This window comes from Callionymus lyra, chromosome 18 (assembly GCF_982586985.1).
Source record: "Callionymus lyra chromosome 18, fCalLyr1.hap1.1, whole genome shotgun sequence".
Taxonomy (NCBI): Eukaryota; Metazoa; Chordata; class Actinopteri; order Syngnathiformes; family Callionymidae; genus Callionymus; species Callionymus lyra.
Window position 1 is genome coordinate 18,790,295 of NC_141835.1, and position 525,362 is coordinate 19,315,656.

The following is a 525,362-nucleotide window of genomic DNA, read 5'->3' on the forward strand; positions in this document are numbered from 1 at the left end:
ACATTTGAGCAGCAGCACAAAGAGGGCGAGGGAGGGAAAAGAGAAGGGGCTCCACACCGCAAATATCTGAGTCCGCTTGAAAACAGGAAGGAAAGTAGTGGTAAATAATTAAAATTAGTTCTGAGCGCTACAAATCTAAATTGTTCAGAACCAAGTATTTAAAAGCCAAATATATATTTTATAAAAGTGTAAAAACAGATAAAGGAAGGACATGTTGAAAAAAATGAGTGGGAATTTACACTACATTTAAGGAATATGAATGAGAAAATACTTTTCTAACTGATCCAAACCTGGTCATACATGAGGAATTGAGGGACACTAGTGAAATCTACTTGGGAATGTACACAGGGAGTTTAAATGGAAGTGCCTAACACGATTTTCTTCCCAAGGCTGAAGAAAATCTGGTTGGAGAATCATGCATTATGGTTGACGTATGACACACAAAAAGTTCCAGGTCATTCCAAAATCTTAAAAAGGTGGATTTTCTCAAACGGAATAATAATCAACACTTATTTAGAACTGTGGCTTCAACAAGCCACTGGTTCCTCATTGAACCATTAGGACAGAAGAATGGATTGAAATAATCAATGGTATATTTTCTACGAAGAAAACAACAATTGCACTTCACCTAAAAACGTATTTACTCTGTAATAGATTTATTTTATTTTATTTATTTATTTTTTTTACTTTTTTTTCATTCTCTTCTATTTTGGACAAATCTGTATTTTTGTGATTGCTACATTATCAATGAAGGAAAATAAGAAGTTGTGTTCTGTATTTAAAATACTTATTATACTTATATATTAATAGACTCCACTTCTTAAATATTTTTCAGTATTTTTACCACATTTTTTTCCAAACACTTCTGTTGTAACATATATAATAAAATACCGTCATATCTAACCTTTAGTTTAAACATATTACATGTTTTATTACTTGGTTCTATTGAGGTCTCTGCTATTCTTTTCGTTTTTCATTCTACATTTTAAGGTTGATAATAGTAATATCTAGATATCTGGATAATACAAGCATTTATTATGAATAAAATTATGTAAGAAATAAATTACTAACATAAATAAATGGATTTAATGCAACATATTTCAAAAGGAAAAACTTATATACATTTTATTCTGTATTTTTAAAATAAATGAATAACCAATCTTGTTAGTTTTTTTATTATGATATGTCAGAATTAGAACCAGAAACAGCTTTATCGCCAGTAATGTAAGAATAAAATAGGACTTATTTTGCGGTGAAGTGGGAAAACCAAACAATACACAAGTATTTTTAAAAATATCTCTACCAGACAAATAGTTAGACAAAACCTAATTATCATAATTAAAGGACAAGGAATTAAATGAATGTCATTCAAAAAAATATTGGGTAGATGGTTAAAAAAGTGTAATAGACTTTGTTAAGATAGTGAGGCACATAAGTTATTGTTATAATTGGACCAGTCTCAACATCAATGATGTAAAAGGTCTTTTAACAATTTAAAAAAAATTATATGAGAACATTTAATAAATTGTGTTGTTATTGATACGTTTGTATTGATTGCAGTTCAATAAAATAAGAAATAACCATGGTTTACTCAAATAACCATAATTGTCACTTATGTTCCTTTCATCTCACTTCCTGGTTTTATTGTGAAGTCCTGATCCTTGTCTTGTTAACTTCCTCTTGCCTCCTGATTGCCTTGATTCATGTCACCTGTGTCTTCGTCTCACCTGATCCCTGTTCCTCTTGATTGTTGTGAGTTTAAAAACCTGCTTTGTCTGTCAGTCTCTGTTGTGACGTCAAACTTCTGTGGTACTTGTTTTGCTCAAGTCTAGTATATATTCAGTTCTGGCCAATGTTTTGTGCCTTTTTTGTCAGACTTGTTTGTTAATAAAGTTTTTTGTTCACCATTTGGTTTCCTGCCTCTGCATTTGGGGTTTCCTGCCCCTAGTTCTGACAATGATTGATGAGAATGATTGATTTATTGTCAGTCAAGAAGTAATCGGACAATCTGACTTTTTACAGCGGCTCGAGGGCTTCTGGTATTTCTATACTCCCATAGATCATGAAGAAAAGAATACCTTAATTAAAGTAGTATACTTGAAGTTTACTTTGACTACTCATACTCAAGCATACGTTTATGAAATGTATACTTCATGTACAGTATTATACTTCTTTTTTTTTGGGCAACTGTCTTAGTGTTGTGATCCAGAAGTAAACTGCAAAGGATTTTGGGAAAGGGTTCCAGAAAACAGACTGTTGGTGTTATTCTTGGATACAAACATCTGATATTACCACCATTATAAATCGACTTGCATATGGTCATGTATATTGCTGGAGTTCAGTGCTGTGTCTCAGATCGCATACTAGCGTACTTAAAGTTCGTATTTTTATTGCGTCTCAATTCTTAGTATGCGAAATTTAGTGCGCCATGCACACACAATTGGCGTACTAAAACGCCCACAAAACTGAGTATGGTTCGATGGACACTACACTAAACGGCTGCCATCTTAGTGACGTTCTAAATGGAAATTACGTCATATATGCATATATATATATGTATATATATATATATATATATACTTACAGGTGCATTTTCAGCCAACCGTAGGAGGATGACACGTCTTCGGCACTGATACCGGCGTAAATATCTCGCAAATATTTTGTTTTTCATTATTTCTTCTTCCAAACTTGAAATGGTGCTGCCAGCAGGTGTCAGCGATAGTGTTCCAACAGCTGGTTGCAACCATTGTAAAATAGTTTGTGTCATTTCCTGTTAGTGCTTAGCGACAGTGTTTGATTTTAGACATACTATCTGTGGAGAATTTGCGTACTAGTTAGTATTACACTATCCTGATGGATACTAACTTCTAGTATACTAAGAGAAGTATGCGATTTGAGACGCAGCACAGGTTTATAGCAAATAGTATGTGTGATCATTTGCATTACCTTTATGTACCCTAAATGTATATAGGAAACGTGAACAGGAAATGACCGTGTTCTAGTCTTGTAGTGAACTTTACCAAAATAGGTACCAGAAGTATTTACCTTGTACATTGGTGGCTTAGAGAAAAGGGTATCGGGTCTTCTATAAACAAAACTATAAACTCACACTGTCACTTTAAGTTAAGTCTCGCACCCTTTCAAACGGTACACTACTGTACTATTTTTAAATGTATATATACTCCTAATTCAATTGGTACAATTTGGTAAGGTGCAAAAAATGTTCAGACACTGAAAAAGGTACCTCCCCTGTGGCAAGCATTAGTTTTTAGGTACATATTGGTACCTCCATTTTTGAGTGGGTATACCAAGTGCACTGGTAGTATAGAGATGAGTATACCTGAGTATACATCTGTAAACTTAAAATCATACAATTTATCTAGAATAGGTTGCAAATTAGTTTACTACAAGTACATATACCTTAGTATACCTACTTTACTTATACTTAAAATGGACTTCAAGTGTACTACTTTTTGCGATATGTGTATTATGTGTCACAGATGTTCAAGTTGACCTCTTATTCTCAGATAACACCTCTTTTCTCTTAGCGCCTTCAAATAATGGATGACCACAGAAGAGTCAGAATCCTTAGGGGGAATCCAAAGGCACCACGGAGCCACACCCATCAGGAGTAAACAAAGCCATCTTAGAGTGTCGCGGTGCGTTCAATGCCCTCCCGCCCTGAGGAAGTTCAGGGTCACCGGGTGTCAGTATTTATCCAGGGGGACAGGTGTGAATCCTGAAACACTGCGCAGAAAAAAAAACCACGTGCACGACCCTATATCTAGCTGGGAGACGACTCGTTCCTCTCACGCACGCGTCCCAAAAATACAACCCTTTGTCTGCGTTGTCGCCCCGATTCAGGAATCCGGGGAAAAAAAAGTGTGTGTGTGCGTGTGTGTGTGTGGACTAGACTGTCTCCTCCCCCCACCATAAACGCGAAACACTCTCTCCTCCCCCGTCTCCTCTCCCCCGCTCCTCATGTCTTTGTGTGTGCACGCGAGGACTGCGTACCCTAAAAAAAAAAAAAACACGCCCGGATTTTATCTGTTTAAAATAGTGCTGCTTTAAAAAAAACATCCTGAGGAAAAGGGAAGAACCGGCCGGACCCACGTGAACTAGAGAAGCAAGTGGACTTTACGGCAGCATCCTCTCCATCCCTCCTCCAGCACCCGCATCTTTACGCCCGGAATACCTTTTTTTTTAAGGGGTTGCTTCTTTTTTATTATCTTTAATCCTGAATCATTTTGTCTGGATTGAAGACCCTGGGTATGGATTAACGGAGCCGCCAAACTGGAGCAGCAAGCGCGACCACGGCGGGGGGGAAGGGGGCGTCGGGACTCGGTGAATTCGCGGAGCCCCCGGGACAGAGGTGAGTGTGACGCCCCCCCGAGCTGGCAGTCCAGAACCAGGCGGTCCCGGTCAACTCCTGTGCTGGCTGAGGGGATGGGATGGGATGGGATGGGATGGGAGAGTGAGTTGGGGAGGAAGAAGCACACATGGCTTCTCCATAATTGATGAGCTCATACAAGCGTCTATTTCTGTATTTGGAGAAGGACCAGCCATGACTAGGATCGATGGACTTATTGATAATCGCAACTGATTGTTTCATTTACATCACCTTTATGTACCCTAAATAAATATAGAAAACGTGAACAGAAAATGACCATGTTGTAGTCTTGTAGTGCACTTTACCAAAATAGGTACTAGAAGTATTTATCTTGTACATTGGTAGCTTAGCGAAAAGGGTATCGGGTAATACTTCTGTAAACAAAACTATAAACTCACACTGTCACTTTAAGTTAAGTCTTATACCCTTTCAAACGGTACACTACTGTACTATTTTTAAATGTACATATACTCTTAATTCAATTGGTACAATTTGGTACAAAAAATGTTCAAACTCTAAAAAAAGGTACCTCCCCTGTGGCAAGCATTAGTTTTTAGGTACTTATTGGTACCTCTATTTTTGAGTGAGTATACCTTATGAGACCTAGATGAGTATACTTGAGTTTAAATCTGTAAACTTAAAATGTTACAATTTATCTAGAAAAAGTTGCAGATTAGTTCACTATTAGTACACTACAAGTACCTTAGTATAACTACACTCAACAGAGATGAGTACACTTGAGTATAAATCTGTTAAATCTTTTCCTTGTAGTTTCATTAAAGCACGACAGACCTCCCTGTTCTTTAGGTCATGAAACATGTGTTTTCAGTACCAATACAAGATTAAAAAATGATTAAATATGAATATATTTTTACACATCATGAGTAGAGTTGAACTGTAAATTAGTTGGTTATGGTTGTAGTGGCTATATGTAAAACAAATAAATTAATATGACTATGTTTGGATTAGTTTGAACAAAACGAAGGTCCAGACTACTAGATAGAGTTTGGACTTTTTTGTCTTGGTTCTTTAGATTGAAAACCCTCCAGACAAACCCACTATTCAGAAGCAAATGGAAAAAGTATAGTGTTGTGGTTTGAAAGAAACCCTCCAACATTCTGATTAAAAGAGTAACTGGTCCCTCAAGTACCCTTTATTTCACTTACAGCTGGTCCCCTGAATTGATGTTAGAATCTGGTGAAGTGGGAGAGACAAGTATCCATTGATGAGTGGTAACTATCCCCCACCACAGATGACACTTCTGGACAAGAACCCTTCTCATGAAAACAAAGTCTGTTCCAAGAACATGCTTGATGCCACTTAGGGTTTCTAAATGGAAAAGGGGCCAATTTGACTCTTAAGGATTTAGCTCTTTTTTTAGATTTTGCCGATAAAACACATTTTACACCCATCTTGAGTTTGTCGTTTATATTATATGATTTGTCATTTACGCCGATATATAAGTCTGCTGTGTAGGTCGATGTCATGGTTATTATATCCAAAGAGAGTCAACTGAAGTCCAGTTGACTCACTTTGGAACCACTTGGATCATATGAGTCGTGGTCCGTCTCTGAGTTTGTTGTAGTCCATATCTGAAGATAGTGGCCACAATAACTAGTAAGAAAACATGTAGTGGTCTCAGGAAAGGGTGATGTGTTAAAGGTCGGCAGTATTAGAAGAAGGCATTTGATTTAGTGTATCTATCATGATACAGATGGACATTTACAACTATGGGACAGTTAGGTCTCAGGTTGGGTTGGTCCAGTGTATGTACCCCATCTTGGGGTTCTTTAGATATTCGAAGAGTCCTGGTAGTTTTAACACTGGCTTAAGTGGTCAAGAAGTATTTTTGAGAAGAAGAGATCATCACATTGCAATATTTACTAATTGTTTATGTATTGTCTAGTACTGCAAAGTTCAGGGCAGCATACACCCAAGAAAACTACACATGAAATAAACAATGATACAGTTGGAAGTAACCAGTTTACAGAGATACATATGGGGCAAAAATTGTTTAAAAAAAAAGGGCTAACTATGTTTCACTGATTTGCATAATTATCAAATATTTAAGTGCAATGAAATGTGTACCCTAAACCAGATATCTAAACCTCTCTCTCTATCTCTCTCTCTCTCTCTCTCTCTCTATGTCACAGTACAGATTGTAATCCGGTAGGATCTGGAATTCTTCTGTTACAGATTGGAATTCCATGATTCAGTCTATTTTCAAAAACATTTTCATTCCAAATTTCTCCCATTACAATTGTAGATTGTCCTGGTAGAATTCCCATTTGTTCTAGTAGAGATTGGAATTCACTAGTAGAATCTGGAACAGATTGTAATTCCAATCTCTACTAGGACAGATAGGATTCCAGATCCTACTGGGTTCCAATCTGTACTCTGAAATATATATCAATATCTTACATATAAAGTACGTAAACATAACTCCTAAATCTTAAACAGTTTGTTTGTAATGTAGTGCTACCCCCATTTTTCCTGGATGCATTATCGTGACCATAATTTGCCTATTAATGGCTTAACAAACTGCGTTACGAGTGGTTTTTGAAATATGAATAAATGATGCTCCAAATAATGGATTTGAGAGCTATTTCAAACAAAATGTGGATTGAACTCTTACCTCGACTTGGCAAAAAATTAACCAATAGTTCACTTTCTTTTTCATGAAGTCCGCCAATTAAGTTGGCCCATTCAAAGATGAGTAATGAGTAATAAGTACATGTTTATTGTGTAGTAATATATATTTGCACATTTTATGAGTAGCTCCTGCCAGTAATTCCTAAAAATAATTAATAACCACATGTTTAAGATTATTGTTTCAGTTTGTTTGCATGTTTCCCTACTTTCTTAATTTATGGAGATGTATGAAACACTGTTTGTAAATAACCAAGTATTTAATTTAAGTTAATGAAAAGTGTTGCCTGCAGATCATTACAAAATATTTCTTTAACAGAGTATTACAATATATTTACAATTAGATAATTACAGATCTTTTGGAAATAACCTAGATTTTAGAACCATCAAAATGTTAACAGCCACTAAGAATACTTTGTTTCCTTATCATGACCTTAAAATTACCTACAATATGACAAAGTGAATGGTAGTGAACTGTGTATACAACAATATTCAGTTTAAGCTACTGTTCACTCCAGTCTGCTAACATAGATCTTTATTAGGCGCTTTTATATTTTTTCTTATTGTTTTAAAGCAGCTAATTTGCCTAAGGGACATCATAACATTCATCATGTCAGTGGCCAGATCACAGACACGCAAGCTTCTGTTTGTATGCGTGTCATTTTTCAAAAAAGCTCATTTGTTAACAAGGAGTTATGACTGCAACTGATCGTGTACTAATGTCGAGGTAATGAGTTGTCTGACCCGACACTGTGATTAAATGGAGGCAGGTATCGATTCTCCCCGCTGAACATTGCAGTGAATCAGTTCTCGCGTTATAAATTACAAATTGATTTGTTAATTTCAAAGTAGTATTGCACTGTAACATTTTGGGAGTTAGTTTGCTCGGCAGGATTCTTGAGGGTTGCATTGGAGTTTGCACTGTCTACATTGGTTTATGGATCTGGAGAAGACCTTCAACCATGTCCCTCTGAGAGTTCTGTTGGGGGTGCTATGGGAATATATCAGATACCCTGACAAGGCTATCTGTTCTCTGTATGAACGGAGTAGGAGTCTGGTCCACGTAGCAGGTATTAAGTCGGACTAATTTCCAGTGAGGTTTCGACTCTGAGGATTGGAGCCTCGTCAGCAGTTATTCGGACGCTGCACCATTCTGTAGTGGTGACGAGAGAGCTAAGCCATAAGGCTAAGCTCTCTGTATGCCGATCGATCTATGTCCCTACCCTCACCTATGGTCACGAACGGGTTCAAAATCGGCTGAAATTAGTTTTCTCTGCAGGGTGGCTTGGGCATCTGATCAGGATAACTCCAGGACACCTCGCTGGTGAGGTGTTCAGGGCATGTTGCACTGCCCCCATAAAACACTATGAATATATTCAACTTTGCTTTTCTGTAAACCCAATAATGTTTCTGCACTATACTGATCATTAAACGTCAATCAATTTATAAACAAATCCATGATATATACAACATTATAAAATGTGGTATCTATGTATGAAGTTCTATACTCTGAGTTAAAGTGAAATTTTCTTCAGAATCCTACATTCAAAAAATCTGTGACAAGATGTAGGAAATATGTACAAATATTCAAAATTATCAAAAGTTCGTTTTGGTGACTCTGAACACTAAATAAAAACTTTTTTTTTTAATGTATTTTAGGTATATATATACAGCATATCGGTAAGACATTATATAGTTGCCATTTCTCCCTTGTTCTCTTAACTAATGTAGGAACAACAAGGTTAAGATGAAAGAGTCATAGAAAGTCAATCACTTATTCTTCCTAAAAAATCTGTTTATAACTGAGGTTTCTCTCATTACGATCCTAAATGGCTCTGACCACTTCCGACAGCCCAACATTAGTATTGTCTACGTCACGATATTATCTATGGTAGTATAACACAGAATGAAAAACAACAAATACAAAATAATTAATATTGGGGATGTCTTGGTTTCCAGCACTACCGAAAGAACGAGATTGTGGATAGAGGTTTTTTTCGGTGAATGGTGTCTGAGTCGAGCAGCTCATTTATTTGGAAGGAAACTCTTTGGAGAACGACTGCTCCTCCATACAGAGGAAAGCGTTTTGTCTCCGGCTTGTATGGAAATGCCTCTCTATTCCCTCGGAGGAGCTGGAAGAGGTTTTTAAGGAGAGGAAAGAACTCATTACTGGGAATAAAAAAATGCTACAAATGTGTTAACATTGTTTGAGGAATGTTGTTGCTGGTTATGAATGATTGTTTGGATTGACCGGGATAGGAAAATGGATTAAAGATATGAGTCAGTAAGTGTAAAAGCTCCGAAGCGAGTGGGCAGGTCATTATAACTGCATTAAGAATCAATGCATACACCTACACTGCATACAGTGCTTGTTAAAACAGCTATTAAAATGTTGTCCTGTAGTTGCAACCTTAAAAACTGATTTATAGGAATGTTATAATAGTATTTTTTGATGATCCAAGTGAGACATCTTACACACAATCCAGTCCAAAGATCCCCCGCCACCGGTCCAGCCGAGGGGATTGTAGCCTCACCACAGCCTGACATACTGTTGCTGTCGTCCTCCGGCTGTAAAAACCTTCCTGCATGTCTCACTCTCAGACTACAGACATGCTCACACGCTCCTCTGGTGCACGCATGCAAACATTCTAATGCCGGAGACGTTTCGCAATCGAACCCCTCGAGGGACAAGTGCTGTAGCGGTAGATAAACAAGCCCCTCTCCTCAGTAAACGGCTCATTCTCAATACGTGTGTGTGTGCATGCGCTACATGCACGTGTGTGTTGGTTGAAGTGAGGACTAGAGTAGGTCAGTGAGACCAAACAAGGGGGAAGAATGAGACCCCAATCCCAGTAAGCCTCTTGCCTTCATGCCAGCATCCCCCCACTGTCACTCCCCCATCCCTCTTAATTTGACCATATTTATATTCCCAAATCATTGTTTCTTTTTCTGTCTTTGATCTCCACTTATCACTTCCCCTCAGTTCACTGCGTTTATTTTAACCCACATTTTCGAGCAGTTACGGAAATTAACTGTGGTTTGATGCTTTGTGGCTTCCAGAGCCTCAGGATCGCTCGCTTATCTGAGGGAAGGAAGGAATCAAAAGGAGACAGTAAAATAGGTTAAGGAAAAAGGGAGCAGAAGGATACGTGAAAATAATATTGGATTGCCGGGGAAGGAGTGTTGGATGTTCCATAAAAAACACAACTAAATATTCTGTAATAGAATATCTTTCTCCTTCATTGCTGCTATAAAATGTCCTCATCAAATTGTATTCGGATTAATGATTGTTAGCAGTGGGTACTTAGCAGTGGCTAACAAGGATATGGTGATATGATACGTATCACGATACAGAGACATGATAAGCTGGAACCAATATACTGGGTTTATTTTAAAGAATGTAATTTGAGAAAAACTGTCATAGCAGTCTAAACTCAGAATGTTGTTACATGCGTAAGATAAACTTACTGAATTCAGAGAACAGAGGGTATTTGTATTTAACAAGAGGAGAATTACAGCTGAAATCAAGGGTATATCCGATACTAACTGTAAAAAAGTATATTATAAAATACTGTCTCGACATTAACTACACCTATTTGTCATAGTTCAGCAAAAAACACATTTCTGGGTTAAAGTTTGCAACACTTAAACTTAGTTTTTACTTGTCATTCTTTGTATTTTAGTGCATTTAGTGAGGCGACCATCTCTTTGTAAATAACTTACTACGGTTGTGTATTATCAAGAATATCACAATGCAGGAACAGCAATGCAAAATATTGTGATACTGTAGTAACAAGGATATATTTGAGGCGTTGCAGAATTTACAGACCACATGACTCTTGACCAAGTCGGAAATATGTCCAAAACATTAGATTTAAAAGCTTCTGGAGTCAACTGTGTCCTCTAATTCTCAGTCATCGCTGGGATCTTTCAGGATTCCACTGACCATGATTAGCTCTAAAAGTAAGAACCAGAATTTTAAAATTGATCCTGAAAGAAACTGGCAGCCAGTGAAGAGTTTTAAGGATCGGGGAAATGTGAGTTCTTCTATTAGAGCGGGTCAAAATTCTCGCTACAAAGTTTTGTATTAACTGCAGGCGAGACAGCTCCTTCTTGTTTAGACACCAAAATAAGCTGTTAATAGTTATATTCTATCCAATTCAATCTAATCTAATCCTACAAATGAATGAAGATATGCAACATGGAATCATCAAACTATTTTTAGTTTGATCTATGTGAGTGCAGGCAGTAAGTGACTTGGCAAGAAAAAGAAATGCATTGTGACCCTAACGCGATGTCAAAGGTCTTTGCTGAGCCCTTTTGTTTGGTCAGCGACTGCTTCACACAGAGAGCAGTGACAGCTGTGGTTCACCATCCATCAAGGCACATCGTAGTTACAGTGTAAGTAAGGAAAGCATTTCTGATATCTGATCCTGCTCCCAGACTGGACGGCAACCACGGAGGTTCTGTGAAAAGGGTGTGATGAGTAAAAATGGAAATAAAGCGATGGAAAGAGTTTGAGAAATGGGGAGAAGAGATAGAAGGAGCTGCAGGGAGAGCTTTGAATATTTAACATTTTGAATTTCCTCATGGGCGTTTGGATCGGATTCACTCCTCGAGACGAGTGATAGGAAACATGTACTGACAAATATGCAGAATCTTTACATACCCATACTTCATGTTTTCGTAGATGTACTCCATTTGAGACACAATGCAGGTAATTGTTTAATAGCATTAGATTCTTTATGACTAATGCTGTTATTGAGAAGCTAAGCTTGATGTGATACCAGTTTAACACTTCCTTCACTTTACATATTATTTTATCCTCTGTGCACTTTTGTTGCTTGTCGGTTATGATGATCTAATTCCCCTTTGTGGAATTTCTACACTATATACGTACTTCTTTTTTCTTGTCCAATGATTTGTTGCAATGAATCATGGTCCTTGTTCTTAGCTATTCATTGTCAGGCTCCTCCTTACATCACTGATCTGATCCAGCCTTACACCCCAGCTCGGGCTCTGAGGTCTGTGGATCAGAATCTACTGATGGTTCCTCGCACACGGCTCAGGACCAGAGGAGAGAAATCTTTTCAGGCTGTTGCTCCTAAGCTTTGGAACAATCTTCCTCTCTCTTTGCGCTTGATGGAGTCTACTGACTCCTTTAAGAAACATCTTAAGACGTTTCTATTTGTTCAGGCTTTTCCTTGATTTTCTGGAACTCCTGTGTTGTTCTCAGTATTATCTTGATCTTTAAAGTATATACTTTTTTGAGTATTGTTTTGATTGTTAAAGCGCTTTGTGACCCTGGTCTGGAAAAGCACTATATAAATATATATTACTTACTTACTTACTTACTTTTGGACAGGGTAGTACTGTCTCAAATGAAACAAGGGTAGTACTGTCTCAAATGAAACACGGCGCTACACACTTACACTTAAATGACTCAACAGCTTCTTCTTCTACTACTTTTTAACACTGATTGCAACCAGCCTTTTTAAACTTGTCGCCGACACCCCTTTTCGCCATTAGGAACAAGTTATTAAGTTGTGTTTCATTGTTTTATCATTGATGTTGTAGTGTTTTGTGGTCAAATGAGTGTTTTCTTGAGACATTTACGCAAGTATTTTCTCCGAAGACGCTCCGTCAGTGACGTATCTTCAGTTTAGCGTCGTATCTCTAGACGTGGCATAATATACTTCACTAAGATGGCGGCCATTAAAGGGTGGAAAGCGTCCACCCATCCACTCTCAATTTTCCGACCTTTTGAGTGGGCCAATTGAGTGTGCATTGCGCATTACATTTTCGCACACTGCTCAATGTAGACGCACTTGTGCCTTAAAAATATTAAGTGTAAGTGTTTTGTGTTTTATTTGTACCTATTTGTTGAGCGTGCAGCTAGACATTTAGAGCAACTGAGAATATGTTTTGCGTGCACGTAAGTGACAGTTTGCATGTCATTTTTACTCCAGCAAAAAACAAAGATGTTTGAGCAACCAAAAATATCTTTTACGTTCAATAAATCTCACTTTGCGTACACTTTGCAACCACTTTACAAGTACTCAACTTCATCTCCCTTCTACAACTTCTACACAGGGCTTCATTTGTGCCAATGAGCCAACCAATCACAGAGAGCGGAGAGAGCTATTTTTTTTGACTGGCTGTTTGGTTTCATACGGCGACAACGTGCCGGGAAAAGTGTTGCATTCAAGTGTTTCTGATAATTAAACCGCTCTCTTTAGCCAGCAAGAAAAAGTCGAAAAAATTAAGAATTAAAAATGCCGAATGAACAATAGTTTGCACGTTTGCATCTGCCTGCTGTTCGTGAAGCTAAACAGCCAATCAGAAACAACCTTCATCCGGTCTCTGTGATTGGTTGGCTCATTGGAACAAATGAAGCACTGTGTTGAAGTTGAGCGATTGTAAAAAGAAAATCTGCGTACAGCAGTCGCAAAGCATGCAAAAAGTGAGATTTATTTTAGAATATATGATTATTATTATAATTATTATAATAAAAAAATTTGTTTGCTCAAACCACTTTATTTTTTGCTGGAGTAAAAATGACATGCCAACATATTCTCAGGTGCTCAAAATGTCCAATAACTCCACGCTCAACAAATAGGCACAAATAAAACACCATATAAGTGCAGAAGTGCACAGTTTGGGACACACCACATGTTTGTCAATCAGATCCTTTACCGTTCTGTCGTTTCTGGTCTGACGACACATGTGACCTTCACCCCAATGGGACGACGACTCTGATTGGTGGAAATGTGTTTGACAGAAAATAATTCTCTAACTTTACAATGCAATGAAAACCTTCAAGCGACCAACAGGGATTACAATATAAATAGCTGTTCTTTTTTTAAAAGGAAAAATGTTGAAATGTATGGTACACTTTTCAGCCAATCAGCATCACCGTCACATGTAGCCTAGCCACCTTTTTTTGGGGTGAAAGTTAATTTGTTCATATAAATGTTTCAAAAAGTATGTTCGTTACAAAGTGCCCTTAAATTGCTCAATTTAAGTTTCGTTCACACGTAAAAAATCTTTAAAAAATAAGTGTTAGCGATGTGTTAGCCTTTGTATTTCGGTCTGGGCATTTGATACCTCATAGCATGCAAACACAAATATCTTTTGAAAAGCTTTTATGAGTGTATGCAACTTCAACTGAGCTGTTCTTGTTTTAAGTGGAACAATGTTGTAATATTTTTTAACTGGTGAGCTTTGGATCATTTTCAGCCAATCAGCGGTGTCGTAACATGTAGCCGTGAAACATTAGTGTGAAAGTCAAGTGTGTCTTTTTGTTGAATTAAATGTTTTATATTTGCAATACAAAGTTCAGTTGAAATTCTACTCATAAAAGCTTCAAAAACAAACGTTCGCGCTGAAGTAGGAAGTGCCAGGATTGAAACATTTGGACGGACTGAACTGGTACTCACATCGGAATACAAATAGGCGAAGATGGGGCTAAAACTTTAGTCTCATTTTTTGACAACAATAGTGAATACTTACCATCTATATATTTGTATCGGTACTATGCATATGAAAGTGACTGACGTATACTGTCCCAACAGGATGTGAGTGGTCTCAATCCAAGATGGCGTCACCGAAAAGCAAAGGCAAAAAGAAGCCTCCTAAGGACAGCATCACTCTGCTGCCATGCTTTTACTTTGTAGAGGTACGCAACTTTACCCACAATTCTTCTACACAATTGACCTCACTCTGGATTGTGTGGCTGATGGGTTTGTGTTTGTCCAGCTTCCCATCGTCCTGTCTTCCTTGGTGTCTCTTTACTTCCTGGAGTTGACGGACGTATTGTCTCCGGCGATGGTGGGCTTCCGTTGCCGTGACCGCGACCTCTCCATGCCATACGTGGACACGGGGGACGAGCTCATCCCTCTGTTGATGCTGCTGAGTCTGGCCTTCGCTGGACCCGCGGCTTCTGTAAGTTCTTTCTCCGACACAACAAATCCTGATATGTTTGGTCCATTCTTGTCCAGTGACATCCAACATTTCTGCAATAAAAAATGGAAATAAACATTTTAATTATGGTTCATTGTAGCCCTATTTATGACATCAACACAATTTGCTTTTCAATAGTTGATTTGATTCATAAGGTTTTGTGTCGACAACCAATAAACGCACTTGGTCGTCTCGTTCTTTTAACAATCGCTGTCCACACTTCAGATTCCAGCGCACACACCACAGACTGGTCAATCAATACCCACAAGGCATTCTGCTACTAATCAATCAGAGGCGGTGAAACACATATACAGACATTCCTCCTACATTCATCTGTTACTCTGACTAGAAGTGATCAACACTCGATAGAGCCTTGCATCCGTTTCCTCTCGTTCACCTTTCACCTCCGCAGATCAATACAGTCTATCCATCTATCCATCCATCCATCCATCCATGTTCTTATTCTTGTTTTTATGAATCTATCGTCTGTGTTGCAGTATGCTGAAAAACAATTTCCCAAAGGAGATCTTCAGAGGGATTAATAAAGTCAAACCTTTAATAGCATGATATTATGGGTGCACTCTTAACAACACCTTGGTTACTGGTTATTAACAGGAAATAAAGACGTTATAAGAGATTAACCTTGATGCCGATATATTACAATTAGAATCTGAAACTTTATTGCCACTCTTGTTCACACAACACAGTATCTTTTAAAATATAAATATGTTTGTAACATGTATGAAAATGTCATATACATAATGAATAATAATAATACAGATAGTAAGTATTATTCTTGGAATTATGGAGATATAAATCGTATTAATATCGTTTTTTGGGTCTGGCCTGATTTTATTATTAAAACAGTGATCTTGTAAATTTTATGCACAAAAAACACAAGAAAACTCTAAAAGGGTAGTGTAAAACAAATATCACGATATCCAGTGGACAAATACCTGGTATTTAAAGAGTTTTCAGCGCATGCATTATGGACCATTAGGTTAGAGTGAAATGCCAGCAAGTGGATTGTAATGGTTCATAATAATCAAAAGTAAATTCATTTTTATTGGAAATGAACTATTTCTTTTTCCTCTTTTTAAGAAGAATCTTAAAAAACTGAAACAACAAAGAAACAAATACAAATGTTGTTCTTATTTTTGATATCCTCACCTGCGGCGTTTTTTATTTCATTGTTTTGTCATTTTGTGCTTTTTTTATTTCACTTCTTCCCATTATATTGAGATGCATTTCCTTTACTGCTTCGGTTCGACAGCAACTCACTGCAGTTGTAAATATAATGAGGCCCCTTGGGGAGTTTAACTGCCCACCGCTGTCATAGAAAATTCCTTTGGTCATTCTTTTAGACTCATATTGTATTTTTTATTCTATTCTTTCCTTTTCCTTCATGATGTTCTTCACGTCATGTCTTCAGGTGGTAGAAACTATTGGATGTTTTGTTGTGTACATGCAAACAAGTAAAATAAAGTAGCCGTTCAATGCACGATGTCAACAACAAGATTATATTGTATTCACATTTTTCACATTTTTTAGTGTCTTTTGCGATCGCTTTTTCCCCCTCCACCGGTGCAAGTCACTTACATCTCACCTCCGATTGTGCAGATCATGATGGGCGAGGGTCTGATGTACTGCATGCAGTCCAAGATGAAGACGTGTCCCAAGTCCGAGACCAGCATCAACGCAGGAGGCTGCAGCTTCAACTCCTTCCTGCGCAGAACCGTGCGCTTTGTTGGTAAGAATGTCTGAAGAATGTGTCGCGACAGTGTCTCGGATTAACAAGTAACACAGGTGTGTTCACACTTTAGTGTTGATATTATTAGTATCTGGTCCACACACTGGGTTTAAGCTGTCAAAAGTGTTTCTCAATTACTCTTCCTTTAAGGTGGTTTGTGTGTTTATCTTTCTGTGTTGCTATGTTGTTTCTTTAATGTGGTGGGTTTGTTTGTGTTTCTCTTTCTCAGTTGGTGTTTGGTTGGTGCGTGTGTTTCTCTCTGTGTGGGTGGTGGGTTTGTGTGTGATTATTTTTGTATCAGGGTGGTGTGTTAGTTTGTCCCCGTTTTGTTTTTGGGTGTTTTGTGTATGTGTTTCTCTTATGTGTTGGGGTGTTGTGTTTATGTGTTCCTTGTTAGGGTGGTGTGTTTGTGTGTGTTTCTTTTTTGTGTTGGGGTGGTGAATGAAAAAAAAAACTTTTTTTTGTTGAGGTGGTGTGTATGTGTGTTCTCTTTGTGTTGGGGTGGTGTGTATGTTTGTTTCTCTTTATTTGTTGAGGTGATGTGTATGTGTGTTCTCTTTGTGTTGGGGTGGTGTGTATGTGTTTCTCTTTATGTGTTGGGTTGGTGTGTATGTGTGTTTCTCTTTATGTGTTGGGGTGGTGTGTATGTGTGTTTCTCTTTCTGTGTTGGGGTGGTGTGTGTGTGTTTCTGTATCTATATTGGGTTGGTCTGCATGTGTGTTTCTCTTTGTGTGTTGGGGTGGTGTGTATGTGTGTTTCTGTATCTGTATTGTGTTGGTGTTTTTCTGTATCTGTATTGTGTTTGTGTGAATGTGTGTTTCTCTTTGTGTGTTGGGGTGGTGTGTATGTGTGTTTCTGTATCTATATTGTGTTGGTGTGAATGTGTGTTTCTCTTTGTGTGTTGGGGTGGTTTGTATGTGTTTTTCTGTATCTGTATTGTGTTGGAGTGTATATGTGTTTCTGTATCTGTATTGTGTTGGAGTGTATATGTGTTTCTGTATCTGTATTGGGATGGTGTGTATATGTGTTTCTGTATCTGTATTGGGATGGTGTGTATGTGTGTTTCTGTTTGTGTGTTGGGGTAGTGTGTATGTGTGTTTCTGTATCTGTATTGTGTTGGTGTGTATGTGTGTTTCTGTATCTGTATTGGGTTGGTGTGTATATGTGTTTCTGTATCTGTATTGGGATGGTGTGTATGTGTGTTTCTCTTTGTGTGTTGGGGTAGTGTGTATGTGTGTTTCTGTATCTGTATTGTGTTGGTGTGTATGTGTGTTTCTGTATCTGTATTGTGTTGGAGTGTATATGTGTTTCTGTATCTGTATTGGGATGGTGTGTATGTGTGTTTCTGTATCTGTATTGTGATGGTGTGTATATGTGTTTCTGTATCTGTATTGTGTTGGAGTGTATATGTGTTTCTGTATCTGTATTGGGATGGTGTGTATGTGTGTTTCTGTATATGTATTGGGTTGGTGTGTACATGTGTTTCTGTATCTGTATTGGGATGGTGTGTATGTGTGTTGGGGTGGTGTGTATGTGTGTTTCTGTATCTGTATTGTGTTGGTGTGTATGTGTGTTTCTGTATCTGTATTGTGTTGGAGTGTATATGTGTTTCTGTATCTGTATTGGGATGGTGTGTATGTGTGTTTCTGTATCTGTATTGTGTTGGTGTGTATATGTGTTTCTGTATCTGTATTGTGTTGGTGTGTATGTGTTTCTGTATCTGTATTGTGTTGGTGTGTATGTGTGTTTCTGTATCTGTATTGTCTTGGTGTGTATATGTGTTTCTTTATCTGTATTGGGTTGGTGTGTATATGTGTTTCTGTATCTGTATTGGGATGGTGTGTATGTGTGTTTCACTTTGTGTGTTGGGGTGGTGTGTATGTGTGTTTCTGTATCTGTATTGTGTTGGTGTGTATATGTGTTTCTGTATCTGTATTGTGTTGGTGTGTATATGTGTTTCTGTATCTGTATTGGGATGGTGTGTATGTGTGTTTCTCTTTGTGTGTTGGGGTGGTGTGTATATGTGTTTCTGTATCTGTATTGGGTTGGTGTGTATATGTGTTTCTGTATCTGTATTGTGTTGGTGTGTATATGTGTTTCTGTATCTGTATTGTGTTGGTGTGTATGTGTGTTTCTGTATCTGTATTGTGTTGGTGTGTATATGTGTTTCTGTATCTGTATTGTGTTGGAGTGTATATGTGTTTCTGTATCTGTATTGGGATGGTGTGTATGTGTGTTTCTGTATCTGTATTGGGTTGGTGTGTATATGTGTTTCTGTATCTGTATTGTGTTGGTGTGTATATGTGTATCTGTATTGGGATGGTGTGTATGTGTGTTTCTCTTTGTGCGTTGGGGTGGTGTGTATGTGTGTTTCTCTTTGTGCATTGGGGTGGTGTGTATGTGTGTTTCTCTTTGTGTGTTGACGCGGCGTGTATGTGTGTTACACTCTGTGTATATGTAGCTGCGACTCAACAGTCATTCATTGATGACTTCTTTATGCCTCAATAAACATATGTTCATTTATGTCCAATTATCTTCGTGACAGATCAATTCTGTGGTTGTGTTGTGTTGAATTCTATTGTTCTCTGCCGTAAATGGACATGTTGTGCTATAAATAACCCGAGGGCTGAATCTTAATATTCATTTAACTTGACGAGTCTAACCGTGTGTGAAAATAGCTTCCAGTCTCCTCTGGCAGTTGCAGGGAAGATTGTTTTCAAAAGCTTCTCCAAACAAGCAGGTTAAGAAGGCAGTTGAGTTACGCTCATTCACTGATCTCCCGCTCCGCTCTCACCTCAGGTGTGCACGTGTTCGGTCTCCTAGCAACAGCCTTGGTGACAGATGTCATCCAGCTGGCCACAGGTTACCACACCCCCTTCTTCCTCACCGTATGCCAGCCCAACTACACCGCCCTGGGGGCGTCATGCGACAGCAACGTCTACATCACTCAAGACATATGCATGGGCAAAGACCAGTATGCTATCTTATCCGCCAGGTGAGACGCAACAGATGTTTCGTAAATAAAACATTCGTCCACTTCCTTGTTTTTGACTTTTGACAACTTTGTTCATCGTACAGGAAAACGTTTCCGTCCCAGCATGCTACACTCTCTGGATTCGCTGCTGTCTATATCTCCGTAAGTACTTCGTATCTTTAAATCTGTTATAGCTCTTTTCAATTCAATGATAATGATTGTGTATCTTTCTTTTAATTATTATGAGTGTAGCCATGATTTCTTTTAAATAACCACCTCATTTTGAAGATGTCTGCCTCATGAAAAATCCCATTTGGGGGAAACTGTTTTGTGTTTAAATTCATGGTTCACTGATCAAACATAAATCTTTGCGAGCTCTGGATATTTGCATCCTGGAGTACTTTGTGTAGTTTTCGTGCATGAAGTGTCCAGTAACACCTTCCCACACGCCGCGACCCGGTCGTCCACATCAGCGACGACCCGGGCGAGTTTCTCATTAGCAGTCACAGTGGTGAGAGCGGAGGAGGAGAACAGCTTGTTGCCTCGTGATGATGTTGCGGGAGATACATTAACATGGCAGGGAACTTTGAGTGTCTCCTGCTTTTTTGTCGAAAGTATAAAGGTACCATGATAATCACAGTTTTTAAAGCCAAAATAACTTCAAAATGTAATTTATCTAATCTTTCACTTTTTCTGTTACTCGTTAGTTTTTAAAGTTTCTGAAAATTGGTGTTTGGCAAAGAAAATATCATTAACTTACTTGTTGATAAAGTAAGTAACTAAGTAAGTAATTGGTATTTATAGAGCGCTTTTCAAGACCAGGGTCACAAAGCGCTTAAACCATGAAAAAAAATACAATAAAATATATACTTAAAAAGGTCAAGTCAACACAGAGACAAACTTTAAAATATATACTTTATTGAATATTGTTTTGATTGTTTAAGCGCTTTGTGACCCTGGTCTAGAAAAGCGCTATACAAATAAAAATGACTTACTTACTTACTTACAAGAGTTTCAGGAAATCAAGGAAAAGCCTGCACGAACAAAAATGTCTTGAAATGTAGGCATTTGTTCATTGAAATATACAAATAATAACTAACTAACAAATATAACATTTAATAACATAAAATTGACATTCAAATGTATAATTTGAGGGAAAATGATTATAGGAAGTATAGTCAGGTTTCAGGTTATAAATCTGACTTAACGCTTTTACTTAAACAATAAATTAGTTGCAAGTTAGAAGTAGACTAGAGTGTATATGTCTGTCTGGATCATTTCTGAAGCCCTGAGCTGTTAGTTCGCTGTTATATATTCATTGCAGCTTAATTGTCTCACCAAAAACAAATGGAATTAGATTATGATTTAGCTCAGGACTTCCTCACCAGAATCAGAATCAGAAAACGTGTATTGCCAGTGATGTAAACACAGGGATTATTTTTTGGTAACAGTAAAAGCTGACAGTAAAGAATGAAAATTATTAAATAACTAAACATTAAACAATTAGTTAAGGAAAGTTAAATAAGTTACATACAAATAAAATAACATGAAATAAAAATAGTTGAGTTCTGCTGAAATCTCCATCCAAGCCTCACTGGCAGTACTGAATACAAAATAAAAATCAAGTTTGTCCTTGAAGTACCTGCAGCACTATATGAGTCCAAACTAATACCTAAGAAATACAAGCGACCATAGGAACAGATTATTCAGATCTGTAGGTTTCTGGCGGTGTGTTGCTCTCTTTCAAGTTCAGGCCAGAGCTTGAGGTAACCTCCAGCAGCGACTTTTGTTTTAATGCTGACCTGTTCAGATGCATTGTGGGAATTCGGCATAACCGGCTGACTGCAGATCAGGGTCAATTGGTCGGCTAGCTCCCTCCGTAATGCTCAGTTGCTAGGAAACCCTGTCACCGCTTTAATTAATGTTAAGGTTACCTTATTACGTCAGATTGGATGCATATTGTTTTATTTTGAAAAATGCTTCTAATATAGAACAGCTGCGATTATCATTGAGTAGGTTTCAATCGACTGGACACTGAATATTTTTGTTCACACAGGACTATTGTTCCTGCACATTATTTTCTGAAGTTTGTGAAGTTGCTCATTAAAAAAACTATTGATGAGGTATCATGATACAGTGTCTTTATTTTGACAGGCCACTAGATGGCACTCTCAGTAGGACAATAATGTCAGGTTTTAATGAATTTGTAAACCAGAGGCAACTGTTATGAATCAGAGAGTGCCATCTAGTGGCCTTTCAAAATGATACATTGTATCATGATACCTCACCAACTGTTTCATGAAGCCTCATCAACCCATCAGTAGTACTTTGATATCCACTTGTGTTATTGCAAACGTGTTTTATTTGTTATCATTTGTACCTTAAAATGAAGGAAGTACATATCTCGTCATGTACATATGTGCAATTTCCTTGTAATGATTACACTTCTGTTGTTTCTTTAAAAGGGAAAACAGTATTATAATATTTTACACATATTTATTTTTGTAAGCTATTTTCCACTTATTATTATATTATTATATTATTATTGTTGCTTTTATGGGCAGGTCACTTCAATAAAAAAAACATTTTTCTTTCCCTTGTCATCAAATATATTGTGTTTCAGATTTAATAGCAGAAAGTACATCTCAGCAAACAAAATCTAAAAGGGGGGAACTGTAGTCATTTTGTTAAAATCATTGATACTAAATCGTGTATCCAGATACTCATTTTCAAAAGTATCAATACCAGCATCAGGTGCCGATATTGCTTAATATTCATATGTGCACAAAATACAATCAAGAATATTGTTCTAATTGTTATTGCTTATTTTATTTTATTTATTTTTTTCACTACCTCAAACCTGAAACTTATCATAGTTGTACTGAACTGTTTTATATTAAGTATGTATCCGGGGTCCTGTTAATTGTTACAATGTGCATTTATGTTGTTAATATTAAAAAGATAAATGTTATCAAACACGGGAGGTGAACAGTCACATCACAGGTTTGGTCATGTCACACAGGCTAGGTTTAAAATTTTTATGTTTGAATGATAAAATGCACAAGTGTCAAACTCAAGACTCAAGACTCTGAGTCATTTTATGTGGCCCGTCGGATGGTTTGTTCAAAAGCAAAGTAGAGTAATGTTCATGTTGATATGGTGACCTATAAAGATACCAGTGTTTAATATAAGACAAGTGAGTAAGTAAGTAAGTAATGTTTTTTTGTAAAGCACCTTTCTAGACCAGGGTCACAAAGCACTTGAACAATCATAAACAATACACAGTTAAATAAAAACGTTAAAATGCCAAGACACATAAGACAAATGTGAGTTCTTCTACTAGAGCGGGTCAGAATTCTTGCTGCAGAGTTTTGTATCAACTGCAGGTGAGACAACTCCTTCTTGTTTAGACTGTTACAGTAGTCCAGCAGAGAAGACACAAACGCATGGATTACAAGCTCCAGATCATGTTGTGAGATAATCTTCCTAAGTTTAGAGATTTTTCTCAGTTGAAGGAAACAGTTTCTGGTCAGCTTTCTGCAGTGTTGAACTAGAGACATGTCTTTGTCAAATACAACACCCATTTTTCTCAGGCTCAGTTTGACAGACTGACCTAAGACACCCAAGTACTGACTCAACCCTGGAGCTTTATCCTCAAGCGCAATAACCAGAGTTTCAGTTTTGTCCACATTTAGCGGCAAAAAAAACAAAAAACAAGAAAGACTATCTGCAAACAAGAACCAGAGATTATCAACTATACAGAGACGTTCACCAATAAGGGGGGAAAAATGTTGTTTCCTATTCAGACGGTTTAGGAAATATACATTTATACATATTTTGTATATATATATATACATTTTTACCTGTTGTGTGATTTAATTTTTTGTGTTGTCCTCTCGCAGATGTATTTCAACACATGCATCAGCGGCAGCACCAAGTTGCTAAAACCGCTGTTGGTGTTTGCTTTCTCCATGGCGGCGGGGCTGGCCGGGTTGACCCAGATTACCCAGCACCGCAGTCACCCCATAGACGTGTACGTGGGATACCTGATCGGAGCCGGCATTGGAGTCTATCTGGTCAGTCATGCTTTCTTTTTTTCTACTGATTATATAGTGAGAAACTTTATTCTGAAGTGTCCAACTGGGTTGGAAACGGTGAATGACCTCCACCACTCCATATGTATTTCTGGAAGCCAGGGAGGTCGTTCACCTTGACCCAAGGTTGAGAACAAACACAAGGGTTGAGAAACTATTTCTGACTAACAGTTCTAGATGTTCATGTTGCTTACCTGATCGCCTGTTTCTCTCACTAGGCTGTGTATGCGGTGGGAAACTTCAAATCTTCAGAAGAAGATGCTCCTCCTCTTTCCAGACTGGCTTTCGCCCACCAGAAGGACACACTCAGGGTCCTCAGTCAGAGGGGTCATGACTCTCTTTATCGGAAAACCCCCAGAGTGTCTGAGAGCAGGGAGGAGCTCGGGAGCAGCATGGGATCAGGTGCCCGAAGCAAAGTACGCAGGGAAAAGGCTTCGCTGGCATCTCTGAAACGAGCAAGCGCAGACGTGGAGCTCCTGGCTACCAGGGGCCCGATGGGGAAGGAAACCATGGTTACGTTTAGCAACACTTTGCCCAGAGTTGCAAATGGCAACAGCCCCATCTCTCCATCCGATGAGCCCATCAACACACAGCGGCACATGACTTTCCATGTGCCATACGACCCCCAGAGGTCACGGCAACTGGTGTCGGAGTGGAAGCAGTGCTCAGTGGAGTTACGAAGCCAAAGCTCCAGAGATGAAGACGAGGAAAGATCCGATGGGAGAGGCGAGCGATCTGCAGCTGGGGAAGAACAGGCAATGCCGTCTTCTCTTTATCCCACAGTGCAAGCCAACAAAGGCAATGCCACCCCGACCACTGCCAGGATGGCAATGGCACCTCCGTTGGTTCATATTCCAGAGGAAGCTACCCGACCACCACCAGTGTCTCCAAAAAGCGCCAAGACTCGCGCCAAGTGGCTGGCCCTCACTGAGGGGGGTTTGACCAAAGAGCCGGGAACAGGACCAATCGCTGTGTCAACACCCAGAGTTCCCAACACACAACCAAACCAACCCCCAGGCCAGCAGAGGGTCTCTCAGGTAAGCACAGAAAAGAAACATTATTTCATTTATTTTCTGCCGCTTAATACCTTATGGAGATGGCGGGGGGGCTGGAGCCTATCCCAGTTTCTTTGGGACACACTACAGGACAGGACGCCAGTCTCTCAGGGCACACAAAGACACAACCATTCACACACACTCATACCTTTGGACAATTTCTCCCAATCAAACTGTATGTTTTTGGACTGTATGTTTTTGGAGAAAAAACATATGACACAGGGAGAACATGAACTACAATTAGATACTAAATGTAGACTTTTTAAAAAACAAAATGGTTTAAATTTTGAATCATGCCTTCAAAAACTGATAAATTGTACATGTTATGGCTACTACAAAGACACTTGTTGAAACTAGTTAACTAGAACGACCCTGTTCAGATCACCATGTTGTTTCAGAACGTACATTTTAGTTGGCAAAGGAAAATGGGAATTCTTAAGATTCTTACATGGCAAAGGGACCAACTACTCTAATATAATACTATACTATATTACACGTTAATATTGCTACTTTTTGCTATTTAACCCCCAAATTATTTTATTCTCTTAAATACAGTTGTCACTTTGACATGGAATTATGTAGTTCAAATGCTGGATTTACAATAATTTACATTAAGTCCACTGATTATAATACAATATACAGTAACAACTGTTATTAGTAAACATAGATGATTGAAAAAACATCTTACCTATACCTTTTTTGTTTTCCATTAATATCAAGTAACACAAATATTCAGATGATAAAAAATGTGGAGGCTTAGCTTAACATTAGAGTTGTTGGCTAATCTCAGCGACACGATCCTATCCAAGCTCCAGAGAAGATTGTGTCGTTGTGTACCTGAGCTAGACACCTAACCATAATGGTCCCTTAGGCGCTGCGTCACTGCCTACTCCCACCAGTGTGTGTTTGCATTAGTGAACGGATGCTTGTTGTACTTGATGAAGACGCTTTGGAGGAAAGCATCTGCTAAATGCGTGAATATAAAATCCATATGTGTCAAATACAGGTCTTGGGGCCAAGATCTGACCCATCAGGTCATTTTTTAGCGGCTAACAAGAGCTTCACACGTCTATTAAATACTAGTTTGACGCTAACCAAAATGTGAGCCTATTGACCAGAACCATTGATGTTAATGAGGTTGGCGGGAAAGCAGAGGAAGTCATGAGCGATATCAGCAACAATATGAGTCATTAGTGAGGAACAAGATGGAATGATAGAGAAGCGCTAACACGATGCCCCATTTATTTGAACCACGATATTCAGAAATCAATAATGGTTCAACCTTTGAAGACTCTAAAGACTGTAATGTACAGTTTCCCTTGCATGCTGGGATTTGACTCCCAGCTGGCGGTTCCTAACAAGCCGCCATCAGGTTGAATCATGTTGGATATGAAGTGATTTACTGTGTTCTCTCTGCAGGTGATGGCCATGTCGAAGCAGCAGAGCCTCATGACCTCCACTGCTAAGACCTCAGAGGGCGGCTCGTCTTCTGGCGGAGGCTCCACCTGCTCTGAGTCCCCGTACTACAAGATCCCGTCGGACCGAGACAGCTGCACTGGCAGCAACCCGGGCAGCATCGCCGGCAGCGGCAGCATCGTCACCATCGACGCCCACGCCCCCCACCACCCGGTGGTGCGCGTGTCCGCCGCCAACGGCAAACCGTGGGAGTGGAGGAACACCATCAGTGGACACCTGATGAGCGGAGATGTCGACAAGCAGAGAATGGCGCTGACGCGGCAGGATAACGTGGCACAGTATCGGGACTACCGGACCCTCCCGCTCAAGTCCGACTCCGTCTGCTCGTCCTCAGCGGGCGGGGATGTAGGAGCAGACCTACCACCTCCTCCGCCCCCAACGTCCTCCTCCCCTCTCCCGCCGCCGCCTCCGCTTTCTTCCTCCCCGCTTCCCCATCACCATCCTCAGTCGTCTTCGTCCCCGTTGCCACCACCACCTCACCCAAGCTCCTCGCCAATACCTCCTGCTCACTCCTCCCTACTGCCCCCACCTCCTCCTCATTCTTCCACCTCCCATATGCCTCCACCTCCTTCTCCCTCCTCCTCCCACATGCCTCCTCCTCCTCCCCACTCATCCTCCCATATGCCACCTCCTCCCCACTCCTCTTCCTCACATATGCCACCTCCTCCCCACTCCTCTTCCTCCCATATGCCACCTCCTCCCCACTCCTCTTCCTCACATATGCCACCTCCTCCCCACTCCTCATCCTCCCACATGCCTCCTCCACCTCCTCCTCACCCTTCTTCCTCCCACATGCTTCCCCCTCCCCACTCTTCCCAATCCTCCCACATGCCGCCCCCTCCTCACCCTTCCCATTTGCTTCCACCACATTCATCCTCCACTCACATGCCTCCCCCTCCTCACCCCGCCTCCCACATTTACACACAGTCGTCCCAAATGATTCCACACCCCTCCTCGCAAATGCCCCCACCTCCTCACCTCCTACAAATTCCTCCGCCGTCACAACTCTCCACCGGCACCATGCTCCCACCGCCTCGCCCATCTTCCTCCACGCTCCCGCGGCCTCCCAACTCCTCCACAATGGCCCCCTACCCCACCATGCTCCCGCCTTCCCGTCACCCCGACTTGCTGATGGACGGTCACGGCCAGATGATGTCGCGCTCGTCCACCTTGCCCCGCCGGCCATCCGGATCCGCTCGCAGCCATGCGGAGCAGGAGCACTACTACAAGGCTCTCCAGAACGAGAGGATGTTGTAGAACAAGAAAGTGACGATCGTGCCTCAGAAGAGTCGACACAAGCTGTGGAATTTGCTGTTTTTTTTTCTCAGACAATGAACATTCTGGGTTTCTTTTAATCCCTTCCTCTCATCAGTCACCAAACACATTTGTTTTTGAGTGAGATATGAGTAAAACCATCACTGAGGGACTGATATCAAGCAGTCTAGAACTTGTGCTCCTTCCTTTGAGTGATCAAGAGAGCAACACATTTAGAATGCTTACTAAAATAGTGCAGCAGACTGAGCTGTTTACTATATTATGAGCTCTGAAGCTAATGGATGATAGATCAGAGAACGCAGGCGAATGGAGTCTTAAATCCATCTAAGGAACTCATGGTTGCCGCTGAGCGTTTGGGTCACCGGGGACGACTTTGGCGACAAATATGGAGGAGCTGCTCTTGGAGGAATCATGCACAGTTTGCTACTGAATTGATAATTGTTGTTAAGAGAAGAGACTTTGAAGGCAAAGAGACTTGTCCCACGGTGGTGAGTAGGAGCCTCGAGATGATCTAAGGCCTCAGAGCAGCAGACAGTTTACTCTTTATCGCTACATCCAAGCAAATCTTCTTTATCCAAAGAAAACTGATTTTGTAACATATGAGAGTTGAGCTGAAAGGGAAGTGTGTCCGGTTTTACTGATGGCATTTTTCATTTAGAATAGAAAGTAAAACAGGTTTACAAATCATTGTAAAATCTATTTTCAATCCCAACCACCACTTTATTATTTACTCTATTAAATTTGGTCATAACTGAAAGCAGGGATTCCCAGCCATCTTTCCACTAAACACCGGTTTAATGTCTACACTTCTTTCACAAACTTAACATCAGGTTAAAACTGCAGAAATAAAATATTACGACTGCCGTTAAATGCATGAAAAATACCTCTCAACATAACGTTTACTCAGCAGGAGCCCTGGACTGATTTCACTGCAAGAAATAAGTCCCATATTAAGTTTGTGCTTTCCTCTTTTTACTCATTTCGAGGCTTAATTTTGGATAAAACATGACCAAAACAAGTGTCCTGTTTTGTGACAAGTCACTTGTTAATGTTACTTCAAAAATACAGCCTTAAAAAAACACCTTTCAGACCGTATTCATTAATACAACAGACATTATATAAACTGTTTTCCTTTCCGCGTTACCAAATGTCCCACAGACTAGCACCAGGATCCAAAGGTTTTGGGAACACTGACTTAAAGGAATGCTACATCATCATGCGTTGTAGTTGGTGTCGTTACGATTGACTTGTGGTATAGAGCCGGTGATTGAAACATAATTCAAAGTATTTTTTCGCACCAATAGCCAGTAATATTAATTCTTCCCCAATAGAAAGCACAAATAAATGTGATGTTAAGATGATCTTGATCGTGATCTTTCCTTCAGCTCAACTACAATTAAACAACCGTCACTTTTCTGCCATTTATAATCATCTTCATTTACTGTATTTTCTGAATTTCATCAAATCCACCATTCTGGTAAATACACTGAAATGTAAAAATGTATTTTTAATTTGTATGTTTTTCTATGTGTAATTTTGTTATTTATACTCACTTTGCACACTTGTATTTCTCCTTAAATATGATAAATCTGATTATTTTTAAGAAAACAATGAATCATAATAGAACATCTGTTAAATAAACATTCACAAATTCAGGTAGGTTGCAAACCTATTGGTGAAATATAAATTATAAATGACATCATCAAGTAAAGTAGTTGAGCCTTATTAAATTGTTTTTGTATAGAAAACATCCAAAAAGAGTGTAAAATATTCTTAACTATATGATTCAAATGATGTTCTGTTCCAGATGTATTTTATTTGTTTTATCCTTCCATGTCAGCTTGACACATTCGACAATATCACATGTATATCAACCAAAACGAATGAAATGGAGCCTTTAAGACAGTGATGGCATTTACTTTTTCGTCATGAATTCCTCACATTTTATACCAAACAACAGAAATGTATAAGCAATAGATGAAGCTAACATGACTCCATGTAAAAAAAAAAAAGAAGTATCGCTGCAGCTCACCTCCCACACTTTTCCATGACAAGTGCTTTATTTTCTATTTGAAGGAAGCGACACATGTTTCTTTGTTACCTTGTTTTGTAAAAGAAAACATAAGGACAATGGCTAAAAGAGTGTTCCGTAGCGAGCCTTCACTCGTAGATAAATGTTCAGTGCTGCATGTGCGTATGAGCGTGATATTTGGGATTCTGAGTGTACAAAGTTACTGCTATTATTAATACTGTCGTTATTTTGTAGTCCCTTTTTTTAATGGGCTCATGTTTTTATATCTGTGGTGATGTGTAATATTATTAATCTCATTTAATAAATAAGGTGGACGTAATAAAATGAATCTTATTGATGACTGAATGTACACTTCACTTTCAGGTTTCTATAATAAATAGTGAGAATGTTGGCCAAAATACTGCAGGAAGGAAGCTAGCATTGGTCTGATTATATGTTTGTGTGTGTTTAATATTAACTTTTGTCTCAGGCATGTCGTTTTTAATGTATATAATCCCTGGAATGCTTTTCTTTTATGATGTGTCGGTGTCTTCGCACATGCATTTGTGTCGATGTGTGAGTCCAAGTTACTGTCCATTCAGCAATGTGTCACATATTGGCACCAGAGAATTGTTATGAGCATTTTTTTTTTTCAATCTAGATCTGTGTGTGTGTGTTTGTGTGTATGCCTGTGCATGTGTGTGTTTCTCAAGCATTGGACTGTATGATGAGGACATAGATAGTTGCAGATGGTGCACTGAGGCCTGAGGACAGTTGGCCGGTCCATGAGTAACATTCGATGAACTCACACCCATCCTCCCAGTGTTGTGTGTGTGTGTATATGTGTGTGACTGTGTGTGTGTGTGTGTGTGTGTGTGTGTGTGTGTGTGTGTGTGTGTGTGTGTGTGTGCGTGTGTGAATCCCCTCCCCCGGTGGCCCAGAAAACAAAAAAAAAAGCATGTCGATCAAGGTACCTGTCCTTGCGAGAAGTCTGTGTCGGTTTCTTAGCCGTACAATATCTCTTTGGTAAAATCAGGTCAAAAGAATATAAAGATACAGATAAATTCATCTCAAGGCAAAATAAATGTGCTTGAAAAATGTTTCCCCAAACATTGGTATTATAGTCGCACCTGTGTCTGACATAAAAGACCAGACCATTTACCAGACCAACTTTACGTTTTAATGTTGGCGATTTATTCTTAAATACAAATATTTAACATGTATTTTCAATCTAGTCAAGAAAGTATTTCACAGGTCTCTCATTTAGCATCAGAACAGGCCTAGTGAAACCCTTCTTGAACGTTGTCTCAAAATGTATACGCAAAATTAACTGGCAATCTTAATTTTCGGATGCAAGTGTTGGTGAAAGTTTTTTATATTATTTACACTGTTAGAAATGTATCACTTTTTAATACATGTTTTGGAAAAATGTTGTGTTAATTCTTTAAAGCGTTAGATACTCAAAATACCTCCATACTGCCCGTCTTAAATGTCCCTCTTAATATGTCACCTTAACAAGAGAAATTGTTTGGGGAAAAAATTAACAAGTGTATATTTTAAGCTTGTTTGTAGCAAAAGCTAAAAGGCTAACATGAAACACAGAAAACCCTCTGGGTAAATATTGCGCAAGCTACCAGTGTGTACTGTCTACTCTGGGAGTAAAATAATCCCACACTTAAGTCTACAATAAGGGTGAGTAGAAAATGTAAATTGTTTGTTCTATCACTTTAAGCAACTCTTCAGGCAGTGTTAAACCTACAAAGTACATTTAAAAGTTACTGATACCAGTAATAAAACATATATTATAGGCATCAAAAATTCTGGAACCGATACACCAGGGGTGTCAAACTATCACACAAGAGGAAAAATCCTTTAGCCTTCTATATTACAGGCCAAACCAAATACATATTTACCAAGCTTTATATTATATTTTATTCTTGGAGACTCATTATTATCTCTGTGTTTATCCTGTTCTATCAAACGCCCACTAAGAAAGTCTCTTCTTTCAACATGATTGTTACTGAAGCCTATTTTCGTTGACATCGATAAGCTCAGTTCTAATTTATCTAATCTTAAACAATAGTCTCTTCAAAGGTCATAATTTTGAAAAAACATTAATCTTCTTTAATTTGTTTAATTAGTGGGCCAAAAACACCTGTACTCATGATGAACTAAAAGCAACCAAGATATTTCTGGGTAGCACATAACACCCGCTTAAATCTTGCTGTGCCCCCAAGGACCCCTATTCAACTAGACACATGCAGGGCCGAATTTCACAGAGGTAAGTTGGCTACAGCTCGGGAGAAAGCGTTATGGTCAGATGAAATTATAGGTGAGTCTCCTGACATATGGCCTTCGAGTATGGCCAAATGAGCAGCATCTCCATAGTCACGCATAGAAGTGAAAACAAAATGTTTGTTTTTCTTCATTTTGATCAGCAAAAATAGACAATTTTGAGGATTTATTTCAAGAAAAAACACTCCAGTAGAAACATTAGTGGATTTTTTAGAATGGCACCAAACTAAAAAACAACAGGAGAAAGTAGCTGCTCAGTTAGACACATATTAAGGTTAATTGTTTTAGGCTGTCTCCAAAACCCAATAGACAGTCTTTAGTAGGATTGAATGCTTCCAGTTTCCGAATGTACCCTGGATGGTTATTGAGGGGATTGAGACTATCTTTAAATAGGAAGGGACGGAAATATCCCCTGAGCTCTGTGACCATCGACCATGCTTCCTTAAAAGGGTTTCTATCTTTTACTTGAGAACAGTATAGAGTTGTTATTTTTTCTGTGATTTCAAACATGCTAACATGCAAATGAACAACACAAAGACACAAAATCTAGTATTTCGTCCTATTTGTCAGTCTTGATTATCCCATGTGAGAGATTTTGGTTGGTGATGCCACTGAGATCGTTTTACATCCTTGATAATCAATATTGAGAGTCAATTTTCTCCAGACCAGTATTGACCCGGGCCTGGCTTTAATGTTACTCGATCAATAAGAAGAAGGAGAAAATAACAGATTTTGAGAAGACTGTTTATTCAATTCTATTCATGTGTATTTTTTTTAAATCAATACAATTCTTATTCATTTAAATATTCCCATCTCAATACACATTTACAGTTCAAGTAAGACTACATTGGAGAAAAGAAAAAATGGGTCACAGCGAATCAAAAATGAGTGAATTAGTGTGTGACAGAGGTGAGGAAAAACTTCCTTTTTGAAGGCAGAAACCTCAAGCAGAACCAGACTTTGGGTTTGTTGCCTGCTGTTGTGAACAGCTGGGATGGTAGGGGGAAGACAGAGGGATGGAGAAAAGAGTGATGGAGGGTGTAGAGTGTGGCATCAATGGATAATATTATCAAATTTAAATCACTTTTGGCACCACTCCGTTCTTTTCATTTAAATTCTCACTTTACAAATTCTAGAGTTTTTGGCTTACCGTCAGAATCTGATTTGAAAGGTAGTCCTGTTGGCACATTTCTGGTGTTTTTGCATCAGGTACCTCTGAGTGTGAGGTCGCAAACAAGGGAGTCTGTGGAAACAACACTGGAATCTCAAAATTCCACTTGAAACTCATACCTAAAGTAAACACGATGTCACTGGCAGTAACAAAAAAAGCGGTCCGTGGTGGCAGAACTGAGCTGCATCTGAGTGTGATGAATACATTTCCACTGACTTGCTCACGGGACACACACCTTGCAGCATCTGATTTTTTTTTCCGTAGACGATAACCAGCCAGAGCATGCCAGTCATTCTGCCACTGCTGCGGGCAGAAGCTGACATTTCTGTCAGCCTCTCGCCGTTCTCACTATGAAAAGCCAAATAGTCCCTGCGTGAGCACCACTGTCAAACTACCTGCCAACTCCACTTCTCTGTCTGACTTTTACTGCATATCGACTTTGAGGATTTATTTTTCCCCTGATGCATCTGCGTCATGATATATGTCTCCTTAATACTTATCTTACCTGCCTGGTTCTAAGAATATATATTCGCTGCTAATCCTGGTGGAGAATGTTACAGGCTTGACTTTCCCTCAAATAATGGTTGTTATTTAGCTTTATAAAAATAAAAATGTTCCAGTTAGATTGCTGCTGGGCTACAAATAGTCTGTAAATAGTTAATTTAATTGATCATTTCGCTTAAAATGACATCAGAATGTGAACGATTGAGACTTGATTCAGCTGGTTTTCGGCCCCAAGACGAGGATGTACAAAGGGTCAGAGGACAGAGATCCATCGAGTCAGCAAAAAGAGCATGTTGACCAGGAAAAGAGAACAGTTATACAACGGTCGAGGAGAAGAAGCGAGCCAGATCTTTTTTTGTGACAGACCTTTTTTTGAGGAAATTGGTGACGTAGATAGAGCTAATGGTCGGTTGTCAAGAAATCATGTAACCAACAACTAACAACGAAACCACTGACAGAAAACACCTATGAATCTTAGCGCTTCATCGCCCACACCTGGCTAAAGATCGTAAGAAATTGTTTAAAATGAAGCGACAGAGATATGAAATCAATTAAATGAAATTAAACTAAGACAACCATGTGGTTAACATCTCTATGAACAAAGAAAAATACATTTATAGCTTGTTTTTTTCCTGGTTTTAGCCGCTGTGGATTTCGGTCTTGATGAGCAAGGCATTCTGGGATACCACTTAATATCAAGACAGGTCCCGAAGAATCTTAAAAGTGAGGAAGCTCACTCTCATTCCTCATCCCTCAACTTTTAAGTATTCGGGACAGCTGTTATGGGATTTAGGATTTTAACCTTGAGGAACGAGTTAGAGGAAAAGGAAGATTAATGGGACACACCCTTGGACTGAGATCATAGAGAGTAAGAATCTGATGAGCCTTTGTACGAAAGCCAGTATATTTTTGAGAGAGTCAGAGACTGGTGTATAGGAACATTTTACTTTTCAACAATAGGTTGTAAAACGAAAATCCAAACATTTGGCTTAGTTCATAAACAGCGCTGGTCTTTATTGAGCACACAATATACTAGAGGTACATTTTATAACTGACATTTTCCTTTTGACTAAAATCTCATCAGTTTTCCTGAATTTAGTAAGAGACTAAGAGGTGTGGTTGACTTGATTGACAAGTGAACCTGTATTAGTAGTAATAATTCAGCCAGCACAAATTCAACCTTTTGACTGGAGTCTAGTTTAATCGGACACCAACACAGAACACATTTGTTCAAAAGTGTGATTGGTTAAAAAATTGGTGACCCCTGTTATTATTATTTTTAGGACCCGTTTGGTTTCCAATTAGATGCAGCAAATCCATCACGCTTACCCCTGTGTGCCCGCAGTAGGTAGTCTGGTCACTTGAGGTTGGTGCTAAGAAGTGGGTCAAACTGTTGCCAGAGGGGCTGCAGGTGAGGTGATATATTTACACTGAGCAGGTGAGGTTATTACTACTGCAGGTATGACCGATTTCATATGAGGAGCAATGCTGTGACACATTTAGCACCTATGACCAGATTTACTATTAGATGTTTTAGGAACTTGAGTGAAGCCTCAGTTCATTCTCTTAATAATTCTACCTTGCCAAACCTATATTTGCTGAATTCAGTCTTTACTAATGATTTTGCCAATTTGTCTAGCAGAGGATTTGAGGGTCCGAGCATGTGTGAGGTTCGAATTACCTATCTAATAAACCAGCTTGTATGTTGTTTAGGGATTAAGTTTACACTCCGACCGAACCCCCTTTTTTTTAAGACCAAAGGTGATCGGAGGTCATTTCCTGGTCTATCCTTCTCCCCATTTGTACGAGGAAATGTCTCAGATACACTCAATGTGTCTGATGTGGGCTCCTGTTTGTTATGTGGTTCGTACAAAGTCCTTTTATTGATCTGATCCCGGCCACCATCTGTGACTTCACCAATTAGCATTGGATTTGAGGGGCCATCGTTGAAGATACTGCGACTACTAAGAACCACTAAGATCACTAGAGTTGAGGGTTTGTTATCTCATTCTTGATCATTAACCTCTGCAGCTGCGCTTTTTGGAGTATTCATGGGGGATATCAGTTTGCCTGCATCATGGTCATCAATCTCTGCTTAACCCAGATGGTGCAGGAGAATGTCTATGGAGGCTGCAGACTATGCCGGTTTGAAATTGAGAGTTGTCAGCGGTATCCTCGGTCCAGAAGCGGGGCCCGATTTGGCAGAAAACTCACCCGCATGGACTTTTTTACAATTTAAATTATGAAATTGATTTAGGGTTAACACCTTGGGACGGCTATGGGAAAATCTGGTGATTATGCTTATAACAGGACAAACAGGACTTGATTAAGGTAAGGTAAGGTAAAACTTTATTGATCCCTCAGGAGGTCTCCTTCGGGAAATTGTTTTAGTCTTTAGTTTGATTGACAGAGGTTCCCCAAAATGCGTAAAAAGTATATAAAATTCTTGTTAAACCATGTGCTGAAATTGTGGGCCATGGATTATATCTGGTGGACTAGAGGAGAGAAATCCTTCCAGGCTGTTGCTCCTAAGCTTTGGAACGATCTTCCTCTCTTTGCGCTTGATGGATCTACTGACTCCTTTAAGAAACATCTGAAGACGTTTTTATTTGTTCAGGCTTTTCCTTGATTTTCTGGAACTCCTGTTGTGTTATCAGTTTTATCTTGACCTTTAAAGTATATACTTTATTGAATATTGTTTTGATTGTTTAAGCGCTTTGTGACCCTGGTCTGAAAAAGTGATATATAAATACAAATGACTTACTTACTTACTTACAATGCTCGACCTCATGTGGTCCACGATGCACCAAGGATCCACTAATGTCAGATTCATGTCCGTACATTCACTACACATAGGAATGTGGAAACCAAACCCCTCCCAATTCAGTACAGGTTTTTGAGTATATAAAGTCAACGTATTATTGTCACATTGATTTTCTGTTAAATGAACAGTATTTAGGTTCAACTACCAGTTCGGCTTACACAATGCAAAGGGCTGCTACATACGTCGGTCTAAATGGCAGCATCTTCATGCTACTTCTCAGCATGTAGAGTTGGTGTGTGAGGGAGCGAATTATTGAAGCAAGAGCGGGCTGATATGATTGTGACCTTACATGCATGACTAAGAGTTTACATAGCATGACTTAAATGCCCTTAAGGCCTATGCAACGAGGGTAGCAGCACACTGACACAGTTATCAGACCGAGCTAAGTGGGTCTGGGTGAGCATTTCCTTAATCTGTGTTCGTCTCAATTTTAAATATTCATGCCCCCCTGCATGACGTCTGAGTGACCCCTGAGTATGACGCCGACTACTTCTGTCACATCTTTGTCTGGGCCTCTGTACCTGCCAACGAAATCAGAAAAATTATGTCGGATCTAGTGTAACGGCTCTCGGCAGTGGAACGTGGACCCTAAAAAGCATGACCCAATTTTGGTACAGTCTAGTGCTAAGGGGTTTTAAAAGTCTGCACAAAACACACTTATAACACAGTGAGATGACACTTGGTTGAATCACATCTGAAACGCACAGAATAATCTAAGGAATTCTGTTATGTTTTTCATTTTATTTTGGTTTTATTTTTGTTCTCTCACTTCCTGTTTTTTTCCCCCAGTCCAGTAATGGCACACAGCCGGACCCCAAGAGTAAAAAAGACCCCTACATCTACCATCTGAGTGGTTTTGCCTGATCAAAAAAATTCCTGAACTTGTTTGTAGTTGGCTTTCCTTCCCTCTGATTATTCTTGTTGAACTGTGCCTGAGTGCTTTAGTTTGTTGTTAGTAATCAAGTGTTTTGACGTCCTTGTTTTATTTTCTGTTTCCAGGTTTCCTATTTGGTGGACGTTTTTGTTTTTGGACTTAGTGACATTTAGAGATTTTGGACTCTGGTATTCTTTGTTTCAATATTGTTGTATTGTTTTGGATTAGTTATTTAAAAAATGTTTTGTTTGTTGATATTCAATGTATCGTCTGCTGGTTACTCTCACCTGAGGACTCTTGCAAAAAAGTAGGATAAGGGATTAAGTAGGGCTATCTTGATTATCCTGGATCAATTTATCTATGATCCTGTTGCACAAAGTGGGATTGAAGAAAGTGGGATATGTTTTGACATCAGTTACCATAGAGATTTATTCTGTGGAGCTAGCCTGGCTTGATAAATCCGTTTCTGCTCATCCTGGCTTGGCCTTTGTGCAACCAAGTAAGCCTGGGCACTCTTGTTTTGGATGCATCAAACCCAGCTTACTTACTTATCCTGGAAGTCTCAATCCTACTTTTGTGCAATAGGCCTCGGCACTTGGGTTCCGCCTAGTTTATATTGTAAGTAAGTAAGTAATTTGTATTTATATACCGCTTTTCTAGACCAGGGTCACAAAGCGCTTAAACAATAAAATTAAAAAAAAATACTAAAAAAAAGATATACTAAAAAGATCAAGATAATACCGAGAAAAACACAGGTGTTCGAGAAAATCAGGAAAAAGCCTGCATGAATTAGAAAGTCTTAAGATGTTTCTTGAAGGAGTCAGTAGATCCATCAAACACAAAGAGAGAGGAAGATCGTTCCAAAGCTTAGGAGCAACAGCCTGGAAGGATTTCTCTCCTCTGGTCCTGAACTGTGTGTAGATTCTGATCCTCAGAGCTCGAGCTGGGGCCTAGTTTATATTTGGACACATTCATTGTTAGTCAAGTGTGGAGCCATGGATTTGGGAGAATCCTTTGATAGTAGAAGTCTGTATTTTTTTGCAAAGCCATGACAAACTGACTGGAAAGCAGGTGGACTCGACAAAATCATGTAACAATTAATTATACAACTTGACAGGTTAATCGAGGCCAGGGATTTAATCTTCACACAACTAAGACCTCTACCATTGGAAAGAAGTTTCTCTGGCCATCTATATGATTTGGTGGAACCCAGTGGTTGAGTGTTGGGACTACACTTTAATGACCTTTTTATTTTTTGACTTTGCTAAATCATAGTATGAACACCATCTAATAAAGCACTAGTATTCTGCTGTTCATATCAAATTAACTTGATGTTTAGAGAAACTGGCTTGATATGGCACAGACGTCCACCCGTCTGTTTTCACCAGCTGCTGCTTATTTCACATTTGTTACGAGCCAAAATGTTTCTAATTATGAACGTTTAAAGAAGTTGTCATGAGGCAAACCGATGAAAGGTACAAAAAACAATGTCATCAATAAGGTATCTCTGGGTGTTGAATTACCAACTGGAAGCAATTCTCCTTTAAGCTATTATTCTCACTTTCCCAACAGAAGATATTCCAAGAAAGGGCACATTGCCTTAATAGACTGACTGCACTATAAAAAAAAAAGTTACGGAAATCAATATTCACAATAAAAACAAAAATATGACCTTCGCAGGGTAATCTATTTGTGAGAAAAATGTTCATAGGCCATAATGGGATTTTGATCAACTATCTCTTAACGCTTGTAGGTTATCTGGGTCAAGGTGACCCGGTGGGCGAAAACAAATGTGTTTGTGGTATGACTAGTGTTGTAACTGGGTCAATGTGATTGACCTCCCTGGCTTCCAGAGATACATATGCAGTGGCAGAGATCATTCACCTTGACCCAGAGGCAATACCAGGGATACCACAAATACGTTGTTTTTTCTGCCACCGGGTCGCCTTGACCCAGAGGCCACACAAGGGTTTAGGTGTATTAAAAGTCGCTTAGAAATATGTGGTCTAGTTTACCCAGTTTCTTCCCATAATTGAGTTGCTAAATAAAAGTTGATCAAGTTAATGCTATTACAATGTGACTTCTCATGACTCACACTCCTGAAATATTAATGTGACAAGTCAGTAGATCCATCAAACACAGAGGGAGAGGAAGATCGTTCCAAAGCTTAGGAGCAACAGTCTGGATGGATTTCTCTCCTCTGGTCCTGAACCGTGTGCGAAGTACCATCAGTAGATTCTGATCCACAGACCTCAGAGCTCGAGCTGGGGTGTAAGGCTGGATCAGATCAGTGATGTAAGGAGGAGAACTGACCATGAATAAATCTGAAAGTCAGAACCAGAATTTTAAAGTTGATCCTGAAAGAAACTGGCAGCCAGTGAAGAGTTTTAAGAATCAGGTAAATGTGAGTTATTCTACTAGAGCAGGTCAGGCTCTCGCTGCAGAGTTTTGTATTAACTGCAGGCCAGTAGGTCCGAGATTGTATAAATGTGTGTAAAAGTTATTGTTAGCATATTCATAAGACATTGTAATGTATTTATAAGGATATATATGGAGTTATTTGGGTTCATAAACATGTACATTAACTTATACCAAGCTTCAAGAAAAACAACACTGACTTGTAATTGCAATTTTATTGCAAACAACATAATATATTCTGAGACGATAGAATCAACCATCTCGTGTTTACACTCCATCTTGGCCTCTATACACAGTCTATTTCACACTTTGCTGTCACTCTTTCAGTCCATCACATTTTCATCATTTTCCATCGTGCTCCTGTTTTTTTGGAGGAAAAATAAAGATAAGAAGAGCAAAACTGAGCCCGAGGCCTCCTGGCATTCCAGTCAGTCAGCCACTGTGCACTCAGGAGGATTGTTTGAATAGTAACATGACCAAAGACAAGCGAAAAAAACACAAACATTTTCACAACCAAATAATGATTCCGTCCAAATCAAACCATGTTTTATATGGTCGACCATGAGTTCATTCTCAGAATGAAGCACTAAATATGTTTTTTTTACAAATCTCAGTCCCCAAACATGGCTGACCCTCATCTGTCAGGAGTGTTCAGAATGATGCCACTACACACACTTAAACTAGCAGACCCACATGCATGCAAAGTCATAGACCTTTGGGCAAAATAAAACATGTTATTCTCAACATTTAACGAAAGAGGAGGGAAAAAATGGATGAATACATTACAAAATCGAGCATGAACTCAAAATTAAACTTTATTCTTTCATTAGCACTCCACTTATGTACTTAAGTTCCCTCTTTATTCATTCAAATATTTCATCGTGAGCTCATTCAAGTAAATGACGATGACGTATGTCTACGGTCATGGAGTGTGATAAGCTCTAGCGGCCATCTATGGTACTACACAAGAGTTGAGATGCTGTATGTATGAAGAACAGAAGCAGTTTTACTGGAAGTGATACCCGTAATATGATAAAATACAGTCATTGCTTAAGTAGTCACAGCTACTAATAATACAAACTAATAAAGTAATAATAAGCTTAAAGAGAATAATGGAGACTCTAATGTTATTTAAATTGTGGTTAAAGATGTATTACTATTCAAATCAAATTCATTTATGTTAATATGTTTTCAAAATAAAGAAAACATTTTTTTTTTACCCCCGCATAGAAAACACACTTTTAAGTAACTCCATCTTAAACCAACATTTAAAATATAAAAAAAATATGAATATCTCAACACGAATAGATAAAATATATTTGTTTAAACTTAAAATGTAAAATAAGTTTAAAATTCATTTTAATCTCACCATAAGTCGTTTTTGTTTTTTAATTGAGCAACCGCAATACAACATTAAATGCATTAAAACTGAGTGTTAGAATTACTCAATATTTATATTAGCAGATATGTATTATAGATAATACAATTTATACTTTCCTACCAGTTTGTGTCCTTCTACCCCTGTTACTTTAAATGCTGTGTATGTCGTGAATTTATTACCGTTATTTGTATTATAGTAACTTCAAACCATGAAATGAATACTGTATTCTGGATCCAAATGACGTTATATATCAAAATTTTACATTATTTTGACACTAAAATAACTCAGAGTTCATCATTAGAGTTGTTTTACTACCGCTGTTGGTCACGTCTTTATCGTCGGTAATGACGCAAGAGAACGCGCGGCTACGTCATATGCGGGCGTACGTTTTTAAATGCAACTCTACCACCATCTGCTGGGTATTACAGGTAGGTACAACATATTTATTTTGATTTAGTGACCAGATGTGGCAACAAAAAAAATGGGTCAAGGAGACACTATATTTAAGATACTAGCCAGTGACGTGCTTTGGGATTTCGACGCTCTTTCTTTACTGAAACCTTTTCAACGTTTGCTGCTTGACATCGTGTCACGTTTCACAGTTTAAAAATGACATAATGGAATAAACGTTGCGCCTTCTCAACGCTAGAGGGCACAACAAGTGAAATATGTTTCTCAACAACTGGATTTCAGACGGAGGGGATCTTGGTTTAAAGAAAGGAGTGGAAGAAAGCCAGCAAAAGCCCCCCGTTTGAAGGGGAGGACCCAAAAAAAATGAAGCACAGATCCACAACTGGGGCCCCATTTATCTGCACCAGGCAGGGAGGCGTATCCGCTTCCCTTCTCTCTCCCCCTGCCCTCCAAATTCCCCCTCTCTTTTTTTTTCCTTTCCCTACAACCTGCTGTAGTCGACGCCCATGAGACCCCCGCAGCTCCACCACACAACGCCCTATCTGCTCCGGTGGAAGCCGCTCGGGCTCTGACTGTCACCGGGCGAGCGCGCCTCCAGCTGCCCGCGGCATCTCGACGAGGACCGGAGCGGTGTCATCCAGAAGGAGAAGGCGAGGAAGAGGAGGAGGAGGAGGAGGAAGAGGAGGAGGAGGAGGAGAGAGGGCTGTTGAAATAGTCCGAATTTGACGCTTAAGAAATAAACAAGGAGGGCTGCAGTGACGACAAGAGAAGGCATTCGAGTAAGTTGTGATTTCCTTGTGGATTTATATTAAAAAAAAATGCATCTATAAATTCCGATTTGTTGCATTTTTATCAGAGAGAGAGAGAGAGGGGAAAAAAAGGGAATGACACTTGAGCAAAAACAAGGGAATGTTTGCGCTAGCTGTATCACAACGTTGCACTGTCCAATGGTTTAGTGACACAATTGTTTATTATAATAACATCATCCGTGTGTTGAGGGGCGACAGGTGTAGCAGGACCACCACCACCACCATGTCCCGTCATGTCATATCGATTAGCCTTTTGGAGCGTGTTTTTCACCGTGGCCTGCTGAAGGATGCTGAGGGAGGAGGTAACAGGATCTAGTGTTGTGATGTGAGCAGTCTGCTCCAACATGGCGCGCATAAGCTGTTATCAGAACCCTTTGGACATGACATACTCGTGTCTGGTATTCGCGAGGTGGACTGGAAAGGTGGTGCTTGTAAACACTCAAGAGATCAGGTTGCCATGGGTGATGCCATCGCCTCCCATCTATTCCTGTCGCTGGATACAGTTGAACAATATCAAGTTTTTTATTGTTGCATCACAGCAGGTATTCCGAGGGACAAAGAGCGTGTTTTTTGTTTTGTTTGGTAGTGTTTTCTAGTCTGGGTTCCTGTCCCACGGTCCCCCAAGGACCAGTTTCGTCCAACATCTTTGTGTGATGATCGCTCCAATTGCAAACATAAGACGCCTATTATGGAATTGTTTTGTTTTTCATTTGGCAAACATATCCCTTTATCTTAGATGTTTAGATGACGATGACAACGGTCTGGAATACAATGTTGTCACGACAAACATTAGAGTTTGAGAGTTTGGTATTGCTTTGAAGCGATCACTGTCAAGAGTAAACATTTAAAGATCCAAGATAGACCTGGATGGGTTTGTTGCTAATGTTCACCTGTTGATGGAGGGGTAGTGACATGTCCACATGTAAACATCCAAAACCTTGAAACCTCAGCCGTTTACAGAGAAATCTGTTGCTTTTTAGAGTTATATACAAAAATGTAAATCATTTTAATTTAGCGACTTCGTCCAAAGTGACGCACTTAAAAACAACCGAATACCTCTGCGGTGCTTGTATGTAATTTGTATTGAAACCTCAACATGAGAAATTGTTCTGAAAAAACATAAATAATTATGTTTATTTCATGTTTATTAAGTTATCAATCTTTTAGTTAGTGAATCATGCAAGCACATTACAAGTGCTGCAATATTTAGGCAGCTAGCATTGCCGTGTCTGCTACAAACAAGCTAGAAATATAGGATTGTTTCAATTAATTCGGTTCATTCCTCATGTCGAGGCTTCAATACAAGATTGACATTACAAACGAGGAGTCTGGAGGTATTTGGATATTTCGTAATATGTCTTTTTTGGAGATGAAGTTGAAGACAACTGAGCTCCAATCGCTACATTAAAATGAACTTGCATTTTTTTTCCCTTTAACTCTGAAAAGGAAAAGATTACTCTGAAAATAATCCCAACCCTTAGTCGACATAAGGATGAGTAGAAAATACATGAGATTAGGATTTTTGGTGAACTGTGCCTTTTAACCCCATTTGGTTTTTGGAACCAGCTGTGTGGGTATCGAGTCTCTCGATCAACCCACTTTATTATTTAAACAAGCTTGATAACAACAGTAAGTAAGTTCTTTAAAACAGATAATCCCCACATTCAAAACTTAATTTTCTCTTTCTCTTCACACTGAACACTGTCTCCTTCATCTGTCTAATGTAAAGGATTCTCTGTTCTCTCTTTTTCAACAAGCTTGGAGCGTTTTAATATTCTGATTTACTGGACAACTATTTTCACTGTCACAAACTGTATCTTTGTGTGCGCCGGTAGCTGTGTCTGAACACACAAGATGCCTTCTTGAGACCTGAACAAACGCCAAATTGTTATGCCCCCAAAAAAGTGACGTTTGAAAGTTCATCGCTAAAGTATTCGTCGTTTTAAGCGGGGCCGATTGGCTTGACCTCAGTTTTGCTGGACAAAGATCACCAGAAGCTTAAATGGCCTTCAACCAAAATGTTTGATATAAAATATGAACCAACGTTTGTGAAATTTGAAACATAGTCCAAGTCACAGAAAAAAAAATTGTTGGCAACTTAGATTTGGTCCCAGGTAAAGGTTTGACATGTGTTGATGATGATTCTATCGGAAAATAATGGTCTGGGCACAGAGTTGAAAAGTTACTTTCCAAGAAAGCAGGGCAGGTTTATAGCGGACCCCTAGATGTAAGTAAGTAAGTAAGTCATTTTTATTTGTATAGCGCTTTTCCAGACCAGGGTCACAAAGCGCTTAAACAATCAGAACAATATTCAATAAAGTATATACTTTAGAGATCAAGATAAAACTGAAAACACAACAGGAGTTCCAGAAAATCAAGGAAAAGCCTGAACAAATAAGATGTTTCTTAAAGGAGTCAGTAGATCCATCAAGCGCAAAGAGAGAGGAAGATCGTTCCAAAGCTTAGGAGCAACAGCCATCCCCAGTGTACACAACATCTAGTCGTCTGCATACAATGAAACAGGGTCATTGTAGGTTCCCCCCCAAAAATGTTACTAAGACAGTACTTTCTCCATCATGTGTGTAGACTTCAATAAGAGCATTTTATAGTTATAGTAACTTCTCGATACAGGTTTCTAAGAATTTCTACATTTTCTTGATCACGTGCACTCTCACGTGTCCACCTTTGAAACCTACACATGTCTGTTCATGTGGCTTACCATAAAGTACTGTACTAATTAATTTTAATTATGTCACTTACTGCTTGTGAAAGTAGGAGAAAAACAGCCTCTCAACTTGAAACAAGTCAGTACTTGAAGAGTCCATTCATCACTGACCTGTAACGGACACACTTGTACAATTAAAAACAGGTGGTGTTGACTTTAGAAGGGCTTCGGCATCTGGTACATATTAGTCGTACACATGGTGTAAATAGACAGTCATTAATCTGTACACACTATTGATGTTTTACTTACCAGAAGAGAAAGGTACAACAAATATTAGTGGGTTATGAAGTAGACGCTGTATTTTTTAAGAGTCTTGTTTTGATGTTGATATTTTATTTCCTAATGCCACTGATTTCCTACATATTTACTACATCATATTTAAAATACTGTGTTCATTTCAGGAATGCTTGAAGGTTGTCTGTTTGGAGAGACACATTGACAGTTTAGTGTAAAAGTTATCAGTATTAAATATAAGGTTAGATTGTCTTGATCAAGCCTTTATCACTTAAAGAAAACTAAACTAGATGCAATGCTATTAATGAGAGTATAATCAACTAAATAATGTAAAATTTAGGACGAATAAAAACTACAGTAAATGTCTAAAAATCAAAAAATTATTTAATTGAATGTAAAAAAAACTACAAATAAAATTGAATCACATCTCATTAACTGGTGTTTGTGTTGCTTTTAAAGGAAATAAATAGCGTGGGATTAATAAAATTCACACTAATTTAAGAAACACATGAATAACAAGTGTTTCTCAGCTCGGCATTAACACATAAACATATTCAATGTCAGTTAAAGTGCTTGATCTGCTATGTTTGCTTCCTCCTCCAGGAAAAAAACACATGTGATTTTTCGGTTTAAAAGATGCAAACCATGACATGTTGTCTTGATGAATTTCTTTGTATGCCGTTTTAAATCCACCTGTGCTCCTCAGTTCAACTGTTCCAAATTAAAGTTCCTAATCTGTTTTTTCCTGATCCAATGAAAAACCGCTCGCGCCTTGGCTGGAGGCTAGACATGTTGCTGTTTTGTGTCGTGTCAGCGAGTCGGGCTGAAGCTAACTCCACTTGTCTCTTCCACAAAGTCATTATCTGCCATCATGGCTCTGGATGGAAGCGCAAACATGCTTGAATCTGTGCACGGGAGAGAAGACAGTTGTGGTTTGTCGGACAGCAAAGTAGGAATGATTGCATTCTCTCATTAAGCCAGTGGAAATGGGCTTGTAATGGGAAGATCTGCGACTCCTAATCTTGGACAGACAGTGGCAAATTAGGTGAAATGTGAGTGAACAGTGGCCATTGGTTACAGCAGGGCTGTTTTATTATGAGTTGAAAATGTAAAGATATTCAGCATTGTGCTGTGAAATGTTGAGGTTTTACAAGCCTTTTATTTAAATCCAGCATAACAAACCATTAACAGAAAAAAACATCTCAGTGCAGTTTCCATTATGCTATTATTGTTACCTTACAAAGTCAATAATATAATGCCTCCATTACAACCCAAAAATGTATTAATTTAGTAGATTTTCATTTAGTATTCCGTGATATTTATGTCCTACGGCCCATTTTTGTTGTTTTTAAACAAAATAAAACGTCTCGTCTCATGATCTTAATATAGTTATTACTTAATAAATCTTCTATGTTACTTTACATCTTTGTCTAACATGACAAATGCTTGTTAACTAAAATATTCAGTCATCATTTTCATGGCCATGATCTCATCAATGTATGTGAAGCCCTTTTCTTTTAAATGGCCTAATAGTAACCACAGGTAGGTTTACCATATCTTTTATTAAAACCATGTTGCAATATGGGAAACTGAACAGTATGTAAGAGTTTGAAAGACTTACATTATATAATCATAGACCTTGAGCATCTTGGAGTTTCTAAGTGGATCTATTTTGCTCTGGATCCATTATTATTTTTCCCTGATTTTTTATATATGTTTTATAAAGAATAATGTAAATACTTGTATACTAGGAAAATAATAAGTTAAGAGTCCTTAGAACAGTTCAAAACAAAGGAAATTGTGCAGAGACCGCCATCTAGTGGACTCTGAAAATAATTACACTGCTACATGAAGCGTCATCAAACTAGTCGAAACGCAGTAGAAGTCCTTGTCTCACTGATTTCCCTCCTATCCTTTTTTTACGTTCTTGTAGAATGGACACTTGGAGTCATAAAGCATCATAATTGGGTCATATCCATAATCAAAATATTATGGTACATTTGAACCTGGTAATGCTATAATATAGACCGATTTATTGGCCAATCCATTATGAAGGACACAGTTAACACATCGGAGTTTGAATAAGGTCAAGAAAGCACTAGAGCCAAATTGTCATTGAGCACTTATATGTGAAAATAAAAGCTATTACTAGACTGCAAAGGTTCACTAATGGAGGACAGTCGGCAGGGCATGGGTTCATTTCCTGTTGTCTCACGGTGATGGATACTTCTAATTATGCCTGCTGACCTTCTTGTCATTAAGAAACCATTTAAGCATCAAATCACATCAGTGGCCTAGACGAGTGAAATTTATCAGATACATTAGTGGCGAGACATGTGCAGAGCGACAGGGTCTCCTAGGTGAGACATGGAAGGGAAACTAAACTGCTTAGCAAGAGCCTTTTGAGCTAGAGTTATATTATTAGATAATGTGGCTATATTTCGTTTTTTTTTCCATTTTCTTCTGTTACTGCCATTGTTATGGCAGATGAGTCAAGACTATATTCTTTAATGTATATCAGAGGAACTAGTAATTCACCTTTTTAATCCAACTGAGCCTCAGAGGCTGAGCAGCTTAGTCAAATGTTTGTTAGAAATCAAACAATGGCTGAGTGAAAACACTTTGCAGCTAAATGTGGACTAAACTGAAACTCTGGTTATTGTGCCTGATGATAAGGTTCCAGGGTTGAGTCAGTACTTGGGTGACATAGGTCAGTCAAACCGAGCCTGAGAAACCTGGGTGTTGTATTTGACAAATACATGTCTGTAGTCCAACACTGCAGAAAACTGACCAAACTTGGGAAAATGGTGTCACTACACAATCTGGAGCTTGTAATCCATGCGTTATTGTGTCTTCTTGTTTGGACTATTGCAACATTTTGTTTTCATGTCTTAACAAATATGAGCTGTCTCGCTTACAGTGAGAATTCTGACCCGCTCTAGTAGAAGAACTCACATTTCACCGATCCTTAAAATTCTGGCTGCCAGTTTCTTTCGGGATCAATTTTATTCTTAGATCATCAGATCTATTCATGGTCAGGCTCCTCCTTACATCATTGATCTGATCCAGCCTTAAACCCAAGGGGCCCTTAGGTCTGTGAATCAGAATCTACTGATGATTTTTGCGCACACACTTCCGAACAGAGGAAAGAAATCCTTCCAGTCTTAGGTTGCTCCTAAGCTTTGGAACAATCTTCCTCTCCCTCTGTGTTTGATGATCTACTGACTCCTTCAAGAAACATCTTAAGAACTTTTTATTTGTGCAAGCTTTTCCCTGATTTTCTGGAACTCCTGTGTTTTTGTTATGTCTTGGAGTTTTAAAAAATCCAGGTATTTTTAACTGTGTATTGCTTTCGATTGTTCAAAAAAGTTCTTTACAAGTAATTACTTACTTACTTTGGTGTACATTTTCTTGAGTTGCCTGACACGTGAACACCCACTTACTCATATGATGATCATGAGCAATGTTCCAGGGCTATGAAAGAAGCTATAGATAAGCATTTTTGTACTGTATATAGAACATAAATATTACACAAAAAACCCTCTTCATAGCTGGAGAATGTATCTCTGGACGTATCCTTGTGCTTCGTGCCGATCAGTGAAAGACATCAGGACACGGACAGAAAACATGAAACATAAACGAAATCCTTCTGAAAGGCTTAAGTGAGGACCCTGGAACGGCTGAACGGAAAGACACCTCTTGGCCCTAATGGATCCTGTGTTCGCTGAGATGCCAGACCAGTAATGCAAGTGCATTGTCCGCTTCCTATATGGATAAGTGCTTATTGAACAAAAATCCAGAGAGAGAGAGAGAGCACACCAGGACATAGATGATTGTAAACACAGCATCAATCCAATGTTCATAGTGCTTTTAAGACTTGAAACTTTTCTTCTTTGATGACAATAACATTAGTTTTAGGCACTGAAAGCTAACTTTGAATTATGTACATACCTTACACAACACTCTGTTGAACCATTGTGACTGTCCAAAATTGTTTCCTATTTCCCAAAAATGCCATACGTGATGGGTAGGCCAATCTAGAGGCTGTAACAAGCTTGTGGAGAAATGACACAAGGTCGCAATTGCAAAGTCAGGGGAGACTTTTATTGTATGGTGTGGCATGATGAATCAGAAACAAATAAAATGAATTTGGTCAAGATAAATATCAGGGTATGAATAGAGAAACTATTTAGTACCCTTGGCCGAGGACCATCTTCATCAACAAACATCCTGTGTATCTCTAGGGTTGAATATCAACTTAATGGAGTAATGGAAGGACTTTTCATGGCTTATCCCCAACAAACATTAGGCCATTTGTTTCATTAGCCTTATGTGATAGACTGGGGGTGTCAGACTTAATCCAATCTGATATCCTTTAGCAGTCGCAGCCCAAACAACAGGGAGTCGGATTTTGATGTTTTCACACGGAGGCTCAAATGAACTTAATTCATGACGGGCTTGACCTTCACAAAATAATTCCTTCACTTAAAGCATTACTCTTATTGTTGACTCTAGCTTATCTAAAACTCTGACATCGTCATAGGTCACCATAGTAAAATTAATATTAATCTACTTTGACTTGAGGAGAAAATCTGGGCGCTCACATTATGACTACCTGGTGTTTAGTTGGATCCTATGGCAGGAGCAGGACAGACCTGGAAAGCCAGGAATCTCCAATTATATTTCCAATAAGATCGACAGCTGTTGCATATTAAAGGGCACCTAATGTGAAAAACTGACTCTCCTGACTTATTCACATGTTGTAAATGTTAAAGTCTTCCTCTCCAACATGCAGTTCATCATGACGTTGCTCCATTTTGGATATGGGATAATTCGCCTCCAGAAAGGTCTGATCACGCCCATGTATTATGGTTGTGGTGCTAACAGTTAGCCGCTACCACAAGAGGCTGGTCAAACTCTCCTGCAGAATGACCAATAAGAGCAGAGTGGGCATGGTTGCTTGGACGAGATTTCGTCTCATCCAAAACAGACCTTTTCATTGGGCGGGGTTTAGGCACATTTTCTAATGTAAATATCTTTATAAAATGAGAGTTTTGTGTAAAAATAATCATAGTGATGAGTACAATAGAGGTCCAAGATCAATTTAAGAGACACTTAAATTAACTCATTAGGTTCCCTTTAAGCACTTCTTAGAACCGTTCTTGTTACAGTGCTGTGAGGACTCTTTCAAAATTCCTCAGGTTGACCCGATGACATGGGTTTTAAACAAAACACTCTGAATGGTAACGTAACTTGATAAGACTTATGTATTCTCTGAAGAATGCGTTTGTTCTCACAGTATGAAGAAACAGGTTTATTTATTTCTCAGATGATGAAAAAAGAACTGCAGTGATCATTTCAACCATTTATTACTTGAAGACTATTTTCGTTGTTAATGGTATGTTGGCGGCAGCTTGTTGAATGGCCCACACTGCTGAATGAGTGTTTCAATGTGTTTAGCCAATTCTCTTATGACACATACACACCCACTGTACTGTATGATCCGCAGTGTGGCGAGAGTTTCTCTTTACCTCTGTGGATTTAATTCAGCATGTGAGGGAATCGACTACAACCTTAGTAGTGTAGAGTGTTTGTGTGTGGGTGTTTGCAGGTGTACAATGTAGTTTTAAAATAGTTTTATTTGCTTTGTGTATGTTATAAAAGTGTGTTAATGAAACATACAGAAATATATTGAGGTTTATCTACAGTATAATTGAAACCTTGTATTTAGAAAATAAGTGCTCTGTGTGTCAGCCTGATCTTAAGACACTTAGTTTATAGACTTTCAAATTGCTATAAAAAATGCAGATGTAGACTACTCAGCTCTCAGTGAAGGTTTAAGGAGTCAGGGAGATAAATTGAATAGGGAAAGGGTGCATAAGCGGGGCAGGAGAATGAAGATTCAAATATGCCCAATTATAATTAAATGGAAACCACATTTATAACATACCAAGTGAGGGAGATTTCCGGCTCCTTTTGTTCATTGTAATGGGCAGAAAAGACCCCTGGAACTCCCTCTTGAAAAGTATGGATACCTATGTTAATATAATCATTGGTCACTTAATTACAATTTTAAAACAAAGTTAATCTTTCTCGTTAAAATTATTCAACCTGAAATCACATTAATTGACTGAATAAGTTTCAGTATTTCCTTTCAAAAGGGTAAACAGTTTCACATTCTTGTCTTCAAATAGACTTGTATTGGATTCCTCACCGTTCTCCCGCTACTCTTAGATGAATGACCAAGTTGTTGTTTTATCGCGGACCTCTGAGGAAAGGACTTTTCCCTCCTGACACTTGAGACATTAACACGTGACCTCGGCAGACATTTGTCAGTTTTTATTGGCACCGTGTGGGATTTATGTCGTGTCATTTCTTTGGCAGTCTGATGTACAACGCATGTGTGAGCCCACCTTAGTACCCTGGGTGGTGTGTCGGCGAGGGCAAGAATGCAGGGAGGAGCATTGTTATCTTTGTCCTCTTTTGGACCCCAAGGAAGGAAGATGTGGAAGTCAGGAGTAGAGCCGGTGCGGAGAGAAGTGCCACTCCAGAGGCATGAGTGTTAAGGGGATTTGAGATTAGTTTCCTCTCCGGGACTTTTTCTAATGCGGGACCATGCTCATTAAGCTTAAGAGTCGTGTTCGCAGTCATCCTTCTTTCTTGAGTCCTGACGTTTCTGTGCCAGACTCTCTAATGATGTCTGGGTGTGTGAAAGACGGGAGACCTTTCTCTGGACTCCTTTTTTTGCATTTTCATTTTCAACCGAACTTTACAGTGTTCGGATTCGAACACAGACATCAGTGTGTGGAGTTTTTAAAATCAATACATTTTAAACACCAGTCCGAGTTGTGGGATAAACAATGTTTTTCTAATGTTGAGGATTAAAACCAAACTAATTTGATTTTAATTTTTAGATTTAGCATCCTACTCTAGCGATTAAGGTCACTGCTGTACTGAAATCTTAAAGTCTACACGATACACAGGGAGGTAATTGATACGTGATACTGTTTTTGATACTGATGAAATAAAAAATGACAAAAAGATAGCCAACAAATGTATGTAAGATAAATTGGTAATACCGAAGATGTATATTTAATTAGATCAAATTGACGTGCAGTAACGATAAATAAACCAAAAACCAAAAATAAATTATTAAAAGTGCAAGAAAATACAAAATAAATAATCCAAAGTTAGTTATAATAGAATGTGACAGTTTTTTCATGAGTTATTATTCTATTCTTTAACTTGCAAATAATAATAAAAAAAACCAATAAACACTGCACTTGATATCAGCTCTGTTTGTAAGCAAAGGCCTTGGCTTAATCAATACCATAACTCATCTTGTAACGTCGACAGTGTTGTAGTATTAATACTTTTCAGGGTTTTTGACAACCCCGGTATGTCATGACACTGCTTCAAGCACTATGTGATTCATAATGTAAAATATTTGCTTGGCGACAGTTTTAGCCGTGATTAAAACTCAAATGAATATGATTACAAGCCAGCAGAAGCAGGAAGTTTTTCTTGAGATAGCTCAGACGGTTGAGTGGTTGGCTGGTGGCAATTGTGTTTCACTTTTCCTTGACGTCCATCAGTTGTGTGGCAAGTGTAAACTCCACTAACCCTAACCCAATGTAAACCATCATTATACAGTATATATCATATAAAACATATAAAAGCTATTAATCCATCACAATTTGGGCTCAGAGTTTGAACTTTATAGCAAAGAAACATTGGCTATCAAAGGGAGTTTTGGATTATCTTTGTAGTCCATTCTTGGTAAAGACTTGAGATCCTTTTCATAGATAGAAACAAGAAAGAATATTTTACGTTAAGTAACTTTCTGTGACAATGGCAGAAGTTACTGATAACCTGATTCAGAGTTAATCTATCAGATTGATGATGAAATGTTTATAACGCTCTGAAAATGTTTAGTAGATGTGGTCCTTTCTCTCTCACCTAATAATGATCTTAAAAAAGCAAGAGTCAGACAAATATCTGTGTGTTATTTCTTCAGATGTTTGCTGACATCTTTGAGGGATTCATAAGATGCAGTTTTTTATATTAATTGACACACTAGACAAATGCCTGGGTAGCACTAGAACTAGAAAGTCGGCTAAAAAATAATTTGATAAGATCAGCTTCTATGAACACACCATTGGATTACACACCACCATTCTTCTCACGATAAATACCCATAATTCAATTTGCCTGTACCTTTTTACACTGTACACAGCCCCTGACGTCACCTACCCACGCTACCGACACTCACTTGCTACTCACTGAACCCACCCACCTACTGCATTATTGAACCTTCTGACTGTAGCTACTCAACACAGTAGTAAAAGAACACAAACATTAACAAGGGTACACATGTGTGTGTAGTGTTTAACTGTCAATAATGATGCCATTCATCCAAAGGTTACTACTAGTTCATAATATAGTAAACTGTTAATCATGAAACGGATGCATTATGGGAGGTACTGTTAAAGGTTATATTACTTAAAACATTGGTGACGTGATTCGTTTCAAGGTCTCAGTGAATAATTTCTGTCATTGTGCTCGCCCTAAAGTATTTTTATAAAATATTTATGAACTGGATGATGTGTTAAGACCATGTTAGCTTAATTTCCCCCTAAGAAAAAGAAAAAAAATCCTTTTCTGTCCCTTAAAGAGAGGTCATAATTGAAAACTGTTTAAGCTTATATTCCATTGATTAATGGATATACATGTGTGAACCTCGGTTTGTTCTGATTTACTGATGTTCACAGTTCATTAAAGGCAGAAAAAGTCAGGTTTGGCTCAGGGTCGACGTTACGTTACTACATAGACGGTTTGACCTATGTTGCTTAGTAGACATTAAGGCAATTTGCAGTGGGACATTTCCCTATAGATTTTAAGTGCGTTGCGACTGCTGGTGCCAGAGTAGAGGGCTATTAGTCAAGAGGCAGGGGCTCTATTCAGGCTCTTAATGTGTTCCTGGAAACACTCCTAGAGCAGCACACTCAGCAGGGAATCATCCAGTCATTAGTCGCTTTCGTCCGTCCACCTCCTTGCACTTATTGACAAAATATCAATCGTTTTAGTGGGTTGTATGTCGGTAACATCCGGCCAGAATAATATTCCCCCTTTTTTCTGTCACTAAAACTTAATTTAAAAGACAATTTTTATATGAAGACATGCGTTTGCTTTTTATATGATTTATTATTAATGACGACAGAGACAATGGATGTTCCAGCAAGGATGAAATAATAATGACATGGCAAAATTTCGGTTTAAACTGAATTATTAAAATGCAATGTTAAAAGAAAGGAAAATAAATTAAAGAACTAAAATTGTGTCAATTTTAAAAAGATAACGTTAATGGATATTTGTTTTTACATCATATTTGATTTAATAATATTCCTGATAGTACTTTAATTAGAAAAAAAATCATAATCAATAATAATGAAATTCTCTTTTTATTTGGGGCTGAAAATCTAATTTTTAAAAGGAAACAAATATTGGGATTCTGTTTTTCACTAATAATACGATGGACTATATGATTTCAGAACTATGTCAATTCTACCATGTGAGTTGTCATTTGGAAATTATAAATAATAAGAAATATTCTAGAGAATGGCAGCATTATCAAAGTTTGAAATGAAAGTTAAATTAATATAAACACAAATGGACACATACTGTACATTTTAAATTAATTTACTTTATTTCTGTGTTTTTTCTTATTTCAAATGTTATTCAAGTTATTTTTATTCCCTTTAAATTGACAAATTTCATTCCGAAATGTCCAGAATAGTAATGTGACAGTACAACCTATAAGGAGCTAGTTTTATTCGATTCAGCATTTAACAGCATCCAAAAATATAGAAATAAGTCAAAATACTACAGTACACTGGCAATCATTTTTTCTCTTGTTTATCAGGTGACAAATGTTTTTGCGGCTGCTATCGTCACTTTGTCTTTAATTAAAGGCCTTTAATATTAGATAATATTTAAGTTTGTAAACCCTTTTTAAAAAGTTATATTAACTCCAGAATGTGTACTGTATGCAACTAATTATGCGATATTCCGACGCTCAAGGATCTACGACGTAAAATGTTAATCTTTCATTTATGCGTAGAAACGCTTTGTTTCCTATGTTTTGGAAGTTTTAAACTTGGAACCGCGACAGCCGAAATCCTTTGAAGGTTTATTTGAAGATTTTATTTTCCTGTTAGTGCTGGAGTGGGAATCAGTGAGAAGAGGAAGCACAATGTATCAATAGTGTATGTGTACTTGAGTGGTTGATCAGATGATAGCGGTTTCCTGCTTAGCCAAGGGCCCTCCATGTGATTGTCCTATGGTTTGATACAAAAAAAAAAGCAGTAAGCAATGTGACTGAGATTGGTTGCACTAGCGGCAAAATCAGTGATAACCTCAGCAAGTTAGAATGAGTATCGTGCTGTTCAGTTTGAGTTTGCCCAACAGCTATTGATCGACCGTAGAAAGATGCTGAAGCTGACTGATAATAAGTCATGAGTTATGCCCTCCATGTCCGCCACTCCTCTCGCCCTCCACACAACTCAGTTCAGTCCACACATGAATGTATCGCTTCCTCTTCCTGTGAGCTCCTCACATCAAACACACCGGGAATACTTCTTCCAAGAATCCAAGGGTTTCCAAGTTGAAAGTGATACCAGTTTTCATAGAATTAGTAGATCAGACCCACAACATAAACTTAGACAGGAAATGTATTCATTGTAGTCCTCAGTGTGGCCGAAATCTGCACGTACTGATACATACTGTATCTACCTGCCTGCCTGCACTATATGTGGATAACAGGACAAGGAATATATTCTTTAATTTTCGAGGTTTTCTGTATTTCAATCTGGATCCAGGAAGGTTTTGAAGTAGTCGCCATTTAACTCTATGGCTTCATACTAGTGCTTCTCTAGCACCCTGCACTGTTCAGAATAAATTAAATGTAAATTAATAAAATAAAATATACTTCATTAAAAAACAGTTAAGCAATTAAACTAAACCAACTTGCATGTAACCATGGAAAGTAAATGTGTGAAATTGTTTTAGGGTTGCCATGAACACTTGATTCAAAGAAGTTGCTGATCTGATTTTATGCTATTATATATAGTCATGTGAAATTATGTTTTTGGTGGAGGGTTGCCCTCCTCTTGTCGTCTATTTAGGCCGCCGTTCTGCAAACAGCCAACTCAGCAACTCACCATGACCGTGACTTTGTAATGACAAAACCTCTCAAAATCAAACTATAGCATGACCGGGTCATACAGACACACCAGACCTACTTATTTATTATATTGGTTAGTATTAAATATCTTTGGACAAACCAGCCGGAAGGAAAAAATATCATTTATATTATAGTGATTTTATTCTATTGTAAGACAAAAAAAATGTATTTTGTCAAAACATTATGTAATTTGACTCATTCTTATTTATTTTCTTATTTATTCAAAGACACAATATTTATCAATAAAAATTTGGTGTAGTAAAACGAAAGAAAATTTCATATAGGCAGCAGACTCGGTTAATTAAAAAGCTTTTTTTAAACAGACACACAAAATGGGAAAGAAAATACAAGGAAAAGAATGAAAGTAACTCATGAAACAAGACATTTAAACAGCGATTTGAACAATATTAAAATAGAAAACGTTTGTTGATCGAAGGTATTCTAGTCGTTTCCCACTTATCACACGAGGGCCTGATAATGCAAAGCTCCAGGAGATCACGTCTACCATCAATCAAGGTCAAAACATATTTTTGTACCTTCTTCGTCACTCTTCAGTGACTAGTCAAGCTGCGCACAGCAGCGGAAAACAATCTGACAATCAGAGACGCATCATCCAGCAGCTTCAGAGAGGGATTTGTGTAGAAATGCTCAGTTGTTTTGAGGACAGCCAAATTCTCTCTCTTCTAAGGAGGGTCTACGCATACAGCTTTCGCTCCCTTTGAAGCACATTTTCTAAAAATAATCTCTACAAAGTCTTCACCTTAGCCGAATTCTACTAAAGAGTTGAGTTACAGGGATATTTTTATATCATCGAACTAAACAAGAATTTGATGTTTGTTGAGGATTAGACAGACAGACAGGCAGGTAGTTAAGTAGGTAGGCAGGCAGGAAGGTATGTAGGTTGGCAGGTATGTAGGTAGGTAGGTAGGTAGGTAGGTAGGTAGGTAGGTAGGTAGGTAGGTAGGTAGGTAGGTAGGTAGGTAGGTAGGTAGGTAGGTAGGTAGGTAGGTAGGTAGGTAGGTAGGTAGGTAGGTAGGTAGGCAGACAGGTATGTAGGGAGGCAGGCAGGCGGGGAAGGTAGGTAGGTAGGTAGACAGGCAGGTATGCAGGCAGGCAGGCTGGCTGGCAGGCAGGCAGGCTGGCAAGCAGGCAGGCTGACAGTCAGGCAGGTAGGCAAGTAGGTAGCCAGGCAGATAGGTAGGCAGGCAGGTATGTAGGCAGGCAGGCAGGCAGATAGATAGGTAGGTAGGTAGGTAGGCAGGCAGGCAGGCAGGCAGGCAGGCAGGCAGGCAGGCAGGCAGGCAGGCAGGCAGGTAGGTAGGTAGGCAGGCAGGCAGGCAGGCAGACAGGCAGGCCGGCAAACAGGTATGTAGGCAGACAGGTAGTTACGCAGGCAGGCAGGTATATAGAAAGGCAGGCAGGAAGGCAGTCAGGTATGTAGGCAGGCAGGCAGACAGGTAGTTACGCACGCAGGCAGGTATGTAGGAAGGCAGGCAGGTAGGTAGGCAGGTATGCAGGTAGGTAGGTAGGTAGACATGTATGTAGGAAGGCAGGTAGTCAGGCAGGCAGGTAGATAGGCAGGTATGCAGGCAGACAGACAGACAGATACGTAGGTAGGTGGGAATGCATCTGTCGTGGCAAGGCTTTTTGCTAATAGGAAGGACAGAATCAGAATATTTCCAAAATCAGCTTTTAAAAGCCGATGAAGTCAACTGTATCCTCTCATCCTAAGTCATTCCGGAAATTTAGTTGCAAGAGAAAAAGAACAAGGCGTGAATATATGTTAATGTTAATTCATGAAAATTCATGAAACATAGCAGCATTTGGCCACATTAAGGACTACAATGAATACATTTCATGTCTAAGTTAATGTTGGGGGCGACTGTTTTTTTTAAATTGTAATTTTTTTTTTGTACTCTCACTTCTCACTTTCTTTTTGTACATTACTCGTTTGCCCTTTAAGGCCGCTGTATCTTTTTTCCCTTTGCTTTTAATTGTATCTTATGTTACATGTTATATTTCCTTGAAAAATATTTATACAAATGAATTTTCCTATCAGACACAGTTACCAGAGACACATGAAAATATGTATTGGGGGAATAGTGTGAAAAGGGGAAACAATGTTTTGTGTGGTTTGTTTAAATACCTACGTACATTCCTTCAGGCCTCTTATCTCTTCACAGAAACCAGACTCTTGAGGGCCTGATAGTTGTGGAGCCACTCCTGATCTGACTTTTGCCAAGTTAACGGCCGCTCCTCTGCAAACCTTAGGCAAAAAAAAAAGGGTTTTCATCTCAAGTCTTTTCTCGTTGTGTCCCATTCCAGAACCCCAGTCCTTCGCTTTAGGTTTAAATCTTGCGTCTGTCCTTCTTCATGGGGCTCCAGCCTGGAACCTATTAGTCCAGGAATCTCCAACAGCATCCTGTTAGCACATTAGTAAACCTTCACAAGCTCCCACTGACAGGAAAGAGACACTGATTTGGCTCAAAGCCGACAGATATTTCACCTTTAACCTCCAGGAAGATGTTAGAAGGATCACAGCCTGTAACAGGAACCCGCTCCAGGAGTGTGTCTGTGATGTCAGATGTTGGTGGTCGTGTGAGGTTAACTATCAATCTATCTGTGTCGCTTTCTCTCTGTCAGGATGGCTGAGGTGTCACAAGAGGAGAGAATCCAGGCCATAGCTGTAAGTTGTTTTATCCTCATGCACACACACACACACACACACACACACATAGAAAAAGCTGATTTAAAATGAAATATTCAAGCATGAAATTCCTTTCTTTTTGCAAATTCTTATTTGTATTTATTTTAAAAAGGTGCATGTACTCAAATACAATCCAATTTAAAATAACATTATTATTATACGTCTGAATTTAATTAATTGTTTTTGGAGTCCAAAATATGACTCACACAATGCACCGATATACACATAGTTAGCATTTAGCAAATTGTTTTATCGTCTATAATATGCCATAATATGTTGAGTATTACAATTATGAAATGAAACTCATCTAGGAAAAGTCCTAGTATATAACAGGGCCCTTAAGAGAAGCTTAAACTAAACTAGCTGATCATTTAAATCTTCCAAGATGAATGACTCAAACAAATACAACGTGTTTTCGGTCTAGTGAATAAGGGTGTGCATGTGTTGTTTCAGGATAAAAGGAAGAAGCAAACAGAGATTGAAAACAAGAGGAGGCAACTTGACGATGATCGACGGCAACTTCAGCATCTCAAGGTACACACAAACACACACTCACACACACCGCACTCACATACACAGGCTAATGGCTTCCAACACTGCCTTGTCAGATGCTTTTTCCTTTTTTAACAGACTATTGATCCTTACAATTATTCTTATTGTGTGTTTGTATTATCAATAATACTACTACAGTGATGTTTGTGTAAACCTCTTCTCACTCCCCTCTTTTCTTTTAATTACCTGAATTACCTTTAAAACAGAACCTTTTCGGTCGCCATGGGAGACATTTTGAGTTTTGAATGTTCCCTGTGGTGTACTGCAAGGGTCAGTTTTAGGTCAGATTTCATTTATCCATGTGCTCCCTCTAGGACAGCTTTTAACATCTCATAACTTGTCATGCAGATGATACGCAGTCAAACCACTAAAAGACTATTGAGACAAAGCTGCTGTTTAAGCCTATCTTGAAGATGTCACTAATGGCATGACCCTAAACTTTCTACAACCCAAAAAATCTAAATCTGAAATCATTGACTTTCGATAACTTAATTCAAGGTTTGGCACCTTTTGGAGGAAACACTAAAGAAAGCAAACAGAGACAAAATTGGCCGTGAATAGCAGGAATAACCCAAATAAAAATACAAAATGGAGTAGGATTTAAAGAGTATACCAGTAGCTACAAATGATGATACTCTGGAGTCTATCAGTTGCTGCAGAAAGATCAGGAACAGCTGCTGATCACACCTCAGATTGTCCCAAAGTGGAAATAACTACAAAATAATAAAAGAGACTTTTCCACTTTTCACGAATATAAGAATAGGACGTGATTTGACGACAAAACTTGTTGTTACTGGTTATTTAAAAACATGTTTTTAAGAGTTGTAGTAGGAGTGTAAGAAAACATTGATAGCCGATATATCGCAATATTCTTTTCGACTTCCAAAAATCATTTTTGTTCTTGCAAATCATATTTCATGTGTTACCATAGATCTTTTATGGCTTGTAGTGTCATGAATTAACATTAACATATATTCACGCCTTGTTCTTTTTTTGTAATTCCACATGAATATGGTCTCATGTTTGTCATTTGTAAACTCTTGAATCAGTGTTCCTGTAAAGCTTCTACACTGTATGAACAGTTCAAGCCAAAGTAAATCTCAGTGGTAGCGGGAATGTGTCAAACACCCTCCTAACTTCTTGCCTTTCCTTTACATCTATCAGTGCTCTACAGTGAGTTACTCCCCTGTAGCTGTCATGGAATGTCCAGAATGGACGGCTGATAACACAAGCATCTCCTCCATGTGGTCTTTTGCAAACACTCACTCCCTTAAAACACACACGCCTCCACACATAGGAACACGTATTGGCGAAATCAGAGCCAAAACGTTTGGTCAGCGAATGTGTCAAGGCTATCAAAGCTATTTCAGCTCCGGACAGAGCGGCGGGTCACTGATAAGAGCAAGCGTCGTGGATGAAGGGTGTATGTTCTTGGCTGAAGTGACCCCACACTGATATAGCGTTTGTGCTTGATGTCCCGTGTTAATGTGTGTCTCTGTGTGTGCGTGTGTGGGTGTTTGTGCTTCATGAAAGAACACAGAAGCCGCACACAATGCGGAGGTCTTTAGCAGAGGAAACAGGTTTTTGTTCAACTCCCACCAACAGGAAACCCCTCACATGCCCCTCTTTTACACAGCAAATGTGTAACCAGGCAGATACTGATTATCACAAACCAAGGACAAACAAGTTATTTTTACTTTTTTGCTTCCTTTAAAGTTCAATTTTATCTTGTACGTAATTATTTTTCGTGTTATATTTTGCCAGTCTATATATATTTTCCACATCAATTGAAACAATTTTCCATATTTCCAATATGTTTCATTGTTTTGCTCTGTTTGATGTTTCTAAAGTACTTGAACGTGCATTCTGTTTGTCCAAGTCCTTGTGTGTGTGTGTATCATTTATGCAGCAGTGTATTTGTAGCCCATCCAACTACAGCCCTCTTGATAAAAAATATAAGGATTGGAAATTATAAAAAACATCCCATCCACACACCTGACGCCGAACCCCACTCGGTTTCTGTATAGACGTTGCCACGGCAACTACACGCACCTTCACAGGGATCCAACCTAATTTTTAGGAGCAGGAGACATCTCGTCAAACAAAACGGGATTCAACAGAGGCCGTCTCTGGGATATTGGTATCTATTGCTCTAAAATGTTTGTGATGTTAGAACTCAATGGTCACACACACTTACTAGAATTTCTTTATAAAGGAGTGGTTATTCTTCATAATGATTAAAGCTAAGGATATTATTTATTTAAAAATCAAAATTCTAAAATTGACCCAAACTTTGGATGGAATCATCAGGAGTAGCAAAAAAGCTGAGCTTTGAAAAGATAAAATGCCTTTTATTGAACATCAAATATTGACAAAAATGAACTGATGATCTGGTGAAAACTTGTAATAACATTGGAAGAATACAAAGACGCTGTGTATTTCATTTAATTTTATTGTTCAGAAGTTGTGAAATATCAACAACCAACTCTCCTGACTCTCATGTTTCATAAGTCTTCCTCTCGAAGATGCAGTCAGTCCCTCATCATGAGCTACGTTTTCAAGTTATTACTTTAGAAAGTTCTAATAGTCCCCGTCTAAAATCTCGGCAAACAAGAAGTTACAAGAGTGGAGTCCATTTGCGTTATAATGGCTTTACTCCTCCAGCTAGGTGTAATCACGCCCCGCTTTGGTTATACAACGAGTCCCTTGGAGGTGTAGACTTCTGTGATTAATGACATGCGGTGAAAAACATCAATGCTTGACAGAGTGGATCTGGTTACGGTAATCTCCAGAAAAACAAAGGGTTTTCAGTGGGCGGGGCTTAAGCACATTTTCTAATTTCAAAGAAAAGAGAGTTAAGCACAAACAGACACATACTGATGATACAATAGAGGTCCAACATCCATTTAAGACGCACTTTAATCAACACTTAAAGCTGCACTTTAATGACAAATTACATTACTTTTATTACCATAAACCTAAACAAGTGTTTAAGCCATTTAAGGACCCAGAAATCTTGGTGAATCAGCCCCAATCTGCAGTAACAATAAAACAATAAATCATCGAAGACTTAATTAGTTTAGATTTATTGATGAGGTGCCATACAAAAAGGAGCGAACTTGAAGAAAAAGGTCTTGCTACAATTGAGGAAAACCTTGGACAAATTGTAGTAAAAGACATACGTAGTATGATAACATTCAGTTCTACTTTTCTCATCATGAAAAGAGTGTGTGTGTCCCAGCGTATGTGTGTCAAAGTTCCGGCCATTGTATGCTGAATGACAACAATGGAGACGCTCAAGTTAAGAACCAGACTGTGTGTGTGTGTGTGTGTGTGTGTGTGTGTGTGTGTGTGTGTGTGTGTGTGTGTGTGTGTGTGTGTGTGTGTGTGTGTGTGCATGCATTACAAGATTTCAAGGGCTCACTTTAGGGTGTGGTGTGTGAGTGAGTAGTGGGAGATGCAAAAAGTACAGGAATGAGGTGTTGAATTACACCGTGTTAAAACCGGGTCAGAGAGCTGATGTAAAGGCATTGACATGTTTAATACACATAAACACAGATCAAACACGACAGATATAATCCCCGTGGTTTGCAAGTGAGACACACCAAACACTGAAGGCAGGGATCTAGTAAGGGAGGAAAGGGGGGTTTGCTTTTCTTGCATCACTTCTGAGGAATGTTTCTTGGAGAGCAGGTCCAGATTTTCATTCGCCCCGGTGAAAACAAGATTTTTGACTCCAGCACTTGTTCATATGGCCACTATGGGTCGGGTTCTCAGCGGGCTGGCGACAGCTGCAGAAAGAACATGCTGTTATATTTACCTCAGAGCTTTGCCAAGTGTTTTATTCCGGCAGCTGTGGAGAGAAGATCAAGAAAGAAAACAGAACAATGAAAAAAAAAAGTAAGAATAACATAAAAAAAAACATTTTAGTGAGACATCTTGAGAATGAAGAATACAACCAGAAAAATCTGCTTTATAGTTTATTTTAATGACTTAATATTTTTTTCTTTACTTTAAACTTCTTACTGTTGTTCATCTAACATAGACAAATATATTTTTCATTCTATTTGTCCGTCGACATCTGTTAAAATGCTCTTGTCTGTTATCTTCTGTCCCAGTCGAAGGCGCTGAGGGAGCGCTGGTTATTAGACGGCGCTCCAGCAGAGGAAGAGACACAGAGACGTCTACAGGAAGACGAGGTGAAGACCAAGCTTCTGGAGCAGGTCATCCTCAGGTCAGTGTCTGTTTAGCATGCAAACGCACAAATCATTGCAAATCCTAATTTGATCAACTTCAAAATGCTCATCATGTGTGTTGGATTTGATCAAATATAAATGTACTTATTCATAATTCATGACGAAAAAAAAGGGCAAACAGTCTAGCAGGGGAGTGACATGGAGGAGAGATAAGAAAACTCTGTAAGTGTGTATTACAGAGTTGGGAAGAGATAAGAACAGTCAGAGACTTAGGATTAGACTAAAGAAAAGAGGTGAGATGTTGAAATGATTACAAAAGAATGAGGAGTAAGTAAGACGTGGTCTGAAGGGAGTAACTGAGCAGTTTTCTGGTAAAGAGATTAGAGAAGCTTTCACTTCACACCTCTTCCCTTGATGATCTCTTGCATGGACACATGGATAAACAGAAATAAACAGATTAAATACATAAAGTAAGTATTTGTATTTGAGTATGCAGTCAGCAAACATGTCCTTCTGGGCCTAATGCCATCGTTCATGTTTACTTATCAATGTTTCATGGGTAGTATACACATATTTGAAGTGTCATTTAATCATGAACACAAAAAATCATATATCAGAAGACAGCAACACAACCTGTACAAATTATTGACAGAAATTATAATAACATAATAAGAACAAAAAGATAATAATTTACAATAAATAATCATTCATTTTACAAGACGTATTCCAAAGCACATAGATCATGCACAGAATAAAAAGCAACAATAAAGAGAGTTAAGTTTTTTTCAAAGAGGGTTATTTGAAGTGATCAAATGAGGCCATATGGTGTCAGGGAGGGTAGTATTCTTGAGTTAAAAATATACACCATGTATATCTTCAACCTGTCTACACACAAAATTACTTAATGGAGAGGCATGAAAGCGTTTAGGATTGATCAAAGACACTTTCTATATGACTTTTGTGACATAAAAAAAAGTATTTTTTCATAATTTAAAAAAAACGTTGTGTACAACTATATTGTCTGGCTGAATAGTACTTTTTACAACAGATACATTGAGCCTAATGAAGTCTGCTAATGGGTTATAAATGGCCCCCGACTGGACTTAGGATGTCTGGCTCATACAAACACACTAAACATTTTTGTTTTGTGTCTAATACTGATGTAAAGCTTAGTTTGTCACTACTGATCAATTCTGACGGTTAACAAAAGCGACAGGGTCCTTTCAAATGCAGTGAAAGATAGTATCATAAGAGCGGAAAACAAAGGAAAAATTATTGAAAAGGTTGAGTTTTATAAGCAAATATTTATGTATATATATATATATATATATATATCGTCTAATTGTATAGAAATTCTTGTCCCATATCAGACAACCGAGAAAAAATTTTAACACACAGAAAAAGTCACAGTGTAAATCGTAGGTTAGATTTGCATATAACAGCTCTGCCATGGATTATATCTATTAAGTCAAATTTATTCTTGATTTGAAATAGTACATTGTGGAATCCTGAATCTGGATTATGAAGATTTTTTCTAATGGGATAGCAATCCCCCGCCATTAAAAATTGTAAATATATAATATAAAAGAAAAATGTATTTAAAAAAAACAGAATATCTAAGTTATCAGTGATATATACATATAAAATATACAAAATAATCTACGAAATAACGGACTCGGACTGCGTATACCTCAGCCAAGAAGCTTATTTTACAGGATTAAACCAAATCAATACAAAAGCCTCCATTAATAAGGAATTCTATTTTCAAAAATAAATTACAAATCGAACTACCTCATGCTGAAAAACGCTGTCAACCAAGAACATCATAGGTGTTAAATCAAGTTAAATTATTTCACCACTTGGCAGAAACCTGGACACTTTCACTTTGGATCAAGTTTAAATTATATCTGTGTCTTAACAACAGATATTTTAACTGTTTAAGTCAGTCTTTAAATGAACAAACAATACTATCAAAAACACATGACCTCCTTGGCAGAGGTGATAACAATGACTGAATAAACTACATTAATAATGAACTCAAATTGAAAATACGTTTTATTTATTTATAAACTAATGCCCTCAAAATATGGTAAAACGATGTGTATTATTCAGGCTGGAGCGGGAGATTGAAGAGCTGGAGACAGGCGTGCCAGCTAATAAGGGTGTGACCAAAGATGGAGGTAAGTTTCCATGGCAACCAATGATCAAGCACAGATACTGTAGCGCCTTCCACCACTTCACGTCTGCCTCAGTGGGAAAAAATAACTCTTCATTATGTTCTTCATCATTCAAAGTAATGTTACTTTCCTCCATTTCGTTGTCACTATTCCCTCGCTTACACTTTGCTGCCTCCTCCAGGCGAAAACGGTGTAGTGCAGAACTCCGGTCAAACCCCCAAGAGAGATGTGGCTGGAATTGAGGCCAAACTGCTGGGCCCCAGCCCTGACCAGGCGAGCGCCGACAACCCGGTCACGCTGGTCTTCATGGGCTACAAGACGGTGGAGGAGGAGCAGGAGGGCCGCACCGCCCTGGGAATGGACAACGCAGACGGCAACGTCAAGGCCGAGTTTGTAGTGATCGAGGACGGGGACGGGAAGGCGGGCGGCGACGGGGCCACAGACGAGCAGGCCCCGCCCAACGGCAGCATGGCGGACAAAGAGAAGGAGGGCGAGGAAAAGAAGGATAAGAAACAGACGTGCAAATGCTGCACCATCATGTGAGCTCCGTGGAAGTGTGTGTGTCAGTGTGTGTGGATGAGAACACATGCATGCATCAATCGGCCATAATATTCAGAGCTGACCTTTTGACCTCCAAGACGGGAACTCTTGGGGTCAAGTAAAAAACGCTAAGCACATTATTGATACGTGTGGCAAGAAGTCTTAAGTTGTCCTGAACAAATGTAGCTGCAATTGTTTCAGCTGCTGTAAGAAAAAAAAATGTCTGGTGTTTATCTGGAAGGGTACATGTAGAAAATGTCGTTTTCACATTCAAGACTAATTCGATTTCTATTGAATTGAAGTACCTCCTTTTTTTTTTTAAAGTTTGTACCTCACGAAATAACCATCTCAGGATAAACTTTATTTTACATATTAAAATGTAGTTCTTGTATTATCTCAAATCTGTAAATACTAGTGATGATCTGATTAGGCTCCATGAAGCAGTGTCATGTTGTTTAGAGGTCAGTAGGTGGCGCCATCAGTTTAAAAATGATGCGATGTTCCATTAGAACAGTTGTTTAAAACAAAGGAAAATAGGGGCTCTGAAAATAATGACACTGCTTCATCAGACCGTCACTAGTAAACAAGGTCATTAAAAGAGTCCATAAGTTAACTTACATATCTTCTTGAAAGTATCAGGAATAGCTGTTTATTTAGTTGTTTTTTATCATTATAAATGACATGTTAGTTGTTGATTCACTCTACAAATACTTTAATGCATATATGATACATTTACAAACTACAAAAGCATTTCTTTTTTTTGCAATCTAATACTGAGACTGATTAGAATTCAATTACACCGTTTTAACAGTAGAGGGAGACAGAAACAAATTGTTCAAGCTTACCTAGTTCTGATTTAAGTTTTTTAAATACCATAAGCTTATTCAGAAGTTGTTGCTCCGAAAATAAATTTTCTGTCATTTTATTTTTTTGTTCTCACACTTTGCTATTATGACCATACATGGCGGGGTCAAATTTCACATGTACCAGGGTTTTATAATGAATACCTCAAAGAAGTTTTGCCAGGAAAAAAACGTGAGACGTCAAAAACGTATGCCTGATTGGTGCAGACATGTCATCTACGTGGGAATGTGTGTAATGTACGTGTGCGAGTCAAGACTGGAGAACAAAGCAAAGTCAGCCACCGTACCACCAACAAGAGCCGGACTGAGCTCCTGTGACCAGAACCACAAAGACTCATAGATACTCTGTCGACCTTTTTCCTCTGACACGTATTTGACTTTTGGTTTCTATTGATATTTTTCTATTTTTCTGTCTCGACATTTCTATTGTATTCTGTATGTAATCTTTATTATGGCACTGTGTACTGTAAGTTCAATGTTATAAGTGTTTAAAAAATGTATTAGCGCTCTAAATTGTTCCGGGAAGACATTCAAAACATGAAGGACACAGATACTTAAATATATATAGGTATATATTTCCCTGTGTTGGCCGATCAACTATTTATCAGTCAATTTCATATTGCAATATTGTCGAAGATATTATTTTAAATAGTATTTTAATATATTGATATGAAATTATGTTTTATACAATGTATTTATTGTCCTTGGGTTCTCTAGATCATTTCTGAACATCTATCGCATGTGAGCTCTTATCAGATCGGTTACGTCATAACAATTGTATGTGCTTTCTCATCTCTCTAGTCACACGTATATCTGCCAAGAGATGTAATTGGCATTGTTGAATATTTAAGTCTATATACTTAAAAAAAAAACGACGTCAGCAGCAACACTGAAAGAAAGAGCCAACGAAGAAATTGGCCATTTATAGCAAACATTTGTTCTCTGAGTACTGTATGTGGCACACCCAAGTGGTTTCACAGCTCTTTTTATTTGTATTTTGAATAAGAATGATCACGTTTGCTTTGTTTTAAAGTGACCAATCATTGCGCAATGATACGAAATGCTTTAATCCTGTTTTCTCAAACTTCGATGTAAATCTGAAGAGGTAGCACTGCATGAAACCTTGCAACGTACTGTCGTGAGCGTCTCGTCCCTGTTAGACACTATCATTGTTTCACTCGAATGTAAATCCAGAGGTCAGATTTGGGATTGATTTGTGATAACTCGTCGCGGCAAAGCGTCTTTTTTTTCTTTTGTCTCTTTATGAACCAAATAAATTCTGATGCTACTGTAACTCAGGTGTGTTTGGTTAAATGCTGATTTTTTTTTTTTGCCCCCAATTTAATTCAAAACCCTGTGATAAAGGAGGTCTAAATGGTATTTATTCAGCTGTTTAATTTAAAAAACAATTTGGGTGGGTTAACTCTTAAATAATTAAAATAAATAATTCCACATAAGAATATCTAAACTTCATATTAAAGTGTAAATTAATTTTCACATAGGACTGCCAAACAACTTAATATAAAATAAATACATTTTACAAACTTGGAAAATTGTTATTCGTGTCACTATTTATTTAAATGTATATTGAGCCACGATTCCATTGGTTGCATTTCTCCACAATTGCCACTAGAGGTCTCTTAATATCATTTCATTACATCCTATTTGACCGATACTAAAAAGACTTGGGCAGTATCACCTCCTCTTCCAACTAGCGAAGGAATAAAATAAAGAAATGGACATTATAAAACATCATGATAATTAGAATTAAATAATAAATACGTAAACTTCATGTTCAGTTAATGTATTTGACCAACACTATTCCACTCAACTGTTTCTGTTCTGCCTTCACAATTATTTTAATTTAATTTACAAATTGTGATCCAAATGATTTAAAATACAAGACTATCTTCCAAATGAAAAGTTGTATCAGGTGGGAAACAGTTTCCAAGGGTAATGTTGCACCGTCTACCAGGGGGACAATGGCCCTGGGATTCAGAACAATGCATCATATTGTTGTGTTTGTGTCACGGTGCTTGCAATTGATATGGGCATTAGCAGCCCTCCTGAAACTGCATTGTGCTCGAGCCAGATAGCCATCTAAAGACCCCACCCTCATGTTTGATGAGCTGGTCCAGGTGGTCTTTACCTGCATCACCTGGATGGCTTTTCACTGGACAAACTCATTGTGAGAAATTGCACAACCACCTCCATACACAAAACACTGAAATACAACACACACACAATTGTCCCTTTTCTTTATTGGATGAAATTCTCGCTGTATTCTTGTCTTTGTAACTTTTCTTTAATACAATGACCTTTATTTACTCTAAGAGTCTACTCTTTGTTAATTTATCTTTATGTATTACATCAAATATTTACGTTTTTTATTAAAGAGATGTTACAGTAACGGCGTCCCTTTGTAATGAAAACAAAGAACACTTTATTCTTTTTCCTAAATATTTTTAAAACATTCTTATTTAAATAATAAATGTTAGTAGTTCAATGGAGTAAGTCTTACTTACTTTTAAACTCAATCTATTGGTTAGTCTCCCTCTTTTTCGACAGTCAAGCACCTACCTATTACAGTACTTTATACATCAACCCATCACGATTTAATTCACCTTGAACATGCAAAAGACACACAATGACATTTTAAATAACTTATAAACCGTTATCACAGCAAGATAATAAAATCAGTATAATTATTCTGATGAAATATAATGCAATCTGTGTGGTTTTAAATGTCGAAATCTACTCAATATCCTTGTTTCAATGACAACTCTCAAACTTTTTTTATATCCTTTCAATACAACTCAGTCATGAACACGAAAGTGTTGTTGATGGAACTTTACCGCGTCCCCTCCCGGTGAATGATCGACTTCTCGTCCAATCGCAGCACGAGTCGATGTGGAGACCCGCCCATTTGCTTCCCGTCGACGGGGCCGGGCCAATCAGCGCCGAGCAACGTTTCGTTCAGCCATTTTGTAAGAAAATCAAGCACGTCTACCGCCCTACCTTCTCTTCAGACCTGCGCTTTTTTTCTTGTGCAATGGACGGGTAAGTTCACAAGGAAACATTTTTAACAACTATTTCACAGATACGCGGATAATTCCGTGACATTTCGATACAGTAATTGTCTGCATTAAGTTGTTAAACCGCGGTTCCGGTTTCAAGTTAACCGTGTGCGGAGGAAGTTTACTTGAAATGTGTTTTTTTCATCAAAGCATGCAACAGTTAGCTGCGACGTCAGCTAACAAGAAGCTACGGAAACGAGTCTTAACTCGACCCATTCTCCAACACACGATGTTTAAACGTACTTTATCTGGACTAGTATTCGCATAAATGTGTTTCAAGATACCGCACGTAGTGTTTTCCATGTCGTAAAGTACTTGTGGTTACCAGTAGCTAAAGCAACGTGTCTCATTTCCGCATTCATTTGTCCGCGGAGAAGCACCAGAGCCATGTTGGAGATGTCTGGCCCGATTACACCTTTTTTTTTTTTTTTAAATACTCTCCTGTCGTAACTAGTGCGGATTGACGCCACAATACTATACTTTTAACTAATAGTACCGTAATTTACCTTCCAACGGAAGAAACTGTTCGGTAGTATTTCACAAACTGTGTAAAACGACCAAAATAAAAATGGTAAAACTCTCTAAAATGTGTTTTCATTCGACAGCCGCTTAGACACTGACTTGTATCCCCTGGGATCTACCTACGTCCCTGAAATTGAGTAAGTAGTAAAATGCCATTCTTATTCATCCATTTTTTTTTTAAATGTAGTTTGTCTTGTTCCTAACCATTCATTTTTCTTTTGCAGAGGTGTCCATGACATATCTGTTGGCACAAAGGTAGGCAACATTTCGCCCTCTTCTTTTTAACTTGTATTCTGTCAAGTTTGCAGTAGTTGTATCACATGATTAATGTTTGTTTGGTTTTGAACTTTGAATAGAAACGGTTTTAAAATGAATGAACTACTTTTTTCTGGTCCGTTACTGAATAATCATGTACTTGTGTCATCTGCTTCTTATTACCTACAACCAAGAAGTGGTACAGTTGTTACACACGCTTTTATTCCCAATATAATTTATTGCAGGAAGGAGTGGTAGTGGAAGATGTATTACAATTGTTTACTAGTTGCCAAACCCTTCAACAAGTCTTGTTGTGATTAATTGGTTTAACCATGCAGGCAATAGTATTCGGTACTTTCCGTGAATACTCCTACTAGATGAAGGTCGCCATTGTATCAAAACAAGTTTTGGGTACACTCCCTTAATACGGGCACACCCTACACTTTTTCTTTTCAACCAACAATCCCCAACAATGTACTTGGTAATTTGTTATTGGCTGTTCCTTTTACTCTGGATTTACCATTTTGTGGTGCGGTTAACATGGTGATGAGTTACGGACTGCTGGTTTGCTGGAATCTGTAATTATTCTGTCTGGGTAGAGAAGTCTGGCATTTTGCGGTCACATTCCAATCTTCCCCCCCCTTTTAAGTAGCCCCTGGTAAAGCGAGACTGACCCTGCCCCCTCCTGAATCACAAAGCACCAACTTGTCTGTACCTGTTATCTTCTGACTAATGCTCTTTGTTCCATCTTACCACCTGCAGCAATTGTTTGCACAGTCCAAGTAAAAGACTGTTGCCTTTTTGAAATGCTTTAAAGTCTTTGACAACATAGTCAATTTTGTTGGCAGTAAAACATGAAGTGTAAACCTTTCAAGTTTTTGCTAACTTTGGTTTAGTTGCTTACGTTTTTACATTTTCTGAATTCCTTTAATGAACAAATCTAGATTTATTGTTTATTTACTTTATTTTGGCATATTAACCAACTTTTGGTGTATTTATATACATGTATTTGTGCATATTTGCCTATAATCCAATATCAGGAAAAGCCCTCTGAGTAGTGCTCAGACGGACTGCTTGCCACATATTGTTGAATTTGTAAAACAAAGTGTTGTTGCTTCAACTCCGGAGCGTTGTCTATTATTAGAACCAGGAAGTTGCAGAGGAGAGTGGGAACAGTAGCCATCTGTCCCCTGTGAGGAACAGCAGGAAAACCTAAGATGTGGTATCAATTCTGCTGGTTTGACTGAAAAGAAAGAAAAATGAAGAGTAGCTCCGTTAAAAAACAATGGCAATGGACCAGCTGGTCTTCTACAGTTACTGTCTTAAAACTACAAGTGTTGGGTTGCACCTCTCCTTATTTGCCCTGTAAACATGTGCACTTTTTATTTATTCTTCAACGCTTATTTAAATACTTTTAATGATTAGTTTCTCATCGGGGAAGAATTCTGTCAAACTAGCTTGGCTGGTTGTGGAAGTGCTTCAGGCTCTTCATCTCTCAGAAAGCTCTACTGCACTCCATATGTTTGTGTTCAGCCCTCTAACAATGCCCATACTTTAGTCCCAAACAGGACCTTCATTGTGGTGATGTCGGGCTTATACTGAGCCACTTCTTGTGACTGCTACACTTCATTACACATATCCATTAGTGATGCCATGAAACAAATCTTAATAATAATATAATACATGTATGTTGCCTTTATACATTTGCGTAGGTGTATCGTTGGCTGCTAGATGTCAGGTACTTTATCTTGTAGGGTAAATCGATAAACAACTATATATGCTCACACTACAAATGAGTGAAAACATTTCAAGATTCAACAGCTAGTTTCTTGCTGTTAGTTTTGCTTTTGGGGAAAATGAACTATAAGATCATTAAATATAATTATTTTTATTATTTGGGAGGTTTGAAATATAAAAGATTTCGATGTTCAGGACAAACTATCATGAAAGGGGTGTTATTGATATTAAATGGCTTTCACTCAACGGTTCTGTTACATGAGTGGTCATCATATTACATTTTCCCCACTTTTCTTTACAGAGGGGCTCAGACGAACTCTTTTCTTCTTGCATATCCAACGGACCCTATATCATGAACCCAGGTAAGGGAATAACCGTTGCAATAAAGAGGTGACCTTATTTCCGTCTTATTGTAGTGTTTGACGTCTTTGTTTACGTTGCCATGGCAATCAATCCATTATTCAGGAAGACCCAGGGCCTTCTGTTCCCTTGCTGATTATACCTTACTGTTTTCTCCTGCAGCCAATGGCAACGACAACAAAAAATTCAAAGGTGACGTCCGCAGCCCAGGAGTTCCGTCACGTGTTGTGCACGTACGCAAGCTGCCCAATGACATAAACGAGGCTGAGGTTATAAGCCTTGGTTTGCCTTTTGGGAAAGTCACAAATCTGCTGATGCTTAAAGGAAAAAACCAGGTAAGCATTCTATAGATCGATTTTTATATCCTCCTATCCTATATTTTGCAAAATGAAATGATTAAAAAAAAACAGTTTGATTAAGTAGATCAATGCTTGCGATGAAGGTTTAATTTAATATTTTAATTTCTTCTTTCAGGCTTTTCTGGAATTAAACAGCGAGGAATGTGCACAGACAATGGTGAACTACTACTCCTCTGTCACTCCAATCATCAGAAGTCAGCCGGTCTACATGCAGTACTCAACCCATAAAGAGTTGAAGACTGACAACTCGCCCAATCAAGTGGTAGGTGCTGTTCTTCTTGCTTGTCAGCTTCTTGTATAGCTGGAGCACTCAGATCTTCCACCCATTAAGCTGTATATCTTCTTGTATGCGTAATGTAAACTTCTTTTTTTTTTTTTCTTTAGCGTGCTCAGGCAGCCCTGCAAGCCGTCAATGCTCTTCACGGAGGAGGTATGGGAGGCATGGCCATCGCAGCTGATGCAAGTTCCATGGTAGCTGCAGCGTCTCAGAGCCCCGTCCTCCGAGTCATTGTGGAAAATCTCTTCTACCCGGTGACACTGGATGTTCTTCACCAGGTAAAAAGGGAGAGCTTGATTGGTTGAAACAAAAACCTACAACCCCGGCCATTTGAGTGCTGAGATGAATAGAGATGTACAGTTTATAAGATACAACTTAGTTTCCTGCTGTAGACAAATGTATAGGAAAAACAACGTAACTGCATTAAGGTTCATATAATTGAACTATTGAGAATAATCATATTTACACTTTTTCCAGATCTTCTCAAAATTCGGGACCGTGCTGAAGATTATAACTTTCACCAAGAACAACCAGTTTCAGGCTCTGATCCAGTACGCGGATGGCATGACTGCTCAGCACTCCAAACTGGTAAGGCCGGAGCAACCAGAACCGTTGGATGAGAAAAGTTTCAATGTTCAACCGGGGATCATTATAAGAGGTAATGTTTTCGTACCCGACACTGTTTTTCAGTCTTTGGATGGTCAGAACATCTACAATGCCTGCTGCACCCTGAGAATCAGCTTCTCCAAGCTGACCAGCTTGAATGTCAAGTACAACAATGATAAGAGCAGAGACTACACCAGACCTGATCTCCCTACAGCTGATTCACAACCCTCCCTTGACCACCAGGCCATGGCTGCTGCTTTTGGTGAGACCGATCACAAGAAAATATTTTTACTATCACCTGCCTTAAACCTAGAGCAAAATGTTTAATGTGAGATGGATAAAACTTAATTGAATTTCCCTGCAGCAGCACCTGGACTCATTTCTGCCTCTCCTTATGGTGGAGCTCATGCCTTTCCTCCAGCCTTTGCCATCCAACAAGGTAATGCAAACCACCCTCCCTTCTGACTCATCAAGGTGATTTTTGTAACTTAAAAACATTCCTCTTCCTAGGCCTGTCAATGCCTGGTATTCCAGGTGCCTTGGCATCGCTCGGTGTTGGGCACAGTAGCATGGCGGCAGCAGCAGCTGCAGCTAGCCGGCTGGGTTTGCCCGGCCTTGCTGCAGCTGGTGGACACAATGTCTTACTGGTCAGCAATCTCAACCCTGAGGTCAGTATACTTGCCTAGATAAATGGCCGCACCATTAATCTTAATTTACAATTTAAAATGTATACCTATTGCATCCAGAATAGCCATGTCTATATGTTTAATACATCTGCAAGTTTGCTTAAATAATGTAGATATAATAAACAACTTGACTTGCATTGGAACTGTAATACAAACTTCACCCGAAATGCTTTTGTCCGACCTTACACACGTGCGTAGAACTTGAGTTACAATTCCAATATTGGAACCTATGAAGCATATTGCATACCTACACTACGGTTTTAGCTGCTTAAAATAGCAAAGACACCGAAATAAGTGCCAGTCGGATCCTCTTCCTTTCCATGGCCTCTCTGTGTTTGACCAACCTGCTGCGTTTCTGATCTGCCACTTTGCTCACTGTGAATTTGAGTTTATTTGTAACACTAACTACTTTATTTAAACTCACCATTTCATATCTTCATTTGTTTATGTTCATTAGTTAAATCATTCTTGAGTTGTTGGAGAGACAATATTACTTTGAATAAGAAAATGTGCACATATTTTTAGAATATTATAGATAATGGTTTATGGCTCACTTGAATATATACATCTACATACATACACATGTGTGTGTATGTAGATATAGATATAGATAGATGTATATATAAATAGAAAATATGTAAAAAGTAAATATTGTCTCTGCAGTTTTTCTGTATTTCATTGTTAATCTTTTTTTCTCTTTTTCTCCTAGTGTTCCCATAGTGACAGTACATTTAATTTAGCCAGTTCTACTGTCTCAAGCACTATGTTTCCATGTGTACTGACCTTGTTTTTTTTTACTTCCCTTTTCTCTCTCCGTTCTCTGTCCCCTCTCCTTTTTTTAAACCCTTCCCTCACCTGAACACTTGTCAACTGACTGCACGACCCATGACAATTGTTCTCTGTACCCCCCAACTCCCCATCCTTCCTCTCTGCCATGTTAATTGTCCCCAAACTAAAATGATGCAAACATCTGGTCACATTGGCACCGTCCAACCGATGCCCCCATCATCTCCCAATTTGTCTTCCATCCTGCCACCTTCATTCTTCCTCTCCTGTTCATCAACTTTGTCCCTCATGCCTCTCCTTACTCCATGGTACTGTGGCCTTCCTGTGGACCTCGCTGCCTGTGGCCTGCGGACATGTCCCGACTCCACTCCACTGTCCTCCGCTCGTCTATTTTCCCTGTTCCCTCTCCCACTGCCCCGCTGCTCCCCCTGCTGTCTCTAAAGACCGTTACGCCACACTGCCTCTTTATTCTTTTCGGTACGTTGTCATTCTTTCATCTCCTTTTTTTTAATTACTACCGTTACCCAGCATGTCTTGTTTCAAGTTGTTGGCTTTGTTTTCAACCACTGATGGCTCGTCATCAGACATTTTGGGGGGTGGGGGAAATTCAGGTTCAAGTAGTCTGTTGTGGGGTTTGTATGAACTGTTGTGGATTTTGTGGATTTGTGTGAGAGAACAAATGCAACATAACAAGGCAACAGCATTTCTAATGAACAGCCCTAAAAAATCTAACAGAACTTGCTTTCCCATCAGTTTTTGAGATTGAGTCAATACGGACCCTTTCGTAATCAAGAAAAGTTTTCCCTGTATAAGCTGTAAGAAGTTGTAACTATAATTTAGATTTAAAATGTGAATGAAATGCTGCTGCTGCTGCTGTTGTTACTAGTCTGTGTGCTGACAAATATGAGATTGATCCAATATTATTTAATGTCAGTATATGCATGACTAGTGTATCATTGCATGCCAAATTATTTCCAAAAGAAAAAAATAACCCACAACAATTTAAAGTAATCGGTTAGTCTTGACCCTTGACTTTCTCGTTGCTCAACTAAAACAACTAGTGTTTAGTTCAGAAAAATCGCTGACTTCAAAAATGGAAAATTGCCATAGTTCACCTCATGTTTGTTTCTTTGTCGTTTGCTTTGCTGTGGGCCGCTATATAGCACCAATAAACTTGACACTCTAAAATTCTGAAATCCACTTGTTCCTCCCCAGGCGTGTATGGCGACGTGATGAGAGTAAAGATCCTGTTCAATAAGAAGGAGAACGCACTGGTCCAGATGTCTGATGGCACACAGGCTCAGCTAGGTACTTTAAACATTTATTTGAATATCGCTTTGAAGTATCACTGATTTAAACAAAAAAAATGTGTTTGTGTTGATTGACCTCTTTAAGCGACTACATCATTTATGCTTGGTGTTTCTTCTTTCCTTCCTTGTATAATTAAAGATGCTATTTATCTACCCCATCACAGCAATGAGTCACCTGAATGGCCAGCGGCTTCATAGTAGAGCCATGCGTGTAACGCTGTCCAAACACACCACCGTGCAGCTGCCCAGAGAAGGACATGAAGACCAGGGGCTCACTAAAGACTTCAGCAACTCCCCCCTGCACCGTTTCAAAAAGCCAGGGTCCAAGAACTATTCCAACATCTTCCCACCTTCTGCCACACTCCATCTGTCCAACATCCCGTAGGTGTTTCGCCTGGTCTTAGCTGAGCTGGTCAACTTTGTTACACAAGTCTTAAAATAAACAAGATGTCTAAAGATTAACTTTGTATTCTCACCAGGCCCTCTGTGATGGAGGAGGACCTCAAGAGGCTCTTTGGCAGCTCTGGAGCCACAGTTAAAGCCTTCAAATTCTTTCAGTAAGTTTCTCTTCTCTCATCTCTTTGTACCTCAGTCAGATTATCACTCGCATCTTTACATCAACCACTACCTGCTGGAGTCGGCTGCATGAACAGAACATGGGCCATCTATTTCTATCTATATCCCCCCTTTCCTTGGTTGTTGTACCAGAGTTTTTGTTACTTAATAACTTGGTGCCAGTTGAATTTTAAACGTGATTCTAATACAACGCATACAGTTGTGTTGTATTTTTTCTGTATACTGTAATTGTATCATTTGCACTCTTCAATTGCATACTTAGTTCCATCAATTAGCTGAATAAATATGCTGTTTTTGTAATAACATATTTATAAAGGTTTCATATATTTCTCTAGTCTCCTATGTCGTTTACAAACTACCACACACTGCTTTCCTTTCTCCTACTTGGAATTGTTACTATTGATATTGTTGGAATCCTCATTCAAATCACAAAGCGCCTTTTTTAAATGTTTCTATTTTGTATTTTATCAGGAAAGACCGCAAGATGGCTCTGATCCAGATGAACTCGGTGGAAGAGGCGATCGAGTGCCTGATCGAGTTCCACAACCACGATCTGGGAGAAAACCACCACCTTCGAGTGTCCTTCTCAAAGTCCACCATCTGAGTGCCTTCACTCCCAACCTATCAATTTCACCTCTGATTGCTCCTTAACTCAGGTTGCTTTCAGTGGAGCTGATATTTATGTTGCTTTCTTTTGCTGTTGAAAACTGGTGCTTCCTTCAAAACCCCACAATAGAAGTGGCTCCAGCCTGGACACTCTCTCAATAAGCACATCTCCCATCTCTTCTGATGAAGTTTTGACATGACACATTTTGAAAAGTGATGTCTGGGGTTGAAGGAAGTACGGAGTATTCAGCACTTAATCATTTAGTTCTATAGTCGAAGAAATGTATGATGGACCATCAGACAAGACCAAATTGCATACACTTTTAACACGCATGTACACATCTTACCGCAGACACACTTCAGCATTCCTCATAACACAATTGTGTCCATTCCTTTCTACCCTTCCCTCCCTTTTGTTCATCAATGCCACTTTGAGACACGTTGGTCAGTGTGAACGGTTCTAGAAGGATGTATTATCGACGTTTGTTTTCTAAAAAGTACCCCTGTATCTGTGTCTTTTACCACAGGCATGTGCCTTACAGTGCCTCTGGCTTCTTTCGGGGAACGTAATCTTCCCCAGAATCGCCTTATTTCCCTACAGATATAGCTATATACCAGCATTATTCCAACATGGGTAAGCTTTCTTTTTAAAAGACACAAGTGCTTGAGGAACTTGTATGCGTATATCCCTTTGATATTATGGATTATGCTTATAATCTTGCTAGATGATGTAGCTCTGTGGTTTAAGAGTAGAGCTGGTCTAGCTTCTTATTTAAGCCTTCATTTATTCCTCTCTAGGCCCATTCTTTTTTTTTTTTAAAGGCCTTGATGTTTATGTAATCAAACATTTGTGTATCTCTTCTTTATGTTGACATTTACATGTGTAACTGTAGGAGGCTTATCCATACTATATGTAGTTGCTGAGTTTGTAGATCGTCACAGTGCCTTGACTTTTCTAAATCTGAGGCGTATAGTTTACTGGCCTTACAATTTGTTTACTTCAGGTGTTTTTATCAGCCTGACAGAGAAATATGCCTTTACCCTGTCACATTCAGGTACCTGGAGGGAATTGAACCGAGTGTATTTCAGTGTGAGAGAAAAAACAAAAAGCAGGTGGAGGTCATCCTAGTCTGTTAACTAGTCAGGTTTCGTTAGTGCACTTTTTCCTCCAGACAGGTCCAAGTTGACGATGTCGCACAGAAGTCTTAAACCTTGTCACATTCCCGAGTGCCTTGTAGCGCACGATCCCCTCAGGCCTGGTGGTCTCCAGCCTGAGCCACTATTGTTGTAAAAGATTATTTCACATTGTTTATCAAAGCTCTATGTAGCTAGACGGTTATTGTTGTCAGGACCAAAGTACCCACTCCCCCGTTACTCCCCAGTTTTGTCAGCTCAGACACGCTCCTGTATGTTCCCTTCTTTGATTCTTGTTACAGAACCCCTACATTGTTAAATGTCTTTCAGATGGATAGTGTTGAAAATATTCCAGTTTTGTTTAAAGCTTTTATTTTCAGCTTTTTTTTTTATATAAATCTACGAGGGGTGGGGTGGGGTTATTATATGAAGCAGGTTGATGATGGTTGTATATATTCATGTTTTTGTACCACAATCATTTTGATTCTATCGACTTTACTTTTCAAACATGTATATTTTGATATTACAAATACAGAACTGTTGAGCTCTTCTGGTTCTTGAAAGTCAAACTTTTGTAACACCAACATTAAATCAATCTCAATACAATCCTGTCTATGTAAATGCCCCCACCTCCTCCACTGCCATCCTGTTCTTATCTTCTGCATCTTCTGCTGCCTTTAATAAACCTTCAGTTTGTTTTTCTTTCATTTGGTTTCCGTCTTCCTTCAGTCTGTCCTGTGGAGCTGGTATCTCCATATCGTTAACATTTTTCTACGCCGTTAACTACTGGTTGGTTTACTTTTCATCTTTGTTTTGCTGCACCTTCATCTCCGTATCGTACTCTCTGCTCGTCTCCACTCAAGTGGAGGCTCTGAATCTTCATCTGTTTGATGTTCACAGTCTCTCTGAAAGATGCAGGAGTGGACTTCACCCTCTGAAGTTGACTGCACTTTCAGCGTCCTGATCTTTTGGCTTCACAAATGTCATCCTTTGGTGACATGTTATTTATTCTTCACTTTATTTCTAGGACAGTGATAACTTTGTGGACAGATTATTGGCATTTTTTAGAAGGGCCCACAAGTATCAGGCAAACTGATGCCAACGTTGAAATCCAAACCGCTAGTTGACGCTTTATAATTATATTCTGATAAAAGGGACAAAGAAAAAAATATTTTCAAACAGGGCGAAACCATCGTGTAAAAGTTACATATGTACTATCTGTGACGTCAGTAAGTGTGGTTGAGGACGCTGAATTATGATTGGGCGAGAAAACCACGCCCCTTTAATTTAAATGTGCGTCATTCAAATAAAACACACCCCTATTATGCAAATCTTAGAAAACTTATATTGCCAGTGTCGTACTCACAACCTGGGACTTGTTTGTGACGTCAGTACAGGATGAAAGCATGACATGAATAAAGAAATGGAAAAACGGAACCAACACCACGATGAACGGGAAATTCATAATAATGATAAACACCTGGACTGTGATTGATAAAAATTACTCGAGTCTAGTTTATGCAATAATGAACGAATTTTTGGTTTAAAAATAGTTGTTACACTGTACAATGAAAGGTTTTGTTATGACACTAGATCAATGGATATCCTGAGCATGTACAGAAGAATTCCAGAATGTGACCCGGTCCACCCCTAACTACTGTATCCTGTTAAATGTTAGAAATAATTGAGGGCGGGATCTTTCTAGTCTAGAATCAGAATCCTCAACCACTGTTGCTCATTGCTGGGACCTGTTGTTCTTCTCTCAGCATAAAAAAACTCAAGAAAAAAAACTGCTATTTTATTTGCTGTCATAATTATTCCAAATGTGCAGGAACCCTTTTCTTGTTGAGGATTAGTTGCTTTGCTTTCACTCTTCTGTCCAAACCACGATGAGGTTGAAGTCTGGCCACTCCAGGTTTTAAAGCTGACTATCTCATTTATTATTGTTCTGGAATAGCTTGGGCGTATGTTTTCAGTCATTATCCTGCTACAGGATGAACCCCTGACCCACAAGGCTCATACCAGATGATATTGCATGGTGCTGCAGATTGTTGCGGTGGTGAGTGTGTCTCTCACTCTGCACCAGTCCATTAAAACATCCCCAGACCAACACTCCCTCCTCCATGTTTGACACTCGATGTCACCTATGGCCTCTTGCTGCAACTCGACCTTTCAAACCTGCAACTGGAAATCTTCTTTTCACAGTTGAACCTGAGACATGCATACTATGACTATCACAACATTGCCTCTCAGAAACCTAATTCTGTAAGTAAGTAAGTCATTTTTATTTGTATAGCGCTTTTCCAGACCAGGGTCACAAAGCGCTTAAACAATCAAAACAATACTCAATAAAGTATATACTTTAAAGATCAAGATAAAACTGATAACACAACAGGAGTTCCAGAAAATCAAGGAAAAGCCTGAACAAATACAAACGTCTTAAGATGTTTCTTTAAGGAGTCAGAAGACTCCATCAAGCGCAAAGAGAGAGAGGAAGATTGTTCCAAAGCTTAGGAGCAAAAGCCTGGAAGGATTTCTCTCCTCTGGTCCTGAACCGTGTTCAGGAACCATCAGTAGATTCTGATCCACAGACCTCAGAGCCCAAGCTGGGGTGTAAGGCTGGATCAGATCAGTGATGTAAGGAGGAGCCTGACCATGAATAGATCTAAAAGTAAGAACCAGAATTTTAAAGTTGATCCTTGAAAGAAACTGGAAGCCAGTGAAGAGTTTTAAGGTTCGGAGAAATGTGAGTTCTTCTAGTGGAGCGGGTCAGAATTCTCGCTGCAGAGTTCTGAATCAACTGCAGGCGAGTGTAGTGGTTTTTGGTCTGACTTCTCCCAGTTTCCACCTTTTCATGGTGAAAGAAACTGTACTCACTCACACCTTGACTTAATTCATGATTTCTCTTTAGGAAACCTGCATGTTTAAGTGTTATGATGGTCTGTACTCTAACACAGTGTGTTCCAACACTACTGTGATGCCGAAAGAGCGAGTTGTAAGTAATAAAGAAAAGTTGGAACACCTGTAGGAATTGGTGGCGGCAACTTTCAAGGCTCGATCAACCTCCATTGCCGCAGAACATCTTTCGATAGTTACATTATTTTTCAGTTTTGCCTGTTTTTAACCTCTAGCGGTTCACTTCTTACCTTTGTACCATTTTGAAGCTAATCTTTAAATTAAATAAAAAATGACAGAAATGTATGGTGTGTTCTAAAACTATACATTAAACATACATATGTACAGTGTATATATATATATAAAGTATATTTATTTATTACATTTGTGAATTTCTATGATTACAAAAATGTCCTGCAAAACCTGTATCGTCCCTATTTCCTTACCCGAAAATCAAAATGAAAATCCAGTATCTTAATTTCACCATATCTGTATTGAGCACTACCAGTGATGTAGACACTAAACTGAATTAAATTGTACATTACTGCCCCAACACTGTTGTTATTCGACAACAGATTCAGATAATATCTGTCTGTACAAAATGTCGAAAGAGATTTAACATGGTTACATTTTAATGTGATGTTTCCATCATCTCCCTTAAGTTACTTAAGTAATCAATTCCCTCGTTATTATTAGGTTGTTATATCATAAGTGTGAGTATTACTGTACCTTTAGTGCACTTGACATTAAGAACACAAAGTATAAAATGACTTGAGGGAATACTTTTCCCGAATACCGTCCAAACTTGATAACAGATACTGAAATGTAAATAATACATTACATTTTGGCTGTTTAATCGTTAAAGAATAATTGACCAGCAGCTAGCAAGTATAAAATTGAAGTTATGCAGTTTCCAACAGAGCCGCTGAGTGTCGCTGCTGCACCGTAAAAGAAACCAACGCTGCGCCAACAGGACTTCAGCTCAAGAATCTCGCTCAGTTGAAGTTTGTGACCTACTTAAGGAGAATAACTCAGATCCTCCTTTACCCTCTTACATCAGCTCCAAACTCAAACCATATACACACACCCGGCAGCACTAGAGTGTGTGTACTTCAACTCTTGATCATCGTCTGGCTCGAGCTTGGAAATCCTCAGCACTTCTCACAGACATTTTCTATTCGTCCATCAGTCCTTGTTTTAATATATATGACAGGTGCTGTGTGTGCAGTTGCTGGCGTGTACTGATGCAGTACTGCTTTGAAGTTTTACACTAAAGAAACCAAGCCAATCAGTTTTCTTTACATCTCTTTTAATGGCTACTTACACATCCATAAAGAAGAATGAGGTTATTGTCTTCTAATAAATTCAAATTTCAAACAATTTAGTGTATCCAGTATCCACGTCATAGATCTTATGAGGAAACTGGAGCTGCTGGTTTACGTTGGCCCTCACGTTCCATTTGCCTCCAGGATGGATTACTAGTTCAAATAAGGCCCTCGAGCCAGGCTTTGGTCTTTCTTGGTATACAACGATATACTTTAAAGTCTTTAAAAGTGGACTCTATGTAACCTAATAGACCTTTTGTTGAAGTCGTTTGGTCGAATGGACCACCATGAAAAACACAAGTCACCAGGGTCTAAACCAGGGACCTGGGTCAGGTGAGGCAGTGTCTCACCTCCCACTTTTAAAAGTTAAAGAAATAACATGGACTTTTACAACAAAGTAACAGAGGTTTGTGTGGTGAAGGAAAGGCACATGGACTTAATCTACAGATAAAATTAAGACCAGAAACGCTTTTTAATTTCAATCGTATAAAAAATAGATAACACTAAGAAAAACACAATAGAATATTTAAAAACTACATTTTTGCCGTGCAGTATTAACCAATCAGAAGCAACAAACCGCGAGTCTATCTGTAATTACAGCACCACTTGTCTGACGCCATCACTCGGGATTCTTCACTCTTGAGCCAAACCTAAATCTGTTCTTGCTAAACTTTACGGTAAATTCCCCAAACACCATGTAATAGGAGGAAATAAACGCCTGGGTTTCAAATTAAGAGCATTGAATCAGTTGCGTATTCCTTGTAATCCTTTATCATCACGGTCATACATCCATGTTTGCTAATCCTTTTAAAATCATCTATTAGTTAATTCAACTCTTTCTATATCCATTGATTGTTTAAACCAATTATATAGACTATAATTACTAATAATTATTAAATAAATTATATATATTTTTAAACTTCATTTGTGTGTGAAGAATGCTGATGAGATATGAAATAACCAGTAGTCAATTGAATAAGTTACCCTTTTGGCTTTATATACTTAAATCTGACACTAAAGTAAGTAAGTAATTTATATTTATAGAGCACTTGGAGTCAGTGCCTCACCAACCATGAACCTCAACGGACGTCACTGATCTAAACCTAAGATCTCCTGCCCTTTTGTTGTAGTTGTTACACTGTGAAATATAGAAAATATCTTAATTTCTTAGTTCTATGTAACATATGGTTTAAATGAAATGACAATCCAGCTCTACTGCTCTTTTGGTCCAACTGAGCCCCAGAGTCTGAACAGCTTAGTCAATTGTTTGTTAGAAATCAAACAATGGCTGAGTTTAAACACTTTGCAGCTAAATGTGGACAAAACTGAAACTCTGGTGATTGCTCCTAATGATAAGATTCCAGGGTTGAATCTGAGCCTGAGAAACCTGGGTGTTGTATTTGATAAAGACATGTCTCTTGTTCAACACTGCAAAAAAATGACCAGAAACTGTTTCCTTCAACTGAGAAAAACCTCTAAACTTAGGAAAATGTTGTCGGAACATGATCTGGAGCTTGTAATCCATGCGTTTGTGTCTTCTGGCATGGACTATTGTAACAGTTTGTTTTCATGTCTTAACAAGAAGGAGCTGTCTCGCCTGCAGTTAAAATTCTGGTTCTTACTTTCAGAGCTATTCATGGTCAGGATCCTCCTTACATCAGTGATCTGATCCAGCCTTACACCCCAGCTCGGGCTCTGAGGTCTGTGGATCAGAATCTACTGATGGTTCCTGAACACGGTTCAGGACTAGAGGAGAGAAATCTTTTCAGGCTGTTGCTCCTAAGCTTTGGAACAATATTCCTCTCCCTCTGTGTTTGATGGATCTACTGACTCCTTTAAGAAACATCTTAAGACGTTTTTATTTGTTCAGGCTTTTCCTTGATTTTCTGGAACTCCTGTTGTGTTATCAGTCTTATCTTGCCCTTTAAAGTATATACTTTATTGAATATTGTTTTGATTGTTTAAGCGCTTTGTGACCCTGGTCTGGAAAAGCGCTATATAAATAATAATTACTTACTTACTTACTTACCTATTGACCTAAACAAAAGGGCCTCCCCCCTAAAACCTTCACTGATTTTTAACCATTTTATAGAGCGTTTTGGGAGTTTATAAGTAATTAATTTCAAGAAGAATTCTGTCCACTTCAAAATCCATGAGTAAAAATTGGAGCCTTAACTTAAGGGACAGATAAAAGGCAACCTGAGGAGCAGATTAGCAGCATGTAAGCTAATTAAGAAGGACTAAGACCATTAAAAGATTAATAAACCGACAAAGAATTTTTAAATCTCTTCAGAGATCAAAAGAGGTCACCAGTGTCCAGACATCCAGGTCCCAAATTAAGAGCGTTTAACCCAACCTGACTCGGGGCGATCAGCCAAGCACCAAAGTATGGTTAGATTTCTGAATTCATGTGTTCTTAGATCTCTCCAGGAATAAGTCAGGAGTCTTTCTAATTGTTGAATTTCTCTTGCCACTCACGGGGAGTTACATCCCATAATCAAAAGCTGTTTTTATAACGTTGAGATGTTATGCAGTTTTTATAATAAATCATCACAAGTTCTGGCTGAGAAAGGCTGTTTGTTCAAAGTACAACGTCTTATTCATTTTAACCAGTTGAAAAATGAAAACTATTATTATTTTTTAATGTAATCCACTGTAAAAGCATAAAGAAAACTTTCAAGAGTCATGTTAATGTCTATTTCTTGATCACAGACATTATTTTGTTTGTATTTCAAACAATAACAAAAATATTCAGAATGAAACAATATTTTTGAATATTTATGTTTTATCTGGTAACCAATAGAGATATTAAAAAGATCACAATATAGTAGATTTAATAAGATTAATCACTAGCAATAAAAAAAGGTAAAAATAACAGAAATAGGACAAAAAATAATTAAAAAATAAATTCTGCGAGGATATTACCTAGTTATGCAATGATATATAACAATAATCTATATTTTTTTTATATAAACATTTATTAAATTCATAAAGACATGTGAACATAACATGAAAGCATGATATAAAACTAGTGATGGTTTCATGAAACGGTGTCATGTTGTTTAGAGGTCAGTAGGTGGCGCCGTCAGTTTAAAAATGATGTTTCATTAGAACAGTTGTTCCAAACAAAGGAAAATAGTGCAGAGACTGGCAGTAACTGTTTTTGTTTTATTTAAATAAATAAATAAAAAAATCATTTTCATTTTACTGACAATATTTGTGTTGTTTGTGTTATAGTTTCCATTTAAATATTTATTATTTAATAACCCAAAACATATTTTATACCTTATATCAGGGGCCTAATGTACTGAGAGGTCATACGCACAAAAACGCACGTACACACTTTTCTACGTCAAAACTTCATATTTATCAATAATGAAAAGATGTTTGGATTTCCTGAATTTCTTTTCAATTTTGGTCTTCAAATGTATTTCAAAAGTCTTTTTAGTCCAAACCCGTGTGTTATCTCAGGGTCAAGGTCACCCAAAAGGCTGGAAAATAAATGTGTTTGTGACTTCCACCACTGTACTTGTATTTCTGGAAGCCATGGAGGTCTGTCCACAGAACTGTAGGACTTTCAACGTTGACACGCCTCATCTGGTCTCCCAGAACATCCTGATCAGATGTCACCTTAAACATTAACCCTTAAAATCAAAACCGGAACAGGAACAACTCTCAGCACATCACAGTGTCGAGGTTCAGTCTCCAGTCTGAAGGATTCTTTTAGTCGAGTCAAGGAATTTCTTTCTTTTTGATTTCCCTCAAAACGCTCTTGAAAAAAATGCATTTTTTGACTTTTTAGCCTGTTCGTGTGGGATAAACAGCAGGAGGATAGATTTTATCTCATTATTTGTACCTCGGATTATCACCTGCTCTGAGTCCTCACACCGACCACATCGGAATCATGCCGACTCTAAAGGAAACTCTTTGACATGAAGGCACTTTAAACTCTACGTGGAAAAGATAATCAACCAGACTTTGTCATTGCATACAAAAAAAGGATATTTAAATTCCAATTATCTTGTTTACTAATGTTGATGTATACAATTAATAACAACTTCATGTCACCTATAGCTTCATAAACCGGAGTCTATCATGTATGAGTCACCGCCATAATATAATGTATTGATAATAAATTTCTTTAAAAAAAATTCTACATTCAAAAGTTATGCTAATTTTTTTTTAGCATCTTAAACCTCTTAACTGGTTGAAAATTGAAAACCGAATTAGCTTTAAATGATCATAACTAATTTAAAAAGAAACCTACGGATAGCTTGACCGCAGTAGGAAGTCGATAAAACGTTGTTAACCCTTGTGTTATCTCAGGGTCCCAGGTTGACCCAAAGGCCTGAAAAAAAATGTCCTTGTGATATCCCTTGTGTTGCTTCTGGTTCAATGTGAACGACCTCTCTGGCTTCCAGAAATACATATGCAGTGGTGGAGGACGTTCATCTTGACCAAAAAGCAACACAAGGAATAAAATAATTAAATATGTTTTCAGGCCTTTGGGGTCACCTTGACCTTGAGATAACACAAGGGTTAAGTTAAGATGACTCAATGTATTGTGAGTTGTGTTGTTTATGTAATGAAAAGGTATTTGTCAGGACTAGTGAAGCTTCAAGAAGCAGTGTCATTATAGATGGCGGTCTCTGCACTATTTCCCTTTGTTTTGAATAACTGTTCTACTGGAACATCACATCATTTTTAAACTACTGGCGCCACCTACTGACCTCTAAACAACATGACACTGCTTCATGAAGCTTCATCAGAGCATCACTAGCCAAGACCCGCCTTATGTTGTTTTGGATTGATTGATATTAAGTGACGTGTTCCGTGATTGGCCAGATTTACGCAAAAAGTTATCAAAGTTTAATATTATAAAAACAATAAATCTATAGTCACACAGTTCCGTCTAACTTAGCATCAAGAGCTAGTTTAGTGGCAACTAAAGATAAATATATGACATGTAAACATATATATTTAATCTATGAAAACTTACAAATAAAGACGTAAAGGGGGAAAACAAGAATATAAACTACTTCTGTGTGAAAATGTTAAAAGGTCCGATCTTTGTGCTAAGCTAGCTGCGTTAGTACCGGAGTCGTAACACTCTTTTAAAAAAAGAATATAAAGCTAATTTAAAGGCTTGTGCCTCATTTTGTGATACAGGAAATAAATCTTAGTTTAGTAGCCTTGAGCTAACACCCAAAGATCATAACAGTGACTTTAAAATTAAACTGAACCAACTTGTTACCAGCGACTCCTTAATCTCAAACCTGTTTTTGATGTTGCAGTGCGAGTCGCTTGTTAACTCCGCATCTTTCATTCTCTGCACCGACTCGGAGTCGACACAGAAGATCCTCTTTGGAATTCATTGAGAGGCAAAGAGATTGAATAATTTGGTCGCAGGGGGGAGATTCAAAGTATCCAAACATAGATTTGAGATGTTTTTTCGGTGGGTTACGTAACGCAGAGGCCGACTCACGAAATATACGATGCTTGGTTTCCTTAAAGTCTTTTTAAAAAAAACTAGAGGAAAATAAATAAAAAATCTGCCAAGAGCCCGGAAAACCTCAGATGTTTCATCTAAACTCTTTTTTTTTCTTGCTCTTGAACAAATTCTGTGTGTGATGCGTGCAACCACACGCTTCCATCCTCCTGCTTATTACAGACCCCCGGGATGCTCTCGGCGTGGATTGAAAATAAAAAGCATGTGAGTTCGACGCACACATCTGCTGTCGTTTATTGACGTGATCCCCGAAACTTTGTAATCAGGCTGAAAACCTCCACAAGATGCCACACACTCCAGAGGAAGGTTTAGTTGCCGGCTCGTCCTGATACCACTTCCAGAAACACTTTGTCTTTGAAACACAGACTCTTTGATGTGCCAGGCTTTGAATTGACCCAGTTTAAAAAATCCACAGTTGTTGCTGAAGTGTTTTTTAATATTTACTCCTGATGCAGCGATGATGTTCTCCACAGCAGAGGAAGACGAGACGGAACTGGAGTAAAGAGCAGAATGATTCTCTCTTGTAGAGTCCACCACACACCACAAATTAACTTTGAACCACTGAAACACTTATCAGGGGATACACCTTTAAACACAAAACCCCATGAAACACAATAACAAATAATTTAACATAAAAACAAATGAATAAACATAACAACAAATGACTCACTAAATCACAAAATGAATCAATATACACAATAACAAACAGTAAACACAACAAGGAATGACTCAACACAATAACCAAAACTAAACACAACAAATTACTAAACACCACAACACATTACTAAAATCAACAAGTAGTCACTCAACACCACAACGAATCATACAACACACAATGAATCACTAAACATAATAACAAACTTTTAACGCACCAAGGAATTAATAGAGCAACACAAAACACACGATAAATCACTAAAGAGAATAACAAACACTGAACCCGACGGCAAATCACTTAACACAATGGAAAACACTAAACACTAAAAAATTACTAAACACTACAACACATCACTAAAATCGACAAGAAGTCACTCAACACAACAATGAACAATAAAATACACAATGAATCACTAAACATCATTGACAAACACTTAACGCACCAAGGAATCAATAAACTACACTAAACACAAAAATAATTCACAGAACACACAATGAATCACTAAACACAATAACAAACTTTTAACGCACCAAGGAATTAATAAAGCAACACAAAACACACAATAAATCACTAAAGACAATAACAAACACTGAACCCGACGGCGAATCACTTAACACAATGGAAAACACTAAACACTAAAAAATTACTAAACACTACAACACATCACTAAAATCGACAAGAAGTCACTCAACACAACAATGAACAATAAAATACACAATGAATCACTAAACATCATTGACAAACACTTAACGCACCAAGGAATCAATAAACTACACTAAACACAAAAATAATTCACAGAACACACAATGAATCACTAAACACAATAACAAACTTTTAACGCACCAAGGAATTAATAAAGCAACACAAAACACACAATAAATCACTAAAGACAATAACAAACACTGAACCCGACGGCGAATCACTTAACACAATGGAAAACACTAAAAAATCAGTGAATACAATATTAATCTCTTAACATAACAAAGAATCAATAGACAAAAAAAGAAACACAAAACACAATATCAAATGACTAAAAAACACAAATTACTAAACACAAATATTCACGAAACAAAATGAAAAAACACTTCCAACAACAAATCAATAAAAATACAATAATCACTAAAACACAAAAACAACAAAAAAAACACTAAACCAAATAACAAATCATTCAAAACTATTATTGAAGAAGGAACAAATTCTAAATATTGAACATCCACAATGTTCTTAAGAAAGTTAAGTTAACTTCAAAAAAAAAAGAAAGAAATGGAAGAAATATATGCTTTATTTTCTTGTAAATGTGCTTGTAAATAGATAGATGTCTTTTCGTGTTTTGAATAATTCATTTGTGTTCCTTAAAAGAATGACAGTGAATGAACCCTTATTGTTGATACTATTTTCCAGTGATGGGCTGATGAAGCTTCATGAAGAAGTGTCATGTTGTTTAGAGGTCAGTAGGTGGCGCCGTCACTTTAAAAATGATGTTTCATTAGAACAGTTGTTCAATACAAAGGAAAATAGTGCAAAGACCACCATCTAGTGGAAAAATAATGATATAATAATATTAAATTAACTATAATATGTTTTGGAACGCATTAACTATCTTGGCTGATAACTTAGAAACAATTTGATGCTATTTGAACACACAATGGATTCAATGTTTAAAAGTTGTCATTCCAGACAACTTCAATCTTATTAATGGCTTCTATATTCACCTGCAAAGTCGAGATGTTAATGCGATTCCGACCCAAGTGGCAGAGCAGAAGATGTGAGGCTTCCAGATGAGGTTGGTCTGTTGTGGTGGCACTGCCATCAGGAGACTCTCCACCTGGTTATAAATTCACGTTTCAGACAGATGTTGAATAATTCATCCTGAGAGGCGGACAACATGCAGCTGTATTTGGGTTATGGGGGTGCATGGGTTCTCTTCCTTGCCTGAATTCACACAGCCCTAAAGAAAAAAAAAAAACCCTCAGACGTTACTTTGCAGGCAGCGCAGGATAAAGCAAAAAATAAGGAAAGTAGGACACGATAAAAAGCGAGGATCAAGTCACCAGCAGAGAGAGTTCATTGTTGGGACCAAAAGTCTTTCTGACTGATTATTAAAAGTCCTTCGACAATGTTTTTTTGAATGTATTAATTGTTATTATGTTTGTGATGAATATGAAGAATAATAATGATGGTTTTAGACAGTACTTAAACTCCTCTACTCGGGGTAGGATCTCATCCTGGACCCGGAGAAGGATCTCCTACTTTATTCTGACTGAGAACCGTGGACTCAGATTTGGAGGTGCTGATTCTCATCCCTGCCACTTCGCTCTCGGTTATCTGTTAATATTTGTAAATAATACAAAAAAAAACATACTTTTATGGATATGATGTACCATCTTGAAAAGGGAATAACAAACTTCTAGCCGAGAAATAATCCAATCCAAGGTCATTTCTTTTGATCGGTTTTCAAATAATGCAATATTAGTTCCAGAGATTCTTGTTGCTCAGACTTTTATCCCAAAATAATTTCACAATATCGCAATAAACACCTTGCAAACCGTAACCATTCATATTATTTAAACTTCTATCTGTTCCACGAAAATCCAATATAGGTCATCCGTTTCTATCAAACTTTGTTCAGCTTAATCCGCTAAAAAGGGAATTTGAAATTTTCTGCCACATTATATTACATTCACGGGTTGTTCATTTAAATGAAGAATTATTTATAAAGTTAAAATAAACTATCAACAGGATTATACTGTTGGTGATCTTCCATCTCAGCCTTTACATATAAAAAGCAAACATTAATAAATCTCTCCGAAGTCTCTTAACATCAGACAACTGAAGATAATTAAGTCTACATGAAGTTCATTAAACCTACTTGAAATGCTTTCCCACTTTTTTCACTTTTAACTCAGTAGTTGGTCTTATATTTTTTAGTATTTCTATTTCTTGTTTTCTAAAAAAGGTGATGTCAAAAAAAGCCAGCTAGAAAGTCACAATTGCTCACTGCAATTTAAATCCCCCCCTCTAACCACTCTATTTCGATGACGGTCAGATTTCAGTGTTTGTTTTTTGGCCAAATAGAACCACAATTGTACTTGGTCAACTTCCCCACAGATTTATAAAGTCCTGTCTGGGTTTAAAAGACTGTTTCAAAGAGTGAAAGAAGTCATCTTCACCAGGCTGGAGACACATTTCCTCAACAGAGATGGGGGACTCATGCACAATCTGTAATTCAATTTCAATAGAATTCAATTCAAAGTACAAAATTAAGAGTTGTTTATATCATTTTTTAATTTTTTTTTATAGTTTAAAGTGATATTTCATCGAGAATTCAACACTCATTTTCTACTGACTCTCATGTCGACTAAGGGTTGGGATTATTTTCAGAGTAATCTGTTCCTTTTTAGATTTATAGACAAATATTTATGTTAATTTTAACGTAGCGACTGATGCTTACTTTTCTTTTTCGTCCTAAAAGACACACTTAGAAACATCCAAATGGTGGTGCTGGTTAGTAACGGCAAACGCTTGTTATTCTGAAACTTTTGCTACAAATGACTGAAATAGAAACTTGTTTTAGTTTTTTCCGGCACAATTCCTCTTGTTGACGCTTCAATACAAGATGCACGTTAGATACAAGCACCATGGAGTTATTTGGATGTTTTTAAGTTTCTTTTTAATAGGAAGATGAATAGGAAGACAAGTAAGCATCAGTCGCAATGAAAAAAGTCCTTTGAATCGGCAGAAACCTGGAACAGAACCAGACTCAGAGTGGGGTCGGGCACATACGTAACTGTAAAAATGCAGGTATAGAGCAAGAGGGTTAGTTATAAATGTGTGAGACATTATGTGAGTGAGTCACGTACACACCAACAAATGCCAAATGTTTCTGGTGTAGAAATGAACGCTGTGCCTGTTAAAGTCACTTTTATTCATGCAGGCTATTCCTTGATTCTCTGAGACTCCTGTGTTGGTCTCGGTGTTGTCTTGACCTTTTAAGTATATATTTTATTGGGTATTGTATTGATCGTTTAAGTAAGTAAGTAAATTATATTTGTAGAGTGCTTTTCCAGACCTGGTCTAGAAAAGCACTCTACAAATATTACTTACTTACTTACTTACAATTATAACTTTACCTGTATTAAGCACATGAATGCAAAACAACTCAAGGAACTCAGAGTTTAGAATATCGACCTGTAGCACAGTACAGTACAGCAAATAAAACTGACCTGTTCTCAAGGTTTTGTGAGACAAACCAAGAACATTAAAGATATATAGTTAAGACGCTTAAGAAATAAACATTACTTACTTACTTGCTTTTTCAAATAGACGTTTTTATTTGATATGAGCAGCTTTTGAGAAGGACAGGGATCAGATATTCGACAATAATTCATTATCTTTAGTAGAATATTTGATTTTAATTGTATTTTTTAACAGCTCCTCTGTTTCCTCGAACATTAGTTTAAGGTCTTAAGCAAGACAACCTCAAGGCAAACGTATCAGAGTAGAATTTTGTTTAATTTTACTGTAACTTAAGTAAGATTTTCAAAATTCTTCCTCCACCTCTGACCAAAAAACATATGGCAGCAGGTTGATTTCAGACAGAAACAAAAGATATATACAGTTTAGCTAGAACGTACAGACTATTTAAAAGGAATGTAGCAGTACTTCTGGACCGGTAGAAACAATCATGCTGATTGCAAGGGGTCAGGAATGGTGGAAAACCTGCCGTGGATTACTAATTGTGACACAAAAAGTGTCGAGTTTCTTCTTATTTCTTGGACAAATTACCGCAATGATCCTCATATTAAGCTCATTCTGGGCATGACATCAGTGTGCAGGTCTTTGTTTACTCCCAACCGAGCCTAACAACCAGGAGGTTTCTGGCTCAAGGGTTTTGGATACGCTGCAGTCTGGACTCTACCCTTTGGATATATGAGTCACTGATGAGAAAATGATGCCAGTGTTCCATCTCTTCCCTCCCTGCGGGGCAATTTGACAACCATTAGAAGTCTCTGGAACCCATAATGTGTCAGAGTTGGAGGAACTAAAGCCTGGAGCCGTTGAGAAAGTGGCTTTTAAATTCCCTTTGAAATGTTTTGTTGCGAAAAATAAAAAAAATGAACAAAAATCTCTAAATTATTATATGTTCAATGTTTGAAAATTCAGAACACTTACTGCACTGTGCAACTGTTTTAATTGTATTAATGGCGCTATCAAATGGAAAATGTGTCTTGGTTCAATCTCACCATTTAGAGATTTAGGTTACCAATGTATTTGTGTTCTTAGCTTACCTGATAAAGTAAAAGACATTATTGATTTGTCTTATTTTCAAAATAAGAAAACTCTGAACACAATTGTTGCAACACTATCAAAGAGGTGTGTCTTGTGTCAACATGGTTCGATTCAGAGGATAATCTTTCCATTCTAGATCCACACAAAAGGAATCAGATCTGACCTGGATTTGACTCAAGAGGAACTCCATAAGAAATGGGGCCGGTAATAATCGAGTGGCACTGCAAAATATTCATGTTAGACTCAATAATTTAGGGCGTCATCTCCCGCTGACACAATGTTATGATGTCTCCATGAGGTCACATTTACCGGGTTGGATAACATACAAACGCCTTCCCAAGCTTGAAAAAAAATGTATGTTTGTATTTTCGATGTTGTACATGACACACTTGTTTGTGTATTTTTTACATTTTTTGCGTCTTCTGGATATGATGGTTTTGATATTTCCAATAAATCTAAATGTTTTATTAATATGTGACTAATTATATTTATTTTAGTCCATATAGATAAAGAAATATCACAAAAAAGACAACACTATATTGTGTGTCTTCAACAACTAACTGGCATTATTGTTATCAACCCACTTCACTCCAAGTCTCATATGGATAACTAAGCTACTGAATCTATACATTTTGTTCTTCTATGATGTTCAAATGTCTTTTTCTGCACTTAACTTAGTAGCTAGAAAGGGGTTGTTAAGGTAAACCTCCCAACCACGTAACACTATATAAAATATATAAACTGTTCCTTTTATTAAGTTGTTAAGTCAAATGCAAAGTGAAGAAAAATTAAACCTGAATGTCAAATTTTCTAGCCAAGCAAGTTGATATCACTGCTAGCTCAAGTCATTTACAGCATATTAATGTACCTTTAGAAGTACCATTATTCCTCAGACTCTCGAGACAGGAAGTCAGCAATAGTATTCTCCCGACCTGGTCGATACCGGACCTGAAAACGAAAAGGTTGGAGAGACAAGTACCATTGTGTGATTGCAGCATTAGTGTCTTTTATCTATTGGATCCACTGCAATACCCGACGGTCAGACCGAAACACAAAGTCTCTGCCATTAAGATCATGTTTCAGAGCATCTAAAGCCCACTTCATACAGTAGCTGTAGCTTATTTTTCAACCGTGCATTACCTCATCTCTCTTGGAAACAGCTCAAGACTGACAGTAGTTTTTGCACAGTCAACTCCTGCAAAGACTAGAGTTGAATCTGGATTTTGCAAAACAGGTTCTCGACACAAGCGGTCTCTGAAGTCATCTCAAGTCCACTTTACCTTAACAGCTGGCACCGACGAAAAGTCAGGAATGAGACGGCGACATCATCCGACCAACCCCTAGAATGACCTTTGCCCCCTCTTAGTGTAAGACAACAGAGAAGCTCTGAGGAATACATCTACCTTCAATCACAGCTACTGAACCTCAGGATTGACCATGTGCTACTCCTTGGCATTGACAACAGATCCACAGTCCATGGTGACCTTATAAAACATCATCCTCTCTTGCATGTACTGAATGGAGCACCTGCTTCCTTTTGAACTCACAAAGCAGGGTCAAGCAACCAAAAAATACCTTATTTAAAAAAAAAAAAGAAGATGTATAAGTGAATAAAACAACGCCATTTTCCCCCAAAAAAGTTTTATTTAGAAACAAACACAGTGGTAAAGCAAAAACCCACTGTGGACATTTTTATGATGTTGGGAGCCCAAGACCAGAATCCATCTGGACTGAACCAAGCTAAAGGCAGGACTGTTTAACCTTTAACTCCATTATTATAATATAAAATAACCTTCCGCATTTGTTAGTCTTCAGAATACATGATACAGTTTTAAAACAGAATACATTTTACACTTGATCTCCGTCCCCCCCTAGAGATGGTAGCACCCAATGACCTCACCGATGACCTCACACAGGTGTTAAAAGCAGGAAATAATCCTCATTTAAGCCTTTTGCCCCTGGACCTCATGGTGCGTAAATGATCTCTCCTTTAACTAAAAACCCACAAATGACACTAGAAATAACACCGTCACACGTACAATTCATGATTTATTTCATGTCAAGATAACATTGAATATTTTGTCAGTGAAATGAATACATCAAATGTCAAGTGATGCATAAAGATGTGTCTGCTTTCTCAAAAGTGACCTCTGGGTCGCCATAAAAATAGAAATAATATTTTAATAGCTGAAGTGGAAAACATTTTTTGAAGGACACATGCTCAGGAAAGTCAAGGTTTGATATTGTAGATTTTCATTCTGGTATATGTTTCATTAACTTCTTGTTGTTTTGTTATAAATGACTGATGGTTTTGATTTAACTAACCTAATGAAACCAGTTCATCTTACTGAATCGATCTGCTGCTGCTGCCTTGGAAATCTTTTGTCTGAAAATAATGGGGTCATCGTCAATTCTCCCCCCCCAACAAAATCCCCCCCGTTTTAATTGGGTCAATTGCGTCACTTTCTATGAACGGCGTTAAAAATTAAAAATAAAAATCAGATGTTTTAGTTTACATTTGTGTGTTATGAGTCAGGTTGCTGGGACTCTCAGGGGGGACCCAAGGAGGCTCTGAGGGGGCCCCTCCCTGACAGGAGCGGAGAGAGGCGTGCGCGAACGGAGGAGACGCGCGCTCGTGGAGGAGGAGGAGAGGGGGGTCGAGGAAAAAGGGGGGACGTTTCACTTTCTGCTCTGCTGCTGGATCGGTGCGTGGACCCTGGTCGTTCACATTCAAAAACGGTGATTTTTTTTCTTCTCGCGAGGTCAGCGTCACGGACACTGGAATAACCCGGCACGTGTGCGCGCGCGGAGGCTGCGTGTTGTCGAAAAGGGATGCAAGTGACTTCGTTAGAAAAAAAAAATGAAATGTAAACGCTATATCGACTAAGAGGAGGAGGATTAAGTGTCGTTATGTAAACGTGTCGCGTCTATTTCTAAGAACTGCTGCTGTGGAAGAAGCGCATCTCATGCAAGTGGCGCATCTTTTTTTTCTTCTTTTTCTCTGCGCGTAATGGGAGAAAAGTTTGTTGGTCTCCAGAGCATCCTAGATCCCTCCACTGCTCCGGGTCACCAAGTCCAGGGGTGCAGCATGACTTGAGACCCCACCATCGGGACCATCTTCGACCAGAGAGCCAGATCCGTTAGATCCGGAGAGTTTTCCCTTTTTTTTTTCCCCCTGCAGCGACAGAAGCTCCGACTCGACACACCGAAGTAGATCCGAGTTGTTTTGTTCTGGATGTCTACGATGCCGCACCAGGTCCGACACCAAACCAAGTGCGTGATGGAAATCCTGGTGCTGACCGTCCTGTCGTGGGTGTCCGTCTGGGCCGAGGAGAAGATCATCTTCGACCGACACGCCGTGTACTGGAACAGTTCCAACCCAAAGTAAGACATTCGTGTTTTTTTGTTTTACTTTCAGAAACAGATTCAGATCAAACTTCAGCCAAAACATTCTGTCCTTCAGTCATTAACCCCGGATAACTTTTCTAAAAAGAAAAAACCAAACATGAACAAAATCATACAAACACGTCGATCATTTGTGTCGTTCTGTCTAAAAAACACAACCCTATAAATAATATAGTTATAAAAAAGTGTAAATTCACTTTAATTGTGCCAAAAAAAGACCAAATACTTTTGTAACATAAGAGAAACCCTTTCAAGTTTCTCAAAAATATATTCTCTTGGCAATCTGTTAAGTTAAAAACAAATTAAGATCAAGTTCAAAAAATAAAACGACGTATACAGCATTTAAATTCCTGAGCTTGTTGACTTGATCTGTATTAACTTTTTTTTTTTATGAATTAATTTAAATTAACCAGTGTAACACTTAGTTAATTGTATTAAATTTTACAGGAAATAAATTGTAATGGGCCAATATTTGATCCTAGTGGAACGTCTAAATTAGAGACTAATTGGATTATATATTTTCTGGTCGTGTATTTACTATTTCAAAACTCATTTATTACTCGGATGCATACTTATGTTGCCGAGTTAAATATAGATTTATTTTTCTGAAGGAGAACCGTTTGATTTATTGTGTATTTAACAATTGTTGTCAAAAACTGTTGGTAAAAGAAGTTGAAATTTGACGAAGTGACGGTTAGAAATATTTGTTGTTCCAGTACTTGAGTGATGTTGTAACCAGTGTTAACTTACAATTGTCGACGTTAAAGATACCAACGAGACCAGGATTGAATTACGTGATTTGACAAACGCACACTAAAAACCGCACATACACACACTTGCAGTTCATTGAACTGTGCAGCAAAAAAAAAAAGAGTTCATTATTTCTCTCAATTAGCAGAACGATTGCGAAAAAAAGGTGCAAACAAACAACATGAGTCCATGAACCTTGATGTGCCAACACACACACACACACACACACACACACACACACACACACACACACACGTGCACACAAAACAGTGGTATTTAGCCTCGCTCATTGACATGGGACACAGGACTCGGGGGTCCATCGCTTTAATGATTTGTGACAACCTGGCCCACGTCCTCCTCCTCCTCCTCCTTTCTCACCCCTTCCTCCTCTCCCTTCGCTCACTTGCTCGTTCTCCTTTTTCTCCCCTCTCTCCCAGGTAGATAAATAAACAGGGAAAGTGCTCCCTCTCATTCGCTCATGGATGAATTAGTCCAAACTAACAGCACTGTCTCTCTCTCTCTGCGTCAACCCGACGCACTGAACTAGCGTCTCTGCTCCCGTCGCTTCGCCACAGAAGGCTCCTCAAATATTAAACAGACGAGGGGGAACATTTTCTCCTTTTTTCTAGCTCCCCTATCCTCTTTTTTAAATCTTTGTGCTCTCGCTCTCGCTCGTACTTACAAAAACGTCACAGTTTATAGGTTTACATGTTGGAAGGAGGGGGCGCTGTTGCCGCCGAGGCAGAAAGGGGGTCATCGACAAAAAACGCTCTCCGCTGAAATGCGCCACAGTCGGCTTTTCTTCGGTAACTCAAGTCTTCTGTTGTGCATGTGTGCGACTTTCTTTTTTCCATCGTTATTCTCAACATTTAGAAACGCAATTCTGTAATCGTAGGAAGAGTCCAAATAGTTTATCTGAATCAAAAAGAGGCCCGTTTATGATCCTTGTGGAACCCCATAGGGGATTTGGATGTGTTGGATAATGTTCTTCTTATAAATCTGGATTCTAAACCAACAAAGGCTATAGATAAGTTTAGATACGATTGGATTGACTTTTTTTTTTTTACATATCTTAAAAAATGGAGTCATAATTGGCTTATTTGGTCTTTCTAGTGCATTTTTCTATAGCTTTGTCTCGTCCTCACTAATTTATGAAGCTGTTTAAAGTCATTGATATTTTAAATGAACAAAAAGTTTACCCTTGTGCGAATAAAAACAGTGCGTTTACAGAATATTAAAGGAAGAATGGCTTCGGATACATCGATAAAACAGTGTTATATATTGTGGAAATAATAGCTTGAAGCTGAAGTCGTCGTCCAGGAGATGAGAATAACCGGAGAAACACAAACTATTTCTTCCAAGGTGATCTTTTTATAAACGTTTTCTCTGCAGTTATTCTAGTTCTGGACATGAATCATTCGACGTTATGAAAGCTTTCAGGATTGATGAATGTTGTGCACCACATGCGACCAGATATAAAGTTAAGCAATAAGGCAAGGAAAGTGTTAGTTTGTTATTATTATTTCCAAATGTTTTACTTTAGATTATAATAGAAACACAAACTTAATGTATCTGTTCTTTTAGTATTTTTCTTTAAAACAACATGGATGAATTCGTATTGATCACATAATTGTGTGTGTGTGTGTGTGCGGTCATGTCCTGCGTTCATCAAAAGTTCACTGCCTATCGAGGAGCATATCAAGGTCACTCGCGGCACAGTCACAAGTTCACGCTGACGGCTTGCAATCCTTTACCACACTTGATGTCTGCGCGGAAACCTTTCCGAAGAAACGGCCACGATTTGATTTTTAAATCTCTTTTACACATCAGGAGGAGAATGAAAGTATTTGTCACTGTCTTACTTTCCTCAGCAGAACTTCAAAATCAATATCGTATTCACGGTTACTGCTGTCTGGCCCATCTAGTTTGGTCACTTCCATTTTAGGGCTGTGTAGTATCAAGAATCTGGTGATACAATACGTATCACAATACAGAGGCTATGATATGATGTATTGTGATACTGTAGTAACAAGGATATATTTGAAGTATTGTCGAGTACTTGACTCTGTTGTTGCAGAATTTACAGACCACATGACTCAATGCAACTGCTTTCATTTGTTTACAAACCAAAATGTGTCGAAACATCATCTTTAAAAGCTCCTGGAGTTGGCTGTATCCTCTCGTTCTCAGTCATCGCAAATTTTATTATTCCTATAGCGGAAGAGGAAGTAATGACTGCTGCCATCCGGTGGCTGGAAGTTTAATTGAAACACAAAAATGAACAAACACTGCGAATATTTGCATGTTAATTGTGAATTTGAAAAATCTAATACAGAAAATAACTATGATTACAATTTAAGTATGATTTCAAAGCAAAAAATAAAAAAAAAATACATTGCAGAAGTATATACATACAATATCATGAAATGAAAAACAAAATATCCATGTATTGATATTTTCCAATGTAAGATGACCCTTGTACAAACTTTTTTCAGTTCCATTAAATCAGAATTAAAAGAGAAATATGTCTTGGATTATTTTCTTCATGTTCTATCATTTCCAAGAACTGAAGTCATCTACCCAAGAGAAAAAACACAAACCAAATGATTTTGTTTAAAAAATAATTATAAGGAAAAGAATTGGACAACGGAAAATATCATGTCATTTATGGGTTTTCCAAAAAAATCATCAGAGTTGTATGTGGTTGTCTGGTTGTTCAAAATCAAAGTTGATGAAAGTTCATGTTGATATTGTAACAGATAACAGTGTTAAAACAAAAACAGAAAGAAGATGAATAGAGAATAAACACTGAGATCAAGAGGTGCAGAACAACAAAAAGATATTTCGGTGATCATACTTCCTGTTAAGGACAGTTTGACCAGAATATTTTGTCCCTTGTCTAATCGAGGTCATTGCCATAAACAGTCTATTTTAATCCCAAATTCCACTTATATTTTGACTTATTTTGCCTAAAATAATCGCCTCCCAATAGTGATGGTGGTTAAAGCTCTCGGTCAAGTCGCTCCCGCCAAATCTATCCTCTCAAATTGCTACCAAAGAAGAGCTCTTGTGAGGTTTTCGGGAGCTGAAATCCAGCGTCTCAAGTGTCCTTGGTTGTCACTGCCAACAGCTTCTGATATCCTCCTCTGTCTCAGACAAACACCACCACGGGCGCTGAAACATCACCAAGGATTCTGATTGGATGGATTTCTGTTGCAATGTGACTATACAGTGATCATCGGAGCCTCTGCACTGATGGGGCAATATTTTTAGCATCATACATTTTTTTTCTATTCTACAGGAAATATAAATAATATTCAAATACTCGTGACGAATACGACACATCGATTTTCCTCGCATCCATAGGACTGAAAATGTAGGTCTCGGTGTGAAAAATATTGCAGCAAATATCTTCTATTTTCTTCTTAAGTCGTGCACTGTGGTAGACAATGTGTGAGATAATCCAATTCAAACAGCTCCGGTCACTTTTGGTCACAGAGGGCACCGAGCCGGCTGGTCTCTCCTCTCTCCTGTTGTGGTTTTGTCGCAACAAAGCGCCACAATACACATTATCACAACAATGCAGCGACACCGGCGCAGGATCTGGAAAATCTCGCCCCATAAATGGAGGCTGTATAATGGGGTGTACATGCGAGGGGAAGGAAGATTTAGGTCAGAAAATCAGCTGAACAGCCACTCCGCTTGAACGTGAATCCATTTTTCTATTATCTCACTCGGCTGACACACATTTAGCGTATGCACACGCACAAAGAGGAACTCACCCACACATGCATTTATATATATCATATCTACACATGTGTGAACATGATCTATTTTAATAATAATAACTCTTATGAACTACATTTAAGACTGTGGTTCAGACAAGGACGAGTGCAGCCCGAGGCCACATGCACCCGTTTGACTGTAGTTTCTATGTTGGAGCACAATTTAAAAAAAAAAAGTTTACACAAAGGGATTTTATTGATACTATTTTAAAATAAAGTGCTTTTTATAGAGAATTCTCTTTAAATAAATTGATTTTTATAGATAATACTCTTTAAATAAATTGATTTTATAGATAATACTCTTTAAATAAATTGCTTTTATAGGTAATATTCTCATCTTAAATGGCTTTTTTTTAATATATTTAAATAAAGCTCTTTTATAGAGAATATTCTTTAAATAAAGTGGTTTTATAGAGAATATTACTTAAATAAAGCGATTTTATAGAGAATATTCTTTAAATAAAGTTGTTTTTATACAGAATATTACTTAAATAAAGCGATTTAATAGAGAATATTCTTTAAAGTGATTTTATAGTGAATATTACTTAAAAAAGCGATTTTTATAGAGAATATTCTTTAAATAAAGTTATTTTACAGAAATTTGTTTAAATGAGATTATTTTTATATAGAATATTCTTTAAATAAAATACTCCTAGAGAGAATATTCTTAAAATAAAGTGATTTTATTGATTCTATTTAAAAAAAAGAAGTGCTTCTTATAAAGAATATTCTTAAAATAAAGTGATTTTATTGAGTATATTCTTTAAATACAGTTATTTCATAGAGAATATTCTGTAAATAAAGTGCTTTTATAAATAATACTCTTAAGATAAAGGGATAGATTATAGAGAATATTCTTAAAATAAAAGGGATTTTATAGATAATACTCTTTAAATAAAGTGCTTTTATAGTAACTATTATTTAAAAAATATTATTTTATAGATGATATAAATAAAATACAGTTATTTTATGAAGCTTAATCTTTAGATAAAGTGATTTTGCTTAGAGAATATTCTTAAAATAAAGTGATTTCATAAAGAATACTCTTTAGTTAAACTGATTTTATAGAGAATATACTTTAAATAAAATGCTCTTACAAATACCCATAAAAAGGCTCAATAAAGGAAGAAAAGAGAAGAAGTAGGTGTTTAAAAAGGGTTTTTAAGTTATATGTGGAGTTGAACTAACATTTGTAAATGGTCCTCATGGAGTCATGGGGCCGAACTCTGAACAGGTGTTGCAGCTCAAAGCAAAATTCTCCACACACACACAAACACACACACACACACACACACACACACACACAGGATCCAGGAGGAGCATCTCACATATAATCCCATGGTTTATCCTTCAAAAGACTTTCTTTTCTCCGGCGCTCTTTGTTCACGACTCTCCACCGCCTTCATCCGAGCGTCTTTGAGGAAATCCACGCCGACGAGGCGGCTGAAGGAGCCGCTCCTCCATTGGACGGGATCGATACGGAGGCACTTCCTGATGCGTCTCCATCATCCGCTCGCTCTCGTCTTTCATGGTGTCCCCCATGGCGGCGGGCGATCGGAGGCGTCCCTCCGCCACACACACACACACATTTGCATCCCATTTCCATGTAACCACCCGCTCAGTGGCTGACACTTCTTCAGATTCAAACCTGCCCTTGGGTTAACTTCTACACCTCCCACTCCACCTCTCTGCCTCTTCATCCTCCTCTCTTTAATCTCCCCTCCTCCATCCTTTCACCATCCCATCGGGATGTGGCAAGCATGTATTCCTTCTCTTGATCCCCCCCTTTTTTTTTTGACCGACCATCCAGGCAGCCTCAGGCAACGTTTCCTGTAGAATGGGCTCAACTACATCAGGTTAGCTGCTCTGTCGGTGACTTACACGACGGCGCTGCTGTGTCGCAGCTTTGAAAGTCACGACCAGGAGGGTTCACGCGAGGAGAAGCGAGGCGGCGGCTCAATGCTGAACTCGAAATGATCCTTTAATATAGTCATTAGAGTTGCCCCGGCGTCAGCAGGAGACACACCGTTGCATAACCGAATGCTGCTGATCCAGACAGCGGCAGGTTTAGGGAGCGTTTGACGGCGAGTTATTTTGAAGTTTTAAAATTCATTATCCGTGACGGTGAGGCAGACCTGGACCACATATGCGGCCCCTTTGACTGTATTTATGTGGCCCTCAGGAGGTCAAAGATCATGTAAAAACAAACTATTTTTATTTGTATTACTATTGTTCTTTATTGGTCGCTAAATATGACTATTGGATTTTCTGAAATTCTTTCCCCCATGTTTGAGTATTTATTGCCCCTCAAAAATATAATGTACCATATATAAATAATGTATAAATAAGTTAACATAAAACAAATGCAAAATATGCATTTGCATTGGGTTTAAAAAACGTTTTAAATTCAATATAAATGGCTTTTTTTATTTAAAATTCAGTACAATAATTGTAGAATATTTAGTTTTTATTTATTATTTTTTACTTTCCCTCCTTTTCTTTTGCTTGACGGCTTGGGGTCATACTACAAAACCCATGCTTTTTGTGTCAAACTCCGAAGTTCTCAAAAATTACTTAAAAGTAATCTGATAATTCAAGATATGAAACACAAAGTGTATGTTTCAATGTGATTGTAAACATCAATCAAGACTTGACAACCATCATGGACAATATTCCTTATGTTGTAACAGATGCTCACTTGTATTGGCTGCTACAAAGACACTGTTTCTTTGTTACATTACAGACACCACGATGACATCCCGTAAACACTAGCAGGAGCCAAGGTCAAAAGCAAGAAAGTTCCTACACAATTAGATATGTCAGGATTTTGCTATTTTTGGTCCGTCAAGGATCACACAATATATGAAGGCATTTTACACACCTGGGTCTATATCTGAGTTAAAATTACATTTATTTATTAATTAAAATGACTTTAATAAAATGTAAAAAATCAAGAAGGAGACCTAGCAAGATATTATTAATATACAAATATTTGAGAGGTTATTCAAAGATCAAATGTTTCCATTTCCAGTTTGCAAATGCGCTAATTAGATTTTGCAGTTCAGAGGGTAAATCAAATTAAAATGGAATAATAACTTTTTGTTCTGTGTTGCATCACATGATATCCTGAGAAGTAATGATGGTCGGATGAAGCTTCATGAAGCAGTGTCATTATTTTCAGAGTCCACTAGATGGCGGTCTCTATCTATTTTCCTTTGTTTTGTGTTTTGTTCTTATATATTATTATTATATATTATAACTGTTCACGTTGTGTGACAGTTAGTGATGGTCTGATGAAGCTTCATGAAACACTGTCATGTTCTTTATTGGTCAGTAGGTGGCGCCATCAGTTTAAAAATGATGTGATGTTTCATTAGAACAGTACTACAATAGTAGCAAAGAGTGCCATCTAGTGGCCTTTTAATACTAAGACACTATCATTAAACCTCATCTGTGAAATAATTATGGATTTTTTTCTCTCTTTTAGAATGAATGTCGAGCTTTTTAACATTCAATGTCCCACTTTGGGGGTTGTTAAAAGTTCACCATATGTTCAAACCATTATTTTAAAGGCTTAATTATTTAACGGCACACCAGGAAATACAGATTTAAACATAAAAACAATTACATTTCTAATCTTTATTGCCGCGTACAGATGCTAATCACAGAAGTGGCCGAGACCCAACAGGCTGGTTAGCGCCTACTATTTTATATTCACACCTGCGTTCATTAGAGTAAATCAAAACCAACCTTTTTCCCTCCTGTGGTATGAATATGTAAGTGTAGTGTGAAGAACATTTTCAAGTCATTAACAGGCATTTCATGTTTCTTTCACTGACGCCGCGGACCTAATCAGATTTAACAACAGTGAAGAGGCTGATTGATGTGTTTTCCCCTTGATGTCTTTGCTGCAGAATTTTATTTCTCATTTACTTCGCATCGTAAACACAATTTTTTAACATGAAATAGCAAAGATCAATTAGATGAGTGGATTACGGACGTAACAATTGTGTACTTGTTAATTTGTTCTTACACAAAAACATGAGCAACATGTTGCACAAACATACCATTTGGATTGATAACCATATGTATGGATAAGTTGTGCATCTTTTTGAGGCGGTTCATTGGATCACGTTGATCAAGGCTGAGATGCTTCACCTCCAGTTTCTCTATTAAATTGATGCTGATGAGAGGATTTTAATAAATCTGGCTCGTGCATCAATCCTGTGTCTCCTGTGTCCGTTAATCTCTTCGCCAACAGAGAAAAAAACCTCAAGGGATATTACGAAGCAACAATTAGACTGGATGACATTTCTGTCATCGTGTTAGACTCACATACTTAAGAAATATAATCTAAATGTAACACAACTTAATTATTTATCTACACAGAAGTAATATAAAAACTGATGGATAAACAAATTGGATATTTGGCAAATGTAGGACACCTTTGATTCCAGTAAACTACGTTTTTAACATTTATTTGTAACTGGATAATTTTGCAGTTGAAGATTGGAACCAGGCCAACTTGATTTTGTGTTTTCAAGTCTTTCAGAACATCCCTGACGATGTTTGGAAGTTATTACTTTATAAAGTTCTCCCCCGTCTGAAATCTTGACGAACGAGGGGTTACGAGAGTGAAGTCCATTATGATGTAAAAATCATCTTAACTCCTCCTTCAGCCAGCTGTAATCACGCCCCGCTTTGTTTATACAACGAGTCCATCAGAATCACGACTTCCGGGATTGATGACGCGCAGTGACAAAGATTGATCATTGACCAATGACAGCAGAGTGGGTGTGGTTATGGTAAACAAGATTTTATCTCCTGAAAAACAGTGTTTTCAGTGGGCGGGGCTTAAGCACATTTTATAATGTAAATATTTCAATGAAAAGAGAGTTTTGTACCAACAAACACAAACTGATGATACAATAGAGGTCCAAGATCTGTTTAAGACACTTAAATCAACACTTTAGTTGCCCTTTAAATAGATAGCCAGGTAAAATATAATTATATATGTCTATGTTTTAAAGAGACAAAACTTTCTAATATAAAAGTTTTAGTGTCTAAAAATAGAGGCTAATAAAAGCGTACCTTAGAACATGGGGTCCCCGACTTCTTTGGTATTGCGGACCTGTGAAATGTCAGGATTATATTAAACGGACCAATGTTCAGATAGAAAAAAAAAGAAAAAAAAAAAACCTGCAAAAAAAATACAATGAAGTGCAAGAAAAAACATAATGCTGAATCAGCAAGATCGCTGGACTATTAACAAGATGTTTGTGTTTTTGCATCTATGGATATTTGATTGTATGGCGACGATATTGTTCTTTATGTGTGTCTTCTAGCTTTTAGAGACTTGGTGCCAATGTGTAAGTTTGTGTTTAAGCTGTATTAATATTAAATGAGGACTCTGGAACAGAAGTTTTGTTTCTACAGTTTGAGTTTTACCCATTTTTTTTACTAGTCCAGAGTCACATGCTAATGTTATTTCAGAGTTAATCCATCTAAATTAAACACCTTTTTCCTGCTCTCATCATTATGAAGAACATCTAGGCCACCTCTAAGTCTTTCCAAGTCATTTGAGTTGAGGCTCAGGAGAACAATGAGGGTGCATGACAGAGGATGGAGGAAACCAGCTTAACCATCCTCTGCACTGAGCAGCGCACCCTGGGGAGCAGATATTTATTACATTATCATCTTGCAGGAGCAGATTAGCCTCTCCGAGGTTTTTGTTCCCAGTTAGTCCGAGAGTCACACATAAGCCAATGCTGTGGAATCATTGCTGTGCACAGATGAACAACATTTTCTTCCTTCAGTTCAGTTTCTTCTGGATTCAAATCTCTGATAAAGTCAAATTTGTAATGTTCCACTCAAGCTGCAGATTTGTCATGAATGTTCCCGCTCCAAGAAAGTTCCCTCTTTAAAATATTCAGCCCTGAAGCCCTCGAACCCAGACCCATGACTGCTGCCCTTTTATGCCGCCTGCATAATGGCATCATCTGAGGAATCGGCGCCACGGGACCGCCATGATCTGTTTGGTATGTCAGCGGCACTTCTCCCGATCCGTGATGTGATAAGAAACGTTGATTTAAACGCCCACACATGCGTGTGATTGTTGGCTCCGTCGTGGAGGTTTAGGGACTCTGTGAATGAGATGCTACTTCTGTTGCAACATTTCTACTAATGAGCTTTAGTCGACGATAACTACTGAAGACGATGATGATGTAAGTGCCCTGAAACAATCTCAGGTGAGCCGGTTTATCACGGAACCAGCTGAAGGGGACGGAGGAAGCCAATGAGATTTTAGAGAACCGAAAAAAGCCCCCCGGTCGTGACGAAAAGGGAAAGTGTATGGAAGATAGCAGCCAAGAATGTGAGATGCCGAACATATTTCATAGAAATGATGGTGGCTATTCTCATTCCTGCTCCACCCTCGCCTGAGCTCTGTAACTCTTTTTTTTCCTCGGCTCCCTGGGCCGACTTTTTAAAGCTGAGCAATAGAATAATTTGTCTGTCTGATGCCCTGGCGGGACACTGGCTCCTCGCACAGAATCTGATAATATTCCGGTCGGACGAGCCCGGAGAGAAAATGTAAAAGAGAGATCTGGATTAGGCTCTGAGCCTCAATACGAAGGCCCCAAGGTTTGAAACAAAAACTTTTTAAGCTACTTGTTTCTTTTTTTTTTCTATGGAGGCAAGTTAGTCGTGTGGTGAAGAGACACAGGAAGGGGAAATGTATGGGGTTATATTTGTGTCGTAAAGCTGAGCGAACACTAAATGACTTTTCATTAAAAGACGTTTCATAGTTCAACCCCTTTTTTACTTATTTTAAACTAACATTTAAGTGTTTTATTTTTACACTGGCTCACATTCTGCACAGCTCTTCATTCGTGCAAAACAGAAAACCAATTTTAGAACTATAGAACCTTTTTTCTGATTGGCTATTAGGTCTTAAAGATCAATGCTACACAATGCAAGCAACCAAACGTTTCTACCAGAGCCAAAACTAATTGGTTTTATGACGTCTATGCTGTCTTTATACTGTGTAAAGACTTTTTAACCATATCTGTTTAAGATATTCTATATGAAGCCAGGATAAAAGTTAGTTTTTTGCTGCTGCTTATTTGACATAAATACAACAAAAATAACGCCATAGAAGGTGTAACTGTACTTGTGTGGTTCTGTCAGAGTGGAGCTTATGGTGTGTTTTACACCTAAGAGAGTATGTTTTATACCCTAGAAACGTTTAAAGAGCACTTATAGTGCCAACTTAAACCTTCTCACAGTATTTATTTATTTATATACAAAAGTGACATTGACTTTGCCACATTCTATGGTTCTATGGTAAACAACGATGAACATTATTTAAAATAATAATTCAACTTTTATTGTGTTTATCTTTTCTAAAAAAAATACCATAAAACAAATGTAGTGGTATTGTTGAAGGTTCTAGCTAGACAGGATAGATGCTAATGTGTTTCTGCTGTTTATTTTCTCTTTACCTTTTTTAATATAAAATAATCTTCAATAGACAACAGCCGGTGATTGTGAATGACCAGAATTTGAACCACGATAATTTGAAAAACAGACGATGAAAAAGAGGAGCGAAGAATCCATTATTATGACACTCTGAAGCAAAGAACATTGTTTTTCATCCTCCAGCTGTGATCTCACGAGAGGCCAGATCAACATTTGCTATTATCCGTTATTTATCTGCTCATCTCTGGAGAGAGACTCTTATAGAAACACTTTTTCACATGCATGCAATTGTTTGAAAAAATTATCTTATTTATTGATTACATTGTTAGGAAGTCTGACCTGTGCTTTATAATCGTATTATATTTTATGTTTCAGATCTTGGATCTTTATGTGGCCTTGTTGTCAGTCAGTTTAGCACAGAATAATCTTTGTTTGAAATTGTTTAATAGTAAACAAACTACCCTCTTAAATAATTATATTTTATACTGTTTCCTTTCCTCCAATTGTTTTCAATTCATAAATGATTTCATTTAACAACTACTGTTGATTTTAAGACATTATGCATATTTTTTTGTTTTAATTTGAATTCATTTTTCACTCTTCCCCAAAGCTATGAATAATCAATCAGTTTAAAAATGCTGCATTCATTGTATTAGTTAGTTGTTGTTGTTTTTTGCTGAATAAAATAAAACAACTTGATTTTTTTAGGATGATATCAGTGCGTTGAGGTTCTTGGTTGGTGAGGCACTGACTCCTTTAGGGTCAGTTTAACAAGTATATAAACCCAAAAAGGGAACTTGTTTAAAAATGTAAAAGACAATTTCTATGATTTTATTAGACTGATGTCCTCCATTACAATTATACCATTATTTCTGTCATCTTTGACAATATCATACGACTAAGATGGTTTAAATTGATTGGTCTACATCCTCCATGTCTTTTGCAGTGTTCTATTTTGGATAAATATTGACTTATAGATTCATAAACCGTCATCTTTGAAATTGAAATAAGAGACATAGCTGAAATATTATTTTTTAATTATCAATTTATTAAATGTTATGTATTAAAAATCTTTAACCTCCCATTATTTAATGACCGTTCATTGGCTGAAAATCTAAATTAGTTTTAAATGATCAATAGATGTAGAAAAAATGAATTGATAAATCATTCAAGGATTAGAAAACATGGATTCAAACAGTATAGAGAATGACCGTGATGATAAAGGATTACAAGGAAGACGCAGCTGATTAAATGCTCTTAATTTGAAAGCCAAACGTCCAGGAGAATCCTGATCAATAGTTAGCTTGACAGCATTATGATTGACTCGATCACACTGTTATGGTCTTTTAATTCATGTAGTAAGTGGAGAGACCCAGATCTTATGTACTCATACATTTGCAAATATGATCTTGTATCAATCAATCCTACGGAAATAGAAGTTAGAATTACAAATTAGTGTTAATGTCTTCTCAGGAGTATATGACAACAAATGTTGACAGTAGAGTCTGGTTTAAAGACTTCCTAAGGTGGCTGGAGTGGCATCAACTCAAACTTGATTTTGAAATTTGGTTGAGCTCAGGTTCATCTGCAAGGATGATATCACTCACTTTTCTAACGGTTTAATGAACGGCTGTCTCAGAGACTTTGAGATGTTTGGCTACCTGTACCTCACTCTCAGTGGCTTCCCGATATTCCTTGTCATGTCTCATGTTATTTTTTTTTTTGAATTAAAGGGAATCAAAAATTAATTGAAAAATGTTGAGCCACTAATAGAGCCCACAAGAAATTTAATTAAAAGGAGTGTTAGTGACTTTCTCGGCCCTCTTAAATACCAGGTGGTGAGGTTTTTTCCCATCATCCTCGGAGACCGAAGACCTTTTTTTTTTACTTCTCAAGGGTTGATTTTGTTGAAGTGCATCTTTAATCATCACTGAGGTTCAGGACCTTGAAATAATTGGCCAAACTATTTTAAGCTCCTGGTCACCTGGAACTTTTTTTTCCCCCATTATTCTATTTTCACCTGCAGACAAATGAATGTTGCTCTTCGATGATCTCTCACGGCCAGTGTTCATCTTTGGACAGTGTTCCAAATCGAGGATCCTCTGAAACAAATGTGTCGACACAGATGTTAACAGAAGTTGACGCTACAGAGTGACGGGTGCAGTGAAATGCTACCAGGGTTTGTTTCTAATCGTGAATAAAACAAAATTCTTTTATCATAATCATAGTTTGTGCTAAACGATAGATACAGAGATTATGTGCATTTCAAAAAAAGCAATATATCACGTTTTGAGGTAGATTTGTTCTTCACATTTTCTGCAATGATTGGTTAAATCTTGGCGATTTAAATCTCCTTAGCGAATATTAAACTGCTCCTCACTACGTAACTTCTTCTTAACGCACATAATTGACCATCAAAATGTGTTCATATGAAGTACTGAGACACTTTCTGAAGTTACCAGGAAGTTCAAACGACAAACTGGTACAACAAGAGCCTTAATCTTGTTTTGTAGAAACATATTTTCAATCTTGCATATTGCGGCTTTAACTCCTAGAAAGGTGAAGATTTTAGACAAAATACTGATTATTATCATCATCTGTAGAAAAGGAAACCAATTAACTGTAACCAATAAATTGCTAAAAAAGAAAAGAGAATGATGTTGTAAAGCAAATAACCCACCAAAAACTCAAACTCTTAGGAGAGAGGGGGAGAGAAGAGAACACAATTTGGCAGATAATGGGATTTACAAATGCATAAAGCGGCTGCCTTTATGAAAAATAATCCTTATTTAATAATATTAGATATGCTTTTCATTATATTGAATTTTGACCTATTTCATTAATGGGGTCCGTAGCCTCCCTTTTCACCTCCTTACAAATAAAAAAAAGAAGTTGCTTACGTAGATGGTTATAAACTTGTTTGAATAAAAACATGTAATTTAATAATCAATTGAAATAATAAATAAACAAATATCAAGATGTGCAATTATATTTTACACCAATATTCTTATTATCTCAGGCAGGTATTTTCAATTATCAATTATGTTGGTTAATGTATAACAATACTAGGTTACGTAGACACAGTTTAACCTCTTATCTCAGGGTCAAGGTGACCTGAAGGCTTGAAAACAAATGTGTTTGTAGTATCCCATGTGTTTTCTCTGGATCAAGGTGACCCTGAGATAACACAATAATTAAAAGATTAAAATACAGTTAAGTGGCATCACATGGTTGCTTCATGAGACGAGTTGCTATTTTTGTACCGAAATACCAAAGTTGACTGTTATTATCTTAAAGATATTGATGTACCTATTGCCCCCCCAACCCAACCCACCGAAACCCTCACTGAAGGGTCAGTGGTCTAAATATGAATTCTCCTCAAGACATATTGTCGAGTTGTTTGGAATTAAACAGCATCATGAGAGGGTTTTTCGTTTCTCTTTACTGCTCTGTTTACTTCTTCACATTGAACAATGTTTGATGAGAAAATGCACATCTTGCGACATTGTTTACCACTGTATATTTCTCAGCAGAAATGACATTAATAGCATTAAATACACATTATTTCAAATTGAATAAACATACAGTGTTTGTTTCCTATATGCATGAATCCTTGACAAGTTGCAGAATAATTTCCCATCCCTTTTAATCGAGGAGAAACTTTAATTAAAACATAAATAAGTGGATGTCAAGCCACAAATGAGGAAAATAAAAACCTCAGAATATTAGAGTTACCAGCACCGTGGCCTTTATTGCAAGTTCCTACAGGTTAGTAAAGCTCCCGTTCATCATCGAGCTTAGTGTATTAAACCGATGTTAGACCGGTGACCCACATTAACGTTGTTATAAGCCATAAGACGCGGCTAACAGCCCTCGGCTCGCTCAAATGTTCTTCTTCTGTTGAAGCAGACAGAAGTGGAATACACCTCGGAATCTAAAGCTCATCTTAGTCGGACTCTGAGAATCATTTTGATTTCTGAGTGGTTCCTATAAGTGTGGTTACATTTTAGCACACTCGTCCAGAAGTATCCACTGCAGGCGAGGTGGTTTTGAGTATTAAGCCACTCCATTTATATTCTCCCTCTTTTCATGGAGAATGAGTGGAAGAGAACATTATTCGATTTTTTTTTTTTGGCAGCTCGGAAATAGAAATGGAGCTGATGAGATTCCACCATTCAACGAGACGTCACCAGTGAGGGAAGGATTGTTCATGCCTCCTTTTGTGTGCGCTCCTTTTTTTTTGTCAGCACACGTGTGTGCGCTCGATCATGTGTGCGCCGTAATTGAGGACGAGAAATGTTCGCGCACTGGTTTGAAGAGGCTAATCAAAGGCTGGCGAATGTTCTTCAGTCACTGCTGCTCCCACCATCCCTCCCTCCCGTCTCTCATCAGCCATTACTTTGAGTGAAGGGGGCTCTACCCCACCTTTCTTCACTTTATTTAAGCCGAGAGTGGCGTGAAATACTGATGTGGCAAATATCATTCTGTATTTATGAGTCACAGGCGCTTAAAGGTTATAAAATAAAATAAATAAAAACACGTAATTCAAGTTACATTTAACACCAACCTTATTATTATCTTAAGAATATATTTTTAATCAATATTTATGTTTATTAATGTATAGCAAAACCAGGTTAAATATATTAAGTAAGTAAAGGTAAATAAAAAAAAAAGGTAAAGCGCCTTTCTAGACCAGAGTAAAATAGTGCTTTAACAATAAAAAACAAAAAAACAATTAAAATATATACTTTAAAAAGCCAAGACACATAAGACAAACACAGGAGTTCCATAAAATCAGGGAAAAGCCTGCACAAATAAAAAATATGTTTTTTGAAGGAGTCAGTAGATCATCAAACACAGAGTGAGAGGAAGATCGTTCCAAAGCTTAGGAGCAACAGCCTGGAATGATTTCTCTCCTCTGGTCCGGAAGCATGTTCAGGAACCATCAGTAGATTCTGATCCACAGACCTCAGAGCCCGAGCTGGGGTGTAAGTCTAGATCAGATCAGTGATCTAGGGAGGAGCCTGACCATGAATAGATCTGAAAGTAAGAACCAGAATTTTTAAAGTTAATCCTAAAAGAAACTGGCAGCCAGTGAAGAGATTTAAGGATCGGGGGAATGTGAGTTCTTCTACTAGAGTTTATACTAATTTTGAGGTCTTGTTCTTTAGTGAGGGACAAAAAGAGCTTCAGATGGACAGGTGGCACCTGTAGTTATGCCGACTGTGATGGTTAAAGACAGCTAAGCCAAAAGGAAAAGTTCTCTGTATCCCGATCTACGTCCCTACCACTGGCATGGGGAAGACTTTAGGTTCTCTCTGGAAGATCTGATTGTTGATGTTTTTTCAATCATCAAATATGTTTTTCCTCTTATCATTCTACTGGTGTTACAGTAACTCTCAGAACATCAACGTCACCCCTGGTGTACTTGTTGTATGTTCTTAAAAGCGACAGGGATGTAACGTGTGTATGAATGACTGCCACCAGGAACGGCTTTAACGCTGTGTTTATTACTAATCATAATTAATCTAACCATTTCAAACGGCTTATCACACATGAAGCTGCTCCGACGACGGCAGAAAGCTCTTCAGCTCGACTCGGCTTTTCATAATCCATCACATGCTCGCCGTCGTATCGTGATGTGTCAGCATTAAACATGTGCACAAACCGAGTCTGTTTTATTTTGAAGAACAGTCGAGTCACAGGCGTCGAGCGGAGGAAGGAGAAGATGGTGATGATATATTTATGCTTCATGCAAAAGGGGGTCGTGTTCCGAACATGGATCTGAGGAACTTTTATTAGGTTATGAAATCGGAGTGTTATGAAACGCTAGAGTGGAGTTGCATCAAATCGAATTAGTTCTCTTTTGTTTAAAGAGCTCTCAGCTACGTCTTCAACAAGATGAATGTCTTTAAATGTGTTTGTTGACGATAATGGAAGGAACTTCTGATCTCTGGAAAAAAAAAAAAAGGGTCAGAAGAGGCAAAGATGGATGTTAACTCGCTAAAGCGCGAGCTGACATGGTGTCAGTGGGTGCAGTGAGAAGTATAGGCTGTGGCACTCACTAGTGGTGCTGCATACACTCCGTTTGATCACACGCACTTCAAACACTCGCTGACTTCCTCGCGTCGAGCTGGAAGACGTGCGGGCGTGCATTTTCATTTTTTCACCTACGCTCGTGTGCAGGAGCACGAGCGTCTGTGTTTGCTGAGGAAAGCATTATTGATGTCTTGTTTATCTTAACTGGGTCATCCCCAAACAAGATCTCCGCGTGGAAGGATGAGAGCTTCTGCAGAGCTGCTGACATCACGTGGGTTTTTCAGGACACATCGTTCCATTGGTCAAGCTGCAAAGATGCTCTTAAGACGGTTGATTTCGACCCGCTTCGGACACATGTTGCTCTTTAACATCCTATTTTGGACAATTTATAAAGAGAAAAATGTGGCTTCTTTTGTTTAGAGAGGAACGTTTGGAGCGAACAAATATAACGTCACACAATGTGACATTAAAATTCAACTTTATTTTTTTCATTGTTTTTCGAAAATGTGCCTGGAGAAAACTTTCTGAAGAAGCAACACTTTTTTTTTAGGTTCAAACAGACTTATATCTTTTAGTTAACTAAAAAATCTTATCTTTATTATTATATCTTATCTTATCTCTTATTTTTAACATCCAAGATGTTTGTTTCTAATGCTCAATTCAATTTATTTGTATTTATAGTTAAGTTACTGTTTAAGTAAGTCTATATTGGAGAAAAGAAAAACGGATCCAAGCAAAACAACAATGAGTGAATCACAGCGTGGCAGTGGCGAGGGAAACGTTTTTTTTTAAAGGGCAGAAACCTCGAGTAGAACCAGCCTCAACCTCCTGCGTTGACCGGCTTGGAGGCTGGACAGACAGAGGGATGGAGAAAAGAGAGAGGGAGGATAAATTTAGAGAAGAGAGTAAAGAGTAGGGCAGCAGAGTCCTGGTCGTTCTTCCTACTCGCCCTCAATGGAAAACCTGACGAGTTGATTTTTAAAAGAGCTCATATTTTGCAAAGTTTTGGTCCCAGAACTCAACGTCACGACTAATTGCTTTTCTCATTCTTCTCAAATGTCTCTCCTGAGAATGAAGTCTCACAGTGAGCACTGTGCAAGTTTTCTAAATTATCTCACAGCCGTCTCTTTTCCTGATCTCAACTAAGAGAAAAATGAGACGTACTGTGCCACCTTCGAATGTTTCTCAATTTGATCTTAGCTGTATCTCAGTGAGAAATACTGTCTCTTGATGCTCACTATTTGAGTTTCTCAGATTCTCTTACAGTTTCTCTTTTCTAGTGGATCGGCAAAACGAAAAAATTAGATTAGTGCAAGCTCTCAAATGAATCTCAATATGAGCTCAAGAAAGCTTATGTATGGCCAGAGCAGGCCTGTTTATTATTTTCAAAATAAAAGTTTGTTCGACACCATGGTTCAAATGGTTGACATTTGCACTTTACTTAATATTTTCACTATACTAGATTTGCACTATTATGACACTAGTGACCGATTCACTGGTTTCTGAATTGTATGGATGGGAATTCTAGTTCAAATAAAAGAAAAAAAGAAACATATGAAGTACAGTGTGGTTATTAATTGATACATTGAAATGAATTGAATCTTCTGCGAAAATACTAGACTATCAATGGCCTGAAAGGTTGTGGGTTCAATCCTAGCTCCAGGCGAGATTGTAAGATCTCTTTTAATGCTCATGCTTCTCAGATTTGTCTCATAAAAGTGTCATATTTATCTTATTTTAGTCTCTTTAATTCTCATTTAAAAGGTTATCAGATATAATTGAGATCAAGGGGATAGAATTATGAGATCTCCTCTGTTCTATCCTGAGATCTATCCTTCTTCTCAAGAATCGATGAGATGGTTTTCTCAATACATCCTCCTTTGTCTTACTGGTGTCTTGTCTCTTTTTATCTTATGTCTTGCATGAATGTTATGAATTGAGATCAATATGAGAATCTCAAATTGATCTCAAGAGATGAGATTGAACAACAGATGACCAACACATTTTTCCTATGGGTCGCTGTTAAATTGGTTCTGGTAACTAAACTAAACTAAACTAAACTGGGCAATATTTCTGACAAACCAAGTGATTGAGGAAACAGAACTTTCAATTGAACAATACTTGAAATAATATATTCCTGTCATACCAAAAAAAATGTGAGTACTTATACTGCTGATATTTGACGACAATGTTGTTGTACGTGCCTCTCTTCTTCAGATTATTTATATTATTACTTAGATCAAGATTAGAGTAACTTGTACCTACAGTAGGCTTTTATTTTCTTGTGAATCCTTTGGATCCCCACAAATATATATCAATTATTGTCTGTTAACTTATGAAGTGGACTTAATTATGAGCACTAATGAACAAACGGATTGTTGTTGGTCGAATTATACTTTCTAATGATGCCGTCTAAAGCCCTCTTTGCACGGGATAAGTATCACCTGGGACCTCTGAGTCATTTTTACTGACATTACTTAGAGATACAGAGCTAAAAAGGAGTGCAATTATTAAAAGAGAAAGTTAGTGTTACCAAGCATTCTTCGTTTAGAGAAGAACATTATTCTTACAGAAGAGACACAGTCTGTTAGAGTAGTGTAACCGAGTGTATTCGTGTGGGAAACAACGAGTCTGGAACTTAGTTTGTAGCTGTGCAGCGCGCACGTCTTCTTTACTTTCGTCATGTCGAACACACCCCCAACAACAACAAACTCGATCTACTTCCTTTTGAACCCTTTCAAAATAAAACAACGGAAGTAAATATTAACAGAATGGCGAGTGCATAGAAGTCTGTGCCGCATTCAGAATTAAAAACACAGACATTTGGATTCACACGGGATTAGTATTATCAGCCGATGTCTGTGGAATTATTTCTATTACAAATCACAGACATGGCGCGTTCACACAGGATTAAAACTCAGACATTCTCCGTAATTATTACAAATTACCAGAGGTCCCCAGGTAATACTTATCCCTTGTGAATCAGACATAAGAGAGAGAATGGGAAGCAGCCAAGTTGCTTTTAAGCATTGGATAAGATTCTGAATTTGAATACCCAAATAAAAGTCTGTTATAATAATAAATACACAATCAATTCATCGTTAATTTTCTATTGCTGATTCTCTTATCCGGCCTTGTAGAAGGGTTGGAGCCTGTCCCAGCTTCTTAGGTCAAGAGGCAGGGGACACCCTGAAAAGCACGTCTAAGAGTAAACCTACACAAGCGACTTTCTTGCTATGAGGCTGTTGCCACCTTTTTTTATTTCCTATAGTCTGTTCTTATTTCATTTATAAAAAATAAATGTTTTATATAAAATACCAAAAATGATGACCATGACCTTTAAGAATATTTGGAAGTGAAGTGGTTAAAATTAAAGTGCAGAAAAGACGCAAAAAATAAAAGTAAAATAATGATACTTAGTAACAAATAAATCCTGTTTCTTATTTATTTATTTATACTTCATTTCTCTTCTGCTGCTCCCTTTCCCAACCAAAGCGATCCACATTTAATTAGCTGTTGCTGAGAAATGATCTGTTTCTTAACTTACCGCTGACCTTGCTGAGCCTGTGAGGATTTCCATCTGTGAATAATCTATACAAGCACGTTTTTTTTATACTGTCGATACAGTTTAACCCGAGATGGATTAAGAGCTCGTCCCGGAGGAATTCCCTTCTGCCAAAAAAATAAAAAATGAACCTCTCCTTACTGTAATAGTAGATGATAATTGATTTATTTTCTAATTCACATAAGTAGTCCAAACCCAGCAAATGTACATTTCTGGAGAAAAAAAAACAAGTAGTAAAATTATATTAAAGCTGAGAGTGCAATAACTGTCGAATACACTTATGTATTTATCAAAGATATTTATTTATTTTTAAAAATAATTAAAAATGTGTTTATATTTAGATGTATATAGGACGATGTAAAGCACTTTATTTTAAATTTAATACTCTTTCTAATTTTTCACTTTGTTATAATTAAAAAATAAAATAAAAGATTGACTAAAGTCATAAAGCACTTCTATTAACATGTTATATTTAGTTGTTATACTGACAGATAATAGAGACCCAAATATATTATTTTTTAGTTCTTATGTCAGAAAAAATTATACGTTTTCTTGTTTCACTCATCGAACTGTAGCAAGTACTTGATTCTTGTTTGGTTTCCTTTCGTTTTCTGTAGCTCCAGGTCTCAACTCAATCTATATCTTTTACAACAGACTCACTTCCTAATGAACACCAGGCACAGATGTTGGTTTTCTTTTGAACTGATGAGGTTTTGAGTAAAAAAAAAGTCATTAAAACATGTTTATTTTAAGATCCTGTTGACACATGATGGGATCGAAACCCAAGTTGATTCTGTTTGCATCGCTGCTTTGTGTTTCGTTACATGACAAATTCACATCTCATCAATAATATATTGGATGGGAAATATTCATGCTGTCATCATTTATTTATTATGCTTTGCTGTTGAAACTTACCTCACGTGTCTATTTTCATCCGCCCACCAACCATCTTGTTGCTAAATGCTGAGCTCAACCTTGAGAGTTTATTTTCCTCTGTTGGTGTTTTCAAATAATCCTCTAAATGCATTAATTAAATATATATATGTTACTTTGAACTTTATTGATTTGTTTGTGTTAGTTTGGCCCACGACCAGTTTGGTACCTTGTCCGATTGAGTTTGAAACCCCTGATCAGTACGATCAATAGACTCCGTAAAGTGAGTACACTCGAGTGGCAGCAGTAGAGAGATGTGTACTTTAAACGTTCTGGCAGCGTCAGGAGTCTCAACGCCGGCTGATTAAATGGCATCTGTGGCAGCCTCGTGCGCTGATCACACAAACTCGACAAAAGGTGTTTTTTTTGATGCGAGTCAGAGGAGCGACGGTGCCGTTACCTCGCGGGACGTCCAGGAGTGCGGATCTGCCAGCAGCTCCGGGGCCGACGGCCAATAATTACTAGACGAGTTCAGACGATTGAATTAGGATTTTTTTTGTGGGAAAACGGATATTGATTGAGGCTCGGATGGGGAAGGTTTAGCCTCAGAATCACATGGTTTAGTTTGTGATGCATCAGCTTCTCAAGTGCAACCATTGAACCAGAACGACACAACGTTAGATTTGCTTTAGGATATACATACATCTGGGATCAGTTTGCAGTTGTGTGCGACCATCAAGCTAAAAGGGAAAAGGGAAAAAAAAGGAACTAAATTGTTGGAAAACTTGAATAATAAATAAAGAACATTCTAAAATAAGCTTTAGTTTTCATTTGGTTATGTATGATTTAATTTGAAAATTCATTATATTTTAAATATTCTAAAGAAAAACTAAACAAATATTTCATTTATTTAACAGTTTACAATAAAATACATAACATGCACAAAAAGGCTTATTATGCTATAAATTCATTTCATTTAAACACTTTATAACAGCACTATGAAACAAAGATAATCCCCATTAAAAGAAAAAATAAGAGTAAGAAAAGAGAATAAAAATAGGTCTTTAAACACAGATCTTTAACAAGTTATATGTAGTTCTTGATTCTTGTTTTGTTTTCCATGTTTTTCTGTAGCACCAGGACTCGATACAACTCAATCTATATCTAGATTAGATTGATGGGAAAATACATGAGAAAATAATGATTCTAAAATAAGCTTTAGTCTTAATTTGATTGTATATAATATTATTTGAAAATATAATATTCTTAAAGACATTTTTTCTTGTATGTTTAATATATTTTACAATTTAACAGAGAAATACATAACATGCAAAAAAAAAGGGTTATTGTGCCATAAAACACATTGTGTAAATATAAATGTTGTTTTAAATAAATTATATAAAAACCTCGAAAAATATAAAATTAATTCCCATTAAAAAAAAGAATATGATGAAGATAAAATGTTTTTAAAATAAAGACCTGACTTCAACAAGTTATATATGTAGTTCTTGATTCTTGATTCCTTTTTTTTTTGTTGCTCGGGACTCAGTATAAATCACTTTATTATCATATTTATAAAACTCAATCTGTCTTGATTTGATTGATGGAATAAGAAAAACTATGATTCTAAAACAAGATTAAGTCCTTTTTTTTTTTTGTATATCATTTCATTTGAAAATTCATTTTATTTAAATCTTAATCATGTAATGCATATTTCATATATTTTACAATTTAAAATTAAATAAATAAAACGCAAAAAAAAGTTTTTGTTATGCCATAAAATTATACAATATATATAAAAATATGTAATATTGTATTTTGTTTGAAAAATATTGATATAAAAGAACTTTGCAAGATGATATAAAAAGGATAAATAAAAGTAAGTACAGGGAGAAAAAAAAGTTGCATTCTTCCGAGAAAGCTCATCCTTCCGCCGCAAATATCGACTAAAAGTTGTGTCGTGTGGCAGGTTAATAAGTGCAGAGCTCCTCTGTCGCGGGGCAAGACAACACACTCTTAGTAAAGCACCTGGGGAGCAACTTAACAAACAAGTGTGAGTCAATAATGAGGAAAGCGCTTTTTTATCCTCAGCAGAAATCTAGTGCCTCCTGTTTGTTGATAGCCTTGTTGTCTCTCTCAACGCCGCCGCCCTCAGCATCCCAATTATTCGCCTGCAGCGAAGAAAAAAAACCCCCGTCTCCTGAAACGGAGCAAGTTGTGCCGAGAAGTTTGTGTCCAAGTCAAACAGCTCCGGGCTGTTGAGGATCACGTCTTCCCTCCGTCGCTCTGGCGTCCTCAGGCCTCACTGTAGGGCCGGAGTGAAGGAAGTTAGGATCGCTGTCAGAGGAACTTTAGCTCATCCTTTCTTTCCTCTTTTTTAAATCATGAGGAACAGAAAAAAAGGATGAAATAAATGCAAATGCATTAGCTTCTACTACATTTGCCTAAAATGATTAGAAAAGAAAATCTTAGAAATTGGTGAATAAATAAATAAAAACACCTTAAAAATGATGTTATCTGACAAAAGAGATCGATGAAGGAGAAATAATTAAACCCAGTGTTAAATACCGCTAGTAGTTGGTTGTTCGGATACTTGTTATTTATACTCAGGAAGATATTTAATATTCAAAACCAAGGACAAATAATCAATTAAATAAATTATTAAAAATCCAAAAAATGACAAGAAAAAATAATGATTAATAACAGAGTTCCTTCGAATCCTTGAAGTCTGAAAATACATTTTATTCATGCCTTAATTAAAGGCATTAAAAGTCAAATTTGACCTTAGTTTTCGATCTTAAAATATCTGGAAACATTTATTTCTTGATGGTGGAACTAAAAAAAACAGTGTAGCGGTTGCAGTCAGGACTCTAAGAGAAGATGCACTTCGCAGTTTTACTTTAAAGTGGTTCATTCAGCACCAATGACGATTGCTTTGGTCTAAATGGGAAGATGTAAATTTATAATTGTGTTTATTTTAAGTTAAAATAAACATTTTATTAACCCATTTATTTAATTTTGGTATATTGTTAAGTTGGTCTTAGGTTTACTTTCAAATGTTAGTAAAAAAAACAAAAAACAAATTAATTTCAATGCCATAAGCTGTAGGGACCCTGAATAAAAAACAAGACGCGTCCGTCACATTAACTGTAAACAACTAAAATTAAAAATAAACAACGTGAATACAGTTACAAGACAATTTTGAAAAATTTTAATGAGGTATTTTACTTAAAATTTGCAAATCATATGAAATAAATGTAAAGTAAAAAGTAAAGTAAATGACGGGTGTCAAAATGTTGTCTCCGGGTCAAGTTGACCCGGTGACTCAGAACACTCAGCGTTTCTGAATCCAGAAATACATTTGCAGTGGTGGAGGTCGTTGACCTTGACCCAGAGACAACACAAGGGATACCACAGACGAAGGGTTAACAGTCGAAAACGTGGGCCGAAAATTAACCAAGCTTTTACAGGAAGTGTGATTATTTTCTTTCTCCGAGGCTTAATCTTTCCTAATGATCCTAATGATCCTAATGATCCTAATGATCTAATCAGTTAATCAGATGTTCCTGGATTTTGTGAACATTTTCTCCATTTGAGCTCAGGATGAGTGCGTGACATTTGTATCGTAGATGTTGATTTACTGCAGAATGTGAGCTGAAGACGGTAAACAAGTCGACAAGTTTCTGACGGATTCATGATGATAACAAGAAATGGGGAAAATGTAATTGCTCTAAAATGGAACGTTCAAATCCAGTCATTAGGAAAAGTCGGTTGAAAAACAAATTTTCAGAAAAGTTGAAGAAACATCCTCTTTGATTACATCCACTTATTTTTTCTGATGTAGTTTTTGCCTCAACACTTACCAATGACTTCGTATCAAACCTAAAACATAGAATTTGCTTATGTTATATGTATATTGTGATTTATAATTATGTAATACTTTGACGTTAATATTGTGAAATACTAAAAAACACTTTAAATCATGTTTTCTTTGAAGAGAGACTCTTAATCTTCCCTTTTTGTAACTTTCTCTGATGTTTATCTGAGAATCACAAAAGCAATAAGCAATGTTAAAAGCATGGAAACACTAATATATTAAATATTTCAACACCAAGAATTCATTTAATGAATGGAATCAGTTTCAACTTTGAATCCAATCTCACTTCGAGTCATCTCAACCTATCTATCTGGGTGTTGCCTTCATTTTTCATTTCACTTTTAAATATAAAGTGGGTCATCCATCATGTTTCACTGAATGTTATTTCATGCATCCTGCTCATGAAATAAAATGTTGCCAATTTTCTAACCATTCGTTTTTTGCAAATCAAAGTAACACAGCAGTAACACAGATAGATAGTGATGGTCTGATGAAGCGTCATGAAGCAGTGTCATGTTGTTTCGAGGTCAGTAGGTGGCGCCATCAACTTAAAAATGATGTTTAATTCAAACAGTTGTTCAAAACAAAGGAAAATACGCTGCCGTCTCCAATGTCTTAACACTCAGATTAACATTGACAGTCTTCAACAGCCAGATAGATCACCTTGGCAGCTGCATCATATTTTTTTTCTGTGCTTTTTCACATCATGAGGCACAAATTGTTTGTTTAAACCTGAATTTAAAAAAGTCCCCTCGTACTTCCTGCTAGAACGCCTATGGGCTAAAATGTACTTTCTGACTATTTTTTGTGGAGAACCCAAAAAGGGTTATTTAGTTATGTGTGGCTTTCTGGAAGACAATACATTTTTAGGCACGTCGGCAATCGTCACACTTTTTTTTTTTGCTACGAAGACCCCCATCAGAGGAGGGAAAAGTTATGTGGCCCTTACAGGACAAAACGTTTGGGGTCCTTTGGCCCCAACCCCCGGTCCATGAGATATTTGTTCTATTTAATACTTCTGCCTAAAAGAGGACTCATTTTCAAGGTTTTTCTTTGAAATTACATAATAAATTCTCTTAAATATCATTAGCTTGTAACTCTTGACTAGTAAAAATGAGTAAAACACAAACCCCAAAAAACAAAACTTCTGTTTCAGAGTACTCAATCCATATAAATAATGCTTAAACACAAACTCACAAATTGGCTCAAAGTCTCTAAAAGAGACACACATAGAGAACACCATCGTCTGCATAAAAACAAATATCTTGTCGTAAACAGCCCAGAGCTGTTGCTGATTCAGCGTAATCAGAGCATCAGTCTGTGACTATAATCATGAAATGTAACCCTCCGCGGTAAACAAAGTTTGGGGACGACTGTTTTAAACCACGGGGTTGAAAGCTTGTAAAAAAAAAAAAAAGATAACAGTATTCAATTCACAGCTATGCAACTTTTTTTTAGCTTCTTTAAAGTGATCGTTAAAGTGTAAAAACTTATTTATGTTTTTTCTACAAGATGGACGAGCAACACTGAATGTTTTTAAGTGAGACTTTATTGGAGGAAGATGAAAACAAAGACACTAAACATGCACTTACATTTTCACCTTTAGCTCTAAAAATAAACAGATTACTCTGATAATAATCCAAACCCTTAGTCAACATGAATTTTGCACGAACTATCCCTTTACACTTCCAATAGTTTCCTAGTAAATGTGTTTTTGCACAATTTATTTGATTTTATTCGATTTGTAACTGGCAAAAAGTTGCTTACCATTTATTTTAAATTATTCCTAAAAGGAAGATGTTTAGAAATCATTTGAAGTATTTAAGTACCTGGTGGAATTAAGCCTCAACAGAATTGGAAAAAGTTGTTGTGATGATAAAATAAGTGGATTTGTCTTTAAAGAGGCTCTGTTGCAACCATGCAGGCAGTGGATTTGTCTGATTAAATATTGATGCGAGATGGAAGAAAACAATTTGGTGGGCTCAGATTTAAAGGAATGTATGTATGATGAGGAGGCAGCGACAGAATTAGAATGCACGGATAGAGGCGTAAAATGGGGACAGCGTCCTTCTCCGAGTGTCATGGCGGCAGTGAGGGATCCTACCTGACAACGCTGACAGGCAGGATGTCCTCCTGCATTTCCACCTCTGTTGATGCAATCGCCATCTCTAGAATAAACAAAGGTTTCTCTCTTCCAGTCCCTTAAGGGCTTTTGGCTGCAGTTGTTCTTTTTTTTTTCTCTTTCCTTCACCGGCAGACAAACCTGATCTGAGCTTGTAGCTTTTGGGCACAAAAAAAAAAGAGTAAAGGAGTGTATTTTGAGATTCCATCTGTCTGCGTAGGAAGGAACTCTTAGAACCGTGCATCTAGGAGAGGTGTAGCAGCAGGAAGATGTTGCTGGGAGCAATTCCTACATCCTGCTCCGGAACGGGACACAACAAGGACTCAATACACACCCAGTACGCTCCCATCCATCTGTCTGATAGCGGCGCCGCTCGACTTATTCATCTCACACTCTTTGTAGTCGGTGTGATGACACAGTGGCTCTCTGATGTTGTCACTGCTGGTGTCCTGTAAATCCTGATAAATCCTGTCCTGATAACTTTCAATGAAACTACGTATACTCTTTACCCTTAACAAGGGATACAGGCGGGCCTCAACATTTTAGCCCCCTGAACAACAAGTTATTAAGTTGTGTTTAATGGTGTTATTATTGTTGTTTTGTGTTTTGTGACAATATTCAACACACAGAAAGCGTTAATTGATTATCATTTCTTTAATGACTTTTCTTGTGTGAAAAACCCAGAGAGGATTATTTTAGTAGATAAATTTAGTTAATTTATTTTATAATTAGAGTTATTATTTATTTCCTGACTTTTTATGTGAATAACTTAAAGAGGGTTATTTGGTTACTATTCATAAATAGCCATTTATTTAGTAAATAAATAGTATTTATTTATATTTATAAATGATTTTATTTAGTCATTTATTTCATAAATAGTTTTAGATAAATAATAAATAATATTTTTTACTATAGAGTTGCTTAATAAAAATGAAGACTGTATGTTTGTACCTCCCTTGATTTGCTCTGTAAGAAGGTCTGTTTTGAAAGATAAAACATTTTTAATGCCTAAAATTTCCTCTTTTCCTTTATTTTCCGGCCTTTTTTTCTGTGAAGAACCGAGAAAGGGTTGTTTGGTCATGTGTATCTCTCTAGAAATCAATACATTTTTATGTTTAGGCACTCCTGCGATCGTCTGTGTTCTGTTACAAACCGACCCCGGCCCCCCCATCAGAGAAGGGAAAAGTTATGTGGGCCTCACGGGAAAAAAGTTTGCGGACCCCTTGAGGACTACAATCCTCCAATCACCACAATCTTTCCACATGGGATTTTCCGATGATCCTGCTTCAGCACATTTAAGTTTTCCAAACAATGTCATAAAATAAAGAATTCTGGTATTTGGAGTAATTTAGCTTTGAACAGTTAGACTTGGTTCAATAGTATTTGAAAGTTCTTTCACAAGCTCCTCACTTTGTTTTTTTTGGAATCTTTACCAGAAATAGATGTTGATAGCGAACATCTTTGGAGTTCAGCCGACAAATATTCAATAGGTTTGAGATAAGGCCTTGTGAATGCTTATCTAAAAGACACTGTCATAAGATTACATGTAAAAAAACAAACAACAAAACATGATGAAAATGTACAGATATTTCTGAAAGTCATCTGCAAAGAATACCTGTAGACCTTTGTTCTGGGGCTGAGTCGGACATGGTATTGTTTGCCACGTTTCATGTTTTGCATAAAATGTAATTATTATTTGGTTTTATTTTGAAAACTCATGACTCATGTGTTAACTCTCGATCTATTTCATACTCTTCACTACATAACCTTGTCTTGACTACCCAACCAGAGAATCCGTGATGTCACATGACTACGAAAAGAGACAATGACATAGTTTCCATGGGAAATACTGAGAGACTTTTTCAACTAATCAGGAGATAAACCCAGATACTGACAAGACGAGAGCCTTTTCTGTCGTTTTTTAAACAATGGCATAGCCTTGCTGTTCTGACACTAGAGGGAGCCAAAAAAAAAGTTTGCAATCTTACATATTGTTGATTTAAACTATGTTGTATCCAGAAAACATAATGAATATTCACTTTCAGGTTTTGGGTTTTCAAGAAAGTATTTATATCATGCTGTAGCTGATGTTGATATAAGCATGAATGTATTGTGAAATCTGCTGTCAAATTTATAGTTGGGTCGTACTCAAGAGGTCACAGCGCCCATCACTGTCAAGACAAAATTAAACAACAGCGCAATTTTCTCTTAGCTTCATGTAAACCAGGACAAGTCACAGCGGTCTGACGTTTTGTTATTTACTACTTGAAATTGTGGTTCACCTCGGTCACAACTGAGGGATCTGAACATAACCCTACCAATTGTACTTCCTAACAAAAATATTTTGTGGGGTAAAAGTTAAAATGCTTGACATGTTTAAAAGACACTTGTTGTGTTTCAATTTTTCATATTTTGTGTAGGCCAGCGCCCCCATATCTCACACCAAAGACTTGTGCCACATCCTGGCATGAGCCGACTCTCATCCGGGATGACACGGTTTGTCTCAGGACCACATTATCTCTCTTTCTCACCACTGCCATTTCTTCTCCTTCATCCTTCTCTCTCGCCCTCTTTCACTGTTCCCCTCCATCTAATGCACAAAGACACGGAGATGTATAATTCATAGCCGCTCTGCCTTCTCCTCTCACAGTGTGTGTGTGTGTGTGTGTGTGAACTGCTAGCATTACTCAACCAGCTGAACCTCTGCAGAAAAGACGCAAAGTGGAAAGAACGGGTCATCTGAGTACGTTGGTGTGCGCTCGTGTGCAGGACAGTGTTTACATCTGTGTGCCTTTATGTTGGTATGAATCATGTATAGGCGTGGGAACGCTCGCCCTGCGGACTTTTCACAAGGTGACTGAAGGTTAAAAGTCGCATGTAAAGCATTTGACTCCGGAGTTAATTCCTGAGTGCGTTTATTGATTTGCCGGCGGTTTGTCTTCGTCGCGTGGCATCTAAGTTCCTTATCTTTTTTTTTTTTTTTTTTTTGCAAAAGCGTATATGCGTCCAGACGTGCTTTTCAGAGCTCGAGTTTCTCTGGAATAGGATTTGGGAGGGCAGGACCCACCACTCTTCTCCACTCAGGCGTGCACTTACTCATTCCCAGTGGGAGGAGGCGTGCGGAGCATCAAGTGCATGATTGGAAACGAAGAGATGGTCAGAGAGAGAAGTTAAGTAGAGGTAACAAGGGCGATGAGAGAGTAGTAAACTCTTATTAACCAACAGTTTGCCGACCCCAGGATTCTAGCTTTTGCTGAAGCGACAGAGAAGGGGATCAACGCCTCGAGAGCTGAGGCTTGCGGTTTTTTTTTTTTCGCCGTTACGTCCACTTGAATTCTTTTTGACACATATTTCGGGACATTCTTGATCTCAGGACCTCTGAAGCAGCGGCGGGCAATTACGTTTCTCAAGGGGGCACATTATGAACTGTGTGTGTTGTGGGGTACTGTCAAGACAAAAGAAAGAAGGGACAGTGAAAAAATGTCCTTGAGTTTCATGGGGGAAAAAAAGCAAAAAAAAAGCAGCAGAAACATAAAAAAAGATAGAAATGTTGATATCTGATTTCTACTTATACAGTGACTATCTAATTTAATGAGCTTAAAAACGTTTTTATTATATATACATTTTATTTAAAGAGCAACTAATGTGTCTATTTTAAGTGTGTCTTAAAAAGATCTTGGACCTCAATTGTTTCATCAGTATGTTTCTGTTTGTACAAAACTCACTTTTAATAAAGATATTAGAAAATGTGCTTAAGCCCCACCCGCTGAAAACACTTTTGCTGGAGATGTAATCTTGTTTACCATAACCACACCCACTCAGTTGTGATTGGTCAAGCATTACAGCGTGTCATCAATCCCGGGAGTCTCCACCTCCAATGGACTTGTTGTGTAAACAAAGTGGGGCGTGATTACAGCTGGCTGGAAGAGGAGTAAAGACTTATTACATAATAATGGACTAAGCTTGTGTAACCTCTTGTTTGCTGACATTTCATATGGCGGAGAAGTTTAATGTTATAATTTCAAAACATGGTCATGATGAGGAAGTCACCTCATCTTGGAGATTTAGACTTTGAAACATGTGAGTGAGTCAGGGAAGTTGTTTTTGTTAGTTTCCCTTTAAATAAATGTATTATTTCAATATGGTTCGATAAAAGCTTTTTCATGTCATGTATCAACTGAATCATACCGTCTTCAACCTTGATTAACTACCCTATTGTACTTAAATTGCTAACCAAAGTTTTCACAAACTGATACATTTTCAAAAGATATTGGATCCAGTTCTTCTTATTTCTTGTCCTAATGATCCAAACTCCTCTGGATGGACTCCGAAATAGAAGACGCAGCGATACTGCAGGTCAGAGAACAGACTTCAGCTATTCTTGTGAAAAACACTCTCACAGTCTAGAATTAACTTTTGGTTGAAACCAGTGTTAATACCAGTGACAGTTGACGTTTTGAATTCTTTTCCCTTATTTTCTTTAAGCAGCACTCACTGTATTGCTCTCGAAATATTACTTGTAGAGCATCCTGAGTAGTGAGGGCTTTCATATGGACCATCTACACCTGCGGTTTTCAAGAAAATTGAAAGGAATGGATATAAATAGAATATGATATTTGTAGGACCCTTGACTGTAGAAGATATTGGCGGTTTTAATTGGACGTGACTTCAGGTCAACTATCCTTAGGCCACATTCCTCACTTTCAAAAACCAGATGTTGTTCCTTGGCTAATAAAGGATCAAACATGATGAGCTAACAAGTATTTTCCTTCTGAATCCCTGGATTTCTTTGGATTTACCTCCCTCGACCTTAATCTCGGAGGTTGAACGAGGACAATGCTTGGAGCTGGGAGTCAAATGTAAAAATGTAGGATTTATTTTGACTTTCAGTAAGTCTCATCTTTTGATGTGGGGAGTCTTTCTTCACCTCACTTCCCGACTCGCTGCTTTGCCAGGTCAGAGAAGAGGGAGCTACAGCGGGCCAGGTAATGGATGAGACATGTAAGCCCGCTGCGATAAAAGATAAAAATGGTCAAAGCGCAGAAGCTGAAAGAATGAAAAGGGAGGCATTGAAAAGCAGGAACGAGGGGAGGACATGTAGAGACAAGGAAAAGATAAGACGGAAGATTCAAGTCTTTTCTGGGTGAGTGAGCATTCAGACTAGTCCGACGTCGAGGAAAAATGAAGTTAAACAAAAGCAGTGGAGTCCAGTTTTGTCACTTCTGGACAGCTGAACGTAGATCCCAGTGAGAGCTGCTGAAGGACCCTCGTGCACGTCTTACTGTAGCTTAATTAAGAGCTGGCTTTATCTGCAGAGGCGCAGACTGAAATACAGACGGACGTTGATATGAGAAAAGAAGACGTCTCTAAACCCTATTTAGGGCAAGTGAGCGCGACTCCTGGGGTGGACGAGCGCAGATCACTTCAAAGTGAAGTCAGTGAATTAAGTATACGATTGCAGGCCCCGGGATGGAACACAAACTCGTGGTGTTTTTTTTCCATTACTTTATTTATTATTACAGTGAAAATGTAGCTGTAAACTACATGTACTGCTGAGGTTTTGACTCAACGAATTGCCTTCTTTTTTAATAGATGTGTTTATTCCGTGCATTTGATAATAAGAATTGTATTATAAATAAATAATATAACGGTGTAAAATAGGCCTATGGCAGAAAGAACATTAATTACAGATTAAGTTTGTAAATTAAAAAGTGACTCTTCCAATAAGATTTGTTTGAGGAGCTCATAGCATGAGTATTGCATCATTTATAAATAAATCAATATGTATACTCATATTATGTGTAAGTATTGGTTTATTAAGGTATTAACTCTTATTTATTTTAGTGATTTTATTTGACCAATCTTTTTATTTCTCCTTGAAAAACCCTTTTCCCCCCCAATATATGTTTATAAGAATGATGCCTATAGGTTTACTACTACTTTTTTATCTTCTGAACATTGAGTTTGGACTTACTTTTGTAAGTAAGTAAGTATGTAATATTTGTAGAGCGCTTTTGTAGACCAGGGTCACAATGCGCTTAAACAATCAAAACAATACCCAATAAAATATATGCTTAAAAGGTCAAGATAACACCGAGACAAACTAAGGAGTCTCAAAGAATCAAGGAAAAGCCTGCACGAACAAAAGTTTCTCGAGATGTTTCTTGAAGGAGTCACTAGACTCTATCAAGCACAGAGAGAGAAAGAATGAAATGAAAGACACTGTCAGCCAGTGAAGAGATTTAAGGATTGGAGAAATGTGAGTTCTTCTACTAGAGCGGTTCAGAATTCTCGCTGCAGAGTTCTGAATCAACTGCAGGTGAGACAGCTCCTTCTTGTTAAGACATGAAAACAAACTGTTGCTATAGTCCAGATGAGAAGACACAAACGCATGGATTATAAACTCCAGATCATGTTGTGACAACATTTTCCTAACTAAAGCTAAATATAATTGTCTGATGCAGTTACGAACGTAACCTTACAAGAAATGCATGATACAATGTGAGTTGTTTTTTAAACTCATTTACTTAAAGCAAACTAAAGATGTGCTCAATCCAGGCTCCAGATATGATAGTGTTGTGGTGAGCAGGACAATTGTCCCAGATAGTTCTGCGTTGCGGCCTCCTGCCATCAGTGTGTGTGAATGCTTGACTCAGTATAAAGTGCTGAACTAGCAGACATTGTTCTATATAAATGTAATCATTTAACATTTTGTTTAACCTGCTGATTTTCCCACAACAACAAAAAAAGTAAAAAGTGGGAAGGTTCCACTCACTTATGCACCACTTTCACCTCATGCTATTGTGTTGGAATGATGTCGCCTTGTTTTTGATATTGTGTCTAATCAAAAATGATACCACGACTTTAAAAGAAAAAACAATTTGAGAGGAAAGGCATGTCTCAAAAACACTATTAACAAGCACACATATATAAGAGATATATATAAAACCAAACATGCTGCTGGTCAATTTACAATAGCTCACATTGGGGAAATTTTTCTGAGGTTGGACACTAAAGTTTAACGACCTGACTCATTAAGACAGAAGTCAGATATCATTTTTACTTTACTTTCCCTCCAAATCTAATATTAATAATTCTATTAAATTATATTCAGCCTAATATTTTGTACCTAAAGACAATGAACTCTGAAGAGCTGTCGAAGTTCTAAAGTCATTGAGATCTTTTAAAGTAAAAATCTGTCTGATCTTTTGTGTTGTCCCTAAACCTACAAACCCCCAACCACAGACGACACATCTGTGTGTCACCACACGTGTCAGTTGTCGCATTATCGGCCTGTATCAGAGACCACCCGCTGGAAGCCGGAGTGTCTTTATCACTGAGACCTTTTCTAAATTCCCCTTGGTCTGAACAAGTGTAAAGGTTATCATGCAAATTCTACCCGTGCTGAGGGGAGCAGCTGTCCAAACATCACCAGCAGTTCCTTATCTTGGAGCTGGAAATACATCAAAAGTACATCAGTTTATCAACATATCTGGCAGGAAACACATGAGAAAAATGTGATAAATGAACCAAAAAAAGCACACGTCTCCCTCCCTACATAGAGTTTCCTCCTCAGTGTAACACAATAGCTCTTTGTTTAATGGACGGCGACCAGAGAGAAAAGGGATCAGCAGCGGAAAAAAGGGCTGCAAATTGAAAAATGATAGCAGGTACAGTGTTCTGCCACAGACCGGGACGACGGCTGCAGACGAGGCTTCCAATGTATAGAAACACTCCGTTTAGTGTTCCCATGATAGTGTAACTAAATCACCTTTATTGACCTGAAACAGATAAGTGAGGGGGGTCGAAGATGGAGGAATGATGAGCAGAATGAAAAACGAGTTGCCGGTTCGTGAACGCCGGTGTTTACCGTCGCTATCAGATGTGGATTAGTGGCAGATCGCCGAGGCAGCGTCGCCTCGTCCACTCGCCCCGTGTTATTAAATCATCATTGTCCCACTTCTATCTTCTCGGTCTGACATTTTTCCGAACGACTAATTAGGTTGTTTAAAGCGGCGTGTCGTGTTCAGTTGCTCCGCCAGCTTGGCGAGGAGGAAGCGCAGCGCTATTATCATATATATGAGAGTCATATTCCGTTTTTAAATGTCAGCAGCAGCTCTCGGACGACTGCGCGGTGACACCGATTATCCGGCAGCCTTTGTTTAATTACAGAGGTGAGATGGAGATTTTCATCGCTCTTGTTTTATTACCCCTTTCATATGTTTTACTAGAGGTCTTCCGGCTGATTATTCCTCATCGCACCATGACGACCTATACGTTTAATGATGGGAAAATACTAATATTGAAAGCTTTTATGAGTTTTTCGTTCTTGATGTGGTCATGTAGTCAAGCAAGTACCTTGAAAGAATGAGCAACTGTGACAAATGAGAATTAGAAAACTTTTATTGCCAGTGTTGTAAACACAACATAGGATTTTTTGTGGTTTCATTTCAGAATAAAAGAGTTTAATAATATAACACAAAAAATAAGCAATAGAAAAACACAACCAAACATCAAGGCAGCCATTCCAAGGCACTTTACTTTGGCCTTTGACCTCCATTATAAACGGTTTGATTAACCAGTGAGTTTAAAAAAAAAAAAAATTTCAAGAGTAAAAACCAACAAGCTTTTTTGTCAAGACGAGGAATTGAAAAAATTGAGTGACACCAGCGCATTAAACCAAGTTAATGAGCCACTTGAGCTCACTTGACACGATACAGCTTTCAGCACCTGGGACAGCGCTTCTGAAATTGAGAATTTAATTCTAAAATAAAAGGATTTCTGATGGTCGTTTTTAACAAGGAAACTTGTGTTAACACTAAAAAATGTCTGTGAACTCAGTGATTCAAACTAACAGTGATGTCAATAATGATTGAAGGGCTATGTTGCTGTTTTTCAGCAACAGGTTTGCGTTTGTTTCTAGAAGCCACTAGTAAATCATCCAAAGGACAATTAAATTGAATGGAGAATAAAATACAAGTTTAAACATTTAACTATAACATTTGTAATATCAGCATAAATAAATCAATATGTATAAAATAATTTGTTTATTATATACTGTATATATATTTTATCATATCAGATATTCTTTGTTCACTTGGTCTCTTTTTATCCATTAAATACCATATATCTCATATATATTTTTAGGAGAATAAAACCTATAGGTCAGGGGTCAGCAACCTTTTCTGCACCATGGGCCGGTTTAACGTGGCCATTAGATTCACGGACCGACCTTCATGCACAAACATATTTCCACTTGTTTACTGGTTAATTTTTTTTATTAAACTTGACGAGCATTTTGACGTATCAAGAGTCACAAGCTCAAGTTACTTGAGAGAAAATACAATCTTTCATTTAAAAACAAAACACCCTTAAGACTGTAGTAATCAATAGAACATAAATAAATTATTTTCTCCTGGTAACAAATGCCTCATGGGCTGTGGGTGGGGACCTCTGTTATAGGTTACCTACGTCTTCTTTGGGATTTGAGAATAATCTTCTGAACCTTGTGTTTGAACTGACTCCAAATGTTAATTTCATCATTTCCGCTCCATGAACCGAACTATAACTGTCTGATGCACAGTTACAGCTGCAACCACACCAGACACAGAAGGAGGATCAGTCAATAAAGACGCACACCGGAGCGTGGACCGCATGTGTGGGTGAGAGCGATGGATGAAGAAGAGGGGAAGAGGACGAGGAGAAAGGCCAGAGAAACAAAGGCACCACAACAATCTATAGTCGCGCCACTGGAGCCTCAGCTGTGTGTGTCCTGCGGACCTTTAGAGCCTCATCACCAGCGAGTGATTACACCTCACCTCTGTCCGTGCAGAGCCACAACAACTGTCAGCCTTGACCCATGGAGACTTTGAGAGTGTGTCTAGGTGTGTGTCTGTGTGTGTGTTAGAACTTCACAGGGCTTCACAACTGAAGGACTGTGTGGTCCCGCTACTGTCATTGGCTGTGATTAGTAAAAGTCATTGAAGAATCATCAAGGGAAGTGCACTATACTTTAAAAAGTACTTGTTAAAACCTTGAATTTTAATAAGGTATTTTGTTCGGTTTGTCAAAGAAAGACACATTTTTAAAACGTCCATATGCGACTGACTTTTTGCTCAGAGGAATAATATTTTATATATTATTGACTACCAACATGAAGTGGTTTAATTTAAAATGTTTCTCATTCATATCCTTCATTTTCTATCAAATATAAAATCCATTAATCACTGTTTTGAAGTAGTGTCAGATAAATGAAGGGATGGAGAACTGGCTCTAAAGCAGGGGTCGGGAACCTTTTTGACTCAGAGAGCCATGAAAGCAAAATATTTGGAAATTTATTTCAGTGAGAGCCATATAAATAATATTCAGATGTAAGAATCTGTGCTTGACACGAATTCAAGCCCTTTTCCTTTGTTCATCAAAATCAACAAAGAATTCAGACGGGTTCATCCCTTTTCATGCCTCCATTTCAATATGTCGATCATATTTAAATGAAGAACAAGACTAAAATTTCTCCATTTCTGTGATCATGAAAAAACAAAAACAAATGAAAACATGAATTCAAACTAACAGTTTATATTTGTTAATTTTAAACATGTCTGATATGAATCACACAAGTGGATTAATTAAATTTCAGATGAAGTTTAACGAGAATAAAACTGTTAAATAAATAAATAAATCAGTAACTTCACATCATCATCGCTTTGTCTGATCGTCTCTGACGTCATTAGAATGTGTGTCTCACCTGCACCTGTTTAATGTGTTTGGGTTTGAGCGTATTCTTATAATATTCGTGAGATAAAGGTAATTTACAAATAGTCATCATGTGATGGTGTATTAATGCAAGTGTGTTTTAAGGACCGCGATCACAAAAGGAAAACCAGCATTTGTTGCGCTTTCATTGAAACCTGCAGCTTAACTTTGTTTATTTAAAAAAAACAAGCTTATAATTCTATATCGTTTTTCTGAATTGCGTAAAATGACTGTCGCACGTTTTGCTCTTTTTATTCTCGATTCATATGATCTTTTCCGTGCGTTCAGTGGAAGAGGCGGGAGCTCTGATTGGCTGCTGTGCATGTCAATCAAATTTTCAACCAATCGGCGCAATAACCATTTGATTAATATGCACAGCAGCCAATCAGAGCTCTCTTTACTATTTTCTTATATCATATTTTATTAAATCACGCGATCTACTCGCAACAGCTTCGGTCGATCGCGATCGACGTATTGCCCACCCCTGAAACAAGTGATAATATTTTATGTTTTATCTGAAAAGCCGAAATCTGCGAGCCAGATGCAATTATCAAAAGAGCCACACCTGGCTCGCGAGCCATAGGTTCCCGACCCCTGCTCTAAAGTCACATAAAACTTTTACATTTCAAGATGTTTCATTTTGTAGTATATCTATATGAATTAAAGTGTTATCAAATCAAAAGAACTTAACCTTGAGCAGAATATAGAAGTACTTTCGAAGTACGAAGGTGTTTTCTCGGAACTCCTTCAAGCCCAGTTTTTGAAACAATCGTTTTGCGTAAAAAAAACCATTTATATCTGTGATGTGAAGATTTCAGCTGTGTCCGATTCTATAGATGGTAATGTGGCCTTATTTTATTGATATATTAACTTCAGTAATGCAATGGGACACACATTTGGGGCAATTTTAGTCCTGATTAAGCTGTAGGAAAAACCCAGTGGGGGGTCAATTGATGTCTTCCCCGTCACAAATAGACTGTTAGCCAAAGCCAACCGCTTTTGAAACTGAATCTTCCTGGTGTCCTTTTCCTCATTCATCCTGGGTGGGTGTTTACCCTGGCACACTTCAGAATCACGGAGTTTTGGAATACCACCAACCAACAAAAAATAAAAAGGCCGTCATGATCCTAATTTCAGCTCAAAACTATGGTGTTTCATTCCTCCTTGAACACACCGATTTTGCTAGTATTTATTTTCTTTTTTAAATATTTAAATTGATTATGAGCATCAGAGCTGCATTTTTTTTTAGATCATAATGATAGTAGACAATCTAAAGTACTTTTCTATATATTATTCAGTCATTCATTTAAAAAGCAAAAATGTCCTTTCCCTCTTCCAGTCCGTCTCAAACATGTTGTGTCTCTCTAGTAGACCTGAAGTCTAAACCTGCTCAACTGAAACAGGAGATGATTTAAATGCTTGATGTTTTTATACTACACACCGAGAGTTGCCCATGTAAGGAACCTATTTAGTTTTATTTTAATAGGGTCTGAAAAATGTACTTAAATATAAATGACAAACATCTTAACGATAAGGGATATTATTAAAATGTAGAGGAAGAGAGGAGAGAAGGTGGATATGGGCCTTACAATTACAAGTTTATATTGTAAAAAAAAAATCATCTTTATTAAATCTGTTAAACATATTATTAATTATTATTATTATAATTAACATTATTCAGCATAATTATTATTATCATTGTTGTTATTGTTACGTACTTTAAATGTCATCGTAATTGGATATTTTTACGCTTTCTTTGGAGTCTTCTGCCCACTTTGTTCCCCCTCTCCCTCTATCTGCCCCCAACCCCTTAAAACCTTCACTGAAAGGTCAATTGTTTTTAATGATCATTTTCAACACATTTTTCAAGCTTTTTGGAGATCTTACGATCCGTTGGACACACGCACATGAACACACCCATAAACACACACACTGTTATTTTAAATAGAGATAATAAGCTACAGATAAGCTAAATTAATTAAAATTCTTATCCATTTTATTATGCCTATAATATATAAACATTTGCTTTAACCAAAAATAAAAACACGTTATCTAGTGTGTCCCTATAGTGTCTTTCCGCCCAGGTGCGCACACGCACTGTGTAGGTCGCTATAAAACCCGTCAAGTCAGCAACAATGTCCAATTATGAGTCATTTAAGAAAATCCTGCTGTTTACCGGGAATGCATGCGTGTGCAAGTGTGTGTCTGTGTGTTGTGTTGTGCGAATTCGCACGAGGTTGGGTTCTGAAAAGTGTCGCAGCTATTAACGAAAGCTTCTGCTTCAATTCACACACTTCTACCTTGTCAATAATCATTTACCTGCAGACATGTGCATGTGTGTGTGTGTGTGTGTGTGCGTGTGTGTGTGGATAGGGTAAAAGGCAACTGCGACACACAGTAGGGAATCTCACACAAGATACTGTGTATACAATTTGTGGAGTATTAATCTTGTATAACATTAGAAGTGCTCTATCTTGTACGTGATAGGGTTTGGGATGCCAGTTTTCCTGCAGTACTGGAGTTTCAAGTCAACATTATTATTAAGTTAGCTAGTATTACAGACTTATATCTCTTAAATGTATTATTTACCAGTTTATAGGCCCTTAATGACAGCAGCCAATCACCGAAACTGCGCTAACAATCAGCCGTATCATTCAGCTTCATTGATTTACATCAAATACACGGACATCCTGAGCTTTACAATGTTCTCACGGATGATACAAACTGACCCTACATCGACCCTGAAGCCACCGCTGTTGTTGGCCGTGAATGCAAACCTGCTGGAATGGTAATTTAAGGTCAGCATTTCAGCTCGGCCTCTTCTTCACCGTCACCTGAGAGTACACACTTACAGAGGGAAGCAATTATTTCTCTCAGTCTCTTGATAGCAAGATGATACGTAAACGTCAAATTAGCTTACGTTGTATTTAGCGTGGTCCAGTCTTAGCCGCCAGTGGACCATAAAGGAGTCAAAAGGTTAGCATTAGCCCAACAATTCTGATCGAGGGATTTAATAGGACACAAACAAGTATTCAATCTCCAATTCATTCTCAAACAATACCAAACGCATTATCTGCTCCAACCCTTCAGCTGAACTAGACCTTGTTATTTCTGTTGGATGTCACGAGTGTTGTTTTGACCGAAGAGACACCACACGCTGTATACGAGTGGCCAAGTAATACTAAAACTAAATAGATTAGATTTTTCCTATTCTGCTCCAGCTGAATTCATCCTTTGGTTCTTCGGCCAAAAAAAGATTAAATTCCGAATCATTGGATGAGAGATGAATTGTAGACGCACATTAGTTAGTTTAGTGAAGAGAAAAAGAAAGTTCAAATATATCATTAAATCCAAGTACAGGTTTTTAATTGTATTTTTGTTCTTTTGTCAGCAAACCCACGATAGGCATTGCTACTAGTGATGGTCTGATGAAGCTTTTTTCCACTATTTACATTTGAAACAAAGGAAAATAGTGCAGAGACCGCCATCTAGTGGATGTAGTGGAGCTTTATGAAGCTTCATCGGACCATCACTCATGTCAACACCTGACTCCTTTATGCCAGCGGGTCAGTTGCATTTGTGTACTTAGCTTCGTATTATTGTACTGAGAGTACTTTTCGAGGCTTAGAAGAGAAAACCGACCGGACAAGATCATTTTGTAAACAAATGCACACTGTGAGTGTGTGTCTAGAGATTCCACTGGGTTTGGAATCCTTGTTTTTTCTGCTTGGAAAATAGAACTAATGCTTATCTACCAGAGCATGAAACGAAAAGGCAGGGCCTCGTTTTCTGCGAGCTAAAATAGCATTACGTTTTACTTTATCCACATCACGTAGTAGCGCCAATGTTTATAGAACAGTTCAGGCTTGGGATGAGTTATTAAAGTAAAGTTACAAAATTCTAAATGTATTTCCAAACGATAAATCGCTTTAATTCATCATTTATAACCGACACACGTACACCAACACATCCTTCGGTGATGGTGTCGCTTCTTTTCCTCATTCCCTTCATCTTATCCGGCAAACTTCGTAAAAGAGCATATCTGATTGTTTTGATTAACAGATGGCGGTTCCAATGAAGTCGCTCATTCCCTTCTCCGTACAGAAAACGACTTTTGATTTGTGTCGCTTCAACGTGCATCTGTTTTAAGCCGTGGTTGCTTTTGGTGTGAGGGAGGAAAAAAAAGATGAATAAAAATGTTTTTCAGTGCAATACGATGCAACATCCTGTTCATTTCTCTACAGCGTTCCATATGATGAAGGTCAGTAAGTGTTGAATGATTCAGTTTAATTCGTACTGTTGTGTTTTTCTCTCAATTTGCAGGAATTTTGACACAAAAATACAATAATCTCTCGGCATCACATTTTGTGCACTGATGCGCATCAACATGCTAAATTATATTATATTATTTTTCTCAAAAATAACTTTGATATCCAAGTCATATTTGTGTGCAAAATTTAATTTTTCCCGCATTGTACCACTGCAGTTGGAACATACTGTAGATGTTACCAAGTGTGCGTTGAGTCCCGAGAACAAAGAGACTCGGCAACACGAGATTGTGTTCCACAATTTATTTAACACAAAACCAAAAAAAAAAAGAAAAAGACAGAGGAAAAGTAAAAACAAAGAGGATCTAAAACAGTAAAAAGAAAGCACGAAGCAAGACAGAATAAATAAGAACAGAACACAGAGCATTGATCAAACTGAAGGAAATCAAAGGTTTAAAAAAAAAAACTAAAACTTGAAACACGATCCACTATTATTCTTCATTTATAGACTCTGAAGTGCATTTTATATTGCTTTTGTGTTGTTTTGATTATAATCCAGCAGTAGCGTTTCGTGGGTGTCACATCCCCAAATAAGATATTCTTCTTTGTTTCAGTGTGTATTTTTCTTTTCTGTGGCTTCCAGCACAGTGTTTACCTGAGACAAATGGCTCCGCCGTCATCGGATCTGACACCATACGCCAGCGTTCAGCTCAACGAATCGCACATTTTTCTGCCAAACACAAGGCTTTTGAATTTCATACCTGACATTTTCATCCGTTTTGCCAAATGATTTCATCAAAGTCAATTTTGAATGAAAGTCATCTGCCATTGATGACTGTTTTTGAGCATTGTCCAACGAAAATGTTTTTTTGCTGAGCTCGGTATCAAACTCACTGGAGTGTTCTGGATGCTTATGTCATTGTTCACCATCGGATTTTTTTTTTTTATCCTTCTCATGTCAAATATTGATATATTGAATTTGTGTTTGCAGTTCTTGGTCCTCAAATGTAAAAATGTAATTGATAAAACTGTATCCCATTTATCTTTAGCATTAATGATTTGGGCTTTTGAGTCCTTTTTCTTAAAAACAAAGTTACGAAACATCTTGCGTGTAAAAGACGAAGACGGGTGTCTGACAGTGCAGAGTGCAATAAAAAATGCATATGCTGCTATTTATAGATGGATTTTTAGAGTTATGCAACATGGTACTTCATAAACAGTCCCGCCAGAATACCCCCGGCCAGAGTATATAAGAAGAAAAGATGTGTGTGTGTGTGTGTGTGGGTGGGTGTGTGCATGTACAAGTATGCATCAGACTACTAAAGACCTGAAAACCTAAGAATCAATACTGCTAATGAGAGTGTTAGAGCTGAGAGAAAAGCGATAGAAAACCTTTCAACTTCTTATTTCAATTTGTTGCTCGCCTCCTCCATTCCAACATTCTTCCTCCTTTTTTCCTCTTCCTCCTCTTTTCTCTCAGCTTTCCACTCCGACAACCCCGCTGTTCTCAGATGTGTCTTTCTTGCTCTTATCCCGCCCCGACTGTGATTTCTCACCTCTCGTGTTCCTGAAACAAGTGGGTGTCAGGTGACGGTAAACCACGACATCATCTCTTCTCTTCTCCAAGTGCACTTTGCTCCATTGTGAATATTCCTTTTAAATAGATATTTAAAGGAATCTTCTGCATCCGTGCCTCCATACACTCCTGTCCTGGTCCTCAGTTGACTCACGTGAACCCCTTATTTGAACTTTGAATGATCCTTTATCTCAATGTTTGAAATATTTTAATTTCTTTGGAATACGTAAGAATAAAGAAGTAAAATGCACATTCTAGGCTTAAAAATCGCTTTGAAGAACTTCTTAATAACTCAGAATAATTGTACATTTAAAATCCTTTGGATATTTTTGGGACGATGAGATTAAAAAAGTATGTCTTATCGTTTTAATTTTACTTGATGGATCCAAATGTATCAGGTTCAAGTTACTTATTAGCCTCTTAATCATGTAAATCCATGCAAAGTAATGTGTGGACAGATCGAGGTTGTGTACATTTTTTATTTTTTGGAATTATGTGGAAAATGTGAAGCATTTAGCCTTATTATTAGTATTTTAATGGCTACAACATGTAAATGAATAGACAGAGAGCTCACGATTCTGCACCTGAAGAAGAGCACTTTCAGTGTATCGGCCAAGTGTACTTGCAGTATACATGACTGTTTATCTTTTTTTATTTGAATTTTAATCTCATCTTTACAGTATACTTGAACATTGTACATTGAAGGAGCTGTCTCGCCTGCAGTTGATACAAAACTCTGCAGCGAGAATTATGATCTGCTCTAGTAGAAGAACTCACATTTCCACGATTCTTAAATCTCTTCACTGGCGGCCAGTTTCTTTAAGGATCAACTTTAAAATTCTGGTTCTTACTTTCAGAGCTATTCATGGTCAGACTCCTCCTTACATCACTGATCTGATCCAGCCTTACACCCCAGCTCGGGCTCTTAGGTCTGCTGTAATAAACACAATATGATGAACATTTGATTCTGCATATATTATGTTGACCTCACTTCCGGATTTTGTGCAGACCAATAGAAAAAAATGGTATATAAAGCACTTTGAAATCATCCATAAATCAGTTTCACAAAGTAATTAACACAAGAACAGCAGATGTTAAACTATAAGAGAAACTAGTTATCAAGCAATTACAAGGCTCTCTGATAACAGCAAGTTTTTAATAGATATACGAGAACTCGCTCTGGGTTGACCTGATTTTTGCAGCGTTTGTGCAGAGAAGGATTATACTTTCTTAGGCAGAATCTATAGAAGACTTTCATGTGCATCTTAAAGGGCCATCAGGTACACCTGATGTCAAAAGTTGTGAAAATATTAAATATATTAAATTCACTTCTAACACACTGGGAGTCACAGCAGGGAAGCTTAAGGATAGAAGATTTTGACACCACAGTTAAAAATACCCCCTTTACACCCTGATGGTAACCTATGAGGTAAGAAATAAAAATTTAGACGGATAGGAAAGGCACAAAATCACCAGCCAATAAAATTGAGCAGCCAAGTTAATCCAATTGGCTGGTCCTTTATTAAGTTCCAATAATTAAATAAAGAACTTGCAAGACCCTTTGGGGAGTTAAATTGGCTACCTTTCTAGATTAAATCACAGCAAGCATGTGATCTAGGAAACAAACAAGCAATTAGCTATCAACGTCAAATTTAGGTCAAATTGCAAACTTAAAGCAGCAGTACGTAAAATTGTCAGAACAGTGAAACTGAGATGTTGTGAAACCTCCATTGCAACAAACAGCATTTGCATACAAATGGAGAAAAAAACATTCTGGTTTATCGTCTGTTAAGTTAAGAGTCTGTCAGTACCTTTTCTTTGGTCATTTGACTCAACCAGACAAATATATGAAGTGTTCAAATAATTGCTCAAGAGTTCCATGACAGAAAATATGAAAAAATATTTTCTACTCACCCTCTTGTGAACAGATGGTTGGCATTATTTTCAGAGTAATTTGTTCCTCTTTAGAGTTATAGACAAACATGTTTGTTCATTTTAATGTAGTGACTGGAGCTCAGTTGTTTTCTTCTTTGTCCAAAAAGACACTTAAAAACATCCAAATACCTCCAAGGTGCTTGTCTGTAACGGACATCTTGTATTGAAGCCTCAATGAGAGGAATGGTTCAGAAAAAAATTCAACAAGTCTATATTTTGAGACCGTTTTCAGCAGATGCTAAAAGACTAACATGCTACACAGACAAGAAAGACTTGCGATCGCACTATCACAGGACTTTAAAATGGACATTTTTGCCCATAAATCTAAAAAGGAACAGATTACTCTGAAGTCTGAAGAGTAGAAAATAACTAAGTTTGTATTTTGGGTGAACTATCACTTTAACACGTCCTGCAATAAAGGGGGCAGTATTTCCAGATTACACTCCATGATAGTACAAGAAACTTTCCACACAAAAAATCATATTTTTTTTACTTCAAAGTTTAGTCAGAGCCAATAATTTATATTTTTAACCTGTCAAAGTGTTAGGTAAAATAGTCTTGGTTTTAACACTTCGGCAGGCAAAAAAAGGACCACAGGGAACTTAGATATGTCACATAAGTGACAGTGGGACTCAAACTTGCAGCAGGATATTCACTTCTGGAGCGTAGGTGTGACGAGAGGTAGGCGTAGTGGTTAGGGAAATTGCTAGGAAGCATTTCAGAATCTGCAGCATGTGTTTAATAAAATTCATTTTGGAGAAATTCAAAGTATTCCATCTAATATGACGACGTTTCAGCAGCGATTTACCCGTCGAAATGAATTCCCTGCAAGCCGCCGTCTCAAAGTAAATCTCTGCGTGATCACATGTGACATTTAGTCACTAATCAAAACAAACACCAGCCTCCTTGAAACTCACTAAACAAGCGCGCCAGACCTCTTTTTTTTTTTTGTAATCATCAGTCATTTGCAAAAAAGGATTTTAACACTCGCAGTCGGCACATTAGTACTGATCACTTCTAAATACTTCCCCAGATGCAGTTGCTATGAGCGCTGCCGACATTTCATAAAAGAGTTTCATGAAAAGCAGAAAATTAATCCAGAATTTGCTCAGAGGACATTATATGCTCAGAGATATGAAAAAAATGTTTGATCACTTTTAGCTGTGGAGTAAGAAAACAAAATGAAGAAATGAAGACAAATTATGCTCAGATTTGAATAAACGCATAAACACAGCTGCTACACGCAGACGCTAGAAAAAAAATGAGTTTTTACTTGTGTGTGACTGATGATCATTCCGTTTTTCTTCTTTTCACATAAAAGGAACAGAATGTGTTTTGTTTAAACGTGAGCCGGAAAGAAACTCAAGCAATGAGCTCATGATCTTAAGCAGCAACTTTCCAAGCACACGTGCGCTTATTAGCAGCGAAACCCGATTGAAACAAATCAAATTGAGAGTAAAGGTGAGGCGATAAATGGCCGACGGTGCACTCTCTTATTAATATTACACCGATGGGTTATTGATTCTGCACGCTGGCGAGGTGCTGGAGGATATAGATTTACATACATCTCGCTCCTCTTGATGGATTCCATCGCCGAGCCGCGAGTGTTTCAAGCTCTTTGAGGAGTGTGTAACCGCATTAGAGGTGGCTGAGGGGATAAATATGAGTGTAAGCGTCTGACGGAAAGATATTTACTCCATTAAAAAAAGGAGGCGCAGCGGCCTGTACTCCACTCCGAGGGCTAAGCGGAGTGGACAGGTGTCAGCGGCACATCGAGGTTTACCTCCCAGACAAGCTATCTAGGGGTTGAGCCGTCGACTAATTACTTCCTCTGACTTGCAGCTTAGTGCCTGTCGCTAATATTCATCATCATTCACAAGATAAATTCTTCGTTTGGAGCTTTTGTGACTTTTGTCTGCCCGCACACTTTTCGGAAGTCACTGGGACCCCTTTCTGAAGATGGATTAAACACAGGCGTGGACCGTGAATATCCTCAATAATAAGTAGAAAACATCCTGTAAATCTTTTATAGAGCTGCACCCAACCATCGGGCCGACGATTTATCGAGGCTGTTGTGAGCGTTTATGATGCCATCCTGATCAAATTCCAAATAAACACCAATTTTATTTCCTTTCTAATACACTATTTATATCGGTACATGGTGATAGATGGATAGAACATTCATTTATTACTTCGAATAAACTTGATTTATAGACTCCGAGAAACCTAATATAAGTTAACTTTTTCTGCACCGCTTCTACTGCGCAAAAGATGCTGGGATTTGAGCGTTCAAGTGGATAGGAAATTTCAAAACTGAACGCAAAACACTCTTTAAATGAATGGAGATCACTTCAGTGTGACCCTGGTCTAGAAAAGCGCTATATAAATAAATATTACTTACTTACTTACTTACTTACACAGAAAATTTTGTATTGTTTGTTTTATACAGTGTTGTTTTGGCCCACGCCCACTTTGCTGTGATTGGTCAAGCATTGAGGTTTGTCACTGTGCGTCATCAATCCCAGACGTCTACACCTGCTAAGGACTCGTTGTATAAACAAAGCGGGGTGTGATTACAACTGGCTGGAGGAGGAGTGACGCCCTATGTTATGTTAATGGTCTACAAAAGCGCTATACAAATAAAAATTACTTACTTATTTACTTACTTATAATGGGCTCAGCTCTCTTAACCTCTTGTTCGCTGGGATTTCAGATGGAGGAGAACTTTATAAAGTAAAAACTTCAAAACATGGTCATAATGAGGCACATCTTGGAGAGAAAGACTTCAACACTGGAAACATGTGGGTAGGTCAGGAAAGTTGGGTTTCCACATTAGTTTTCTGATAAGTTGCTAGGAAAAGAAAAAATCAGCAAAAATTGTAATCAGGGAGACTTTAAAAACGATTCTTTCACACTCGGGTACAAAGACATGGACACTGGCCAAGCGTCCCTCCCCATCAAGGCACGTGCACGGGTCCAGGGATCACCCAGAATGCTTTGCCCCTCATTGTTCGGCCGTTCCTTTCAGTGCATTAGTTGGGGGTGAGAGGCCCTCCATTGCCAAAAGATGGGTCAGGCCCTTTTGCTGCCAGCATCCTTCTTTCCCCCAGGCCTCTGTCTCCCACGGCAACGCGCTTTCTTGTCCAACACTTGTGTGTGTGTGTGTTTGTCAAGCGCAGGAACATGAAAGGGGAGAGAGGGCTTGACGACCCGCTGCCAAACCTTCTCCCGTTTCCTCTTCACAACTAATCTCATTGGCTTCTCGGACGCTCTTCGTGCATAAAAGATGCGCTGGATTGGACGACAGCGGCGTGAATTGAACTGGCGATAGGCTGAACTTGGCTGGGAAGATCTGTAACGAGGCTGAAATTGGGACAAACCTCCACCTATAGAACTGTTTTCAGGGAATCATTGAACTACCCTTGTAGTGTTTACCATGAGCGCACCTCGCGCAAATTCACCTTATCCCAGTTTAGCATGAAACGGATTTGAGGGTCATCGGAAGCTTTAGATTTAACATCCCATAAAAGACGCCGGGGCCGGAGAGCGCTTGAAAACCCTTTTCCCTTTCACCCTGTTTGGGATTACCAAGGGAAGCAGGGGGCTGTCGGAAAGGAGGACGAGGTGGAGGATGACAGAGAGAGAAAGAGTGAAAGACGAGGAATTAGAGAGGTGGAAAGAAACAATGAGGTCCACATGAATCCCACTGAGCAAACCGAATCGAGGAGGGTGTTAGGAATCTGAATTAGGGTAATCGCCAGGTACACTTACAAGTACGTGACCAGACAAAAATCCTCAAATCCCCCAAAGCTTTTTCGGAATCTCACTTTAACGCAACTCCATCTTATATAACCCCCTCTGCAGACTATGAATACATAACCCTCCTGCTCCCTTCAAAGTGTTCCAGAGATCCTGTCATGGAGGCTTGATTTGTTTTTTTTTTCATATTTGTTTGATTTTTGACATTTGTTTCACATGGAATGAATCACTAAAGAATATTTAACTGTAGAATCCTGTTCTTGGCTGAGGAAGACGCTCTTTCCGCTTCTGATATAATTCTCTAATCGTCGGTTCTTGTCACTTTCGTCTGACATGCCGCGGCTAATTTGATCTCCCGACTCTTCACTCGAGCTGACACTCTATCGATTCTCTTTTTTGTGCGACTAACTTCTTGTTGGTTTTTCTGCTACATTCGATAACTTCCTTAAAGATACAGAAAGATTAGGATGAACATACTGTAATTAGATGTTGCAGGATTGTACAAACATAATGGCTCGAACCCTGTGGGAATCACAGACCATAATAGCCCCTTCGTAATTATCGCTACCTCGTCCAAAACTTTTTAAAAAAGTTAGAGTCCAGTGATGGTTTGATCAATTAAATTCAATTAAATCCATTATACTTTATTGATCTCAACGGAGACATTTCACAGATAAATGCATCATGTGGTGCAGTGGAAAAACGCGCCAGGTAGTCCCCTGACAGCACCAAAAAACATATCTTGCACTTGAATCATATGAGGGAAGGTGGTTGGAAAACAGGAACCACAGCTCTGTTCCTGAAGGGGGAGCAGTGCAGGGATACACAAAAAACACACCTTAAACACAGACAGAAGTAAAACAACGTAAGCGGCGAGTTGTAGGAGCATGTGTCCATGAACCTTGTCCCAGTCTCTGCCCTCAGGTGATACGAGGCCTTGGGAGCTGGTACAGAGAGGAATTCAGAGTCAGTGAGGGTTGGTGGCGGAGCGTCAGGTCATCGTGTCTTCCACAGCTATATTTGACAACTGGCCTCCAAGGCCAGACTGTGGGAGTTTAGATTGAGATGAGACTTTTTTTTAAAAAAGGCTGGAATTTTTCACAAACCCTTGACAGGGCAGGCAGTCGGCCATTCAGCTCCAAAAAGCAGAAATCCAGTTATTATTAATCCAAATATGTAGATGTTAGAAGCACCGACAGGGACAAGATCCTCCACTTTCACCCAGGAGTCCATCATGTATCCAGGAGCATGCATTTCCACCAGGACATGAGTGCTCCCCTTCGCACGCTCCACTGGTTAAAAACGTTTTTTAATCATTGCATTGAGAGACCAGCTGACCAGATCCATAGTTGATTAAGGTTTAGAAAGAGAAATCGAGTGAGTCTCTGATAGATAAGATGGGACAAAAGTGCAGTAGGACAGTGTAGGGAAGGAGCAGATGAAAATGTGACCGCCTTCGTCGAGAGCTGAAGAAAGAGGATGTTTCGTAAAGGGAATAAAGTCAGTAAATACAAACAAAATACAAAAAAAGGATTTGGGGTTACTCATCCAGAGTAATGGATAGAAATTAAATTAGGCGAAGAAAAGAGTGAAGGCAGGGTGGGCAAAAGAGAAGTTGAGAGTTACTTGGAACGACCAGATTAGAAATGAGTATTTCAAAGGGATGGATTCATCTGAAGAAAACCAGATAATGGAGGCCAAACAGTTTGTGAACGTGGTCAGGAGAGATGTTAGACAAAAAATAGTTTCCGTTCTGAAAGTAGTATGCAACCTTAAAAAAATAAAGATTATTCATTGCTTGAATATTTAGCTAATTATAAGAAAAAGAACAACACATTGAATACATGGAATCAACCCACCTCTACCCTGCATCCTTTAAAATGTGTTAGTATTAATTTGAAAGTACTATAGTGCTCTACCAATATATAGTCATAAAACAAATTAATATTTTATATTATTATTAAGTCTATTTATAATACATATTGATGGACACATACATGTTGAAAAATGAAAGATTATAGTTACAGGATGATGTTAACATAAGATTAATATCAGTGACAACAGGTAGTTGGTCTTAATGGCCAGTATGAGCAGGAGTTATTACAGAGAGAGAAAAACATGTCCATGAAAACACAATAGGACAGAAAGAAACAGAAACAGTACAGTGGATCAAGAAACATACAGGCCAAGAGTCAGGGAACCATAAGAATTCCGCCAGTGTTGAAATGCTGAAATAAGATATCAAAAGATTATTCAAGTGTTAAAGTGTAGAGTGTACATTAGTATTGCATGTATTATAATATATTGCATAGGATATATAAATTGCCATTTTAAATGTAAATTCTTAAATTCCTTTTATTCAGCCTCTGTTTTAATGTTTTTGGAAGTTAATATACAACGTGACATCCATCCCATGTTTGTCACCTAGTTAGTAAAGTAAAGGTTATTTGTAAAGCGCCTTTTTAGACCAGGGTCACAAAGCGCTTTAACAATCAAAAACAATGTATAGCTAAAATACATCCTTTAAAAGGTCGAGACACAGGAGTCCCAGAAAATCAGGGAGAAGCCTGCACAAATAAAAATAACTTAAGATGCTAGACGGAGAGGAAGATCATTTCAAAGCTTAGGAGCAACAGTCTGGAAGGATTTCTCTCCTCTGGTCGGGAAGCATGTGCGTGGGAACATCAATAGATTCTGATCCACAGACCTAAGAGCCCAAGCTGGGGTGTAAGGCTGGATCAGATCACTGATGGAAGGTCTGACCATGAATAGATCTGAAAGTAAGAAACAGACTTTTAAAATTGATCCTGAAAGAAACTGGCAGCCAGTGAAGAGTTTTAAGGATTGGAGAAATGTGAGTTCTTCTACTAGAGCGGGTTAGATTTCTCGCTGCAGAGTTTTGTATTAACTGCGGGAGAGACAGCTGCTTCTTGTTTAGACACGTGTTGTAGACATGTGTTTCCAAGTAGAGGTGTTATGTTTTCACACTGTTGTCTGATATTTTAATGTTATCAGGTATATTATATATTATTGAGGTATTACATTTGTTTTACTTAATTCCCCCATTTAACAACTTCAATTCAACTCAACATTATATTGAGCAGAAGGGGCTTTAGACTATAAGTTTAAATAAAAGTGAGTAATAACAGTTGTTTATCATTGTAATTAAATGGAAGTGTAGTGTGGAATCCAATGGATAATACTGTGTTATGATGCAGTTAAATAGAGTAATTCCCATCAGTACTCGCAAGGTGGATCTAAAATTAAACCCAGGAATCTTTTTTATAAATAGCTGCGATACATAGTGGGTGGATTAAGAAGGAAACTTTGGATCAAAATGGGAAAGAAGCGAGAAGAAGAAAAAGGTGAGAAACATAAATAAATGAACAGACAATGTAAAGAAAGGAAGTGTAACTGGAACACACTTCTAAGTGTCAGAGTGCTGCTGGGATCCTCACGGGGAGCCCAGAGGAAGCTGATGGTCGACATAGACTAGAACATCCGCTTCTTCTTCATCCTTTTTTTCCTTCCCCACCACGTATTGTCTCACATCCTCCATCTCTCCATACCTTTATTTTCGCTCTCCAGCTGCGTCACGGTACTAAAAATGGAAGCATGTGCGCACACGAGTTGCACGAGCAAACAGAGCGCACGTTTGTGTGCGCGCTTCTCTCCTGGGGATTTCTTGAACAAGCTTTTTGAACCGGAGAAATCCCCACAGTGCGCAACTGCTCATCAAAAACAGATTCCCTCTCTTCATCTTTTCCTCCATCTCCGACTATCTGTGGACGGAGTCGGGTTTTCTCACGTCATTCACTGTGTCACTTCCCACTTGTAAGCATGTATTCACCTTGTTTTTCCTGCAGTTTAATGTGACCTTTTTTAAAAGTCATGATTGTTTTTGCAAACTGTATTTTCTTGGGTTTGTTTTGATGGATAGATGTTTAGCTTGTTCTGATTTCCATACATTCGATTTCAACCTTCAACCATCAATCGTACATCTACACAAAAAAAAGAATATGCATATCACAGATATATATATATTTTTTTTTGTGTAGATGTACACAATTTCCTTTTGAAATATTACAACATTAAACAAATTAAAAGAGATTGAGAATTTATTTATTCAATTAATTAAATTAATTTTGGCCTATTCAAACTTTGTATTTTACTTCCTAGTTAATTGATGATTTTTGTTGTTGATGATACCGTCCCAGTTAATATTAATGATGTTTTCTTCGTTGTCGATTCATTTAATTTTCAGTGTTATTAATCCTTGTTGTTGATTTTTATTACTGTCATTATTGTGTCTGATATTATAAATGATGTGGTCATTGTTAATGATTTTTTCTAGTAATATGTTTGTGGTAAATTAGGCTATTGTTTTTTTAAATGTGCCATCATTGTTCATTATTTATGTTGTGGCTAGCTCCTCTTATTGTGTGTTTTTTTGTGTGTATTGTCCAGTTGTTGGAACTCGTCTTCACTGATCCAGACAATATAAGTTGTCGCCTTGTCGAGCACCACCTATGAAGACTGCAAAGCTTGTGAAGTTATTACTTTATAAAAATCTCCCCAGCCTGAAATCCCGGCGAATGAGAGGTTACGAGAGCGACCAGCTGTAATCACGCCCCCTTTGTTTATACAATGAGTCCTTTGGATGTTGGGACATCCGGGATTGATGAGGAGTGGTGACAAACTTTGATGCTACATCAATGACAGCAAAGTGGGTGTGGTTATGGTAAACAAGATTTAATCTCCATAAAAAAGTTGTTTTCAGTGGGCGGGGCTTAAGCACATGTTCTAATGTAAATATTTCAATGAAAATAGAGTTTTGTATAAACAGACACATACTGATGATACAAAAGACTCCAAGATCAATTAAGGAGACACTTAAATCAACAGTTCAACAACTTAAAAGTTTTTCATCATGAATGCACAAAGGTCCTTTATTTTGTTTCTCTTTTTTCCTTCTACTTGTTTATACTTAGTCTAGTGTTTTCCACAAGAATAAATAACCAGACTGAGAAAAACAAACCGGCTATTGATACCGGGCTCATGACAAAAAAAGGCTGCCTCCCTAGAGTGCCCAGGCCTGCAGGTAACTATCGGAGAATAAAAAAAGCACTAATTCAGAGAGAGAAAAAAAAAGCTTCTTCGGTCAATACCGAGTGCATTATTCTGCCTCGCTCACTTTTACTAGTCAATGATGTGTGTATTTTTCTTCAGGACAGCTGGCAGATTGAATAGAGAGCAGCTCTGCAGTCCTTCTCCTCTTCATCCCTGAGCCTCCTTCTGCCCCTTTTCACACTTTTGGCTTCATCTCTCAACCCCAGACTATGGAGCAGAGTTGGCGCCGGGACAAGAAGCGAGGAGACAGTGGAGAGAGGGGGGTGTTCACGGAAGAATGGGGAGAAAGAAAGCGTATCCTGGAACGCCGAAGGGGCAGTGAGCAGAAATAGGATTGTTAGCGGAGAGTAGACGAGCGAGGAGTTAGCTCTTAGATGAGGAGGCCACACTGGATGGTATCGTGATGCCCTTTTTATTATAGACTGCTTTTCTTGAACATCAGCAGATGTTTTTTTGTGTGCGTCTTGAATTGTTTGCAAGTAGAATTCAACACACAGATCATTTTCTTCCCCTTTACTTGACTACATAATGTTACATACCACGGCAGACTTTAAGATCTGCTTTTTCATTCATTTTAGCTTATATTTTCTTTGGTTCATTCAGTTTTTTTTTTCACCTGCTAACATCTAAATCCAATGTTCTACTTTTAAGTTTGGTCATATATGGTATTGGACAAGTTAATTTAATATAGTAGCATAGTCATCATTGTCAGGCTCCTCCTTACATCACTGATCTGATCCAGCCTCAGAGGAGAGAAATCTTTTCAGGCTGTTGCTCCTAAGCTTTGGAACGATCTTCCTCTCTCTTTGCGCTTGATGGAGTCTACTGACTCCTTTAAGAAACATCTTAAGACGTTTCTATTTGTTCAGGCTTTTCCTTGATTTTCTGGAACTCCTGTGTTGTTCTCAGTATTATCTTGATCTTTACATTATATACTTTATTGAGTATTGTTTTGATTGTTAAAGCGCTTTGTGACCCTGGTCTGGAAAAGCGCTATATAAATAAATATTACTTACTTACTTACTTACTTACTTATAGCTACAGTTACTTCTTTAAAAAGTAAGTAACTATTTACTATGGAAAAAAAAACTTTTTGTCCAAGAGAGAGATTGACACAACTGTGGCTGCAGTGAAAAGGCCAGTGTATATTTGGTATAATTAATAAAACAGTAAAACATACATGAAATAAACAGTAAGATAATATAAATAAGGGCATCGATCATACACTTTTTTTCTCTCTTAGAAAAATAAACACCCACAAAATCAATACATCACATAAACCTTTTTAATAACAACAATAAAAAAAACTGAAAAACACTGTATTAAAACTCCAAATTGAATAAATAACAAACTAAAATAAGTAAGTGCAGACAACAGTGAACTAATCAAACCCACAATTTAAACTTGTACATAAAATCATCGTTTATACTCTCGTAACTTCATGCAACTTTTGAAAATGGCAATTAATTTTTTTAAAAGTCCATGTTTTCTGTGTGTTGATGTTTCATTGAAGTGATACAGAGTCCAGTTATTGTGTACTTTCCTATTGTCATTGAATGCATCATTCATGTTTGATACATTTTGATTTTGATTTGATCTGCCAAGTGATAGTAGATGCGTGAAGTAACGAGTAACACACCTGTTAAAATCGCAAAAGTAATTGGAAACACCTGTTACCACAAAACTAACGTAGTTACTGTAATGTTAACAAGAAGGAGCTGTCTCACCTGCAGTTAATACAAAACTCTGCAGCGAGAATTCTGAGCCGCTCTAGTAGAAGAACTCACATTTCTCCGATCCTTAAAATTCTTCACTGGCTGCCAGTTTCTTTCAGGATCAACTTTAAAAAATCTGGTTCTTACTTTCAGATCTATTCATGGTCAGACTCCTCCTTACATCAGTGATCTGATCCAGCCTTACACCCCAGCTCGGGCTCTTAGGTCTTTGGATCAGAATCTACTGATGGTTCCTGAACATGCTTCCGAACCAGAGGAGAGAAATCCTTCCAGACTGTTGCTCCTAAGCTTTGGAACGATCTTCCTCTCCCTCTGTGTTTGATGGATCTACTGACTCCTTTAAGAAACATCTTAAGACATTTTTATTTGTTCAGGCTTTTCCTTGATTTTCTGGAACTCCTGTATTGTTCTCGTGTTTTCTTGACCTTTTAAAGTATATATTTTAATTGTGTATTGCTTTTTATTGTTTAAGAACTTTGTGACCCTGGTCTAGAAAGGCACTCTACAAATAACCTTTACTTACTTACTTACTTACTTAACAACGCACTGAAGCTCGATGTGATATATTTATATTATACACAACAGTTCAAAACCTTTCGTGTCCCTATGAATTGGGGAGTCTCCTAATGTTAGTATAGTCTTAGTTTTATAATTATTTTCACTTATTTATTTGACAGAATATGACAATACTAGAAGTAAATGGTATTAGCAAACGCGTATCCTAGACAATATTTTACTGTATATTTACCTAAAAAATACAACTTCCTGTGTTATCGTTTACTCGATTGGTATTTTGCAAGTGAAACTAGTTTCTAATGAGAAGTCATGGTTCTAAATGGAGGGAGCAGCATTTGTGTTTACTGATAAGAAAATACCTGATAGTTTTGGATCTCTTACACTTATGTTTACACCCAAGAGCATCCCGGAAAATACAGTGTGTGTGTTTGTGCGCAGGTTTGTGTGTGTGTGTGGTCGGTCCTCCCTGCATCTGTTTATCTCCTTGTTCCAGTCCCAGCTGTAAGGGCATGTCTTCCGTCTGCCCATATGTCTGCTGTGATCCGTGAATAACGTCTGCCTGCCACTCTCTCCCCGACAGCACCGGCCCTCCGCCTCACGCCGACACACACAACTGCACCCTCGCACACCCTGATGCTTCGACACACTTGTTTATACACACCAGCACTCACGTTCGCACTCAGGTGGATTATAATTAGACCTGGGACCTCAAACACACAAAGACACACACACACACACAAAGACGCACACTGACGGCGGGCCTCCCGAGGTGAGAGGACACTGAGCTTTGACATTGGACAAAGTGAAGGGAAACAGTTGTTACGCCGTAATAAGGGAAGGTTTTGTGGTGAAAAAAAAAAGGGGTGAGGTTAACAAGCTCTGTGTAACCAGCGTTGTTCGAACACGCCGCCTGCGATAGATCAAAGTGTTACACCGAGATTACTCCCCTTGGAAAATAAACCTCAACAAATTGGCGGCGGCCGAGGACTTCACTTCTGATTCAAGCCCCCGATAGCATCGATTAGCACTTCAAAGCACTGCAAGGGTTTTTTTTTTTTCACCCGCTATCTTTAGACGCCAGTAGGCGTCGTTTCTGTCAATACCACACAAAGTTGTTGAAAGTGGAAGAAAGACGACGGGAAGGTTGTTGTTGAGATGCCCGCAGATGCAACTGTCGTGGGACAGGATTGTATCTTTGATCGAGTACTTCAGTGTGGTGGAGGGTGTTCATATCATAACTGTGTACGTTTGTTTCCACTAGGGTTGTTACGATACTTTAATTTCAACGATACACAGGAAGATGTCAAATATATACCATATAAATACCAGAACCACAGATGAACTAGAAAGAGTACATTTCCAGAAGAAAATGCAGTGTGAATGCTTACCCTGCTGTGCTGTGGAAGTAGTAGTGGAACTAGTATTAAAAGTAGAAGAAGTGGAATTAGTAGTAAAAATAAAAGTAGTAGAAAAGTAAAAGTAGAAGTAGAATTAGAATTAGTAGTAAATGTAGAAGTTGTGGAAAAGTAGAAGTAGTAGTTGAGTTAGTACTTAATGTATAAGTAGTAGTAGTATTAGTAGTAGAAGTAGTCGTGGAAGTATTAGTAGAATTAGTAGTAAAAGTAGAAGAAGTGGAATAAGTAGTAAAAAATAGAAGAAGTAGAAAAATTAAAGTAGTAGTAGAATTAGTAGTAAAAGTAGACGTAGTAGTAGTATTAGTAGTAGAAGTAATAGTGGAAGTATTAGTGGAATAGTAGTAAAAGTAGAAGTAGTAGTAAATGTAGGAGTAGTAGAAAAGTAGAAGTAGAATTAGTAGTAAATGTAGAAGTAGTAGTAGAATTAGTAGTAGAAGTAGTAGTGGAAGTATTAGTGGAATTAGTAGTAAAAGTAGAAGTAGTAGAAAAATAAAAGTAGTAGTTGAATTAGTACTAAATGTAGAAATATTAGTAGTAGAAGTAGTAGTGGAAGTAGTAGTTGAATTAGTAGTAAAAGTATAGGTAGTAGGTCAAACTGGGAGGAGTTGAAACGAGTTGAAGATTTTCCCCATTGAAATGAATGGGGTAGAAAAAGAGGAATAGAAGAAAGAGTGGAAGAGATCAAAAAAAGTTAAAAGATAGCCCGCATTTGGGAAACGAGCTGAATTGATAAAAGTGTGGGTTCAGTAGGATAAAATTTGTAGGGGGAGAAGTGGCACAAAGTTTAGGTCAGAAGAAAACAGTATCTCTGAATGGAAATGAAAAAATACACAAAGCCCCAGACATGAAATGATAAACAAAAAGAAAATATGGCCACGACATATTATTACAAGATAATTTAAATCAAACTAGAATTTGCTTTTTTTTTACCAATCTTTTTACCACTATACCAATATTTAGGTCTAACATATTTTGAACAAAAGGATCATGGGTATCATTCAGAATGAAATCTACCTTTCAGTTCTTTTTCCTGAAGTTTTAAATACTTGCCGCTCTCATCCAGTTCGGGGAGAAGATGGAGGTTGTTTTCTTCCACTTTTAATCTCTTCTCCTGTAAAACCATTTAGCCGGAGTTTGTGAGTTCGCCAGACTTGGGGGATATTGTTAATAGCAGCAGCAGATATTGAGCAGATGGAAAACTGAGATCTTGTTCATATTTTAAATGTGGACAGAATTTATTTTTCAGATATAAAGTAGTATCTTATCCAGAGCTGGGCAACGTGCAGCATATTGGATGTATTTGTGTGGCCCTCAGGGGTCAAAGTTCACTAGTCTCTAAATGTAACAAAATGTTTTTTGTTTTAAGACTTTTGTTCTCACTTTTTGACCTTCTAGCCCCTCAAACCGATTAAAAAGAACATAAAAAAATATTTGAAAAATAAAAGCTTTCATATCACATTAAAAAATACAATAAAAAATAATAACAGCCACTGTATAAAATGTGGCCCCTAAAGAAAGCGTAACCCTGGTATGATCCTATAAAAGCAGAGGAGATTTGTGAACTCAGTTAAAGCCCAGAAGAAGGAGCACAAACACAACTAGCTTATGGGCAGAAAATAGTTGTGTTAAAAAACTTGCTAAGTCACACGATGCTGTGATAAAAAGAGCAATCATCAGCAATTTAGAAATCCTCAGTGATGGTGAAAGTAGCAGGATCAGGGCAGCATACAAAATAAACTGTCCCAAAGTTGTTCAAATATTAATGATTACCACAGATAAATCATTTTAATGAGAATGAAATGATGATATAATCAGAAAATGGGGAGACGAAGATCGTTCCAAAGCTTAGGAGCAACGGCCTGGAAGGATTTCTATCAATAGATTCTGATCCACAGACCTCAGAGCCCGAGCTGGGGTGTAAGGCTGGATCAGATCAGTGATGTAATGAGGAGCCTGACCATGAATAGCTCTGAAATTAAGAACCAGTATTTTAAAGTTGATCTTGAAAGAAACTGGAAGCCAGTAAAGAGATTTAAGGATCAGGGAAATGTGAGTTCTCCTACTAGAGCGGCTCAGAATTCTCGCTGCAGAGTTTTGTATTAACTGCAGCAGACATGAAAACAAACTGTTGCAATAGTCTAAACTAGAGATACAAATGCATGGATTATAAGCTCCAGCATGTGTTGTGACAGAATTTTCCTAATAATATAATAAATAAATAATAATAAAACATGAATACCATAGTGATAAAAATAATAACAATAAAAATAAGTTAATCACGTATTTTCAAAGGGTTAAAGCAAATAAATCATAATAAAACACACAATATATGGGTTTAACACACAGTTTGAATTGCTTAACCCTTGTGTTACATATCCGGGTCAAGGTGACCTAAAGGCCCCAAAACAAATGTGTTTGAGGTATCCCTTGTGTTATCTCAAATACAAATGCTTGTTTTTTTCAGGCCTTTGGATCACCTTGACCCTGAGATAATACAAGGGTTAATAATAATTATAAAATGGAAATGTAGATAATGACAAAACAACCAACTTTTATTGTCATGAGGAAATACATTTGAGAGAATTATAGGCTTAAAATCAAGGGTCTCTATTGTCATCAGCAAACATGTATATATTAAAGTTCTCGCCAAGTATGTTCAAAAATTCCAGTTAAAATCACAGGACGTCAGAACAAAGTGGGTCGAAGCTCGCTCATGCACAGGGGAGGGCAGCGTGACCCCAATATTTGAGTTACGGCGTCTTGATTGCCGCTGATTGAGACGAGATTGCAATAAAGCGGAAGCTTTATGAGGTTCCTTGTTGCGCCTCGTCAGCTGTACGGCATCGAGCCGCGGTTCATTATCATGGAGAGGCTGTCGGCTGCTGAGGGAATCCGGGGCGAGTCTGGTGGGAGGCGGGGCGAGGGGAGGCGAGGAATCAAAGCGAAGTTTGGTAAACTTTTTTGAAGGTCGTCCGAGAGCGTGGCGGAGGGGAAGGGCCTCGGGGGGGGGCAGGGCCAATCAAAAGACAGCTTTGTCGACCAATCAAACGGCGGAAGCCTGTTACATCTTCAATCGATGGAGTGCCGGCAGAATAATGGAAGCGTGGAGGTGCGCGGCCCTCGGAGGAGTCGACTACACACAGTTCCTCGACCTGTCTTCATGACGGTTGACTTCTCCGTGTGTTCTCTGGAGCACCACAACAGAGACGCTTTCAACCAACATCGATTCTGTCACACCTCGGATCTTTTACCAACAACTCCGGCATTTAAAATTCCAATTTTACCTTGACAAAAGTTTGAATCCCTTTACCTAATTCAGTTATTTTAACCCCTCAGGGTTAAGGTGACCCGCAGTCTGAAAACAAATGTGTTTGTTGTATCCCTTGTGTTGTCTTTGGGTCATGGTGAACGACATCCCTGGCATCTATAAATGCATATGCAGTGGTGGAGGTTGTCTTCGGGTCACCTTGACCCTGAGATAACACAGGGGTTAAGAATATTATAATTTAAAGCTGGTTTTATTTACATTTTGCAATAAAACAATTTACATTTAATACGATATGTACATTTATTTCTTACCCAGTCATTAATAACTTAATTAATAACAAACAATAAAGTTTTACCTTACCTTAATTCCATTTGATATCATCATCCCATAGCGGTCAAAATGCACTTTTTTAAGTTGGTGCCATTTCCATTTGCAAAAAACACAATTATAGACACCCTTTTTTTTTTCTTGAGACACTGATAATGAATTCTGATTCTGATTGTGGTTACAGATGGAAACACAACATAACTTTGATCGTTTAACACACCCAAAACATCGAAATTCAAAGGTTATCATTTAAAATTGGTGTCGTTTCCATTTGCAAAAAAATGCTGAACTATTGAAAGGCTAATTAAGATATTGACATTTAATGAGATTTGTTTTCTACTGAGCCATATGTCTACCTTTTGTAATTGTAGATTGTGACCCAAGTGTCATTTCTCATCCTCTGTTACAGTCAAAATGCACTTTATTTAAGATACACGTTTCAACATGTTCTTTAATTTACATTAAAGTTGGAAAAATAACTTAAACACGCCAAAATCCATTTGCAAAAAAACCCCCCAAAACAATCATATACACACTAGTTTTTGTAAGCAGTGACATTTGATAAGATTTTGACATTCATTTCCTACCCAGGCAAATATTCACGCTCCAGTCGAATTGCACTTTTTTTTTAATGTTTTACTTGACACAAATTTCAAAATGTCCTCTACTTGACATTAAACAACTCCAGGGTTGGAATAACAATGTTTCCCTGAAAAAGGTTATAGTTTGAAGCTGTTTCAATTTCCATTTGCAATAAAAAAAATGAAAAAACTCGATTATATACACATTTTTATTCAAGCAGTGACATTTAATAAAATATTGGCATAGATTTCCTACTCAGGAATTTATCAACCTGTTGTATTTGTATATTTCGACCAGAGTGTCATCACCCCGTAACGCTCAAAATGCACTTTTTTTTGGCGACATTCATTTCAATCCTTTACTTGAGATTACAGTTGTCAACACAACTTAAGTTTAACAGTTTCTGTTAGGGATGCAAATTATTGATTAATTCATTAATCGATTAATTCATTATCTTATCGATTGATGATCAATTTATTGTGGCAAATTTTGAGAACCTAAATTTCCCTCTGAATAGGTTCTTTCTACTGTATGCGTAACGTAAAATGCCATCTTATGATACAAATCCTTATGTTATAAAGAAAAAAATGCAAATTATTTTCCATAATGAAATATTTATTCTGGGCTCACTAAAAGGCAGGGAATAACATTCTGGGCCCAAACATCAGCTTTAAAAGATGAGATTAAATATATATTTAAACTTTGAAATAACATTTTTACTTTGATTCAAAGTAATTTATTCATATTGTTTTGTAAAAGAAGCAAATAAATCATCTGATCTGTGATTATTAATTATTGAATGATATGAGATTCCAATGATAAAGTCAACATTAACTCTAACAAGAAAGTTTGTTATTTCTGACTTTTATTGGTCGACTGAAAGTTTCTCTCGTCTCTACAGAACAGCAAAGTTAACTTCTTCGTTTTGTTTCACCTTCCTTGTTTCTTCGATCTGCTCAGATTCTTTGTCCTGATGCATCTCTAGACACTTAATAAAGTTAGTGGTGTTGAATCCTGTGGAGGGTTTTCTCCTCCAAATATCCCCTCATAGCAACGCTGCAGCAGAGGCGCTAATGTTAGCAACAGCTGCGTCACTGCCGTCAATCAGCCTGTGCTGTCAGTTCAAATATATTTATATATATTTTAATATTGATGTGGTTCATCCGTCTTTAACTTTTTCTTTGTTTTTTTTTGTTTATATTCTGTCTATTAGTTGATTATTTAAGTTTGTTTATTATTTCATTTTGTCGGTTATTTATTTTTAATTATTTTCTTGAATGTCTTAAATAATGTCTGTTTTTAGTCTTTAACTGCTTAGTCTTTAATTGTTTTAAGTGTTTAATGTCTTTAATGTTTTGCATTGATAGTCAGAGAGGACCACAATTTCATTTATGCTTTATGTCTCAATAGTCAAGAATGTCACACGGAGTCCCCAGGAATTACGGTTTCAAAACAATTAATTGCAATTGATTTATTTTAATCGAGTAATTTCTTATTAACAATTAATCGATAATCCATTAACTGTTTGCATCCCTAGTCTCTGTCCTGATTGTGTATTTGGAAGCAAACACACCCAAATAATCCATAACACAACCAGAAAGAAAAATTTGCCTACTTGAGGCCTTGGCTCTTGTTGGGGGGTGGGGGAGGGTAAGAGTTAGCCTAGTTGTTGGCATTCACTCCAGGCATATATTGTTTTTACAAATCAATCTTATTTATTAGAAAAAGGATCATTTATTTTAATTATATCAATTACAATGTGGGTAAACATTGACAGAAGAAGTAGTACGTGAATCAAATGTTTCGGATTTACTTTAACAATAAACAACTTCTTGTAGCAACACTTTAGTGAAATGGAATCAACAGATGCTACACACATTCTTTTAACCCACTCATCACGGTTCAGCGCCTTCTAGAACCTTCTTCACCAGTTGCTATTTCTTCGTATGAGACGAGTTAGGCTGGAGGACGCGTGAGAGCGTCTCCATCTTTATGGTGTACAGTGTAAAATGTGTCTTAATGGTTTCACTGTAATTCTCACACGCCTGGAGCAACACACGGCAAGGTTGTTTACATAAGGCCTTGCCCTGGGAAAGCTCTGTCATGTTGCCAATGCTGCCAGCAGTGAAAGAGGGTGAGGACGGGGAGGAGGGGGAGTGACGGGTGATGGAAGATAGAGCTTTGCCAGTCTGATGTGCTCACCGCCTCGGGGAGCAGCGGTCACTCAGAATGAGGGATGAGGATGGATGGAAGGAGAGGGGGGGGGGAAAGTGAGATGAAAGCGGCGGCATGAGATGTTAGGAACTGGACGGGCGAGGAGACGCACCGGGTCGAGGGGGAGATGGATTTAAGTGGAGTGAAGCAGGCCACACTAAGCAGGGCAGAAGAATGGCCTGATCGCCAAAGAACAAAGGAGGTTAGCGGGAATTAGGGGAGGAGAGGAGGATGGAGAGACGCACCAAAAAAAAAAAAAAAAAAAAAAGACATGGAAGATTGAGATGCAGATGATGTTGGAGGAAGACAGAATCCCCGATGATGCCGTCTATTCTTTGAGGCCGCTAATCTAGAGCAGCTTTCGAGTCAGCTCCAGTCTGGAGCCCAAATCAAGTTGATTTATTGAGCCGCTGGAAGGAGTGGGTCTGCTGGGAAGAGGGGACGAGATGTACCCAAGGTCAAAGCCATTTAAGTGTGTCCCTCTTTATTCTTATGTAACCCCCGTTGCCATCCCTTCTTGCTCTCCAAGCAGCAGAAGAACACATGCACACATGCACACACACACACACACAAACATGCTAAAGTAGCGGCAGTGCATCGATTCAACATGGAGCGCTGATTACCACCACGTCCCTGATTTGCAAACACACCAGCAGTGAAACAGTGTTGCATTACTTCGTTGCTTTTGTGAATTAACACTGTTTTATTGAAAACTTAGTCTTCAATAATATTCACACACACACACACACACAATTTTATTTTCTGTTTGTTTGACATTTCAGTGTCTCAGGGCGTCTATTGTTATTTAAGCATTTAAACAATAGATTCTGAAATTCACTTTCTATTTTACCCGTGTGTATGTACTCGTGCATGTGTCGTGTGTGGGCGCATGTCTTTGATGATTGTGTGTGTGTGTGGTGTGTGCGATATGTTGTGTGTGTGGTGATTGTGTGTGTGCAGTCTGTGTGTTGCGTGCGCATTTGTGTGCGTGAGTGTAGTGTGTGTGGTGTGCGATATGTGGTGGTTGTGTGAGTGTGGTGATTGTGTGTGTGCAGTCTGTGTGTTGCGTGCGCATTTGTGTGCGTGAGTGTAGTGTGTGTGGTGTGCGATATGTGGTGGTTGTGTGAGTGTGGTGATTGTGTGTGTGCAGTCTGTTTGTTGTGTGCGCAGGTGTGTAGTGTGTGTGGTGATTGTTTGTGCGTGAGGTGTGCGTTATGTGGTGTGTGTGGTGATTGTGTGTGTCCAGTCTGAGTGCTGTGTGCACATGTGTGTGTAGTGTGTGTGTGTGCAGTCTGTGTGTTCTGTGCGTATGTATGTGTTTTTGTGTGCCTGTGTATTGTGTGCGGATGTTGTTTATGTGGTGTGTGTGTGTGTTTGGTGATTGTGTGTGTGAGGTCCGTGTGTTGTGTGCGGTGTGTGTGCGCATGTTTGTGTGTGTGATGAGTGCAGTGTGTGTGACAGCAGGTGAGCATGTGTGTTTGCATAATGATCATTGCCACATGCCAATACTCCTGGGAACTTCTCAGCATGCAACCGTGATGCCATGATGTAAACCTCACACACACACACACACACACACACACACACACACACACACACACACACACACACACACACACACACACACACACACACACACACACACACACACACACACACACACACACACACACACACACACAGTAGAAAATCGCTATAAAAGGGCTAACAGATGAAATCTAAAGAGCGAAAAGTAAAGGACGCTTAATATGTAATTCATCTAATACATATAGTGTTTAACCTTGGAACGGAGCTTTACCTTTGGATATGAATGAATCACCAGGGAACCACCAATAGATTCCATTCATTACACATAATCCACATGGCCTGCAGTGAAGCCTGCATATTGCTTCAGGTGAATGAGACGACTCTAATAAACCGGAATATATTCATTCCCATGTTAGGAAGCCTTTACACACAGGTGAAAAAATAAAGATAAGGTTATTTAAAGAGTCACTAATGACTTTGTTTCCCATATTATAGATACATAAAATGTATATTGTAATTAGTATGATACCTTTATTGGTTTTGAGTCTTATGCTCTAAGAGATATGTGACTTTTCTCAGTGGTTTCATTCATTTACCATATTTCACTTTCATTTATCCTTACCTCCTACATTCTTCCCTTTTTTCTGCCCAGAGCGGGAGTAAGTCATTCTAATAAAATCCATCTATTTGATAAGAGAAAATAAATAACGCAAAAAAAAAATTCACTGCCTTGACTTTGACTTTGTCATTGCTTAATAAACACATTTAGCAGACAAATAGTTTTTTGTTTTTCCTGTAGACGCCAAAAATAAATTCTGTTAGTCCATAATAAATAACTTGTGCATGTGTGTGCAATATATAGAAGACCACGTTTTTTCTTTAAGTAAGTGTTACTGAGACTCCGTTGAAGGAAGATCTACTATATTTCACTCACAGCATTAACAACAGTTTCCTGTCTGGAGATCGTACTCATGCTAGCTTCCATGTTTGTTCCCAACTAGAGCACAAACACATTGTTACGTCAGTGGAATACAAAACCTGATTAAACCTTAACACGTCCCTATAGCTTCCATGTGACAATTCTGAAGTTTTGTTTTCCAGTCGTCAAAGGTGGGGTGGATCTTCGACGAGCTGACATATTGTCATGGTTCTTTCACAGATTGATTGACAGTTGTGAAAGTTGCCCTTACTTTAAGCTCTGTTGCTCCCCAGTCTCGTCCTTTTAGATCTTATATCTTCTCCTCTGAATTATCTAGTTGCCATCCTACTTTCTTCTAGCAAGCCTGTATCTTGAATCTATCCTGTGAGCAGGACCTTGTTTTCTGCTTCACCCTCGTACCGACACAAGCTAGCGTTAATCCTTTAGCTTGTTACTTTTGCTCCCTGGTTTCCCATTTTGTTTTTTTAACCCTTGTATTATAATTGGGTCTAGGTCACCCGAAGGCTTGAAAACAAATATGTTTGTGGTATCCCTAATGTTCCCTCTGGGTCAGGGTGAACGACCTTCACCACTGCATATGTATTTCTGTAAGCCATGGAGGTCGTTCAAGGGTTAATGTGAAGCGGAGAAATTGTACTGTTGTGTTGTTTTGTGGGGTTTAAAAGTTGTTTTTTAAGTATGTCGTTTGCTACCCGATCCCCTGGATTCAATAAAAGTGGATCCGCCTGTCTTATCAATGTGTTATTTTGCAAGTCCTCCTGAGTCTCTGGTTAGTCGGAGGCGGCAGGACAGTGTTAACCAGTCTTCACCGGTCTTTACTTATCTTTGCCGGTCTTCAATGTTTGTCACTGACTTCTTTTGCGACCTTATACAATACGATAGGAATTCAAGGGTTATGTGACATTATGGACGAGAAGATGGTTGATGTTTGAGCATAAAATGGGAAAAAGAGAGCACAAGACAACTGCAAACACAATAAAGATTATACGAACCCCTTTAACTGATAAGCAATTCTCTGATCAAGTCAAAAACGCCAATTTACCACTTTTGGGTTGAACTGCAAGTTGCGCGTTTGTATGTTGCATCTACTTTCAGTGAAAACTGTAACAGTAGTTAGAACTCATAAGCAAATACTCCTTCAAAATCTCCCTAAGTCTAAAGTTTGTTAAAAGTAAAAGCCTTAATTTACAGGTCAAAGTATTAATCTGAAACTAAATATTCCAAAAGGGTTATTTAAAACATTGTGTTAACTCCAAACACTAAGAGAAGCGAAACACAAATAGATGAATGGGTGCAATCACTGGAGCTCTAAAAAGAGCAGAGAAAAAAAACTTACAAAATGAAATCACTGGCAATGCCAGGAGTGTCTAAAAAAAACCCAAGATAATAAAGATCAGAGGAGCGGAACGACTGCTGTTACTATCTTACTTAACAGGTCAGAAGATACAATTTCTCTGGCGATGCGTTCAAGGACGCCTCGTTCTTTATAGTTGATTGTGTGATAGTCTACACTGAGTGCACTCCAACCTCTGTCAACAGAAAGCTCAAACACAAACAGGAAGTTTACCAACAGATAATAAACCCATAAGAACCACAGTTGACATGACATAGAAATAAAGAAACACAACAACAATCACATAAACTTCTGGGGAAAGGAATGATCACAGTTTTCCTGTTTAGCAGCAGTTTCTTGACCAGTATGTTCCCGCAGACGCCACACACGCTCAGTGATCAACAGCCAGACTAACAACATCAATAGTCGCCAGACAACCTACATTAGAGAATTGATTTTGTCCAAATTTGCTGAGCTCCGCTGCAACATAATAAATAGTTCTCATGATGCGTTGATAACAGCCGCCGTAGATCATCTCCGTGTTCAGTGGTTCTCCACCTGTGACCAGCGCTGGCTAAGATGGATGGGAACCATTAAGATTAAGGGAATTTCTCTCTAACAGAGATCCGGTGGAATTAGGAAAAAATCTGTGACCATCATGTTAAGATCGATGCAACATGACGGGGAGATTTTGCTTCAGTATTTATAGACTCCAGACCTGCACACGCGGACACTCGGTTATCGAGGACAAGGCACTTTCACGGTGAGCGTGTGTCGGGGAAAAGTGGAAAAGAATGTCTCCTGCTCGATCACACACTTAGGCCGGGGCATATGAGGGTTGTCACTGAAAATTCCACGTTTACGCAGAACAACTGCCTCTTCATTTCCTTATATTAGGCTTGACCTTGTTGTCACAGCCATTGGAAACTGAAATTTAAGCAGGAATCCTCTCTATTTATAAACCCGTGCGTCCTGATTGGCCGCAACTCAGCTCGTGCTCGTCGCCATTGGTTAGACCACATGAAAGTGTGGATGAACGTGCACGTACACGCACACTCGCAACATTCTAATTAACATCCCTGCACTGCCGCGTACAGTACAGACCCAACTGTGCACACAACAAACACACACCTCTGTTAATCCCCATTGTGTTGGCTGAAAGGCATTCCCTCTTCCAACACCCCTCCTTTCTTTTCTCCTCCTCCCTTCTTTCGGTTTCATCTTCACCCAAAATTGCCTTAAAATAAAGGGGCACTTATCAGGGATGGCTCAGAGGTGTTGGCGTGCACAGTCGGATATGTGTGTGTTTTTTGGGGCACTGTTTGAGGGGTGTGAAGCTGCAAGGTTTAGAAGGATGGAGGCTAGTAGGAAGTGTGTGTGTGTGTGCGTGTGTGAGCCACAGAAACGGCGTTGCAAGCACTGCTTAATTAATCAACATCAAAAGACGGCATTAAAAATGAATGGAACCCGAAGCAACAGTTTGGCTAAAGTGAATTATTCAGCCGTGCTGCACTGCCCAACATTCTATTAAAACTCAGATCTTGATTATTTGTATCGCTCGCCCCCACTTTTTGTATCCGAGATGCAACTTTCTCGCCGTGGATCAATGGCGGCTCTGCCCGGGGAAATTTTTAGGCAAACAAACTCGGGGTCCACTTTTCTTCCCTTTGAGCAGAAATGCCATTAGTCTCACCGCTGACCACAGTTACGGGCTCTTAGTTCCGAATTAAGGCTCTGTGCCTTTTTCAATTAATTGTATTCAAGGAAGTGGTTTTCAATTATATAAGAAGTCGTTGAACTCTGAGATGCGAAGATCTTTATCCAAAGTGAAAATCCATTCTCTTTCCTCCATTATTTAACTGTAATTTGAATCTGTGCACAGTCACAGTGTTTCGTGTGAGCTCGTGACCACGTGTCAGGATCGCTTTGCCCCAAAGTTGATGATATTGCGCGACTACTTTCGTCGTTACCTGAGTTTACGCCGATGACTTCCACTGAATCTTTTGGGTCGATAATATCTATTATTTAGTTGGTTTAATCTGCCATGTCAGCTGTTTTAATTGAAAACTGTCTGATCCAATAACATATGTTACACAGACTAAACGGCCTTACGTTATGACAAAGAAAGACACCCATTGGTTCATTTTCCAACTGGCAAAGAGAGCTGGTCCAATCCGCTTCGCAAACATCCTTGCCCAACTTGTAGATGTATTTGTAAAAGCAAAATGAATTACCAATTTAAAATTTAAAAAATGTACAGAAAATCTCACATTTGACAAGAATAAGGTCATTGGTTGAATGGTTGCATCCCAGAATGTAGACTTTCAAAAACACGGTTGTTTTATTCTCAGCTATAACACTTATCAAAGTAGAGGTTCCCCAGTTATACACTCACAGAGTGTATAGTTAGCGATAAAATAGAGCAAACATGTTTGCACAGGCTCAAGAATGAACTTAGAATATAATCAAGAAACAATATAATAGTATGAGCAATAGAAAATGTTGGAAATGATGAATTCATACATGATTGTTTAGCGATTACACAATTAAAAATTCACAATGATTTAACAATATTATTTCACAATCTTGTAGAAAAGGAGTCGCCGACTGCCATAGCTCAAGATCCTTTTGGCATTTTCAATGCACATAATCGAACTGAAGTAATTCCTCACTCCTAATAGATTTATGGAGAGAGGGAATTTGTAACCATTACTTTTGGAGACCACGGTGGTAAAGCTTCGCCTCCTCCAGTAATTGTGGTTCCATTTATAAAATAATAAGATTCCTCGCAAAATCTGCAATAAGATTTGTTTACAATTTTTTAATCCCACTTTTGTGCGTGTCTTTCCTCTTGCAATCTGAATCCATTCATTTGTTCTACCGTTTCTCCCGAAAAACTCGGAGACCTACGCGTTCGCGGGGGAGATTGGGGGAAAGGCAATTTGGCTGTCTGAATTCAGCAATCACAAGTTTCCAAAGCTGACGCCGTGATTTGTCAACAACAAGGTCACGTTCAATCACACATAAACCGAGTTACCTCAAGCGTTCCTTCAGTGCTGTTAGTGTCTGGCAACATTGATATGTCTATAAGACCCATTTTTGTGTTTAGAAGTAATACATTGCCAACCAATGTACATTTGTGAGTAAAATACATAAGCTAATGATGCTAACAACAAAGTTCCAGCACTTAAACTTGTTTTGGAATTGAAACAGTTGCTTGGGCTATAGTCCTATAGAAGCAATGCATACTTTATTGTGCACTTGAGATTACTTTTGTTCTCCAAACTTTTTTTTTTTCTTTGCTTAATTTGTTTTTTTCTTCGGTCATAATGTTACGGCTCTTTTGGGACACAGGACAAAATGGTGACGTGGACTATGGCAAAAATAAAACAATAGTGTTGCATCCAGTTAAAGTGTAAATTGTATGTTTGTGTTTCCTTCACACAATGTGACTTAGACTACTTCCCAGTGGAAAAATGGTGAGTGTTTTATTATTTGTGAAATGTCTATGTCATGTGTGTGTGTGTGTGTGTGTGTGAGGAATAAGTAAAGGCCCAGAGGCTTCAAGTGTATGTAAGTGTTTCTTTCATTTTCCTCCCCATCGACGGCCTATTTCTAGACAGGCTGGAGGGTCAGGGTTTGGCCACTGGTGTAAGGAAAGCTGTGCTCCCATTAAGGAGAGAGAAGAGCATGTGTCTTCACAATGAAAGGGAGATCCAGCACACACACACGCACACACACACACACACACACACACAGAGAAAAAGAGAGAGAGACGCACACGATTGATAGCAGTTGAAAGATCATTCTGTGAAGAACCAACTGGGACAAAAATGGTAATAAAAAGTAATCAAAAGATAACCTGCAAGCATTTGGTAACAAAACAAGAATCTCTTGCCGAGCGGATTTCAAAAAGTCCTCTCAGTAATTTTAGCATTACCTATTTTTAGGTAACTCTCTTTAAATTGATAGTTACAACCAAAATACAGATTTCACCCATTTTCTACTCACCCTCATGTCGACTAATAGTTGGGATTATTTTCAGAGTTATCGGTTCCTTTTTAGATTTATAGGCGAGAATGTAAATTCATTTTAATGTAGCTGAGAGACCGAATACTACGGCTACAAAAAAAAATGTACAGAACTATTTCAGTTTAACTAAACCTTTAACATTAACATTACACTTGTGTCATAAACTAACTAGTCAATTAGTTTTCTTCAGATATACTGTTTGAGTTTTCCTTTCAGACATCCAACCATTTCAGCATTACAAATAAAAAATTGATGACAATTTACCTTCTTTAAACATTTTGTTTGTTTGTAGTGGTACTTTGGTGATCCCTCAAATATTTGTTGCTGAGAAGTAGGCCCAATTAACATCGTTCCTCGTCTTAGAAATTTAAAGTTTAAGTGACAGCTTTTGTGGTCCTTATTAATGAAAGATCCTCACAATAAAGAAGAAGCCCCTTCATTAATTTACAAAGTAGCATAGGTCTGGTCCAATCTTATCTTGATCTACACACAGCTTAAGACTCTTTAGTTTCAATTAAGTTACGAGAACTACTGTATGTTTAAAGTGCAATGGCTGCAGGTTGAGGTCCAGAACTGGACTTAAGGATGGCAGGCAGGTCTCCAGTACATTTATTCTCAGAGGGTTTTTGAAAAATGTTCTGGTCTGATAATCGTGGCACTGAAGCAGAACGTCAACATCCATGTCCTCCTGTATAACTCCAATCTTCTGTTTGGTCCTCTCCCCAGCAGTCAGTAATTGTTTTAGAAGAAAAGTAAATGTATCAGTTTAGATGATAAGCATGGACTCAGGGTGTCTCATTCATGACGTGTGATTAAATATCTGTGCAAATTTCCACATAAAGAACAAAAAAACCTTTGTGAACACTAGTTTTTGATTAATCTAAAGTGAAAGCTCATGTAATGAGTCTTTAGTGTAAATCTCTGCCAATGAATGACTATATATGTAGGTGAAGATCATCCAGTCCACCTGTCAGTCACAAGATATATATTTTTATTTTATTCTGTTAGTTTGGTGGTGATTGGCTGATGAGGCTTCATGAAGCAGTGTCATGTTGTTAAGAGGTCAGTAGGTGGCGCCATCATTTTTAAAATTATTTTTTTATTAGAAAGTTGTTCAAAACAAAGGAAAATAGTGCAGAGACCGTCATCTGGTGGACTGCTTCATGAAGCTTCATGAGACCATCACTAGTTAAAACAAAGAGAGGAGGGATGTAATAGATGTCGTCAATGATCTTAACATAGGGTTAGAGGACAATGAACGCAAGAGAACATCGCTTGAATTATTGAGGAAACAGGAAATATACCTAATAATTGTTTACATATATTGTTAGTTGAGCCTATAATTAGCCTTCATTCTTGTGTTTTATTATTATAATTGTGTAAAGATCATTTAGAAATAATCTATTTATTTGATTTACATAGATAATTCACAATCATCTCAATTACTGTAAAACTCATTTTAATAATTTTATTTTTTGTAATGTTCAATCACGTATTCAAAGGCATCCGCGTATTGGTCACATGACAAAGCACGATATAAATTCCATCGTTCGTTTCTGATAGTGAAAGTGACAAACAATATTTTAGTGTGTTCTTCAAACTCTACACAAGTCCAGGTGTAGATTTTCTGAGTAGCTACAGCAAGATTGGAGAACTACATTTTTTATAAATACCAAAATCCCATTCCCTGCTGCTTATGTTTAATACACAATATGTTCTGCTCACATCTCATGAACAAGACCCAAGATGTTTATTACAACATTTCACCTTGTGTATCGTTACCGTTAGCGGTGAGCGCACCAGAAGTCACTTGTAAGTTCTTGTGAGATTTGGGAAAATGGGCTTTTGACAGGTGGACCCAATAGTGGTTTGAGGCAAAATCAATACACCGTCCAGTGTTGTTTTTAGGGATTATTAAAAAATGACTATGGGCTGAATCTGGCATGTGGGTCATTGTTTGGTAAGATATAAGTAAAGACAAGAAAAAAAACTTTTTGTTGGAGAAAAAAGTAAGATGGAGTGTGAGACGGACCGATAGGAGGTTGCACCCGCCAGCAGGGATTTACTGATCGATACATACTTCTACCTCCAACAATGGTCAGGAGTGCTGAGACCTGACAGTGATTTGTAATCACACCCACGTCTTGCTTCTTGCTCAACTATGATTGAAGACCCATTTCAGGAAGTTGGTTGAAAATGATGGATGGAGTCCAGAAGTAAATGATAAGCAACTGCATCAGCCATCTATTCACAATATCCTTTACCACATTTCAGACAGTAGGGGCAGGCCAGGACGAGTATGCGGATGGCTATAGCATGTGTGTGCGTTGTATTGTGTGCATCGATGTTGTGTATCTGAAACAGCTCTTAGGGAATGTAGTGACTCTTGGGATGAGCAGAAGGCTTGGATCATATGAGGAGTCGTTTTGGTCACACTGTTTGAAAACACAGAGTGTGTGAGAGTGAAAGAACAAAAGGTTAATGGATGGAAATTTGTTTTTTTAGATCTTACAAACGTTGATTCAAACGAAAGAAGATAATTACGGGGGGAAAAAAAGTATTTCTCTGAGGAATTCAACTGGATTCAAAGGCAATGTCTGATCAAAGGAGAGTCTATTATTGCCTTTAAAAATGGTTAATGAATTCTTTAAGGATCCAAAGCGCAATGGTGCCGCGATCCCCCGAGACTATAAGAGAGGAGCTTCTGTTTATGATTGGTAGCGTGTGGATCCAAAGGAAGAAAGTGTGAACGTTTACAGAGCTTCTGGAGCGATTATGTGTTTGTGCTGAAATATGCTTAAGTTCTGTTATCTCAAAACCATCTAGAACAACAACTCAATGGGGCAGCTGGTGTCAAAAGAACTCGCTTGCTATAGCTTTCTCCACCACGGAGAGTGATGAATCTACAAATGATTCTTGGATCTAGCTGGGAATCTGAACAAAACGCCCTTGTCCCACTGTCAACATCTCATGAAAATGCTGTTACTTATTTGCTTTACGGTAGATTAAACAATGTCAAGGACAAAGTGATACTGTAGCTTAGTGGTGGATGAGGGCAATACTAAAACTGTTTCAGTAAACATCACAATACATGAAACACAAAAAGCAAGATACATGTGTACAGGCGAAAAAAAAACAACCTTTGACTTCCTTCTTAAAAGCATGCTTTTCCATTGTAGCGTGTGTTGCTTTTGAAATATAACTGTTGAAATGACATGAAAAAGGCACATTTTCTCTTTTTTATGTGAATGCCACAGTGAAACACACACACAGAATTATCGTGCTAGTATTTTGCAAAACTTTTTTTTCATCTTGGGTGGGATGGATAGTCCTCGCATATGTTTTGTAGGTAATAGGTATTATGAGGCTGGACACATAATGACACAGCTTCATGAAGCTAGTCTCAAGTCTTGTCTATAATAATAATAATACATTTTATTTAAAAGCGCCTCTCATGTGACTCAAGGTCGCTGCACAATAAGATCACAAATACAATAAAATCACATAATACAATAGAAGCACACAGTACAATGAAAAGCCTGATGATGAAGGATAGAAACAACGCTATCAAAACCTACATAAAATGGATGAACATGAAAATATTAATAATTACAACAAATAGATGGACAATGGACAAAGCTTAACTTAACAACATTGAATGCTTTTCCGCCCAGCTGACCAATCACAGCTCTCAATTACTTTTAACATACGTTTTCTCATTTGTGTTAGGATCATTAAACCACTGATCGGAGGATTCATAAAGCACAGTTGATCTGCATTAACCAGCTTAAAGGAATACGTAATCTACTTATTCATGCAACGGGGGAATTAAAAAGTGATTGACAGGTGTAAATAACTGGGGAGAATGTGGAGCGAGATCACAGAGAAGGGGCCGGACGTTATGAGTAAACATCTGTGACCTCTATTACTGCAAACATCCTGCACACATAACACATCCCAATAAGTGTGTGTGTGTGTGTGTGTCTCGTGTGCATGTTTGATTGACTTGAAATTAACATGTCAATGACTTTCAGCGCCTTTGGCTTTTATTTACATGCTGATACCGGGGAGCGTATCGACTGGATTACGTGTGCGTGTGTGTGTTTGTGTGTGTGTATACACCTACTATGTTTCTTAATTGGACTCCATTCAAGTGGTTAATGAGTCATTAGGGATGCTGCAAAGTGGTCATCGGCGCTCACCTCCCCCTCTGTTCGCTGCCTCGGCCCCTCGCTGAGTCGCGGCCCACCGGAGCTCAAGTCTTTGACCCCGACATGGATTGGTTCACCTCGGCAGTCTGGATCCATATGAGATGAAGGTCCTTGAGGATGATGCTGGAGCGACAAGCAGGGTTAACGAGTCAGTCAGTCAGTCAGTGTGACATTGAGACGTCTGTCACCGGAGTCTGATTTAGTGATAATGGGTTCATCAAGCTGCCAGTGGGAGGAAACCCACATGGCTTTTAACACTTCTTACCCACACGCCACCCTGCTTCATATGATGGAATACTTAACAACTCTTTCTTTTTTTCTTGGAGGATTGCTGAAACAGTGGTAAACACACAACTTTTAAAACTGAGGTCCGAAGGCCAAATTCGTTGGTGTTTTCATGGGAAAATCAAGCTAGCTTAATGTTCATGTTTCTCTGAACCTACAAAGATGCTAAGACAGAGATAATGGAAGTAAAAAATATGAGTAAAACTAGAATTTGTTTGGAGAACAAACACAGAGATTATTCAGATAAACTCAGCCTCTAAGAATGAAAGAACGACTTCAAAATAAGACTCCTACTTCCTGTTCGGTAAATATCCATTTAGTTTGGCTCTCTCGAACTGTTAAACAATCTTGGCCACTTGTGAGGTTGAGTTTGTGTGATTGATATCTTCACACTGTTGAATATTAGAATTGGATACTTTTTAAAATAGTATTATTTTCTGTGGTGGCAGTACAGAATAAAAGAAAGATGATACGCCTAAATATAAATGGAAAATTCAACATTGGACGGACTTAGGTACAATTTTTTCTTTTTCTGTGGTTGAACCATTTTTGAGAGCATAAAACTGGGGATTTTCATTCAAGAAATTATGTCTAGGTTAAATGCTATTTTAAAGGGCGACTAATTGATGTAAGTGTGTCTTAAATAGATATTGGACTCTATTGTACTCATCAGTATGTGTCAGTTTGTACAAAACTCTCTTTTCATTGAAATATTTACATAAGAAAATGTGCTAAACGAAAACACTAAAAGCACTTTCACGTTTTTCTGGAGCTTACCATAAGTACACCCACTCTGCTGTGATTGGTCAAGCATCGTGGTTTGTCACACAGTGTCATCAATCCTGGAAGTCTTCACCTCCATGGGATTTGTTTTATGAAATAAGAAGTAGGGCATTCTTCACTGCTGCAGGAGGAATGAAGATCATTATTACTTCTTATTATAAATATTAAATGCCTTTCCTGAACTTTGTAAAGTAATAAGTTCAAAACATGGTCATGATGAGCTATTTCTGCATCTTGAAGAGGAATACTTGAACATTTGAAACAAAGTTGAGAAAAACTACTGAAACTTACTAAAATGACTCAATTAAAGATTCATGAAGGAGGAAATGGATGGTTTTGTGTGTAAACTTTACAGTCTTTATACTTCAATAACATAAGGAAAAAACAAGAAACAACTATCCTAAAACAAAAGTGAACACTTAAAGAAGACATGTCAACAGAAAAATAACAATACTTAGGTCTGTCATGGCTAAATGTATTGATAGACAGTCAAAAACATCCCTGGCTATTGGAAAAAAAAGCATCACAGAGCAGGATTGGTCAATCCACCCTATACTTTTCTATCTTCTGTAACTCTCGTTAAAGTTGTGTGACAGTGCTGATACCCCCGCTGTAATGATAGATTCCCAGTACTGTGTTTGGACATTGTCCATCATCGTCTTTATGATTTGGCACCCGGGCCAATTTTGTCGATACCAATCAAGTTTGCTGTTGAGGGACCGGAGCATGTTGAAGAAGGTCTGTCGGCAGGAATATCCCGTCACTTGTCACCGCGTAGGCTCACATCTCTGTCGACTGATCGCTCGGCCATCAATGAATTTGTCACATTGTCAGGTCTTTCCCTGGAAAATGAAACATTTCTCACATTTGTCATCTTGAAGATTGGAGGGGAACGTTGGTGGGAACCAGAAGAGGGAGAAAAGAAAAATCACTTTTTAGGCTCCACTCCAGTGTATTGGATTTCTGACAGCCAAGAAAAATGTCTCGTTCGCCACTGAGCCAAGGAAAACTGATTAAAGTCATTATGTATGTAAGATTAGCATTTAGTTTTTCTTCTTCCAATTAAAGCTATTCCAAGCTTTGTGACATGAATTCTATAATTGAACAAAATTAACTTGATTAAATGGTTGGTTAGATAATAATAAAACATTATTCATACTAGGACTAGGTGTTAAACATCTCTTTAAAGTTTCATAACTATGGTATTTGGGCTGGTGTAGGGTCGGGGTGTCTTTATATGTGGTAGTTTGGTGGTGGTCATCACACACATTAGTTCTGTTACCTCGGGTCACAGGTTGTTTTTGAGTTTTATCGCCATGATCTGAGGCCACAGCAGGCTGATCGGAGTAAGGCCTCAGGTTACTTACTGTAATTTCAGGTGGGAAGGTGAGCTCCAATCTACCTCCATTTCCCAATCTCTGGCAGCGTTCAGTGGTCCGGAGCTCATTCGGTCACGTTCGGGCACATGTTGTGCAGCAGACATTCACTCTAGCACCTGGTCAGACTTGCCTTACAACCCACCAAGATGTGTTTGACATATTTAGTAGTATTTCCCTTTTTTTGTTCTTCGTCCACACTGAATTTTCTGGCTGTTTGAGTGCACATAACACTACATTTTCGCACACTGCTCAGTGTGAACGCACTTGTGTACTTAAAATACCAAGTGTAAGTGTAGAATTGCGCGATTTGGGACACCCCACTGTTCTTCTTGGTGGCACTCTTCTTCCAACACCAGGGGAACCTGCTCTAGTCACTTTATCTTCCCCGGTCAGGTTGGAATTGTATGTCCAAATGTCTCTCGTCCAACTCCCTCCCGTGGCTAAGGTGGAAGCAACACCCCCGACATTCTGTTGGGGTGGTTTTAATCCCCGCTTTGGCAGATGTTTGCCCCACCACTAGACTTGAGATTGGAAAAGAGAAGGCACCCCTTGCCACACAGGCCTACTGTGTACATCTGGGTAAACACAGCATGGTCCAGATCAAGTAAATTAATAAAAATATAAACGTTTTTGTTCATTTTATAATCTAAAATACAGATAGAAAGCTGAATTATTCGACTGAAAACAGGATGAGCAAATAAATGTACCTTAATAACCAGAATTAAATGAGAAAAATGAAAAAAATGAGAAACCCGTAACACAATAGCCTGTCTTTTTAGTTGTTTTTTTTAAACTGTGATATTTGGCAACGAGCAACAGAGGTTTCATGAAATTGCACTTGCACTATTTTCTCCACTTTGTTAAGTGGAAGAAGTATCGGGATTGATCTAATATACACATATATTTTATTGAGTTTTGTTTTGATTGTTTACGTGCTTTGTGACCCTGGTCTGGAAAAGTGCTCTATAAATATAAATATTATTATTATTATTACTCTAAAATGCCCTCACCATTGACTAGAATAACTTAACAAGCTTTATTTCTTATATTTTTAATAAAATTAATCAAATATACAATACAAATTCTAATACAGTAGCGAACGAGCGCAAAATCTGAAGCTGCAACAAGACTATTAAGTAGGTTTTTTGTGTGTGTTCTGAAACCCAAGACTCACTCGGTCCATGGAGTGTTCTCCGAGTGAAAACACACACATGTCTCCACAGTGACGGGAGCGCCGTCACTCATGATGACAGATGTAGAACGTGTCCCGCCTTCATGTTTGCTACAGTGTCTTCCACTCCAGCCGATGTCTCGTTGTTTGTTCGTACATGTGTTGTTGTACGGATCAAATGCCTATTTACATAATTGAACATGTTCGTCTGCCGTAATGAGCCCGTGTGATCCACACATATTTGCATGTTTTTGCAATAGACCTCGTGTTCTAGGATGGAGTTTCAGTGCGGAGACATTGTTTTTTCGGGGTGTCGATTTTCTCAGCGTTTAAGGTCCAGATTTGATGTCCTCACACCTCCGACATGATTACCCATAATCTTTTGCAATTATCAGCCTTTTCTCTCCATTTTTCGAGTTCTTTTCTTTTTTTTAACTAGTCCTGCTGCTGCCTGAAAAGTCAATTCACATTTCTACGCTTCCTGCTCCCTAGAGCTAACAACAAGCAACACAATTTACCATGTTTAACTAATGTCGCCCTAATGATTTCTCCCACAGAGAATGAAGCTTTGCATCTGTAACACATTATTGTAAGTTTACTGCTTGAGGTTCAGTTCCTGCTCTTCTCAGCTACAATAATGTATTTACAGTTTCCTCCATTTGTAGCAACTTTGAGCAACTTTAAAAAGTGTAGAAGCAGCTGTATATGTATAAAGGGTAGAGCTAAAAAATCCTGCCAGGAGGAAGATGTTTGTGTCTATGGATGAGGGTGGGGGGGTAACTTTAAACATTCAAAAGAACAAGCAGGAAGTATAGGAGGAGAGGATGAAAGTACAGGAACCTGGAGGGGTTGGGGGAAGCGAAGATAAAAGATGGAGCGGAGAAAAGCAGGTACACTGTCACAGATGATGCTGCTAACGGAGAGTGAGAGGAATGAAGTGAGGCGGATAAAGATTGAGGAAGAGGAGCTGAAGCAAAGACAGAATCCGATGAAGATGGAGTGATGAAGCAGGAGTGTAATGTGGAGTTAATTAGAGAGACAGTGAAACTGCAGCACAGCATCTTGACAGACACACACTCACACACGCACACACACATATATAGGCACCACCCACTCATCCTCCTGCCAAATATCACATTGTGATCAAGTCAAAAGTTAATACCGGATTTGAATTTTAGGAAGCAGCCTGAGGATGCCCACAGCTAGAAAGGAAAGTCAGGATGAGTTAGAGGAATGAAACAGGCTGGTAGAATGCAGAGCCAGCACACAAAAAAAACAGCAATAATCACACACATGGCTTTCAAATGCTCCCCATTCTGACTACAGTATATCTTTGAAATTTTTAAAGAGGTCTATTTACACCATCTTGTTGTGATGCCTAATGTGAAAACCCAACTGTCCTGACTCACCCACATGTTTCAAAAGTCTTCCTCTCAAGATACAGTAAATCCCTCATCATGACCATATGTTAAACTTATTACTTTATTAAGTTCTCCCCCCCTAATTCTGAAATCCTAGCAAACGAGAGGTTACGAGTTTAATGATTATATTTAACCATTGTATTATCTCAGGGTCAAGGTGACCCTTAAGCCTTTTTCGTACACACTGTAGTTTTTAAACACATGTATGCTAAAATACAGATTTTTTTCAATAATAAATAAATCTACAAAAGCAGGTGAATGGTGATCGCCTGACAGCAAAAAGGTAGCAGGTTCACTTCCAGGTCAGGAGGAAGCCAACTTGTGACCTTTCTGTATGGAGTTTTTATGTTCTCCCAGTGTCGCGTGGGTTTAATCCGGGCACTCCGATTTTCCTCCGACACTCCTAAAAAATAGAGAGGTTTATTGAGGAAATAGTACGTAGGTATGAGAGTGTCAGTGAATGTTTGTGTATATTTCTGTTCCCTGCGACAGACTGGCATCCTGTCCAGGGTGTCCCCCGTCTCTCTCCTGATGAAACTCCAGCCCTCCCATAAGGGATTAAGTGGCACAGAAAATGAATGAATGAATAAACAAAAGCTTAATTTATCCAGTCAAACAGATAGAAACTGGTACATTCACACTATTTTCACCAAACCGACGGGTAATTTTGATTTTATGCACATTAGCATTAGCAGTTTTATTACATGCAAATCTTCAGTAAATTTTCCCCAAAGTGTTTTCCAAATGACTGTGTACCTTTATTTTCCCTATTGTGCCAAACTCTCAACTGCAGGGAAGAAACAAAGAGACACAAGGAGTCCCAGAGTTCAATTCTCGGTCATTGCATTTTTAAATTGGTAAAAGCTGTATCAGGAAGCACAGTTCCTGGTTAAAATATATATATATATATATATATATATATATATATATTTTCATCATCTTTCAATGGACAGGAAGAAGGGAGATAAATATGATCCATTATTAATTAATCCAAATAATTTGTGATTCACATGTATACCATATGCATCAAAACACATTCTTTTTTACTAATGTTTCAACCCACTTTAGAAATAACAAAGTAAATCACTCTTATGTTTACAGGTAGTGACGTGTCATTCTTGGCGCCTATCACAAATTCACGTAAAGAGAAAAAATTCACACAATTTTAAAAAACAAGATCCCTGTCAGTGAATACCACTGAGGAGCAGCTTGTCAAGTGTGCATCAGTGGCAGAGGGAAGAGAAGCAGGAAGCAGGAACATGACAGTAAACTTGTGTTTAATTTTAGATACAACTCTGTTGCTCAGAACACAGGCAGCTAAACTTGATTGAACCCAGACATCAAATGAAGAGAAACGTCAGGACACAAATTACAATAGTTTTCTTGTGACATCAGGTTCATGTCCTTCTCACTGTAATGTCCATTATGTGTAATTGATCTGGAGATTTCACTCATTTAGAAAACACATAATGAAAGAGATTGTACAGTTTATGTGGTGAATTTAAAATAAAATAATAATATAGATATAATTTTACTTTAATATTTTCATAGTGTTCAAATCACAAATCTTCCAATTTCAAATTGTTTCCCCCAAAACCACAATATGACAAAACAATGGAATTTATTGTAAATATCTTCCAAGTGCAACTATAATTTATATTCATGACTCACTGGTTGGATGCGACTTAGATGACATACCTGAGAAGTGAAACAAGGCATTGAGCAAATATCAGTGTAAACATACATCCGGGCTGTACATTATTTAAGTTAATTAACATAATAATATTTAAGTGCACAGTTAAACTAGACCTTTAATATTTTATTTTCAAACATGACATTATGTGATGGTATGTTTTGTGATTTAGATCATTTAGATCATTCACTTTTTTACTAGTTTCCAAACATTGATCTTCTAAACCCCGCTTGTAATCTTAATTCCACATTTTATACCTTTTGTTTCTCACTTCCCTCACCTTTTTCTCCTTCCTTAAATCTTAAAACTTAAAGACGTCCTTTGATATTTATATCATTTTGCTTTAAAATATAGTCCTATATCCTTCCTTTAAATATTTGAGCTCTAATCTTTCATAATGTTTTTTTACTCTGCATTCATTGGTTAGCAGAATCATTTAAGTGGCTTTACTTTCTGTCTTTAAATATTTAACCCTAATATTAAACCATTCTTTGTGTGTTCCGCTCCATCCACCATTTAAGTCTACTGGAAATAATGGAACGTATTTAATCTTACTTGTTATACTTTGAGTACAAACCCTAAGCAATTTTCCTAAGTCCTAGTCCCAGTAGAAAAAAAATATCAAAAGTTAAATATTTTCAAATAAATATCTACAATAAATAGTTACAAATTCATGGCTGGACACAAGAAAATACACAACCTGATATTATGTCTTGAAATGGAATGTAACATATTTTTACACTCGTCTAAACAGCTTGCCAATATTTGTTTTAATTCTCCATGTCACCCATGACGACCTGGATTTAGAGGCGTCTGAAAAATGGAGCCTGTTTAATTAAAACATCAATGGAAAACTTCTTGAATCTCAAAATAAAACCTTTACTGCTGCTGAAGTAACAACATGAAGAAAAAGTGTGAATTACTTATAAGAATATCAACTATCATTTTGTGTTAAACTAGTAATCACAAGTTTCAACCATGAATTATGTCTACATTTTTTGGCCACAGATATTAAACTTGTATGTATGGCAGGCTGATCACTGTGATGGTTGTTAAACACTGTTTACTCCTTCGGGAGATGTAATATCAAAGAGGGTGGAAATCAAACGTGACATAACCAGGTCAGACAATTTCTCCTCCACTGACACTCATTCATCATTAAAACACAGGAAATTCACGAAGAAATACTAAAAGTATGTATTCCAAATGTCACTAAAGCTGTGACAGTCTGATCTTGAAGTGATATTGACCTTGGTGAATGTGTTTACTTCAATGGTATTTTGACCTTTTTTGCTGGCCGTGAAACCGATTAAATTATTGTTCTTCATTGTCTCAAAACACACAGCTTCACCTCCATTTCTCTCCTCGCCATAAGTCTTTACTAGACCTTTAGTCAAGACCACCTCAGCTGAGACCTAAGACTCTAAGGTAGGATTATGTTGAGACCAAGATCAATACTTACAGATTCAGACGAAGACATAAAACATATTTTTCAATTATTTAATTAGAATCTTTTGCAGCCTGTTTTAGTCTTTAGTCTTTTTATCTATTGAGATTTGTTCATTTCAGTCCAGCCACTGAAATTTGATTGAAAGTCTAAACATTTTGGTCGTATTTTGGTCATATTTAGCTATTTAAGTCTTGCTTTAGTCTATGAAAACCTAGTTTTAGTGTAGCTCTAATCAAGGAAAACCCGGGTTCAACTAACGTAACCCGGTCTCTATGAATGTGGCCCTCCAGTCTTGCTCATGGTTTAGTCCTATGTCTTCGCCTTAGTCTAAACCATAAGCGAAGCCAGGCTGGAGGTCCTTGCATCATGAAGTAGAAACTCGGGTTACCTTACCACGGTTCTACGAATGAATGTGAGGAATTTAGTTGTTTCTGTGGAGTGGACTGTAAAGAGCTATGTTTACATTTGTGTTGTGAGTATTACAAAAGTAAAATAATAACCATCCATCATACTATAAGACTACTATTACGGCCCGGGGGGCCATAAGACGGGATAAACCCATACACCATACATTAATACTGTCCTATAAAGGCTTCCCTTTCACTCCAGCTGATTCTCTTCTGTCACATTAATTCGGCCTTCATTCTTTGTCTCAAACCCTCCAATTTCTCCTCAACTCTACTTTTGTACAAATCTTTTACAACCACCGTCGGCAATGGAATCTTTAAAAAAGGTTTTTATTTTACAACCTATAAAGAAAACATAGTTTATTTCCAGAGGGCTAAAGAAGGAATATCAGGATAGAAAATGTACAAATATGAAATCTAAGTGAAATAAGTTATGAGTTTGGCCGCACTATACTGAATATATAATATAATATACTGTATTCAGTTTTGGTTAAATGGGCAAGTGTGGGTCCATTGTTGAAAATATCACTCCAGGGTGGCAGTAATGTGAACTTAATGGACCCGACTCTATTTAGGTCTATGAAAAACATGCAAACATTGAAAGTGAAATGGCCCTTAAAAGAGAAACATGCCAGCCGGGAGTGCATTCCCGTGTATTTTCGGCCAATGCATTTTGTGCGTTTAATTCCGAACGACACCTCTGATGGGAGACGCACTCAACGTTTAGCAGATCGGAACCGGTGACACACACAAATGCACACACAATCTTCCTCCGTGTGTGCGAAAAGCATACATTAGGGAGGTGTCAAAGCAGCAAAGCAGCTTGCTAAGTAGTTTAATAACACATAATGTAGCACGATCCCTTCTGGGACCGACTCACTCACCGCACACTAGAAGATTCCAAAACATTCAGCTCCATCTCACACTTCAAAAGACTGACTTACAGATACTCTGATGGAATTAGTCTATAAACATATGACTTCCTGCTCAGTTGGAGTAACAAACACCTTAGAAATAATAAGAAGAAACCCAAACTACTCCTCCTTCTCTCTACTGTTGCTCTTCTTATTCTGCTTCCATTCCAGGGAATCTCATTATCCTTGCCATCATTCCTTCCTCCCCCTGTTATTGTCCTTCTTCAGTGCACATCTCCCACCTTTTTCCAGTCTCTGTTCTTCTTCTCCAGTCCATTATTTTTTGCACATCCCCCTCTTTCTGTGTGCTTTTTTTTTTTTTTCCTTTTTAGCTGTTAATCAGAGTTGATTGGGAGCAGAGCGAGCCGAGAGAAGCTCCCGAGAGGATCAATGTCTGTAAATGATCTGCGCAAGGATCCCTTTAGAACCTGCAAAACTCCCTCTGATAGAGCAGCGGAGCATGAAGGCACTCATTTCACATCTAACTCACTTCCTGATTTACGCTCTGGGAGAAAGACAGGAATGGCTTTATAGGGGCTAATTTGTCCCAAAGCCAAATATCTAACCAAGCGAAAGTGCTTAGAACCAAACGTCTCTATTCCCAACCATCAATTACTGCCAAAGTGAGGAGATAAATGGTGAATTCATTTAAAGCGTAAAGTCCCCACGGGACCTTAAGATCGGCTTAAGTTTGTTCAGGAGAATTTTAAAAAACTCTAATTTGATGTCAACATTTGAGAATTCGGTGGACTTAAGAGTCCCCACAGTCAGCCAGTTGACTTATTGTACCAATTAAAAGCACCATATTACAGTTTTGAATTTGAAAATTTGGAATAGAAAGTTCAAAAGTGTGAGTCGGGAGTCGATTCACTTGAAATGGAAATGTTTTTTCGGGATGCGTCAACAAAACAGTTAGCAAGTCCTACCCCTGAGGCATAATGTATATAGAATACTGTTGAATAAAACATGTGAAATATGAAATATTCAACAGTGTGTTTGCTCATAGAGTACTTCTAGTATCAGTCAAGTTTCTATATACAAACTTACGATTCATCATTTATAAAGCAAGGGGGTGTGTGACGATGGGTTGTGACTTGACAAGCCGGCCGTGCTATGGGGCTCACGATCAACCAATCAATTTGACAAAATCTGTTTTTCTATTACTTATCTTGTGGGTTATCTTACTTCATTCTTTTATTCTGTACTGCCACCACAAAAAAGGCTCTATGTTGTGTTTACAACACTGGTAATAAAAGTTTCTGATTTTTATATGAATGAAACAAAATAATATTTGTCTCTAATTTTGAGCTTATATTAGTGTCTTTAGATAAAAAAATTGGTATTGGTGCTCAGTAGTTGTTTTTACAAAAATAATGTGTTTTTAATAAGGAATACGAACTGAGATATTTGCCATGAACATATACTGAATATATACTATTTCATAGCCATTTTAGAGACTTTATTATGAAGGATGGTATAAGGCCGCGGTAATAAGCTTTCATCGGAATTCAATTTTCAAAGAAAGCCACGAGCAGAAACGCCAGCTGAGTCCATGCGCCTCCATATGTTAACGTAATTCTGTTCCCAAGCTCAGTGCCAGAAGGTAAATGGTGTAGCAAAGAAAATGGCCCCAGTATACAACTTTAACACTCCTTGGTGTTTCTCCAAGAATATTTATTGACCTCTGACCTACTTCTATCCACCATGTTAACCTCTGAGATCCGCATGTCTACAGGACTAAGTGGACGTTGTCATAGGGCGCCTCTTTTCAGCGCCTCGGGGTGTGAGATGGTAAAACGTACTCATCACATGACCCACTTTTTGTTGACTGCCTCCAACGGCTCTGAACCGTGTTGCTAATCCCCGTCAGCGTGAGCCAAGCTTGATTAAAATGGAATCATTTGCTATGCAAACTGTGAGCCTCGGGACGGTTATTGATTATGATGCTTTTCTCCCGTGATCACATTAGCCAGGGAAACCTATCGGGATGTTTTTATCACGGCTGTTACTCGTATGGCTTGAGTGGTTAAATATATACAGTATATATTTAATATAGGAGAGACAATTAAGTGTTCAATTTCAAGCCTGTATGCTAAAACAAGGTCTCAGGGAAGGATGTCGGAGTCAATTAAACCAGCGGGTTATTAACGAGAATACTTTATTTACATTGACGACGAGGGGCTTATTTGAAACATCTTAAAATAAAGTTCAACAAGAATAAAACTATAATTCAGAAACTCAAAGCACTGAGTAGTGATGATGATGATGATCTGAGCTTCATATGAATGTGTGGAGCAGCTGCGCCTCGCGCATGAATTCTTATTACATTTATAAAATAAATGCGTTTTGTTTACAAATTACAAATGAAAAAATCATATGAAGGTTTATTTATATAAGTATGTGATCGCTACGATAACTTGATCACATGAGGAATACCAGACTTTCATTCTGCAGCTTCAGTTTGATAAAACGTGATGTTGTTTCACAAGAACCTCTGTGACTCTCGTCGAGAAGACTTGAAGCATCAGACGCTGATCATTTTGTTTGTTATATTATTAAAAAAGCTTATAATTCCTTAACATTTTTTCTTAACATTTAGGGTAAAATAGCAAATTAAAATGTTCAGTTTAAAACAATCGATGTTGTCTTAATGAATACAGATCATCAGATCACATATTCATAAGTGTGTGACTTATTTAATATCCACTTGTGTAACTACAAACACTTGTGTGTGGGTTAATTTTGATCAATATTGATCATTAATGTAACTCAACATCTCAACATGACTAGTGAGGCTGACATGCATCTGAGCAGTAAATAAGGACGTACGCAACCAACAAACTTGTCGGGAAGTCCGACCTTTTTAATATTCTTTTAATTATTGATACATATGAACTTTCATGTGGAAAAGTATGTCTGCCCTTTTTTTACCCCTTAGTACTTGAGGCCCCGAGTTGGTCAAAAACTTTTTTTTTACGCAGACAGATGAAATTCATCTCCTGCGACTCAGCCTCAGATGAACTTTTGCTTCATCCCTCCACTAATGATAATCCATATTCATTGTGTAGGAAAATGAAGAATTTTGTCCCTCAACATTTGCTTCTCACTCCTTCATTTTAGCTCTGGTAACTGCACCCACATCCCATCCATCTCTTTATGGTTATTGATGCATATTTGTGAGCCTCCAAATAATCAGTTTTATTCATGAAACGTCTCTTCCTGCCCTTTCAGATTCTGGCACGGGGAATACAGGGTAGCAGTCAACATCAATGACTATCTGGACATCTACTGTCCTTTCTACGAGGGTCCGCCTTCCCACGGGCGCATGGAGCGCTACATCCTCTTCATGGTCAACCATGAGGGGTACACTTCCTGTCAGCACAGGATGCGGGGGTTCAAGCGCTGGGAGTGCAACCGTCCCAGCGGTCCAGACGGTCCCCTGCGCTTCTCGGAGAAGTTTCAGCTCTTCACTCCCTTTTCTCTGGGCTTCGAGTTCAGGCCAGGACACGAGTACTACTACATCTGTAAGTACAAATGTGTTTGAAGGTTTTTCATGGAACATGATCTGATTTATCTGTTATTTAATCTTCAATAACAGCGCCATAAATCAGAATTACAACACCTTATTGTCCTTATTCCATGTATTAAAAATAGGAAACATCTTAGTTATAAGGTAAGGTTAGGTTAGGTAGAACTTTATTGAAATTGTTTTTATCCAATAGCCACAGCATATGTGGTATCGTGTTGCTTAGGTTTAACAAGAAAGACATGTTCTACATTATAAAAGTGATTATGAGTCAAATAATTCCCAGGAATGATTAGCACATTTGAAGAGAACATTGCTTTAAGAAATAGTCTCATATATATTGTTTCAAACATGTGTAAAATAAATAAAGTACACTGCAAAAATGATGATGAAACACATTTAATTTATTGAATTTGTTTGCTGCATATTTTAAGAATATATCAGTCATTTCTTTCTGTCAGTTTCAAGCTCTACTCCAACTCAACTCAAATATGGTTAAAGAATGAAGTGTAGATAAATAGTGACAGGATAGTCAGTGTTTCCCATTATGATTTCAAGATGTCCGCGACATGATTGACAACCAAGACATCGTTTTAAAGAAGAATTCATGTCTTTTTTGTTCACATACATTTTTCATCGCCCCTGAAAACACTGTGCTGTAGACCATTGTGATGTTCCGTTGTTGTAAGTGGGTCAAAGAATGTGACAGAATGAGCAGAACCGCAGATTCAAACCACCACAGCTGAGGCCGAGGAAGTTATGAGCGACGAGTCTATATTCTTTTTAGAGGAAGAGGCGAGATTGAGTGATGAGGTGATACTATTAGAGGACTGTGGCCTTATTTATTTTTGAGCATATCAGTCAGGAAGTGACGACGAGGATACATGCAGTACCAAAAGCCCAAAATATACATGGTATGTGGGTTTACTGTTTCAAGAAACTCTACGTTATATAGAAGAACATCACAGTCATGAGGTCAAAAAAAGAATGATGGCGTAACCTAATATATTTTGTATTTGTGCTTGTATTTATTACCTAGTTACCACATCAGTGTCTAGTTAGCGAGTGAAAAATCAGAAAAGTTAGCACCAACGATCTTCTTTTTTTTATTCTTTACAAAACAAAACAAATATAAAGTTGAAACTCGGCTACAGCTGCTCCTGCTGCTCTGAATAATTGAATGAAAATTATAATTATTTGCCTGCAGGATCAGCTTTAATTGATCCTCATAGGAATAATTATGAGAACAATATTATCCATTTATATTCCTCCTGTAATAACATTTTGACATCTGTGTCTGTGTGATTTATTCTGCGGTGCCGGGCACACATAAGGTTGATGAACTGTTATACTTTATTTTGTGTTTAAGCTCCATTAATGATTTTTTTTACATATTATGGACTGGAGCTGAGAATTGGCAATTATTAATTGAGAGTATTGAACTAGCATCAACTCGGACCTTTCGAACAAACACAATAAAGTAAAATTGGTTTTATTAGTAGAATTGTTATTTTTATAACTACCATCTTCAGTGCTTAAAAAATATTATTATTTGTGTGTATTACTTTATTGCTGTTTTCACAGAGTCTGTTAAATAAATTTCACAAATATTGCAATGACAATAAAAAGTCCCTGAATTCTTAAATATGCTAAACCGGATCAGAGATAAGAAATAGTGAGTGGGCGAAACTGTTCTTTTTTTTTGTTATCTAGTTTATCCATCCATCATTCATTGGGTGTAAGTAAGTAAGTAATTTATATTTATATAGCGCTTTTCCAGACCAGGGTCACAAAGCGCTTAAACAATCAAAACAATAAAATATATACTATTAAAGTTCAAGACAACACTGAGAACAACACGGGAGTTCCAGAAAGTCAAGGAAAAGCCTGAACAAATAAAAATGTCCTGAGATGTTTCTCGAAGGTGTGTTGGTGTTGGCATGGGAACCGGCCATCTCACAAGAGTACCAAGGACAGGTTCTGTTTTGTACCTATAAAGAGTTGTGTTGCTCTCCTTTCAATGATGATGAAACAACGGTGCTTCAGGTGTCATTAGCTTTGTTCGCACAACACAGACAGAAATATATCACTCTAAAAGTCTTTGCTGCTACTTCAAGGGCAACTAATGTGTTGATTTAAGTGTGTCTTAAATTGATCTTGGACCCCTGTTGTACTCACCAGTGTCTGTTTGTAGTTACTTTACTTAAAAAAACACACTTTATATTTCTGAAAATGATCTCTTGTTAACCATAACCACATCACTCTGCTGTGATTGGTAAAACATCAGGGGTTTGTCACCACGTGTCATCAATCCTGGAAGTCTCCACCTCAACAGGACTTGTTTAATAAACAAAGCAGGGCATGATTAAAGCTAGCTGGAGGAGGAGTGAAGCCGTTATCATGTTATAACGGACTACACTCTTGTAACCTCTCGTTTGCCAAGATTTTAGATGGGGGAGAGCTTTATAAAGTAATAACTTCAAAACATCTTCATGATGACAGAAGTAGACAACGCAAAAGAATGACACATGATACAACGCTCTCAGTCAATGATGATGGCCTTTTCCTCGCTTAAATGGGACTTAAAATTGTATTTTCGAGGAAGTGCATGATCATTAAAGATTGATCACTAGTGATGAAGCTTCTTGAAGCAGTGTCATGTTGTTTAGAGGTCAGTAGGTGGCGCCATCAGTTTGAAAACGATTTAATGTTTCATTAGAACAATAGGAAAATAGTGCAGAGACCGCCATCTAGTGGACTCTGAATATAATGACACTGTTTCATGAAGCTTCATCAGACCATCACGACTGATATCTCAATATACTGATAACATGTGATTAAAAAACATGTCTCCTCCAGGACTCCATAAGTGTGGCTGAAAGAAAAAAAATAGCATAGCAATAGAAACAGCATGCTAATTCAAATAGTTTATACCCTGGCTCGAAAACTTTCTGCGCAACTCTAATGTTTGTTTGTCTCTGTTGAATTTGTGTACATTACCTCTGATCCTGTTCAGTATGCATTCGCATGTAAATATGCAATCATCAGAGGTTGATTGAAAGCGTCGTCAAACAGTCGACTAGAGTTGTGTTTAAACACACCTGCGACTCCCGCCCGCACTCCCACGAACTCCCGGTCTCTTACTTGCTCAGCTTTTGCATCTTTTCTAAATCATAAAAAGTATGCTCGGCAAAGTGGTCAAATTGTCAACAGGCGCACTTTGTAATCATTTTGATGTTGGCTATATTGATGTTTTTCCTCACTCCACATAAGTGATGTATTAGAGTCGCAGAAGGGACTCGCCCCGTGGGACTGATTTCTCAGGACCGAGTTAAAAAGCTATCATTTCCCCGGCAGGCTGGGAGAAATAGCAGCTTCAATTTGCTCGTAAGCATTGTTTTCGGCGGCCCGCTGTCCCAGATTTTGGTGCAACAGTTTAAGGCCAGATCAACTTGTAATCAAACAAAAACACATTAAATTGACTTTCAAAGGTGTTGGAGTTGGCAGTCAAACTTTAGAGTTGGCCGAAGGACACTTTTATGTCAAGTAAACTAGAGTTTCAAAAGATTTATTAGCTCTCTCGTCTATTGAATTTGTTCAGCTGAATATGTATGAGGTCCCTTTTGTCGGCTTTCCAGTGGTACATTTGGCATTAAAGAAACACTTCTAAACAAGATTGATGGAACCAGAAAATGTCTTTCTTGTTAAACCTAAGCAACACGATACCACTGATAAATGTTTGGCAGTGTCAAAATTGCATGTAATATGTGACTCACTCCTCGTGCTATTAGGCTGTATAAGGAGTGGAGTGGAGTAAAAAGATGATGTATTCTATGTTAAGGTTTTATCTATCTATCTATGTATCAGGTAGGGAATAAAATTATTGTGGAAGTATGTCCAAGGTGCCTGGTTCTATGGGTCCCCGGGGGGATGAGTGTCATTTTAAAATAAATCTCATGATACTTGTTTCTCATGATCCTTGTACAAGTACCACCCTCCCCATTTACCCTAGGAGAAGGTCAATACTAGTGATCCTATTAGCATTTATTTGAATTTAGGAATGTCTACTTACTGAAAATTTCCCATATGTTCTCAATCAACCTCAGTATGTTTTTAGACTGTGGGGGGAAACAGAGTAAACCAATGGGAACAAGGGGAAAACATGCATACATATTTCTTCTTGTATTATTATTTAATCACAACTAACGCAAGTCGCTCACACCCAAAGACAAAAGCACACCAGATTTGGAATGAAGCCATCTAGTGATAGATGTCTAGTTATGAACATTAACTACTTCACTTATAAAAAGACTTCTCCAAAACTATTAGTATTATATCACTGGTCCTTTCAAGCTTAAGTTCATTGAACTTGGGCGTCAAAATGATACAAACATCACAAGATAGGAGTTTCTCGATAACGTTGTGTTTACATTCGTGTCACCTGTGGGGCTCTGTACAGTTAAGTGTCTTTTTGGGAATTCAGAACAGTCTATAGAACTTAGTTAGATAAACCTAAAAAGCACTCGGTATTTTGCAGCAACTTTCAAGAATTTGTTTGTTTCCCTGTATACGACTAATTCATGACTTTGTTAGTTCATTGTTGTTTTGCGTTCGATTTCACTTTCACTATTGGAAAATAGGAAAGGGGAATGGATAACCCAAAGGGTCAGATCAATTTGGGGCAATAAAAAAGGTAAAGAAAATGTTTTCAATCTATGCAAAAGGGTTTTTAGCCGTAATCTTTGTTTTCTTGGAACTAAGGACTTGACCCTTTAACTAACACAATCATATACCCTTGGAATGTAATGGCTTTAAAATGTGGGTTTGTCCAACTGTTGAGATAAATGTCACAATTTATGGACGACCATTTACGGAATCAGTCCAGCAGCTGTCCTAGTAAGTAAGTAAGTAAGTAAGTAATATTTATTTATATAGCGCTTTTCCAGACCAGGGTCACAAAGCGCTTAAACAATCAAAACAATACTCAAAAAAGTACATACTTTAAAGATCAAGATAATACTGAGAACAACACAGGAGTTCGAGAAATTCAAGGAAAAGCCTGAACAAATAGAAACGTCTTAAGATGTTTCTTAAAGGAGTCAGTAGACTCCATCAAGCGCAAAGAGAGAGGAAGATCGTTCCAAAGCTAGCACGCTTCCTGCAAACCGGATTAAATGAACTGCCACAGAATCTGAAAGGCTAGTAGATGAATGTTCATGCTGATAGGGCGACATATAAATATGCCGTTGTAAGTGATATTGAGATAAGGAACATATGATGTCAACAATTAGACATCCAATAATAGTGAAACTGAAGAACACAGCCTCCAAGATTTTCTGGCCTTGACTTTTGACGGGACAACCCTGGGCTAAAATAATGAATTAAACATTTAAATATCTATAAATAAGTAGTTAGTGAGACTAATTATGGTTTTGTCTTAAAATATAGTAGACTGTTGAGAATATTCAGTAAAGTTCGACTAAATCACAAGCCCTTTAAATAAATATAGACTAATGCACTAAATGAATGTGCAGTCAGAACACATCCTGATAAATAAATAAAATAAATAAATTAAAAGGCTGACTAAGCAGTGAGTTGGTTAGAACTTCGATATTGAATTTCATGTATTAGGCAGTAGTATAACCCATTGAGTGGGAGTGCTATAATGAAATGGCACGACCAGCAAGAGAAAGTGAAATCTCACAAAAATGCTGAATCAGCAGGAGCCCGGGGCTGGTTTCTCCGCAGCAATATGGATCCATCCTACATATTTGAGCTACTTTACTGGTAACTTTTTAGAGTTATCTTGACTGGAAAAACTGCTTGTTTCACAGGATTATTGTTGGTCTTAAAATTGGTCTGTTTGAAAAAACAAAAAAGACTTTTCAGACAGTAATAATCAAAAAGAAAGACAACAGGAAAAAAAGATCTGTACATATCAGTAACAAATTCCTCACAGACATGTGCTGCTGATGAGAAACAGCTTTGCTGGGAGTTTTTATTGGATCCACTTCTTTAGCTTTATCACCATGTTATGACTGTCGGGGCCTTTATGATTCTTTTTGCTGCCAAAATGTCCTGGAATCCTGGAAAGACTCACCAAAAAAAAAAAGGAGATAGATTTGTGAACGGCTCTTTGAAAGGAAAGTCTCCTCTTTGATCCTCAAAGAGCCAACTCCCTGCGAGGAGCTTATGGAAGCGCAAAGCAAAGACATCGCCTATCTGATCGATACGAACGAACTGCGGCGAAATACATTTTCAAGGCAGATATCCTGTTTATAAGATAGTAGATATGATAGGAAAAATTGTGTTTATATTTTTTTTGTAGTAAACACAGTGGTCTGGGTTCAGTCTATAACATTGTTAAGATGCACATTTATTTAATTTCTTTATAGTTTTTTTATTAATATTTTTTTATTCATAACATTTTACTAATGAATCAAATTCAGTACAGACTGTAGGAAGTTTATAGTTCCATACAGTGTTCCTGTATAATTTTAAAGATAGACGAGATACAAGTTCTTCTCAGAATTTAAGGCATATATAAGAGAATAAATAAAGTTGTCCTTTTTATTAGATGCACAATTTAAAGATTTTAATAACATTTAATTTATGGCACATATACATTAAAGCAACACTAAACCCGCCCAAAAACAGGTTTTCTTATTTCTAGGTTGTTTTGACAGATTCATTCCTTGATAAAACCTCTGCTCTCACAACATAAAATACTAATAGTATTTTACTTTTATTGTTACAGTTGATCATAATGAAGTGAATTATTATTGAATTTAAATCAATGAAACCTCACGTTCTAAAAATAGAAATGTTTTCGTTTATTTATTTTCCTCTCTTCATGTGTTCAACCCGTTTTATCATCCTCTTTTTTTTAATCCTAGACTTCTTTGCCTCTTGAGATTTCATTTTCAGATCGTGCTGTTACTGTGATCCATCCGATAAACACTGACCTTCTAAGCAGGGGAAGATGGATTCTTACCTTGACCCGCGACAGTGCTGTGGGCAAGTGTGACATTTACTGCCCTCGCTCTCTATCTCCGCGCAAGATATATTTTTCTCTTTCGCAAGGATTTCTTTTTCATGCGTTGTAATTTGAAAAAAGCGTATTTTTGTTTGTGAGATGGAAATTTTGGGGCAAGAGTTAATTCTTTGGCACACACAGCGGGATTTATTAGCCGAGAATATTTGCTTTCGCTGGCAATCTTTTGTCGTGGACGACAAAGAGATGCGAGCCGTTTCAACACACACTCTTTTGTCGAGTGTATCATTTCAGGAAAGACTGGGGCCCCTGCACCGTTGTATAGTCGTTGACTCTGGCATTGTGATAGAGGGACCCCTGAGGTTAGTCTGCATTCTAGAAGCCTGAAGGGTGTGTGTATTTATGTGTGTCAAGAAGAGAGGAAGAGTTAAAGGGGGGGTCGACGGTTGCGGGGTCAGTTGTCATGTGATTGTAATTCTCTGAAAGGCCGTGTCAATCATTTTTCTGACGAGATTTTTTTTTTTCTCTGGTGTGCATCGTGGTGACTTTTAACCCCCACTTGCTTTCAGAAGGACTGGAGGCTGTTTATTGTATTTAACAAGATCTAGAGATGGAAAAAATACATGAAATATTTTTCTTAAATATGACTATGTTTAACTAATCTATTATGAGGAATACACTTTTCTAACAATATCAATAGCCAATAAATGAAAGTCGGATCTACTTTTAATCCTTTTTTTAACCAACATTCCTTTTTAAATTTCCTTTTTATTAGAAATGTAACAATTAATAAATAAAGTAACAGTATATTGTTTTACATCAGGTTCTTGGTCATTCCATTGTTGGACATTTTGTATTCTTAAACATTGTTGCTTTAATAACAGCCCCACTCTTTGCTTTTTCGGTTATCGTATAAAATATACACAATATATTCTATGTTTTATCTGTATTTTTACTGGCAGCCTTTTTGTAAAATCTGTAGTCTGTGTTTGTGTTTGGGTTGAAAGCAATGGTCAGTCACACCCCATTTGCTTGGTGAGTGTTGGATAATTAAAATATACGGAGCCTCAAAGAATAAAACATCAGACTCATACAAATAGTTATGGACAGTTTGATAAATTAAATTTTTTTTTTTGGCCTGCGTCTTGAACGGCCAAAAGGATTTTGGCCACTTCTGTCTCACACCACTGATTTAGAAGAACACAGCAATATTCACCCGTGCTGGTGGAAGTTTGCAGCAACACTTGAGACTTAAATACAACAGAGAGTAATTGACTTGAACTCGGTTTGATACTGATCAAAACAAGACATTTAATTAGAAAGAAAAACAAACTCAGTTGGTGATTTTAAGTGAGATTAATTAGGTCCAATAATTAAAGATCATGGTGGATTAATATCTTCCTATTTTGTGTCCACTGACGTTTATAATATATCAGGAACATTTTAATTAAATGGCATTACATTACATAAATGTAGCTTTATTTATGTTTTAAGCTTGTTTGTTCAGTCCTTTTCTACGCAACTGAAATTTTGCTGATGATTCCACCAATTACTGCTCTCTGGTGCCCTCTAATGGTCTTTGGTGACTTTGAATGAGTGTTATATTTAAAAAAAAAGCGTGTGACCAAGACCAAGCCATGTATGTGTCTTTTAAATAGAACTTGGACCTCTATTGTACTCATCAGTCAAGTGTCTGTTTGTACAAAACTCTCTTTTCATTGAAATATTTACATTAGAAAATGTGCTTAAGCTCCGCCCATTCAAAATGTTTACCCTAGCCACGCCCACTCCGCTGCGATTGGTCAAACATTGAGGTTGGTCATCAGTCCCAGAAGTCTCCACCTCCAAGGGACGTGTTGTATAAACAAAGTGGGGCTGGAGGATGAGTGAGGCCCATTATAGCATCGTAGCTATATGCTCTCGTAACCTCTCGTTCGCCGAGATTTCAGAGGGAGGAGAACTTTATAAAGTAATAACTTCAAAACTTGGTCATGATGAGAGACTTTACTGCATCTTGGAGAGGAAGATATTTGAAACATGTGTCAGGAAAGTTGGAGTTTGACATTAGTTGACCTTTAAATCACACGATTAAAAGTTGAGGCGATTGAAAAGGAGTGATGGTGGATGAGAGGTGCATGTACATGTTGTCAACTTGTCACCTTTTGAACTTTGATTGCCATTTATCAGTAAACCAGCCGGAGGTCTGAACAAAATGGACCCAACATTCGGACATTTCACCGGCGATCGCAGTGGGTGGGTGATTTAAAAATTGGGGGCAAAGGGAGTAGGCTACAGGGAAGATGGAAAGGGTAGAAGAGGTGAAGGGCAGCGAGGCGGATGCAAGGAGGAGATGATGGCAGAAAGAGAGGGAGGAGAGGGCAGCAATGGGGTCAGATGTATTTCCTTTCAACCATGGATCTTGATGATGGTCCGCTGTGGGGTCACTGTGGGCTCTAACTATTCAGGCTTCCTCAAGGGAAAATGTCAAAAGATCACAGTTCTGTAAGAACAGGTTTGCGCACGTCTGCATGTCTGCAGCGCTTCCTTTAGGGTCTCCACGTGTATTTCACATCAGAATAAAATCCCAGATTCAATTTAGTCTTCTTTGAAGTGGGAATCATTTTGCCTGTGATTTCACTAGTGCTTCTGTGGTAAGAAGTGACCGGGGTCACTGAGAAATTTGCATCAGTTCCTGAGACATTCAAAGACGAGCTGGATGTGAGAGTCTGTAGTTCCCCGAGGAATGAATGTGAGTGTGACCGAATCACAGCTTCCTCTCGCACATTTATGGTGTCTGAAGTATTCCATATCTTTACGGAACTCGACGAAACTCGGGAGGGAACGTTGTTGGACGGTTAAGAAAGAAACTTTTTCTGCTGGCAGCAATAGAAGGAGGATTGTTTTGCATTAAACAATGGTTGGTCGCTAATTAACTTCTTATGCAGTCATTTTAGAATATTTTCCCTGAAGCCTTCCGTCCTTTTTTTTGCTAGAATTTAATCAAAAATATATTCTTATTAAAAGTTTGAATTGCGGTGCCATTAAGTGTTCTTTGTGCTGCAAATTTCCTAGTAATTTTTAAAACATCTTGTGTATATGAAGTGGTTTTAATAATAATAATGATCATCAAATTTCCATTGTTTGCATAAAGAGCTCAGCATATAAAACAACAGCAGCTCTATATTTTCCTAACCATGCTGTCAAATAAACAATACACTTTCTGTCAGTGACATCATGTGAATTTATTTTTGAGACCTGATTGTACTACTTATCAGTACTTCCCTATCTTCCCTTAACACTCTTGTCCTTGGGCACTTGATTCTAAATGGATTGCAAATCCTTTCGTTGCAAGAGGCTTTGGGAAAAGATGTTTTTTTACGCGGTGTGCATGCATGAACAGCAGAAGTTAGGAATTCAAGGTGAAGGTTTCTAAACCAACATAGATCTAGATGAACGATCAGTTGAAGATCACCAACATTTCTATTTAAACTGTCACCTATTTACACTATTCAACAATATAAAACGTCCTTCACACATCGATTACATCCAATAAAATAAATGCTTTTGATAAGAAATACAACTTTTCTATCACCTGTGTAATGTACAGTACTGTCAATACTTCTACAAATCATCTTTATTCAACATGAATTCCACACCACCGGACATCTGATGCTGGAATTTCTTATTCAAAATGAAATCAACCTTACCCTCCTGTTAACTGAGTTTTGTTTTGTTTTTTACCTTACAGCGTCACCTCATCCAAACCATGTGGGCCGGGCATGTCTAAAGCTCAAGGTGTACGTGAGACCCCCAGGTAAGACACGTGATTGACACGCCACCAACACATCGGTGAATTCCTACTTATCAGAATTTGTGTGGTGAAGAGGAAATGTTCAAGTCCAGGTAAACAAGAGAGCTAAGAGAGTTGGCCTTTAAACAAAACACAATAATAACTCATTGTGATCAAGATATTATAAAAACAGACTCTTGCGTTGTACCTGGGGAAATGAAGTGACCTTCTTTTGTACGATGTGTATAAATGGTTGTTTGACTTACAGTATTTTATCTAGGAAATTGGATTGGCTAACATCGGGACCTCTTCAAACTGAAACACAAATACTATAACATAATCTTTAAAAATGACTACATTTTTCAATTGCAATTGACAATGTTGATTGATGTTTTATGTAGATTTTAAAGGTATTACGATCTTTTAAATGTAACATTTCATGCTAGCACTTTGGAACCTCCACCTTTCCATGGAGGAACCATTGACGTGGTCGTTAATCATGGGTATATTAACCTTTAATCTACTGATTCTAAATGTTAGGGCCCATCTTCAGATTGCGATCGGCCACTGGAGAGCCACTATAAAAAAAAATTAAAAAAAATATTTCAGTAGACGCTTAGATGTAACACACTTCTCCACTCAAAGTAATAATTTGTAGGAAAGAACAATTTCATTTGCAACGACTTCGTAGAGGGGGGCAGTGAAGAAGAGCCGAAGGCTACACTGAGTGTGGGCAACATCATGAAATCCTGGACTGTTCAAAAATGATGGAAAACATAACAGGAAAGCTGTAGGAAAGGATTTTTTCAAGAGACAGGAAAATGGGCTACGATAATAGGAAAGGTCTGTTGTGTCACTTACTGGCTTCTGGAAATTGTTTAAAATTACAAAGCTTTCATTTACTTTACAAATATATTTGTTGTATAAGTCTATGATTTTATCAATTACATCATTATTGTTGTCCTGGCTCTGGATGAATTTTGAGATGAATAAATATCTTTGTAATGAACAAACTGCATCGTTTGTTGCACTGCGCGTAGATTGGATATAGTTATTTTCTACAAATCAAATTAAGACCAGAATACCAATTCAGTTCTAATATTTGATTCTTTCAAATGACTTCCATGGATTCAAACTGATTAAACATTACTTGACCGTTTGTGTTCATAAAAAAAGACAACAAAAATGTTGTTTTGATTGTGTAATATTAAGTTTAAATGAAAGAGTATAAAGAGTATTATTTTTATCTTTCCCAGTGTTTAATGGCTCTAAAGTCAGAGTACCACTGAAGAAGAATGGTCTGTCTCGCAGAACTAATTAAATGTTCTATTTTTATTGTATTTTTTTTGAAGCCATTTGTCACTGCTCCTTTCAAAACTTAAATGCAATTGATCATTTTCATTTTGTCTTGACTTCAGTCTGACAAGGCTTTGAAGAACTTCTCGAGAGCACGAAAAGTAAACCTTTACCGATTTCCAGTCTCAGATCATCCCACTTCTAGCTAAAGGGAAGAGGAATATTCTCCTCCTCCGTAATTACTGCAACAACGCATTCCCTTATGTTGTCATCGCTTCCGTGAGATTTTTTTTTTTTTTCAATGCGAGCTGTTAAAGCAATCTGTCTGACATTGCAACATCCATCCCTGCTTTGAAAATACTGCCAGCTCCGAGCACGTGTGTGTGTGTTTGTGTGTGTGCAGGCGTGTCAGCTGCTCCATATTCCTGAGTCTCTGTGATTAAACTGTAATTAGGTTGGTTGAACCCCCTGCAGAGCTCCGTTGCCGTCGTCTTCTCCCGCACGTTTCTTTGCATCTTCATCCGCCGTCTGTGTTACAGCTCCGTGATTTGTAACTCGCTGTGTTTTCTCCTGCTCTTTCTTGTCATCTATAAGTCGCTCATTATATTCTGTCCACCAAAACAATTTCTTATTTTTTTATTATCTTGCTTTACGATGTCTTTATGTCTCCACCAAGAAAATGTATAATGAGACAAAGTCCTAAACTATGTGTATTGCGGGGTTAGAGATTATAGCATATATAGTTTGTCCATGTTGGTTCTCATCCAGGTCATGGTAGTATCCCAGGGTTTCCAAAGTGAGGCAACTGGTCTAAGTAGAGTTTTGGGAAGTTGTTTCACCTCACAACCTTCCTCTTCTTCAGTTTCAAAGTAGCTGGTCTGAAGAGCCAGTACATTAAGTAGCTCCCTTGGGACAAGGCTCAGAAATTGGGAGGAGTTGGTCGTAGAAACCCATGCAGGTGGTACTTCTAATGAGGGTCATTATTACCTAGAGAGGGTCTTTGCATCTTTCTGTCAACTGAGGTTTGACCATGACATGATCCCAGGAGTGAATGTTTGGGGAATTTCCTTGGGAGATTAGCGCTCAGAGCTCAGCTTTGTATTGGAAGTTACCAAAAGATTATTTCTAGGTTCTACAGTCTTGTCAAAATTCCACATTGCTCTGTTTGTGCCTGAGTGTTTTGTCCTGAGGGATGGACCAGCTTCTGCCTTTTGGTGTTCAGAGGCTTGACGTGAACAGGAATCTGTTTTTTGCAGGAAGATCCTCTTAAGTTTTTCCAAAATGGCAGCAAAGTATTACTTAAAGTATTACTATGTCCTTTAAGTTCTCATTCTCGTACCAGAGATTTTCCATCATGGTTTTGATATTTAACCTCTCCTTCCTTTCCTGTGGGGACGCTGTCAGCCTAGTGGTTAAGTGTTCTAAAGTTACACCAATGTTTTGCTGCTATGAGTGGTGCGAATGAAAGAGTAAATAGAAAGATTGCATTTCCAGAAGAAAATGCAGTGTGAATGCTGACCCTGCTGTGCTGTGGAAGTAGTGGAAGAATTAGTATTAATAGTAGAACAAGTGGAATTAGTAGTTCAAGTAGAATAAGTGGAATTATTAGTAAAAATAGAATTATTAGTAAAAGTAAAGTAGTAGTAGAATTAGAAGTAAAAGTAGAAGAAGTGGAATTAGTAGTAAAAGTAGAAGTAGTAGGTCAAAGTGGAAGGAGTTGAAACATGAGTTGAAGATGTTCCCCATTAAAATGAATGGGGTAGAAAATAAGGAATAAAATAAAGAGGGGAAGAGATAAAAGAAAGCTAGAACAAAGCCCGTATTTCGGAAACAAGCTGAATTGATAAAAGTTTGAACAGTTCAAATCGGATAAAATTTGTGTGAATGCTTCCCAGCATTCCAGCGAACAAGAAGCCACTTAGATGAGGTGAAAGTTATTCCCAAAACTCTACCAGTCCAGTTGCTTTGGAACCACCTATATGCCATATTTTAAAATAAATTTAATATACATGCTTTTTATTTTATATTTATGCCGCTTGATTTACAATAACCTCCCTGTCTACTTTGAGATGAGAAAATGGGGTGATAGTTTAAACAGGTGAAACCTAGTTTATTCTGGATTATTTTATTACAGGGGTGTCACACCCAATCATACAAGGAGTAAAAATATTAAGATGTCAAGGTTGCGGGCAGAATTATTTGTCATTACATTGTTTGTTTACTCTTTTCATTCTCCGAGGTTTGATATGTCCTAATAATCTCTGTGTTTATCTTCCTTCATCAAACATTCCCATCAAATTGATTTACTTCAATATTACTTTTCTTGTTTTAAATTGTTGACGTCCATTATCTGTTGCATAGCTTTTCTCAAACACCAACATCTTTATAAGTCATAATAATAGTCATTTTTATCGAAGATTGTTTTTGCAACTTTTGATAGACATAACGTGTAAGTAAGCACATTGAGGGAAACTGCTTTTGTGCCAAATTGTGTCGGCAGCGATGTAAATCAACACCTCCAAATCTGAGTCCACGGTTCTCAGACAGGTAGGGTAGGGTGAACTCTCCGATTTTGGAATGAAGTCCTGCCCCTAGTGGTGGAGTTCAGGTATATCTGGATCTTGTTCATGAGTGAGGAAAGAATAGAGCGAGAAACAGAGAAGTGGATTGACGACACACCGATCTGTGGAGATGAAAAGATAGTTAAGCTGGAAGGTAGAGCTCTTAATGTGCCGGTTGATCCACGTCCATCCAGGAAAGGTTGAAACTGCCGGTGTGACCCGACTCCCAATAAGCAGAAGACGATGATATGTTGTTTGGTTTTGCTCCTTAAAGGCGACACACAGTTGTTCAGCAGCTTTTTAAGCTCATGGTTCGAACAGCAAATGACAGATTGTGGATTATTATGATCCTGATTTTCCTCGTCAAACATCAAGTACAGTTAAGCCGATTAAAATGAGTGAGATCAAGGAAAATTTAAAAGCCAAATTAAAATAATTCCTTGATGTAAAATTACCTTTAACTTCAAGATAAAAAAAAACAATTGGTAAAAAAAAGCAATCAAACCATAAAAAAAATATCTAGATGCTTCAATCCGGTGAACAATAGTGCCTGAATGTTGCACATACTTTAGCAAGGCATTGTTGGACTTGACAGGCAGAAATGAGTTCCTGTGGCACTCGAGGATGCACAAAAGCGGAATGGCATTAAATAAACTCCAGAGCCGGTCGTAAATTGGACAGTTTCCTGCTCTCCGGCATCAACGTCAGGGAGTTCAGTTTCATTTCTACAATGTCACTGGCCTTTTCAATCGTCCGGTCCGTCAGTTTGAACATCCTGTGGTCCAGTCGGCGTTGATCGTGTCGACAGAGAACTTGGAAAAAAACAGAAACATGTTTCTGAGGAGTCGCTACAAAAGCTAGAATCAGTCAATAGTGATTCAAGTTCTTAGTGGGAGGAAAAGATTGGGATTCAGAAAGATGGTCCTTAAAAACAACATCGTTAAATGGTTGCTTTTTCCAAGCGAGACTCAGACAGGAAAATAGGAAAATGCCCGATTCTCTTTCAGTCTATTTCCTGTTGGTGAACTCTTCTATCTCAATGAAGCTGTTTGCAGGATGACACGGAGGATCGACTAAATCTGTTTTCTCGAAGACACAGTAACAAACACACGCTTATTAGAGAATGATATAACATCATATCCCAAGTGACATTTATGCCAAGTATTTATGCTACAACCAGGGAAACTCATGGCCCAGTGTTTGTTACATTCTCTGTCAACCAAAGAGCTCCATTTATGAAGTTTATGAATCCTCTTTTTAAATCCAGCTAATTAAATTAATTAAAACTGTTTTGATTACATGTTGTGAATTTTCTATCTTAAAAATAAAAGTGTGTCACATGAAATTAATTTATTTTCAAAGTGCATGATTTTTTTTAATTTGTAAGTCATATATATAAACATTTCTTTCCCAGAAAACATAACAATATTATTAATAAATAAATCAAATCAAAAGGAACCAAACACACGCTAAAAAAAAAGACAGTCAGCTACTCAACCCACAATGCCAACATATTCTACTAACTGTTTATATTCATTCCGGTTCCCTCAGTATTTCCTCTATACAATTTTGTTTTAATCTCAATTCATAAAGGAGTCTCTCCATTGTCTCTATTTCAAAAGTGTTAATCCAAAGCCTCACTTCACGTGTGAAAGGTTTTAAACGTTTCTTACTTGTAACATCCATTGTTTGAAAGAAGTAAGATTTGAAGACCTTTCCAACTTCAGAGAAGATCAACATGGAATAGTTACGACTGTATGTTTTAACCCTTTTGTTATCTTAGGGTCAGGGTGACCCGGAGGCCACCCAAAAATTTGTGTTTTCTCTGGTTCAAGGTGAATGACCTCTAACACTGCATATATATTTAAGGAAGCCAGAAAGGTTGTTCATCTTGACCCGGAGCCAACACAAGGGATACCTCAAGCACATTTTTTGTGGGCCTCTGGGTCACCCTGACCCTGAGATAACAAAAGGATTAATAGTCATACTATTAGCAAAGAGCTTTGGGCTCATGTTGCATGTTAAAATATTAAACGGTGTAGATTCAGGAATGTTTATTTTACTGTGTAACATGTGAAGTTATGTTGACAAGTTAATGGATTTAGTTCGTCTTGCTTTCTTTTCTATTTGTTCATCTCTCTGTACTTTTTGTTCTCCATTTCAGATGGATCCGGATACGATTCTCCAGAGCCTTTCCTGACCGATGGGGATCTGAGTTGGAGATCAGGGCCTATGTTGTGGTTAGGAACCCTCACTTCTGTGTGTATTGGACTAATCCGCTGGCTGTGACCCCTCAACCCACCGCCCTGGAGCTCGCGCACTGGGTCGCAAGGGTCAGGCTGGCTCTCCCTCTAACTCCATCACCCCTCAGGGAAGCGCACTGTCTCTGTCCTACACCTCTAAATGACCACAACCACCCTGACCGCCAGCCTTCCCTCCCATTGATCAACCACGGATACACTTCCCATGCTGAGATCTGTGGGTCTGGAGCTGCCTTCCATCTCTGAACGCCAGAGTCCAGGTGGAAGGGATGCGTTCGAGGAACACCGGGGAAATGTCTCTGCACTTGTATCAGTGGATCTTCGTGATTCATATTCTGACTTCATAATGACTTGATGGAGTAGACGTAACCACAGCTTTGATTACAATTGTCATGGTGCCTATCATCCAATCATGGCAGGATGCACTAAGTGATCGTACTGGATGTAGAAAAATGGGGTTTAATGTTTTCTACTTTCTGATATTTCTTTCCCATGTTCAGAGTAAAAACAGGAGGGTTTCATTACCTGGGCAAACATTTAGAGGATAATCTGTGTTGATAATCTGTTAAACACAGAAAAAGCAAGAAAGCACCTATTTAAAATAACAATCTTTCTGTGGAAAATGCTATGATATGTTGAAAACCTGCTTTTATTAGCTGGTAGAATATCAGGAAAATAGCAAGTTAAAAAAAAAAGGCGTGTCATTTCAACATGTAAAAACACTGCAATTACGTTTTAATTAGATAAATGCAATACATGTTGTCCTTATTTTGTAATAAACCCTTAACAAAGTGTTTAACTTAAGTTGCCTGGCAGAGACAGTTTGGCTCCACTAAGCCCTAATAAATAGTGATTGAATATTTCTACCGGACCTTGGTTGGAAAAATTCTGATACATGACAAATGGTAAAAATGTAGTTTCCTTATTTTTCCTAAACTGTGTATGTACTGTTGTTACATAAAGAACAGTGCTAAACTATCTGACACATCTCAGGGGTTTATGTCTGTAAAAATGTAAAATATATAAAGCGCTGACTGATCTCCAACACTTTTTATTAAATTAATCTTCCAAAAAATGTAGAAGTTTTACATTATGTTATTTAAAATATGTCTTTAGTACTTTCTTTAAATTGTAAAAGATGTGATGCTTTCCCCTCTAGTCTGAAAAAAAACAATATACACTTGTAATATTTCTGTACAGAAGTTCATGCAAATTAACACAAACGTCAACTAGTTTTAATCGCAGTGGACGCATAAATCTAGTAAAGTGATCATCATTGAAAGTCTATGGACTCGCCGGGTTGGCTTTTCATTTGGTTTATGTTTCATATTCAAAAAGGCAATTGAATTATACTCCATTCTGAAGAATAATGTATTCTGTTTTCCATCCTTAGAGAACTATTTTAAAAGCCTGATGTGTGTTCATGCTTTTCTTACAAATTACTGCTACATGTAATGATACAAATAAATACAACTTAATGAACAGACGAACAAGATTTTAAATATAACTGCATAATGAATGTATCAATTATAAGACACAGGCCTTGTTTTTAAACACGGCTTCATCCCTACAGTAATTTAAATATCGAAAATGGTTCCTTCAGGACGACAGTAAACTCCCATTTTGGCTATTTATAGAAAAATAAATGTTTTTTCTTTTCGTCAATTAGATTTCGTGAAAGAACCTCTAAAGTTAAAGCCTTTTTCACCAAATGCCTTGAGTGCAGACTTATGGTGCTACATGTTTAAGACTCAAATTGATCATTTAGTCAAAATGGATAACTTACAACCATGATTTTATAAGTTTATTGTGTTTTAAATGTAGCTTAGGAAACTAACAGAGGATGAAACTGCAACTGTGGTTTTATCCAAGAATTAAAAGTAGAAAACATTTCAACAAAACTCGTTCTTTAAATTCATTTTGACATCAAGGGCAAAAAGCTTAAGGAATTTGTGCGTGTTAAGCAAATGTAAATGATGTGTATCTAAAGGCGTATTACAAGACAAGGGTTTATTACAATATTTGGTCAAGATATTGTAATTGTTGTTAATTTATGGCGTCATGAGGACGCTGAAGCTCATTGCAGTTTTACAAAACCTACCGGGGGTGGGAGGGGTCTGGTCAGGGTGGATGTCTAGCAAGGTGTATATTTTCAGGTGGGGGGATGTGTTCTGTCTCATGTATGTGTCTAAACAAAGCATTTATCACGGCCTGGCCAGCCCGGGCGTCTTCGCCACTGTCTAATTTTGGTCGGGTGACTTTTGACTTTCTTATGTTTTGAATGTACCACTGGTCACCCACCTCTCTGTCTCTCTGTGTTACTACGACTGTGGTCACTTACTTCTCGGACCGGCGGGGGCGGGGGGGTTTAAGGAGGGTGGGGCGGGGGGGTGTAAACAGGTGAGAAACGGAGACGACACTCAAGTTGCATGACCACTGTGAAACCTTCAGATCTTGTTTGTAATGATGATATATTTTTTCATGGGGGGAAAAAAAAAGTATTCTCTCAAAGACATTCTCAGACGTTGACGGGAAGAAACTCACCTTTTTCTCCTCACACTGTCTGAGGTCCGGCGCTTGATGGATTACCTCGGGGGCCAGGAGATAAACGGACCCACATGGATTCAACGACTGGACATCAAGCCCTCGGATCCTGATCACATTGAACACTGAATCGGAGACTGCTCCGGGTCTTGACTCGGAGACAGGTGTGTGATGTGTGGGGTAGCATCACGAAAACACATAAATGTATACGATACACACACACACACACTCTCTTAATAACAAGACATTTCCTTTGAGTCAGTGGAGCATTTATGGACATGGTTGACTATGAGAATGAAGAAAGAAGGACTAAACATTCAAACGTGAGTAAGCACTGTGAACACACATGTACAGAGATACACACATACAGACATACATGTAGAAAAAGCACATGCAGGTAGAGACATAAAAAAAACATGGCATGCACATGTTTACACACAAACAAGGGGAAGCACTTCCTTCATCTTATTTTTGTAGCATTTAAAAATCACTGTTAACTCCTGTGTTGGATGCAGTGATAGGGTACAGACTGTCAAAGTTTAAAAAAAAAATGTGTCTTCTCTTCTTCTTTCCCACTGATTCTGTCCATTCTTCTGGTTCGTGATCCATGGTTGGTAGCGGTAGGATGCCTTCAGGGCTGAGCGTTGTGTATGAGTTTGTCTCCTTTTCTGTTCGTGATATGTTCGTGTAGGCTGATCTCAGTCATTAAGAGACACAGAATAAGGAGAGAAACACACAAATAAAGATTGTCTTTTGTCTACTTGACAACGCTTGGATGTCTTTATTTCAGGCTTGTCTGTCTTACTTGAACGTGTTTTCCCCCCGGCATTCGTTTTAATATTAATAAAGAATTCAAAAGCACACACTGTCACACGTCCATCAAATCCAGACGCCCACGCACACATCTCCAGAGTCAATATGTCATGTTGGGCTTTTATGTTGTTTTTTCCGTTTGTGTGTTACTCCCCTGTTCGTCCCTGTCAGCTTACCTAATGACACACACCTGGAACTTATCAAGCAAAGGAGACACCTGGATAAAGACCCCGAGGTTCCAGAGCTGAGTGCCAGATCTACTTTGCTCCCAAGCTGGTAACTTGGCTGCCTTCCTGGAATTCTTGATCTTTTTGTTCCCTTGCGTTAATTTTTCTTGTGCTAGAGCTCCTTTTCTGTGATTTTTTGGTGTGACGTACTTTTGCCAAGCCCTTTCAGTTCTGCCTTTTATCCGTTTTCCGCTTTTTGTACTGTTATTTCTTGACTGTTAAGTGCACATGGCTTTAAGCTAAAGGGTTGTCAGCCACATAAAGTTTTTCAATGTTGTTTTAATTCAACACAACACAATTTCAGTGCAGCTTTTCGAAACCTTGGTTTCCTAATTTTTTTCTCTGTTTGTCTCCAATTCGTACAATTAAACTGATGAATTGTAGACTTGTTGAACGGGTCTCTATGCAACCCCCACAAACCACATGCAGAAAGGTTCCGCTTGACTCCGTGCAAAACAGTTTGATGTGGCCAAGTCATGGTCCCAGCTGTGGTTATCGGGTTGCAGATGGTTACAGGCGCTCAGGGCACCACGATTGCTACACCGGAGAGAGCCTCGCAGATTGTTGTTGAGCAGCTGCTTCTCCGGCCGCGTCAACACAAGATGCGACCGACATCAAACGACCATCATCTTTCTCATGATGGTCATCATGGGTAACTCTGCCTCTCCGACCTGTTTTTTTTCAATGTTCTTTTCTGTTTTTATCTACAGCCCAGCACTTTGGTTTCGACTGCTCCCGATGTTTCATGTTAGAAACGCTTTTTACTTAAACAAAGAATAGAAATCAGGCCTGGTTTAAATTCACATGTTGTACTTGCAAGTGAGAAAGAGTTTGCATGTCTGTCTGAATCCTTTCTCAAGCACAGAGCTGTTGGGTTGCTGTAATATCTTCATCGCCATTTCACAAGCCTTTTAATTATCTTAATTGAATTGGTTATTTTCCCTCAAGGCCGGGCTTAGCTATTTACTCTGTTTTAAAAGGGTTTTAACTCGGGATTCACCATCACCACCACCAGTTGCTTGACTTTTTTCTTACCTATTTACTGCAGAGAGGTTTTTGATTCACCTCATAAAGGTGCTTAAAGCACTTCTGTGCTACTTATGAACCTATTGCAAACTTCTACTGTAATCGGTATTAGACTCATAGTTGCTATGGCGAGTTGCTATGAGAGTGGTTGGTACCTATGTACCAGCCAGAGTGTATAGGAGAACTCCATTCTGTTGGTTATCAAGATTGATAACCGTCTCGGAGAGTGCCGCACGGAGAACCAATGCACTCATCAGCCCGCCATGTGTCACCATCTCCACCTGCTGTGTTCATCGGTCACGGGAGGACACCTTCGCCTCGCTCAGGGGTTTGTTTTTTATATTGTCGTCTGGTTGTTCCGCTACTTCCTGCGATACTGACTGATGCACACAAGCAACTGCCCCTCTCAGCTATACTATCAAAGTGGGTCTTCTTCTTTGTCTCTAAGAAGGACAAATCTCTTAGACCCTGTTTTAATAAGATTAAGAATCTTTAGCCATTATCACTCAAAGTACTTGCTCCAGGTTTGGGGATGGGGACATTTGGGAGAGTATTTATGCTATTCTATCAAACGCTCCTGTTGCATACCACGAAAAAGTGTTAATTCCATGTCAATGAGATAAGCTTCCTGGGGTTCATCCCGGGTTTCCTGCCAAGATTGAGGCCGTCCTTAACTGCCCCACTCGGTATTCAACCCATTGTCCATACAGGACAACATTTTGACTGTTTCCCAGTGTCAACGTAAGTTTAAAAAGGTGGGTTTAAATTCCGATTGAATGAGTCACTGTTGTGTATTCCTAGAGCGAGGGGAGGGAACAGTGGTCTTCACAGGCAGGGGAGAGAAAGCGAGAACAGAGCGATCTCTACTAATCAATGTTTAAACATTAAACCGTTTCTTTTTCAATCATTGAATCCAGCAAAGAGCTGTTACCCCCTCACACACCAACTGTGGCTGACATGTGGAGACTACATCACTGCAGTCATGTATGCACAAGTATCCATACAACCTGTTTCCCCCCTGATGTAAATCTTTGTTTTAATACCCTGTTGAATACATTGCTATTTCTCCTACCAACACATGAGAAATGAGTCGTGCCAATCATATCAAGTCGTCTCACATCAAAGTTCCGGACGGTGCGTCTAGATCTATGCCAGTCATAGCATTAAATTATTCCTCTGAAATCACACTTTCTAATCTCCAGCTCTTTTTCTCCAGCTGACGTGACAGCTCATCTGAACTCCTGACAGCGTGGAGTCTCACAATCCTGATAGCCTCTCCTCACCTGTTTTCGTCAATTTGACACAACATTGATGGACATACGAGATACGTTTGTTCAAATGGACAGTTTTTTTTACATCTGTCTATTCGATTGGTATCGTCAATTTTTTTTTTTATGCTGCTGTTATTAATGTTTCCAATGTTGCAGAGGAATAAATCTTTGATTATGGAATATGATTTGCATTTTTTCATTTATATCATAACTTATAAGATAGTATTTTACGTATACAGTAGTTACAACCTATTCAGAAGGGAAATTCAGGTTCTCAGAAAAAATGCCGCTTATCAATGAATCCATCATCGATAAGATAATGAATTAATCGATAATTTGCATCCCTAATAAGGAGATTTTTATCGCCACTGTCGCTCATTGTGATTCAATTGGATTAGACATAGGCTGTGAGGTGTCTTGAGATAACTCTGTCATTTGATGCTTCTAATTTCACGTATTATGAGAGTAATGGCAGACAAAACACAGTTTATAACGCACCTGAACTATATAAAACTTTGGGATTTTTCAAAGAAGAATAGGATAAAGATCTAGTCATTATTTAAGTGTGTTAACCTGATTTAGTACAGCTGTTACATGACTATTCTGAGCACTCAACTGTGTGAAGACACCAACCAGATGCTGTTTACCTGATCATTTTTCAGCATTAACTGCATTGCATCAAATGGAAACAAAACATAATTTATCAAAATGTATCTTAATTTTAATTTTATCATTATCCATGTACATTTTTATTGTCAATCTGATGTGTTAACATGATACCAAAGGATATTATATTCATCAGAGAGGGATGAATAACATTTTAACATTCCAAAAGTGTTTTAATGAAACATTTTTATTCGGATCAGATTGGTGCCTGTAAACACAGCTAATGAGTGCACAGTGATAATAAAGGTGTCTGACCAATGTTGAAAAGTTCACTATTAATTATATGATTCAAAGAATTGCACAAATATCCATTGATATATATGAATTTATTTTTTTAGCAATAGCATCATGGAACCAACTGGAAACTTACATGAGGAAACTTCAATGATACTGGCAGAATGCCATTCCTTAATTGGAAGGATTCCATGTTTCCAAGTCAAGTTTGCAATATGCCTCTTCTTCATGTCTTTTAATTGCAAGTGATGAGCTGATTTTCTCCATCCTCCCTTTTCAGAACTCATCCAGAGTGGAATACATATTTTCCATATATTTCATATTAAAGGAAAACTAATTTGAAAACCCAACTCTCCTGACTCACTCGCATGTTTCAAATGTTGAAGTCTTCCTTTCTAAGATGCAGTAAGTCCCTCATCATGACCAAGTTTTAATGTTATTACTTTATATAGTTCTCCGTAGAGTCCATTATGACTATTATTGGATGCTTGACCGATCGATTGAATCTCCAGAAAACAAATCGGTTCTGTTGGCGGGGCCTTCTAATGTAAATATTTCAATAAAAAGAGAGTTTTGTACAAACAGACGCATACTGATGATACAATAGAGGTACAAGATCTATTTTAGAGACACTTAATTCAAAACATTAGTTGCTCTTTTAAGAGTTACTTCTCAAGTTAAATAGTTGTTTTTTTATATATCTAAGATATTATATTTGCCTAGAATAGATGCATATATTTTTCGAGTTTTGGGTTTATATTGTTTTTGGCTTGAGATGTTAAATAATTCATTTCCAGCACTTTCCAGAATTTCCCACTGCTTGAAAATATAAAGTTTTGAAACGTCTATCACATGTCTGTAGGCTGAACTCTACCGGAGGAAAATGAACACTGAAAAAAAAGTAACCCCACAATCAGAATCTGACAGGAATAGCTCGACAGCGGTCTGGCCTTCTAACCCTCCATAGTGTATTGTAAAGTCTAGAGTCGGAACAAAGAGGCTGAAAACAGCCTTGTCTTTAACGTGTAGATTCAATAGCCTTGCAAAAGAAAGAGGTCAATAATAATCTTGATTATGTTCTGATGGAAAACTGATGCACATAAATAATAGATGAACACACGTGCAATGTAAGACCCTCGCTTGCTATGAGAGCGCACGGCTATTGATGTCCAGCGTTCCATTAAAAGCCTTCAAATTGGAGCTCAATTCAAAATAAAGAGTAGACGATACCGGATCATATCTCAATCTTAGTAGCGGACATGGATTTGTGACACATGGGGCAGAAACCACTGGCAGCATCAGCAGGCCTACAATGTGGACTAAGCAGGGGCTAATGGTCCTGCGGTGGCCTGGGTCACCTTGAATGATAAATCTAGCTTCCTACGAGTGAAACTTGATTCTTCTAGATTACTTGAGTCTTCTCCTTAAAATCATCAACATTACTCAGAAGTCAAATTTAAGGTAGACATTAGGTATACACATTAATATTCCACAACTTCCTTGTTCTCCTCGCACTAGTATGACTTCTATATACTGTAAATTTGGAGTTTTTACCACCTTTTACCCCTAGATTTGGACCATAAGGAAGCACATTTATAGTCCACTCACTTTAATTTCTGTAACAACAATGCTTTTTGTATTTTTAAATATAGATTGATTCGTATCTTCCAACTTGAATTATTTTATCTTCACATCTGATTTATCTTCTCTGACTTCATTTGCTGTTGCCCCCTAAAACAAGTCCTAGAAACATGATAGTCAAACAAACATACATAACTAGACAATTACAAAGTTTGACTGATACTGATAACTGTACATTGATTTATGAATATTATTATTTAAAAAAAACTGCCATTTGAGGTCACGAGAACAAATACACTTCACACACAGTAAACCCCCTTGATGGTCCATATAAAATACAAATGGAAAATACACCCTAAAATTTAGGGACAACGTATTTAAAAAAAAAACACCTAATGAAGCTAAAGAGGTAGTGCAGTTCATCAAGTGTTCACTTGAGGCTGGCTGCGGTCAGACCAGAAGTCACATACACACCCACACAAAAAAATGACTTTTAAAAACCTTTCAGCGTGGTAAAAAAAAGAGAGGCTTGTTTTTAGTAGCGAGAGCTTCAACAGTAGAGTGCGCTCACGGAATTTACAAATACGCGTGATACTTCCTGGTCTATGTAGGATGTTAGCCTTTAAGCTACAAACAACTAGTGATGTTCTGATGAAGCTTCATGAAGCAGTGTCATGTTGTTTAGAGGTCAGTAGGTGGCGCCATCAACTTAAAAATAATGAGATTAGACCAGTTGTTTAAAACAAAGGAAAATGGTACAGATACCGCCATCTAGTGGACTCTGAAAATAATGACACTGCTTCATGAAGCTTCATCAGAACATCACTACAAACAAGCTTAAAATATCCTTATTTATGAACATTTACTTATGTTAACGCTTCAATACAAGAGGGTCCTTACAGACAAGCACTTTTTGGACAAAGATGAAGACAACAGAGCGCTAATACCTACATTAAAATGAATATACTTTTTTGTCTATAACTCTAAAAATTAACTAATTACTCAGAAAATAGCGCTTAGTTTACATGAGGCTGAGTAGAAAATGAGTGAATTAGAATTTAAGGCGAACTAAACCTTTAAACAATAATTTTCACTATTAGCATTTTCAAGATGGCTGCTGATTGGCTTAAATACCGTTGTCCAGGTGATGTCACCAATAGTGGATCGGTATCTTTTACACTTTTCCTAATTAAATAATATGATGCTCACTTGCATCATGACAAGCCTGGAATCAAATCCAAGAATAAGTTTAAAAAAAAAACAGTCCTTCAGAAGTCCAGGACTGGGTCTGGTCCGGGCTGAGCAGATGTGCTCTCTGAAAAGAAGAAGAAAAAAAAAGGGTCTGGACTGTGTCCCCAACACAACTACACAATCCAGGTCTAATTAATCATTTGACTGTTTTTCTAAGTCTCATTGGCTTCCATCCATGTGGAACAATAATTAGGGGGAATAAATTTGCCCTTTATGACTGTGCCAAAAAGAAAAGCCAGAACATACAGATGGTGTCCTTTTTCTTTCCTTCACATTAATAATCGGCTCTTTTGTTTGTTTGTTGTTTCATTTTTCTCTCTCTCTCCTCACATTCAAACTGGCATCATTACGATATTATGAAATTAGGGCAGGAATCCCATTTCTATTAATGAGGATGATAAAAGGGTCTGGACCTGAATGTGCCATCTGTAGAGACTGTTTCACTTTTGCTCCTTTCCTCTTCCTCCTCTCCGTCGAACACATTACAAGTTGGCTGTAATTACATAGGAAATACTCATTCTGTGCTCTTCAAGCACGGTTGGATGTGGCGTGAAATAGTGAAAAAACGCAGAGGAAAGTTAACTAAGGACCTTTTCTCAATCGACAATACACACTTATTCTCACACACACACACACACACTCAGGACTCCAGATGGACCATGTGTTATTGCTAAATAATGCATACAATGTAGACTCTATAAAAGATACATGGGCGAGGAAGAGCAGGGCAGCGTTTGGAGAGCAGTGGGCAGTTCACTGAGGGCATCTCTGCAGCTTCCCCCTGTGTTTATTCTAAGCTGTTATGAAATATCCTGCGTGGAGGTAAATCTACCCAACAGGGAGATAAACAGCTGCACGTAAAAAGGATGACGTTGGCTGTTTAAGAGAGTGATATGTCGGCTGCACTGTCTTTGCTGTCACCTTGAGCAGAGAGGATGCAGAAGCAAACATGGGAGCAGAGAGACGATGGTGAAGAAAAGAGGAAAATCAGCACAAAGTTTTCTTCATGTGAATAATGAGAAGGAAGGAAGAGAAGATAGGAAGTGAAGGAGGACTAGGTGGAGGGTAAATGCTGCTCTCATGTGGCAAAGCGGAGCAGCAACTTTTTTTTTCTCTCTCCTGGAGACTTGAGGGGCCAGAACATCTATGGGTGCTACCATTGTGGAGAGAAGGGACAGTTACATTGAGCATGTCGTGTCAAATTATTGTGTATTTATTTTCTTTCAGGACAGGTTTGCACGTACATAAGAAAGTATATCAGTGCAATCAGAATATTTAATGGTTGAATTTAACTTTTCAAGTGTTTTTTAGTCAAAGGTGGTGTTTTTTTTACATATATATATATATAATTAAATTACATTATTTTAATATTGAAATGTTGATTTTTTTATTAATATAATTTCATTAAAAAATTGAATAGGGTTACCCACTTTTTCCTATAATTAAAAATTGAATATTCTAAATTTAATAAATACGTTGATATAAAAGTGCCACCAGACAATAACAAACGAGTACAAAACTACTGTGATCAAAAAATGTAAATGTCATTATTAAGAAAAAAACAACTAATTCTTCCTTTCAATATAAAAAAGATTGAGATCAATTATTAAAAAAGATAAAAAATATATAAACGTTTCAATATAGAATTATTTTACTTGAATTATTCCAATTATAATTAAATGCTTAAATAAATCAACATTTCAATAAAGATTAAGAAACAAAGAAACCTTTCAATATTCTGATGACACTGATATACTTCCACGGACACATCCACAGTTATTTTTTGTTGTTGTTGTGGTACATATATGAGATATTTTCCTGCATTTGTAACTTGGATGACTTTTCAAACAAACAAGTCGTCACACCTAAATCAAAACAATAATCAGATGTTTTTATTAAAACTGTAGAATCAGAATTAACATTTAGAAATCGCTTTTTGCCAGTTATGTAAAAACACAACAATCGTGTTATATCAAATGAACAATACAATGAAATAAAATAAAACAGAATAACATTAAATGAGGAGAATAAAATAAAAATAATACAGTAAAAGTGAGACGTTAAGGTACTAATAGACAATATGTATGCATTGGACAGCGAATAAATAAATAAATCATTTAAGAGTAAAGAGCAGATAACATTGAAATGTAAATCAAATAATGATTAATATTGTTTATATTGTTGTTTTCGTTGTAAATAATATAGAATAGACCCAATTGTAAACCGCGTATCCGTGAAGCGATGAGGTCATGTTTGGCGACGTTGACATTTCCGACGACACGTAAACGCAGCGTCAGACACACTTCTGCTCGGGACTCGCCGTGAAGGAATTCCTAAAGTTCTCCGCACCAAGTTCACGTTCCTCAAAGAAGGAGGAGTTCCAGGTAATTCTTCAGACGAGGAGGGTTGACAGTAAGAATCGACACCCTTGTTTGAATATCGTCCTCGCTTTTTCTTTTCCGCCTGGTGAAGTTGTTCGTGAGAACAAGTTGACAGGGAAGCGGAACTAGCTGTAACTAGCTCTGTCTGTTAGCCACCACGGCTAGTTTAAAGGACTCGCTTTGGATCCTGGTTTGGGAATAATATATGTGACAAGGACTCTTCTTAAAAATGTGAGCTTGCTTTGGTTATCTATTCCAACTTTTATTAGGGGTGTTTTGTACGTAGGTATTGAGCTGTAACTTGTCATGGGTGTGGGTGTACAGATGTCACCTGTTTATCAAGCGACCGCCAACGTCACATGGTGTCATGACTTCCATTTAAAAAAAAATATATATATATTTAGTGGAAATGTATTAATATTTGCTTGTTTTATCAGTTGAAAACATTTGACTCGATTGTCTTTATTTTGGTCACAAACAAATAACATTGTAATGAACATTTGTTCGTTGACCTTCTTGATACATTGTTTTTTTTATCAACTTTAAGATCTATAGTTTTAAACCTATTGGCTTTATTTTTCTTCTTCTGCTTTTTTTGTTTGTTGTTAAAGTGGGATTGTTTACCAGCAAGTTGCTCAAAGGGCAGTCTTACAAATCCCCATGGATGAAGGAATCCGACCAGCAACTTGCTTAAGGCCCTGGACTAGTATCGCTTAAATTGTACATGTATGTATATATATATATATATTATTAATCTCTTATCATCAAATTTAAATAATGCCACAGCGACGGTATCATTATGGAAGAATTTAGTCTGTTTTAATTGAACCTTGTTTCAGAAAGAAGAAGGAAGTGGAACCGTGTTGAGATCAGAGACGTCGGTGTGTTCTGTTGGTTGCGGACAAACAGGTTTGGGTAGAAGAACAAGAAACGTCTTTCCCAACAGAGACGGTGATCATGGGAGTCTGTCCTCGCCTTTTGTTTTTCTTCCAGTTTAGTTAGCATTTGTGGTGAGGTTTCTTTGTTAGGTAAAACAACCTTGGGTTTCAGTTTTTTAACAAAGTAAATGAACCACCGTGTGATCTAGTGACGTTTTTTTTTACTAGATTGATAAGATCTAGAGAAATGGTAGATTTCGTAAACTCCGGATGACAAACATTTTGACCATTTAATCTTCTTTCACAAGAGGTTGTTTGAGGATCTTCTTAAGTGTAACGTCAGCAGTTTGTTGCCACCTGTCTCCTAACCAGCATAGATGTCGATACAAATAATTCAAATAGAACTAAAAAATGTGTTTAGTCACCTTTTTTCGCTCTTCTCGTTGTGTCAGCAATAATATAATTGCCACCTTCTTTCATTTTTTCATCCAAACATCTTAAGTTATTTTTGATTATGAAGGTAGAAAAGTGTGCACTGTTCTGAAGCCTTTTTATAAATGGTCAAAAAAGGTTTCTATTTGTTCAGGCTTTTCCTTGATTTTCTGCAACTCCTGTTGTGTTATCAGTTTTATCTTGATCTTTAAAATATATACTTTATTGAATATTGTTTTGATTGTATAAGCGCTTTGTGACCCTGGTCTGGAAAAGCGCTATACAAATAAAAATTACTTACTTACTTACTTACTAAAAAAAAGTATCAACATAACATATACCTTCAATCTTGTTGCTGTTGAAGTGCAGTTGTACTATCCTGAAACTTAATATATATGCTTTAACATTGGTACAGAAAGAGTTGATAAGTAAAAGGGATGGTTTGACATATTTTATTAAAGCAAACAGACGCTTTAACGTGTCTTACAGATTGTGTGCACTTCATAGTGAACCATCTATAAAAAATGTTTGCAAAGTGGACGGCATCCGGTAGAGTGAACGTTGTACCTTGTTCAAAAATCCATTTCCCTGTTTGGTTTTTCACAGACGTGCGTTGGCTGCACGTCTGAAAAAGAGAAAGTCATGCTCTGTGGAAGGTTGAGAACGGACCGAGAGAGAGAGAGAGAGAGAAACGCAGCAAGGACCTGAAATATTTTCTTTACTTATGATAATCCACAGATTATGTTGACTTTGTGCTGCAAAGCAAAACTAAAAGATTTATGTCCATTTTGCGATCAGAATTTCAACATGTCAATCAATCGATTTGTTTCCTAAAAGCTTGCCTCAATAAACCGTGTAAAACCTGCTGTTTAAGTATCTTGCCAGTCGGTTCATGAACTGTTAGAAACGTATGACAGTCACTCCATGGGAGAGCTCTGTGAGAGCTCGATGCATAATTCCCTTCAATGCTCAAACATTTGACACACAGATCACTTTCATCTGTTGTGTGTGTAGACACGGAAACTTTTCTATTAATATTTGTTTAACACAGTTTGTCGCCAAAGTAACTTGCTCTACCACAATGTTAAAAACCATGTGTTCCCAACCACAAAGTTGATGTTAAAAATAAAAACTATTTCTTAAGTTAGTTATTTATGTTTGTAAAGTCACAAAGCGCTTAAACAACAGAACAATACAGTTAAAAATAGATTATTTATTAACCAAAATATTCTAGTGTTTTAGATTCACAGACTTGAATACATGGATATTGGGCTAAATCCTTTTTCTTTTTGCCTTTTTAATAAAGAAAAACTACATTTTGATTTAAGTTTAATTAATTTATTGAAGTACATTTCATTCACCTCAGTCATGATAATGACATGACCAACCAAACACAAGAGAAATATCCAGAATATATATTTTTTTTTTAATTAAGATTTTTTATTTAGCACCAAAATTGGATTGTCAAAAGACATATTATAAGGACACTATCATTTAAATGTTAAATTGGTAAAGACGGAATGGAAAGGTAATGACTAAAGTTGTCAAACAAACCGTTATGATTGGTTATTATTTGTTGGTTAATAACTGTATTACTTCCTGAGTCATTCCATCCATCATTCCATTGTGAAGAATGTTAATATACTTTACAGGAATTAATGTTATCAAATATCGTTTGCAGAGAACCACAATGCATTCAAATAAACAGTGGCAACTGACATGTGTCTTGGCTGACAATGAAGTGATTTTTATGAAATTTCCTCTTTTCTTTTTTTTTTTCCAGGCCACAAAACATTGAACTGGGTGCAACAGCGGGTGCCTCCAAACAGGCCGGCAGCAACATGGACGAGATGTCGGTAGAACAGATCACAATGAGGGCCAACCAAGTGACTGATGAGGTAATGGAATGTTGTTATCAAAGCACATCCACACCACGTTAGAAATCCGTACTAAGTTTTCCAAAATAGCTTAGTTAGTGCAATGTAATGTCGGCCTATGCTGCTATTGTTCTGTTCTTGATCCCCTTTCTTTATTATCTACCTGCTCCCTTAGCCAAACGTGGGTGACGTGTACATATACATAGAAATGTATATTAAATTATTATGTATTATAATTATATATATACAGTATATATAGTTATTATCATTTTAAGGTATTCCCCTGTTAAATTAACCAAACCTCTAGCAGCTTCTGAATGATCAGTATAAAAAAAAAAACACTTATCTTTAACACCACATCAAAAAATGTATACAACATTATGAGTGAATCTTTAATTACCGGTTAATGTTAAAATAAGCTTCTTGTGTTAAATAATTCCAGCTGTGCAACTTTTCTCTGGGATCCGATTTTCGTTCATGATCTTTCTGAATCTATCTTTCAACTTCACAGTACAGTATAATTAGAAATAATGTCCTTGGCTAGTATTAAAAGTAAAATGTCTGACGTTAGTACTTCAGTCAATTCATTGCTCCTCCTCATGATAAGCAGATGAAAATAGATCAAGTGTTTTCGTATGTCACAGGGAGTCGTAGCACTCTTTAGCCTACATGAAACATTATAACATGCCTTATCTTCAGGTGATTAAAACGGGTTTGTGGTGTTTCTTATCGCATAATATTTGCATGTTTGAAAGAACTTTAGTTTGTTTTGTTATGCAACTGACATGGAAGTCTCGCGAGCGACAAAATTGTGACAAAAAATGTAATTACCATTGGATGAATTTGTATAGAAAACAAGTTGATTTCCCCCCCTTTCTCTTTTGGAAATCAATATAATATCAATCAGAGCCAGCTCTTCTATATGCTACTCAGAGATTATTCTCATTGGCACTAAACCCCTCAAAATTGAGGGAAAAGTTCTCTCGCCCTCGGTTAAATATTGGTGTGAATACTGTGTCGCTCACAATACCTCACTAATACCTCTGCTGCTAATCTAGTTTACTGTCTTGTCCCTTGATGGTGTGTAATCTTTTTCGAACATATAACTGAGAATTTAAGAATGCACTTAATATACAGTAAAGATGAGAAAAAAGAAAGGGTTCCTGTGTACTTGGTGGCAGTTTGAATATAGTTGCATGTAATTAAGTGTACTTTCATCCCAAGTGTTTAATCAGTTCTCCTGGCATCATGTGATCCGTCATCTGATTCAATAAGTGGTGTTTAACTAAAGCTTTCTGCCTGTAATCTACTGGATGTTCTTATATTCTGTTTGTAATCTTTTTTTTAACACCTTCTCTTTCTAACTTCCTGCTATTTTCCGTCTTCTCTGTGTGCTTCTTTCCTTCTCTGCTTTTCTCTGCTTGGTCCAATAATGTGTGCTGGACAGAACCCTGGTCAAGTTCACAGGTATTGCTGTTCTTTTTCTTGATGAGGCTCAAGCCAATATAAAATGGCAGCACACTAGTTGAAAATTGTTCAAGATATGAGTTGTAAATTAAATATCAGTAAATGTTATCGCCCTGTGTGAATGTGAAGTCCAAAGAACACCATTTAAACATGGAAACTATTGTCTTGTTTGCTAGTTTGTGCTTGATTTAGAATGGCTGAGCACTAATGATACAACAAAATTCAACGCCAAACTTCCAGGTCTCCTCCTCTTCCTTTGTTTTGCTCACTCTCTGGTGCAGCTTCACTGCATCTGCTTCCTGACGGTGGTTAAAGTTCATTTAACAGTCCTCTGGCATTGTTCCTATATGTGGAGTTTGCATTTCTTCTGCATGCATTTTCCATGTGAGGGCTGGATTTTAAAGTTTTTAGTTTTTACGTAAGGAAAATAACATACAATGAGAGATACAAGAGTTATTGCAAATTGCAATAGAAATAAAATGTTTATCATTTATTACAATATTAAATTGTTTTAAGTATAATATTTGAAAGGTCTTCAGTTGTTAAATGAACCCTTTCACGTTTACAGATAAAATGCTGAAGTCACAGTGAAAAGAAGTGTTGTCAAATTACGAAAGAGAAGAGGAACACAACATGATAAACATTTCCCCTTATATCGCCAAGTATTCAGTACGACTGTGTAGAAGCTTGACATCAATAAGGTCTCATTAGAAACCTTGCCTTTAAAAGTCCATCGTCTGTTTTTACCTCACTTTACCTTCAGATTCTCCACAAGAAGCTGTGGATGGAGTAAACTGAGGGAAAGGAAAAGGGTATTTGGAGGACAAGTATAGCTCAACAAGTACTAACCATTGTCTACATATTTCGAACAATGGTCCAGAGGATAAAGCTCATTTTTTTCCCGAGACTATTCAAACTAACCCTACACTTGGCAGCTGAAGGACTGGAGTCTAATGCTCATGTTCTGGCTGAGCAGATCACTGATGGATCCATATGGCCGGTTCTGTTCACTATATTTGCTGCAGCCAACAGTGAAGGAATCCATGTGTCTTGTTAACGGCTCGTATGTGGAGGTAAAAGCAGAGTCGCAACTCATAACCTTGTATTCTGCCTCTCTTCTGGATCCGTCTCTCTCTGTGCGACGCCGCTATTAATAGAAACATGGAGGCGGAACTCACCTGAAGTGACTGCATTCCTGCTCAGCATCGGCTTCTTTTGTCTGTTGGGCTGTCGGGTCACGTGACCGGTGACTCATCGTTTCAAATGTTGAGTCAACAGAACATATGATATAAAAACCAAAACAATTATAATCCGAAGCACTTGAAACAAACAAGTGAGCGCACATGACCGAACAAGGACGTCAGGGTTTGTGTACTTACAGTACTTCTGCTAACCTGAAAATATTTGTTATTGTTCTATTACATCAGATGTGCATCACATATTATGCCGTCTAATTCCCAATTGAAATGAAACTTTTGTTAAATAAATAAAAAAAGAACTGCAACAGGATCTCAACGATCTAATGTAAAAGCCGTCAGTAGGATCACATTTGTATTTGCCGGAGAAATGACGGGTAGAAAACATCATATCTTCAGTCCATAAACACAAATGGTTAGATTACATTTTCCTAGTATCATCAAGGTAATGGGAACTGCTATTAACTTGTGCTGTAAAGTAAATCGTATACCTTTGAACTGTTTGCACTTCACTTCTGTTGCTGCCCTAGAGTTTCATTAGAAGTCAGAGATCAGCACATAGAGAGTCTATAGTAGGTGACTTGGAAAGAAAATGTTCTCCTTTGAAAAGGCAGTTGGAAAAGATGGATAACAAATAGTTCAAATCCATTTATATTTAGTGCTGTGTAGTGATGGGGACTTAAAACCCTTTCAAGTGTCTGGTAACCATCCTGCCGCTAACACGCTCTGACGCACGTGTTACTTATTGGACTTATTGTAGAGCAAGAATACAAACTTTGTTCTCATGAAACTGTAACCAGTAGGATTCAGAAGGTTAACAATGGACATCACTACAAGCTCTCCAAGAGCGTCACAGTGCTAGAGATACTAATATAATGCAGAACTTTTAGACCACTTAATGCATCCTTAATGTAGGATATTTTTAGATATCAAGATCGCTATTGTTGACGTCTTGTATGAAACTTATACATTTTACTTAATATTGTAGCAAACAATTGTAGGTTAAAAACAAGGACATTGTGTCTCCTGGTTTAATAAGTGAAACCTTTCTCTGTACAGTTTTTTTGCCCAAATCTCTTATGTATTTTGATTCAATAAAATGCCTTTACGTTGTCAGTATAGAATTTCCCTTTGAAAATTAAATCGTCAATTTAACAATTAACGTTTGACTTGGTCAAGATCTGGACTAGTGTTTCAGAAAGTTCTACTTCTACTTTCTCTTTACAGGATAAAAAGTGCTTTTTATAAAATGTTAAAACTTGTCGCTTGAACATATAACTCAATTGTTATTAGCAACAGATAAAATCCTCAAGAACAGGCCCAGGAGCCACAATCCGATCCTCCAGTTCAGACTTGTGTGGACTAGCACGGCTGCTGCGAGCAAACGTTCCTCCTGGTGCTGTGCTCTGAATATTAACGGTCGCTTTTATCTTCTTTGCACTTATTGTTCTTTCTTGGATGTTAGAAACTCCCAAGACCCTCCTAGAACTATTAGAATCAGGCTGGAGTGTTGGTTGTCGAGGTCAACTTGTGAGGAAGTTCTACGGACTTTAAATGTTTAAAGAAAGCACTGGAGAATGTTATCTGCTGACATTTCTTTCCTGACGTGTCATGTTCTTCATCTCCACAGTCCCTGGAGAGCACGAGGAGGATGCTGCAGATGGCGGAGGAGGTGAGACGGAGAACAGTGACACACGCTCGAAATATGTGTCGTCGCCACTTTTAACACAAACTCCAAAAACTAGCATGAAGCGTGTGGAATAATTCTGAGTCGCTGTTGTTAACATGTACTATGAAGCATCTCTAAAGCTTGTGCTTGTCGTGTCTCCAGAGCAAACAGACGGGCACCAACACCATGGTGATGCTGGACCAGCAGGGAGGTAGGTTCCTCATGGGGTTCAAGTGACCACCTCCACGTGGAGTCGACCTTCATGGTGTGTGTGTGTGTGTGTGTGTGTGTTGCAGAGCAGCTGAGGCGTACGGAGGAGGGCATGGACCAGATCAACCAGGACATGAGGCAGGCGGAGAAGAACCTGAAGGACCTCTCCAAGTGCTGCGGCCTCTGCGTCTGCCCGTGCGACAGGTGATATTTACATTAGAAAATGTGCTTAAGCCCCGCCCACTGAAGCCGCTTCACAACCACACCAACTTGGCCGAGCGTCGAGGTCTATCACCGCATGTCATTAAACCCCGGAAGTCGCCATCTCCAAGGGACTCGTTGTATAAACAAAGCAGGGCGTGATTGCAGCTGGCTGGAGGAGAAACTGTGAAGCCATTACTACCTCATAATGGACGCTCTCGTAACCTCTTGTTCGCCGAGATTTCAAACTAGGGAGGAGTTTATAAAGTAATAAGTTGAAAACATGGTCATGATGAGGGACTGACTGCATCTTGAAGACTTTACCTTTTGAAACATGTGAGTGAGTCAGGAGAGTTTTCACATTAGTTGTAAAGCTAAGAAGGACTCGTTGAAATAACCTTGAGTTTTGAATGAAACCGTCTCTTTCTCTTGTCCGTTTACTTCTCAACACAGTCAGGTCTGGTTGTCAGGCCTTGAAGTCGTGTCTGATGTTAGTCTTTGTTGTCAATGATCTATTCTTGTCGTGTGATCTTCTAGACCCCATGTGCTGTTGGGCTCAAAGGTCTCCACTTTTAAAAGGTCGTCCTCTTAACCCAACCCTCAATACACAAACCCTTATGCCTATATATATATATATATATTTATATATCTAGGGGGTGTTTGGAGTCCTAGGTACCTTCAATTAGTTTCCTAAACACTCAGGGTCCAAGATAATCATGCTCAGGGGATTTTCGGGGACCAGTGCACGGGGTCTGGGGTCTGGGTCCGAGGTCATAGGTCGTGACCTGGACCTGCAGTGTCTGAGTTGTAGATGATAAAAAGTGTGTGAGTCTAAGTGTGTATCTCTGTCCTGAACGCTTCCCTCCGGAGGAGAGCACTCTTTGATGATTACCTCCAGATCAGGTAGGATCTTGGGTAGACCTGAAGCTGTGTGTGATGTTGAGTCTCTGGTTCTCAACCCTGACCCGCGTCTCCTGCTGCAGAGTGACGTCCATCGAGCACGACTCCAAGTACAAGCGGACCTGGGGTCTCGGCGGGGGGGACGACAGCACGTCCAACGGTTCCAAAGTGGTCTCCAGGCAACCTTCCGCGGTCCGCAACGGTCAGGCGGGGCAGACCAACACCTCGGCACCTTCGGGGCCGTACGTCAAGAGGTAAAGAGATCCCGGTCTGTCATCGGGGGTTTCTCACCGGCGACCTCTGAACCTCCAGGATCACCAACGACGCCCGGGAGGACGAGATGGAGGAGAACCTGGACGCTGTGGGAGGGATCCTGAGCAACCTGAAGAACATGGCCGTGGACATGGGCAGCGAGATCGACAAGCAGAACAAGAGCATCGACAGGATCACCGACAAGGTGGGTCCGGTTCCATCATGTGACTCTAGACCCGTGTTGTGACCCTCGTCTCTCCCGCAGGCGGACATGAACAAATCCCGCATCGACGAGGCGAACCAACGAGCCAACAAGCTCATCAAGTAGAGCAGGACGTCCGTCAGTCTTCCTGCGTCTTTCCAACCTTTGCTACTGTGCGAACACGTTATACTCGGCCTCCATTACTGCAGCGGATCTGATCGCTGCTCATGTGATCAGCTGTCACCGGAATGTAAATATTTAACTTTTATCTTTTTGTTTTTTTTTCACATTTCGCTTCTCGCACCAGCTGATGTCACACATGTTCATCTTGACAAACCTTCCTCGTTTCCTCCAGACTGTGTGATTGTACTTAAAATAAATATATTCATAAGGATTATTGAGGTTTTAATTATTATTTAAGTGCAGTCGACACTTTCGATAAAATATATAGTCTTGCATTCCAGTGTTGAAAATAAATGAACAAACCTTCAAGTGTGAAAGAATGTTTCAGTTAATTCGAGCAGGTTTCTTGGAGCCTTGTTGTGTATTGATGGTCTGATGAAGCTTCATGAAGCAGTGTCGTTATCTTCAGGGGCCACTAGATGGTGGTCTCTGCACTATTTTCCTTTGTTTTGAACAGCTTTTCAATTTTAAACTGATGGCGCCACCTACTGAACTCTAAACAACACGACACTGCTTCATGAAGCTTCATAGAAACGTCTGGTTTCTGTGGCTCACGCGACCAGAAGGAACTTCGTCGTCACTTCAAATGATGAATTCAACAAAATGAGTTTAAGGAGTTTATTTTGAAATGTTCTTTCTCAAAATGCACGGACATTTCCTGTTGACAAATTCTACACTCGGAGTACAAAATGCATGTTTAAATAAAAACCCGGGAGAAGGATGTTGGTGAATCATGTCGAGTGAGTCACAGTAATATTGTGCGGATCTGATTTATAACATATAACATGGTATGTCGCCTACGAAAATGTCCTACTGCACCTGAACGTCCCACACCGTTGTCGGCTATAAATAGAATCCGCTATAAAGTCAATCTCTTACTTCCTCTGATGAAGACGTGGTTCGCCCTCTAATGAAGGGTCGACTCGGGGGAAAAAACCTCGATAGCACCGTCAAAACAAAAGCATGCGGCGGTTAATATGTGCTTATAGGTCGATGACTTCGTCTACAAAAGATGGCTGCTCTCCAGAGTCAAGGCCAAACCTCTGACTAATTTGCATAAAGGTGTGTGTCCGGTGCACTTCACACACAGCACCGCTCCATTGGAAACACTTGAATATCTTTCAGATGGTAAAGTCGCACAAAGATTTCTGTATCTATTCATTCACCTACCGCTAGGGGGAGCCAAGAATAAATAAGGAGTGTAAGTCGGGGGTTCTTGGTGAACCCCGGGTGTTCCATGTCACAGTATTTTGCAACCATTAATTAAGGCAGAGTCTGGAGGGGACTCTGGAGTGTGATAACAGGCGGTGACAGCCACACACACACCAGCATGCCGGACAGCAATCTTTGGTTGAGTGAGAGGAGCGTTCCTGTGCTTGTCATTTCTGCCTCACTACTTCAAAACTACACTAAAACGAAGATACAATAAAATGCAGCCGAAAAACCTTCCAAAAATATTCATATAAAAACCTAAGGGCGTCCAGGACGACCCTCGACTCGCTTCCTGATTTACTTCTTCTTGGCGAAGCGGCTGAACTTCTTCTCCTTGTCCTTCTTCGCCACGGCGGGCTCAGGGTTGTTCGCCGAGGAAGACGAGGAGGAGGAAGGAACGGGGAGGCTCAGGGCTTTTGCCTCCGCGGAGCCGGACGCCTCCTCTGTCGTCGGCTGATCCGTGGCCTTCAGCATGGCCTGGCTCCAGCGCTGGAGCTCGTCCTGGATCACACAATAAAGAACAGGCTTAGAGAAGTGTCAGGTCCTGCTGAGTCCAGCAAAAATAAAAGTGTTTACACAAGCAAGACAACTCTCTGCAGTCGCATGAAAATGTTCGACACACGCGAGACGTTTTTCCTCGACGCAGGAAAACTCACCTCGTCTTTGAACTGGAATAAAAACTCGCTGCCGTCCCCGAGTCTGGGGAAGAGAGACAAGAGTCGGTGTCGGGTCAAGAGAGGAAGAGACGAGTCGTCGAAACAGAAACTCACCGCAGTTTGCAAACGTGCTTCTTCTTCTTGTAGTTGCTCAGGACTTCCCAGGTGGCGCCGCAGAGACTGAGGGGATCCTCGCCGTGGTAGGTCACTCCCTGGCCGGAGCTTTTGCTGTCCTTGTAGCAGGAGAGCTGCGCCGCTTTCAGGACGCAGAACAAGTTGTTCCAGGACCTTTGAGACACATTTGACGAGACCAGTGACGTTAGTGAAGGCAGCAGCACTTGTTCACCCTTTCATGAACCCGATGTGTCGTGTACCTGTTGGACGCCTTCTTTCCCGAGCCCTCCACGTCGTGCTTGCGGCCCAGCATCCCCTCCAGCAGAAGGGTCTGGGTCCTGGGGGGCTCCGCGGGCATGGTGGCTCCCCTCTCCGGGGCCGTCTGGCTCAGCAAAGAGACGGAGGGATCCAGCTCCAGAGAGGTGCTCTCCCTCGTGATGGACTGGATCGGAACCGTCGAGTCACCCGCCGTCCCCTCCAGCAGATCCGAGCCGGGATCCACGGAGCCGGACTGAGAAGACCAGAAGCACATGTTAGGGATCACCGTGGAGCAGGAACACAAAGGGGCTCAGGGTCTCACCAGAGTCTGCTCCTCGATGGTGTAGAGCCGAGAGGATTCTTCGACGAAGCCCGTGTCTTCTTTCCAGGCCGAGCTGAAACGAGGGTCGTCAGTCTGGACCTGAGTGTGTGTCCAGGTGTGAGATGTTTGTGTACCTGCTGTCCTTCTCTGACTGTTGCTCGGCTTTAAGGAACTCCTCCATGTCCTGCTGCTGCTTCCTGAGATCCAACAACTCCAACTGTAACACAATCATAACAAATCACTTGAGTGTAGATGAGAGAACATGAGAAAACACTAGAAGTTTTAATGAAGAAAACTCCAGGTTTATTGAACACACTTTGAAGAGGCTGTTTGTTACGAAACAACATGTCAGCAATGGTTACATAACCAGCATATGATACGTCTACGCGTTTAGCAGAGGTTCTCACATTTGCCTCCAAGAATGACCACCTGCCTCCGTCCAGACTGCCTGTGTGTGTGTGTGTGTGTGTGTGTGTGTGTGTGGATTGTTTTGCAGGACAGTGTAAATGTGTTTTGCACCACATTTGCATTCCTGGCATAGCAGCACAGGTTGACTGGATCCAAAGACAACAGATGAACCAGATCAAGGTTGTTTCCAGCAACATGCAGTGCTTCAATTACAGTAGTTTGACAAACAATAAGTGACATAAAACTGTTTATTTACGTGAGCAATAGAATATCAGACTTAAGTCTTGGTCTCAAATGTATTAAAAAGTATTTGAACATTTACTTGTCACTCTATTGATGCATTTTCTATTCTTTCATGTATCTTGACGACTCAAGCTTGCATCTCACTAGACTTGTAACACATGGACTCAGAATAAACAGACAGTTTTATGTAAAAGACTCTTGGTGTATCAGCCCAAATCAATGGTTCACCCTCTATGTATCTGAGCATGACCCAGCATCTACTGCAACAGATGTTTATACAAATGTTGTTTAATAAACGTATTGGTTTTCGTTCAATATTCTAATAAATAATTTTAAAAAATCACAACAACAGGTGAAACAAGAAAACAAAATCTTGTCTGTTTCACCTTTGTGTTTCCTCTGGGTCAAGATGACCGGGAGGCCGGAAAAAAAATGTGTGAGAGGTATCCCTTGTGTTGTCTCTGGGTCAACATGAACAACATCCCTGGCTTCTATAAACACATATGCAGTGGTGAAGGTCATTCATCTTGACCCAGAGACAACACAAAACACGTGATGAGTTCTACTTTCCACAGGATCTTTGGAAAAAAAAGACCATTTTAACTTTGTAACCAAGCGTTGACAACTTACCGTTGTGAGGCGTTCAAGTGCTGAGAAGCGCTCCTCCCATGTAGCGGTGGACTTTTCGAAAGCCTCGTGTCTCTTGAGCAGCTTCTCCACCTCGTCCACCGTCTGACCCAGGTCCCTGCTGGTCACGTACGGCTCCTGCGCCACCAGCCAGGCCTCGGCCACGGAGGCGTCGCGAGCGAACTGACACACCTCCAGGACTGCAAGCAGGTTTATGATAAAAATCACACTTTCATACCTTAAAAAACATGTTTTTTTCTATAAGTAAGTAAGTAAGTAATTTTTATTTGTATAGCGCTTTTCCAGACCAGGGTCACAAAGCGCTTAAACAATCAAAACAATACTCAATAAAATATATACTTTAAAGGTCAAGATAAAACTGATAATACAACAGGAGTTCCAGATAGATAGATTTAAGTAATGGTTGTAATAGAGCAGATTGTAGACCATGTGACTCTCTCTCAGAGGAATGCAGCCTCATGACAAGAAGCTGCTTTCATTGATAATCACAATTTTATTAAACATATTTTATACATATTTTGCCCCAAAAAACTATTTCTTACCACTGATGGACAAACAATGTGGAGAATGACTTGCAAAAGAAGAATTGAACTTTGAACGCTAGCCATTTTCAAATCATGAGTTTAATGGAGGGGAAGTTCAAGCTTTTATTTTAACTGGTGAGTAAATAATAATGTAAACGATTATTGTTTCAGGTTGACATTTAGGAGGAAGAGAATAAATGTCTATTGAGTTTCACAGCAGATATTTTTGTGTGTGTTAAGCATATAGAGGTATGAAATTTCTCATTAACTACTGTGAGGCAAATAGATGATCTTGCTTTATTGGATTTGTTTCCGTCCTCTTCATTATTTCATTACCAATTGAAACACAATCATCTCTTGTGACCATATTAAACTCATTCAATTAAAAACATCAAGGAAAGCGTGGGGGGGCTCTGACAGGATGGATTATTATTAAATTATTCGGGACAACAAGTTTATAAAATATGCTGCAATCTTTTCAAAAAGAAAAGAATATACACGAAACACAAAAGAAGTGCCTGATGGAGAGGACAGGGTCCCCACCTGGTGAGACAGTGAGAACTCAAACATCTTGAGGAGCTGGTAGCTGCTCGACTGAGAGGAGTACCTGAAAGGGAGATTTTCATCTTAACACCTGTTGTGAATGACTGTAGAAGCCGAACGAGTCGAGTGAAGAGGCCACTTGACAAGGCCACATATACCTCCAATGAAGGCTGTGTATCAAGGATGTAAGTAGACGGGAGGCTGCCAGAGCTTAAGTTGTGGTCGGTGCAACAGAGAGGGGGGCCGGGGTCGATAGATACACAAGCTCACAAAGTAAAATCAATGAGAAAATGTGATTCATCTTGTAGGCCTTAATCCTTCAAGCTGTAGCTTTTCTATCAACTCTTTTTTCTATATAATTTATGTTTTCTACAATCTGAGATGTCCTTGGATACATTGATGACGTCAGTGTCACTACATCTTAAGCTGCCGACTGAAGACAGATACTCTAAGACTTTGACCAGGACTAGCTGTAAGTAGTGATGTTCTGATGAAGCTTCATGAAAAAGTGTCATGTTGCATATACGTCCGTAGGTGGCGCCGTCAGTTCAGAAATGATGTGACGTTTCTTTAGAACAGTTGATTAAAACAGAGAAAAATAGTGCAGAGACCGCCATCTAGTGGAAAATCCTGACACTGCTTCATGAAGCTTCATCAGACCATCACTAGCTGCAAACCAACTACATCCAGATTATCAGGTGCAGTGATATATTCAGTTTATATCTATATGTATATATTACTGCGACGGCACAGACGTTAGCGATGCAAGTTATTTTTGTCGTAAGATGCGACGTCTTCAGACCAATATGGGTGAAATATAGATCTATGTGAAGTATAGATCTATGTTTACCTGCATGTAGTTTTATAATTTTGTGAGGAACAGTTAATTTTAGTGACTTAGGTCATTGAGTCTCTTCTCAACAACTATGGTTCTTTGGTTTAAAAACATTTTATTTGAAGTTTTTTGCAGCTAAGATACAGTACATTAAATAGGTTACCTTAAAATAAGATTATTTATTTTTTTAAATGCACTCATTATATACATTTGTATTTGTTATCTTTGTTTCCAGCTTGGAGCAGAACTTAAATATTTGTACTGTGTGTTATATCATTTTAATTTAGGTAGAATTAATCTTATAATATTGGTATAGAAAAAAGTATAAGTAAGGAACCGGTATTGAAGTGAAGGTATCGATATTCGAACCGGTAACTAATGCAACTCTAAACTCTAAAAACTATTTTAGGACCTTTTACTTGAATTAAAAGAAAAGTGAAGGATTAGGAAAAGAGTCGATTCACTCACAGAGACGCAGCCAGTCCCATCTGTCGTCCCACTTGAACATCATCTTCTTCCTCTTGTCCATCAACTGCACCAGTTTCTCCTTGATCTGACATATACAGCCACAGAGCAGTAGGGAGATCATAAAACATTTCCGCTATTATCATCAATGATCAGTAATGTTGGGTAATTATAGCTCATTAAATTATATTTCTTCACTTTTCTACTCCTTATTAGTAATAAACTCTGTGTCCATGGAGAGTGGATACAGTTTCTCTGACCAACAATCAGCCCAAACGATTTCTATTATAATTCACGGCTGTATTTTGTTGTGGTGCTGATGATGCAGAGCAGCTGGCTGATGTCTCACCTCTGCAGAATCTTTGTGTTTGCGAGTCATCAAGGCCTCGCCCTGGTCTATGCAGTCTGTGAATTTGGCCCCCCTGGCTTCAATCTCTGAGCGAATGCCCTGATGGTATTTCTGCTGGAGCTCAACTGATGACACGTCCCTGGGGAGACACACAAAATACAGTTATGAGTGAAGTAGAGTCTCCCCCTGTAGGTTAGCAGCTGACACTGCATCAAGGAAAATTAAACGATTATAATGTAGACATTTGTAATATTTTTAAATGAATAAATCAAACGTGTGAAAAACTAAACTAAACTTAATGAATTTAAAAGTTTTTTTTTCATCCCTCTCTGGTTCTCAAACTTAGAGGTAAAGTTTAGCAGTGTTCCATGGACTGAGAAGACCCTGTCCTGGTTTTTGAACATGTAGTGTTGGTCACAGCTGAGGAAGATAACATGAAGAAACAACTCAAGTGTGGAATAACAAAGTGTTTCTCTTCTTCTGACTGACGCATGTGTATCGAGCAATATTGCTCTGTGACATTCTTGGGGCTTAAAATTCCACCTTCCAGGTTGTTCTGAAGTAGATGAACCTTCTAGTTCATTAAATTGTTATCTCCTTATGTTTCCTTCTTAACTATTGACTGCCTTTGCTTTTATCTTTTATGCTTTTTTTCTCCTAATAATATGTGAGAAAGCATAGGTCAAAGTGAAAACCTTATGTACACATTGCTGTATGTCTGTCTATAAACCTTGTGTGTATACGCGTTTATGTTTTTGTATATACAGTACCATGTTAACACTGTTTCAAAGTACTGATTCGGCCTCCGTATCAGATAAAAACTAAATGTCTAACCAGCCCGAGAATTAATCCTGATGATGGTAGTTTAATTTGATGATATGTTTAACCCTTTCATTACTACAATTGAATAAAGGTATTTATTTATTTGAATTTATTATAATTACATAGCAGCAAAAAAGTACTAGTTTGTGTTTTTCAAATAGTGTTTGAATTATCAAGATGGAATAACATTTCAAATAGTTACGGTTATTACGAGTAAAACGTAATTTGTAGTGTGCATGTAATGTTCTGCAAATAAAGGGGTCAGGTAAGTGGACTTAATAGCACAATTTACTGTACAACATAAATGAAGGAAAAAATTAAACAAGTCTATATTTTAATCTTGTTAGTAGTGGAAGTGTTTAGTCTCTCAGCTCCTGCATGAAGTCTTTCTTCATTCAAACACATCGCACATGTCAGTGCTCATGCGCAAGACGACATAGTAGCTTCTGCTTAAAACAAGCTTGAGATAAAAACTTGATTCATTTCTTTCTGAAGTTACTGATGAACACCACAGAGGTATTTGGATGTTTTTAAGTGTGTCTTTTGTATTTTAGGGGAAATAACCCTTTAAAATAAAGAGTATAGGTGTTTGTCCCAGAGTAAAAAAAAACTCAAAGCTAACCTGTGTTTCTCCTCCTTCTGAGTCTCTATCTGCTGGATGATGCTCTCCATCCAGGCCATCAGGTCCCGGACCATTGTGAAGAAGCGGAACTTGTCCGCTGTGTCCACGAGACGTGCTCGTCGACCGTCACAAGCTTCTAACAGGTTCTTCCACGCTTCCATGACATCTCTCTCTGTCGCCTGGATGGAGCTGGCTTTGTCCCCAGCATACTGGGCGTGAAGTCTTGCCGCCGTATCTGGAAATTGTTGAACCTAAAAAGTGGATTTCAACCCATTTATTCGTATTCACGCATTGAAATATTTTTGTTTTTTATAATTCACAGGGAGAGTTGATTTTGGTAAATCACTATGTCAAATCAGATGATTCATTAAGAAAGAAAATGCAACAAAATTTGAGTGTTTGTGTTACTAGTGTAGGCTAGTTGTAAAGATTGTTTGTGTTGAAATCATGAAAGAAATGCTTGACTAGAATAACTATCATCTGTCTTTAACCGTGGGTTTTAATTTTTTTTTAAAATATTTTCACCACTTTTCTCCATTTCAACACAACTGCTGTTGGCTGTGCTTCCTGAGATGTTGCGTCACTGAGCGTACCTGCTTGCCCAGAGCAGTGATGTCTCTTTCAAAGGCTGCATGCATTCTGTGAAAGGACTCTGCTTTGCTGAAGTCCTCCCCCAAATCGTCGGGTAGCTCTTTCTGTTTATCCTGGATCTGAGCCACCAGCTCCTTCCCGTCATCAAAGTACCTGAGAGGAAAGCGGTTTGGTTCATTATCTTTATCAGCATCTACGTTGAGTGACCTACTTTAGAAGCTCGTAAGAGGCCATGAGCAGTTGTGCTCGGGTGTCGATCAGCTCCAGCAGATCAGCCCAGCTGTCGTTGATACCGTCTTTCCACTCGGCCAGGGAAGCAGCTTTACTGTGTCCGGCTTCAATCAGCTCGTCGATGGTCATATTGACCATGTCCACGCGGTCCTGGCCCACCATTCCCGTTTCTCGTGCAAAGTCCCTGAACTTTTCTCTCAGAAGCTACAGAAAAACAAAACAAAAAAAAGTATTTAAAATGCAAATATTTTCTATCTCAATAATGACAATGAATGTGTTACGTACTGAAAATTAACACAAATATATATTCTTGGTAATAAACTAAAATGCTGGAGGGACCACAACTATTGTATTTTCTAATAAACTTAATACAAGAAAAACGGCAGGAGTCTAGTTTAGAGTTGTCAAACTCATTTTAGCTCAGGAGCTACGTGGAGGAAAAATCAATTCCCAGGTGACAAGCAATTCTTGGCAAATAAAGGTATATTAACTTGAATATCAAGAACTTCAGAATGTTTTTTATTGTTTCAATTTAGAATATTTTTTCTCTCCTTGACCGTCGTGACAGAGAGGCACGAAGACATCTATACTCCCACATCATTCTGTCACACAGTCAGTGAGAGAATATTATTATATGTGGTTAAGTAAATTTGATTATCTTAATTTAGCTCAAATATTATATTGTCACTCTTGAGGCTTAAGTGTATCTTAAATAGCTCTGTGTGTGTCTTCCTTAACCAAACAAATAAAACCAAACCCTAATCTAATCCCTCTATTATGTTTTTTGAGTATTGTTTTTGATTGTCTAAGCGCTTTGTGACCCTGGTCTCGAAAAGCGCTATATAAATAAATATTACTTACTTACTTACTTATGTTAAAAGGTATCTTAATAAATCACCACATCAACATGAACATTCATCTACTTTGATTTTCAGCCATCCATCCATCTGGCCACATAAAATGACTTGGTGGGCTGGATTTGGCCCCGGGCCATAAGTTTAACACATGTGGTATTCCGTATATTCTACAGTGTGTACACATTATTACCATGACATGGTCCAGGTCTTGGCCCATCTCTTGAGAAGAAGCCACAACGTCGCGCTCCGCTATCCACTGTTCTAGGTCCTCCACCTCCCGACTGAGCAGGAAGTGCTGGTACGTGTGGTCGAGTTTCTTCCTGCGATCTTCCGCCAGCTCCCGCAGTCCTGCGTACTGTTTGTCTACTTGACCCTGTCGCCGGATAATGTCCTCGCTGTGTGGATGAGAGAGAGGGGTGAGAAGGCCAGAATAATCTCAGACTATTTCATGAAAATAAGTGATTGACTAGTTCAAATGTTCGCACCCGTTAGGATGGTCGTCTGCAAACATCTTCTGTGCGCGGTCTGCCAGCCGCTGGACAGAGTTAACGTAGTCGTCCACGGCTTGTTTCAGGATCAAGTGGCGCTTGAGATTCAACATCGCACTTTGTTCGTCCTGGAGAAAAGACGCATCATTGTACATCAGGCCGTCCAACAACGTTCACTTTCCTTTCTGACCTTTGGCTTTTCATCTGTGATCATGTACAGCTCCTGCTCTCCGACCCAGGCTTCCGCCTCGTCGGCATCGTTGAAGTACTGCTGAGCCAAGTTGGAGCCGTTTAACCTGTCCTTACGTTTGGCCATCTGGTCCTGCAGCTCGGCCCAGGCCTCCTCCAGCTCTTTCATCTGCTCCACGATTCGCTCGGCGTCTGGACCACCTTCCGCCTCAGCTGCAGCTGCCATCCTCCGTCCCTGTTCCATGACCTCGTCCACCCGAGGCTGGTGGCCTTCGACCTCCTTCTGCAATGTCTGGGCGAACAGTCACTTTGATTTAAACTTGATATTCATGAAAAAGAGTACATTACCACAAACGAACCACAAACATATTTTGGCCCTCAATGTTACAATTATAACAGGAAAGCATCGCTAAATTAAACAATTTCGATGCCTTACCAGGAATTAAATTAAAGTATATACTTCAGACACTAATACAAATTGCATTACAGAAAGAAATTTCAACCTGAATTTTCTTGAGCAGCAACTGCACAGTCTGAAGATTATGACCATGCTCCTGTGATGTCGCCAGAGGCATCCGCTCTTCTATCCAAAGCTGAGTGACACAGAAGAGAGAACACTGTTAAGGTAAGGACACTTAGAAAAGAGACACATAGAAATACTGAAAATGGAGTCAGCTAGTTATATACCACAGATGTTACAAAGATTTTCAAGCCACAATATTTGTCATAATATTAGTCAAAATATGGTTGTTCTAATGCAAAAGTGTGTTGATGTCTGTACCCACTGAAAACAATTTTTCTGGAGATGAAATCTTTTAACTATAAGCACACCCACTCTGCTGTGATTGGACAAGCATCAATATTTGTCCCCACGCCGCATCATTTCCTGGAAGTCTCCATCTCTTGATCGTTCCATGATTTAAACCTGAAATCTGTGCTCACCAGCTCGTCCGCCAGGTCTCTGTAGAACTGATGAATGGCTTTGGCGGCCTCCAGCTTTCCCTTCCGCTGGGCCAGAGGTGGAATGAGCTGCTGAAACTCAGTCTGCAGGGTCTGCTGCTCTAACTCCAGCTGTGGCTGGTCCTCTCTCGCTCCACCGTGCTTCCTGACCGCTTCCTGGAGCTCCTCCATCTCTCTGGCTCGATCGCGCACTTCGTTCTCTGTTACCTGCAAGATGGAGGAGAGTTTTATATATTTTATTTTAATTGTTAAAATTAAGAAATATCGAAAAGGCCTCTGTAGTACATACCTGATGTTTTTTTAACAATATGTTGGCGTTGGTCAGATCCCTGACATCCTCGTCTCCACCCTTGAGCTGCTGCTTCAACTCAGACAGCCATTTCTTCATGTCAGCCAAACTCTGGTCAAACAGCTCCGAGCGATTAGCGTCGAACAGCAGACGGGCCTTTTCCTGGGTGGTGGACTCCAGTTTGTCCCACAGTTCGTGCAGTTTGACGAGGCTCTCGGTCACAATGGGTTCAAACTCTGGCTTAGTCTTCATCAGCTCCTGGCCCTCCTTTGAGAAAAAGTTAAACGTTTTTTAACAAGATCCTCAAACTAAACGGTGCTCTAGATTTGCATCGACTCGCTGACCTCGTCAATTTTATTCAGCCAGTGCTTGTTTGAGGCCAACTCGGCCATGAAGGCCTGGTGCTTCAGCCACTTGCTGTGGAGGTTCCTGGCCTCGTCGTAGGACGTGTCCTGAGCTGTCAGCATCTTCTCGTTTATCCACACCGTCAACTGTAGATTTAAGAACAATCTTAGAGTTGAGTCACTTTTCCTCGAGAAAGTAACGCTTCAAAAACGTATTATCCAGAGTCAAACATTGGGCATCATGTAATAAATGAAATCCACATGCTTGGATATTGAATCCCAATTGTAGCATCAGCTGTAAACTGTTGTACTCACATCTTGTGTGTTTTGCAGGAAGTGCTGTAGGTCACGATTATCCTGTAATTTCTCCAAAACCTCCTGGGCTTTCCTCTTGTTTTTATCAGTCCTGAGGTTTAGAAAACAAGGCATCACATACATTAAGGTGACTTATTGAAGAAACATACAAGAAGACAACAACTAAGGATCCAAAGGCTTGGAGAGCAACACTGTTAATAATATGTTCTCACTCTCAGATCAATATCCATTTTAGATGGAAACGACCTGCGGAGCTGATGCAGGAGTTAATGGGATACAGACATCCTGTTGTGTGAGTCATGCTATTATGCACTTGTAAGAGAACATCTTAAGAGCCTGGAGAAAAAGGACTTCTAGCTCCATTCCACCAGCAAATGAGCCTCATGTATCATATCTGATGTACAAACTAGAAAATTGATTGGAAAAAAAGGAAATTTTACCTGAAAATCATGAAATTACTTTCGTAATCAATACTACAAACAAATAAATAAATAAGGAAACGTGAGAAGCTCAAGGAACAAAACGAACCTAACAATAAATAAAGTTATACATGTTCTTACATTCTAAGAAAAATGATTAAACTGTTTTGTTAATATGCTTATTTATTTTAAAAAAACATAATGGCAACACTTAAACATGTACATTTTGTGAGAGAATATATAAATTCTTTATATGTATTTTTTTTATCTAATCTAGTCAGTTTAAATTGATTTACATGTGTCTGGTAAATACATAAGTGTAGGGTTGATGAGGCATCATGAAACAGTGACAAACAGTTCAATTTGAAAGGTCACTAGATGGCACTCTCTGCTTTAAAATCTTTGGCTCTGATCTAGTAATACAATAAAAGTTCACTTTCAAACTTCTAAAATCAATTGGCCTCTCAAGAAATGTCATGAGACCGCATCAACCCATTACTAGTCAATACTGATTTTAAAGTCTAATAGACTCTCACACCGCTCTACAAAATCTATTGAAAATGAGCATCTTGACTACTGACCGCTCACTAAAGGTTTTTGTAAAGGCGGGTACAGGGACCTTCCTTTATCTGTTGGCACTTCACAAAGTGAATATGAAATGTTAAACATGTTATGATTGCCAATTTTGTCGGTTGACAAAGGGGATTCCATACTTGGTGATTAAATTCACAGAAGGCAACATTTTGTGATTATTTCCTCCACCATCGGTACATTTATATCCCAAAGAACAAATTATTATTATACTTTAATTATTCTGTAGTTATCACCAGTTGTGAAAAAAAAAATTACGAAAAGTAAGTAAAGCGATTGACAGCTCGATTTGTCTGCTACACATGTAAATAAGTGTTTTCTCTCTTTAATGTCAAATTATAGCTTAAGGAATTTAGGGAACTTAAAAACCAACCTGTTTGTGATGGACTCCATTTTTTCTTTTACTCTGCCGGAGTAGAGGTTGTTCCCATCGACCAGCCGCTGACCTGACTGCAGTACTCCATCAATTTTGTCCTCGTTTGCCTCCATGGTGCTTGCAAAGTCCTCGTGCTTTTTAAGAGCTTGTTCGGCTCCGGCTAGGGTCTCTGGCTTGTCAACGTGTGCTAAGATGTACTCCTGCAACACATCAGAGAATAGAAGACGAGCACAACAAACAAAGCGTGAGAAACAAACTCTAAAAATGTGTCTGACTCAGTTAAAACTGACCGCTCTGCATTTTTTTGTTCAACAAATTCTTTCAACCTGCTTGACCTATACTTAACACAAATTTCAAAGCTACTGATGAATCTATTGAACTGTTACTGTAACAAGGATTACCTAGTTTTATCTTCTTTATAATTAAGTTTCTTTTTTACGAGAGGAATATAATCAATAATTCAGTAAAACACAGTTAAAAAGAAAATGCATATTTTTAAAATATTACTTATATGCGGATTACATTTTACTTGAATTTACTTTACTTTATCGAAAGATAGTAAATGTAGTGACATCATCTTAATATATACTAAGAATAGTGAAGACCATGAAGAAAGTGTTCTACAAATCAAATTAAAAAAAAACGCACCTGATTGTTAAGGATGGCCTCAACAGCCTTCCCGTCCCTAAGGAATTGTTGGAATCCCAGACCCTGATCCAGGAAGTTCTTGCGGCTTTCCCACATTTTCTGCAACTCATACCAGCCCCGGTCCAGTCCGTTCAGCCTCTGCTCCAGCTGCTGGTACTGAGGGTCGTCTTCCTGGCCACGAGTGACTTGAGCTCCTGTGTCCCTCACCAGAAGGAAGTCTTCCTCATGGTTGTTGATGTCTCCCTGCACCGCATCATGAAGGTTGAGCAGCTCCTCAGCCTCTGGCAAGGTGGCGGGCATGTCTTCAGATGCCACAGCCTTCTGGGTTTTAAAAAGCCAGGACTGGAAGTCGTCCATATCCTGAAGGAAAGTTTGCAACTTGCTGACCTCGCCCAATCCATCCTCTCTGTCTTTCAGGGTTTTTGTCAGTGTGTCCCAGGCAGCATTCAATTCTCCCAAGCGTGCCATGATCTCTGCTGCGTTCTCTGGGTGGTCATTTGCCAGCTGATCGGCTTCTTTTTTCAAGAAAGTCAGTTTGTTGTCTATGGCAGCCAAGTCTCTCTCGATGCCGAAGAGCTTCCTCTGGATTTTCATGACGGCGGCCAGGTCGTTGCCCAGGTCTGCCGTGGATTCGATGAGACGCGTCTTGTCTCGGATCCAGGTCTCTGTCTCGTCGCACTCAAGCCCATAGTTGTGTAAACTTAATGCGGAGTCCACTTTCCTCTTCTTATCCTCCACCATGGCCTTGAACGCCTCCCATCTGGAAAACAGATTCTATATTTACCAAAACCATGCTGGGTAATGCAGTTTAAATACATAGCCTTAATCTGTTCGATGGTATGTTCCCCTGCCAGAGTTAGGAGGCAGTGTGTTCAGCTAATAAACCAGTTTTCCATCAGTATAAGATGCAAAACTAAGATCTGGTGCCCCTAAAAAAACAACCGACCGTTCTTTAGAGACTATTAGTCAAACCTTAATGATGATTTAACCCTTGTGTTGTCTCTGTGTCAAGGTGAACCTCCCTGGCTTCTAGAAATACATATGCAGTGACCAGAGACAACACAAGGGATACCACAAACATATTTGATTTCGGGCCACCAAGACCCTGAGATAACACAAGTTAAGATAGTAGTTTTCCTTCAAGAAAACTTGCATTCTTTCTCTCAGTGTCTTTAGTTGTTATACTGATAATAAATAATACAAAATTCCACCTTTTGTTCAGTCGTGTCTGACAGTCCTTGACTTCCTTTGTTTTTGGGTGTCTGCTGTCCTCCAGCTGCTTCACCGCTTTGTTGACATCATCAACTCTGTTCTGGACATTGGACATTTCTTGAGCCAGGATACTCAACCTGTCAGTCAGAAATGGAAAAAAATGTTGATGACACTTCAAAAAACCGAGGCTAAAATAAAGATTTTTAAATGGGGGAAGTACCGGTTCTGAACCACCTCCAGATCCTCCAACTTCTCTGGCACGTCTAGGTCCACTAGCCAAGTCTCCTTCTGGCCCATCCAAAGCTCACATGCATCTGTTTCACTGAAGATGGTATAAAGAGCCATGGTGTCATCCAACTTCTTCTGCCTGAGATCAGCCAGACCCAAGAGCTCCATGTACAGGTCTTTGATGTCCTTCAGTCTCCTCTGGATATCGGGAGTGTTCTGCAACTCCTCTGGCAAAGCGTAGGCCTGTTTGGACAGAGCCTCGATAGTGGCTCCATTCTTGATGGCCTCATTTCTCAGGTCCCTGTGCTTCTTCAGTAGCCTCTGAGTGGTGTATTCATCATGGCCGACATCATCATTGCTCATATGTCTCTTGGCGTCCAACAACCAGGCCTTAAGGTCATCAGCGTCTACCTGAAACTGGAAGAACCTCTGCGTGTCCTGGAGGTTTTGGTTCCTGAACGCAGCCAGCTCCTCAAGCAGCTTCCACTGCCTACTGATGCTATCCATACATGCCTGAACTTTCGGGGAACCAAAGTGCTTGACCTGGATCATCTTTTCCCCCTCCGACAAAGCCTGATCCAGGTTCGCCCGGCGGGCCCCCAGCTCGTCTTCAAAGGCACTGTGTTTACTTTGGAGGACCAACACGCTGGGAAGGTCTTTGCCATAATCCAGCGAAGAAAAGATGTGCTCCTTTTCCTTTATCCAGCTCTCTATCTCCGTAACTTCCCATAGGAAGTTCCAGAAGCGGCGGGATTGCTCCAGACGTGCTCTGCGTTGGGCTGCCAAGGAACACAGTTCTTTGTAGCAAAGGTCCAAGTGTTGAACTCGGTCCTCGATGACCTGAGGGTCACATGGCTTATAACCTGCAGAGAGATATGAGATGATAAGAGATATGGAGAATAAATATGATATATTTCATTTTTTTTAATTTAACCTAAACATGAGACAACTTACTATCTTGATGCTGATGTTTTGTCTTATATTTCCTTTTTTATTAGGCTATTCTAAACCTTATTTTTAATATGGTACTTGTATTACTACCTCACTAATTCTTTATATTATAGGTTTAAAAAGACTTTGATTTCTGAAAAAATAACTTACTGTCTCCATTGGAAAATTGCAGAGCAGCAGTGCTGGCTTTCTGGACTCTCTCCGCCTGCAGAGCAATGTCATTCTCTACCAAAGCATGTTTTTGCAGTAAGTCTTCAACCTCCAACAAATGTTTTCCAAAATCTGGAGACAACAGTCGAGCCTGTGAAGACATTAAGCTTTAAAACACATCCACAGCAGGAAAGCTAAAGTCGTTCCTCCGTTCCCTACCTTCATGTCGTCCATCCAGCTGATGATGTAAAGCATCTCTTGGAAGATCCTCTGCAGGGTCAAGCTCTTGTCTAAGCGCCCTCTACGGGCCTTCAGCAGCTCCTGCAAGTAATCCCACAGACGAAGGACATTGGTTTTCCTGACGTCTATCCTTTTGGAGTCATGGTAACGCTCGGACTCCAGCTCCTTGGAGATGTTGACCAGTGCCTGGACTCTTTCCTCGTATGCAACGATATCTGTCTCGATGGCATCATGCTTTTTCTTGGCCGCTTCCACAGCAGGGAGATCGTAACCAAAGTTGTCCTGAGGATGGACAGGTAGGTTTCACTATATATACTGTATATATGTGGAAGATATACACACACCTGTGCCACTAGTCTCTGGTTCTCCAGCAGCCAAGTTTCCCTCATGGCTGCCTTCCTGTCGAACCTCCTCGCCATCTGCTCCAGCTTCTCCTGCCTGATTAGCTCGTCTCTCAGGACACGCTCCCGCTCGTGCTCCGCCCTCTCCAGCCGCTCCCAGGCCTGTTCACACACAGATGAGATTCATCCTCATTTTTAACTATGCATGAGTTATTCAAATATGATTAAGGTTTAAAAGGAGAAAATGAGAAGCATTAAATCTAAATTCAAGCTGGTAAATAACAAGTGTTTTTAGCTTTTACTCAACTATGGTATATGTCATATGTAAATATAAACAATTCAAATTGGAAGCTTACCCTGTTGATGTCAGCCACAAGAGTTCCTTCTTTAGGGGTGAATACTCTTTGGTTGTTTGCCCTCATACGACTTTGGATAGTGAACAGCAGAACCTCCAAATTTCCTTTCTCCTGGAACCTTCATTAACACATTTTGATGGCTTTTATTAAGAATCAAAAGCTTAATAAACTTCCACAAAGTAAGTGCTTAATGTAAATATATTCATTCATATAAATTATTTAAATACATTTACATACCATATTTTACTAACTATAAGGAGAATTAAAAGCATTACATTTTCTAAAAAAAAAGGGCGCATTATGATTCAGTGCATGTAGTGTGGAAAATTTGGACAGACGCACATAAAGTATGTCCAAAAGAACCGTGAAAAGGAGGAAGTAGTTAACATTTGAAATGGATAACAATATGGTTAAGTAATTCCAAAAAAGTTTACAAAGTTGGCCACAAGATGAAAGTGTACTTAAGTATTGTATTACTAGATCTCAAACTTCACCCCCTTTACTCATATGTTGGAGGATTTGGAGATACATGTGTCTGACTTCTGGTAAATAAAAATAAAAAATCTGACTTAAAATAGACAAAAAGTTAAAAAAAACGACTTATTCTTCAAAACATGATCAGCCATTTTTTCCACTACAATGAATTAACAGTAAATTATACTCAATGATATTTGCACTTTTCACCTCTCCAGAGAAAAAGCTTTTTTGAAATGAATCTATAATAAAATGTGCAAATCTAAGTTTAAAATAATAATAATAATAATAACAATCCTTTTGGTATGACTATTAACTTTTATACAAGCTAACACACACATATACAATTCAAATTTAGGTTGCAGGCCTTTTTAATAAAAGCATTAGAACTAACGCACTCAAACACATTTAAGTGTTGTACTCACTTGGGGGGCTTCTCCACTGTGCGGTAGGTGTTGAACGCTTGGAGCTGCTGCTGAACCCCAGTCAGAGAGTTGGCCAGCTTTCGGTTGTTAAGCACAATAATGGTCTGTTCGATCCACACCAGCAGGTCTGAAGCCAGTGTCTCATACTTGTCAATCATCCTCTCCGTCTCTATGGCATGATCCAGAACCTGCAGCGATCCAGAAGTCAATCTCTCTCCTGTCAGGACGCTCAAAAAGTGAGCGTTGAGTTTCTGGGATCTGTTTTTCTTTTCTCCAATATAGTCTTAGTTAAACTGTAAAGTGTCTTGAAATAACTTTGTTGATATAATACTTTACACTTTAATAGAATTGACTTGAATGAAAAAGTTGCTGAAGATGCTTTCTTACCTTCCCTACTCTCTTCCCTTCCACCGCCAGCTGCTTCATCTTGGAGAAGTAATGGTAGAACGCCACCACATAAGTGATGATGGACTTCTCATCTGGGTTTTCTGTGAAAACATCTAAAAGGAAGAGCATCGGTACGTCAGTCAAATCAATCTGCTGCGGTGATGAATAGAATCTGCGTAAGCTCTTCACCGACCTTCTGGGTCTAGAAGTTTAGTGACACCCAGCTGCTGTTCCGCAACGTTGAAGGCATTCTGGAGATTATGTGTTGGGTTGGACCTCTTCAGTTTTGTAAAGTCCACTAGATCGGGCCTAAGATGATACAGAACCAAATTAATGTGATGACCAGCAACATGTTTTTGGGGTGAAAATGGCCCAATAGCGTAACACGTGAATAGTTTTATATTTCTGTTCTGTTCTATTGAATTATCATCCGCTTAAGCGAGTCAAACATTAAATATATTAAAAGACTAAACAGTATACGGTCATTTTCCAAGTGAGTTCTTACTGTTAAAACTGCACTACAGATTTCTCAAGTTATACATGTACTAGACTACAGGGACAATAAGGAGCAGTCCTGTTGGAACATCAGGGCACACAACAGATTTCTGCTACAAATAGTTTTCAATTATTATAATTTTTTTCATGCTTTGTTTTTTTATTCATTTTTTTTGTGGGCTAAAAATTATTCCCTTCTCCTACAGATGGAATTTCATTAGGAAGCAAAATGTTGTGAGTTAAAAAGAGCAGTTCTCACCTGTGCTTGTGAATGAGAGCGTTGAAGGCCATGCCATCCTTCCAGCATGTGGTGAAATTTGTGATGTTGACATTTGGATACCTGGAAAGAGGAAACCAGAGAAAAAAACATGAGACATCTTGACAAACAACTCTACCTTTGTTATCAGTTTTCTAAAAACACAAACACTGTATTGGTTGATTTATGTAAAAAAAAAAAAAAATCAAATTAAACTTTATCAAACAATAAAAATGCTTCAGTTATTTCTCAGCAATAACGGATAAAGCCCTAAACATTGGTTTCTAAACAGCTTTTTCTTTCTCACTGTGGAATGGTTTGATGTAAAACAGGTATTTTAGGAGTAAAAATAAGAGGTCACACCCACCCTGCTGTTTTCATTTGACACCACAGAAGAAGAGCATCCTTAGCTGAGCGGGTCTCTTTCTGGTCTGCTTGGCCCGTTTCCACAATGATGTCCTGGATCTGAAAACCACAAGTAGAGCCCAAGAATCAACGATGAACCCTTCAGAGACACATTACAAACCAGCCAAGGTTTTACAGCTCTACCGACACGGAATCAAGCCAGCAACCTCCTGATATCCAGACTAACACTTATGTTTTTGTTGTTTGAGTTTTAAAATTGTGTGTGTTTTAACCATAATTTTATGATCTGCCTTTAACATCCTCATTAAGATGTACTTAGATCATTTTTAAAACATCTATTTAAACATCTGTTATTGTTTTTATCATATTTTACAGTTCAAACATCTTTTAAAATGGAATAAAATTAAAAAACTAGGTTATAGAAGTGAGTGTAGTTAGGGTTGAACAGAAGGAAACGACTGACGGAGAAAATCTGTGTGAAATTGGTATAGCAATGGTTCAAAGAAACGTTTTACAACAGCAGTGAGATCTGCCATGAGGTGTGATTTAGAGAGATTTGAAGGTTTTCATTTGAGAGAACATCAGAGGAACAGCTCATACCGTGAGGTGAAGTAAAAAAAGGGGGAAAGGTGTGACAATGGAAGGGGATCCAGCTAGGATAAGCTGAATGAGGTGGATGGATCGGAAACGCAAAAAAACAGAAATAGGAAAGACAAGTAAGAGATCTAACTTTAGCTGCATTTTTCTCCTCAGACTGAATAGTCAAGGACAGATCCAGATCTATTTTCTGATCTACTGTTATGCAGTGGGCTGAATGCAGCAGGAGGCCATACTGTTTGAACTAGCATTGCTAAAAATAGCAGCATTGCCTGTCAAATTAAAAATAAATATAAGCCTCCTTCAAAAAGAGTCACACAGACGTGTTTTTCCAGCAGCGGCTGGAATCTAGAGATTTCTTTGCAAAGACGGAAAAATAACAGGTGAACGTATCTAGCCATGTATTTTATTTTTGCCGATGCCTCTTTTCTAGCTTTGATTTTGGACTCAGGTGACGTGTGGAAAGAAATGTGTTTCCTGTAATTTTATACATTTATTTCTCTTCTGTGTTTCCCTTGACACGTTAATGACACCCAGTTGGAACCTATTTGCAATCAGCATCCTTGCAGCTGCTACTTAAACTTCCTGGTTCCAGTCTGTTGTGTCAGATTATCCTGTAAAGTTGACTTTACTCTTTCTACAACTTTTCTCCATGAGTCCATATGCTTTCAGTTTGTCCTATACTTGTACCTCTTTGTGTTAAGCATTAGTGAACAACAAATTTATTTTCAGATTTAATTCCTTAAGCTTAATTTCAGCTTTGCTTTCTGCTAATATTTCTTCAGTGTCTGACTTAGAGTTTGTGTTCAGATACCCTTTGTGCTGTGATATCCTTGGGTCTCTGTTTTTTCATTTGGAATCTGTATGGGTTTAATACATTTTGTTGAAATTTGATGACAATTTTCTGTATTGACACGAATAAAAAACAAAATGTACAAACTGCTTTCATGGCTTCCATATTTGGAATGATCAGTATAAGCTCTCAATTAGTGCTAAATCTTAACCTCAAAGTAACAGAAGGATTACCTGGAAACGAAGGATTATAGTCCAGATGAGACCAAGAATCAGACGGTGGTTGCCATCAACGATATCATGGGAGCCCATATTCTCCAGGTGCACCCTCTGCTCTTTTAGAAACTGCAAAGCTTTGTCCACATTTTCCAGACAGTGGATGCGCATCCTGCCCTTTGTGGGTTTTGGCTTCAGGTAAAGAAAAAAGAAGAAAAATAAGGGTGTAGAAAAATCTTTAGGGGGGGATTAAGAGAAACAAAAATGAATCATCTTACCAGTCGTTCCCCCGACAGCACCTCAAGTAGTTTTATCAGCATGCGTCCGTCCCTGAGGTCCAGGTAGAGATCAGAAATGCGACAGCCCACCCGGGACAGGATGGAGTTGACCCATTTGGTAAAAGTCTTTTTTTGAACTGCCTCACGCTCATCTGGTGGCAAAAAAAAAATTAACTTAAAACACGTAGTTTATATAATCATGATAATAATGATAATGCATTTTATTTATATTGCATATTTATATGTATATGTTTCCAAATTTTCAATAATATTTCAGCTGTGTTTTCAATTATGTACATATATGTAACTGGTCACAGAACACGTTCAGATGTGACGTACAGTAAATAAATCATGCCTCATTCTGTTGCTATGGCAGCACATAATGTCACCATGAAAAAATCATTGCAATTAAAACAGTCAAGTTATTTCCCGGCTACAAAATGTGCTGACAACGTTCCCAGCCCTGATGGAACAGGATGAGCTTGAGCCTAGAGCAGCTATAAAACACTTGATTTAAATTGTTTTTTTAAAATAAAAATAAAGTTAGATTTATCCATTTGCTTCTGGTTATTTTAAGTCAGTACTTCACTTAGACATATTAGTTAATACTTTATCATTATGTCGTCACATCTAAAGTGACTCCAAATATGTGATATTATTTCCATTTAAATTGTACTTTCTAAATGCATATTAGTATTATACTGATTAAATATTACATATTGAAATATTTAAAGGTAAAAGAGGACAAACTAACATACCTAGTGTTTCTTTACTCAAGCGCAACATATGTAGGCAAGACAAGGTTTTCTATTCCATTACAAAAAATGCTTTTGCTATCTGTAAAGAATGCTACACAAGACAGGGACAAAGAAAACAGTAATTTACTTTAATAGATCATTTCGAATGAGTGTCTCTTGACTTTGTTGTTGTTGTCATTTCTAAAATGACTATAAAGGTATTGAAATTTGAAATGTATCAATGACATGTTGTAAACATAGCTAGACTGACAAATTAACTTTATTTAAATAGATTTAAATGTATATACAAAAAAATAATTGTTTAATATCAAAATATTTTGTTCTTAAATATTCAATAGATCCACAAAAAATGCTATGGGAGATAAAAATGTTGAAGAAATTGACGACATAATGGTAATCATTTCATGACTTAAAGAAATGATCGGCGCCACATTTATATACTTTCGCATTAGTCACAATAAGAAAGAGCCAAACGTTGAAAAATAGGCTAGCTCTTTCTTCTTTATTTTGTTTAGACAAAGAAAAATTATTCTTAAAATAAACTCTATCCATATATTGTGGTTCTTGAGGCATTGTTTCATTGACCTGAAACACTAGGTTTGTTAGATTGTTATTTTCCTTGTCATAGTCTTCCTCCACACTCCTGTTAGAAATACAAGAAAACATTTTTATGAATGAGCCTTCATCCTGTGAGGAAAAGAAAAGACAAGAAGCAACAAAAATGTTATAGATAAATTAAGCCTAAACATAGTTTTTTTTTAAATAAATAATTTAAATTGATTCAAATAAGACAAGATACTATATTTCATTTGGTTTAAGAAAAGATACACTTGCACAGACACAGAATTGTGTGGTGCTTTCAATAACCTAGTATTGTTTTAGTGCATTCAATACAGTGTGACAAATAATACTCACAGAAAAGAAAGTTTACTTAAGAAAATTAAACTAAAAAACTAAATAAAGTAATTAATAACATTAAACAATGTGGCTTTTAACTGAATGAAAACAAAACATTCTTGAGTCTATAACATATCAATAACAGATTCATAAAAAAAAGTTATTTGCAATGTTTCAAATGTTTCTTTTGTAAAACGGTTATTACCCACAACCTTTGGTGAGTCAGTGGAAAAAAGTGACCTAGCATCACTCAAATGTAGTGTTAGAATTGATAATAATCATAACAAACATCAAACTCTCTGATGTGTCTTATCAAAAAATGCACTTGAATGACGTTAAATGATTTTAAAAACATTAACAAACATTATTCCCAATAAACACCAAACAAGAGACTAGTTCTTATTTAAAAAAAAAAGTTTAAACCCTGGGTGTGGCTGTAACAGATAATTACATTTGCAACAGTTGTGCCGCTTGTATAACAGTCCCACTTTGTCCTTGTTTGAATTAAATATTAGTGTGCCTGAGCTGAGACCACGTCGGACTTGTTACATACTCGCTGTTAATCTACTCTGACGTTAACTTGTCACGTCCTGGTTCCTCTTTATTCCAACCTCCAATCATCTCTCGCGTATCAGAACACCACTTACCGAACATTCTCCTGTTTCACATGCTTTACTAAGTAATCTTGCATCCAGCGATTGACTCCAGTGAAAGCCTAATGTCTTATTTATGCTGATGGATTTTCCCTGTACACTCTGATCCGGCTTTTCCCACAGTCAGCTTTTTACTGGATGTGGCCCAGTTCGCCCAGAATTCACAACTCATGCCAAAGGCATGGCATCGCCAGCTCTGTGGCCTGTAGGCGCCAAAACCAATCATTTGGTTGACAACATATTTCCCTGAATCTCTGCATTGTTACTAATGTTACGAGTATATATTCAGGTTAAACAAACTGTTCAACTTTTATAACTGTGTCACTTCCAATCAAATGTTGCCCTATTAAGAACTGAAATTTAAGTTTTGTGGTGCATTTGAAGGATTGAATTCAGTTGTTTACAGTTTCGTTGGACATAACAAAAGCTGATTAATCATCACACTGATCCAAAAAAAATAAAACAAAATAAAAACTCAATAATTTTGGTGAGGAAAATGACTTGAACAGTAGAAAAGATCACATGTCTGTCTAAAGAACTGTAAGTATGGTACAGTTTTACAAGACGTTCATTATCTTACACAAAAATTTAAAGAAAACAAAAACATGAATGAGTTATTATCTTCAAGGTAGAGGGTCTCACCACGACATTGCTTTTGTCACAAAAGCAGTGAGTATAAATACTGATCAGTAATGGATAGTTGATCCAAAACTCAAACTCTATTAATTTTTGACTCACCCTAATGTCAACTAAGAGTTGAGTAATCTGTCCTTTTTTAGAGTTATAGGCAATATTGAATGTCCATTTTATTGTAAGTTATTTGTCGAGGCTTCAATACAAGATAGTTGTTCCAGATATTTTGATGTTTTTAAGTGTTATTTTGGATGAAGGTGATGACAACTGAGAATCCGTCACTACGATAAAATAAACTTACATTTTTGCCTATTAAAAGGAACAGATTACTCTGAAAATAATCCCAACATTTAGTTCACATAAGGGCGAGTAGAAAATGAGTAAAATTTGGATAAACTATCACTTTTAGAGTTTAAAATGTTGGGAATATTTTGACAATTAAGGTAATAATAATAATGATAACAACAACAGCATACATGCCATTCATTCTATACATAAAAACAGCCAAACAAGTGAAAAATAGAAGCATATTTGCAGAAACATTTTTAAGTTAAAACTTTCACTTCCACGAAATTGCTTGCTTTTGATCTGTTCTCATTCTTTTTTGCAGGTCTTGAGCTAAAACTCACTGATAAGCAGCAACGGTTCCCTCCATTTAACAGTACTGTGAGGCACTAGTCCAGCCGATTACAGCTTTCCCATTCTTTTCTATGAAACTAGCAGAGACAGAAACGTTCCCTACATTCTCTCTCCTGCATTAGTTTCCACTCTCTAATGCACTCGAGTCATCAGGGACTTGGACAGCGTAGTGCAAGCTAACAAAAATCCACTGTGACGGCAAAACGCTCTCTGTTAAAACGTTAATAAGGATGATGGGGAGGAGTTAAACTGTCAGGGAGATTGATTTTCTTTATTTATTTTCCAACACAAGCATTTGCGTAGAGACTAAGGAGACCAAACATTTGGTTAATTGGGGGAACCTCGACAAACACTGGTTGGGGTATTTTAAATGGAGCTCATATGAGTAAATGACACTAACAAGCAGGGAACGGCTCCAGAGAGAAACACGTCACAACCTTTTTAGGAGTTTGCACTATGAATAATTTACCAACAAGTCAGTGAACAATTGGGGCAAAGCTACAGCTACTTCAAATAAATAAATTACCACCTGATACATCATTTCAAAATACAAATAAAAGAGAAGCTGCTTCTTAGAGACAATGCAATGTTTGAAAGAGAAACGGTTCCATTCCATCCGGCCCAAAACAAATCCCAACTTTTAAAAAAACATACACCTGTCCACCGCTAGAAGCCTCTTGTACCTTGGAGCTGCCTGAAGCGACCATCCAGGATGGAGTTGAAGTAAATGTTGGAGGTGCTGTAGCTCAACCAGCGCGAGCGTTTCATACTTCTGGCCGAGGAGGAGGAGGAGGAGGACGACTGGGGAGCAGGTGGGGTCTGGAGGTGCGACGGGCGCTGTCGTCTCGGCGTGCAGATGGACGACGAAGAGGACGACGATGGCAAAGGTGTGATTCCCAAAGACGCCGGAGCCGGCGGGATGTGCAGGGCTGTGCCATTTCTTTCCAGGTGATGCACTGGTTCCTGCTTCTTGACACCCTTGATGGACTTGTCGGGTCTCTGGACTCTTGGAACCGGCGGCGTGCTCTTGCTCCGGCTGGTGCCGCTCAAACCCACAGCATAGGGTCGACCGAACGCCTCCTTGGTTCCTCCGGTGCTCCGGTTTCCCGCTGTTTCCCGGTTGCCGGCCTTCAGACTGATCTTGACCTCCCTCAGTCGGGGTTGGCTGATGGGGGCCGCACGCAGAAGACAAGGGCTGGTCATCTTAACCCCCCCTTCACTAGGATTCAAAAACAGAGGAGCCTGGAACTCCACGTCCGTCCTCGTCACTTCTTCAGGCTCTCTGTCCTCCTTTTCAGATCTCTCCGGCGCTCACGCGTGCGCCCTCCCTCCCTCCATCCTCCGTTTACTTCTTTCTCACTCCCTCTGCTCTGCCTTCACTGTCACGCAGTGTAAGGATCTTTAGAAGTCGTCACTTCTTTCGGGACGGTTTCTCAAGCCTCGTTCATGCATACGATATGAATCATTACAGCTTGGTAGTGTTGGTGAGCTTCGGAGACCTGCTCTATATTTCTTACTCTGGCCACAGGACGCAGAAGTTAATGTAATGTATTCATCATTTCAGTCTCAAGATTAGAGCCAAAACTCTCTGTTTTGACAGAATACATGCACAACATGTGTCTCCTACACGTTCACAAGCTGCCCATTCTCTGACTTGCTTACTTTCTTCCTGTACCTGCACTCTCTCTGACAGGAAACCATGATTACATTACAGAAACATCAGCTCAAAAGCACTCAAACGCATCACACACACACACACCATATTGATGTCGGGTATCAAGAGTGGCAGTGCCCAGTAAAAGCTTTTAAGGGAGTGTCAACGCTTGAATCAAGTTTTTCTCGTGTTATATGGATGAAACTCTTGTGTCATAATGATTCTTTTTATTCATTGGTAAACGCCTTCTTTTCAATGATTTCACCAACAGTTCACCTATTTTTATTTTCTTTTTTAAATAAGAGGGGCAGCATGGGAAGGTTGTGGGGTTCCATTTGTATTATATTTGTTTGTTTTTTGTTGTTTTCTCATTAACAAAATTGTAATCAAAAAGAAAATTGAAAGATAGAATATCAGATTTATTATATTTTAATGAAAGTTCTGCCTCCTTGTCCACCCTTTTGCTTGAACTGATCAAGCTGCACTCCCCTCCAATACTGTTTACTGACAGGTCAGTCTAGTCTACATGTAAGATTATGAATGGTTATTTTATATATATAAAGTAGGTTTTTCTGTCCTTCTGTCTGCGTGTCTCCATGTGATCATCTCTGATCTTAATGTGTATAGAATCCCAAAATGCTTGAAAACAATCATGTAGACTTCTTGAACAGTGAAGGTTTTATGGGGGAAGGCAGCTCCATCAGGTCAAGGTAAAAGAGGTTTGCCTCGGTGAGGGTGTTTGATGTTGAAAGAACCAAAACACCCGATGACCCAAAATGACATCACTTATGATTAGTTAAAGTGCAGCAGAAGAAGCATTCAACAATTAAATAATAAATCAACACATATGTCTATTGGATCATGAGAGGATTCCACTTGCTAACAAAAGTTTTCTCAAGTCTTTAGGTTTGTAATGATTATATTAAATATTATAGTTTTGCTGAAATTCTGTTGAATAATGGAGCCCATGGTTTGGGTTTATTTATGATTCAGAGTCAGAGTAGCGGGTAAACTGAAAAGGGATTTATTCAGTAAATATTAATAACTGATCGTCAGCTTTTTTGGATCATTTTGTCTACCTTTGTCTTAAGTTGAGTTTTATATGTTGAACATTGATTTGTAAGCCCTTTCTGGCTGCAGGGAAACTTCACTAGCTTTTACCCACGTAACCTTATATATGAATAAAATATGATAAGATAGTATATGCCTTTATTCATTCCGTAGGGGGGAAGTTTGAGTGGCAGCAAGTTCACAGAGGAAACCGAAATTAGAAGATTTAAACATATATAAGATTAAATATACAGTGAAAAATAATAGTAATAATAATAATACAATAACATAACAATAATAAATAATACAATAACATTGTTGTAATAAATATTTAAATATATGATTGTCCAATCCTGCCCACATGTGTCTCAAAGCTTAGCAACAAATGTCAGAAACCTGCTGTATTGGAGTCAGACTGACAGGGCAGCTGTCCAGATCACTCAGACGGGGAACATGCAGAGAATGTGCAAGTGATCCTGCCTTGTAGTGGTGGGTGTGGAGCTGCCTCAGCTGCTATGAATGGAATGACGGAATGACACCATAAAAAAAGTCCACATGAACAGCAAATGTCTTCTTTGTCTCCACGTTCCTCTACATGTGTCTAGCTTCAGCTGTCCATCACATCGTAGCAATACCAGCAGTGTCCTGAAGGGGGCGAATAGTTGTTCAACGCAGCAGCTTACCTGCGAGGGCTTTGATGCGTGAGCGCTCAAAGAGTCTGGCGGAGCTGTTGTCGTTGTCCAGGTCCTCCTCGCAGATCTCGAAGCGTCTGTTGATGCGGCTGTACTGCTCTGAGATCTCCACATTGTCAAAGTCCGTGGTGGAGGTCATGGTGCTGGTTGCCAGGGTGAGAAGAAGGTCGGAAGACGACAGCGGACGTCCTCACAGACACTTGCTCAGAGTTGCAGATGAAGAAACAGCCGGATCAGGACCTGGAAAGTGTTTGAGGAAAGTCAGCCAAATAGAATAAATGAAGGCCATCTTTGTATTGTTTGTGACTGGGTGGAGGTATGAGTGGTAGCTAGCTCTATCTGCGTTCAGCATAGCTCTCTTATCATCCCGCCACAAAGGGAGGGAACCCCTCGATGCTCCAGCCTGTGACGTGATGGTTGTAGTTTAAATGATGCAGCACGCACTATTGAATGGTGTGTGATGTGTGTTTGTCTGTTGACAGGGGTGTGTGAGCACCGGGACACCTATCAAACAAATAAAGGTATCCATATATTTAATGATATTTTTGGGACTGTGGTCGTCCTTTTTCATCATACCTTCACAAAGTACTTTACTTCAGTAAGATGCTAGAAAGAAAAAGTAGGTCAATATTATTTATACATAAGAGACATGATTCTGCTTAGCCAGTTTTGGTTAAAATCCAAGGTCTCCTTTACTTATAATTCATGTCAGAATGAGCATTCTGTGAGCTCTTCCATGATGACATGTGGTCTTTGAATGCATGCATGTGTTCCATGTATACTTGTGTTGATCTCCACATGTAATGACGGGGTCTTCGACCTCCTGTTCTGTATCAGACTCTTGCAGGGGCTGCTTATCACGTTCATGATGCTGCACCCACCACTGGAAACCCCCTTATCGCCTCACAGGCCGTCTGGAAAGACCACGTCACGTAGAGCTCCAAACGGCCCTTTTAAACCACAGAGCCCCCCGATATACGTTGATATACCTACAACATGACACTCACTGTTCAAAGCACTGTTACTGAGCTGATTCAGCTCAGACTGTCTTTAAAACTGTCTACGTGATGCACGCGAGTGACTTTGACGATTAACTGATTTCTTCAAGTGTCTATAAAGCCTATGCTAGAGTGGAATGACAATTTTAAAAAATGGTTTCCTAGTTGTCATCCAGGGTTGATGTCAAACTTGAAACTGCCATTAGAGAGGTGGAAATAAGGACCATTCCACCAGGGAAATTGAAATAAAACAAACATTTTATCAGTTTTCTATCTCTACTGACTCTTAGTGTCATGAAAATGGAGGCTTTGATGTTTGAGGCCTGTAACACAAAGCTAGTCGAGCAGTAATAATGCAGGTGTTTCAGCCGGTATTGAGGTTTGAGGTTCCTAAAAAATACACTGGTTGAGGACAAAATGTGTAAGAGATAAAATAAAACAAACTTGCATAGTACTTCCTGATCAGGTCAACACAAGAACAACAGATGTACATGCCAATACTAGACATTATTTCATCAAAACTGTCACAATTATGCTTTTTTTTTTTAAATAAACCAAACTTTAAAAAAGACAAGAGAAAAGATGACTGTGTGAGTTATTTATCGTAAAGACACCTTAATGCGATTATTGACCGGTAATGTGACTATTATATATAATTGTTGGTGATTTATACAACTATGATCTAACTGTGAATAAAACTTATATAATAACGTTATATCTATGTAAAAACCTGTATTGGTTTTACTGCTCTAGCGGGAAAACAGATACTTCTAGCGGGTCAGACTGGGCTTTCCGTCTCAACAACTCCATCAAGTCCAGATGCCTTCAGAGTGTTGACATACTAATATGGACGCCATTAAGTGACATTCATTATTTCGTGGAAACATGAATTAATGCAACAGACTGACGGCACGGCAGCAATAAGTGTCTGTGCAGAAAGCAGTTATTGCAGAAGACCCACCTGTTATCTTTCAAAAACTGTTCAAATTTTTTTTTTTACGAGATCACAGTGAGTTATTCCACTTGTGTCACTTTATACTTGTAAAGTATGAATAAAAACTGAATATGAGTTCAGATGTTTGTGCTAGAGGACCAGTTGAATACACACATGCTTATAATACTCTCTTGGTTGCTTAAATAAACTGATGGTGAATTAATTACTTTTTCATTCTGGTTTTTGTTCAATTATTCAAAACATTTTTTTTTTACAAGATGGCATCATGCCACTGTTTTTTTTAAATGTGAAGGAATTGACTCAACTTGTGGGTCAAAAAATGTATATTTACCTAACAGGAAATGATGTTTCCTTTTTATTTTGTTCATCCATTTCAATTTGTTTTACTTTCCTACTTACTCAAAAGTCTATGTATAATTGCTGATATCAATAATCTCTTAAATGACTTGGCGGGCTGCATTTGGCTCCCAGGCCAATTCAGGTGTTCTAATTTTCATCATGATCTTGCACAGGTTTTCAACCAGTGCACACCTTTAATCAAACAGCCTGGAATTTCATTTTATTAACAAAATAATTGAATTTCTAATGAAAGACATAGGAGAAATCAACTTTTTTTTTAACTACATGTCATAATCAGCTAAGATCAATATTTTAAATTTATGAATTTATGAATCTGAATTCAAAAAACTATTTTGAATTTTCTCAGGGCAGCGCAGAGACAGCATTTGACAACAACTTGATAGCGATCTCTTTTATTGTAAACATGTCCACATGTGGACAGTGGAAATTCTATAGACACCAGATATTTCTAAAAAGTCTGGCTCAGGCTTTTAATGCGGCCCCTGAGCTTTTTAATCAAATGTTTTATTTGTGGCTAACAGTCATTGTTAACCATAAAACATACATAAATCCTAAAATGAGGCCTTCAAATTAAAAGCATATTATGGCTGTTTACATGTTTCTAAAATTTCTAAAAAAAAGTATCTTGGTACAGTAAAGTTTCAAATAACTTTTAAAGATATAGTATGATGTTCTTTTCCATGTGTTTACATTTAATTGCCTTTTTTTTTTTTAAAGTAATGTCACATGTAGCTTCTTGAACTTCTGTCTGACATGATGCTGGAGATGTTCATGATGTCAAAGGGATGGAATATGAAGTGGGTGTAGTGAGGATCGAATAAAATGCGTAAGGCATCTATAGATGGTATGAAGGAAAGATGTTTTAGATTCATTAGTTTTACTCCTACATGACCAATAATCCATCATGTAAATACATCCATTCCCACAGCACATATTCCTCTGGGGAAATTGTTTTGACTGGAATACAACAGAGCCAGAAATGATAGCGAACTATTCCTGGAGTGTCGTAGCTAAAGCTCCGGCTTGTTCACTCAGTTATCCTTTTAAGGGGAATAACAAAGAACTCTACTTGGAACATGTAGTCCTCCTGTCATATCAACTCTGGCCTCTCTCATGGACGTGTTGGTCCATTTAAGTACTGAAATATTAAGGTTGCTCAACTTTATCCATCCACTGGATTTAAGATTTTCACAGATACATCACAGGTAAAGGACCTGTTTATGAAAATAGTGAGAAAAAGGAACTAAATACTTTATTTATTTAGTCATGAAATACTAATAAATAAGAACTTATTAGATTACTAGATTATTACGATGTAAATAATAAGAATACTGTTTGGTCCATATACGATTAAAAAAACATGTATTGGGCATTAATATATATATATATATATATATATATATATATATATATATAGTGTATTAAACTTATTAGAAGTCGCCATCTCAAGGACACTTAATGATACTTTTAAAAGCAGTTTGGCGGCCATTTTATATTTGCCTAATCTATAATATTTTCCTTTTATTTTTGTTTTTACAGAAACTAGTCTGGCGTCTCCACCAATTATAAACTCTACAATTTCATTTTTATTTTATTTTAAGTATAAAAAAAATACCTAAATGCCAGCTGTAGCATCTTTTGTCTGGTGAAGTGTTGCGACATGTTCAACAGGTGTTCGCCAACATTTCACTGCTTTTTTTTAAGCATTAATTCAGACAGAAATAATTAAATAAAAAGTTAAATAACTTACGTGAAGTTCGAGAGAAAGTCAAATACGAGTCCAGTTACAATCCCATGGACACGGAGCTTCTCGTCCACGGACAGGCGTTCCAGCTCTGGGGGGGTTCAGGGGGGGGGTGTGAGGGGGGGTCGCGTGGACGCGCCTCCACTCATTCCTCCAGAACAGCCAGTGACCCCGCGAGGTTAAAAATAAAACCCGTGTGTGAAGAGGACGGACATTCCTGTCAAGTGCCGGCGACTCTAGTGACTCTGACTCCCACCACAGTCCACTTCCCCCAACCTACACCCCCAGAGCTGATCGCGCGCGCGCACACACGCGCAACAGCATGACAAGGTGTCACCTCCACTAGTGCGCGTGAATTCCATTTTCTGAATACTAACTATTCCATGTCAGACATGAGAGATTCTGACTTGTATCTGTTTTATTAATAATAACCATGGATCATGGAAACATACTTCCAAGATCCTTAAGGGCCCCACCCCCCCAAAAAAAACATTTTAAATGTTGGACTTTTGAAGAGGAAAAAAATTAATGAAAAAAAGTTAAATGTGGGTGTTTTGAAGAAACAAAAAAATGGATTTGGGAGTTTTAAGGAGGAAAAAATGAAAAAAAAAATGAATTTGAGAGTTTTGAAGAGGAAAAAATGAAAAAAAAATTGAATTAGAGTTTTAAAGAGGAAGAAATGAAAAAAAAATTGAATTAGAGTTTTAAAAGAGGAAGAAATGAAAAAAAAAATTGAATTAGAGTTTTAAAAGAGGAAGAAATGAAAAAAAATTGAATTTGAGTTTTAAAGAGGAAGAAATGAAAAAAAATTGAATTTGAGAGTTTTAAAGAGGAAAAAAAGAAAAAGAAATTGAATTTGAGTTTTAAAGAGGAAAAAATGGATTTGAAGAGGAAAAAATGAGAGAAAAAAAATGAATGAGAGATTTAAAGAGGAAAAAAGAAAAACAATTGAATTTGAGTTTTAAAGAGGAAAAAATGAAAAAAAAATGGATTTGAGAGTTTTGAAGAGGAAAAAAAGAAAAAAATGGATTTGACAGTTTTGAAGAGGAAAAAAATAAAATAAAATAAATAAAAACATGCAGAAGCGGATTGGGAACTTGTGGGAAAGTTGTCCGTAGACTGGAGTCCTGTCCATGGTGTCCCCTTCCTCTTGCCGATCCAAACTAGGATAGGCGACCGGCCCCTCACAGGAAACCAGTCTGCTTTAACCAGCTATGCGGCCCAAGCTCTGACACTATTGAACAGAGACGGGCAACACTTATCAGCATGTCTTAGACCCCTAAGGACCCCCCCTACATGACTACTTCTCCAGATACTACCATGCACCCTAAAGGATCCGGTTGAGGGTAAAAAGTTGATCTAAAGTTCCACAGCACAAACCACATTGCTCCTCCTGTATCCGAGGTTCCACTATCCTGGGGACCCTTCTTTCCAGGACCCCCTTAATAGAGCTTACCATGGACGCTAAAGAGTGTGATCCCTCTAGGGTTGGAACTCATCCTCTGATGACCCTTCTTAAACTTGGAGAACCATCATCCCAGTCTGCCAATCCAGAGGTAGTGACACCCCAACAACACCAGGCCTTTGGAACCTACCTTCAGGTAATAACACAAGGAGACAAACTAGTCTTTTCAGTCAGTAATACATCAGAAGATTTAGAAAGTGGAACCAAGTCCCGATGGTTGAGGCGAGATGGACTTAAGCTTTGTGAGTAAAAAAGAAACATATATTTAAAAGTTGTTTTTTTTTTATTATCAAAATTTGTAAGTATAAACAATAATTTATATAAAATACATTATCAAAACAAGATATACGTAAAGACAGAAAAAGTCATATAAACATATTGTTACTGCATTAAAATAAAACATTCCAATAACAAAACAAAATAATCTTTGGTTCTCATGGAAACTTCTTTAGCATCTTAAGACATCGTGGTAACAAAACAACAACTTTCAATTTAAAAAAACACCGTTTGCTCTCCAAGGAATTCAAATATAAGAAGATTGTTGCACGTGCTTGATAATACTGACATTCAATAGCACATGTGATGGTAGAAAAAATAATAAAAACAAACTGCAAGAGTAAAAATAGCTTCAAAGTCAATTTTTAATAAGTCAACGTCTGCTACTACGAAGCTTACATGCTTTTATTCTGGTACCGTTGAAGTGACGAGGTTCAAACAGTCTTTTGAATTATTTAGTTAGCTTATAGCTGCCCATGTTGTTTATCTTAAATTCCATCTATACCCTTTTTTAAGATATTTATAACTACACACCTTTGACTACTAATGTCCAACAATCATATGAAGCAAACAAATTTCTCTAAACTATATAATCCGTACAAAAGTCTCATTCAAAAAACAAGGCACTTAATGAAACATTTTTGGTGAACTTCTTTGAAAACATTCATAAAAGTAACAATATATAAAAAGACAAGCAGTGCGGAGGCACGTTGTTGGTTCAATGGCGGGGGTTGGAAAGTATAAAAACAAGTGCAAATATGAGGAGTTGATGGACACCACAGGTCTAAGTGCTCACAGTGTGTCCAGATAAGAGGTCAGGTGGGTGATGACGGATGCTTGTTGCATGGCGACAGTGGTTAAGAGGCGGGGCGGGATAGAAGGAGAGCCGAGGTCCACCTAGAGAAGATAATCGTGGTCAGTGTTCGGGTGAAAACAATAGAGGGACTGAAGGGAAATCACCTGCAGGAGGCTGACGATCCGTGTCACTTCCTTCCCAGCGCGTCTGACCGGCTGTAGGATCCAGCAGCTCGGCAGCATCTCTGCTCGGACCACAGCGAGGCCGGGACGAGGCAGAGACTCCTCAGACACAGACTGCATCGCCAAAACACAAAGCCCACCCTGCGACAAAATAAGGTGATAATATTGTTTTCTGACTGGTCTTGAATTTGGAAGCTAATATGTTAATTGTTGTAATTACAATTAAGAGTCTCTAACCTGCTATATTCAGGACCTTTTAAATGCCAATGGTGCACTTAATTTAAAATAAAAGTTATGCATTTTTTTCTCCGTTTTTTCACACACATGCTGCTCTCAGTTATTCATTCTCCCCAAACCATTTTCATCTGCACTCAGAAAACTCTTAACTTAATTATCAACTTTATTCAAACTATTTTCTTTTTACCTAAATCAAACAATTTCCCAACTGTATTAAAAATAATTTTAAACAGTAATTAAACAATTTTCAACTGTATTCAGATAATTTTCTACTGTATTTAAACATTTATTTTAATTGAAAAGAATTTCATCATTAATTAAACCATTTTCTACTGTATTCAAACAATTTTTTACTGTATTAAATCAATTTTCAACTGTAATCAAACAATCTTTTAAACTGTATTTAAAAAAAAATTCAACAGTAATTTAACCATTTTTAACTACATTTAAAATAATGTCAACTGTATTCAAACAATTGTCTTCTGTAATCAAACAATGTTTAACTGTAGTTAAAATAATTTGAACAGTAATTAAACCATTTTAAACTGTATTTAAAAAAAATGTCAACTGTATTCAAACTATTTTCTACTGTAATGAAAATATTTTCTACTCTATTTAAAAACATTTTTTTAAATGTATTTAAAAGAATTTCAACAGTAATTAAACAATTTTTAACTGTCATTTAACAATTTTCATCTATAATCAAACAATTTTTAATTGTATTCAAACAATTATCAACTGTAATTGAACAATTCTCATCTATAATCGAACATTTTTTTATTGTATTAAAAACAATTTTCAACAGTAATCAAATCATTTTCAACTTCAATCAAACAATTTTCAACTGTATTCAAATAACTTTAAACTGTATTCAAACAATTTTCTACTTTTTTTTTTTAACATTTGTCAGTATGAAAGAAAAAACACGTGTAGTAAACAAAGATGAATAAAAGTGCATTATTTAGTGAAGATGGATGAATCATTAAACATTCAAGTCACAGTCACCTTAGTTAAGAACTACAATCTTGGTCTTAGTAGTTACTACATTATTACAGTAGCATCATTGTAAGACATTTGTAAAGTTTCTACTTTTCTATTGAGAGGACTCAATGGACCCAATGTGTTTTTGAACTGCGGGAGGAAACTGAAGTGAATTGTGTTTTGAGAACAAAGCTAGTTGAAGAGCATCTGTAAATGAGAATAACAAACAACATGACTCCTGCACTTTAACGACACAGCAAAGATTGAAAATAAAAAAGTGTGCTCATCAGAACCTGCAGCTGCGCTCACCTGCTTGACGGCTTTACTGATGCAGCAGAAGTCCCGGGGCTGGTCCAGGTGGCACGAGGAGGCGTCGGTTAAGATGTGAACTGCACACATTACAATTTTTTTTTATTTAAAATAATTTTAAGGATCTGTAAAAAAAAGGTAAAATTTGTTCAAATGTTTTAGCAACTGTAAAGGTTTACAAAGAAAAGAAAAATCTGCCTCTTTACAGCTCACAACGTGAAACTGTTTTTTACTTTTATCTTAATTACAGTAAACTGCAGAGTGGATTATCTGTCTAGACAAGCAACTAATGGTTTGAATTAAGTGTCTATTAAATGGATCTTAGACTTGTATTGTACCCATCAGTAACTCTCTTAAGTTTAAATATTTACATTAGAAAACATATTTAAGCCCCGCCCACTGAAAACACTTTGTTATTCTGGAGATTAAATCTTGTTTACAATCACTACACCCACTCTGCTGTGATTGGTCAAACATTGCCCCTGCGCGTCGTTAATCCCGGAACCTCCAAGGGACTCGTTGTATAAACAAAGCTGGCTTGATTAAAACTTTCTGCCAGACAGGTCTTAAGTTTTGTTACACCTGCTCGTCGCCTCTACCCAGTCGCAACTCCCGAGTGGAAAAGTGTCTAATCAGTCTCAAATGTACTTATTTCAAAGCCCCACACTGTGTGTCAAGGTGAGTCCAACTACAGTATATCTAGCCGGAACCTTTCGACCTCAGGCTCCTTCTGTCTGAGAGGTGACATTCCATGTAAGTAAGTAAGTAACAGTTATTTGTAAAGTGCCTTTTTAAACCAGGGTCACATAGCGCTTTAACAATCAAAAACAATACATGGTTAAAAATACCTACTGATTTAAAAACTCTTAAAGACAACATAGAGACAAACACAGGAGTCCCAGAAAATAGGGAAAAAGCCTGCACAAATAAGAATGTCTTAAGATGTTTCTTGAAGGAGTCAGTAGATCCATCAAACAAAGAGGGAGAGGAACCATAAGTAGATTCTGATCCACAGACCTCAGAGCCCGAGCTGGGGTGTAAGGCTGGATCAGATCACTGATGTAAGGAAGAGCCTGACCATGAATAGTTCTGAAAGTAAGAACCAGCATTTTAAAGTTGATCCTGAAAGAAACTGGCAGCCAGTGAAGAGTTTTAAGGATCGGAGAAATGTGAGTTCTTCTACTAGAGCAGGTCAGAGTTCTGGCTGTATTAACTGCAGGCGAGACAGCTCCTTTATGTTTAGACATGAAAACAAACTGTTGCAAAAGTCCAGGCGAGAAGACACAAACGCATGGATTACAAGCTCCAGATCTTGTTGTAACACCGTTTTCCCAAGTTTAGAGATTTTCCTCAGTTGAAGGAAACAATTTTGGTCAATTTTTTGCAGTGTTGAACTAGAGACATGTCTTCTAGGTTTCTAAGGCTCAGTTTGACAGACTGACCTAAGTCACCCAAGTACTGACTCAACCCTGGAACTTTATCATCAGGAGCAATCACCGGAGTCTTAGTTTTGTCCACATTTACCTGCAAAGTGTTTAAACTCGTTTGATTTCTAGCAAACAATTGACTGAGCTGTTCAGCCTCTGAGGCTCAGTTGGACCAAAAGAGCAGTAGAGCTGGATGTCATCAGTAAAAATGTGATAAGAAACATCAGGAAATCTCTCAAATGATTTTACCGAGGGGAATCAAGTACAGCAAAAATAATAAGGGACCCAAAACAGAACCTTGAGGGACTCCACACAACAGATCTGCTGAATCAGACCTTTTTGATTGGCAGATACACTCAAACGGCGCCTAGAAATATATGATGAGAACCATTGTAACACAGACCCAGACAGTCCCACTTCATCCCTCAGTCTTCTCAGCAGGATCTGGTGATCAACTGTGTCAAAGACTGAGGACAGATCCAAGAGAACCAGAACAGTGCATTGATGTGATATTTATGTCACTATATGTAGCTTCTGCAGCTGACTCGCCAAGTTCTGCCACCTTAGTCTGCTGCCCGGCTAGCATCACACTGAACCCCTTTGGCTCCCCCTCGCAGGTGGCAAACCCACGAGAAGGGGGTCCCACGTTTTCAGGCAGTGCCCGGCAGGGCCACATGGGTGTAGGCCAGGCCACCAGGCACGAGCCACACCACTAGACCTGGCTCCAGGGCCCCAAGTCTTGGCAAGGGAAACTGGATTCAATTGATCTTGTTCTTCAGCTACACTTTGTCTGGTTCCTCACTTGAGTGACACTACCAGGGGCATAAAGCTTCTGACAACAGAGCTCCAGGAACATAGGGACACACAAACAAGGTGGTAGCTCTATGAGGGGTTAAAAGTTACTCGTTCACAAAAAAAAAACACACACAAAAAAGTTCCTGCTAAGAAATCAGCAAATACTTCTGCAATATTTTATAAAAAATATTGCCGACGACAGCTTAAAAACACTATTCTGTTCTACTAATAACAGTAAAATTATGTTAAAGCCAAATTATCAATGTAAAAAAAAGCTCTTGTACGATTTGTTTTTTCTTGGGGTCAAATAAATGGCCCTGGACTAAATGTGTTCCTGGTAAAACGATACTCTTGTAAAAAAAATGTAAATATTATTTTACGATTTAAAAATGAAACATATATGACCGGTATACGAACAACAATCTCCATAATGTTGACAAAACTCTTGCACAGCATTTCACAGATAGAGCAGGTGTGAAATCAGTGTAGCTGAATGCTGTTGTACAATGCTGTGCTGCAGAGAGCAGTGTCACACAGACAAGTATTTTGTGCAGAAGTGCCTCATGTCTAATCCTCCAACACGACAAAAGCCTCCGCCTCCTTAATGTAATGCCTGCTTAATGAATATTTAATCCAGCAAGACAGTGATCACTGTTTGTAATCCCAGATAATCAGCTTCATCTTCTCCAAAAAGAAAAGTGAGGGAAAGGCAGCGGCGGAGCAGAGACTCACCCAGCTGAGTGCTGTCATCTAGTGGTCGAGTCCAGACAGAGCTGACAGACGGGTGATACATGTGAGTCCTGGACGGTTGACTGATGACCTCCCATAGATTTTCCAGTGGTCGCTCCAGCTCAGCAGCAGCCAGGAAGCTGTGGACCGACGGGCTGGAGGAGGGTTTGTAGAAGGTCCTGACACCTCGCTCTTGCCCCTGGAACCTGGAAAAACAATTCTGCTCAGGAAAAGGAATGATTTGAGTAACATGATGGGGAATAAACTGACCTCCAGTCTGCTGCGACACCGCCCTTCAGGAGACCACTGAGCCCTGCAGGGGCTGCAAGTCGCACCTATTAGCGGAGAATGTAGAGGCAAAAATTGGAGATGAACGCTGGAATAAGCTTTTGTCTGTCCAGGGGTCAAACAAGTAAGAATATACCTGTGTAGGTTCTCACTTGTTTGTCAGATGAAAAAGCTTAAGCAGTGGCACTGGGCCAATCAAAATAGTTTTTAAATCCTTTTGTATTATGTTTTTTATTTGTAGATACACAAAAAATAAAAAATGTGTTGTTCCTTGGAACAATTTAACACTTTCTTTTTAGCTTGTTTTGAAGAAACATACAGCAACATATTGTGATGGGACTGTATCGGTATTCAATAGCTAGTTTAATTTTTATCTTCATTTTAAGATATTTTATGGTTTGTATTGTAATAAAGTGTGTGTAAAATAAAATATATATTTTTTTTTTTACAATTAACATTCAAATATTCTCAGCGTTTCTTCCTTTTCATGTTGCAATAAAACCTTCGGCTGGTAGATGGCAGCAGTCATCACGTCGCATGCAGCTCTATGCAAAATGATTATTTATTATTATTACATTTAAATTATTATTACATTATTTAATTTATTGAGCATGATTTTGGTGGTCACATGACACTCACTGGGTTGCCCAGACAAAGGGACATTGTCCTTTGAAATAAATAAATTGAAACTGAAGAACTCTTTTCAAACCATAATGACGGGGAAAAAAAACATGTTTTGCAGCATATAAAACAATCTTTGTCATTCAAATGTCAATTTAAAGTGTGGTTGTCAAATATGAAAAAAAAGAGTAAAGCATCGTTAGGTAAACCAATTATTACAGAAAATATGGTCGAAATAATAACATCCGAATGTTACATACTGTAGCTTTAAGTAGCTATTAACTCAAACCTTTTTTTTTTTACCTTGTAGGATAATAAAAACAACATCAATCTTTCAACAAGATTTTCCTAAATTCTTTCTTATTACCTCTGCGAAGACACGGTCGAGCAGAGAGCAGGTAATATCTTGATAGCTTGAGGTTGATCCCAAGTAACCTTTTCGGCATTGAGCAGCATCTGCTGAGGTGTTGGTGGATGTATCCGGCCTCTTGGCTGCAAGATCTTCAAAATATAGACACAAATGTAAAATAGACAAGCTGTATTCATGATCTAAATATGTCAACTTACCCTGGGCAGAAAGCCCGGTTGGCCGTCCCTTAACACATGATGAAGGACGTATGCTGACCTCGTGCTCTTCTTCCTGGAACCCCATAGTCTGCATCACGCCACGACATGACATTAATAAGGCTAAGCTGCATGTTGATTCTAATATAATGTTAACCAACCGGTCCAGTCAGAATTGGTCTTCTGCCATGTGGATGCTGAATCGTGTTGCCGCTGTTGTATCCAGACGTTGGTCCAGATGAAAGGCTTATACTAGATCCTGTGCACAAGGTGCTATTGCTGATCCTTGTCTGGAGCTTTGGTTCATCCTGCCCACACAGAGACGAAGAAGGTGACTTAGGGCGACTTCTGCAACATTTTTATCAACTTTTTCACAGCTAGCAAACCAAGATAATTTCAATTTTTTTAAATTTAAATGACTGCATGCCCTCTTATGGGTCTCTGTATATCTGACATGCAAATAGAAAATATTGATTTTAAGCTGCTTCAGATGATGCAAAAGCCGAGTAACGCTTGTAGCTAAGAGATTGGAAGTGGTTTTAACGGGTTTCATGCATTGGTTAAACCTGCTTAAGCTCGACCAGATACTTTACTGTCTACAGACTGAGAATATAACGATTAAAGATATAAAGATATTTTTTTCTTTTAGTTGTTGTCACTGAGAGTTCAGTAGTCTACATCAAACCCGTAACCTGGGGGCCAAGTCATTATGTGGCTTGCCAGATGCCTGGCTCAAAATTAAAGTAGATTAATGTTTATGTTGATGCGGCGGCCTATTAAAATGCCAAGGGAGCTAAGGAATAGAGATTATGGAAATGTGATACTCAATGTTAAAGATATATTGGTAAATATAAAATTAAATTTGTATGACATAAAATGAACCTGATCTTAACCTTCAAGTGAAATAAAGAATCGTCATGTTTACATGTTTTGTCTTAACTTCATTATTTATATTGAAAATATTTAAATAAAATGTAATTTAAATAAGAAAAGATAGAAAAGAAAATGTAGATTATTTTTAAATGCCATTCTGCACATCTTATTCTATTCAACATGTTTTCTTATTAGTATTTGATTTATTTTTTCCTTAATATATACAGTATATAGTGACACCACCAACAGTGTAAATACTTAATCACTCTTCTCTCCTTGAAAGGTATTTATGTATTTATTTTAATTTTAAAGAAGAAAAAAAAGGGTTTTAGAACTAGAGGGTATTGTGGGTTGTTTTTAAAGTGAACCTATAGTTGTCTTCACCCAAAAACTTACATTGAGTTTCTGACATAACAGATGCAGATGCCTTTCTTGATCTGCTCCTCCTGGCAACAGTACCCTCCTCTCAATCTCTTTCTTGGTCCCCACCAGGGCAGGGTCATAATCCTGCTGCTGGTGTTGAAAGACGGAAGGCGGCTGACCCTCTCCATCGCAGGAGTCTGTCATTCTAATAAAAGATACAATTTTAACCTTAAGTCGTTACTTTAATGCTCATATAATTCTTCTTATGTCTTACCTTATGTTGCCCATGACCCTTTGGTGAAGTGGCCCCATGTCCCGTTGCTGATTAGAAATAGTCACAGGCGTGGTGGAGGGAGTCCCTTTAGCCGTCACACAAGTGTGATTTCTGACACTTCGACTGTGTGCTCTCCTGGATGTCTGAAGACGTTCTTCCCTCTCCTGCCTTAACCCCTCGATACTCCTGCGGTGTCTGAAGAATAAGACAGTTAAATTGAAATAAAAGGATAACGATGTGAATTCTTACTTTCACTACTTGGTTTGTGGTCTGGTTTTTGGTAACATTATGAATAGAAGGGGTTGGATTTTAATTTTGAATGCAGAGCTTACTCACAACATTTTTGAACCCTTAAACTTTTCTATTTATACACCTTTTTTCCATAATAAAATAGTGTGTGTCAGTTAATCTTAAAGACATTAAGCTCATATTTAGGTCAAAATTACTTCCAAAATCTTAAATACAGCTTCTTAGAAACTGTTGATTGTAATGTCACCCATCAATGTGTCTAAAACTTGCATGATAGAAAGAATCAAGCATGCATGAATCTGACATACCTGTCATAGAACAGCTGTTTGGTCGGTGAACATAGTTGAGATTGCGGTTCTTCCCTGACACTGTTGTCCCTCTTTAACAAAGAATCGGTCTCAGTATGGCTATGATGGCTTTGCAACGTGGTCAGCTGCTTTAGGTTGACCGTAGCCAACACCTCACGTCTTTCCTGGCGCAGCCTCTCAACCACCTGTAGGCACCTCTGAGTCCCTAAGCGCAACATTTTAGCTGATCCTTCACTGTTTAACTCGGTACACCAGTCCTGGTCCGCTGGGATCCCCGACCAGTTTGAGAACTTATTGTGCATCGGTAGATCATCTGGGACCGCCTGACAGCCTGAATGTGTTTGCACCCAGACGATGGGCGGGGCGTTGACAAGCACATCTGTATTACACTCACTAGGTGCCAGTGACTCAACGTCGTCCTCTTGAGAAGTCGGGTTCCTGTTGAAGTCTCGATGTATTGCGTGACTCTGTTCTGTTTCTTTGTATCCGCCAATTGTTGAGGAGAGACTCCCTAAGCACCCATCAATGTCTTTTGGGCTTAGAAAACTCATTTCACTAAATGTCTCAAGCAGTTTAGGATCAATTTCCATTGATGCATTATCCCATTCCTCTTTGGCTAATTGGTCGACTGCGAACCCTTGTTTGTAACTTTGCATCAGTTGAGCATGACCACTTTTTCCTTTCCATTTTGATTTGATCTGTGTCGCTGGTCCGACAGTGACAATAGGAGATGTGGCACGATCTGTATATTGAGCATCTTGGTCTGAAAACTGGGCAAGATGTCCAACACCTTCATAGCCAGTTCCTGCTAATCCTTCTTTATTTTCAAAGACCCCTTTGGTACGTGGCCCCTCAGTTACACTTCTGAAAGCAGGTGTTCCAGTTGAGGTATTCCACGATACATCTTGATGTCTGCTGGAATGGTGGCCTTTGTCATTTTGTGACACAGTAAAAACATCTGCCCCTACTACTTTGACTGTTACATTAACCTCATGGGGTCTGGGAGCATCAGAGCAGATTCCGACATTGCTTGGATTCATTCTTGCTGTCTGAGTAAAAGAGTCGAGTCTCTTTGTCTCGTTGTTGGACCCACTGATCTCTGACATATGAACATTTGATGGTGTACTGCTGCAGACTGCTCCAGTTCTCATTCCCTGAACATCTCCAAGCAGATCTGAAGTGCTGTCAATCAGTTTCGAGAGGTAAACAGACATGCTTTCCATACTTGCCCACGTTTGAGATTCCTTAATATCCCGTTTTTTTGGTACAGCTCCCTCAGTTGCGCTTCTTTTATGACCCCCCTCTCTTCTCGAGCCAGTTAGACATCTGTGCCAGTTATACTCTGTTTGACTAGCACACTGATTTGCTCTTCTTACATCCTTTGTTTTGGACTCCCTCTCAGAGGAGTACAGAAACATGATTTCATCCACTTGACTGCTGTCGAGACTCAATCGAGTTGACTGTTTGGTGGGAGCTTTTGATTTACCACCTTGGCGGCGAAAACCGTCAGGTTGAGAAAATTCTTTCTTAACTGGACAATCCTCGAAGCTGCTCAGTGTACTGGAGAGCCTCTTGTTATTGGCATAAGTGCTGAGGTGTGATAAGAAAGGAGAGTCCTGCCCATTTAAGCCGTTGTCAACGCTGCAACATCTTATTATACGCTTCTCTGTGCTGCTTGAAAGCAGAGATTTACAGGAGAGGTTAGCGGCACTTCCAAATGACTGGGCATTATTGCATTGTTGGCTCGAGTCTTTATCTTTTCGATGATGTGCAAAAGGGTTTATATCACTTGAGGCAAAATGCATATTTGATTCCTGTGAACCAGCTGATGTTTGACCTCTATTTATTTCCATTTCAAAAATTTGCTTTTGAGAACTTTTGGGGGATAAGCAATGTCTTTTCCTGAAGGTACTGCCCGTGTTTATGGGAGATTTTGGCAAAATGTCATTGAAGCAAGGCTGTCTGATACAAGGATTGGGGTTTACCCGTCCAGAGGAGGACCGGTTACTAAGTCTGTGCTTGGGGGATTCGTCTTCCTGTTCATCTGATGAAGACTCGTATGGCGAAGTTGATGGCCGAGAATTTTTTCCACTTTTCAATCTAAATCGTTTAGATCTTACTACTTTGGGAGCAGATTGGCCACATGGGCTTCCATTTGAGTGGATCGTGGCAGCATCAGTTCCACAGCTAGTTTGAGCACAATTCAAGAGTTGATTTTGGGTCAGATACTCGTACTGGCTTATGAGCTTGTCCTGAGCTCGTCCTGTAATGGCTCCTCTACATTGGCACTCTTTGGATTGCTGCGCGTTTTTTTCATATTCCGGTGTCAATTTTTGTCTGCCAGAATTTTCCTTGTTGACCAGCTCCTTCATATCAGGAGTTTTGTGAAAATCTCTGCAGTTACGTGAAGAATTTGGATTTAAAATAAGAGCTTCACAGCAACAAATGCAACCTTTACTGGGATTTAAATGTTTCTTTTTTTGATCAACATTGAGGGACACACCAAAGTCTTTGTTTTCGGATTCAAGGTGACAAATTAGAAGTCGATTGGCATCATTCCATTTTTTAAATGATTTGGAGTTCATGTCATAATCAGTTATAACTGATTTAGTATCTTCATTATTATTAGGTTCCATCCCATGATTCTTTTCATTGGAAGTCACCAGCTGATAGTGTCCACATAAGGAACACGGTCCAGAATAGACAGTAGGTTCTTTAACCCCCTGTTCTTCCTCTGGCTGGGATGGTGTCCCTCGAGGTTTGGCACATTCACAGCTGAAAGGGCAGGCGGCTGATTGAAAAGGACTTTGAGCCGAGCCCTTCATTTTATTATTGCTGCCCACGCCAGACTGTCTGATATTGTCTTTTACCAGTTCAGAGATTCTCAGGTCAATGGCACTGCAAATTTCCTCTGACTGAGAGATATGATGTTGCTTGGAGTCACAACTTTCAACCATAACCCCTTTGATTTTCCCTGGATTTTCCTTCATCGTAACAGGGCATTTTTCAACTTTGTTCCCACGTTCACAGCTCGGGGGGTTTTCATCAGAGATGATCAATTTGTTGGAAAACTCTCCAAATTTCAAACATATAGGATTCGACACCACTGAAGCCATGCTGTGATTTTTAACATTGCCATCAAGCATTGCCTTATCATTTGCCAAAGGAGTCTGGTCCCATTCAGGTTTAATTGTTTTGTGTTGGCCAGCTGGTGCCGAAAAGTCAGTCAAAAGCTCTTTGTTATTTTGCCTTTTTGTAATTTGTATGCCGTCCACGAAAGGCTCCACCTGATTCCTTTGAAGGTTATGGTTACAAGCATTTCCTGGATAAAGCCTTGAACAATTGTTCAGGCCTTTGTTTCCAGTTTCATCCAACATTTCCTCCTCAGAAAGAAAAATGCCATGTGGTACCTCAGAGTGATTGGCGTCTCCTGCAGAATCATCTTGATTCGGATCACCTTCACTTAGCTCAGAATAATTTTCACCAGACTGTGTTGTAACTTGACACTCTGTTGTGCTTATCTCAACAAGATTTTTGCCAATTTCTACATCACTGAGCTTTGTTGTTGCCTGAACTGTCTTGTTTCTTTCACTATGTGACTCGTACCGAACAAGTGGTGATTCTACATCCACAGTGTAAGGCGCGTCTTTAGTTTTCAATAAAGGTTCCTGCATTGTTTTAGATTGTTCTTTTTCTGTGAGACTGATCACCTGAGCATTGTTTTTAGTGCTTAAGTTACTTGAAGCGGCCAGTACTGAAGGCAATTCATTCTCATTGCTGTTGGACCTCAGATCTCTGTGTTGCAAACCACCATGTGGGTCCAAAGGGATCACTTGAGGACAGCCAACTTCAGCAGCACTAAAAGATTCTCTGCTAACATTTAAGGAATCTATGTGTATTCTTGATTTCATAGAAGATGACCAGGAATCACTTGATTTCTTCTCAACGTAACAGGGAGAATTTGGAGTCGTCTTGATTGTACCACTTTCGGAGTTTCTCATTCGTAAATCTGTGGCAGGTGGACTCAGAAGAGCAGACATCCTCGATGAAGGGCTTTCTCGTTTTAAGTTCTTCTGCAGTGAAGACACATGTGTCCAGTGAGGGCTCTTTTGAACCACTGAAGGAAAAGGAAGCAGGGCTTTACTCAGCTTTTTCATTGAAGTACACTTTTGACGACTCACACGGTCCAAGGAGTCTTTAGACATGTTACTGTCCTCGCTTTCGTCCCCACAACCCCAACCCTCTTCTTTAAGCTGGTCATCCAGGACTGTCGCATAAGCAGAGGACAATGAATCGAGAGAGAAAAGACTATCACAGTCGGATCTTTCTTCATCCCAGGTCTCTTCTTTATAACAACCGGTAACGTCCGACTGCGTTTCCACCCACTTTTTGGTTTGGCCTCTAAGAGCATCCGTGCTGCACCAACGTCTCTGTCCGAGGCCCTCAAACAGATGTCTTTCGTCCAGATCTTCACATGAAACAGCTGGTTTCATGGAGCCTTCACTTACGGCCTTCGTTCTATCTTTAACACCAAGTTTCCTACAATGCAACCTTCTCATAAGAGATTTCGGTTCTTGTCTTTCATGAGAAAATGATGGCCTTTTAATCAGTTTTGAAAAATCTTTCTTTGGTCTCACAGAATTAGTCAATTCTTCGGTAGCTCCTTGACTGCTTTCAGATGTATCAGATTTGGTTTTGAAGGTTTCTGAAGAAGCATATTGACCTTTACACTGTGTGGTATTTGCTTCTTTGTCAGTGAAACTCGGTGTAACGGAGAGATTTCCCTCTGAGCGGTTGTTAAAATGCAGATCTCTCTTTGGCAGCAGGGTCTGTTTACTGGGACACTTCGGAAGAGGAACTTGAGGCTTCTCCATCGGCACATTTTCCTTGTCCTGGTAGGTCTTGCTTTGCTCTGAAAAAAGGCTGCCAGAACAACTCTGTGTTCTTTCTCTTGGAAGATAATCATCTGGAACCCAGGTCTTGCTGCTAACAGAAGTTGTGGATTCAGTGTGTTTGTTTCTTTTCAGAGCATTTCTGTTGACAAAAAATCGCAGCAAAAACATTAATTATCCTTGAGAAAATATTTATAATATAAATAAATATAATAAATATTTACACAAAACACAGGTGACACAGAAAGTGAGTTGTTATGATACATATTACTGGTGCAGTGTGTATGTGAGTGTGTGTACATTTTCAACTGTGGGATTATTAGGGAAAAGTGGTAGAAAATGACTGGATACTATTTAAAGGTAGCTATTGACCAGTAAACAAAATATTAAGTGAGTTGTACTCACCGAAAGCCAGAGATGTAATGTGGTTGAAGTCTTGAGCGAAGATCTGATGTAAAAGAATGTCTTCGCAAAGCAAATGAATCCGTGGACCCAAACTCAGAAGAGGTCAACCCCTCTGGTCCTGAAGGCAGGGCCTTTTCGAGCCGTTGCAACTCCCTCTTGGCCTCCAGCATACGACGCTTGTTTGCAATTCTTTTCAGCTGGAACCGAAGCCTGTTTCGATGAACGCGACTCGCAGCTCGACAAAGACCGTGATGCTTTATCAGTTCCTCATTCACCACCTTTTTTCTTTCTCTATATATCCTGGATGGGCAAAAACCAATTGGAATATTCTGGTCAGTTGCTCCAAAACTGAAGACCTTATCCAGAAGTTGTGTCGAGACAAAGTCTGTTTGGACTCCCAGATCTTGGGTGGTTCTTTGCTCTGGATTCAACAGGCGCTTCTCTTCCTGATGAATCCACGTTTGTACTGTTGGGGCAAATGGTCCATATTTAGCTTTTTTAAACAATTTTTTTTTTGCAACAATAATGATTACAAGCACTAAGGATGAAGAAAACTTTGAATGTCATCACAATTCAAGAGAAATAAAGTGAGGCATACTTACACTCACTGTGCTGCTGCTGAAACAGAGCTTGCTCCTTCTCTAGCTCCTTCTCAGCCTTTCTCTGCTCAGAATCGATGTCCTGAAACAAACGCTCCACATAGCGCTGCTGCTGCTCCACACGCTGCTGGGATGTGCAGTGTGAGGGTTGCCCAGGCAAGTTTGTATTCTCAATGCTACAAGAAAAAGAATGGGTAACAGGAAGTGTGAAATAAATTTGCCAAAAGAAAACTAAATTGATTTTTTAGTTGGCAAAGAAAGTGCAGAAATAAAAAGCCATATGTCTAACACTGTAGAAACAATAGTCTGTCTTTACTGATTGAAGTCCATCCTTTTTTAAAAAGAAAATGGAATACATCTTCATATATGTGTATTTAGAGGCAACTCCTTGAATGTGCCTCAGGTACTAAAGGTATCATTTTAAGTGCACAAAAATATGTTTCCATCCATTTGTATGTGTTTTATTAATCTGTGGTTGCAGCCCTCATTTAACCTCAGAATGACAGGTTCGAAATTAACCTACACATTCTGTAGTTTCTTTTCTTCAGTTCGAACATTTGTTTCAAACTGCCAAAGCTTTGTAGATTTGTTTATTGAGTTTGTAAATTTGCTGAACTTTGAAAATCAGCTACAGAAGCTGTACTTTTGTTCTTATAGTTAGTATGTTGTTTTTATACAGTGTATAGGCACAGAATGGCTGCCCTGGTGCTTGGTTCTGTTTCATTCTTTCATTTCATTCTTTTATTCTGTACTGCCACCACAAAAAAACATGTTGCCTTTACAAAACTGGCAACAAAAGTTTCTGATTCTGATATTTGTTTTAGAATGCGGCCGTTACTGTGACCTCACAGCAACAACCTCAGGTTTGCTTAAGATTTTATTTTTACAGCTCAAAAATGTTGTACTAAAATCCATTAATAAATCAATTACATTTCATTTCCTCCTAATATGCAGGTCTGACCTACATGATGGAGTATTTTCTGTTATATAAATGTGTACTATGACCAACAACATTTAAATTCTGAATCGCAATCGCGATATCATATTTTATTTATCCATCTATTTACTCATAATATATAATGATTGATGATTTTCTGCTAAAATTGTTCAACTCTAGTGTGGCACGGTGTCGGTTTGTGTGTTCTCCCGTATTTAAGTGGCTTTCCTCTTGGCTATAGAAATTAGCAGTAGGAAATAAATGAATAAATCTTGTTTCAAGACTTTGTACATCTGTTTCAATTATTTTAAATTGGTTGCAATAGTTTGTAAATTAGTTTCAATAGCTTGTAAGTGAGTTTTATAGTTTATTGCACCACACAGAATAAAGCAGAACATGTTTGAGATGAAGACTAATTTGGTTGACAACAAGACTCCGGAACATCCACAGAAGCTGCCGTGTTAACTGCTTAGCGTGATGGTGTGTTATTAAAGGCTGATGTTCACAGACATGCGCCGCTGTTCATCAAATATTCACGCTCACATTAACCAGCTCATTCTGAATCACACGTTAGCAGTTTTTGTGTTAAAAGAAGGTTGTCTTGGTACCTGTGGTCATCATCCTTCGCACTGATGTCGATGTCGTTGCTGCACACATGGCCTTCAACCAACTGGAAAGAGGAACCACAATTGTAAATTAGTCAGTAGATCATGATGGGACACCACTGTGGTAATTATTTGGTAAGAAAAATGTTGATTTATTTTCATCTGCGTGGCACCTACTCGCTGTTGTCCCCTGGAAATGCCAGAATTTCCTGGATGGTCAAATACAAATTTATGATCTCCTCCTAATGTGATGACAGCACCTGAAATCAGAAGTCAAAATGAATAGTCAATGTAGTTATAACAAGAAGAAATTGCATTACATTATATCCACTTAAGTTAAGTGAAAGGCTATAAGACGCCTCATTAGCAGTAGTGTGATTCCATTTATAACAAACCTGTCACTATCAGAATTGCGGTTACCGTTTTTTTCCCCTGCAAATAAACAATCTGTGTTCGACTCGTTGGCTGAGAAAGGGACTGACCTGACTCTAATGCACAGGGTTCATTGATCTCTCGCTCATTCAGCAGGCAGATGCAGTCAGGCAGGGGCCGAAGCGTCACAACGCCTTCATGGTTTTCAATCTCACAGCTTGCGCCGCCATGGAGGACTTGTCAAATGAAAGAGGATAAAATGACTTATTTATAAGGTTAATGTTAACCTGCTTAATGTATTTATTAACTTGTGTGGGATTAGTCAACTCTAGGATTAGCTAGTCAGATAGTTTACAAACCAGGGCTCTTCCTTTTCATGATTATCAACAAGTATATGTTTTGACGATACTTTAAAGAGACTTGCATGAAATATCTGTTGTTTGAAAAGAGATCTAAACGTGTTCTAAATTCTAAAGTGTGTGTTAAGTATTCCAAAACAATAATTTAGGATAATTACTAAACTTTTTTTTTTTTTTTTTACATTTCCGCTTCAAAGTCAATCAGATTCTCACCAAAATCTATAGAGTTTATTTAAATTCAGCTGCTAATCTCTCTGATCATCCTCAACTCATACTCATCGCTCAGATTCGACCTTATTTTACTGTATTTACACATAATTTCATAATTAAAGTTAAAGACGGACCTCGAAACATAACCCATTGACATCACTAATCCATACACATTTTTCTGCTAGACCAGACGGGTGGCTGAAAAATATATCTTCTAAAATTCAAATATAACGTATATTTCCAAAAAAAAGTTATATCGAAACTATATCTAATATTATTTTAGAACTAATATATGATCTAAAAAGTAGGTAAAAATATACATTAACCAGCACTTCAAGTTTCATAGAGATAAGATGTTGAATAAAAAGTGAAATGGTATCAGACACAACAAAGATGTTTACCCATTTGTGATTCGTCAGACTGCTCTTGAGGTCCAATTCGGGTTATTCCATCCTGTAAAAATACATCGATAAATACACGACTCCACATACTTGCCACAGAAATCACATGACTAATAATACCTAATTTCTCGAAGGACACCTCCAGAGGGATTAATAAAGTCTGTCTGTCTGAATGTCTATCTGTCTGTCTGTCTGTCTGTAACATCCTCCAGCCTCTGTACATTACATGCGAGACATGGTGTGATCATGAAGCCTGAGGCTTGGCTCGTCATTGTCAGAATTAGGACAGTGAGCGTTCCCTCGAGTCCTTGCATCAGAACTAAGAGCCTCTTATCCAACTCTGCTTTATACTTTATACTGAGGAATTACACACAGGATAAATGTGATTGACAGGACAGTTGGAGGATGGAGAGAATCTAAAAAGACAATGAAAGAATGCACATTTCCTCAAGACATTTCCGGGCAATAGATGTTAAAGAAGGTTCAGCAACAGGAAGGGGAAACAATATTGATTTTTTTTGACAGCTGACAAACAACCACTGAAGAACATGCAGGAATAGAAAGGAAATGACGCTATGAGTTAAAGTCTTCATTGAGTTGAGGGAATATACAGTATGTTGTCTGACAATAGAGAGCAGTGGCGTGTGTCTCATGGGATTGAAATAACAACTTGAGCGGCTCAACAAAAACTAAATAAACATCCACTTTGACCCTGATGAGGTTCAAACTCGTGTGTGCATGCGTTCAGACAAACCGACACTCAAGATTGTTCCATCATACCTGGAGTTTGTAGGAGACTGTGCCGAGAATATCACTGTCGAGGGAAATCAGAGTTGGTTGGACAGAGTTTGTGTCAAGATTGTACTGTTGCAGCAGATTCTTCTGGTCCACCCAGCTCTCAGACCAGTCCTTCATCAGCTCGTCCACCTGCGAAAAAGTCTTAAATTAAAAAATGTATACGACAGACAGATATTTTAAATGATCAATTCTGGTAATTAATGCTTGTGCTAAGTTTTTCATTTATGTTTTCCATCACTCCTTTTTTGATGAAAATACGTATGCAGTTTATTTTTATACTCTTACTTTCTCTGAAAATAGATTTATACACAAGTCTAACATTAATGACTCTTTTTTGCTTCAAATGGATGTTTACATGACTAACTTTTTATTAATATTTTGCCCAGATAAAGTAAACTTTATTGAAAAAAAGAAACAGAAACAAAATTTACACGTGAATGTTTTTTGTTTTTTTTTAAACTTTTTAACTTAACTGTTTTTTCCATCGGTCTTGTTTAATGATGTTTTATTTTTGTTTAAAACACTTTTATACAGTCATTTTAATTATCCTTTTTGCACAAACTAGATATATACACTTGTCACGTATTAAGCTTCTTAACACAATTTTTACATGACTCACTTTCATTCATTTCTGCTCTAATTATATTCATATTGTTTTGTGAATCGTTTTTGCTCAAAACAGATTTATATAAGAGTCATTCTTTCATGCCTGTTTGCTGTAAATTGAATATGCTTCATTTATTATTTTGCGAGTCTAAATTGTCAGAACACGTTTCACATTTGTTGAATGACTGTTATTATAACTTCAGGCACACAAAAACGACGTACACAAAGAATAAAAGTAACCAAAAAAGTTAAAGCTAATGATGAAAATTAGAATTGTAATTTACAGTATCAGTATCGAAGGACAGACACTATGTTTACTTCACTTTTCGATAAAGCCTATAGTTAGGACCGACTGTTTTTTCTTAGCTGCTATAGGCTTAGAATGTTGGAGGAGTTTTAGGCACTGATTTCTATCTCTCTGTATATCCTTTTTTTCTGCATTATATTTATCTCCGGTGCAGTTTAAACCCACACTATTCTTCTCTCCCGGAGCCCCAGGGCTCCACCTCTAGAGCTGCCGCTGATCCAGGATCTCCACCACGTCATCGGATCTAGAGTTCTCTCCAGCACCTCCATGGACTCTTCTATACTGTCTTCTTTTCTCTCACTGTATCCTCCCTCACTCTTTTCTTCATTCCTCTGCCTGTCCACCCTCCGAGCCGTTCACAGCAGGAGGCCGTCAACACCAAGTCTGGTTCTGCTTGAGGTTTCTGCCAAAGCGCTTTGTGACCCTGGTCTAGAAAGGCGCTATATAAATAGAGATTATTATTATTATTATTATTATTATAAAAGGAAGTTTTTCCTCAACACTGCCACGCTGTGATTCGCTCATTGTCGAGTTGCTGGGATCAATTTTTCTTTTCTTCACTATAGTCTTACTTAAACTGTAAAGTGTCTTGAGATAACTTTATGATAAAGTTTAACTGAATTTACCTTTAATTCATTCTGAAGAACAATATCAGAGAGAGTTCCATCCCTCTCATCGCTCAGGGAGGGGCTGGGGTTCCTCTGCTGTGTGTAAGAAAGGAGGAAAGTATTTCAAAGGACTTGCAGATCAGTTTATTAAACCCAGGAAAGTTGCTGTGCTTTACCAATGCATACGTGAGCAGCATGTTTTTCAGCCGATCGATCTCTTCTCTCAGCTCTCGGATGAGCCGGACATTAGCATCCTGTGCACATGGAGACTGCAGATGATAAGACTGCAACGATTTAGAAAGAAAGATGACGCATGTTGGCACTGACCTCATTCACCCGAGGCTTGTTGATAATGTTCTTGGCATGCGCCGCGTAACGCAGAGTGCTCAGGGTTTCATTGTAACTATTAGCAGATGGTGATACAGCTGCAACAGACAAAGGAGATGTTTATTTACAGACACTCTCAGTTATATGTTTTGATCCTTCTATTATAATTATTTATATATACACTTCCTTGTTATGAAATATTGTTATAGGGAAAAATAAGTATTTAATTTAACACTTGTGTTATACCCGGCTCGAAAACAAATGTGTTTGTGGTATCCCTTGTGTTGTCTATGGCTCCACCCTGGCTTCCATAAATACAAAAGCAGTGGTGGAGGTTGTTCACCTTGACCCTGAGTTTACTCAAGGGTAAAAATAGATTTTGACGGCAATTGTTTACAAAACAAAACCTTGTTATTGACTTTATTATTATTTTTTCATATTTACTGTAACGATTGGTTTAATTGGTTTAATAATAACAGCTGTGACACATTTACTAGATTTATCTAGCTATCAATTTCTATTTTTTCTTTTTACAATAATAGTGTTTTTATGTTTTAACCCAGCACATATTGTAACATATATTATTTTACATACATAGTATTTGGTTTGGATCAAACACTGGCTCTCGTCTCTTAATTTAGGCCATCGCTGATTTTAGTCATTTGTTTGTCCTCTGCTTGGAGGAGCTGGTGTATTCCAACTCAAGTATTTTCTGATAATGCAGCACTGTGTAACATTTTGATCATATTTATATATGTTTTTTTCTCATCTCTCATGGCCACCAACATGCCCATCTGTTGGTCGGAGACAGTGTACAGATATTTTTGTTAAACTAACCAGTCAAAATAAACCAGAAACCCACACAAGAGACATTATCTTGTTTTGTGAACGAGGAACAAATAACAACAGTTACACATTTATGACAGTAGGGGGAGTCAGAAACCCTATTTTAAATGTATAGCCTGAAAAATCCTTACACTGGTTGATTGGAAGAATACAGTTTTTTTTCAATAGATTATTTATTCTCCTCAATTAATTCAATTTAATAAGCAATACAAGCCTTGCATAAACTTTGATTGATATGAGATGAGATGGAACCAGCCAAGCCATACGTTTTTCAGATCGATCTGATCTGAACAAAAAGACAAATATATTATTTAACTGACCATAGCCCAAAGAGTCTGTCTTCTCTATCTTCATCAATCATCAACAGATCCACTCAATTATCGAGATTTTCTGACCGTCTGTCATACAACTCCAAAAGGTATTAAAAATACATTTTCAGGTAAACTTGATAATGAGACAAGGGTCAATTATTCAACTTTGGTGGTGGCCTGTAGTTAAACTCCTTTAAGTAAAGGATGAACAATTTAAAACCTTAATGAATGTGAAAAAAAAGTTTAAAAAACAAAAGTATTACTTGAGGTGGTGATAACAAAATGTGCTCTTGTCATTAATTAATAATCACAGTGATATCATCTTTGGAATACTGCAAAGCTTATGTAGAATTTGACTGACAGCTTGAATCCCTTTTAAGAAACTATTTTTAACTACAATTCTTGTATCATGTAAGTAGTTACGTACATTTAATCATTTTTTAATTATCATTATTGTATCATATAAGCTCCCTGGCACCGTTTCTGTGCTTTTCTAATTAAGAAATCGTTCAGAATGAATAACAGATCAACTTGAAATATAAAAAAATATTTGGCACAAAGGCCACACAGCACTACTACGTTGACACATACTTGCGATCATAATGGTCTTGGAGTTGCCTCCAAGGCTGTCTTTGAGCAGCCAGGTCAAGACAGAGTCTCTGTATGGTATGAAGCCATGTTTCCTGCCTCCTCCTCTTCTAAACATGGAGCCGCCTGGACTCCCTTTATCTCCCTCAGAGGCCACGCTGTTGATGGTCTGGCAACTGCTGGACATCTGGGAGTTTTGTGCTGCGTGGAGAATTGAACAAGATAATCAACAAGACTAAAAGGATAATACACTTATTTCCAAACGTCTCACCAAGAGCAGAGATCACGATGCCTAAAGTGACCAGGGACTTGTTGATGTTGGAGCCCTCGGTCAATCGTTCCTTGCAGTAGTTGTGGTCTGCTCGCTCACTGTGGAACATATTTGTGTTTTTAATTATGTTGCGCAACCGATACCTTTTGAATTTGGGAACTCATTGGATATCTGATTAAAATGCTTTGATTCAAAACATGTCCAAAACCTATATATCAGTAGTAGTGATGTGTTGATACGGTGATAAGAGTGCCATCTAGTGGCCTTTCAAAATGAAGACACTGTATCATGATACCTCTTTTTTTTTTTTGTCCCAATTCAACAACTTTATACATGTTTTTGTGGTTTTGTGTGAATGTTATTCGGTTGTTTTTTATGTTTTTGTTTTTACAATAATGATGATTTTAGGGTTTGTACCGACATATATTATTTTTATAAATAATCTTTGGTTTGGATCAACAAGTGTTAAGTCCACCTTACTGATTGGTGGCCTCAAAAAAAAAGAAACAAGCTAAAATTTCGGATAAATTCTAAACACACACTTACCTTCCAGCTAGGTCAACAAGGTTAATCTTGCTCACAATTTCTGACGGACGGTTGTTTGTCAGAATCGCCTGTGAGAAAAATAAAATTAGTAAATATAACACAAAGGAAGAAAAAAAAGAAAGTATTTTAAACTTTTTATGTGACAGAATTGTTGTATTGACAATTTGGCAATTGATAATAAATGTAATTAAATATTTCTGCAAAGTGACATTCACATGTTCTATTCTTTGTTTTTCCAAATGTCTTCACATTGTTTCTATTGTGAATGCAGTGCTTTCCCCATAATTAAAAAGCTATTTTTCTAATCCATATGTAATGTCACCCATTTAGAAATTGACTAGATGATACTAGTTCATCCAGTGGATTAGCTCATGAGGACCCTCTAATAACAATATAGGTTTCTAATGATTCCCTGTTTGAGACTGGATTTAGCAAGAACGGCCTCTTAGAATTAAACCCGATTGGTGAATCAATTTTGGACTTCTGTGCCAGATTTAAGTTTGACACATAGTTTTGGTTTAGACACTTTGTTTAAGAGAGGAGAGAAGAACGTTTGGGCAGTTTTAATAGCATTAACAGTCCAGTGCTAGAGAAGCCAGTGAAGACAGCGGAGAGATCCTGACCTGAGTGTACCAAATTGTAAAGATGGCGTGGGATCGGCTGCTGGCGTCGTGGTTATGAGTTGCCGCGGTGATTCGATTGGCAATGCCATCCTCCAGAAGCATCATTGCCTGCTTGCTGTCTGAAACCACGTGCTGAGAAAGACCTGATGGGAGCCAAAGAAAAACAATATATATCTTTAATATTTAAATCCTTTCAAATGGCATTTAAAATAAAGCCCACACACAGACAAATACACTTTTAAATAAAATGAAACCTAATTTGCGTAAGACAAAACACAGTTCAATCATTGATGCTCCCTAATGATGTCTGTATCTGAGGTCAAATAAAAGGTGATTTTTTAAATATAAGAGATGTATTTTGGAGTGGACCAACGTGTTTTTCTGTTTTTTGAAGGAAATGATATCACTTCCACTGGTGAACTGGGACTTCTGTTGTTCTACACAATTAGTGGAAGTGGAGAGCTAAACAAAAAGGTGACTGGATGAGAGGAAGCCAGGAGATGATGTGGCGGCAACAAGTGAACTGGCTTTTTTTAATGCAATACAAACAACATTTATTCTGCGTGGGTGCATGCCCATAAAAGAGGAGGTTTTCTTTATCTCATGCGCTCAGAAATAGGTGTTTGAGAAAGTACTGCTGGTACATAAATTACCTTTTAAATTTAGCAATAACAGACTGGACCCTATTTTCACAAGAAGCCAAGAATAATGTATAATCGAAATGAAAGCAAACTACGCTGGTAACCTGATTTTGAATAATGTCAATAATTCTGCAAATACGATTCAAACTTGTATTTTTCTTGTAGAACAGGTTTGAAATCTTTAGCCGATTATGATCTCACAGTCATTCAAGAGGATATTAAATAAAAACACACAAAATAAAGAAAAATAAATTGAATAATGACCACAGATAAAGTGCTTAAAAGAGGCATGGAATAGTAATCACATTTATAAAATGGAATAAAATAGGCAAAGACACAGAAATTAAAAATAAAAATAATAATAATTTAAATAAAAAAAATAAAAAATTCAACAAGTTGCACACGCCAGATTTTTCTTTCATACTATACCATGGAATAAAATGTAACACCTTGCTGCTCTATACAGACTGGTTGGCTAATCATCTGCCAAGAAGTGATGGTCGCAGCAAAGGTTCAAGAGAATTGACTCAAGAATTATGACTTACCTTGTACATAGGGACCTTTTTCAGGATGTTCTCTTACTCTCAGTGATGCTCTTTTCTTCTGCTCCCCGACCGTCAGTAAATCTCTCACCCGCTCGTTATAAATCTCTAGAAAGCTGCAATAGAAATACAGAAAGAAAAGTCAATATCACCCTTTTACTTCCAGTAATAGACACCTATATAAATACACATTTTGTTGGGCCTGTTGCCTTGTTTGCTTAAATATTTTGGCTAGTTGTATGATTGAGTTTGACACCCTTGAGTTAAGCTACTGTGGCATTTACTCACTTGTCAGTCAAGTAAAGAATGTTTGTCACTTATACGCAAATTCCTTAAAACTGTTTTGTACACCCGAAATTAGTGAAGTTGTTATATTTATCAGGGTCTAAATATGATATAAATGCTGTAAAAACTTGATTTGGATGAGTGCGATTTAAGGTCTTTCTGTAACCAGCCTCAAGTGGACACTTAATGAACTGCAGCTTTTTGCATTGGTTTCACTTTTTAAAAACAAATGGTGCCCATTGGCAAAAACTGAGAGTCAAGCCTCATAGTTGAAGACCAAAGCTTGTGTTTGATTTTTTTAATAAACCATTGATGATCTAATGAAGGCTTAAGTTTCATTAATTTGATATTTTTGAGAAAACAGGCTATTAGCTCAAGCTTTAAGATTGTTGAAACTGAGAACTACAGCTTAACAAAAGAAAGAACTAGAGGATAATAATTTGGGTAACTATCGAAAAGGAGATTATTAATGTCAAAAAGAACCTGATTTCCACTCGGCTAGAACTCTGGCCATCTGGAAGAGCATCCTTAGACCGGAAAAGACCCTGCAAGGACAGAGCAGCAAAGGATTATTCCTCCAAAACCAAATAGGAATAACAGCAAAAAGTATTGAAATGTGAATGAAGTGAAATATTCAAATTCAATCGAAAATATTTGGAAAAAATATTTCCATCCTCGTGATATTTCGTCGCTACGAGAAGAGATGAAAACACTTACACACCCAATGCAAACTCAGCTGTTAAGAATGCCTTAGAAGCTGATATTCCAGATAATAATCAAGAATACATGGTAGAACAGGTAATATTTGGCATTGTCGAAGAGCTTTTGAAACAATTAACTGACACTCTAAAGCTATCAGCAGTCTGGGTTGATGGTTCTTAACTATCACCAAAACATTTATTTTCATAACATTGTGCATACCTGACATATTCTTGGGGTCAAACCAAAGGAATCCTTGAATCATGTGGGAAAAAAGAATTCAACTTCAGTTCATAGACAAAAGAGATCATGATTTATGGAAACTGAGACAATGAAGCAACTCAATCCTCACCTGTGTCCCCATCATGGTGTGTGTTTTCCCTGATCCAGTTTGACCGTAAGCAAATAGGCACACATTATATCCTTCGGATGCTCCTGCCAGGACAGACTCGCCCAGATCCTGGAACACCTGAGGACCAAAAAACAACACTTGTTGACAAAATAATAGGCTAGAGTCAAATCCATTTTCATTCACACAAGAAGAGCCTATGTAGAAGTTTGTATGTTCAAGATGACACAAGGATAAATAAACACATTACATTTTGATACAGGACTGACCTGAGCCTTTTTAATTTATAAATACATGAACATTAAATTGTAGTTTAAATTACACACAACAGACTGTTTTTGTTTAAAAGTGAACTTATTTGTAAGATTTGTTTGTGTTGCTTTGACTTGAACAAGCCATTAAGTATACTTGAATAATGTCACATCTTTTATTCAAAATGTTTACTTGAAGATTTTTATATTTTCATCTAATTAAAAAATGGGGGAAAAAACAAAAGTGTTTGCATTTATGCATTTATATTTGTGTTCAGTGTAATTACTTTATTAATATAATTGATGATTCATTTTATCCTCCAGACCGGAGTGAGTCATTACATTTCCTAAAATAACTGCTAATGTGAAGCCAAAAAAAGGAAAGAAAAAAGCCTTGACATGACTGTTAAATTAAAAAACATATATATCAACCAAAACAAAATAGAGCATAATGATGTACTGTTTATGTAATTGCGCCATGATGTTGTAAAACTGAGCTAACATTTTTTTCCCATTGCATGTTGTTTATTGTTCCTGTTTGGAGATGAATCCGACAGATGTCTAATGCATTGATCTAGTTTATTAATCTCACTTATATCACCATAGTGTTTGATAAACATATTGATTTACAATATAAAAAAGTGTCTTCATAAAGTCATTTATTGTTTGAACTGACTTGAGTTTAGTTCATTTACATTCTGCTATATTGGAGTCCAAAGGGTCCCACTTCCACCTTAAGTTTCCACCAGCAGAATATTGAATATTACTTTTGTATAAAAACAAATGAAAATAAAAATAATACATCAGCTCTGTATACATTTAGGTAAGTGGACATTTATCAAAAAGAGAACTATGAAAAAAAAAAACAAGCAAGAAAACATTACTTTAACAAGTTATAGCTTAGTAATAAACAGTAATGATATTGTTAACTTTTAGAATGCGGATTGAACATGTGATTTTAGTGTGTCCTCATGAGGGCTGCATAGACAACAGTTTAAGGGCTGCTTTGGTCAGTTTTATCAAGACCACATGTGCTAAAATCATGGCCCAAGTCATTTCAAAAGGCCAGTTGGATTGTGCGCTCAAATCAAAGTAGATTAATGTTCATGATGATAACGTGACCTATAAATATCTCATGGATGAGAAAAATTACATAGAGAGTTTCTAATAGGAGTGAAAAATATGTGTAAGGAAAGGAATTTACTTGTGATGGTTTTGTTGAGATGGCTAATGGAGTTTTTACACCCTGAATATAGACAATGTCAAATTAAATGCCTGCATGTGTAAGATAGTTTGTATTGATCATATCTAAGACTTTGGGTTCGGCACAGGATTTATTTACTCATTTAATCTGTTAGTCAGCATCTGTTCCCAACGTTATCTGACCTCAGTGGCAACAGAAAAAAAAAGTCTTAAGGCAACACATGCTTTCAGAGAGCAACCTGATCTAGAGCTACACCTCGAACGCAGCACATTCCCAGGATGAAACCACAACACTGTCTAGGATCAGCCCCGAGGCCTCGCAGACTAAAGCTTCGACCGTGTACAGTGGTGGTCAAGAACAGAAGAGGAATTCCCTCAAACATGGACGAGCACAAACCAAGGAATATTTTCAACATTCCACCCCGAGCCGACAACGGAGAACCTTGAGTAAAGTGTGTATTTACATTTGCAAGCGTGGGGGTCTAGCGAGGACTTGCTACACAGATGTTGTTTTCCTGCCACACATTAGGTGGAGTCACAGAGTAATTGAAGGTCTGAAATGAACCTTAATAGTGTAACAGCTGTGAGAGCATTTTATAACACCGATAGTAAAAAAGAAAAAGGTTTTACTTCAGTTTAATTTTGTGGATTTTCTTCCACAGCTGAAACTGACCTGCAATAATAATATCTCTGCAATTCCAGCTGTTTTCCATTACTATATTCATACAGCTTTATGTTTCTTATTACCTATTCTCTGTTTGTGGTATTTCCAAAGAAAGAGTATGTGGATTTGTGGATTTTGTATAAAATGTAGCCGACTACTATATGTATTCTTATTGGTAGAGTCAGTAAATAAAAAGAACCAAAACATGAATTCAGGTGTCAAATAATAAAAATAATTACGGCATGTTTGTTTCTGACACACTTTTAACTTAGACATTGTTCTCTCTTTAGCTTTCCACTGTAACCAGTGTGTAGTAAACATCCACAGCTAACTCGTAAAACTCCTTCCTCTCCCGGCCTCTATTATCATCGACCTTATAAATCACACAACACAAGCTGAGAGCAAAAAAGGTTCATAATTAACGTAAATAACTAACCAATTTTTGCCGAACTTCAAATTGTGTAGACCAGAAATACACTGTAGAGAAGTGCAGTCCAACAACAACCAGTCAGCTCGGCGGTCCATTGGAGACAAGACCACTCTTGACTTCATGCACACTTGAACATGAAGACACAAAAGGTGGAACCACCACAGTCTTGTCCAGATCCTCCTTTTCAAACACAGACAGACAGACTTGTCTCTCTCAAACAGAAGAGATCAATGGAGACCTTGTTAAACCTTGACCCCCCTTTGATTTATTGAAAGGGGTTCCAACAAAGTAGAGGCTTCGTAAAGCCTTGTAACAAACTCACAACACAGACAACTTGATCACATGACATGACTGGATGATGAAGGTCTTGAGGTTTTGTTGAAGGCCTTAAAAAACAATCAAACGAGAGTATTTCCAATGGAACCACATCTTATATCTATGATAACTTGAGTCAGCTTGGTTACCCTCTCAAAGCTACCACAGGGGTCCGACCCAGTTCTTCTTGGGCTCAGAATGACGACAGAGAACTGCTCTGTGTGTAAACTTGTTTTTAGCCTTATTTTTCCAAGGCCAAAATAGTTGTGCGCCAAATACTCTACGATATTATTAGTGCTACAATAGCATGAATAGGCTCATTTTCTTCACCTCATTCCTTGAAGGGTTTAAAACTATCTTTCGGAAATTTACAGCCTTTTAAAATCCTCCGATGTTGTTCGGAATTAGTCGTGATTGGCCGATTATAGAAACTAAAACTTCCATTTCATTTTTCATTCTAAATAGTTTTTAAATAATATATTGTTTTGTCTCTTAAATAAAAAATCCCCAGGCAATGCCGGTTATTTAACTCTAATATTCTGGAAGTGACGTGAGAGGAGTTTAAATAACTTGAGAAGTTTGGAAAAGTGTCAAAAGTTGTTTATAATATATAGAGGGAATCTATGAATATCGTGAATACAAATAATTTCTCCTCAACCCCTTTAGGGCCGCAATAATACAGTGAAATGCGTTTCTGTAGTCAATTTAAGTTTATGGCAGGAAAGATAATCTTAAATTGGATCAGTCATGTGGAATGTCGAAAGAGACAAACAGCTGCAAGAAATCTGTATCAGAGCTTCGGAACATGTCATAGTGTGGATGAGTGTTGCCATGAAGATGAGAAAGTATGTACACAAAACACCAACATTTAACATCAAGATTTGTATTATTCTGACCTAGATCAAGATTCATGTTTAATCGAATCTGTTTGTTTTCCTATTAATTTGATCGTCTCATGCTATTGAATGCATCACAGTCTCTATAACATACTTGTCAAACACAAGGTTTATCAATGTCATCAATTATACAAATGTTTTCAAAAAGAGTGCAAGTTATGTTGAAGGTCTTTGATAGGAGTTTGTTGAAGGAGAACAACACAGTTTGGTAAAGAACTTCAAGACCATGGGGCAACATTCAGTATTGAAAATTGAAGCCAATGCATCAGTGCAAAAAGCCGCAGTTCATTGATTGACCACTCGAGGTTGGCTGCAGAAAGTCCCGCGAACACACATACCACAAAAATGGAAAGATAAAATATTTTTTAAACATTGAAAAACAAGAAGCTGGAATCTTAAACACTAACTTTACTATCAACACTATCTGATTTCTTAATTGCATTAGAGATCATTGAGGGATAAAATATGAGACTACAATTGTTCTATGATTTTTACCCTTTTTGAGTATCTATGCATTCATCAATTGAATTATTCTGTGTATTCTTAGAACTTTTACACCACTAAGTATGATACGAATCCTGTTATTTTACTTCATTGCCTGTCCACAAATCAAATTGGTATCTAGTAGTAAGTCTTAGAGAATAACTATTAATGTCAGGTAAAAGACAAGAATGTTATTCACCAGTATATAGTTTATTTAAAGACCAGTCATTGCGTGTATAGTAATGATGATAATAACTGATTACGGACAACATGGTAACACGAATGAAAAAAAAACGTTTGAGATTAAAACCTCATAAAATCAAGAAGTGAATAATTAGGTATGGAAAGAAATAATATTAAGATTTACATAAATGTTTTTTTTACTGCATTTTTGTGTTTTATGTGTCGTTTGTGAAGACTGACCGCAAGCTTGGGTCACTCAGCTTCTATCCAAAACTTTCCAAGTAGGCTACAAAAACAACTCTATAAACAAAAGCCGTGCATGTTTAGAAACAAACTTTCATACAAAAACTGACAAAGATATTAACAAAAAAGAGAGGTCATTCAAAAGCAAAAGGTTGACTGTAAAACAGTGTTTTGGATGTAGCTCAACAAAAAATCTGGTTTGTCACATCCCACAAAATTTGTAGGTCAAATTATCATGAGAAACTAGAGAGAGTATAATGAAGCCAAACATCAGCTGCTCCTCATTTAACATGGGAATGCAATGCTGGACATTGCACAGGAAGCTTGGATGAATACTGACAGGCGGAGCTATCCAGTTTGACCGACTTCTCTGCTAGAGCTGGGAACGTCTAACAAACTAGATCTCTATGGGGTTGAACAGTGGGATGCCCCTCCCCACAATCAGCACGGAAAAATAAACACTGGTGTGTGTAATACTTCAGCGTATACAATGTAGAAAAATAGCTTTCCTGTGAACAATCTATTTCAAGAACCTTTATGAACCATTCGTAATCACGCCTTTATTTTGGTCCGTTTTTGGTGACTTGAATGAAACTTAAACTGTATTTTTTAATCGCCAGCACATGGCCTTTCATATCATAAGACGTTGTTGTCGATTTGTTGTAATTTGAAGCAGGCGTGTGTGGGGGAGTGAATGCGCACGTGTGCTGAGGATTCCTTCTACAAACAGAGAGACCGTTCTTCCCCTCTGCATGCAGTTCTGCTGAAACACTGACCCAGAAACAGGGAGCATCATACAGTCTCAGACCACATGCATGGAATGATAAACAGAAAGAAAATAGGGGGGAGACAACAGGGGCTCCATTGGGTGATAAAAAAAAGTTGCAGCATTGTGCTCTGGACTCCGTCCTCTGGAGTGACGTCATGGTGCTGACATTTACAGCCCAAACTAATTTGTGAGGCAGCTGTGAACTTGGCAGGCGAGGGGGCTTCACCAGAGGCTTGGGGAACAGAGTGGACGGTGTCGACGACCAACCGACTGCTCCCCCACCAACAGAAGAATTGACATTCCCACCTCCTCCTGGTTTTCTCTTGCCACTCCCTAAACCGTTCTCCTAATGTTTGGTGAGGGAACAGCCAACAATATTTACATGACTTTTGTCCAACCAAAGATTTTTTTTTTTAAAGGGTTGATACTAGGGGTAAGTATTTTCAAGAACCTCACAATACAACCGCATACCTTGATTATGAACGATGTTGTAGTATGACAATAAGGACAATTTGGATTGAAATACCTTTAAAAAGGTTATTTCGTGATCCATGTTTACTCCCTTAACCGGTGCTAAAGGGTTCCTATATTGCTCTTCTCGGGCTCAAAATGGGGGCCCACCAGAGGTCCATTCTTGTGGAGACTTGGAGATTCTAAACATCTTTAATAAATCTGATTCATATTTCTATATTAAAGCGTAAGGTCACCCAAAATCCCAACTTCACTCATTTTTAAGTGTAGACAGTAGTCTGTGGTCGGATTACTTCTGGAGTTCCTCTGGTTTATATGACTTCTTATTCTTTAAAGGTCTGGCCCCAACGAGCGTAAAATATAGAGTTTTATTTTTTTTTTGCTCCAAAACAATTCTTCTCGTTGAGGCTTCAATACAAGACTGACGTTACAGACAAACAGTATAATGGTATTTTGATGTATTTAGGTGTTTTTTGGAGAAAGATGAACCTGAGCTCAGGTCCTACATTAAAAAATGAACATACATGTTTGCCTACAACTCTAAACCTAAAAGAAACAGATTACTCTGAAAAGAATCCCAACCCCAAGTCGATATGAGGGTGAGTAGAAAATTAGTGAAGTTTGAATTTTGGGTGAACTATTCCTTTAATGTTTTATGGATTTCTTTGTGGTTTCACTGTGAATATGTGCCTTTTTTAAATAAAATTGTTTGTATTATTTTACTTTACAAAATCTGTTCCATCCTAACTATACTTCAATTTTAAAACTAAGGGTTGGGATTATTTTCACAGGAATCCTTATAGGCATAACTGGCACGATTGGCGCTCCAAGACAAACTTAAAAACAGCCAAATACCTCCACACCGTTTGTCTTTAATGTCCCAACAGCAGTTCCAAAAACAATTAAACACGTCTATATGTTAAGCTTGTTCGTAGCAAAATCTAAAAGGCTAACATGCTACACAGACAGGAAACACTCCTGGTATGTCCCGGGAGCCCAATGAAGACGGTAGCGGTTGAAGTCGTATTTGACTTGGCAATTTTTAATTTCTTTTCAAGACGTGTATATACTGATAAAAAATATATATACATCAATACGTGTTCTTTTCCAGACCTCTATTAAACATAAGCCGAGCTCTGACATACACAGGCCTCACATGCAGTCTTCACTTAACAGCTGGTTCTCATTCCAAGTCATCCTTCAAAGTCCTCAAAAAGCTCACAAAGTAAATTGGGGAACCACTTCATCTGGTTTAAACTTTATTAGGTTTGACAATCTGGCACCACTTCGTCAATTGAAATGGATCGTGATAGAATTTAACTTGATAGTTAGACAAATTGAGTTTAGATGAACATCTGCGTTTGAACCATATTATAAAAAATGTCATACACAAAAGTGAGGTATATAATAAGTATGTGATTTTATTAGTATATGGAATGATTACAAAGACACCGGGAGTTTGAGGGATTTTTTGTCTTACATTCTTGTTGATATATACCATAAAATATAATTAAATAACGCAGTGGAACTTTTAATTTGAGACCTAAATAAGTCCAATTTTCCTTAAGCACCATTATTTGAAACCACCAGCAAAGACAGAAAGTCTAAAAACCCTAAACTGTACGTTTAGGGGATTAAAAAAAAAAAGTCTGCACTTCCTCTCCAGTCCTTCTCATGTTCCAGAAAGCCTCCGACTGATCACAGACACACAAGGTTGTGTAATGACCTCTTCCTGATAGCCAGATGGAGCTCATATATCATCACAGCTAGAAACACGTTGACTTGGAGAGAAAAAGCAGTTTCCTAAACACTCTTGAACGTCGGCCACTTTTATTTACAAAAGGCAGACGTGCACTTACAGCTGCACAATTCAAGAAAAAAAATCGTGGTTTCTGGAAATTATTTCCCAGGGTCATGAACCTTAGATACTTGTGAGGTTTGTTTAAATTGCAGTTTCTTGTTTGAACCAAAGCTACCTTAACAATAATGAAATATAGTGTGGCTCTATGATAACCTCTGACCTATGCGAAGTAAAGTATTTACCTCTTCTTGTGAAGCATAATGAGGGTCTTTAGGGTGAACCGACCAGTAGCAGTAGTCGAAGCAGAACTCCAAATGCGTCTCTCTAGAATCCACTGTGTGGTCTGTCCGTCCATCCAGCTGCAAAAAGGAAAAAAAACAGACAATATTTATTCGATCATAAATATCTGGACAAATGACCAGACAATCAATGATCTAAAAAAATAATTTCTTCACTACAATAAAAGCTTCTTCTATACTTCTAGATAAGTAGTTGACAATTAAAACGGTGGGCGGGGCTTAAGCTAATTTCCTAATGTAAATATCTTTATTAAAATAGAGTTTTGAACGGACAGAAATATACTAATGAGTGCAATATATCAATTTAAGACACACTTAAATCAACACATTAGTTTCCCTTTTAAACATTAACTGGGAGGATGGATGGATGGAGGGAGGGAGGGAGGGAGGGAGGGAGGGAGGGAGGGAGGGAGGGAGGGAGGGAGGGATGGAGGGATGGATGGATGGATGGATGGATGGATGGATGGATGGATGGATGGATGGATGGATGGATGGATGGATTGATGGATTGATGGAGGGAGGGAGGGAGGGAGGGATGGATGGATGGATGGATGCTGATGAGGTCAAAACAGGACCATGCCTATTTACATTTACACAAGTTGTTTTTTTCACAACATTGCAAAATAACCACTATTGTCTTTAAAAGGAAGAACATAAAAAAAACATGTTACAAAGCCTCGGTTTCAAAAATGTCAGTAAAGCTGTTTCCACTCATTAGCATCGTATTCCAACCTACTGCAGTTTTATTATTCACCCTTCATTAACACCTTTCCACTCACACGGCGTACATATTGAGCAGTGGAAAGACAGCTCAGCAGTGTTTCGATGAGCCCACACACCACTGCACAACAAAACAAAATGGGAGAGAAAGAAAAGCTAACACTGACACATGAAAACAAACAACATTATTATTAATATAAGCTCTACAGAAAGTAAAAGGAGCGATGCACAGTGTTACTATAATTATAATAAACAATAAGTATGGGTTGGAATCATTAAAGTTGTACAATAAAAAATACACTTTATGTTACATACGTTTATTTTTTGTCAGAATATGTTTTTGGCACTAAAGACAGCGTTCATGAAGGTAATGACTATATTATAAATTACATGTTGAATGTTTGTATTTTAGACAAAAAAATATATCAGGGAAAATGATAGCAAAACTAAAATAAAACACAGAAATCTGTGTTGATTTTCAGAGTGTTCCTACCCTTTACTCAGTAACAGTGCCATTATAGTACAGTAGTATTTGAGAGGTACTACAGTAATAGCTAACTATTGCGTTATGTAGTGTAGTTGGAAATGTTTTTAGATAGCAAAGTAATCTAAAAACAGGTAAATAAATAAGTACTCATCACATACTTATATCAATCAAGAAATTCAACCTTTTAATACAAACCTTGATGTTTTGGATTCTTACAAACTTTTCATCCACCTCGACTGCAAGTTTCCCTCCATCTGCAGTCTCCCTGTAGAAGAGAATGAAGATTAACAGTCTAGGCAGCCATTTTAAAAATAGGGTTTAAAAATATTGATACCTCGAAAATATTAATACTCAAACACGCACATACTTGACCGAACTTTGACAACTTAATTAATATATCAATGTTATTGCTTATGTTAGTCTGGCCGTTGACCCGCATTAATGTTGATGGTTTTGTTATTAGCTAGCATGCTAATGTGAAACGCGCTAGCCACAATTAGCTTGTTGCTCAGTTTAATTTTGGTCGTTTGTTTTTAGCCATTAGCCACGGCTAGCAGCCATTAGCCGCGGCTAGCAGCCATTAGCTTGCTAACGCAGCACAACCATTGTTTCTTCTTTTGAAAATGAGGACTGAAGCTGAGACAAGTCCACAAGAACTTAACAAAAAAAAAATGCTATAAACTTACTGCTGTTTGTAAAATAAAAATTGGATTCAAAGCCACTGGAAACTTTGAAAATAAAACTTGTAGTGGCAACTTCATTTAATATCATTATTATTAAATTATTAAATAAATATATGTTGTGAATTATGTTTGGATTGTTTATTTAATTATTTTTCCACTACGTCAAAATATGATAAAAGTAAAAAAAACAAAAAACTATGCACAAACAGAACAGAATAGATGAAAGATAAGCCAAATAAACAGTTGCATGTGATAAACAGAGCTTTATAGAAAGTAGTAGAAACTAAGTGATAGAAGTCACAGAATCAAAGTTCATGTCAGTGTTTTATTTTGATTTAAAAAGACGAAGCATTCATTCAACACTACAATGACATATTTAAATTGCTTTCTGATGCCGGTATAATTGGGTGGATGTCCACATAAATTAAGCATGACTGTGGTGAACACATGACAGTCATAACAAAGCCACTATTGTACGTGCACGAGCGTGTGCATGTGTGGGATCGAAGCACTTGCATTCTTGGGAAACGCCGAGCAAAATTCAAACGAAAACAGACAAAGATGCTCTCCAGAGACTTCCTCTGTGGAGAGTGTCCAGAGAAGAGTGTGCGTGGATCAGCTTTTATCCATATAAGTGGGACCAGTTTGTGTTTGCAGCTGAACCAAACTCTTCTCACTTAACTCCAGTTAATCTAAGTGATATGTTGCTGTAGACTAAAGTGTTAAAGAGGATAAGCATCGTTGTAATTCTCATGACAAAGTCAAAGTGAAAAATACAATGGCTTACTTTATTTGACTGGTCTTTGTTTTTATTCATACCATCTGATATATTGTTTCTCAAGCGCACTTTTATCTCATTTAAAAATGGTTGTTTTTACTTTATGTCTATATAAGATTTGAAAGTGACAACACTACAAACAAACAAAGGACATATAAGGAAATTGTCAAATATTTTCTTTAAACTTTATTAAAAAACAATTGGATTTAATCCCACTAGACTTTTGCTGTAAATATCTTAAACTAGTTATAAAGCAAGTAAATACCTTCACATATTACCATGTGATTACATGTATATATATATTACATATACCTCCTACCCAGGTGCAAAACAAATAGACTCAAGGATTCATTCATTCCTCGGGCTATTAAATTGCACAATTCTGAGTTCGGGGCCAGGAGTGGAGTGAGAGTATCTGGATGTTCTGTTCTATGTTAGCCTTTGTATCCTTTGTCTTTGTTGTTTTTCTTTGACCTATGCTCTTTATCTTTAGACTTAGATTGTGTCATCTTGTTCTTTCTCTTTATGTTCTTCTTCTTATTTTATTTTTTATTTTTTATTGTTTATGAAAAATTGCTGGCTATTGGAAAAAAACTATTTCCCGAAGGAGACCTCCTGAGGGATCAATAAAGTTTTACCTTACCTTACATATATTAACACAAAGAAAAAACATGAATCCTCTGTGAATAACTACAATGGTAGTTTAATTCTTCTATCAAGTGAAATACAAGGCAGTGTGAATAACACTCTGTACATCCTGCAGTAGAGAAACTTCTGCAGAAAACCCAGAGGAGCTCATTATTCCTCACGCTGTAGGAATTTACGTTGGCTTGTAAAGAGGTGATTTAATTTGAATTCTACAACATTTACGTGAGAAAATACTTACCATGCTGCCATGCCACTCATTTAAAAAAAAAAAGAACTGGAAAGTATCTTGAATTAATCTGCAGTAATACAATAATAAACACTGTGCAGAAACATTTTATAAACAAACTTTGATTATTTGTTGCCGCTTGTTATGAAATGCATTTATTACTTTATTTTCATATTTAATTATTTGGGTTTGCTACATTAACTTGAAAACAGTGAGGGATTTCAACATCAGAAAAATAAATATAGCTTTTAGTTAAATATCAAAGGTTTAGGAATGATTATTGTCATTCAGTGGTACGAAGTTAAATGTTATTTAATTTGCAAAAGGTTCCATAAAGGAGCAGAAAGTATAAAAATCACATAATCACTGGCTTCCAGTTTCTTTCAGGATCAACTTTAAAATTCTGGTTCTTACTTTCAGAGCTATTCATGGTCAGGCTCCTCCTTACATCACTGATCTGATCCAGCCTTACACCCCAGCTCGGGCTCTGAGGTCTGTGGATCAGAATCTACTTATGGTTCCTCGCACACGACTCAGGACCAGAGGAGAAAAATCTTTTCAGGCTGTTGCTCCTAAGCTTTGGAACGATCTTCCTCTCTCTTTGCGCTTGATGGAGTCTACTGACTCCTTTAAGAAACACCTAAGACGTTTCTATTTGTTCAGGCTTTTCCTTGAATTTCTCGAACTCCTGTGTTGTTCTCAGTATTATCTTGATCTTTAAAGTATGTACTTTTTTGAGTATTGTTTTGATTGTCTAAGCGCTTTGTGACCCTGGTCTCGAAAAGCGCTATATAAATAAATATTACTTACTTACTATAATAAAATAAGTCGTAATATAAAAACTTTTTCCACAATATTTTTATATCTACCTAAATCTTTTTGAGAGGCAATAAATGACAAAAACCCTTAAGTCATATTGAAAGACTTGTTGTGAATAACGGAAATAAATTCAAAATAAAATGGCTAGTTTCTACGTCATCATACGAGCTTCATTCACACAGTCTTTCTTACTCCAGATCCGTTTTAATGTCTTCTAAAGTAAATAAAAAGTAGTTAAAAGAAAGTTTGACTCTTACCTCGCGTTTGGTGGACGGACGCGAACAGCGACTTTGACACTTGCCATGATTCATCGATGATCTTATATCCGAGCCCCGGGGTTGGAGCACATTTTCCCCGCGTGGAGCATCAACGTCTGCGGCCAGAGCTCGCTCCCTGAACCGTCACTGAAGTCATCTTCTCGCTCCAGTCATCCGCCGAGCGTCTCCAGAGGCTTGAGCGGAGGAGGTTCACTTCCTGCTGGACAGAGTGAGGGGGGCGTCGACCCTCCTCCCACGTCAACCTCAAGTTTCTCTGTCCGCCTGCGGTCAGATATCTATGGCCTACAATGTCATTTATTTACATTTTTTTTAAACATGAAAATCCACGTATTATATGACAATAACCCAATACTTTCTTTTTTTTAAATGTTTTACCTCTTAGACATAGACATTTAATTAGTAACGAAGTACAAGTAAATGAAACCTAAAATGTGCACAAAAATAAAACAATCCTTATTCAGATTTCTTGACAAAGTTGGATTCAAGTGAAATCATTTTAATGACAAAACGACAAAAATTACCTTTATTATGTAACATAAGAAAATACATTTTTATTTTTTAAAAATCTGCTTTTTAATTAATACACAAGTTGTTCAACATGAACAGAAACTATTAAAAAATTTAATTTGAGGACTAAAAATATTGCGTGGTAAAAGGCACTTCCTAAATGTTCCTGTGGGTTGATCATGTAGCGCCCTCTACCGTTTGTTCAGACACTTGCAGCATGTCCATTTGGATTTGGAGCTGAAGAAGCGGTTTAGGGATTTGAGCGGGCGTCTGCGTCTTCTGTGGGAGCTCCTAAAGTTTCAGATGATAGAGAAACAAACACAAATTAAACGTATTAGAAACAAATGGTGATGGTTGTGAAGACGTACCACTGGCATCAGCTGGTCTTTGAGGTTCTTCCACTGGGAAACGAGTTGATCACTTAGAAGTCCTCTGTTGTCAAGCTGTCCGATCAGGAACAGGTAGTTGTTCCACTAGAACAAAACAAGGTTCGGGTTTAAGGCAAACCTTACCATAGAATGTTTTAATAGAGGGGCGTCAAATAAAATCTTAGCACTCTTGTTGACAGACTGGACTCATCTTTAACAGCATCTAATTCCAACCAAATAAATCTCCACAATTATAGTCATGTTACAAGAGAAGGGAATTGAAATCCATCTTTTTATTATTTGGAAGAATCATTTCAAAAAGCCATACCTCCGTGTTGTTTGCTTTGACAACAGCAGTGACCGTCATCTGTGAGAAGAGGAGGTGGAGGGGGGGAGAGACGCAAAAGTCCTGGTCCCACAAGTCAATCAGAAGTTCCAGCAGCTCTCGGACTGAAGGCTCGGTGACAACATCTCCCTCGGCGCCTCCGCTTGGACTTGACAAAGACGTCAACGGCAGCTCCGCCGACACTTGTGGACAAAAAGTACAATTAACATCTGCACTTTTTTTGAGGGCGTAACCTTGATAAGAAAATATTTTGAATTGATAAATATATAAAGATAAAACTGAGGGGACTAAATCACAAAGATAGAGAAAATTGGCGTATTGAAGTTTAGTTTTATTGTAGACTGGCCTGTTTATTGCCTTCTGTACACAGGATTCTAATTTTTGATTACATTTAAATAACCACAAAAGTCAAATCAAAGCATCTCACCGAGCTTACAGGCCAAAAGCACAGTTGTGTTTTGGAGCATCTGGTCGGACATTGCAGTGGAGAACTAAAGAAATAAAATAAATTAGTGACAGATTCCATTGTAAGATGATTTAATTCTGACTTACTTTTCTGCAGGCCAGAGTTTCTTCTACACGCTGGATCAACCGCTTAAGCTCAGAGCCTGTGGGAAGCTCCTCATCAAACCTGGGACCCACAGCAACGCTTAAGACGTCCTGAAAAGACAGACCCAGTGAAGCCAGGACCGGGATTCTCTAAACAAATCAATGTTTTTGTGTTTTTCTTTTGGCTTACTTTGATCTGAATGAGGACATCAGAGGGAAGACAGGCACCATGGTTGCAGGACGGTGGGCAAGAACTTAGTAATTTTAACTTTTCCTTCCTTTTTGGGGTATTGTTCTGTTTTTGAGCGACCTGGTCCAGAAGTCCTGCCACCCCGCTGGCATCTGCCGCCAAGGAGCTTCCCAAAGACTTCATGATGCGATCATACTTGTTCTTCCACTCTCGCTGAATGACCTCTAATCAACAGAAGGAATCGACGAATCAGAAAACTAGAGCGAAATGTGAAGAGAATGTGAAAATGACAAACCGTTAATCTTAGCCGAGAGCCAGCTACAAGCTTTTTTTGTTGCCAGGTGTTTGGTGATGTTTTCTGATGTGGTCAGAATCTTGAACAAAAAGTGAAGTTGATTGACAAACTGAAAATTAAACAAATAGTAACTGGATTTTCAGTTTGTAGTGAGACGTACTGCCGTAGAAGTCTCATCAGGGAGTAAAATCCGTATTGCTTCTGGGCTCTTTTCACAGCAAAACCTGCAGATGACAAAAAACATATGTGTTGTTGTGGGGAAGGATAGGCAGCAACAAACTTAGAAACTAGATCAAACGGAAACACAGATTTTAGATAAATTCTTCTTAATCAAAAAAGACAATATCATTTTTATTTTGGTCTAAATTATTAAATCAAAATGACTTGTTTTAATCTTTCTTTTTGCGAAAATAAAATGATGGCTTACAAGTTGCAAACGGCCATGACAAAAATCTTATTTCATTATTTTATTCTTTACTTATATGTTATCAGGATTGTCTATACATTTAAGAGGGTGTGAACGTTTAAGAGGCCAAAATCTTTGCATAGTCTACAGTACGTCAAAGACTGAGACTGATTCGTCTTCTTTCTGAGGCTCTCTGAGTTCATCCTTCTTTACCGAAAAAATTCCTTTCCTTCATCATCAGTTTTACTCTTATTGTTGACAAAGATCATCTCTGTCCCTTATATTAGACACTAGAGGTGTGAGAAGATAAATAAATAAATAAATTGATACAGTACCAAAAAAAAGAAGAAAAAAGGTTAATTACAATACATTTTAACCTTTGAAATCAAATTGATTTATTATCCAATAATCAAGTGTCTCCTTGCAAGTGTATGTGCAGTGATTTCGCTGCAAGCGTATGTGTGTGTCTATATTTGCATTATACACCTTATAAGTATGTATTCAGTTAAGCTGTTGGAGGCCATCACATGTTTACCTTGTAGCTCTGCTCAGAGCCTCCATGCCTGCCTCGCACAGTTGTGCACAGATGACGTCCTTCAGTTTTTCTGGATCGGGCTTGGGGGACTCAAGTCCATCCCTCAGCATCTTCTCACCCTTAACCAACAGCTCAGTGAATAACGTGGCTCTGTTCAAGAAACATTGCAAAAACAAAAGACAATTATTAAAAGAAAAATAAATGCTTTAATATTTTCACAATTTTTAAAATGACAGCCGGACATGAGAAGTCTACTTGTGCTCTATATTATATGGGTGAAGTGCAGGGGTGGGCAAGTACACTTCCTGGAGGGACACCTTTTATACAATTATTGCTGCAAGTGGCCTTCAAGCAAAGGAACAAAACATAAAAATAAACACTAAATGAAACGGACAAACTATTTTGGAAAAAAACATTAGTTTTATCTACTACTCAGTTGAACTAGCAAATTACACTATATTTTAGTGTCTATGTTCAATATTCACCCATCAGAGTATGACCGTAGCACATAAGCTCACTAATACATTTAAAATGTATCACATACTTCATGTGCTTGACTGCATTGGAGCCGACCCGCTCAGCTACAAACTCAACGGTGCGTCTTAGTGATGGTGGCTGGTTATGAAAGAAGGCCTCCTCTAGGTCCTCCTTAAAGAGGGGAAACACAATTTTTTTTTTTTACAAAATATGAGTCCATTTAAATCTGTGTTCTTACCTGGAGCTTGTGCTGGTATCGGATCAAAGAGGACTGGTCTCTAAACTCAGCTGAGGTCGGCTTGATTTTACGGACAATTCCTCCGTTCTTTGATGTACTTCCAGACACGAATGCCGCAAGAAGCTTACGAAACTCTCCTGGATGGTTTGGAAATTAAAAAGAGATGACGTCTACATTCTGGATCCTTCAACTTATTGCGCAAAACAATTAACTCCAGAGAAATTTACTTATTATATATTTTTGTATAAAACAAGCTTTCACTTTTACCCAGAAACGGACAGCATGTGTACAGAAGCTGCTGATCCACCAAGGGAAAACAGTCCTAAAAGAAATGGGTTGGGGGAAAATAACTTTTAAACAAAGGAAAAACTGGAAAATATGTTTGAACTATCACAACTGTGTAAGCCTACAAGTCCAGAGGCACTGGTGTTTTTGTCCAACTCAGCATTGTCAGTGAACTCATTGGTGAAGAAAATGTCCTCAGGAATCACAGGGATCTAAAGAAGATAGAAGAGTAATAAATGAGATCCTCATTATTTAAATGCTGCATTTCCAACTAGTCTTACTTGTGCTTAAACTATTAAACTCTTTTTGTAAATAATTACAAATAATTATCTTGCTCTTTTTATGTTATTTTAAGTGAATGGGTAACTCATAACTCAGGTATGCATTATTGGATGAACCTTTGACACATCAATGAATCCTTCATATATTATTTTTCTAGTACAAATAAATAAATACAATTAATATAATATTTGACAATTTAATAAACAAAACATATAATGTCACAGCTATCAGTCTTTAAAGGTGATGGTTTTATTTAAAGCAAGAATAAAAAAAGATCTCAAACTTACTAAAGTTTCTAATGTATAATTATTTTTATTTTTTTATCCATCTTCGTTAGCTTAGTCTGTTCTTTATTGCTGCTGAAGCATGCACATTTCACAAATGTGGAAAATAAAGTTTTTCTTCTAGGTACCTGGAAGAGCCAGCCCAACACTGAGACAAGCAGCAGCTTGTTCAGGTAGCACATCTCCCCACAACTGCTCAGCAACAAGCTCCTGAAAATAAGGCAAAGCAGGTTTATAAACACAAAACCACAAATGACTTCTGTATTAGGAAAAAAAAAACATACTTGTAGAGTAGAAGCAAAGATCCCAATACGCTTCTGTAGCAGTCCAGAAATGGGCCAATGAAGTCAAGCATTGAGAGGAACTCTACTAGCCAGGGCACAGTCAATATAGTCCGCTTTTTCTTCACACTATTTGCCAGCACAGCACAAACATCCAGGACTGGAACACTCTGCAGAACAGATCATGTTGAATACACTGAAAATACAACCGTGGATGAGGTTGCGGTAGTTTCTTACCCTGCTGCGAAGAGCGATGGCTGTCTCCTGTACTTCGTTGGAGGTTTTTTCTGAAGTTTGGTACGGAAGGAAGGAGATGAACCCCAGGAATTTTGCCAGAAGACGAGTCAAGAGCAAAACTGAGGTGAAGCGCTGCTTTTCATCCTAGCAAGGACGACATATCGTCCGATTAGACCCTTCAGCCGTGATAATAAACGTGCATTTGTTCATCTTGAAGAACCTGCTGATCCACGTCTCCATCTTGCTCATCCCCGGTGTCCACCACGGATGGAGTTCCACTCAGGATGGAGACTTCATCCAGCTGTAAGAGTTGCTGACACAAGCTATCCTGCAGATGCTGGTTCAACTGACAACTGTTATAGAGAAAACAATTAATATCAAAGTTAAAGAGGATATTTTTAATGGCAATAATACTATCCATCTAGTAAATCTCATTCTTACCAACTAGCTGTCTGTAGGAAATCCCTGAAGAACCTTTGGTGTCCGGGGAAAGATGGAGGAGGGCACGGTCCTGTAACTCCCTGCGGCTGGATAAGACGTTCTTCAAGGCGTTTGAGACGCCCAAGACTTTTGGCTCCCACAATGCCTAGCAAATCAGCATCAGGATGCTCGCCCACAGCACCACTTGTTGTGGGGCCTTTACACACCTATAAAACATTTTAACATGTGTTGAAGCTTCTTGCAAGATAAGCTGAAGCATCCCAGCATTTCACCTGTATGAGCTGCTTCAGGAAGAGACGGGCAAAATGAGAATGGTTTCCTGCCGATGTCAGTTGACTCATCATTGTCCTGGATGAAGAATCAGATCTCATTTTAGAATAGAGCAATTGACTAGAAAAAATGTTAACTAGTTAACAATCATGCCTTATTCGACTCCCAAGTGCAGAATCAAAAATCCAGCTGGTATCCTTGTGGAAGTCCTCCCACTCTCGCAGCACCTCATAGAACATGTCCCTGGGGAAGAGACAAGAGTAAAAGGTAACCATTTTTTCTTCAACAGGTTTTGGAAATAAATCTGTTTTAGAATAATCATCTGTGGATACTATTCCACAGCCCTGTATACATAATAAATACTAATGTGATCATTATGTTTTTAAGGTAACAAATCATTTTTTATTTTCACTATTTATATATTTATTTTACGGTTCAACAGTGTGTTTGAAATAAAATGTTTCTCTGGTGTTTTTGTTTTAACATTCACAATTAACGTGCAAATATTAAATACATTTGTTGATTTTTGTGTTGCAATTAAACCTCCTGCCACTTGATGGCGGCAGTGATGACGTTCTCGGCAGCTAGGGGAACAATGAAATCCTGCAAGATCCCAGCATTGACTGAGGATTTTTTTTTTATTCGATATTTGGTTTTATTTTGGTATTCTTGTGGTCTGTAAATTCTGCAACGCCAGAGTCAAGTACTCGACGTTACTACGAATGTAGCCTTGTTCACTTCCTACAGTATCACCATAAATATAGTATTCATGTCCCTGTATTGTGATATGTATTGTACCATTTATAATACGCTAATTTGCCATGTAATTTTAACTTTTTTAAGCCGTTTTGCTCCCTTAAACCAACCTTGTATAATAAGATTTAGGCCCAAATACAAGAAAGGAATGTCATGAAACCACACCTTTGTTTTTTGAACGTATGGAAGGCCCTGTCACTGTTGAAGTTGGAGCGGTTGTCAGTTGAGGGCTGAAAGGGGACTGAGTGGATGAAAGTTGAAACTGATGGAGACAACTGGAGAAAAAAAAGATGAACAGTGCAATGTTAAATAGACATATTTTAACTATATTTACATACATACATATGACAAATCTTTATATTACCATGGTTGTACTTTGATCCTGGGCCAGATTCAAATGGTCTCTAAAACGTGGAGCAAAAGCTGCCACTCTCTCGTTCTCAGCGAGTAGTCGCACAGTACATTTGTCTAGATGAGCAATCAGCCTGACATATGGAAAAAGAAAAAAGTAACTTAACACAGAAAAGCAGGGAAGTTTGAGATGGCTTTACAAATGGAAGGCACTTACTGAAACTGATTCTCCAAAACACGGACGGCGAAATACACACAGTTGTGCACCTGCCGTAAGTAACATTTCTCCAGAACATCTAGTAATGAAAGGGGATGGCGTCATACGACTTAAATCTATTAGTGATATCAAATGAAAAAAACAGGCACCTGAATTTTCTGCACAAAAACTGTCCTGGTCCTCAATTTCGTGGTTGTGTGGAGACTGAGACGTGAGAAGCTGCATTACAAAAAAGAGCTCCACAAAAATGTTGGGCACCAAGTTTTCTGAAAGAAAAAAAAAGAAGAATATATACTGTTTAGAGTCACTTGATTTGACAGAGGACCTGCTGTACAAACTATTCTTCATATAAAGAAAATAAAAGTCTTCCATTTTTTTTTCTGCTTACTCCTTTGAGACCCCATTTATCCACAGAAAAGTGGATCTTTATTGAACACAATGCAACTACAAACATTGACCATCAAAAATGTTTATTAAAACATCAACAATTGCCATGACTTTTTTTTATGACTTCCTTCTTAAACAAATCATAATTTATTATTGTCACACGTTCCTACTGTAGGGAGAAAATGAAGAATCACTTCAAGCAGAATTAAAATCAAATAAACTGTGATAATTTACCAGAAATGCATGTACAGTACAGCTCTGCAAGAAGATCCAAATCTGAGGCAAATGTGACTTTGGTTGGTTCTGGAGAAGATCTCTGAAGCTCTGGTGTATTCTTAAGGAGGACATGAACACGAAAGACATGAACATGGCAAACAAGTCGTTTTACAGCAAACAATTTTCCTAAATACATATTATTGCAACAGACAGAATGCAATCATTTAAATATTATATGTATGGGGTTTAGGTACTTTTATATTTTAAATGTATATTGTTTTTTTTATTGTTAAAGCACTTTCTGACCCGGGTCTGAAAAGGGCACTTAACAAATGATGACTTGCTTTTCACGAGTTTTTGTTTAAACAATTAATCAGAATGTTGTTCAGTGTTTTTTACAAGAATGATTAAGTTAATTTAAAAGAAAAGATCCATTAAGTCAACTATTATTTTCTTTGTATAATTCGCCATGAGATAAACGATAAAGATAAACGATACCTTCAACCCTGCGATGAGTGCAGATTTAGGAGGCGTGCTTGATTCTGTTTTCAGAGGAGAGCAAACCTCCTGGGCCCTTTTGGATCTAAGAAACATTCCGACAATAATCGGAAGGAATGAAGAAAGTTTTAAGATTTGAACACAACTTCTGTGTGACAAGATTTAAACCCTAAGACATTATACGCACTTTTCCATTTTCAGTAGCTCTCGCTCCTCCTTCAGACTCAAAGAACTGCTGACTGTCGAGAGAGAATTCTCAGGGACTTCGGCTTCAACTGGTGGACTCGTGGCTTTGGCGAACGGGGTCGAGGTGAAACAGGTCTTGGGTTTGGAATGAGGTCGCTCTGCACTCACGGGTGTTGGGTTGATTCTTCGAGAAGGTTTTGTTCCCCTTTTAAAAAACAAATACTTCCATGAAAACAAATTGCGTTGCAGATAATTATGGCAAGACTTACACAGGTGGAATCGGTGAAGCTCCAACCGGCGGAAAGTCTTCCAAGTTGTTGAAGTTAAGTTGGCCCACAGTCGGAGGTGACACTTGTTCGCTGATTCGGCTGAATCCCCCTCGACTGGATCTTCTCCCACCGCTTCCAGCCTCGTCGCCATAATGCCCTCCACGCGCACTGACATATCTCACCCCTGACCCCCCACTAGCTCTCCGCCGTCCCTTTGCAGGCTGAAGGTTTGGGCTGTGCTGTTGTTCAGGCGGGGAAACCATGTAGTCCCCAAGACTGAGACGTCCACTCGGCCGACGGTCCGAGCCTGTTTGTCTGAAAGCCGGACTTGACGCTGTTGAGAAGGAGGGGCTGCTGAAAGCACTGACCCCACTCATACCATGACCGATTGCGTCCAACTCTGCTCCGGGCGAGACGCCGGGTCCAGGTGAAAATAGCTGCACGCGACTTGCATTTCGAGAGCTGGCTTCGCTGGAGCTCCTCCTGCCAGACGATCCCTCTGCAATAGTTCTGGTCCTGCTGGGGGTCTTCGCAGGTGTAGCAGGTCCATGAGTGAGGGCTTGGTTGCTCTGATCTCGTAGAAAGTTTAAAAGAAATGGGACGAATTCCTGCTTGTGGGCCGTTAGATCTACCTCACTTAGTGTCAAACGTTCTTGCTCCAGCTGTAAAGACAGGATCCAAGTTTTCATTTACAAAACATCAACTATTCTGGAGCCACAACTCAAGTAACTACAGTAGAGAAATAACAATGCAACAAAGGAACGTATATTTAGCTGGAAAATAACTTCTTAAATTGAATTTCTGTAATTAACTAGTCATTTAAAAACATTATTTAAGGGTTTTTTGGTTTTTATTTTGTATATTGTACAAGTCTAAATCAGAAAGTGTGTTAGCTGTGAGGCTAAAAGTTCAGTTTACAAACATGTCAGAGCAATGTCATCCATTTAAACAAGCTACAAAAAACCCCGCTGGTGTCGAACAAGGCAGTTGTGTTCTTTGTCGCACCACGAACCTGTTTTAACCAGTCCAGGACCTTCCTCCCGTCCACTTTTCTCAGCAACAGCGATTCCAAAAGAGCCGCCATTCTGCAAAGACTGTCAGCGACCAGGCGGGGTTAGCTAGTGCGCATGAGCAACAGCATGTGACGTCCCATGATCAACAACTTCACCCTGAAGTATTTCTGAGAGAAACGTGACCGATAGACAAATACAATGTCCTGCGATATTACTTTAATATAAACGATGTGTTTAATATTTTTCTTTATCAATATAACGTATGAATTAATAATAGTCATGACTCGTACTATTATGTTACTGTCCCATTTGTTGTCAATCAATTTAGTTGAATGAATAAAGTTTTTAATACTCAATTACTTCTCAAAAACACAATAGGAAAAATTACAAAAATATTAATTAATCATTTGTGTAATTAACATTCATGTACATTTATATAAGTCAGTGTCTGAGGTGAATTTAGTATCATCTTACAATTTACAAATTGGATTTAATGGAAGCAGTTTTTAAATAATGATTTTAAAACATTTTTCCAAACGATAACTCGTTTATTCGGGACATTAGGTTTCCCGTTCACAGCAGACGATTGAAAGTACAGAAGTTTCATAAAAAAACAAAACATAAAATAGCATAGATCAAAGGAAAAAACACTAAGATCTTATAAGGATACGAAGATTAACATACAATAAATCATCCCTTCACTCCGCTCCTGCCCCCAAACTGAGAGTTATGAAGTCTAATAGCACAAGGAATGAATGGGTTCCTGAGTCTATTAGTGTTGTGGAAATTTACTGCAGTTTATGTCTTCTAGAGAGAATCCGTTTTATTAGTTGACTTACGCAGATGTCTGTCCTTGTCCTTGTTGGAACCAGACTTGCTGGCATCATCTACAGATCGTTTCGTCTTTCTCAGTGTGAGTGTAGGCTTGACCTGACCTGAAGAATAGCTGAGCAAGTGGATTCTAAAGAGAGGCAATGATTTTTTTAAATGAATTAAATATGAAAGATTATCAGTTATTTAAGTGATAATTTGAAATGTGCATTAGATTTAGTAGATCGATTACAGTAGAGTTGTCACATCCTTACAACGGCTACTTCCATTTAAATATTTAGTGCAAACATACACAGATATAGATGCAAATAAGTCAAACGTGTCACCAACGGAACAATCATTAATGTAAAAAACATTTTATTGAGAGGACAATTCAGAAGAACTAGAAGAGAAATAACATGGATAAATGAAAAGTTTTCAGATAGAGAACATTGGATTCAATCCTCTTGTGTAACTCGTCCATAGATGTTGACACTGTCTTGAAGAGAGCCTGGAGGAATAGTATAAAATACGTTTTAAATAATACTTGTTTATGTTTGAAAAAGTGGATCTATCATCAATGGGACTTTTATTAGTGTGAAAACTATTGTACGAATGAAACAGAGCAGAAATAACATGGATAAAAACCCCTAAATGTTGGCTGCCATCTTGGTGATATCTTTTTTCAAGAGGTGAACATGGGATTCAATCCTGTTGTGTAGCTCCACCATAGACTTTGACACGGTTTCATACAGAGCCTGCAGAGAAAGTATATGAAGATATTTGGAATAGTTACAATAAGATTAATGGATCCGTCATCATACCTGTGCTTTCTGTGTCTCTCTGGTGCAAACATCTCTGAATCCCTTTATCTTTGCTTTCAGTTGCTGCATCTCGCAGGAAATCTCCTGAATTTTGTCAGCCACCTCTTCTCGCTTTTGCCGCATGTGATCGCACTCCCTGCAAGTTGATTCAAAACAGGTTTGAGTCTGGCAGAACAAACGCTTAAAAAGTGAAAAAAATAAATAAAATACCCTAGGATTTCTTCAACTCGATGCTCCTTCATCTCTCGCTTCTTCTGCCGGCGAATACTCTGTGTCGACTGTTTGGACCGTTTCATCTCCACTGTTCTCTGCAGCTGTTCCTCCTGCATGCTCAAGCTTTTCAGCTCCTTTTGCATATTTTCATACTTGATCGCCAGTTCCTGGTTCTGAACACAAGCACACACAGTGTTTTACCGAAAATTGTTGTGTCACAGATGTTAGCGTGGTAAGATTCTATTGTATGAAGCTACCTTTTACTTTTTACTCTCCAAAAAGTCATTTTTACAGTAGCACATTTATACACCATTGACTTTAATTCAATTGACTTCAACTCTTGGCTCAGTATACCTCCTCCTGTAGCTCCTTGCACTTGTTCATGCTGCTCTCCAGATCCTGCAGGAGGCTGAACATCTGCTGGACCTCCAACTCCGTGTGAGACACACTCTTCGCCATGGTCTGCAGCTCCACCACTCGCTCATCAATTTGCTCCTGGAAGACAACAATGTCAGCTTCTCAGATCATGTGAGAATAGATATGATAGAATCAAGCACACACTTGGGAAATCTTAATGGTCTTGATGCTCTCTTGCATCTTTTCCATCTGATTCTTCAAATCCTCCGGAGACTCCACAACCTGAGACTTGAGTTTGGCGACGTCCTCCTTCAGGTTCGCCACATCCACCTTCGCCTGGGCCTAAGAAGACATTCCCAACAGTTTAAAAAAGAAGGCTTTGAAATTAAATTGCTTTATAATTAAAATAATCAGTCTTAATGTAGGAAAATAAGGAATACTCTTCTTCAACCTTTCTCGTAGTAGTTCATCTTACATCGGATTATTAAGCAAAATATGCAGGTGTTTAGAAGAACAACACATTCTGTAAACAAGTATAATTAAAGCACAATTATAGCTTTGTTGCTAAAAAAATAATTAGGTTTCACAATTAAATAAAAATATTAAAACATTTTTTACCAAGGTTACCATTTTTACAGGTAATCTTTTCATCCTTTAAATGGATGAGATTGATATTAACTTTTGTTCAGTTCAATAAACACACTTACAGCCATATTATAACCAACAGGAATACAAATATTTATAAATGGAAAATTGTCGCTAAAATGTAGATTTACCAGCTTCTGAGACGTTTCTGCAATCTTTGACTTCCATTCTGCGATGGAATCCTGTTTGGATTGCTGAAAGAGTTGATGTCAACAAGATTAATACATAGTTCGACCTAGTAGTCCAAGAGTCAAGATACAGATGTCTACATACCACTTCCTTGTATTCGTGCATGGTGGCGGTCTGTAGCTCAGCCAGTGCTGCCGCCAGCTCATCTGCCTCCGCCTGCTGCTCTGGAGGAATGGTCCTGTTATTGATGGAATTAAATTTAAAAAAGTGTTAAAGCATCTTTATAGCAAACCCATGATTTTATTCATCCCTTTCATAAAACTTACGTCAGGATTTTGATCTTTCTTTCAGCTTCCTGGATTTCTCTCTTATACGCCTGCAGACGGTCTGCGTCAGCTCTCTAATAACAGACAGAGTTAATTATAAATATTAATCAACATTCATCAAATGCGTTTTATAATACTTAATAAAAGACAAATCATAAAATGATTATACATAACATTATAAAAGGGTTAACACAAGACAGTACATTTCTGGAACACATGTTGAGAACCAATGCTCTATGCTTTCTTCTACAAAAAGTGAGGTTTAAAAAGTTCACGTACAGCTTTGCTCTGCTTTTCCATGATCACCTCCATCCGCCCCTTTCTAAACTGGAGAAAGTTCATGATCCCGCTTAAAATCATAAGGCTTCTTTCCCTTTCTGAAAAAAACAAACAAACATTTCAACAAATTAGTCTAGTACTGCTTTAGACAAGCTCACCTATAAATATTTAAATCCCATGTTTGGCATTACATTTACCCAAGAGGGATTTAAATACATTATATTTTTAAAACCATTTAAAACATATCTTCTCTTTCTGAAGTGATGGATTACTTTCAAAGTAACAGTATAGTAGTGAAGCTATGTTTTTGTTTCAAGAGCTGATTATCTTCCGAGTCAACAGTAACAGTGTGAAAATCCTTTGTTAATATCTCCTTACATTGCACCAGCAATACGATTTCTATGAAGCTTTAAACGGCCATCAGTCTTACTTGGTCTTAAGAGGTCACTCAAAGAAAACTCGTTCACCAGACACATGGGCAGAAACTGAGACCTAGATGATGAAATATCATTAATGATTCAAAAAATTAAACAGTCATCAACTTAAATTGACCAACTAAAGGATATTTATGTGTCATACATGCGTGTATGGACACTTATTATGAAGGTTGCCCCTTCATAATATTCCGGGTTCTGAATGTTTGCGTCCAGTGGAACCTGGAATGAACGAAAAGAAGTTTCTGTGTTAGTCCATTTCATTAGAAAACACATTAAAACAAGAATCCCTTTGGTTGAGCTAGTAAGATGTGTCAAGTGAGGCTCACATTTAAAATAAATTAAAATTATGTGAAAGAATGCATGCATCCCGTTTTCTTGTTAAAACTTTACTATAAATAAAACAGTACAAGCGGCTACTAAAGTTCATACAATTGTACTCTAGTTAACTGTTGCAACCAACGATTTGGAGAAAAACAAACTCGTCTAAAATGATTCTCACATTCTTTGTAACGCTTTACAATTAGATTTATATTTGTTCCAAAAAGATGTTGAGCACTGAATTACGATGATAAACTAAAAAGTGAGACAACTTTGTCAGCTTTCTGTGTGTTATTTCACAGACAGGTTTCATAACAACTCAGTGTTTATGTTCAACATACCATGGAATGACGCTCAGGTGTCAAAGGAAACAGAAGCTGCAAGACTCGCATGTAAAGTGTTTGAACAACCTCTGCCTGTCAGACAGAAAAACGTATTGTCAGAGTTTGTTTTTTAAAACAAAAACATGAAGAATTTGAATAAGCATGTATTTGAAAATGTACTTCATGTTGAACTGACACACCTTCGGAACAGGTACCAAGTCACTCTTCGTGAAGAGTTGCGCCTCCTCGCCGATCAGAACTTCGGTTCGAAAGAAGTTCGTTATCACGTCTGCATTATGAACGGGAAACGTATTAGCGGCTGATGTCGCCATTGTTGTCATCGACCAAAACTATCACAACTCAACGAAAATTCGGAAAGTGGCGCCAACGAATGTATTTCCTGTATCGCCGTCTCGCTCAAATCTGATTGGTCATTTTCTTCTTCTCTTACTAAAAGAGGATCTGCTCAGTACCGCCACCTATGGCACGTGCATTTTGTTATTACGATACATGTTATCATTAGCGATGTATATCTCATTGTGGTTAAAACATTTAAAAATAAATAAAAAATGTATTGGATGTAATACATTTAAGCAATACATTAAATACATTCTCTGTTTATTTCAAATATTTTTTAATGAATTTAATTCAAAGGTTTGATTTATTATGTATTATTATTATGTTTAGACAATTTTAATCATATACATCTTTACTTCTATACATACATTGAATAAACACAACATTTCTTTATTGTCGCTCTTTTTATACTTCTCTTCTCGTATAATTATACAATTATTATTACAATTATTAACAACATTTTTAAAGAAAGTATTTTAGGGTTGAATCTGCCAAACTATTTAAATTTGATGGAAATAATAACTACATCAGTCTACATAAAAAGATGCCTTGTTTTGAAGCATCTAAACTAAGTGTAAATCCTTGATACTGGGTAGAGAGCAGCCACCAGACCCTCTCCACCTTTCGCGATGTAACAAATGAACATCAACATAAGCAAGTATCAAAAATGTTTTAATGATACTGAAACACATCGTGAAACGTGGAAAAAATATGATTACATTCGTCCAAGAGAAGGAGCTGTTTGTTTAGAAGACCATTCTTGCCACTTCAAACAGAACCTACGGTGTAAAGAAAACAATACATGAGGCGTTTCATTAGCAGACATCTTGAACAAGACAGATTGTTATGAGATTACAATGTTATGCAGAAAAGATAAATAGTGCTTCAAGGTATTTGAATAAAAAATAGCAAAGAATGATATACAGTTGAAGAAAATGTAACATAAACTGTCCAAAGGTTTTTTTTAATCTTTTTCCTTCCTGTGTATCAATGAGTGAAGGCTGGTGTTCCATCAAATGAATTAAATGTTGAGCCAAACTATTTAGAACCTCCCAAAGCTAGTGCACATTAACATTTAACTTAACAAATATTTAAGAAGAAAAATTGAATTAAAGTGTAGAAGAAAGAGGATAAGCAAAAGTAAAAGCAGTACCGGTAATGTATGCTTTTTAAAATGAAAGCAATATTTATTTCTTAACGGCATTATTCAGGTATGTCCATAGAAAAAAATGTGTTTGTATAAACCTTTGTGCTGCTGCCAACACTCACCTCAATAGTAATGAGGATAACTATCATCCACTCCAACCTGAAGCTGTGTTTGTCATTCAAGTGGCTTCTCATCAGGTCTGTCAGTTGAGTGCAATGTTCCAGCTTTACATTCATCACCTGTAGTGAAACGACTTAGATTCAGCTGCACGATATAAATGAAGATATTTTGCTTCTACACACATTGACTCTGCGGCTGATGCTGAGGAACTGACAAGTCTTCTCATACAGTTTCTCCAAAGTCTCTCGATCCCAGTAGAAATCTGGTGTCATCAGAAGATCTGACCTCAGGTTTATACAGTGTCTGTGCAGAGATGGAAATCACAGGTGAAACACAAAACTACACATTTTAAATGATAAAATCTAGACATTTGAATGTTTTTTTTCTAATCTAAAAAAAAGATGTTGGCTTTCACGACTGAGTTCGACAATTTCAAAAAACACCGCTCATTTTTAAAGTTATGGCGCCACCTACAGACCTCTAAACAACATGACACTGTGTTATGAAGCTACATCAGACTAGTTTTTGTTCAAGTGCAATGCCCAGTGACGTCATGTACTAAGAATAATGTGGATTTCCTACTAAAAAAAGGGCGTCGGTCAAATTCATAAAATGTCACATGAACAAAAATAGATAGATAGATAAAACTTGATTCAGATGTATTCATCTGTGCGTCTGCGCAGAACTCTTGATGTTCAAAGAAAACGTGAATTAAAACTTTCTCCTCTTTTTAGCCTTTTATTTGTCTATTTGTAGTTTTTAATTTACACTTTTCGTAGTGCTTTAATATAATATTTCTTTAATCAAATAAAATATTAATAAATTTAATTAATAATACAAATTAAGATTATGGCACAAGAACAATTTTTTGCATATATATTTAATTTTAAATGGTAAAATATATTAAATATGCAATGTTTTTTAGTATCCTAAAATAAAATGAATTTTAATAATATTATATGCAATCAAATAAAAACCTAAGCTTATATTCAAATGTTGGTTTATTTATTTATTTATCCCATTCAAAATATGGGAGTTGCAGCATCAAACGTCATCATTTTTACCTCCTCACCTAAATGAAACAAGCACCCTACTTGGCACACGCTTTGAAGCCTCGACACGTAACTACTGTTCATATTCAATACATACCTGAGTGAGAAAAGCTCTCCTATCTTCTGCATAACTTCTGCGGACGACAGCTTGACTCTTTTGCCGGCCTTCAGTGTCTGTGGTGGAAATATCATTTACTTAATATATACTTTTAAGACTTATAACACGAGTCACCAGGATGCAGGAGCTATGTCACCTCTGGAATGGATTGGATTGACTCCACAAATTTATCCAAAAACACCTCCCATACGGCCAGTTTGACTGCGGACCCAAAAACCCAATCAACACACACAAAACTACACAATTATTTGTATATTTCGTCTCACCAGAAAGACACAACGCATTGGAGAATGCAAACTTCTCCAGAACCGCTTCTTGGGGCTCCATTTTATCACTTAGAATAAAGTTTCCACGCTCCAGTTTAGTGTTTCCTCTGTTGAGAGAACGACTCTGGATTAAATAACACACACATCACAGCGATGGAAGCGACGTACTCTGAAAACCTGTAGTTGATCTCTTCGTTCTCCCAGTGAACTAACGCCACCTCATAGGGTTGAATCTCGTGACGCTCCAAAATCCTCAGAACGCTTTTCATCTGCAGGGGTGGCAGCAAAGCAAATGTTATTATCGTATTTAAACAAAATTCTAGTCTAGAGATACAACAAACATTTAATCACCATTTTGTCCTCCACGTTCCAAAACACAACTGAGCCTTCCCTGAAAATAAAATGAAGATAATCGTTGCGATGTTTATTGTTTTGAAGTTACTTGATTTACATTAGTATAATATATGGTGATGCTTTTATGAATTACCTAAAGAAGAAGATCAGGGAATCATCGTCTTGCCTCGCCATGGCATCTGTTCTTACGACAAGGACATTTGAAGCGTCTGAAAGAAACAATACATTTATTTTTTAAGTTGTGACTGTAACTTCCTGATCCAGCATCACCTCGGGGAAGCTCGATCTCCTGGAAGCCTCCATCCGTCAGGTCATGGCAGAGGGTTGGCAGGTGATACTGGTCAGCAGTTGCGTAAGCGATACACTTCATCATGTCCTGCAGAAGAGGAAGAAACACTTTTACACTTGTTGTTATCGACACTTTCCAGGAGCATCCTCGGTTCACCTGTATCTCCTGAGTGGGCTGGTTGGTTCTGGAGGGCTGTTTCGTTCTTGGACCTTTCGGGATTTTCTTTGCAGACACTTGCACTGTTTTTAAATTGGACTTCAGGACAGTCTGCACAATGGTAGTCGAGTAGAATCCTCTGTCTGTAGTGCAGGTGCCACTTTTCAAAAGGCTGTTCCATTTGTTTGAAGCAAAGATCCAGCTCATGACAGAGCGAGGAGTCCTGGAATCTTTATACACATGTGGTCCCGAGGACAGACGAGCACAAGCAAAAATACAGACTCGAGTTCTTTCTATGAGTCGCTGACATCCCAGTCCGTGCAATAGTGTTCGAGCCAGCATCTTCCCGATGGCGCAGTCTCAATAAAATTAATGATATACTATTTTTTTCCAGCAAATATACACGCATTAATATTCCAAAACTCGCCAGGTTGACTCACAAAAGTGAGACAATATTGATATACTCATGCTTGTCGCGGACAGATTCCATTCCTGCTGCTGTGTGGATTCCCTACTTTCGTCGCGTGATTGGTGACGTCACTGCGGCATGTCGCATCAGAACGCACGTGAAATATTCACTAAAAGGCAGGTAATTTTTTCCTCGTAAATCGACTAAAAAGTATGACATCTGGTTGTGAAACATTGTTTCGTCCTGACAGACGGGACACTGTTGACCTTCCTTTACTTCCTGGTTTATTGCTAGAGTAATATACTTGACCCCGGGAATTGACTTGCAGGCGTAAACAACAACAAACGATTGTGTACGTATGTATGTCATTGCACCACAATTCATTTCTGTTAAGGAAAATAACTTAACTCTAAGTTAAAAAACAAAAAAGCAATTGTTACTAACGCTGACATATGAAAAAAGGAATAATACTATTAAAAAATCCTGTCAAATCCGTACTCTTTTCAAAACGTGTAATCATTGTTTACTTTATTATTATTAAGTGTTTGCACAATTCAACCCAAAATTATAGCAGTAAAAGCGAGTGGCCAGCTATGTCACTATTTCATGAAAACAATTTGACCTTCACAAAACAACTTGCTTTATTATATTATATTTAACTCTGTGTTGTATTTCCATTAATCGATATGAATGAATAACATATTTTGACTTTGAAATAATAAGGCATTTAGTGTATAACATTTTCCCAGTAATAATTTCTATTCCGTTCATTTAATTTCGCTAAAAAAAAACATTGTCCTTTTGTGTATTCTCAACATACGCATGAGAAACGCATATAGACTTTATTAAATGAATTAAAAACTCTAGGGAACATAAGTATTGCATGATATGGTATCTTTAGTTTAAACTTCTCTGTTGTCATCCCTTTAAATCAGTGGTCAGTGGCTTTTATCAGATTTTTCACTGACAAAATGAATTGATCAAAGAGAAAACCCCTCCCCTGGTGTGTGGAACCCCTGCTACCACTGGGCCTGTATCCACCTTGTGGTACTCATTTAACAATGTGGTTCTATCTGAAACCCTTCTCATGCTTGTGTGACATCCTTCCTTGTGGACTCTTTGTCAAAGTATTTGATGTAATGGCCCCTGGGTTACCGATATGGTTTCTACATGGGTTATTCCCAATTCATTTAAACATGCCATTGTGGAGCCATTGGTTAAAAAACCAGGCTTAGACCCAACTGACCTGAGTAATTTCAGGCCTATTTCTAAGCTCCCTTTCTTGTCCAAGATCTTGGAGAAAGTGTCTGGTGTCTGAGCAGTTGTCCTTTTTCCTGGATCAGAGTGACATAGAGAGAGAAGTTTCAATCTGGCTTCCATAAACATCACTCTACAGAGACAGCCTTACTGAAAGTGTCCAGTGACATCATGTCGGCTGTTTTGGGGAAATACACTGTTCTGGTTCTCTTGGATCTGTCCTCAGCCTTTGACACAGTTGATCACCAGATCCTGCTGAGAAGCAGGACTGTCTGGGTCTGTGTTACAGTGGTTCTCGTTGTACCTTTCTTTTACGCAGTTTTAGCGTATCTGCCAATAAACAAGGTCTAAATCAACGGAAATGTTGTGTTGAGTCCCTCAAGGTTCTGTTTTGGGTCCTTTATTGTTTTTGCTGTACTTCATTCCCCTCGGTAAAATCATTCAGAGATTTCCTGATGTTTCTTACCACATCTTTGCTGATGACATCCAGCTCTACTGCTCTTTTGATCCAACTGAGCCCCAGAGGCTGAACAGTTTAGTCAATTGTTTGCTAGAAATCAAACAGTGGCTGAGTGAAAACACTTTGCAGCCGACCCGCTCTAGTTGAAGAACTCACATTTCCCCGATCCTTAAAACCTTTTTTTGAGGATCAATTTTTAAATTCTGGTTCTTATGTTCAGAGTTATTCTAGATCAGGCTCCTCCTTACATCAGTGATCTGATCCAGCCGTACACCCCAACTGGGGCTCTGAGGTCTGTGGATCAGAATCTACTGATGGTTCCATATGTGTCTTGATCTATTAAAGTATATATTTTAACTGTGTATTGTTTTTGATTGTTAAAGCGCTTTGTGACCTAGAAAGGCACTTTACAAATAACCCTTACCGGTACTTACTTACTTTAACGCTGAAAGTAAACCGGTTCAAGAAATGTTGGGGACACTGCTTTAAATGACAAAATGCATTGTGGTCAAAATATAAACACAAAAATCACGGTTCGATATGGCATTCATTGTTTATCAGAGTCGCACATATTTCTCACATTATATACATATTATCGTGATTTGTAATACATTTTCAGTGACAGTGATACAAAAAATACAATAGCGTCTATATATTTGTAATTCTCTATGTTGGTCCATAAAAAACAGGTTTACTGAGCATAAATGGAAGTTAAGGTTAAATGAATGAAATTGGCGTTAATTAATCTGGAGCAAATCATTCAGGTAAAAGAATTCACCACATTTACAGTTGAGTAAGAGAGCCACATGCTAAAGTACACAAAAATGTAAAGGATTGGGGAATAATTGAAATGTTATAAGCAGATTCACAGTTCATTTTTCAGCTTTGGTGCACTTGCATGTAGATTTTAACTTTGTAGTCCTTTCTGAGTTTATTAGAAATTAAAATTACACATTTTCTTAAACACAGACTCAATCATTTGATGATGATAAGTTCCAGGTCCTGCTACACTGGCGGGGGTCCGTTGGTGTAACTGAGCATCAGGTAGAAGGAATGGGCGAAGTTGTTGGACTGAGCGCAGTAATCTTCCGGGGACAGCGGCAGCAGGAAGGCAAAGACCAGAAGCAGGAGCAGAACCAGTTGTAGGGGCAACACCACCCAGAGGGCCCGCCTCAGAAACCAGGACCTGGGCACCTCTGGCTCCCGTGCCTCAGAATGGAAGAAATCTGATCCAACGTCGCTGGGACACCTGCTCAAACACACAATGAAATATCCAGGATGTTGGACCTCCATGCGGACTGACACTTGGGTGGTTACACAATCACAAAGACGCACTTCCTTCAGAAAAAACACAATAGTCTGCAACAAACAATTGACAGAGTTGCATTATTTAGCAAAAGGTTAGGATAAGGCACAACAGACATGCTACACACACACATTGTGTTTGTAAAGGTTCATATTCTGTTAATGTTTGGCATGCCGAAGCATTACAGGCTCTAGTATTAAAGTAGGTCCTGCAACGTGAGTTTCAACATCTGGATTCGTCACGAGCACGTGACTGCTGGTGAGGCCGAACACAGAATCACAATTGTCGTATATAATTCTCTCTCAACAGTCCATCTGATTGTGAAGCAGCATGCCGGAGAAAAAGCATCACCAATCCCCAACAGTTAATGGTCTGTCTTCTAGCCGGTCTTGGTCGTCTGTTGCCTAGTAAGATACAGCACCACATTTGTCTCTTGAGATTGGTGATACCAAGATGGAACCTAATTAGTTGTTACAACCCCTTTACCATGGCCCACAGTGTCAGGTATGATGCAACAGTTAATTTAGTCAGGATTCTTCTGGTTTTGCTTCCTTGTTTCCCATGTTCTACCAGGAGTCGACAGGGGCGGTTGTATGTGTGTGGCAGTACCTAATGACTCACGGCTGCCGGCAATCTGCAACCACTCTGCCCTTTTTTATACGCCAGACTTTCCATGGACCAGTGTCAGCTCGTCTTACAGTTCTGCTTGGTAAACTCTGTAGCCTTACCGCAGAGCAAATAGAAGAGCCTAAACTTCATCCAGGCAAATTGTGTTTCTTTGATGTGTGTAATAGGAATTAAAATAACTTATCCGAAGTTAGAGTGCAGCGAAAATCACTTGGTAAAATCCTCTCCTACCAAACTAGCCGCTACAGTCAAAGGTAATGTTCCTGGTGACCTTCAGGATACATATTTGAAGATAAACTGTTAAAGGGTTAGTTCACCCAAAATTCACTAATTTTCTACTCATCCTCGTGTCGACTAAGGGTTGGGATTATTTTCATAGTCATACGAGTCATACGAGAGTTATAGGCAAAAATGTATGTTCATTTAATTATTTAATGTAGCGATTGTTGTATTTTTCTATATCTTCGCCAAAAGAGATACAATTAAAAACAACCAAATACCTTCGTAACTGTTCGTCTATAACGTCCATCTTGTATTGAAGCCTCGCAAGAGGAATTGTCTATATTTTTAGCTCCAGTCTACTGTGTACGAATGAAGACAACTGAGTTACAGTCGCTACATTAAAATGAACATTAATTTTGCCTATAACTTTATTTACTATAACTTTAGAGTCAGCATGAGTTTTATAAAAGCTTAATAATGGCAGGACAAAGATTGACAGGGAAATGTTTGACTTACCTCGATTTTTTAACAACCCTTTTAACTTAATTTTTATTTGATCTTTTAATTAACTTCACAAAAGGAGGCCTAGCCTTACAGATGATGTGCGGAGGAGGGTGGACAGATGGCAAGCAAGATGTAGCAGCAAAGGAAGAAATGTCAGACAAAGGAGGAGAGAAACTACTTGGTAGCTTTGGAATTGTTCATTGCAGACACATTCTGGCGCAGCGTTTACTCGGGGGAGTGTGTTTGTGCGTTTTATAGCTGCACAGGAATGTTAGGTTAAGAGATTGATCTGGGTTACATATAAGAGTCTGGTTAGATATTAAGCAGCTGGCAGGGGGAGAAGGGTCAGCGTCGCTTCTTGTCAGGAGTAGGAGCTGCCGCTGGCCTCGTCGTGACCCGTCTACAGAGAAAGTCTAGACTTACAGAAGATGATGGAATTCACCGTCATGACGCGGTTCTTGAAAAGTTTACACCACTGCTGGTGTCGAGGAGTTAGGCCTGCGTCATGGGGCGAGTGAGTTCCATCATCTTCGGTGTGTGCTAGAAACCAACAGACAGGTACCTGTGTGGTGGACTGCTCACAGAGGGTCCAGGCTGTGACACACTACATTTGCCCCGTTGCTGTTTGCAATGAACAGGGTTTTGGGGTAAAAGAAAGAAAGTTTCAGTCCAGACAAATCAAGACAAGACGCTACTTATGATATGAAAAGCACAGCCAAAAAACAATGTGTGAAGTTGACGCATTCATTATGGTTTGGTGAGGAGGAAACTGCCCTTCAAATGCGTTTTATGAATGGATCTTGTGCGGCTTTGACTTTCACTTAAATGAAATCCGCAGTCACAGGTGAAAATGGACTTAATGAGTTACCTAACTGAATAAAAAATCCAACTTACACGTTACTCTATTCTTTAGGTTACAAAGAAAATAATATTTATTTAAAATAGTATCTCTTTACGATGAAAAACACTACGAGATGATTACTTTTGAAGTAATGCATGAGCTCGAGTCGCTATTATAAAAGGGGGGAATTTAGAGAAGTGCGTGTGGAAACCGCAGGAGTAGGAACCCAGTATGAAGAGAGGCTTCTGTGTTCAGGTGGCTCGTGTTGTAACATCATATTTGAGATTCAGTGACTTTATATACAGCTGTGTGTGAAGACCCATGAGAATATTACCGATCGTCGCCGACTTGGAGTGCTACGTCCGGATGCAGGACTGAGGGACCCAGATGTGTCCAAGTCATCCGCTGAAGACCATGATGACAGATCCTAGGAAATGAACAGAGAAAAAAGTAAGAAAAAGCGCAGAGCATCGTGAAGACTTGACTTTTTTGTTTTTTAGAAAGAAACAAGAAATGGTTGACTTGTTGAATTAAGACAGTCAATAAGAGATGGAAAAGAATGACTTGAGGTGTGTTCCAAATCGCACACTTCTGAATTTACACTTTATATTTTGAGTGGACAAGTCCCACTGTGGGAAATGTAGTGCGCAATGAGAACTCAAAACACCAGAATATTGAGTGTGGATCGATGGACACTTTCCACCCTCAATGGCCGCCAGCTTAGTGACGTAGATGGCGCTAAATGGAAAAATAAGAGAGAGACCGCCATCTAGTGGACTCTCACTACTAATTACTAAAATAAACTTGGCATCATTTTTCAAACAGAAAGTGCCATCTAGTGGCCTTTAAAAAACGTTATAGTCATGGCTGACAAAACAAAACTTTACTATTAAAAGAAATCACAACAATTGAAATGTTGTCCATTCATGATAAACAAGTCACTTCTATTATTAATAAAAGAGATGTTAAGATCTTGTAGGGATGTTACCTGCTGACTGCTGGTGATGTCCAGGATCTTGGCCAGCTCTCGAAGGTCTCTGGTCACCTCTTTCAGTAACAGTTTAAGGCGGTTCCCAATGATGTGCACCTTCTCTTTAGCTTCCAGACAGTCGCTACCCTGAGAGTTGACCAGCAACTGGAGGGACATGTCCTGAAGAGAGGCCACTTTCCGCTGGGAATCCAGAAGCTCCTGGCGAATTTGCTTTTGGGGAATAAAACACAATAGTTTGTTAATTAATTTCAATAAGTAAACAAACTTTCTTATTAACCAGTTTGAATGTGTGGGTAATCTTTTTTTTTTCCGTTGAACCTGTGTATTCTTGGTTCTTTGTCTATTTGTGTTAGAACGGTCAGCGACCACACTTCTATGAGGAATTGTGTCTTTTTATTTTCTTCAGAATAATATTCGGAACATGTTTTCATAGATACAGTATGTACCTATTGACAGTATTTCCTGTCACTTTGTCAGTTTTCCAAAAATGATTGAAGACAATTGCAACGAAAATATAAGTTTATAAAACCACCTGTTGGTTGTTTTTTACCACTTCACTATATAGTTATTCCATCTCAATTACTATATAAAATGTATCAATGGTTCTAAACTTCCGCAAGCAATAAAAACAAGTTATTTCCTACCGTTAGTGTTTTATGATGCTGCTGCAGAGTGATCGTGTCTTGGATCGGGTCGATGGGAACGACTTCATTCCTTCTGCGATCGATGTTTTCCAACCACAGCAGTAAACCGTGACTCATCTCATGGAAGCCCTATTGATCATGATGGACACGGCAATGTATGTGAGGTTCAACCGCAATTCAATAACACTTTGAGGAAAACAAAACAAAATAAAAAATGAAATATTCTGTGCATTTACTCCAAAAATGTCTTTACCTTACCTTACCTCAAGGAGGCATAGATAAAGATAGATTAGATAAATGTTTTTTTTTTCATAACTAAAGCTAGATTTTGATCTTCATTGGAGATTTTCTTGTTAAAATACAAAGAGGTAAATAAAAAGGGGTTTAGTGTCAAAAAAAGCTCAAAAAAGGGACACATAAATAATAAAGATGCAGAAATATATTTAAACATTAATATTTTTAATTATTTATATATTATATTATTATATTTAATATTATGATACAACTGAAATAGAAGTCATCAATATTGCCTCACATCTTTGTATTATATATTCATACTTAATTTATTTATTTTCAAAAGAAAGTCAAATTTAAAGAAAACTCTCCTGACTCACTCACATGTTTCAAATGTTGAAGTCTTTCTCTCCAAGATGCAGTAAGTCCCTCATCATGACCATGTTTTGAATTTATTACTTTATTAATTTCTCCCCCGACTTAAAAATATGGGCGAACGAGATGTTACGAGAGCAGAGTCCATTATGACGTAATAATGGCTTGACTCAGCTGCAATAACGCCCTGCTTTGTTTATACAACGATTAAGTACATTTTCTAATGAAAATATTTCAATGTAAAGAGAGTTTTGTACAAACAGACACTGATGAGTACAATAGAGGTTCAAGATCAATTAAGAAGACACTTAGTTGCTCTTTAAATATTGCCTCTCATCTTTGCATTAAATATTTATACTAATATTTTTCATAAGAAGAAAGGCAAACTTGAATGACTAGACATTAGTCTAACATGAACATCCCTTATGTTAAAGACACAAACACTGACACGCACCTGACACTGCATAAGTGCCTCCTGCAATGATGACCTCCATGTGTCCATTGAGCTGCTTATCTTGTCCCACTGGTTGTTCATGTCTTTGAGTCTGGCCTGCAGCTGTCTGGACTCCTCCGTGTCCGGCTGCACGAACTGAGCGCTGCACAAGTTGATGGACAAGACGATGGGCTTCCACTTGTCGTATGCTTTCTGCAGCTCCTGCACACGTCATCGACCCAAACATCAGCCAAGGACAAGCCGGAATCTCAAAAACCTCTGACCTCACCTTTAGCTTTTTGATGCGCAGCTCAATATTTTGGAAGTCCATGGTTTCATCCAACCTCTGCAGCTTCTCCAGCTCTTCCTCTGTGTCTGCCAGCCACGCCCAAACATTGTCCAGGTCTGAGTTGAGCTGCTGCCATTGATGTTGGTCCTGTTTGGTACGGATGTCTTTGCTGAGGTCCTGAGCCTGGAGAAGCTCCCAACGTTCTATCACCCCTGAGATCCAAAAGGAAAGAATGAAACACTGAGAACGAGAGGATACAGGCGACTCCAGCCACTTTTAAAGGTGATGTTACAACATATTTTGGTTTCTAAACAATGAAAGCAGTCACTGCAGTTGCTAACATCTATATACTGTATATACTGTATATGAATGTCAAATACCAGTAGTATGTTTTTCTCTCTACGTATTAGGTCGTATGTCCCTGTTGTTAAGGGTGTCCCCAGCCTCCCATCCCAAGTACCAGGGATGGAAAAATAAAGGAACTACAATGTAATATTTGAAGATTATTGTATTGATCTAAAGCTATATTGTCTCAACAAAGCACACACAACAAATAAACACATGGTTTATCTTCCATGATTTATCCTCCAATGAATCCAACTTAAATTCCCAGACATGCTTAACTCTCTGTGTACCTGATGTTTGTGACTCAGAGCTACTTGGATCAGCCAGTCCCGACGCCGCATCTTCTTCCTCCTTCAACTCATAACCCATCCTCTTGACTATGTCGATGCTGCCACGACACTCGCCCAGCAGACGCATCTATGGCAGAGAAACGACCCATCAAATCCACGAGGCCACCACTAGCATTTGTAAGAAGCAATAACATACATATCCCATGTATGAGCCGTCCAGCTCGGTGCCGGTGGGGGTTCGACTGCGGCTGCTTTCCATCTGCAGCACGAAACGACTGGAGTCCGGAGGGTAAGCGTTGGAGTCTGACGACACAGCCTCTCCTGCTAACCATCACATTTTGAATTAGTTCAGAAAATATATTTAAAAAAAAAATGATATTAGATGTTTTGGAATAAGATTGACACCGTAAAAAAAGATAGAAGACCCAGTTCAAACAGAGAGAAACTAAACGAAAAATCAAACTTGTGTTTCAAGCCCCTGTGTGAGCTGGGACCTTCACACTATAGTGGTTAGAATCATGCTCTGCTTAAAGTCACAGGTTTGTCAACTACAGAGCAAAGTGCAACTGAAACAAAGCAAGAAAGCCACTTAAACGAAGGTTAGGCTAAATTCCATTTTGTTCTGCTCGATCTTCGAATGACTGTAAATGGAATCCAACCTATCCCGGAGTGTTAGGAAGTGCTGCTGAGTGATTATAGAAGAGTAAAAACAAATAATGGTGAAGTGAAGAGGTAAGTAAGAGCGGGATCACTTATTAAACCCGGAGCACTTGTAGCATGCCGGGTCGCTGTTGGTGCCTACCAGTGGAAGCCCTCAGTGTTTGTTGAGTTAGTTTAACAAAGGCCTCAGGGCTCTCAGGGATCACTACATCTGCAAGAAACATTGTATACACATTTAGAAACTCTACTAAAAAACTGCTTCTGTCCCGCAAATCAGCCTTTTCATTTGATACTGTATACTGTATGTCAGATCTTTTCAGTTCGAATTTAAATGGTTTCTATTAGGGGTGATATAAAATATCGATACAACGATGAAACACATTTATTTTTCCATGATACTGAATCCATATTCGACAGTATTGGTAAAAAACAAACGTTTATTACTCCTCCACAGCTAAAGGACAATGACTGAGGACAAGAGGATGCAGAAGACTACAGCAGCTTTTAAAGTTGACGATACTACATATTCTGGTTTTAGAACAGATGCCAGCAGTTGCGACTATGTCAGGAATCATGTTGTCTGTAAATTCAGCTGTACTCGACAATACTACAAATATATTCGTTTTCCTACAGTATTACAATATCTTGTCGTTGCTCCAATATCGTGATATACATCGTACAGCCGGATACTTGCCAATACACACCCCCAGTTTCTATGTATCAAAGTTTAATTCTTGGAAATAAAAATGTCTAATTTGAATGAAAAGTCTTTAATTTATTTGAAGATATTTGATTAATTTCAATCAATCAATCAATATACTTTATTTATCTTCATAGAGAAATCTCACAGAGAAATTTGAGATTATTCTTAATTAATGTAAATTAGATTTATCTTGTCTTGTGTTTCAAGTTTAATTTTAAAATAACTAAGCCTTCTTTATTTTATCTCTCACTGTTGACCCTCACATGTACCGAATATTGACGAAAGGTGTGTCACATTTTAGCCGACACATTGTTTTAATAAAAAAACTTGCCAAATCCCAGGTTACAAAAGAAGCAACATGTGAGTGGGTCTGAGACTACATCGTTGTTAAAGACTGAGCAAGCGTTCACCTGACATGGCGGACGCCGGTCGCTGCAGGAAGTCTCCCTCCTCACTCTGCTGCTCCCTCAAAGCCCTGCTCGCGCTTTCCAAGCCACGACTCAAGTCGTAATCGTGGTCCCACTCCAGAGGGATGGAGTCCACGCTGGCAGGAGTGTCTCGGCCCGACGGCTCCGTCCGGAACTGAGCGGCCAGAGAGGCGGAGCGCCCGGAGGACGGCAGAGGTGATAGGAACCCGTCTCCTAGACGATCGCTCCAACCGAGGTTCGACAGTTCCCCGGGTTCATCCAGCTCCAACTCACGATCCGAAAAGGACACTTCGGTGTCATCGTCGGCAAGCTGGAGTCAAAATTAAGTGTTAAACACTCTTAAATAAAGCAAAATGAGCGCAGACTTCTGCTAAAACTCACAGGCAGATGGATGAGTTTCTTGTAATAGCGTTCTACTCGACCAAAGACCTCCTGACAGTAGCGCTGCAGCTCCTCCAGGTCTTCCTCGATGACTGCAGCATCAAGAGGCTCACTCTTCTCAATCAGAGCTTCTCCCTGTTGGAAGATGTGCTCTATCTTGGCTGTGGTCAGCGAGATCTCCTGCTGAAAGGACTGGACAATGGCAGGGTTAAAACCCCATAAAAGGACTCGAGAAGACTTAGAATAATCCTACCTTCAGTTGTTTTATTTTGGCCTGGATGTCACACTCGGAAAAGTGCTCAATGTTGGTCAGCTGTAGGTCCATCTCGGTCAGCCACACCAGGATGTTGTCCCTGGCCGTCTCAAACTCTTCCCGCTGACTGATGAAGTGCTGTGTATATTGGCATGGTAGTACATCATTATTACACGTCCAAAACAAGTATTTTTCAAAACATTTTGAGATATAAATCTATGATAAAGGGCCAGACGAGTGTATAAATAATAAAAACAGTGTCATTACAGTTTTGTTCCCTGAACAGAAAGAGTCATTCTGAAAGGTTTGTGCTCTTAGGTTTGTTGTTATGACTGAAAATATTTTTTCCTGTGTTAAAAACTAACTGTAGAGCAGGGGTGGGCAATTAAAATTGTTCAAGGGCCACATTAAATTATGTTATTTTGTTAGGGGCCGTTAAGCAAAAAGAAAGAATAAATCCCTAAAAAATATGGACATTCGTCATTAGGTGGTGACATTTATTAAGCTAAATAAGCTGCAAATTTATTCTTATATGTATTTTGAGTTTTTTTCAAAACATTTCTTCATTGAACTTAAAACAAAGGTTTTGAGGGATGAATATATACACAAAAAATTACACACAAAAAGGAGGGACGTGTTATGTGAAAATGTAAATGAATAATAAATACAAAATACATTTGTTTATGCATTAGAACCATTTATACATGATCATACTTTGACATTACAAGGGCCGCATTAATACAGTCAAAGGGGCACATGTGGCCCCCGGGCCGCACTTTGCCCAGGTCTGCTGTAGAGTGAGGTCTCTGCCTCTTTTGGAATTGGTAATAATCTACACAGCTGTGGACAGTCGTACAGGTGAAAAAAGGAAATATAATAAAAAAGATGACTGAACTATCGCATGAAAGGACAAAAGAAAGGATTAAATCACAGGGGGAAAAATATGAATCCGATCATGTGGAAATGTTTATAACTTCCAGCAAAAATGTAATAATCTCCCATTTTATTTATATGTTTTAAAAAATCTATTTTAATTCTGAATATAAACATATTTCCTCTATCTCTCTCTCGCTTATTCTCTGTTTCTCTCTCTCTCTTTCAAATTCTGATGTACCTTGAGCCTGCGGAGGATTGAAACCACCCTCTTCTGGAGGTTGTCCCAGCGCTGGTTGGCGCTGTGGGCCATTTCCTTGAGGCGACTGGACGAGTCTGTTCGGTTCTCTCGGGCTAAGCGGCGATACTGCTTGTTGATCAACTCCAGCTGAGTCAGATTCTCATGGACTTGTCTCTGAAAGGCCTTTTCATTGGGACAAAAAAATCGATTTCTCTATTGTGGTCTTATCGCGAACATCCGTTTAATGTTTCGTACCTCAAATTTCTTAAGTTCTTCTTTCGCGATGGTGTACAAAACACCGGAGGAGTTGGGCAGAGCGGCGGTCTTCTCAGAAGTGGCCAGCCACTCCTCGAACTTTGAGAAGTCGTCGAGAAACTTCTGCCACAACCGCCAAGTCTCCTCAATCCTGACAAGAGAGACGCTTTTACAAACTTGTCCAAAAACATCTGGTCACGATCATCTCCTCACTTGAGTCTTCTCTCCATGGACAATGCACAGATGCTCCTCCACCGCCGGTCCAGGCTCCGCGTGGCCTGCTGGATGGAGTCACACTCGGTGTCCGTGGCACAGGCGTCACAGTCGTGGAGAAGAACCTCGCACAGGTTCAGAACTGAAGCCACTCCAGTGCTGTGTTTTTCAATATCACGCTGGAGATCCTGGAGGGAGAGTTTTGCAAATGACAAGATGAAGGTTGCACATTTGTCAGGTCAACAGATACGAAAGGAAAAGCAAATAGAAGAATGTGTACATGTGACAAACTGAACCGTTTTGCTTATAGAATGGTTTACATATTGATTAAAAAAAAAAGAAAAACACTATTTTTGTTACCTGTTGCAGATCCAAATTTCTCTGTATCTCCTGAACGTCACAGGAGTCGTAGGCTATGGGTTTGGAGAGCTCTGCTTCAATGTGGGCCAACCAGGAGCGCAGGCTGCTCATATTCTTGTCCAGCTGCTGCACTGCCACCAGAGTTTCTCTCAACTTTTTCACTCTGCAAATGTCAAGACAAATCAAAAACCATTCGAATGACCGTGGAATTAGAAGGTGAATGTGTTTTTTGAAAGACAGCAGGACTCGTCCCCACCTTGCACCAATGAGATCTAGAAGATGCTGCCAGCGATCGCTGACTTTGTTGAGCTTTTGTTCAATTTCTGCAGCCTTAGCCTGGTTGCTCGCTTTGGCCAGTCGCTTACCCAGCTGGTGCAACTGCAGCTTGTTCCCCTCGACTACTGTGATCTCCTCCTGGTACTCCTAATAACAGAGAGGCAAATTTAACATATACATATTAAACTATACTCCTCAAATCCAGAAGGTAAATTGTAATTTTAAGCCAGATGGCGACTGATATACGGATAATAATATTTACCTTGCGAAGCCTTTCAATCATCTCCTCGATGCTGATGTCACTGTTCTGAGAAACCTTGCCCTCCATGTTGGTGAGCCACTCACAGAGCTCCTTGTAGTTGTCGTTAAAAACCGTCCATTCATTCAGCTTCTCGTTCGCTTGCTGCCTGCGGAGCGACAGCTGCGAACAGGAAGAGAAACGTCAATTACTAGAACATATCACTGAACTGGAAAACATTGTTTGCGTAAGCTGAATGTACATTTCCTGTCAGTGCGTTTTGTTAAACCACAAAGGAAGCAGCACTAGCAACGAAATGAAGGTTCTGCAGTTACTTAATGATCCGTGTTTGGGGGACATCCACACAAATAAACAGGAAAAAATAAACAAAATGAAAAAATGAATCATATTGTTGCTCTTCAACTCTATGGTTTGTCATACCTGGTTGCAGATTTCATCCCATTGTCGATGGAGCAGTTCAATTCGCTCCTGAAGCACAGACAGGTCTTCAGGACTGATGTAGCTGGACAGTGACTCTCTCAGCATGTTGAGGTGAGCCTGGTCGCTTGTCCAGCCGTCGAACGTCCTCTCCAGATCCTGGTTCGGTCAGAAACATGTTGTGCTGGATGAATCCTCAAAAGACAAAAGGAAAGAAAGACAAAGATACCTTGCATCGGATCTGCTCGGCCTGGAGGTCCTCATGGTTGTGAGGCAGGGGCTGAGACAGTTGTCGTTTGAGGGACCGCAGCTTCTCTAAGGATCCACAGATGCCCTTTTCACACCTCTCCCAGTCCTGTGCATCAGAGGATACATGAAAACATGACTTTCTGTTCATCAGAGGAAAATAATGAATCAATAATGTACAGTATTTGTCCATGAAGGTCTCATTCATCCTGGCCATGGTTATCCATGTGGTTTAAAGCGAGTCAACTGGACTGTGTAGAGTTCTAGGAAGAACTCATCTGAGAGGCCTTTTCAATCCGGGGTTAGGATAAACTAGATCAATAAAGTAGATATTAATATCTTGAGACTGTATATCTTATGATTTTCGTATATCATGATTCTTATCTCATGATATTAATATCTTTAGTTATCCATATCTCCTGTTAATCTTATGTCATAATATTAGGATCTTATGATATTCATAGCTCATGATATTTGTTGCTCATGATATACAGTAAGTATCTTATGATATTCATATAATGATATTTGTATTTCATGATATTAGTTGGTTATAATATTTGTATTTCATTTTAGTATCTTATGATATTCATATCTCGTGATATTTGTAGCGCATGGTATTAGTATCTTATGATATTCATATGTCCAAATATTCGAATCTCATAATATACATGTCATGATATTAGAATCTTATGAAAATCATATCTCATGATATTTGTAGCTCATTAAATTAGTATCTTTGGAGATTCATATAATTATATTTGTATTTCATGATATTAGTTTGTTATAATATTTGTATTTCATATTAGTATCTTATAAAATTCATATCTCATGATATTTGTAGCTCATGATATTAGTATCTTATGATATTAATATAATGATATTTGTATTTCATGATTATTTGTATTTCATGATATTAGTATGTTATAATATTCATATCTCATGATATTCGAATCTCATAATATACATGTCATGATATTAGGATCTTATGATATTCATATCTCATGATTTTTGTAGCTCATGATATTAGTATCTTTGGAGATTCATATAATGATATTTGTATTTCATGATATTAATTTGTTATAATATTTGTATTTCATATTAGTATCTTATGAAATTCATATCTCATGATATTTGTCGCTCATGATATTAGTATCTTATGATATTCATATATTGATATTTGTATTCCACGATATTAGTAACTTGTGATATTCATATAATGATATTTGTATTCCATGATATTAGTATTTTATAATATTTGTATCTCATATTAGTATCTTATGATATTAATACCTCATGATATTTGTATCTCATGATATTAGTATCTTGTGATTTTCATATCACGATATTTGAATCACATGATATTAGTATCTTGTGATATTCATATCATACTTGTATTTAACGATATCAGTATGTTATAATATTAGTATCTTATGATATTAATATCTCATGATATTTGTAACTCATGATATTTGTATCTCATGATATTAGTACCTTATGATATTCATATCTCCAGATATGTATGTATGTTGTATCTTATATAAATTTTGTATCTTATGTTATTCTTATTTCATGATATTCATATTTGATGATATTCATACCTTGTGATATGCGTATCTTTTGGTTTTGTTATACAGTCTTCACATCTCCTGATAATAACATCCCAAGATATTCCTATCTTGTGATATCTCGAATATTCGTATCTTATGATATAGCTATCTCTAATATTCGTGTCATACTAATGTCATAAGATGCTATCTCGAGATATTCTCTCATTATATTTGTATAATGTGATATTCATATTTAATTATATTTGTATCTTGTGATATTTATATCTCATGATATTTGTATCATATCTCATGATATTCACAACTTGAGATGGTGAGTGGTTTTGAAGCTCTAGTTTACACACACCACGGATATTCTTTAGTAGTGTTGTGCGAAACAGTTCATATAAGTAAGTAAGTAAGTAATTTTTATTTGTATAGCGCTTTTCCAGACCAGGGTCACAAAGCGCTTAAGTCACTTGGTTCATCGAATGTGGTTCATTAAAATATATATATATTTTTTGTGTTCGGTTTTCAGATCCGTACGTAATAATAATAAAACTACAGAAAGAACAAATATTATCACTTTGTCTGCTTCTTAAGTGATTTACATAATTGTTTTTGTGTGTTAACAAACATTTACACTTATTTGTTTGTTATTATAAGTTAATGGATGATGAAGCTGATAAGATTATTTTCTTCATGGACATGTTTGAAAACATAAATATTAGTATTTAATAACAATACTTATTCATCAGACACATATCCTTACCTTCAGCAGATTGCCCAGCTGTTTCCTCTGCTCCTCCAGAGTGATGCTGGTCCGCTTCCATCTCTCCTGGCAGTAGGTGAGCTCTGCCTGCAGGGTCGCCTCTGCTTTGCTGTCGGCCGACAGGAGCAGTTGTCTGCCGGCCTCCACCGTCAGGATGTAGCTGCCCTGCTGACGGTGCTGCACCTTCTCCTTAAGCTGTGAGCAAATGTTACGTTCAATAATCCGGACCTAAGTAAGTAAGTATTTTATATTTATAGAGTGCTTTTTCCAGATAAACTTAAAAGGTCAAGATAACACCGAGATAAGTGAGGTGAAAGTGTTCTACCTGGACAGCATCTAGCATGGAGCGGGCCTTTTGCAGGGGAATAGTTTTTCCAGGGGAAAGGTAGTCGGGTGAGTCGGAAATCTCACTGAGCCACTTTCTGAGCTTTTCCACCATTTCTCTGTAGCGTTGCCACTGACGGATCAAACTGTCGATGATGCCTCGTCTCTGCTGGCCGCGCCGCACCACACCCTGCCACTGGTTACTCAGCAGAGTCAGCTTCTGATTGAACTCAGTGCTGCGTGGAACAAAATATTCATCATAAGTAGGTGTTATAGAATACTGGGAACAATGAAAAATACATCGCCCAGTTAAAGTCAATACTTTTTTACTTATCTTATATCTTAAATGCTGTGAATAATTACCTGTCATCCACCTGACCCTGCTCCAACATCTGCTGGCCATCACTGATGATGGAGTGAAGAATCTGCTGGCGGCTGAACATCTCGGCTTGGAATAACTAAAGGATTAACACACGATTAATAAAAGGATTATAACAGCATAATATTTTGAAATAACAAAATGTATAGGATGTTAACTCCATCACCAATATTAAATATCTATATTAAAAAGTTTAAATATGTATATAGTTCCATAAGATTTATTTCAATTTGACAATCACCAAGTTATTAGATATAAATAATCCACCGTATGAAAGATATTTTAAAATATAGTTAGTATTTGGAATGTGTATTGGCTAGGATCTGAGGTTCTGATTCATCAGGATACAGGGACAACAATACAATATATTGAAATATATTTTGATACTGTAGGATCAAGGATATATTTGTAGTATTGTTGAGTACTTGACTCTGGTGTTGCATTGCAGAATTTACAGACCACTTGACACTTGACGAAGTCGTAACTGTTTTTTATTTGTTTTGAAACAAAAATATGTCTAAACATCAGCTTTAAAAGCTGCTGGAGTCGGTTGTATCCTCTTGTCCTCAGTCATCGCTGTTTCTACACGCGATTTCAATGTCCATATAATAAAGATATAATTTCAGCCATTAACCGAGAGTTTAAAGAACCTCATTTAGAACCTCATTGAGTAGAAAAGCTCAGGTGGTACTTACAGGATAAAAGTGAAAAAATAAATAATTAAAAAGCACTTCTAGAGAACATGTCACATTGTTAAAAAAAATAGAGAATGCACACAACTTCAATGGGCTGCATGATGCCATTTTCAGAAAATCATCAACATTCTCAGTAGTATTCTAAAGGTTCAAGAAGTAAGATAATCCCAAACTAAAATCACTTATACCTCGTGGTCCTTCTGCTGTTCCATCAGACTCTCATAATTGCCAGAGATCTCCACAGCCAGAGTCTGTTCAGTCTGGACCAAGAACTCCATCCATATCTCACACTTCTCCAAGAAGGTCTGCTGCTGAAGCAGGAACGACTGAAGTTTGCTGCAAAATAAAAAGGATTTTCACTTTCTTTTCTTTCAATCATTGATGGCGACGATTTCCTGATGATTATTACCTGAATCTCTCTGTGGTCTGGGTGGAGGCGGCGGACCAACTTCTGTTGAGGTTCTGCATCTGCTTGATCTCTGAGTTGTTGAGTGGCAGTCGGTAACCAAGCTCGTTGAGGCGCTCGAGATTAGGCGATGTGCAGCTGAACTTGAGCATCAATTTCTAACATTCATGATGACAATGAATTTCAAATGGACCGTCTTCAAGTTAATTCATTTGTCGAACGACCGAAATGGTTACCTTAAGCACATCCATTCTGTCTTGGATGAGCGTGAGGTCTGTGGAGCCGCTGGGATCGCTCACCTTCAACGATTGCTCGGCTGCATTGACCCAGGTGGCCAAAGAGAGAAGCTGATCGTGGAAGGCCTCATAGTCGTGGACGCCCGTCTGCAAGGCACATGGGTGAGGGATGAATATATATATATAAATACGTGCAACTATTGGAGGGTTGTCAGGATGTTGACCAATCAGAACCATCCGTCTCTATTAATACCTGGTCAGGATTTCCTTAAAAAGTTTTGGATCAGAAAATGAGGGGCAAATTGACCAATCACAGTTTGGTTCTATAAAGGCAGCCCAAAAAAAATGCAGCCCAAATCTGGGTTCCTAAAGTATAAAATTCAATTTAAGACTTGACAATGAAAATGAAGAAAAATGTACACCTATCCCTTCGTTAAAAAAATCAACAAATCAGAATAAAATAAATAATTGTTCCCATATATTTTGAGATTTCAAACAAATAGAAATGTAATGCCATTTTAGGCCTTGATTTTTAAATCATGAATGTATTGCTATATAAGTTAAGGTACTCTGTTGAGGTCCGACTAACATCTTCTCAGCACAGTGGTTAGAGGGGGAGATTTAAATGACAGCAAAAAAAAATGACGTTTTGTCTAGTTTCACCTTTTATAATAAAGATAGAAGGCTAACTCCAGTGAAGTTAAAATAAATACAAAAAAAAGGAAAGCCACTAGCAATGGATAGAACTCAACATTAAGTCCTTGGGCGTTAATATTGAGTAGGTTTCTTGTTAAATTAAATGTTTGTAATTGACGGTTGAGCCAATGGTTGCCAAAGAGGAAAATAAGGAAGACAGAAATGAGTCATATACATTTTTCTCAATGAGACAACAATTTAACCAGCATAAGAGAAAAACAATGAATTACAACCATCCATCACAAAATAATTATGATTGAACCAGGATGAAGAGATCTGTTATTCAAACTATGAAACTGTTTTGTGTTCGGTCACAGGACACATTTTGAACTTGAGTACGAAAAGGACAAACCTGTAGTGTGACTAAGTGTCTGGTGAGCGCCTGCTCGGTCACAGACAGCCGCTGGGTAAGAGACAGGTGGTCCGACTGAATGGCCGACGCAGCGGATCTGTCCACCTGCTGCTTCAGCTGATCTCCGAGCTCCTTCAGGACCTGCAAGGATGCCTGCAGCGGGCCTTGAGAACGGAGGAGCTCCTGCGACGACACACAGCTGACATCAGATCTGAGCGGAGGAAAGTTGGGTTTTCTCATCACAGCTTTACTCACACTGCACTCTTGGATCCAGGAGGAGACCAGTTCGTCGGCAATTTCCTTGCTGCAGGTGGTCTTCAACAGCTGGTCAGCCTTCTCCTCCTGCAGCTGGATGGTGTTGCAACTCTGCTCGTGGAGCTCCTTGTAGCTCTGCCACAGTTGAAACAGAGCTTTGCTGCTCTTCAGACGCTCAGCGATCTCTTCCAATAGACCCGTCCACCTGAAGCCAACGCAACTTCCTGTTAATCCATGGAGTGGTTTCACTGGGTTCTGTTAAAGACACCCTTAAAATCACCTTGCGTTCACGTCTTTGAGGGCGTTGTTCAGAGAGTCCGACACTGAGGGGTGACACTCTTTTAGCAACTGGTGCGTCGCAGCTCCAAACCTTCGCAGGCTGCCTTCTTGTTTTTCCAGATCCTCCTGCAAGTCCTGGTTAAGTTATAGTTATATATAAGTTATTCACTTAAAGGGAATTGAACATAGACTCTATTTTTCTGTCACCTTAGACTGGCTCAGATATCTGGACTCCTGTCTGAAAGACCCCAACACTGAGCCCACAAGGTAACTGAACTCCTCCACATGTGGAAGCATCTTTCCTTTAACCAGTAAATTCCATTTTTTCCCCCCAAATTATGGTACATTGAAGCATGACGCAACCCACACTTTTAATGTGGGACTTTCCTCACTTCCGCTATTAAAATATCGTCTTGGGAAAAGTGCGTTCCGTGGGGCCAAATGCGTGATTGTTTGCTTGATTAAATAATAATAATACAAATATTTGGCTGCTCACCCTACAAAAGACATAGTATACAATGAAGCCTCTTGGGAAATGTAATTGTCCATCTATGATTTTGATCGTGAACAACTTATCTACACTTTGAAAATGTAAGACAAACATTCTCCCCAATATGCTCTGTTAAACAAACAACATTACAATACTTGTTTTCTACTGCTCTACTCTTCTACTACAGTTCTCTCTATTAGGCAGAGGTTCCCTTCCATTAAAAGTTTGTATATTCAATCGCATCTCATCTGTCCAGGGCGGAGCAATTTAAAAATACAAAATTGATTCTGAAAACCAACCTGAAGACTTTGCACCTGCAGCTGGACCGCCTCCAGAGACCCTGTGAGAAGGCGGAACCGGGACACGGAGTACCTGCCCTCGATCAGGTAGCTGTTGATCTCCTCTGAGGCTCTACGATACAGACTCCACTGATCCAGGACCGAACTCAGACTGATTTTCAGTTGCCTGATCTGTCATTGAAATAGAAAGAGGACGTTCAGAATTCACTTAAACACCCTGTAGATATAGTGAAGCTGACCATGTGGTCCAGGTTTGCCCAGGTGTGGTTGATGCCCTGCAGTGTCTCCATGACAATGGCACAGGCCTCGTCTGTCTTGTTCTGGACAAGAGCACAGCCCTGCTCCTCCACCTGCTCCAGTTCCTTCTCTCTCTCCTTCACCATCTGCTCCATCTCCTGAGATTGAATTGATTCAAATGAAGTTTCGTGACAGAGTCAAGTCTGAGCTTACCTGACAGTCTTTCAGAGCGTTCTGCACGGATGTCAGGTCTTCCAGTCGGTTCTTTCTCCGGAGACGGTCTTCTTGAGTCCCCATCCAGGATTTAAGGTTCTGGACGCTGCTCTCATACTCCAGCCACATTTTCAACAGGTTCTCAAAGAATTGGATCTAAATTTCACGTGACAAGTTACAAACATTTCACATTTTAATCACACTTTGGCTTTTGGTCTCACTCTCTCATTGATGCGGCTCTGAAGGAGCTGCCAGCGTCTGTTCATGGCTCCGAGTCGCTCTGCAAAGTCGGTCTTGTCATTGCGCTTGCTCTCCACATCATGGCCACTAATGTGAAGGACTGACTGGTTGACGAAGTCCACTGTGAGATGCTTACAGCTTAGATCTACTCGGAAACCCTGTTGGCAAACAAGAGAAACATCAGAGCTGCAGTGACCTATATGAGGAAGAAGAGGAGGAATGAGGAAGAACCATTGAAGAAAAAGACTAACAAACATAACATTTTAAAACTAAACTGAACATTCATCTATAAATGTTCTTCTGCTAATTCGCTGGGTGTGGAACCTGTAGATCTCAATCAACCTCTGCATGTTCATGGACTGTGGAAAGGAACCAGAGTACCCAGAGTAAACTCATGCAAACACAAGGGGCCTCATGTACAAAGAAGTTTGAGGATCTTCTACTAAATACAACAAAAACAGATGAATTTACATTTATTTTGAAACAGGATTTATAGTTTATATTTGTTCATTTAAACATTTCTGACATGGATCACATACTTAAATTTAAGAGTCCAGATGAGCTTTGGTGTAAATGTAATTGTGTAAATGTGCAAATACTTTATTTACAGAGACAATCAGGGGCTTTTTTGAAACATCTTAAACAAGAATAAAACTGGAAATCAGTAACTAAAAGCATTGAGTATTGATGATGATGATGATGATGATGGTCTGATCATCTGAGCTTAATATCAATGTGTGGCACAGCTGTGCAAAACAAGCGTGAATTCTTATTACATTTATAAAATTAAAGCGTTTCATTAACAAATTACAAATGAACCATTTATGTAACGTGTATTCATATAAGTGTGTTTTTCAAGGAGATCGCTCGGATCACACGTCTTTAGCTGCTTTCATTCTGCAGCTTCAGTTTGATTCGTAGAGAAGACACAGAAACGATCTGACGCTGATCATTTTGTTCGTTATATTACAAAAACAAGCTAATAATTCATTTACATTTTTTCTGAATAGAGTGAAATAGCGGATTTAAATATTCAGTATAAAATGATCGATGTTGTCTTAATAAATACAGATCATCAGTTGGTGAATGAGAACATGTTTATAAGTTTGTGAATAATTTTATATCCACTCTTGTAACTACAAACACTTTTTTTGTGTTCATTTTTTATCAATATTGACCGCTAATGTAACTTTGATGTGAACATCTCAACATTGAGGCTGACATGCATCTGAGCAGTAAATAAGGACGTACGCTACAAACCTTTTCGGAAAGTCCGACCTTTTTAAGGCTCTTTTACTTATTGATACATATGGACTTTGACGTGGAAAAGAATGTACGCGTGATTTTTGTACTTACGACCCCCTTAGTTCATGAAGCCCAAGGAGAACATAAAAACACTGAAGGAAAGACCCCAGGTTGCCTAAAGCTGGAAGCGGACCGGGAACCTAATGGTTGTAAGGCTTTCCTTCCCTAAATTCTACGGTGTGTACGCTGAAGTTTTAGATTCATTCTATTAAAATATTTCAAATATAAGATTTTCAGGAAAGTTTTATGGAAAACTTTTCTCAGTTCAGTTGCTTTTCTTCCTAACTATTTGGAGAACAATGGTCTGGATAAAGGTGTTTCCACTTTCCCAAAGTCTGTATTAATTTACAATAACAATAATACGTTTTAAAATACACTTGACCTGTCAGAGAATAAATAAACTTGAACATTTCCAGCAGAACTGAAAAGAAAATCATAACTTTACACATACCTTGTACTTTTGCAGGTAGTCCTGGATCACATTGGAGCCCACCGCACTCTTTAAGTTCTCTTCGTCCTCTTCAATGACATTTTCCATCAGTGATATCCAGTTGAACAGCTCCGTGATGGCATGGCGGGATGCAAGCTTTTCCATTTGTATCTTGGGGAGAAGGTTTTATATGAAACCACAACAAACAAAAAGATAAATCCTCTCTAAGCAGTGCTAGAAAAACTTTCCACCAGGGAAATTACCTGATGAAGTTTCTCCTGCACAACTGGGATGCGAGTGAGCAGCTCATTCCACTGGTGGTCAATCCGTTCTAAGTCGGATCGTAGCCCCACTGTGTCCACTTTCTTTAACCTCAGCAGCTGGTTACCTTCAGAAACCACTGAACTCTTCAGGCCGGATCGGCCCTCGACTTCTTTGGAAAACTCCTATTAATGACAGCAGTAAATTGTTCACCTCAGTTTATTACGGCCGATGATGTTGAGGTATTTTTAAATAATCTAAATATTATCTTATAGTAAAGAAAACAGTATCTGTCCAACATTTTTCATGGTAATAGTTTTTAATTTGCCTGATTTTGAATCTGATTATGAAGTTGTCTTCTCATTCATGTAGGTCTATCCTCTTATCTTCATCTAACCCTTTAGCATTAGTGGGACTTGACTTGTAAGTATTATCTCAAACACTGTCATCTTTATAGGTCACTGTGTCAACATGAACATTAACAATAATCCACTTTGATCAAGCAGTTTGCTTTAGATTTAAGATTTAAACACCAAAAGTGTTGACGTCACATTATGTGTAACAATCTCCAATCAAACAAGTCAATGCTGAGCAGTGGTGGAAGCAGAAGCTGTTATTTTAAAAGATAAAGTGTAAAAAGTAATCAAATAAAATTAAACATTAGAGTTAATTAGAAAATCTTCGGAAAACATATTAATAAACAGAACTTCAATGAAAGATAGTCTATTGCAGCATTACTAGGATTGTTTTCTGTCCTTCTGTATTCTAAACATTATTGTAAAAATAACGATTCTCACAAGAAAAGCAGAGAGATGGTCTCTGACTGTTTCCAGCTCCTGTGGTACCAACACCGCTTCTGTGTTCCAGAACTCCAGTCGCTCCAGAGCGGAGTGCAGCCATTCACTCAATTCTCCACACTCCCTCTGGTACCTGAGAGCAAATGATGCAGCTTTATTCATGCAAAACGACAATTAATGTTGTTTTGTTGGACGTTTAGTTGTGAAGTAGCTCATGTAGAAACGCTGCCTAGAGTCCCAGACAGAGATATTAAGAGCACACATTATTCAATGTTGGGTCGAGTAAGTTTAAGTAAGACTATATTAGAGAAAAGTAAAACTGATGCAAGCAAGTCAACAATGAGTGAATCACAGCCTGGCAGTATTGAGGCAGAAACCTCGAGCAGAACCAGACTCAGTGTTGACAGCCTCCTGCTGCGATCGACTAGGAGGGTGGATGTTACTCTCAATTCTGTCAAAGCTTCACAGAGACACAGCTTGAATTCTACCATCAGCTCCACCTGCTCAAATGCTCTGGAGTTCAAACATTATGTGCCAAAATACAATTTAACCATTGAAGCACAATGATGAATACCTGTACAGGGAAATATTCCCCTTTTTCATCTTGTTTTCTCATCCCTCATAAGTGAATGAATCTCAGATTTAGTTCTGTACAGTAGAAATTAAATCAATAGAAATGTTTCTGTGTTTGCCAATTTGCTTTTTTTCCCAGTTATGTCAATAAGTCTCTCACGTTTGGAAATTTTGTGTATTTTGCTATTGTTCTGCTGTTATTTTTAAATTTGTTAAATCACCTGGGACCTGTTTTTTCACTCCACCCTGCACAGGTTCCAACAAACGTATTAGCATGATCAATAAAAAACTTCCTCAGATATAAAGGTTATATTTCTTTACACACTTTTTATGAACATCCTCAAACAATGGGAATGGTTTGAATGGTTGATCAATAATCAATAATGACTGAAGAGCGCATCCTACCTTGTCCAGTGTTTAAGGATAGCCTCCAGACGTTGAAGCTCCTTGTTGACCTTGTTGGTGTTGTTGAGCCAGCGTTCCCCAAGCAGAGTTACTTGACTCTCCAGTGGAGGACAACACACCGATACCAGGAGGTGTTTTCCTTCATCCAGAACCTGGTGCAGCTTGTGTTGGTGCTCCGTGAGCCTTCCCTTTAAAACCTTTAGACACAGAAGTAGAACTCTCGGTGACCCCTTATCCTAGAGCATACATTGACTTCTTACCTGACACAATGAGATTCTGTCAAGCAGTCGGTCCTCCGTCTCTTCTACCAGCCTGACAGTCGGGATGCTTTCTTCTACGGCCTCCAGTTGGCGATTCAAACTTTGGTAATCCTGCATCAAGCGCCACCAACTCTGCAGAGGATTAGTTACAAAAGAGCACATTCAAGTTATTCCTATAGGACAGGACTGTCAATCTCATAAAATCCATAATCTTGGTTCCTGGCATATTTTTTTTTATCACAATATGAATTTGGATTTAGATTAGATTCGACTTGAAGGGCAAGATTTTGCAGAAGTAATTGTTATTTCCTTTATTTTAACTAGAAAATTACTTATTCAGTCATGCTTTGATTGCCGATTGACAATGTTATTCAGCTGATAAGTATATTTCATAATGATTTAAACAGTACATTTAACATGGACAAGAAGTGGTGAGTTGAGTCTTAAAAACTGTTTCGTAAAACTCATGATAACAAACCATGTGTGTATTAGATCGATAATATTGCATTGGCACAAAGTTGGAAGTAGAGACTAATAAATACACATTTTCACACGTGGTAATGTAAAAATCTCACCTCTCGTATACACTCTAGCTCCACACCTTTACTGTGAGCTGCTTTCAGCACAGTGTGCGCCTGAGTGAGTGTTTCCTCCAGAACTTGTTTTTCACTCGGCAGCATCAAACCACTAATCTTACGGAATAGTGTCTCCGTTAAAGTCATGTGAGACTCCAGACCGTGGAAGAACTCCTGGGGAAAAAATATCAAATTCAGTGACATCTTTTCAAGTTATAATTTGCATGTTATGATTCAATCGGACCTTATGCTTGGCCAGGTGGTTCTGCACTTCCTCCACTGAGCTAGCAACAATCCTGTGATCAACAGACATCTTGTCTTTAGCCGTGTCCACCAGGTCGATCAGATCCTGCAGTGCTCGTTCGTACTGCTCTTTCAGGGCCAGGTTCTGGTTCAGCCCACTGCGACGAGAGCCGACAGTCATCACCAGCTCTTCGAAGGAATCCTTCGAAGAAAACAAATAGATAGTTAGTATCAAGTGGAAAATAAACGCACACATTAAGAGCCCATGTTGGAATTTCACCTGAAGTTTCAGTATTTTGGTCGTGGACATCTGATCCGACTGAAGTGCTGCTCCTTTGGTTTTCAGCTCGGTGACCCGTCGATCAAAGTCTTTCAAACTGTCTTCAGCACTTGATATGATCTGAGATGAATTAAGTGCAGATTATTTAGATCAATAGTGTCTATATGTAAATCTAGCAAATTAAGAGCAAAAATTATGATTTAAATAACAACTCTAAGGCATTTTACTCTTTTGAAAGAGTTTCTAAACTATAAAAAAGGCTCAAAAACTGAAACAAGAACAACAGTTTACTTTAGACTATCTAATAGAATATAAAAGTTGTATCAGTGAAATGACAAAAAGAACATTAGGCCAGTTTACAAAAATGTTTACAAATAAATGTAAATTAACCACAGACTCTTGTCATCTCATCATTTATAACACAGACAAATGCTGAACTAAATAAAAGTAAAATTGCAATTGACCATTATATTCACATTTCAAATTAAATAATCATTAAATATAAATCATAATCATAAGATTTGAATGGACCCCACCATTGAAAACATCTAAAAATCTAAAATCTACACGTGGGTGAACCTAAAACGACTGAGAACTGATTAAGGTAAAAACTGGTTAGATAGCATTTTAACAATTGGTAAGATATGTTATGCTCATGCTCATGTTAGTTTTAGTACAAATTACAATAAAATAATAGTTGCATTTAATATCCTAAGATGTGATGATTTGGCAGATTTAGCCCTAAATGTAAAGAAGCAGTTCAGCTCTCGTTATAGTAAGGAATGTTGTTACATCATTGACAACAGAGTTTTCCAAACGCCCCATTGAACATTCAAGCCTGTTCTTATTCCCAAAAGATGAAAATATTTTCAAAGTATATAAAGGTTTAGAGGTAAAGGGTCAAATGGTAGATATCGTCTGAACTGTTATGATCATTTCACTGCGGAAGGTTTTGAGAAATGCCCTACTTTACAGAACTCTTTTGATTTAAAGGTTTGCTACATGTAAAAACACTTCAGGAAGATGTCAACATAAAGATAAGTCAAGAGGAAAGGAGTAAAGTCTCTTTGTTTATGTTGTGTTTTGTTACGAAAAACAGTAAATAGTTAAAAAATAAAATATGCTCCAGCATAATGTACCTCCAGCTGCTCCAGCGTGGGTCTGTCCATGGCTCCAGGTAAGGCCTGTAGAATCTGACACTTGGTGTCTATTAGAGCCGTCTGGACTTCTTTTAACTCAGTCTGTGGAACACAAAGATGTTCAGGCGATCAGGCAATCTAGAAAAGAAAAGTGTAGGATTCTGAGTCAAACCTGGTAAGCTGTGTGCTCGTGTGTCTTGGTCTTCATGTGGTCACAACTCTGGCCAAGAGCAGAGCCCACCAACCCTAATCTTTCTGTCAGACAATTCATATTGTCTTCTAGCAATGCCTGGTCTTCCAACTTTAAGTGAGTAGAACCAGCGATCAGAGTCCGGCTGAGCTTCACCTCCTCTATCATGGTCCTCATGTCACTCTGTAATATCTGCAAAGTAGAAGAAAACTAACAGTTACGTGCCCCAGGTCGAGACAATTTATTAGATTAGTAATAAAAAAACAACTGATGCTGTACCTCCTGTGTTTGTAGCTGAGTCTCTGCATTCTCAGCCACCACCACCGCACCAGTGAAGACATTGTTCTCCACGCTGTCTAGCCAAGAACAGGTGCTAGATATTGCTGTGTAGAGCTGCTGTTCCACAAGCAAGTCACCTGCACCCTGTTACAGATGAACACAAGTGGGTTAATGATCTACTTTGAATTACACTTCTTTAATAAGATTTTATTATAACATTTTTGTTACGTTTCTCTTTTGTCTTGGTTGTTTTTTCTACTCTCTTCCAATGAACTTGGCGAATGACACAAGCAATCGTACCCATTTCTACCTTCAACATCAGTGTGCCTTGCCAAAAGGTTTCCTGGCGTTGGTATTCTGCGTTCTCTTGGATTTTAGATTTGATCTTTTTGTCTTTTCTGAACCGAGCGTTACTGTTTAGCGTTTCCACCTACGTATTTCTATGTCTTTTTATTTCCCGATTATTTCAAATTTGCTGGAAGTTTTCGTTCTGGGAAAACTGTGAAAGATTGGACTATTTATTTTATCTTAGATATTGGACTCTTGTTGATTGTTATATTTGACTTTGTTATTTATATTAAATTGCATCTTCATCTAAATTAAACATCTGTCTGCCTGAGCCATTTTTTTGGCTTGCTTTGTCTTGTCTTTTTCTTGATCAATTCATTGTATCTTCATGAGGACTTTTAATAAAATATCTGTCTTGCCCTCGACTAGCATTTCAATGTATCCTGAGCAACATATGAGATCTCTAATATTGAAAAAAAGGGGTGTCTTGATCTTGATCATTTAAGCGGCCAGAGTCAGAGGCCGGTCATGAATATTTTTGACATTCAAATGTGAGTCAGAAAGATTGCGAATTAAAGTTCTGGTCTGCTTCACAAAATTAAATGACTTACTTACTTACTTATAAATAAACAAATGTCTTATTATGTTTGGGTAATAACTAGATGACTTCACAAATACTTGCTTCAGAACTTTTCAAAAGAGTTTGTTAATTCAAGTCATAACTACATGTTTGTTCATCAATTGCTAATCGAGTGCCCGGTAACTTCCCCAGGACCCCAACAGAGAAATAGAGAAATCAGTTTGACATTTTTTTTATCTTTCGTCATGTTTTATTCTTCCGTGAATATCTTACTTTTATATTTGAAACTCAAAATGAGTTTGAGAGGATGTTGCAAGAAAATCATTTCAAACCTGAGTTTCCGTGTCGTTGACTGTTTGCCTCAATGTTTCAAACAGCATCTTCAGGGATGACTTGTCCACCTGAGATTCTTCTTTAAATAATGGAGGAGGAGCTCTTAAGAAGATCTGCAGAGAAGATGATTTAGTCAGATTTACTTATGCAAGTATAAATATTTCTATTCACGTGTGTTTACCGGCTGCGTTTTGCACTGTTCCAGCGTCTTCTCCAGGAGCTGGAGTTTGTTTTTAAGCTCCAGCCTCAGACTCTCCCATCTCTGTCTCATTTGCTCCAGTGCAACCTGAGCTTCCCGCTCGATTAAACCCTCGGATGAAAATGGATCTGATGTACTGCAAAAAAAACAAATAAAAATTATCGAAGAGCGATCAAGCTCCAAGTGTACGTGTATTAGTTGTAGTGTACCTGGTGCCACTGGGTGAGGCTTGCTGAATGAGGATTTCCTCTCCTCGACTGGCAACACACTGAAGAAGTTTCTTCTGCTCGGCAAGTTGCTCTTCCAGTTCCTTGATAATAAAGAGAAAAAGTAGGTCTTAAGTAGTCATTTACATTTAAAAGAATGCTAAAAGAAACATACCCTCTGTGTCTGAACACAGTCCTGGTGCTGTTGAGTCCGCAGGGTCCGGGCCTGGGCCAGCCAGTCCTGCACACTTGGACTCTGAGAGAGACTCGAGTCCGACTCACTGTCCTCCTGCTCATGCGAGTCCTGCTGCGAGACACCATGCAAAACAACACATGTTTGTTTAGTCCTCATTCAAGTATAACGCTTTTGTTTATTTCTAATGAAGGATTTTAAGAAAATAAGATACATTTTCTGACATTTTTGACCAAAGAAAATAAAGATATTACATATTTATATAAACATATTTCAGTGGTCAAAATGTATAAAATCTAACAAGGTTTGTTATGTAAAAACTAGTTGAAACACATAAATAAGTTGCATAGGTTTTCTTTAGTAAAGTAAAGTGAAGTTCTGGAGAAAAGGGATAAAAATGCAACTACTGTAATATAAATTACGAACATGTAAATGACAAATGATGAAAAAGTATTTTGGTTAAAGTTTAAGTTCAGGCAGATATCGGCCTCACAATCTTTGTATTAAATGAATTGAATATGGTAGATATCAACAACAGCAACTAAAAAAGTGGGTACATTTATAATGAGCACAACCTCGATCTATCATTTTTCCTGTCTTGACCCAAATTTGAATTCCACCACAGATAATTTTAAGGATTTCTCCAAACAGCAATTTACAAAAGTCTAGACTACTTTTGTTTTAAGTAATCATTTGGATGCGATATAGGGCTGCTTTTCACATCTTCAAATAAAAGAGAACACATGCAATATCTATAAAAAGACAACGTTAACAAGAGCTGAATTACAAAATTCCATAGAAAACTAAGATATAAAGTAGAGAAAAATAATTTTAAACTATACTTGTGTTAAAAACAATTAATTTCCCAAGAATGTATCCATGTAGCTGTGTCACCTGCGTGTTGCTCTTCTTCTCCTGCAGAATCTTCTGCAGCTCCAAGAGACCCCCCTTGAGGGTCCGCAGCTTCCTGGCGAGGCGCTCCGCTTCTTCTCGGGTCCCGGGTCGGCACCCCTGCAGCAGGTTGTCACTGTGCATGGTGAGCTCGGACAAGGCCTGCACCTTCTCCTCGATGTCCAGCAGCATGTTCTGCAGCAGCAGAAGGAGAGACGCCAGCTCAAACATGACGTCACCTGGAGAGCCTCCCCTCGTCGAGGTGGGCCGGAGCGGCAGGAGCTGGAGAAGGAGAGCCCCTCCGCTCTCATCCCCGGCCCACCTCTCCGCCCTCGTCTCCTGCGCAACATATCATGGCTAATCCCTCACATGCCACGCTCTACGGTAAACATAGTCTTGTGGGAAATACAAGAGACTCTCGGCGGCTGCAGCTGACTCGTGTAGATCGTCCATCGGTTGAGGCGCTTGAGACAACAAAAGTTGGGTTCTGAAAGCAAAGCTCGCTCACACTCTCCCCACGCTCCAACTAGTGGCTCTAAGGATTCCCCTGCTTGGATATTCAAGAAGCTTTGTCGGGACACCAATCCAGAGGGCTGGTCTAATCTCCTGGAAGCCACAACAAAGTCTCATTCCTTCACTGCTCACAGGCCCGCGCTTCACTCCCACATCTACATAATCTGCTTAAGTCTGCAGGTGCTTTGCGTCAAGACAACTGACCGATCCACTTATGCTCTTGTTAACCTAAGAACACACACTGCCCCCATGGGATTGTCCATAAGAATGCATATTCAAATCTGACATCAATAATGCAGTTAATGATGAATTTACGATTCTTTACCACAAGTATAAAGCTTGTCCTTGATTTCTAATGAACATTTTTTTAAGGAGATACATGTATAATGTGTGACATTTTTGACAAAAAATAATAGACACTAAATACAGATATTTTGATCATTTGGTTAAAAAACGAAATACACCTGTAATTTAAAAGTAAGGTCAACATGTATTTAATTTAACAAGATCTCTTATCTAGCAACTAGTTGAAACACTCATATACAAAACTAATACTAAAACGCTACATTGTGTTAGTAAGGGACTGAAGAAAAGGGATAACTGTGGATCGGAAATATGCTGTATAATTATTAATTATGTATATCATCAATATTTTTATTTCAACAATGCTGAATACAAATTCAAACCTAAATATTTTATTTATATGTATTTGACTTGTCATGAATAATTACATTAGGAACATGTCTATAACCTACTAATCTTCTTTCTTTAAGCTGACAAAATTGGTCCGTCTCTACTTCTTTGCTCGAAAGATAGTTTAGCACTACAACTAGATGTGCACCCTTACAAATACAAATGTATTCATTCAGAACTCTGTCTTTATTATTTTTTTTTATATGATTTTTTTGTATATGTTGTTAAATTGCAACATACCTGACACTGGGTGATCTGGTCGTCCACATTAATCTCCTTTGAAATCACGGGGTCTAGAATAGAGGAAACAGAGCCGCGCATTCTATCAAGCCAGCGGTGCAGTTCATCTGCCTGAGTCTGGTAGCGATGAATGGCTTCTTCCTGGCGTTGTCCCTCCAGATGCTCACTCACATGCTCCTGTGATTAAAAAAAAAAATATATATATATATATATTAATGCGTCAAAGTGACCCAAAAGATACTGAGTGTCAATACCTCAAGCAGCTGCTGTTTCCCTGTAGCCTTCATGTGGATGGTGGTCATCCTCTCCGCCAACACGGACAGAGACGACTGCATGGCGAGTTGCTCGACCATGTCAGAGTTGGCAGCAGAAGAGCAGAGGTCTTCAGTAAAGCTGGCCTGCAGTTGGTTTATTTCAGCCTGTACTGTGTTGATTTCCTCTGTGAGACACTGACAAAAAAATCAACCAATTAACTCAAGACAAAACTCACCTTTCCCGCATCTAAACTAAGGACTGAACCTGGAAAGGACCAACAAGTCAAGTTCCCAGACAATTGAAAAATATTTGATACAATGAGCTCAATGGGACAGTAGGTGGCAGTAGCATTCCGAAATAACATTCAGAAAACAGAAGTAAGCAAGTAATTATTATTTGTAAAGCGCCTCACAGACCTAAAATACAAAAGTAGGACATGTGTTCAAAATCATGACCCTCGAATTGGCCACTTGTCTCGTAGGATGATTGGCTTAAAATCAACTTGGATGAATGTTCATGTTGATATAGTGACCAATAAAGGAGCCACTGTTTGAGATAACATAAGGATGGAGACTATAGATGTCAATAATACGAGTAAAACTGGAATTTATTAGAGATAATTAACCCTTATGTTATCTCAGGGTCAAGGTGAGCCGCAGGCCCAAAAACAAACGTGTTTGTGGTATCCCTTGTGTTGTCTCTGGGTCAAGATGAACAACCTCCCTGGCTTCCATAAATACAGTACATATGCAGTGTCGGAGGTCGTTCATCTTGATTTTGTTTTTTGGCCTTCGGCTCACCTTGACCCTGAGATAATGCAAGGGTTTAGATAATTATTTCCTTAAAGGATGAAGAGAAAACATCAAAATCAGGTGAATATGCTAAATATTTTTTGGCCTGTGACTTGGATTTTGTGTGATTGAGTTTGACTCCCTGAACTAGTACGAGAACAGTGCTGCACGACTGCATCACACACAAGATGCGGCAATGACAATGTCCTTGCTGAGGTCATAAGAGAATGATGACAAGAACAAATGCTCACCTCATGAGTCTTCATGTGACTGTCTGGACTTCTATCGGATTCCACAGGCTCGTTTAGTTTGGACTCCAAAGCTTCCATTTTGTTTGAGATTGACTGAAGAGAACTTTGATAGTGTTGCTGCTTTTCCAGAGCTTTGTATAACGACCTCTGCTTCTCACTGACCTGTTGATGGCAGAATTAAGATATAAGTAAATGTCTGTTTTCAAAACAGCGTCATCAGCTGATCATCACACACAAACACACACATTATTTCACAACACAATCCACATTTTTGTCATTTTCTGGTGCTGGCCAAAATCTAAACGTTCTAAAATGTGAGCTGAACGTGCAACAATTCAAGAAATATGTACATTTTCTCTGTTCTATTTAGACATTGCTATTGAATGTTTTATTCCACTGACTATGGTTTATGAACGGATCTATTTAACAAATCAAAGAAACCAGCTACATACGACATTTTTTAGAGTCTCCCATGAGCGCTGCAAGTCGTCCAAGTTTGCCACGGACTCAAACGTTGGATCGTACAGTTCTTGGATGGGAGTTCTTTTAAGTGTTCCTCGGCCCATCTGAAAGAAAAAAGAAATTTCAGATGAACAAACTTTATTTTAGTGAAGTTTAAAGTGTGTGATTGGGACGTCACCAACACATACTCGGGTCGTCGTGGCTTCAGTTTGACTGATTGGTGACGGTGAGCGACAGACAGGTGAGGACGAGAGCTCACTGTTGGTTCCCTCCTCCCCGGAGTCCTCCGTCACCGGAGACAGGAGTGTGTGACAGCGACCAGCCGTCATCTGACAGAGACGTGATGGTTACAGATGGAAAGAACTCCTCATAGTGAGAGGATTGACCAACATAAGTGTCACATCACTATCACACCGATGTTTTCTTACCATGACAGCTGCTGATTTAGATGTTTGTTCTCCTTTGGCGTCCTGCGGCCCCTCCACGTCTCCGACTGTCAGCATCATCGTCGCATGTTTTGCTTTTACTGCCAACATTTTACACTTGGAGTTCAGCGACGCGATCTGCTCTTGGTACACCTTGATCTTCAAAGCCAGTTCCTTTGAGAGAGCAGGAAGAAAATAAGTTCCAGGAGGTTGAAAGAGGTTCATAGCTAAACACACCTGAAGTGGGGTGGATTTACACCATTTGAGAGAATCACAACATTAAAACAACATTGTATAGAGAAGGACTGGTGCATGGCTTAAGTATATACAACATAAAAAACAATATATATAGATATATATAAACTAAAGTATTAAATATTAGCTTTAAAGTAGTTAAATGGTTGTTATAAGGTAAGGTAAGGTAAGGTAAAACTTTATTAAATTGTTTAAATATAATATATAATATATATATTGTTTCTTTATATACACAGAGTGTGTATTGTTCTTTAAATATATTGATATTATTATTATAATTATTTTGGAATGATAAAATGTATAATTGCAAAAAATTTAAGTTGTAATTGTAGTATTGTAGTATTCTGAAAGCATATTTTTCAATAGAATTCAGGTTAAAATATACTTATTTGAACCTCATGTTCGATGCCTATATGTGGGAAAAAATGTTTAATGTGAAGATGAGATGATCGGCTTAAAATAAAAATAACAACAAAGGAATTTTTGAAGAAAAAGCTACCAACTGTTGAGATATAAAAAAAATTCAAGACTGTAAACATTTAGGAATATTTCTAAATGTCCAAAAATGTAGAAAAAAATCATTATTATTATATTAACTCAGGCTCAGACAGACTGTGGGAACACAAAGAAAGTCAAAGGAAAATTGAATAATGTTGATTTTCCTTCCAAAAATATCGAAAATAGCACAAAGAAAATGAACTTTAAAAAGTAATTTTAAATACTCCAGAAAATATGAATTAAAATGTTCAATAAGAGGCTTTGCATATAATATTTACTGAAGAGGTATTCAATTAAACGAAAATACTACCCTTCATACCTGCATGAATAGTTATTTGACACAACACTACAGAACCACTAGTTATTAAGGACAATAATACAAAATAATGAATGACTTCATTTGTTTAAGAGTTGTAATAATGCAGTGTTTTCTGTTGTTAATAATGTTCTTAAACGCTGTACATCAAACACATGCAACTGTTTACTTCATGGTGAAAGATCTGGGCCTGCAACTCCTGAATGTTGTTGGTGGGAATGGGACGGTCCTGGATGACACGGTGTGCGTCTTCTATCAGCCCCTGTAGCTCCGTCACTTCCTGTTCGTACTGCTCGTGTTGCACCACTGCCTCCTGCAAATACATTTTTTTTACAGATGGATCGTCTTTGGCACGGAAAATAAAACACGCCGCATTGCTCCTGTTTCACCTGCAGGATGTTGCACTGCTGAATGGCCACGTGCTGCAGCTGACTGGCCTCTTGCTGCAGTCGAAGAGCGGTGCGACAGATGGCGAGGGTGGGCATCACCTCTTCTGGAACCTGCAGAGCACTCTGACACAACTGCACCGTCTGGACCTGCTGCTTGAAACCTTCCATGTCTGCTAACAGACGCTGCCAAATAGAATTTGTAGGTTGATGTTATTGAAAAGATAAAAAAGTAGAAATGAAGATTAACCCTGATATTATTAAGGATACCTGTCTCTGTGCAAGCTGCTCTTTCAGACTCTGTCGGGCCAGCTCTGGAGAGATCAGCGTTGATTGGACTTGTTCCAGAGCAACATGGAGAGCCTTCACTTCATATTCCAGAGACTCCATACTCTGAGGGATGAACAAGTATGAGCATTTGATTCAATATACTTTATGCAAGAATATGCAATAAAAAAGGCTTCTGCAATCATCAATTATAACTTTATCCTGTCGAATAGTTTTCTTGAAATCAAAGTAGATTTATGTTCATGTTGATATGGTGACCAAAGAAGATACTGGTCATTAAGATAAGATAAGTTTTACATTTATGCAAAAATTACAATAAAAATATATCTGGTTAAAGAAAAGGGATATTAAGGGATTTCTATAGTATCTGTTGAAGACAGTTTTGTAAATATAATGTTTCTTCGACAGACAAAAAGTTGCTCAAACATTTCTATGGTTGATTTTTTGACACCCCTATATAAGTGTATAGTTTGATTCAAATTAACTTATCATTGTACTGTAATGAATCAAACAATTTAATGCGTAAATGGTCAGATTTTGCTCTTTAAAAGATGCCCTGTACGTGAAAGCAACCATTCTAACCCTTCAAATGAGAAATTGTGTCAGAACCTTGTTTCATGTATGAGTGTTTCCACATAAATCTTGGAAACTAAAGGTCAATGGTGTTTTGTATTTTCAGACAGCAAAATAAATTTGCTGACACCACAAAATACATATTTATTATTCCATTGTTGTCGTAATATTGACTGAAGAACATGTTCCCATGCAATCTTAGGAACACACTGTACTCTGTTGATCATTTGTTAATTAAGTGTAATTCCATGTAGTAAGCAATTGTTTCTGGTGTTTTTTTTTATCCCACACTACTGAATGCACCATTCCAAATCCTACGTTACTAAATGCACCACACTTGCCTCTGCCATTCTGATGATGTGACACGCACATTTTTAATAAAGACACATTTACTCTCCTTAGTCGTGAACTTGGTATTAAATAGTCATATATAGTTATTGTCACATGACTAGCATTTACATTACATCTTGTCTTACTATCTTCCTCAAGTGTTGAAGGCATGTTGATGGCAATATTTCGTCGGGAAGCAATATCAGACCTTGATCACATGATTAACCTTGCAACCATAGTTGGAAGTACCTTCTCGGCGTCTTCTAAGCTCTGCAGACGAATCTTGATGCTCTGCTGCAGCTCTTCAGTGTGGCGACTGAGCTCACACACTTGTTGACTCATAGACTCCACCTGGAGGACCTCGGACAGAAGCTCTACCTTATCTGCCATTGATTCCAGATCTCCATGTAACTCCCGGGATTCTCTCAGGACGGCCTACAGAAATCCATGGTTACAATCACACTTAGAATGCTAAAGGGATTTAGGAAAAAGGGTGTTGAACTCACCTGATATATTCGTATCTGCTCCTGCAGGTGCGTGGATGAGTTCCATATAACATTTGCCCTCACTAGACTCTTTCCTTTCTCCGCCCACCTCACGATGAAGACCAGCATCTCGTTGTATTCGTCTAGATAACACGCAGCCTAAAAGAGGACATGGAAGTAGACATAAAACAGTGAAGTAAACATCAGAAATGCAATGCATCTTAATATAAATGGTAATGAAGGAAACAACGCTGATGCGATAGATTTATCTTAACCTCAAACCATCTCTGGTTCAGTTTGTCAGATTTTGTTTCCATCAAAATATTAGAATACAGTTAATTTTCACTAGGACATTTTTGTGTTAATCACCCCTGAATTAAAAAAATAAAAATAATTTCGATTTGCGGCAAAATGGGCATGCATCTCCATCATGATACAGTATATTTGGACAAATGAAGGGAAATAGAAACTAACTGTAAGGTGTCAAAAAAAATTACAAGGCACATTGTTTACATTAGTATCAGATTGCCTTGTTGAACAGCTGTAAAATTGTGTAACTTTACCAAACAAACGGCGCTTGGACATAATCTTGCAAATCAGATGGTTTAGTTAAAATTACACCTGCATATTGTGTCATTACATTTGCCCATTTCAATCGAACTTTGGCATTTTATTGCGTTAGTAAATAGTAGTATAGTAGTAGTAAGTACATTTGATTGGACCAGCCCTCTACTTAAAAATGGACCAAAGAGCTGCTTTCTTGTCATGATCTCTGCCTAATTCAAATTCCTTTTTTCTTTTAAATAAATGGACAGTAGATTTCTAACATGAAAATTCTTTGCAGGTACAACTTGAAGTGAAAAACTATTCAGACAAAAATAGAACTCAATCTAATGTTGAAATTTCTTTTTCATTATATCTTTCATGAATTATTTTTTCAGAGATTAGCTTTAATGATCACATCCTAAGTTTGGAAAGATCTTCCTCTCCGTCAACATCTTAAGACCTTTTTTTCCTTAATAATCTCGCGGCTGCTGTGTTTGTCACTGTTTTTCTTAGCCTCTTAAAGCTTGTATTTTATCTGTTTATTGTCATTGACAGTTTAAGCGTTTTGTGACCCTGGTCTAACTTGGTAACTTCACTTAAGACCCCCCACTACTCTTTGATGCATTTGTTTGGAGGCTACATATTTATTATATGTTTATTTGTCAGTCTTAATAAAATAACTTAAAACAGATCAAGAGATTTCAATTTCAATCTGAACCGATTTTGGTAATGGAGCGTGAAACGGAAGTTTGGTTGTTTTTTCCACTACCATCTGGATCCACGAATCACTCAAAGATACATGATGCGATTCTTGCTTTGTGTGTTGAGCAAGTGAGTTCTATAACACAACTGCCACCTGCTTCTAAACTGAGTTCATTGCTAGCATTGATAATTTAAAAAAAAAAAGTAAATTATATACAGTAGATACAACAATTTTGCTGTGATACTATTGGGTACAAATTAATCAGTTTAAGTGTTCAGAAATACAGCCAATAGTTTTGCTACAACACAAATATTTTTTTTATTAAAATTTTAAATATTTACTTTTCTGTGTTTTTGACTCTCATGAGTTTGAATACACAATTTAGAAATAAATGGTAATTAGAAGACGTCTTAATTAATAATTTAGTGGTAGAAAGACTGTGCAGTCAAAAATGCAGGCACATTGGGAATAATGATTCATGTGGGCTCGTGCTGCAGAGAGTTTCAGCAGAAAGAAAGGCAAACCTTTTTTATCCATTTGTTCCTGCTATCTATCAGTCGATTGTTGTGGTGATGCATTTCCGAAAGTTTCCCGATGGAATCACTCAGCTGCTTTGCCAAAAAAGGGTTCCTGCGTCCAAACTCCTGAACACCAATATCCAGTTCGGACAAAAAGCGGTGACAGCGATCAAGGTCTTCAGATAGACTCTAAAACACAAAGTAAGTTTTGATCAAACATTTGTTTCTATAAATTAAAGCATTTAAATACCTTGAGCTCTTCCTTTGCATGATCAACATCTGGGGATTTTTCATTAAATTTAGTTGAGATCGCCTTCAGTTTCTCAGAGATGTCGTGAATTCTGATGCTGAAGTCTTCTTTAATTTCCCGTGTTCTTTGGATCTCTCTCTCTTTTGATAGAACCTAATAAACCAGGGACGCAATGTGATTAGACAATATTATTATTTTCCAGATATTGGGAAAAAAATGCCACACCTGATCCTCAATCGCGCCCAAGCCCAGTGAGACCTCGGCCAGCTGCATGGAAATCTCAGACGGTAAAATCGTGTAGAGGTCCAGGTACTTGCTCTGCTGCTGCTCTGCCAGTTTGTCCACATTCTGACTGTAATTGATCACATCTCCATGTAGAATCTAAGGGAAAGAATGCAACATTTATTGTTAGTCTTATTGGTTAACAGTCATTTTTAGTCTTTAACTATTTTAGTGTTATAACATTAAAAAATTAAATTACATTTTCAGAAAGATAGATAAGAGTGCTAGATTGAAATTTAGCATTTTTGGGAAGGAATCAAAATGTTTACTTTTAGTTAAGCATAACCAGTAGTTGGCTAGAGTTATATTATTTTTTTGTTTCAGTATTTAAGTAAGTAAGTAAGTAAGTAATATTTATTTATATAGCACTTTTCGAGACCAGGGTCACAAAGCGCTTTAACAATCAAAACAATACTCAAAACAGTACATACTTCAAAGATCAAGACAACACCGAGAACAACACAGGAGTTCGAGAAATTTAAGTAACCATCCTTTATTGAATTGTGTCAGTTTAGCGTACAAACAAACAAAGCAGTGTGTTAAAAAAATCTAAAATGTTCAACTGATTATATACCTCAAGTTCTTGCAGTAGAGATTCAATGTCCGGTGTAGGGTTTAAGAGAAGTTCCCTGGATTCCTGCACCCAAGCCTTGACAATGCTCAGTTCTCGCTCCACTTCCTCCCTGTCCCTCAATTCCAGGCCCGCCTGAGAACGCTTGGTCCTGGATTGTGTCAGGAGACTGGATCCAGAAAAAGACATCAGATTTTAATTTTCATATGAATTAGGTTAGGTTAGAAATAGAGGTGTTAGTAATGACACAATCTTTCAGCTGATAATTCAGAGCCACAACAACACACAGAGGAATCAAACAATTGAATTCAAAGCCAGAGTTGGCAGATCCACATCGAGCAATTTACCAATTCACTCTTGTAAATGATGGCTATGGACTGTAGATCACATTTGGTGGTAAAATAAAGGTGGCAGGCTGTGGATAGCAATGTCTGATACAACTTAACTACTTTTGCAGATTATGATTAATATTGTAATTGTCAGATTGGTATGAGATATTGTACAAATATGACATTTACCATTTAAGTCACAAATACCATTATCCTAATACCAATAAATTGAGATTGCCGTAATTTCCGGACTATACTGTGCCTACTGTACGTTAACGTATTTGAAAGAAAGAATTGTAAATGTTCAAGCCACAAGTGTCCATGTTGTGATTAGAAATATAAAAAAACATTTAATTAAATGGTTGTTTTTTTTTCTGAACAGCACATAACACAGTAACACAGCAGTAACACAGTTAGATGAAAAAAAAACCCAGTGATTGTCAAGTTCGACCAATTTTTTGCATAGAGTCAGTTCTTTAACATTCTCAACCATTCATTCATCTTTGCCAAGATTATGTGCAGCATATCCTTCTTCATCAAGGGTTTAAAACTGTAACACAAATTGACTGTAAACAACTAAAATAAAGCATCTCTACCAAATGTGTGTCCCGCTCTGGCTCTTGAAGCTATAACGCCTCTATAGATTTGCGGAATAGTTGTTTATGCTGCATGGCTCAATGCGTGAAAATTTAAATAATTTATCATTTATTTGTTCTTTTATATCCAGTCCTAACCCTTAAAACTATACAATATTGTTACTTTATTCTCTCTTTACCTGTCCATCTGTGCTTGAACCGTCCTTATCTCTTTCAGTGTAGGCAGTTCTTCTTGCTCGCTGGTCGGTGAAGGCACCTCGACATCGTGCAGTAGACTGAGAGCGTACTGACGCAGTAGAGTCAGAGAAGAGAACTCTCTCTCCAGGTCTTGACCCAGTAGCTCATGCTGGTCCAAAAGGGACTGAAGTGTAGCTTTGGATGCCTTTTCTACAGCGGTGTCTGGGACCCGACTCTGCAGCTCATCGACGATTCCTATCACCCTGTCCATCTACACAGAAGTATGGTTATTAAAAGCAAATTAAGACAGTTTATCACAAGAGTACCTTCTCTCTGAAGGTTCTCCATTCCTGGGCTGTATCCTCCAGCACTTGTTCCTGACCACGGGCAACGCTGCGGAGTCTTGTCCAGCGCTGCCACACAGTTGTCATGGAACGACTTATACTGGCCTTGCTGGCGTCGCTGCCAACCAGTTCAAGTTGAGCCGCCTGTTCCTCCAAACCAGTGAGTTTTTCTTGGAATCCGTTCACCAGCGAGACAAGAGACTAGAAAAAACAAAAAAGACAACAACATGATCCACTGTGTGTTCTGAGATCTTAAGAGCAGCAAGCACATACTACACACTCAACAAGAAATTTTGCAAATAATGTTATAGCCTTTATAAGTATTTACTTAATTTATTTTACTTAAGTATTTACGTAATTCGTAATGTGATCTTTTCTGTAATTGCAAGACGGCATCACAAAACCTGCCTTCCACTATGTTTTTACACTACTAGCAATAAACATGATTCTGATGCTGACAAATAATTCAATAAAGCTTTGTTTCCAAAGACGATTGCAATGTTTAGTTGTCATATATCGGTCAAACACTAACAGGATTTATTGACACAATGGGCAGAAACACAGTTGAAAACAAGAACAGCATCTTTGATCTTTTAAGAATGAGAACAGGATTTTGTGGTCACAAGACCAATGGGAACACTTGGCTATTAAACAAAATGTAAAAAGTATCGAGCACAGCAATGCAGAAGGAAAATAGCATTGAGTGTTGACACAGAAGACAAGATGAGTTACTGGGAACCAGATACATCCAAATCCCAAAGAATTTGATACTTGGGCGGTAAGGCAGCAGAGAAATACAGCTTAAAATCCAGTTCTTGCTCATCATGGAAATACTTACTTATTCAACAAATAATTCTGCGGTCTAACATGTGATAGATCAGGTAACAGGAAAGGCATTGAACTACCAATGATCATTTTAATATCACCATACCCTGTGACTACAAAGCTTCTCTTCAGCTTCTTCGCTTGTCGCAGCTTTTGCTGTGGAAAACTCAGTCAGCTTCTTTTCAGCTTCATTCATCAGCTCAATGACGGTCTGCCTGGCCTCCTGGTATGAGTTCCACTGAACCACACAACTAGTGGAAAATACACTCAGTTAAACATGGAATATGTTTTAACACAAAAACACTGATACACTTTTCACCACAAGAAGTGAGAGTTATTTAATGACGAAGATTATTACCTTTGCAGCACATCCTGGTGACACTGCAGCTGGTTTCGGACCTCCACACCTCTCTGCTTTGCAGACTCAATGCTGATCCGAAGCTGCTCTTTGGCAGTTGGGTTGACCAGGTTACCTAGTTGTGGCTGTAGAGCTTCCAACTCGTTCAGGTGAAGAAGGAACTCCTGCTCCGTGGCCATAATGTCCCCTTGTTGTCGCAAACATTCCTCATAGTTCTCCACGTCCACACCCAAACTAGCTTGTTGCAGAAAGGACACAGCGTCTTCCAGCCACTCGCAGGCCGACTGCATCCTGAAGTGATACTTCTGACACAACACCAGTGCCTCTTCCAAGGTGATCTAAATAACAAAGAGTATTGTTGGAGAGAAGTTTTGCACGATTACACGACAAAACTGGTTGCAATCTGTTAAGCGTTTTTTGTCGAATTTTCTTCAAAAGGTTTTAAAGATGTTCATTCTTGGTCCAACAGGAAGCTCTGGCTTTAATGAAGGTTTCATTTACCTACCCTAAAAAAATGTATGGGATACTGGTGGAAAATTACTGACCTAGTGTCTTGAGTGTGTTGTCAAATTTGCTGTTAATCATTGCTTGTGTTTTAAAGCATTGCCTGGTTTAAGATGGGAATGGAATCTGTTATTAATCTGCAATTCATTCCAGCCTTTGTTCTTGTCACTCGAATAATCAATAACTTACAAAAGAGTCTAAAGATGCAACCAAAACAGTTCTTGCATCTTTTCTATCAAAAGGTTCTGTATTAATCTCTCCTTGTACAAGTAACATTTTTGTGACTTTAAACCATCTCCGATATTTTGAGTTTTATTTCTAGTCAAATCATAACCATAGAGATACTTTTAAGAAAAATTTGATGAAAGCTCCTTTAAAATGAATAAATTACCTGTTTGTAGCTCAGAGCCTTCTGAACTTCCGCTTGCAGCTTAGTCATCTCCTCCAGGCTGACGTCCACATGTGCCGGGATGAGCTCATTGACACTGATGTACTTCTGCTTCTCCCTACTACTGAGCGCAGCCACGATTCTCAACTTGGACTGAACCTCCTCCTGCATAATCTGCTGCTTCCGGATCTCCTCCTGGACCTTCTCCACCCTCACATCCACAATCACAGCACAGTCCAGTTCGTTCCTGACCAGCTGCAGCCAGTCCAGAGTCCTCTTCATCTCTGACTCAAAGTCTTTACTCTGAACGAACCTATTCTCACATTCTTCTATAAGATCTCCAACGGCATCTTGCAAGGATCGCAGCTCATCCTGCCACAGCACCACTTGCTCTTTGGAGGCGTCTTGGGCCGCCTGGTCCACACGTGGTGCCAGGGTGTCCATCTGCTCCATAAGCCTGGACAAGTGAGAATTTGCACTCTGGAGACTTCCTGCCAGAGCATGGTAGTTTTTCAGCCTCTCTTCTGCCGACTGAGTTTCAGTGTTGACCTTCACAAGCTGCTCCTTTGTTGCCTTCAACTCCGAATCTACTTGAAGGGCCATCGCTTTGTGGTCTTCGAACGACTCCAAGGTTTCGTCGAGATGCTCCACTTTCTGTTCCACTAACCTCTTAAGGCCATTGAACAGGCTCCCGAGCTGTGTCATTTCCTCAGGACACCATGGCTGACCCGTGCTGCGGAATCCTTCTTTCTTCTGGTTGAGTTCACTCACGGCCAGACCCAGGTTAGTGAGATCAGCTTGAATGGATCTGTAATCATTCTGCAGGCTGACGACATCCTCCGTTTGCAATCCTACAGGCTGTGAGCTGAGATGATTGAACTGCTCCTCCAGCTCCTTCAGGGCTTTGTGAGTAACATCTATGAAGGAGGTGTACTCTTTTCTCGTGAGAATGGCCTGCTGGATTTTCTCCTGCTTCTCTTTGGCTAATGCTAGAATGTTGTTGTACTGGTGAGGGAGGGTGTTGAGTTTCTCGTCCAAATAGCAGTGGTCCACTTCGTTTAGAGTGGGCAAGATTTCCTGACCGGCCCTTTGCACCATTAAAAGAAGGTTCTCGTACTCGACCGCCTGCTCGATGATCTGCTTGTACTTGAAAAGCTGAGCCTCTAATTCAGCATCTCCTACCATGAGATTTATTTCAGGAAATGTGATGATATCAGATTGTTTTATCCACTGGCAGATTTTCTCCAAGTCTGTCTTGAAATACTTTCTGGAAACTAGTACTTTTTCCAGCTCCTGAAGTTTCTGGCCACACCTGTGCAGCGTCTTGTCAAAGATGTTCTGCAGCTCCTGCAACTTCGTGAGAATCTCGTTCCTTTCCTCTTCATTCGCTTCCCTCATCAGATCCCGGCCTTGGGACCACAGGGAGGTCAACTCGCTCTGGTAGGCTTTCAAGCTGCTCTGAATGTTCCGGCAGGTTCTGACCTGCTTGGCGAGATCATCGGGTAACAAAGCGATGAACTCCTCCGACTGAGCCTTCCTTTCGTTCTGCTGGACCCAGAAAATGCTCTGACTGAGTGCCATGAGGAAGTGCGTCCTCTCTGTAAAAGCCTTGCTCAGGTGTTTCCGGCGCTGTGCGACTTTTATACTGAGCGACTCCAATTCTGATTGTGCTTCTGAAATCAGCTGCTGTAGATGCTGCCGTTCTTGCAGACCCAATTGTGCCAGAACCCGGTCAGCGTCAGCCATTGCTTGCGTAAGCAGGAGCTGCTTGGCCTCCAACTCGCTGCAAATGTTGAGATGGTCAAACAGGAAGCTCTGGGCCAGCTCGGGAGGAGGACTCATCTTCATGGCTTCAGACAGAGCCGGGCGTTGCTCCTGTGCCCAGTCTCGTGCCTCACACAATCGAACCTCTACCTGGCTCAACTCTTCCAGCGTCACCAAAGAGTCTTGGATCTTCTTCTCGATGAGGTTCTGCATTTGTGCCCAGCGTTGCTCAAAGTGGCTGATTTGTTCTTTGACCAGCTCTTTGTCGTCCAGATTCAAATGCTGAATGACTTTCTGCTTTTGTTCCTTGAGGTTGTCTAGAGCTTCTTTCTGCTCCTCCAGTCTGACTGCAAGTTTTTGAAGAGCATTCAAATGCTGGGATGAACTTTCAGCATCAGTTCTGCGACACAAAATAATAAATTAGATATTTTCTTAAATGTGGATAGGGTGTATTCTCTTGCAATGACACAGGCAAATAAAAGGGCAACTAATGTTTTGATTTAAGCGTCCCTTAAATAGATGCTGGACCTCTATTTTATCATCAGTATGTGTGTGTTTGTAAAAAAGTCTCTTTCCATTGAAATATTTACGTTAGAGAATGTATTTAAGCCCCACCCAATGAAATGTTTTTTTATTTTCTGCAGATTAAATCTTGTTTGCCATAACCACATCTACTCTGCTGTTTTTGGTCAAACATCAAAGTTTGTCACAACATGTCATCAATCCTGGAAGTCTCAACTTCCAAGGGACTAGTTGTTAACAAAGCAGGGTGTGATTACAGATGGATGGAGAATTGAAGACCATTATTATGTCTTAATGAACTTTGCTCTTGTAACCTCTTGTTTGCCGAGATTTCAGACGAGGAGAACTTTATAAAATAATAGGTGCAAAACATAGTCATAATGATGGACTCGATGCATATTGGACAGGAAGACCTCAAGGCTTGAAACATATGAGTGTGTTAGAAGAGTTGGGTTTTCACATTAGTTGCCCTTTAAGTTTATACTTTTTCTCAATTTCACGGTCAATACTAAGATATCATCATCACGGTTCATGCAAGCACCTGGCTAGGTTGTCCCAATCTTTGGACACCTCTCCAAATAGGGCTTCCACTGAAGCGATACAGTCGTGGTACTCTTTGACCCGCTGCAGGTCCGCCTCCCTCTGACTCTGCAGCTTCCTGGTGAGGTGACACAGCTCCAGCCAGGAGTTGCTCAGCTGGTCCAGCTCTGCGTGTTCTGGCGAGTCTTGGCTCCGAGTTAGTTTGCTTACTCTCTCCGTCATCTTGGTGAGAATACTCTGTTTGGACTGTAGATGAGTGTAGCATTCCTGTGAAGAGATAGTGACCCCTCAGTGAGCTCAAATAGGTTAAGGGCAAATTGGACGTATTAATTTTCACATACGTCCAATTTAGTTGAAAGTCATATGTATTACATGCTTAGTAAGGGAGATTACATGAATTTAACCCCTTTTAGGGGTGAAATTGAAATCAAGTTCAATTATACTAAAAATGCTACAATATCACAAGTATGGTTTTGGCCGAAACATATGTCTATACCTGTGCTTGAGTCAGCATGTTTTGTGCAATCTTTGCCTCCAACTCAGCCGGTCGCCTCGACAGACTGATGAGCTGCTGCTCCATGTCTTGAAACAAACTGGCCAGATCCTGTTTCTGTTCCTTTAAGTCCCTCCAGCCCTCTGATAGGTCATGAGCAGTGGCCATCCTCTCCTCAATCTGGTCAAAAAAATCAAACATTTTAAAGGTACCAAAATTATTAAGCAATCTAAGTTTTTTGTTTAATTTTTAAACACAAGCATTATTATATGTGAAAATACATTTAGGCAGGAAACCATCCTGCACATTAAAGGACTTGGTGGACCTCCAGTTTTACACACGAGTTTAAGGGTTATGAAAATTAAGTGGACCAACATTCAATAATACAGACAGATCTGACTCACATTGTTAATAATGCTTTTTGGTTGGAATTTTTGAGGGAAAAAAAAGAAGATTCTCTTACCATGAGCTTTACTTTCTGGACTTCTGCAGCAGTAACTCGAACAGTTTCGTCAGAGAGGTCACAGATTGAACACACCAGGTCCAGGTACGTACTGGCCTGTTCTTGAAGAGCCCTGTAGTGTTTCACCTGCCAAGTGATCATTAGAAATAAACACAAAGAAAAGGACGACATTGTCTTAGGTTCAGAATCAAGTGAGGCACCTGTTTAAGTGCCTCCTGGTGGCCAGATGGCCCTTGCTGGCTGAGCTGTATTTCGTCTTGCACTGCTGAGAGCCATGTTTGACACTGCTGGAGTGTGTCCTGGTGGTTGACATGCTTCTGCAGCTCTCTGTCCAGACTTTGATACACCTGTGGAGTGGTAGAGGTTTTAGAGGAGAGTTGAAAGGATGAGTAAAAGTCATACCACTCACTCGCTGGGCTGTGCTACATATAGCAGAATAGCTATCTCTGGTTCCCCCCTGCTGAGCCTCTACTTGTTGACTGATCTTGGCTTGGACCTGGTCGGTACAGCTGGAAATGAGACCGCTTCCCTTCTGTTTCAGGGATTTGAGCCGCTGTTCAAAAGTGGCTATCTCCTCCATAATTGCCTAGAGGAAGACACGGCTGTGAGCACGATTCAACAATTCAATATTCAAACACACCTTGTGTCTGGCGAGCTGCTGTGTGGCTATTTCCATATTGGTGGCCTGCATGGACTCGGAGGTGACCAGCCTGCTGGACATCTGTAGGAGCCATTTCTCCACCTCCTGCAGCTCACAGTTGTAATCCTCGTGCTCTCTCACCCACTCCACAAGGCTCTGGACTTGTGTCTATAACAAAGCATGAATTAACTTTTGATGAAGATTTTTTTCCCAAAATAATAATAATAATAATATGACACTAGGGTTGGACATTCACCCAAAATCAAAACTTCACTCATTCATCTCACCCTCATGTCGACTAAGGGTGTGATGAGGAAAAGATGAAAAACTGTAGTCTATGTTTTAAGATTGTTTTTAGCGGACGCTGCTAGGATAGCTACTAGGCCATCATCTAAATCTTGATGCGCACTGACAATGTGTTTGAATGAGGAAAGTCAGACGGGAACTGAGTGACTGATAAATTTCGTCTCAAACTATTTTCAAATGTACAGAATTATAAATAGAAAATTCAAAACAATTCCTCACGTTGAGGCTTCAATACAAGATTGACATTACAAACAAGCACCATTAAGGTATCTGGATGTTATTAACAGTTTATTTTTTTGACAAAGACAATAAAAAGTAACGGATTACCCTGAAAATAATGCCAACCCTTAGTCGACATGAGGGTGAGTGGAAAATTATTGAACATTGAATTTTGGGTGAACTATCACTTTAAGAAGGGTTTGACAATTTATTTTCAGGTCCCCTTATTGGCAAGAGATAAAGCAACATGTTGTTCACTGATGAATCAAAGTCTACCAAAAAAAACACCAATGAAGGATAATGAATAAACCCAAGACAATGGACACCTTTCCAGGGATCTCTAAGTTAACGACTAACTTGACAGCTAGAACCTTTCTGTTGTGAACAGAAGAGAAAATCTGTTTTTATTAGTACAATTTAAATTATTAAAATGTTATTCCCATTCTTGCAACTACTATATTTTTGGTTTTCTGTAGGAGAATGTCCTCACGGAAAATATTTGAGCATGTTTTCTATGTGTTTCGATTATTAACTAAATTGATGCTTAAATATAGAAAAAAATAAAGAATTGAATAATGTAATTAATATAAAGGCAATGTTATTCATTACTGTATGTTCTGTAATTAAGGTACATGATTTGAGAAAAGCTTTAAAGAATTGTTTAAGAGAAAGAACTGATAAGCAGAATTGAAAATGCAAAACCTTAACAGGGAACTGTGGCATGAGGGGTCTAACTTAACACGTAAGTGCATACCTTAGCTGACAAACTGAGGCTTTGATAATCAGCCTGGAGAGTTTTCATATTGTCACTTATAGTCGGATCGGGAATGCTGCTCAGAAGAACCTCCCCTTTTTCAATGACACTCTTCACAGCTGACTCATGAGAGTCAACTGTCTGCAGGACAGTCTGCAGAAAGACAAGCACAAGTTTATATATCACTTATGTGACTCACTCAGAGTTATTTTCCATACCTTGTACTTTGACAGTTGTGCCTTCTTCTGGTAAAGTTCAGCTTTAGGTTCTACTCGTGACGCCAACAGGTTTTTGGTCTCCAACACCCACTGTGCCTGGGTTTTGTATTTATCCATAAAGTCCTTCGATAGTGCGATACATTTCTCATGGGAGGTGTGCTCTGAGCGCAGAGCGGCCATGAGTTCTTCTAGCTGCGTCATTTGAGAGTCCACCTCCTTTTTCAGCTGCTCTTCCTCAGCCTCCTCTAAGAACGCCATGGCTCGCTCTGTCTTCTCCCGCATGGTTTTCAGGTAGCTGTGACCCTGCTCCGTGTCCAGCTGTAGAGCCTGAAATGATTTTTGTAAGTTAATTCATCATAAAGTGTCTTTTAATAAAGACGGTATACCTCGAGTTTCTTTAATTTCCTATCCATGGCAACACGATCGACCACATCCACACTTATCGCCACAGTCTCGAAGTTGCCCCTCGCTGTGCTGAGCCAGTCCAGGAAAGTGACAGAGACAGTCTGTGCCTCTTCAATGCAAGACAATTCCTCTTGAAGCTGTTTGATGGTTTCCTGTAGATGTCGAAAATGCAAAGTGGTTGGTTTGATTCTCTTTTAAATTGAGCTCATCCTGTGCTGTTACCAATAAATGCAGGAGGAGGGCATGGAAGCGAGCTGTGATTTGAGTAGCTCTGGTGCTGATCCTGCTGCTAAAGTGGGTTTCATCCAGGACCTGCTGAGCCAGGAGACTGAGGCCTTCCATTTCGTCCTGATAGACGAGAACTTCCTCTTGCCAGCTCTGCCGAAGAATGATCAACGTTACAATTGATTACATGTTTTTCTTTTTGTTGGAAACCTTACCTTTAACAAATGTAGTTGAGCCTCTTTAGTTGTCTTGTCAGAGCGGCGGTTGCTCCGTAGTTGTCCTTTCGCCTCCATGCCCTTGAGCCAGCTTTCAAGACGTTGGAATTTCTGCTCCATTTGCCTGAGCTTGGCCAGGGCGCTGTTCAGTAATGACCTGGTGTCGGCCAATTGGGACTGGTAGAGCTTCCAGTCCTGCTGTGCCGCCTCTAGGGTGCGCTCTTCTGTCTGAGGACAACCCCACGGAAGCAACTTTTCACGATTAAGCAGGAGGGTGTTGAGCAGAGCCTGGCCCTCAGTGCATTGCAGCTGCAGTTCCTGTTCAATGAGACCAGATGAGATAGAAGTAAGGATGTCATAGTAAATAATGTCTGCAGATATTCACAGACCTGCAGGCTTTGGAGAGACTCCTCCAAAACATCAACATCCCCCTCCAAAAGTGCGTAACAGCTCAACTTGTCCTTCTCCTGTTCCAACCAGTCCTCAAATGATTTGAGGCTGCGTTGATACTCCTCGTGAGTTTTGACCAGCTCCTCTGCTTCGCCAACTGCTTTCTGTACATTAAAAAGACAAAAGGTTAATAACACACCTAATGTATTTTTAATTATGCTCCAAGCAAACGTCCCAGCATGAACAAGGTCAAGGTCACTTGTTCTAGCTTCTATTTACTGATACAATTTGTTGACTTAATTCGGCATTTCCAAAATGTCTCCCAGGGGCCATTTTTTGGCCATCAAGTATACTTCATGCAGCCCACAGTCTCCCTAAACAAACTTCAACCAGAGAATGTTAAAAGTAAAATGTCTGAGAAAAGGACACGTGAAGCTGCAAACTACTTTACACTGAAAATGTATTTTCTGTAAGTTTTAAATTCTGTTCTGATATGGTTGAAGATGTACTAGGAATAGATATTGTAGTAGTTCTGAAGGAGAATACTTTTCGTATGATGTCCACATTTGGGTCCCTGCTCGTTTTAACCTAATCGAATGTGGCCCCCAGACCAAATTTAATGAGGAATCAATCTAAAATTAATTTAAGTTATTACAGGAAATGCAAACCAGACTGTAATAACGGGTTCATCAACCCATACGAGGGATACTTCAAGAAAGATTGTAGAAGGTCTTCTCCAAGTCCACAAAACTGCTTTAAAATAGCTCACCAGTTGATATCTATAAGAGTGTCAAACTATATCTAGTTAGTACTCCTTAACCTAACACAATACTTCAGAAAGCTTCCATGTCCCAAGAGCTAGTTTAGGGGGGAAAGTCTCAGTCCCTTGGATTTCAACCTTGACGATCCCTTTTGGCAAGGCCTACCATAGCATTGTCTTTAATGTTGTTATAGCGTTCCTTCAGGTCCTGCAGCTCCAGTTGAGTCACAAAGCTGTCAGTGATATTAGCACTCTTCGCAGTGATGGTGTCCAACAGAGAGCTGTGACTGAGCACTTCCTCATACAGCAGCTAGAAGCAGAGACACAGTTGAGAAAGACATTAGTGACCGGAATTATCCAGAAAGACCCCATCAACTGTGAGATCTGAGTGATGTTTAGCATTCATGTTCATGCTGCATGGACATATTATAACAATTTTACCTTTTTTTAATTGTAATGCACAAATAAATATGCAGGTAAGAGAAATTGAACACTTTTACATAATGAGTTAATTTTGATACATTTTGATTCAGCAAATGGATTAGTATTTTTTCGGATTATAAGGCGGTTTCGTAATACTACAAAGTCTAGAGGAGTAATACTAAAGAACCTTGAGGTGTAACTTCAAAGCTTTACAAAGTCGTGCTAAAACAGATTTTTGACCCCCAATAAGAACAAACAGAATTAATGCATTAGGCACAGCGGATTATAAAGCATGAAATACATGTAATATTATGAATAGTCTTTAATGATATACTGTATAAAGTATAGCCATTCAACCTATTCTAGGATTACTCAACATAGTGAAGTTAATAGGTGTGTAGTGAACATACCTTGGCTTTGCTCAGGTTGGTACTTTTGTCTCTTATCTCCGGATACTGTTTATCAATGGGGTCTAGAGTGTCTTCTAAACGGTCCACCCAGGCCATAAACTGTCTTATGTCTTCCTGGTAACTGGTCCACTGAGACAAAGAGCCTTCCAGCTGACTGTTGGTTTGTAGAGAACAAAATCGTTCAACGACGCCGCAAACAATGTTGTGTTGTAAAAACGAATAGCAATCAGACCTTTTGCATTGGATTGATGCGGACAGAAGAGCATCCCACGATTCTCTGAGTTCTTGTATCTGCTTTTGAACCACAAACACTCCATCTGCTGACGTATTCCTCTGAACAGATTCTCCTCTTGTGATCAGCATCTTCAACTGGATCTCTTTCTCCTGGCGAGCAGTCTGCAAGGCCTGGTGGTGAAAATATAAAAACAAAATAAAGTTAACCATAAAAAAAGTCACAAACAATCCCATGCACAAATTAAATCTACATCTGTGGAAGACAGTTTTTAAGAAGATCAAGTGTCATCTCTGCATCAAGGTGACCTGGTGGTCCGAAAACAAACGTGTTTGTGGTATCCCTTGTGCCTTCCCTTTATCAAGGTAAATTTGACACTGGGGTTAACCAGTGATTGACTCACTCACTTATTAAATTGAGAAAACAAGTGTAGACAGTATTTTGCATTTACAACTTGACATGATGTATGTTCATGCTTTCGTTATGTTCTTTGTTCGTACCTCTAGTTTGATCATCCGGCTGTCAATGACATTTTTATCCGTTGTGGGCGCACAGTAGGTCTGCAGCATGTGACTGGTGTCGGCGACCCAATTGTGGAGGTCCTTTAAGCCTTGAGACAAGAGCTGGTGCTCATTAACAATGCGATCCAGGCGTGAAGTCTTTTCCTGCGAATGTGTGAATCACATCAGAAGCAGACGTGTGAAAGGCATTGACAATATTGCTTATCAAATACTCATTTTTAAGCGGATACATGAAAAGGATGAAAATCGAGCACTAATCTCCAGTTTTTCTCTAGCAAGACAGGTTATATAAACGCGTCACATTACTGTACCTTGGTGAGGTTGGTTAAAGCTAGGTACTGAGCCGAGAGCTGCGACACATGGTGCGCAAAGCTCTTCCCAGCTACATGTTCTTCCGACAGCAGCTGCGCCTTTCCTTTCAGCCTGTTCAACTGAACTTCATGAGAGGCTAATTCTTCGAGCACAGACTGAAAGAGCACAAGCAGGTTAGCGAAGGAGCACAAGCAGATACAGGTGAACAGGAGATATAAGGGAGAAAGAAGCAGGGAAGGGTTGAAATCACAGCAAGTTTAGAGGTTATCATGGGTATTGAACATTATTCTGATCATTTATATCCATTCTTCTCCAGAGGGAAGGGATCACCAATGCATCCTGTTTTAATTCTTTCTTTAAATTAGCTATTTTTAAATGTTCAGTTCTATACTTGCCTTCTTTAAAAATCTATCTATCGCCTGTTCCCACTCATATACATCTCTGTGAAAGCTACAGATGGAACTGATGCTGCCATTGTATTCAAAAGCTCTGCGGATCCAGTGATGTCTGCTCGATCACGTTGAGTCTTTCAATGTAGATGTTGCCTTCACTCTGCTGTCCTGTTTTGGGACTTTTTATCTTGCAACATCTCTAATGCCTGAGGTTTAATCTTGCGTGAGCGTAATTTTAGACATTTTCTTCTTCTTGATTGACCCATTGTTTCTGGTACTTCCACCAAGAAAGTGTTGATCTACTTAGGTGTGCTTTTGGTTTCCTAATTTTGTATATCATTTTGTGAATATATTACTTTAACTACCGACTTTTTGGTTATAAGTTCTTTGTTGATGTAGATATTTCTCATGCGACTTTCACTTACACAATTGGATTCTCGTACTGTACCTGAACCTCACGGCCAAACTTGTTTGTCACATGTGTAATAACTGTTTAAGACAATAATAAAGTAATTTGGAGAGCTAAACCAACAACAAAAATAATTGTCAGGGGTATCAAACTGCCATATTATAGGGGTCAAAATTAAGTTTTTAAGTTTTAGCAGTAAAGTGATGATTAAAAAAATTAACCGGGTAAAACAAGTGAGGAGATTATCCAGCAGCCTTTTTTTGATTTAAATTACATTTGTTTATTAAATATGCAAATTTATTTGTATCTTTGTTTTAACTTATGTTTTCTGGAAAACAAAATTGCATTTCATTGGTGAGAGGTCTTGACATAAGAACTATTTGCATTAACTTTCCAGTCTTTGTTCTTTTTTAAATTTTATTTTCCCCTTTATCCAAAGTACTACAAGCTCCAGTACTACCGTATATAGAATGCCAGGTTACACTGACCTTTAGTTAATTTTGTGAAAATAGAAACGTTTAAACCACATGTACAGAAAATAAATAACAAAAGTAAATATGTAAAGAAATTTCGAAGGAAACACTCAGGAAATGAACATTACAAAGCTAGCAGCGCAGCATGACTGTAGCAGAAGTGAAGATATCGAGTTGATTTGTGTCATGGATGCTTTTCTTAAATATATATACCTGTAGCTTCTGAAGCTCCGTCTTCTTGGCCGTGAGATCATACAGCCGTGTGTTGCTCTCCTGTATGGCCAGCTCTGTGAAATTTAAGCATTCCTGCAGAGGGTCTGCGCAGGCTTCGAAATCCTCCATCTGTGACACGAGATTCTGGGAAACAATTATTACAGGACAGTGAAGATCAGATAATATTGTTGTGACGGCTGATAGCAGAGGTTTAAGGGGACATTGAAACTCAAAACTAGCTCTTAAAATGAAAACAAGTAGTTGATTTAAATGTATTGTTTTGATCACAAATCCTAATCTATATTATTGAAGGCGACTAACTCACTTGTAGACTTATCTCTCGGTTGTGTAGGCTGGTCATAATGTTTTTCCAATCCTCTTGTGCAGATTTCATTTTATTCCGCACTGAATCAACCTTGTCTTTGGCAGCTATGATAGAGACAAGCTCCCCGCTAGCGACCACAGAGTTGAGCTTTGACTGGCTGTGCTCTCGGTCACTCAGGAACCCCTGAAGTGAGAAAACACATATGTTAAGATCAAACCTGCTTTCATTGAGTGACATTGAGTTTCATTATTTTTACCTGAATTTTCTGCAGACTGGAAGTGGCTTCGCTGAGATTCTGTGGTGCATCGAAACATTTAGCAGTGTTGATCTTTGCATTGACCAGCCATTGTTGGAACTCTCTATACGTGCAGCAGAACTCTTGGTCAAGCAGTTTCTCCTTTTTTTGACACTCTCTGGAGGCTTGTAGACTCAAGCTGGAAATAAACAACATTCGTCATCAAATATGGAAAATTTAAATGACAGTCAACCCCTGAAAAACATCCGACAGACCCCCTCTTTAATACCTATTTTTGCCTGAAGTCATCACATCTGCCCTACTTTTAACTCTCCCATCTGACACCACTTATACTCATTTAACCTCAAATTCAACCTCCCATTATCCATGTCCTTTCATTGACCTTGATATCTCTCTTTTCTACGTCTTTCCACATGTTTCTGATTTTGCATCCGATTGTGTTCATGACCCTGAATTGAGATGAGAATCTTATTCCAAACCATGTCTTCATCATTTTGTTCAGATATCTATATACAGTAACCATCATTTAAGATAAGCAGAAATCTGCTGCTGTACAAATGGTTGAATGAATAAACTCTGATTTCATGAGAAATCCACAGCCATTGTTGAGGGATTCTATTCATCACTTGTTTATTTCTTTTTATCTTTAACTGGAAATAAAAAAGATAGAAACAAGCTAAGTCAAGGCTCTTTTGAAAAAAAATAAGATGGATTATAAGCATTAAATGAACAGGGATTGGGTCACATTACCTGTTCACAAAGAGCACTCGTAATGTACTAGAAATTCCTGGTGTGGTCAGTGTATAAAAAAATATTTGAAAGATCCAAAAAGAGTTGGGAAGGAGAGATAAGGGTATGTTCAGGTGAATTAATAGGCTCACCCAAAATTAGGTGATATTGTGGAAATGATCCTAACTTATAATGTGTTAAATATGGTATTAATTTGCTCATAATAATTAATAAAATCTCAATGAGAGGTCAGTAGTCTACATGCTAGTTTTCAAGACTTTTGGGGGCAGGTTAGGAGTCGATGTATCATTAAGATCAGGCGGACAGGAAGGATTTCTTACCTGTTGTATTCTTTTATAAGGCTGGACACTTTCTCGGACTGAGCTCCGATGTCTCTGGAGAATCGGCAAAGTTCATTTAATTGAGTCTTCAGTCTGTCAGACATTGGACATTTGACTAGTCCTTCTAGCATGTCCTGGAAAATGAACAGGAATTGTCAAATACAATCCCTTGTTTTCATTTTTAGAATGTCAAACACAACCTTTGCGATCCTCCAGCCTTCCACAGCTTCCTCTCCCTCATTTTTGCCCTCCGCCTGGGCAAGATGTAGACGCCATTCCAGCAGCTGTCGGTTGAATTGCTGCATGTCTTGCTCAAGCTGCGCAGCCAGGCTGCTGAACTCCTGCTCGGAGCTGGCCATCTGCGAGAGCGCCGTCTCCAGACTAGAGCGGGACTGTAGTGCTGCCCGTTCCCACTGCTCCAATGATGACAACAAAGTCACCTCTTCTCTCTCAATGGCTTCGAAGCCACCAGAACCGGTATGATCCCTCGCCAAAGCACCGCTTCTCTGGACTCGGTTTAGTCTCTCTCTGCCTCGCTGCTTTGAGTCCAGTAACTCCTGTGAGGATGAGAGGTTTCAGTGGGAAGAAAATATAAACTCTTGCTTAAAGAATGAACTTTAAATGTGTCCAAAAACCTATGTAAAGTGTTTTTTTTCTATTAAAAGACCTTTAAATGTGTTTTCAGAGAAAAACTTTTAGTTATGTTCAGTCACTGTTGTTTCAGGCTTTACTTTTTCAATTTTAAAGAATGAGATATGTTGTACTAAAAATGTATAACTATGTTAAAAAAGATAAAATCATGCACAGAAATATGCAGTGAATTTTGAACCTTATAGTGCTGCTATCTGTCCCAAGACTATGGACTTAATAAAATGTAACTCCGAAAGTGCCTTTGCATTTGTATTCACTTTGTGACCATGGTAAGAGAATAAGCGGAAGATGATAAATTAAAACGTGATTCATCGTTTTAAAAAATTAGAAACATTAGAAATGATTAATTTAAAATTCAGTATAAACATTGAAAATTTGAAATATTTCTCCCCCTCTGTTTAAAGTGCGGTTGTTTTTCAAAATGTTAAGTGCAAGCTACATAAGCTACATTAAAATTCAAACTAACTTTTCTACTCCTTTACAGTTTACAAAAATTATTACAATTATGAGTTGAGTTTGATTAAATAAGTTGGAGGTTTAAAATGGGGTTTTCATAGGTGATTACAATTATTTATTTCTGATGGAGCATTTACTGAATTGGCTTAAATGGGCTGTAAGGAAAAAGTCTTCCAGGAATAAAAAGCCCCTACATTAAAGTAAAAATTCTAAATTTCGACAAATTTATTTTGGCAAGCAAAGTTTCTTTAAGATAGAACTCATTTTTTTAAATTCACCTGCACTTTGACAAGTTTTTTTTTAATAGATCCAGAATCCCCTGAAAGGTCAGACCAGCGCTGGAGTTCCTCTTTCGCTGAAATCAGCCAGTCGTTGAAATCTCTCACAGCGTCGAGATACTGCTGGTGTTCAGACACGATGGTCTGCATGGATTGAACTTTAGCCTTCAGGGAAAACAAATCACCAGCATTGATTAAACATTTTTTTCACCTGCAATTAACTTTCGACCCTGAAACGAATGATTCACCTTGACAATAGTCGAGATGTCATCAAAATGTTTTACGATTTCCGTCCTCGTCTCCGGACCGAATGTCTGGTCTCTTGTCTTTTCAAACATCTCTACGGCTTTGTTGGTGAGACAGGACAACGCTGCAGCGTGAGCGTCCACGTCTGTCTGCGTGGCTTTGAGACGCTCCAACAGAACGGCCTTCTCTTTCAGGCCCGGCTGCAGAGGAAGAGCCATCGCCACCTCCTGCTCCACAGACTCCATCCATTGGTGCAGCTGGCTCTTACTGTCCTGGTAACAGCTCCACTGGGCCACGGTCCACTCCAGACGACTGAGGATGATAACATGAATGTGAAGCACAGAGTTGCAAGAACAATTCCTCTCCATTGACTCTTGATTTATTTGTGATTTACAATATACGTTAAGAGTGGAGAGATTTCTAACCTGTGGCAACTCATTGAAATCATTAACAAATTAGCCCAGGCGTCTTTTAGATTTTGCAGCTGGGAGCAAATGGCCTCCTGTCCCTCCATTCTACTGCGGCGAAGGACTTGTTCTCCTTTTCCAACTGTCATGTTGAGCTTGACCTCCCCTTCTCCTTTCATCAGTAGAATATCCTGCAAGGTACATGAAAAAGCAACAAGAATATTAGCTAAAAAAAATCAGCGATTATTGAAATACTTATCTTTTAGCAGAATTTTGCCACAAGCAAAACAAATTACAAATTTAGCAATATAATAATAATAATAATAATAATAATAATAATACTTCTATTTATATAGTACCTAAAGAAAATTAGTGTCACAAGGTGCTTTAAATATCTTGTAATTTAACAAACATTCAATCATTTAAAATGGGACTTTCGTGACACAATAAAAGGCAAGGTAATTATGTTAGTTAATAAAAAAGAATATTAGAGACCTGGTAAAATAACTAAAAGAAAGTAAAAAAAACATTGATAAACAGTTAAAAGGCGACATTACATAACATTCTGTTTTCTAAAGGAAGGCACTGAAAATATATATGAGTCTGTTTGCGATATTTTCTTTTCAGTCTTTTCATATGTCGTAATTTCCTCTGTTTCTCCTTCACCAATCCTCTTAGATTTTGAGCCTCATTAGATGACTTGGTGGGTCCATATTTCCCCTCCGGACCTTGAGTGCAGCACATGACTTAAACATTCACTGACCTGCACAAGAGAGAGTCGTTTCTCCAGGGTTTCTTTGTTACCGACGGTGCTGTTGAGCGAAGCCAGGCGGTCCTGGACTCCGTGGAGCCAGGTCCAGGTTGCCTGCATTGTCTCTTCAAAGGCCTTTTGCTCCAATAAAGTGAGCTGACAGCTTCTCTGCTTCTCTTTGACACGCCTCAGTAGAGCTTGGTGCTGCGACTGCAGCTGAGCCGAGACTCTTGTCTCGCTGCCGTCGCCCCGTCCGCCCTCGTATAGTGTCTGACCCTCCTGACACAATCTCTCGAAGGAATCCCTGCAGAGAACAACTAACATTAGTGGAGACTTGACATGCTTCAAGATTCAATCATCAAATTTGATCCATTAAGGAAATTGATTTGGTCCAGTAGCAACAGATAATGAATGCAGTCCATGACCCAACAGAACCTCTTTGGCATTATTGGGGAATTCAAAGTTTATATTGGAACAGCAACATCTTTATTAAGGCTATTACATTATGAACATGCTGATTTGGGGTTCAACTGCCAAGAATAGCAGGGAAATCTAAGTGGATACACTCTCCTCTTTTTTTCTCACTATATTCTCCCTCACTCTTCTCCTTATCCATCTGTCTACCCCTACTAATTGAATCGAATTGAATTGAATAACAGTGTGTGCTGTGTATTAGCTGCATACTGTAAACTAGTGATGGGCTGATGAAGCTTCATGAAGCAGTGTCATGTTGTCTAGAAGTCAAGCAAAATTCAAGCTTCACTAATGTTCTACTCATCCTCATGTCGACTTGGTTTTGGGATTATTTTCAGTAATCTGAGTTATAGGCAAAAATGTTTGTCCGTATAACAGCCAGGTAGAAAGAAGAGCACTCATTTCCTATTTCCTTCATGTCCAAAAAGACTCATTTGAGGACAAATTAATAAATTCATACTGCTTGTCAGTAACGTCCCTTTTGAATTCAAGCCTCGAGAAAATTAATTGTATTTTGAATTTAGGTTATGCACTTTAACATTATTGTACAGTTTAACAGGGATCACTGGTATCCCGAGCAACAGACAACAACTGCTATCACCTATAGCAGTATGGAAAAAATATAAATATGTCTTTATTCTTTATGAGACCGCAACACACAGAAAAGGGGTCTCGGGGACATTTAAGCCCTCTCCAGGACTCAATTGTGACCAATCCATTGTGACTCAAATTACCTTGAAAAGAATACTACCTGCTAAGGTACCCATTAACTTGTTTTCTTTTCTGGATCATATTAATTCTACAAATGTCTCACCACATTAAGGATACTAACTCCATACTCATCAAAGCATGTTATTTCATTTTTAGTGTTCCATAGTGACCTGAACACTGGAGCTAACTTCCTCACCCGCTTGCATGGCTGTGTGTGAGCAATTTATGGGACGGTAAGCAATGTTGGTCGGACCCCATGCTTTAAGGCTTCACAGGGAAATAACTGTATCAACCTTTAGTACAACATTTTTTTGGAACACAGTTTTCTTTCCTGTTAATATTTTATATCTCAGATTTCTATTTCTATTTTTGCAATCCATCATCTCTCCACCCACCCACACACATCCACCCCCTGACACTAAGCTATTAAAAACTTACATTGTATAGATGATAGAAATAAAAAAAAAGATATATGAATAAGATGCCAGACCTTTCTTTAAGCACTTCTTGTTGAAACTCTTCTACTTGTTCAAGAACAGCTTTCTCATGACCCCCTTGGGTCTCCATAAAATCTGTGGTCATCCGCTTCTCCATGTGCTCCAACCACCAACGGAGCTTCCTCAATCTATTCTCAAACCTGTAGGAAATTTGATCAATCAATCTTTGTATTGATCCAACTGTTCTGACAGGAAGTGAGACACTCACCCTTTTACGAGGGATGCACTTTCTTCAAGGATCTGCTGGTTCTGTCTGCACTGTTCGACAAAACAGTCCCAGTCCTTCTGGATGGAGGAGAGATGCTGCTGGATCTGCCCAGCACTGACTTTGGGGAGATGGAGAAGCAGCTTCTCTCCTTCCTCACAGACCTGAGTTAAACGCAACTCTCCTTCTTCCACTCTCTCCATCGCCCCCTGCCACACAAACAAAGCAGTAGTTAGTCATGTCACTCCTCCCTCCTTAATGTGCCTAGAGGAAGGTTATCCTTCCACCTTTCCTCTGAGGAAGACACCAGACACCGACTTATGACCCCCAGAGTTCACAACCATCAAGATTGATCTAATATTAGATACATTTGCATTCTGGCTCAGCTCTCTGTACATCACGAAAGTGTGACACAGAAACTCCATGAGTCTAATCCTTGACCTGCTGCACCATTGTCTCCTCACTCATAAAACAAGAAATGGAAACTTTCTGGAGATGGCAATACATAGGTTTTCCGACCTTAAACAAAGCATTATTATTAAATGTCACCTTTATTTTCTGCAGCTTGCATTCCACAACGTGAGCGTCTCCGGATCTGTCGGAACACTCTCTCACAATCTCCCGCTCTTCTAAAAGCCAGCGATGGAAATCTTGAACTACATCTACAGACAGAATACAGTGGGAGGAAACGATGTAGTTCATCAGCTTTTTTGGGTCTTTTAATGCCTAAATTAGACTCACCATTGAATTGCTGCTGGAGACTGTCTTGCTGAGATGAGAATGTCCTGGCACACAACTGGTTAACCGACTCATAACTCTTTATAAGATCTGTGATTGCCGAGCCCAGACCCGAGAGCTCCTCCGAGGGATATTTCCGACACAGCATGTTCAGGCTCTCCCTGGTGGTGTCAATACTTCCCTGCTGATTTTGCAATTCTTTCTGCAGGTCCTGTCAAAAATATGATCAATATTGATGAGCATAAGGTATTGCAAATTAAAGTCCCGCGGGCACATTTCAGACCACTTGCATGAAAACAGAATGTGAGCCTTTCAGAATTCTTGAGAGGCCTTGACTTAAACAAAGCCTAACCAAAAAAACTAATCACATTAAATACTTAACAATTATTGGTTGACATTCATTCAAAATGTGATACAACAACAGGATGGATGCCACTGGTAATAACAATTGTATTCAACCTTTACTCTGGAGATGTCCTCTGGATCTGAGGCACTGGGAGAGGACACCAGGGAGTCTTCCATATTTTTAAGCCATACAGACATCTGATTAATATAGTCTTCCAACTGCTTCTTTTGGGAACTGAAATCCACAAGAGTTCTCCTGGCGTGCTCGTAGAGCTTCTGAACAGATCCGATCTTCTTTTGCAGGTCGTTTTCTAAAAGCTATCAAAAAAATATTTAGATTTATTAAATCAAATTTGTTCAGAAATACATGACAGACAAATCCCTCAGACGCACCTGCAGTTTCGCTGGGGTTTCTTGGTTTTGACTGCTCTTTTTCAATTCCGACACTTTGTTCCTGAACGTTTGAAGTTTCTCTTCCATATCAGATATTTCTGCCTGATGTGAAATAATTTTGTCTTCATGAGACCAAATGGCTTAATAAACATTTACAACAAAATACAAATGATTAAGGGTACTGTAAATGTTTTGGTACTTTTTAAGCATTTGATTTCTCTGGGTATGATCTGATAAAATAATTTCTATAGTGAAAGGTTTAACACGTTTTTTAAATAAGTTGATTAAAATATTTATATATTTTTTAATGACAACTAGGTTACTTTGCCATGATGGAGCTTCTACAATCTCATGTGTTGCATGATTGGTCAGAACTTTGATCAAGTAGCTCGGTACTCCCTTGTTATTGTTTGGTGGCATTATTATGCCAACATTTTATAATGAATTTAAAGGCTATAAGTTAAAAAGTAGGATGTTTTAATTGGAATAAAAATATCAAACTGTATGTTCAAATGTATCATTCTACTTACTAAAAATTAAAAATTCAACCTTTCAATATACAAACTATTGAATTTATTTATTCATTAAAACCAAATCCAACCTTTCAATTAAGTAATTATAAGTTTCAACATTTTAAATATTCTGATATACTTCCAAACAGGCTGGAGATGCTCGTTTTCATTACTATACACTTACATCGCTCTTACAGTGGAGGGAGACAGAAACAAATTGTGTGTTGCTACTTAAAGTATCTTCAGCTACTTATCTTACCTGTATGACGGACAGTCTGGCGGACACCTTCTGACTGTCATTCAAGTTTGTGAGGCTCTCATTCAGATAAGTTAGACAACTTGTCGCCCAGTTCTCTATTTCATTTTTGATATTATGAACATCTTCCCACAGAAGCAAGGTTTGATGAAAAACTTGAATGTTTTCACCAGTTCTCTCGGAAACCTGAGAGGAAGTTAGAAAAGCATGTCAAGCATTATTATTTTATTTTTGTTATCAATTCATTATTTCATAACTAATAAAAGTCAATTAATTGAAGTGAAACTTACGTCCAGCCACTGGTCCACAAGAGTGTCCATTTCCTTTTTAATCATACTACAGTCACAGTCTGGAATGTTCTGCAGTTCCATCATCAACTGCTTCCCTTTGTCACAAAATCGGTCCAGATCCAATTGTTTGGCAGCTATTTCCGTCTTCATGGTCTGGTGCTGCACATACAGTTACGTCGTTTGTAAAAATAAAATATATATATATATATATATATATATATATATGGTGTGATTTTTCTGGCATATTTCTACCTTGGTGAGTGACCTTTTAGATTCTTCGTAGTCCTGAAGAATGGATTTGATCTCAAGCAGAGGCTCACAGCGTTCTATGATGACGTTCAAGGAGGTTTTCAGAGTGTGGTATTCTCTCATCAACTCCTCTAGAACACCACACTGCTCTTGCCTGTTTTAGAAAAAAAAAAAAGTCAGGAGTAAATAAGAACAATATGATACGTTAGTAGATTTTTCATCATCATAATCCATTATGTCGTGACACTCTACCTCTCTGTGATGAGCTTCTTGGTGTCCTCCCATGTCTTTTGAAGCAGACTGATCTCTTTCAGGACCTCCTTGGTTGACTCTGGATCTTTCTGGACCAATTTGTTCCCCTTGTCTCTCAGCCACTGCTCCTCATGCTGGTGTGAATGCAGCTCATCCTCAAGCTGATGGAAGAAACGCAATCTGGGGAAAAGATTCAAAGAATTTGTCAGATGAAAAGGTTGATGTATGAGGAGCTTCTGAGATGTTACCTCTGTTGCAGAGCGAAGAGACTGGGTTCTCTGATGCCCTGGTGATCCGCCTTCTCCTCAATATCCTCCACAGCTTTGAGGAGCTGCTCTTTCCTCTGCCTGAACGACGACTGAAGGGTGACCAGAGCTTCCGCTTCGCCCTGTTTGGTCCCGAGCAACGTTCTCACAGTGTCCAACTCAGAGCTGAGAGCGTCTGCCAGAATCCGGCAGGACAACCGAGAACCGGATTCAACGACGACGTGAAGGTGGCTTTTGCATAGACCGCTGTCCAAACTGACCGCCTGCGCTTCAAGGTGGGAAACTTCCGGTGCTATGCCGGCTATCTCCTGCTGCAGCTCCTCCATTCTCGCACGATCCCAGCTCCCAGCCGTCTCCACGGTCTGCCTCAGACCAGCCAACACCCCTGCAGCTACAGAGTGGGTCTGCAGGAAGACCCTCAGTCTTTCAAGGCACTCTAACTGGAGCTGGGCAGTATGCTGCGCCTCCACATACGGCTGAAGACAACCGTCTGCTCGGCTCCGAAGATGTTGAGCATCACCAGGCTCACAGAGGCCACAGAGTTTCTCCACCTGCTGATCCAAGCCTTGTCTCTTGCTGCGATGTTTCTGTAGCTCTTCTTGTGTTCCCTGTCAACACAGCATCGGTAGTTTGGTGACCTTAATGCACCACCAATAATGATGGAAGGGCTTTACCTCTATGTGGGTTATTGCCGGTTGCAGGTTGCCGATCTTGACTTCAGAAGCCGTGTGAAGAGAGGAAAGCATGGCCTCACTCCACTGCGAGAATTTAAGCAGATTCTGATCGACCTGCTCTGCTAGTGAGAGGTGCGTCTGTAGTTCCTCAATTCTTAAAAACAAAATGACAACATTCACCCAAAGCAAAGTAATTTGACATCTAAGATTTGTTGTTACTTACATTTTAGGTAAAGCTGTCGTCTGAACGTTTAATCTTTTCTGCAGACTTTTACAATCCTCTTCAAGCTGTTTGACTCTGTCCACGTGAGCAGTGGGATACAACGATTCCCCCAGAGATACCAGTTCAACATAAGTGGATTGGAGGACCTGGAACTCGGACTGCAGAGCCTGCCGATAAAACGCCTCAGTTACACAATTTTTAGTCATTATTGTAATAAGTATAAATCTGCCTTTTTTAAGATCTTTTTATCCTTTCTTCCTTTTTTAACATTTACTGCATCTCAAAATAATTGAGTAATTGTTGAGTTTATATGTAGGAAAAGGTCATTTTTGCTCCCTTTTTGAATGAAAGGTTAAACTATGTTGGTTTTTTTTAATCTACATTAATTTCAAGTCGATTTTTTTTTGTTTTGGGCTTTTTTTTCCCCTTTCTCTTTAAATGTTTTTTCCATTTTATTTTGGTTCTTCGCTTTTGGCTATATATATATATTGTATATATTGCGGCCCTGAATTTTTTTTTTCCCACCCCTGATTTAATCTATTAAGGTAGTAAATACAAAACAAATAATTAATAAAGTATGATTAATCAGAAGTGTAGTAGCACCTATCCTTCACAAGTTTCAAAATCTCTATAAATTATATTTCAACCAAGCCAGTATTAAAGGGCAAGTGTTTCCATTTTTTTTTTAAAACCTAACATACCCTAAGAGTACAACAGTTGTTCAGTTTTCATTGAATGTTCCACAGATTTTAGGGAAATAGAGTAAAAACGGCTCCAGGAAAAACATACGAAACATTTACTTTTAACTAAATGCTTCAGATGTGCATGAAGTCACAACAAACCTGTAACGCCTGAAGTTCAGTTCGTAGCCTAGATTTATCAGCGGAAAGACGCTGACCCTCTGATTTGGTCGCTGATTCAATTCTCTCTAAGCAGTTGATAAAAATCGAGAGCTTTTTCTCAAACCTGTGTGAAATAAAGCAAAATTTCCCAATCTATGCGTTAGGTTGAACAATAGCAAAACATTACTCAATTACTTAAAGTACCTACTTTTGCCACTGAGACAGAATCTTCTCCAAATGATTCTGCTTCTCTTTTGCATCCTGTGAAGTCTGTTCATAGCGAGCGTTGATATCTGCCAACATGGTCTCTGCCTGTTCTCTTTGGCTCAGTCTTCTGGCAGAAGCTGACAGAGACAGTAGACTTCCCTGCAGCCTTTCTAGGCACTGACATACATCCTGTGGGGACAACAATCTTGTTACACGTCATATACAGGATTTGATTTCAAGTAATAATGCTTTTCTTTTGTAGGAGTTCTGATATGTTAAAAAAAATAACCAAAGGTTGAAAAACAAAACAGAAAGATATACTGGCTTAGACATGGCTGGGTGTTCTGCAAAAGGTTCACATAATACACTATTTCCTTGTTCATACCATGTGATTTTGAAGTGTATTGTAGGTCTCTGATGAGGAAGTGCAGGATTCAATAGGAAGTGTCAAATTGATGTGTAGCTTAGAGATGGAGTCTTTCATCTGGAAATAATGAATACCAATGTTAAGGATGGTTCTAATTCTTTATCGCTCTCCATGCTCTTCACCTCCTTTACGCCCATCTCAAACTTCAGCTGATTGGAAATGTTCTCCGACAGCTGCACATCAAATTGTTGTACACTGTCCTTTAGCTCATCCAGGTAGCGGCCAACTTGGGTCAGGCGGGCTTTGAGCCTTGCTACCTCTCCTGAGGAGACAAACTTGGCAACATTCTGGGATTCGGCCTCCAGTTGAGAAAGACGTTTGGCTCGCTCCTGAAGTTCAGTGGTCATCCTCTGAAAACAAAGACATTATGCCATTACACCAATGACGATAGATTTACATAAATGTATAAATATAAATGTACTTCCTGAAGATAAAATGGACCAAATGTAGAGAAAATGGACTAGTGGTCAATCTTCCAAACACATTACTACTTCACACTGATGTCTTATCCAAAAAGTGGCACAAGAATCCACTAAAATATTTACAACTGCACTTTACTTGCTTCATGTTACGTGTTCATAAATCACCCATTAGCAAGAAAAGGCAACTGCTGAGTTGACGGGAGTAAACATCTGATCATTTGGATAAAACTTTTGAATTGAAGAAGACCATTACACAGACAGTCAAAATATGAATTTCTGCTCTTCAAAAAAATGAAGTGATGTTTGTGACCTTAGATTGGAAACAGAAGTTTTGCACGGCTTTAAATATTAAAAAAAAAGTAAGAGTAAAGAGTTGAATTCACTATGGTTGCTGTAGCATTTTTCTTAAATTTACCATTATGTCCCTTTAATATGAACATTAAATAATAGCAGCAGATCTTCTTCTTTTACAGAATGGTCTCTCTTCATCGGACTGCATGCATTTTATTTACTTGTGTACTGAAATGCCTGCAGCGATATTGCGCATGTATGACTGGGGTTGAGCAGGGGTTGTGATCAAAAATCTGGAGTCTGGTGACAATAGTTGACATTTGGAATTCATTGTGGACTATTTTCTTTATCTATTTTTGTCCAACAAGGGCCAGAAAATTCCTCTTTAACTTGTTGTCTAGTCAGTTTTTGTTGTTGTTGTTTTCTGGGATTTTAAAATAATAAGTAAATCATAAATCGTTTTTAATACATTCATTGACTTGTTTCTTACTGTAAATTCAAATAAAATGTTTTGACTTCATATTAGGTATTTTATTGTAGATGTGTTTCTGATATTCCATGCATTTATGGGTTTTTTAAATTGTTGTGCTGGCAACAGTAGTCTCCCTGCAAAGACTTAAGTTAATAAGTTAAAATAAATCATTAAGAAACCATCCATCCATCCATCCAACTATCCACCTACCCATCTATCTATCAAAACATGTATCTATCCAAAAAAAATGTTTCTTTCCACCTATCCATCCATTTATCAATCCATCCATCCATCCATCCATTAACCCATCCATCTATCTAAATATATTTGGAAAACCAGCTTTTATTCATAAAAACAATGACTCTCACACTACCTTGACTGTTGTCATCAGTTCTGCCAGAGGTGAGGTGGATCTCTTTAAAGAGTCAAGCTCTTTTTCCTTCGTAGAAATCCATGAAGAAAGATCTTCAAATCCAGTTCCAAACTGATCCCACTGGAGTCTCATTTCCTCCACGGTCTGAACTCTGGAACAAAGAGGTTGATATCATTAACATTCATCTAAATAGTTAAAATCAGCTGCTATATATTGAGAAACTTAGACCTTACTCCTTTTTCAAGCCAGCTTCCACCTTGTCCAGCTGCTCCCTTAAAGAGCCGGCCTGCTGTAGGAGCAGAGTCTTGTTCTTTTGGCTGAGCTGGATCTCCGCTGCTCTCTTCAAGAGGCTGTTCATGTGAAGAGACTCTGCTTCACATTGCTTAAGCATCACCTGGTGGAAGACAAATATGACTATAATTCTCCTGGAGATGTTGCTGACAGATGAGATCAAGCTTACTTTGGTCTGGTCAAGTTCAAATACCAGGCTCTCTGGACTGCTGAAGTTCAGGTCTCTGGCCATAGTTGTCCGAGCCTTATTGACAAACTCTTGTACTGCTTCTTGTTGACTGTCAAATTCCTGCCAGCCAGCCAATGTCACCTGCTCAACGACGGTGAAAGAAAAAAAGTTTTAGTGTTTACACTTGAATTTTGTCTAAATAGAGAAAATATAAAACAGCACAAAATAGAGAAATTAATGTTACATATTGCTTTTAACCAGCTACGTTGAAAGTGTTCACCTCAAGACTCTGTTCTTGGGATTCCATGGTTTGTTCCATTTTGCTGACAGTGTTCTCTAGACTCTGGAGATCCTGCTGAAGATTGTCCCCGACTCCCTCCTCAGTCTGGAGCTGCTGTCCCTTGGTGATCAATTGTTGAACATCTTTCCTCTTCAGTTTCAGGTGTTTCAGAAGTTGCTGAAAGTTTCTCACGATCAGTCGGTGCACAATTTAATTTCTATATCTCTGAAGTTACCTGGTAAACCAGTAAGAGTTGTTGGGCTTCTCGAACAGTTGGACAGTCCAGGATTTTGGAGACTTCCGCTTGGGCCTCTTTTTGTCCCTGAACGAGATCCTCCAGAGTCGTTTTGACTTCTTGTCTGAACTGCACACAGTCACCGACAGCCAGAACCATCTTCTCAGCCTGGAAAACACAAGTCAAGCAAATCACTTTGACTGATAATGAGGATGCCTTTCCGTATTAGAACTGATAACAGTTGTACTCCGATTGTAAAGTTAATTCAACCAAGCTTTAAATTCCAAGAGTGAAAGGATGATTACAGTAACTGTATTTTGTTTTGTTTTTTTTCATATTTGTGCAGCATTTTTTCATACTTTATGTTGCACAATTCTAAATTCTAATTCTGAAAATGTGCTCACTTTTACAATATTTTATAACATGTTATCATATGGTTTTGGCCACCAAAACTAAAAAATGGAAGTGCATTAAAAAAAAAAAAAAGATTCAATACCACTGGGGCAATACCAAGTTATTGGTTGCACATTTAGATTGATACAATCAGTATATATTTTTTTTACTGCTGGCTCCGCCAAGAGGCAAACCTTACGACAAAGAAAGTGGCCTATTGGTTCATTTTCTAACTGGTAAAAGGGATGCTCCAATCAGCTTTGCCTTCACAAACATTTTTTTAAGGGGCCATGTGTTATAAGTTAAGTTATTAATGTACTTATATTAAGCAGAATTAAACACTAAGTTGAAAAGGTAATGGACAAAAAAAGACATATTTTTGATTGACAAGTACAGTCTCATCACTCTGTAGGCAGAAAGCCACTTTTGGTGTAAGTTCAGGGTTGGGTTAATACATTCAATATATTCTCTTTAGACTTTTAGATACCTTTCAAATCCAATAATAATAACAAGACATCATATCTTGTGACATTGTGGGATTTGATATTCCATTTATCATTACTTTAATCATACCTTATGCTGTGCCATTACGCAATACAAAAAGAAAGGTACATATTTTATTAAAAACTTTTGCCTATTAACACCAAAATGCACGACTATAGATGCACCAACAAAATGGATGTTTTGTCACACCTCAGACAGCGACGTGAGTAGCCCCTTGAAATCACAAGTAAGCTTGCTCAGGACGCTCTCTTGCTTCTGGGCGTCGGGGTCGGCAGCGATCTTCATCAGCACGGCCATGCGGGCCTTCAGCCAGCCCAAGTTGCCCTCCTGCATCTCTGCATCCCTCCTCAGCTCCTGCACACAAACGTGATGCTGAACGTGACCAGAGCACTCGCTGGATGGAAAATGTTTTACGATCCTAGTTCCCGACCACAGAGTCGTGAATAAATCAGCAGTGAGATTATGGCATGCAGCAGACGCAGTGCAGAACTTTTACACAGTTGTGAGTGAGGTGTACTGCTCACCATTATCGTGGACTTCACCTGCCCGTATTTCCTCGGGTCACCGGCCCGGTTCCTCAGTAGCCTCAGTTGGCTCTCTTTGGATATCAGCCAGCAGGACAGCTCAGCATATCTGTCGGAGCAGTCAATGACAAATAAGATTTATTCCTTCACTAAAATCTTTTTTTTCCAAGGTGTGTTTTCTGGCTTCAAATTGAACCTCAGTTTTAGAACAGTGGGTAGATTAAACTATTTTATTATTATTAGATTATTTTCAATGGTCAGCCAATGTTATATATGGTTTTTTTTAATGTTTTTATTAGTATTTATAACTCCCTTGCCCCACTTTTGCACATCTATAGCTGTATTGTGTGCATTATATATATATTATTGATATATTTATCATTATTCTTTTTAATGTTTTTTTATTTTACTTTATTATTTCATTATCATTGTTATTTATTAATTAATTCATGTTTATTAATGACATTTTTTGATTATTTTTTTTAGATATATTAATATGTATATATTTTTATTCTGTATGTCTTAATATAATATGTGTCCGGTATATCATTTTATATTGGATTTTGTGAATTCCTGTGACAACTTTAATTTCCGTGATGTTGGAAGAATAAAGAAATCAACCAATGAATTTGTTATTTGGCAAAACAACTATACCAATGGTGGCATAAAGCGCAAATACACAGTGTTTTGTTAACGCTTTCCTGTAACATCAGCCAACCCAAGTGCATAAAAAGTAACTTTCAAGAAATGTGTTCACATCTTGTGTAGAAAAAAAAACATATATTCTCACTCACTTTTAAAGACCCTTCAATCTATTGTTAGAGAAGTATTGTAAGATCAAGTCTTTAAAAAAGATTATTTGAATAATGATGATTTTCGACGATGACATTCGCAGATGACTGCACCTTGTGCCGTACTCCTTCCATTTGTCTTGATGCTGCATCAGCTTCTCGTGGGTGTTTTCAATTTCCTCGATGACCTCTGCAAAGTCTTTTCTGGCTTTCTCCAGCGTGCTGTGGCCAATGTCTCCCTCTGGAAGTTTCAAGCAAATCTCCTCCATCCACTGAAGCCTCTTCTCACAGATGGACTGCGGACCTTTTTCTCGGAAGTAGGCCTAAATAAGCATTAATTACAGAGCTTAGATTAACAGACAGACTTCTTTCACATTGTTAATGCTCATTTGAATTTAGAAGGAACAGATCAACTCACCCTGTGTTCCTTAATAAGCCGCTCACTGCCCATGCTGGCAAGATGGCGATTCTCTCTGGTCAGTTCCGCCTGACACTCCTGCAGCAACAAGGTGAGCTTGCTCCTCTCTACGTCCACTTTCAGGCGTAGAAGATGAAAGACCGATTCTGATTGGATGTCCTGGAGGACGACAAGCACAGAAATAGTTTAGAAATGTTGTAACATCAGTTGTATGGAACCAATATTGTAACAGTCGTCAGAAACTTCAATAGCAGTTTAGGAATATTCAAGCCCTGATAGGATTTTTGACCTCATGAAGAAGACGTTCTCCACCAACCTTCCAATGTTTATGTAGATCTCTGACTGTTTCCTGCAGCGACTGCTGCTCCTGCTCAGGGAGAATATCTGTCAGCTCATCACAAGCTTTGAGGAAAGTGTTCAAGACCCGCTGGTCCAGCTGACCGAAACAATCCTGCAAGAATAGAAGCACGATTCACCCACACATCTTTTTTAAACTAATGTATAACACATTAAATATTAAGGACACACATAGATGTATATTAATTATATTCATATTATTGCAATTTGTATTCCAACAACACTTGAAATATGTTTTAAATACATCTTAAAATATAAAAACTTAAAGACTTTTTATTTTTGGTATAATGACTGAGAAGCATCCATGAATAAATTCAGAGTTTTATGCAAGTATATTAGTGCCATCTGAATATTAAATGGTTGAATTTAACATTAATTTAACATTTATTAATATAATCTTCTTTGAATAATTAAAATCAATAGTTTTACACATCAAAGGTTGAATTCGTTTTTAATAAATAATTTCATAAAAACATTTATATATTGAAAGGATGTTTTAATTAATTGAATTTAATAATTTCTATATTAGGTTAAATTTGTTGTTTTTGAATAATTAAAAATGTTTTCAAAATGAATTGTTTCTGGACACATAGAGTTTGGTATTCTTATTCCAATAAGTCAAACATATATATTTTTTATTATACATTTTTTCATTTTTGGCTGTGTTTGTATCTGTAAATTCAATATACAATGTTGGAACATTTTTATATTGAGTGTAAAAACAATTTGAATGTCGATTTGTTTTATTATTATTATTATTATTGTAATTACAATATCAACCTCTGTGTATCTAACCTTACAACATACAAATGATTGAATTCAATTCTTCAATTAAAATAAACCTTTTGATAAAAAAAATGAAAGTTTCAACATTTTAAATGCTAAATTTAAAACTTTAATATTCCGATGCCTCTGATATACTTCCATAGAGTTTCCGTACCGTGTGTTTTTTCAGCATCTCCTGTGGATCACCCTTTTCAATCAGACAGTTCTCGGCGAACCTTAGTATCTTCTCCAGTTCAACCTTCGACTCCTCAAACCTCTTCATCAGGCTGCTATTAGCCTCCATGTGTTTCCTCCAATCCGTGGATTCTCTGAACATAGTCTTCACAAAGACGCAGAACGTTTAAAAAATGTGAGAACAGATTGAGATACGTTTCTTAAAATCTGAGCGAGTGATTCAAATATTACCTGAGAAGATGCTCGGAGGTCTGCTACCCGTTTCTGCAATAGACCCAAGCCCATGTGCTCCAGGGTTTTACTGGTGTTAATACTTTTTTGGATGCTCTGGTGATTCTTCTCGATCACTGTCAGGCACTTCTTACAGCTCTGAGTAAGCGTCACCAGCTCCTGTGGAAGTTCATGTCATGCAAAATGTTTTTTAGGGTTCTTTTTCATAATTTTTTCCAAGTTTCTTTTTTCTTCTTACCTGGCATTTCTGCTTAAAGTCCACAGGCGCATCTGAATCTGTTGTACTAGTAATGTGACTGGCCTTCTCCAGAGCCTGGTAGAACCCTGTGATGTTCTTCTCGATCTCCTCCAGAGGAGCTAGAAGTGACTGAGACTCCCGGAGCAGTGGCAAACATCGCTCCCTTATCTGAATTAAGAAAATGTTTTAAACAAATCTTTTCTTAATGAGATATTTTTCACATAACGCATTTTTTAACTTGAAATAAGTTCTTTTTTTTCTGATGTATGTTACATTTATAAATAAATCATCAATCATCAAAACATGTTTTATTTAGTTTAGTTATTTGTTAAATCTTTTATTTATAGGCTGTTAAAAATGCTTGGAATCACAAATGCGGCCTTATGTTGTGCTATTATATATTTATATATCAGCTGCAACATGTTTAAAGCTATCTAGAGAGAATAATTTGCATTGCATGCCAAATTACATGCATTATTAATTTGAATGAACATATTATTGCAAAATATTTGGGTTTTGCTTTTAGCACAAGGACCTGGGTTTTATATACAACCAAAATAATATAAATTATATATAAATGGGATATACGTATTAACTTATTTACAGAATAAACATGTTTATTTGTGTTTTATCTTCCTTAACTGTATTTAGGCAACCTTTAACATGTTAAGAGCCATTATGACAGTTCCCTACCACATAAAAAACTGTTTAACTAATGAACCGAAGCCCAGTGAGACAAGTGACATATAATAAATGCGTATTATTCTCATAATTATTATTTTATAAAAACCTAAAAAAATGTTTTGTGTGGACAAATAAAAAATATTTTACATTTTTTCAGCTAAATTAGAATGTAGTCTTGTTATAATCAACAAATAATGCTTATTGGGAAAGTTATCTCCAGACACACTTCAGGTAAATCAAATCAAATCAAAACAATAAAACAGACAGAAAGATAAAAATTAAAAAAAATCTGATATCATTTTAATGTCAGAGGGACAAACTATACCCATAAATAATCAATTCCTCATTGAAACATATCAATGAATATAAATTAAGTTGTGCATTAAGGTGGTTAAGAAGCCACCGCCGGTCTAACTAGACTGATTTCTACTTACTTTGTAATGGGCTCAAGGTTAAGAAATGATTCTTTGTGATGTATTCATTGTAAGAAATGATTTTGTTTGTGCAGCAGAATATAATTTGAAAGTAAAATAATAGTAAATGATTAAGATGAACTTCTTTTGTGATTAAAAGCTTTAGAGTCGGATGTACAATACCTTACTAAGCTGCTCTTTGATGGACGTCATCACCGTCATCATCTCACAAACTTCTCCCTGTGAAGTGTCTTTGGTCAGCAGCTGGGCCGTCCGGCCTGCTGCTTTACATGCGGCTTCCATCGCCGGGACTTTGTGTTTGATTTCCTAAAGAATCAGATTTTGTAATGCATAGTATTCTTACGGAAAAAAATGACCAACCCAACAAAACAGTGTATAGTTGTGGTGAAAAATAAAAGTGATAAAGGGTTGTGAATGGAGGAATAGAGTGTCTGATGTTTACCTCAACATCCTGAACAAACGCTCTGACGTTCAAGAAGGATATCTGGACCGGGGCTGTCATCTTCTCATTTGTTGCGTCCATGAACATCTTTAAGGTGTTGATACCATCCCGGTAGTCCTGTCTCAACTTATCAACCTCATCCGCTCTTGCATACTGTGAAGGAAATGCTTTTTTTGATTTAGTTGAAACAAACATTTCCGTCTATTTAACAACCGTTACGATTATTTACGTTTTTGACTTTCACAAACAGCTCCCTCCATCTTCCATTCAGCAGCAGCAGCTGCTGCTTGAGATCTCTGGAGACCGTGTCATCACAGGTTTCGATGAGGAAGTTTCCAGCGTCATTCATGTCCATGTGCTGCTGGACCCAGTGGGGAAGGTTGCGGAAAAAATCCTGAAAAAGAAGAAATAGGAACAATGGCACCCTTTGGTCTGCATCCTGTTTTTTAAAAAGTGATGCAGATTTTTATATTAAAAATGTACTTTAGTGAATCTTTAAAATGACTACTTACCCGCTTTGAGTTCTCCGACTGGTTGAGCATCTGCTCTGCGTCCTCTAACCAGGCCTGCAGTGCCGCCACGGTGCTGCTGTACTTCTCCCAGTTACTGATCACCTCCTCCAGCATGCTCCGGACGCTCCGCACCTCCAGCGCCAGGTTCTTCCACTGAGTCGTGGTATCGTAGAGGAACCTGCTCACTCGTTCTGCTTCATCAACTAAAAACGAACGGTCAGAACACAGACATCGAATTAAACCAATTGATTTCAGTGGGTCTCGAGAGGCTGATTGATTAAAGGCACCCATGCTAAGTGGCGATCTGGTTAATGCAGTTAGACATACATTATTCATGTGTAATGCAACATCAGGTTGTCAAATATTTCATAAAAGGGTTGTGACAGTTATTAAGAGAGACTAACATGCTAGAAAAGGACATGGTTTAAGTAAACAGTTGAATCATGTTGTGTTCCGACACGATTCTTCTGATGTTATTTTTAATTTAGATTTTCATTTGATTTCTTTTAGGGATGGGGTTCCTGAACGGAAAATAAAGGTTTAATTACCCTTTCGTTAAAATTAATTTCCCCAACACTAGTCTATCTTGTAGTGATGGGTTGGTTAGGCCTCATGATGGGTTTGAAGATCACAGCCAATATCTTATAATGCAGATGGTGCCATCTAGTGGTCTTTTAAAATGAAGACACTGCATCATGACACAGCACCAAATTGATACTGTATCATGAGGTCTCATCAACCCATCTCTACAAGCTTTAATTGCTGAGCACCACGGATGAAAATAAGTTTATATTGAAGGCCAGAGTTGCTCATTTTGGAAGACACAGGGATTCATTAAACATTAAACTTTCAAAATCCGGCAATGTTTTAAATACCAAATACATTGTTTTAATTGACGACTAACTGAGCCAATTAAATCTTCTAGCACTCCTCTACGGAATAAAATTGTGGAACAACATTTATAGTTTTGTCCTTCTCCGGACAGAAGACCCGATCCATTAGCGAGTTCCAGACCACACATTATGGCGACTCACACCCAATTATTTTTCTGCAGTGATGAACATCATCACTTAATCATCTAACATCTGTTTGTATGAATTCATTTGGTATTTTAAAGCATTAATTCATGGTAATTACATTACAAAGTCGACATAATGCCATAAGCAAAATGCGTCTAGGCCTAATTTTGTTTTGACCAGACCACTAATAGTTTAAAAATCACTTTATAAAATTCAATTTTCTGATTGCATCGCCCCAAACATGCGACGGTCCACCGAGCATTGCTAAGAACTCAACTAATAACCAGTCCAGACCTGGTGTCGATGACAAAATAGAAATAAATGGAATTTTAGCAGCTGCTTGCCAATCCTGATATTGATATGCATGAATTATATTCTTCACAACAAAAGAAAAACAAAAAAAAACAATGTACGGTTCTGCAACCAGTTTTAGGTTAGACCCTAAAAAGTAAAACCAATGACTAAATGTAAGAAAACGCACTGTAAAAACATAGAATAAAAACCTAAAAGAAAGTTCTTACTTGAGCTATCCGTCTTGACATAGACCTCCGCAGCTTTCTTCAGTTCGAAGCACATGGTGTTATATTGTTCAAAGAACTGGTAACCTTCAATGAACGTCTGCAACAATGGTCATGAACAGAGATGAAGAGACGACACAAGAGCTAGTCGTTTTTTTCAATCAGCAGTACTCACAAGGTAGCTTTGCAGCAACAGCTCCACTGAGTCCCGTCGGCCGTATTTAATGATCCACGACTTGAGCTTGGACTCGGCCAAGATGAGGAACGCCAAGAGGCGGAACTTCCTTTCCAAAAATTCCATTTTGATCAAGTGAGCATGAGATGATGTGGACACAAAATTGAACCTGCAATCAAATGACAAAAATGAATTTGTTTGATTAAATAATATATTAAAAAAAGGGAAAAAAAACTTTAAATAAACAATACATGAGTAAGTGATGATTAGCTTTTATATTAGTTCTATCTTGACACCATCTGTATTCTGCTCTACTCTGGCGGAATCTCAAATGGCTCTAGTCCGTAGTAGGTGATCAGAGGACGACCTGATCCTGGATGGTTTCATTAAAATAGTAGGAAACAGGTGAATATGTTGCAAATACTGCCATCTAGTGGCCATGGTTCATGATGGCCATGGTTCTTGAGGCTTCATCAGCCCAGCACTAGCACTGGAGACTATAATGATGGCATCAGCTTAAGTAACTGGGAGTGCAAGGCCATGCTCTGGTCACAAAGGTACTTCAAACCAACCATGGACTGTATGTTCAGAAAAAGTTTGGGATCATCTAAATTCTAAACAAAAAAGCTACACCTTATTCTAACAAAGAAAATTACCAGTACTAGTTTTATGTTGCGTGTATGAAATTATACGCTTCGTCTCGTCATCTGCACTTTACGTAGTGGCCCTTAAATACACATCCCTATTTCTAAACATTATATTAAAAACCCAAATTAAATGTTCCTATTACATCCAGATATAATCCTACCTTTCTGCCATATCCTGCAGCTGCTCTGCTGGAACAGGAACTCCATTCACCGACCTGTCGCGATGGATCTGGTGGAATGGTTGCCTGTGCAACTCCAAGTTTTTCAACACATCCTAAAAGCAACCAATAATTCAGGCAAGAATAATTCAAAAGTTAACCACATGGGAAAAATCCAAACTCTGATTGGACCCACTTTGTGCTGTTCCAGCTTCCTGTGAAGCACATTAGCAGTCTCTTCGTGGGCATGGTGGGAGGGAACATCTTCCCTGAGTGCTATCTCCGCTCTGTGCAGCCAGGCCCCGATCACTCCAAGTGGACCTGGCAAGGACTTGTCCAGATTGATGTGCCACTCCAGCAGCTGCAAATGGCAAAAGTATTTATAAAATAGATTCCACTTCAGATCTCATTTTCCAGCATACATTTAGTAACCATCAGGAGTAATAACTAGTAATGGGATGATTGGGCTTCATCAAGCATGTTGTTTAGAGGTCAGTAGGTGGCGCCATCAGTTTAAAAATGTTTCATTTAAACAGATGACAGGAGCAAAGGAAAATGATGTAGAGACCGCCATCTAGTGGACTCTGAAAATAATGACACTGCTTCATGAAGCTTCATCAGAGTATTACTAGTAATAATTATAAAGAGCATTTCTATAAAAAAGGAAAACGAGAGGTTGACCTCCAAGTACAGATTTACGTACCCTTGCAGAAACTCTGTCCCAGGCTTGTTTGACCAGAGCCTGGTCCACGGACAGCTTCCCATCTCTGTGGATTGGCAGCAGCATTGGCTCTGTCTGCTTTTTCTTCATCTCGTACTGAACACGGAAGCTCTTAAATGCCTGCAAATGGACATGTTTCAAAACTTCTTTTTTTTGTATTATATTAATTATTATTATTATTTATTATTAAATTAGATTATATTACTAACTAAACGTACGAAAAGGATTCATTTTATTTGGGATTTTTACAGCGTCATGTTCTTATAGGTAGTCAGTCGACAAAGTACAATGGGGGTGATCTACAAAATAAAATACCATGTGCAGACAAAAACTCATGTTTAACTTTTGAAACATAAAGATTTCAACACAAGAGATTCTAACCTGAGTGGACTAATCACTTGAAAAAAAAACTTACCCATTCCCTGGCTACAAAAAATACATACAAAAAAAAAGTCTAGTGAGAGAGGGATCTGAGTAAAGAAAAGTAAAGATGGTTTATGGGCCTTACAATTGCCAAACTGTCTGTATATATTAAATTAATTATTTAATATACTTCATTAAATATAGTATACATTTAACTTAAATTGTATTGCATAAGATTTTCTTCTAATTAACAAAAGGGACTCGAATTCTAGAAACCACCCCTTTACTTGGAGACATATTGTTTAAATTTAATAGAAATGTGACGCAATTTGCGCCCATTTCTGACTTTATTCAATGGCTTGATTGTCACTGACACACACTCACATGCAAACACAAACACCTAGAGAGAAGTAGAAATATATAGTATTTACCTGATATTTTTCTGTGAGATTTCCCTCTGCTCCCTGCGCTCTGAGGACGTCCCTCTCCAGCTGGTCGAGAAAAACCTTCAGCTCTCTTAGCAACTTCCGCTCCTCCCTCTGTTTTAAATAGTACATATATTGTATATGAAGGCCAATAAAGTAAGGTTTCATGTTAGTCACATACCTAAAAATCTACTTCAGGCAAAAATGTATTCCAGACATTATAACAGTGAAATAGTTGCAAGGCTTAACGCACTCTTCTCAACATACCTCAAGCATTTGTTCAATGTCTGGCCCGGCAAACTTTCCAGGAAAAGCAACAAACACACAGAGATGCAGGCACAGCAAGAACGACAGAGACGGTTAAAAGTTGTCAGAGAAGCAGAACAGTAGCCACATTGACAGTGCAAAGCTTAGAATAGAACTTGGAAAGTGAAACATATGCAGAAGACTGGATAGATAGGAAGGTTGTTTTTGATAACATAATTTAGCTAATTGTATTAATATAATATAAAATGGTATTTATTTGAATCACACTGCAGTGAAGAGGATCACAATCTCCAATGTTAGACATAATAACATCATGGGTCGGCTGAGACCCATAGATATTCATTAAACACATCTGCTCCTCCACTATTATTCAGAACCTACTCTGCAAAAGCCTAGATCAGGGGTCATCAATTGAAACTGCGAGTTACTCCAAGGACATGGTGTGGCCCGAAGGGCTACCATCAGTTTTTAACAATTCTAAAATAGTTTAATGTATATTATCATGGATGATTACCAACAAAATCAAAGGAAAGATGGTTATGGTATAAAAAAATCTACTGCTTTATTTAAGTGAGACCAAACCAAAACTCCCACGAATAAGAATATAGGATTTTAAGGTCTTATTCATAATGAAAGTTTACTCATGCATGATAACCTCATAAAACAAACATCTTGGACAAATTAATTCAAAGAAAATTGCTTTGGTTTCAATGTGTAAACAATCAAATCAGACAAAAGTTGACATCCATTAAGAATGAAAAACATTTTTTTAAGGGCAATACCTCTCCATGGTATCCATCTGCTTCAGAGTGGTGAGGATTTGGGTAGTGCTTGAGAAACTGAGCCACGTATGTCATGATGGATTTTTCATCAGGCTTGTCGACGTCCACGTCTGCCAGCAGAATTGAACGTTTTAAGACTTGTTCATCGTTGTTCAACAATATGCAACAGAGGACAACAAGTTTGTCCGCACCTTCTGGATCGAGCAGACGGGGAATCCCAAGCTCATTTTCAGCCAGTGCGAAGGCTTCTTCTAAATTATCCCGATTGTTTCTTCTTCTGACCAACTCCATGTCCACCAGGTCAGGTCTGATGGAGTGGACCATGGACTGAAAAGCAACGCCATCACGCCAACTGGGACCAAAGTCCTTCACCTCTATCCCATGCTGCCTGAGAATAAAATTCAAAATTCCTAATAATTAGATAATAATTGGTTTAATTTCAGTACGGATTATATCAAAGTTGTTGTACTACCAGGAGCCAAGTGAATTCTTGATTATGTTAGAAGAGAGACATTTTAAATGAAATGTATGTTGAATAAATTAATTAAAAAGTTATCCTAGTTATCTTGTAAGGGCGAGTCCTAAATGGAGAAGTAAGAGGAACAATCATTTATTATCTAATGCCATGGTGAATCGCATAGTCTGCATTCTAGCTATGAGGGCTTTTTATATACCTATGCACAAGTGCAATTTTTAAAAATAGAAAACGCACAAAAGTTCAACATAGGACAACCCACAGTTATGAGCCTTTGAGGCTTTCTTATGCCTGTAAATAAGTTAAATAAAACAGTTTATGGGACCGTGTTATTGCAGAAAAGGGATTAGGGAATAATGAAAAAGAATGTGGTCCATTAATACAAGAATATTTACATAAATGATGTTCAAATTACTAAGGATAATCAAAAAAGGGTCTCAATAAATGAATAAAGCTCCTTCTACATCAGATCTCTTTCTAGAAATCCCTTGCTGATAACCTTATCAAAATTTAATATCAATGTTTCTTGATATAAATCCATATGATAAATGCAAAAGAGTTGAATGAACTTACTTAGCAGCAGTGGACTGCACCCATCTGAGCAGGGCCTTTTTGGCACTGCCCTGAAACTTGACCACCTTTCTTTTCATGGGAGGGCTTCCAGAATCAGAGTTAGCTAAACTCTCTCCAGAGGAGCTGCTGACCGACAGGACGTGAAGCGCTGGAAGGTTGCTGGTTAACTCCTCTATCTGCATTAAATTGTGATAATTAAAGGTGACTATGCAACTCCAATGGTTTCACAGTGGGCAGTTCTCAAAGTCTGCTTTGGAATAAATACCTGAAAGTAGAGGATGATGGTCCATATCAAGCCGAGGACTATCGATGGTCGTCCATCTGCGATGTCAGTGGCATTAATGTTGACAAGTTTGATCTGAAACGAGAAGAAATATGAATCAATAAATGACAACTAAATCCTCTTGTTTTCAGAGAACATTTCAAAGTCCAAATAATGACTGCAAGCTTGCTTTAGGTATAAGTAATCAATTGTCAATGCATCTATTTGTGATGCATCAATATTGCCAGAACGCCAAAAGCAATTCATACGCAGAGAAAATAAAAGATTTCCGCATCCAGCCAGAGTATGTAGTACAAGTTATATTTAGATCAGAAATCCAAGCACTGCCAAATATCTCATCGTGCATCAAAAATAAAAACCCAAAAGCCAATGCAGGGAAACTGACCGGAGATCCTCGATACACAGACTGAAGGCAAACATGGTGGGAGAAAGATCACAACAATGTAAGTCCTCAGAGAACCCAGAGAGAAAAGTGGGACACAGGCTGTATGCAGCCTATGATTCTAAATCGGTTATGTAACCAAAGTAGTCCTTTTTCTAGCCTCCCTCAGCTTCCAACTTGTTGACCAGCAGAAGAGAATCAGCAGCTTGGACTCTTCGCACACTCTCAACCATCCTGTTAATTTATGATCTATCTTTGAACACGTTAATAATGATATCGCTAGCATTGCTTACCTTTCTGCCTTCCAGGAACTTGAGAGCAGAACCAATGTTGGAGACCCAGTGGATCCTCTTGAGCTGTCGTCCTTGCTCAGTGGGCTGATTGAAAAGAACAAAGCTATAGTTAGACACTGATGCGGTGCATCATACTAAATGAAAACTAATAAAGGGAAAGGAAAAAGAAACTACGACGAGAGAACAATGCTTTATTTTTATTAAGCGAGCCATTCCTCCTACTCGCTCTTTCTCTTCATAAAACCAACATTTTGACCTTTATCTCCACCTGAACTGTTATTGTGATGAAATAATTTATACTATTTTAGTCACTCTCTACCAAAACCTGATCATCTTCAACTCTCTTACATTACCCACGATAATGAATCTGTCTCTCACGTATGTTAGCTACATCTTTCTACACTCTTGATACTCTTTTCCACTTTCATCTTCTTAGAATCGATTCTTAACATTAGACTTTTTGTGTTTATTCTCCATAATTAACAACGGAGGATTGAGAATGATTTTAGCGTGTTGTGTACTAAGTGTGTGAACAAATACGCATTTTTCTTTGCTTTAATGCGACTGCAACCAGTTTTATTCCAATAATTATATGTCAAGATTTGCAAGAAAATGAAAAGAAATTCAAATTTTCAATTATAACCATATGTATTAAATACTAGCCACTGAAGCAAACTTGTATACCTGACTTACCTTTGAAACACACGTTTTTTTTTAGCTTTTTTTCTGTATAGCTTTAAGCGTTTCTGCATAATGATCTAATGATTTAGAATTGTCATGAGTGTTTTATGATAAATCATTTTGACATGTATCTTATTGACTTGTGTTTTGGATGCTTCAACAAAGTAGGTATGTGTTATTACAAATTGTTGACGCGATAGACATCACACACTCTCACTGAGAAGTTACTCATGGACTTGGAATTGGCCAGATTCTGGCGAGACAAGAACTATTTGTCTTTAACTAACATCAGCCATCTTGGTAAACACACACTTGGCCAATACAGAGTAACACAATATCCTCACAAATTGAATCTGTGTGCAATATTTTCCCTAAGAATGGACTGAACCTTGGGTAGCAAACAAGTTTTTATCAATACTTACAAGTCGTTGACCCGAGAGCACTTCCAAAAGAGCTAAGAGCTTCACCCCATCTTTGATGTCCTCAAAAAGGTCATTCACCTCAAATGGCGGTTTGTGCTAAGAAAAAAAAAGAAGGAAAGTTAGAAACAAAAAGTTTATAACTGTAGTATATGCATTTACCTTAATTATATAATAATAACATTAAATTAAGAGTGGTTTTGGATAACAAAAGGATTTAATATGTGGGGATAGAACGTCACATTTCACCTTTTATTCCTTTTTTAAAACAATAGGAATACTTAATACCCTAGACGTGATTTACATTTTAATAAAAAATTCAGCATACTCAAATATCTCCATGTTTCTGTATAACAAGAATCTCTGAAAAACAATTGGTACATCAAATGGTTCTTTTTTCAATCCATAATAATTTAATTTATTTATATATGTAGAAAGATCATTAGTTTAACTATTCATTTATATTTTTTACTTTTAATTTACAAATCATAATGAAAAAAGTTTGGAATATGTTTTCTTTATTTGCATATTTTACATCTTAGTTTTCGGGGATTATGCACAACTATGAAGTTTATATTCAATTGTAGTTCCAGTAATATATGAATCACACAAATTTAAATTAGTTTTCAATAAAACACAGTAATTGTATCATAAAGAGGTTCAGGGTGAGTGAAGGCTATTAATATTCAAGTCACAAAAACCCAAATGTGGGAAAGGCCTGGTGCTGCTCGTGAGAAACAGAGCTGCCACCCGAGACTTTTCCAACCTTTCAGAAGTATTTACTTTTTCTCATGAAGGCCAATTGCTCAATCCTAAGGCCGTAGTATTCCTTAAACTCAAATAAATACTTGTAACATGTTTTCTTGATGAGGGTCAAAAGGTGCTTATATATTAAAAATCTATACAACAAAGCATTCATGTTTAGGATTATGGACATTTCTTTCTACCAATTTTTCAAATAAACTTTGGGCCTCTGAATTCATAGTACCAGGAACTCTAAAATTGCTGACAGGAAAAAGCTGACTGGACAGTGATGGGAAGAAAAACACAGAAGTGAAAATTGGAAAACAGAGGAAGTTCATTCTCAGATAAAGAACATTTTCCATTGAACTGTGACTCTGACTTTTCCAACAGTAGCAAAACACACCCCAGATAAACCCATCTACAATCCTCCTTCCTGAATACTTTGATTTAACATGAGCTTTTCCACAATAAGGCAAAAATCCTCAACATTATGTTGAGAGTGAGGGCTTCAGTGAGCAAAAATAAAGTGAACATTTTCATATATGCCTTCATACGAAACATAACTAAAGACGGTTTTGATCGTAGAAATTGACCAGCAGGATTACAGTAATTACAATATAAGGAACACATTTACAAAAGATTAAAAGTAAAAGTAGATATTTATCAAGAGAGCTTGCAAAGTTTTGTGTTTTCTACCTGAGCGAGTACATTTATTGCAATGAATATGTAATAAAGGTCTCTGACACACAATTTTGCATGTGTTGGGAGAATACTAAAAAATGTATCGTTTATGTATGCAGAGGGATTCATTAAAGAAGTTTTATGAATATAAATAGCATTAGTGTGATTAACAACTCAAGGTTCAGTTTGAATACTTTATTATCCACACGTCTGCAGTAATTGTTGTTGTCATGTGATCCTCCCTCACTATCTTTGTGATCAACCGGTCGATCGGGAAAAAAAAACATAATGGGCACTTCAGCTCTTTCCATTTCACAGCCGCTATTACAGCTGGTATATCTCATCCTGTTTTTCTCAGGCACGTGTTTCAAGAGGCGTGTCAGAGACTCCCGTGTTACCCTGGTGTGAAGATATATAGGATTGGCTTCTCTTAATGTTGCACTCTCTACATTCAACATGGCACGAACAATTCGACACATTAACTCTGATTTTCAGTTGTTTCTTGAACAAACTACATACAGCACATCATTTTAGGCATAAAAATAAATCAGAACAATTTTACGCATTTGTGTAATCCTACTTTAATTTACACTTTAATATTGCTTAATTGTAAAAGCCTGCCTATCTCTATTAATTGTTATTTACTCATGTGTTGATCATAATGTGTTTAAATGAATGTGATATGTTAGATTCTTTGGCACACACTATCACCTGCAGGGAAATGTCCTCATCCTCTTGTTCTCCATCTGTTTACTCTGTGCCGCAGCCAACATAAAATTCACTTAGATAATAAACCATAATTCACACTAAGCTGCACTGATCTGTCTTTTAATCTCATGCGCCTTCTTTTCTTTTCGTGAGCAAAACCCCTTCACTTTAGAAAGAATCTTTCCCAACAGACCCATAGTCTCAGATTTAGAAGAGATGAATTTCTTGGTTTTCATATATTAATATGTTGAATTGTCCATTGAAAGAAATCAGATTGCCACAAATATAATTGAAAGTATAAGGGTTTGGGCTAATCTTTGGCTATTAGCTAATAATAAATTGTATAATTACATTTTCAATAAGTAGTTAACACACCTTTAGTTTCTTTTATTGTATATAAATTCTAGGACTGAATGTATTGTTAAATGAAAACAAATTGATGGCAATTATTTTACATTTTTAGGATAATAAAAGGTGTAAAAATAACTTTATTAAATGTATTTTTGGGCTTATTTACATTGCTTCTGTACCATGGCACATACAGTCAAATGCTAATGTAATTTTATTTCAGCAGGTCTTATCTCATCAACACCATTGGAAAAAATGAGAATAATAACTTACCTTTGCTAAATGAGAATTGATCCATTTTGTAAATGTTCTTTTCTGCACCACCTCCTGCTCGTCTGAAAAGAAAACATAGTTGTTATGCATAAATTAAATGTCCTTTATCATTTTAATAAAAAAGGGAAATTACATTTAGAAATTTGACAGACAACTGACATATTTAAACCTCATAATTTATTATACTTTCTCTAAACGACGGCATCGATGTAATTGTGTTCATTTTCTGTTAAGTGCTTTATGTATCAGTATAGAAAGAAAACATTTACAAATGATGAAGATGCTTTTGAACCAAGAAATATGATGGATTATAGGCTATGTGTAGCTTATTTATCCATCCATCCATTTTTTAGCCTTTCTGAGGTTGGTTTATCCCTCTCTCTTTCTCCAGAAACCTCCTAAAGAATTCTTGGTTTTACCAATACTCTTCTAGGTCAACTGAGAAAGAGTCAGCAAGTCCTGAGGCTATCTAGCGACACCTACTAGTTGGACATGCCCATAAAAACCGTTTAAGAAACAGCTCTTAATACACAGTTCTACTTTGAGTCAGTCCTAAAAACTTCCCATGATCCTACGCACATAGTACATTCAAGGTACACAGAGAAAAAACTCCCAAGGTCCGGCATTATTAAAAAAAATGAACGTTTTTTTCATAATTTATTTTAAAAAAACTCTTGATTATTTAAATCTCTGTTGTTTGTGCCTGATGCTAAGATTGCATTAATGCTAATATTTTTTTGCACATACATATTCAACACAGCAAGCTAGATACGGCACCAAAATGCAGCTAAATCTCTGTAGCTTTACAGACTGGCACCACATTAGATTTTTTTCAAATTTACTGTACTTAACAGTTTATGACATATAGTAAATGTTAAAAAAAAATGTGAACAAAATGGCATTCAGCTGAATGCATTCTAAATTAACTTGATTTATTAGGTTGAATTCTCAAAGTGGTATTTCAGTTTTAAGTTATGAAAATCATCTGCTGTGAATTGAAAAGTATCTTATGATGGTCATATAAATGAATATGAAGAACACTGATACAAAAAAAATAAAATAATGTAACTTTTAGAGTTAAGTATCATCCACTGCACTGAGATGTCATGATGTCTGCATCAGCCAAGCCAAGGGTTAACACATCTGCAATTGCCTAGTGTGTGTTTGTGAGGGAATGTGTGTGTGATAGTGAACAAGCAAGAAAAATATTAAGGAGATGTGTAAACATATATGTGACAAATGCCCTCGAAATTAGGTCGAGCAGAGAGATTACAGAGCACAAACCTTCCTACCCCTCTATCTGACCCTGTGTCTTTCGTGGTGGTGTTGATGTATTTTGCTGCATAAAGGTCGAGGCTACCACTGAAGCAGTAGTCAGCTTAGTTCTGAACTGTCATGTCATGTATGTCAGGATGCTCGAGCCAACTCACTGCAAGAAGGGGCCATTTTTAAACACCCATCCCCACAGAATATAGAAACACATCACGTGTGTACAGAAGAGCCCACTATACACAGTTACATCACGGTCACCCACGGGCGAATGCAAAAGGATGCACATGGGATGACAACTCAAGCATAGCACAAGATACACACAGCTGTGAAGGGAAACTAGTTCACATTAGATTCACCTACAAACAAATGGCCGATACCTATTTATAACCCGGGACTGCTGAGAGGTGCTACAGAACCTACTTACCTCGTAGATATTGGAAAAATCCAGTCACCAGATTTAAAGAAGTCTTCCTGACAGAAACATAGTTATAGTCAGCCATTCTACATCCAACTCCTGGTGCTTCTCATGAGTCCCACGGTTTTTTAACTAAACAGTGGTGAGAGATCAGATCCCCATTGAGAGAGAACAGTTAGATGGATGTCCTTTCCTCCAGCATGTAGCAGAGCAGAAGTAGCATCCCAGTGTCAAGGGAAATGCATGGCAGAAGCCGTTTTGGGATCGGTACCATCCTCCCGACACACACTTCTAGCAGAGAGGTGGATGGAGAGTCACATCCTTCCGTCTTCCTGTGTTTTCCACCACGCACCAGAGAAGCAGCGCCTGCATGATGTGCACTGCCCCCGCTGCACTGCCTCCCTGTATCATTGCGGCGTCTACAGCTGAGATCAGCCTGGACCACGGCTCCACCAATCAGAGTGTGACAGGAGATGACATCACAGCTCTGGGCTGCATGATCCAGAACTAATCTTGGTTTTTGTATGTGTGGAAAAGGCACAACAGGGAGGGTTTCTCCGTTCGGACTGAGCCGGTCCTGCGTCCTTGATTAAAAAAAAATAAAAAACAGGTTGGTGTTTGTTGTAATACTGATTAATCCTCTCTGGGGATTAATGATTTAACCAAAATTGAAGAGCCGACGCCACAGCGTTTAATAATTCATGCTCCACACCACCTGCTCTCTGGCAGCGTGACGACAGAGAAGACACGCCCACTCCGGGATTCCCTGTGAAACGTGTAGACAGAGCCCGGCCTTTCACATGAGCAACTTTCTTTCTCCTCTTTATTCAGAAACCCTGCGTTAGTAAAGACCGCCGGCTCACTGAAAGCCTTACTCCCTCCTCTAAAAATAGAAGTGTGCTTCTGCTTCTATTATAAGTTGTCTATAGATGCGCTGCTGAGAATAGCTTATTGTGTAATAGATAAATTGTAAAGGTAAAAATAAACAAGCAACAAACCTAAATCGAAAACATATTCAAAGAAAATAAAACCTACAATAGAAAAAACAAAAGCTGATTGCAACAATTAGTATTAAAGTTAACAATAATTGTGATCTAATAGTATTGTAATCTAAATGTTTTTCAGTATATCTGTTATATACATCAAATAATAGACGTCAGAACCTGCATCATCTATTTTTTTTAAATAAAATGTATTTGTTTTTATTGAAAAGTACCAAAGAGAATCAGCTACGATGTTTATATATTTTCAATTATAGTGTTTGGTTGTTTGTTTGTTTATTTTTTTGCATTGTCATCCGTGTGCGACAATGTTGTCTAATTATGTTTGTTTTTTTCTTCTGTTCAACGTTTTATTTATTTTAATTTTGTTGTCTAATTGTGTTATTGTAAATAACATGAAAATCTAGATAAGATGTTCACATCTGTGTTTGTCTCTCTAATATCTCAGGCAATTTAAATAATTGTGCTGAAACAAACAACTCTTAAAACCCTTTTTTGGAGAAGCAGCTGATGTGGGTTTTTGGAGGGTTAAGAATGCAATCTGAATTTGGTCCTTTATTATTCTGTTCATCTCCTTACATTTATTTAGAGTTCTCTCATTTTTGATTATTGTAATTATTGGCAAATGGCTTGGTAAGTGAGAGTATAACAGTCCTCCATTGAGTAATTGCAAAAAAAATAGGATGAGATCAAAACGTACATTTATATTGAAATAAATAGTGAATTAAGATCTAATTAAAAAGTGTTTTTTTTTTTTTGGTCATATTAGAAAACTTCAATACCAGTATTAGTATCAGTGAATAAAAAAAAACATTAAAAAAAACATTGTTTCAGGACAGAACTACTTGAACCTAAAACTAACATTTAAAAAATACTCTGAAAACCCATCGAGCTCCAACTAAGTGTATTGCACTATATCAAAACAGTTGATATTTAACTATTTGAAATCCACTTTAAAATGATAGAATCAAACTCATAATAACTCATCATTTGTGTTGTATTTATGTTAATTTAAGTTTCATGTCACCAGAAAGGTGGATTATATGAGCCCCTGTTTCTGACTGAGCAGACTAGATGCGTCCCCTCCATCTGACAACTGTCCCTGTTGTCATGACAACAGAAATGTCATTCAGTAACAACTTTTTCTACCTAGTAGAAAATACACTTCAATCTAGCTATCAATTCATCATCTATTTAATGCAACATTAGTTATCTATCTATAATAAATTGTCTGTCAATGTCTGATCTTACTGTCTTATAGATTAAATAAAACACTTATTTTGAAAATTAGTTCATTGTATGGAGATGAAGGAAGGCAAATAAATGACATATTTCCCATTTGGATTACATTCAAATCATAATATCTTATTCTATTTTCACTTTTAATTATTTCTTTCTTCCTTTTTTATTAAAACATAAAACACAACTGCATCTCAATCATATTATTTATGTTCTACCTTCTTCTACTGTCGATGTAAAATCTGCACACAACAGTCTGCCATACGCCATTTGTGACAGGAAGTTGAATTTAATTAGTAAGAAAACATCTTAACCAGGTTTCTCTTGACAGCTGGCTCTGTTTGCCAGATGTGACCTGGAGCCTCTGGTCTTACAACCCAGTAGTTTGACTTCACAGAGCATTGTCATGTGTACTTTTTATGACAATAGATGTTTATTTATTAATTGTTGCCAAGTAGAAAATGTTTTTTTTATTACCCTTAAAGCCTTTGACCTGACAATATTGACCGTACAACTGAAATTAAACCTACCAATTAATGTTAAAACAGACTGCATTATAGAATGATTTTTCTGCTGCAGTATTAAAAGAAGCTTTTCTGAGCAGGAACTGGGTGGCACTTGTGAAACCACAGAAACTGATGTAAAAATACGCAACCTGGTTACCATATGGCCCTTCTTACACGACAGAGACAAACAAAAGTAGACTGTAATGGACCTTTGTGTTACCAAGGATGGAGTTAGTGTCAAATTTAAGTAAAAATTTGTTAACTCTATACTATGGTTAGTAACAGTTTATAGCATTAAAAAGTTTAAATGTTAAAGTAGAAAACCAACTCGAAAATAAATTCTATAAGTCATATTGAAACGAACACAAAGGAAATAAAAAGATATTTAAAATTGGTAACACAACTTTTCGTAATGGTTTTCTATAAACTAAAATAAATTTTTACCAGAGAATAGTTTACGTATTATCTTATTTCATCCACCTAGTTGGTTCTGTTGAACATTATACAAGTTGTAAACTAGTTTAGCTAACTATTTACAGGTAAAGGAAAAATTTGTTCAATGCAGTATCCTGAGGTCTGACAGATCCTCTGTAGATAAATTCTACAATACAAGCAGTTCAACTGGACAATAAAGGAAAGAAATGGCGGCACATTAGAGTCATCGACTGGAGTTCCAATTTTCCTGTAAAGACGTATAAGCCTTTGCTCATTTCCAAAAGATTCAATCCTCTGTGGTAATCAAATAATTGATCAATTTGGAGAAATTGCCTTAATATCTATAAAGCTACAGAAAGCTTGTGGAACCAACAGACTGGTTTCAAATGGAAACTATTATCTCAAGATCATTGTCAGCATCACAGCCTTCAAAAATTGCAGAAGAGCAACAGTGTCAAAACTCGCCCTTGAAGGAGTAACCCTGGACTCACACCTCAAGTGTGCAGGTCCAGCCACAAGTTATAATATTAAAGTTATTGAGAGCTAAACGGTTTCATTGGATTACCAGCTGTCAATTAAAACATGAGTCGGCTTTTTGAGGATTGCCGGATTTAATTTATGAGGTTGCGAAGAATTGAAGCAAAACTGTCAACACTGACAGTGTAATGTGTTTGTGAAATAATGTTGTAAATTAAAGCGATTTTACATCTGCAAATTCTGTTCTAAATAAATTCATTGGACCTGTTTCACTTATATCACTCATTTCCTGCCTGAGAGATCCTATCAACACAGGTGCCAAAATATAAGCAAAACATTTTATTTTTTTAGTTACGAGCTCAAAAGAAGATAAATATAATGGATATCTGTATTAATTAATAAATAAAAGTAAATTTATCCAAAAATGTAATTTAGTGTTTATAACTCCCTCCGCCCACTCGTGTACTTCTTTATTATGTGCATTTAAAAATATATATATTTATTGTATGTTTATTTTCCTTTACAAATGTTTATTGTCATGAATATATTTTATTTATAATTGTTTTAATTATATATTTTTGGTTTAATTATGGTTCCTATAATTTATTATTTATTAGTATAGTTATGTTTTATAACTTTGCTATTTTTTTTTTATGTGAACTATATTTCTTAATATAATGTATATGTATGTTTTTGTAAACTGCTATGACTACTTGTATTTCCCCAATGATGGAAGAATAATCTTATCTTGTTTTGTTTTTTGTAATTGCTATTTCTCTGATGGGTAAATTATATCATGAAAATGATATCTTAAAGTTGAAATACTTGTTTTTTTTGTACGAAGTAGGACTGAGTTATGAACAAGTTGAGTCTGCTGACTGTGACTGTGGCCATTTAGAAAGTAATGATGACTCACACTAATAATAGTGGAAAAAGCTCCCAATGTGATGAGATAAATACTGTTTGCCTTTATAATACTGAAAGTCCGAACTCTTTTGAGGACATCAAAACGTCAGATATTTGTGTGTGGAGTTAAGGTTAAAAAAAATAGCAATACTAATGTAATAGTTTTGTTTAATTTTGAGCTTTTAACCAAACACAACTATTCACCAATCTAATGTACAGAGAGTTCACATAAATTGACTTGGCCATAGCATATATTAAAGGGGAAATGACATTTAATAAAATATATGCAAGAGAATAGTACTAGTAAGAATCCAGCCCCAGTGTGGATTTATAGTCAACTATTTTACAATTCTTATGACAGCAAATATTGTCAAACTTGTGAGCAGCAGTGCATCCTTGAATCAGCACAAAAGTGGTGCAGCAGCAGCAGCAGTGCAGACATGCATTCTTTCAACAAAAAAACAAACACTTACCCTGCAGTTTCTGCATCACATTAGCGATGTCCACAGACGACCTGCCGAACAGCCCAGGAGCAGCCATCGTTCTCTGCCTGACGCTGTGTGTGTGACAAGGTGACTGGTGGTCTTCTTCACGACCCTCGTCCTGACCGGGACATCCTCTCCGTCCTGCTGCTTCTGCTATCACAATCCAAACCCACCTACACCAGCAGGGTGACACGAGTTATTTCCACATTGAAGCGAGCAAAACGACTCAAAACTAAGGTTCATTTTGCAAGGTGTTCTCTAAAAAGGAAGTTGAAGATGGGGCAGGAAGTGGAGAGTTTAACTGAGACACCATGATGCGGCGTAAAAAATACAGCGTGTTAAGAGTTGAAGTTGAAGCGAGTGAAGTTTACGACACAAAACATAACAACAAATGTTGTTATTTACACTTTAAACTGTCGCTAACATCATGAGGAAATGCGCTCCTACCTCGCGGTATCAACTTGCCACTGGCGCTACTAGACGATGTGTTGCACGGTTGCCATGGGCAACGACGGGAATCCGGCATGGCGACTGTCGTAGTTTCATATAAACGACAGTAGGAGGGACGTAAATCATTTTATGTGTCAATATCAATGAACAAACGGACAGCAATTTTTTTATCCAAGTTTATTTAATCACCAGTTAATACAACATCAATAATTGATATAAACATGAAATACATATCGAAACACTTTTTTTTTTAGATGTATTAATATTTTTACCAAAATAACACACTCTAGAGCAAAGTATGTACAGTACAGATATTTTTGATTTACCGGCCAATATCCCTTGTTATTTTTCCAGATTATTTCCCCCCCGTTTTATGAGTATTCTTTATTTAAGTTGTTTGATTGAATTATGCTCTGTAGTAAGTTTGGAATGAAGTTTCTAGATCACAATTATTTCACGACATAAACAGGGAAAACGCACAAAACGTCGTTGGTCACAATATGTTAACGCACAGTGACCTCTACAGGTCTTAATCGGAAACTCAACTACAACAACATACATTATTTATCTTAAAGGCTATTTTCCAAAACTGATGAATTTGGAAAGGATTTTTTTTTGTTCTAGATGTTTAAAGATTTGAATTTTAATCTTGTTTAAATTGTATTTTATTTGTATTTTTTCTGCCCAAATATATTTTTAGTTTTAGCATATTAACGTTGATAAAATATCTGGATTCATGTTGATATTAACGATAAAATATATCCAAACTTTTAAAAAGTTTTTACCTTAGATTTAAGGCGTATTGCTTATATTTTTTAAGGCCTCTTATAATTTTGTAGTCGATAATGTGGCATCTCTGGAAATGGAGCCGCCAATCCCAGCTGCAAGACCTGAACATTCATTCAAATGTTTTTTCTTTTCTTTTCTTATATACATTTAAGCATTTTGAAATTAATCTTCAGTTATTTTATCTGTAGCTTCTAAATACACAATAGGACAATCGATTTGACATTTGATCTGTACCCATTTTACATGCGTAAATATATTTTAATTCTTATTAACTGTATTAATATTGAGAATATTTCTTAATAAATATAATTATTTAAGCGGATATTACCTTGATTGATTGAATTTGATGAAGATATTTTGCCCGTATTGAGATTAGCCTTTTTGTATGTCTAAATTGGTAAATGTACATGTGTAAGTGAGAAATTGTCTTCTGCATAGCTTGTTTTTATTAAATTAATTTATGTTTAATATCATCAGACACTTGAGAAAATGATGAATACACCAATCTAATTTACTTAACTCACCATGAGGAAAATCAATCAACTACTCATTAAAATCACAAAAACGCATTTAACCTTGAACAAAAGACAGATTCTCAATGTGTGAGAACATTGTGTGCCTGAAAGGGCAGAAGTGAAATGGGAGTTTGGCAACAATGGAAGGATATCCCCTCAGAGACTGAGAGAACGCAGATTCCCATGGAACCATCTTTGTTCAGCTTATCAAAGAACCAGGGAGTTCTACACAAACAGCACATATTTGTCATTTGAATAAATCTTACATGTTATACTATTTAAAATTATGTTACAACAATTTTACTATTACTTTTCAGACAACTATATATCTATCAGAGGGAATTATGCAAAAGGAAACAATGTGGCTTGTCCCACACAGATAAGCTGTGCTCTAATTTTAAAACCAGAATAGGAAGGAAGTGAGCAATGTTTCCTCCACTGTGCAAGGGGAAAAAAGAATCCAGAAGTTCGTCTTGGAAAAGCTTGGTGTTGGTCTGCCTGCTCAGAGGGAAACTTTTCACTAGTGTGGAAGGACCATGGAACATAATGAAACACATCCATTTTTGGAAATATTAAAGTCATTCAACTTGAGTAAGTGCAATTACTTGGTAAACCTTTACATTTCCTGGATGTAGAGTTTTGCGATTACAGGGAATTGTGACTTTCAAAATCAAAAAGTTAGAAGAAATAATCCTAGTTGTCAATGATGTTTATAAAATCTTTCCTATTTTAGAAATGACATGTTTCTTAAATAATTATCTTTGTATTTATGATGACAAAATTTCGAAATTTCACCAATTTGACAATGCAATTAAATTAAATTATAGAAAGTAAAATGAAAATGTTTTACTCTGTGTTTGCTTTGGTAAGACAAGAGACTCACTGAGAGAAAAACGTTACAGCTTTACATGTAAAAAATATAACTTTAAAGATGGCTGAAAAGACCTTAAGAAATTGTATTGGTAAGATGAAAGCAAGAATTATTACACAATCCTTTTTTTAATTTAGGAAGACATTTTTGTGTAATTGAGAAAAGAGTCATGTTTAGCTTTATTAGTTCACAGGGCCTCCTTGATATGGTCCCAATAATAATTCATTTTGTATCTGTTTTAAAGATGAAAAATAGTTTTGTTTGTTTTAAATACACAAAATGATGATCACAGAAGTGTTTATTTTATTTACAAATACATATTAGTTTTTAATTTTTTTTTTTTAAATGAATACTTACAAATGATTGTTAATATTCGTGTTTTGAATTGCTGCATTTAATTGGAAACTCGGTGCTTCAACTGACATTAGATTTTTATATTGTGGAATTATCTTGACACAATAGCTCTCCTGTTTCCAGATGGATGCACATTAAAACTACAAATAAGAAACTATTTCAAACCTGTGATTCAAACTCTTCGCCTCCTTAATACGTGAGATTGAGGTTTAAATACTTTTTTGCGGGATTTTGGCAATTTTGTAGTGATAACCAGTAGAGGGCGCTGGGATGCCACCCAACCACTCACATTGCATTGAAGTAAAAAAAAACAAAAAAACAGCCAAAACTAGTCCTTGACCATGGACTTCCTTTGAATAATTTTACATGGAAAAAATAGGACTATGTCTGCGCATAGTATTCTGTAGAGATATCGAGAAATGCACTTCTCTTGTTGAATTAAGATAAAAATAGTATACAAAATAATAGTATTTTCTGTTTTTTTTATTTTTTATTATTTAAACACACATGATTTTGTTTGCTGTTTTGACCTTTTTTAATCTTTGTTGTCAGTCTTGAATAGGACAACTCCGGCTGCCTCTGATGGACAACTTGATGAGTTTTGAAAAAGCATGTTAGTATTTATGTTTCTCCTTTCATTTATCAGATGATATGCTCTTGGCTTTCTGTCTATCCATCCTTGTCGGGCTCCTGCTGGGTGCTTTGGTCTACATCATGATGACCTGGGCGTCCAGAAAGAGGGCCTCGGCCAGGATCACCAGATCTTTCAAGAAGAAATCCTCCCGGTCCCAAAACCCTCTCGGTGGTCAACTAGGCTTGTACCGCAGCACTTTTCTCTCCGTCTATAGACAGCCATCTCTGGAACCAGTAGGCCCACTGGGGAGTAAGCCAGGAACAGAGAGCTCGACCTTTCGACCAACGCCCAAGAGAAGTAGAGCTACTGAAGATATGGGAGAAGATACCCAAATTGCTGATGAGCCTAGAACCTCGGACTCAGCAGCCCTTGTTCCAAATAAAAGACATTCCTTCTGGTTGGGCAACAATGGACTTAAAGGATTCCTCCCCTCTCAGACCCCTCCACCTGCATATGACAGTGTTATCCATGCCTATGAGGAAACTTGTACTTAAAATAAGAAAAAAAAATCTGAATAAAAACCTTTTTTGATCCATCCTGGGAGATTTTAACTTTTATTTGTTGTCAGTGACAGCCCTATAATTCACAAGGTTTATAATTGAATAAAAATACAAGCTTTCACTTATATGAGTCTTTGTTCCACTTATTATTCGTGATCATTCATGATCGTTCACTTTTTGATTCAACACCATAATACTGTGTAATAGGGAAATCATCATAAATGAGAATTAGAATAATTTATATTTTATTTCATTTTTATGAATTCTTCATTATTAATATGCCACTTTATGTCTTTTATTTTATTTTTTTATTAATTTAATCTTAATAATTATTTGTTATTCGGTTCGTATAATTTGTTTTATTCTGTAATGCCACCAAAAATAATCCTGTGTTGTGTTTAAAACACTGGCAATAAAGGAATTCTGATTAAGATTCTGAAAAAAGTAGAACTTTGTATTTGACCTGTAAGATTCACCATTCATCAATGAATATTGTGTATTTTAAACGTAAATGTTGGATTACATATACAGTATAAATGTACGTGGACGTCATGTCCATATTGTTACTGACTGCGAAGCGCTCTCTAGGGTTGCCATGTTTAATAAATCCACTGTTTAATTCGCTGGAAACCATTCCTTTCATTCGTTTCTTTTATAAATTAAAGTTACCATTACATTTAAATGTTCAATCCTGAGAATTATTCATGATCATTAGAAGAACCTTATTTAGCTCTAAACACGATAACAGACGCTACAGTTTTTTTTCTTATTCTCGGAGACATGGCAACCCGGTTTAAAGCCACAGCCCCTGAAGTGCGCCAGTAGAAGGGACGCTGGCAACACGACCATCCTGCGCGCACAGCATCCCTGGATCTTAGGTATGTACTACTGCAGCGTCTGCCTCAATTTACACCCTAATTCACATTGTCATATAACTTGCTAAAATTTCCTCCATCAGAGTGTCACAAAGAATCGTATTATCTCAAACGAGTCCTCATTAAATACAGAGGAAACTAACTATATAAATAGGATTTTGTTTATTATACACCGTAGAGCTATATCTTGATCTTTTTTACTGATCAGTTTCTAGTCCTGTATTCTCAATTTGTGTTGCACTGGCACAGCTGCTCTGAGGTTTTACAAAAAAACACAGGCAGCATCAGTATCCATGGAGAGAGACTGTATTCTTCAATGCAGAGATGGTGTTGCATGGAAACACGATGGGACATGAACTGAATGAATTTCAAGGTTGGTGCAATGTTTCTGGAATAGCGCTTTAATATAGATGTTTTTCATTGTGTCTCCCAAAACAGGACATCGAGAACCGAGGAATTATCTTGCGCTCAAGTCATTATTTGGACTGATAACATGTTTTGAGTAAATGACCACAGACATCCAAAATATCTTCATCTATATGACGCTTCTTATGCTCACAAGACTTTGACTAGAGGGAATAGAACCAGAGCAGCCATTCAGCCGTCAGGCCACCATCTGAATGTAAATATGAACACCAACAATGGAGGGATTTTGATTCATCATGTCCAGGAACTATGAGGTAAGAGCATCACTGTTTTCTCCATTTCACAAATAGGCCATATCTTTCCGTTAAAGACAATAAATCACAGAAAAGTTCAATATTTTCTTAATGCACGCATAATATTAAAACAGCTTGGTACTTTGAATTGGTTTCTGAATTGTCCATATGATTAATCTTTACCTTCACACTGTTAACATATTGTCACTAAGCATACAAGTACGTAAGTAAAGTTATTAATTCAATCTAAGACACAAGCAGTATAAAGGAAAAAGTTATTTGCTTAGCAGTAGTGAGTAAAGCTGATGTTGGGGATCTCAGCACATTAATCATGAGCAAAGACAAGTTCCAAGCTTGAAAACTTTGGATTTAAATAGAAAAACAGATGTTTTCTATTTGGTTTTAAATGTCCATCATGTGAATGGCGAGTGTAAAGTGAATAATTCATATGTGGCTTAAGTTATTATGTTTCTAATTGTCAAAAGGAAGATCATTTATCTATTAGGTGTGGACGTAGACCAGCACTAATAGAGCAGAGAGAATGGATTTAATTTTCTTGTATCTGAAACAATGAAATATCCAATTGTTTTTAAAAAATTCTGTTGGCTTCTCTTCCAGCCTGGTCAATCAGTAGGGATGTTGGCTGCCGTGGAACATGGTCCCATCCTGTGCAGTGACTCCAACATCCTCTGCCTCTCGTGGAAAGGACGAGTCCCAAAGAGCGAGAAAGATAAGCCGGTGTGCCGCAGGAGGTACTATGAGGAGGGCTGGCTCGCCACCGGGAACGGGAGAGGAGTTGTTGGGGTGACTTTTACATCCAGTCATTGCAGGAGGGACAGAAGTACACCACAGAGAATCAATTTTAACCTCCGTGGACACAACAGTGAGGTGGGATTATTTCACTAAAATGTATTTTTTTTAATTCATTTTAATTGTCAGAAAGAAGCAACAAACGTACAGTGGAAAAGTTCACCTCAGGTTGCGATATCCTGTAAACTATATCATGTACACTATTATTTTAAATGAACAGGCTGTGTATTAGATTTCTATCAAGCCCAGTGATCATATGAGCCATATGGCCTTGTGTGATGTAAATGGAGGGGTCAGTATCAAAAGCGAAATTGAAGAATGTGAACTGCATCACTGATGAGTGGGCTACCAAGGACTGCTCATCTGGCATGACGTAAGCCAAAATTGGGCTACTGCTTGTTAAGGACAACAGAACAGAGTAGTCGGTCTCACTCCACCAATTTAGAAATTATAATGATAATGATGAGGAACGAATGAAATTGGCATGACTAGAGAGGATGCGCAATGCAGATCAGGAACAAGTTGACTTGCGTGGCAACCGCTCATGTAAAATGCCAAAAACGAAAGCAGTGCTATGCTATGCTATACTATTGGAGGGTACTGTTTGGGATTGTAAGAAATAGAGGGTAGGCTATGGTATAGTATAGGATGTATGGGAGGGTACGGTATGGGATGGTATGGTAGAGTCTGGTATGGTATGGTATGGTATGATAGGGTAGGGTAGGGTAGGGTAGGGTAGGGTAGGGTAGGGTAGGGTAGGGTATGGTATGGTATGGTATGGTATGTATGGTATGGTATGGTATGGTATGGTATGGTATATGGTATGGTATGGTATGGTATGGTATGGTATGGTATGGTATGGTATGGTATGGTATGGTATGGTATGGTACGTTACTGTTTGGGATTGTAAGAAATAGAGTGTAGGCTATGGTATAATGTAGGATGTATGGGAGGGTACGGTATGGAATGGTATTCGAGAGTATGGTATGGTATGGTATGGTATTGTATGGTATGGTATGGTACTGTTTGGGATTGTAATAAATAGAGTGTAGGGTACAGTATGGGATGGTATGCGAGAGTATGGGATGGGATGGTTTGAGAGAGTATGGTATGGTATGGTATGGTATGGTATGTTATGGTATGGTATGGTATGGTATGGTATGGTATGGTATGGTATGGTATGGTATGGTATGGTATGGTATGGTATGGTATGGTATGGCATGGCATGGTATGGTATGGCATGGCATGGTATGGTATGATATGGGAGGGTACTGTTTGGGATTGTAAAAAATGGTATTGGAGGATACGGTAGGGCATGGCATGGCATGGAATAGCCCAACACATCAGCCAAATAAACTAATGAATCCTTGTTTTCCGTCACAGAAATACTATTTTCTGCTGTTTCTGATAATCATGATTATAATATCTATACTATATTAGAGAGCCATCTGTGTTATTAAAAACTGTCTTGTTGTCTTCTAGGTTGTCTTAGTGCGCTGGAATGAACCCTTTCAAAAATTAGCGACATGTGATATGGAAGGAGGTATTTTTGTGTGGATTCAGTATGAAGGACGGTGGTCAGTGGAGTTGGTGAATGATAGGGGTGCCCAGGTGAGTGTTGAATCCTTGTGTTGAATATAGGTCTCTTTGTTTGACTGTCAAATAATATGGTTCTCGGTTACAGGTGAGCGACTTCACCTGGTCGCACGACGGCACCCAGGCTCTTATTGCCTACAGGGATGGATTCGTGTTAGTGGGTTCAGTGAGCGGACAACGACACTGGTCCTCTGAAATTAACCTAGAAAGTCAGATAACATGTGGCATTTGGACACCGGATGATCAGCAGGTACGTCCATGAGCTAAAAACAGATTTCACACTAGCGTTTAAATTCATTGTATTAATTTGATCTCTTTATTTTGGACAAACTCAGGTTCTGTTTGGTACAGCCGATGGTCAGGTCATAGTGATGGACTGTCATGGACGGATGATTGCACACGTTCTCCTACACGAGTCGGACGGAATCGTTGGCATGTCCTGGAACTGTCCAGACTTCCTGGTGGAAGACAGCACAGAGAGTGACACAGACTCTGATGACATTTTTATGCCTTTTGGTAAAAACAAACTTAAATATATGACTTCTTTTCTTCTTCTTCTTTTCAAATTAGGTATATATATACCTGACAAATGTCTTTTTGATTTCCTCTTTGCAGTGCGCAGAGTCAAGCCTTTGTTGACTGTCACCTTCCTATCAGGAGACATTAGTTTGATGAACAACTATGACGATCTCTCTCCTGCTGTTATCAACTCAGGGCTGAAAGGTACTTTGAAATATTTCCCAAAATAGAATCTTTAGAAAGACTCATTTAAACAACGCTCCTTCAGATGTGGAGGCCCAGTGGTGCTCACAGGGGGACCTTTTGGCTGTAGCTGGAATGGAAAGACATGGAATGACTTCAGATTCTGCCTGTGCCTCTATGATGAGAAATGCCTTGGTGAAGTTTTACAACATTCAAGGAGAACACATCTACACTTTGGAAACTCCAGCACAGGTGAGTGTAATGCTGCTCCTAAAGAGGACATTTTCTAATAATAAACAGAAATACCAGGTGTTAAATGGATGATGTAAAAAATAGGTTTAAAACCATGTATCTAAAAAAAACCAAACATGTATGCTTCTCTGTTAAATGATCTGGCTTTTCTACCTAGTAAGTAACAGAGATCACATTCTTTAAAACTGATCTAAATATTCTGGTTTTATCGCTTAAAATAATTCCTTTAATAACAAACTACAATAATGACTCAACAATATAGTAAGTAAGTACGTAAATAATAAGTATTTTTCAGAGCGCTTTTCAAGACCAGTGTCACAAAGCGCCTAACAATCAAAAAAGACCCAATAAAATAAATTCTTAAAAGGTAAACAACACGGAGACAAACACAAGAGTCTCATAAAATAAGGAAAAAGCCTGCACAAATAAAAATGTCTTGAGATGTTTCTTGAAGGAGTCAGTAGATACATCAAAAGCAGAGGGAGAGGAAGATCGTTCCAAAGCTTAGGAGCCATCAGTAGATTCTGATCCATAGACCTCAGAGCAGGGATGTAAGGCTGGATCAGATCAGTGATGTAAGGAGGAGCCTGACCATGAATAGCATCTGAAACTAAAGACGAGAATTTTAAAATGAATCCTGAAAGAAACTGGCAGCCAGTGAAGAGATTTAAGGGTCGGAGAAATGTGAGTTCTTCTACTAGAGCAGGTAAGAATTCGCGCTGCAGAGTTCTGTATCAGCTGCAGGTGAGACAGCAGCTCCCTTTTGTTAAGACAAAAAGATAAACATAGCTGACATCATTGTAAATAAAGTAGACTCAATCAAATATGGATCAATTATGATAAGCTTTATCAGGTAGTCAGGTATAACAGTAGTTTGAGTTTAATACTGTAATGCTGTGTTCAAGATCAAATGAATAGCATCATGTTTTTTTAACTCTTCTGTAATGCAAATATCTCTACCTTTTTTTTTAGAGACCCATCACCACCATTTGTTGGGGTCACAGAGACTCACGGGTGTTCCTGGCTTGTGGACCAGCTCTGTATGTGGTGCGAGTGGAACACAGGGTGGCCAGTCTCCAGCTCCTGTGCCAGCAGGGAATAGCCAGTGCTCTGAGAGAAGAGAAGGATGTAGGGAAACTAAACATGCCTTCCCTGCTCTGCTCCTACGTCACTTCAGCGTTCATACCCACTATCAAGGTGCGTTGATTGTTCCTTTCATCCGAGTCTGCTACAGCCACATTTTCCAGTGGTTTGCAAATTTGAAGCTTACACCATCATTTTTTACATTTAATAAATATAATCTTACTTTCTTAAGGTCAGTTTTTGTCTTTAACTTGTTATGCTCCAAACTCTTCACTGACCAGGAAGATTTTATATCAACAAATATTACACTTTATCTTACATTAAAACTGAGTAGCCCTTCATACCTATTTCACCTTAAATAAATAATGAATTGAATGGATATTATTTGTTCATGTAAGGTTAGGAAACTATAGAGTTGGAACACAACTGATTTTGGGGATAGTTTAAAGTCACAATAATTTTACTCGTACAAGGAGAGAGCAAATACAGATTATCATAGTATGTCCGATTAAAAAAAAAAAAAACTGTTCAGTGTGCGTGTTTATGGTCAAATTATTAATAATCCGAAAGGCAAAAACAAAAGTCACAACCGGAAAAACACAGAGAAGATAACTGTGTTTTTCCTGATGGCTTATCTGAGTAAACCTTGTTTATATCATTTAGATTCAATTCTGTTTCCAGCTCATATTACGCAATGGTTTACACACATGTTAATGTGTGTGGTTAAATAAATGTGATAACACACTCTAGCGTAGTACTTTTTGATCAATTCTTATTCTTACATCTCTGTGCCTAAATTGAACTCAAGCGCTAAATGTGGCTCTGAAGTCAATAGTTGAAGACACCTGACTTTGCCTTTACTCTGTATCTGTTCCAGCCACCTATTCCTGATCCAAACAATATCCGCGACTTCGTCAGCTATCCCACATCTGGGAATGAGAGGCTGCACTGCACCATGAAACGAGCGGAAGATAGCCCAGAGGCTGGAGGACCATGCTACACCCTCTACCTTGAATATTTAGGTGGATTGGTGCCCATTCTGAAAGGGAGGCGCATCAGCAAGTTGCGGCCAGAGTTTGTCATTATGGATCCCAAAAGTGACAGTAAAGCAGGTGGGTCTAAGTGTGGGTGGGATTTTGATTCATAAAACATTGTTGTTTTGGATTATGAATTTGAAACTGATTGGCTGAAATTACTTAGATGGAGATAGTTGGGAGATGGGTACAGGTGTCTGTTGCTATCAGAGTTAAGCCAATGTATGATTTTCATTTGATAATCCAATTTCAAGACATTCTACTTGAATTTAAATGTTTTTAAACATTTGGTTTTATTTATTAAGCACCATTTCAGGCAACTCTGGCACAGTTTCAAAAGTACTGGTGTTCATGTCGTCTTTATCCGGGGTAGGTTCAACAGCTTCAGCAGTGAAGTCAAGATTTTCCTCTCCGAAGTAACATCATCTGAGAAGCGTTCCCAGGCCAGCTTAGAGACATAGTCATAGGGAAATCGGCAGCTAATGAAACCTAAATGATACCCACCTATGCAGAGAAGTAAGATAGAGGGTGTAATGGATAAATGGTTATTTAGTCCAAACAAAATAACGGACTTGTACTGTTCCCAGAGAACCTTATAAGTCTTCCTCTCTAAGAATCAGTAAGTCCCTCATCATGATAATGTTTTGAAGAGATTTCACAAGTCTGAAATCTCGACGAACCAGATGTTACGAGAGTGGAGCCCATAATGGCGTAATAATGGTACAAATATAAATGACTTACTTACTTACTTACTTACAAACCTGTATGTTTGACCAATCACAGAGGAGTGGGTATTGTTATGTTAAACAAGATTTAATCTCCAGAAAAACAAATCAAATGCTCATGCACTTGTTCTAATGTAAATATTTCAATGAAAAGAGAGTTTTGTACAAACAGACACATGCTGATGATTCAATAGAGGTACAAGATACACTTAAATCAACACATTAGTTGACCTTTAAGTTTCTAGAAATATGTTTGTGTAAAGAATATATAAATTGTATGTTTATTGTTGTAAAATGGGATAAATGCTGAGATGTTTCTGGTTACAGAGGAGGTTTGTGTGAATCCAATGATCTCCTACGCTGACAGCTGCAACTGCTCAGACTCCAGTGATATTGAGCTGAGTGATGAGTGGGTGGGCAAGAAGTCTCCAAAGTTATCCAGAGGAAGCAGGTGAGAAAAACTGTTGACTAAATTTCAGTGAATTAGCTTCATAAAATCCACGGCTGGGTATACAAAAAGTATACAATGAAGTTGTGCTGTTGTGGCTAAGTTGCTGGTTCAATTACCCCGAAATTCAAATTTATATTCTCTGATTATCAACATGTGTGCAAATAGTCACCGTCTACAATGTGACAAGTTATTTTGCAAGCAGAAATACAATAAGATGAACTCTTTACTCTTTTTTAATAGGGATGCACCAATATCTACATGGATAATATTAAATTAGATATTTGTTTAAAAAAAAAGGACGCAAATAAATTGCTTCTTTTCATTAAAACACTTCTTATTTTAATTTATCTGCGAATTAAGGATACAAAAGAAGATACTTCTACTCATACTTATCTTTTATGTCCTTGGTCTTCTTATCAAATTTTCTAACACCAAGACTTCTAAATCCAAATTATAGTCTTGCTGATTTACTATATTTAAAAAAAAAAAATATAGTCTTCAAGAATAATTTGCAGGGGTCTTACAATGACTCAGCAATGATATTTCCTCGTAAATTTGCCTCATGTGTTATAATCTCTACCACTGAAAAAAACAGACAATGAGTTCTTGTTTTTTTTATTTCAGAATGAACATGGATTCAAGGAAATCTCCCAAAATGTCCCGTGTTAGCCAGGAAGGTCAACGTTCACCACGGTTCTCAATGGATGCTTTCACTGAGGTAATAAACTATGTTGATAGGTTTTATACTTGTAAACTTTATTGAAAAAAAACACCAGTAGAATATTATAACTCTAGTTCTACAAATATGTGCAATACATATTAACAGGTTTCATTTTGGGTTATAGCCCCCATTGAGGCAGAGGTGGAGAGAGATTTCTGGAGAGAGACATTAATCTTTCTCCACCTCAGCCTTCAGTCCTCAGGCACAGAGGGCATCGTGGTTAGAAAACCATTTACCACCAGCTGTAACTAGATCTAGGAACCATAGAGTTGCCACAGAATCACGCTGTGATGTGCCAGGAGAATCTGAAGATGACTTTCCTTCCAAGTCCACATTCGCCTGAGGATTAGGTTTTTGCATCATACATAAATGTTAAATGTATGTTCTTTATTTTTTACAGCACAGCTACCTAGCTCAGGTCACATCCAATATTTGGGGAACCAAGTTCAAAATACTTGGCCTTGCTTCTTTCCTCCCAGCCAATCTGGGTGCAGGTAAACAATAAAGAACACATGAAGTAACATGACTTTAATAAGAGTTTAACTTTCTGCATGATTTGCCACATTTGTGTGTTTCAGTCATTTATAAGACAAGTCTGCTTCATTTGCAACCAAGGCAGATGACAATCTATCTCCCAGAAGTCAGAAAGATATCACATGACTTCATGAGCCTGCCTGTGTTCAATCCAAATGTTTTCAGTGAAGATGAGGATGATATGCCGGGTGAGTACGTGATGGTATCTTTATGTACCATATCTCCAGTGTTGGAGAGTTTTTATTACACTGCTAAACACTTTGTTTTTTTTCACATTCACATTAATAATTTACAATTTGCAGTAACATGATGTATATAATAGTGATGGGTAACATGGCCTCATGCATGCACCTTTATGTATTGCAACTATCAGAATTGTTTTTTGCGACGCTTCGAGATCATAATCATAGGCAACATTTCTCGGTTAAATTTAGCTTAGTTATAAAAACGTGACAGAAATGGACCACATATATAGAATAAAGACAAAAAAACAAGATTATGAGCAGAATGTGAATCAATGCAAGTGTCATTTATCTGTGTGAGGAGTTCTACAATTACACAAAATCATCACTTTTGTGATCATTTAAAAACTAAAAAAGAATAGGAAACAAAATTTAAAAAGGATATTTAAAAGAAAAAAAAAGCCATGGCAACAGGAGGGTGTCGCCCCAGAGCCCTGCGCCACTGTGTATCATAATGACAATGAAATAGTGTCTTCATTTTAAAAGGTCACTGGGGCACTCTAAGTTTGAGAATAGCGCCAGGTTTCATTTAATTAGTCAAAGATGATAAACAGAGACTGTTGTTTAGTGACCTTGCAAAATTAAGACACTTTAAAATAATAACTCATCAGCTGTTTCAAGAGGGCTCATCCAACCATCACTACTTTATTCATATATACTCTTGGAACATAGCTTTCCTAATACTATACCATCATTCAAACTCTGATACCTCTGAGTAGGAACCTTTTCATTAAAATAAGTTTTTTCTTTTCTCAAGTGATGGGGGCTTCAGGGGTTGCAGGAGACAATCCCCCCTGCACGGTCAACATCCCCATCGCCCCAATTCACAGCCCTGCTCAGGCTATGTCTCCCACCCAGAGCATTGGGCTGGTTCAGTCCCTTCTAGCAAACCAGAACATTCAGCTTGATGTGCTGACCAACCCGACTGCTACAGCAGCAGCTGTGGCAGCTGCAGCAGCAGCCTCTGTCACTTCCTCAGACAACAGCAAGGATAGTATACCTTCACCATACCCAATACCAGCGAGGTATAGTGACCCTGGTCAGGCCGTATTTAACGGAATGGAGATGGGTCCTCTACTCCCTGGTACACTCCCTCCTCCCCCACCACCACATCATCCTCCACCACAGCCACACCAACAGCGATCTCACTCACTACATCTGCAGTCCAAACAGTTGCTCCAGATGCAGACACAACAGCAGCAACAACAGAAAATGCACCACCACCAACAGCAGCAGATTGCGTCTCAACTACAACTACAACCGCAACAACAGCTGCAACAACAGCTCCAGCAGCTGCACCATCAGCAGACGCTCCTCCAACAACACTCGCAACAAGTCAAGCAACAAATGCAGCAGCACCAGCAGCAGGCAGTTTCTAGCCATCAGCTTCACCACCAACAACAATTACAGCATCAGCAGCAACAGATGATTATGCAGCACGAGCAGATGCAGCAGCAGCAGCAACAGATGCAGCACCAGCAGCAGCAGATTCGTCAGCAGATCCAGGAGATGAGGCAACAGCAGCAGCAGCTTCAGCAGCAGCATCAACAGATCCAACAGCAACATCAACAAATGCAGAGGCAGCACCAACAAATGCAGCAGCAGCTTAAGATGCAGATGGTATTGCCCCCTCCTCCATCTAGCTACCCAACCATTGCTTTGCAACAGATTCATCTTCTTCCACAGATTCCTCCTCCACCTACATCTGAACCTGGACTAGAGAGAGATCTGGGGCATCTCCTACACCCTAGTCTACCAAGGACTCTTCCACCCTCTTTTAGTATTAGAAATGGTTCTGTGGAGATGAGAAAGGTGAACCCCCCACCACCATACCCAGGCACTGTCTCAGCAGCTGCAGCTACCGCAGCAACGACTCCTCAAACACTTGTCACTAACTGTGACAACCCAAGTCTTCTGACCCCTGACACATGTTTGAAAAAAGACGAGTTCTTGCTTCACCCTGTGACATTACAATATCCAACCCCTCTCGGATATGAGCGAATTACAACCTTTGACAGTAGTGGCAACGTGGAGGAGGTTTGTCGACCTCGTAGGCGTCTTGTTCGCAACAAAAACATGTACTCTAGCCATGGTATCAGTGGCTCAGCAACTCTTAAAGCTACATCATCCGACAGTAAAAAGGTCCAACTTCCTTATAGCTCAGCAACATTAAGTCGGCTGTCTGTTCCTAGATACTCAATACCCAGTGGGGAACCTCCCCCGTATCCTGATCCGGCTAATGCAGCCACTGCTACTCTTCCTCCTCCTCAGAGGATCGACAACAGCTTGATTCATGCCACCCTCCGCAGAGAACGTCGGGATGGTGGACTTAAAGTCTCACAGATGATGGAAAGCTCAAGGACCTTGCCCACCAAAGCTAAAATAAACAATTCATTGGCATTGGGATACCAGCAGAGGGTGCCGTCTGCGTTGTACACCTGTACACAGTGCAGCAGTAACAGCAGCAGCACCAGTGTAAGCGTCAGTGGTGGAGGGACAACGAGTAGTGGCATTGCTGGGGGCACTGTAGTAAGGCAGGATTTCCCTCCGGGTAAAGGTGCACATCACAGCACCATTATTGTACACTCAAAGAATTCCTCACCGCTGGCCTCACAGTCATCGTACAGTTTGATGAGTCCTGCTGATAATAACAGGGACCGCACTGTTTATGTCAACTCAGCTTTTACTGAAGATGAGACCCTCAATCAGAAGTGTCACCTCGAAAAATCGGTAAGCCAGCTGACTCTGGGTGATGTCAACCTGTCAGCCAAGCGTCCACCTCCCTACCAGTGGGACACGTCTACCGCGGGGGAGTTCTGGCTTAGTCCAGAGCAAACCGTGTTGGCTCCCTCTTCTTCCTCGCATAAACTACCATCTCTTATCATCAGTCAAGCACAACACTTGGACATAACTCAGCTGCCTTTTGTCCTGGCCAATAAATCAACATCCGGTCCAAACACAAGCACACTAACATTTCCATCAGGCTATCAGATTTCACTCACTCCATGCCCTCCTACTGTTTCTCGCACTGGACCACAACTACAGACTCTACAGAACCCTCCTCCAAATGAAATGTTATCCCCCTTTTCTCAACAAGATCCAAACCTTACGTTGTCACAAGGTTACTCCACAAATCTTGCAAATATCGCTTGTTGCCCCCTTCCTCCTATGTATCCAGGGGCAAGCTCCTGTGCTGGTCTTCAGCTGCACCCTGTTAGTCTTCATCCCTGGAACCCTTACCCTTGCCCACCCCCAATGCAAGATCCACCGGCACCACCTTTGCCCACTAAAAATCATCAAGTTTTAGAGAAACCAATTCTGTCCCATCCCCCTCCAACGGCACCACCTCCTGTGCCTCCTCCTCCTCTGCCGACTGAGCCACCACCCAAAAGTGCTCCGGAGGATTTGGCAGAATCAGCAAGCAACTTCCAAGAGCCATCATCTTTGACAGAAAGCCCAGTGCAACATGAGTCAGAACGTTTCAACAAGAAGAGTCGTAAAAGGGTAGACAGTCGAGCTGATGAAGCCAACATGACCTCCATCTCCGAGGGCAAGTCCAAAAAGGATGGCCGCACACTCTCAGACTTCAACACTCTCATTTCCAGCCCAAGACTTGGTGGCAGAGAGAAGAAGAAGCCGAAAGGGTCGAGGGAGCAGCTCAATAAAACCAAAAAGATGAGCCGGACCACAAATGAGTTCCAGGACAGCTCAGAGAGCGAACCAGAACTCTTCATCAGTGGCGATGAGCTCATGAACCAGAATCAAAGCAGCAAGAAGAGCTGGAAGAACAAGCGCAGCATGAGATTGGCAAGTGAGTTGGAAGAGATCAAGTGCCGGAAAGCCAACGAGAGAGAAGATCGTAGTCTGGGCAGTCAAGGGTTTGTCTACGTAATGGCCAACAAGCAGCCATTATGGAATGAAGCCACACAAGTTTACCAGCTGGACTTCGGGGGGAGAGTCACCCAAGAGTCCGCCAAGAACTTTCAGATTGAGCTGGACGGTAGACAGGTAGGAAAATCCTTTAAAAGTATTTAACCAAAGTTCGATTTTGGAGCTTATTTTTTTAATAGGCACACGTTTGGAATTAAAAGTTAATTGGGACTCTCAAATGTCCATCAGTCATAATGTCATTTACTTTCATATTTCTTCTGTAAGTGAATGAGCTTATCACACTTTCCAGGAATGTATGATTCTTTTTTGCGACAGCTAAGCATAGAACCATTATTGTGATGTTATTCATTTTTTTTATTTTTGGTTCCACCATGTACTGTATATTTTTTTTGTCAAACCAATGAATTCCTACAGTTATTTTATCATCGCAACATCTGTTTTATTTTGGTTTCAGGTGATGCAGTTTGGAAGAATCGATGGAAATGCTTATATTTTGGATTTCCAGTATCCTTTCTCAGCTGTGCAGGCGTTTGCTGTTGCCTTGGCAAATGTGACTCAGAGGCTGAAGTGAAAAAGTGAAAATAGAATCCTGAGTTATCATTTTTTTATCACTTCGTGAAAAAAGACAAAAAAAGCAAAAAAACAAACAGTAATTATGATATCATTAAGTGACTATAAATAATGTATCTGTGATAATTTTAACAAAATATAAAAAAAAAACTATCAGTTTGGTCAGTATTTTTTCTTTTGTAAGAAATAACTCTCTTAGTGCCATAAAAACTGATAGTGCCAAAGAAAATTGGAGTTTAATTTCAAACTAGACTTATATCTTTAAAAAAAAAAAGCCATATAATCTTTTTCAGAAATCACTGCTCTCTTGTTTTTTCGTCAATAGATGATCATACTTTGGCTTAATATTCGCAAATGTCTGTTACCTTTGTTGTAAGTTGTAAGAATTGTTCATGATCTTGGTCTTATGGTAACACCAGAATGGGCCATTTATGCTGTATGTACTGGGCTTAGCAGTTAAATCGAAACATACTGTATTCATGTCTCAACGTTCTGTCTTCAAGACTCCACTTTACACTTATAACATAAACACGGTGTGTCAGGTTTTGAGCTTTCACTAGGGGCCTTTAACCTGTGAGTTTGTTTACATCTGAATGTTACAGTCACATTATTTTCTATGCCAAATGTATTATTTTTCTTTATATATTTGGTTGAATTTCATAAAAGGTGTTATATTCTCCTTTTTTTTCTTCTTCTAATACATTTAAATACATTTTCGATACAAAACATGTGGTATAATGTATATAAAGTATAAAGTATGATATCGTATAATGTATTGAAAATAGAGTATCGAAATGATGCTTGTTACATATATATGTTACAGTTTTACCAGGTGACTTAATATTTATTTAATTTTTTACATTTAATTTAAGTAAAATGCGAATCTCAGTTGCTAAATAAACTACTTTATATGTTTTACATTTATGTTTACCTAATATATTTTACGTTATTAATGTATTCCTAACCTTATATATTTTACTCAATTTATCACTGCTCCACTCATGTTTATTGATATTTAATGAGGTTTCCAAAACTAGAACACTTTTAATTTAACTGAATACACACACATGTTGTTTGTTTTTTTGAAGATGTTTAATGGTCCGCATTGAAGACCCCTAAGTAAACCAATTAATGAACAAACAAGAAAAAGAAGACTTATGATGTCTTATGGATGCCTGGATGTACATGACTTTACTTGAAAATTGCATACGAGTGGATGTTGTTTTTTCCACTCTGAACAGCCAGTGCTGCAGAAGCTTATTTGCAAAAATAAAAAAAAGAAGAAGCTGATTTACACACTTAGTTGAGAGAAATTTACTTGAATGATTTGCTTATGTCTTCTATAGTGCTTTTGTAAGATAAAATGTTTACTAACTATATTGATGTTAGAGTTCATTACACCCTGTTTTATTAAAGAGATGTATATTTGGTGCTAATGTACAAAGAGACGCACATCGTTACTTATAACAGTTAATTATTTTTTAAAGTTTCATTTTAAATTTTAAGGACAATCTATCAGAATGTCCATAAAGAAATACATGTAAGTGTAATGCAGCTTCAGAGAATTTATTAAGAGTGTGTCAGTTATCATCAATCGTGCAGTACCTATAGTGAGTTGCTGTTTTCTGCCTCCAATATTGTGAAACAAAAACAAGGTGACCGTGGGTTTACTGACCTATTGACTGGCCAAATATGTAATAAAGAATATGTTCAAAATTCTGTGTTTTCATTTAAGTACACACAGTTTCAAAATACACCACACAACATTCCGCCCAAACATGCTTGTTGGCATGTAATGGTTTAGATAGTGGCTTCATTTAACTTAACATGATATTTTACCTCGACATCTCATAAACACACTACCAGACACGCACACACCACTGTTACTATACCGTACATCTCAGACCAGTCAGTGTTGTTGCGTGAAAGATCACTCAAGAACCTTGAGTGAAATTATTTGTCAATACACTACACAAAGATTTAAACATATCTTATCAACCACACACTCTGAGTGGAATCAGAAAATCCATATGTTAAAAAGTCCAAATAGGTTTGCCATTTTGGTAGAAAACACTGAAACTTTTAATATTGTGTGTCAATAAAAAACATTCCCTGGAAGTCTCAATGAAATCTGTTGATCCATTCTATTGACAAACAAGTAATCTGATAATTTACATTTACATTTTCTGAAACTGCAAAATCTCTCGAACCTGCTAATAACAATGATGAAATTACACTACGTTTTTAACAATTTCGTTTATGTTCCAAACAAAAATATAAACGTTTTTAATTTTACATTTAACCAAACCACGGTCAGCGGTGAAGCGATGGCTTTTATTTTGAAATAACCAGGAAGCGTCATCGATGTGGGCGGGACCAACAGGAACATGTGATCACTTGGTCCAAAACACTCACAGTCGAAGGCAAGAGGTTGCGTGGACGACAGTGGACTATTCCTTTAACAAATGGACTTAAATAAAATAAACTCAGATTCTGATCAAGAAGGTTGGTGTTTTAATAGTAGTTTCTATTATATATTTAAAACTTAGATTTGCTTTTTTTTTTTCTCAGATTTTTGATTAGTTAATGAGATTTATTACTAACTTTTTTTTCCCAGATGGACAACCTGAAAGTCCAGCACCGCCCCCGAGGATGACCCGCCAGCAGATCCTGACCCTAATATCAATGGCTTCTGTCAACTTCAGCTCCATGATCTGTTACTCTATATTGGGCCCGTTCTTCCCAAACGAGGTAACAATTGAATCCAGTCGAGGTTAATCTGAATTTTCTGAATAAACTACATTGTATACAACTCTTACACAATATACATGTTTTATGTTAATAATGGCCTTCATATGGTTAAAGAAAACTTTTACTTTTATTTAAGTGCATGAATTGCATTTTTAAGTAAAGAAATGTAATTTAAAGAAGTGAAAACATCAATATAGTCTTGTCATTTCTTGATATTGTGTATATTGTTAAGATCAAATTAATTAGCCGATAGAATGATATTTTAAAGTCTATATTACAGCAGATATTATTACAAAAGATAATTGTTTTTATTTTTTTCTGTCATGACTCGCTGAGTTGAATGTCTATGTCTTTATCTGATGCTCTTTACTACTCACTTTTACCTAGCGGGAGAGTAAGTAAGTAAGTAAGTGAGTAAAGGTTGTTGAGTTCATGTTTTCCAGGAAAGCTAAAATGGAAAACTGACCCAACAAGAGCCTAATTTGTGTTTTGTTGCCCATGTCGTATCTGGAAATGGCGCAGAAGAGATTATGACAATGCAGTTACACTTTTAATCAGACACGGAGAGCTAGAATTAATATTTTAATTTTGGGCACAATCAAGCAATGTAGCTTTTATCATGTGAGGAAAACAAGACTCAACTGTAGAGCTAGTGTTGATGAATAAACACGGTAAAATAAAATGCTGTACAAATGTGACAATTAATTTATGTTAAAACAAGATCATTGTTTGTGGAATTGAGATGAGTTTATAAACAACAATATGTTAATGACCTGAATCGTTTTTGAATTATTATTATTCATGGTTCATTCATCATTATTTTTCAGTGTAAGAAGTAGTGGATTGTGAATGACCGGATTAAAAAGATCTTAGCTCCCGACATATCCGATGATATATTATTTAAAGCAAGACAGAGGTTTTTGAGTGAAGTCAAGGCAACGCTTAATCATGCGTCTTCATCAAATAAAGTCACTTCATTTGTAAAGTATCCTTTGTTCTCTCTCTTGTTAAGATAGATTGGCTTATCTTTGATAATACAGCTTCATTATAAGTAAGTAAGTAATTTGTATTTATATAGCGCTTTTCCAGACCAGGGTCACAAAGCGCTTAAGCATCGTAAATATTTAATAATTCTAAATGCTAGATAATTAAATAAGAACTAAAAATGTTCAAGGCTCAAGTTAATTTTTAGTCCATATTAGTTTAAATGTTTTACAATGTGGCATCAATAACTCTCTTGTCGCAGAGACATTTTACAGAAAAGTCCTTTTCAAAACCCGAACATTTTTTTTAAGTTGATTCTTAACTCTTTGTTTATACGTTAATGATTAATTCAACAGCATCAAACTTTGGCTCATTCACTTTCCTGAATCAACGTTAAAATGTAGATGATTAATAAGATAATACAGTAAGTGTGTTTCTTGAAATGCTTTTTTTCTGAAAAATAAATTATTTCATCTGATGGAACAATTGCTTATTTAAACTGGGTTTGATTAAGAAAGTAAGTTCTTGTTTAAGTTCAGCCATTCTAGGTCAACTATAAACATTAAACCATTTTTTGGAAAGTGAGCTACCCAGCGTGCACAATGATAATTGAGTATTCAGTAACCACACTGACCCATCAGGTGTAAAGTATAGTAGATTATTGCCAATTTGTAGATTTACATCAACTTTTTCAGTGTTTCCTTCAGTTAATTAAAAAAGATTACATTGATTTAAGTGAATTATATATTAAAGAACCTATATTTAAATTATGATGGTGTTGATTCTCTTAAATGGCACCACTGTGTCTCATTTTTATATATTATATAAATTATATATTATATATATATACTGTATATATTTTATGAAGCATTACACTGTATCACAAAACTGTTCAATCTTTGATTCGGTATAGAATAATAATAATATTTTTATTTATATCGCACTTTTTAAACCGTAGTTAAAGGTGCTTTACATAAAAGCAAACAAATATAGTTAAAAGTGACACAATCTATTAAAACAGCACACATTCCATTCAAGGAAAATATTATTAAATAAATTGATGAAAAACACTGAAAATATAGAAGAGTAAAAGCCCATTGATGAACCCAAGGGTTAAGGGTTAAAAGGTGAAATCACACAAAAGCTAGTCTGTAAAAGTGTGTATTTTTTAAAGAGATTCAAAAGAAGGCACCGACTCAGATATGGTGAGGAATGTAGTTGAAAACATAATATAATTAATTATTCTTGACTGCGACCTTGTGGTAAAATTTGAAAACACATATTCCTCTAGAAATACAGTTCTGCTGAAACAGATTTTGACAGGGAATTTTAAATTGCACTTGGTATTTCCTATAACTTTTGAATAGGTTTTACAACCAAAAATAGTTATCTTAAATGACCTCAATTTTATCGAACTTGGAAACGTCGTGCGGTCAATACACTGACACGTGCAAGATCTATAGGCCTTGGTTATATATTCTGTATTAGTTATTATGTTCTTGTTAAGTAATACGAAAGTAGAAAGTAATGAGAAAAATTTGGTTAATATGTAGTATTATTTGATGTATTCGATTGTATAATTCTAAATATGGGGGCAGGAGTGGAGTGAATAGATGATATTCCATGTTAATCTTTGTATCCTTTTCTTTGATCTATGTTCTTTATCGTTAGACTTAGATTGTGTCATCTTACCCTTTTTTTATAGAAACTTTGTTCTTGGTTTTTATGAATCTATCCATCCATCCATCCATCCATCCATCCATCCATCCATCCATCCATCCATCCATCCATCCATCCATACATCCATCCATACATCCATCCATACATCCATCTAAATACAGTTTTTGTTTAATTTTTTAAATAATGGTATGCAAACTACACTTTGAATCTTTTTCTAAATATATAGATACTATTCATGGTTACATATGAACTTTTCACTATTTATTCTTTCCCTTATCTAGGTTGCATGAGGCTGCAATTGCTTGTTATAATCAATGATCATGTGGTCTTAGTCCATAGGCCATGAACAACTACAATGAATGGATCTTTTTATGTGACTGCGGGTCTTTGAAAGGGTCAGCTGGGGCAGTAAATCAGGAGCCAAGATTATTCAACTGTCATCAGTTGGCAATTTAAGATACAAGCAGTAGTAGGTAAAATGAGTGAAGTTCGTTTTCCATCTTTTATAGGCATTAAAGAAAGGTGCCAGTCAAACTGTTATTGGTCTAATATTTGGCTGCTATGCTGTCTGCAACCTAGCTGCTTCATTGGTCCTGGGCAAATATGTAAGTATAATGTCAAAATGGATAACCATGGTTCATTTTAATGGATACAATTGTTTATGTAAATAATTTATTTTTCTTTGGATCAATCACTTAAATGATACCAGGATATTTCACTGAAAAACATTAGTATTATGTTATGGAAACAGATGCTTAGTGTAACATGTATTGTATTGTTTATTATTATTAATAATACTTTCATTATTATTTAATTTGTTTAGAATTCATTACTTTTTTTATTTAATTGACAACACTTTTCATGTAAAAAGGATTCTGTTTTCCCTTTTCTTTAAGATTGTTAGAATTGGAGCCAAGTTGATGCTCATTGGTGGATTATTTGTTTCGTCCGGATGCACTATTCTCTTTGGGTGAGTGAGCCAGCCTGAATTTTGATAAGGACCGATAGAATTATCACAATCATTTTTAGGATTGCTTGTATTCATCCTCATAAAGTTAGAATACTACTGTACGTATGATGATGTTTAAGACACAGCGAAAAAAAAAAAAAAATCACAATTGGAATGTGGCAAAAGGTCCTAAATGAATAATAACTAATGTAGTAAAAGTACAAAATGAGTCAAATAAAAGAAGAGACAAAAGAACAAAAAGGAGAACAAGTAAGTAGGTATGTAAAGGTTATTTGTAAAAGCGCCTTTCTAGATCAGGGTCACAAAGCGCTTTAACAATCAAAAACAATATACAGTTCAAATATATACTTTAAAAGGCCAAGACACAGAAGACAAACACAGGAGTCCCAGAAAATCAAGGAGAAGCCTGCACAAATAAAAATGTCTTCAGATGTTTCTTGAAGGAGTCAGTAGATCATCAAACAAAGAGAGAGAGGAAGATCGTTCCAACGTTTAGAAACAACAGCCTGAGAGGGTTTCTCTCCTCTGGTCCAGAAGCGTGTTCAGGAACCAACAGTAGATTCTGATCCACAGACCTCAGAGCCCGAGCTGGGGTGTAAGGCTGGATCAGATCAGTGATGTAAGGAGGAGCCTGACCATGAATAGCTCTGAAAGTAAGAACCAGAATTTTAAAGTTGATCCTGAAAGAAACTGGCAGCCAGTGAAGACTTTTAAGGATCGGGGAAATGTGAGTTCTTCTACTACAGAATTCTCGCTGCAGATTTCAATTAACTGCAGGCGAGACAGCTCCTTCTTATTTAGACACAAAAATAAACTGTTACAATAGTCTAAACAAGAATACACATCAATCAACTGCAAATGTGATGTTGCTGGTGATCGAAGAAGATATTGTGCCACTGTCAAACATGGCATATACTATGAAATAACTAGTATTTTTGAGTCCCACACATCATTTTTTGTGACGTGAAACAATATTTTTATGATTCTTGTAGGAATTAAATTATCTTTTTCGTTCACCTCAACAGTCTTCTGGACAGGATCCCCTCGGGAACTGCTTTCATCACGCTGTGCTTCATAGTCAGGTCTGTGGACGCTGTGGGCTTTGCGGCTGCGATGACCTCCTCCTTCGCTCACACTGCAAAAATCTTCCCTAACAATGTGGCAACTGTTTTGGTGAGTGTCGACAACATAAACACGTCTGGCTGACATGTTGTTTCCACATTCAAATCACGAGCACAACTAAAAAGCATTGTAGTGCGTTTTGGATTCTCAATCACAAGTGAACACATGACCATCGTAATAGTTTACCTCAGGGGTCTGCAGCCTTAACTATCTAGTAAGCCATTTGACCTCTTCCTCACCAAGTTAACCTGAAGCAACAAACCTTTCTCAAACGAACTTAACTCTCATACACGGATGAAAACACGAGCATGGATATTCTTTGTTTGAAAATATAAAGGTCAATGAGGACATGCATGAAAACAACTTAATCATTAGGACAACAATAGGTTTTGCTTCTGCTGGTTAAAGGAATGTTTGGCAATGAATGACAGAAACACGTTATTCTAATCCAATATTAAGTCACAAAATTATTATATTCTTATTCTCTTTTACATGCTTAAATGGTTCCAATGAAAATACAGTCAATATAAAAATTGGGTTTTGATTTAAATGGTCTTTATCCATGTTATTATTTACTCCTGCTTGTTTACATTTCCTATTATTCTTATGTAGAAACTATTCTTATACTTCACCTTAGTACCCTCTAAAGCAAGTATTTGTTTTGTCATTACCATAAATCGTCATATTAATAAATAAATAATGAATAATGAATCAAAATAAAAGACATTACATTTATTAAACAATATTCGTGATCCGGATAGAAAGGTTCTTTGTCACTTCCTTCTGCTTAATGTCTTTACATTTTAACGTTGGACTTCACCTTATTTTCTAGGGTAGTTTGGAGATTTTCACAGGTCTTGGTCTCATCATGGGTCCACCGGTCGGGGGGTGGTTCTACCAGGCTTTTGGATATGAAGTTCCCTTCATGCTTCTTGGTTGCTTTCTCTTGGTCATGGTTCCTTTCAACATCTATATCCTCCCAACCATCGGTATGAGTTCTTAAAGTACCTCAAGTTTAGCATTAAAAGTAGTTTGATGATTTGTGTGTGCTTCCTTTTAAACAGAGGCAGATCCTTCCAAAGATTCCTTCTTTCGTCTCCTCAGCCACGTTAAAATCTTATTGATCTGCTATGTAATATTCACTCTCAGTTCCAGTCTTGGGTTCTTGGACGCAACGTTGTCCCTGTACGCCATGGATAAGGTAAAGATTTATGTAAAATGTAGAATTGTTCTCCACTACTGTCATTCTCCATGATATTGTCTTTATCTTCTGCCCAGTTCGGTCTCTCACCCGGATATGTAGGACTCATCATGCTTGGGCTGTCGCTCCCTTATTGTCTAGGCTCACCGGTGATGGGCTACCTCACTGACAAGTATCCTGTGAGCATTACCATATTTCACATCACATTTCTCTGGATATTGTTGGGACTGAAGATCAAAAAAGAAAACTAAACTATGCAGAAATTAATCCATTTTTAACTAGAAACTGTTCATTGAATTTGTCATTCATTGAAATGCTTTAAATCAGGTGCTTCGTTCCTGGTTTGTGGTAATTGGAGCCTTCTGCATAGCACTAAGTTTTCTTCTACTTGGTCCTGCCCCCTTCTTGCACATCCCAAGGTAAGAAACGATTATTTTACTTTTCACTTTTTTTATTTAGAAAGAACTTCTTTTTTTAATTTACAAAGTAGATTCTGATCCGATAATCACAAAGCCCCTTAAGGAAAACGTATAGTCACCTCATTGAATGACTGTTTCATGGTTGGTCATAATGTTATGATCAGGTCTTTCTATGGGTCACTAGCCTTAGTAATACGTTAAATTCATCTCAGACGCTGATCAAATCCTTGATATCGATCAATAATGGACCAGGATTTTATTAGACAATAATAGGAGATAAAAAAAACAGAAACCTTCAAGAATACTAGAGGGAATATCTTGTTCTTGAATAGGAAAATACTTTTAAAGGATACAAAGAAATTATGTCAAATAATTCAATAACTAAGTACTAAACTAAACTAAATTGAATTAATTAATCATTTCCAAGTTTTATTGAATGTCATTTATTATAAGAGTAGACAAGACCAAGACAGGTTTTTGGCAGTTTTTTTTTTATTTTAGTCTAGTTCTAATTTTGTCTAGTCTTCATTGTTAACTGTTGGGTTTTTTTTCAGACACACACTGTGCATTTTCTTTTAAATCCACAGTTTTTATTCGTCAAAAAGTCTGAACATTTTATTCTTGTTTTTTTTAAATAAATAAAATTCACATTAGTCTGGATCACATCATGGAATTAAATGTTTAAAGAATATTCCATACTGTGTTCTGTTTAGGTGAGTAGAAAGGTTTGTCTCATGTGTATCGTTAAAGGAGCATAAAGATAAGCACCATCCATTATGCTGCAAGACCACTATTATTGCCCGAGACCGGGCGAGATAGAGAAGCCAAGACAAGGCCAAGACCATGAATAAGGCGTCATGTGTTGTTATTAATTGTTATCACTTAATGTTTCTTCAACACACCACATGATGTTTTGATGCTATATTCTATGTCAAACGCTTTTTTCCTAATTTTACTCATGTAAGCCAACACTCTTCACATTCCAATGCAGTCTTCCTGGAAGACCAGTTTTTATCTTATCAGATTAAAGTCTCTCTTAGATTTAATTTCAACCTTTTATCCTTCAAAAATTACTCGTAATTTGGCTGTTTTATAAATATTTTGAGCTGTACATAATAAAGCCAACAAACACATGACTTTTCTTAACATTGTCTATTATAAAATCACTTTTTAATTTTATTTATAATTCCATTTTGCTCAAATTACCTCTTACATATCATTACTGTGTTTCTTAAACCTTCATTTGAACAAAGTTATTTCTATCATCTGAAAAGAGAAACAAGAAAACAAATAAGATGTTGGGGTTTCTCCTCTTATATACTTTTTCTTTTTAAGTTTATGGATGTAAAAATAAGTTGGTATATATAATATATAAACATATTAAATGTTGTTTTTTTGGTTTTATTTTATGCAAAGTTACAATTTTTAATCATATACTTTTGGCAATGAATAGCAGGAAAAGTCTTACCAAGCATGTTTAAAAGGAAAATAGATATTAGACACAACTAGGGCCAAATCAAGTTCAAAACAAATGACTTCTAATAATATGTGAAGAAGATGAGGTTATAAACGCTTGAATGTGATTTTTTGCAGCCAGCTTTGGCTGCTTATCCTCATGCTCAGTGTAATTGGGTTTTCCCTTGGAATGACTGCGATTCCAACTTTCCCAGAGATCATCACATGTGCATAGTGAGTAAAAAATGATTTTATTTGTTCATGACAAGTATTAATGGCACAACGTAAGAAATAACAATTCTCTTCTGTCTACAATAAATCTAGCGAGCAAGGATTCCAAGAAGGACTAAGTACCCTGGGAATGGTTTCTGGACTGTTCGGGGCAGTCTGGTCTCTGGGGTGAGTCACTTTGGCATTTTGGCCCATTTCTTTGACCATGTGTTATGTAATATTGCAGTGAAATTAATGTCTAATCTGTTAATTACTATTTGTGTGTCTTTATTTGGTAAAGTAAGATAAGTTATATATTTCATGCTTTATAATTGATGTGTTACTAACTTGTTAACAATCATAATCCTTTTGATACATGCGTCACAAATCATTCTGCAGTTCATTCTTTCATTTATTGTTCTCATCGTAGTGTGAAGGGGTTTAAAACAATATTATTCAACTTACTTTGTGTGACCTTTTCACCCACTATTATAAGTGAAATGTCGTTTAATTACAAGGATGTTCTATGGACCAACTGTGGGTGGTATCATCACGCAACATCTGGGATTTGAGACGGCTGCTGCGATACAAGGCGCCCTGTCTTTATTGGCGGTGAGTGTCATTGACTGCTGGCTAGAGAATGCATAGAAATCATGAAAATCATCATCATTCATCGATTTAAGAGTTGATTTCAGAAATTAAAACCTAATTTTCCATGGGGTTGACATGTTTGACAGTTAATGTGACCACATCCCTATCTTTTATTCTCAGGCAATAATGTTGGCCGTGTATTATAACTGTCATCCACAACGACCACGGTAAATACTTTATGTTCTTTCCATAGTGTTTTGTGCTATTAATGTATATTAATATATGTATATTCTCATTTTACAAAACATTGATTAATATTGTTCTTTTTTATTTTAGATCGCAAAGAAGGCAGACAACACAAGATGAACGTGATGAAATCACCCCACTGATCGAATGAAATTATTATTATTATTTGTATTTATTTTGATGATAATAAGAGCAACTGCTGTGTGACTTGATAAGTTAAATCTTGTTTATAAGTTTATTGTTGCCATTTTAACGTGTAATGTTGACTATTGTTATAAAGATATGAAAACATTTGTAAAAATGTTGACAGAGTTCAACAATCGGACAGAAAAAGATGGATTAAACAATATTTTGTTCGGTTGAGCTGCAGCTCTAAGGTTCTTAGTTCATTTTACGTCACAAGATTACAGAAATGCTGTAACATGCCAAAAATTGCTGATCAGATTAGTGGTGAAGTGCCTTTTTTTGGACTGCAACGCAAGTTTTATGAAGCTAAATAGAAATTAGTGTGTGAAGATTTTTAAACATAACCTGTGTGTAATAAAACCTTTTTTCTATTTCAATCAAATCATGTATTGCATTTTCTCAAAAGTTATATTTTGAACAACGTATCACTTTGTCAATAAGAAGAGAAAGAGAAGTCTCTTACCTGAGTTGATTTCGATGGCATTTAACCGAATCATTTGGGTTGATGCAATCAGAACCTTTCATTGGTTTACTAATCTTCTATAAAGCCATATCATTGGTTCATTATCTAACTAGTAGAAGGCTGGTCCAATCAGCTGGACCTTCAGAAACATCGTTCCATGTAGTGCCTTATTAGTGTCTTATATGAAATGTCTTTTATGAATATATACCAGCCTATATTAAGTTGTTGTTTGATCCTTTTAAAAGAAACATTAATTGTAATAACTTCCTGAGATTGGGTAAAATTCGCAATGTAATTTCAAATATAGTTTACTCTATTAATGAAATTAATTGTTAATATAATAAAAAACATTTGAATAGTTTTTCTTAATTTCCAAATGCATTATGACTTTGCTGTTGATTTAGTTTTGCATATCCTAACCGTGTCGTATCAACAGGAACCAAAAAGTTCACTGTCTTTTATCAGGGATAATAATAACTTTGTAGCAATATTATATTTGTAGAAGGTGGAAAGCAACCATTAAAGTCACGATAAAGGAGGAGCAGGAGGAGACCCTCACGTTTGCCTTTATCGATGGGTTTTCTTTATTAAATATATTGTGCATAGAAGATAGACTTGAGCGTGACTGCAGAATGTGTTCTAATGATTGTGATGTCGTGCATGTTGTCTTTCTTTTTTATCTGTGGATTTGTTTGGTGCATTTGAAAATAAAACATGTTTTCTACATATTGTTGTAGAGATTAAGGTGATTTCCATTGAAAACATCTTTCCTCATCAGAGTTGTGGTACGAAGAATAATGTATCCATTATATTTATGTCTCTGTGTTTTATAAGTTATAATATACACATCCTTTGATCACAATGACGTAAATAAATTAAGGTTTTGAACACATGAACCCAACCAAATAATACAAATAATTAGTCATACATTTAAACAACAAAAAAATCCTATGTTGTGTTTTCAACACTGGCAATAAAAGTTTTTGATTCCGATTCCGATTATTAAAAAAAAGTCAAATAAGCAGTTTTAAATAATAAAATAATCGGTATAATATAATAGTTGGTAAAATAAGATAATAATAAGCTGTGGCAGATTTTGGTATGTTATATTAAATACTATATTGACGACGTTTAGTACGCTTAAAACTTTAAAATACTTAATTAATTAATTAATAATAAAACAGACTTTGGCATGGATTTACTTAAAAAGTGAAATAACCCGAATAAAGTTAAAATATTTAAAAACTTGGTGGTAATTGTTAAGAATATTTAAGTCTTATTCGAAATTCCGTATTGAAACGTTAAATGGCATTCAACTCACTTTGCGCATGCGTGTAGTAGAACACCATCACAATTGTAATATAAGTAGATCAATTTTTTTTTACATTTTTTTAAAAATGTATTCTGCTCGAAGTACAAGATAGGATTGTGACAACAATCTCGCATTAATACGTAAGTAAAAGATAGATAGGAGATAACGCTCTTTTCGCAGTTTCGCCTTCCGTAGACACGTGACCTGTGACGACATCTTGTTCCGCCTCATCCTGTTCGTTGACTTGGAAACCAAAGCAGCGTCTTCAGTGTTCAACGCAGTCGAGGAATAACTGCCCAGGTATTCCAAACAAATGAATATTAATTTGTCGAAACATATATGTAAGCAGAGCTAAGGTTTGTTTCTTAGCTTGGTTGCTAACACTAAGCTAACTCTTTTGTTTTTCCTTCGGACGTTTCTGTGCAAAAGTTACATTCCAACGGTCGCATACTGCAAGTCAAATGTGAAGTTCTACTCTGTTGCACACTTCAAATACTGCTGATATATGTATATATTTAAAATATTTACCGTTTTACTATTTGGCAATATTACAACTAACAGTGCCTTCTACAATATTGTGAATTTCTTGTCTTAGAGAAAAGCTAACCAAGCGTAGCCAGGACGAACAGAAGTCCGTCAGGGAAGAGTTTCGGAAGGAGCTGACTAAACTAAGGCCATGGCAGCAGAGATGAGCGAGGTTCACCAGGTTGGAATAATTTTCATTTAAATGCTGTACTTCATCATTTTTTTGTCCTAAAATCTATTAAATTATTTATTAATCGTCTTTGCAGTAAAACGATTAAACTAATTGTTTACAACCTGTGGAATGTCAGCAGGGGTCCGTTTCCTTTGTTTTAACTGTCCTCACAACACAACTCGCTCCAGCCTCTGTGCAGCTGATTTAAAACATCTCCTTTCCTGTAGTTACACAACTTAACACATTCAGTTAGTAATAGCCATGAAATTGAATTTCTTCGTCTTGATGATTATTTATCTGTTGTTTTTAGCTTTTCTTTCTGCTATCATTAGTTTGATGAGGGCTGAGGATTCATATCAGGTAGGGGCAGGTGATGCCGGCCCCTTCTACTCGGCTTGCGGAACTGTTGTCCTGCATGACTTACTGAAAAATCTACATCCCCTTTTCATTTTAAGAGATTTGTAATATGCTGGGATCTGTGGGTAGAAAGGACATTCATTTCTCCAGTGACCTGGTTGTCCACATGAAAAGCAGCAGTCATTGCCTGGTGTGAAATACTGTTGGGCTGCAGCCATTTGCTGCCACTGTTCAGCGTCCCCATCTTTCTTGGGTGTGGAGGTCCGGGGGGGTTGTCCCCTCCGGAGAAAATTTTGCACGTCAGTTAGTTAAATGCATCAATCTGGTGCAGTAGAACAGTTAAAATTAAAATGTCAGTCCTCAAATGCCTGCTGATTGGATGCAGACCATTGGGTGTGGGTGAGTACATATACAGGGTACAGGCTGTGCCAACTATTCTCCCCTTATTGTGATAAACTGTGTTTAAATATATATATATATATATATATATATATATATATATATATATATATATATATATATATATATATATATATATATATATATTGGCAGCTTTATCGAACAGTTTGTCTTTAGTAAACATCCAAGAGAAAAAAGGTACATTGGAATAGAACATTAAATGCAGTCTACATATTTGTGTTATCTCGTATATGCCTATGAAAAACAATGATTCAATTAACTGATTGATTCTCAAAGTCCTGCCTGACACTCAACATCAGTAAAACAACATGCATGTACTTTTAAAATAGAACAAATGGAAATCAGCCTGATATCATTGTTAATGGAGAAAAGATCCAGACTGCTTCACATTTTAAATATTTAGGAATAACTGTGGACTCACAGCTCTCCTTCAAGAAACATGTGAAGCAGGTGTGTAATAGGGTCAAATTCAATTTAAGGAATTATAGGAACATTAGGAACCAGCTCCCTCTAGATGCAGCACAACTTTACATGCAATCAATCTTTTTATACATCTCATACTGCTGATCACAAACCGGAAAAACAACACTTGCTCCACTGTGAACACTTAACTAACAAACACTCATGGTACTGGACAAAAAGCCATTAAGATATCACTTGACCACTGTACAATAATTGTAAAGTAACAACCTCATGACCTTTGACAGTTTTGTGTTTCTTGCTGTTTTTGCAAATATGATACCTACTTGTTTGCTAAGGCTTTGGAAAAGCAACAGTGCAATATGTTCTATTTTCTCTGGTGAGGAAGCAGCAGGGTGTGGCGCCTTGATTTAAGTTTGGCGAATCGGTCGATCACTGTGTCATCATTGATGCCTCCCACCAACTCTCTCTCAATTGACATCACTGCCAGATCATTGAGTCTTTCCTGGCTTGGTTGTTTATCTATTCATTTATTACAATTTTGGCTTTGCTTAAAAATATAGTCTAATGCTTTTTACATTTACCCACACCAGTCAATTTCAATCTTATTTTATTTTAAAGTGAAAATTCCTAAATACTAGTAAATGATTTTGAACTACTGTTCTGCACCACAATTCGTTTTTGCTGTAACGCCTGGTGGTTAAAAACTGCATTGCATGTGTGATTTGTGTTTTTTGACCCTCCTGTGTGAAGCTCTGCAGGTCTGCTTTGAGACCACGGACTGGAGCATCTTCAGTGAGTCCCACAAGGAGGATATTGACGGACTAACTTCATGTGTCACGGACTACATAAACTTCTGTGTGGAGAGCATTGTACCAACCAGAACTGTACGATGCTTCTCCAACAACAAACCCTGGATCAATCCTGATATAAAGGCTCTCCTAAAGGAGAAGAAGAGAGTCTTTAGGTCAGGAAACAAAGAGGATCTGAAGGCAGTCCAGAAGGAGCTGAGAAGAAAGATCAGGGAGGGAAAGGGGAGGTACAGGAGGAGGATGGAAGAGAGTCTGGCCAACAACAACACCAGAGATGTCTGGAGAGGTTTGAAATCCATATCCGGACATCAGACCAGGCTCTCTGTAGCAGCGGGGGATAAAAATTGGGCCGACAACTTAAACAGTTATTTTTCAAGGTTTGAGGTGTCGGCCGAGCTTGTATTGTTTCAGCCCCCCCGCTGACTCCGCAGGGGACAATGCCCCCCCACCCCAGCCTGTCCCTCACACCTCTCCAGGTGAGAAATCAGCTTAGGAGAACCAAGACAACAAAGGCCCCTGGACCAGACGGCATCGGTGGCAAAGTACTCAGGACGTGCTCTGACCAGTTAAGTGAAATTGTTGGACTTCTGTTCAACATGAGCTTGACCCTGGGAAGAGTTCCACTACTGTGGAAGACGTCCTGTGTGGTACCGGTGCCGAAGACTCAGCACCCTAAGGATCCCAGCTGCTACAGACCTGTGGCCTTGACATCCCACCTTATGAAGGCTCTGGAGCGGCTGGTCCTTAGTTACCTGAGTCCTCTGGTGCGCTCCTCCATGGATCCGTTGCAGTTTGCCTACCAACCTGACATCGGCGTGGAGGACGCCATCATCTTCCTTCTCCACCGAGCACTTTCTCACCTGGAGTTGCCTGGAAGCACTGTGAGGATCCTTTTCCTGGATCTAAGCAGTGCTTTCAATACCATCAGGTCAAACATCCTGAGGGACAAGCTGGAGCTGTCTGGAGCGGACACTCACCTCACGGACTGGATTGTGGACTACCTCACCAACCGTCCACAGTTCGTGAGGACCCGGGATGGTGTTTCGAGGACTGTACTGTGCAGTGTAGGGGTCCCCCAGGGAACAGTGTTAGCACCGTTCCTCTTTTCACTGTACACTGCAGACTTCCAACACCTGTCTCCCACCAGTCACCTGCAGAAGTTCTCGGACGACTCCGCCATCGTCGGCCTCATTAGGGACGGGGATGACGGGCCGTACCGGGGACTTGTCCAGGACTTTGTTGACTGGTGCCTGGAAAACCACCTTCAGATCAACTCCAGCAAAACTAAGGAGTTGATCGTGGATTTCCGGCGGTGTCCCTCCATCTCCCCCTCACCACTGAACATCCAGGGACAGGACATTGAGATTGTCACGACTTACAAGTTCCTGGGTGTTCACCTCAACAACCGCTTGGACTGGGTGGATAACACTGCTGCTCTTTATAAAAAAGGGCGGAGTAGAATCTACCTGCTCCGGAGGTTGAGGTCGTTTGGTGTCCGGGGGCCACTCCTGAAGTCATTCTATGACTCAGTAGTGGCCTCTGCCATCTTCGACGGTGTGGTCTGCTGGGGGAGCAGCATGACAGCAAAGGATAGGGCTAAACTGGACAGCCTTATTAAGAAGGCCAGTTACGTCCTAGGGCGCCCCCTGGATCCTGTGGAGGAAGTGACTGGAGGGAGGATGCGGAGCAAGCTGGGCTCCATGAGGAGGAACTTGTCTCACCCTCTCCAGCACACACTGAGGGCATTGAGGAGCTCCATCAGTGATAGGATGCTCCATCCCCGGTGTGTGAGGGAGAGGTACCGCAGGTCTTTCCTCCCTGCTGCCATCAGACTCCACAACAAAAACACACCAAGATAACTATTTAACTGCACCTCTTGTTATTTATGTAAATATGATTGTGTAAATATTATATAGCGCAGATTTATCTTTTATTCCATTTAGATTTTATTTCTCGTTTTTATTTCTGGGTGTTTTTATTTCTCTTGCTGCTGTTAAACCGAATTTCCCCTCGCGGGACTAATAAAGGTTTTCTGATTCTGATTCTGATTACCTTAGTTTAGTTTGATGCAACCAGCAAGAGAGCACAGCATGTCAGTTAATTCTCATCTTTCTTGTCCTGAGAGAGTCTCAGTCCCCGAGTATTTATGTTTAAGGGATCTAAATTACTTTTGTGGCATAGCAAGTATGTTTGTTAATTTTCTTAATGTTTAATTGTAGCTTAAATTCGGCGATGCTAATCGCGGCAGCATTGTACATTGAGAATGCATTGTAAGTTAGCATTGAAGCTAGCGGGACCTACAAGCCCTGTTCACAAACACACACACACACAGCCTTTCATCACCCTCACACTCAATGAATTCCTGCTTGTCTTTGTTTTGTGTCTGTTTTCCTTTTTTTGTTGCATAAAATCTAGGCTAGCAGTAACATGTAATAGACTAGCTTTTCATGTAACTAAACCACACAACGGTGGTTGTCATGTCTCTCTGCTTTTTTGTCTTTTACTTAATCAGTTGCTAAAAAAGAGAGCATCAGTCCTAGCTTATCTTGCCTTACCTGGCTTGGTTTGTTATAGCATCAGATACAGTATGGTATTTCACCGAAAATTAGCATACAACTTTCACAGCTTTCCTCACTTAGAGATGGTTGCTATGCCAACGCAATGTGGATATGCAGCCCGTTCTATGGACAGGGGAGAAACTGGAGCAATTCATCTAAATTTTCTAAAACATACATGACTGCTTTGGAAAAACGTTTGCTTTATAATCAGCGAATGTTATCGCGGGGCTATAATTTTTTAACAAAAAAATAATAATAAAAAAAAAAAAAAATCCGAAATTGATCCGGGGCTATTCCTAAAACATCCGGGGCTAAAGCCCCGGACGCCCAGGGCTAACGACGCCACTGAACACCGCAATGCTCTTGATATCCTTAAGAAGCAGGTAATTATGACTTGATGTCTCAGAGAAGAGTCGATTTAACTGCACCTGCCACTGAAGGAGCTGGCCAGCTCCTTCAGTGGCAGGCTCAGGCACCCCCAGTGTAGGACGGAGCGTTATAGAAGGTCCTTCATCCCAACTGGTGTCAGGATATTTAACTCTCTACTTTAAATATCCTGATGCTAATCCGTAGTGTGTTTTTCTTCTCGTGTGTTTTTTATTATTATTTTTTTTTCCCGTTTTTATTTCTATTTTATTTTATTTTATTCTATTTTATTTTGTTAATAGTGTTAAATTTCTAATTTTTGTAAATAATTGTATATTCTTAAGATCGTTTTTATTTTATTTTCTATTATCTCTTTTATTATTTCTTTTCCCTTGCACTTTATTTTTTTTAAACTGCGCTGTTGTGAAAGTGTGTTTCCCCTCTGGGGATGAATAAAGCTTTTCTATTCTATTCTATTCTATTAAAATAGTAATCAAATAAGATGGCACCTAAAAAAGAAAAAGTTGTATACTTCAGCAATAAAATCATCCAGAATTTATGAATCATACAACCATGCTTTATTGTTTTCTAGTGTATATCTGTCTGTTTTAATAACATCCAAGGATTTGTAGACCACTAATCTATTTTTTCACTTCATATGTTTCCAAGCTTGAGCCACAACAAGACGAGCTGAGCAGAATACTCAATGCATACGAGCAGCAGATTCAGGTTGGTTCTACAGTTGTTTTTTTATATATATTTTTTCTCTACTTAGAATAGAATAGAAAATGTTTATTCATCCCCAGAGGGGAAACACACTTTTACAACAGCACAGTTGAAAAAAATAAAGTGCAAGGAGAAAAGAAATAATAAAAGAGATAATAAAAATAAAAAAATAGAACAGATTATACAGATTATTTACAATATTAGACATTTAACACTATTAACAAAATAAAATAGAATAAAATAAAAATAAAATAAAAACAAAAAATAAAATAAAAACAAAAAATAAAATAAAACACACAAGAAGAAAAACACACTACGGATTAGCATCAGGATATTTAAAGTAGAGAGTTAAATATCCTGACACCAGTTGGGATGAAGGACCTTCTATAACGCTCCGTCCTACACTGGGGGTGCCTGAGCCTGCCACTGAAGGAGCTGGCCAGCTCCTCCACGGTCAGGTGCAGTGGGTGGAGAGTGTTGTCCCTGATGGAGGATAGTCTGGAGAGTGTCCTCCTCTCTCCCACCTCCTCCACCGAGTCCAGCGAGCGGCCCAGGACAGAGCCGGCCCTCGTGACCAGCCTGTTCAGTCTCTTCCTGTCCCGGTCCGTGCCGCCTGCTCCCCAGCAGACCACAGCGTAGTGGATAGCAGAGGCTACCACGGAGTCATAGAAGGTCCTTAATAGTGGTCTGCACACTACGAAGGACATCAGTCTCCCCAGGAGGTGGAGGCGACTTCGGCCCTTCTTATACACGGCGTTGATGTGTGTGGACCAGTTCAGTTTATTGTTGAGGTGAACACCCAGGTATTTGAAGCTGTCCACCAGCTCAATGTCCGAGCCCTGGATGCTCACCGGTTGATGTGGTGGGGACTTTTTCCTGAAGTCAATCACCATCTCCCTTGTCTTACCGGTGTTTAAGCAAAGGTAGTTGCTCTCACACCAGTCAACAAAGTCCTTGATGACTGACCTGTACTCCAGCTCGCCCCCACCAGACACGCAGCCCACAATGGCTGAGTCAGAAAACTTCTGGAGGTGACAGCTGCTGGAGTCATAGGTAAAGTCCGCCTTGTAGAGGGAGAAAAGGAAAGGTGACAGCACTGTCCCTTGAGGCACCCTAGTGCTGCAGATGGTCACCTCAGACCTGCAGTCCTGCAGCCTCACATACTGCGGCCTGTTGGTGAGGTAGTCCATCGTCCATGCTGCCAGCTGTGTCCCAACTCCTGCGTCCTCCATCTTCTTCCTTAGCAGCGCCGGCTGGATGGTGTTGAAAGCACTTGAGAAGTCAAAAAACATGACTCTCACAGTGCTACCGGCGCCTTCCAGATGAGTCAGTGCCCGGTGCTGCAGGTAGATGACGGCGTCATCCACCCCCATCTTTGGCCTGTAGGCGAACTGCAGCGGATCCAACGCAGAGCTCACCGTCGTGCGTAGATGGCGGAGTACCAGCCTCTCCAAGGTCTTCATCAGGTGGGAGGTCAGGGCGACTGGTCTGAAGTGGCTTGGCTCCTTTGCGTGCACCGCCTTGGGAACCGGAACCACACAGGAGGTCTTCCACTGGACCGGGACCTTCTCCAGTTTGAGGCTCAAGTTAAAGATGTGTGTGACCAACTCACAAAGTTGATCAGCACAGTCCCTGAGCAGTCTGGGGCTGAGTCCATCTGGTCCAGCAGCTTTCCTGATCTTCAGTCGCCTTAATTCTCTCCTCACCTGTTCAGATGTAACGGAGAGAGGTGGGGGGTTGGGCAGCTGAGGCAGTAGGACATGTTGGGGGGGAGAGAGGTCGCTTGGAGGTGAGAACAGTTGGGGGGAGGGGGGCCCTGATAAAAGCGGTTGAAATACTGGTTAAGTTCAGTGGCCCATCTTTGGTCTCCCCCTGCTGTGGCTCTGGCTCCACTCTGGCCATGACCTGAGATGTTCTTCAGGCCTTTCCACACATCCCTCTTCTTCTTGTTCAGCAGAACTTGAAGTTGAGGGGTCACCCATGGCTTGGTGTTGGCAAAGCACCGCACCTTGCGTGTCGGCGTGACGTTGCCCTCACAGAACTTGATGTAATCTGTGGAATGGTCATTGCAAAAAACGGAGCATCAAAAGCTAACCGATCGAACCTGGACGAACAGAAGTCCGCCAGGGAAGAGTTGTGGAAGGAGCTGGCTCAGCTGCACATGGAGAAGTTTTAGGCCATGGCAGCAGAGTTGAGCCACGTTCACAGGGTTGGAATAATTTTCATTTAAATGCTGTACTTCATCATTTTTTTGTCCTAAAATCTATTAAATTATTTATTAAACATCTTTGCAGAGGGACCTATTGGCACAAAAGGAGTCATTGGAAATTGAACACTGCAAAGCTGTTGGTAATCAGGTAATTATGACTTGAAGTTTTATACTTACAATAAAATGATCCAGCATTTAGGAATCATACATCATTGTTAATGTATATTTGTCTGTATTAATTACGTCTAAGTATTTGAAGACAACTTATCTATATTTTTCACTTCATAGTTTTCCAAGCTTAATGAACAACAAGCCGAGTCTTTCAAAGAGCTGAAGAGTTTATTGCTGTTATGCCCTGCTGAGAAGCAGCGGTTAATTGAGGAGCATCAACTCCAGATTCAGGTTGGTTCTACAGTTGTTTTTTTTAATATATATTTTTTCTCTACTTCACATACAAGTATGTAGTGCACATATAACTATCATCGGTTCTCCTGTAAATGGGACCAACCGGGTTTAATACAAGCCTGTGTCTCCGGTCTGCAGGAGCTAAGGAGTGTCTCTGCCCGAGAATTGGAGGCATGTCGCAGGGAGCAAGAAGAGTCGTCAAGGCAACGGCAGCACATGCTCGAAGAGGTGGAGCTTCTTAAAGCCGAATTGCGTGACAGGATTAATCATTTGAAGGTAAATGTTTCATATTTTTTGTTTTTAATTTCCCTATAAACATTGAAGATTATTTCTTTACAGACTATATTATAAAATTGTGCAAAAATATACGATAGTAAAATCTCTACAAGTAGCGATAATGGTTCAATTTATACACACTTGTGAACCAAAATGTCTGCGCCCGATTTAATGGCCGTTGACCACAAACATTTAAGTCATGCCCCGGTGATTTTTCCTTTTTTGTAAAGACTACTTTTGAGGAGAATGTGGCGGAGCTTGAGGACCTGGGGCGGAGCTTCACGGCTGAGCAAGAGGAGAAGGAGCGCAACTACACAGGCAAAAGGAGCCAGCTCACTGCACAACTGCAACAGCTGGATGCTGTGGTCGCCCAGGTTTTAACGGCTCATAATCCTGTTTAAAGCTTTTCACATTGAAAATTCTTGGATTATATGTGTATGATTGTATGTAAGTAAGTAAGTAAGTAATATTTATTTATATAGCGCTTTTCTAGACCAAGGTCACAAAGTAAATGTAAATGTAAATCACTTATTCATGTTAACTGACGGGGATGAGATTTTAATATGCAAAAAAGCAGTGGCGGGCCGTGCATTTCACACCTAGGCCTTCACTGGTGTCCAACATGAACTAATCCACCTCTTAATGCCATCATTATGACTCCACAGCTATAGAAACCATCAATATTACACAGAAATGCAGTATAATAACAATATTGTCTATTTATATAGCGCCTTTCTAGACCAGGGTTATAAAGCGCTTTGACAGCACATACTGATGGGAGTAGGCTGCCACACAATGCGCCAGCACGGTCATCAGGGTAAAATGTCAGGGACACAACGACACAAGCCTGTCTGGAGCTGGAATTGAACCTGCAACCTTTTGGACCGCAGGCAACCACTCGACCATCTGAGCTATGATGCACAGGGTGTTGCATTACAGAAATTGAACAAGTCTCCCTTCACTGTAGCCACAGCTGCCATACATACATCATCTCCAGCAGAAACAACAATATTAACCTCATTAAAAGACAAAAATATTAAAACGTTTAAATAAAATGCATTACTCACCAAAACTTCTGATTATTTGTAAGCAAAGTCCATCCTTTCTTTCCTCGAGAAGAGTTCGATTACTCTGTTGTACAGTTTATCTGTTTCAGTTCCAACAATAACTTTCTATCGCTATGAAGTCTGCTGTTCTTCACAATGTCCCGTTTTTCTGGAAAAGTCCGTCTTGAAAATGGTTTTGTGAGCATAAGTGCGACCAAATCAATGTCTTCTCCTCCGTCAGACATTGTTAAAAAAGTTATGAAATCCACTCGCAACATATTTGAGTTCGCGCCGCTAACTGTAGATGCTGCTCTGACGAGTAGTTCTCTGAACATCCAATCAAAGGACGTTAAAATGCTGACGTCACAGGACGCCTGCTAGAAGGCCTAAGAGTTGCCAACTAGGACTCTGATTGGTTAAAGCAACAGCGTCATTGACACTTACTTTAAACTACTGACGATTCTGAAGGCGTCGAGGCAGATTTTTGACCCTGGCAACAAATGATGGCTAAAATATGATTGGATAAAAGCTCTAAAATAAACATACACTAGTGGAAGCAGCGCAACCAAGAGAAAAGCTATGAAATGAAGAGAAAGACTATTGGAAATAATTTAATACTAATAATATTATATAATTATATATTATTATTATATATAATAATATTCATGGAAAAAATATATTAAAACATAAGTCAGTGATTCTGTCTGATAGTGTTTAGGCCAGCAGAGAAGGCCTTGCTGGCCCTGACGGCCCACCACTGCAAAAAAGTAACATATCAATTTTAAAACCATGAATGAATGAATCACTTTGGACTTATCCTAGTGTTCTAAATAACAATCAGATTAAAAATAAAAAAAAATTCGCACATCCTTGATGCTAACATGGTCTCTTCACATTGTTTTGAACAACCTTGTAATGCTGGAAGCAAAAGTTATATTTCTGAGTGATCTGTTCTCTGGTGCACCTGTTCGTCATAGTGGACTCCTATTGAGCCACGCAAACACAATCTTGAGAGGCTGGGAGGGAATTGTTGTCAAGGAAACAGCTTTGTTTTGTTGAGGCAGGTGGCTGAATGAGACGTTTTGATAAAAATAAGCGGGCGATAGGGCGGGAAGGAATAGAATTTTAGGGAGGCTTTATGAGGTTGTTTTCAGTTTCTCAGCTCTGCTGTGGATGAAGGATTTTGGCTCACAGACATTTTTGAAGTGAGTTTTATTATCTGCAAAAAATGTTTTTGTTTGCAGTGTGAGGTTTTAAATAATTACATTCTTTATCAACATTTTACCAGAAGATCAATTAACTTAAGCTGTAACCATGCAATAGGTTTCCACAGATTTACACAACAAACCTCAATACCAGTTTAAATTTGATAACATTATTGGAGTATTAGTCTAGATAAGCTGTGAGCGGGTTAGGCTAAGATGATGTCTGCAGCGCGGAGGAAAATATGTTTTATCATATGTTGCGTAGACATGATGGTCCTGACAGTGAGATTTAATAACTAAAGACTGGTTTATCACATAATCATGTATGTCTGTTTGCATTAATGATTAACTGATGACTCTAAATGGAGACTAAAAAGGACTATATTCTAATGTCTTAATATAGGGAAGGTTGCCTAAACCAGAATATAATTACATTTTGTCATGATTTTTCCTAACCTACTTCTTTATCTAGCCTAACTGAATAGTTTTGGTTTCACTGAATGACACCGTCTTACCGATAGCATGTTGACAGCCACTCGTTTGTAGTTAAAAACATTTCAAATTAAATGTATTGGTAGATATTGACATGAAAAATGTTTTTGATTCCTTCGAATTCTAAGCCTGCAGAGCTCAAGTCTTGGATGAAAGAACTGACCTCTAAAGTCACAAAGTTGCAGTCAGACAGTCAGAAGGAAGAGCAGCGCGTCAATGGAGTCATCAGCATATTACAGGCCGAAAACAGAGAATTTAGGGAAACCCTCAAAGCTGAGAAAAGGAAAGTGGTCGACCTTAAAGAAGCCGAGCTGGGGAATGTTGCTAGTAAGTTAGAATCAGAGAAGCAGGCGTGGAGTGAGAGTATCTGGATGTTCTGTTCTATGTTAGTCTTTGTATCCTTTGTCTTTGTTGTTTTTCTTTGACCTATGTTCTTTGTCTTTGTCTTTATACTTAGATTGTGTCATCTTGTTTTTTCTCTTTATGTTCTTCTTCTTATTTTATTTTTTATTTATTATTTTTTATTGTTTATGGAAAAATTGCTGGCTATTAAAAAAAAACAATTTCCGTCGCCAGCATCTTCCCGCACCCTGATGAAGGAGAACTCTGAGCTGTTGGAGAACTTGAGATCCCTGAGTCAGAGGAAGTCTTACAAACGCAAACTCAGCTGCACCAAACCAAGCTCTACAAGGTCTCGATTGAAAAAGAAAAAATAGACGTGCAACGGCGTTTGTAGGATCCAGAGGAGGTGAGCACAGAGGGTGTGCATGTGCTTTAAAGCTGTCACAGTGTTAACTTATACTTGCCACGTGGATGACTTGTAAATCTGCACTGGTTTTAGAGGGTGCACTGGTTTCAAGGTCCTGCTCCGAGATCAGAAAACATAGTCTTTTGTCTTACAAATCAACTTAAAATTGGTTGATAATTACAAACCAAAAGGTTTTTATGATTTAAAAAGTTGAAATACTGTGTATCTGATGTCATCAGCTGTGTCAATAATACAGTTTTACCTCAATCAGCAATGCTTTGGTGCTTCTGACCAATTCTGCAGAAAGTTCTTTTCCATCGTCTGTAAAAGAGACACATTTAGTCCCGCCAGCAAAAGAGGACAGGAGGATACAGTCAGCTTGTTCCCCTGATATGATTGGTTATCGGCGCTGGTTGCAGGAGAATAGGACATGGCTGTACCTGAGCTGCTTGTCGCCCCTATACCTGGACGGTCCAGGTGAGTGTGAGTGTGCAGACTCACTCCAGCAAACACTCGAGTCATCGACAGAAATGAACAAGATCACTTCTGGGTTTATTGGCAGGTTTTATTTAGTGGACAGGATTTCCCCACATGTTTAGAGAAGAACTAATTGAGGTTGATGGGAAAAACCCAATAGTTCATTAGAATGGGAGTGTTTCCAGTCTGCTTGACAGGACTTAAAAACCATAAGCATCACTGTGTAGGTCAGACTGACAACTGTATTCCAACTTGGTTACAATGTTGCGTTTTGATTTTGATAGATTTGATATACTGTATGTATATTCTTATTTTACAAAAGATTGATTAATATTGTTGTTTTTTATTTTAGATCGCAAAGAAGGCAGACAACACAAGATGAACGTGATGAAATCACCCCACTGATCGAATGAAATTATTATTATTATTTGTATTTATTTTGATGATAATAAGAGCAACTGCTGTGTGACTTGATAAGTTAAATCTTGTTTATAAGTTTATTGTTGCCATTTTAACGTGTAATGTTGACTATTGTTATAAAGATATGAAAACATTTGTAAAAATGTTGACAGAGTTCAACAATCGGACAGAAAAAGATGGATTAAACAATATTTTGTCCGGTTGAGCTGCAGCTCTAAGGTTCTTAGTTCATTTTACGTCACAAGATTACAGAAATGCTGTAACATGCCAAAAATTGCTGATCAGATTAGTGGTGAAGTGCCTTTTTTTGGACTGCAACGCAAGTTTTATGAAGCTAAATAGAAATTAGTGTGTGAAGATTTTTAAACATAACCTGTGTGTAATAAAACCTTTTTTCTATTTCAATCAAATCATGTATTGCATTTTCTCAAAAGTTATATTTTGAACAACGTATCACTTTGTCAATAAGAAGAGAAAGAGAAGTCTCTTACCTGAGTTGATTTCGATGGCATTTAACCGAATCATTTGGGTTGATGCGATCAGAACCTTTCATTGGTTTACTAATCTTCTATAAAGCCATATCATTGGTTCATTATCTAACTAGTAGAAGGCTGGTCCAATCAGCTGGACCTTCAGAAACATCGTTCCATGTAGTGCCTTATTAGTGTCTTATATGAAATGTCTTTTATGAATATATACCAGCCTATATTAAGTTGTTGTTTGATCCTTTTAAAATAAACATTAATTGTAATAACTTCCTGAGATTGGGCAAAATTCGCAATGTAATTTCAAATATAGTTTACTCTATTAATGAAATGAATTGTTAATATAATAAAAAACATTTGAATAGTTTTTCTTAATTTCCAAATGCATTATGACTTTGCTGTTGATTTAGTTTTGCATATCCTAACCGTGTCGTATCAACAGGAACCAAAAAGTTCACTGTCTTTTATCAGGGATAATAATAACTTTGTAGGCAATATTATATTTGCAGAAGGTGGAAAGCAACCATTAAAGTCACGATAAAGGAGGAGCAGGAGGAGACCCTCAAGTTTGCCTTTGTCGATGGGTTTTCTTTATTAAATATATTCTGCATAGAAGAGAGACTTGAGCGTGATTGCAGAATGTGTTCTAATGATTGTGATGTCGTGCATGTTGTCTTTCTTTTTTATCTGTGGATTTGTTTGGTGCATTTGAAAATAAAACATGTTTTCTACATATTGTTGTAGAGATTAAGGTGATTTCCATTGAATACATCTTAACTCATGAGAGTTGTGGTACGAAGAATAATGTATCCATTATATTTATGTCTCTGTGTTTTATAAGTTATAATATACACATCCTGTGTTCACAATGACGTAAATAAATTAAGGTTTTGAACACATGAACCCAACCAAATAATACAAATAATTAGTCATACATTTAAACAACAAAAAAAGTCCTATGTTGTGTTTACAACACTGGCAATAAAAGTTTTGGATTCTGTAACGGGGTGTGTTTTCTTTATCTACATTGTGTTCTGTGCAGACTATGGGTATTCAGGACGCAGGTAGTCTTTCCAAATGCTTTTAATTTCTCTGTACAAAACAAGCATATGAATCAGCATGAGCTGCTGAGCTCCTCACACGTGGCTCACTCCTCCTTGCAGCTAATGCTTGCACGCACCCATACATTAACAATAGGAAAATAAACATAACACACATAAATCACAATAAACAATACAAAATAAATAAAGAAATAAACCGTACCTGTACAAAACAAGCATATGAATCAGCATGAGCTGCTGAGCTCCTGACACGTGGCTCACTGCATCACACACACATGCTATTTAAAAACTTGTTTGACAAACTGTCGCAAATTTTAGAACACAAATAAACAACATTTTTACATACACAAAAGCATAACAGAAAAATGGTAAAGTTTTGAAACAAATACAAGAACTTTCTCCGCAGAGCACTCTCAACATACCTCCTCCTTGCAGCTAATGCAAGCACTGAGGAGACACGCAGCTCGCGCATGTACAGGTTCAAACACTTAAAGTGACAGTACATATTTATGGACACAATCGAACTATTTAAAATTAACCGACATAAAATGAAAAATAAAAGATAACACAAATAAAATACGATGGATGTTGTGAAATTTCAATATGCAATTTATTACCTGGTTACATACACCCTTCCTGAAATTCACCAACATCCATACAGTACCAATCTCTTTTTACACAAAATCTATTCTGGACCTCCACAATTGTCAGCCAAAAGTAGACGTAGTCCACTTCATCAACTAAACGTTACCTCAATTTCAAGGTTCAGGGAATAACAAGGTTGATCAAGTCTCGTTTATCCCTTAGATTAATATAATGCCTTTTACATTATACCCATATGGCTCTGAATGAAATCGGTCCAATAAATAATGTGTAAAAAAAATAGAAAAATTAACCCAAGTGTATTACCCAACATATGAACTTACATGGCTTCTAACCAAACTGTGAACCTTCCAAGATCGGTTTCTGAATCATTGATTGGATTAATCTGTTCACGGATTTAACTAACCTTCCTGTCCGGGTTCTAACCTGGTCACGAAAATGAGAAGGTTGTTCAACGTCGACTTCAGATGGACTACCAACTAATGGAGCAACAATACTCTCTTCAGCGACAGACGGAACCTGAAACTCTTCAGTCGGAATTAACAACTCTGACTCAACGGAAACGTCAGGAAAGGGAACTGGAGTGACAACTTCATTTTGAACACCAGACACGTTCACTTCACCAGTAGTCTCTCCCTCCTCACCAAGGTCAACATCCTCTTCTTCCAACTCATCGTCATTTGCTAATGGAGAAACATCAATCGTCTCAACTTGTTCCACGTCCGAAATTGGCAAGAAATTGACTTCCAACAAAATATTTCTGTGCACCACTTTTGTTCGTCCCTTCATATTTTGAACCTTGTAAACATGAATACTTGGATTTACGCTCACACTGGTGTACACTCCATCTTCCCACTTATCTGCCAACTTTCTTTTGCCTCGTTCTCCTTTGTTTGCAACCAGAACACGATCCCCCACTTTCAACTCAGTACCTTTGGCACGTCTATTGTACTGGCTAGCTTGATGGTGTTGCTCAGTTGAGGAATGTTTCTGTGCAATTTCCATTGCATCTTTCAGACCGGACAGCAAAGACTTAGCGTATTTATCATCAATATATCATTATATATCATTGTCAACAACTGTCGGGTCCTTCAAGACCTGCCTAAACATGATGTCGACTGGCAACCTAGGTATGCGACCAAACATAAGATAAAATGGTGCATAACCCGTAGTCTCATGAATGGTTGCATTTTAGGCAAACGTGAGGGAGTGAATCTGCTCCGGCCAACGCTGTTTTTCCTTGAGAGGAAGCGCTCTGAGCATACTCCCCAAAGTACGATTGAACCGTTCAGTTCCACCATTGCCCATTGGATGGTACGGGGTCGTGTGAGATTTAGCCACACCTGCCAACCTGAGGAGTTCTGCAATTAGATTGCTCTCAAAGTTGGTGCCCTGATCGGAATGTATCCTCTGCGGAAATCCATAGACACAAAAGATGTTATCCCAAAGCTTCTTAGCAACTTGCTTTGCCGTCTGGTTGGCACAAGGAAATGCATGAGCAAGTTTCGTGAAGTGGTCTGTAACCACTAAAACATCTACAGACCGTTGATTACTGTCCTCTGCCGACCAGAAGTCCAAACACACCAATTCCATTGGAGCAAACGTTCTGACACTTTCAAGAGGAGCTCTTGCAGAAGGTTCAGGGGATTTCGCAAGGACACATCTCTGACAACATCGGACATATTCACGAATGTCACACTCCATATTTGGCCAGTAGAACCGTTGTCTCGCAAGCCAAATGGTACGATCCTGACCCTGGTGACCTACCAAATTATGAAGTCCTGACAAAGCTTTTTCCTTCAAAGTTTGAGGTAACACATACTGAAATCTCTTCAGCTTTAAAACAGGATCATAAGTGACTCTGTACAGAATGCCATCTCTGACAGTAAGCCTTTCCCACTGTTTGAGCAATTTCAGAACTTTAGAATCACAAAGGGATCTCTCTCTCCTATTTGGTCGTCTACCAGCAACCACAAAAGGCAATACTCTTGCAATGGAACAGTCCTCCTGCTGGCCTGACTGTAATTCCTGAACTGAGAGTGCTGGTAGTGTGCTTTGACCACTTGAAACTTGTTGAACTTGCTGAGCTAAAGACAGCGCTCTAGATTCAGCTGAGGCCTCCTAATCTGAACAAACCTGACAGATGGCACTGATCTCAGCAGCATGAAAAGATAGTCCATATTTCTGTCGGTTCTCCTTTTTATCAGTTTCATCTTGACAACTGACTCTGAACACATCTTGGACCGAATCCTCTCCGACTCCATTAGCCTCCTGTATCAGATCAGAATATGGTTCACTTAGAAGTCTCCTCCCAAAAGTTTTTGCAAACGGATCACAGCTCAATGCGTCTGCGACTACATTGACCTTGCCAGGCAAATGTTTCAAGTCAAAACTGTAATTAGCAAGTTTGGACACCCAGCGAACCTCGCATGCATCTAGTTTAGGTTTTGTGAGAAGAAATGTAAGTGGATTGTTGTCAGTCCACACTGTGAAGCTTCTGCCTTTCAACCAATGGCTGAACTTCTCACATATGCTCCACTTCAAAGCCATAAACTCCAACCTATGAGCTGGATACTTTCTTTGGGATGAGCTCAATGTTTTACTAGCAAACGCTACTGGTCTGGCTCAGGATTCCCCTTTTGGCACTTGAGATAGGACAGCACCTAAGCCATCCAGCGATGCATCGACGGACAGGATGAAAGGCTCCTCAAAATCTGGATGTGCAAGAACAACACACTCCAACAACATTGTTTTGAGCTTTTCAAATGCTTCATCACACTCAACAGACCAGTCTGTAGCAGTTAGTTTTCGAAAAGTACCTTGTAATTTCCGATTTTTAGCAAACTTTCCACGCCTCTTTGCCCAGCAGTCAGTCAAAGAGGTTTTGCAACAGAGGAACAATTGGGAATGAAATGTTGGTAATAGAAAACCATCCCCAAAAATGACTTGAGCCTTCGAACTGAAGGTGTACATTCGTCATCTTCCATCAAATCTCTCTCTTTCAAAGTTTGTGCGTTCAACCACCGATAATCAGTACAGATACGTAAACTGCCGTCTTTCTTCCAAACCACCACCAATGGTGAAGCGTACTCACTGGATGATTTCTTGATGATACCCTTCTCTTTCATATCTGTGAGTACCTGCCTCAACTTCTGATAATGGGCTGGAGGCACCCGTCTGTACGGAAGACGAAAAGGACGATCGTCCATGAGACGTATCCGATGTGTATAGTCCTTGACCTCCCCACAATCCAACGACCCTTTTCGAGAAAATATCCTGGTAGTCAGATAACAACTGTAGAAGTTGACATCTACCAGCGTCACTGATTGAACTCAAATCTACGTTTATGTCTCCAATTCCCAATTCAGACAACCTGTTAACAAACTCTGATTCAAAATCAGGACTTGTCAACAAAGCCCCTCCTTTGGACGATTGATCAAAAGAGGGTAACTGTTCACTCTTCTCTCGCCATCTGTCAGAATTATGTCCGTCCTGTACTACATGCAAGCCTTGAAAGATATTCAAATCCTCAATTGCTAAGCATGGAGACACATCTGCTAGTTTACTGTTTCGTTTCAACGTTACAGGTTTGTCAGACGGGTTCAGAATTGTCATAGGCACCCACCTGTCACCCCATAGTGGTGTGATTACTCGACCTACTAGTAGACCAGAAGGCATGGCCCTAGATGTAGTTGGCTCCACCAAAACCGTGCTACCAGGGGACATAGGTGAACTGGCTGGTAGCTTTCCCCACACCAAATGCTCATGTCTGGGCAGGAGTGTGACAGCTTGTGTCAGTTTAACGATGCCTATCTTTTCTGGCATGGTCCCTTCCTTCCAACTAACCACATTCGTGAACATAGCCAGAAATTGCTCAACACCAAGGTCAGATTGAACACCATTTCTAAATGCCATATCCCAGTACTCATCTTTGCCCTTCAATCTATGGATTAAATGTTTAATGACATTAGAACCCAATATGAACTCATCATGCTGACCTGGCACAACCAATGTTGGCACAACAACTTGAACGCCATAGATTGAAATTGTTGTGAATTTGGAAATCAGGCAGTCTGAGAATTTTAAAAGTTTAAAAACAAAATGCTTTATTTCAAGCGTAAGAGCAGATATATGCCGGCAGTCCAACGTGCACGGACCTAAGCTGAACAACCTCTCAGGTGAGCTGATGTTCCAAAAAGGATACCTAAGCAGAGTGCGCAGACTCGTTTTGTACGAGAATCTTGAGATTAACTTTGGTCAAAATCAAAGATGCAGGCGGGCGTTGTTTAGCGATACGCGGCCTGGTTGGAGCATTGGATCCTTCCTTCGCCGTTGCTCCCCCTTACGGGTGGGTCCATCGGTGTCTCTCGGTGTCAAGCCCCAAGTCTAATTGTTATGTTCCTGTTCTGACGGTTACCAGGGTACCGTTATCAACTGACATGCCGATGGTTATGAAACAGGGAGGTTCCTCTCGCTGACCTTGGATCCTTCGGTGCAGTGTCGGGGCTGAGTGGCAATGTTCGTGTGTTTGTTCACCTCAGTAGTTTTCCAGAAAACAGAATGTTGCATAGTATTGCAGTTATATAAGCATAGCACGTATAACACATTTGTATGAATAAATTAAAGAATATCCCCTTTAATGATTAAGACCCGCACATGTATTTTACTCATTAAAATCATCAAATCATAATAACCATCTGGCTTGGTTTGTAGACCACCACAGCCTATCAACATGATGTTCCCCTCATTGTGTCTTCTGTCAGGTAGACAGCCAGCCAATCTTAGCTTCTCAACTGCATGTTCATTGATGCTACATGCCATCAAACCCGAGTCCAAGATGCCTCTCAACTGCACTTTGTTGCTGACTAAAACAGGTGTGTAAAACAATTCACTGAAAAACTGAAGCTTTTGACAACCTTGCATGAGTACTTGTGTTCCCTTTGGTGCATGAACACACATGTCTTCATACTCTTTAGCAATATCATGTCCAACGAGGGAGTGATTAAAAGAACCCACACCGCCCCTCATCAGGTGTGAGTTGTCTAGTTTAAATGAGGACCTTCTGCACCACCACCATGGTTAAACTGTGGTGGGCCCTGACTAGACTGCATGGTACAATCTTTCTTCCAATGTCCTTCTCCACACACTAGACATGTTCTTTGAAATGAGCGTGCAGCTGTTGAATGACTATAAATATTAACTGGTCTCTGAGTTTGCGTCACCAGTCTATCCAACAAACTCACTAAACTCCTCATACAATCTTTGTCAAAGTTAGGTACACCTGTGGTCGTCACCGAAGTCAAATTTGGACTCTGATCAACTGTACGCTCAGCCAAAGGTGCCTGGAGCTGGGAATTTACCTTGAGTAATGATGTTGATTGTTCATGAGACTTTCGAGCAGCAACCCGAGACTTGACCTCCTGCACATGTTCATCTAGTCTCTCCTGAATCTCACAAACTGACCATTTTCCTGCAGATTTAAACTTGAAAACATTAGCCAATTGCTGGTCAGGGCAGTGCTTGACAAACATCATGCTCACTTCATGGCTTGGATTATCAATTCCACGACCCTGCCCTTTAAGACATTCATTTGCAACATCAACAGATTTATTTAAACGAATCCAATAGTCCATTGCATTTTCACCAGTCATGGGTAGGGTGTTGTAAAAATCAGCCAAAGGCATACAAGAATATGTCTGATCACTGTAGTGTTGCTTTAATATGTTGAAAATGACACCAGGATTTGTTGTGTGGTCAATAGAAGTGTTGTTGCGTAACTTAATCCTCACAACATCCCCAGCCTTGCCCATGAGCCTGGCAATGATCTCCCTTGACTGTTCATCCACTGGGATATTCCTTTTTCTCAAATACAAGGCCATTCAATTTTCCCATTCATGTACCGTAAACTTGTCGGAACTGTCACCTCTGAAAATCGGAGGCTCTTTCGCTTCTGAATGTACAACAACGTTTACATTTGGCTGTGACACATTAGATTGTTGAGAAGATACATTTCCAGTCTCATCAACTCTCTGAGCTCGTAACTGAGCAACAATGGATTCGACTAACTTATCAGCGATCTGTGTGATAAGTGACCCCAAGTCATGTTCTCGATCTGAATTTTCTGGTCTGTTCTGATCAACATAGCGAGCCGATGTGTATCGTGGTGTGACAAACCCATCCTCTGGTCTTCCGGCATCCTGTCTTCGTTGACCAAACCCTGTGCCGAACCCAACCTGGTTACCCTGAGTGTCACGGTCCCAATCTTCATCGTCATCACACAAAAATGTTTTACCTTCAGCCATATTGTCACCAATATTACATATATTGACAGACCGAAAAGGAAATTAATCTTGACTTGCCAAATCTTTAGTTAAGTAGAAGTATCTCAGAATACCACAGTCAATCGGAATAAAGTTAAAATATTTTAAAACTTGGTGGTAATTGTTAAGAATATTTAAGTCTTATTCGAAATTCCGTATTGAAACGTTAAATGGCATTCAACTCACGCATGCGCGATAGTATTCGTGCATGCGTATAGTAGAACACCATCACAATTGCAAAATAAGTAGATCCATTTTTTTTTTACATTTTTTTAAAATGTATTCTGCTCGAAGTACAAGATAGGATTGTGACAACAATCTCGCATTAATACTTAAGTAAAAGATAGATAGGAGATAACGCTCTTTTCGCAGTTTCGCCTTCCGTAGACACGTGACCTGTGACGACATCTTGTTCCGCCTTCCTCATCCTGTTCGTTGACTTGGAAACCAAAGCAGCGTCTTCAGTGTTCAACGCAGTCGAGGAATAACTGCCCAGGTATTCCAAACAAATGAATATTAATTTGTCGAAACATATATGTAAGCAGAGCTAAGGTTTGTTTCTTAGCTTGGTTGCTAACACTAAGCTAACTCTTTTGTTTTTCCTTCGGACGTTTCTGTGCAAAAGTTACATTCCAACGGTCGCATACTGCAAGTAAAATGTGAAGTTCTACTCTGTTGCACACTTCAAATACTGCTGATATATGTATATATTTAAAATATACTCAATTCATTCAGTTAAAATCATTCTCATCCCATACCTCCCCGCTCTCCTCCGGTGTTCCCCAGGGCTCTGTCCTTGGCCCCATCCTATTCATCATCTATCTCCTCCCACTTGGTCAAATATTCCGTAAACACAACATTAACTTTCACTGCTACGCGGACGACACCCAGCTCTATGTCTCCTCCAAACCTTCATCCGCCCTCCCACCCCCCTCCCTCTGTGCCTGCCTACAGGAAATCAAATCCTGGTTCTCCTCCCACTTTCTCAAACTTAACAGCAACAAAACAGAGATAGCCCTCATTGGCTCAAAATCCACACTCACCAAGCAACCCAGTCTCACCCTCTCCATTGACAACTCCTCAGTTTCCCCCTCCCCTCAGGTCAAGAGTCTGGGTGTCGTCCTCAATAGCACCCTATCATTCCATACCCATATCAACAACTCCATCCGGTCCGCCTACTTTCACCTTCGGAACATCAACCGCCTCCGCCCGTCACTCACCCCCAACAGCACCGCTATCCTGGTCCATTCTCTGGTCACCTCACGCCTGGATTACTGCAACTCCCTTCTGTTTGGTCTCCCCCAAAAACTCCTCCATAAACTCCAGCTGGTCCAAAACGCTGCTGCACGTATCGTCACCAAAACCCCTGCCATCTGTCACATCACCCCCATCCTGCACCAACTTCATTGGCTCCCTATCAAACACCGTATTGAATACAAGATCCTCCTCAATACATTCAATGCCATACACAACCTTGCCCCCCCATATCTGTCTGACCTCATCCAAATCAACATTCCCACCCGGTCACTTAGATCCGCCTCCTCCATCAACCTTCACGTCCCCCCTGCTCGTCTGTCCACCATGGGGGCTCGAGCCTTCAGCTGCTCCGCCCCACGCCTCTGGAACAGCCTTCCCCCGGACATCAGAAATATGGACTCACTTCTCACCTTCAAATCCCACCTTAAAACTCATTTATTTAGACAGGCATACTCACCAATGGACTGAAAATCTGCTGCAAGCTCTGTGCTTTTTAAACTTGTTTTTCATTGTGTTTTTGCATTGTTTTCTGATTGTTAGGCGACCTTGAGTGCCCTGAAAGGCGCCATATAAAATAAATGTATTATTATTATTATTATTATATATTTAAAATATTCAAAATCGCAAGTGCATCATTAACTTGTCGGTTGTAAGAAAATTAAATATGTTGTACATTCTTCAACGTCGAACCGTTTTACTATTTGGCAATATTACAACTAACAGTGCCTTCTATAATATTGTGAATTTCTTGTCTTAGAGAAAAGCTAACCGAGCGTAACCAGGACGAACAGAAGTCCGTCAGGGAAGAGTTGCGGAAGGAGCTGGCTAAACTAAGGCCATGGCAGCAGAGATGAGCGAGGTTTACCAGGTTGGAATAATTTTCATTTAAATGCTGTACTTCATAATTGGACGACTGGTCTGAAGTGGCTTGGCTCCTTTGCGTGCACCGCCTTGGGAACCGGAACCACACAGGAGGTCTTCCACTGGACCGGGACCTTCTCCAGCTGAGGCTCAAGTTAAAGATGTGTGTGACCAACTCACAAAGTTGATCAGCACAGTCCCTGAGCAGTCTGGGGCTGAGTCCATCTGGACCAGCAGCTTTCCTGATCTTCAGTCGCCTTAATTCTCTCCTCAACTGTTCAGATGTAACGGAGAGAGGTCGCTTGGAGGTGAGAACAGTTGGGGGGAGGGGGCTGAAGCAGAGGAAGGACAGCTTTGTGAAGAGTGGGGGGCAGAGGTGGAGGGGGTTTATCACATAATCATGTATGTCTGTTTGCATTAATGATTAACTGATGACTCTAAATGGAGACTAAAAAGGACTATATTCTAATGTCTTAATATAGGGAAGGTTGCCTAAACCAGAATATAATTACATTTTGTCATGATTTTTCCCTAACCTACTTCTTTATCTAGCCTAACTGAATAGTTTTGGTTTCACTGAATGACAACGTCTTACCGATAGCATGATGACAGCCACTCGTTTGTAGTTAAAAACATTTCAAATTAAATGTATTGGTAGATATTGACATGAAAAATGTTTTTGATTCCTGTCAAGACTTCGAATTCTAAGCCTGCAGAGCTCAGCTCTCGGCTGGAACACCTGACCTCTGAAATCACAAAGTCGCAACAGGACAGGCAGAAGGAAGAGCAGCGCCTCCATGGAGTCATCAGCAAATTACAGGCCGAATGCAGAGAATTTAGGGAAACCCTCAAAGCTGAGAAAAGGAAAGTGGTCGACTTGCAAAAAAATCTCGACCTTAAAGAAGCCGAGCTGGGGAATGTTGCTAGTAAGTTAGAATCAGAGAAGCAGGAGTGGAGAGAGAGTATCTGGATGTTCTGTTCTATGTTAGTCTTTGTTTCCTTTGTCTTTGTTGTTTTTCTTTGACCTATGTTCTTTGTCTTTGTCTTTATACTTAGATTGTGTCATCTTGTTTTTTCTCTTTATGTTCTTCTTCTTATTTTATTTTTTATTTATTATTTTTTATTGTTTATGGAAAAATTGCTGGCTATTAAAAAAAAACAATTTCCGTCGCCAGCATCTTCCCGCACCCTGATGAAGGAGAACTCTGAGCTGTTGGAGAACCTGAGATCCCTGAGTCAGAGGAAGTTGTACAAAAGGAAACGCAGCAGCACCAAACCTAGCTCTACTGGATCTCGACTGAAACAGAAAAAATAGCCGTGCTATTTCTGTGTTTTCCGTGCAAAATTCTGTGTTTTCATTTAAGTACACACAGTTTCAAAATACACGACATCTCATAAACACACTACCAGACACGCACACACCACTGTTACTATACCGTACATCTCAGACCAGTCAATGTTGTTGCGTGAAAGATCACTCAAGAACCTTGAGTGAAATTATTTGTCAATACACTACACAAAGATTTAAACATATCTTATCAACCACACACTCTGAGTGGAATCAGAAAATCCATGTTAAAAAGTCCAAATAGGTTTGCCATTTTGGTAGAAAACACTGAAACTTTTAATATTGTGTGTCAATAAAAAACATTCCCTGGAAGTCTCAATGAAATCTGTTGATCCATTCTATTGACAAACAAGTAATCTGATAAACAGCCAACCTTACGTCGTACAAAAGGAAAACTCAGCAGCACCAAACCTAGCTCTACTGGGTCTCGACTGAAACAGAAAAAATAGCCGTGCAACGGCGTTTGTAGGAAATTGCATACGAGTGGATGTTGTTTTTTCCACTCTGAACAGCCAGTGCTGCTGAAGCTTATTTGCAAAAATAAAAAAAAGAAGAAGCTGATTTACACACTTAGTTGAGAGAAATTGACTTGAATGATTTGCTTATGTCTTCTATAGTGCTTTTGTAAGATAAAATGTTTACTAACTATATTGATGTTAGAGTTCATTACACCCTGTTTTATTAAAGAGATGTATATTTGGTGCTAATGTACAAAGAGACGCACATCGTTACTTATAACAGTTAATTATTTTTTAAAGTTTCATTTTAAATTTTAAGGACAATCTATCTGAATGTCCATAAAGAAATACATGTAAGTGTAATGCAGCTTCAGAGAATTTATGTGTCAGTTATCATCAATCGTGCAGTACCTATAGTGAGTTGCTGCAGACACAGGATTGCTTGTACCTGATTCACAAACTGTTTTCTCCGCCAATAATCTTAACCCATTCAACGCAATCTGGACAGAGCCCCCTTCAGCAGTGTTGTTCGGTAGAACCGTGCAACAAGAATCACCAAACATGTAACACACACCCCCTTTATTAGCCAGTAACATGTCTAAAGCAAGCCGATTCTGATAAGTCATAAGAGAATTCTGGTAAAGCTCATCGGTTACACCTTGAATTGCATTCCGGGTGAGATTCTGCAACATCTGAATATTAAAATGGAGAAAATTGATTCTGTTGATATTCTTATTAACAGTGACCCAAACAAAGATAGACTCAAATCCTGATAGTATGTCATTAGCCATTTTGTACTCTTCAGGCACCCCCCTAGGTACCCCAATAGCGTCATAGTAAGCGATACCTCCTTCTGAAAGATCGAAATCTAAATCAAAAGCTGCCCTTCTTGGTCTTTTGCTCAAGTAGTTATTTAAGGGATCTAAATTGTTCCAATCAACAGATAAATCAGAGGATAGTTCGGGGCCAATCAAAGTTACTGGCAGCATTAATCTTACAAGAGCGCAATGCCCTTCCCAATTCTCCTTAAGTATGTTGTGAAGGGTACGACCACTGCAATACCAGAACAGGTCAGCTCTACTGACTGGCAAAGATGTAGCATTATTCCAAGTTGTAACATTAATCTTAGTAGGGCACCAATTATCAGTTAACCAACCATAATTACGTATTGTCTCGTTCACCCATCCCACCCTATTGAGACATATGTAATCATACTTAATGGGAGTAAAAATTGGAGGAATAGTACTGTCAGACACAACGCCATACAATACATGTAGAGCGTGCCATCATCAAAGCCAGCATACAAAAAAATCCAGCCGGATCATCTTTATGATGCAAAGGAGCAGGTGTGGTGAACAACGTTGGTCTAGCCCAGTGTTTCTCAAATAGGGGGGCGATGCCAGGGGGGGCGCGAGTGACCCTGGGGAACATGCTTTTTTTTTTACGTGTCGTATAAGAATAAAGTGTGATTGCGCATCCACTAAGGTAGGTGGCAGTGGCGCTCTCGTTGTCAGTGTACGCAGGGAGTGGGTCTTTTTGCACCGAAGAAGAGCCCGTAGCACAGAGCAGAGCAGGAGTGTGTGGAGTAAACGAACCGTGGAAGTGCAGTGAATAGCATGGATAAGTATCTAACGGGGAGGAAAAGAATAGCGGACAAAGACGGAGATACCGAGGCAAGTGTCCCGAAAGCCAAGACGAGGAAGTATGACGAGGCGTATGTAGCTGTTTGCTGTGTCTGAAAACATTGGCAGCGGACAGCATGAAACCATGTAAATTAAGGCGCTACCTTCATACTACACACCCCAATCACGCTGATAAGCCGCTTGAGTTTTTCAAGCGAAAACGTGCTGAGTATCATCAACAGTCGTCCCGTTTTTTGAGTGCTACTTCAGTAAACCAGCGAGCACTGTTAGCGTCATATAAGGTGGCATACCAAGTTGCTCAATGCAAAAAACCCACACCATAGCAGAGGAGCTGATACTGCCTGCAGCATTAGACATGGTCTCTGTCATGCTGGATGACACAAGTGCTGCAAAATTAAAGACAATCCCTCTGTCCAACGACACTGTCGCCAGACGTATACATGACATTTCTGACGACCTGAAAGAACAGCTGGAAGATCAACTCAAACAAAAACGTTTTGTGTTACAGTTTGATGAAGCAACTGACAGCAACAAAGACTGTTTGTTTATTGCTTATGTTCGTTTTGACATGTCAAACTCCCTGTGTGAGGATCTACTTTTTTGTAAATATGTCAGAGACAGAGCCACAGCTGAAGAGCTATTCAAAATACTGGACTGCTTCCTGACTGAGAATGGGCTTAAGTGGGAGAACTGCATTAGTATTTGCAGTGATGGTGCACAGACCATGGCAGGGATGAGAAAGGGACTCAGGGCTCTCATCAAGAAGGTCTCACCTCATGTTGAGTGGACACACTGTGTTATACACAGAGAGGCACTGGCATCAAGACACCTTCCCTCTGGCAATTGTATTGACAAATTGTGGCAAGAGTGAAGAAGCAGAGAAGGATGTCGAACACAACTTTATTCTTCACTCAGCAAAACCAAACTGCAGGTGTCTTGCCCAGACACAACACCCTGATGGGTGAGATGAAACCGCGCAGGTCCTAGTGCCCGCCACAAAATGATATTATTTTCGGTGGCAGCGTATATTTGTCTATTTGGTGGGGGCGCGAAGTTTTTACTTCTTCTTAGGGGGGGCCTAACAGCAAATAATTGAGAAGCACTGGTCTAGCCCGAGAACACATTATGCAGTCATATTTATTATGTTGTTTAGCAGTTAGATGGATCCATTTTAACCACATGTTTTCTTCATAATATCCCGTTTCGGTTGCCATAATGTTAATTTTATCTAATTCAGAAGTGTGTTTCTTAGTTACATTCAGGAAGAATATACCTATTGGATCATGTCCATTTTCCCAGCTTCCTAAACCATACAGTCCAGTGTCTTTGAGTGCAGGGGATGAAAGATGAACAGAAAGAGGATTACATAGATTCTTAACACAATTTGCTTTGGCCGTCATTTAGTTATTGAGATTCTTTGGGCCAGTGGATTGAGATCAGTTGAATGACAATTCCATCTGGAGGGGCCAGTTTTAGCAACAACACTCTTCCAGGATGAACAAAGTGAATCGGTTTTATACCGAATAATTTTCATGATGCATTCACGGGTGGTACATTTTGCAATAGACCTGCTGAGTTTGCAAAGTGAATCAATCTTACAATTAGGATGCCAGACCAGACAGAGATACTTTGGGTTTGGTCGTAAAACGGATAAAACCGGAGTCCGTTACCGTCGCTCCAACACGACGTCACCTCCGGGTCTTAATACTTTGCTTTATGGAGAAAAAAGGATCAATTCAGAGTGTACGGTCGCTTATTCACCGCTTCAAAACAAACAAACATAGAAACTTTTACGATCGATCGGACTCGCTCTTTGCCGGCAGCTGTACAGGTCAATAGCTCCGGGAAAGACGGTCCCTGGTTATGGGTTGTCTCTACATTTAAGGGAAAGTTTCCTGTCCAGGGGGTCGCCTTTTCCGGGGCAGTGGTTCTGTTATGTTAACTTCTGTTTCGAGTCACCTGGAGAGTAACTTCCTTCCTTGCCTGTTGTGTGGGCAAGTTCCTTTGTCTTCCAGCCCCCCTCTTTTGGGTGTGTTCCGTGTTGCCCTTTTGTTTCACGTCCACAGGTGTGAACAGAGCAGACAGACAGTCCTTCATTAAATCGCTGAATAATCTCTAGTCTGTTTCAAGCTACCCTTGACACAGTGTATATCAGTATGCAAGTGAAATGTTGGTTGTGAATGTGTATTTAAACGTTTAAGCTCTTAGATGAGGCTAGTATTTTATACTCTATATTTTGATCATCTTTTTAGCATTAATTTAACTTATGGCGTATACGTATAGTGTAGAATAATTTCCAATCTAACAACTCCCCCTGTTGACGTGGCCTTTACAGGTCACGTCATAAACAAAAAGGTCCAATTTTTCTAAGTAAATGGTTGTTCCGCAGCAATATTTTATCATTACTTTATTATTATATTATCTAATATTATCATTTTCCCAATAACATATTATTATCATGTACCTGCACACGCTATATGTATAACCGAAAATATAATCATCTGTCTGTTATGCTTAAAACATTTTAAAACGGTGACACAAGGTTTGGCCTTATTTAGAGGTGGTCTTTCATCATTCTTTCATGTTTCTCATTAGTCCAGTCCGTCTGTTGGTCCGATTGTTCCTCTTTGGTTGTTGGTATGATTGTTCTTCACCAGTCGGTTCGACTGTTCTTCCTCGTAGTCTAGCTGGTCTTCTTCGTCCATGATCCGATTCCAGGCGTGTAGAGGAAAAAACGATCCCAGTAATCCGTCTTCTTCAATCTTCTCCGAGTCCATCTTCTTGAACCTACACACAAACAACCTTCATTCAGGAGTAGCTCTGACCAAAAAAAGTTTTTTATTAATGTAATAGAATTGGGTAATTTCCCCATGTACTTATCCGCTTGTTTTTTCTGATGGGGAATGTGGTTGATGCTTCTGAGTGCCTTTACTCATCCAGGTCAGAAAATCCTGCGTCCACTGATTTTGACCCTGGTTGGAGAGAGTAATATACACGTTCCCTGCCCTCTGCCTGTTACCTGGCAGTATGAGTCGACCACAATACATGTTCTTTTACCCTATTTGTTTATTTTGTATTTTTATTATTTCCATATTGGTTCTTTACATTTTTTATATAATTTTTTATTTCTACTTCTAATATATATTTTATTTCTTCTTTAGTTTATTTTAAATCTAGATCAGTTTTAGTTTTAATCTAAATGAGCTAATTTTTATTGTTAGTGTAGTTTAAGTTTTTAGGTTCATTCTTAGTTTTTGTTTGCTTATTTTTTCATTTTTCTTTTCTTTTTCGCTTTGATTTACCCGGGGCGTCCCCCATTTAGGACATAAAACCAGGAATCCCCACATCAGTTTCACCAATACTGTTCACTGTTCATTCATTTCTCATTCCATTCATTCCATTCATACATCAACCTCCCCTAGAGGACACATAACATCTTTTTATGTTACCTGTCCTTTGGGCTACTGTTGTCTGATCATCTCAAAGATCACCTTGATCCAACTCCCCCTGTTTAACTACGCCGTCTCTGCTGTAGTCCTTCTTGTGGAACCTGTGAGAGTCTTAAGATGTTATTTTACCAGGTTTTCTTTAAATGATGGTGTCACTGTTCTGCACTGGTGTTGGTGCCACCCCCTGCTGTGTCACATTCCAGGTATCTCCACCTGAATGCTTATTTAAATCTGGATCATCCATGACCTTTGTTAGGTCATTTTAAGGCTTCCGGTCTCCTTCAACTGTAAAAGGAGAACTAGACATATTCGTTAAATACAAGAAAAACATACAACTTTTCTTTCTGCAAAATTGAAACTGGGGTGTTATGTTGTCTGACCTCACCTGTGCTGAACTTTGGAAATCATTCCTTTACCATTGAATTAAAACCTACATCTATTTTATATGAAACCTTTCAAGTCATTTTTCAAGTGAATGTCACCACTATTTATTTATGTTGCGAAGACTTCCCTGTCAGAACCATGTCTTCTAAATGAGATTGTAAATCATTGTACAGTAAGGATGAAAGAGTAACCATTTTCACTTTCATTGATAAATTCAACTTCTGGAATTAACAAATTCCTGATAAAAAACATCTCATGGGCTTTGTAATGCAATGTTTTTTCAAAGCCAACTAGAATCTTCTGTGCATCACCGTCTTGCCCAAAAAAACATCTTTCCTTTTGACCAATTGTTTTTATCATTAATTACATTAGAGACCTTTCTTAAATGACCATTTCAGCAACTGATTCACACCTCCACTTCTACAACCTGATTCACACCTTCATTACTACTCAAAATTCTTCTCCTTACCTACATCTTACAACTGGACACAGGAGTCACTTTCTCCATGAGCCTGACATCATCTTCCCCACTGCAACACGGCTCATGTCGCATTGTTTACAACCTGTGGAATGTCAGCAGGGGTCTGTGTCCTTTGTTTTAACTGTCCTCACAACACAACTCGCTCCAGCCTCTGTGTAGCTGATTTAAAACATCTCCTTTCCTGTAATTACACAACTTAACACATTCAGTTAGAAATAGCCTTAAAAAATGGAATTATTTTGTCTTGTTGCTACTGTATCAATTTAAGCTATTCTTTTATGCTACCATTAGTTTGATGAGGGCTGAGGATTCATATCAGGTAGGGGGGTGAAAGCAGATTTATGCATTATTGTATTTTAGGCTGTTAAATAATGCTGAAGATAGAAAGGACATTCATTACTCCAGTGATCTGGTTGCCCACATGAATAACAACAGTCGTCGTGTGGTGTGAAATACTGTGGGGCTGCAGTAATTGGTGGCCGTTGTGCCATTTGTTTTTCTTTCTGTCTTTCCTTGACCTGTTGACGAAGCTCAGAGAGTTTTGTTTTATTCAATTGTCTCATGTCATTTTTGTCACATTCTTCTTGTTCTTTCAATTCTTCGATAAACATCTTAACATAATGGCTTAAATATTCTTCCCATTCTATTATAGATTTTTTATCCAATCCTACTACAGCCTCTAAACGGTTTCTTACAGAAGTTGGGCATCCCTTTACAATTGCCCCCCTGAAGAGTGCAAGGTGACTGTCAGTTAGTGGACCACCCAGTTGTTCCTCCCACTTAGTCCTATAACGTGTTACATATTCACTACCACTTTCTTCATTTTTGTACATGCATGACGTTAGTTCATTCACATCCACCTTTGTAGGGAACGCCTCCCTCATGGCCAGCCATATATGTCTTGAATGATGAGAGAATGGTGTTTGATGAGGCTCGCATTCTGTTCCTGCTTCTTCTTCTATTTTTGACACTTTATCAGCACCCACACATGCTGTAACAATTTGTCTCCAATCTCCAATAGCCAATACAATTCCTGTCATATTGTTGCAAAAAACATTAATCCACGGACCTGCTCCTCTTTCCAACGGAGGAAGTTTTTCTTTCAGACATTGTACATCCATCATACTTGCTGAGACATAATCAGTATAATCCCTCCTTCTTCCACTTTTCACCACTAAAGGAAATTGTCCAGAAAGGCTTGTTCCTAATCCATCTGATCTTTCTTTTAGTGTCCCTTTCTCACCTTTTCTAGTTTTTACTGTATATTTAGAAGGTTTCAATGGCGTGCCTGGGTCAAGTTTATACTTACAATATTTGTCTAGTTCTTCATCCTCACTGCTGCTTTCTTCCTCGCTGTACTTTTTCTTTTTCAATTTATCTGCTTTGTCCTTTGCTTTTTTACGCAACTTTTCTATGGTTTCTAGTGCACTTGTCAGGGCTGCACTCACATCTTCATCTTCTTTATTTTGTCCTTGTCTAATTGCCATTTCAACTGATCTGTTAAGTGTTTTTTCTGCTGTGTCTAACAGATCTCTTGTGAGATTTTCTTGCCTGTGTGTTATTATTGCTACATTATCCATAATCTCTTTTACATTTATCATTTTTGTTTTATCTATTTCATTACCATCTTGATCCATCATCAGCTGCCCTCCTGTAACATTGAACACTGGAGCCTGGGTGTTCACTTTTTCTTTCATTACCATTTTTTGCAATCTATCAGACAACATTTGTGAGTTTACATTTTGGTTTCCACCTTCTAGGTAAGGTGGTGGTGAATCAGTTTTTTCAGTTACATTATTTTCATCAACAACTTCCTTTTTAACAGCTTTCACTGGTGCCATCACTTCAGTATTTAACTTTATTTTTACCATTTCCATAATCACAAAAAATCTGTCTCTATCGGTTTTAGATTTTTCTAACAAAGCCAGTCTGTATTTTTCACTAAACAACATGCTTGTTTTTCTCCTCCTAATGACTTCAAGTTCAAGATTAATATTTTTCACATTTTCACCAAGAATATCTTCTTCAGGCATAGGCATGCCCCAATCAGGCAGATTTCCAACCTTCCTTTGCTCTTTAGCCCATTTATACCAGTTTTTCACAACATTTTTCCGATCCAACGGAGCAATTTTTTCCACATAAGAACTTACAGAGCGAAACAATACAGCACCACATGATCCTATTCCACGAGACTGCCATTTTAACCGCAGTTCAGATAACTCCATTTCTTCTTTTTATTTATTTTGTTTTTCCTTATTTTTAATTAATTTTTATTTTATTTATTTTTACACCAATTGTTCGTCTCCCTCTCTATATGAGAACTGTCACGCTTGAATACCTATATTATAATCCCAAACTTTATTATGACATGACAATCAAACAAAGTTATTTTTACCCTTATTTTGTTAAAAAAACTCATAGAACTTACAAGAAAAAACTCTTTTTTAAACCCAATAGAAACTGAAGAATTTCTTTCCACAAAACTTGAAAAAACACGTATTAGCATTAACGTCGCATTTAGTCAAGAAAGTCGTTATTTTTTTTATCACAATATAGGTACTCACTATGCAACCAACGTAACATAAGAAACAACAAAAGTATTTCAACCCTTGTCAAAAAACTTGCGGCATCAATCCTCGCAAGAAAATGCTTTTTAAAACAAAAAACACGCTTGAATACTTATATTATAATGACCAAAAATCTATTAAAAAAAAACTTGTGATATAAAATTCACAAGCAAAAAACGCTTTTTTCAACCAATAGAAGTCCACGGCAGTTGACCGTAAAACTACTTTTATAAATAACTCCAAGTAAGCCGTTTTTTCCCTTTTTTAAAAATAAACTCGCAGCATAAAACTTACAAGAAAAAAACCTCTTTTTTAACCAATAGAAATTCAAGAAAGCTTATCTATAAATTTCTTCCCAAAAAACTTAAAAAACACACATTAGCGTTAACGTTGTATTTAATCAAGAAAGTGTTTTTATTTTTTATCATAATATAAGTACTCACTAGTCAGCGTAACCATACCCAGAAACTCGATTATTTAACCAAGAAAAGCCTTTTTTTTAAAACATTCCGTTCGTACTCTCGGGGGTTAAGCCTCTCTAAAAGGGTGAATTAAATGCCTTTAAAACGTGCTAATAGAGATATATTTGTCACTCGACAGAATCCCCGGCCAATTTTGTTCTGTCTGTGATTACTTTATGTGCCGAGAATCGTAACGGAAAACCAAAACCAAAACAACAAGTTATATGTTCGTTTGCTTTACAAGCGGAATCAACGCACAACCCATCCACTCACACAGCTTCGGACATCGATCAACTCAGCCAGACGAAACTAAATGCAGAAATCAAATAAAAGGCTTTCTGCTTACCTTATCTTTGTCCCGTTCGTCCGGCTGAGAAAAAACTTCAGTCAGTCGCCATTCCTCTTTCCAAGAATCTCCAAAACAAATCCGGGTCAAGGCACCATTTAAAACGGATAAAACCGGAGTCCGTTACCGTCGCTCCAACACGACGTCACCTCCGGGTCTTAATACTTTGCTTTATGGAGAAAAAAGGATCAATTCAGAGTGTACGGTCGCTTATTCACCGCTTCAAAACAAACAAACATAGAAACTTTTACGATCGATCGGACTCGCTCTTTGCCGGCAGCTGTACAGGTCAATAGCTCCGGGAAAGACGGTCCCTGGTTATGGGTTGTCTCTACATTTAAGGGAAAGTTTCCTGTCCAGGGGGTCGCCTTTTCCGGGGCAGTGGTTCTGTTATGTTAACTTCTGTTTCGAGTCACCTGGAGAGTAACTTCCTTCCTTGCCTGTTGTGTGGGCAAGTTCCTTTGTCTTCCAGCCCCCCTCTTTTGGGTGTGTTCCGTGTTGCCCTTTTGTTTCACGTCCACAGGTGTGAACAGAGCAGACAGACAGTCCTTCATTAAATCGCTGAATAATCTCTAGTCTGTTTCAAGCTACCCTTGACACAGTGTATATCAGTATGCAAGTGAAATGTTGGTTGTGAATGTGTATTTAAACGTTTAAGCTCTTAGATGAGGCTAGTATTTTATACTCTATATTTTGATCATCTTTTTAGCATTAATTTAACTTATGGCGTATACGTATAGTGTAGAATAATTTCCAATCTAACAGTCGCCAAATGACATCGTTTGTGCGGGACCCACAATCGGCAACAGAACAGTAGTCAATTTGAAATGTCAGATCTTTTCCTTCCTCAGCGTTGTAGATAGAAGGATAGCTTTGGGCTTGACGCTTTTGTCTTGCAGACAAATTCATGGGCTTGGCCAATACTACAGATTTAGTTTTTCTCTGGGCTGTAGCAGAATCAGGGGCCTTAGTGGATGTATCTGAGATAGAGAGATTTGTTTCCAGTATGAGTATCAGAATTATTATTTTAGCAAAAATTCTGAACATTCTTGGTCTCTTTAAGGGATGCCAGGTCTTTCGGCTGTTGTCTGACATATTGCTTTTAGGTCAGATCTGATATCAGCGAGGGATCTTTTGGGATCCTAAGCTTTAGCAAAGTGGCTGAGATGTATCCAATTGGAGGGCTTTCCCTCCTTCAAAACCTTAATCGAATGAGTTTTGGCTTCCAACACTTCCAACTTTGGAAGACTCCAGTGAACTCTAAAGTGTTTCTGCCAGATCCAATCCCCTGGCTTCAGTTGTAGATCTCCTTCCTCCAGGTCCCTCTGTAGGATTTCCGGCACCTGGTGAGTGAGAGCTTGTGCAATCTTATTCAGTCTGAAAGATCAACTCTAATGTCTTCAAGGGAACCGTCCGGTTCACTAAACGGACCAGATGTGCTAGGTCCAGGCATCAACCGTCCGGTCAATACCTCATGAGGGGAGAGACCTAAAGTCTCGTTTGGGCAAGATCTCATTGCCATCAGCGCTAATGGCAATGCATCAAGCCACTTCAGTTTAGTCCCCACACACTGTTTTGCCAACATCTTCTCTTGAGTGTCCCATTCGCTCTCTCAACCAGACCTTGCGAAGCAGGATGATACACAGAACCAAAACTATGTTTGATGCCAAAGAAGTCTTCCACTGTTTTCAAGTCTTTGTTAGAAAAGTGTGTACCATTAGGAGGGGCGCTGTTGAGCGTGTAGGATGTAAGACGTGTTTTGAGAGAGCTCCCAGGCAATACAACTTTTTTTCAATATTTATACGCCTCAGACTACACAAAACTGGACATTACACTCAATGCAAGTTGTTTTCTTCGCCTGAGTCAACTTTTGAAAGAATATGGCAGCCGCCCGACAGAGACCTGAACGCAAACAGGTTGGGCCGGGCCCGGAGCCCGAGAGCAAGCTAACGGATAAAGCTATGCTAGGTAGCATCAAGGCCATGATGGACGAGATGCGCACCGAAATAATTTCCAGCCTGGAAACGGTCATAGCAGACACTGTCAAAAAAGAAGTTGCTTCACTTCTAAAGCCGCTTGAAGGAGAAAGTGAGTAAAATTAATGACAACATGCTTTAACTGGAGCAGTGTGCTAACGAGCACGACGAACGGATCGCTAGCCTGGAGAGCACCGTTCTGAAGCTAACGGCTACAGTGGAGTCGCTGAATAAGCAGGGTAAGGACTTGGAGGCTCGTTCCCGGAGGAACAACATCCGAATCGTGGGCCTGCCGGAGGGCTCACAGGGTGGCTGCCTGGTGGAATACATGGCATAATTTTTACAAACATTGCTGGGCTTGGATACGAAGCCGGTTCTGGACCGGGCCCACCGCCTCTCGCGAGCTAAACCAAAGGAGGGAGAGCGTCCTCGCCCTGTCATCGCCTGGGTACACTTGTTCCAGACCAAGAACTCAATTCTACGAGCCGCCGGGAACTTGTCGCCGCTGATGCACGAGGGAAAAAGGATTTCTATTTTCCCTGACTTTCCCAAGGAGGTAGCGAGGAAACGAGCTGCGTTCGGGAAAGTGAAGAAGGAGCTGCACTCGTGCTTAGGAGTCAGGTTTGGCATCCGTTACCCAGCAACAGTACTCATCACTCCTGATGGAGAGCGGACCAGGAGCTTCGAGGACCCAGACGAGGCGATGGACTTTGTGACAAACAAGTTGAAAAAACCAGGAGACCATTGATCAGGTTCACTATTTTCACGTTCACACTTAGAGGTTCAAGAGTTTAAAGAGTCTGTTCTGAGACTTGGTTACTATAACTAACCTTCCCAGGTTTTTCTTCTTTTTTTATTATATGTATATAATGTATATACGTATATGGGATATATATGTCATATATTATTATTCTCTCTGTAAGATATATTTTTTGATACAATATCTATTTTATAGAGATATTTTGAGGGTGCAATGTATGTGTGTGTAGAGTTTTATTGTTATATATATTTTTTCTATTCCTTTTTTCTCCTTTTCATATTTTATTCATAAAAATGTTCAGTTGAAAATAATTGTGCAAACTTAATAATTTGTTAGGCACTCGGGTTTAAATAAATCTTATATTTTATTATTCCCTGAGGTTGTCATGTGAGTTTATGCTTCAAGAGACAACACAGGTTAGTTTTTCTGTAAGGGGGGTCGGGCATGCACTACATTTTGTGGTGCTTCTGCCATATGTGGGAAGGGTAAGGGGTTTTTATGTTTTATTTTCTTTTTGTGGAGGGGGTGTGGTACATGTCGTTTATATGTTCATGGTAGTTCAAACATCATTGCACGGTTACTTTTATTCTGTTTCTTCTTCATGGTACGGGTCAGTTCATCAGGGATAGTAGGTGACTTAAAACTTACTAGTCTCAATTGTAAGGGCCTAAACAACCCGATTAAACGAAGTAAGATTTTACATTATGTTCACAATCTGGGCGCACATATCACCTTTTTGCAGGAAACTCACTGGAAAAATAATGATGTTGCTCGTCTTAAAAAAGAGCTGGATAGTCCAGATCTACCTTTCCTCTTTCAATAGAAGCTCAAGAGGAGTTGGCATTCTTTTTCACAAATCTATCCCATTTGTTCACTCAAAAACCATCTCTGACTCTTCCGGCAGATTTCTTATCATTATTGGACAGGTTTATTATTAACACCAGATTAGTGCTAGCAAACATCTATGCACCAAACTGGGACAATGACTCGTTTTTTAGAACATTATTTTCCAAGATACCAGACTTGTCAACACACATGCTAATAATGGGAGGGGATTTTAATTGTTGGATGGACCCTAGACTAGATAGATCATCAACCACTCCAGTCTCCTTGTCAAAGTCTTCTAAAACCCTCAAACACCTCATATCAGAATATATGTGATCCCTGGAGAGCCCAAAACCCAAACTCAAAAACGTATTCCTTTTTCTCCCCTGTTCATCACTCATTTACTAGGATTGATTTCTTCTTAATTGACATTAGACTGCTTTCCTCAATCACAACTTGCAATTATGATCCTATCCTGGTCTCAGATCACGCTTCCACTTCAATAACTATCCATTTCCAGGACTGTGTAAAAGAGCGACCACTCTCGCGTCTTAATTCAGCCTTACTTTCTGAGGAGGACTTTGTTAAACTCATTTCTGACCAAATCAACTTTTTTGTAGAAACTAACAAAACACCGAAGAGCTCAGCATCTATTTTATGGGAATCACTGAAAGCCTATATTAGAGGAGTGATTATCTCTTACAACAATTTTAGAAACCGAAACATGAAAACAGAGCTTTCCAAATTGGCTCACAACATATTAAAATTAGATGAACAATATGCCATCTCAAAAACAGCTGAGGTTTATCAAGAACGCATAAAATTACAGGCCAAATATGACGTCATACTCACAAAATATACAGCAGATCTACTTCTCAAATCTCATTCCACATTTTATGAACAAGGGGACAAAACAAGTAAGTTGTTGGCTTATCAGCTGCGACAGAAATCATCCTCTCAGATCATTTCGCAAATCAAAACGACAAATGGCATAACATCAGACCCTGTTAAAATAAATGATACTTTTAAGAAATTTTACACCAATTTATATTCTTCGGAAATCAGCTCAAATTCAAATGACTTTAAGACATTTTTTGATACTCTTAACATCCCAACAGTGGATCAAAGTCTCGTAAAAAACCTTAGAGGAACCAATCACTCTTTTAGAAATTGAGACTACAATCAGATCACTACAAAATGGTAAAAGCCCTGGTCCAGATGGCTTCCCAACCAAATTTTTTAAAACCTTCTGGAAAGAATTGGCTCCACTACTACTTGATTTAAGCAAGAGGCCATCAATGTAGGCAATCTCCCTCCAACTTTGAATCAGGCTTCCATCATTGTACTCCTAAAGAAAGGAAAAGATCCGTTATTATGCAGCTCATACCGTCCCATAAGTCTGCTAAATGTAGATTTTAAAATAATATCTAAATTATTGGCCCGTCGTTTAGAAATCATCCTGCCCTCAATTATTTCAGCAGACCAAACAGGCTTTATCCTAGGCAGGCATTCTTTTTTTAACCTCAGACAAATATTTAATGTGCTTTATGGTTCAAAATCCTCTAAATTCCCAGAGTTCCTGCTCTCGCTAGATGCCGAAAAGGCGTTTGACAGAGTTGAGTGGGAATATCTTTTCTTCACCTTGCAGAAATTTGGATTCGGGAGTAACTTCTTGTCATGGATCAAGTTAATTTACAAATCACCACAGGCATCAATTAGAACAAATGGCCTAAACTCAAAATATTTTAATCTCCACCGCTCTACACGGCAAGGATGTCCACTGAGTCCCCTTTTATTAGCAATCGCAATGGAACCACTTTCAATAGCCTTAAGAAATGACACACGATTTTCCGGTATATCTCGAATGGGGGTAGAAGTAAAAGTTTCCTTATATGCAGACGACCTTCTTTTGTTCATTTCAAACTTGACTCAGTCTATCCCAACTATATTATCGATTTTAAATAATTTCAGCGGCATTTCTGGCTACAAACTTAATTTAAGTAAGAGCGAACTATTACCTGTCAATGACTTGGCAAGGCAATACCCACTGGATACACTGCCATTTAAAACTGCAAGGATGGGGTTCATGTACCTTGGTGTTTTTGTCACACAGATTAAAGAAAATGTCTTTGGGAAAAATTTCCAACCTCTATTAGGGAAAATTAAACAAGACATTGAAAAATGGTCATTGTTGAATTTATCCACTGTTGCTAGAATCAACACAATTAAGATTAATGTTTTCCCTAGATTTTGTTATCTCTTTCAATGCATCCCCATTTTTATTCCCCTTGCATTTTTTCGAAAAGTTTATAGTTTAATAATTGCATTTATTTGGAATAAAAAACTCCCAAGATTGGGAAAAAAAATTCTACAGATGCCTAAACTGTCCGGGGGTATGGCTCTCCCAAATATGTTGTACTACTACTGGGCTGCAAATATCAGGAATCTAAATTTTTGGATCACTTATAAAGACCAAGAGACATCACCTGCCTGGTTAAAAATGGAAGCCAATTCAGTTCGCCCCACATCGCTAGTTGCTGTCCTACATGCACCACTGCTCTCTACAACTTCTTCTTATATAAAAAGTGGTGTAGTGGCTGACTCTTACAAAGTTTGGAAGCAATTTAGGTGACACTTTTGGTTTCAGTCAATGGCCACAAGTGCACCTTTGACTTCTAACCATCTTTTTGTACCATCTCTGGCTGACGGTACATTTACCTTATGGGCTGGTCTAGGGCTACGAATGGTGAAAGATTTGTATCCAAATGGCGTATTTGCAACATTTCAAGAGCTCAGTAATAAATTCTCCCTACCCAAGAGTCACTTTTTTAGATACCTCCAGGTCCGCAACTTTGTTTGTAATTCTTTTTCTCATTTTCCTCTTTGTCCAGCAGAAACTAGCTTAAATGTTTTTTTTAGAACCACGCCCCTTCTCTGAAAGGAGCCATCTCTGCCATTTATTCAAACATCTCTGAAATTGATGCCGACTCCACTCATACAGTCAAACGTATGTGGGAAATAGATCTTGGTGAGCAGATTACAAATGTTCGCTGGGCAGAGATCCTCAATAGGGTCCAAAAATCCTCAATATGTTCCTGACATGGTTTTATTCAATGCAAAATCCTACACAGGGTTCATTATACAAAGGTTCGCCTGGCTAAAATGTATGACGGTGTCTCTGACGTGTGTGAACGATGCAAACAACACCCAGCAAACTATATTCATATGTTTTGGCTCTGTCCTTCTCTGGAGAAATATTGGAGAGACATATTTGAGTTTCTCACTAATATCTTGGACTGTAACATATCTCCCAATCCTTGGTCTGCCCTCTTTGGAATAACACCATCAAATGTCAACCTTTCTACAATGAAGAAGAACGTCATTGCCTTTTCCACTTTACTTGCAAGAAGACTTATTCTTTTAAAATGGAAATCCTCTTCACCACCGACACAGATGAACTGGATCAGGGATGTTTTGTACCACTTGATACTCGAAAAACTGAGGCTAACATTATCGGGAGCCGCCCAGAAATTTTAGGCAATGTGGAATCCCTTCAAAGAACACACTCAAGAAATCTCATTTGTCGCAGTACCCGATTAACAACCATCTCAATTTTTCTTGGTTTCTCATTGTAATTGCTATGTTTATTTGTTTTTCATGACCAAGTACTGATTTGCTTTGTCTTTCTTTTTATCACCTTTTGATTCATGTTTAATAGAAGTGATGTAAGTTTCTTTTTTTTATATATATTTGTAGATGTGCAAAAATGTTAAGTAAGTAAGTAATATTTATTTATATAGCGCTTTTCGAGACCAGGGTCACAAAGCGCTTTAACAATCAAAACAATACTCAAAACAGTACATACTTCAAAGATCAAGACAACACCGAGAACAACACAGGAGTTCGAGAAATTCAAGGAAAAGCCTGAACAAATAGAAACATCTTAAGATGTTTCTTAAAGGAGTCAGTAGACTCCATCAAGCGCAAAGAGAGAGGAAGATTGTTCCAAAGCTTAGGAGCAACAGCCTGAAAAGATTTCTCTCCTCTGGTCTTGAGCCGTGTGCGTGGAACCATAAGTAGATTCTGATCCACAGACCTCAGAGACCGAGCTGGGGTGTAAGGCTGGATCAGATCAGTGATGTAAGGAGGAGCCTGACCATGAATAGCTCTGAAAGTAAGAACCAGAATTTTAAAGTTGATCCTGAAAGAAACTGGAAGCCAGTGAAGAGTTTTAAGGATCGGAGAAATGTGAGTTCTCCTACTTGAGCGGGTCAGAATTCTCGCTGCAGAGTTCTGAATCAACTGCAGACAAGACAGCTCCTTCTTGTTAAGACATGAAAACAAACTGTTACAATAGTCCAGACGAGAAGAAAAAAACGCATGGATTACAAGCTCCAGATAATGTTCCGACAACATTTTCCTAAGTTTAGAGATTTTTCTAAGTTGAAGGAAACAGTTTCTGGTCAGTTTTCTGCAGTGTTGAACAAGAGACATGTCTTTATCAAATACAACACCCAGGTTTCTCAGGCTCAGTTTGACAGACTGACCTAAGTCACCCAAGTACTGACTCAACCCTGGAATCTTATCATCAGGAGCAATCACCAGAGTTTCAGTTTTGTCCACATTAAGATGTAAAGTGTTTTCACTCAGCCATTGTTTGATTTCTAGCAAACAATTGACTAAGCTGTTCAGCCTTTGGGGCTCAGTTGGGTCAAAAGAGCAGTAGAGCTGGATGTCATCAGCAAAAATGTGATAAGAAACATCTGGAAATCTCTGAATGATTTTACCAAGGGGAATCAAGTACAGCAAAAACAATAAAGGACCCAGAACAGAACCTTGAGGGACTCCACACAACAGATCTGCCGATTCAGACCTCATTTGATTGGCAGATACACTAAAACTGCGCCCAGAAAGGTAAGATGAGAACCATTCTAACACAGACCCAGACAGTCCCACTTCATCCCTTAGTCTTCTCAGCAGGATCTGGTGATCAACTGTGTCAAAGGCTGACGACAGATCCAAGAGAACCAGAACAGTGAATTTACCAGAGTCAGCCGACATCATGATGTCACTGGACACTTTCAATAAAGCTGTCTCCGTAGAGTGATGTTTACGGAAGCCAGACTGAAACTTCTCATGGATGTCGCTCTGATCCAGGAACAAAGACAGCTGCTCGGACACCACCTTCTCCAAGATCTTGGACAAGAAAGGGAGCTTAGAAATAGGCCTGAAATTACTGAGGTCAGTTGGGTCTAAGCCTGGTTTTTTGAGCAGAGGCTCCACAATGGCATGTTTAAATGCATTGGGAAAAACCCCTGTGGAAAGGGAGAGGTTCACCATATTGGTAACCCAGGGGCCAATTACATCAAGTACTTTGATAAAAAGCCTACAAGGAAGGACGTCATCTGAGCAAGAGGAGGGTTTCATCTTGTTCACTAGTGCTGAAATATCACCCAAAGATACAGCAGTGAAGGATGACCAAGAGGAGGAGATGGGCTCAGAGACAGTAGGGGTTCCCAACAAAGGGGGAGAGATTTTCTCTTTGATCAATTTAATTTTGTCAATGAAAAATCTCAACAATGCATTGCTGTCAGCTTCACAGAAGACCGGCGTGATTTGAGGAGCAGGAGACACGAGAGAATTAATCGTGTCAAACAAAACTTTGGGGTTTTTCCTATTTGCTGCTACCAGTTTTCTGATGTAATCAGATCTAGCAGTTTCTACCATCTCATTGTAAGAAGTCAACAGATCCCTGAGGTGAAGTCTGTGCACCTCAAGTTTAGTAGACTTCCAGAGACGCTCTTCAGACTCAGGAGATCTTCATTTGTCCAAGGGCACCGTTTTTTCTGAATTTTCAAGTTCTATTTAACAGGTGCCACTTGATCCAGTATTTCAACACAATGATCAGTGTAACAGTGAATCAAACTGTCCACATCTGGACAGTCATCAAAGGAAAGACGGTCAAACATAGCAGAAAAACTGTCTGCAGTATCGGCTGAGATGACACGCCTCTGAGACCTAACTTTCAAAGGCTTAGGTTCAGGGATGAAGTCCAGGTTGAACAAGACAAGAGAATGATCACTCAGATGGACATCATGTACAGATACATTAGACATGTTCAGGCCAAGAGTAAAAACTAAGTATAAACTGTGGCCTTTTTGATGAGTGGGTTCAGAAACATGTTGCTCAAAATTAAAGGCTTCAGTTAAAGTTAAAAGTTCTTTAGCAGAACAAGATGTGACGTCATCAACATGAAGATTAAAGTCTCCAAGAATAAGAACAGATTCCATCTGAATAATGGAAGATAGGTCACTAAAGTCTTTCAAGAACACCGCCGCAGGACCAGGCGGACGGTAGATTGACACACAATAGAAAGGTCTTGTAGAACCAACCAAGATCATCTGAGACTCAAAAGAAGTGAATTCCTGTGTCTGAATCACTTTGCAAGAACAACTCTCCCTAAAAACAGTAGCAAGACCTCCTCCACGACCAGAGAGGCGAGGCTTCCCCAGGACAGCGCTCCCTACTGGACAGAGTTCGTTCAGATGAATAAACTCTTCCTCTCTCTGCCAAGTCTCAGAAAGACATAATAAATCCAAATTAACTCTTGTGAAAAGATCATTAAGAATAAGGATTTATTAGTAATGGAGCGAACATTAAGAAGTCCCAATTTCAGCACCGATGACGTCACTGACGACGCCGCGTCACTGACAGGCGCGCAGAGCGGGATCTTTTGAAGCGAACAGCGGTCACGTGGGTACCAGCTGTCACTGAAGTTCAACTCGGTTGTAAAAGTCGAATTAAAGAGAGGAAATGAAAAAATCTTACCACCTTTCGTTGAGGTCTGGACAGACGGCAGCGCTGATGTGTCGTCACACACAGTGAGAGGAATGTCGATCAAACATCGATGACGTTCGATGACGTCAGAGTTGTTCCGAGCGATCGCAACTGCACGTCTCATCCTGACCTGTACTCCAGCCCGACTCGATCCCTTGTGGAAATCGCCCGGTACTCGAGAGATCAAACGATATTCCACAGAGTCCGAGTCGATGAGAAGCGGAGCCGGAAACACGTTCACCGGACGTTGGTAACTGTCGCGAGTGAAGTCCTCCATCGACTCTCTGATGTTGAGAAGAGCATCACGATCATAGATCCGAGATGCTTGAGACATATCTTAAGTGATATGAGCATAAAATCCGGACAAGTAGTCGTTAAAACGACTGTTTTTGGCAATTATTGCAGGAGCTTACGTTTCAAGCAGCCGATCAAAGGCTCACCGGAAGCGGAATGAAATACATTTAACTGTATTTTGGGAAGACATGTACCACAGGGGAGGGGGGAGGGGGAGGGGTTTGATTTGATGTATGTTTGCTTGTCATTCGTTTATAAAAAATGTGTTTATATTTTGAAAATTCAATAAAAAGATGTTTAAAAAAAAGAAGAAAAGTGTGTACCATTATCAGACCTAATGCGCCTAGGAAGGCCAAACCTAGGTATCAGCTCTTTTGTCAACCACTTAATCACTTCCGCTGCCGATTCAGTTCTAGTGGGAAAAGCCTCAACCCACCTAGAAAACACATAGACATACACCAGTAGGTATCTCAAACCTTTTACCCTGTTGTCAAGTCCCATGTCTGTGAAGTCAATAACAATCTCCTTCCATGGACCACTATGGGGCGGAAATGAACCCATCCCAACTTTGAGGGTAGCTCTAGGATTGTATTGTTGACATGCCTGACACTCCAAAACAGTCAGTCTAGCCACATCATTCAAATGGGGATGCCACCAGAACCTTTCAATTTCGACATCATTTTCTTGTTGGAAACATGACCAAGATGATGACTCTCTTGACACAAACTCGTTAATAGAACCGCTGGAGCAATAAGTCTCCCATCACTATGCCTCCAGAGTTTACCCACTTTCACAGCACCTCTGTTCAACCACACAGATCTTTCTTCAGGACTGGCTGAAGACTGCAATTGTTCAACTGTTTCTTCAGAAATGGCGGAAGAAACCTCCCCCTGAAGGACCGGTAAAGCAACAATCAAATTAGTACGATAGCCAGCCGCTAGCTATTTCAATACTGCAACCTCACGTGGTGATGCTAAACCCATCAAAAGATCATTCATTTCAGTGAGATGTTTAATTGGAGCCCCTGTGGCTGTGACAAACCCTTTCCTCTTCCAATGAGGAAGATCAATATGGACAGCATGATGTGCATATGCTGAGTCGGTATAGATATTAGCAGATTTTCCAGAGGCCAAAAAAAGAGCCCTTGTGAGGGCAACAATCTCAGCTTTTTGAGCGGAACAAGGTTGAGGAAAAGATACAGCTTCCAGTGTAGAAAACGCACCATCCGATGACAATTTCACAACAGAGTAGCCAGCAGAAAGAGAACCATTCTCTTTCCTAAAACAACTGCCATCACAAAACAGAGTCATCTCTACTTCTGCCAACTCCACATCAGTAACAGAGTCACAGACTTTCATATCTGATATTGCCAACGCTATGCAGTAATGTGGGAGACCAGCTGTCCCCATGTCGTCAGCCATGTTAACACCTTCAGCTGTGTAATTGATGTGAGGTTGGTCAAGGATCTGTTTAAGCCTTTGTTGTCTCCGTGCAGACAAAGTAAAAGCCAAAGACTGTAAAAAACTGGCAACCCCATGAGAGGTGTGGACAAAAATGTTGTGATGTATTACAATATGGGAAGTTTTCGTGAGTGCCTTAGCTATAGCTACGCAGTGTCGGGTGCACAATGGATGACCCTTTTCGATGTTATCAAGAACTGTACTGTAATACATCAAAACCCGGCGTTCACTGTTAGCCTTTTGGAATAGAACCGCATTGACAATACCATTGGTCTCACTTACATCAAGATGGAATGGTTTAGTATAGTCTGGAGGTGACAAGTCAGCTGCCCTAGCCAGGGTTTGCTTCAACTCATTAAAAGAAAATTCTGCTTCGGTTGACCACACAAGTGTTGTCTTAGTGTTCTTGTGGCCAGCTGCTTTCATCATAGTTCTGAGTGGAGCAATCAGAGTGTGGTAGTCTGGAATGAACTGTTTGCTGTAGCCTGTGAGACCCAAGAAAGACATCATGTCTTTGACAGTCACAGGCTGTGGGTGTGTCAAAATAGATTGTCTATGTGATTGAGAGAGTGATTTCTCACCACTTTTTATCAATCTTCCCCGGTAGGAGACATTTTGTCGACAAATCTGAGCTTTCTGTCTGCTGATTTTATAGCCTTTCTTAGCCAAGAAACGTAAAATAATCTCAGTAGCTCTTAAATTATCCTCAGCCGAGGGCGCCCCAATCAAAATGTCGTCAGCATAATGCAAAAGAACAGCATTCTCAGGCAATGAGAGTTCCTCAAAATGCTTTTTTAAGCAATAGTTAAAAATTGATGGTGAGTCAATGTAACCTTGTGGAAGTCTAGTGTATGTGAGATGTTCTCCTTGGTAGGTGAATGCAAAGATATTTCTGCTATTCTCATGCAAAGGGATGGAGAAAAATGCGTTGGCAAGATCAAGAACAGAGAAATATTTTAGTTCTGTAGTGATAGCCGTGAACATCACAAAAGGATTTGGGACGACAAACCCAGAAGGGACCACAACTTGATTGATTGGACGGAGGTCGTGCACCATTCGATATTCTGATTTACCCGGTTTTGGCACCGGCAAAATTGGAGTGTTCCACTCAGATTCAGCAGTGACTAAAACACCAGCCTTCTTCAATCCAGCAATAGTTGCCTCAATCCCCTTTATTTTCTCAAAGGGTAGATGATATTGGGCACGCCAAATAGGGACGGTTTTAGGTTTGAGAGTTATTTGGATGGGTGAAACCTGAATGAGACCAACGTCCGTTGGCCCATTGCTCCATAACGAGGCAGGAATGCTGTCCAGCATAGCCTCAGCAGCAGGATGGTCTGTGTTCTCTCTGCCATGGGTCTTGTGTCTGTATACTTTTTCTGGGAAGGAGCCAACCCTACTTTTGTGTGGAATGTAGTAGGAGTCGGTGCTAGGTGAGTAGAATAGATTGTTATTCTGAGTTTTTACCCAATCGCAAGCTGGTCCCAGGGCTCTAGCTTCCCCACCAGCAACAACAGCCAAAGTGACATGAGGGACAGAAGTGTCGGAGAGAGCATAGAGAAAACCTTGTTCGTTTGTTAATTCAACTTCAGCCGCCACACCGTCCGGACCCACAAAAATGTCACCGCACACAAGAGTCAAGTTCATGTTTGCGACCAGATCGTGCCATTTGTCATCGTCAGGGTCATCATCATCCCAGACATAGTTCATAGTGCAGTGCGGGGGGTCCGCAGGTGGATCATACGAGCGCAGCAGCATAATCCACTTTTGCCAGGTCTCAAAAGTCTTTTCAAGTTCGGAGAAACCATCAGGGGGTTCAATCACGTTGAACCAGTACACAGCGGCCTCCCTCTCTGGTGCGGGCAAGAGTTCATTTTCGGTGGAGAGTTGGGCAAGACTGAGTTCATGCTTGTACAGCTCAGAATAATTGCTGCAATTGTAGGTTTCACCATTTGGGAATTGGACCAAAGTTCCAGAGGGCGTGAAAGCCAAAGATATGCCAGTGAGTGATAAAATGTCTCTTCCAAGCAGGCCAACCGGACATTGAGAAGAAATCAATAGTGAATGGGTAAACTTGATCCCCAATAGTTCACAAGGGAGAGGTATGCTGAAATGGAGGACCTGTGGTGTCCCAGAGATGCCAACAACTGAGGTGGTGTTGCCAGAGATAGGAAGTTCATATTTACTTGTGGTGTATCTTGCACCAGTATCCAGCAAAGTAATCATAGTCTGTCCTCCAACAGTGAGCTCTATGAGTGGTTCTTTGAGAGATAACACCTCAGAGCAGCGTCTCGGGCATCCCTATTGTGGCATCTGGTATTGATTTGGAGCCACGTAACCGCCAAAACCACCCCTCGGCCTGGGTGGACCTCCACGTCTCTGGAAGTTGTTGAATCCATTGTCGGTTGATTGATAGTGAGGACATTCATTCGCCCAGTGCTCCAGAGCGCCACAGATGAAGCAAGCTTGGTCGTTTGGACTGCTTCGTTTCTCTCTATACCCTCGTCCTCTTCCTCTGCCACGCCCACGCCCCCCAGCAAATTGCCACCGTGGAGCCATGATAGGGCCCTCAAAAGCATTTTCCGAGACATAGACGGGAACAGAAGTCTGAGCCATCTGTTTCTTTTTAGAGTCTTCTCTTATGTTTTTAAGTTTGGTTTTGGTTAACTGCGTCTGGATGTCATAATAAGAGTTCTTTGCACTGGTTTCCTCTTTATTGTGGATTTTCAAAAAATGAATGACGTAAGTAACCCAGTTGTCATACGGTTTACTATTAAGGTTAACCACTGAATCAAGACCCTTCTTGACAGACTCAGGCAGAGAGTTTATCATATTCATGCGGAACACTATTTGGGTGGACTGATCATGACGAGGATCAGCTCCAGTTAAGTCTTGCCATACCTGGAGACACCGATGTATGTACTCTCTAGGTTCCTCCATTGGCTTTGGTGGCAGATTAGAAAGTTGTCCAGAAGTGAAGCAGACAGGAAACTGTCGTCTGATAGCATTATACAGAGCCACGCGGTGATACTCGAAAGGATCGTCAGGATCGACGTCTTTAGTATTTGCTTCCTTTTCAATATTAGCTGCAGCCGTTGCGCCAGCAGCCCTGGAAGTGATGATGCGGAAATCTCTCATACACAGTTTGTCTCCCATAATGTGATGTTCAATGCTACGAATCAAAGGTGCACCTCCCTGAGAGAGTGGAGGCATATTCTCCACTATTGACTGCAAATCCTTACGAGTGTAAGGAGAGTATATGGCTTGTGTAGGATCGTTAGGAAAAGGAACCATGGGCATTTGAGGAGTACCACGGGAAGGATTCCTTGCATAATCTTTTAGTGATCGTAAATTATATTCATGTTTCGGCTGAGTCTTAGACTTTGCACCTCTAGGAGGTTGGGTAACTACCGTCACCAGAAAATCTTCGTTTTCAGGATCACCATCAACAAAATCACAACCTTCCGACTTTGCAGTTGGAGAACCATCATGTGCAGTCATGTGACGCGAACTAGAATAGAATAGAATAGAATAGAAAAGCTTTATTCATCCCCAGAGGGGAAACACACTTTGCACAGTTCAGTTGAAAAAAAAAATAAAGTGCAAGGAAAAAAGAAATAATAAAAGAGATAATACAAAATGAAATAAAAAATGATCTTAAGAATATACAAATTATTTACAAAATTAGAAATTTAACACTATTAACAAAATAAAATAGGATAAAAAATAAAATAAACACACGAGAAGAAAAACACACTACGGATTAGCATCATGATATTTAAAGTAGAGAGTTAAATATCCTGACACCAGTTGGGATGAAGGACCTTCTATAACGCTCCTTCCTACACTGGGGCTGCCTGAGCCTGCCACTGAAGGGGCTGGCCAGCTCCTCCACGGTCAGGTGCAGTGGGTGGAGAGTGTTGTCCCTGATGGAGGATAGTCTGGAGAGTGTCCTCCTCTCTCCCACCTCCTCCACCGAGTCCAGCGAGCGGCCCAGGACAGAGCCGGCCCTCGTGACCAGCCTGTTCAGTCTCTTCCTGTCCCGGTCCGTGCCGCCTGCTCCCCAGCAGACCACAGCGTAGTGGATAGCAGAGGCTACCACGGAGTCATAGAAGGTCCTTAATAGTGGTCTGCACACTCCGAAGGACATCAGTCTCCCCAGGAGGTGGAGGTGACTTCGGCCCTTCTTTTACACGGCGTTGATGTGTGTGGACCAGTTCAGTTTATTGTTGAGGTGAACACCCAGGTATTTGAAGCTGTCCACCAGCTCAATGTCTGAGCCCTGGATGCTCACCGGTTGATGTGGTGGGGACTTTTTCCTGAAGTCAATCACCATCTCCCTTGTCTTACCGGTGTTTAAGCAAAGGTAGTTGCTCTCACACCAGTCAACAAAGTCCTTGATGACTGACCTGTACTCCAGCTCGCCCCCCCAGACACGCAGCCCACAATGGCCGAGTCGTCAGAAAACTTCTGGAGGTGACAGCTGCTGGAGTCATAGGTAAAGTCTGCCGTGTAGAGGGAGAAAAGGAAAGGTGACAGCACTGTCCCTTGAGGCACCCCAGTATTGCAGATGGTCACCTCAGACCTGCAGTCCTGCAGCCTCACATACTGCGGCCTGTTGGTGAGGTAGTCCATCGTCCATGCTGCCAGCTGTGTCCCAACTCCTGCGTCCTCCATCTTCTTCCTTAGCAGCGCCGGCTGGATGGTGTTGAAAGCACTTGAGAAGTCAAAAAACATGACTCTCACAGTGCTACCGGCGGCTTCCTGATGAGTCAGTGCCCGGTGCTGCAGGTAGATGACGGCGTCATCCACCCCCATCTATGGCCTGTAGGCGAACTGCAGCGGATCCAACGCAGAGCTCACCGTCATGCGTAGATGGCCTAGAGTACCAGCCTCTCCAAGGTCTTCATCAGATGGGAGGTCAGGGCGACTGGTCTGAAGTGGCTTGGCTCCTTTGCGTGCACCGCCTTGGGAACCGGAACCACACAGGAGGTCTTCCACTGGACCGGGACCTTCTCCAGTTTGAGGCTCAAGTTAAAGATGTGTGTGACCAACTCACAAAGTTGATCAGCACAGTCCCTGAGCAGTCTTGGGCTGAGTCCATCTGGACCAGCAGCTTTCCTGATCTTCAGTCGCCTTAATTCTCTCCTCAACTGTTCAGATGTAACGGAGAGAGGTCGCTTGGAGGTGAGAACAGTTGGGGGGAGGGGGCTGAAGCAGAGGAAGGACAGCTTTGTGAAGAGTGGGGGGCAGAGGTGGAGGGGGTTTATCACATAATCATGTATGTCTGTTTGCATTAATGATTAACTGATGACTCTAAATGGAGACTAAAAAGGACTATATTCTAATGTCTTAATATAGGGATGGTTGCCTTAACCAGAATATAATTACATTTTGTCATGATTTTCCCTAACCTACTTCTTTATCTAGCCTAACTGAATAGTTTTGGTTTCACTGAATGACACCGTCTCACCGATAGCATGATGACAGCCACTCGTTTGTAGTTAAAAACATTTCAAATTAAATGTATTGGTAGATATTGACATGAAAAATGTTTTTGATTCCTGTCAAGACTTCGAATTCTAAGCCTGCAGAGCTCAGCTCTCGGCTGGAACACCTGACCTCTGAAATCACAAAGTCGCAACAGGACAGGCAGAAGGAAGAGCAGCGCCTCCATGGAGTCATCAGCAAATTACAGGCCGAATGCAGAGAATTTAGGGAAACCCTCAAAGCTGAGAAAAGGAAAGTTGTCGACTTGCAAAAAAATCTCGACCTTAAAGAATCCGGGCTGTGGAATGTTGCTAGTAAGTTAGAATCAGAGAAGCAGGAGTGGAGTGAGAGTATCTGGATGTTCTGTTCTATGTTAGTCTTTGTATCCTTTGTCTTTGTTGTTTTTCTTTGACCTATGTTCTTTGTCTTTGTCTTTATACTTAGATTGTGTCATCTTGTTTTTTCTCTTTATGTTCTTCTTCTTATTTTATTTTTTATTTATTATTTTTTATTGTTTATGGAAAAATTGCTTCTTATTTTATTTTTTATTTATTATTTTTTATTGTTTATGGAAATATTGCTGGCTATTAAAAAAAAACAATTTCCGTCGCCAGCATCTTCCCGCACCCTGCCTGTCTGTCTGTCTGTCTGTCTGTCTGTCTGTCTGTCTGTCTGTCTGTCTGTCTGTCTGTCTGTCTGTCTCGAACCAACAACATCATCCCACCCGAGATTGTCATCCACGCTACGCGCTACATTAGCGCCGCTGCTTTGGGAAAACCGGCCGCGAGCCTTTGATGTGAGCAGCACGCGCTCTCATCACGGCGCGCGCACGCACGCGCACACACACGCACGCACGCACACACACACACACGCACACGCACACACAGTCCCTGGCCTGTCAATCGCTCCCTGTCACATGACCGATTTCAGCAGGAAAAAGTGTCGCACAAGTTGCTGGCTGCTGGCTTGTAAAGAAACCTACATTTACCCACAATGCATGCCTACCGGTATTATGTTTCCCACGATTGACGCATCACTAGGCTGCAGCGTCTCCAAATAAATGCCAACAGGTGGACTTGAGAAATACAAATACATCCTCGCAAAATGTCCAAGAAGAGAAGAGTTGATGCAGAGGGAAGGCTATTTCAAGAAAGGTGGGAAGGCGAATACATGTTTGTGCTTCAAGGACAAAGACCTGTACTGTATGTCTTTTGTGTTATGAGGCAGTGTCGGTAGTCAAAGAGTACAATCTACGCCAGCTTTTTGACACCAAACACGGAGCTAAGTATGCCACATTTACTTATTTTCATAACATGACCAATGGATGGTGGAGAGCAGGGCCGGGTCTAGGCAGGGTCAAGAGGGGGCCTGGCACAATGCCCCCTCAAGATTTGTGGCTGCCCCCTCATTCATGCCTGTCTAGACCCGGCCCTGGTGGAGACGGGATCCACTTGGTGTGTTCAGGCATCTACTCATCAAAAAGAATTGACACAGCCAATATATAAGCTGGGGAACCTAAAAACGTGACCAATAACTGGTTGTGAGACTTTCTTTCTTGTTGGGACATATCTCAAGACTCACCAATCTGATTTTCCTGCAATTTTTTTTATTTTTCTCTGCTTGAGATGACAAGTGTGATGACAATAAAGTTTTAACTTACTACCTTACCTTACCTTACCTTACACATGTGCATCAACAGGAAAAGTTGTTTGTCAGACTTATTTCAGTTGCAACTTATTAGTCTTGAGCTGTAAGTTTTGACTTATTTTTATGTGTAGCAATGTATTTAGTACCACATGCAAGGCTGTGTGCAGCCATTTTTATTTTATTGTAAAATGCTACATCACACATGTTGTTAGCAGCTCACAATTGTTGGTTTTACAGTAGTTATGACCTCAAGTAATACATTTAAAGTAATTTAACATTAAGGAATAGTTACATTTATTTTACATTAGCTTACATTTAGTTACATTTATAAGTTACATCTGGCCCTTTGAGGGCAGCCATTTTGATGATGTGGCCCCTCGTGAAAACCAGTTTGACACCCCTGCTCTAAGTGAAACCACTCCCACCAAAAAGGAAACTTTCTTTCGGAGCTCAGTTGCCTTGCAGCAGCTGACCAGACAACGTCTGCCAAGCAGCAGTTCTTATCAGCAAGAGATAGTGTCCAAAGACACACACACACAGACTCTCACCTGAGTCACACAAAGTCAGAGATCTCACACAAATGAATGCTAATTTTAACAAGTACCGCAGCGAGAAAAAATATTCAAAAAATAAAAATATACAGACACAGACAATTTTAACAAACAATATGTCATGACAAATACGACGACAACAGTATTTTACCAAAACAGGCCAGAGAGACACACTATGCTACGTGGAACGAGACTCTGACCAGCCTGTCGTGTCTAAAGTGTTGAAGTCATAATGGCAGGAGCCCCTCGACCGCTCAATTAGCTTCCAAACACCCTGGATAGGAGACCCCTCAACTCATCCATCTATTTCAACCCCCGTCGAACTAACTCTAAACTAATCACTAATGAGACTTTATCCATCACCGTGATTGTTCGGAAAAATTAACTAGCCCTAACTATACTGCCAAATTTTTGTGGAGCCTCTCAACACTGAACACAATGAGATCTAACTGGCCTACACACCCACAGCTGGCAGAGTCTTCAGACCAGGATATTGGGAGAGACCCCTCAAATCACCACATATCCCCAAATTTATGATAGCTACTCGGCTTACCGAAAAGGTACGTCTACCATAATCAACCATAGGCCAAGCATCCTAACTAGTTTAGGAATCTGAAATTAATAATGTCAGACGCCCCGTAGAGGGAGCCACTTATACTTCCACCCCTACTCAGAATTCCCAGGGTTACCAGGTCGTGTAACCGTCTGCTCTGCCTATCAATTCAACTTAAATCTAATCAACGTTTTTCTTCAAACCTTCACAACGTTTTTTCTTCAAAACTTCAACCTGGGACACGATAATGTCGTCTACACTTAATACAACAACAAACAGCAACAGACAATGCAATACCCCAAAAACGAGCATCAGCTTAAGAAAGCACTATTGAAAAATATAATCTAAATTTGTGACAGAACCAGAGACTTACGTTTATTTGTCCAGGCAACCAAAACTAAAAAAATATCTAAGCTTTCCTAACTTACAATAATTTTCAAATAATTACAAAATATAAGCTAACAAAAATCTATGTAAGAAATAAGAAAAAATCTTTCTCACCTGATTCTTGAAGTAAGGTATAATGGTGCCTCTGGTTGCCTGGAGAACAATCAGCTCAGAGTTCGTCTCAGAATCAAAAAGGCTTTCTGACCACCAGTCCACGCCAAGGGTCACGTGCACCAAGTTGTTAGGGGTTTCCTCTGTTCCGAGGAACACCGACCCCTCCCCAGCCTCGTACGTGGTGGTGGACAAGAAAGACACAGACACAGTATTGAGTTTAAGAGAAATAATGCTCGTTTAGTGATTTATGCCAAAGTCAGAGACAAGAACTTACGTGATCACGGGCGCTAGCAAGCAGAGAGATCTATCGCAGACGTCTTCGAATGCCAGAACGCAAAGATCAGACAAAATGGTGGATCTTTATAGTAGAATATTCAGGTTAACGCCTCTAGTCAAATGTGAATGTAGGATTGGTCAGTGACTCTAAACACTTGATTCTAAGATGGCCGTCGCACGTGATCGTAGTGGAAATTTACCAAAAGTTGTTGTTCTCAAGAATCTGTTCCCAGCGACTTGTGTCCTTCAGAGGGGATTCTCAAACGGGTGTCCAGACGTCCTGGAATCTGGGATTGTTTAATCTTTCTGTGTGTGTGAGAGTTTGTGACCTCGGCCTTTGAGTTTGGTTTAAGTGAATGCAATGCAAGAAAATGATTATTTATAAGAATTAAATTTGAAAGATTATCAGTTAATCAAGTGACTATTTGAAATGTGTGTTAAATGTATGATTGATTACAGTAAAGTTGTCATTTCCTTACAGTTGGTAAAATAAGATTTATATTTGAAAAACTGCTATTCTTTGAGATGCTTTGAATATATTCAGTTGCGAATTAAGTAAAAAAAATATATTATTATTATTATTTTTTAATGTATTCTGGTCGAGGTAAAAGATAGGATTGTGACAACACCCTCGCATTAATACGTAATTAAAAGATAGATAGGAGATTACGTTCTTTTCGCAGTTCCGCATTACGTAGCCACGTGACCTGTGACGACACGTTGTTCCGCCTCATCCTGCTTGTTGACTTGGAAACCAGAGCAGCGTCTTCAGTGTTCAACGCAGTCGAGGAATCACTGCCCAGGTAGTCTTAACAAATGAATATTAATTTGTCGAAACACATCTGTAACTATGTCTGTGTGATGCTACACGTTGTTACAGGAGACTTAAAATGCAAACGAAGAGCCATAACTTGTAGTTATAAACACAGGACATGCAGCTATTATCCTTTAGCAAGCTAACATTTTAACCACCGTTTTTACTTTGCGTTTAAAATGTAATAGAATCAGTCTTATGTTATCCAAAACTGTGTATTAAGGGTTTCGACTGCAGTTTAAGAGCAGATGATACGCAAATATAAAGTGTGGCGCAGTGAAGAGTTTCTGTTTGGGATTTTAAGAGTTCGCTCCACAGTCCTGATACAACAGATCTACTGTGACTCTAGTCTGCGTGTGTTTATGTATTTCAGTTTCTCTGCATTAGAGAAGATAGGAAAGACTCTAGCAGTGTGTTAATGATTCTATGAAAGTATGAATGAAATGTATATCATTTATATCTTAGATGAATTTGTACCACATTGTGTGCATTATTTATCTTTTTATTTTAACTTGTATTTTCAGGTAACCGGAATTTTCCACTCAGTATGAGAGTGATTATTAGTAAGAATGCATGTGGGTAAGTAAATGTTTCTATATTTTATATGTTTTTGTGTTACTTAAGTATTTTTTTCAGGGTTTTTTTTTTATTTCAAACGAAAGTTGACTAAAAAGTCATGTTTATTTTATGTTATAATAATAATTTGGGTGAAGTACTCTCTAAACATATGTAATTACTTTGGTGGAGTTTTTTTAATTTATTAATATTTGGTTGATTATTGAGATCGTGAATTTAATTTCAAATGGTATTAAAAAACACTTATCTGAAGTTGGAGGGATCCTTTTTCTACCACTCTAATTTTGAACATGCCTTCCGCCATTCCACAGGTACGAGGGATGAGCGGGAGAAGCCTGAAGAACGATTTTTAAAGAAGTACACCTCATCTGAGAAAAAGTCAAAGAAGAAGAGTAAAATAATCAAAGAGTCTGTTGCGGTAAGTTTTTCTTTCTGGTGATCTTCTGTTTCTATTCAGTTCAAATGAAAAGAAATCGATACAAAAAGAGTGAATGGAATCACAGTTGGCTAATGAATCTGCTAATACTTGTGGAAGAATGCTATGTAACAATGCTTATTTACTCAATTTTACTATATTTACTATAGTATATTGGACAACTACCATTATATTTAGTACCACTACGTATAGTATAGTAAAGAAAGCCTAAGAAAGATGTATTAAATGGTATTTTTCTGATTCTGAAGATTCTACATAATAAAAAGCATAATAAATATGCGTCACAAAGTTTAAGAGGTTAATTTAGGTCTATCACCCTCACAAATAAGAGCAATAGATTTAATTTTCAAAGAAAAAGCTGAATAATAAAAACATTGTTTACACGTGCTCTCATCCTTGTAGCTTGAAGATCTTAAAAAGAACTTTGAAAAGGAGGCAGAAGATAATGAGACCATCCTACAAAACACATATCAGCTGGAGCATGAAAGTCCACGCTTCATCAAAAACCAACGAAGAGAAAGGGAGGCTGCAGAAAGGGAAAACACTAACGACAATATACACAGCGTGGAAATTCATGCATTGAAACCAAAGAGTAAAAATAAGAGGCATCTTCCCTCACTTGCTGCAACTGAGAATGAGATATTTCAAGATAAGAGTGCAGTTATAACTAAAAGTGAAGAACGTTTTGAGTCAGAAACTGTTGCTCATCGGAGAGAAGTAAAACGAAAAAGCAAGAAGAGCAAAGAATCAAAGAAAGAAACTTCTGCGCTCGGATATTCGGAGGATCAACTTTTACAAGAATACCAGCAGCAGATTGAAGACAAGGAAGAAAAGACTGGTGCTAACATCAAGACGGATGATGAGGTTCATCTGAATAACGATGTCGGAAAGAAGAAAAAGAAGAAACTCAAGTCCTTGGGGGCAGAATCTGACATTGGGTGAGCACATAATTTTCATTTTATCATTTTTAACACTGTTGTTTAAATGACCTTGCTTTGCTAGTGAAGGAGATCAGGATCAGTTTGAGGATAAACCAAAATCCAAGGGAAGCAGGAAAACGCAAGGTAAGCTGGTGATCATTGTTCAGGGAAAAAAACAAACTCAAATTTATAATTTGAATATATTTACAGTTGTCACAGTGGATAGTAGTTCAGATAAACAGGAAGTACACGGGCCAGTCCTGGATGACAGCTTGGTGCTTGGAGTTTACATACATAGATCAGACCAGCTCAAGACAGACCCGCTCATCTCGCACCCTATGGTAAAGATCCATGTGGTAAATGACATCACCGGCCAGTACGTGAGGAAGGAAAACAGGTGAGTTTGAGAAGCACATTATTCAATATTTGTAACAATTAGTTACCATTTCAGAGGTTTCTTTTGTTGTTGTTTTTTTTACAGCAATCGACCTGTGTCGTCATTTTATGAGCAAGACAACGTGGATCACATTCTGCCGATCATGACGCAACCTTTCGATTTTAAAAAGAACAAGTCGGTCGTCCCAGAGTGGCAGGAGCAAATCATCTTCAATGAGCGCTTTGGACATTTTGTTCAACAGACAAGTGAAGATCCAAAAGTCGTGCTCTTTTTTGAGGTCTGTTCATTGTATTTAAAATGTTATCACATTTTACAGTGAAAATAAAAGTATACTCTTTTCAAAGATCTTGGACTTCATCTCCATGAAAGAGGCGAGAGCTAATCATGATAACATGCATGACGGAGGAGGATTTAAGAAGATTGCATGGGCTTTTCTAAAGGTATCACGATCACCTTTTGTCAATGCTATGTTATGATCTTTCTTTCATAGTTTTTTCTCTTCAATATTTAGCTTGTGGGAACGAATGGTGTTCTAAACATCGACAGTCAGGTTCGCCTTCAGCTCTTTTGCCCTCCGGTTCGAACCAAAAGACAAACAAATATAATTGAAGTGGTCGATTGGTGGAGAAATTATCCAAGAAAGAAATACTCTTCCACACTTTATCTAACAGTTAAAGGTATAAAACTACCTGAGCATGTAAGTTAATTCCTGTTCTTACATCAAAAATAAACAAATATACATGTAATATGAAGCATTATTTTTTATTTGACTCTCGTTGTTTACAGGTAGACCCAAGTATTCGATCTATGATGGCCCTGCAGGAGGAAAGAGGCAGCACATCTTACAGTGAGCTGCAGAATGAGGTGATTAAAAGAAGCTTGTCGCAGCCTCTGGACCACAAACCGGCAGTATTGAGATGGACGAGGCTGCCTGGACAGGTCAGTTCCTTCTTGGAGAGTTTGCCGGGCCCTTTGTTGGCTGGTGTTGTTGTAGAAACAGGAGAAGGAAGTTAGGAACCTTTGAGAAAGAGAAAATAACAGCATTTATGGATTTTAATATATAATATATGTTTTTTAATTAGAATTACTATGTCTTTGCTGTACCCCATGTTGTGTTTATATTTTTCTTCAGGTCAACATGATTCCAAACAAGCACATGCTGTCGTTCCGTGGCGGACAAATGGGATGTTTCACTGTTATGTTCTCTCACACTGGGACTTTACTAGCTGCTGCTTGTGCTGACAAAGATGCCTTCCCTGTTGTGGGTAGGAAGCATCCTAATTCTTATCTTTATATAATATCTATGCAACTTACATTTCCTGTTTACAAACATAATGGGGTGTTTTATTATTCCAGTGTATGAGATCCCTTCAGGCAAGGTGTTGGCTGCTTTTAGTGGCCACCTGAAAATTGTCTATAGTCTCTGCTGGTCCAGCGATGATGGAACTCTGTTGTCTGCCTCGTCAGATGGGACTGTCAGGTAAGAAAACATTACAAAGTTACAATTTGCTGTTTTTCGGTTGTGAGTCATGGTTAATAATGTTAAACATTGTTAAATATCAGATATATGGAAATCTAATATTTTTATAGAAGATCATGAAGTGTCTTCAAAAGCATTAATACTGCAAATCAGACAAAAGAATAATTTAGGCAAAACAAAAACAAATTTGGTCAAGTGATTCAGGCAACTCGACTAGAAACAAAAATCGGAATCTGATCTGGGAAAATGTGTTCCATAATCTAAAACAAACTAAATCAAAGTAACTACAAACTATGTTATTCTTAGGTTATTGCATTAAAAGTACATTTAAAACAATGATAATAAACCAAAGTACCTCAACCTCTGGTAAAACACCAAAAAGTATACAGTATAAATCGTTACAGATAGCCTAGTTCAATTGATGAATCAGGACTATAGTTTTTACACAGTTTAAAAAAAAAAAGAAATGTATTTTCAATCTATTCAATGTGTCATTGTCTTTTTTTTGTTGATTATAATAAGTGTTTATTTTAAATCTAATGTGTTGTGAATGGCAACATGTTCAGCAGTGGTTCAGCAAACTCACCACTAGATGTCACTAAAAATCAGCAAACAACTTTCTCATTTTACTAATATTGTCAAAGAAAGAGGAGCAGGTGGTTATTGGTAACACATACGTCCCACCATTTCTCGCCTCTACTGTGATGCTGTATAAGAATGTTCCATCTATTTCTAATACAGCGCCCGGTTTTATGCCCTTCAGGATATTGTCCTGTCAGTTTCTTTTTTTAAATGCTGTTTTTGCTTTTTCTTTAATTCAGAGAATGGAATGTTGAGAAGCTCCTCTCAACCTCACAGAAGATCCTTCCACATCCATCGTTTGTATACTCGGCTCAGTACCATCCAGCTGCCCATAACCTAGTGGTGACAGGAGGATATGACTCCCTGGTGCGAGTGTGGAAGATGGACGTGGATGATGTGAACGGACTGCTGCTGAAGGAGTTTGATGGTCACAGCAGTTTCATCAACACTATTTGTTTTGACGCTGAAGGTCTGTGACTTGTTTGTGAGTCTGTGCCTGTGTATTCTGAAATGTAATTTTAATATTTATTCCTACCTTGTGACAGGAAGCAGAATGTTCTCTGGTGACCACGCAGGTCAAATCCTCATTTGGAGGACAAGCTTTAAGAAGCACCAGCAGCCATGTAGTCTCTGGTGTATAGAAGAAGTATGTTTTACATTAATGTATCTTCATATGAGAAGGAGTATTTAATTAGACTGTTTGCTGTCTTCACAGAATATGTCTGAGCTCAAAGGAATCTCCATTACCATGCTTCAGATCCACCCAAACGGTCGGTGTCTGCTCATTCATGCTAAAGATAGCATCCTGAGGATGATGGATTTAAGAATGTAAGTTGTTTTTTTTGTACAAACAGATGTTGCAGTTTTCAGCATGTCTCATGAAATTCATTAAAAGATGCTGAAAACAATGATCTGAAATGAAGGGAAAAGCATATTTTGGCCGATTCTCAAGGAAAATCAATCTCAATTCATGGTGTACATACACATGAGTTTTTCACTGATCTAATAAGAAAACAGGTTATTTGAAGACTTAAATTGAGTTAAAATGTACAGTATATCTACCTTTTTTTATCCATCCCAACGGAACAGCATGATAATAAATTAAACCAGAAGAAAACTATGAAGTATTTCCCTTTTCCATATAATTGCTTTTTTTTTTAGCAGATTAAACAAATAGAAAATGTGTGAGAACTAACTGTTTTTTTTTGTTATTTATGTCCTTTCATGTCATTTCAGAAATGAAATGTAACATTAAACTTTTTTGAATGGTCTGATGAAGCTTCATGAAGCAGTGTCATTAATTTCAGAGTTCAATAGATGGCGGTCTCTGCTTTTTAAACAACTGCTGTAATAAAACATCATTTTTAAACTGATGGCGCCACCTACTTATATCTAAACAACATGACACTGATTCATGAAGCTCCATCAGCCCATCACTAGTTTCTACTTAAGGATTTTACACAGCAGATGCACTCATTGGCAGACAGTCAGCCACAGGATGTTTTTAGTAAACCATGCATTGATTGTCTAAAAATGTTCTCATTCCAATTTAAGATGTATCCTTCCTGATTCATATCATACCCCAGACTTATTGGCACCCAAAGTAATATCCATGGAAAAGTGTAATTCAATACGTTCTCTCTTTATTTGACCATCTTGCAGTAAAGCTGTGAAGAAGTACATCGGGACCACAAACTACAAGGAAAGTATCTACAGTACTTTCACATCGTGCGGCAGTTTCATCTTCTCAGGCAGTGAGGATGGAATGGCCTATGTTTGGAATACAGAGACAGGTATGATAATGTTTGTTCTACCAACCTGGCTCTTAATGACTGAGGCATCATGTGGACTTTCATTATAGATACAAACATAAGACATCAAACATATGAGGCAAAATATAATGGCAAACATTTTAATATTTTTTAATTATTATATGTATCATTATATAGAAAAAAAAACCTAAATTGATAATTATGTTAAAGGTCTAGATAGTTGCTCAAAGTAGCAACTCTTCACTCTTGTTTCCATTAAGAGCGAGTACAGTGCTTTCAAGGGTTGCATTTAGAATCCCTTATTAGTCCCGCGAGGGGAAATTCAGCCATTCACACATACTGATGGGAGTAGGCATGCACACTTGCGCCAAGTTCACCATCAGGAGCAATCAGGGTGAAGTGTCTTGCTCAGGGACACAACGACACAAGCTTGTCTGGAGCTGGGATTGAACCTGCAACCTTTTGGACTGCAGGCAACCACTCTACCATCTGAGCTATGTCATTTACAGACATTTACAGTTTAAATAATGCTGCATAATGCTGCATAAGACAAGAGAATATTAGGCCGCAGTGAATCACAATGAGCGACGTTGGCAAGGAAAAACGGTCTAAATGAAGGCAGAAACCTTTAGCAGAACCAGACTCAGCGTGACTGGGAGGCAGAAGAGACAAGGAATGAAGAGAAGGAGTAAAAGGGAAGTCTAGTGAAGGGCAGGAGCGTCCATAGAGGATAGTTCCATTCATATGAAACTCCATTGAAATGGTTGATTATAAATACATATATAGACAATAGTTTCTTCATTATTTTCATGGACCGACCTTTAGATAAGAAGAGCAAAAATAAAAAGGCATGCCCTGCAAAAACCAAACATTGAGTCATGTCAAAAGTCGTTTGCTAATTTGACTTTGTAGAAAATACTATATTTTTTTCCCAAAATAAAACGTCCAGACAATGATAATCATTAGTTTAGATTTATTTATTTTTTTCTGTGTGGCCAAGTATCATCAGTCATCTGGTTAGGAACCACTGGTCTAAATAATAAAAAATAATAAATCAGTAGCGTGTCCACTCTTGCCACAAGATGGTTTCAATTATCCGTTTCCAAACTGTTGTTATCTGTTAGTGAATGTATTTTAAAAACATTTGTTAAACTCTTGTTTACCTTCATAAGTTCACTGCTGTCTCTCCAGGTGACCACGTGGCACTGTACTCTGAACTATGTTACTCAGCACCTCTTTGTGGCGTTTCATTTCATCCTCACGAGAACATGGTTGCCTTTTGTGCGTTCAGCCAAGGCCAGCCTATCCATGTGTATCTTCATGACCGCAAAGGTAAAACGACAATCTAATACAACAATATTAGAACATGGAGGTCTGCTATGGCTTCTATTTTTGGTGCACATGCTTAAACAAAGCTCCTGCTCATGCTCTGCCCACACAGCATCACAACTGCAGGTGCAAAAATCCGCTACATGTAGATCAGCCTCCGTGGATACCAAAACTGTCAGTAGCATGGCTGGCATCGCCACGCTTCAAGAAGCACCTGCAGACTTGGATCAGTCTTTTCAGACAGAAAGACTTGGGAGGAGTGTCAAGCAGCAACTGGATTCACTCTTTGTGAGTTTTCCCTGAAATCTGATCTTACAAAACAACATCTAGATCTGTGATTGTTCCTTTTTTTTTGTTGGTGTTTTTAGACGGGGTGTCGAAGGTCTTCTACGCTAGCATGCGAGCCAGGTGATTTACATGCATAATTCAATTGTTCACAAAGTTAGTCTAGATCAGTGGAGTCAAACTCAATCAAGGGGCCAAAATCTTTTAGCAAGGACTAAAACTAAAAATTCAAAAGTGTCATATCATCAAGTTATCTTAAGACTCTTTACAGTTTAAGCACAACTATATTGTAGAAAAGTAAAAACAGATCCCAGTAAATCAACAATTGGTGAATCACAGTGTGACAAGGAAAAACCTCCTTTTAAAAGGAAGAAACCTTGAATAGAACCAGGCTCTGAGTTGTTGACATCCATCATCTTTGTTCCTTATCTTAGCTTAATCACTGGTAAATTATCAAAAAATATATATTTGCGACCAAACCATCTGAAGGTCGTCTAGAGATTTCCCAACGTAACGTTTGGAAAAATATCTGTTTTAACCCCATCAGGTCATATCGGCGACATCCTGGTCCCAGACTTGAGTTCGGTGAGTACTCAGATGAACCAGCTTGGTTCAGAAGTTACATTTTACACAAACATACACACGTTCTTATCAATTTAAAGAAGTATTCAGACAACATTGCACTATTTATTGACATGATTTTACTTGCAAGAACCAGCTTTCATAATAATCTTTTAGCGTTCAAGTGAGACTGCCGGCTTGAAAGACTTTGAAAAATAGAGAAACTCATTTGAGACATATTGAAGGTGAAAGTTCTCCACGGATCAGAGAGGACAACTAAGAAATTGAAAAGAAGTGCAACGTTTACTTATCGCTGTTACCATGGTGATAAAAGCAAAACTATTATATAACAGCTTTTAATTGTTTTATGCTGCAGTCTTGAATCAGAAATTTGAATTAATATCTACGAGACATTGAGACATTGACATTATTTTAGCCACTTCTACTCTTCATCATCCTACAACTTTTAAAAAAGTGTCTTCATTGCACCGTTTCTTTTGTGTCTTTCAGATAAGATTACCATTCATTTCTTCAAACTCGACACCCCAGCGCTCAAGGTCTCTTTCTGGGCATTTTTCTACCCAGGTATCTCAACACGACAGAAACGGTGAGTGGCTCAATGAGTGTCATCTCTGTGTGAGTCGATCATTTACTACAGGGGAGCAGAGTTCTATGCTGTCTTGTACACAAATTACAACATCTCCTGAGGCCTTTCATAATAAAAGGTAAATGCGCTCCAAAACGAAGAAGTCACTTCCTAAATGATTTTACAGCACTTATTGAGTTCCATATGTAATAGAAAGTCTACCTCTTAAAACAACAAAGAGTTTCCTTAGCATTTAAGTCAAATTGTATGGTCCATTTTTTTGTGTGCTTTTTTCATTTTATTACATTTTGTTAGAGAGTTCCTGTTGTATGTTCTTGTTTTTCACTTAATTAGAGCAGAATTTAGTTCAATGAGCAACTAATGTGTTGATTTAAGTGTCTCTTAAACTGATCCTCTATTGTATCATCAGTATGTGTCTGTTTGTACAAAACTCTTGAAATGAAAAAATGAAATACTTACTCTTGAAATACTTACATAAAAAAATGTGATTAAGCCCCGCCCACTGAAAACACTTCATTTTTCTGGAGATGAAATCTTTTTTACCATAATCACACCCACTCTGCTGTGGCCGAGCATCAAGGTTTGTCACATCGCGTCATCAATCCCAGATGTCTCCAAAGGACTCGTTGTATAATCAAAGCGTGCGTGATTACAGCTGGCTCGAGGAGGAGTGAAAACATTATTATGTCATAATGGGTTTCACTTTCGTAACCTCTTGTTTGCTGAGATTTCAGGCGGGGGAGAACTTTATAAAGTAATAAGTACAAAACATGGTCATGATGAGGGACTTACTGCATCTTGAAGAGGAAAGACTTCAACATTTAAAACATGTGAGTTAGTCAGGAGAGTTGGTTTTTCACATTAGTTGCCCTTGAAGCCTTTTAACAAGTTGTTCTATGATTGACTCCATACCTCGTTTGTATCGTTTCACAATTTGTGAAATTTTGTAATCTTTTGTATCTTCCTTTTTGTTTCAGATGACTTTGGTTCAGGACTTCGACATCCTAAACAATCCAGCTTAAAGGTACCAATGATTTGTCCTTCTATTGATCCAACAAATCAAATGAATAACAACTGTCTACAGTTACATTTCAAATCATGAGTCTATTTATGTTTTTCAAATCTTTTGCTGATTGTTTTGACTCAAATGTGTTTCACTTTGTGAAATGTTCACATTTGTAATCTCGTTTCTCAAACCTGTACTTCCTCCTCATTGCTATGATTTTAGAGATGAATTCCTCATTTGTAATTTCTAGTATCAGAAAGTATTGTTATTGATTTTCAATCTTTAAACATTTTAAAATACTATATAATGCAGATTCCAAATGAAGATGCTTACCTGTAATTGGTTTACTGTCTCCTGTCAGATTCATTCAAACGACCTCACATCAGATCCGGATCTTGTTCAGCAAATAGTGAGTATCAACGTCGCTTGCATCCCTCCCTGGTCCCCTGGTGACATATCCTTCTTCCTCGTGATTCTTCGCCAGGTGGTCTCGCGCCAGGAATACACAGCTTGTCGCTCAGATGAGCTGACGTTGCGATGCGGTGATGTCATCCAAGTGCTCTACAAAGACAATGAGAAATGGTGGTTCGGGCGTCTGAACACTGGATTACAAGGATATTTCTTGGCTTCTAACGTGGAGCTACAGGGTGAGTGGCTTCATTTTGTTTGGAAAAAATCCTTATTGGATGTTACTGATCTCATGTTGCTGTAGGTGAAGGTCTGCATGAGTGGACCTCTGACAGGGCGTGTCCCACAAGGATGAGGAGACCAAACAGTCCTGAAGCACAAACGGCGAAAGACATTGTTGAAACAAAGGTAGGTTTTCCTTTCTCGCCTAAACCGTCTACTGTTATAGTTCAGTTTCAGTTCAAAATTCAATAAAAAATTTAACTCATACAACATACTCAAACTAAACTACATGATTGACATTTTAACAATAGTGACATTTACATAAAACACCCCGTAGGGCTCAATTATAACACAATCTTTTTAAACAGAGCTTTTTTTCTTCAGCAATAAGAATAATAAGACAATTCTTGAAACCAAACAACTATCGGAGATCAGGAATCATGTAGGTGGTAAAGGCCTCTAGGAAGAGAAAAATAGAAAAACACAAACACAACAAATAAAGAATGCGAATAAAACTCTGACTGGAAGGAAAAGCACAGGTCAGGGGTGACCGAACTGTTTTTCGAAGAGGGCTGCAATAAATGAAGTGGAAGCCAGATATGATGACATCATACTGAGAGTCTCATTTAGAAGTTCAAGATATAAAGACCTTAAAAATGTTTTCGCTATTTTCAAATTAGCTTTGAAGTGTAATAAATCTAGAAGGCTGTGAACATGGCTGGCACAAGTACTGAGTTCAAAGGTGTTTTTTTAGTGTCAAAACCAATACAATTGATATTTGAAAGCATCTATTTCCACATAAGACCCACTTCAATGTTCCTTCCAGAAAGACCACCTGCATAATGTGTATAGGTTTGCATCGTCTGACTGATGGACCAGACTCTAGTGCAGGCTACATCTAAACCAGCATCAATATGAACCTTTCCTACCGTAATTTCCCGAAGGAGATCTCCAGAGGGATTAATAAAGTCTAAACTAATGTTAATTTTGTGATCCATGAAGATGCTTAAGGGTTTCATATTAGATCAGAATTAGAATAAATTGGATAAAATGAAAAGATAGTGATTGAGTTTGGCACCGTCATTACTGCTTCTAATGTGGTCACAGTTTCTACAAGGATATTTACTGTTTTCTTACAGTATATATATTAAGTTAGAAAACCTACTGATGGTTCCGTGCACACACTTCTGGACCAGAGGAGAGAAAACCTTTTTAAGTTTTTAATGTGTACAGTATATATTTTTAACTGTGTATTGTTTTGTTGTTTAAGTGCTTTGTAACCCTGGTCTGCAAGAGGCGCTTAACAAATAAAACGTACTTACTTTACTATATATTGATTGATTTAAAAGTCAAAATGTTGCCGAAATAATCATGTTTAAGTCAACAGTATACAAAATATATTTTCCAAAAACTCATGCCTGGGATATATACATTTAAATCATGTGCCTGTCTTTTTCATTTAGTAATGTATATGTATTTAACTCCATTCAAGGTGTCGGCTGCTGTTGTTTCTGAGATCGACCAGGAGGGGACAGATGTCAGGTTCGTAAAATGCTTAAGTCATGTCTGACTTTTGTTTCTCCACTTCCCTTCTGTTAAATTAAATACTTACTTTTACTTTTTATTTTATTTTATTTTAGAGTGAAAAAGAAGAAGAAGCCTCAAACAACATCGACAGGAGTGAGACTGACACGTCGGCCACTTCCAAAGATCCCAAGTCAAGAGATTTAAACACACATTTTCAACTTTTGTTTCATGTATTCAGTTTTCTTTGTGCTTTTTTAAAATCTATCTACGAGATAATTTGTTTTCTAGTCTGATAAGAGATTTTATTCGTTCAATGAAAATGTCTATAGAGAGTATTTATATATATATAGCTGAAAACCTTTTGTGTATTTTTATTTCCTGATAAAAAATGTAAATATTGTATAGCCTTGCTTGATGGACTACATGGTTGTATGTTCAGATAAAAGTAGTCAAGTAACATTTTGTACATTAATCAAGTGTATACATTAAGATATTCCCGACCAAAGTGTTGTATGAAGGGAGCAGTTCAACTATTTTTCTAAATGCTTATTGAAATGATTTTTGCAGGTAGTTGATAGAACAATGTATTGTCATTTCTATGTATTTTTCATAACAAGGAGTATTTTAAAATAAAAGTATGGATTATTTATCAAATTGAGGGCATCATTTTTTCTTTTGGCTGAGAAATAACCTCTGGGTCACAGATAATAAAAGATAAAGTAAACAAGAGATGATAATAAAGTCTTATGGTTTAAAGCTTGAGTTGGGAAAATATTGCTGTCGAATATTGTAGGCGGATCTTAGATTCTTGACGATTATTGGTGGTACGATGAATACTATTCGATTTCACAAATTGAATGCTTTATAATATATATTATATTATGTTTACAAGTTTAGCTTTTTAACTTGATTTACTACTTACCTCTAAGGATCTTAAAATATAATGCTTAAAGCAACAGGCTTTTTTAATTCATGTTTTATGTCCTCAAATTTCCTAATAACTTTTTTTGTATGTATATATCTTGTATTATATCAAAGTTAGTCAAGGCTAAGCCGTGGAGGTGACAGTCACGAGGCAGGAGGCTCTGGTGGGCACAGGGGCGACAGGAAACTGGGTCATTTCCCAAAGATCCTGATCAGCCAGACCCGCGGCAAGGAAAGACACCATCTTATCCAGGAAGGAGGTCCAAGCAGGCGTTAAGGACGAGCATGTTAGCAGGACAGTAGGGGTGCAGCTACAGGACTGACAAGGTGGGACAGCGCACTGCAGCACAGGATCACCTGGACTAACATCTTCCAGGCAGACCCAGACATGTCTAGAGAAAGAGTGAAACACCCTGGTGTCTTTTTAGCTCTGGAAGATCGGCTCTAGATCATCCCCTCAGCTGCAGCGGGTGCTATAGTTATAGCCATGACCAGGTGCTTAATGCAATTGCTAAGAGCTACTTTCACACAGCATCAGACAAAAAATTGCAACAACAAATCTCTGTCCAGATATGATCATTACCTTTGAGGCTTCAAGGCATCTGATTTTACTGGGGACTTATTAGAAACTGGTGAAGGATTGCAGGAAGAGAGGCTGGAGAACCATCTATCAGCCTATAGAAGTCTGATGCAGAGCCTTTGCAGGATGTTCCTGAATCCTTTGGCCTATATAAGAACAGCAAAAAAGAGGGTCATTCAATACACAACCGGAGAAACAGGAGGCTTTGTCTGGAATTGATCAACCCTGTATGACTCAAAACACCCAATGACCCCAGGATGCATCACTGAGGATTCGTTCCTTGTATTGAATTCTCGACCTTAGAAATTATTGTGAAAAAAGTTAAATAAGTCTGTATATTTTAAGTTTGTTCGTAGCGGCTATCCACTGCAGGAACAAGTTTATCTTCATGGAAACACGTTGCAAGTGTCAGTGAGCATGCGCAAGATTTAAGATAATAGCCTTCTGCTCAAAACAAGCCTAAAATAAATAGATTTGTTAATTTTTTTTCAGAAAAATTTCTAAATTCGGGGCTTCAATACAAAAGGTACATGACAGACAAGCACTATGGAGGTAATTGGATGTTTTAAATGTCATTTTGAACAAAGATCAAGGCAATTGAGTATCGGTCGCTACATTAGCATGAACATACATTTTTGTCTATAATTCTAAAAAGGAACGGATAACTGAAAAAATCCCAACCCTTAGTCCACATGAGGGTGAGTAGAAAATTAGTGAATTTGAATTTTTGGTGATTACTTTAACTCACCCGGGAATGGTGCAGCTGACCTGGTTTGCTAATATGACTCAGATGTTTTGTTATTTAACATTAAGTGGGAGATTATAACACAAGATAGTGATTTTTCTCTCACTTGTACATCAACTGGTGAGATTATGTCGCAGCCACGCATTGAAAAAAGCCAGGTGCGATCAAACCACCCACGCTTGCAATACCACTTTGAAATCAAATTGATTCGGAAAGTCGAGTTAAAAGCAGCGAAATAGTGACTCATACGGTAAAGCTAATCTCTCCCATCACCATCTACTGTCACCGGTGATGTCACGTTTATATAAGGTACCTCAAATACCTGCAATCTGCTCCAGTCCTGTATTCTCTGTGCTTGTCCTCAGATGACTTGCCATTTTCTTCTGGGCCAGAAACAACAATCTTTCTTCTTATTTATTTGTACTTTTTTTTTTTTAAACGACTTGCCAGGAGACTTAATTGGAGGATCCTCACTGCGATAAAAGTCCCAGTTGCTGTTATGTAAGATGTCCAAGTCCAGGTTTCCGCGGAGCGGGGAATACACACACGCACACACACACACACAGACACACACACACACACACACACACACACACACACACACACACACACACACACACACACACACACACACACACACACACACACACACACACACACACACACACACACACACACACACACACACACACACACACACACACACACACACACACACACACACACACACAAAGAGAGTCAGTGTGTTGGCCAATATGTCGGCCCACACTGGTTTAAAATAGCTCTGCATCCTCTCTGGTCTTTACCATGACATTTGTGATGGTCTTATATAACTGGTACCTCCTGAACTTCTCTTTCCTTCCTGGTAGCATCCTTTCCTCACAACGTCTGTGCTCGGATTTGGGAAGAAAGTTTTCTGAATACACTTCATGAAGAAATTAAAATAATTATATACTGGATATATTGCCTATATATTATATAGAGGCTTATAAAATATAGCAGCAATTCTATACAATTTAGCTTCTAAGAAAGTAAGTTAGTGAGAAAGTAATTTTTATTTATATAGCGAAGAACAAGGTCATGGCCGGGGGAAATACCTAGAAGTTCTGATACAGTTATACTGGCTGATTCATGGACCGTCCAAATGAGTCTTTCAGGGTTTTCAACATTAAAATTCAACAGTCCATCAGGTAATCCATAGATATTAGGGATAACTTGAGATAAATACATGCAGGCCACTTATGCGGCAGGATTCTGGACATTTTTGGTTCTGTTCATTGCAAACAAATCATGAAACAACATATCTTATAGGGTAAGACGCCATCCCCCACCTGGCTACATGCTTCTGGCGAATGGTGGGTATTCTTGTTTTTGAGACCCCCATTTGCCTTCTTACACCCTAAAAGGATCCAGTGAATGGTCCGGTCCAGCAGCCGAAGCAAGATCGAAAAACCCTTCGGTTTGATGTAAGGCATTTTTAGGTAACAAGGACAAGTGATAAGATTTATGACTGGTGAGGCACTGACTTCTCTGGAGTTAGATTTACAACTGGAGGAAGTGAAAAGAGCATCTTATTTATCAAACTGGTGATATCTCATCATCATCCCTCTTTCAATGAATCTTACAACACAAACATATACACAAGATATCAAGGTTGTCTATCAAAACGACAAGATAATAGTTAAGACCAAAAATAGTAGTAATACATTTTATTTGTTGTATTGTGATGTTTACATCAAACTCAAAGGGTTACACAGTAATAACAAGACATATCATGATACAATATAAAACCAGGATATTGGTTAAAACAATAAAATATATCATTTAACATAATAAACAAGCAGTTAAAGCAATACATGTATGTAACGGTAAAAAGGGTAGTGTCACTGAAAATGATTTTTTTTTTTTACAGTGACATGGCACAGGATGAAAAATATCTGGTCTCTGTTTATGACAGTATTACTATCTACTTCTACTGCAACAAATAAGGCGTCATTAATCTCCTTTTTAATATCCTTTCTGATCACATCACCATCGTGTTCAAATATATCATCCTGTATTCTTTTTGACAACACAGTGTATGTTTATTGATCTATCATCGCTACTATGAAATGCTAGCTGCTGTTTGGCTAAGAAACAGGTTGCATTGATGAGGTTCAATAAAATGTGTATCTTACCTTAGCATTGTAGATGCTAATGTTGAGTAGAAACAATCCTCGAATTTCAAAAAGTTTTTAAAGAAATCTGTTCATAGAGTTAGTCGAGACACCCCAAGATGAGAATAAAGGCAAGGAAAGCAATAAAGGCTGTTTATTGCAGGACAGAAACACAGACTTTTCTTTTGTAACACTCTGTTTGAAAACAACAGCAACAATTCTCCAAATACTTATGCTGTATAACAAATATTTCTGTAAACCTTTATTGATGAATTTCTGAAGAACAGAAATAGACACAAAAACTTATTTTTTCAGTCACAAGTTTTAATTCTTCTTCAAAACAAACAGGTCTTCACGGGTCATGGTTGAAACATCTTCACAGTGAAGAATAAAACAAATAACCAAAAATTAGGGGAAAAAAATGTACTTCACAAATAGAAACACAAAGAACACACAACTGACCAGGGGCAAACACTTGGGAAATTAAAGCACAGTGTGTCAGAAATCTCGCACTTCTGCACTTACACTTCATATTTTGAGTACAGTAAGTACTCAGTAAGTGCGGCTACATTGACTAGTGTGAAAATTTAGTGCGCAATGTGCACTCAATTGGCACACTCAAATGGCCAGAAAATTGAGTGTGGATCGATGGAAACTTTCCACACTTAATGGCCGCCATCTTGGTGAAGTAGATGACGCTAAACGGACGCTAAACAAAGCTCTTAAACAATCAAAACAGTACCCAATAAAATATATACTTAAAAGGTCAAGACAACACCGAGACCAACACAGGAGTCTCAGAGAATCAAGAAAAAGCCTGCACGAATAAAAATCTTCAGATTTTTCTTGACATTTTTTATTTTGTACATTTAATTTACAATTATTATTGAAATTGTCCTCAACAAAAACTTTTGTCTTTCACTGTCTGTTTTCTCATTTCTGCTAAGGTAATATGGTCCTCATCGTTGTGTAGTTAACATATGTTTAGCTGCTCTAGGGGTTATTTGTAGTGATGGTCTGATGAAACTTCATGAAGCAGTGTCATTATTTTCAAAGTCCACTAGATGGCGGTCTCTGCACTATTTTCCTTGTGTTCTAGTGAAACATCACATCATTTTTAAAGTGATGGCGCCACCTACTGACCTCTAAACAACATGACACTGCTTCATGAAGCTTCATCAGCCCATCACTAGTTATTGGTGTCCTATTGCACAACCTGAACAACAGGTGGCAGCAGACATATTTGAGCCTTTTCTCCCTTCTCCTGCGAGTCTGCATTGGCGCCACACTTAAGCTGACTTCCCATCTGTTGTTAGGGATTAAAGCCTTTATATTTAAAACCATGTAGACATTGCACTTCAAGAGGTAATTACCATGTACACTACACTTTGTAATGTACAGCAACCTGTGGTTTCATTTAAAAAGCTCACACATAGGTTCCGGCAGGGAAAGGAGTTAGCATTGATTTCTAAATTGAATAGCCGTGTCATAATTATTTCTTTGAAATGAGCTTAGTATTATATTTTGAACCAAACAACATCAACAATGCTATCATTGGGACTATGGAGTAAAAAAGTACAAAAACATACCATTGGTCTGGTGAGTGGTCATCAACTTCGCGACCTCCGGTACTGTGCCAGGGGAAACACAAAAAAAAACGAGGAAGGGTCGACTAAAACTGGTGGAAATGGGCGAAAAGTCCAAGTTCAGCAACTCTTCGGTGGAGAAGCACAAGCTACAGCTATTTTGTGTTTGCCGCAAGGAAAAAAAAAGGTATTAAATAATATAATTATAATAAATATACATTTTATATATTGAATCAATTTAGGTAAATTAAATCGACAAATAAAAACTATTGTAAAATGTAATGCACTTGACCTAATACTGTGCCAAAATATTGGATGCGACTATCAATAGATTTGAACTTGACACGTCTTTCGATTAGTCTTAAAAATCCTCGTCGGCAAAGGTTTTGCTGAAACGATAAAGAACATTCAGATCAGGAAGTGATCAGAATGCATTGGAGTCTGTGACCTCCATGATCATGTTACATGATTCACCCGGTACATATGTTCCTTGACAGGTTTAAACATCTCCTTCCATCACAGCAGCTACAACGAAAGCGTGTGGGAGGTGCATGTGGGCAGTGAGTATCCTCATTATGACTCATCATGATGAAGCTCAAGAGCTGGCAACCGCGAATGCATAAAACCTTGAAGTTGAATCTTTTCTATTTTGTCTTCATGTGTGTCTATGCCTGCGAGATTCAGCAGCCCTTTGTCCGCCTCTACACACATACAAGCAGCACTGGCTCCTACACAGAAAAAAAACAGACACGGACGATAAAAAGTTTGTAGCCGCCCACGCACACCAACTCACACACACAGCCGTATGAAGCAACGACACAGCACTGGAAAAAGAGAAGGCGATGAATGTTAGCGTGTTAATGTGCGCTGCTAAAAACTGTGAGCTCAGAACCGAAGGCTGTTTCTGCAGAGTCCAGTCGAAATGAGGCGTTTTTTCTCTTCTGATCATCGGCGTACAGTCGGTGGGAGGATGAATGACAGGGTTTCAGTGACAGCATGAGTAACTTCTTAGATGACATTTTTTTAATTGTAGTCCAGACACTTATGCTTGAAGACATTCTAATGAAAGAATATGGAACAAAAACATTCAATGGAGCCGAGGTTAACAATGCAGGCTGAATACAGGATTTTTTTTCTCGGTGAGAAACAAATAAAACCTAATTGAGGTAATTGATTCTCTCTTTCTCTGCTCGTCCACAGACAATAAAGGATGCGTTGGATATGAAATCGATCAAGAATTATGAGCTCTTTATAATATAGGGGAGACTGTAGCGGGATTTAAAAGCAACGCATATTTTGGTGCTTCATTTCAGTTTGCTGATGTTTTTCTAATGAAAACATTAATCTAAAATGTGGAAAAGTACTGATGTGAAGTATCTGCAGTGGCCCTGAGGGGAAAGTGACGATTACAACAAAAAAAAACAAGCTTAGATTTGGTGCGCTGGTTGGTGATGGTGGTTCGTTCTTGGTGAGTATGCAGAATTCTGCCTCAACGATACGTAAATATCTTGACAAATTAACTTTTTTAATATCATAATTTTCCACCTATCAAGAGATCCATCCAGTAAACAACCAGTCAATCAATTATAATTGTAACTTTTTTGTTCTTGTGATTTGAATTTAGTTACATTTAATTTTTGAAATTGGGATGCGACCTTCAAGACCAGCGTATGCATCCCCGTTCTTTAAATGTGATGTTTCAAGCGCAGCATATTTTGTCACTCATGGCTAATTAGGATCAATTGTTGCAGCAAACACACAAATTGACATTTAACCGTATCGTGTCCTCAAACTGGAGACGGTTTGATCTCTCCCCAGTAAGTCACCAGAAAACTCCCGGTGGCAGTGGAACTGGCACATGAATTAACTATTCATGACGATGCTATCTCTCCTCGACTCTCTCTCTGGCCTCGTTCTTAATGTTCTAATTAATAAGGCCTTAAATAGACGGACGGACCTACATTGCCGACACAATGACACGCTATGTTCCATTTAACACGCACACAGATGGCACCTCGGGCTCGCCTTCTGCTATGTCACAGATCTACAGAACGTGTTTTGTTTTTTTTTCTCCTGATTATAAAGGAGCAACAGGATTTACACGACCTTTTGCCAAGATTCTTCAACGGCTTCCAGAAGGAATGGAGAGCAGATCAATGTCACACCTCAGGCACGCTCACATGAAGGACTCGAAGTGATAGTTCAGCCAAAATTCAAACTTGACTCCCCCTTAACCTACTCGCCCACATGTCCACTAAGGCTTGGGATTATAATGTTTTTTAGAGTTTTAGACAAAAATTTATGTTCATTTTAATATAGTTACTGGAGCTCAGTTGTCTTCATCTTCCAAAAAGACACTTAAAAACATCCAAATACCTCCACAGTGCTCGTCTTTAACGTAAATCTTGTATTGAAGCATCGACAAGAGGAATTGTTACGATGAAAACTTTAAAAAATATATATTTTGAATTTGTTTGTTTAACAGATGCTGCTGGGCTGGGTGCTAGGCCAAAATCCTACACAGACAGGAAGTAGTCCAGGTAAATATTGGGAGCACTTCCTGTGAAGACAATAGACTTGAAACACTCCCCATATTTGTCAGATAATAAAAATAAATACAAGATGGACGTTACAGACACCCACTAAGTGTTTATTTTTTTTGAAGAAGATGAAGACAACTAAGCTCCAGTCGCTTCATCAAAATGGAAAAATATATTTTTGCCGATAACTCTAAAAAGGAACGGCTTAATCTGAAAATAATCCCAACACTTAGCCCACATGAGGGTGAGTTGGATAAACTATCACTTTAAAAGGATTCTATGCCTTTCTAACCTCATGGCTTACATATAAAATGTTGTTGATTTTTGTTTTGTGTAAGTGCCACAAAAATTGTTGATTGTTTATTAACTGTCTTTTAGTCTGTTTGTCATT

The 525,362-nt window shown here is 38.4% G+C and overlaps 16 protein-coding genes and 2 long non-coding RNA genes across 28 annotated transcripts; 11 read left to right on the forward strand and 7 right to left on the reverse strand.

Moving 5' to 3' along the window:
• The first annotated feature begins 3,692 nt into the window (after positions 1–3,692).
• LOC148060841 (phospholipid phosphatase-related protein type 3-like) lies at positions 3,693–29,969 on the forward strand. Its single transcript, XM_087779979.1, has 9 exons — positions 3,693–4,372; positions 14,614–14,717; positions 14,798–14,983; positions 16,622–16,751; positions 19,551–19,746; positions 19,830–19,887; positions 23,628–23,801; positions 24,038–24,856; positions 26,294–29,969. The coding sequence occupies exons 2-9, from the start codon at positions 14,637–14,639 to the stop codon at positions 27,605–27,607; spliced, it is 2,958 nt and encodes a 985-aa protein (XP_087636105.1). The 5' UTR covers positions 3,693–4,372; positions 14,614–14,636; the 3' UTR covers positions 27,608–29,969.
• An 11,978-nt stretch (positions 29,970–41,947) lies between these two features.
• On the forward strand, positions 41,948–68,853 carry palm1b (paralemmin 1b). Its single transcript, XM_087780164.1, has 6 exons — positions 41,948–42,293; positions 59,168–59,210; positions 59,685–59,765; positions 63,902–64,017; positions 66,092–66,159; positions 66,338–68,853. Exons 2-6 carry the CDS (start codon positions 59,169–59,171, stop codon positions 66,697–66,699), a joined length of 669 nt encoding a protein of 222 aa, XP_087636290.1. The 5' UTR covers positions 41,948–42,293; position 59,168; the 3' UTR covers positions 66,700–68,853.
• Positions 68,854–70,456: 1,603 nt separating this feature from the next.
• On the forward strand, positions 70,457–80,557 carry ptbp1a (polypyrimidine tract binding protein 1a). 2 transcript variants are annotated; one of them, XM_087779354.1, is made up of 16 exons: positions 70,457–70,619; positions 71,242–71,295; positions 71,383–71,413; positions 73,452–73,512; positions 73,673–73,845; positions 73,985–74,131; positions 74,254–74,424; positions 74,624–74,734; positions 74,837–75,014; positions 75,117–75,191; positions 75,263–75,420; positions 76,668–76,701; positions 77,440–77,532; positions 77,699–77,915; positions 78,014–78,091; positions 78,582–80,557. In XM_087779354.1, exons 1-16 carry the CDS (start codon positions 70,468–70,470, stop codon positions 78,712–78,714), a joined length of 1,866 nt encoding a protein of 621 aa, XP_087635480.1. In that variant the 5' UTR covers positions 70,457–70,467; the 3' UTR covers positions 78,715–80,557. The 2 variants fall into 2 exon arrangements, with proteins under 2 accessions (XP_087635480.1, XP_087635481.1); XM_087779355.1 differs by having other exon boundaries at positions 75,120–75,191.
• Positions 80,558–98,220: 17,663 nt separating this feature from the next.
• On the forward strand, positions 98,221–209,210 carry efna2a (ephrin-A2a). Its single transcript, XM_087780021.1, has 4 exons — positions 98,221–98,907; positions 189,674–189,966; positions 200,711–200,776; positions 206,774–209,210. The coding sequence occupies exons 1-4, from the start codon at positions 98,759–98,761 to the stop codon at positions 206,896–206,898; spliced, it is 633 nt and encodes a 210-aa protein (XP_087636147.1). The 5' UTR covers positions 98,221–98,758; the 3' UTR covers positions 206,899–209,210.
• A 9,548-nt stretch (positions 209,211–218,758) lies between these two features.
• On the forward strand, positions 218,759–228,542 carry snap23.1 (synaptosome associated protein 23.1). 3 transcript variants are annotated; one of them, XM_087780227.1, is made up of 8 exons: positions 218,759–218,867; positions 221,958–222,072; positions 226,345–226,386; positions 226,546–226,594; positions 226,680–226,797; positions 227,778–227,948; positions 228,007–228,151; positions 228,212–228,542. In XM_087780227.1, the coding sequence occupies exons 2-8, from the start codon at positions 222,016–222,018 to the stop codon at positions 228,272–228,274; spliced, it is 645 nt and encodes a 214-aa protein (XP_087636353.1). In that variant the 5' UTR covers positions 218,759–218,867; positions 221,958–222,015; the 3' UTR covers positions 228,275–228,542. The 3 variants fall into 3 exon arrangements, with proteins under 3 accessions (XP_087636353.1, XP_087636354.1, XP_087636352.1); XM_087780228.1 differs by having other exon boundaries at positions 218,794–218,895; XM_087780226.1 differs by lacking the exon at positions 218,759–218,867 and adding an exon at positions 218,919–219,095.
• Positions 222,081–226,182, forward strand: LOC148060846 (uncharacterized). The gene is made up of 2 exons (XR_015709292.1): positions 222,081–222,453; positions 222,672–226,182. It is a non-coding gene; the product is annotated as an uncharacterized LOC148060846 (long non-coding RNA).
• Positions 228,543–228,935: 393 nt separating the features above from the next.
• On the reverse strand, positions 228,936–261,589 carry sptb (spectrin, beta, erythrocytic). 2 transcript variants are annotated; one of them, XM_087780225.1, is made up of 37 exons: positions 261,454–261,589; positions 257,382–257,630; positions 250,415–250,566; positions 250,155–250,328; positions 248,533–248,630; positions 248,169–248,249; positions 247,608–247,723; positions 247,415–247,527; positions 247,028–247,215; positions 246,129–246,246; positions 245,776–245,934; positions 245,411–245,713; positions 245,192–245,342; positions 244,083–244,953; positions 243,862–243,999; positions 242,651–243,410; positions 242,000–242,202; positions 240,617–240,707; positions 240,302–240,448; positions 239,958–240,224; positions 239,651–239,875; positions 239,212–239,301; positions 238,710–239,000; positions 238,517–238,647; positions 238,222–238,426; positions 237,155–237,378; positions 236,946–237,096; positions 236,353–236,603; positions 234,909–235,047; positions 234,563–234,647; positions 232,175–232,371; positions 231,028–231,110; positions 230,894–230,966; positions 230,574–230,824; positions 230,314–230,487; positions 230,200–230,242; positions 228,936–230,044 (listed from the first exon to the last, which is right to left on the reverse strand). In XM_087780225.1, the coding sequence occupies exons 2-37, from the start codon at positions 257,527–257,529 to the stop codon at positions 229,841–229,843; spliced, it is 7,095 nt and encodes a 2,364-aa protein (XP_087636351.1). In that variant the 5' UTR covers positions 257,530–257,630; positions 261,454–261,589; the 3' UTR covers positions 228,936–229,840. The 2 variants fall into 2 exon arrangements, with proteins under 2 accessions (XP_087636351.1, XP_087636350.1); XM_087780224.1 differs by lacking the exons at positions 257,382–257,630; positions 261,454–261,589 and adding an exon at positions 254,678–255,226.
• A 1,685-nt stretch (positions 261,590–263,274) lies between these two features.
• Positions 263,275–302,070, reverse strand: stard9 (StAR-related lipid transfer (START) domain containing 9). Of its 3 annotated transcripts, XM_087779226.1 has the most exons (32): positions 301,938–302,070; positions 298,722–298,791; positions 297,263–297,379; positions 289,315–289,431; positions 289,185–289,217; positions 288,747–288,808; positions 287,982–288,094; positions 286,796–286,938; positions 286,173–286,240; positions 285,627–285,724; positions 285,359–285,556; positions 283,611–283,708; positions 283,460–283,537; positions 283,302–283,379; positions 281,745–281,891; positions 280,965–281,016; positions 280,105–280,230; positions 279,800–279,882; positions 279,626–279,687; positions 278,084–278,256; positions 277,482–277,947; positions 272,185–277,218; positions 271,628–271,822; positions 271,387–271,558; positions 270,279–270,425; positions 270,121–270,208; positions 269,921–270,054; positions 268,915–268,979; positions 268,648–268,850; positions 265,694–265,773; positions 264,149–264,307; positions 263,275–264,085 (listed from the first exon to the last, which is right to left on the reverse strand). In XM_087779226.1, exons 1-32 carry the CDS (start codon positions 301,982–301,984, stop codon positions 263,981–263,983), a joined length of 8,811 nt encoding a protein of 2,936 aa, XP_087635352.1. In that variant the 5' UTR covers positions 301,985–302,070; the 3' UTR covers positions 263,275–263,980. The 3 variants fall into 3 exon arrangements, with proteins under 3 accessions (XP_087635352.1, XP_087635354.1, XP_087635353.1); XM_087779227.1 differs by lacking the exons at positions 263,275–264,085; positions 264,149–264,307 and having other exon boundaries at positions 265,736–265,818; XM_087779228.1 differs by lacking the exons at positions 283,302–283,379; positions 283,460–283,537; positions 283,611–283,708; ... (9 more) ...; positions 298,722–298,791; positions 301,938–302,070 and adding an exon at positions 282,843–282,922.
• Positions 302,071–302,530: 460 nt separating this feature from the next.
• Positions 302,531–311,913, reverse strand: cdan1 (codanin 1). The gene is made up of 29 exons (XM_087779229.1): positions 311,842–311,913; positions 310,830–311,491; positions 310,562–310,765; positions 310,375–310,459; positions 309,895–309,994; positions 309,423–309,539; positions 309,274–309,352; positions 309,070–309,190; positions 308,871–308,980; positions 308,103–308,192; positions 307,952–308,027; positions 307,680–307,885; positions 307,459–307,591; positions 307,239–307,382; positions 307,005–307,171; positions 306,849–306,930; positions 306,280–306,366; positions 306,137–306,191; positions 305,870–306,006; positions 305,699–305,802; positions 305,155–305,304; positions 304,374–304,437; positions 304,214–304,292; positions 303,919–304,142; positions 303,732–303,839; positions 303,607–303,670; positions 303,162–303,361; positions 302,834–302,938; positions 302,531–302,756 (listed from the first exon to the last, which is right to left on the reverse strand). The coding sequence occupies exons 1-29, from the start codon at positions 311,911–311,913 to the stop codon at positions 302,643–302,645; spliced, it is 3,939 nt and encodes a 1,312-aa protein (XP_087635355.1). The 3' UTR covers positions 302,531–302,642.
• A 1,100-nt stretch (positions 311,914–313,013) lies between these two features.
• nuf2 (UF2 component of NDC80 kinetochore complex) lies at positions 313,014–316,891 on the reverse strand. Its single transcript, XM_087779230.1, has 13 exons — positions 316,704–316,891; positions 316,522–316,596; positions 316,005–316,081; positions 315,856–315,917; positions 315,426–315,523; positions 315,147–315,220; positions 314,965–315,058; positions 314,823–314,885; positions 314,251–314,388; positions 314,044–314,184; positions 313,687–313,862; positions 313,477–313,612; positions 313,014–313,410 (listed from the first exon to the last, which is right to left on the reverse strand). Exons 1-13 carry the CDS (start codon positions 316,842–316,844, stop codon positions 313,303–313,305), a joined length of 1,383 nt encoding a protein of 460 aa, XP_087635356.1. The 5' UTR covers positions 316,845–316,891; the 3' UTR covers positions 313,014–313,302.
• Positions 316,892–317,516: 625 nt separating this feature from the next.
• On the reverse strand, positions 317,517–321,009 carry rmnd1 (required for meiotic nuclear division 1 homolog). Its single transcript, XM_087779231.1, has 11 exons — positions 320,363–321,009; positions 320,188–320,293; positions 320,051–320,126; positions 319,915–319,954; positions 319,732–319,832; positions 319,564–319,670; positions 319,434–319,498; positions 319,277–319,353; positions 318,310–318,430; positions 318,130–318,246; positions 317,517–317,639 (listed from the first exon to the last, which is right to left on the reverse strand). Exons 1-11 carry the CDS (start codon positions 320,702–320,704, stop codon positions 317,607–317,609), a joined length of 1,185 nt encoding a protein of 394 aa, XP_087635357.1. The 5' UTR covers positions 320,705–321,009; the 3' UTR covers positions 317,517–317,606.
• A 2,020-nt stretch (positions 321,010–323,029) lies between these two features.
• syne1b (spectrin repeat containing, nuclear envelope 1b) lies at positions 323,030–410,199 on the reverse strand. The gene is made up of 145 exons (XM_087779630.1): positions 410,103–410,199; positions 408,407–408,468; positions 405,656–405,751; positions 404,553–404,636; positions 403,860–403,952; positions 403,595–403,770; positions 402,738–402,934; positions 402,547–402,656; positions 401,765–401,797; positions 401,504–401,611; positions 400,692–400,829; positions 400,185–400,349; positions 399,992–400,104; positions 399,184–399,352; positions 399,012–399,108; positions 397,472–397,674; positions 397,189–397,353; positions 396,960–397,112; positions 396,680–396,823; positions 395,400–395,567; positions 395,162–395,320; positions 394,911–395,075; positions 393,930–394,064; positions 393,614–393,772; positions 393,310–393,518; positions 392,405–392,513; positions 392,070–392,234; positions 390,984–391,151; positions 390,749–390,925; positions 390,469–390,609; positions 390,242–390,402; positions 390,009–390,159; positions 388,573–388,800; positions 388,409–388,507; positions 388,025–388,212; positions 387,817–387,940; positions 386,975–387,141; positions 386,752–386,905; positions 386,060–386,685; positions 385,812–385,991; positions 385,563–385,713; positions 385,311–385,469; positions 385,024–385,206; positions 384,253–384,354; positions 383,974–384,177; positions 383,518–383,725; positions 383,326–383,438; positions 382,780–382,985; positions 382,565–382,711; positions 380,902–381,193; positions 380,157–380,329; positions 379,734–380,043; positions 379,486–379,650; positions 378,301–378,657; positions 378,101–378,234; positions 377,031–377,208; positions 376,775–376,957; positions 376,450–376,593; positions 374,962–375,117; positions 374,630–374,794; positions 374,130–374,302; positions 373,898–374,051; positions 373,231–373,374; positions 372,304–372,468; positions 371,915–372,232; positions 371,697–371,852; positions 371,456–371,626; positions 371,070–371,396; positions 370,852–371,004; positions 369,573–369,740; positions 369,342–369,518; positions 369,133–369,279; positions 368,933–369,058; positions 368,473–368,649; positions 367,978–368,243; positions 365,154–367,314; positions 364,259–364,596; positions 364,007–364,151; positions 363,058–363,276; positions 362,734–363,002; positions 361,633–361,798; positions 361,002–361,157; positions 360,777–360,929; positions 360,533–360,715; positions 358,781–358,918; positions 358,524–358,709; positions 357,354–357,476; positions 357,087–357,269; positions 356,867–357,010; positions 355,632–355,802; positions 355,392–355,532; positions 355,194–355,307; positions 354,742–354,903; positions 353,699–353,893; positions 353,445–353,621; positions 352,002–352,193; positions 351,090–351,221; positions 350,918–351,018; positions 350,691–350,844; positions 350,509–350,622; positions 349,309–349,452; positions 349,012–349,221; positions 348,840–348,941; positions 347,701–347,820; positions 347,422–347,622; positions 347,178–347,351; positions 346,603–346,734; positions 346,343–346,539; positions 345,365–345,497; positions 344,570–344,752; positions 344,328–344,477; positions 342,553–342,729; positions 342,332–342,487; positions 342,121–342,276; positions 341,882–342,052; positions 341,094–341,227; positions 340,814–341,018; positions 340,559–340,741; positions 339,511–339,657; positions 339,278–339,432; positions 339,057–339,204; positions 338,158–338,252; positions 337,796–338,030; positions 337,471–337,665; positions 335,138–335,263; positions 334,912–335,067; positions 334,495–334,653; positions 334,213–334,379; positions 333,957–334,119; positions 333,597–333,784; positions 333,384–333,534; positions 333,129–333,311; positions 332,015–332,152; positions 331,762–331,953; positions 331,363–331,690; positions 330,392–330,460; positions 329,786–329,910; positions 329,590–329,716; positions 328,955–329,166; positions 328,687–328,887; positions 327,624–327,752; positions 326,977–327,189; positions 326,323–326,415; positions 325,710–325,768; positions 323,030–323,737 (listed from the first exon to the last, which is right to left on the reverse strand). Exons 1-145 carry the CDS (start codon positions 410,176–410,178, stop codon positions 323,494–323,496), a joined length of 26,310 nt encoding a protein of 8,769 aa, XP_087635756.1. The 5' UTR covers positions 410,179–410,199; the 3' UTR covers positions 323,030–323,493.
• A 7,146-nt stretch (positions 410,200–417,345) lies between these two features.
• myct1b (myc target 1b) lies at positions 417,346–419,455 on the forward strand. The gene is made up of 2 exons (XM_087779929.1): positions 417,346–417,487; positions 418,768–419,455. Exons 1-2 carry the CDS (start codon positions 417,433–417,435, stop codon positions 419,247–419,249), a joined length of 537 nt encoding a protein of 178 aa, XP_087636055.1. The 5' UTR covers positions 417,346–417,432; the 3' UTR covers positions 419,250–419,455.
• A 623-nt stretch (positions 419,456–420,078) lies between these two features.
• On the forward strand, positions 420,079–433,417 carry tulp4b (TUB like protein 4b). 3 transcript variants are annotated; one of them, XM_087780508.1, is made up of 16 exons: positions 420,080–420,133; positions 420,569–420,810; positions 421,408–421,677; positions 423,082–423,210; positions 423,284–423,445; positions 423,531–423,711; positions 423,811–423,918; positions 423,983–424,149; positions 425,122–425,346; positions 426,110–426,344; positions 427,319–427,442; positions 428,067–428,160; positions 428,564–428,657; positions 428,742–428,885; positions 429,697–432,947; positions 433,285–433,417. In XM_087780508.1, exons 2-16 carry the CDS (start codon positions 420,793–420,795, stop codon positions 433,399–433,401), a joined length of 5,319 nt encoding a protein of 1,772 aa, XP_087636634.1. In that variant the 5' UTR covers positions 420,080–420,133; positions 420,569–420,792; the 3' UTR covers positions 433,402–433,417. The 3 variants fall into 3 exon arrangements, with proteins under 3 accessions (XP_087636632.1, XP_087636634.1, XP_087636633.1); XM_087780506.1 differs by having other exon boundaries at positions 420,079–420,133; positions 423,531–423,918; XM_087780507.1 differs by lacking the exon at positions 420,080–420,133 and adding an exon at positions 420,454–420,503 and having other exon boundaries at positions 423,531–423,918.
• A 2,388-nt stretch (positions 433,418–435,805) lies between these two features.
• slc18b1 (solute carrier family 18 member B1) lies at positions 435,806–445,597 on the forward strand. The gene is made up of 14 exons (XM_087780509.1): positions 435,806–435,905; positions 436,018–436,151; positions 439,325–439,420; positions 439,712–439,785; positions 440,811–440,958; positions 441,740–441,896; positions 441,972–442,108; positions 442,186–442,287; positions 442,436–442,527; positions 444,121–444,216; positions 444,307–444,381; positions 444,711–444,804; positions 444,964–445,010; positions 445,120–445,597. The coding sequence occupies exons 1-14, from the start codon at positions 435,866–435,868 to the stop codon at positions 445,178–445,180; spliced, it is 1,353 nt and encodes a 450-aa protein (XP_087636635.1). The 5' UTR covers positions 435,806–435,865; the 3' UTR covers positions 445,181–445,597.
• A 1,481-nt stretch (positions 445,598–447,078) lies between these two features.
• On the forward strand, positions 447,079–461,034 carry LOC148060856 (uncharacterized). 2 transcript variants are annotated; one of them, XM_087780510.1, is made up of 10 exons: positions 447,079–447,290; positions 447,586–447,696; positions 453,290–453,349; positions 455,641–455,703; positions 455,844–455,957; positions 456,099–456,236; positions 456,467–456,610; positions 459,108–459,306; positions 459,556–459,727; positions 460,557–461,034. In XM_087780510.1, exons 2-9 carry the CDS (start codon positions 447,667–447,669, stop codon positions 459,693–459,695), a joined length of 888 nt encoding a protein of 295 aa, XP_087636636.1. In that variant the 5' UTR covers positions 447,079–447,290; positions 447,586–447,666; the 3' UTR covers positions 459,696–459,727; positions 460,557–461,034. The 2 variants fall into 2 exon arrangements, with proteins under 2 accessions (XP_087636636.1, XP_087636637.1); XM_087780511.1 differs by lacking the exon at positions 453,290–453,349.
• A 42,994-nt stretch (positions 461,035–504,028) lies between these two features.
• Positions 504,029–517,067, forward strand: ahi1 (Abelson helper integration site 1). 2 transcript variants are annotated; one of them, XM_087780018.1, is made up of 27 exons: positions 504,029–504,321; positions 504,857–504,911; positions 505,220–505,326; positions 505,747–506,282; positions 506,347–506,408; positions 506,475–506,661; positions 506,746–506,938; positions 507,006–507,101; positions 507,173–507,358; positions 507,448–507,600; positions 507,794–507,926; positions 508,018–508,141; positions 508,963–509,192; positions 509,269–509,369; positions 509,439–509,551; positions 510,386–510,516; positions 511,687–511,827; positions 511,937–512,112; positions 512,193–512,232; positions 512,657–512,694; positions 513,181–513,277; positions 514,255–514,301; positions 514,645–514,692; positions 514,768–514,930; positions 514,996–515,099; positions 516,406–516,455; positions 516,554–517,067. In XM_087780018.1, the coding sequence occupies exons 2-27, from the start codon at positions 504,902–504,904 to the stop codon at positions 516,642–516,644; spliced, it is 3,357 nt and encodes a 1,118-aa protein (XP_087636144.1). In that variant the 5' UTR covers positions 504,029–504,321; positions 504,857–504,901; the 3' UTR covers positions 516,645–517,067. The 2 variants fall into 2 exon arrangements, with proteins under 2 accessions (XP_087636144.1, XP_087636145.1); XM_087780019.1 differs by lacking the exons at positions 504,029–504,321; positions 504,857–504,911; positions 505,220–505,326 and having other exon boundaries at positions 506,106–506,282; positions 506,352–506,408.
• LOC148060858 (uncharacterized) lies at positions 507,620–509,288 on the reverse strand. Its single transcript, XR_015709285.1, has 3 exons — positions 509,259–509,288; positions 508,065–508,134; positions 507,620–507,679 (listed from the first exon to the last, which is right to left on the reverse strand). It is a non-coding gene; the product is annotated as an uncharacterized LOC148060858 (long non-coding RNA).
• Positions 517,068–525,362: the final 8,295 nt, after the last annotated feature.

Excerpts from the sequence above, each read along its gene's own strand:
- nuf2 (XM_087779230.1), bottom strand. The coding sequence starts at position 316,844 with ATGACAACAATGGCGACATCAGCCGCTAATACGTTTCCCGTTCATAAT. Across the intron at positions 314,886-314,964 it reads TGCACGAATACAAGGAAGTG|CAATCCAAACAGGATTCCAT; the intron begins GTATGTAGACAT and ends CAACTCTTTCAG. Across the intron at positions 313,863-314,043 it reads GCAAGGAGCTACAGGAGGAG|AACCAGGAACTGGCGATCAA; the intron begins GTATACTGAGCC and ends GCTTGTGTTCAG.
- LOC148060841 (XM_087779979.1), top strand. The coding sequence starts at position 14,637 with ATGGCGTCACCGAAAAGCAAAGGCAAAAAGAAGCCTCCTAAGGACAGC. Across the intron at positions 14,984-16,621 it reads TCGCTGGACCCGCGGCTTCT|ATCATGATGGGCGAGGGTCT; the intron begins GTAAGTTCTTTC and ends CCGATTGTGCAG. Across the intron at positions 19,747-19,829 it reads TATGCTATCTTATCCGCCAG|GAAAACGTTTCCGTCCCAGC; the intron begins GTGAGACGCAAC and ends TTCATCGTACAG.
- efna2a (XM_087780021.1), top strand. The coding sequence starts at position 98,759 with ATGTCTACGATGCCGCACCAGGTCCGACACCAAACCAAGTGCGTGATG. Across the intron at positions 98,908-189,673 it reads TGGAACAGTTCCAACCCAAA|ATTCTGGCACGGGGAATACA; the intron begins GTAAGACATTCG and ends CTGCCCTTTCAG. Across the intron at positions 200,777-206,773 it reads GGTGTACGTGAGACCCCCAG|ATGGATCCGGATACGATTCT; the intron begins GTAAGACACGTG and ends TCTCCATTTCAG.
- tulp4b (XM_087780506.1), top strand. Across the intron at positions 428,161-428,563 it reads CAATGGATGCTTTCACTGAG|CACAGCTACCTAGCTCAGGT; the intron begins GTAATAAACTAT and ends TATTTTTTACAG. Across the intron at positions 432,948-433,284 it reads TTGAGCTGGACGGTAGACAG|GTGATGCAGTTTGGAAGAAT; the intron begins GTAGGAAAATCC and ends TTTTGGTTTCAG.
- rmnd1 (XM_087779231.1), bottom strand. The coding sequence starts at position 320,704 with ATGCTGGCTCGAACACTATTGCACGGACTGGGATGTCAGCGACTCATA. Across the intron at positions 320,127-320,187 it reads GGAGATCGAGCTTCCCCGAG|ACGCTTCAAATGTCCTTGTC; the intron begins GTGATGCTGGAT and ends TGTTTCTTTCAG. Across the intron at positions 319,955-320,050 it reads TCCCTGATCTTCTTCTTTAG|GGAAGGCTCAGTTGTGTTTT; the intron begins GTAATTCATAAA and ends TTTTATTTTCAG.
- myct1b (XM_087779929.1), top strand. The coding sequence starts at position 417,433 with ATGGAACATAATGAAACACATCCATTTTTGGAAATATTAAAGTCATTC. Across the intron at positions 417,488-418,767 it reads ATTAAAGTCATTCAACTTGA|ATGATATGCTCTTGGCTTTC; the intron begins GTAAGTGCAATT and ends TTCATTTATCAG.
- slc18b1 (XM_087780509.1), top strand. The coding sequence starts at position 435,866 with ATGGACTTAAATAAAATAAACTCAGATTCTGATCAAGAAG. Across the intron at positions 435,906-436,017 it reads CTCAGATTCTGATCAAGAAG|ATGGACAACCTGAAAGTCCA; the intron begins GTTGGTGTTTTA and ends TTTTTTTCCCAG. Across the intron at positions 444,805-444,963 it reads GCGCCCTGTCTTTATTGGCG|GCAATAATGTTGGCCGTGTA; the intron begins GTGAGTGTCATT and ends TTTTATTCTCAG.
- snap23.1 (XM_087780226.1), top strand. Across the intron at positions 226,387-226,545 it reads TGCTGCAGATGGCGGAGGAG|AGCAAACAGACGGGCACCAA; the intron begins GTGAGACGGAGA and ends TCGTGTCTCCAG. Across the intron at positions 228,152-228,211 it reads TCGACAGGATCACCGACAAG|GCGGACATGAACAAATCCCG; the intron begins GTGGGTCCGGTT and ends TCTCTCCCGCAG.
- ahi1 (XM_087780018.1), top strand. Across the intron at positions 513,278-514,254 it reads ATCTCAACACGACAGAAACG|ATGACTTTGGTTCAGGACTT; the intron begins GTGAGTGGCTCA and ends TTTTTGTTTCAG. Across the intron at positions 516,456-516,553 it reads CAGGAGGGGACAGATGTCAG|AGTGAAAAAGAAGAAGAAGC; the intron begins GTTCGTAAAATG and ends ATTTTATTTTAG.
- ptbp1a (XM_087779354.1), top strand. The coding sequence starts at position 70,468 with ATGTGGAGACCCGCCCATTTGCTTCCCGTCGACGGGGCCGGGCCAATC. Across the intron at positions 75,015-75,116 it reads GGCCATGGCTGCTGCTTTTG|CAGCACCTGGACTCATTTCT; the intron begins GTGAGACCGATC and ends ATTTCCCTGCAG. Across the intron at positions 75,192-75,262 it reads AGCCTTTGCCATCCAACAAG|GCCTGTCAATGCCTGGTATT; the intron begins GTAATGCAAACC and ends TCCTCTTCCTAG.
- sptb (XM_087780224.1), bottom strand. The coding sequence starts at position 255,197 with ATGACCAGCCCTTGTCTTCTGCGTGCGGCCCCCATCAGCCAACCCCGA. Across the intron at positions 240,449-240,616 it reads TCCTGCAAAACACACAAGAT|TTGACGGTGTGGATAAACGA; the intron begins GTGAGTACAACA and ends TTAAATCTACAG. Across the intron at positions 230,243-230,313 it reads AAGCACGTTTGCAAACTGCG|ACTCGGGGACGGCAGCGAGT; the intron begins GTGAGTTTCTGT and ends TCTCTTCCCCAG.
- LOC148060856 (XM_087780510.1), top strand. The coding sequence starts at position 447,667 with ATGGCAGCAGAGATGAGCGAGGTTCACCAG. Across the intron at positions 456,237-456,466 it reads ACAGGATTAATCATTTGAAG|ACTACTTTTGAGGAGAATGT; the intron begins GTAAATGTTTCA and ends TTTTTTGTAAAG. Across the intron at positions 456,611-459,107 it reads TGGATGCTGTGGTCGCCCAG|CCTGCAGAGCTCAAGTCTTG; the intron begins GTTTTAACGGCT and ends TCGAATTCTAAG.
- palm1b (XM_087780164.1), top strand. The coding sequence starts at position 59,169 with ATGGCTGAGGTGTCACAAGAGGAGAGAATCCAGGCCATAGCT. Across the intron at positions 59,211-59,684 it reads AGAGAATCCAGGCCATAGCT|GATAAAAGGAAGAAGCAAAC; the intron begins GTAAGTTGTTTT and ends GTGTTGTTTCAG. Across the intron at positions 66,160-66,337 it reads GGGTGTGACCAAAGATGGAG|GCGAAAACGGTGTAGTGCAG; the intron begins GTAAGTTTCCAT and ends TGCCTCCTCCAG.
- cdan1 (XM_087779229.1), bottom strand. The coding sequence starts at position 311,913 with ATGGCGGCTCTTTTGGAATCGCTGTTGCTGAGAAAAGTGGACGGGAGG. Across the intron at positions 309,995-310,374 it reads CACTCATCGCAGGGTTGAAG|AATACACCAGAGCTTCAGAG; the intron begins GTATCGTTTATC and ends GTCCTCCTTAAG. Across the intron at positions 302,757-302,833 it reads AAGACCAGCTGATGCCAGTG|GAGCTCCCACAGAAGACGCA; the intron begins GTACGTCTTCAC and ends CTGAAACTTTAG.
- stard9 (XM_087779226.1), bottom strand. The coding sequence starts at position 301,984 with ATGGCAAGTGTCAAAGTCGCTGTTCGCGTCCGTCCACCAAACGCGAG. Across the intron at positions 288,809-289,184 it reads TGACCCCAAGAATATGTCAG|GGTCTTTTCCGGTCTAAGGA; the intron begins GTATGCACAATG and ends CTGTCCTTGCAG. Across the intron at positions 277,948-278,083 it reads TCAGCAGCAGCACAGTGAGT|TACAAACGTGGATTCATCAG; the intron begins GTAAGTATGCCT and ends TTGCCCCAACAG.
- syne1b (XM_087779630.1), bottom strand. The coding sequence starts at position 410,178 with ATGGCTGACTATAACTATGTTTCTGTCAGGAAGACTTCTTTAAATCTG. Across the intron at positions 397,675-399,011 it reads TGTCAAGACGGATAGCTCAA|TTGATGAAGCAGAACGAGTG; the intron begins GTAAGAACTTTC and ends GTTCGTTTTTAG. Across the intron at positions 364,152-364,258 it reads CACCAGGATGTGCTGCAAAG|TTGTGTGGTTCAGTGGAACT; the intron begins GTAATAATCTTC and ends ATTTTCCACTAG.